The sequence below is a fragment of the Peromyscus leucopus genome, chromosome 6, assembly GCF_004664715.2.
Source record: "Peromyscus leucopus breed LL Stock chromosome 6, UCI_PerLeu_2.1, whole genome shotgun sequence".
In the NCBI taxonomy this organism is placed as follows: Eukaryota; Metazoa; Chordata; class Mammalia; order Rodentia; family Cricetidae; genus Peromyscus; species Peromyscus leucopus.
Window position 1 is genome coordinate 108,948,210 of NC_051068.1, and position 576,716 is coordinate 109,524,925.

General features: G+C 40.0%; 1 protein-coding gene and 1 pseudogene across 2 annotated transcripts; one reads left to right on the forward strand and one right to left on the reverse strand.

Moving 5' to 3' along the window:
- Nucleotides 1–74,206: 74,206 nt before the first annotated feature.
- Ppp3ca (protein phosphatase 3 catalytic subunit alpha) lies at nucleotides 74,207–365,069 on the forward strand. 2 transcript variants are annotated; one of them, XM_028857473.2, is made up of 14 exons: nucleotides 74,207–74,993; nucleotides 211,790–211,990; nucleotides 290,793–290,917; nucleotides 298,228–298,339; nucleotides 299,781–299,926; nucleotides 303,081–303,220; nucleotides 309,522–309,599; nucleotides 312,074–312,168; nucleotides 327,519–327,644; nucleotides 329,425–329,499; nucleotides 348,940–349,024; nucleotides 356,268–356,365; nucleotides 359,320–359,349; nucleotides 362,399–365,069. In XM_028857473.2, the coding sequence occupies exons 1-14, from the start codon at nucleotides 74,936–74,938 to the stop codon at nucleotides 362,593–362,595; spliced, it is 1,566 nt and encodes a 521-aa protein (XP_028713306.1). In that variant the 5' UTR covers nucleotides 74,207–74,935; the 3' UTR covers nucleotides 362,596–365,069. The 2 variants fall into 2 exon arrangements, with proteins under 2 accessions (XP_028713306.1, XP_028713309.1); XM_028857476.2 differs by lacking the exon at nucleotides 359,320–359,349.
- On the reverse strand, nucleotides 339,741–340,974 carry LOC114683269 (annotated as a pseudogene).
- Nucleotides 365,070–576,716: the final 211,647 nt, after the last annotated feature.

Consider the following 576,716-nt stretch of genomic DNA (forward strand, 5'->3'; position numbering starts at 1 on the left):
GACTTGTTTATTATGTTGAAGTAATTAAGAAAGTAAGAAATGGATTAAGAAAATGCTTTGGAGTTTGGGATGATTAAACTGAATTGTCTGATTGGCTTGAGAACTGCCTAAGTCAAGCATGGCTCTGGATGTGTCTATAACGGTGTTTCCAGAAATGATTGGATCATGAAGGCTCTGAACTTTCTACTGGATTAATCCTTGATGGACTGATACTCTAAGATAATGATATTGCTAGGAAGTCACAGAACCTATAAGGTGAATCCATAGAAGTAAGTCTCAAGGGGTGGATGGTTCAGTGTTTCATTGGGAGATATATCTTGCTGTGGTTTCTTCCATTAACCCCACAAACCCCACATACCCCACATACCCCACACACCCCACCCACACACCCCACACACCCCACACATCCCCTGTGCCTTCTGGCCACCATGATGTGAACTGCAGTATTCTGCCATGCCTTCTTTGATGTGGCTTGTTGAAACATCTGAATCCATGAGCCAACATTAGTCTTTCATCCCTTGACTTCTGCCCATTTGGTTATTGTGATGAAGAAATAATACAAAGTCACAAATGGGATAAAATACAAAAGACAGAAAATGGTAGTATTTGATAGCACTTCAAATAATAGATATCCACAGATGGGAAGAACATTCTCATAGCCAGTGAAATTGCTCCACAATATAAAGAATCAGCTTCAAATAGCCACTGGAGTCAGCACAGAGAGTCATCCACACACACAAGACCTTCTGCTATTACAGCCAAATTAAGCATTTTATTCTCTTTTTTACCACCCATTCCCATCCTGATGATGTTATAAGCTTCATGACCAAAAACAACTTGGAGAGGAGAGGTTTTAATTCATCTTACAGGTTACAGCCCATCATTGAAGGAAGCCCAGGAACTGAAGCAGAGACAATGGAGGATATTGCTGCATATTGGCTTGCTTCCCCTGGCTTGCTCAGCTACCTGTCTTATACAGCCCAGATCCATCTGGCCAGGGGTGGCACTAGGCATAGTGGACTGGGTCTTCCTACATTGACTAGCAATTAAAAAAAAAAAGACTTCCACACAGACTTTCCTATAGGCCAAGTTGATGGAGGCAATTTCTCACTTGTGGGTCCCTCATCCCCAGTATGCTTAGGTTTATGCCAAGTTGACAAAAAACTAACAATCCCCTTCTTGTATACTCACCTCATCCTTAAATTAAGCTGATACCAAACAAGAAGCTACTGATTAAGCCTGAAAATAAATTAAAGCAGAAGCAAATGGACAATGCAGCGGACTAACAGGCATGGGAAAGGAACAACAGTGGGTTGTCACACAACTACAGGAGGGCAAAGTTGGTTCTCTCTGATTGTCTCTAGGCTTCCATAAAGAACTCCAAACACATAAGTCTATTTTAACTCTGGGAGCTCATGTATAGTGAATTCTTCATTTTTAAGTTATCTTTACAAATTTATGTTGTTTCTTCTTTGTTGGATCCATGCACAATCATCATTAGTTCTGTCGATTTTTATGATGCTCTATTTGTGTAGAACAACATGTTTATAAAAGTTACCAGAAAATGAGGAGTTTTTCCTATGCAAGAGCTAAAGAAAACAAGTAGAAATTTGAAGTATAAAAGCATTGTCCAGGAGGCTGGCAAGGCAGTTAGGTAGCTACTTATTGCACAAGTGTGAAGATCAAAGTTTGGATCATCAGCACACATATAAAAGCCATGCAGGCATGTCAGCCTTCTAGCAGTCCCAATGCTTATGAGGTAGAGATGGGCTCCCCAAGGCAAGCTGATTAGCTAGACTCACCAATCAGCAAACTAGCAAGCTCTGCATTTAAAGGTAGAATCTGCCTCCAAAAAGTGGAGAACAATATAGAAAACACCTATTTGACCTCCAGCCTCTGCATTCATGTGCACACACATGTACATGCACAGCCACATGCATGTACCACCCCCATATGTCCCCACACACATACGAACATCCATCTACATGTGCAAGCATACCATAGGCATGCACACAAAAAAATAGCATGGCCATGTCCCTTTACACAGTTCCATATTTTCACACATAATGATCACAACTCAAAGAATATAAATGTGAAGCAAAAAATTAAACTTCTTCACTATACAATATACACTAAATACAAAGAGGCCAAGGTACTGTGCATAATATATACCTGTAAAATAATTGTCTTAAGTAAAATTTGTGATCTCTCGCGGCCATTTGCCTAACGACATGGCAACTCTGATTTATAAATTAGCTGGCATTTAACTTGCAGAATCCTCATTTTCAAAGAATTCATTTATTGAATTAATATTATTTTGTCTGTGTCAATAGACTTCCCATCTCAATTTAAATCATCTCTACTTCTAAACACAATATGCAGCACTAACAAAATCATTCCATTTTTATTGGAAAATGTTATTGTTCTACAAATGCGACTAGATTCAATTATCAAAATCTGTCTCTGAAGGGATATTTTGTTCTGATGCCAGTGCCATAGAGTTTACTTACTTGCCAGTAAGCATGTTTGCTGCTGATAGTGGTGGTGGGTAGGTTTTAGAGACAGAATTTCATGCAGCTCAGGCTGGCTACTCACTCACTATCCAGCTGAAGATGACTTTAAACTCATGATTCTCTTGTCTCTGCCTATGGAATGCTGAGATTATAGATGGGCCACTGTCACACCCAACAACAATTTTAAGCATGCCAGTTTTGTCAAAATTTGTGGAAATTTTATCTCTTCTGGCATTTTAATTTTCTAGACTGCATGTGAAGCAGAAACTTCACACATGTAAATTAATCATTTTCTATGAGAAGGACCTTTGTTCAGCACTAGAGAAGTGTCACAAACATTTATCCCTTGATGCCATCTAACTGACCACAGGGGGGAACTAGGCATCCTACAGGTGCTAGACTTACTTCCCGTAAAAAGGTACTGGACCTCATTAATACTAGCTAGTTAACTACTTCCTTTAATAAGGCAACAGAAAGGTGTTTTAGTTCATTTTTGGTTCTACAGAAATGCAAAGATGATGATTTGCAAATGATAGAAATGTATTTTCCCATAGTTTCAGAGTTTGAGAACTTCAAGGTCAAGGTATGTCCTCAGGGGCAGGCAAAAGAAAGGTGAATGGTACAAGAAGCCTCTTCTTTGGGGACCTTAATACCATTTATTGGGACTCTACCTTCACAGCTTAAACTTCTGCTAACTGACCTATCTTATAATTCCACCATAATAAATTGATACACTAATAAATTTCTAAAAAGGAATTAAGTGTCAACATGTATCTTCTTGGAAGTATTCAGACATAGAAAAGTATCTATTATTTGTGAAGTTCAAGACAACAAGCAGCTTGAGCAATGAACTGAATGAATATGTTGGGGTTAAGAGATAGCCAGAGGAGAAAGGGGTCTGGGTAGGCTGCAGAATAATCCTAAAGGAAATTTTATTTACTCTGGCCGCATCTACTACACACATCAGCTGAAACCTTCACTGCAATTGTCCATGAGATTGCAAAGGCTTTCCTAAATAAGGCACAATTGGAAGTTTTATCATCTAGGTTCCAAGTAGAGATGTTACTCTTGCTAATTATTGCACATGGAAATGAAAGCATGCATGAGCAATCTCATGGTAACCATCTAACAATAACCAAGATGCAATCATGCCTAGTCATTACCTGCCTAGAAGAGTTGGAGAGTGGCAAGCCAGGACCTGTAAGGAGGGACCCACTCAAAGACTACATTTGTGAAGTAGATAGCAAACATCTTAAAGAAAATCACTTCTTATGACATTAGCTATGGGTAAGAGTAAGAAATGAGAAGCCCATGACCACTGTGTGTCCAATTTTATAAGAAAAGGAGACTGTTTCTAAACAGTTAACATTACCTGAGTAAATGGCAGTCATTGGAATGCAGCTCCCGCCAGCTTGTAACATTACAGGTGAAGAGGTGGAAAATGGACCCTTGAGGTCACAGATAAACCAAGCAGTACAAGGAACAGTTTAATGAGAGTCCTGAGATACGCAGTTTCTGTATGCAAAGCTATAGTAAAGCAAGAGGGGAGGTTGGGAGGGAGGGAGGGAGCAGGTAAAAAGGAGGGAGGGTGGGAGGGAGGGAAAGTTACAACATGCACAGGGAAATGTAAAACCATAGCTGAGGAGTCCCTCAAGCCCTTTGGAGCTACATTACACTTTCACATGCATAATTGGCAGACATGGAACCATAGATTCAATGTCTTCTGTCCTGGATTTTAGTCTTTCTTTGTTCCCATTCCTCCTTTCTGTGTCCTCCGTCCACTTTTTTGTTAACAGGAATGTTCTTTTGTCCCATCTTGTATTAGAAGTATGTGGTTTGTTGTTTGATTTTCATAGGGGATTGTAAGAGTGGTCACAAATTGGAGACTTTGAACTTGGGCTTTTGAACAGCATTGGAACACTTAAAAAATATAGGGGTTCTTGAAGTTGGACTAATGAAATTTATGAGATGGGCATGAGTATTTGAGAGTCAGGGGCTAAGTGGGGGCTATCATATGACAAGGTCTATTCATGATTATCAAGTTTAATTTTTACTTTGGTTAGATTAATAAATGCCAAAATGATGAGTAAGGCACATCTCTGGGTGTGTCTCCTATGGTGTTTCCTGAGCCAGTTAGATAATAAAGGCCCTAAGCTAAAGAATGCATTAATCCCTTGATGGATTCATTATATGATGGCATTGTTCCGAAGTGGTACAATTGCACCCCCCCTCAAAAAAAAAATGATGGGCCTGTAAGCATACTTCTCTTCAAAGGTACATGTTATCAAAAACATTGTTATCTAGCATTAGGTTATTGAGGAAAATAAAGACAGAAAGCTAAAATGTATTGAAATTTCTGTACTTTTTAAGGAGGCCTCCACTCAAACACATAATTCTTTCTAACTATAAGAGCTATACACAGTACAAAGAAGAAATCAGTGTATATAATTTAGTTAGTATTAATCAAGGCAAGTTCTTAAGTCATTTATAAAATAATGGTAGCTAGAAAAAGCACAGCACAAAGCACATATGTTACATGTGAAACAAACTTCATAAAAACTAAGTGTGAATCCTATTTCATATGTAAAACTAACATGAAAAAGCTCTATGGAATGTAAACAGATGAACAATTAATAATCACAGGCAAATGATACAGGAAAATATTGCAGGTAGTAAAATAAAGGCAAAACAAACAAAATGACTTACAGTTTGAGATCTATGAGAGCTCTGCCAATTGACACCCACGTATTGCTAGAACAATTAGAGGAGGCATCATTTCTCAACTGAATGCGTATACACTAGGCCTCCCTTACTTGCATGTCCATTTTCCTGTTTCAGTTACCTATAGCCAATCATGGTTAAAAATATTAAATGGAACATTGGAACAAATAGTTCTTAAGTGTTATACTATGTGCTATTCTGTACTCTCATCCCCTCTACAAAGGACACAGACCTTCAATCTATTCAACATTCCCATACTATATACACCATCTGACACACACGAGACCTATGGTTAGAACAAATCTTCCTGTGAAATTGTGAAAAAAGGCTAGTTCTCCTTTTGCAATCCAAACTTCAGAGGTTATAGCCACAGCATGAAAATAAATGTTTATTTAAAATGCAAATCCATTAGATTTGTGAGTAGAAGATATAAACAGAAAACATGGTCTGATTTACTGGTAGCAACATATTACTACAGAAAGCATGGGAGCCTACATGGGAACTTCAGCCAGAGATCCCTCAAAACGAGTGACCCCCAAATCATTTACCACAGGAAATGAAGTTTACAAGGATTCAAAAACAACTTCAGGCTAAAATGTATAAATTGCTACCAAAGATGCTGCCTCTGCCCATTAAAAAAATATTGTCATATTTTTATTGTATTCAAGACACACTTTGATAATGCATTGAAACAAGCTTTATATTCTTCTACCTTTTAGGACAGTAATATTATATATTGGTTCTGTTTCATTGTTAAAACACAAATAGTTCAGGACTACTCATGTCTTAGGTGGCCCCTAGGGATCTTGGAATGTATCACCTCAGAGTGGGAAGAGAGACTACTGTACCACTTACCACAGTAATTCCATTGCCGGGTATTTGGTGAGCTTGCAAATAGCATCCCTTGTTAAATGACATAAAATAGTTACTCACTATAAAGGATGTTTATACTATCAGAAGCTTACAGGGAAAGACCAATCAACAGGTCCGGTTTCATAACTCACAAGGCCTTCTTCTATTGTCACATGAAGCAGGTACAAAATGGAATCCATCTGCTCACATAAAAATCTTGAGGATATTTTACATGATAAAAAAAAGTATATGCCAAATACTGCACGTGGAATGTGTCTTAGGGTTTCTATTGTTGTGATAAAACATCATGACCAAATCAACTTGAGGAGGAAAGGGTTCATTTGACTTAACACTTACCCTCTTCATCATTAAAGGAATTCAGGACAGGGACTCAAACAGGGCAGGAACCTGGAGGCAGGAGCTGATGCAGAGGCCATGGAGGAGTGCTGCTTACTGACTTGCTCCTGATAATTTGCTCAGCCTGCTTCCATACAGCACCCAGGACCAGCTCAGGGGTGGCACCACCTTCAATTGGATGGGCCCTTCCCCCATCAATTACTAATTAAGAAAATGCCCTACAAGGATTGCCCATCACAGCCTGAGCTTATGGAGGCATTTTCTCAATTGAGGTTCCCATTTTTCAAATTACTCTAGCCTATGTCAAATTAACATAAAACCAGCATGTGTGTTGATATAACCAGCACAAGTAACCTCTTGTCTAATTAACACAGAAGCACAGCACTTTTCAATTAGAACCTTTCCTTTCTCATTTGTCCCCAAGATCACACATTAATACTAATATTGCACTATAAACATTCCAAGTTTAAAAGTTCCACGGTGTTTAATTCAAACACTGAAAAATTCAGTCTCTTTAAAATAACCAGTCTCTTTTAAAAATGTCTCTCAACCATGGGCTCTTATAAAATAAAAAATAAGTTAATTATTTTCTTACATCAATAAGGAAGAATCAAGACACAGTCACAACTCGAACAAAGTAAAACCAGACTTCAACTTTGTGAATAACTCAAATATCCAGTACCTGGGATCCACTCTCTATCTTCTGGGCTCCTTCAAAGGGCTTGCATGACTTCTTCGGCTCCACCCTCTGCAGCAAACATGGCTTGTCTTCTCCACCCTGGCAGGCTCTACTCCACTGCTGCTGCTGTTCTTGGTGGTCATCCCATGGTACTGGCATCTCCAAAATGCTGGGGGCTCTTGCTGCAACTGAGCTGCACTTTCACCAATGGCTTCTCATGGGTTTTCTTGATGGTTCCAAGCCTCAGCTGCTCTCCATGACCCCTCCATGCCTTCAAAATCTGTACCAGCTGGGCAAAATCTCTTATACTACTCAAGTTCAGCTGTCAGTGCAAGGTATAACCTTAGTTGCCTCAGGAGCACAGCCTCTATGTGCTAACTCTCAGGGAACACTGCTCAAGATTTCACCTCAGTGATACTGATCTCTTCTCAATCACTGCTAATTTCTTAGCTGCAGCTAGCCAATTTCAATTGTCCCAGTAAAACAACGGTTTTACTTTAGAATTTCTAGTCACTTGTTAATCACAACTGACTATTCACAGTCAAACAACTGAACCATCTTCAGCCTCAGTTAACCAGAACCACAGATTCTCAATCCAAAATAGCAAAAGTCCCTGATTCAATTTTTAAGAAACTGTCAAACTTCCTCCTGGAATTTGTCTGCATTGTTGTAGACATTCTTATCATCCAAGCTCCCACAGATCTGCTCACCCAACTTAGAATACTCAATGGATTTTCCAATCCAAAGTTTCAAAGCCCTTCTACAATCCTCCCCAAAATAATCATGTCTGTCACAGGAATACCCCATGATCCTGGTACTAATTAATTTCTGTCTTGTCTTAGTTAGGCTTATTATTGTTATAATGAAACACCATGACCAAAACAACTTGGGTAGGAAGGGGTTTATCCGACTTACTCTTATACTGTTCATCATTAAAGGAAGTCAGGACAGGAATTCAAACAGGGCTGGAGGCAGGAGGTGATGCAGAGGCCGTGAAAGAGTGCTGCTTACTGACTTGCTCCTCATAATTTGTTCAGCTTACTTTCTGATAACACTCAGGACCACCAGTCCAGGGATGGCACCACCCACAATGGGATGGGCCTTTCCCCATCAATCACCTATTAAGAAAATAACCTATAGGCTTGCCTACAGCCCAATCTTATAGTGGCATTTTCTCAATTGAGGTTCCCACTTCAAATGACTTTAGCCTGTGTCAAGTTGACATAAAATCAGCATATATTTTGATATAACCAGCACAACTGACTTCTTGTCTAATTAACATAGAAAGCACATCATTTTCTAATTAGAACCTTTCCTTTCTCATTTGTACCCAAGATCACACATTAATATCAATATTGCACTACAAACATTCCAAATTTTAACATAAAATTAGCTAGCACAGTATGTAAAGATTCATTGAAATGGAGAAAAAAAGGATATCTATTTTTATTCACTGTGTGATATATGAATAAATTTCAGATAGACACCCTAGAAACTTGTAACTGTAACACAGATGTAATTCTAATGGTTATAGTGAAGGAAGGCATATAAATGAGGGTAATTAGAGATAACGAAGCACAGATTTTTCACCTAATTCATCAATCAAACACACAAAAAGAAATGACAAAAGGATAGTGTAAGGAAACCAAAGGAAGTAGTTCAATGCCCCTTGAATAGGCATAGTAAGGCCAAGCCAACAGAAAGTGGCAAAGAGAGCTATATAAGAACACAGCTGGGGTGAGATGCTGCAAAGATGTGAAGAGACTCAGGTACCTAAGATGATCACACACAATCCAGACAAATACTGACCTAACTCTATCATGTCCACCCCCAGACTCCCTTCTAGCACTAATTGGAGACCAGGCATGCAGGAAATCTGATTATGAGTTTCAAAGATGCAGGCTTCATTCATAAGGCAGCAGCAGGTATATGCCTCAGAGAGGGTGTGGAAGAGAGTCCATTATTCCCCTTTGTTCCTATGTTAAGGTCATAGCAGCAGTCAAGGGACAACCACAAATTCCATCAAGCGCCGTATTATCATTAGACAATGACAATCTTGTCATACCTTCATTTGACAAATGGTCGGCTCTTCTAGGTGTTCTTAATATAAAATGAAGAAAGCAGGGCAATAAAAATATATGTAATGTAAATATGTCTTCCATCTCAACAAACATGGGTTAATGACATTATACTTTCATCATTCTCCCCATTTCCATGAGCAATGTATGATGTGAAGTCCCTTGGTTCAATGCATTGTTTTGCTCAGTGGGGTTGATCAATTTTTGTTGCTGTAGAATCTGGTCTTGTGTTTTTAATGGTGTGGCAGAGGTGTTTGTAGACTTGGACTGCAAAGGAAGGTAGTGAGGTACCCAGAGATGCCTCCTTCCAGACACAGTCCTTCCTTTAATTATACTAATCCCTCAACTCTTCCCAATAGCTAAGATCAAATCCTTGCATGGCCATATCTGTATTACTATTATCACAATGTGATAGGAAGTTCAAAATATCTAGAAACTTTTGCTTATTCAAAATCATTTCCTTATGTACATGTTACACCAGAGGCATCATACTTAAGGTTATGACAAGAAGGAATAGTTGATAGATGTCATGCCAAGGGCAGTACGTTAATGTCAAAACCTAACCAGTTTCACAACTTGCTGGATTAAGACCTGCTGTGTAAATTGGCAATTATTTAATCAGTATCAGGAGCCATAAAATGCCACCAGTTACTTTCCCCACCTTTCTGTTAGATCAATTGTTTGGGGGGGATGTTTTGTTTGTTTGTTTGTTTGTATTTGATGCTGTGGTAACACCACTGAATGTCCTAAACATAAGCTCCTTGTTGCAAGATGTGATTCATAATCTGTGTGCCTTTTCAGTCTAATGTTTGTACAGGACACAATGGCATTTTGCCATTCCAAAATTGAGGTGCTGAGAGAAGGCTGAAATCACAGAAGGCCAATGTAAACCTAAAAAACAAAACATACCAATTTCCCTGAATAAACATGTTCTCTCTCTAATGAGCAGAGGCTAGTACTCTAACAATGACTATCCTGTTGTCACACCTTGGAACTGATAACTTACTGGGAATGCAACATTAGCTTCTATTGTTGTCCATTTGAGTTCTCCACAAGATAGCAATGAAATCATTCTTGGTAAGAAGTTCACATGGCTGAATTCATACACAGCCTCTATGTTTACTACCATAGCCATTTTGCTCATGGATCACTGTACAATATTGGGGGGCTTGAGAGGGGAAATAACCAATGGCAAGTGGCAAAATAATTTGTGGCTTTAATTATTAATAACCTTATTAACTGAAACAGAAGATACTATATATAATCTCATTATCAAAGATTGAACATATACTTCCCACACAAACATTGGGCATCAGTTTTACAGTTTTCTTTATGTCACATCACTAACCACTTAGGCAAACAATAGCTATTGCTCATAATTAACATCGATGTGTGCTTCAAATCCTCTTTCCTTCTACAGAAAGTAGGCAAGCAGATAGATATTGTAATTCTGTTTATGTGAAGGGTTTTACTCCATCCCACTCTTTTAGAACTAACCTAATACAGAAGCCATCTTCCATATCACAAAGGCATGCTACGCAGATGGCCATTCTATTCCCTTTCTGAACTAACTAGGAACAGGCAAATTCTTATGACACTGTAGATGTGTGTTGTTTTTTCTTTTACTCTTTTGGGGGCCCCATCACCCAGCTCCCAAATAAATCACACATGGAAGCTTATCCTTCTTACAAGTGAATGGCCCTAGCTTGGCTTATTTCTACCCAGCTTTCCTTAACTTAAATTAGCCCATCTACCTTTTGCCTCTGGGCTTTTCCCATTCTCTTACTTCTGTAAATCTTACTCTTACTCTGTGGGTTGCCGCCGATGGGTGGCTGGCCCCTGATGTCTTCTTCTTCCCTGGCTCCCAGATCTCTCCTCCCAGATATCTCCCTCTATATATTCTCTCTGCCTGCCAGCCCTGCCTATCCTTTCTCTTGCCTTGCTATTGGCCATTCGGTTCTTTATTAGGCCATCAAATGTTTTGGACAGGCACAGTAACACAGCTTCACAGAGTTAAACAAATGCAGCATAAACAAAATAAACACACCTAAAAATAATATTCTATAACAGATGTGGGTTAAAGAGACAGGGATGACTGGATCTCATGTTTGTGCAGTATACTGTCACAGGATAGACCTGTGAAAACCAAGAAACATGAATGACTTCCATTTAGTAAAAGAATGCTTCTGTTCACACAATTTTGTGTTTTAATGGATCGGAAATCTAGTTCATAAGGCACATGGCCACAAAAGTATAGTACACAGTGACTCTATTTCCTATATCCTAAGAATTAGGGATTAACATTTGATAAGTCACAATTTATCATAGTATAAAGAAGCAAAGGAAACTAAGTGATAGTGCCATTAGATGACTAAAAAGATAAAATTCAACTTTCTTTCATGATCTAAATTCTCAGCAAACAAAGGATAAAAGATAAAAAGTGCTTATTAAAACCGCCAACAGTCATCACAGTTAAAGGTGCCACCTCAGGAGGCTTCCCTTTGAAATCAGAAGCAAGATGAGTATGACTCCAAAGACTGCTTTTATATAATATGCAAAAAATTCTGTTATAGGAATAAATACTGCATTCCTACAAATAAATTAAGCTCACAGTCAGGTATGGTGAAGCACCACTATAATCCCAGCTACTCAAGAACCTGGGGCAGGAGGATCTTAACTTGAAAGGTAGCCTCAGATACAGAGTGATTATGAATGAGGTCAACTGGGGCAACCTCACATGACCCTGACACAAATCTAATAAAAATCTAGAGGCGTGGCTTCATGTCAGAGTTTAAAAGGGTAAATTAAACCTTTCATTATTTGCAGATGATACATTTTTTTCTTTATAATTCTTTACTTTTACCATGCCACAAAAGCAATAGGCACCCAGTACAAAGTACACTTCAAATTTTGACTTTCTGTCTTTTCCTGGGTTCCCCAATGCTGTGGGATTCTCTCATGATACCAGAGACCAGTAATAATTCATAGCTCTCCATCAATCCCACAGCTACCAGAGTAAACTGCTGATGTTCCACAGTTCACTGCATTGTTTCTTTCATTCTAATGTTGAGTAGCTTAGATGCACTAAATGTGTTTGACTTTGGATATTTTCAAATTACATTGGTTTTATTGGAATTTAACCCTATTATAGCAAAGGAACATCTGTATATACAAATTTAAGCCTCCATAATAATTAGCAGATACATTTTTGTATTATCAACATTTTTTTTCAACTTGGTAAGAAAATAACATAACTCACAATTAAAACTACATTTCTATACCAGCAATAAGTAATTGGAAAATAGAAGTTCGAGAATAGTATTTACTATTCTAAACAGAAATGCAATGTTGATTTTGCTCCTACAGTTTTGGCTTTAACATCTTTCAAGAGCATGCCAAGGCCACAAGGGGCCATGGCTAGTGCCTCTTAGGAGCAAGGTACTCTGGAGGCATGCAGGAACTCAGTCATTGTCCAGCCTGACCCTGCCCAGGCTAAGCCTCACCTTCATGTTGCTCCTCTCTAGAATGGCATGAAGTAGCACACACTGAGGCCAGTTGCCTTTATTCTATTTTCTACAATGGAAAACCTATAGCAAATCCATTGATCCTAACATTTTTGTTGTTGGAGTCTTGTGACTTCTCTGAATAATTTCTGTTTTATTGTATTGTACAGAATAAATTTTCCACTAGGAATTATGTCAATACAGCTAAAATGTATAGAATAATATACATTAACAATATAGAATAAATAGTAAGAAAATTGCAAACCTGGGGGGCAGAATAGGTGGTTCAGCAATTAACAATACATGCTGCTCTTGCTGGGGTCTTATGTTCAGTTCATAGCACCCACCCACATAAGGTAGTTAACAAAGGCCTGCAACTCCAGCTCCTGGGAATTCAACAGGCATCTGAACTCATGCATGCATAACACACACACACACACACACACACACACACACACACACACCACACACACACACACACGCATGCATGCATAAAATTTTAAAAATAAAAGTAAACCTAAAGCAAAAGCACAAAGTTGGCAAGAGCAAGGCGTTGGGGAGTAAGGGAAAGAAACACTGTCTTCTGGACAAGACGACCGTTGCACCCATGAACTCACCACAGCTGTGGTTGTCTGTACACGATCTGCACAAGAATGAGCCAGCCAACATTCTAGCATGAAGAGGGGAAGGGTTCATGAGCCCCCATCCCTAACTGAAGAAACAGTTTATTTTAAGGGTAAATCAACCAGATTCCAGTAAATGGCCTGATGCCTAGGAATATTTGGTCAAGTTGAACTCAGTGGGTAATTTAAAAAGAGAAAGAACAGGAGTTTGGGAGGGAGTGGAAAGGCTAGGGTGCCAGGGAGGAACAGAGAGACATTATGATCAAAACACATTGTGTGAAATTCTCAAAGAATTAATAGAAATATAGTACATAAAAGTATAAAGGAAAAGAACAATCTGAATGGAGAAATTTTACTGAAGAATATTTAAAATATAGCAAAGTACTAGGTACCAATTTGATTGCCCCGGTGCCACAAAATGAATAAACAAAACAAAAACTTCATAAGCATGGTTGGAAAGACTTCACAGGATAAAGTTGCTAAATTCTTCAGGATTGATTTTCATGGTCAATGGCATCCATAAACAATTCTCAAGACCTGTTTCCAAATGTTCACCCGCACTCTGAAAAGTAACAAGTAGATTCTGAAATTTACATGAAAAGAATAAAAGACAAGAAAAACGAAAAAAGTCACCATGGGAAACAGAAAATGCATGTTTACGACAACGACCACTGCTAGAGAGGGAAGGGCAAAAAGAGTGGCTTTCAATGGCATCCTGGCAATCTGATGCCCGACTACACAGCACAGTTGGGGTTTACAAGCAACCCAAGATTCCAGGAGTATAGTGGGAAATGTTATTGGCTTTAGCAGTTCACAGGAGCAGACAGCATCCCATCTGAAACCAGGAGATCTATTGAGCACAGCAGGACAGCTGGGATTTTTAGGTGGCTTCAGCAGGAACAGAACCACAAAATAACATTTTTAAAAAATGTTTTTATTTCTTGTTTTTTTGTTTTCTTTGAAAGAGAGAAAAAGAACATAAAGTTTGGTCAGTAGGGAGGTGGGGAGGATCGGGAAGGAGCTGGGAGAAAAGAAAAACATGGTCAAAATACACTGGATAAAAATGTTTTTAATAAGTAAAATAAAAGTTAAGACGTGGTGGAGCTATATCTCCCTTGGTAAAAGGCTCACCTTACAGCTTGAGGACCTGCGTCTGATTAGCAGAACCTGTTTGAGAAAAGCCAGGTGTGGGATTACCTCCAGGTTATCCCACTGGATCCCTGGGCTCACAGACCAACCAGCTTAGACTAGCTGGCAAATTCAAAAACATTGGGAGACCCTAATTCAGAAAAGAAAGTAGACTGCTCTTAAGGAATGGTTCTGAAGATTGTAATCTGACCTCTAAATGCTTGCACACACAAATAGGTTCACATCAACAAAAAGAAATCAAATGAAGTGATTATTTTACACTCTGTTACTGTAAACTACTTCCACTGCCTGCTCAAGATGTCAAGGCCATTTCCTACTGTCTGTTGTGAATGTCTTCTTTTTAGGGAACACTAGTCTATTGGGGGATTTACCAACTTCCTTTAGGCCACAGTTTGACATCACTAAACATGAGTGACTAGATTTCAGGACAGCCTCTGGGGGCTTCCCACAGAACTCAGTTCAAAACAATGCCTCTGATTATTTCCTTTCCTTCCCACATACAAGTGTCAATTCCAGGGGCATGAAATATTTAGGTATAAGGCACACAAATAAGTAAACAAATAAAATATTAATATGGGATATAGCTTCATGACTCCAGTGCAGAGAGGAATTTCATGTACAAAGAACAAGAAGTGTAAGAAGAAAATTTGGCAATGCAAGTCAAATTAAAATAAAGAACATTTCCCAAAAGGCACCAAAAAATGCAGAGACAAAGAAAGTAGGGAAACACTCAGACAATAACAATAATCTGGCTAGTTGCGTCCAAAATGGGTTTTTAAAAAATGTAAAAGAGACCTAAAGAGAAAATGGAGCAAGTCACAAAAGGAAGTCTAAATTGCTTTAATAAAAATAAACAGAAATAAAGTCATTTATGCTGATAATGGAAAAATTCAGATCAAAATAACATGACGGCATTTCAGAAGGCAAGATACCATAATATCACAGTATTTGCCATATTTTGAGACTATGTGTCTATGTACAATAGCCATGTTTACTAATATTAAACTGAAGATTCAAGAGTTCTGGATCTCTTAAGTTTGTGAACAGTTTAGGACTGGAGAGATGCTGCTTCTCCTCTGAATCCTCCCTCTTGGTTTTGTTGTTGCTTGTTTGTTTTTTGTTTTAAACCAGCCTGCTTTATTTATAAGTAAGATTTATTTTCCCACTTGAATTTTGCTTTTTTTCCCCTTGTTGAAAAACCTTATTCTATCTGACACAAAAGACCATAAACGACAATAACCCAGTAACAACAGAAGTTAATTCATGAGGTTGTAGGTTCCTCCTACTAGTGTGTACACAAATAGGCTCTGGTGTATACAAGAGGAGATACTGTCATTTTTCACAACATTATGAAAGGTCTAAGACCGTCTTCATCAAACCCAAGCCATATCCCAAATCCTTAGATTATTTCCTGAGGAGAGCACACACACCCGTGAACAGAGGCCCTCCTGCCTGCCTTCTGCCTTTATCTTGGCAACTGCAATTATATGTTGCCAAAACAACAGATTTCAAGACAAGAAGAGGAGAGAGGCCTGGTACCCAACAATGAAGATACCCAGCAGACTACAACATGGTCATAGTTCATGTATACATTGGAGCAGTTGGAGAACTGGGTTGTCCCTGGGAACACCTAGGGCCATATATGACTATTAGCCAACTGCATTATTGTGTCTAATCCAAGATGGAATGTGTTGAACACTTTCCCATCTGTGCTACATTTCAGACCTGGTACAAACAATATAAAATGATAATATTCTACATAATTGGACTAAATATTTGGATTATAATATTAATTACACGGTTTATTTCGCCTGTTAATGATGATACTGGAAATTTTTTAATAACACACAACTTCTGGTGTATGTGTGTGTGTGTGTGTGTGTGTGTGTGTGTGTGTGTTTAACTGAACAGCATCACTGTGGAAACTAAGGTAGGGTCCCTGTTCTAGCCTGCTTTATCACAGTAATAAAACCCTCTGATCCAAAGCTGTGTAGGGGAGGAAAGAGATGACTTCAGTTCAGTTCTCTTTCTCACACAGCCCAGGACCACCTGCCTAAGGATGGAACAGCCCACAGAAGGATGGGTCCTCCTACATCAGTCAAGACAAGCTCTCACAGACACAGGTCAACCTGATCTGAGGAGTTCTTTGTTGAGGTTCTCTCAGATCACTCTAGATTATGTCAACTTGACAAAAAAAAAAAAAAAAAAAAAAAAAAAAAAAAACACTAACCAGCACAGACCCTAACCTGCTACTCTGTGAAATAACCAGTGTTGATGCTATTCTGTGTGCGCTTGTAAGTTTTATACTGAGATGCCCACTTTGAAAAATTATGAGTATTTCCTTAAATGGGGATTTTTAAAGAGTTCATTAATTTGGCTCTTAGAAATCTAGGAGATGGTGGCTCTCTGGGGCTGATTTGTGGCCTGCTCCTGTTTCCTGGAGCAGAGGACATAAGGACTTGGTTTTAAAGCAGGCTTGTACCGCCACCAGTCTCATGGTTCTCTTTTGCCAGTCTTCGGTTCTTAAAGGTCTGTTGTACAGGCTTGTGTTACCTGTCTAAGCAAGGCAGGCTTGTGAATCTGTCAGCCTTTCCTTCGGAACAGTACCTTACCATTCAACTTGTTAGGGATCGAATTGGGCCTTGTCTGGATGATTGCATCACTGATACTCTATTCCATGAGCCCTTTCCATCTCGGGTTATGCACAGGAGAAACTGACAGTTGCCAGCAGAGCAATCACCTTAAGGAATACTTGGTGTCAAATTAAATAAGGTGATGGAGGAGTTTGGTGAGGATTCCCAACTTGATGAAAGAGAGGATTGTGTTCCCGTGTGTGAGGATCGCACATCCCGGGATCACTAGGGATGCACCTGTGTATTGGGGAAGCGTTCAACACAAAGTGGTTTGTTGATTCTTGGTAAAGAGGAAGCAGATGGCAGCCAGCCAAGCCTGGGAATCAAGAGCCACAGGAAGTTACAAATCAGCACAAACAAGGAAACCTTGCCTAAGTGGCCTGAAATTGGAGAAGTCTTCCCTCCTCTTTGATGATGAGTTTATAACACGACCACCAAGAGAGACCTAGTACTTCCAAACATCAGCTTTTGGGATGCCTTGTAGCTGTTCACGCTGGCCTAAGCAAAGCCTTTTATTTATGTACTCACCCTCACCACAGCATCCCAATATCCCCTTTATGACCATTTGGCCAATTATAAAGCTGGCCATTCAGAAGGCGCACAATTGTACATTGTTTTCGAGCTCAGTGCTGCTCTTGACAGAATTATTGAGGAAGCATTATGCAAATCTATTGTTTATGAAGGCCATAAAACCATCTGGTCCATGAGGTTCACTTTCTGTAGCTGACTTCTGGACACCAGCATAGGTTTAACTTCCTGTGTCCTTCCTATTATGACTGCCAAGCCACTGTTGACAAAACACGGGTGAATTGTTTCTCATTTCTGACCGGGCTTTCCATTCTGACCTTCGCTTATTTAACTTTGCTCTAGTTTACTCTAAGATCAACTTGTCTGCCTCACTTATCCCAGTCAGGTTCCACATTTTCCCTGAGGTTTCTTTTGCAGACCTCCTGTGGATTGCCAGACATAGTCAAATATTTACAACTACATCTCAGAGACACAAGGCATATTTGGAGAAAGTCATAAAAAACCGACCTTGGTAATAACCCTAGGGTGTGGCCATAGCATACAGATGGCACCATCTAAGCTCTCACAATCCTTGGGCAGTCCTCTGTCTAGCCACATACTTTGAATTGCATACCATAGAATATAAGATTTTGTCGCTATTAAGTAACCTGAATAAGCAGATTTTAAGTTTACTATATAAAATTACGACTGATTTTCATTTTCTATGAAAGTATTGGATTTCTAAACATGCTTGTCACTGTCTTGTAACATCACAATTCCTCTAAATCATTGGATATTTCTGCACATGCTTAGACATCAGAATGCATTTCAGTAGGCTCAGAGCATGAGAGCTGCATTTACCCTTTCATGGGCACCAAATTCCCCAATAGAAGGCAGCTGTCAATTCAGAAGAACCGAGACTCCCTTTTCATCTTCTTACTATCTATGTAAACATGGACAAGAAGCCAAAACTTACCTGATCCAGTGATGTTCACAAGAGGCACCTGTTTCAGTATTTATGCCTCTAGGACATACAAAAATCTTAGAGTTTTTAAGACCACTGTAAGCAAGGCTAGATTCAGCACATTGTACTTTTACAACTGGCTGCCAGATCTTTACAAGTTATAGTCAAACAAGAAACTCAAAGGGTGTTTTGGGGAATAGGAAGAAACAGAGTGCTGGAGAGGTCCCCAGAAATCCACAAAGATTAGACTATAGACTAGTGGCATTGGTCAAAAAAGTGCCTGCGCTGACCTACTCTGATGATCAGATGGCTGAACACCCTAACTGTCATGACAGAGCTCTCATCCAGTGACTGGTGGAAGCAGATCCAGAGATACACGGCCAAATTCCAGGTGGAGCTCCAGGAGTCCAATCAACGAGAGAGAGAAGGGATTAGATGAGCAAGAGATATCAAGACCATGATTGGAAAAAGCACAGGGACAAATAGCCAAACCAGCGGAAACACATGAACTGTGAACCAATAGATGAGGAGCCGCCATGGAACTGGACCAGGCCCTCTGGATAAGTGAGACAGTTGATTAGCTTGAACTGTTTAGGAGGCCCCCAGGCAGTGGGACCAGGACCTGTCCTTGGTGAATGAGCTGGCTTTTTGGAACCTAGGGCCTATGCTGAGACACTTTGCTCAGCCTTGGTGTAGGGAGGAGGGACTAGGACCTGCCTCACCTGAATCTACCAGGCTGGGCTGACTCCCCAGGGGAGACCTTGCCTTGGAGGAGGTGGGAAGGGAGGGGCTGTGCATTGGGGGAAAGCTGGAGTGTGGGAAGAGGGAGGACAGGGGAATCCGTGCCTGATATGTAAAATTAAATTAATTATAAAATAAAAATATTTATAAAAAAGAGTTAACAATGGCAAATCATTTCTAACAGAATAAGCAACGACTGTTTATTGTTTTTATGACTTGGCCTTATTTAACCAGTTTGGCTAAGTAAACTTAGTTATTTGAAATCCCTAACACCTACTGTTGTCATAAATGGGATAACATATATTCTGCATTAAGCTTATCATTAGAATTGCTCATGGTAAAAATGGGAATACAAGAACAATACAAGAAAAAAAAAAATGTGAATTTTGGTTAGTGCCCGAATCCTAGGCACTGCCATTAGCTATAAAAAGAAGCAGTGGGAGGAGGATGTGGCTCCTGCCCGAAGACATACAGCACTTTCTGGCAGCCACATCCTGCCTGTGGCTGGGTCAACCCAAGTACCACATCTGATGGTTTTCTTGAATGATAAGCCATCACCTGCTGTTAAAAATGGAGACCATAAAAAAAAGAAAGCATCATCTTGAAAGATTACTAGATATCTACAGTTGTAGCAAATTTGGGGACTGGAGCCTTGCAAACATCATCCAGAAATAAGAGAATGTTTGAGGATATCTTACGAAATGCGAAAATATATCATCATAGAAGAAAATGGGAAAATATACCAAAGTACTAACAAGTTACTCAAATTTAGCCCCTCTAATACATTGCATGGAGCATTTTTTCTGCTACTGCATATGCATGTGTGCAAGTGTATGTGTGTGTGTGGTGTGTGTGCGCGCGCGCGTGTGCGTGTGCGCGCATCCACAGATGTATTTATGTTTAATAGCTGTGATACAAATCTGTAATGTAACTACAGATTCATGTTCTGAGTACTTGTTCCAATATTTGTGGAGAAAAGACCTACCGGGGCTGTTTTTGAAGCCTATGGGATCCTTCAAACATGGGTCCTGGCTGGTAAAATGCCACCAGTAGCAGCTGGTTGGAGGTTTTTAACCTACCTCTGGTTTGGGTCCTAATCTCTGATTCCTGACCTATTGGCATGCAAGCAGCCAACACGAAGTGCTCCCACTTCCTCAGATGGAGCCCCTCCACTCTGCCTCTTCTGCTGTGATAGACTACAAAGCTCTGAAATCATGAGCCAGACCTTCCTGCCTTTGGATTCTGTCCTTCCAGAATTTTGTCCTAATGGTGAATACAGATTAGGAATTACTTTGATTTTACAAATAAATTTACTTGTGTATTTACAGACTTGAAGTCGCATAAGACACAATTCACACTGGTTCATGCTAGATATAAATGGCATTAATCTCCTTTAGTCACTTAGTATGAGATTGCAACTATTTTGCTAAGTATTCTTTGAAAACACTCTATTTATCTAATATCCCATGACATCAATCCTTCTTAAACACGAACGGAAATGAAAATGACCTTGAAGGCTTTGTGAATGTTAGGTACTGTCTCCAGTTTCTAAATTAATACATATCAGATAGAACCAAGAGTGCGATTTTCTAATATGTCACTGGATTGTTGAAGGCAAAACTGTTCATTCTTTATACAAACATTATCTTGTGATTGTGTATTTACATTACCATATTACTATCATAAATAACACTAGAGTTAAAATCATACATATGGTATTATCTATAGCGTGTTTCTACTGGAAATAACTAAAAAAAATGAACATTTTTGGAGACTTAGTATGAGCAAACATTTAAACCCTTTATCCCAATTTACACTATGGGCGAGTATTCTTTTTCTTAAACAATCCTTTGTTCTACATAATGTATTCTGAATTTCCTAAGTTTAAATCTAAAAAACACGTTATTTTCTTTCTATATCTCCTTTACCACAGAGAAAGTGAAGTACTTCATCACATTTCCAATGTTTAGCTGTCAAAACTAGAAACAAGTTCTGCAGCTGCTTTCTTGAATCTGTTTTCTAGAAATCCTTTGCATTTTCAAGATGTAAATTATGGTGATATTTTATTTGTGCTGAAATGTGATTTTATTTGTATGTTAATAAATAAAGTTGCCTGGGGTTCAGAGCTAATAGCAAGCCATAGCAGAAGCGGGGCGGTTGTGGCACACACCTTTAATCCTGTTCACATGACTGGCAGATCTCTTTGTGTTCAAGGATACAGCCAGCATGGAGACACATGCCTTTAATCTCAATACCAAACATAGAGACCTAGAGGTCTGTATAGACAGGCAGTGACAAGGAAGTCATGTGGTTGGGTTTACAACCAATAAGAAGGCAGAACAGAAAGTCAATAAAAAGACAGACACACAGGAAGTAGGCCTCTTTCTGAGGGGAAGGACAGCAGCAGCATCGAAGGCTAAGAAAGGCTTTTAGTATCAGTTCTTAGCTACTGCTCTGACCTCTTGGACTTTTAACTCTGCATTTGGCTCTGTGTTTCTTATTTAATAAGACTGTTACATCTACAGTAAATCACTAGTTATTGTATTTATCATACATATTTTCTCACCTCATGGTATGCTGTTTACCAGTGTGCTTTGGGTTTTGGGAAGATTTGTTTTGCTGTTGTCTTAATACTAGGATCAAGCCCAGGGACTCTGGCCATGCTAAACAAGCACATAATGAGCCACTTCCTCACCCCAAGCCATTTTTTTCTTTCTGATGTATTTTTTTTTTTTTTTTTGCTTGAAAAAATAGGACTTTTTGGGGCGGGCGGGGGGGGGGGTCAAGACAGGGTTTCTCTGTGTAGTTTTGATGCCTGTCCTGGATCTCACTCTGTAGACCAGCTGGCTTCGAACTCACAGAGATCCGCCTGGCTCTGCCTCCCAAGTGCTGGGACTAAAGATGTGTGTGCCACCACTGCCCAGCCAAAAATAGGAGTCTTAAAAAAGAATACTTCACTAGTTTTCCCATGATTCTGTGATATTTTCCCAATTTTTGAGTTGTTTGCCTTTCCTCCCCCCTTTTCCTTCATTTCTTCCTCTTCCTCTGCTATCCTTTCTCTCATGTTTCCAATTTTTCTTCTGTTTATTCACTTGTTTGCACATGTTTTACACAATGCAAATGAGCCCCAAACATTTAATTGCATGCCACATTTATTGAATAATCATTCCTTTTCCTATTATAATGTACATGATCACATTAAAATTTAATTTGCAAGCTGGCAAATTAGCTTGGATGGCATTTTCAGGGACTACAAACTGATATAAAAATGTTATTTTTAGGAAATTGCTTGAGGAAATACATGGACGATGATGAATGAGAAAACCAGAAATCAAGGCATGGTGAAGCCAAGTGACCTCTAATTTCAATATGTGTTTTGGCTTGGCTTGTGTTTCTAAACAGGGCTTCCTTGTTTTGATCATTGCCTTTAAGATAAAAGTTCTCACAGAAACAGGAAAAAAATTAAAATTAAAAAAAAAAACACATCATTTCATTGCTTTTGGCAAATATTGAGAGTCAAACTTGTTCTTGCAGTTTGGAACAAATGACAGCTCTTGTTTTGTTTTGTTTTAAAAACTAACAAACAAACTTGGACCAGGCAAGATGGTTCATCAGGCAAAAGACATCCCAGCTAGCCTGACAATGTGAGATTGAGTCTTAGGACCCACATGGTGGAAGAAAAGAACCACCTCCCAAAGCTTGCCCTCCAAACTCCACATAAACGCCATTTCATATGCACCTAAACCAAGTAAACAAATAAGTGTAAAAATAAACAAAAGTGCAAAGTCTCGCTGACTCACTGTGCAAAGCAGACACTGTTGCCACCCAGCCAGACTTTCTCAATTCCCTCCGGCTGTGCCAAATGCTAGACTTTACGTTATAATATCAGAGTCTTCTCACCTACCTAGGAACGTAGCGGAATTGCCTCATGACCTGAAACCAAAGGTGAGATAACTGCACAGCACCTGCTTTGACAAAGGGGAACACCCTCTTGTAAGCAGTTGTCTTAGTTAGGGTTTCTATTGCTGAAAATGGACACCATGACCATAGCAACTCTTACAAAGAAAACATTTCATTGTGATGGCTCACTACAGTTCAGAGGTTCAGTCCATTATCATCATAGCAGAACATGGCAGGGTACAGGCAGACATGGTGCTGGAGAGGTAGCTGCTACATGTTGATATGTAGGCAACAAGTAGACTGAGACTCACATGGAGCAAAGCTTGAGGAAAAGAGACCTCAAACCCTGCCCACCCCACCCCTCCAGTGACACACTTTCTTCAACAAGGACACACCTACTTCAATAAGGCCACACCTTCTACTAGTGCCACTCCCTTTAGGGGGGTGCATTTTCTTTCAAACCACCACAACACTCAACGATTCTACAATATCATTACAGCTCCTTCAAAGAAAAATATTACTTCAGTTCTAATAGGAGCAGAAAAGTCCATCACAACATCCCACCTCTGGGGCAAGGATAATCACTCAGCATGTAGTTGATCAATTTGGACAATCAGTGTAGTTAGTGAATACCCTGCCCAGTGGTTACATTGGTAAAACTTCAGAAAACTACCAGGCTTGAGATTGGAAACAAAGATCAAGAGCTTTCTGTTGATGAATGGCAAGTGGTTAAATATTTTTACAACTGGTGCCTTCTTAGAATTCACATCTCTAGACTTTTGAAATACAGAAAATTGTTAGTACCAGAAACACATAGTTCCAAGTTAGCCATAGTTGAAGGTGATTTAGCAGTTGTGCCTGAGGTTGTTGGTGTTTTATTGTTTTTCTTTCCCAGTAGTTCTGGAATATCAAGCTTTGTGAGTATTGAGTTTGAGGTTAATGAAAATTGAACTCAGACATTTCATCCCACATCCCATGTCCATTACTGTCCTTTGTTACCTTTCATGTTCATTACAACAGCACCACATCTGACCTTTCTACTTTTCCATTTACACAAACATCATTCATGATCAGAACTAAAGTTGATAGCAATCCTCACCGTGCATTGCCATGTCCAAGCTCAGTGTCTGTGAGAGGGGCCACTAACCAGTCACACTTCTCTCTGTGTGCTTTCTTAAGTGTTTAAAGACAAGAAGATAACTACACATATGAACATGATGCCTGGGCCTGATAGTGGGAGGTGATCTTGTGTGTCCTTTCATTTCAAGTCTGAACAGACTAAAGATGTGAATTTCTGGATAAGACAAGGGAACAAATAACTGAGGACACTTGTGGTTTATTAACCTGCTACAGGCTATCTGCTAATAGTTACTAAACATCTGAGGATTCTAGGAACCCTGGTCATTGCTATGAGTAAGTTGAACATAGTTCTTCTGTCCAAAATGAATCCTGGATGTGATGTTCTATCTGTCACATTGACATGAAAATTTCAAACCTAGAAGGAAGCCACTTTATTCTGAATAGAAGTTTATTTTTCCTATTCTTCCTAAGAATGTATTAAATAATAACAGCCACTGTATCTACTTGAGTAGACTTTATTAAAGTCACCTTATAAACAATTTCTCCAAGCAGAACATATACATCTAAAATTAAAATTTAATGAAATGAGGACACAATATAGAATTACAAAACATCTTTACTTGCTCTGTGAACATTTTGAAATAAAAACATTCCTGAAATACTTAAGGCCATTTTTTTTTCTATCACAAGAAGTAGATTGTGACAGAAAGAACATGCACAAGTGGTAATTGCTCTTCTTTTTGCCCAGTGTTCCCAAAACAGTCACACAGGCATGGGGCATCTTGGAGGTTTACCAAAGGACTGTGGCTCTTTGCCTTTGCCTGGCTTTCTACTCAGTGGCCATCATTACTATTTTTCCAGGAGCTACTTTTGGGTTTATGATACAGCTGTGGAATGTCGTTCTGTATGCTATGGATGTGTGTTGCTCTGATTAGTTGATAAATAAAATGCTGATTGGCCAGTAGCCAGGCAGGAAGTATAGGCGGGATAAGCAGACAAGGAGAATGCTGGGAAGAGGAAGGCTGAGTCAGGAGTCACCAGCCAGACACAGAGGAAGGAAGATGACAAGGCAGAACTGAGAAAAGGTACCAAGCCATGTGGCTAATCATAGACAAGAATTACGGTTTGATTTAAGTGTGAGAGCTAGTCAGTAATAAGCCTGATGGCCATATAATCCGTAATTAATATTAAGCCTCTATATGGTTATTTGGGTCTGAGCAGCTCCAGGACCAGGCAGCAGAGAATCATCCTGACCACAGGACCCAAACAGAACTGGAGAAACTTAGAATTATGGTTTAATTTAGGTGTAAGAGCTAGTCAGTAGTAAGCCTGAGCTAATGGCTGAGCAGTTATAATTAATATAAGCCTCTGTGTGTTTACTTGGGGGATGTGAATGGGAGAGTTTTGTCCCGACCACCAGCCAGGCAAGACACAGGAAAACTTCCAACTACATTTGGCGTACCAACATGGGGCTCTCAAATTTCCATAAGGCCTAAAAGAGTTTGAAAAGGGCTTCTGAACACACAATAATGGAGCCAAAAAGAGTTTTCTACTTTATGTCTCATGTGGGTTGAGATATAGAGATGCCAAGATGCAGACTTGAGCTACAGTATGGAGGGTTCATGGCATATGGGCTTGAGTGCAACATGGCGGATTCCTGCCCCAGTACACAGAGGTGTCTCCAAGGTATGCAGTGTGGTGCTTGGTGTATTTAGCCTTTGATAGTACAGACAAAAAAAAGTTTCTGGGCTACATGCTGCTTTAATGGAAGCATAGACCCAATGCTTCTGAGAGTTGCTGGTATGCATGGCTCCCAGAGCTGGCAGTAAACATACCACCACCATGTTGAAAAGCTAAGGTGGGCAGAGTCAACAGCCAAGGTTGCTGCTTCTGTTCTAACCACTCTGCAGTTTAAAGCAATAGATTCACACTAAAACAGATTCGGGTAGATAAACCTCTAAACAGTTTACACTGTGTGTAAAAATGTACATAGGCTTAGAAGAGAGAGGAAAAGAAGAACAGACAGGTATATAAAGAAATAGTTTTAAAAAATAAAATCTTTGAAGAGAAAGTAAAAGTAATATTAAAAATTAAGCCATGTAAAGGTGGAAATCACACAGAGAGTCTGGATTATATTGTCTTTGGGATTTTTAACTTCAGAGAGACATTTGTAAAAGCTGTTGAGTTAAATCAATATGTGTATTTTAAAGATATGTTGATTTCAAAATTTATGTCTAAGGATATGTTGCTTTGGAAAAGAGGTTCTGCTTTTGTTTTCACAGAAAATTAGAACCTGTGGATTGCTGTCAGGCTAATATGTTTTGATCAGCCAAGACCCCCTGAAAGGTCTCAGATGATACCATGGCCTAGATGATCCAACATCCAGAATGGCTTCAAGGCAACTGGCTCAGACAATGTAGCCTCACAGACAATTCCAGTCAGGACTTGACCATAATTCTTAATTTTCTCAGGATCCCCATAAGAATTTACCACACTCAATCATCAAGAAGTAGCCTAGAACACTATGGCCATATTCCTAAAAACTGGATTATGGATATTTGTCTTTGTTTAGAGATGGGTTACAAGTTCTTATATGGTCATAATCAATCTCTTTCTAAAAGAAGAAACGGGGATATGATATAGAAATATAGTATACAAATATGATAGGATGAAAGGTAGATTATTGAATCTACTTTTAACGAGCAACAACTTGTGTAAAATGTTTTACATTGCCATAAATTTTAGTTTATTACAAATTTAAAGTTAATTTTGTTATACTGTATGTATATTTCTACTCTTGTTTAAGGTATTATGTTTGTATAGCTCATTTAAAATTGTAATATATAATTAAGAAATACAGATTAATAGACATCTATAATAATCACACTTAAAGTCATGTTAGTTAAGTTTTCTAGGTATACACAGATATATTTCAATTAGATAGGTGATCTTCAAACACTTCAAAGATCTAAAGAATATGGCATTTAAAATGTTTTAAAAACTTAGACTTTCTGGACAGTGAGACACGTCTGTTCCTGGCAGCACTGATATACTTCAAAAAGGAAAATGGGCATTAAAGATACTCCATATGGAGTTTATCTCCTTCTTGACCAAAATAGACATTTGGGCAAGAAACTGTTCTTGCCTGGACTGCTTGATAAAACATTGTATAAACTGGACATGCAGAACTCTTAGGAAGGTGACCACTAAATCTGCCAAAACAAGGTAAAATGATCTTTCAGGTTCCTGCTTTGCAGAAGAGACTGCCAGACATTCTACAGGACACAGGGAGAACTGACTAAGAGACTCTAGGCCTGTGGGACGAAAACAGATGCTCCAAGTTCACAGAGGAACTTTGGATGATTGTCCAGGCAGCCTGCTGTCACTGTCATTCTAGATGTTTGGAAGTTGCTTAGAATGCTTTTCCTGTTTACTTAGGTAATATTATATCCTTCTGAGGTCTTTGATGTAGTTGAAAACTAAATAGTTATAATTTTCCTTGGTTATGATAAAAGATAAATTAGATATGAAATTTTAGATTCACAAAATAGGATAGATAATAGAATATTTTCTTTAATTTTGTCAAATATAAATAGACTAGATATTATAACTAATTCTTGATTGATAACTGCTCTATTATATGTAATTTTACTATGTTAAAATTAAAACCTTCCTTTTTGATTAGACAAAAAAAGGGGAAGTACTGTAGAATGTCATTCTGTATGCTGTGGGTGTATGTTGCTCTGACTGGCTGATAAATAAAATGCTGATTGGCCAGTAGCCAGGCAGGAAGCATAGGCAGGATAAGCAGACAAGGAGAATTCTGGGAAGAGGAAGGCTGAATCAGGAGTCACCAGCCAGACACAGAGGAAACAAGATGACAAGGCAGAACTAAGAAAAGTTACCAAGCCACGTGGCTAAACATAGATAAGAATTATGGTTTAATTTAAGTGTTAGAGCTAGTCAATAATATGCCTGGGGTAATGGCCATACAGTTTGTAATTAATATTAAGCCTCTGTATGTTTATTTGGATCTGAGCAGCTGCAAGACAGGGCAGGAGAGATTCATCCCAACCGCAGGGCCCAGACAGGACTGGAGAAACTTCCAACTATGTGATACACTTAAAAACTTGCATGTAGCTATATGAAATATTGATAATGTTCTCGGGCAAGTTTTAACTAAAAGATAATTGATATTCTGTAATTTTCTTTCTTTCCTTTCACCCACCTACCAACTGTCATGATCCACATCACAGTTGGCCAATACTTGGCACTAAGATTCTGTGCCTCCATCTGGTCCCTTCACAGCCATCATTAATGGATCACAGAATATTGCCATATCATTCTCTCTCAAAACAGGATTCAAAGCATCCTTTGCCAATAACCCACTGAAGTAAGTTTAAGAGGTGAAACATAATTAACTCACTAACCTATGCTGAGGTCAGGGGATGAAGCAGAGCCTCCAAATACAGCTGTAGATTAGAATTATTATGGCATAAAGGGATTATTCTGAAACTCAACCATATCTACCAAATCAGAAATGTTCAGGTGTGGAGGACTTAAATTTGGATTTCACATAATTGCAAAGGGATGACCATCAGACAGTCACATCTGTACCTGTTCACAGATTGGCTTTGGGACATACACAGTAGAAAGGAAAAGGTTAATCAACATATTGGAGGACTTTGACTATCAGCATGCTAATCTATAAAGACAATATCATAATAATTTTCTTGGAGGAGAATTCCTTGGCAGATAGAATGAAATCATACACACTGATACCCTGAAATCTTGTCTCAGGACTGGGTCCCAAATGTATCAGTTCCCACTGTGGAACTGTGCTAAAGAGATCATGAAAATGTGATTAACTCACTAAGAACATTAGCCATCATCCTGGAGAAAAGTACCCCCTCATTTTCTAATAGACTTCACATATTTAAATAGCTCCATAGACAGACAGACAGATTGATTGATAGATTGATAGATAAGTATATTGAGAGAGATAGAGAGATTGCCAATTTCTCACAGTTGTTGACAGGGTATCATTTGTTCAACCATCACATACACGCTGCAACAAAATACATGACAAAAAATAAAAATAAAAAAGAAACGTTTTGGTTCATAGTTGAAGGGTACAGCCCAACACGGCAGGGAAGTTATGGCAACAGGAGCTTGAAGCAGCCAGTCACGCTGCTTCTGCAGACAGGAAGGACAAATGGGACTTCTGGGGCTCCTCTTACCTCCTTCTTTTTACTCAGTACAGAACCCAGGATCGTAGCATGGTGCTGCCCACATTCAGAGTGGGTCATCCTTCAATTTAGCTCATCTAGAAACTTCCTAATAGCAATGTCCAAGTTCATCACCTATGCGGTTCCAGAGCCTACAAAATGGATAATCACTATTAGCCATCACACAGTACATTTTACAAATATTAGAATGTGGGCTGTCCATGTGCCAGGTTGACTAATGAAAATAGTCTTTCTAGCGTAATATTTCAGCAGTATTGCTCTGTGAATATCTGTGACTCACATTTCACATGAATGGGGCATCTCATAATATTTCCATGAAAGGACACAATTCACTTTAAGAGAAATTAAGGCACCACTTCATGGGTCACTTCTGTAACCCCAGCATGGTAGTGGGTGAGGGTCAGGAGGCAGAGACAAGAGAGTCACTATGGCTTGCTAGCTGCCAGCCTAATTCCTGTGGGAGATCTGTCTTAGGGAAACAAGATGAAGTGTGATAGATCAAAACACTCGACATCTTCCTTGGGCTCCCATGTGCCTATGAGTCTTGTGCACATGCACACATGTGTACATATACCAAACACACAGTTAAAAAATTAAATAAAAATTAATGCATTTATTCTGCAGCCAGAGAGGTGAAACTAGGCAACAGTATAACAGCACAGTTGAAAACCACAGAACATTTTGACCTTGCTTTCCCCTGAGCCAAGTTAAAGAGCTGACAATAGATGTCCCTGAATCAGGAAACTTTGTGAAATCAGACAGAAAGAGGCTTCATGTTATCACAGAAGGGAACACTAGAAAGATAGGTGATGAATGGGGTTACATTTATTGAGCCAGTGTGGTCAGACTGTAAGAACCAGAGGTGGTGGATGATTTTAAGGAAACAGAACTTTCCAGACAAATGGGGAAGATTCATGTATGAACTCAGAGAGACTGTAAATGCATTCACAGGACCTGCAGAGGAGAAAGCCAGACAAAAAGGAAGGGAGGTGAGCACAAAGTCTCACCCCTAGCTAAGATGCTAGTCTCAAATAATAGCTGCTGGAAGAAGTGAAAGTCAGTTTCCTTAAGAGGAGTGATATCCACCATCCCATGACCAAGCCCCATGCTCAGGAGTAAATGGTCAACACAAATCAGACTCCAAGTTTTAATGGCTTTTTTCCTTTATTTTTTTCCTGAGGGAGAGAGAGAAAGAACTTGAATTTTGGTGGGTAGGGAAGAAGAAGAATCTGGGGAAAGTTGGGGGATGGAAAATAATATAATAAAAAATATACTGTATGAAATTCTCAAAGAATAGATTTTTAAAGAAAGGTATTATTGAGCCCAAAATTAGTGGAGCTGACAGGGGTAATGACCAACACAAAATTGGCCATTCCCATGGCCAGGCACTGGCTAAGGACTACTGCACCAAAGTGCCCAGGATGTGTGTTTTTTATAGGTCTCTCACAGGTCTTCAGTATTTGCTTTACCTAGTAAAAGTTTAAAAATGACATTTACAGTTCTTTTTTTTTTCTCATCAGTTATCGTTTCTCTTCTATTATTTCCTCCTTTCCTGTCACCTCTCCATCTTCAACATATGGAAATTCTTTGGGCTTTCACATTTTGATATAATCTGAAGCTGGCCCTCACTTCTGAGGACAAACATATTTATTCTCTGACACAGCTCATCCTAACACATGAAATTAATTTCATTCACAGAAGCCCCAAAGTGATCGATCTCTCTCTTTCTCTCTCTCCTTTCTCTCTCTCTCTCTCCTCTCTCCTCCCTCCTCTCTCTCTCCCCCCCCCCCCCCCCCCCCCCCCCCCCCCCCCCCCCCCCCTCTCTCCCACTCTCTCTCTCTCTCCTCTTTTTCTCTCTCTCTTTTTTTTTTTTCTCTTTCTTCTTTTTTCTCTCTCTCTCTTCTCTCTCTCTCTCTCTCTCTCTCTCTCTCTCTCTCTCTCTCCCTCTCTCTCTCTCTCTCTCATTCTCTGGGATATGCTTTAAGTCACAGAAAGGAAAACATCGCCTCTACTTTCTGTATCTTGTAATGGTCACTGGGAAACTATTAAACAGGGATGGAAAAATAAATGAGATTTAAAACTGGGGAGGCGGGAGTTTTCTTGAAAGGAATCCAAATGTTTCAGAGAAGTAAACCTGTGATTATTTGAGAAGATATACTCAGTGAGAGTTATAAAAATATAGCATTGAATAGCGGAGAATAAATGGACAGTGAAGGAAATGGGGGAAATAAAGATCTAACAGAATAATGGACATCTTCACATTTATATCCCCCGCCCCCAAATTTTGATTTTTAGTCAAGTAAGTTAAGTAGTCCTTTCAGAAAAGCTTTTGAATGATTTGAGTGCAGAAAAGCTGCATCAATGCTAAGCTGCAATACGACATGAAACTCAAAACTACAGTCCATCACGTGAAAAGTTGCCTCTGTGGTCTGCATCGGAGTTGGGCTTTACTCAGGTCCTGGCTACTTCCCTGGCCTCCCTGTTTTCTTCCAGTGTCTCATCTTTACTGACATCACAACTCCGTACTGCAATCAAAACATCCACCCCTGGAAAGATTTTAAAAGACTCAAACAAACTTAGATGGTGAGCTGCGAACGGCTTACCCTGTCATGTGGTAGACACTTGACAAGGTTCGTTTTAATAATGGATTGCAGAGAAGTTTTTGAAATTTCAGAAATAAAGAGGTGGGTAGAGGTTTAATCAGTACTACCCCAGGATGCATCACCAACTGAAGGGGCGGTGGAAAGGAACTCTGCAGAGCCCCTTCCCTTCAGTAGGTGCTCTGAATGCCTTCTCCCTCTTGTTAAAAAAGCATAGAGGGGGAGGGGAAGAGAGGAAAGAGATGAAAGCGAAGTCTCACACTTCTGTACTGGGAGCAGGGCAAGCACTGGCTGATGACATTGGGACAGTAGTTTAAAAAAATCACTCACGTTAACACCATGAATCCTATAACTGTTGCTTGCATTTTTCTCTTGAACGTTGAAGGATCTGAGATTTTACCCTTCTTGTAACCTGACAGGTTAGCCGGAGCTCCCAGGTGTAGGGAAGAGAGTCCTTGGAGCACAGCATTCCCACAGGCACCAGGCTCACCTTATCTGCCTGTTCTGTCAGATCCCACGTGGTGACAGAGCAGCCTGGAAGGAGACTATACAGGCAGGGGACTGAACCCCAACACACGCCTCTAGCACAGAAATGTGAAATTTTCATGAAGAAGATAGAAGCAAAACTCAGCAGCCGTCTTTCCCACATGCACTCGTCATCTCCAATGGCTTCTGAAAAGTGTCGCCACCGGTCCTCAGGGAAAGCCAACACCACGTCATGCATTCTCGGTGCTTTAGAATAATAACTGTGCTGTTCTAACAAGCACCTTGTTTGTTTGTATGTCCTAAATCTCCTGTGTCAGGACTGAGCGAAGCAGAGAATCTGTCTACTGAGGAGACTGCTCCTACAGGCATGGTTGGCACTATATTTATATGTCTTTATTATCAAAAGAAGAGACAGGAGGTTTATCATCGTGCCTCCTTTCAAGGTGGGGCAGGATTTGAGGATGTGTATGTCTCCATGACTTGGGAAAAGGTCAGGGCTATACACAGGGTATACGCCCTTTTCTGTAGTCAGAGTACACTGTTACTCCATTAGCTGCCTGTACACCCACCTGAACCCTTTCGCTTGCATCAGCCTCGTCTAGGAGAGAAAGGCAGCCCAGTTTCTCAGGATTTCATGGGCTCACACATGGGCTCAGAGGGAAACATGAGCAGAGAAGCCAGCCCCTCCCAGCCAGTCACCCTAAGTCTCTCAACGCAGATTGCAGATCTACAGGTTGAGCACAAGTCCCTGCCCTCATAGGCTTTGAAGAAGATAATGAATTCACAGGAAGATTCATTCCATTTGTTGCTGCTGACTGTGTTAGACACCAAGAGGTAATAAAATGCTTTGAGGACCTCAATTAAATGTTTTCACTTAAATTATCGTCATGGACTCCCTGTGTATAAAAAAGACCAATGAAAACATCTGGACCTGACAGAGTGCTTTGTGGCCAGATGTCGATGACCATTTGTAGCTGGGCAGGTTACACTCTGCCAGTGAGAGATGTCTATATAATACAGGATGGAACTTTTGAAAGGGCTGTCTATTTGTTTTGTTTGTATGTGAAGTACACATGTTAAATACTACTGGCTATTTGAGCCACTGGGTGAGACAACAATTCTGTGCAAGAAGAAAAGATTTACAGCCGTTGTCACTGTGAACTAAGGGCAGCAAAGAAATTCCTGCTCATGGTGCACCTAACAAGCACACAGATCGAAACCACCAAGTACTGAAACTCATTCTTAATGGTCTGCTTTGTGAGAACTAAGTGAAATCTGAAGAGACTCAATGGTATACTCTCTCAAGAGCTTTGGTCTTGTTTCATTTTACTGAGATTTTCAATGTGTCATATTTGAAAGTACCTGAAAATCTACAATAATCAAATTTCCTGTCACAAGTTTTTAATAATATTGTATACACACAAGCTATTTTCAATTAACTTGTCATATCTAAATTTGAAGGTTTTGTCTTGTCTTGTTTTCTGAATGGAAAAGAAATTGAGGGCCTGGAGATAGTTCAGCAGTTAAAATCACTTGTTTTTCCAGAGGACCTGTGTTCCCAGCACCCACCTAGTGACTCACAACTCTCTGTAATTCCAGTTCTAGGAGATCTGGCACCCTCTTCTGGCATTCACATGGACCAGGCATGCACAAAATGCACTACATTCCCACAAAACATCCCTAATAATATACTTTAGAAAAGAAATTGAAATCAGTGCACAGAAGCAAGAAAAAAAACCAATTTTATCTTATGATAACAAAAACTTTTGTTCTCAGAAATGACATCAAGTTATTCTAATATAAAATGAATAGTAATAGAGATATATTAGAGGATCAGTGCAAAATTTCCAGGGGGAGGAACAATCGTACTCTCTTTTTCTGCTTTTTAGTCCAAGACACTAAAGTCGGCATTCTGGTGGTGACTGTCAAAATGATTTTACAAATTTTCTGCAGAAGACTAACAAACTAAGGACCCTGTTTAAAAGAGTGAAAAGGGGGAAAGAAAGTGAGAAAACAGAGACATAGGAACTCAATAACTTTCTTCAGTAGCTGTCCATGTCAAATGGATGGCTTGGAAGGAAGCTTCACTCATGAGTGACCTCAGCCAAGATGAAAGAGTATGATGTGTTCAGACTGACTACTTCCTTACATGTCACTAATGGTTAGAAATTTGACATTGCTGAAAACAACACTGGAAAGAATATTTTACATTAATTACTTATCCTCCAGGACTTGCCCATAATGTAAAAGAAATTCTGTTTCTTTCTTTCTTTCTTTCTTTCTTTCTTTCTTTCTTTCTTTCTTTCTTTCTTTCTTTCTTCCTTCCTTCCTTCCTTCCTTCCTTCCTTCCTTCCTTCCTTCCTTCCTTTCTTTCTTTCTTTCTTCCTTTCTTTCTTTCTATGAAAATAGTCTACAGAATTACTTGTTATTTTTGGTAAGTGCTCTGCTTCCTAAGAGTCCGCTCTCAGTCACATTAATTTATGTATTACCATGTGACTTTTGACGAGTTGATATTGATTTCTTCTTCCTCATTTTTCCCACTCACCAGGAAAGAGGAAACCACAGATAAAATAACAAAGTGACAAGAGAGAGAAGGCAGAGACACAGACAAAGAGGACGAAGCCGTATTTTGAGTTTCGTGACATGCCAGGTATGTGCTGGTTGCCTCCCAAACCTCTACTCATTCAGGGCTCACAAGAAACAAATTCTGCTGCCCTCCTCCATTTAACGAAGAAAAAAACCTATGAATAAAGCTATCTGATAACCTGGCCAAGGTCCATAGCAGTTCTCAAACAACACACCATCTAAGCTGAGTACACAGGCATTACCTGGCCCTCTGACTCTTCTTTATGGGCTTATTTTGTCTTTCTGTGTCTGCTTGGTGTAGCTTCTGGGAAACTGGAGATGTACATTCCTTCCACAAGTATTAGTGGAGACATGCAATATAGTATTAACTGTCATGAGATCTCACACCACCCAACCTAACCTGCCATAAGCATAAAGCTCACACGCCCTTTTTATTTGCTGACCTTTTACAATAGATTGCCTTCTTAAAATCCTGGACCCAGGATAAGGCCTCTCTTTGTCTCCACTATCAAAATTCTTAATGAAGCCAATGTAGTTGATAGTCCTCAGTGTTGGGCCAAATTTGGCAAGGTCAACTTTAAGCATGTTTTTCCTGGAACCGCCTAGATTTTAATCAACTGCCTTATGATCAAATGCAGTTCACAAAGCATTAGCCCCACAGCAACAGCAGGAGCCGCAGAAGCTGTCCAGGAACTTATTAGAAGTGTACTATTTTCACGTTCACCTGAGATCCATGATTCCTATGCACAGCACACATTTTGGAGCACTAATGTGAGATGTGGCCACCCCTTATTAAATGGAAGGATGTTACCAACCTGGTAACATCTAGCAGATACTGGAAATACTGGATTTGTGTTAAACAGTTTTCTAGACTTGTAGAATGCCTGATTCTGAGAAATTAAAGCCCAAAATTTGTGTATCAATTTGTGCATGTATTTGCCAGATAATCCCAAGGCAGCAGAAGGCAGGAAACAGGAAGGCCCTCTGTTCTAGCTCTTTCTGGGTTCTCTTTTCTCTGTATAGAGCTTGCACATTCTTCCGTGGGGACTAAGATATGAATATTTTCTGTGAAGCTACAATTTGAAAATAAACTTTGAACTGATGATAGTCAGCAAACATTGGGGTAGAGAGAGAGAGATGACTAAGTCAGTCCCTGACCTGACACTGATATCTGCTAATTGTGTCTAGCCTTTGACATTGTGACACAGCACTGTCATTTACAAAGTTCACTCTTGATAAACATACAACCAAGACAGTCAAAAAAGTTACAAAGAAAAAAAAAATCTCATAATGGTTTAAGAAATGTTATCATTTTTATCTTGGTTTACTTTCATGACTATTCTTTGTTGTAATAGGTCTAGTGAGCCACAAGTTGGACATGCCAAATCCCTTCAATATGATAGTTTTGTAGGATAATTTCCTTCCATGTTTAACTAAAAGTTTCAAAATCACAGACAAAGTGAGGCAAAATGAAGCTTGAATTGGCCATCATAGGCCATCATAGAAGCATTGAATAATGATAATATGCTAAGCACAAAAATTCAGGTAGAAATCCATTCAATTTTTATATCCTTTCCTTTTATTGAAAATATATTATTTTCTAATACATTTTATCTCAATTGTAGTTTCCCCTCCTCTGCTCCTCCCAGCTCCTCCCCACCTCCCTTACCTTCCAGGTCCACTCCCTTTCTGTCTGTCATTAGAAAAGAACAGGTTTCTAAGAGATAACAATCAAACATGACTAGATGAAATAAAAGATAAAACAAAAACCATCATGTCGAAGTTGGACAGAGCAACCGAAGAGGAGGAAAAGAGTACCAAAAGCAGGCAAGAATCAGAGACCCACTCATTCTCACACTCAGGAGTCCCATAAAAACACTGAACTAAAAGCTGCAATGTATAGACAGAGGGCCTGATCCTGACCCATGTAGGTCTTATGTAGCTGGAAGTTTCTCCAGTCCCACCTGGCCACACAGTCATTTATAAAATAATCATCCAGAAGCTTATATTAATTACAAACTGGATGGCCTATAGATCAAGCTTCTTGTTAGCTAGCTCTTATAACTCAACCCATTCCTATTAATCTATAAGTTGTCATGAGTCATGGCATTACCGGTCTGCTGGCATCTTGCTGCTCCTTGGGCTGCGGCTCGTATCTCTCTCATTCTGCTCTTCTACCTGTATTTCTACCTGTATTTCCCGCCTGGCTATAAGCTTTCTTGCCATAGGCCAACAAAGCTTTTTTTTTATTACCCAGTGAGAGCCACACAAATTCACAGCATATAGAAAGACATCGCACAGCAGCCTTGTGCAAGTCTCTGCAAGTTCATATTCATCTTACTTAGTTGGTTTAGAAGGTCTTGTCCTCCTGGTGTCCTTCATCCCCTTGGCTCTTACATTCCTTCTGCCTCCTCTTTGGTGGGATTCTCTGAGCTCTGAGGGGAGGGAGTTGATGGAGACCTCCCATTTAGTTTAGACTCTCTCTCCATGTAATGTCTGGCTATGGGACTCTGCATCTGTTCCAACTTGCTGCTGGAGAAAACTTCTCCAATGATGACTGAATAAAGCACTGATCTACGAGTATAGCAGAATATCAGTAGGATTCTTTTTACTAGTACTTTATTTTTTATTATAGTTTATTTTTTAGACCAATAGTGTTTAGTTTTACTCTAGGTCTCTGGGCTATCTAGTCTCTGGTTCTTTGTTACCCTAGCAGTGTTGAGTATGGGCTCCATCTCATGGAGTGGTCCTTAAATCAAATCAGACATCTGTGGGTCACTCCCACAAGTTCTATGCCACCATTGCCCTAGCATATTTTGCAGGTATGACAGATTGTAGGTCAGAGGTTTTATGGTTAGGTGGGTGTTTACATTTCTCGTCCTGTATCCTGCAGAGTACCTTCTTGAATCAAATACACTAGAATGTAGGGGTAAAGGCTTCGTGTAGATAACAGCTCCACTTCTTCATGTTCAGTGAGTTGTGTGGGTGTTGTCCTCAGCAATGAGTAAATGATAGCAGAGCTACAATCCATAGACCCAGAGAGGTTAGGTGTAGAGGAAGGTCAAGCAGGACACGTGGTTCTCTCTGGGAGAGAGAAATAATAGATCTTCCAGGCATACTGGAAGCAGGTGGAGACAGAGGGGAGGGTCAGGTGGATAAGGGGAGAGAAAGTCTCAAATATTTTTAGAGACATTTTTTCCCTGCTGTTTAGTGGTTCATTTTAGAAAATATTTTATTTCCTGAAAACATTTTGTTTATATTAAAATATAATCAGTTTCTCATAGCTGTATTATTGAATAAATTACTAAATAAAAACTTAAAACAATTGTAATAATGACAACTGTAACTCATGAAAAAAGCGTTAAGGTCCTAAAATCTTTGAACAGTGTGATTTATTCATTAATTATGATCTAATATTCTTTAATACTATTCAGTGAAAACAATACTTTGTTTAATGTAGTAGTTTAATTAACCCAGTTTCTTAATTGAGCAATATTCTTTTATTCCTCAGCAGTGAAAAATGTAGTTTATGGTTTCATATGGAAGAATGTTTTAAGAAAGTCATCTTTTCCTTTCAGCAATATTTTTGTGTTTAGTGACGAGGGGAAAAAAAACACCTGTTAAAATAAATCTGTCAAAATCTTGGATAAACACCTTGTATATAAATGTTTGAATTTGAAACCTGCATATATCCCAGAGATGAAGAAATTGAAAACCAGTGTTATAATCAGCATTGACAAGTTGACACGGAGCTTTGGCTGAGCTGAGTAATCAAAAGGTGTGGCCTTTAAAGGCCACCTGAAGCCCTGGGCATCTGTGAGCTGATGAGCTGGAATAAAAGTGACTCATACAACTATCACCCTTGAAGGGCATCACCTACCATGAGCATGAGGTTCATTAAAATCTCTGTCCTTAGAAATGGATATCACAAAAGAACTTTGTGTGGGACTCATCTCTAGGTGAAAACAAGAATGTTATTCTGAAACTACATCCAAATTGAAACCTGGGAGATGCAAACTCAAAACATTTCAATAGTGATAAATCATGAAGTCATCCTTCCCAGGTTCTAACAGATAAAGACAACTGAATATAATTTTTCATTCCAAAATTACATAATGTATAATGAGCCAGAGTCAACACAAAAATGAGTGGCAGAAAAAAAATCTTAACACATTCTCATTAGGAACATCAGCTACAGTGTCTAGCGATATAAAAATGATAGGTATGTGGACTATTCCTTTTCACTGTATGAATATATGTTGCTGTAATTAGGTTAATAAAGAAGCTGACTGGCCAATAGCTGGAGAAGATAAGGTTACGCAGGGAAACCAAACAAAGGGCACTGGGAAGAAGGGCAGAGTCAGAGAAGTCTCCAATGAGACACACACAGAGAGGAAACAAGAGGTGCAAGGTAAAAAGACAGGTAATGCCATGTGGCAAAATGTGGATTAACATAAATTAGACAGTCATAAAAAAGAAATACATAGTTTTAAAATAATAAAACAAAGTCTTTACAAAGGAAACAAAGTAATATAAAAGATAAAAGCCACATATATATGGAAAATACACAGAGAGTCTAGATCCTGAATGTTATTGTGTTGTCTTCAAATTGTTTGGCTACTAAGAGACTCTGGATTATAAAAAGTGCTAGATTAAAGCAACCTATATGTTTTAAAATATCTTGACTTCACATTTTAAGTCAAAGGTATGTTGCTTTGAGGGAGAAGTTATACTTTTGTTTCCACAGGAAATGAGAGGCTGTGGGTTCATTCCAGGTTAAAGAGAATCATGTTTGATTGGGGAAGACCCCCTGAAATCCTAGCTACAGGCATTAAAAAAAAGACACATAATGTACATTTTACTTGCTCAAACATAAAACAAAAAATTATCTTTAACTGACTTGGGCACACCACATATTCCATACTTGTAATGTATGTTATCTTTAAAAGTTTATGTGTTTTCAGAACAAGGGGACCAAACACTAATGAAAACAGATGGCCCAGATGATCCAACATTTCATAATGCCTCTGTTACAGTCTCCTCAAAATTCTGCATCCAGAACAGCTTCAAGGCTGCTGGATGAGATGATCCAGACTCACAGAATACTCCAGCCAAGACTTAAAAATTATCCTGATTTTCTCAAGATTTATCCAAAGATGTCAGCAATCCTAGACTACAGAAGGTAATCTAAAAAAAAACAAAGCCCACATTCCCAATAGATGGGTTATAGATGTTTGTTATAATTGGGGTGGTGGTGGTGGTTACAATTTGTTATTGGTACTGAACAAAGGAGATTAAATTCAGGGATCTTGTTCTGATGAGAAAAAAAGGGGATATAGAAATTATAGGATAAAAGGGTAGATAACTGAATCTACTTTTAAACCAAAAAAGCAACTACTAGTCTTAAAGATTTTACATCGGTATGGATTTTTGTGTATTGATAGAAATTTGAGGTTATTTTTGTTATACTGTATATATGCTTCTACTCTTATTTAAGATATTTTTGTATATTTATACAAATTTAAGGTTTTTTAAGAATATACTGTATGTACATTCCTACTCTTATTTAAGGCATTATACTTATGCAGCTTGTTTAACAATGTAATGTAAATTTCTAGTCCTTGAAACTTATTATTGCAAACTATTTAGGATAATAAAGAAATGTAGTTTAGTAGTTAGTCACCAATTGTAATCAAACTTGTAGTCATGTTAGGTATGTTCTCAAGGTCAAACAGAAATATATTTTAAATAGGCAAGTCTTCAAACACTTTAGAGAGCTACAGAATATGAAATTTAAGATATTTTAATAATATAAGGTTTATTATGACATTGAGACATATCTGCTCCTGGCAGCACCAATCTACTTCAGAGACAATGATGGGCATCCAAGAAACTCTGTTGTGGGAATTCAATCCATTCAGCCAATGGTATTGAGGTGACTAGCCCTAGGGCGCAGTCTTTTCTGGGTATGTGTCCAGATAAGAACTGAGGAGGAGGGTCTCACTTGCTCTTGCTGGGATGTGGAGGGCTTCCTGATGCCACGGTTTCTATGAGCTGGTACAGAGCTTTTTTTCATCCTTCCCTGGTAGACAAGGAGGCTGTGGTACCGCTTCATTCTGTATTCATGAATATGCTATTCCCATTGCATCCCTTAATAAATTATTGACTAGACTTCTGTGGGTTCTCACTTTCTGTGGTTCTCACTTTAAAAATCCATATGGAGTTGCTTTCTTTGTGGCAAAAGTTAGCCACTAGGCAAGAAACTGCCCTTGCCTTGACTGCTGACAGTATGCTGTCCAAATTGGACAAGCAGGACACAAAAGAAAATGACTGCCAAACTTTGCCAAGACAAGTAGGACAATCCTTCAAAATTCCTGCTTTACAGAAAAGTCTGTCAGATATTCCGTGCCTGTAAGCCAAGTTGGATGTTCCAATGTTATAGAAGAATCTAAAGTGACTGTCCAGGCAGTCAGATATCTCTGTCATTAGGTAACATTTCACCTGTTTGGGGTCTTTGACGGAGTTAAAGACTAAATGATTACACTTAAAGTTTTTCTTAGTTATGATAAAAAGGTAAATTAGATATGAAAATTTAGACCCACAAAGAAAAGATATATAATAGAACATTTTCTCTGATTTTGCCAAATACAAATGGACTGGATATTCTAACTGTAATTCTTATTTGATAACTGCTTTGTTGTATATAATTTTACTATGTTAAAGTTAAAACTTCCTTTTTAATTAGGCGAAAAGGGGGATAAGACAGGATAAGTTTAGGTGGGAAAATCAGACTAAGGACACTGGTATGAAGAAGGGCAGAGTCAGAGGAGTTGCCAGTGAGACACAGAGAGGAAACAGAGGTACAAGATGAAAGAAGTAATGCCACATAGCAGAATTCAGATTAATGTAAATGGATTAATTTAAGTTGTAAGAGCTAGTTAGTAATTAGCCTGAGCTATTGGCCCACCCCCTATTAATTAATATTAAGTCTCCATGTAGGTTATTTGGGAACTGGTGGACAAGAATGAAAAGTCCATCTACATAGGTAAGATGAAAGAAGAAATTAAACAAATGGAAAATAACTATTGTCCAAAATTCCAGACAGTTTAGAGTAATAGAGAAATAGGATTATGATGAATAAAAGTGAAATAAGTTATGGATATTTTAGAGCCAAGGATTAGGTTTAAAAATAGATTTAAAAGAATCTGATAAAGTAGAAGAAATATCTAGAAAATCAATGTATCAATATCATAATACAATAGAATAAGTGAAGAAAATAAGAAATGGAAAAATAAAAAAGGACATGGAGCATTAAATGAAAAGACCATTATATATTTAATTAGCCATAAGAAAAGTTAGTAAAGCAAAATTTGTAGAAATCATAAGTCCAAAACAGCAGAAACCATACTTCCTCAATATCAACAGACACAATGATTGCCAATGTGGAATTGCAAAACCCAATTTTCTCTATAATCTATATATTTCCTAGTGAACATACTAATCACTGATGACAGAGTGATCTTAAGTGCAACAGGAGAACAGATCGACTCTCCATCACAGTTGCAGGCTCATAATAGATCATTTCTGCAACGACATTGAAGCTACATATGTTTTCAATATTATTTTCATAAAATTTCCTTTATATCCAGCTAAACTATCATACAAATAAACCTATTTTCAGAAGGAAAAATGGGGGAAATAGTATTTAAAACCCTAGGGATGAGTTGAAGATAAATAAAGTGGAGCACATAGTGAAAATCAATAAATTCTAAAAGGAGAAATAGTGGGTTATTATTATTTATTAATTATTATTATTAATTATTAATCTAAACAATCATTGTATGTATTATTTAACCATATACTACCAACTAAAGAACTATAATCACATTGTAGCAGCAAATGTTTTTTTTAAAAGTGTAAGACAGAATACAAGTTAAACAATGATAAGCTCTTTTGCTACTTGGGAGATAGGTAACATTTAAACATTTAAAGCAAATATAAATTAAAGAATGGGCATAAAATACATAAGTGCATAACCAGTATGAAGGAAAATTATGAGAAAAAAATTGGTTAATCCAAAAAAATTAAAATGAGGTACTAATGTAGTAGTAGATGGTAAATAGAAAGTACAAAAAAGATGATATAAATAAATTATGATATGACATATTATAATAAATAAATATATAGCAAATAAATAAAAAGAATAAATAAATAGATAAATAAATTATTTATTAAGATATCATAAGAAATGTATGTGCTATTGTAAAGGGAACACATAGACTCTAAAGGCAGAAAAGAAGAACCCCAAAACATAAAATTCTGAAATTAAAACTAAGGGAACAAAATTAACAGCACAAAAAAAGAAATGTATTTTGCCTAAAGGGATTCCTCTTGCCTATATGATGAAATAAAGAAATCTCAACACAAAGATACAACAATGGAAATTAACAGAAACAATTTTTAACTATACAAATGAAAATTGGCATACTTTCACAATAAGGCACTAGTGAATTCTAACATGGTGGAGATGTCAATATATTTGATATTGGACAAATTGAATGTGAACAACAAATTAAATAATTTTCTACATAATTAAATTATGTTCCACATAATTAAATACATATGTAGATATATGCTGATGCTAAGAACATGTGAAACAAAAAATGAAGAAAATATTTACCCATAAAGACATCTTTAACATCCCAGCATTTGAGAGGCAGAGGCAGGAGGATCTCATGAGTTTGAGGCTAGCCTGGTCTACAGAGCTAGTTCCAGGACAGCCAAGGCTACACAGAGAATCCCTGTCTTGAAAAACCAAAAGAAAAGACATCTTTAACATTAATGTTAGCATTAAATGATTAAATGATCTAAGTAAGCCATACAACCTATTCTTATCTAAGTCTCTATAGTACCACTTACACAAAGAAAAAATAATATAAACATCAAAATTGCCAAAGATTAAACATCTGACTAAATCCAGTCTTTGTAGATGAAAGTATAAAGAAATAAGCTTAGCTAAATTACAGACATCATACACCATATATAATATTACAAATTTAGACATTTTCCCAAATAAGCAGGAACAAGAAGAGAATATTTGTCATCTATTATTCTATTTACAGCCCCTCCCTGACCCCTGCCTGAAGTTCTAGCCACGTGTGTAAAAACAAAGTAAAAACTAAAAACAAGAGATTGAAGCTTTGATCTCAGGGGTCCCAGAATACAACTTAGGATCAAGGCTTTTACCCCAGAGTCCACCTCAGAACCATGGCTTTGACCCAAGGCTCCCAGAGTTTGCCTCAGGACCAAGCCTTTGACTCCAGAGTTTATTGAAGATTGGGACTGGGATTTTGACTACAGAAGTCCCAGAGTTCACTGTGGGACAGACGCTGACTCCAGGCCCTAGCTGATTCACAAAGTACACCATTTGACTGTGGGTTTGACTCTGTCTATTAGCCCTGCTGTTAGCTTGTGGCTGTTTGTGGTCCTGTTTTCACCTAGACAAGGCCAGATCACCTCAGTTACCCAACAAGAGTCAACCCAAGCTTCACCAGTCTCCACAACTGAACTTCCCGCAAACATTCCTCTGTGAAAATTCACACAACACAAAACAACCCAAACAGAACAGGAAGAAGTTAAAGGGGGAAACCAAATACTACTGTTCTGATAAAGTAACACAGCAATGGAATGATTCCTCAGGACATACTGCTATATCCACAGATCAGAGCCTCACTGGGCCATCTCAGAGACGCTTCCTCTTTCAGTAGATAGAAATTAACACGGAGACTCACAACTGGATAATGCCCTGAGTAAGAGACTTTAGAACTCCCTGTCCTAGAATAAGGAAAAGGAGACCATGGTAAATGAAGACCACATGAGAACAGGAAGAAGCAAAGTGCTAGAGAGGCCCACAGAAATCCACAAAGATACCTCCACAAAAGACTGCTGGCAATGGCCAAGAGACAGCCGGGACTGACCTACTCTGGTGATGGGATGGCCAAACACCCTAATTGTCATGCTAGAAACCCCATCCAATGACTGAGGGATCTGGATGCAGAGATCCACGGCTAGGCCCCAGGTGGAGCTCTGGGAGTCTAATTAGCGAGAAAGAGGAGGGTTTATATGAGCGAGAATTGTTGAAACCAAGGTTGGATAAAGCACAGGGACAAATAGTCAAATGAATGGAAACACATGAACTATGAACCAAAGGCTGAGGGGCCCCCAACTGGATCAGGCCCTCTGAATAGGTGAGACAGTTGATTGGCTTGATCTGTTTGGGAGGCATCTAGGCAGTGGTACCAGGTCCTGTGCTCATTGCATGAGTTGGCTGTTTGAAACCTGGGGCTTATACAGGGACGCTTGGCTCAGCCTGGGAGGAGGGGACTGGACCTGCCTTGACTGAGTCTACCAGGTTGATCTCAGTCCTTGGGGGAGGCTTTGCCCTGGAGGAGGTGGGAATGGGGGCTGGACCGGGGGGAAGAGGAGGGGGGAGAACAAGGGAATCCGTGGCTGATATGTAGAACTGAATTGTATTGTAAAATAAAATAATAATAATAATAAAAACATAGACATAAAAAAAATAACACAAGCAGAAAAAAAAAAAAAGAACTCCCTGTCCTAAATGGTATGTCTTCATCAAACCCCCTCCCCTGAAAGCTCAAGGATCTCTGTGGAAGATGAGCTGGGAAGATTGTAAGAGCCAGAGAAGATGGGTGACTCTAAGGAATCAGTATTTTCCAGACACCACAGAATTGATGTACAAATGAACTCAGAGTTTGTGGCAACAAACACAAGACCCGCATAGATTCAAGACAGAAGGGGTCCCAAGAGTCTATCTGCAACTGATAACCGCAAGTAAAAAGGAAAATCAGCATTCTCCAATGGAGAGTCACTGGGTATATCAACCACACTCCAGGGTGGGTCCCATGCCCAGGAGTAGTCGGCCAACAAAAAAAAATGAACTCAACAGTATTTTTGTGGACTTTTGTTTATTTTGTTTTGTCTTGGCATTTTTTTTTTTTGTCTTGTTGGTCTTTTGTCTGTTTGTGTGGATTTTCATCTTTGTGGGGTTTTGTTTCTTGTTTTTTTTGTTGTTGTTGTTGTTTTTAACTATAAGAAAAATATCAACTCACTTAAAAAATTGATATTATAAAAATCCCAGACCATTCATCAGCAATCTAAAAACAGTAAAATGATATATTGAAATATATCATACATCATAACTCTGAAAGTAAATAGCTATGAACCAAGAGTGCTATATTCTCTTTCTGATTTTTTATTTTAATGCAGGCACTCAAAGCTATACATGTCCCACTTAGAACTGCTGTTATTATGTCCCGTGGGTTTTAGTTTGCCATGTTTTCATTTTAATTTATTTCCAATACTTCTCAAAATATTCCAAAAAGTAGACCTAGAAGTTCTTCCAAACTTCTTTTGTGAACCAGTGTTACTCTATCTAACACCAAAGCCAGTTAAGGACATAACAACAAAGAGAACTATCAGCCAATATACCTGGTGAGCACAGATGTAAAAATTCTCAACAAAATACTTACAAACCAAGTACAAGCACTGTATTGGTGTGCTTGCTATTGCTGTGAAGATCATAATGATCAAAATCAACTTGGGGAGGAAAGGCTTTATTTGGCCTGCACATCCTGTCCCCAGTCAATCTTTGAAGGAAGCCAAGTCAGGAACTCAAGAAGGGCAGAAACTAAAGCAGAGGTGATAGAGGAACATTGACTACTAGACTGAGCCCCAGGCTCAAGTTCAGCTACCTTTCTTGTATTCCCCAGGACCATTTGCCTAAGGGGTGACACCACTCACAGTGGGCTCGGCTCTCCCACCAATCATCACTCAGCAAAATGCTCCATGGATTTTCCCTTAGGTCAATCTGATGAAGGCATTTTCTCTGTTGAGTTTCCCCTCCCTCTCCCCCCGTGACCCTAGTTTGCATCAAGTTCCAAGAAACAAGACTAACCAGCACAGGCATATATCAAAGATACCATCCTCTTCAATCAAGTTATTTTAACCTTGAGATGAAGGAATAGTTTAATATACCAAGGGTGATAAATGTAATGAATCATACAAATGGACTTAAAGACAAAAATTATATGATCATCTCAATAGATGCAGAAAAGGCCTTTGACAAAATTCAACATGACTTCATGATAGAAGTCCCAGAGAAACATATCTCAAGGTAATAAAGACTGTATAAGACAAACCCACAGTCAACAACATCCTAAATGGGAAAAAATTAAGAGTGGTGTTGAAAATCAGATATTGCTAGCAGAGTGTATGAGTTCAATTAGGTTGGGAAGTAATTTGGGATGGCAAATAAGGTTGAAGGTGTGTATCATTATCAACTCAGTGGTTCTTCTCGGGATGCCCTATGCATACATTTATCCAAAGAAGAGCTCATCAAGTGTTCAGAAACAGCATTAGCTTTAATAGCTATATAGATAAATAACACAAAAGAAAATTAAGTCCATTAATGGGATTCTAGATAAACATCTATTTATTCGTAAGATAAAACCTATATAAAATTTCAGTGAGAGGCTAGAGCTAAACATACTAGCATGAATAAATCTTATTTTTCTCCTTTTTGTTTATTATTTATGTCTTTTACATCATGCATCTCCATCCCATTCATTTCCCTGTCCCTTCATATCCACCCTCTGCCCTTGCAACACCCCCCACCTCATGCGGGAGCACACCCATGCAAATGAAATGAAATTAAAGGGAAAAAAGAAAAACACAAAGGAAAAAATAAATCTTGTCATGGAAGCTGAAGTGTGACACAGTGAGTCACTCAGTAAATCCTTTTGTCCATATATCTTTATTTACAGGTGTTCATTGCAGAGAGTCATTGGTCTGGCTCAGTTCCTCTGGTTTCTGCTACACCACCATTAATGCTGGCTCACTGGAACTCCTCTTGGTTATCCTGCTGCTACCCTCTGTTGTGGAGATCCTGCAGCTTTGGGTCTGCAGGACCAGTCCCTTCATGTGCTCCAGCAGATCACAGATGATGTGGAGGTTGGGGTGGGCCAACACAGAACCCTGGTTCTGGGACTGGGTAGTTGCAGGGTTGGTCAGCCTGCAAGCTCTCCCTTGTCCTCACCACCAGGTGAGCTCTCCTGCATTGTTCTGGCTAGTTTACCCATGAGCAAGGGGTGGGGCTGAGGGGGCAGTTCTCCTGCTATCGTGTCCTCAGAGTTAGATCTCCCACACCTACCCCTTCGGGTCAGCTCTAGGCATGGCATGGGGCCACTCTCCTAAGTGCTGCAGCTGATGAGGGCAGGACCAGCTCTCCCACCTGTCTCAGGCATTGATGGCAGGAGTGGAGGTGGGGGTTGGAGGTAGGGAGGTACCACATGGCGGATGAGTAATGGGGATAGCTCTTCCATGCTCACAACTTACTTACGGCTGGCTCACCCACACCTCCACCAATGGGATTGGCTCTATTTTGCTGCCCACACAAATACAAATAAATCTTAAAAGCAATGTTCAAATCACAAATTACTAAAGAATATATACAATATAACAGCATTTGTATGATTTTTAAAATATGAAGTATATTACTGTATATATTTATGCCATTCATACATATGTATTAGAAATGTAAAACACTCAGAAGAGTGATACCGAATTCAAAGGAATTTGATAGATGAGAATTCACAGTAAGATTCAATAGCATCCAAAATCATTTCTTTCCCATGCTCAGTATTGTCCATGCTTGTCTTATTTTTCTGATACCTTTTTGTCTCCCTGAATTCATCACTTCCAAAAAGAGAAGGCTTATTTTTCAAAGTGTGTCTAATTAAACCTGCCTGTGAAGGCAGGCACTCACTATCTTCATTAAGCAAACCACAGCATTGTCTAAACTTTACATTTTTTCTCTTCATTCAAAGTTTTTTTTTTCCTTTCTTCTTGTATGCATTTAACTCTAGTTGTTAGATACATGTAAGGTATGATTGAGAGCTGAATGCCATGCTTTGAAATTACAAAATACTTTTCCTTTTCGTAAATATTTGATATATTTAAATACAGAAGATTTTCCTTTATCTTGATTTTCCCAGTTTGAGTTTCTTTTAAATGAAAAAGTAAATGATTTATTCCATACACAATTATCTCTTGGAGGTTGGGTGGATATGAAGAACTCTACCTATTCTGAAGTCTGAGGATGCCTAAGTGTATGTATAAAATGATAAACCATTTGCATGTAACTCACACCCACCCATCCCTATACTTTAATCCATCTCTAGTTTACTTGTGATAACACACTGGACACCATGATAAGGCAGAGACATGCAAAGAAACAGAGGAAGAGGGAGTTTAGGTAGAGCCTGGAACTCGGCCCACAGTCAGAAGCCAGACCACATTTATCCAAATGTCCAAGGACAGGGAACACCACGCTTGACAAAACTGTTACATTAAAATGTACTTGAAAACAGAGTGACCTTTTTGATTTCCCTTTAATGCAATTTGTAATTGAAATTGAACAGTGTTTTGTGTTAAAAGAGTTGATTCAAGGCAATCAAGTACAAACAATATATTTAATTATGCATATATATACTACTTAGGCCTTTAGAGATGGAGTATGATATTATTTCCTCAGAGTAAAATATAGATTGAAGGTACATTCACATACAACTTTTATTTCTACAGCAAGATATATATGGAGAATGGCCTGATGACCACTGGCAAGTAAATAGGTATTTGCTTTTTCTTGAGGAAAGCAGACATCAGTGGTTAAGGGATGTGATCTGCAAATAAAATGTATAGTAACTATCCTCTTTTTACTAAGCATTTCTTGTTCTTTACATTCATAATTTTTTAATACTAAGCATGCATGTCAATCATTTTCATAAGCATCTTTCCTTCTCATAGTCTTGTGAGCTAGTCAGTCAAATGAATCCTGCTACAGTTTCAATTTGAGTACATTTGACTTGGGACAACAAATATGATACAGCTACAGAATAAAATGTGCTTGGTTTTAAATAGGAACTATACTGCACTAGTCGTATGGGTTCTTGTTAGGGAGAGGGAAGGGATTACTGATGAGGAAGTGATTCACGATGCAGAGGTGGATGACTGACTGACAGTGTAGATTTCATCTGTGTCTGAGCTGTGTTACTTACTTTTCATTGTGACAGAATGCTAAGAAAAAAAAAACTCCAAGGTGGGAAGATTTCATTTGGCTCACAGCTTCAGAGAATTCATTCCACAACTACCTGGTCCCATGAGCTTCTACAAAGCGCTATGGGAAAAGGAGTGTTTAGGGGAAACGTCTACCTCTTGGCAGACAGAGGCAAAGTGTGTGAGAGAAAAGGAGCAGGTCAGTACAGCTCCCCGGGACGTTCATCGAGTGTCCCACTTCCTTTACATAGACACCACCTTCACAAGTTTCTAGAACCTCCCAAGGTACTGCCACTTGCTGAGAGTCAAACACAGAACGAGTGGACAAGTAGGGGGACATTTCATATTCAGACTGTAGCATTCCCCTCCCAGATTCTCATGGCTATTGTATGATACAAAAATTAATCTGCAAGAGTCTTAACAGTTCTAATATTATTCAAACATGTATGTCCAAACTTGCCCAAGGCTCAAGACAAAAGTGTAGCTGTGGCCAGTTATACAAATAGGAAAAAATTACATACTTTCACCATTTAATCAACAGAGTAAATATTCCTACTTTAAAAGGAAGGAATGGGAGAATAGCAATAAATAATGGGCCAGTTCGAGACCAGAACACAGCAAGATAAACAGTAAATCCTGGACATACATGTCTCACAGCAAGCGCATGTGGTGGCATGATGTGAGCCTCAAGAGGCTCAAATGACCTGGCTCCGTGGCTTTTTCATTTGTAGCCTCTGTTTTGGACTCAGTTCACTCATTGTCTGAACTTTTGCTTAGCAGGCATTCTATGTTCCTGACTTTTCTAACATCCTAAGGTCTTCATTGCTCTTTAGAGTTCACTCTTTTTTTAGGATTCATTTTTTAAATTATGTGTATGTGTGTCTCTGTGTATCTGTCTGTCTGTGTGTCTGTGTGAATGAGGGTATGCCACATGTGTGGCAGAGTACATGCATTATGAGAGCAGAGGTTTTGGATCCACTGAAGCTGGAGTTACAGGCAGTTGTGAACCATCTAATGTGCCTGTTGAGACTCAAACTCAGGTTCTCTGTAAGAGTAACACATTCTTAACTGCTGATCCACGTCTCCAGCCCAGGATTTACTTATAACAGCTTCATGCATTCGCTACTACTTGTTGCCTGGCCTCTTTGGCATTTGTAGACTAGAAGCCTCCTTGACCCCATTATCTCTATGTTCTGATTCTGCATAACTAAACCCCATCATCGTGTGAACAAAACACAAAAGTCTGATGCCAGCTTGAGTGGTATCCTAGCCACTCTACCTTGTGAGCTGCAGCCTTTGAAAGCAGAGGTAGCTGAACTCTATGAAACACTTCCCTAAGCCGTTCTATAAATGTAGAGTGCCCTGGAATTCTCTTCTCAAAGGGAAGACATTCAATTGAGTTAAAATTTTTACATCCTTTATTCTATGAAGGCTAGATGTCTGGAACAATTCCAGAGGTGTCTGAGAGGTTTCTATCTTACTGTTTCAGTACAAAGTAATTGATTTCCTTATCTTAAAAAAAGAAAAGAAAAAGAACTTCATCTGTTTGTGTGTGTGTGTGTGTTTATGTGTGTGTGTGTATCTGCCTCTGCCTCTGTCTCTCTGTCTCTGTCTCTCTGTCTCTGTCTCTCTCTCTCTCTGTGTGTGTGTGTGTGTCTATCTGTCTGTCTCTGTATGTCTGTTTCTGTCTCTGTCTGTCTGTCTCTCTGTGTGTGAGTCTGTCTGTCTCTGCCTGCCTCTGTTTCTGTTTTTGTTTGTCTATCTGTGTGTGTGTGTGTGTGTGTGTGTGTGTGTCTTGCACCCTGTGTGTGTGTGTGTGTGTATGCACACCTGTATGTGTGTGGGCATACATCCCATAGGGGAGGCCAGAACACAAATCTGTGGACTTAGTTCTTTCCTTCCACCTTTCTGTGGATTCTGGGACTTGAACTCAGGTTGTCAGAATTCACAGCAAGAGCCTTCAGCAGCTGAGCCATCTTGCCAGACTCTTGACTTCTTTGGATGCCACTAATCTGTTCATCGATCACATCCTCCTGGTCCACAGCTTAACACAAGTCCCTTTTCTGGCCCCATTACTCGTATTTAAAACTTCTTCCCACTCTTCGTGTTGTTTTTCATTCTCATGACCATGCCACTGCCCCTGGACTGTGCTAACTGGACGTTTCCTCTGCTAAAGTAACTAGTCTCTTCCTTTGAAATTCAGCCTCACTCAAAATCTCAGGTCATAGACAAACTGTAGGTAAATAATTGGCCAGAAAATAACATGAAGGCCTCAAGTCCAAGAGTTCTAGCTCGCATCTAACTCCTCATGGCTTCCACTGTTCACATTCCTACTGGTGTTGTGGTCTTCTGAGATCTCACTAGAATTGTCATTAAGTCAAAACATTTGAGGGCATCTTTATCTAGAGTTTCCAGTTTTTCCAAATTCCTCCTAGAAAGCCTGGGGAGGTGGCTCAGCAGTTAAGAGCAATTGCTATTCTTGCAGAAGACCCGGGTTCAAGTTCTAGCACCCACATTCAGTGGCCCACAACCACCTGTAAGTCCAGCTCCAGGGGATCTGATTGCTTCCACAGAAAGCCACATACCTATAGTGTATACACTCAGGTATACACAAATAAATAAAATATAAGAATAAATCTTTTAAAAACAATTCCACCTGAAAATCAGTTTCAAAGGCTTTTCAAATATGTGGTCAGGCTTAGCCACAACAAACACCCTACCTCTTTTAGACTTTTCTTGTGGCTATCACAGAATGCCTGAGGAAACAATTTGAAAGGTCTTTGTTTGGGCTCACAGTTTCAGAGGGCTCGGTTCACTGATTCCTGGCTCCGTGTGCTTGGCCAAAACAATATGATGGTGGAAGCATTGGTAAAGTTGGTCCTTAGCCTCATGACAGGTGAAAAGGAGAGAAGGCAGCCAAAGGGGGCCCAGGACGAAAGGTATCTTTGAAGACAGACTTCTGGAATGCATTTCCTCTTCCTGCTTCCTTCTCCTGTTCTTTTTAGAATGGAAGGGTGGAGGGAGAAAGTGAGCAACCAATTTCAGTGGCCAATTTCACAGTGGTAATAATTTTGGTGTCTTAAAGAGCCCAACTTGCTTGCTATATTAAGTACAAGTCACTTGTATATACATTTGCATGTTATTCAATATATTCTATAGATTACTTTAATGTATCTATCAGAAAAGGGAAAGGAGGTTAAAAGGAATATTTGGAGCATACACGCTAAGTAAGATGCAACTGTAAGTGTATTACAAGTATTTTTTCATATTCAGGATAATATCATGTATAGTTACTATTGGTCATATTCTTCAGATTAGGAAACAAATATTAAGTAATAATTATAACAAATAAATATTAAGTAGCCCATCAAAAGTCATATATTAGAACAATATTTGCCAAAAGGCATAGCTAATATAAGAAACTGATTTTACATCAACTTGTTTAGCTCCATAGCACATTTGTGTCCTGGGTATAAAACTGTGACATCAGAAAGACAAGAACTTATTGGTGAAATTATTAAGGCCACTCTACTTAGTTAAAAGGAAGATTTATTTAGTGGGCAACTTACAAAAAGGGAAAGGTAGGTCGCAGGGTCTGGGGAAGGTGTATCGCAGTCCAGTGGTGTTCTCTGGAGCTCTGCTCGGTCAACCTCCATCGTTCAGGGTCCAGGCACAGAGAGAGTGCTGGCCCATCCAGCTCTCAGGTCTCCAGGCGCCTCCCCTGGCCCCGCCTCGTAGGCGTGACAGTTGCCAGAGTCTCAATGGGGGTTGGAACTTCCAGATCCAAGCTGGAATGGCTACCCACTACAAGAACTTTATTCATAAAAGACCTCAATTTATACTATAATCCCATACTTATTACCTAGCTATAGAACTATGGGGCAAGAAACTTAACCATTCAGAGCTTTATTTTACTAATGTCTGTAACAGAAAACTGAAGACATTGTTGTAGTCAGACTTTCTTTGGACTACCAGCTCCCAAATAAAGATACTGAGAGTTTTATTAAGTATGAAAGGTTGGCCTTAGCTTAGGCTTGTTTCCAACTAGCTTTTACAATTTAAATTAACCCATTATATTAATCTATGTTCTGCCACATGGCTCATTACCTCTGCTCAGTACCATGTGCCCCCCTTCCTCCACCTCCAGCTGGCAAATTCACAATGCCTCAAATTCCTCCCTGAGTTCCTATCTCTGCCTGGAAGTCCCACCTATCCTCTCCTGCCTAGCTATTGGCCATTCAGCTCTTTATTAAATCAATCAGACACTGCCTTGGCATAAACACATCTTCATAGTGAACAAAAAGATTATTCCATAACACCTTGTTAGTGTTCCTCCTATGTCCTGTTCACCATTCAAAGCACCCACCCCTCAAGTGTGAACGGTGCATTACAGTGTACCTCTTCCTCACAAAACTGCCCAGCATGCTGCAAACAGACCTCTCCATCTGGCTCCAGAGATCTTGACCAATGAATGGCTGATAGAAAGTGAAAAGCCAGGTCCATATGATAGGGGTATGTGACAGTGCAGTTTATGTCCTGTGGGGTAAGATTGGAGCCAAGAATCACCTCACACTACCTTCTTGCTTAGCTTCCTTTTTTTATTCTTCCTGCTTTCCTTGGTTTCACAACTATCATTTGAAAAGATGCCCTATCAAAAGATTGTCCTAAACATTCACTCAAACATTAAGAATAAAATGAGACAAATATCCATGAAACATTTTATTAATAGTAGAGGATTATGAAACTTTGATATTGATATCATGCAAAATTATAAAACAAATAAGGTTCAGCATTTTCATTCCTTTTCCCTAGACTATCATAAACTATTATCATACAGGTGCATAAAACATTTGTATTGTCCGATCTATCTTGCATATCAGAAATTTTGAATAATTTTATGGCTGTGTTGTAAGGCAATATATCTGTATTCTTATGGTCTTAAAGGGACAGTGTATTCAAGGATCTGAAAAAGAGGAAATAAGAATAGTTAGCTGTCTTTGGTCCTAGTGGTTGGCTCTGGATGACTGTCTTTTAATGACCAACGGATATTCCACATTTTCATCCCAGGATCTCCAAAATAAATTTTCAAATTATATTGTTCAAATTTTAAATATTTTACATGACACTTTCATAAAAGCAGTTGTCATTCTAAGCAAAATTATATTGTATTTGTGTTATGTATTTATCATCATGATATAGGAGTGGCAATTCAACTTATTTAGAAAAAAATGACTGCCCAACAAATTCATTCACTAAACTAGACCTTATTTGTGACACCAGTAATCTAAAGTAGACCTTTTCTGAAAAGAAAAATACCTCTTTTGTTTTTCAATTCCAACACAACGTGAATAGGTGTCCTGCTGATCACAGCACCTCTGGAACAGATAGGTAGGTGGCCTGTAGTCTGTGAGATGGATTAACTCACAGGAGCTCTTGCCAGCCTCCCACCTTCCTAAGACAGGTGCATTCCTTCCCAGTGTGGTTCCCCTCAGGCTTCCTGCTTGACCCACTTGTGAGGCTCTTTCAGAATCAATTCTCAAATTTTGTTGTTGTTTTTGCACAGAGGTTTCCACACCTTTAGATAAAGCACAATGTTGGTTCAGAATAAGGGAAGGCAAAGTGCTCCTTGAAGAGAAAGAAGGGAGGCAAAGGGTCAGATCACAGGCTCTAGTAGACAGACAGGTCCAAGAAGGCATAAGTGTGCACTGTAAGGAGTGGAAAAATGGTCTTTGGAACAGTGTTCCTTCCCAGCAACTTCTGGGAAGCCTTCTTGTGTCACTATGTATGTTCCTGGTACCTCTTAGCCTCTGGGTTACTACCCTTCTTCTTGATACTGGATATTCCATGGTGTCTGCTGTCTCCACCCAAATTCCTCCTAGACTTCATAGAAGAAAAACAATGATACTCTAGTTTTCTGTTATGATTATTATTTACTGTGACTTTATTTTTAAGGCCAGTTTTAGGTACACAGGACAGGTGAGAGGAAGGTATAGAGCCATCCCATAGCCTTCTGTTCTTCCACAAGAACATTCTACCCATTAGCAAATCCTCCACCACAGAGCATATGAACTGATAAACCTGTTCAGAAACAGAATCATCACTCACAGTGCACACTTTACATTCACTCCTGTTGTTGTACAGTCTATGGTTTTGAGCAGATGTATAATTCCAATTAATCAAAATTGTCCCACACAGATTTTTTTTACTAACCTAAAACTCCATTCAGTCCCATTCATCTAAGACTGCTCTCTCCCTGCTATCTCCTGGAAGCTACTAATTGTTTGTTTCATGTTGGAAGCCTGGTCAGAAGTATGGCAGTGTTAGGAGGTTTCAGGACTTCTAAGAGAAGAAGCCTGGTGGCTGGTAATCAGGCCATGAGGGCTCATCTCCTTTGAAAGAGATCAATACAGCTATCAGGGAACCCCAGTTAGGTCCGGAGAAAAAGCTACAAAAAGTGAGTTTGACCTCAGAATCCCTGCTGCTCTGGTCTCCGCAGGTGTCCTCTTCTGTGTGTGACCTGCCATGTGATTTCCAGTGCCATCCCCCTGGACCTCTAAAACTGGGAGCTAAGTAATTCTCTTCTCTTTACAAGGCATTCAGTTCTGGGAATTTTGTTATAGAAATAAATGAACAGACATGCTTTTTCTTTTTCCAGAAGATCATACAGTTGGAATCCTCTGGAATGAACCTTTTCAGATACTCTTTTTTTCAGTGTGTAAGATGCATTTAATCCTGCATCCCTCAGTTCTTTTAGGGCTAACTAAATATGCCATTGTCCAGTTGTACCGCCTATGGAAGGAGATCTGGAGCACTTCCAATAACAAATAAACTTTTCTTGTTATTCATTATTCTTGTGGTATAGTTTGGCTCTGAAATGTCCTCCAAAAGCTTGTGTAATAAAGGCTTGGCTCCGGCTTGATATGATTGGGAAATGTTACAGACCTTAGGAGATGGGACTTACTAGGGAGTCTTCTAGCCATTTGTGACAATACTGTAAGACCACATCCCTTTCTTTTTCTCTCTCCCACTCTCCCTAGCCACATGGTAAATAATTTTTTTCCTACCACATGCTCGTACCACGATGTGCTCTACAGCCCCGAGCAATGGGACCAATTAGACACAGATTTAAACTTTCAAACAGTAAGCTCAAGTAAACATTTCACCTTCTGAAGTTACCCAGAATATTTTGTTACAGTATTAGAATGCTAACTAAAACACATTGACTTTTCCTAAATGAAATGTGACCCAACTTTAGCACAAAACAGTAAAGAACAATTATAGTATAGTGAGGTCACATGACCCTTAGGGGCATGCTGCTGGGCCTCAGGAATGCTGTGAAATCAGAATGTGAATTACCAGTAGATATTCTTTTCTCTCCATTCTTTTCTGTTGGTGTGAATCACATCTCTTTCTTTCTGTGGAACCCTTTCTCCAATATTCTAATCCTTAATCAGAATAAGATGGTGGGTGAAGGCAATGCAGTGCAACTCTGACCTTCCAAAGAATGACTAAATTTATTCCGATTCCCAAAGAAGAAAACTGGTGGGAGAAGAGGACATGTGGGCTCAGTCTTGAGCCATAGAACTTGAGATGGTGTCATGTAGAATCATGTGGGTGAGTCATGCTTGAAATAATTCTTTAAACAAATAAAACACACCTAGTGCCTTCCCAGGCTGGGGAAAGAGCCTAGCTTCAAACTCCTGGAACAGAGCTGAGTTCCAATTTCAGCCAAAGTATTTCCTGTCTTAGTGATATGGTTTTTCTTCAGTCTAACCATAAACGAATTAAAGGCTACATTGCTGAACTCAAGAATCTTGGGAAATACTAAAGTCACTCTTTGAGAGTTAACTCTCACCATCATGGGGGGGATGGTGAGACCATCTACACATGAAATCACACAATTTCACATTGTATAATATGTGTTCCTTCAACGAGATCTGGTTATTTTCCTTACCCAACCCCCCATTCCAAGTCCTTTTCAGTTCTGATTGGAAGGTACTTTCTGTGCTCTACTTTTCCATTCCTGTGATAGCTTCCTGTGTGCCCTTACCTGTGTCTACAGCTGTCCCAGCATTTGTCTGTTTGTGCAGAGCACTGGAGTATGCAGGAATTTACATTCCCCTACGACTATCTATCCAAAGACCACTGGGTATGTTTCGAAGGCTCCCTTGACCAGATGGGGACTGGTGTACGGTGACTTATAGATACTCAGCATCCCCTGTGGATTTAGCCAAAGCTCCTATGTCTATGAGTGCTTGATTTATGCCTCACAGCTGAGTGGCTTCCTTATCCTCTGTTCCACTTTCTTTACTTATCTCTGGTTCTCCTTTGGGACACTAGCTACAGAATTACATTTATATGAATTTTCATGTCAGGATCTACATTTAGTAATCTCAACTTTAGATACATGACTATTTATTATAATTAATCCGAATGGAAGTGTTGTGGGATATTTGTGCACTGTGTGAAAATATATTGTTGTGATTGATGTAATAAAAAGTTGAATGGCCAATAGCTAGGCAGGAGAGATAGGTGGGACTTCTGAGTATAGAGAAGAAAGAGGATCTAGGCACAAGGAGATGCCAGGACACAGAGAAGAAACAGAAGGTGCAAGGTGGAGAAGTAATGTCATGTAATAGAACAAAGATTTATATAAGTGAGTAATTTAAGCTATAACAGCTAGTTTGGAACAATAGGCCAAACTTTCATTATTAATAAGATGTCTCTGTGTCTATATTTGGGAGCTGGCTGGTGGGACTGAAGAAGACTCATTCCATTTGGCCCTCCAGTGAGTGGCAAGACCATACAGACAGAGAAATCATGCCAGGCAGCACTGCCAGAGCTGGGGTAGTAAATGTGGATCTTGCTCATACCCACCGGCATGAAGCTAGGCTCTTAGATAACTGAGGTGGGGCAGAGTATATAGGAGGGCTACTGATTTTTTTGAGTTGAACTTGTATCCTGCTATGTTGCTGAAGGTGTTTATAAGCTGTATCAGTTCCTTGGTTGAATTTTTGGGGGTCACTCTTGTATACTATCATGTCATCTGCAAATAGAGAAAGCTTGACTTCTTCCTTTCCAATTTGTATCTCCTTAATCTCCTTATGTTTTCTTATTGCTCTGGCTAGAACTTCAAGTACTATATTGAATAAGTATGGGGAGAGCAGACAGCCTTGCCTTGTTCCAGCTGAATCAAGAACAGAGAGGGAGAACAAGGAATAAGAGACCATGATAAATGAAGACCACATGGGAATAGGAAGAGGCAAAGTGCTAGAGAGGTCTCCAGAAATCCACAAAGATACCTCCGCAATAGACTACTGGCAATGGTCGAGAGAAAGCCCGAACTGACCTACTCTGGTGATAGGATGGCCAAACACCCTAACTGTCGTGCTAGAAATCTCATCCAATGACTGGGGGAAGCAGATGCAAAGATCCACGGATAGGCCGCAGGTAGGGCTCCAGGAGTTCAATTGGCGAGAAAGAGGAGGGATTATATGAATGAGAATTGTTGAGACCAAGATTGGAAAAAGCACAGGGACAAATAGCCAAACTAGTGGAAACACATTTACTATGAGGAGCCCCCAACTGGATCAGACCCTCTGGATAAGGGAGACAGTTGATTAGCTTGAACTGTTTGGGAGGCATCCAGGCAGTGGACTGGACCTGTCCTTAGTGCATGAGCTGGCTGTTGGAACCTGGGGCTTAGGCTGGGACACTTTGCTCAGCCTGGGAGGAGGGCACTGGACCTGCCTGGACTGGATCTACTAGGTTGAACTGAATCCCCAGGGGAGTCTTTGCCCTGGAGGAGATGGGAATGGGGGGGTGGTCTGGGGGAGGGAAGGGGAGGACGGGGAATCCATGGCTGATATGTAAAATTAAATTAAATTACAAAATAAAAAAATTAAAAAAAAGAATACAGAAAAAAAAGATTCAAACGGGTATATAAGTTTAAAAAAAAAGAATTTTATGTGTCCTTATTTGGGAGCTGGCTAGTGGAACAGAAAAAGACTCGCTACACAGAAGTATAGTTATGAAAATAGAAATTCCTAGTTCAATTCATAAGTAGGGGAGCAAAGAAAGTATTATCCTAAAGAGTTAAATCAGAAACTCTGTGTTTTAATAAATGTGCAATGTTTTATGTGTGTGCATGTCCCCTACTTTGTGTGTGTGTGTGTGTGTGTGTGTGAGAGAGAGAGGGGGAGAGGAGAGGAGAGAGGGAAGAGAGAGAGAGAGAAAGAGGAAAGAGGGAAATAAAGAGAGAATGCAAGTGAAATTTTATGGCTAACATGACTGTGGTTGTGAGTTCAGCACATGTATGACACATGTATGACAGGCCAGCAGGCAAGGAAATCAAACATGAGTTGATACTGCGGTCTTGAAATGCAGTATTGAATTACATCTCTTCCTGAAAACTTCTTCAAATGGTGGAATGAGCCCCATTCATGTTATCTGAAGTGATCTACTTGAAGCAAAGTGATGACAAGTAAATTAGTGAACCTATAAACCACCTTCATAGTAATGTCTTGATTAATTATTAACCAAATGCCTGGGTATTTGGACTAGCCAGGCTGACACAGAAGACTAACCATAACAATATAGGAACAACAAAATTAGATGGGAAAATATGTTTTGTTAATTAACAATAGTACCCAAGCAGGACAACCACAAAAACTGCTTGCCATTAATCCAGCAGAATGAAAAAAATCCATATATTATTAAATTGACAATATTAACTTGTTAGAAAAGGCTCTGACTCACCAAAGTAGGTTAGCCATACATTATGTATGTATATGTATATATATATATATATATATACACATTCATATTTATAAATAATATTTAAAACTCTTAAAATGAGAAAGAACTGTTTTTCTTGTACCTATGACACATTAAGAGAACTTTTAAAGAAGTTCCTTTGGTATTAATTAGATTTGTTCTTTGACAATTTTATACAAGTGTAATGTACACTTATCATTCTTATTCCAGAAACCTCTCTGATATCCCTCCCACTCCCATGGAACCCTCTTCCTTCCTTCCAGTCCCTTTCATACGTTTGTATCTATCTGTTCTGTCCCAGAATCAATCAGTAGCTAACATATCAACACAAAGGGGCAGGACCCCACAGGTCACTCCTATATTCATGCCTAACTGCTGACAGGTCTATTCTGCACAGACTCAGTACAGGTAAACAATAGTCGCTATGGATTTAGGACTGCGGTGGTCTGGGCATACCCAGCAGACAGCATTGTGTTTTCCTTCTCCTGTTGTACAGCTCTTACATTCTTATTGGCTCTTCTTCCGAAATGTTCCCCGAGCCTCTGGGCTGAGTGTGTGTGTGTGTGTCCAAATGTCTTGTCTAGGACTGGGTGTTCAACTAACACTTATTCTCAGCACTTGAAGCAGCCGTGATTCTCCGCAGTCACAGCAGTTCACAAGGAAGGAAGATTTCTCTGATTGTGACTGAGAATAACATTTCTTTGTGGTATAAGCATAAGTACTTAGGAGACAGTTTGAGGCTATGTCAATTGAGCTAAACAACAGTTGTAAGTTGCCCTCTCCAGGCATGGATTTCTGACCAGATGTACAGTATCAAGTATGGATGCCTTTTAGTGAGTGAACCTCAAATCAACCAGAGGATGGTTGCTTGACCTCCTAATAGTCCTGCCACTATTGCTCAAATGGGCACGTACTTTTTGGAAGGTTGATACTGTAGTTTGGGGTTCACATTAGGGTAAGACCATGAATTATTTTTCACTCCTGGCAGGTTACAAGCACCTTTTGGCACCATGAAAGTTAACCATCAGGAAGGAAGCTTTTTAGCTCAGTTCCAGCTCAATTTTGTCATATCTTGCAGTGACAATGTGTTGTGTGTCTCCAGATGTAGGGACTTTTTCATTTATTTCTGGTCAGCAGCCAATAGGAATGGCAGGAGCCTGGATTAGTTGTATGGCTGGGGTGTGGGAGCGACTCAAGTACATTATTTGCCAACAGCTGAAAAGGAGTTAGTCCACACCCAGCATATGGATTTTTGCAAACATGCTTTCTTGTCACCCAACTTAAAAATACATAATTTAAAAAAAGATTTTGAAGGAAGAGAACTTGGTTGTTTTTATCCAACCCTATTGTACATTGTCAGCTGCTACTCTCACACTGCCGACCAATAGTGGCACTGCAGTGCTGAGACTGAAGCCCTAGCTTGCTAGGAGTCTGGGAAGTTATGACAAATAATATTCACAGAAGGAATCTGCTATAGGACCATAAGGTCTCCAGAGAAGATGAGCTAATGCCAAAGCCAGTCCCAGTGGTGTGGATCTAACATACATAGTAGAGGCCACACCCACACGAGAGAAGCTCAATCCATGAAGCAGAGCAGAAGCCACAGTCATCCTAGGAATATTCTGGTGTGTGAAACATTTAAGACACATTCCTAGTCATTAATGTCAAATAATAGCCTAGAGGTCTCAAGGGTTCAGTGAATAATTAGAAATTCTGATGGGCACTACTACCTTTTATAAATATTTGGTTTTCCTCTGATTGTGGACATGTGAGAGGATTATATATCATTGCTCTCTTTGAGGTTAGGTGTGGTCCGGTGATGAGCTCAGGCCAATGAAATGTGAGTGTGGTCATTTGTGAGTGCCACTTCTGGCAGACACTCTTGACGGCTGGCCCTCCACCCTGGAGCCCTCTGCTCTCCTGCTGGGTGGCTGTGGAAACACCTGCTGCTGTTTGTGCTATTTGGTTGTAGCCACTGGCATGACAAGCCACCACATGGAGGATGGTGGTCTGCCTAGATCTGCAAAGGACCTGAAGCTCTCTTGGAGCTATTGGAGTCTTAAAACTTTACTGTATAATATTCTCAAATGTGGCCATGACAAGGCAACTGGTTTGCAGAATAATGGCCATGACAAGGCAACTGGTTTGGAGAATAATTAAGAGCGCAAAATCTTACTTAGACTCCTTAATCAAAGTCTGTCTCTTCCTTTTGTGTTTATACTTGTTTTACTCTTTTTATTTCTGTCACTGACAAAATAAAATACTGTGCTGTAGTGAAAACTGAGATAGGCAAGGCTGGGAACAGAATAGAGTCATTTTTTGAATGAAGCAAAGGGGTCCCATAAGCATGATAATCAGAAGGTACGACCTCTTAGAACTCTATGGGGGATGTGGAAAAGACCACCTTGGCTATGAGAAGTCTTACTAATCACAATATGGGCTTAGAAAGGTTCATAACACTTTAAAAAGCTTCCCCAAGTATATTGAGAAAGTCTTTGCTGTTCGGAAACAGGTTAACAATCAGGCTTAGGAAAAGGAGGTAGATTTTAGAGTTTTTCTTTTTCTGCTGTCCTCACCATTAACCAACCTCTTCTCTCCAGAGTGACACCATCTGTTTATACACCTTCCAGAGGGTCACGTGCCATTGGCCGCCTTAGCTTCAGCCTGAAATACTTCTCATTCAAACTTCCCTGTGAATTTGAGGTCAGCTCTTCTCAGAGGGCATCGGATTGACCTAGGTCACTTTGGCAAGTCAGGTAAAGGGAAGTGTCACCAGCCCTTGGATGTCCCCTAGTTAGATATCTACCTTTCCTGGCACATGTCCTCATGGCAACAGTGGCTGAACAAGCAACTGATGATTGCTTGGTAGGTAAGGAGGCTGAATATTTTACCAAAGATAAGGGTGCTGGCATCACAGGTGTCCTAAAGCAAATTCAACGTGATTTACACAGCTGTTTAATTTCATGTTGGGCTGGACCTCAGATATTCACTTAAAGGGAGAAGGGAATTCTTGTGGGGATGCTCCAAAGACTCTCACTCAACGCTGCTCACTTCCTCCCTGAAAACTGCTGATGTCCAGCATAAGTTATAACCATGGAAGAGCTCAGATGTTGCAAACAATAGAACTCTTTGTGCATTTCAGAAAAGGAAATATGAGTAATACTGTGCCTTCCCTGGATCTGCACAAGTAATTATTCTGACAATGAGAGACACACCTCATGCTAAGAACTGAACTTCTGAATTCTGTTTCTTACCCTGAGAGCCTGATCAAATTGTCATGACAAAAGGTAAGTTTTATAAGTTTAAAACATCTAAGAATGAAATATAACTCTTCCCTATAAATTTGCAGAAGTGCCTGATTTCAACAATGAAGAAAATCAGAAAAAAATAATTAGAGTGACATTATATCAGAATTTTCATTCATTCAGAAAACAAATTTTAAACATCTACTCTGTGCTTGAGACGCTGCCGGCACTGTTAGGATTACATCAGGTCCCTGCTCTCACGATTCCAATGTCTCTAAAGGTGAGAAGACAAGCAAATGCATCGAGTCCACACCAAAGACAGTTGCCTCCTGTGCACAGCCCTGTGTCAGCTCATCAGAGTTAAACATATCTAAACATACGTTTCTGAGTACAAAGCATGCTCTCTATTTCTATCAGTCCATCCCTCAGTAACCAGTAACTACTCTCTTCACTTGCTCAGGCCCTCAGCTTGCCTGTTTTTGTTGTTTGTTTCAGACTATTTTTAATCTTTGCAAATCCTGTATTCATTCCATGAGCAAGTCCTGTGAAATCGACTTTTAAACACACTTAGAGTTGGCTGTTTCTCTCTGCTTCCTTCTAACCTGTACTATCCAGAGCACTTTCATTCTTGCTTAGATTATGAACCAGTCTCTCTACTGGCCTTATCATTTGCACCCTTCTCCCTTCCTATCACTCCATTTACACTCATGCCTTCAGTTATATCCTATCACTTTCCTATTAAAGTCCTCCATTTGTTAAAATAAATGTTGGCCATCCCAATAACCTATAATGCTCTGTGTGGTCTGACCTTCCATGTTCCCAACAGATCTTTCTAATTCATTCTTTCCTGGCTATCCTGCTATCTTTTGACAACTGGTTAAAACAACAACAACAACCAAGCATCTCATCCTTTAGGGCCTTTTCATCTGCAGTTCCTTTTACCTAGAACTTTTGCCTGTGTAGGTACAAAATATCTCTACCACAGCACGATGTACTTAACATGTGTAATTGTTTTTAATTGTTCTTTTTCAGTCATTTAGCTCTGTGAACTTGAATAGAGGTGTCATGAAACCAGAGAGGATTTTAGATTTTACATGCTTATTCCAAGGGTCTGATGAATATAGGTAGCCAATAAACTCATACTAAATATCTGCTGTCCACTGTCTATGAATATTAGCAAAATGAAACTTTGCTAATGGGACTTTCAGGTAAGACAACAGAAAAGAAACTGACTTCCTGTGAGACTGTGGAGATGAGTCAGTGTAAGAACATTATACTCATTCCAAAGAAGGGAGGAGGGAGGGTTTGTGAATTAACAAAGTGATAGGGGATAGTGTAAGGGAAAAGGAGAAAGCCAAGCTGAACACAGAGCCAGATACGTGGCTACCCAGAGTGGGGATGAGTAGCAGAAGCCTCATCCAAAGGCAGTTTGTTTTCTCCTTTCTAAGTGGTACTAGAGACTGATCCCTCAAGAACAGGCTACTCAATAAGAAGATCCGTAAGTAAAGCCAGAAGAGACTTCAAACCAACAAATGCTTACATTGTAAAACAGAAACACAATAATCTGTGGCTCTACTGCAGCCAGCGTCTGGGTTGATATCTGTGGCTTCTGATTACCACTGAAGGCCATGCAAATACCCAGGGTCTAGACTGCACCTGAGGCCAGGTGGGATCTGAGGGTCATGCTGCAGCTGGAGCCATACAGATCTGTCTGGCATGCACTGCCACAGGTGCCATGGTGACATATGGGCCCTGAGCTGCTGCCGAGGGCATGCATGTCTGGGTCCATGTTTCCAGCTGGGGGAGCTGCTGCCAGGGACTATGTCTGAGTCCCTGGTCCTACCCTAGTCCAGGGGCTGTGATGTCCAAGGTCTGCCACACAGATGCCTGGGAGCTGGACAGCCACCTGAGGCCACGTTGGTGTCCAGGGGGCCTTGCTGTCTCCAGGCTCATATGGTCTGGGTGGCCTGTGCTGCCACCAGAGCCATGGTGACATCTGGGCCATGAGATGCTGCCCAGGGCATGTCTAGGTTCATGTTCCCAGCTGGGGTATGTGATGATGTCCATGGTCTGTGTTATCAAAGGGGGTAATAGGAACCATTCCTGTTGAAATCCGAGGTGCTGTATGATATTTAAAAAAGATTGCAACTCTCCCACTACTGAATTCGAAGATACTAAATTAGGTAAAATTCCAGATGTACATTTCCTAAGATTACTAGTAAAAATATCAATGACCAGAAAAAGATTTTTAAAAAGTCATTGAAATATCAGTAAACTGGAAGAAAGACATCAGCAGGAAATTGAACTTCTAGGGGAAAAAAAGTAACTTGATTTTATTTATTTACTTATTTTATTAAAAATTTACAGTATATTCTGATCATAGTTTCTCCTGTCCCATCTTCTTCCAGATCTTTCCCACATACCCACATGTCTAACTCCAGACCTTTTTTTCTGTCTCTCTTTAGAAAACAAACAGGCATATATATATACACAGACAAAACAATTAAAAAAAATAAACAAACACAAGAAACACACACACACTCCAAAACAAAACCCATAAAAATACAAAATTTAAAACTATAAAGACCAGTAAGATTTAAAAAATGCCTAAACAAAGCAATATGAGACAAAAAAAAAAACCTATAAAAACACTATTGAATACATTTTGTGTTGGCCATCTACTGCTGGGCGTGGGCTCATCCTTAAGTGTGGCTTATATAACCTGTGAGATGCCATTAGAGAAAACTAATTTTTCCTTTACAAATGGTTGTCAATGGAAGTTAGCTTCTTGGTTAGGCATGGGAGCTCAGGTTCACTTCTTCCTCTCAGACTGGAACCCTAACTGGCTTGAGCCTGTGCAGGCTTAGTACACGCTGCCACGGTCTCTGTGAGTTCATATCTATGTCAGTCCCATTAAGTCAAGAAGATACTGTTTTCTTGGTGTGTTTTTAATCCAATTACCTGTTGTTTCCAAGAAACATACTTCACTGACAAAGATACCCACTAATGGAATGGAAGTCAATCAGATGAATGAAATAAAAAAAAATCTGCAGAGCTATTTTGATATTTAATGAAGTAAATCTCAAGCCAAAATTAATAAGAAGAGATAAAAAATAACAGTGAATATTAATGAATAGGACAATGTGTCAGATAGTGGTGGCTCACATCTTTACTCCCAGTACTTGGGACACAGAGGCAGGCAGATCTTTGAGTTCAAGTCCTGCCTAGACTGCAAAGCAAATTCCAGGACAGCTAGAGCTACATAAAGAAAAACTGTCTCAAAAAAAAAATGAACAACAAACAAACAAATAAAGAGAACAATGCATCTAAAATTATAATGATTAATATATATATATATATATATATATATATATATATATATATATATATATATTTGAGCTCCCAATTGCATAAAAAATACTAATGAACATGAATGGTCAGTGGGTCCTGATACCTGATACAATAATAGAATATTAGTGGGTGACTTCATTACTCCACTCTCATCTTTGTAAGTCATCCCTACTAAAAAGCAACAACAACAACAACAAAAGCAGAGTTTAATGGACATGAGAGGTAAACACAGAATCTTCCAACCAATAGATGCAGTATACATATTCCTCTCAGCAGTTCAAGGAATATAAATATATAAAATAGACTTCATTCTAGGCCATAAATCAAATCTTAACAAATAGAAAAGAGTCAAAAATAATTTATTGATATCCTAATATCACAGAGGAACACAATTGGAAATCAATCTCAAGAGAAACCACAGAAACGACGTAGACACTTGGAGACTGAATAATTCGTTCTTGAAGGACAAGTGATTCTTTGAAGAAATTTAAAAGTTCTAGCATCAAATGAAGATGAGGGCAGAACTTACTAGACCCTTTAGGACATAATTCAGGAAGTTCTAAAAGGCAAGTTTAGAGTTTACATTTAAAATGAGAGCAATCTTAAATAAATAACCTAATGACAGACATGTGGGTCTTAGAAAAACAAAAACAATCCAAGCCTCAATGCAAGAAGGAGCAAGAGATAATAAAGATTAGGGTTGAAATTAATGAAGTGGAAACTGAAACAAAAATATAGAGGCTCAGTTAGACAAAGCGTTGATTTTTTCTGGAAAAGTAAACAGTATTGACAATTTCTGACAAAACTAACCAAATGAAAGATAGAAGAGCTAAAATTAATAAGATAAACAAAACCTAGAAATACAATCTATATGTCAATTGGAAAGTCCAGAAGAAATAGATATATTCCTAAGCATCTGTAATCTACTAAAATTAGATCAACATGCCATTAATAGCTTAAATCCATAATGAGCCATGATATTGAAAATAGGGATGGGATGACGTTCGGTTGCGAGGATGTTTGCCTAGTATGCAGGAAGTTTTATTCCCAGCATTGCATAAAACTAAGAAAGTTGATGCATGCTTGTAATCTCAGTACTCATAATGGAAACAGGAAGATCAGAAGGTCAAGGTTATCCTCTGCTACATAGTTCCAGGTCAGCCTGGGCTACATGAGACGCTGGAAGTTTGTGTTCCTTTCTTCACTTCATGCTATTTCATTTTAGTTTTTTTTAAGTATCCTAACAAAGAAAGGCTCTGGACCAGATAGATTCAGTGCCAAATTCTATCAACTACTCAAGGAAGAAGAAATACCAATATTGTTTAAACTATTCTATCAAATGGGATAGAAATGAATACTACCAAACTATGAAGCCAGCATTACCCTGATACCCAAACTAGACAATGGCACAACAATGAAGGAAAATCATAATTCAATTTCCCCTTTGAATGCAGAAACAAAAATTCTCAACAAAATGCTGAGTAACTAAATTTAGAAATTAAGGGGATTTAAGTTGATTTCATTCCAATGAACCAAGGAAATGTCCAAAATCTAAAAAATAGGTTATTCTCAAAAATAGGATACAGAATACAGTATATTCAATCCATTTTTTATTTCTCTTTTCTTTCCCCTTTTCCCTCTCTTATTTATTTATCTACTATCTACCTATTTATTTGTTTCCTCTGGAACTAACAAAGCACATATCTTAGGATTTCTATTTCTGTGATAAGACAACATGACCAAAAGCAACTTTGAGAGGAAAGGATTTATTTCTTCTCATACTTCCTGGTAATAATTTATCACTGAGGAAAGTTAGGGCAGGACTGCTGAGAGGGAAGGAACAGCCACGCAGGAGTGCTTCTTACTGAGTTGCCCAGTATGCTCTCTCAATCACCCAGGACCACCTGCAGTGGTGTCATACCCACAGAGGACTGGACCCTCCTACAGCAATCACTAGTCAAGAAAATGCCACACAGATATGACTACAGACCAGTCCTAGGAGGCAATTTCTCAATTGAGATTCCTTCTTCCCATATAACTCTAGCTTGTGTTAAATTGACAAAACAAAACAAAACAAAATTGCCCAGAACAGCACATAATAAAAACTACAAATTGTTTTTCACTGTCTATGATTTTCACCAGTGAGAAAAAATTGTGAGGATCATTTCAATGTAGTGGATTCCAAGCCCACAAATCTTCCCTCAAGCATGTTATTCAGTATTCATCCATGAAGAGAATAGTAAATTATTCTGTGTGGAAGCAGCGCTTTACACATCAATGTTTGCAAAGATAGCATGTGTGTAAGACCTATCCATCAAGACCAAAGAGAGCTAAGTGACTGAACTTCTATCCTTCACATTTATTAACCATCGAGCCATGTTGTGGAATGTTTGTTTAACTACACAAAGATGTGCTGAATTTGTCTAACTATGTAAAGATGTATTGTATTTATGTTGTGGAATATTTGTTTAACTTTGTAATGATATGTTGCATTTGTTTAATTATGTAAAGATGTGTTGCTGTTTTACCTTGCCTGTCTAATAAAAAGCTGAATTGCCAATAGGGAGGGAAGAGGTAGAGTAGGTGGGGCTTCCAGGCAGGGAGAGTAAGTAAGAGGAAGAGGCCAGGAGTCAGTCAGCCAGGCACAGAGGAAGCAGGAAAGTAGGACTGTGGTGATATTTTATTTGTGCTGAAATGTGGAGATATTTTATTTGTATGTTAATAAAGTTTGCCTGGAGATCAGAGGACATAGCCAGCCATAAACAAAAGTCAGGCAGTGGTAGCACACACCCTTAATCCAATCACATGGCAGGCAGAGTCTCTGTGTGTTCAAGGACACACTAGGGAACAACCAAGCATGGTGACACATGCCTTTAATCCCAGTACCAACCACAGAGACCTGGAGGCCTGCACAGATAGGCAGTAACAAGGAAGTGAGGTAGCTGGGCTAAGAGCCAATGAGAGGGCAGAACAGCAAGGCAATAAAAGCCTGGGTAGACAGGAAGAAGCTTGCTCGCTTGGGAAGCTACTGTGGGGTGGTGAGCTCAGGTTAGCTTGGTGACTCTCACTATTTCTCTGATCTCTACAGCTTTCACTCCTATATTTGGCTCTGTGTTTCTTATTTAATAAGACTGTTTAGAAATTCGTCTACATAGGACATACAGAATGAAAAGTAAAAAGCCCCAAGGCAAAACAGATGAATAGAAACAGGTTAAATTAAGTTAAAAGAGCTAGTGGGACAAACCTAAGCTAAGGCTGAGCATTCATAATTAATAATAAGTCTCTGTGTCTTTATTTGGGAGCTGGTTGGTGGCCCAAAGAAAATTCAAACTACAGAGCTAGTACCTTGCACAGTTGTTCAAGACATAACTGGCAAATGAAGTGTTCATCTACAGAAATGAAGATTGGATGTTCATGTATTAAAAAAGAGGGGAATGTTTTTAGTTTTATGGTTGCTCTCTTATGTAACAATGATGTAATACTTCTGTATTTTAGTAGATATTTTACTCTGGAATAAAATAAGTAACTATTGTATATTAATTTCCTAACGAATAAGTCCTAGCAGACTAACACAAAAATGATTACTTCTTTTTCAGTTAAAGCCTCGTGCAGTCTTTCTTAGGAGATGAGCAGCATTTCTTGACGTGGTAATTACAAGACTTGGCTCTGTTCATCTGATCCTCCGTCCAAACCAGGGTCTTAGAAGGTTCTTGTATTCAGCTAAAGAGAGTCTTACAGATGGAAGGACATGGATCAGCTGCCCCATCACTCTGGCCAGCAAGTCACAGACTACTTTAGCTTATATTATCAATATCAAAAACTAATCACACAGACATACCATGGTCAGGCTGGGAAATGGAATTCTCAGTCGGAAAGCTGCTTCCTAGAGAGAATTAAACTAAGGAAGAAAAAGCATATACTTTTTTTCTTAGTGGATGAAATGTTTTTGTTTTTATTTTTTTGAGTCAGAGTTTTTCTGTGTAGCCCTGGCTAGCCTGGAACTCACTCTGCTCACTGAGATCCACCTACCTCCTCCGCCTCCAGATTAAAGGCATATGCCACTACCACCAGGTTGAAATATTGTTTTATCAATGTTTTTAATCTTACTTTTTCTTCATGAGCAAAGGACATTTCCAAAGTCAGTTTCTGGAAACTGAAGTTATCACCTTGAACATGTGAATTCCAAATGTAAGTTAATCTTTGTCAGTGGGAATATAGTCACGAACTGTTTGGGGAGTCTAACAGGATTTAAGAAGACAGAGAAAAGGATGGTGATAGCAGAGAGCTGTCTGTCTGAAGGGACATCTGACTAACAGATGCTTTGGCTGTCTGGTTGAGTAACCAGGTGTCTGGACCTAGCTAGTTCCTGGTTGATGTGCTCCTGCACAGTACTTGAGTCCTACTTTACCTAAGATGTGTCTGCATTACAATGCTTATGGACCCATATACAGGCATTAAAAGTATCTGATAATAGGAAGATGTGCTGCAATGTGATCCCTATTCATTCCCCCCCACACACACATACCTTAGCTAGGTGCTGTTCTAGACTTGTGGTGTGTCTGAAAGGTGTTCCTTCAGTTCCTATCTCTATCATAAAATTTTTCAATGTGGCTGACACTTTCAGCCTCTGATCCCGGTTCAAGGGTGCTTTTCTGGTGCCCAGGGGAAGTTTTACCCTAAATAACAGTTGCACGGCATCTGTGTGCAGCGTGTGGGTGAGCAAGTCTTGGCCCTAAACGTTAAGTATCTCCAGATAAGGTTTCCTAGTCTTTCCTGAAGTAGGCCCTCTTCACCCACAGGTCTTGGCATCCCTCCCTCTCTGCCAGCCACCTGGCCAGGGACCAGCTTCCCAAATCTGCCTTGGCAACTAGCTCTGCTCTTGCCAAGGAGGCTGTTTGCAACAACCCCTAACTGGGGAGATTAGACAGACCTCTTGGAGGTAATTTTATGTTCCCTGAAAATTCCACTGGACTACACAGACTTACTGAAGGCAAGGACCATAGAGGTTCCCAAGCTGGCAGCAGGATCTGGCCACCAGGGGCAGCCTCCCTTTGCTGGTGGGATGCTCCCACCCACTCCATCTCTCCTTTTGACTAGCAGGCCTCTACAGGGCTGCTCCAGAAGTGTCTGCTCCAATTCCTTGAAGCCACACACTCGTCATGCTCCAGCGCCACCAGTCTGCTATTAAAACTTATTTTTTTTTCGGATTTGAGTTTAATCTAATCCCTGTCGCCAAAACAGTTCTCCTGGCTCCATCTCCTAGCTTCCTAAAACGTTTATTAGGCATTTTACTGGGCCTACAGTTCAATTCAGGAAACAGGAAAACCCTGATATTGAAGGAATTTAAAGTAAAACAGGAAAAACGAGGGTTAGGAATGTATTCAGCCTTCTGCATAATTTCCTTGCTGGTCCTCGGGGTTGAGGTGGGCCAGGGAGAAGGCTGTGCACAGAGAACCTTCTGCAGAGAGACCCTTCCTTAAGTCAGAGCTGTTTGAAAGGAACTAACTGGACCACCAGAATCTCATTCTCTGTTGCTTACTTCCTTCTTAAGAGGGACTGACTGGTGAGAATCCTCAGCAAGGCTCCAAGGCCCTGCACGCACACCTTGGGCACCAAGTGACTAACTGGAAGGAGCAAGACTTTTTTAGTGTCGCCTATGGCCACCAGTGACTGCTTGCACGTGTGAACAGGGACAAAGTGAACTCTCTTGAGTTTTTCCGACTCCTTTTATTTCCTAGGAGACCCGAGGGCGTCCTGGGTCACTGATCATATAGCCTGGGTCGCAGACTCCAGTCCGTCCCCATCCTCCTTGGATAACCAGCCACGGCGTCCCGCAGCGCCCGAAACACACTTTCGCCCTCTTCCCGTGAAGTTGTGCACGCGTACTAACCACCCCACCAGCAGTAACCCGCGTCCACCTAGCCCAGGCAGAGCTGCCTCCCCAAGGTAAGCTGTTTACGCGTCGCCGTCCTGGCGATCCTCCCTGGACAGCTGCGGCAGCGACAGCAGCTGCGCCGCGGCCCGGAGCTCCGGTCGCTCCTCCTTCCTCCCTCCCGGGTCTCCGATCTCACTCCTGCGGGCCACTCACACACTCGCAGCCGCCGTCACACACCCGGGAGTGTGTGCGGGACCCAGGGGGCGGGCAGGCGCGGGGGCACTCCGCAGCCCAGCTCCTCCGGGACCGTGCTCCCGGGCCAGCCTCCCTCCTCTCTGCCCACCTCAGTGACACCTGAGCAGCCACTGGGCGGTGGAGGTTGCAAGGCCCGCGGGACTGTGTGGCACCCCGGAGAAAACAGAGCCGGGGGCGGGGCGGCAGCGCAGACCACCGCCTTAGCGGTGAGGGACGCACGCCGCAGCCTATGAGCTCGTGAAAGTACGGCGTGGGGGCGGGCCGGAGGGCGGGCCCCGAGGAGGAGGTGGCCCGGGCGCTGGAGGCGGGGGCGGCGAGGAGGAAGGGGAGGAGGCGGAGGCGGGCGCGGTGGTGGCGGCGGCCGGCACGGCGGCGGAGGCGAGGTTGTGCCCCGGACTGTGTCCACCAAGCTCAGCGGCTGTTGCCTGTGCGTGGAGAAGCAGCGGCGCCGCGAGGCAGAGGAGGATCGCGGGCGAGCGCGGCGGCGGGACGTCCACGGCGGCCGCGGCCCCGGCGGCGGCCGGCGACAATCGGCGTGGGGAAGCAGCGGCGGCCGCAGCGGCAGCCGCCTCTCCGCCACCGGGACGCCGAGGCGCGGCTGGCGGCGCTGACATCCACGGCCCTGCCTCTCCTCCCTCGCCCCCGGCCCTCCCCATGTGATCGGTCTTAATCCCGACCGTGTGCGCGCGTGGGGGCTCCATTGCGCGGCGCCCGGTGTCGGTGCCGGGGTGGGTGCTCGCGTGCGCTTCTCCTCCCCATCCCCCGCCCCGTCCCCAAGAATAAAAGAAGAACCGGGAGGCGTGCTCAGAAAATAAATAAATAACCAGCACACACGCGCAGCCCGGAGCGAGGCGGCGGGGCTGGCGGCGGCGGAGGAGGAGTGAAGGCGGCGGCGGCGGAGGAGGGACGCGCGGAGCCGGCAGTAACTTTCGAGCCAGCCCAGAGCCCGGAGCTCCAGCCGAGCGGTTTGCAGCGCGGCGGCGGCGGCGCTGAGTGTCTGGCCCGCCGGTGCGGTCGGGGTGTGCAGTCGGACGGGACGAGCAGCGCGTCGCTGTCCCCCCCTCCCGGCGGCTGGAGATGTCCGAGCCCAAGGCGATTGATCCCAAGTTGTCGACAACCGACAGGGTGGTGAAAGGTAAGCGCAGCGCCGCGGCGGCCCGGGGTGCACCGAGTGCCGCAGGCGCCCGGCCGCCCCTCCCCCGCCCCGGTTGTCCCTCTCCAGCTCGCGCCGGGGACCTTCTAGGATCTCCTGCAAGCGGCGATCCCCCTCCTCCGCCGCGCCCTGCCCCCACACCGCCCACCCGGCCTCAATAGGGGCATTTTTTTTTTTTTTTTTTTTTTGGTGGACGGGGGGCAGCAGTTGGCAAATGGCTGAGCGCCTGGGAGGCGGTGGCGGGGGTGGCGGTGGCGGGAGGGGGCGCCCGGGGAGGGGGGTGACTGCTGGCAGGGTGTAGCTGCTGTGACAGAAATAGGAAGTGGGTGGCTGCTCGCGGGCTTGCATGGGATCGGGTTTATGGTTTGCTCTTTGTAGAGGGAGGGGAGGTGATTTATGGCTTTTAAAAAATTAATAGGGCATTTTTTATGTGGCCGTGGCTTGCCGCGGACTGGCTCGCCCGGGCACGGTGCTCCAGGCGCTCCATTGCAGCAGTTCCCGGGGCGCCCCCTCCCCCTCCGCGGGAAGGGCCTGCACAGGACTCGCGAGAGAGCGGGAGAGCGTGGGGGGAGCCCAGCTCCGGCTGCCGCGCGCCGCGGGGGCGGGGGGCCGCGGGGCGGCGTGGGGGCAGCGCCAGGCGGCGGACGACCCGAGCCACCCCCACCGCCCCGGGATTTCCCTGCAGGCCCGGAGCGACGCGAGCGGTGGCGGTCCTCCGCCGACCTCCCTTGTCACCCATGGCTGGCTGCCGCCGACCTGTCATTGCTCTTAAAGGGTTCCCTGCTGGTGCACGCCTCTAGGGTGGGAAGCTCACCCTGATCCCTTCCCCCAGGCTCCTGACACCCCCTTGGTAACGGGCTATTTGATTCGCTTATTGCCAAGGATGACATGTATTGTGTACAACTGGCAGAGGTGGCTCTCGGTTGCTGGCTAGGAGAAGCCTTGGGGATGCTTGGGGTGAGGAAGGGGACAACGTGGTTGCCCTTTCTATACTCCTGCGGAGGAGGGATCCCACCATCCTCACTGTATTACAATATGGAATGGGGGAGGAACCGAAGATCCGCAAGGATTAAATAGTATCACTTATTCTTGGGGTCAGGGTACTGAGCAAAGCCAAGATGGGCACCAGCCTGTGCAGAGTATGCCTCTGAAACTGGAAGCAGTGGTGTGTGTGTGTGTGGTGTGTGTGTGTGTGTGTGTGTGTGTGTGTGTGTGTGTGTGTGTGTGTGTGTGTGTGTGTTATATGAACAGAGATGGTGTCTTATGCAGCCAGAGCATTCAGTTAGAGTGCAAAGCAATCAAGTCATTTGCTCCAGGAACACTTAGGTGAAAGTAACCCGGCACCCAAAGACCAAGATACATAGTCGATACATAGTCTCTGGAGTCTTAGGAAAGGATCCCTGCTGTCTTTCACATTTGCTCGGTTTTTAGGTTTTTAAAGTTGTGTGTGTGTTTTATGTTCTCTTTTATGAGAGAATAAAAGATCTTCTCTCCTTTTGGTTATATTGGTATCATTCCTACTTCAAAGTAGGATTCATAGTCAAAATAAAGAGGGGATAGATCTGCAAAAAAAAAAAAAAAATAGAGCTACAGAGGCAGAACTATCTTTTCTGCAGGCATGGATCCTTATGTAAACACTCGATGCAAATCCATTCCAAAGAACTGTGTTGTATTAAAGGCTTCTGTTGGCTTAAAAATTAAGACCTTTTGAGTAAAATACCAGAGAATGACCGATATCTGTGTACTGTGTGAAATTTAGGTGTAACTCCAATTAAAAGATAACTTGTTTTCTAAACAATTAAGGTAATAGTTTACAATTCACATGATACTTTGTGTTGGTAGTGGAAAAAAAAGTACTGTGTACACGTAATGTCACATTCCGTGTTTTAAATCTCAAAATGTGGCTTTTTCAAATGGGAATTTAGATTGACATTGTCATAAACTTAAACTAATTGCTCATCCATTCTTGATGTGCTTATCAGTTAATACGGCAGAGCCAGTGCTCACCCTGTTCATAGCTCTTTTGCCGAACGTTTCAGTGTTGTGTTATTATACATGACTTCTCCCATTAGTACGTAGGCACACCCATCACTCCAAAATTTCGATTTATGTATTTTTGCAGAAGTGAATTATAAATGTGGGCTGTAGATCCAACATAGGAAACGTTAATTTCCTGCCTGTTTTGATGGGGATCCTACTGGAAGATTTTGTTTATAGAAAAATATTATTGATGACTCCTGAGTTTAAGGTGGGCACACTGCCATGGCTTAGGTTCTTTTATGCCTTCTTGCACATTTTATGTCATTGGCTTCAAAGTCCTGACATAAGGTTCTGGTGAACATTTTGTCATTCATAAGATTTTTCAGGATTAGTATTTTGAGATGATAATCCATTTTGATCCTCCTTGAATATTATATACACGTTTAATAAGCAGAAAGCAACACGTATGCTGACTGGGAAAAATAATAGAATTATTTTTTATATTAAAAATATACATAATACGTATTAGGCAGAAACATGATTTACTCCAGATTTTCTGAGAACCTCCTGTCATTTGTCATTCTTGAAATCATTCCTTAACACAGGAAATGGTTTATCTTTGAGGAGCTGTCTTTGCTCTTGAGGCCTTGCTTCCTTTTATAAAGTGCATCTGTAGCTCTGTTTGATACATATATTCAGATCAATCCTTTGGCATGCCATGGCTTTTTTACAGTTATCTTTATTGCTATGATATGGCTTTTGCTGGATGACAAATTGCTGTTTACAATGACTCTGTGCTTGTGGTTTTGTTTATAGTGTATGATGGCAGCTTTCTACAGCTCTCTTGATTTGTGCTTCTAGAATGCAACTTTAGAAAGGTAGGTTGAGTTTTGAGCCTTAGTGTCAACTGTGGTAGTGTTGAGGCTTGTTGAATCTGCTACAGCATGTGCAGAACCTTTCAACTTCAAGAATGAAAGAGGAATAGTGGCTGGAGGGATGACCAGCATTCACTTAGATTACCTCCAGAAAAAAAATGACCTCAACTAGCAAATCTACTTCTGGTTTATTTGACTGTCCTTAAATTTAAAAACAGATACAAAGTTGTTAGGTTTCAGAGAAAACATTTTGGCAGGCTGTTTGTTAGGAACCAGTGTAATTTGATCCATTTACTTATTTATATTTTTGGAGCATACCCACTGTTCATTTTGAGAAAGACTGTATATAGGTTGAAGGCTTACTCGAAACTCAAGGAACTCTTGCTGCAGTCTTCAGAGTGGGATTCCAGAAGTGTTTCCCCAGGCCTGGCTCACATTATGTCTTAAAGATACTGAATAGTGTAATCAGTAGAAGACTGCAGTCAATAACGTAACTAGCTCTCTTCCCCACCCCTGTGTTCTGGGTCCTCTGCAGTCTACTCAAAAAGTTACTGCAGCTTTGCTTTCTGGTCACTTTCCTCTGTCCTCTCTGTAACGTTCCTGTGTGGCTGTAAAGTTTTGCTCTGTGACAGTTAAAAGTATGTGGAGCAGAGCACACCGTGATGTCCAGTTTACGGCAGTATTCTGGCTCTGGACAATTCGTTTCTCATCTTCACAGATTTTATAATGGGCCTCTTACCTTATCCCAAACTGATTATAATAATAGACATTTCAGAGTCTGGCAGGCTGTCAAAGGGTAGATTCCTGGGAAGAGTCCTCTAGGTTGTGCTCTGTTCTCCTCTGCAGATGTTTGCTTTTGCTTTTGGGGAGATAGCTGTTCTGCCTTCTGTCACCTTTGAACTCTTCATCAGGTGCAAGTACAGAAATTCTGGGAAGACATCTAAGATCATCCAAGCAAGAGTGTCAAGTAATTACTGTTACTCAGTGATGGCCAACTGCTTGCTATCAATATCTGCAGCTGAGAAATAATGTTGTGACTATTTAAAAAGAAAACAAGAATCCGATACTTCACTCAGGACCATTGTATTTGCACATGGAAACAAAGTAGCAAATTACACTGTTGGGGGCTGTCAAGAACTCTTTTCAAATTTATTTTACTTACATTGTAACTAATTAACTAATAAATTAATTTGCCATCAGTTCATTTGTTTCATTTGTCTGGCCTTCCTTTGGAGTATAGTATAATTAATTGAAATTCATTATCATTAAACATCAACATTTGGTGGATAAAGTTTACGTCAGCGCTGGCTCTTAAGAAAGGCATTTGCTAGTAGAGCTAATACCAGAAATGACATAGTTCTGACATGGATGATATACTTGAGTGAACACAAAATGAATGCTGCTAATTATAAATTAGGCTAATGTATTCAGTAATATTTACTTTCAGGATTTCTTAAAAGCAAATGTAACACAAATTCAATGTGCTCAAAACAGTTTGTTGGAGACTGAGATTTTGGGAAAGACCAGTGGTTTTAAATGTTATCACCTTTTAGAAGAACTAAGGGCAATGTTGTTTGTTGTTATTATTGTTTAAAAGCACAGACACAAATTCTTGCTTAATAGACACTGTAATTTAAAGATAGCCAGGAAAAGGTAACAACCTAGCTGCCTTAGAATCTAGTTAATGAGATTTATGCTGACATTGATGTTCAGTAAAAATATGCCATTTTGAATCAGTTTCTTCTTCATGACCTGTTTAAAATGGTAATTATAGAGACTCAAAAGTATGACTTGGATGCCCTGCAGTCAACTTTGACAGTTGTCCTCATATGGTATCCCTTATCTTTTTGTGCCACTGAGTAAAGTTGAAACTAATTATAAAGCCAAATACAGAGTCCATTTGGAGTGTTGTTGTCAGGGAATGGCGCTGTTCCCATTCCAGCCTTTAGTGAGTCTAGTTCACCATTGTGAAGGCTTTGTGAGAATGTGCTGGAACTTTAGGAATTGTGAAGGTAGGCAAAGAGTGACTCAGCGGTACATTTTATGATCATTAAAAAATAATTGTGTCCGAGTTTCAGCAATTTGCTGGTACAGAAATCACTTGATATTTAAGAGGGTTATGATGAGATCTTGAATTCTTCTCTAATTGTAGGTTCTGTCTTCTAACTTAACAGACCACTTCCATCATGTGGGATAAAGAAGGCGGGTGTTTCCTTGGTAGCAGTAATTTACTCACTGCTGGCACCTAAGTACAAATGACAACACGTTATGTGTTTTCAGGTCCCTCTAGAATGGTCACAGTTGGGAATATTCAAAGCCACAATGCTACTGGCCTACAGCAGTAGCTTGTAATGGCATTTCTAGATAACCAAAGAAATGAAAACAGAATAGTTGAAATGGTATAGGTGAGGCTAGAACGCAGGTAGGCGAATGGTTTCTGTGGGAAAAAAAAAATGGCTCTTTTTGCTGGAGAGTAGACACTTGTTTTGTTTGATCAAGGATCTTGTTACATTTTCTTTCCCATTTGCTTTACTAAATCACGAGCTGTGTAGAAACATATTTGCTTTATTTCTGTATTAGCAGAAATATACCACTCTGCTGCTGTGTTTGGGAAACTGTTATAATCTTGTTTGATCTTGGCATGAGGTTTACTGAGGAAATACTGATGAACATGGCTTTCTTTTAAAGTGTGTAACCAGAGCTAGAAATAGTATACTATGCTGAAAAGTACTGTATCTTGAAGTTGCTGCTGTAAGTCTCTGTCTGAATTAGTGGTGATGGCATTGGCCAACACTGCTGTTCTTGATGAGTATGTTAATTTCCGGAGGAATTTCAGGGGAAAGTATCACGAGTGCTATCACTGGATGTAGTCAGCCGGTGAGAGGGACATGGGCCCTGAAATGGGATTTTGGCCTTGCAGGCTAAGTCTTTAGTACGTCTGTTTTCAGTGCTTCAGCATTTTGTTTTGTCTTATTTTGCGGTACTTCTGCCTCATGTATGAAATTACCAGGCTCACTTTGTGTCTGTGGGAAAGCACATACTCCTTCCTGATTAGGGATTCAGAAGAGTGCTGAAGTCTGATGTACCATCCACTTGGGGACCCCTTCATACTGCTAGGGTCTCAAATTCATTTCCAGCCTGTACTAGGGTAGCAGAAATTAGAGTCCCGCCAAGCAAGTAGCAATAGTATTATGAAAATACTCCATTTTTGAAATTAAAGTAGATATTTTTGAAACCATCACAGGAAGGAATAGGGGTGCTCAGTTGCATCGTCCCCCTCCGTTGTGCTGGGTCATGCTCGCTGATAGCTACGCTTGATAGCAAGGGCCTCAGGGCTGCAGGGTGAACAGAACAGGAACGGGGCTCTGTGTTCTCCCTCACACTCCCTAAGCTGTGCTCTGGCCTCATAGCAAAATACACAGCAGCTGGATTTTTAGACTTGGGAATGATTTTCTGTGAAGTTCCGTGTCTTGCAGCTAGAAATGTTGAATGTGCCTGCAGAAGATGAAGGCAAGCGAGGAGGGATCCGAAATTTCTAGATGCTGCTTCTGATTGGTGGCACACCGCCTCCTGGGAGCGTGTGTGTGTGTGTGTGTGTGTGTGTGTGTGTGTGTGTGTGTGTCTGTGTGTGTCTGTGTGTGTCTGTGTGTGTCTGTGTATGTGTGTGTATGTGTGTGTAAATTAAGAAAATAGTTGCTGGGAGCTGTGAAGTCTTCACTTTCCACAGCAACTGTGCTTCCTCCACGTTCTTTGGAAAGAATTGCTAGTTCTAATTCAAAATGTGCATTTATTTCTGAGGAATACCAAAATGCTTTGGAAGTTGCAGCATGTGGGATCCTAAACCTTTCTTAAGGTTGCTGCATCTATTTGGAAGTGCATAAAGGTGGTCAATGTTTGTATTCAGAGTTGTGTTTTGAAAGTTTGGTCCAGCAGACCTGTGGCGTTTACTACAATGCTTTGCCTGTTATGTTCTCAGTAAATACTTGTTTAACGATTGAGCGCTGTGGAGTTTTCACGTGTGATCCTAAGCCATAAACAGAAGCAAATTCTGTGTGTTTTGAGTGTTTTTTTTTTTAAGTTCCGACTCCTTGTAAACGGTTATGCACGGTGACGGGAAGGCTCCTTCTTCAGCCCACTCAGGACTGGAGGATGAGAAGGCGGAGGCACAGCTGTGCTGAGGGCGCTTTTCTTGTTTGGACATTTGAATTGGCCTTGTCTGATGAGTTTCAAAGCTAATTTTTTTTTTTTTTATCTGACCTTGAACTTTCGCTTGAACTCGAACATTTTATTTTGTAATATTTGTTCTTAAAACAATCATTTCTGATGATTGAGAAGATACGTTATTCATCTTATACTGGATTTATTGGGTGATTAAATGTGTCAGTCGTTGTCCAGACTTTGATTTCAAGAGAAAATGACCTGATAAATTTTGAAAGGAAAAAAAAAAGCCCTTTTCTGTGGACATCTCAAACTGCTATTTTCTGCCATTTTTTTTTTTTTTTTTTTGTAACTCACAAGTGCCATTCTTACCCTCGTAGCCTCCTGTCATCCTCTGGCCTTGAAACGCCACTGGACACCACCCAGCTGGAAGATGTATGGGCCATGAGAAGTTCAAAAACCGTGGCACCGACTCTGCTGCGTCCTTATTTGTACTGAGTGGTCTTTGAGCCATCTGTTGACATTTGTTTTTGAGTATCGTGTAAGCAATGCCATTTTATCAGATTAAATTAAAAGTGCAATATACATTCTCTTAAAATGACAGGACCTGAATCAGCGTTTGTGCTGCTTTTTACAAAGGAATTTAAACTTTTTTTTTTTTTTTTAAACGAAGTCTAGCCTTGATGGTTTGTTGCATATATTTAGTGTTAGCTTTCCGGGGGTGGGCCTGATTCTTGGGATCACAACAGTACTTGTTGTTACTTAGTTCAAGACATTCGTTCTTGAGTTCGGACTCCTCTCTTGCACCTCTCCTGACACCGTCAGCTGAAGTTGAGGGACTCACCCCAACTCCTGCACTGACCACCTTGCTAGAAACAGGTTGCTGCCACGGTGTGTTGAGTTGTCTGTCTCCCCTCCTCAGGAGGCGGAAAGCCCTAGAGCAGTGGCTCTCAAGCTGCGGGTCACGACCTCTTTGAGGGTGAACTGTCCTTTCACAGAGGTTACCTCAGACCATCAGAAAACACAGGTATTTACATTACAATTCATAACAGTAGCAAATTAACAATTATGAAGTAGCAACGGAAATAATTTTATGTTTGGGGGTGGGGGTCACCACAACGTGCGGAACTGTATTAAAGGGTCACACTATTAGGAAGGTGAAGAACCACTGATTTAGAGAGAGGGTCTTGCTTTAGAAAGCCAGCTACACTATAGGAAGGTGATCCATAATTGTTACGTGTACGGATTAATAGACAAACTATGAGATGAATTTCAGTTTTTAAGTTGTGGAGTTCTATTTTGAAGTTTCCTTCAACTGAAGTCCAGATTGGCTTACAGACATCTGATAATTTCTTGATTTGTGAGCCTCAGTTCCGTGGCTCCCTGTTAGTTAAAAGGTCCACAGAAGGCTGTGCACGCTGTTCAGTGATGGATCACTAGCCTAGCCATGGGCAAGGCACTGGGCTGCGTCCCGGGAACTGGGGGAGGGGAAAGTGTATACATTAATTTTCCTCAGTGGTTGATGGCTGGTGGTGATTTCTTTCAGGTTAATGATGAAAGTGACGAGCAATTGTGAGGCCTTGATCATACATCCATCGCTGTACAAATGCAAGTTTGTAGCCGTGAGTTTACAAATTAAAACAGATGTAAGAAAGACATCACGCATTTGGATAGGAAGTGGCTGAGTACAAAAATACCAATAACAAACTTTTGGGACTAGTATATGAATAATCGAGGCTGCACCCAATTCTCCTGTACCTAAACAGTGTTAGAAGCACTCAGGTATTGAATTCACACCGCTCAGGAGACCTAGTAAGTGAGGTGTCTGCCCTAAGCCCTTTCCACAGGTGAGCTTGGAACCTGAGCCAGCCCACTCTGGCTTGTGTACCTTCTTCAAGCAGGTCGGCTTGGGTTCTCCATGCTCCACTTTCTTTCTGTGCTAGCACATGGGCTCAGACAGCCCAGTGTCCGCTGTCTTCCCCACACAGAAATAGTTTCATTTCAGGGCATTGAAGATGTGGGGCAACTCCAGTGGCTTGTGCAAAATATTATTAAATTATGATTTTCTGTATTCGCCAACAGGAAAGGAATCTTCGTTGCTTTCACTTCTGGTCAGAATCCTTTTTGTGTTTGGCTTTGTGTAAAACTTAGGGCATGGTGAAAAAGCGAGTCCTGTGACGACGAAAGGCTTTGCAGCTGTGCCAGGATCTCCAAGATTTCGAATTCTGATTGAGGAAAAGCTGGGTTGTGCTTTAACCAAGGGCTCGGGTCTGAGGTTACTTCTTTGAGTATGAGATCACACATACTCAGATGAGCCAGTGTTTGGCAGCATCAGGAATTTAGGTCACAAATTGAAAAAAAAAATTAACCAGGTTAGGGACATTTAACACCAGAATAGATTATTTTGGTGTTTTAGAACAAATAGTTATGACCTGTTTTGAGTGTAAAATGTGAACACGTAGTATACTAAAGAGTTGTTTGAATTTTGAGATTTTTAAAAATAGGGGTAACCTTGGGAATCCAGCTTTCCATCTGTCTCAGAGCCCTACCTTTATTTTTTTTTAATCTCTTAGTCTAATTCAGGTCTGGGTCTAGGTCTGACAAAACAGAGTCTTGTGGTAGAATATGCAGCTGAATTTTAGCTAAAGCCACTGCTAATGTGGAACCCCTGTCCAGCCTTCCTGATGGATGGGAACATTGCCATCTCAGGCACGGATCGAGGGAGAGGGATCTCCCGGCTTCGTCAGGCCTCTTACTCACTCCTCCTGCTTTCCCAGACATCTCGGCCTGCAAGAAATGCTTTCTCCCGTCTGCTGTCTCATTTCTCTAAAACTGAATCTGTTGTGTTCCAAAGAATGTGCTTTATCTGTTTTCTCTGAGAGAGTTCATTCCATAGTAAATCAGCACCCTTGTTCCTAAGGTCTCTAGCTGGGTAGTTTCTAGGTCATTCTGTATATTATCCGTCATCCTTTAAATCCAAGTCAGGTTATTGGAATCCTTGAAAATGGAGGCGTTAACAAAGGTTGATCATGGCTGACCTGCTGTCATGGTACAGCAACACTTTGAGCTGGGTTCTCTCATTGTGGTTTGTGGCTCTCCTGTGCCTCTCTGCTGACCTGTAAGCTGCCTGAGGCTCAGGAACTTCTCACAGATAGGCTCTGTCCACCATGCCGTGTCCTTTGACGGAATAAGGATTGCCACTGTCATGATACTCTAAGCTTTGAAATTCCTTTTATCTTCTCCCAGTCCCTTGCAGCTTTAGGATGTCTAACACTTAATCCCTATAAGTAGGAACATCCCTGAACCTAGAAAGTATTTGTGCCTCACCAGTGACTTTCTATAGCCTTCCATTCATAATGCAGGAAAGCGACAAGGATGGTTTCGATAGCACAGCAGCTTGGTGATATGAGTAGGCACATTCCTTCATTAATCTCACAGCACTCCACAGTGGCAGATTAGCATCCCACTTGACCAGAGCCACTGTGCCCAACTGAAGGGCTGTGGATAAACAGCTTCGAAGACCATTCAATTTCATTACCCCGATGGATTAAATGTGATTTGATAATACGTTTCACTGAGATTTGAAGTCAGCCATGGGCCTGCAGCTGTGGTATCAGAGAATGTTGCTGTGTTAACTCTGCTCCGAAGTATTAATTACTGATAACAATGTACAAACATTTGTAAGTGTTTCACAAGTGGATTCACGGTTCCCCATGAGAGGGTGCTCTCTCCTGTGTCCTGACCGGAAGCGATGGAGCCACAGCTGTGCACTATGAATGGTGGTGGGCAAGGCACCTAGCCTGCAGCCTGCTTGATCTTGCTTCAAATTGTGATGTATTCTAGTAGTGTTCCTGGAAACTATGCTTGTATTTCTCTGAACATGTTGGATGACCACTCATTAGCCTCCACGTGCCATCGTGCTAGTACTCTGGGCAAGGGCCGGTCAGGTCTGGTCATCAGAAAGGAAGGTATGTCTTGGACCTGCAATGGGAAGATACTCCTTTGAGAGCAAGAGAGCAGAGCTTGGGGCATGAGGTGGGGGCTTCTGGGGACATTTCAAAGTTCCTTACAAAGTTATGTCTTCACTACATGTCTCAGCAGCTACTTTGTATGGACTTCTTTGGTTAGTTATATGTTTAAGAGAAAATTGATGTTTTGAAATAAAATTTTCTGACATGGCATTATAACATAATTTAGTGAACTGACTAAATTTTCTGTACTTTGGTAGTTACTGATGCCCAGGAAAATATCTCGTGCCTCAGGAACCCACCTTTTATAAATTTCGTTCAGCGTCCTAGACTGCCTTTCCCCCATTCCACTAGGATACATTTCCTGTGGTAGATAACCAGGCTTAACCTGGTGAGTATAAAGTGGGCATTGGTCACTTATCAAAATGTGTTTGATTGAATCCATCCATTTTGGCTTTGTAGGCTTCAGACTTAAATGCCACCCAAAGTGGCTTTATACTATGTTCTGGGGCCCAGCTTAAACTAGGCAGTTTGTGATGGTTAATGTCCAGTGTAGGAGACAAAAATCAGTTTTACATGACAGAGTAGTTGTAATTACTCTCCTAGCAGAAGATGCCCCACACCGTGGGAGCACAGAATCGAGAGTGATTGACTCTGTTCAAAGGCTGCAATTCTATTTTTAGCAAAAAGAAAAGTAACCTATCTCAGTTTCTTGGCTGTTTGAAGTGACACCAAGCTTATTTTATTTTAAATTATATGTCCTTCAGTGTGTGTGTGTGTGTGTGTGTGTGTACGCGCGCACGCGCGCACTTATGTGCATACAGGTGCCCAAGGAGGCCAGAGGCTTAGGATCTCCTGAGAAGGAGCTGTACACAATTAGTTGTCACAATTTGAGCTATTTGATGTTGGTTCTGGGAACTGAACCTGGGTCCTCTGCAAGAGCAGTACTCCTGACCACTCACCATCCCTGTGGCCCTGTTACCTCAGAGTAGAGGGATTTCAAAGGAACTGCAAGTGATGGGAGTTTGTACTTGGAATTCTGTAGCTATTCTAAGTCATGAGTCCTGCGTGATAAAACATAACTGTGGGCTATTGAAGACAGGGCTGATTTTAAAAATCAACTAGTTCAGCTATTTAAGAGATAGATAGATAGATAGATGATAGATAGATAGATAGATAGATAGATAGATAGATACAGAGAGACAGAGACAGAAATAGAGACAGAGACAGAGAGACAGAGACTGATTCTTAGCCAGAGGTAGTAGTGTATGTTTTTAATCCCCATGCTTGGGAGAGAGAGGCAAGCAGATTCCTGTGAGTTTGAAGCTAACCTGGTTTACATAGAGTTCCAGGAAAGCCAGAGCCAGACAGTGAGACTCCATCTTCAAACAAACAAACAAACAAACAAACAAACAAACAAACAAACAAACGACTCTTGTGAGATGTCTAAGAGGCTGCCTACCTTACCATCCCCAACCTCCCCAAACACTTGTAGTGAAGAGGCAGTATCAGGACTTGGGAGACACATTAGTTCACCTCTGGATACATCTGGATTTGAGCCCTGCATTCTCTATATGTCGCGGCATGTCCGTGGCAGGAAGCCATGTACCCATGTTGAATTCATTTGTCTTCTTGAAAGAAGTGATGATGCTAAGTTTGCAAGGTTGGGACAAGGGGGAAAATTATAGGCAGAAACGCCAAGCCTGGCTTTGCATTAGGTATGCATTTCCTTATTTCCTGCCCACCATTTCTCCTGATGGTTTGGGGGCCTCTACCTTTGTGCAGAGACAGTTTACATTGGTCACCGAAGGTTCTCGAGTGTTCAGGTTCTGTTCCCTTTGAGTAGATGGGCTTTTTGCTCCATGGAGTTATTCTGTTTTGTTTGAGGCTCCTCTTGACTGAGTCCTGCATGTTGATGTTCTTGTGTCTCTTCCCTCATCCTTCTGGGCAGTCTTGTTTCCTCCAAGTCATAGGGCTGATGATTGCCTGGAGACTGATGACTAGCACATCTATATTTACAACCTGTTTTTTCCCTCTGGAACGATTTCTCAAGCCCTACGACAGTTGCTATGTATGGGTGTGGTGCAAATAAAGTGGGGAATCTGTTCGGTGTTTCCTGGCCTGGTGAGGTTGCCACTATCCATCCGGCCAATTAAACATGTCACTCAGTTCAGACCTTTGAAATGTTTCTATCCTGTTGTAACAACCTTCTAATACTGGTCTCCACTGTTACTGCCTCCTGTACATTAATTTTCTCACATTATCTCTGGAATGCATTTTTTTAAATGAACAGGTTATACAGGGGCATGTAGCTCAGGCTAGCCTTAAACTTGATGTGTAGCTGAAGATGGCTTTGAGGTTTGGTCCTTCTCTGTCCCTAGTGCAGGGGCTTGCTCTACCATGCCCTGTTTATGTTGGGGACTGAACCCATGGCTTCATGAGTGCCAGACAAGCACTGTACCAACTGAGATGTAACACTACTCCTCACTATTCATTCATCTTTGTTTTACTCGTATGTAGAAATTCATACACTTGATCCCTATGAATATATGAAGTCTGAAAATATTTATTAAGCACATGCTACTTGTATTGAAATCATGTCACCACCTCATGAAAGTGTCAGTCCCTGACTACAGAGAGATGAATGTGTTGACAATGTGTGCGTTCTGTATGATAAAAGTTGACTAAAACATACTAACCTACCTTTAATTAAAACATAATCACTGTGGCACTGGGAATTGGGTTCTGTAACTGAGTTGCAGCCCTAGACCATTTTGTCTCACCAAGTTACCCATGCTGGCTTTGAAAATGCCATCCTCCTGCCTCAGCTAGGATTACAGCTCTGAGCCATCAGGTCCTGATGTTGAACTAAATTTTCAAATCCAATCTAGACCTTCCATGGATACCAATGAGCTTTTCTCTTTAAAAGTCTGAACCTCTTAGACACAGCTGTGTGCTGTCTGCCTTTTATGCACATAGTGTATCACAGGTGTATGCAACACAGTGTATCACCAGTGTTTGCAAAAAAACAACATTCTCTCCTCCTCCACTGCAACTTTTCAGGGTTTATCTACACACTCCCCCTCCCAGATGGTTAGTGTCATGCCTGGAATATAATTTTGCCTTTTTTAAAAAAATCAAATTGAAGGAGCTATTCATATATGTATATGCATCAATATCACAGAAATGATGATATTGGCATTTTTCTCAATATTGTACCTGCAGTTAATATACTCCAAGTGGTGTTATGTTGTGTAATAACCTCGTTTTATCTTCTCACCCTATCTTCACAGAATCTTCATGTGATAAATGTATAAGCCAGCTAGGCCTCCTTTGCTGCAGCCTTTGTAATTTCTGTATAATTCTAAGCATAACATTTAACAACTCAGCTGGATTTAATCTTGCTAAACTACTTTAATTAATTAATTTGATGTTTAATTTTTCATTTTATTATGAATTTGATTATTCATTTAATATTTTTGTTCTAATTCATGTCTCAGTAGATTTGTCTGAGAATTTACCTAAACCTGGCAAATTCATTTTCACAGAAAACACATTCTCAGATTCCTATTTTAGGTTCTGTACATATAATATTGGAAAAAATGGGAATGTGCTAAGTAGAATCTTATAGGTTCTGTTTGAAAAAAAGAGAGGGAAAAAAAAGGAAAACAACAATTTACAAAAGTGAAAAAGAGAAAAAAAATGGAGGTGCTTGGGTCTTCAGTGCTCTAGGAATTTCCTTTACCTAATTGGTAGCTTTTTCTTATCGAAACTTTGAAAAGATACTCAAAACAATTTCTAGGGAGACGGCTCAGTTGGTAGAGTACCTGCTGCAGAAACAGGAGGACTCGGCTCTCAGCTCCGGCCCCCAGGTACACTCTCGATGTAGTGAGGTGTATGGAGCCCCACATTGGACGGGACTTCAGAGACAGTCCAGCTGAATGGATGAGCTCTGCGTTTGGTGAGAGATCTCGTTTCAAAACATCAAGTGGATAGTGACTGAGGAAGACATCTGAACGTTGATCTCTGGTTTCCACATGAATATGTACAGACGTGCATACGTGTGCATGCTCATCTGCTCATGTGGGCACGTACCCCTCCACACACACACATCAAGTCCAGTGACTTCATTCTTCACATTATTATAATTCCAGAGAGCGGGAAATGCATCTTTCAGGAACAATGACTGGAGATTGTTTCTCATTGGCGAGTATTATGCAGTACACTATTTAACTTTTACTTTGGGAGAGAACACTTGATTAGTTTGTAGGCTACATTGTTTCTTCACAGGTTCTTGCTCAGAGTAAACTAGTGACACATGGAATGACTTTATGGTTTCTGAACTTTGGTTCTCAAATCATTGATGCCATTTGAAGTCTGTCTTTCAGGAGGGTGGTCTTATTCCCAAGTACCTTGTACACTCACTGCAGTGAGTGGGTCCTTGAATGAGTGTTGATTCAGCAATGGCTCCAGCAATCGTGGCTACAAACCCTGAGTTTTCATCATAGTGACACTAATTTGAAGAGAAAATACACAATTTCTTTTTGAGTGAAAATAGACTTTATGAATGAGTTTATTTTGAGACAGGGTCTCATTTTAAACAGTTATGTGTGTGTATTTGTTGATATGTGTACATGAATGCAGGTGCTTCTGGAGGCCTGAACGGAGATTGGATCCCTTAGTGCTAGATTTCCAAGCAGTTGTGAGCCCCCATTGTGGGTGCTAGGAACTGAACATGAGTCCTCTGCAAAAATAGAGTACTCAACTCTTCAGACCTGAAACAGGGTCTCTGGTAGCCTAGGCATGTCTCTAACTGGCTATGTAGTTGAGAATGACCTTAAACTTCTGATTTTTTTTCCTGTCTTTTTTCCTAGTGATAGCATTTCGGGCACAAATCAGTGTGCCTGGTTTATACAGTTCTGGGGATGAATCCTAGGGCTTCCTGCATGCTAAGCAAACACTCTTTTAACTGACCTACACCCTCAGAGGGGGACTTGTTTTTATATAAAGTTCTGTTGGTGTTGTAATTCACTTTGAGTGTGTGTTTGGGGGTGGGGTGGGGTAAGATGGGCAGTGTATTTGTCTTCATTTTAGAGATAACTGAAGCTCATGAATAACAGGATTGGAGTCTTAAACTAGGATTTACTGAGTCCAAACACGAAGGTGTTGCTTGCTAGGAGATACTCTGAGGTGACATTTTTATTGGATCCGGAGTCTTTCCTGTTGCTGAAAACTGAACAGTGAATCTAGAGCTGGTTATTGCACGCTGCTGGCATCCACTGCAGGGGCTTTGCTCTCTTAGCGTCCTGCCTGTGTTTCTGTCACTAAAGCAAAGAGAGGAAGCCACACGTAGCCAAAGCGAAAGCCACTTCAAGGAGGAGTCACATGAAACATTCTGAGGAGGGAGTCATGTGGTTTCATTGTAGCATTTTTAGATGCAAATGTGAACTGTTTTGAGATCAGAAAATTTCATTTACTACTTTTAGGATTCTGTGACAAGGGCAACCACCGTTGTACTTTTAAACTGAATATTTAACACTTCTTGAAGAAAAGGGTGATGGTGATGGTCCGGAATTCTAATGCTTCATCCAAAGCAGGTAGTTGGAGAAATTTGTTTCTTGAGTGCCCCACTGATAAACATTTCTGATTTAGCCGAAGCTACTTTGACTGATGTTGTGAAATCCCATGGTTAAAGTAGTTGAGCAATCCCATGGTTGAAATGGTTCCAAGTTACAGGTATAAGAGAAGATGTACACACTCCCTGCCAGATCCTCAGGTCTCTACATTCAAATATCTCCAGTTTCTTACCGGGCCTCTCTTACTTTTCCTGGCTTCATGATGAGTAACTCTGGGTGTGGGAAACGTTGTTCCCTGCTTTTGATTCAACTTGGGGCCACATGCATGCTAGGCAAGTGTTCTTACCCTCCAGCCGCATCCCCAGCCACTGGACATATGTAGCTGAGGCAGGCTCTCATTGATGGATTTCTGGGGTGTGCTCTGCCTCAGTGTTATTTTTACTGATATTTTCCCTTTTGCTCGTAGGCTGAGCAGCTTAGTGTAGGGTAAAATTTTGTGCTTCTCAAGGTTTCCAACTGTGAGGTTTGGTGAATGATGTGATTTAGTTCCACAGTGATGGAATTATCAACGCTAATGTATATTTTAAAATGATTATGTAATTATGCTACAGATGATAATGGTACCATCTGTTCTTATCTGAACTTCTGTCCTGTGGAGAGAGTTCCAGAAGTGACTTTTGCTTTTGATTGTTTGGTCTGTATTACTGTTCTCCTCGGCTACTCATGGATTTTGTCAAGTCAGGAGAGGGAGTGGGAGGAGAATGTGTCACTTGTAGACACAGCGTGGCTGTGGCTGTGTTGTCTTGTCCACCCAGCCTGCGCGTTGTCATGTGACCACAGACAGCCTTTTTATGCTTGTATCCCAGGGCATAGAATTCTGGGAAGTTCAGAGTGCAACTTGTTGCTATGTCCAAGAGTCTTGTTTTGAACCTGGGGAGAGAGAATGGATGTGGTGGGATTATGGTGCTGACAGTGCACCGTCTTCAGGGACTGTCCATTTCCCTTTCAGTTTGCCCTTCCCTTACTGTCATTGATGTGAACTAGACTCCATTGGATTCAAGTTTAGTTGATGCCTTGACTGATTTGATGTCAGGTATTTCCCAAGTACCATTTCTCTTTATTCCCGAGGTAGCTTTTTTGAGGTGGGACAGATGCAAACCCCGTCAAAGAAGTTACAGAGCTTGTTCATGGCTACAAGACCAGTGACCAATGAAGCTGGGGTCCAAAGCCAGAGCTGAACCCTGCTTTGAAGAATTTCCAGTGCTATGGAGGCTAAAGGGTTAGGCAGGTGGCTTGCTGGACCTGTGCTGCAGAGTGATGACCATTTCCTATATTCCTTCTATTTCTTTTTTTCCCTTGAGGAAGAAGTTTAAAGCAGCCCCCAGACATCATGTTATCCAATGCACAGACGTTGGCAATGGGGCTCATGTTCCCCTCCATAGCAGAGCTGGAGCTTGAGGCATGACATGCGGAGTAAATGGATAAAAGACATAGTTTTCTAGAAAAGTGGTTATATCTCTGTTGTCAGTCTTGATTTGCTCGTTGATTAATAAAATTCAGATGAAATCATGACATGAGAGTACGGACTCTGGGCTAAGAACAATCACTCATGCTTAATGCATATTGGTTCATTAATTTACAATAGCCCTATATTCTATAATCTTGTCTTTGGGGCCTAAATTGCTTCTCAAAATTTTATCTATTTTACATAAAAATGAATTATTTTACATTGCCTTGAATTGTGAAATTTTTCCCACTCTCTCACTTTCTTATGAGGGTCTTCTGAGACAGTCTTTCTCTTGAGGTCTTCTGAGTTAGTCCAGGTGGCTATGGATCCAGTGTTTGGAGTCTGTCCAGGAACTGCCTTTCTCTCTGAGTTAACACATGGTAGAAAAATGAGGGGTCTGTCTGGGGCTGATACCACATGTGTCCTCTCTTGTAATTACCTTGAAGGTGAAGATTCTTACATATAAGTTTCAGGGAGACATAATTCAGATTATAGCAGTAGCTATTTGCATGCATTTTGGCATTAACTATGGTGTCTTTTTTTTTTTTTTTTATGGGCATGATTAGGCATGCTTTTGCTGGCACAGAAAAATGTGCTGTGAAGAGAGTGACTATTATTTACTTAACATTTAACCAGAAAGCCTAAGTATGTTCAACAGAGCTCATTTGACAAGGTTCTGGGGCCGAAATACTGAAGGACAAATGAATGAGGACTGTTTCAGTCTTAATATGGGTGTAGGGAAAAGGCCAGCCCTTTGCGTGTGTGTGTGTGTGTGTGTGTGTGTGTGTGTGTGTGTGTGTGTGTGTGTGAGGGGGTGGGACCCTACATGGTCTTCTTAGTTGAGACATCCTCTCTTGCGACAGCCACCTTGTGGCCGGCTTGTTTTTCCTCTTTCTTCAGAGCACTGCTGTGGAAACGCCTTTCTTAAGGCCCTAAGTGCTGCCTTTTGCCTCTGCAGTTCTGTCTTGTTTCTGTGTGAAATTCTCTTTCCTCCCTTGTGTTTGACTCTCCCTTGGTACAGAAGCTGTTTTCCTTCTAGTACTGCCACGTTAGAGGCCACCTCACTAGTTCTCGGTGTACTGACACGGACCTCCCCTTTCATGACAGATGACGACAGATGAATCCTGCTTCTTGGTCCTAAGATGAAAATTAAAAAACCAAAAGTGCACCGCCACCTAGAAGGTGGAATTTGTTGTCATCTGATGGGTGTTTTGGTCTCTGTAAATATTTTGAAGCCTCAGGGCAAGAATTGCTTTGCTTGTTTATTGATACAACAATGCATTCTAAGGTAACACCCAGTGCTGAATTGGCCTTGTGTTTGTTTCTTTATATAAATGTGTGTGGTTTCTGAACCTTGTCTTTAAAAAGAACACTTTTGAGGCCAGCCTGGTCTACAGAGCCAATTCCAAGACAGCCTGGGCTACACAAAGAAATTCTTGTCTTGAAAAAAAAAAAAAAAAAAAAAACAAACCCAAAAACTAAAACAAACAAACCAAAAACAAACAAACAAACAACCCCCCCCCAAAAAAACCAAAACACCCCCAAACCATTGCCATTTCTCCCAATGGTATCAGCATATTTTCTTAAATTCGTTATACTATACCCTATTTCTATGTTACGGTTAGAGATACATTGAAAATAAGAAAATCTGCTGTCATGGAGTTCATTTGTATCATCTATAAATTATAGGTAAGAGAACTGAGGCACAGTTTTGGGTCACATAGATCATTGGTGCATGTAAAAGCACAAATCACTATTGTATTGTGATGAGTCATTTGACCAGAAATAATACTAATCAGAAACCCTTCCTTGTCATGTGAACAAAGATAAACAGTCATGCACACGAGAGTGTTCTTCCTCTCACTTCTGTGGTGCTGTACCATTGTTAGGTATATAGCCAGCCAGGGTTTTTCCATGTTAGAATACCCACCAATGGTTCAGACTTACTGTTTTAGCGGGAGTCCATCTGAGTATTCCACTCAGGGCATTTTGTGGTTATGATAATCTGTTTCAAAATACAATTTTCCTTAATCACATATTATTTTGACTGCATAGAAATAAATAAGCAAACAATTGTGTTTCAATTGGTATAGTTTCGGTGCCTTACAGGGAATGCTGCCTCCTCTCTGCTGTCTCACATAGAAACTGGAAGCAGCAGTTGGGAAAAGCCTGCTTCTTGAACATAAGAGATACACAACAAGGCTGGGCATGAGTATTAATTATGAATGGTTTCTATGACATAGGTTTGATACCTTAATTGTTCCTAGCGTTAATGATTATTATTTATTTGTTTTTGGCTTGTTAACCTTCTGAACTCCAACTTCTGAAGTCATTTGAGATTTTCTTTTTCTCCTTTAACATGCTCCCTGCTTACAGCGATCAACTCCTGTTAGGAACTGCTGTCAATTTTTCTGTCATCTGACACATTCACAAGGGATGATTTGGGTGTGTATTAGTACGTTGCCTATCACTGTGGCCAAATACCAGAAACATCTTAAAGGAGGACCGGCAGATTTGACTTTCAGTTTAGTCCATACTGCAGGAGAAGGCATGGCAGCGGGGCCAGCCCCCAGTGATGGGAGCATATGGTAGAAATACATACATCACCGCTGGGCCAGCAAGTAGAGTACTAGACTGCAGTCAGGGGTGGTTAAAACCTCCGGAGACCCTCCCCTAGTGACCTTCTTCCATGATTTAGGCTCTACATCCCCAAAGTTGCATAACCTTCCAAAATAAGGACAGACAGTTGGGAACTAGGTATTCAATTCTAGGAGCTTATGAGGGACATTGGCATCAACCATAACAAGTTGTAAAAGAATATGTTTTGGTTTCTTGAGTTTAGTAGCCTGATGTGTGGTATGAAACTTTTGGATACTCTTGTAAAAGACTAGCTTATAGGACTTGGGGTTCTAGAACTTAGTTGGAATTAAGGACGTGCATGTGAGTGGGAGTCAACTCTAAACTGGTTATGTCCACTAATTTGTAGCTTTCCATGGTATCAGGGCAGACAGCCCAAACTAAGATAAATTCCACTCTCCTTTTATCTTTATTGACTTTATTTTCTAAATCAGCATAAAAGCATTGGATGCCATGATGACATCTTTGAGAAAAGTTGTGTTTTAGTACGTTCTGCCTCTTCATCTCTTCACCTCTCTCAGTTCTTCCCCCTTTTAAATAATAACGGTGTTTCAGAGAACTTTCTGGTCTTTTAAACCAGTTGCAGATTTAAGGGTTAGCTCAGTCAGGGTCTGAGTGTGATCAGCAGAAACCCACATTTAGGAAGTTGGCGTGGTAGTGTGTAGTTGTAATCTGTGCTGTGGAGGCAGGGGCAGGTGGCAAGCAAGGCTTGCTTGCTAGCCTAGACTAACTGACAAGCCCTAGCCCAGTGAAGACCCCTCCTTTAAAAAAAAAAAAGATGCTTGGTGCTGCCTGAGGAATCTCACCCAAGATCATCTTCTGATCTCAAATGCACATACATACATGATGTGTATATACACCCTCCTCTACACACACATACACACATAAACACACACATAACACACACACACACACACACACACACACACACACACACACACACGGTTTCATTTATCAGTTTGGATTATTTCTGAAAAAGAGAAATGATTTGCTGACAAACATTAATTTACCAGACATTAGCTCCATGAGCTTGCCTTTAAAGAAGTCTTCTCTCCTGTGTTTCATGTACTTCTGATTTAAAAGACATTAAACATTTAATTGAATGGTTGCCTTATCAGTCAGGACTATTTTGAAGTATAGAAAACTGTATGGAATGATTAATGAATGCAGAGAAGTGAGAATTGCCCAATCAGTTATCACCTCACGTTCTATAACCTTATCTTCAGCTTCCAGTGGACTTAATATTTGTATTGAAAACAGTGAATCCTGACTATGGGGTTAAAAACAAACACAGAGGTTTGAACACTATTTTGATTATGGATGCAGTTGCTGGAAATTGCATTACTGCTTTTAGGTGTGTGTGTGTGTGTGTGTGTGTGTGTGTGTGTGTGTGTGTGTATGCACATGTGCACCTATGTCTGCTACATACACAACAACACATGTTATGCTTTCAGATGTCAATTTGGCTTTGTTAAATTGACAGTTGCGAAGGTTTTGGTAAGTTGGGAATGTTTTTGAAAGAGAGGAGATGGAGGGGGAGATGGGGTGAACATCACGGGGTGATGAACATTAGGGAGAAATAGAGAATTTTCAGGACATTTGTTCAGTTGTATGAAAATCATTCCCCCTCCCCCCAGCTTCCCGCAAAACTTTTGTGAAATCTACCTGTTCGGGTCCATAGTTTGATGGTCTTACTTTTTTTTCTGCTTTATCTTTGAAGACTGACCCCTAGGGAATTAGCCTAACTTGGAGGATGTAGCAGGGTCCTAGAATGCCTGCCCATGCTCAAGCTACAGATGCATAAATTTCATGGTACTGTCTTCGGACGCTGACTTAACAAGGATGTGCTTGAGACCAGCTGGGAAACTATATGCATACGAGGGCCTCGATGACTTTAATAGTTGAAGCAGCTTTTATATCTAATTTCTTGGCAACATTTTTTTCTTGTGTTCTCCATTTTGGTATTTACTCATGATCTTCCCATACTTTAGGTGACAAATACCTCTTTAAACTTAGGGACACCCTCGTTGATAGAAACTTACCTTAGTAATCACCTGATATAGTCCCCTGTGATCTAACTCTGGAGCAAGGTTGGTAATTTTGTCTAATAAATGTTGGTTCTTCATGATACAGTTTGAAAGCGATTCTCCCAAGTGAAAAGCCCCATCTACAGCATTTGATTTTTGCCTGTAATGAGAAAAATCCAATGGAGTAATACATTGTTCTTAAGAAATTACACTGGGTCTATCAGTCCCATTACCTCAAGTTTCTTTGAAAGATGGAAAATATGAATGAATTAGGAAACACATGCAGATTCCTATGCATACCCATGGTGTTACTTTTAAATATTCATTCTTTAATTCTGTAATAGTACTACTGAAACTCATTTTGAGCTTAGAATGTTGACCCCCCAGCCAAAAGGCACAACATATTTCCATGTCTGCTGTGTAATCAGGTCAGCCTCGAGGTTGAGTTCTAGCTAGTGTAAGGAGGTGGAACTGTTGAGTGTTAGACCTGGGGCATATCCTTAAAAGGCTATTTCTTGCCCTGATGGCTTTAACCTGGCTTCCAGGAACACAGATGTGATGGCTGAAGTTTTTGCAGTCATTTTAAACCACAGGAATGAGAATCTTATACTAGAGAATATAAGGTAGTCTGAGGTGGTCAGGTAAAAGGAATCTGGTGATGAATTTGTGGTTTTTACCATAGGAAGGCTGATAATCTACTTTTACCTATTCTTTGTGTGAGGTAAACTTATGTTTTCATTTAAAATATTGTTATTTTAAGATATAGTTCACTTCCTGTATGAAAAGTTCAGTGAACACAATTATTGTTGTGTGATTCACTCACTCCCCCAGGCAGAGTGCTACACCTAGTGAGTGACTCTGATTCTCACAGGTAAATGTCGGTGGATAAAGTGACAGAATACCTGGAGGAGAAAGGACAAAGGACATGGCCCTGACTTTGAATCCTACTCATTGCAAATGCTCAGGAAATTATTTAGCCTTCTTGAGTCTCAGTTTCCTGTTCTGCAAAGCCAGTTACAGTGTGCCTTAATCTGCTCTAATCAGGCATCTCAGACTGTCGTCTGGACACAACCATGATCATGGTATCAGTGCGGTTGAGGTCAGTTGAGGGGGCCCTTCACACAGGGATGGCTCAGTGCAACCGAATATTGTGTGGATTTTGCAGCTGAGCACCACTGGGTCAGGAATATAACAAAACTAATTCCAGTCATGACTATGCTAACCTCATGACCTGATCATCTCCCTAAGGTCACACTTCTTGGTAGTATCATTTTGACAATTAAGTTTCATTGTATATTTTGGGCCACAAACATGCAGTAAGTATTCCATAGGTATAGGCTTCTTTACTTTTTCATTTTATAATTGTTCTTCAAACAATACAGTTTAACTATTCAGTGTTTTCAGTATTTTACATAATCTGCTTAATCATTTGAGATGATTCAGAGTATATGGAAGGATGTGCATGAGTTACATAGAAGCACCAGCCCATTTTTTATTAAGAAGGTGAACGCCTGCAGAATTTGGTGCCCTCAAGATCTGGGAACCAGTCCACCTTGAGTACCAAGACACAACTCTAAAGATTTGTAAAGATTTGGCACAATTACTGAAAATAGCTCATAAACTTATATCCGTTATTCTACCCTTGTATTTACTTATTATTTATTTGTTTGTTTGTTTTTAAGGACAGGGTATCTGATGTAACCAAAGCTGCCACTGAACTCTTGAGCCTCTGTTTATACCCCTGAGTGCTGGAGTTACAGCCTTGTCCTGTTAGCTAACTTATGTATTTATTTTCCTCGTTGTAGTTTTCTTTGACAGATCTGGGCTGCTGTCAAGTGATAGCCTTGTTTGAATGCATAGAAGAAAGAACATTGCTAGGAGATGAAACAGGTTAGGGACACAGGGGTAGTGAACCTCTCAGACAAACTTATCACTCCCAGAGTAGTCATGGGAAGCAAGGGAATACAGCAAGGTGCTGGAAGGAATTCATGAGACTTGAAAATGGGGTTCTTAGCACCTGGTCTTTATGTTTTAAGGCTAGTCTCAGAGTCTTACATAGATGTGACAGCCATTTAATGAACTCTGTTTTTCTTTCATAAGTAGGACTGTTATATTTGAGAACAAAAGTTAAGAGCTAGCTGTTTCTAGCTATTCTTGGAAAAGTACAAATAAGGTACATTGGGCGTATGCAGTAGTTTTTAATGAAAGAAGGAAATAATCCATGTTGCTAAAGAAGGTGGCGGTTCAGGGCATCTGGGGATTCAGTAGTAGGAATGGATGGGAAGTTAGTGTTTGTTTTTCCATTTTCTTCTGTGTGGTTCAAGTGAAAATTAAAGAAAGTGTCTAGTGAAGATTGCTTTTATTCTCTGGTGTGTGTGTGTGTGTGTGTGTGTGTGTGTGCGCGCGCACGTGCACGTGTGCATGTGCATGTGTGCATGCCTGCTTTTGCATGTCAGAGGGCAACCTAAGATGTCATGCTTCAGACTCCATTCTCTCTCTTTTTCTTAAAGAGAAGGTCTCTTATTGGCCTGGAGCCCATGAAGCAGACAAGGCTGGCCAGCAACCCTGGGCCCACCTGTCTCTGCCACCTGCCGCCTCCCAGCGCTGTGAACTACAAGCTCTGCCATCATATGCGTCATTTCTTGTTTGGGTTCTGGGGATTGAACTTGTGTCCTTCTGTTTGAGAGGCAAGCACAGTACTAAGCAAGCATTCTCTCCAGTCCCCCCTTGCTCTCTCAACATATATTGAGTTAGATGTATTGCATTAAGTCATTTCCAATAATACATGGTCAGAGGTGTTGTAATGCCGCTGTTTGTATTTTGTATTGTAGGGCGGCCAACAACATGAATTACTGTGACAATTAAATCCTTTGGTAACTTGTCTGGCAATATGTGCTTAATTAAAATGTGATAAATTAGAAACCTCCTTCAAGTTCTTATTCTTGAAAAATCAACATGTATTGAAATGTCAACGGTCATCTTGCCAAAATTAGTGTTGAAGATCACAGTGAAGACATGTGCAGATTTCTGATTAGCTTTACTTTCTGGGTTGTGTCACAGTTTTGCATAAGGAGTTAAGGCTGGGTTCTTGGACATTAAATACATCTGAAATTGCAGATACCTCCTTCCTTCTCTCCCAGGTAATTGCAGACTATGACTAACGTTTCCTATGGCTCATTTTGGAGTGGCTTCTGAGGAGGAAGCTGTGCAGTCAGTCACTCACCTTAGTCTTGGAACACTAGGTTCAAGATGCCACCAGCTTGGAGCCCTGTGCTCATGTGCTGCTGGGGACAGTTTGGGAATGACACAGGCAGCGTGTTTTCTTGCAGACTTAGCAGGAAGTGTAAATGAAATGACCAGAAAATCACATTAAGCTCCCATGTCTGCCATTTTGGGATTGTCACCTCTACAAAGAGGGATATTCACTTTAGCCCTCAAGAAAATGAGGCTTTTGAAACAGCCAATGCCTTGGAAATGAAATCCACTCTCCTTTCTTTCTTAGTCAAATGTCATTGGTATATCTCAGAGATCAGTATTAGACTTTGAAAACCAGAATTCCTTGGGATTGAGAGATGTGTATAGTCAAGGCACTCTGTCTACAGGCTCTTTGTTCTAGAAGACAAGTCTGAGGAAATGGAAGAATTGCAGAGATCTAGGGTGAAGGGAAGAGAAGGGATTAGATGAACCTGACGCTTTGCCCTCAAACTCTTCCTAGTAGTGGGAGCAGCCCTCTACTCTTGGTGTCCATTTTAGGGCTGTTTGCGTTCCTTTGAATCTCTTATGGTCAGACGGTTCCTGTGTCACACATGCTTCTTCTCCTGCATCCAGTTTCTCATGTCTCTGGTGCATACACAGAGCTCGGCTGAAAGCGCTTAAGCGCTCTCATTTCCCACCATGATTCTTCTGTTCATTCCATCCTTTGATGACTGTGTTTGCCCTTATAATCCTGGTCAGACAGTTTCTTTTTAAAATTAGTAATTAAGGCTCATTAAGAATTTCTTTGACATAGGATGAGATAAACTTTTCTAATGACATTTTTACTAAAGGGGCGTTTAGATTCCCTCCATCAATTTTCTGAATATTAAAAGATGATTTGCCACGAAGCTAATATAACAGTGGAAACAATGAAGTGTATAAAATAAGCTAGTAAATATTTTAATTATTGTTCATAATTTGTTTTTTATTATTAGGGACATCTCTTCTCCCTGATGAATTGCATTTTATTAACTGTTTAATCACAAAATGATGTGTGGGAAGTGCTAGCTTTCTATGTCTGTCTTATACCATGTAATTCAAATTCCAAATTATACAGTTACAATTAAAATGAAATTCGGTTTATGGTAAAGATCCATTTTATGAATGTGTATTTTATTTATTTACTTCAAATAAAAAAATGTCAAATCTCAGGTGTGGTGGGTCATACCTATAATTCCAGTACCCAGGAGACTGAGGCAGGAGGATCACTAGGAGTCCCAGGCCAGCATGAGGTACAAAGTGCACTCAGACCAGACCTGGCTCTAGATTGAGACTCTATCTCAAAATTGAATAAAGAGTATATTTTGTATTGTATACCAGAGTATATGTACTATTTCACACCATTAATCCCCTCATGTTTTTCCAAACTGCCTATATTAAATGGAATCTAAGTAGGGAAATACTAAGGGAAGGGTAGATTCATTGATGCCATTATTACAATCTCAGTATTTGATGATACATTGTGATAGAAAGTAACTGGTTTAGAATTGAGTCTGAATAGCCATAGAGGACCTTCTGTGTGTTCCCAAGCCTACCTGGAATGGAAGGAGGCCTCGTAGAAGGCCACATTGCTTGGCTGGCTTGGGTGAGGTATGAGTACTCAGAAGCCAATCTTCACCATCGGCACTAAAACATAGTCCTGAGGCACTTGGCATTCCCATAGTTGTCTTGAAATGCAGAAACATAGCACAAACTGGGGACTAGACACCTAATAAGTGCCTCCATGACTGCAGGTGAATTCCATTCCAGGAAGGACTGCATACCTCATTAAATGGCGAAGGCTAAGCTCTGAAGCAAATGGGCCTGGTTGTAAAGATCAAGGCAGATACTAACAAGGCTGAGTGTCTTGTCCCATACAGGCCAGTCAACCAAATTCGATTTTCTTCCTCTGAGACAAGAAGAGAAAGCATGTGCATATGTTGGGAATATGCTAGAAGCACAAAACTGAGTGTATGGCACTGTGGTTTTAGAAGTTACAAAAAATGCAAAGTGTTCTATTGGAATTTTACCTGTATGTGAACTAAAAGGCAGATAGGAAATCATGAAATGATGAGTTATTTATTTTATTGCTGTGACTAATTAAAGTAAATGGAAATTGGCTAGGGATTCTTAATTTTAAAATTAATTTCCTTTCACTAAGCATATGCTTTTTAATATTTTAGTTATTGCTTCTAATTTTTTCACAATTTTATCTATTCCATTTATTGAAATTGAAGATTTTGAATTTCAAATAATCTTCTTCTTTTAAAAATACTTTTAGTTTAAATTTTATCTTGCCAAGAATATCTGATTGTTTTTCCTTTCTACAAGATCATGAGAAAAAGGTCTACTTTCACTCCACCAGTTTTTTTTTATTTCTTAGGCAGATTTTTACTGAAATGCGTAAGTTAATTTTCAAATTAAACAAATTCTTGTTTTTAAATAGAATTTATATAACTTATTTTGTTCTTTGCAGAAAATATTTAATAGAAAAAATGACTATTGAAATTTGAATGAGTCAAATTAACATTAAAATCAGGTATATTAATTTTTACTGGCTACTGAGAAATCCTTTTTTTAAGCTTAAGCCTTGTTTTTATTTTTGTAGCATTGTGTTAATAATTAATAATTAAAATCTTGGCAGTATGAAGTAAATGTCTATGTAGAAAAACAGGAAGTTAATCAGGGGGTACTTTTCTTCTTGCTAATGTAAACACAACAGTAAGGATTGCTAGAGTTAACACTACATCTGTGTTTCATGTCAGCTGAAGTAGGTGTTAGGTAACATACTAAGTGGTTGACTTTTCCTAATTGTATGTGGCCTAACAAATCCTTATATACTGATCTTTTCATGTGGAATACTGAATCATTAGGCTTAAAATGATAACATGGGCTTTTAAAGAAATCAGCTTTATATATATAATTTCTATGTCAAAATTCTCTTTTCTTCTTCTTCTTCTTCTCTTCTTCTTCTTCTTCTTCTTCTTCTTCTTCTCTTCTCTTCTCTTCTCTCTCTCTCTCTCTCTCTCTCTCTCTCTCTCTCTCTCTCTCTCTCTCTCGTGTGTGTCTGTGTGTGTCTGTGTGTAAACCTAGGATTCAGTTAAGAAGGAGAAGACCTGATCCCTAGGTTGTTATGGCTGCTAAATATCCTTAGGTAAATTACAAAGAGAATCAACATTCCAGAAATCTGTATTTCCATTGTCAAGGAGAGGAGGCCTGCGTTTCTTTAGGAAAGATGTACAACTAGAATCATTCCAATCATCCTGGCAGACTGCATGCATGATTCAGCTGCTGTATTGCCAGGCAGGGCTCTGTTTTATTTTATTATTTTATTTATTTATTTTTGTTTGATAATTACTGCTTGAGTTGACCATAGTGTGGAATACTTTCCCCAATCCTAGAACAATATGGGTTTGTAGGACTGTGAGGTCCCTCCCCTACTTGACTTTTTGAGGTTCAAGTGTTCTTATGAAATATACATCACCACACAACTGCTTCAGAAGCCTGCTGGCCTCCATTGTGGAAGGATTGTGTTCCTTATATTCTATTATTTATGGGTGATTGTCAAGTAGGAAGAGTTGCCATTTCATAGCAGCCCCAGGAATAAAGCCCCTTTACAAGTGCAGCCACAGGAAGGCCCAGGGTAGCACCGAGGGCACCCTCTGTTTCTGCTTCTTCTGCTTGAATAAATCATGGCTAGTAAAGGCCTTAATCTCAAGCCCAGAGGAGTGCCAGCGAGCCAGCTGGTACTGGGTGAGCTTCTCAGAGAAGACTCGGGCTCCCTTTTTCTGGTTAATTTCCCTGAGGTAAAAGTTTTAATCTCAAGTGTTTACCTTTCTGAAGGCATGCCTTACTAGTATAATGAAGTTTTTTATGACTCCAGATTAACTTTGGCTATTTTTTAAAATCTAAGTAATTCAGAATTACTACATACAAAGGGATTTTTGTCGACATTGTATATTGTAGTATTGGTATGAAACTGTAGCCAAGGATATTGTAGGCATTGCAAGCATAGAGCACAAATGTTAGCCTGTAACTCAGCAATTTTTTTGTTGTTGTTGTTGATCCTGCTCTTAAAACCTAGGACTGTTTTGGCGCAGGTTTATTTATCTTGGAAGAAAATAATTTTTAAAAATTCCATTCCCATAATGTGTAGTCGTTTTAATGTTAAAGATTATAGACAATCTTGATAAATTACTTTTCACGTCACATTCCAGGCCAGACTTTTGGTGTATGGATCTTTATAATAGCACACACAGGAGTTCCTGGATCACAGAGACATGAGTCATTCGAAGTGTATTGTTAAAGTGTTTGGAGACACACCCAGCAGATGAAAAGGCTCAAAACTCTAAGATGCAATTAGGAAATTCTCCCTTGATTACTCAGTTACCATTGTACTTTCTTTATCGTTAATTATTTTTAGATAACAGAGTCAACAGATGCACAGTGAGGAAGGATTCTTATGAAATGGCAGTTTGTTGCAACTCTACCCATAGAGTTAGAGAGTAAATGGAATTTTTAAAAATGAGAAGTTTGTCTTTAAAAAGTCAGTACTTCGCTTTCAGCCTTCTTGTGTTCTTTGGTCTGAGAAAAAGCTTAGGCAGTGTTTGCTCAGAAGGTCCTTGAAGCAGGTGGCCAGTTTCCAAGCACATCTGTAGCTAGAAATATAAGAGAAAATGGCCACTGGGGACAGTGTTCTGTAGTTGACCTTGTGTTACTGTTTCAAACCCTGGACAGGTGGCCGTTCACAGCCTTTGGAAATTAAGATCACAACCTTTTTTTTTTTTTTTTTTTTTTTTAAACTTCCTCAAGGCAAGTGATATGGGCAGTTTTTGGACATTGGCCTCTTGATCTGTGGATGCAAAGATTCATCTTAGCTGATGATCCTCCATTAATCATCTCCATTGCAATGCACGCTGTGTTTATGGACAAGGGAAAGCGGAGCTGCAGTCTCAACACTTGGCACGGGGCAGATGTTTGCCCTGGTGAGCTTTGCTGTCATGTATATTTGTTTCCCACAAAAGGTGGGTTGGATTTATCAATACAGTGGAGTTTGCATCTCGATTTATAATGAAAACAGGACAACTGGTTCTTTGTGTTTGCAATTCCCGTGTATGCACCCTGATGTTCAAGTAGTGTACTTTGCTAGGTCACATTGGGTCTTCTCAAGAGCTCTGTCACCCCCAATCCTGCTGCTCCATTCAGTACCCAGAGTGGGAGCTGTCACTGAGATCCACTCTGGATGAGTAAGGGGACAGTTTGTGCTTCTTTTTCCTTCTGCACTAGCTCTAGATTTTTGTCTTGCTTATCTTAGTATAATTCTAGTGAAAGGAAATGCAAATGGCTAAACAAAGTGGAGAGCAAAGGGCATGGAGTACCTGTTCTGTAATGCTAGGCTAGTCAATAGAAGTCCAGAGGAACTGCCAAAGGAAGGAACTGTAACTCAGAGGATTTGCTCTTCGGATTTGCTTCTGCTGACGACTTTCCTTTCAGGTTGGAAGGAATCTCTTGTGTACTTCCTTACTTTTTTTTCATTCCTCTGCAAAGTGGAATGGTGGTAACATCACCCAGATGCTTTTTCTGGTGCTCACGTGTGCGTGGTTCCGGTTCCGGTCAGTTTCGTAGACAGAGTTTCTCTCCTGTTCTCCCTCAAGTCTTGCCTTCCTGCAGTTGAGCGCTGTCATTTGTGGCGTTCCGAGGGTCCTCGGTGGTCAGTGGAGAAGGCAGGCACATCTCCGCAGTGGGGCTGTAGGTGTTCTGATTTAGAAGTGAGCAGGGGTGTGGGGAGAGAGTTGGCTACTGTCTCAAGCTCACCTGAGGCAGTAGTTCTTAAATTGAAAAGGGCCTTCACTAATTAGCTGCCCCAGTATGCAATTAAGTTAATGGCAGCCGACAACTTCAGAAACCCCATCCACCCTGAGCTGACAAAACAATGATGTTCCACACATAGGATAAAGGGCTAACTTTCTTGCTCTGCAGTATCTGTGACTTTGTCTTTTGTACCTATGGTGGATACCTTATCTCTTTTTGACAGGTAGAATTATAACTTCCCCCTCCCCTCTGGGGTAATGGTTCTGAACCTGTGGGTCATGACCCCTTTGGGGGTTGCATATCAGATATCCTGCATATCATATATTTACATTACAATTCATAACAGTAGCATGATTACAGTTTTGAAGTAGCAACAAAATAATTTCATGGTGGTTGGTGGTGGCGGTGGGGCTCACCACAACAGGAACTGTATTAAAGGGCCCCATCATTAGGAAGGTTGAGAACCACTGCTCTAGTGGATGTATGATTTCACAAAGCATCCACGAGTTAAATGGACCGTTCCAGCATATCCTCTCCCCAGAGGATCCTGGAAAGACTCAAAATGATCCGATTTAATCAGCAATGATGCCTGAAAGTGCTGAAGGACAGTATATTGCCCTCATTTGAAGAAGGGCTTGAGTGAGAATCATGAAAAGCCCTAGAAAGCTCTGAGGGTGCATGTTTTCTGACATTATGCTGTACAAGTGCTATAAAAACCTCTTACATTGTTAGATGCTGGAGACTATGTAAATTAAAAACTTCATTATTGATAACCCGCTGCTTCTCACTTTTAAAATACGAAGGTTGTGGACAATGTTTTCATTCTTAAATAGCCCTTGAGTAGGAAGTGCTGATATTCCAAGTCTTTCATCTTGTTCAAAGAGCATCATTACCTTTACTTTCTATACGAAAAAAAGGCGATTTATAATTTTCTCTGCCTGTTTATACTTTAAAAGAAACAGAGCTGTTTCCACCAATTAGCCTAACCCCAGATGACATCATTAAAAGACCTATTTGCAATTCATGGCTTAATTACTTGTTGGTTTTCTAGAAATCTTCAGTTATGACTGGAAGTGCCCATGAAGTTCCCTTTCATATCTTTCCCTGAGGTGAGAAAGTTGTTCTATTTTTCAAAAGACACTAGCTCCCGTGTACTGTTTCTAGAATTCTGCAGGCGAGCATTACTTCTTGCTCTGTTCTTAGAGCCACGACTAACTAAACGTCTTGGAGATGAGTGTAAGAATGAACAATGCCTTTCATGGTCTCAGATACTGTGCCTTTGGTCCTGACTCTGAGCAGCAGCTCCTCGGCTGGAAGCCCCACATAGTTCCTCTTTGGATGCCCAGAGATGTTTTAAGCCATTCCTAGCCAAGGGAATCACTCACTCTGGTTTCAGATAAGCAGGTAAAATAAACAGACTTGCCAGTGTGGGAACTGGGTTCTGCTCCCTCCTAAGCCTCCTCAGGGCTTTGAATGGGTCCCATTGTTTATTTATTGTGCTTTTCACCCTTGTTTTGCTAATAGCTTTCTTCTAAAGTGGCTTGACATTTCAGCTAACTGTCAATGGCCTCAATGTTTTTCCTTAAATTGGGCCAGACTAACTGGCTTGTTTAAAAGGTAGGCAGCCTCCTATAAATTGTGGCATATAAAAATAAGGGACATTTATTAGGCATTTGAAAATTTGTTTTCCTAGTTACAAAATGTAAGGTCACGATAGAAACTTTGCTTTTATATTCTTTCTTGTGCTGGTAAAATTAAGTAATTGAATGCAGATTGTAGAGCCAGCAGAATAACTTAGTAGTTATAAGTTTTTAGTTAAAGCCTGTTAGATATGTGGACATATTTTATTTTTGAATGTAATTCTGTCATAGCATGAAGAATTTAGAAGAGCAAACCTGTACTTTTTGCAACATTTTACTTTCAGATTTTTATTGCATTTATTTTAAAAGCCATAAATAAGGGGGGGAAATCGAGTCTTCATTAGTGGGCATGAAACTAAAGCTGAAATTAAAGTGGAATGTTGACCTCGTACCTGGAATTAAAATTTGCAAACCCAGGCCAGTGTCTGCACAGAAACAGGCAGAGTTGGGGAAACAAGTCTCAGTACACGGTGAAATCTACCAGAGTGGCAAACACCACAGCAAGAGGGCAACTATTGGTGGTTCAGTGAACAGCTGTGCAGGAACAGTCTCCAATGTTAGTAACAGTGCAACCAAAGTCAAAGACATCCTAAGGAGAAAACCTAGGAAATGACTATTAAAATATCCCGAGGAAGGTGTCTGCAAACTTGCTGAGAAACTTTAGACCATAAAGTGAGTGGAACAGATTTAGTCACAGGAAGATTGTTTTCCTCACAAAAGACAGCGTCGACACCGGCAGTAGTGGTAGCTAAAGGGCTTCAGGTCTCTGACACAGAGTCCAGCAAACAGGGCTGATGAGATGGCTCATTAGATAAAGACATTGGCTGCAAAGCTTGGCAACACTTCGATCCCGGGGACCCACGTGGTTGAAGGAGAGGACTACCTCCTGCAAATTGTCCTCTTACTTTACACGCATGCATGCTGTGACACACGTGTGCATACTTGTGTTTGTGTGCGTGTGCACACACAGAATGTACATGTGTGCACACACACACAACATAAATAAGTTTATAAATATATTTTTTAAAAAGTAAATGGATGGAGCTGGAAATAATCACACTGAGTGAGGCAACCAGACCCAGAAAATCAAACAAGCATTGGGTGTTCAATTTCTCTCCTATGTGGATGCTAGCTTTGAATCTTTAGATATGTGTGTTTAAATTGGAGCGCCTGAAAAAGTCAGGAATATATCAAGGAGCCATGGGGGGGTGGTGGCGATTTCTAGGGCTGGGATGTAGAATACAGATGGTATGGAGTGGGGAAAAAGGGAGTACAGAAACAGGAAGGATTAACTGGAGATGGAGTAGAGATGGGGGGCAGGGAAGAGGAGGGAATTTGAGGTGGGATAACTTAACCTTTGAAAAAGCCATATGGAAATCTACTACTGAAGATGCTGTTTAACACACACACACACACACACACACACACACACACACACACACATTTCACATATATAAAAGAAGTTTAAATGGTGCTACCCTATAATGGGGGTTGGTGAGAACAATAAGCTCCCTAGACACTGTAAGATATCAATAAATAAGTCCAACAAAGAAGGTATGATATGGGTTACCTCTATTTGAGTTGTTGATCAATGAGTGGCATCCTTTAGACTTCTCCAAACACTGTAGCCATTGTGCTTGGTTATCCTCCAGAACTTGATGGTAAGATCCTGTTGCTGAAGGCAGCACATCCTTGAGATATAGACTATGGAGAACTCAATCTGGGACTGATCCAGAAGCTTCATCCTGATTGACTAGTTTTCATAGTTCTGGAAGGTTCTGCACGTGCTCTGGGGGAGAAGAGTAATCATAGTCTTCCCATCTGTGAACCTCGAGGGCTATGATAACAAGTGGCCTGACAACACGTTCCTACTCTGTAATGGTGGCAAGAATGTTACGGACCAACCAATCACTTCCTGACTGAATTTCAGGCCTTTCTACAAGACCGAACTCACCTCAAGCCTGGTACTTTTCACTGGGCTCAAAACTTGTGACTGGCTAGGTAATAGGCCCTAAGGGAGATACTAATGTTATTCTGCTAAGTGGCATAGCATTAAATTGCCTCCCAAGTTCTTACCTTTATACCTATAGATTAGTACATCTCTTAACCCTCAGAGAAATTTTGAAAAAGAAAAAAAAACAAAACATTGCAGTAGATTTCAATTCATACAGACATTCCCAACTAGTCAATGTACAGAGAATAAGCTGGTTGATGTGTGGAGAATAAGAAATGGAAGTGCTTAGCTGTAAATGAGATATCTGTATCACATCCCTTCCCTCAAGGTTCAGGGGTCATTAGGGGAGAGGGAAGTAGAAAGATTGTAAGAGCTAGAGGTAGTGAATGTCTGCAGCAAAACATTGCTTGCTAGGCAGAGCAGGGCCACTGCACACTTGAACTCGCAGCAGCTGTGGCTGACTTCACAAGGCCTGCATACCATGCTAGCCCAGGTCCCAGTGTAAGGCGGCATGGCACAGAAAACTCCACCCTTAGCCGACAAGCTGTTTGCAACCGATGGCTGCTGGGGAAGGCAGAGTCCGTTTTCTTCAGGCTTGAGGGCCCTGAAGACTACCCATGCTCCAGTTCCACACTCAGAACAGAGAGGCAGCGCCTGATAGACTCAGTGGGTTTAAAGAAAACATAAGGTTGGGAGGGGTAAAGGGGCAGGGGAGGCATTGGAAGGGAGGGAATAGGGGATGAACTTGGTCAAAATCCATTATATGCACGTGTGAAATTCTCCAGCAGTAAAGGGCAGCAAACACAAAGTACGCTCCCATCCCCTAGACACACTCACAATCCCATCGGATTTGAAAGGACATAACAGCAAACAGGGTCAGGACAGGTAAACTGTCCCGTGTGGCCAGAACAATGCCAGCAACAGCATGCCTTCTTTACCCTATCAGATTGGTAAATTTAAAAGGACTTACCATAGCAAATGGTGGCAAGGATATTGAACAGTTACCATTTTTCTGTACAGTTAACAAGAATGTTAGCGAAAACAGTCTTTGTCTTTGAGATCCTGTCCTACTGGAATGCCAGTATATAAAGAATAAGGATGTATGTTAATGAACTTTAGATTAACATTCTGTCAGACATGTACTTTTATTGATTAGAAAAGACTAGTATTTACACCTGTATGAAAAATATCTGTGCAGCTATTCACTTGGAAAACAAATGAATTTTGTATGAAATCCGTTTGGCCCTAATGTGTTCAACTTGTTTCTTGTGCTTTCTAATGCTCATTGGCCAGGAAGGCTGGAGGCCTTAACTCTCAAAAGGGAGTGACTGAGAGCCAGGGGCTGATTGAGCACTGGGACTCGATTTCGCTAATGGGAATTATTACACTGATTTACCTGGTTGGTATTTTAGATTTGGCATTCTGCATATAAGCACATTGTTGTGACAGTCTCAGAGATGTGGCATTCTGTTAACTGTCTTATATTAGAGGATGCTATCTATAGCTATTGGTATAGCAAGAGTTTTTATTATGTTTGATTTATGCTAATTAGGAAAGTTAACCCTCATTTCTTTTGCTTTATCTGATACTAAAATGATTATTATAATGTATCATTGCAGTTTGATTTTTTTATAGTGTTAATGCGAGTCAAGACTCTCAAGATGCATTTAAAGATGATCAAACTGAGTGACTGACCTGTGCTGTAGAATAATCCTTCTGTAAACTGTGTGAATATATGCTGCTGTGATTGTTTTAATAAACAAACTGACTGGCCAGTAGCTGAACAGGATAAAGCTAGGCAGGAAAGCCAAACAGAATGATTGGATAAGGAAGAGTGGAGTCAGAAGAGTCACCAGCCAGTCAAAGAATAAGTTGGGTATACAAAATGGGATAGAGGTAACCACAAGCCTTGGGGTAGCACATAGGTTAATAGAAATGGGTTAAGATGTAAGAGCTAGCTGGTAACAAGACTGAGCTATTGACTGAGCATTTATAAGTAATATTTAGTTTCTGTGTCGGTTATTTGGGAGCAGGTGGTCAGGACAGGAAAACTCCGCCTACATATGGCTTTCTCGTGTGGCGTATGTACATCCATATAAAGCCTGAGAAAGCTTTAAAAAAAAAAAAAAAGGAGTCTTAGATACACAGAAATGGAACCAAGAGCAGCTTCCTAGTTCCAGTCACTCACGCAGGCCTTGGTACACAGCTCGTTAATGAGAGACATTACTTTATTTAAACAACATGTCGGAATATCTCTGGCATAAACGAATGAGTAAATCTGTGTCCTTTCTCTTCACTCGGGCATTTCTAGACTTTTCCTAACATTTTCTTACTCTCAGACAGGTAACAGATATTCATAAGTATGGGTAGCATTTACCAGTGAAATTGCTCTTTTAAAGAAAAAGAATGCTTTTGTAATTTTACATCTTTTCAACTGAAATTGAAGATGTTGCACAAACTCAATTGAATGGACCTCTTGTTACAGCAAACATTTACTAATTTGCATTGTTTCATTTTAAGTTGATAACTATCAGATGTTTGCCTTTGGTATCATATATGATTTTAAAACATAGATGTGGCTTTTCAAAAAAACAACTTGTCATTTGGAGAAAGAACCATGTCAAATGTGTACAATAAAAACCCTTTAAAATGTGGAGGCTATTCTGTAACAGTCTTTACAATGTTACTTGGTCTTTACTTGATCGCTTGACTCAGAGCTTGACTGGAAATGTGTGAGTATGGATGGCTTAGTAAGAAGTAGTGAACCGTATTGTTCTTGAATGTTAAATCAGTGACTTTTTGTAGTTTCAGTCATGGACATTTGAAAGCTCTAATAATGTTGTTTTATGTGTCATTAGAGGTTATGTGTATTTACGTAAGACACATTTTATATAAAACTATATAAATGTATAAAAGTTAGCAACATATTCATCCTGTTGGCATCTGTGATTACATTGTTTTGAATGATGGTGACTTAAGAATGTTTAAAATTTTTTAACGTAAAATCTTAAGTCTTAGATCGTTTCCTTAAAGTGATATATTTTAAACTTAATACTTTTTTCTTTTCTTCAGTAAATAGTGATGGAAACAGTAGTAATCTTGGTATAGGGAGGACTCAGCTATTCGGAGATGCATTCCTTATGGGGGAAGTTCACAGACAGTGTAATCCGGAGTAACATTTAAGAGCCCTCTGTGAAAATATCTGCTGTGACTTAAAGTGATTTCAAAATGAAGTGAGAAAGTAATGACACTTTTTCCATCACATGGCACTTCTTTTCACTAGGAGACCGTCACCACAGTTAATGTTTTGAGCTGATCTTACCCTTCGGAAGGAAATCACTAGCCAAGATGTATGGCTTTGCCAGTCTCTGATCCAAACATGTTTTCTGACTAATTTTTTCTAATGTTTTTCATCTTTTATAATGCCACTGTGGTTCACAGTTCCAGGATCCAGAGAATACAAACTATACAAGTACAGTTTGACTTCGTAACTTGAAAATTTTAATCTCTGATCTTAGTAGTTTGTGTTGATAAATTAAGTGGGTGATCGTCTTGCTTATTTGTTTTTATGACCCAAATGATTTATGTGTATAGAATATATTCAGTGTGTTAGCCTGTTATGTTTATTTGCTTTACTTTTTTCTCCTGGTTTTGCAAGGTAGAAACCATCATCTTTATCAGATTTTCAAACTCAGTGCCAGTCATATATCTGGGCACACACATAAGTCTTCAAATGAAAGTGGCTGCAAAGATTCTTTTTACATTATCACCTGTAGATATATACTATTTTATAACACTGAGGACTGGATCTCGGGTCTTATGCATGTTAGGCAACTGCTCTACCACTGAACCCCATCCCCAGTTCTTGATGATAATAGGAAAACTAGCACAAATATGGCTGCTCACAATGGGATGAAAATAAATGAGACATTTTGTGATCATAGTTGTGGCAACATTTACATGTTCAATAGTGTGTTGTTAAAGAACACATGTGCCCGTCTTACTATTTCAAAGCAATGGTTACAAGTATGAAATGCTGATGTGTAAAATTTTATCATAATTATATGATCTATTTATGGTCTGCCTGCCCCATCTATGCATCCATCCAACCATCTAAAAAAAAATTTGTGCTGTATATACTCTTGACAACTACTTATGGGTCACTAAAAATAAAGGTTTACTTGCTTTAGTCTACTTTAAAAGAAGCTTGGGGATTCAGTTTTTAATAACACTGGCTGCTCCTTAGTATCTGTCAGGGAGTACACTTTTCTCTATGCTGGCATAGAAGGAACTGTGGTGTGCTTGGAATGGTGTGTGCTGACCTAGGGTCTGTAGGGGAAGTGTTAGAACCTAGACCTTTAGAACTGGCAGGCACCATTGGCAGGTGTGTCCAGCCTTCTGACAGTACAACACATTGACAGGTGAGGAGTTTACGTTCCAGAACTGTGTAGTCACATTACAACTCCCATCCCCAGTCACCCCAAATCTCATAATGTCTTAAGACGTTTATGATTTTATATTGTACTATGTTCATTTCAGTAGTTAGGTGTGTTCAGGCCTGGTTGTAGGTTGGACACACCTAGATCTCAACAGAGCAAGATGGGGAGGCATTTGCCACAGGCCATACCATTAAATTGGAACAGAGCCATTGAGCTTAAAAGCTGGCTCTGGATTCCTGGTCCCTGAGCTTTCCATCACCCTAATGCTCTCTTTCCTGAAACAATAGAGAGGAGTGCAAACAGCTAAACCAATCCGAGCAGGGTAGTAATAAGATCGTTATAAACAGGCTTCAAAAGGCAAAACAACCTTCCTGGTTTTATTTAAACACATTTGGTGTGCCAGGCTGCCAGCGTTCCGTCTCTACCATGAATGTTAAGGCATCCTCAATTCCTAGGCTCACAGTCCTGCACCAAGGGTGAAAGGAAAAAGCCACGCATATTCAGCCACAGGAGGGTATTTCAGAATTCTCTGCTACCATCTCATTTTGTGTGTGGAGCTTGCTTCCTGGACCCTTTTCCTAGACTGGTCACCCATTGTGCTCTTAGAAATCTGGGGAATGGCCAGTCCATTTTTGAATAGCAACAACTGGTTTTGGAGAGATGGTGGCCTGAGTTCTGTCACTTTCTGTGGATCTGTTCTTGTCATGTTGCTGAGCACTGACCTCTGCTATGTCTCCCAAACCTTGATGCTCACAGAGTAATCTCTTAGGACCACGTCAGTCATTGTGGTCATGATTCACTTTGTGCCATGTCTGCGGTTCTTTATTGGAAAGGCATGATTATTTTTACCTTACTGTGTATTAGGCACAGAAGGAAGAGGGGAAATCTCTATAATGAGTAGTGAATTGTACTGCAACTGTAACGAAATTGAGATGAGTAGGGAATCTTAGAACATGGCTTCTTCAGCATTAACCTCTCGTGATCCCTCTTTCCTGATTACATTTTACATGACTTTTGGCATAGAACTACATAAAATATGTATATAAATCAAGCATTTGCTGATAATAAATCATAAGGACATTTATTTTAAAATAATTTTTTATGTCTGTTATCTTACCATGTATTAAGGACAAACACAAATTTGCATACTAATGAGATGGATGTATTTTTTTCTTATAATATTTGATACTGGAAGACAATTTTTTCGTGCTTGACTGATATTTTGATTTTTAAGAGAAGGCCACTCTGTCTAAAAGCATAGTAAAAGATGGCAGAAATTTTTGGAAATTGTACTAATCCCTAACCAAAATTTATTAAATGACTTTTTTCTTTGTGTGTTTGTGTGTGTGTGTGTGTGTGTGTGTGTGTGTGTATGTGTGTGTGTGAAAGTCAAGTCCTCAAGTTAAACAGTGGTTCTCAGAGTCAAACATTCTAATATAGTACAATCCAACGATACATTAATTTGGTATCTACATGCTGTAAAATAATAGGAGAATATTAGAAGTCTTTGTTTTCCATAGTTAAACCAATATGTTTCTATAAGAACTGAAAACTTGTGTGTGCATGAAAACACTGAAGTTCATGGAATGAAGTAGTCTTGAATTGGGGCTGAGGTGTTTCAGGCATCATTCACTCTTTTGTGATGTGAGAGTGTGCACCATGCAGAGTGTGTAAGTTGTATGTTCAGACCCAAAACTTGCATCATGGGCAAGTGATTTCAAAACACCTTAGATTCATTAAACCTGAATTTTTAAAGTTAATTTTTGCACATTGTATATTCAGAAACCTTTTATTGTTGCCCTAATTTTCATGGCCCTCAGATTCATTTTGTGATACCATATGGGATGGAATCCCATAGTTTAAGAAGGTGAGGTATAGACAACATGTCACTTGGTTCAGTGATTAAGATCACTTAACTATTTTTGCAGAGGATCCACGTGTGATTCCCAGCACCCACATGGTGGCTCACAACCATTTATAACTCCAGTTCTAGGGGATCTCACTCCTCTTCTGATTTTACAGGCACCAGGCACACACATGGTGCACAGATATAACCAGACATACATGGTACACAGACATACTTGTAGAGAGAACTCTCACACACATAAAAATAAATAACCTTTTAAAATTGTTAAAAGCATTTTTAATAATAAGTAAAGATTTAATTTACTACTGTCACTGATCTTGTTAATACTTGGATTTGAAATTTTTAAGTTCCTAGGATGATATTGTACCCAACTGAATATATATTAACACTTTCTAGAAGTTTGGTGTTAATTTATGTTGCTATAACACATTCTTATTTAAATTCAAAACATCTTTGTCATTTTTTTCTGCAATATATGCTTTGAAGGTTTGAAGTGTTTCGTAGGAGCCATGGATCACCCTTCACTATAATTACGTCTCCTGCCTTCTTTATGTGTGACTTTTTACTCAGTCGCTTGTATTCAGGTGGATGCACAGATAAGATCTTGCACAACTCTAGTGACAAACTTTCAAAATCCACATGATTATGAATGCAAGGTTGAGAAATGGAAAGAATATCGCGTTGAAATCTCCAGGAAAATAAGCTGTGTTCAAACTCTAAAATAAAAGTACATGGCTACCAATGTTTACAGACCATCTAAGATTTGTATCTTTAAAGAGAATATCTACTTACTTGTTGTTGTTCAGGTTACTATCTGATGTGTTTTGAAGCCGTTATCATAAAACAAAAGTGATGAATTGGTTTAGGAGATTTTGTGATACAGTGACAATAATGCTCTGATTTATCTTTAGTTTTCTCATAGAACTGTTGATCAGTAAAAATGAGTCTAAGGTAGGCATTTGGAGAGATCTGAACAATGTTTTAGACTCTAGGTGAATCATGAACCTAAACAATTTGCAAATGTAGAGTGCCTGTCTTTAATTATTTAGCAAACTTCCATTTTCTACTATGAATGAGATATCAAGAGAAGGTTAAAGTGATTTAATGATTTCTGAATTGAAGTTTATTTGAAAAAAAATAGTTTTACAAGTTGCTAATTCTTACAAAGGTTAGGATATATATCTTATTCTAACATGTTTAAATGTATATGCATTTTTAAAGGTTAATAATGTGTTTCCTTTATCTTAAAAGGCAGGTATTCATTTAGAAATGTAAATAAAACGGAATTCTTGCCTGTTTTCAAGTCATTTAGAAAAGAAAAACTCAGGGAGAAGGCTGCATACTGGGTCTTACAGTTGCAGGGAAGTCGTCGCCTCTGGTCCATTGACAATAAAGGTGTCTTTCTACTGTTAGACTTGGTAGGGGCATGAATTCCCTCTCACAGTTCTGGGATTCAAAGCCAGTACTGAGGAGGGCTGACAGAAAGGGTTAGAAACATCTTTAAATCATTACAGTAATAAATGCTTACACTGAAAAAGTTATTTGTCAATTTGCTAATTATCTAGTTATATTTATTAGTGTTGACAGCAACACGCTGTAATTCAGATCCCAAGGAGAAAAGTTAGAAGCAGAGGAATCCCAGCAAAGGAACTGCCTTCTTTCCTCCTGTCTAGACTTGGTCTTAAATCATGAGCTCTGTCGTGAGATCCTGAACGAGGGTCTCTGATTTTCCAAAAGAAAGAATTCAGGAAACATTACTTAGAATTGCTGATGTCTTAAGATATGCATGCCCCTATCTTAGAGGGTTTCCTCGTTGGTAAGTGCTGTGAGCCATCAGAAACACAGGGAACACACAAGTTTGAGAATTTGCTGAATAACAATTAAATTACAAATTTTTTTTTTTTTTTGATGGCATTCGTTTGCCAGATACACAGCTTTTTTTTGCTAGCTCTTTGTTAGCTCCCTTTTCCTTGATAGGCTGAGACAAACATGTTTATTAGTATTGTTATCATCATCATCATCATCATCATCATCATCATTTTAACATGAATTACTACTAAGATCACGCATTACATATCACATTGTAAATCTATCTCTATTTACCTGTCTGCCTACTTACTATCGATGTATATATGTAGGTCACATATGATTACAGAGGCCTGAGAAGACAAGTTAAACTGCAGAGTCTGTAGTGGTGAGATAACCAACCAACTGGAGGTCTGTGGCTGTGCTATGGCTGCTGCCGCTGTAGAGTCACCGATTGGAACAGAGCTGCAGAGTTAAGTCCAAGGATGAGGCAGAAAGTCAGGACTGTGTCCAGACAAACGGAGGACTGAACAAATGGACCACATGGGTGAACAGGATGATGGATGGATGACAGCAATTTGAGTAGGCATGTCAACAGTGGGTCAGAGCTGAGCTGAAGTCCCCAGAGGGTCATTGAGTTCTTTCCTTATTGGTCTTTGATGCAAGTACTGGATGATCAAATGACATGTTGTTGGGGGCCACCACCATTTCAGCACTCAGTGTTCACTTTATGGGGTGCAGATGAGATAATTATATCGTTTTCTTGATCTGTTCTGTGGGAAAAGATCTTGTAACTCTCTGATTTTAATATACCCAAATGCCACTCTGGTCATTTGAATTGATAAAGTGGTCCCCTTCCTACTACCAGGAATAAATCATTTGCCAGTTCTTGCCATGTAGGTAGAGCTGGGCAGTTTATGAATCCACCCAGATGCACAGACAGCCTGCATCCCACTAAATGCAGTAAACATCTGATGGAAAGTGAAGTCTCTTAAGGCAAGACACATTTTGAAAAGTCATTGTTTCCCACAACATGGAATAAGTAGTGCAGGGCATGGCCGAACCTCAACGGTACAAAACTGCCAAAGCAGATACTTTTTGGAGAAAACTGTAGCTTGATTACTTATACAGATGTTTAAGACACCTACAGGAGTGGCTATTTGTTCTGACAAGCAGCTCCCTTTCTTAAGTAACTGCCTGTTTGAGACCATTGTCCGTGTGTGTGTGTACAATGATGACCCTCCGGTACATTTTGTATTGTGAGACCCTGTGACACGTTTCTAATGTTATTTCCTCAGTGGTTTTCAAAGCAGGAGTTGGGGTGGCTTAGGCAGTAGCTGCCAGCATTTTCAGTCGCTGCCAGAAGTTAATGAGTAGAGATCAGAGACACTGCTAATCACCTCGCAACACAAAGGAAAGTGATACAACAAGGCATTCATCAGGCCCATACAATAGTATGGAGACCGAGAAGCCCCTCTCTGAGTGAAGTGGCTCTCCCCTTTCTCCTTTACCATGTTTTTTATACATACATACATACATACATACATATATATGTACATACATATGTATGTATGTATGTATGTATTTTAGCAAAAAATATACAAAGCACACTCTGAGACTCTAATAATATGAGAGGGTTTTGCATCTAACCATCAATAAAATAATGGTCAAATTAGCTACAGATGAGACTTAAATTATAGCATTTATTTAGCACTTAGAGATTAAGTAATAGTATTAACATACTCTTGGAACAACTTGAAGTTTGGTAAAATGTACTGTTTACTATTAGAGCCAGAAGGGGCTTTAAGGCTCACGTGATTTATGGCCATTCAGAATTGGGATGCTGCGTTGCTAGTATCCTGTGCTAACCTTGGAATAGAGAGGGTCCAAGGGTTCCTTTCTGTAAACTTGCTGACCCTCTATGGTGCTTTGTCTAAGTGTTTCTTCCCTCACCCCTCTTCTCCTTCACCTTCTTCTTGAAAACTGCTGCTCTTTGTCACCTCATTTTAGATGAGAGTTGCAAGATATGGTTGTCCCTTAGGTCATGATAATTGTGACTGATGAACTGGGAAAATACATCATCATTCTAGTTGTATTACTTTGATAGGCAAACTTTTTAAAATGCCCTTTCGTTTCCCTTATACTTAGAGAATGCCTCCGGTGCCTGTTGGACCAAGTGCTTCTGTTGGGGAATTCAGGCATTGTCCTTGCCCCCATGCAACGGAGGAGAGACAGAATGTGAAGCAGCAAACACAATAATAGCAAAACTGTAGGGATACCTAAAAGAAATGGGGCTGAAAGACTCCCTTGGTTTTGTGGAGAGGAGTGAGCTGCACAAGGTAGCGGAGATGGAGGGAGGCTTGTCCACCCGTGCATGGAGTCTTGCATCCCACTCACAGTGTATGTGTGTGCACAGCTAGGGACATCTCCGTCTCCCCAGTGCTGGCGAGACGCAGGAATGTACTAGAGGAGGAAAAAGTCAAGAGTAATGACCACGCGTATGCCTTAGGAGGACAAAAGCCATGCCTGGGCTTAGTGTCCCTGGAGAGTTTGCAGAATAAAGATGGAGAGCGCTTCTCCATCCCTATGCTGGGCTCTAGAAGTCAGTAGTGGCTGTTACTGGAAAGGGAGGCACAAGAAGGTTCAGGGGATTGCACTTACTGCCCTGGGTGGTGCTAGGAAGTATGGGAGAAAATGGATGCAGTGGATTGCAGTTCAGCGGACAGAAGGCTGAGCTACCCACCTTCTCCTCTCTGAGCATCAGGAGGCACTTGCCCAGAGGCCACCTGGTAAGTGTGGGCTGTTTCTAGGCCGGCTTCTGTGCCAGCATCACCAGTCATGCATTTTTAGAATAGCACCAGCAGTGTGATAGCACCAAAATTTAACCTAACATTTGGAAACAATAGATGAGATTTGGACAGGATGGCCAGTGGGCTGAAGTTTTTTTTCAAACATAATCAAAAGCCTATAAATACAGATTTTGTAAAGGTTTAAAAATTTATAGCATGTGATATTGTATGTGAGATTATCTTTTGGAAAAAATACCACTTGAGTACAAATTAGAGTCATTCATCATGGGAGAAGACCATTTTTCTTTGCTTTAAGCTGATGGGCATCAGATCTCAAGAAGAAAACTGCCTTCAAGAACACACGCCCCTCCCCCACCTCATGGGTTGTTTTTGTTTGTTGGCTTGGATGCTTGTTACTTGTTTGAAGTCTCTGAAAATTCAAAGCTATTCTTAGTTCTACTTGGTTCTTTTTTTTCTTAAACTTAAACAAATTGAGGCCGGGCGTGGTGGCTCATGCATTTAATCCCAGCACTGGGGAGGCAGAGCCAGGTGGATCTCTGTGAGTTCGAGGTCAGCCTGGTCTACAGAGTGAGATCCAGGATAGGCTACACAGAGAAACCCTATCTTGAAAAACCAAAACAACAACAACAACAACAACAACAACAAAAACAAAAACCAGAAAAACAAAAAACAAAACAAACAAACAAAAAAAAAACAAAACAAAAAAACTAAACAAATTGGTAACAGTCCTATGGCATATTGTGTCAATAGAAATTCTATCCCAAATCATTGCTGCAGTGTAGTGGTGCCTGTATATCACACCCAAATGTGCAACTCTATGAGAACTCCCGTTAGTGAAAGCGAAGCAGAGACTCAGAGAGGAGAGCTGGCTTGGGGACGTAGGTACTGATGGATGTCCGGATTTGCACTTGACTGAGCTGGAAGTTGTCAGAACAGATAAGAAAAATAGGGAGTCTGTCAGAACACTGTGAATCTTAACATCGGGCACAAATAAATAGCACTTATCATCTGTTCCCAAAGTTTGAATATGAAACACTCATAAATGAATTTACTAAACATTCGTAGAAGATATAGGCCAGAACTCTTTGAAGCCATTAAACAATTGCTGAGTACATTTCTACCTTCCCGGATCTTAGAATCTTTTAATGAAGGAAAACTTACACTCTGGGAGCTATTTATGCCACAGGACAATAACTTGATACCATCTGTGAAGCTACAGGAGGTAAGTTAAGTAGGGCGTAGACCATTCCTGCCCATCATATCACCACCGTCTATACATTACCATGTTCAGTGACCATTATTCTGTATTGCTATTGCAGGTATGTCTTCTAGTGCTTCCCTCGCCTTTTGAAATATCCTTGAGAATTACTACTTTATTACTGTGATTCTTAATGCCTGCTGAACATTGGCTGTGCTAATGACCACATGCATTAATAGGTGAATGCTGTGTAAACTAGGCAGAGATATGCATGGGGATTGATGATAGAGGGCAAGACCCTTTCTTAATGGAAACTATATTGCTATGACAGTGGGAAAATAGTCTAGAGTAGTGGTTCTCAACCTTCTTAATGCTTTGACCCTTTAGTACAGTTCCTTATGTTGTGGTGACCCCCAGCCATCAAATTATTTTTGTGGCTACTTCATAACTATGATTTTGTTACTGTTATGAATTGCAATATAAATATCTGATATGCAGGATATCTGTTATGAGACCCCCGTGAAAGGGTTGTTCAGCTGCCCCCAAAGGGGCCTCAACCCATATGTTGAGAAACACTGGTTTGGAGTGTGCACAATAGGATCCTTCTTGTGGGTGTGGCATGTTAGATAGACTATCAGAGTTAAATTTATATAACAAATTAGAATGTATAGAAATGCAGACCCGTCAGGTTGTAGGCTAGAGTGGATTAAATGGTAATTTACACAGTACTATCTCACTATTCTGAAGAATTAGCCCCCAGGAGAACTCCCATTAGTGGAAGCAATGCAGAAAATTGCCTCAACCTGTATGGGACTGACTTAGTTGATTTAGAGGCTCGTCAGTCACCAAGTAGCTCAAAGTGCACAGATGTTGGGTGTGGGTTGAGTCAGTCCAGCGATACAAGCAGTACTGGTCATTTTGCTCTCTTGAGCTACACCTTCCTTCTCACCGTAGCTCTGTCCTCATGGCTGGACGACTTTGGGAACTCCATGGCCTTCCTGTTCACAACTCTATAGGACAGAGCTTGCCTGCCTGTGTGGCATTTGGAGGACTGGTTTTGTCTGTGTCCGTATTAGGGACTTGGGTTCTGCTGGTCTGGCCTCATCCCATGAGCCACTGTTTTCTGACTTCCTCTTCTGGGTACTGCAGAGGGGACATCTTTATCCTCATGCTGGCATTTTTGTAATTTCTTCTTGTTTTCTTCTGTAACGCGTAAAACCTACCATGCTGTGTACCTTAGTGGTGGAAGGTCTGGCTTTGTTGGAAGAAAGCCTCATGAGTGGACACATTTCTGCCTCTTTTTATTACTTCCCCATCCGTAATAAATGTAGATGTTCAGTAATATTTATTGACACGAAGAAAGAATAATGATAATATTCTTTACTGTCTCATGCTAATACTCATGGAAGGGTACATCTATTCAATACATAAACAAGAAAATGGTACTTCAGGCAGTAAAACTAAGACATGGCTGTGGGGACAGAAACTTGAGAGGGGTGGCAGTTCCATCTCAGAGCTAAGGTGACCAACAGCAGAGGTCTCCAAAGAACAGGCTTGGGACAGCACCAAGGGTGGGTGACAAGGTGAGTCAAGTGGTCACAAATGTGATCTTCCTGCCAGGATGTCTTAGGACTTAACAGAGTAGAAACGTGGCTATGTGGTAGAGAAATCAGTATTTCCATGATTTGTTGTTGTTGTTGTTGTTACCTACTTTCCTTTTTTTTCTTTTCTTCTCTCTCTCTCTCTCTCTCTCTCTCTCTCTCTCTCTCTCTCTCTCTCTCTCTCTCTTTTTCTTTTTGGCAAGTACCATAGACTTCTGTTGACTTTTGTCACCCATTTCTTAAAACTATAGGTCATCAGCGTGCTATGTTGGCATTATACCTTCTGGACTGTTGACGAATGGCTGGCACATTCCTGGCATTAGGCTGGCTTTCTTCCTGGTGTTTTCCTACACCAGCCCAGCAACAGTCTTAGGGTATGTGAGCCTATTTCATGGTTCGTCTTAAGCATAAGTAGGAAGGTATTTCCAAATCTACCCACAGTCTTTGGGGCTTACTTTTAGTTTCTAGTTACTTGTCACTGGCAGTTAATCGAGAGTTGACATGATACTTAGTGACGCTGCTAAACTGAATTTATCTGGGAATCACGTGACGACTGAAGGAGATTCCCAGGGGTTGTGTTATTGAGTGCATAGCTGGTGACAGGGAGAGATTAGGCTTTTATAAAACATTTAAAACATGAGAAGTTTTAAAGGCTCACCTATGTGTCCAGATGCTTGCTCATGTGAAAGAAGAGGTATGTGTGTAACAAAGGTAAAGTGACCACAGAGAGACTGGCCTAAGCAGGCAGAACAGTGTTGCTTTTCTGCTGTATTTTGGAAGAGCAATACTTGAAATTAATCTAAGGGTACTTTCCTTTATCTATTTGGATTCTAAAAGGTGAAAATAGTTAAAAAATTTGACCCTTGGGCTGGGGAGACGAATGAGCTGGTAAAGGTGCGTGCTGCCTACCCTGATGACCTGAGTGTGATTCCTGGCACTCACATGGAAGAATCATCTCCTGTAAGTTGTCCTTCCTTCCACAGGGCCACGGCAGCTCCCCTGTTCTCTAACAATGTATGTAAAAGAGGGCTTCAAACATTAAGTTCATTGTTGTGGTGGTACTGAGGTAACTACCGGACCTTCTTGCTTTGCCATCTCAGTATGACAAATGCCACCATCTAGTTTCTGAAAACGTTGGCAACTTTTGAGTCATTGACCCACCTGAGAATTAATCATGAAGAAACTGTTCAACTGAGAAAAAGGAACTGTATTACGGGAAGTTAATAATTACACATTAAGCTACAAAAGGTGGGGGGAAAACAGGAAATATTCTCACTATCCAAGAATAGTATACTGAAAATCATGGCGGTGCACCTCCAGCAGGAAGGAGTCCTCCTAAAGTCTGTCAGAAGGCCGACTAGGAACAAATACATGGCTGGGTAAGTAGCCCTTGGAATTGGGGAATATAATGGAATTCAGTGATTGAAATCATTGTGAAATAGGGTTCAGACAGTCATGTTGATGGCGAAATGTAAGATGACGGACCGAACAGAACTGTGTCAGCCAACTGTGACTGGAGCTGTGTAGCCCCTTTGGGTTTTAAAGAAGGGGGAAGGAAGCTGTGAACTTGGGGTACCCTTTTTAGTTTTGAAGCTACTAAGTTGTGGTAAATTTCCATTTCCGTTTTGCTGACACTCTTCTTTAGTAAAGTTGGTCTGGCACTGTGTATACAGTGGATGTATAGATGCCTAAAGCAGCTCTGTGCCACCGCTTGCTTTCAGTTGACCTGCAAAGTGACAGCCATCGCCAGAGACCTTCACTTCAGAATTTCCTCCTGCATGCATGCCTATGGAGGAAGTCCCTCACATGCACAGGGGGAGGATGGAGACTCAGGAGGCATCGCAGTGTGTGTGTGTGTGTGTGTGTGTCGTGAATGCTGGATTTAAACACTGCCTAAACTTGGATTATTTCTACCCTCAGAACAATGTATAAACATTTTTTTTTTGAAAAAGCGAAAATATTTAGACAGCTGCTTCCTTTACTTTTAAAAACATATGCAGATAGTATTTTTTTTTTTTACTGCTGCAGGGATTTGGCCATGCTGTTCCGTCAGCATGCTTCTTGCTGCTCTTGGTAGCACTATTTGGATTTCAAGCCTCCCCGTCTCCCAGTCATTAGTATTTATGGACTTGTTTGAATCTAAAACTTTAGTATACTTGAAAGCAGTGATTTCATTATTTCCCACTCTACCAGTAGTGACAGCTCTGTAACTGGTATTTTGTCTCAGTGAAATGAATGGCTGTCTTGTATAAGGTAAAACTTATAACATGGTGGGTGAATGCCCTTCACTGTACTCTGCAGTGCCTAATTATGGGCTCACTTTGGCTTTTCTGTTCAGCACTGGGTTGTTTTAGGGATTTATCAGTTTTATTTGTCAGAGCATGAGAATGAAGTGGCCCATGTGGTCTCTAGCCTTGCACTTGAGTGATCAGGGCTGAGAGTGGCCTTTACCATGGCTGGACCATGTGCTTGGCCTTAGGCTCCTATTTTTAAAGCAGATTCACTTTGGTTGCTGGCATAATTTTAAGCTGGCAGGAAGAAGGGCTTCCTGAAGGTCCTGAAAGGTCTCCTCCACCTGCCTGCCTTCCGTTCTTGGGGTTAGGGAAGGAAGGACTGTAAGCAGGAGGAAATGGGTCAAGACTTCCTTTGTGTTTGAAGCTTTTGAAATTGCATGGGCATGAAGTTAGCAGCCTTTGACTAGCAGTGAAGCTTTCGTGTTTGCTTTTGGACAGACTTACTGAAGACTCCTTAAGGTATTTTCCCCACATCAATTTAAAAAAGGTTAGCTGGTGGAAAACTGGTTCCTGTTAGGTTTTTTTGTGTGTGTGTGCCACAGGACCCATATATTTTGGAATGTAGAAAAATAATTCTCTACATGTCCTAAATTATAATGGTGAGCAGCTCTCTTGCCCTGGATGTGGGATGATGGCTGGCGTTTAATGCAGAGCTGTTGGTGCACGGGGTACTTCAGAGCCTAGCTCCTTTGGGGCTGAACCTGGCTCAGCAGTTCATAAAGCTGGGTTGTTTTAAAGAAAGGTAAAGGGAAGGCTTTGCCATGGTGCTGAAGATTTTCGCAGTGAGAGCTCTTAAGAACTCAGTATTACTTCCATCTTAAGACCCTTCCTAGCTCTTGGTTACCCTTGTGATACCATGCTACAGGTTTACATTGAAAGGTTATAAGCATCTATGAAAATGATTGTGACTTTTTAGTTGTCTCTAATGTTTTAAAGCATCTGGAAAGTAACCAAAGACTCAAAGCTACTGACTGTTTTAAAGATTTCAAACTTTGCTAAATTGGCTTGTTTGAGAAATGAAATACAGATTTGAGGTGAGCCTTTTGATTGAATATTTGGACATTAAATGTTTTGTAAACATTTTTCCTGAAAATACTGTTGTTTCCTCTTAAGAGAAAAGACAAAGATGGCACACAGAGAGGTATATCCAAACCCTCCGTTCTGCCTGTGTTTTCCACTGAGAGAAGAGTTGTCTTTTGAGAGTCTGATGCTTCCAGTCCCAGCTGTTGAAAGCTGATTCCTCCCTGCTGCTCCGCACTCTCCTGTGAGAGGCTGGCTCCTGTCACAGGTGACAGCTGACCCATTTTCCCAGACCTTCCTACAGGACCTGGCTACTCTCAGTCCCCCACCCCCAGCTGCTGAAGCTCTTAGACCTGGTGCTTTATGGCTTTGGTTTAACTAATCAGTTTTGGTGTAATGATTAAGATAAGCCCTGGCAAAATTTGAACACATACAGTAGCCAGTAGGGGTATTTAAAGTTCCATGCTGAAGTGAAGACGGGGTTATTGAGCACGTCCTCAGAAATTAGATGTCAGAGTCCCTTCAATGACATGACAAGCGTTTGTTTTGTACTCCGTGTTCTACATTTCATGAAAACAGTGTAATCCATAACTTTCATTCATTAGATGGCATGATTTTCCTACCGTCTTGGTAACTTTTCAGTACAGTAAATATATCCAGGTGCAAAATTTTATGACCTAAATAGTTGGTGATTCTGTCCCTGGAGTGTGCAAGTATTTTAAAGGAGTCAGGTGTCTGAGTAAAACCTCTTCCAAGATTGTGGCTGGCATCTGTAGCCATTGGCCTCGAGATGCATTTATTGTTTCGAATGTGTTTCCTCTAAAGAACACATGCTCTCGCAATGCAGTATAGGTATTGGAAAGGATGCTGTTTTTCTTTCTTGATTTTGCTGTAGCCAGAACCCTTGTGGAATGCCTGGAGGTTTTTGGTCTGTGCTCCTTGGGCCTGCCTTGTGATGACTCAGCCCTCACTGATGGCATGAGTCAGACAGAGCTGCAGCCACAAGTGAGTTCAGCAACCCCTCCCCCGTCGCTGAGCCTATGGTCAGGTCTGACCATCTCGGAGAGGTATTTCCCCAAGACAGGTAGGAAAGACTGGCACCTGGTTTCCTTGCTACAGCTCTCTGTGAAACAGTATCCATGCCACTCTGGCTCTTTGAGCGAGAAGGGGAAGGAAGTAGTTTTTGTTAATTCTTGGAAGTGGGTAGCTTTGTTGCTGGTGCTTTGGAAAACTGGTTGGAATGACATGGTAGAATGGGGAAATCTTTGCTTGTGTAGAAGTAAGAAATAATAACGGCACACACAGAGGTAGCATGTGCACTTAGGACTACTGCACTCTGTTCGTCAGCTAGTCGTGTTAGAAGCGAACCTGTAAGGGGTGGGAGCAGTATGAATGATTGACCTTCAATGGAAGCAGCTTTGAGGAGGTCATCAAGTCCTCATTCTTTACACATATGACTCTATGTAAGGCAATAAAATATAAGGCTACCTTCAAAAGACTCTTTTATGTCAAATTAACATTGCCTGGATCTTGAATTCTGTGTTTTACCTGAGAAACACTTGTGGAGCCTGTGCCTGGTGGATGACTACAGACTATGTTGGAGACATGGTATGAGTGTAGGTAGTCTCAGAACCCTATGCTAGTAGTGTTTGAGGTTTGTGTACATGGGTCCTTTTCTTTATTTTCTTTTTGTGGTTAAGAATAACTTGTTGCTTTATGAAGCTGCTGAAATAACATGTTTTAGCAAGTTGGAGTCTATTGATGAAAAGGAATGACATTTTAACCCACTATTTTAAATGATTTTTTTTAAAAAAAAAAAACTATTTGTTTAAAAGTCCCTGGATAAAAACATACCTTCATACCCTACTCACTTTGAAAAACCAAACAACCACCCACCCACCCACCCACCCCAGCTCTTCAGATCCCAATCTCTGGTGATGACTAATTATGTAGAAGGTTTGGACATAAAAGTTCTAGGGGACAGAAATGACAATAAAAATGTATTTGCCAGCTCCCTAATTGAAAAGTGCAGAATGTTTCTGTGCCTTTTAGATATGGGAGCTATGGCATTGGAAACAATGGTCACCACAGCAAATGCACGTTAGAAAGTCAATGGAGAAAGAAAGGTGGGAACGGAGAGGTAGGAGACTGTGTGGTCCCAGCTTTGTTTCTCATTGCAGTTAGTGCGTATATTGCCTTTTTGTTGGTGTCTAATTTATCTTATGTCAACTATTAAAACAAATTTAATTGCTACTGAGCAACAACAGCTGCCTACAAGCTTTCTGGCTCTTGATACATTTATGTTCTCTTTTTACACCATGATTTTGGGACCCAAGAAGAATCCAGAAGTGATGTGAATATATTTTGTAGTTTTAATGTACCAAGCACACAAACTCCTATCTGTGAGCATGCCCAGAAATAGTGTCCAGGATTTCCAGAAAGTTGCCTTCATGCCTCCTGCTTTGTCAGATCGCTTTGCAGAGAGATGCTCTGTCTTTGTCTTTGACCAGTCTACTGTCTCCACTCCACTCCATCACCTCCAGATTGAGTTGCAGTTTCTGTGTACTTATTAGAGGACGTGTGGTGTTTTCCAAGGAACGAGAAAAAACGTGAACCAGCAGTAGTCTCAACTGTTGTCTACCACATTACTTAAAGCAAATGTTTTTCTTTCCCTGAAATCTTTTCCCTGATTTTGCTAGATTTCAAAATCCTATGTCTGTTAATTTCCGCCTATCATGCCCATCTTAACTTTTTTTTTTCCTTTGAAAGTTAAGGTAATTCTGGTTTATGTGGTGTGAACTTACATTACTAAAATCAAAATTTGAAAAACCATCCTTTGGAAATTTGGGCTTTCAAATCTTTTTGTTTTGAATAAATTGATAATGCTACACGTTTGTGATAAATCTGGGTGATATACTTACCTTTGCCCATCTTACCCTCAAGAACATATGCTCTAAGGAGGCAGTGACTTTTGCCCATTCATTTTCTCCTCTAGGTTTCTCTTTCTCTTTGGTGGTGGTGGTGGTGGGGACGACAGTCCTAGCCCTTTAAAGGAAAATTTACACCGGGTGCCTTTTACTTCTTCAGCTGCCGCTGAGTGAATTGCTTATCCCCACTTCTTGGAGTGAGTGAGCTTCTCTCCTCTGAGCTTCTCTTGGCTCTTCCCTCCAGCCTGGCTTCTGTTCACCCAGCTTAGTTCTGTTGCCTGACCTCTCGGAGCTAGCCCTTTTTATAGTAAAGAGCTTGTGGTGACGTCACCGGCTCAGCTGGTTTCAATCAGCCTGCTCAGTGGAAGCTGGTGAATGACTCTGCAAGTTATCTTTTGCCTGGCCAGACGCATTCTGACCCCAAATAATGTGTAATTTACAACATTAACCGTTGAGCAACCATTGCGTTTCTTCACTCCCAGGAATGAAAATTGGAAATGAAGGTGCCCCTAGCTCGCAGCATCAGCAGGTGTCTGTTGCTGGCCTCCTGCCTGTTCCTCCCTGCCCTGCTGCCTCATTTCCACAGCTGCCACGTCTGCTTTCTAAAGCCACATCCCAGATGCCTAGTTAAGCTACCTGCAGCACACTTCCCTCTGGGAACTTCTTCCTTTTTCTCCCCACTCCACATTTATCTGTTTGTAAAATGAAGTTGAATTAGGAATTTTTTCTTTTTAATGCCCGAACATTGTTCTCCTCCTTTTTAACTTTCCCTACTTAACTTGAATTCTGGGTCTCATCTATTAATCTTGGATTCCACAACATTTGTGTTTTGATGTTAAAATTCTAAATTTGTCTCACTGAGAATGTAATTGGTTTATGATTCATTTCCAGGAACGCTCTGCTCTCAAGTCTGTATGTAGATCTGAGACGTGTAAGGAGGAAGATCTGTTGATTACATATTTCATTTCACTCTATATCTTTAGAGCATGTTTTAGATCGGAAAGAAGCTTTATTGGGAAACTTTAGTTTTCATAATTGACTCTGCTATATGTGGAAATATTCCAGTATAGAGTACAGTGCATAAGAAAATTCTGTGCTATGGGAACCATGTAGAAGAGGCTCTGAAAGGTTTGAAAGAGAAGGTTCTTCACAGGTGATGTTTAAGGGATGGTAGGGATGTGTAAACAGCAGGGGATGAGTAGAAGGATAAGGTGCTTATGACCAGGATGACTAATTTATATGCAGATGGAATATGATAGGCCTAATGTAATCCTGCCCATGTACATCCAACCTGGGGTATTGCTAACCCCCATTAGAATTATGGGGTAGGTCCCATTAGTTTCAGGTTTCCCCCCCCCAAGACGGGTTTCTCTGTGTAGTTTTGGTGCCTGTCCTGGATCTCACTCTGTAGACCGGGCTGACCTCGAACTCACAGATATCCCCCTGGCTCTGCCTCCCAAGTACTGGGATTAAAGGTGTGCGCCACCACCGCCTGGCTAGTTTCAGGTTTTTTATTTCTTTATTTTTTGCTTGCTTATTTATACATATATCTCTATTTACTTATTTATTTATGGTTGATGTTGAGAACTCAAGGAAATGCTGTTCCTCTTGGATGGTACTCTTCGTCTACTTGTAGGTTGCCACAATTCCTGTGCGAGGGTCTCGGGAAGCAGAAGGTCTGTTCCTCTGTTTTTTAGTGGGTAATGTGCTAACCCACAGCAGATGGGCAGTGCAGTGTAGGGTGTGCTGTGTAGGGAGTGCCGTGGAGGGTGCTATGTCTCTCTTGGGTAGAGAGACCCACATTCTGAGGGGCAGAGAGAGCACAATGCAGACTAAAGAGGTAATAGTAGTAGACTGACATGGCAGAGACCTGCTGAAAACAATGTTCTTGTTAAATGTAGTTTTCGTAGCTATAATATTTACATGGATCATATGGCAATTTCAGTACATGTATATAATATTAAATGATCAAATTGGGATAATTGCAAAGTAATCTTTAAATAACACAAATTAAAATGTTTTAATTTTAATTTATCACATTAAAAGCTTATGGTTTTGAAAGATTATGTGACATTACATGAATGCATTTAATATATTCCCCAAACGTTGACTTGTTCTTAAGTTTTCAGAAAGGATTTTACTTATTGTATATTTGTTTGTTTATTACTACTGTAATGAAGTGAATATCTCTACTATAAAATAAAGGGACTTCTCTCTGTTTCTGGCTCAACATTGAGACTTGGAGATGAGTACCTGGAGTTACATGGGATTTAAGAAGTCGGCATGACCCTCTGAAGGTTGGGAGGACATCCTGCCAGGTGACAGACAGCACAGTCCCTGTCTCAGGACTATGATTCATTGCTTTGCTTTTCACTGGAATTTCTGTTTAAGGAGAATGTTGTGAGTCACTGATTGACACACACACAGAATTCTGGACACCCTTAAAGCCCTGACAAGTAGAAATGGGAGCTCCTGCTTAGAGTCAGCCTGGTGACTTTTCCATGGCAAGCGTTGGGTGAATCTTGTTAATTTGATTTGGTTGCGAGTTTTCACCAGAACACTATGAGGCCACGAGTGCTCATTTACCAATTCATGTCATTGCAGGTGAGCTGACTTACTTTCCAAGGCTGTTTCCATCTTTCCTATTAAATAATACTTATCTCCCTCATTTCCAACCCCCCATCTTTCTCCTCCTCCTTCTTTGTGTGATGCTTGTGTGGTGTGCGATGTGTGTGTTCAGATGCACACATACCAAGGTGCCCATGCGGCAGTTAGAGGAAAGCCTCAGGTCCTAACCTTGCTGTCCATCTTGTTAGAGCCAGGGTTTCTTTGTTGTTATCTACCACATGGCTTATGCCGGGCGAGTGGGCTTGCCAGCTTCCGAGGATTCTCCTGTTTCAGCCCCCTGTCTCCCCATTGGAACCCTTAGATTACAGATTGATGCTGCTGTGCCAAGTTGTTATGTGGAATTCTGGGGATTTAATTAAGGTTCATATCCCTCGATAGCAGGTGCTTTTACCCCTGGCCCACCTCCCAAACTCTTCTTTGATTGAGCAGGAGTTGAATGCATGTGTGATTTAAATTGTATTCAACTGTATGCAGATAATAGAAGGCCCTGAGGAGAAAGGAATCACTAGAAACTCTTACATCCCGAGTTACTTAAATATCCATATTGCATAAGTAACTAAATGCAAGTGAAAGAGAAAGCCCTTTCAAATGAGAACATCTTTAACAAACGAAGCTAGCTTTGTCCCTGGAAAAAAAAGAAACAAAAGCAAAACCAACCAACCAGCCAACCAACAAACAAACAAAAAAACCACCCTTTGCTTAAAATTTGCCAAAATAAGTTAAAAAGTTAGATCTGTGGGGGAAAAAAAAACCCACACAGGAATTTCACAACAGTTTCATTTGTAATTGCCTGTATGTGGAAGTCGCCAAGGCAGTGCATTTATACAATCACATATTATTCAGAGGGAAAAAATAATGAGTGCTTAAGCTTTATAAAGAGTTTTAAACGTCTGAGATGCCTGATACATGATGAGAGAAACCAGTCTGCAGAGGCTGGCCACCTGTGATGCTAGCTAGGTGGAGTTCTGCAGAAGGGAAACAGAGAGAGCTTAAGAGGTTAGCGGCTCCCAGGAGATGGGAACAGATCCCTCTGCTTCTAGTCTGTGGGACCCTAAGACAAGTCGTGACTCTCCTTATTGCTCACTTTGATTTGCCTGTGCTCTGGACATTTCAGGTTATATAGGTCAGAGGGGACCTTTCCTGAAGACAGTCTTCTCTCTTAAGATAAAAAGCTTCATTACCTTTATGCAGAAGCTGAGAAAAATAGAACTGTAAGCTTTGAAGGAGAAATTTTAAGATTTCAGCAAAGAAAGTTGACAGGAAATTTAAGGCCACAGAGAAAGGAGGGCGCTGTCCCTTACCTATTATTTCACAATATGGCGTCTTTGTCTACAGTTACTTGCTTCGTAGGACTGCATAGATTTGGAATGAAGGTGGGTTTTAGTTGTACCTTCATTAACGTTAGATGAAAATAGGTTGAGATAAGTGACTGCTTTTCTCACACGAGCCTCTTGTACAGAAGATAACTGTGGATGTAGTATTCTGACGATTTGTCTTTGGTAGAAGTATATCCCCCATTTCCCTCATATGTCTGGTCTGTCTTTTTTGTAGTGCTCTACAGGAACGTGGGTGAGAGAATGTTGCTGTGAGCTTTGTTTCCAGCTGGCATTCCAGAAAAGGCCCGTGTGTGGGTCCAGCCTGGCACTATTGGGGAACAGTGGGATATTTAAGAGATGGAATTGGTGGCAGGTTTTTAGGTCATTGGAGCATTTCCTTGAAAGAGGTAGAGTCTAGTTACATCTTTTCTCTTCTGTTTCCTGTTTTCCTTTTTTTTTTTTTTTGTTTCCTTTTTTCTCTTGTTTGTCATAGATGTTTGTTTTTACTCAATCATCATGTGGTATTTAGTGGTAAGTTCCAGTGATGGGGTTAATTCTGCATGGGCTGAAGCCTCGGAAGCTGCAAGCCAACAGAAACCTCTTGTCTTTGTAAGCTGATTTGTCTCAACTATTAGAGTAGCGGAATACCAGCTAACACGCCAAACATAATTCTTTAGTAATAGATGTGGTAGAAGATATGATGCTCCTTAGCTTATCGAAAACAAAAAGCGGGAACTGTGAGAGCAGTTTGGGAAGAGCGCTACAGTCGGGGTCTCCACAGGGGCATCATAGGAGAAGTGATAACTGTAAAAGCTGTGGTGTTAGTAACAGCAGAACGAGGAGGTGGGAAGTCAGGATGCATTCAGGAAAGTAAAGGAAACTGGGAGAAAAAACAACAACAACAACAACAACAACAAAAAAACCAGCCAGGAGCCTTTGGTCAACAGAAAGGCATTCTTTGCAGCTGGCGTATATGCCAATAAGTGGGAGAGTTCTGAGAAGTAATGAAGCTGATGAGAAGATAGCTTCAGAAAGAAGGCATTCATATCATGCTAAATCATTAAACTTTACTGCCCAGTCACCAAAAATGATGTTAATTTTTAACTGTTGAACAGCTTGTGCTCAGGAAATAAGAATTAGATTTTTGAGCTTGGTGGGGGGGTGGGGCCAGTGGCGGCAGCGGCGGCGGCGGCGGCGGCGGCGGCGGCGGCGGCGTTGGCAGTTAATCCCAGCCCTCTGGAGGCAGAGGCAGATGGGTTTCTGTGAGTTCAAGGCCAACCTTGTCTACATAGCTCTTTCCAGGACAGCCAGGGATACACCAAGAACCCTGTCTTGGATCCCCTTATCCCCTCCCTCTCCCCCCAAAAAAGAAAGAAAAAGAGAAAAATATAATTAGATTTTCTTTTTTTTTTAGACAGGAAATGAAAACCAGGCACTTACTTACACATGCCAGGTGAGCACAGGACCAGTGAATAATACGTCCTTTCCTACTTAAAAGAAAGAAAGACTTGCCAATATTTTAGTAAAATGGACAAAATTTATTTTATCATGTATTGAATCCATGACTTGCACATGTTAGTGGAAGAAGACAAGATTACATGAAAATTAAATGTTTGTGACCCCTAGAAACATCTCCTTTATAAAGAGAACACTGGGAAGTCAGATTGCAAAGTAAGTTAACAGTCTTCATGTAGAATATTATTTTCTAAATTAATAAACAAGTGAATCTTGACAGTGTTAATTGAAATAAAAAAAGATTTGCTAATTTAAAATAAATGTAATAAACACGCAGAGGTGTCTTCAATACCCTTCAGTTTATTTACCTAAGATGTAGCTGGAGTTTTCTCCAGTCCTGCCTGGCCCACGGTCAGGACAAATCTCTCTCACCCACCAGTCCGCATCTGCTCAGATCCAACCAAGTAAACACACAGAGACTTATATTGCTTACAAACTGTATGGCCATGGCAGGCTTTTTGCTAACTGTTCTTATATCTTAAATCAACCCATTTCTATTAATCTATAAGTTGTCACATGGCTCGTGACTTACCAGTATCTTAACATCTGCTTCTCATCATGACTGCTGGCAGCGTGTCTCTGACTCAGCCTTCCACTTCCCAGAATTCTCCTCTCTCCTTGTCCCACCTATACTTCCTGCCTGGCTACTGGCCAATCAATGTTTTATTGATTAACCAATCAGAGCAATACATTTAACATACAGAACATCCCACAGCACTAAGAAGTAGCTTTTGTACTCAATTACTATTGATTCTTGGGCCAGCATGTTTTCTTATTTAATTTTTTTTATTTTAGCCTGAAGTGTTGCTAGATTTTATTATGACAATGTGTCATTTGCTTTCACGTGTCCATATACTCCACAGTACAACTCAAGGGAGGAATGATTTATTTTAGCTCATGATTTTGGAAGTTTTCAGTCTACCATAGCAGGGAAGCCATGGGAATTCTCTTGGTAGTGTGGACATGGGAAAAAAGCTGTTGGCATCGCAACTGAGAAGCTAGCAGATATCCTGATGAGAACTGGAGTTAGGTACCACCTTCAAAATCCTGCCTCTACTGAACTATTTCTTCCAGCCAGGAGCTAGCAAGAAAGGTTCCATGGCCTTCTAAATGGTGCAACCCTCTTGGGAATTTGTGGTGTCAAAGTCAAGAGCCAGTAGCGGAAAGATCAGATTCAAACCAAGACAGATGTATCACCTTCAGACAATTTTTCTGAAATACTTTTTCAGTTCACTCCTTCATTCAGAGATAGAGATAGGTAGGTAGGTAGGTAGGTAGGTAGATAGATAGATAGATAGATAGATAGATAGATAGATAGATAGATAATCTTAGTTTTGAAGAGGTAGACTAAAACTCCTTGCTTTTGAAGTTCTTTTGTGAGCTGTCTTACAAAATAAAGTCTTATAAAATAAGCTGTTTTATTTTTCCCTTATTAGAATCTGAATGTGAAAAATATACCAATTTTTTTTTTTTTAAATAAGAGTAATGCAAATCTTTAGTAGCAGGGAAGTTACAAAATAATTCTTGACTTAGTAACAGAAAACATTTATTTTTAAAATATCAATATATAGCACACTTTGTGAAATAAGACATAAACTGGAGAGTCCCAATAAAGATTTGCGGCGATCTGAAGTTCTGATACTGCCTTAATTCTTGCAAATGTTATTTTGGAGTTCTCTCCGTTTCCTTCCTATTCAGCTGTTCATTCCTACCTGAGAACAGTTTGCTGTTCGTTGTCTGCCTCTTTCAAACAACTCACTTGCCCTGAGGAAATGTTTAAGAACCATTTGGGTTACAGGGTGTTTTTCTATAAATAAGCAGATGTGCAGTGAGCAGGCTGTAGTCCAGCAGCTCTGATGCCGTCTACCCAGGAAAAGTACTTTTGTTTAGGAAACATTTACACAGCCCTTGCTCAGTGTCTGGCACAGTTTTTAGTTTCTTACAAACATTAACTCGTGTAGTCTTATTAGATAATGTTACTATCCACTCCACGTTATGCAAATGAAAAAAACCTGAGGCCCAAAGAAGAGGTGGGAGTGGGGGTGGAGCCCAGCTTGCCTGCCTTCTCCCTGGTCAGTGCCGCTTCTGACCACAGTGAAGCATTGGTACTGAAGAGAAACACAGCAGTGGCCAGTGATGCTCTTTGGGGTTGGCACCGAATAGACAGATGAACTTGGACTACTCACCTGTTACTCTGTACATTGTCTCTACACCTTGTGTATCATAAAATGGCGCTTTACATCTCTGAGAGTCACTTAGATGTTAATGCTTAGGAGATCTGGTTTTAATATCCATTTAGTTGTATTACTTGTAATTTTGGGGCAGTGGAACCAATAGTGAGTAATTATGGAAAAAGGAAGATGCATATAGCAGGCCAAGCCAAAGAGAAGGCTTTCCGTGGATAGGGTGATGCATCAATCACTGTGATTAGAGTGGCCAAACTGGAAGTCTCCCAGCAGAGGAGAAAAACCTGAATATCTGATTTTCAGTATCATTTTATCAAGGAGAGTGATTCCTGTGTTCACAGGGAGGTGGTGAAATCAAAGTCGTTGCCTAACTTGCAGCTGGGCACAGTGTGTCAAGGTAGACATGAATAAATTAGGTCTTATAAATAATAACAAAAAATTACATATTACCAGTTATTAGTTGTGTTGGCAATCATGTTCTTATTATGCTCCAATGATTAAGATAATAGAAATGTCTTCAAACTTAAGAGGTGATTTATGTCAGGGGGCAGCCCAGATGTGTGCTGTTTGTGTGTGCAATTTTTTCACCTCCTTTGTCTGCCTTTGCCCACATTCCTGGTTGAGCTGGGCTGGGCCAATCCTCTGAGAGAAGGCTTTTCCTCTTAAAGAGTGTCCATGGTGGTTTGATCAACAAGAAATGTTATGAAATGGCCTCCGACCTGCAGCGTTCCCAGTATTGATCTCCTCTGTCCCCTCCCCCACTGCTCCCTTCAGCTTTTTCACTCTTCTTTACACACACACACACACACACACACACACACACACACACACACACACACACTATTACTTTTTGGGCCATTACCCTGTTTCCCTTATTGCTGCCAAAACCACATGGGCCAGGGGCTGGGGCTGGACAGACAGATGCCTTCCCTACCCATACCTCCTTCTAGGTGTTTTTGAAAAAAAATTTTTTTTCCCTCCTGAATAAGAAAGATTCTTAAAGGAAAAAAAAAAAAAAAAAAAAAAAAAAAAAGAAGGCAGTAGGAAGCTTCTGAAGTGCTGATTCCTGTCAGGGTGGGGTAGGGGGTTGGGATGGGGTGGTGGCCCTCTTCCAATCAGAAACAAAGCCAAGACAAAATCACCAAGAGGCTGTGGGATGGGAAGCCCTGGGTTAGAAGTATTTGTCTTTGTTTAAAGCAGCTTTGTTGATATTCTTCACCAGGCTTATCAATGAGAATGCAAATTGTAAGGCTTCCTTTTTACTTTACACTTGCTTTCTTTAACTAGGAGGTAAAGGAGGTGGTATGCCTTATTTATGCTGCAAGCCTTGAATTCCACAACTGATTTGTGATGTGTGTGTGTGTGTGTGTGGGGGGGTGTGTGTGGGGGGGGATGGAGAGTTGGCACTTGCCACCGATCACGGCCACCACTAAGAAGTTTCTACAGGTTGAATGAAAAGAGTCTTTGAAAGAATGTTAATTGTGTTAGAGGCAACTTTCTAGCAAAGTGTGTGAATTGCTGGTATTCCATCATGAGCTTATGAGTGATTGCGTGCTAGCTTTTCATGACTGATGGCCAGAACACACAGAGTCCTATAATGGGAAGGCAAGATTGGAGGAGAAGGTGGCTGGGATTGTTGATATTTGGAGGGTAGAGTCTGTGTGTGTGTGTGTGTGTGTTGTGTGTGTGTGTGTGTGTGTGTGAGAGAGAGAGAGAGAGAGAGAGAGAGAGAGAGAGAGAGAGAGAGAGATTAAACTTGCTGTGGGACCTGCAACACATTTGTGACCTGACGACCGCTGTCCCTGATTCTGACAGTCACTCCAGGATCTGATGTTTATTATATAATATGTAACACATTATAACATGATATTAATTTACCTACAGTATAATTTTTTAAAGGAAGAAAATGGGTTGAGGCATGTCAGAGAAGTAGGGTCTCTGGTAAGCTCAACAGAACTATAAATCCTTCCTGTTTTGGAGGGAGTCAGGACTTGGCAGCTCATATGATGCAGAAATCCAGCTAAAAATTATTAGAAGAGATTTTTACATGTAGTCTGTAGAACTGTTTTTACAGTTTCTTGTAGTTATAATTTATCTCAAGTACTTTGGGATAAAAACCCCAAAAGAGACCTTTGTACTATGCTTTTTTGAAATATCAACAGTAGTGGTACAGTAATTAAAAAATGGATCCTTCTAATTATAAAGATACACAAAGGGAATTGGGGACTGGGCCGGTCAACCTGTAACTGAAGACATAAAAGCTCAAGTTAAAGTAAGTGTAAGCTAGACGGGTTCTTGTTTCTGTTGCTAGCTCATGTGCCATGAAGTTCTAGTTGAAAAGAACTTTTCATATCTTTTTTTTGTTGATAGCACAATGTACCTCAAATAGTTGATAGACACTTGTTTGTTGATCCTAGCCATATGGTTTTGGGACTTGGGCCTTCTGCAATGATAGCCCTCATAGCTGGGAGGAAGCTAAGTCTTGTGCATGTGCTTCTCTGTGTCATGTGGTAGATTGAGATGCAACTGTATGGTATTTGATGGAGGTTTTCCTTTCCCGGGGTGCTTTGGGAATGTGTGTCAGTGCTGTGGGTCATGTATGCGCCATCATTGGATCCCATGGTTGCTTTGGGTAGTGAGGGTCTAGTTACTTTGAATGGTGCGTATGTGAGATCGTAGTCTGAGCGGCCTTGTTCTCACTGTAGCCTTATGTAAACTGCTGCCTATACATAGTGTTTCTCAGGACTTGTGACTGCAGAGCTGTGGAGTGGACTGGCAGTGCCAGCTGGCATGTTATGTGCATTTACCTCCATTGTGGGCACTCCTCCTAAGAATGACTCTTTCATAGTCAACTCCATACATGGACCTTGCCATGGGAAAAATGAATTATTCATGTGTTCTAGACAAAACTATAGAGTCTGACTTGAGACTCAGCCTGTTACCTGTTTGTTAGGAAGGCTGAGACAGAAGGAAAAAGTTCAAGGCCTGCCTGTGTCTTTGTCTCCAACAGTCGAAGAAATAGTGATTACCTTTAAAACTGAGTTTTCTTAGGTTTTTAGCCTGTGACATACATAGGCATACAGACACACACAGACACACATACACGCATACACACACACAGGCACGTGCATTCCAGTTGCTATGCACTTAGATTCTTTTCTTTTCTTTGGACTCACACATTATTTCTTTAGGAAGGCCATTGGATGGCTCCTGTTGGATAATTCTTTTGTGTCATTGCATTTGTGTGTATGGCAGAAAGCAAATGGGGGTGGGAAATATCAAAGAATAGCTGAATGCTTGAATTCTAGAATGAAGTCCGAGCCGGATTGATTTTTAAAAGGCACTTGGGGCTCCTATTCTGGAAAGCCTTGTGTAACAAACGAAGCCGTTCAGGTGACTTGTAAATGTGGAGTTAGAGAGGATAGAGGCACGATTGCTGCTAAAGTAGAAGATCATTCTCTTCTCCAGGGTACAGGTTGATTATCGATCAACTGGCAAGTAGACAATTGTCAGAATTCCGTCCACTGGCACCAAGAGATAGCAAGGTAAAAGGTGGAAATACCTTCTGTTTAGTAGCCATAGAAACTGCATTCATGAGGTGACAGAACAGGGTGGATCTTGAATGACTCAGATTATCGTGCAGTAGAAGGAGTCATGGTCTAGGGATGTTGGGACCTGGGACACACATCTCTACACAGCAGAGATGGCTCAACAAGAAAACTAGGAGGCAAGGCATTGGGTGGGAGCTGAGGAATAGACAGTCTTCAGGTTAGGGAGAGGAGAACTAACCGTATTGATTGCCGTGCCATGGAGGAATTGGAGTGAGAGCAGATTCTTCTTTTTCTCTTCTTTTTTCTGGGCAGTGGGTGCCAGGGGGAAGTTGAGTGTTTGAGGAAGGAACTCAGGAACTTTACAGCAGAAGGCTTCCTTCCAGTTCCCTGACAGAATTTAAAGGCAGGCACACAGGGGCTGTACTGAAAGGTCACTCTGACATGAAAGACTACCTTTTTGGTGATTGCTCTTCTATAATGTTCATAGCAGTTTTCTTCTGAGCTGAACAAATAGTTATGCATTTCGGCAGCTGGTATGTAGCAAGAAATCACGAGAACCCAACTCAGTTAAAAGCACCAAATGCCAAGATCAGGTTCATAAACAGTACATAGAAATTGAATCATGCTACTACCATTGGCTTTTCTCAAGGTAGACAATCTTGAGTGCACAAAAGCCCTCTGCTTTTGCTTTATAAACAGTACACTATGCATGGCTAATACGTGAATGACTGTGCTTCAACAAGTCCAACAATGTGCCGTTAGGATTATTGTGGGACTCAAAAAGTTGAGATTTTATTACCTTTACTGATGACTTTCAGGGTAGCCTAACGGTTTTATGTCTCACTTCCAGCTCTTTGTAGTGGGATTCAGAGCTACAGTGCTATCTTAGCAAGGAATGGTTTTGCATTCATTAGTTTGTGACAGTCTGTGGTCCCCTAGCACGAGGTCAGAATTCTCCCTTAGTTGCAGAAGACCAGTGGATCACTCACTGTCCACCACCTTGGTGATGTCACCATGGAGGTGTGAGAGTTTGCACAGATGGTACACTGGGCAGGTATTTATGTGGAAAAGGGAAGTGATGTCTCAGTTCCTTTGCCTAAATTGAAAAGAGGCTAATTTTTGTTTTCTTCCATATTGGCTTTAATTCAGGACAGCGAATGTATTCTTGAAAAAGAACAAATTATTTATTTCATCTAAAAAGTAAAAAAAAAAAAAAATTACCTCATACAAGTTAATAGTAATACAAATTATATGGATATTAACACTGGAAAATCATAGTCAGTGACCTATGGTTATATTATTTCTGTACAGTTGATAACTCATCTTGAATTTAACTTTTATAAATGATTTACTTCATTTTTAATTGTGTGTATTTGGTATGTGTCTCTGTGTGAGTATTTACAAGTGAACTCAGGTGCCCCTGGGAACTGAAGGTGCTGAGTCCCAGGAGCTGGATTAAGGCCACTGTGAGCTGTCTGATGTGGTTGTTATGAACCACACATGGGTCTCTGCAAGAACAGCGAGTGCTCTTAATTGCTGAGCTGTCCCTCTAGTTGCCTTAGATTCAATTTTGAATATTTTAAATAATTTTGTTAGACTGAAATTCACCTTTGCTAATATTATAAACAAGCACCAGTTTTCAGAGGAAGTGCATATTAATATTAAAATAAAAATCCAGACATAATTTAAAAAGCCAAGAAGACTAATATTTTATAGACATTGTTTTCATTTACAATAATATATTGGCCATATAAGCAATTATATTCTGGTAAATTATTATTATAACTTTAAATTATATCCAATTTTTTTTAGTAAATATTTATTTCTACAAAAAATATTTACAAAGCCCTTACTTTTTAGCTGAGATTCTAATTAGATAAAGTTAATAGAGTTTCTTGTTTTTAAGGGTAAACATATGAGTCAAATTAGGCAGCTAGGCATGTCAGTTATTTGTATGCAACACTATATTGTTGCTATGAGAATGTCATTACTATGTTTATGCCTTTGGGAAGATGTTACTTTGTGACCTGAAGTAGGTGTTCTTGGCTGACACACATGCATTTACAACTCCTTCCTGTGGGTTTGTGAGATGGGGTTCCAGCTCCAGCTTTAGTGCCTTTCTCCCTAATAATAGACGCCCTTCGGTAAAGTTGCATTGACGTTTGAGTGTTGGTTCCTGTCAGGTTACTCCTGTAATGGAGCTCGCCATGCTGGGAACTCCTAAAACATGGACGAAATTAGAAAGCTAATTTTGTTTCCTGAAAGGAGACAGTTCATGACTGATTTTAAAATATGGTATCAGTATATGCATTCTCAGTTCTGGATATTAGTATCTATTAAAAGAGGACCCATTGAAACTCACAGGCTGAGCACGTCAGCCTGCAAACTCCCCGCCGCTGGCCTGTGGCTGTCACTCGCAAGCTTGTTTATGGGTCCCTGAGGTTGGTTGAGGTGTTCGGTCAAAACCTTCCTACACTTTTCTTTCATAGCAAATGTGTTGTTAGCATGCTTCATCACGTCTGGCCTTCCATTTCCTTCCTTTTTTCCCCTAGCCTTAACTTTTTCTGGAGGCTTCCTCTGCCGTTCTTAGTAACAGGTTTGCAGTTGTATCCTTAAACTGAAGTTGGTATAAACTGAGTTAACAATACTGTAGCCTTAAATGAGAAGAGTGAGTCGCTCCATATGTAACAATCACAGTGATTTTTGTAATGTGTTAGTAACCGTCAGGCAGCCAAGGCTGCACCAGAATTTAATAATTTCATGGAGAATGTGTTTACTGCTGACTTTTTCATAATTTTGGTGCCACATGGAGATCATAAAGAGAGAGAGACGTATATAACTATCTCTTTCTTATTTTTTCTTTCTAAAAGTCATTACTATCTATTGTGACAGTTTAACAAAAATAATAGAATAGCTGTTAATGAACTATGAAAAAGAGTTTTGTTAAAAAATAGACTAAATGAGGCAGCAAGAAGTTATAAAAAAAGAGGTGAGATTATTGACTGCACTTTCACTTAAGGCACTGGGGGAGAAAGTGAACTTGAAAGTAAAATTATTTGAGTCTATGAGGGTAACCCAGGAAAAGGTATGAGTACTATGTAAAGTTATCATTCCTCTTCTATGGGTCCACAAATATCCTTATAGCACTACAGTGTTTTCTTTGTGACTGATAAAATTCCATTGTGTGTATGGCATATTTTCTTTATCCGTCCACCAGCCCATTTTATTGTATACTTTGAATATATGCTAGTAATAATTAAAAAAAATAGCTCCTGAAAATGTAGCATCTCTGGCTGTAAGTAGAGCACGTCACAGGGCTTACTGTGCATTTTCCTTACCCTCCCCCATGGGCATGCTGCAGCCACGCACCACACCACTAGGTCTGGCTTGGGTTTGCAGGTAAGCCATCCACACTGTTTGTCTTGTTTTATTCCTTTGGGGTCAGGCTCAGCGGGTTCCATTTGGTTGGAGGCGGTGCTTGTGCCTTGTCAATCATGTGGCTTTCATTTGCTGTCTTTTGACTGCGGAGTTTATCCACACCTTTCATTCAGCTTCTCCCTCAATGCTGACAAAAACAGAAGTGAGTGAGCAAAAGCTCGCTGTTGGTAATTATTTGTGTTTCTAAGTGATTCATGTTTCCTTACCCACTCCCTGAGTCACCAGAAGCTCCATTTTCTTTTTTTTAAATGGGAGTCCTCTCTGTATGGTAATTGCAGTGCTCCTCAGTGTTCCATCTGGATTAATAGAAAAACTCAAGATGTGGGTATCTTTTTAATATCTTGATAAAAAGTAGACACGAATGTATTATTGCATATGGTTAATGCTTTGTAACTTACAAATAAATGACATGGAATACTTATGGAAAAGAATAATAATTTAATTTTTTGGTTCTTCTGAACTGCCCTTTTTAAAATCATCTGGAGTGGGGGTACCTCTGGCTCAGGAATGATTATTTGACCTACATAGAAATTTAAACAGTTTGTATTAGATTCTAGTGTGAGACTGAGATTTTACATCAACTTGAATTTTCACAGCTTGTCAGTAAAGGCATGTGCTGTCTGAACCCTGCTGTGCCCTCTTCTTCTTCCCATAATCACTTCAGCCACCATGCCTGCCTCACTGCATAGCACACTGCTGATACAACAAGATACTCACTCGATGACTGAATGTGACAGTCTGTCATGGGACCTGACACCGCGGTGTGGCCTGTGGATTTGTGGTCATACAGACTCTTGGTCAGTGCTGCGGCTGCGGGGCCAAGAACTGCACGGTCAGCACTTGTGCTTCGGCTCCTTTCCTATGTGTCTTGTAGTGAGGGCTCCCTGGCTTCCAGAAGCTCGCTCCAGTTCACACAGGAAGTTCAGGAGGACTCAGAAGTCACCTCAGGTTTTGATTTGAATACACACACACACACACACACACACACACACACACACACACGTATATATCAGTTCTTGTTTAAAATATAAATGCCAATAGTTCATAAGAAAGTCTTTCTCTCATTAGTAATCAAATAGTAAGTCATGAATATATATATATATATATATACACATATGTATAATACCACACACACACATATATATATATTTAGAGAGAGAGAGAGAGAGAGAGAGAGAGAGAGAGAGAGAGAGAGAGAGAAATAGAGAGAGAGACCAGATAGACAGAGACAGACAGACCTGGGATGTCTACAGACTACTCTAGGAACTTTATTCTTTAAAGATAAAAGGCATGAACAAGAGCCATGCTTTATTTCATTTACTGTGTAAAAGAAGGACTTTATGTGATTATGTAAACTGCACACATTTTTCTGCTTGCTTTACTGTTCGGATATCAGGGCACAGTTGCCAGCCACTGAATAGCAGTAAACTGAGGTTATCCCATGAAGGGTGGCTTTGGGTGGAGACTGCCAGTGATGGCGTGTGACAGGAAAGCTCTCTCCTTACTGTCTTCTCTGTCCCTCCAGCTAACTCACTGTAGTCTAGTGGCATGTGCAGCATGCTGAGGAAGAAAGGATTTGAATAGCATTTTGCCTTTCCTCTGCACTTGGATGAAACTGTTACATGGTACTTAAAGGACACAACATAAAGAAATAAATGATAATGCGAATTAGAAGATCATGGAATTAAATGAATTTTCCCTCCTCCTTTGAACAAAGGAATGGGGAATTCAGCGAATGGGTCCTGTAAGTCTGGAGAGATGTTTTTAGTGGCAACTGGGGAGCTCTGATGGTGTGTGTGTGTGTGTGTGTGTGTGTGTGTGTGTGTGTGTGTGTGCGCGCGCGCGCACCTTTGTGCCTGTGTGCCTGTGTGAATGTAGAGCTGTATATTGATATTGTGTCATTAATTATGGTGAAAGCAAAAATCTAGAAATTCCTGGATGATATCAGAGTAAAAATGTAAAGTTGATGGTCCCAAATGCCCTCAAGTGTTAGATAGGTTCCTTTTTCGAGAGGAACAAGGGCATCTTGTCTTTACAAACCCCTGAGGTCTCTGTTGTATTGCTCTCCATGAATCCAAAATTCACAACCTCTTTCCATTGTCTGAAGGAGATGTAATTGGCATTTACCCAAGTGGCTCCCAAGCCTGGGGCTCACACCCAGAAGTTCTGATTTAATTTTGATCTGAGGTGAAATCAAGACTGTGGGTATAAGCTCTTTGGGTATTCTGAGTGTTTAGCTAGGGTCAAGGGCCATGAAACTGTTAAGTATTTGTAAGTCTAAGAATTTCTGAGATGGATGACATGTTACAGATGCCTAGGTATTCTACAGTAGGAATAAGTGCATGCCTTTGCCCCAGGTATTTTCTTGTTAAGAGTGAGAACAGGGTGGAGGGGGGAGGAAGAAAAGAAAAAGAAAATGTTTGATGTGTGGGATTCAGTTCATCAGCTCCGTTGTATTTTCTCAACTGTGTATAAATGCGCATGTGCGTGCACACACACATGCACACACACACACACAAACACATATACTGTGCACATTATCTCAGTGTCTGCTAAGGATCATGGTGGGACATTCTTAGCTTTGTTTCCCTTCAAGTACTTTTTCTGCAATCCCCCTTCCCTTTTGTTCCTCTGAATCTACTGCCTTACAGCATAAGAAAGCCAGTGGGTCAGCCTTGGGCATTGATTTTAGTGTATATTTTTTTTTCTTAGCCAAGCCCATATTTTATAACCATGGGAGTAAGGTCCTTGGGTAGATTGGGGTTATAGCTAACACCATTCTGATTTGCATTTTTCTCATTATTCTTGGAGGCCTGTATGCTATCATCCCAGGGGAATAAATCTGTGAGTCAGGAGACTTACCTTCTACTCTCGGATGTGTGGAGGCCACCTGGCTTCTCACTTGCCTTCTGCTCATTTTCTGTCCTGTAGAACAAGACATTTGATTTAGGTACTTACTGAAGTGTCTTAGTTCTTACTGTCTAAAGCACAGCATACACCATCGTGTCTATACCCTCTTTTCCTAACTTGAGAGAAATCCAGCCCAAACACTGACTGTAATAATATCAGCAATTCTGATAGTCCTATATATACTCCTAAACCTTAACTGGAATGTATCTTCATGGTATACATCAAGATCCTACTGTCATCCTGTGTGAGGGTAAAGGCTGTGGGTGCATGTGTGTACTTTGCCTATATTCAGAATTATTCTTGGTAGAACATGGAAGAGACTGGGAGATTCCTTCCTTTTCACTGAAGAGTGGAATAGGATAAGTGCTATGCTGAAAGTCAGTCTTTGCATTTACTCTAGTTTTTTTGTTAATATTTAACTCAACTGAATAATTCTTAGAAAACTATATTTGAATGTATTTTTTTGCTATTATATAGGAAGGTTAATTGTCTTCCTAAATAGTTTATACTTTACTCCTATTGGTAGGTATAAGTAGTTGGAATAGATTAAGGTAAACAATTCTGAAGAGAATAAACATATGCTTGATTCTTTGTTTTGATAATTTTGGGGGAAGGAGACAGCTAATAATAAATACAGAATATTTGTATTTTTCAAATGATAAAAGAATGTGTGAGGTAAATGATTCCTTAAATAATTTGGAATTTTATGCAACTGAATTTCTGATTGAGAATATGGGATGTGAGTCTCTGGTCCAGTGATTTGCAATAGTATCATTGATACTTTTGCAAAAAAAAATAAAAATAAAAATCATCTAAATAAGATGTTAAATGTTTATATTCATTTATTTATTTTGCTTGTGTATGGCCATGCGCATGGCTGGGAGTGCATGTGGATTCACAGGGTAGCTTTCAGAAAGCAGCAGTCTCTCCCTCCTGGGTCCCAGGGATTGAACTCAGGTAGGTCCTCATGCTTGGCTGCAAGTGCCTTTACCTGCCAAGCCCTTTGCCCCGTCTTCCCTTTTCCCCCTAGATTTCCGTACTAAAAATCAGTTACTCTGCAGTGTCTGCAGATGCTTTGGGAGCATGCGGCTATTCCGGGTATGGCTCGGAATCTGAATCAGGTGTAAACAATGTGGAAAAACAACACTGCATTAAAACATGCAGAATATCTCCTAGATACTGAAGAGTAGACAAATTCTTCCTGTAGCTTCAGCTTTAAACACTTGGCTTTGAAGTGTTGAATGCTAGCGATGTATGTTGTCATACCCATCTGTGGACATTTTCCTAATAGCCTCTCACCGTGACTCACAAGTGACTCCAATGTTGAAGGAGGTGAGTCAGGACTGCCCCCCAAGTGCCTGGACTGCCACTTGATCGAGCTCTCCGACTTAGGTTTCCAGAAGCCAGATTTAGTATCTCCAATATGGAGATAATCAGTGGCATTTGCCTCATCCGGTTTCATGAATGGTAAGCCAGACAGTGCATAGCATGTGCTTAGCTACAGACTAAAGTATCGCACATACTCGGTAAAAATTGATGCCCAAGTACTTACTAAGCATATTTCTTCTTCGACAGTTGCCTTTAGTTGCTTCTGAGAAAGATTAGATGCTACAAATCATCTTTCCCCCTTTTTCCTACCCCACTCCATCTCTCCCTCATTTTTTCTCAAGTTATCACTTATTCTCTAGGGCAATAGAAGTAATTAAGTGGTCTGCTTTAATGACTATGCCCTTCTGGTTGCTGCAGTAGGAGTCACCAAGAAGCAGGGGCGTTGCTGAAGAGAAATGGAAATGAATACTTTTAAAAGATAACTTGATGGTACCAGTTGAGATATAGTTGTATAGTCAGGAGTCAGTGTATAGAATCAGTCACTTTACGACAGCTCTCTATAGAGACACTTTACTGAAATTGCTGCTTCACAAAAGAGGGAGGTCCTTCGCCTTTAAGGTAGTGGAGAGAGATAGCAAAGTGTGCTGTTTGCCTCTAGCCTTCAGTTAATAGCTCAGTGGGCCTGAGGCTGAAATTGTTTTCCAGATGACAGACCATCTGAGATGAAGGTGTATTTAGATGACATAGTTATCATCTAACTATAGATGCGCACAAGATCATCGGCGGCGTTCCCAGACACATTAGAATGGTATTGGGGAAGTAAAAGATTTCCTGAGAAATCAGATAGGCTATTTTGAGGAATGATTTTTATCAGGACATTTACATTTTTTTTTGTAAGGCTTTAAATTTTCTCTTTGGATTGTGAACTGATCTATAAATCTAGAAGGGAAGTCAGGATGCTGAGTAACTTTTAAGTTGCTTATTTTCTAACAGGACAGATGCATGCATGCATGTGCATGCACGCACGCGCGCGCGCACACACACACACACACACACACACACACACACTTGTCACCTGAGAACTGTGTCGGGGGAATTTGAATTAGAGACATTGACTGTGACATCCCATGCTACCCAGATCTCTGTAGACCCACAGTGCTAACATTTGCTCTGTCCTTAGAAGCCCATGCAGCTGTGGTGGGGCATTAGGAAAACTCATCCTCAGTGAGACTGTGTCTTGCATTTGTGCTTCCTGAGCTGGTCTGCTAACTGAACTGGATTGGATGGAGTCTAAAAACAGCAGCCTCTGCCTGGAAAGACAAGAGTGATTCGAATCAGAATGTTTAGGAAGTTTCTTCTGCCCTCTGTCTCCACACTTAGTATTTTCTTAGGATACACATTTGAAAGCGGTGGTGGTAGGGTCCACAGTCACGGGTGCTTGTGGCTGACACAGTGGCTGTATCTGCAGAATGTGCTGGTCTGAGGAAGGTAGGCATGGGAGATGTGCAAGCTCCTTTTAACTTGTATATCATTGCTCTCATCAAAGACATCATCTGTTAAAGAAGACTTTTTTTCCTACTCAGGAAATCTAAAATGTCATTCAGAATTTTTCTGTTGTCCTGAATATAATGATTTCAGTGCAGCTTGGTGAATAAATCTTATAAAATAATAATGTGCTTTATACTTCTAATCAGATTACATTCAGCCTTATCGCATACATTCCAGAATGATGTTTGTTAAGCTAGTACTAAAACACCTCATATTTTAGCTCATATTATGTTAGAAAATTCTTGGTATTCCTGGTGTAACAGAGCAACACCTTGAGCTGCGCAGAAATCGTCTCCACTGAGTGCACTCACCTGCACATGTGGGGTGTTGAAGTTGCTAGAATGTCTTGATCTTCCTGGAAATACTGGTCGCCTTATTGTAGACAGTTGTTGAATGAATGATTGTTGGCCTATCTGGAGAGGAAGAAAATGAAAAGAAAATTGCTTGGCAGCAAGATGCAAGCTCCATTTCACTTAGTTGCACGACCTGTGTTTTGCCCAGTGTCCGAAATTGAGATTATCTCAAGGTCACATGAGAGGAAACAGTTGACATGTATGGTGGTTGGGGACAGTGATGGAAAGGGAGAGACATCTGCAGTGTTGGCGTTCTCAGTGGGGAGCTAAGGATATGTTTGCAGTAATAAAAGTACTTAAGCATAAACTGAAGTTAACCTCCAATTCCTGTTTTTGGTAAATGGGGAATCCCAGGGCAGAGATGAAGAGGGCCTACCTGTTGCCTGGATGCAGTTAAAGACTCAAAACCAGAAACCAGTGTGGCTTTGCATGCTAGGCATGACTCGGGATGCTTTTGTGAGAATTATTATTTAGGGTGAGTGGTTAGATTCTGAGAGCTGACAGTTTGTCTGTTCTTTTTGCAGTGAGGTTTCCTTTCTAGGAGATACATGGAGGTTCAAGTAAGCTGAAGACCTCATTGCCAAGGTCGAACGCAGCCAAGTGGAGCCATTCTTCAGGGCTTTTATCAAAGGGATTTTTACCGGGGCTTTGGGGAGAGATGAGGAGATCAGGGAAGGGATGGGGACAGATACGATGAGAAGGAAGAATTTCTCAAAGAGAGAAGTACTTAAGTTATTTTTGTTGTTTTGTTAAAATTGTACCTTTCTTGTCAAAGTCTGGCTAAGGAAAGTGCTAAGTCAGATGGTATTTTCTGCTTCTTCTTGGAAGTGAGTCTTGAGCACAGGGACATTTGAAGATTGTGTCCCTGGCTTCTTACCTAAGGGCGAGGGCCCAGTGGTCCTGCACAGTCCTCCTGGTCTCCTTGCTTCTTTTCTTTCCTCTGCCTGCTACACTGATTTAACAGACTCTGAAAGTTGACACCCGCGGCTCCTTCCCTTCCAGTAAGGATTCACTTGCAGTTTCTTAAGTGTCCTCCACAGGGTCCGCTCTTGCAAATGTTACTTAAGTTACTCAGTCCACAGGATTTTCTTCAACAAATGAATTCATGACCTTTTTTACATTCATACTTTAAGTTTTGTTCTTGTTTAAAGTTGTTCCTTTACTAACAACTGGTTCCTGTAATCTTTTAAAAGATTTATTTATTCATGCATCCATTTGTTTTTATAGGAAATTTGTATTAAATACCTACTGCTTAGGGACAATTTTGTGTTTTCCTACTTACAGAGCAGTAAGGGACAAGATTAATAATTTGTTTTGAATATGGATTTATTCTGTAGCATGTTTGAGATGAGATAGGTCACTGGATATTGGTAATACATTTTGAATGTTCTAAATAGATGTACAAAACTAAATTAAAAATATTCTTTGTTACATTCCGAACACAAATATGCACCATCAGAACCCAATATTTATAGATTTAAAAATAAATAGTTCTGTGCTCTAAACTTAAGTCTCTTAAGACAGCCATTACCATTGTTTACTACTTATTAGCCAGCATTCTCAATAATGTATATCAGTTAGTATTGCCTGTATTTTGTGTAAAGGCTTTTTATGTTGCATTGATGGAGAGTTAGATGGATCACCCATCATAGTAAAATTAAATGTTACTTTACAGAGGAGGCTGCATTTCAGGTATGTTTCCAAGCATTTTATATATAGCAATGGTTCTGTTTCTTTAATTGGGAAAAAAACAATAGCAGCAAGCAAACTCACTTCATGGTATTAATGAGAACACTAAATAGAATAATGCACTTGAAAATAGCTGGTTCCATGCTTTGTTCCATAGTTGACACAGACAATAAATGCCAATTCTCCTCTGTCCTCATTGTTTCTTTCAGTGGCTCTGACTTTATCTGCTCTCCTAGACAAACAGCCCTGATTGTGCTGCTACTCCTGGGACCAGACCGTCGTGCTGGCAAACACTCCCCAAACACACAGCTGTTTCCTAACAGGCCTGTTGACTCCTTACATCGTTAGCATTCTGCAGTCATCATCACTCAGTCTGACTGCATCCGACTTCTTACCGGTCATTTAAGTGGAAATTTCTGTTGTAGATAGGGTTCATTTGATATTGGCTAGTACTAACACAAGTGAGCTGGCAGCTTGGCTCACCAAATATTTGCCATCATTGTTGGCTAGTGATCTTGACTGCTATGCTTTGGAAACACGTGTAGTTACATTGCTAGCAGGTGGGCATTTGCGGTTTCTAGTACGGTCATATGATGAGGCACCTGTATGAATCATTGATTGGACAGAAGGAACAATGGCTAAGACTGTACTTGGCTGACGGTAATGTGATCTCAAAGACAACATCCTTTTCTTGTTTGATATGAGTCCCTTCTGGTGTTTGATGGTTTTGGACAGTCTAATTCATAGAGTCTGATTCTCATCTGATAGGGTGATGATGCAGTCTCTGTGTTATGATAGTAACTGATCTCTAAGAAGAATCTACATGTCGACCTTTGTAACATCCTATAATAATATTTGTTTTCAGTTAGAGCTTCAGTGAAGCAAGAATGGTAAATCGAAGATCAGCATCCTGTGTAAGGGCAAAAGAATAAAAAGTAGCAATCGTTAGATGGGTTGTTGCTGATTTCCCTTTTATTTTAGCCATCGGTGGCATGAAGGCATATCCAGGGACAAGGATGTAGACCAAAGAGGGGCAGAATGATTTCAGAATCACCTGCCCTACCAAAAGGAGAAGAGAAAGGACAGCATAGACTTGAGAGGCTTTTTAAAAATTGATTTCCTTAAAATATAGCATTAACACAATATGAAGGACAATAGTAACAAAACAAGTGAGCATGGAGGACCTTCCAGTGTGCTTATGAATAGAGCATTTCCACGTGGAAATATTGTCCAGAGGACAAATACATAAAACCAGCACTGAAATAAATCTTAATTGCTTAAAATTTGGAAACTTTACTTTTATATCCAGAGGATTAATATCTAAGTTACAATACTACTATTTCTCTTTTCTTTTTTCTTTTTTTTGGTTTTTCAAGGTAAGATTTCTTTTTAGAGCCCTGGCTGTCCTGGAACTTGCTCTGTAGACCAGGTTGACCTCAACTCACAGAGCTCAGCCTGCCTCTGCCTCTGAGCACTGGGATTAAAGGTGTGTGCCACCACTCCCATTTTATAATGCTATTGTTTATCTTGGCTGGATTCAGTTATTTCTTGGTTGACACTAAGACATTGGAATTTTTTGTTGTTTAATAGTTTAATTAATTGTAAATGTAGTCAATGTAAGAAAATATTGGTGAGGAGGGCAGAATCTGTGCCTTTTATAACTTGTGCTGCACCAAAGTTCACAGCCTTGGTTTAGAGAAAGTGTTAGGTACACTGAGTGTGCAACACTGAAGAAATACTGTACATGGAGAACAATAGCAGCTAATGAAACAGGATGTTTTTGGTGCCCTAGGCAGACATGTGGACCCATGTTTAGCACACTCTTCTAAACTGCCTTTGGAAGATATTGGAAATCGGTTGGGACTAACTCATTCTGAGGCCTGTTTGAACTGGTCTTGTGTATGAATGAATTTTATTATGAATATAAAGTAACTGAAATACCCCGTTATAGAAATGAATTCTAATGGCTAGAGGTTGAAAGTGAAAGACACAAAAGGTACTCCCAGGCAGGGTGGTGCCATGCTGTGCAGTTTTCTAGGAAGTGTTCAGCACTGGGCCTGCCTGAGGGAAATAAGAATCCACCCCCACCCCTCAACCCCGAATGGTGAATCTTCCTCTCCATCTCACGTGCTTACATATTTTATAGACTGATTTGTTCACTGGAGTGTCTAGAATGGTGTGAATCTGGTGTAGGAGTTAGAGGAATCCCTGCTCATGTTCTAATGTAATTTTCTAGAAAACGTAGACAAAACTTATTTTTGCTTGATGAGGTAAGGCAATAGTGCTAGGTGTTAGGGGTCAGAGGAGACAATGGCCAAGGAGGAGAGGTGCATGGGAAAGACATGTAAAATGCCATTCTGATGTGCATTCTCCACTTGAAGTCCAAGAAGCTGTTTTCTTTTGAGAAAACCGAGAATCCCACATGAAATGCTGCTGTTGGGTTCTGTGACCGATATACTCATGTAAATACGTCATATTGGATCTTTTCAACTGCTCATGGGTTCTTCTCTAGAGTCTTCTGCCTCCTTCCTTCTCCAGGATGGGGGTGGGACAGTAGGGTTGGGATGTCAGATGAGCAGGTGTGACTAAAGTCAGTGCCTGGAACAGCAGAGGAACCAGGCATTGGTAAAGACCTGCTTTTGGTCTACACAGTTGTGGAGAAGGTTGAGAAAGAGAGGGGAAATGGAAGAAAGAGGCAGCCTTTGTCTGCCTGATTTTTTTTTTTTAAAGAATGTATGTGTAACTATTTGAGAAATCTCCAAACTGATTTCCACATTGGCTGTATTAATTTGCACTCTCACCAACAGTGAAACAGTGTTTCTGTTTCTCTACATCCTCTCCAAAATTTGTTGTCAAGGTTTTAATAATGGCCATTCTAACCGGGGCGAGGTAGTCTCTCAAAGTAGTTTTAATTTGTGTTTCTCTGGGTTAGGGATATTGAACACTTTTAAAAATGGCTTTCGTTTTTTAATTGTTGTTATTATTTGTTTGTTTTTTGGAGACAGGATTTCTATGTAATCCTGGCTGTCTTGGAACTCGCTTTGTAGACCAGGCTGGCCTTGATCTCATAGAGATCTACCTGTCTCTGCCTCCTGAGTGCTGGGATTAAAGGCATCTGCCACCAGGCCTGACTGTTACTGGCCTTTTTGTTTATTTTTTTTTGAAAAGTGCCTCTTCAAGTCATTTGCCCATTTGTTGATTGGTGCTTTATTTCCTTCGTATTTGATTTCTGCAGTTCTTTGTAAATTCTGGATATCAGCCCCTTGTCTGAAGTGTAGCTGATAAAGATTTTCTCCTGTTCTGTAGAGTGTCTGTTCTTTCTATTGACTGCTTTCTTTGCTGTACAGAAATACTTCATTTTCATGTAGTCCCATCCGTTGAGCTCGGTTAGTTCCTGTACTATTGGTGTTCCATTCAAAAAGTCCTTGCCTACCCCAGAGTCTTGAAGGCTATCCCTTTGTTTTCTTCTAGAAGGTGCAGCGCTTTCGGTTTTAAATTTAGGTCTTTGATCTCCTTTGAACTGATTTTTTGTACAAGGTGAAAGATAAGAATCTAACTTTATTCTTCTGCAGGTGGAAATCCAGTTTCACCCACACTGTTTGTCCAGCAGCCTTTTTCCTCAAAGTATGTTTTTGCTTCCTTTGTAAAAAATTAAGTGGGCATAGCTTTCTATTGTGTCTGCAGGCCTGGTTCTATTACACTAGCTTGTCTTCCTGTCTATGGCAGAACCAGGCTGTCTTTAGCACAACAGCTCTAGTATATTAAATACCTCCAGCGGTGGTTTTACTCCTTAGGATTTCTGTGGTTATTCATGGTCATTTGTGATTCCATATATATTCTTACATTGTTTTTCCAAACCTACAAAACACGAGGTTAGCATTTTTATAGGAATCACATTAAATATGTAAGTGAATTTTATAGCATCACCATTTTCACATCTGCTAGTCCAGCAACATTTATAGTCTTCCTATTCTCTAGTATATTCTTTGAGTTCTTTTTCCAATATCTTGAGGTTTTCATTATAGAGATGTTTCACTTCTTTGGTTAGATATCTTCCTGAAATACTTATTTTGTTTGGAGTTACTTTGAATGGAATATTTTTCTATCTCTGAGAGTACACTGCTGGTATAAGTGAAAGCTACTTTTTTTGTTCTTTTTTATTTTTTTTTACATTGAATTTGTGTCCTACCACTTTTTTGTAAGTATTTGTCAGTTCCATATGACCCTGCTATTTTACTGCTGGGCATATACCCAAGGAACACTATATCCTACATAGGGCTGTTTGTGCCCTCATGTTTACTTCTGCTTTATTCACTATAGCAAAGAATTGGAATCAGTCTGGTTTCCATCAGCAGAGGAATGGATAATGAAAATTTGGTATATTTGGTGTGTGTGTGTGTGTGTGGTGTGTGTGTGTGTGTGTGTCATTTGCCTTAGAAGAAAAATGAAATCACTAAATTTGCAGGAAAATAGATGGATGTAGATTTATAATATCAAGCAAGATCCCACAATCTCAGAAAGAAAAAGCACCCTGCATGTTCTGCCTCATGCAGAATCTAGCTGTATATTGTAAACAAATGTACACATGGGTACAACATATAGAAAAGATAACAAGAAATTCTAAATATTAGGGGATGAGGGAGGACCGGATGCAGATAGTGAGCATGAGTCATGAAACAGGATACAAATCTAATTGTTTTTAAAATGCTAAGCCTGTCACGGACTTATTTTTTGTGGTGGTAGATAAGTGTATAAAAATACATCTGATAGTGAAAATACAAAATCCATTGTGAAGCTATTGAGTTGTATAGTCTTTGAGTCTGGTTAATTTCCTTCTGTGATTTTTTTTAAATTTTAATTTGCAGCTTTACTTTCTTATAAAGTTTAGAATAAATAAAGAGAATATATTAATTGTAGAAAAAAGTGGGCTTTATTATGGAATATTCATACATGTACCTTGTCGTCCATTTTAATTAGATGCTTTGCTTTGTATCAGTCCCCATGAGTTACGTGGCCATGTCTGGATGTTCTCAGGACCTAAGAGCTGATAGGTGTAAAATGGCTAGAACTATTCCCAGCATCTTATAGCATCACAGAAAGGCTTGGTGTTGTTATGCTTAGTGGACTTAAACATGTAACTTATTATCTAGAAACATCCCGTATGCCAGTCATGTGTTATAGTGTCTGTATACAATCAAGTGATTTTATATTAAAAAAGAGGCAATTAATAGCATTTCCTTGTACATATTATGTGAATACTATTTATTTCACTCAATTGGAATTTTTAAAATAAAACTTGCCTTTAATTGGCCATTAAGGATGAAGTCTCAGAACTGTTGTAAAAATGATTTTATTGAGTTTTCTAGTATAATGTTATGAAAAATAAAAGTGGCATGATGGTGTACAGTTCAGTTCTCAGCTTACACTTGGCCACTGCCTGGTGTGAAGCCATCAGGCCCCAGAGGCATTTCTTAGTTAGCATCCTTTCTGCTTCCTGATGCTCTACCACAAATGGGAACAAATGAGCAAGTACAGATGTATTGTTATGCTTTTCCTCGTGACCCTTCTGTGGCAAATGAAACTTCTCTTCTCTGTCCTGTTTAAATACATATTTCCTTATTTTACTTAAGAATTTTCTGTAAAATAGCTGTTCTAGTTTACAGAGGTGATTTTTTTTCAGTGTTTGTTAAAAGTTATTTACCATAGATAAATTGTTGCTCCTACATGTACTTTGAATGTTCGTTGTGAAGACTTATTTCCTTGTACATGTCATTATGAATACATGTTGAGCACACAGTCAGGACAAGGACTCTTGCTTTCAGCTAATATCATTGTGTGTCTATAATTTTTGTACAACGCTTTGGATTCGACTGGCTACACAAAGAGCAGATGGTGGAATTGGGCCACGTTGACAGTCATCATTTGCTTCTCATTTATATAATTTGTAAGAATGTGTCTGAAAAAAGAAAAAAAAAAACTAATGTAGCAGCGACCTTTTTAGTTGTAGTTGATGGGGAAGCAGGGCCATTTTGGGATAATTATATTTCAACATGAATAACTTCATTAAATCAGCATCTTTCTTTCATGAGCACCCTCAGTGTGTGGTTTTTGTCTGTTATTCTCATGTACACAGCAATTCTCATGTACATCGCTATTCTTGGTCAAAATGTGATCAATGTCTAAGAGTCTTAGAAAGTGTGTTGACAGTTAATTGAGTTTACCAAATGTAGTCACAGAGGAAGAAGTCTTTGTGTGCTGAACTGGAAGTGGGTCGGTTACTCCCAACACTGACTTAATTTTAACTGGGAAGGAAGGGAAGTTTAATTTTGATCCAAAACACTTGATTTCATTTCTGCTGAATATTGGAAGCACCCCATTGCATGACGTTTTGCTGTCTAGTTGCTGCTCCTATCCAATCTACTCATGGCTATTTGTTCTTTTATTTTTGCTTGCTACCTACTTAAAAAGTCCAACGAAGGGAAAACAAACAAACAAAAAGCAACAGTCCCTTACCACCAACTGAAAAGAAATCCCCACTTGATTTCTGAACAAAATGTGTTGCAATTGAACCCATCCAGACCATCCTGTCTCAGCATAGTTTTTCATCCCTCAGAGGGAGGCCTAGAGGGTAAATTCCCACCTCCTTCCTCATGCTGAGGACAGGTGCCACAGAAGGTGGGTCCCCTCTGGTCAGGAGCAGGAGAACAGCCTCCGGAGTTCTCTGCATTCTTCACCTGATTGTTAAGGGTGGACTTTTAGGTAGAGTGACATTGTAGCAACCGTCAGTCAGAAAAGAGACCTTCAAATGAGAGGAAAGGGACAAGGTATGAAACCCCTGAGCCAGGCTCACACTAAGTTAATAATAACAGTGGTTTGCTTTAGACATTTAGGTATGTGTAAAGCAAAATTAAACTTAGACTTGTATGGATTTAGTGTACGGATTTCAAAGGGTCTAGAAATTTCAAACTCCATGGAGCAGTTTTTTTTTTTTTAATTTTTTTTTTTAATAGACACAAACATATCACACCCTGGCCCTGAGCACCTGTGGTTGGCACACGAGCTGACCCTCACCCTTACCAGCCGCAGCATTTTGGAAGGTGGGCCCTGCACCTCACCTGGGCAGCACAGTAGAGCTGACCCTATTGACAGGGGTGTAGGTGAACTGGCCCAAGAAAGTGAGCATGGGAGCTATGACCCTGCCCCTCCTTTGCCATATGGTGGTGTGGGCTGGGGAGAGATGACCCCGCCCCTCGATGGTGGGAGAGCAGACCCTGAGAGTTGTCCCTGCCCTCACCAGCTGCAGCACTCAGGAGAGTGGCCCCTGCAGCTTTCCTAGGCAGTGCAGTAGAGCTGGCCCTGCTGGTGTAGGTGTGGTAGACCCGACCCTGAGGGCATGAAAGCAGGAGAACCTTTCCCATCCCTTGCTTGTCCTGTAAGGGGTTAACTAGCTGGGGCAATACCAGAGAGCTCACCCTGGTCATGAGGACAGGAGAGAGCTGGCAGGCTGACCAACCCTGCAACTACCCAGCCCCAGAACTATTTATGAGTTGGCCACCCCAATGTTCACCCCATCTATGATCTGCTGGAGCACATGAAGGGGCCAGTACTGCAGACCCAAAGCTTTAGGATCTCTATGACACAGGTCAGCAATAGTATATCCAAAAGGAGTGTCAGTGAGGACCCAGCATCGATAGTGTAGTAGAAACCAGAGGCCTTGAACCAGACCAATGACTCTTTGCAATGCACACTTGAAGGTAAAGGTATGTGGATCAAAGGGCAAACTGTGTGACTTCTGTGTCACACTACAGCTTCCATGATGAGATTTTTTTCTTTTTTTCCCCCCCTCTCTTAAATTTTATTTTGTCAGGGGGGATGTAAGGGCAGAGGGTAGATATGAAGGGACAAGGAAATGAATGGGATCGAGATGCATGATGTGAAACACACAAAGAGTAAATAAAATGAAAGTTAAAAAAAGTTATTTTTCCAGGTGGGGAAAGTGGGTCAGTCAGTGGAGTGCTTGCCTGGGAAGCATGAAGGCCTGAGTTCAATGCCCAGAACACATTAAAATTTAAACCAGGAGTGGTGATGCGCGCTTGTGGTCCCAGCACTGTGGAGGCAGACACTAAAGGATCCCTGGTGCGCGCTGGCTTGGAACTGGCCGTGTAGATTAGACTGGCTGGCAAGTGAGCCCCAGGGATTTGCCCTTTTCTGCCTCCGCAAGGCTGGGATTGCAAGTGTGTACCACCATGCCTCAACTATTTATGTGGGCTCTGGAGATATAACTGGGAGCCTCATGCTTACCATGAGAGCGCTCTTCTCACTGGGTCCCATTTGTTTGTCCTTTCTAAAGCAGAGTTCCTTCAGTCTTGATTTTTCAAAGCCCTTTAATATGATAACTAGATTTTCTATGTCTTCTTTATTCACTCACTCACTTTTAAGCTGCTATGCAGTAAAACATACCAATCTTAATTGTTATGCTTTTCAATGCCCTTAGAAGGTCTTTTCCCACTCAGGGATTACAAAGGAAATATTTATTTTTTGGATCAATTGTAGGGATCAAAAATAAAACCAATTTTATTTTGTTTGTTTTGCATCCATCTGAATTTTGGAGAAGAGTAGATTAATTATGAGAATGTTTATTTTCTAATCAGATAGCTGTCTTTAATATGCCCTTTCCTTACTGACTCAAACGATCCTTTATCATTTATTCTCAAACTGTTCTTGAGTTTGATTCTGAATTCTCTATTAATTTCACCGAGACACTATTATCTGAACTACTATAATATAAATACATAAATTTTATGTTTTAAAAAATGTATGAAAAAATTGTAAGAATTCCCTAGCGTTACAAATGTAAGTGCAAAGATCCGTCCCCAGTCCTCTTTCCTCTCTCCTATACTTTTGTCTTTAATTTTTGTTGTTTAATCAGCATGAAGGACAAAAACCATATATGTACCAGAAGACATAAGAAAGAGTGCTGTGTCATTGAGTGGATGTTTGTAGTTCTGTGGGAATTGTCTGGTTTCTATACAAAGTCTATATAGATTTAGTCATATGATAGATCAAGAAATCAACCAGCTTTATGCTAGGTTTTTTAGGAGAGAAGCAACAGAAGTTTTGAATGGCAGTCCATTGGTTATGAGGTGACACTCTGGTGTTTTGGGAATAGGAATAGGAATAGACATAGGAATCAGGTGAAATATGAGATTGACACTGGGTTCCGCTGCACATCTTGAATGTCGATGTCCTCACCTGGATGACAGGCATAAGGTACTGTTTAGACAGAGTTTTGTCCTAAAACCTTATTTACTATGTTGGAAATGGCGTCTGGGAGAATGTCCCATTTCAGCAATGGGTTGACTGCCTGAGACAGCAACCTTGTAGTGCGATGGCCAGGGTCTGAGGTCCTGAGGACACTTGTTCAAGCCTTTATGGCCTGTGGCCTGTCACTGTGCTGTATCTCTCACCCCAACAGCCTCTGGGGTTTACATGAACGCTTGCTCACAGGCAGAACTTGGGATCCTGATTTACTTCATGCTTTGGAGACAATAAAGGTCTCTTCCAGAGGTCCAACACCAATATAGCCTTACTCTGTCAACCAAGCAAAGGAAGAGGGTGTTAGAGTTACATAGATTCTAGTGGCAATTTGTTATTGTGCGCCTTTGTTCATCCGTGACTTGGATATTGCTTTTAATCTCTACAGTATTTTGTTCTCTATTATTCAGAAGCACACTGGAGAATCCCTGTGGTTAACCATTATGGGACATCTAAAAAAAATCGTTGTTGATTCAGAAAGGTGAAATATCTTACTGCTTTATTCCGGAACACTAGTCTTTGCTTTTTTTTGAAGTCTTCCATATTTTTTGTAGTTTTTTTTTTTTTAAAGTTTAATGTTAGTAATTATCAACACTGTGTTAGTCTTGTATTTATATAGTGGAAAGATCTCTGGGTCAAATTTTACAGTTATTAAAACACAATACAAATGTTTTAAGACATTTATTTATAGATGGCATAATACAATGCTAGAAATGATTAGTGTGTACATGTACATACATATTCACTTCCTTCTCTGAGACTTTTTGCTACCTTCCTTGGTCATTTTCTTCTCACTGGTTCACATTTGTTTCCATTTAATTACAATCCTGCCATACTTGGAGAACTAGTGGAGTCATCTCCAGTTCCTCATAAGTTAACATTAAGTGCACAATGAAGACATTAAATTCAAGAAACAAAACATTCCTTAGGTTAAGCTGGGCATGGTACCACACACCTTTAGTCCCAGTACATGGGAGGCAGAAGCAGGTGATCTTTGTGAAAGTGAGCTACATAGAAAGTTCCAGGCCAGCTAGGGGCTACACAGTGACACCCCGTCACTGTGAGGGAAAAAGGGACTGTGATGGGACTGGAAAGAGAGGGAGGACGGAAAGGGAGGCTGAAGACTTTCCTTGGGGTTAAGGCATATAACAAATTCAAAAGCATTATTCTCTTACAGTCCATGAAGATATTTTATTTGATAAAAGAAGCAGTCCCCCTGTCTCAGCATCAGGCCCAAGTAATTGCTCAAAGGACAGAGTACTTGGTAATCACAGATGAGACATTTTACTTGCCTTTAATTTTTTTTTTGTTTCCCCTTAATGTAAATGTTAACAACCCATGGTATCCACAAAGGGGAATATTCTTGCTCATTAACCCTGTTAAACATTTTGCAGTCAAGAAAAAAATTCACCTCACTTGGGGGAAAGCATGAGGCTAATGAGCAGAATGGAAAGATGTTTAAAAGTCACTTTGGGTTAGCTAATTATTCTAATTCAATATTCAGCTGTCAAAAAGTACAGGTTGGGACTTACAAGGTTAAGTATTTGGGCTGCGTTTCTGCAGTGCACAGGGAATCCATGTTTGGAATAAAAGTCATCAACAGTCAGGCACGCACAGTGTCATCCTGCCTGGTGGCAGAGAAGGTAGCAGGAGACTGTATTTTCTTGCCTGACACTGAAGCCTAGACATTCTCAAGAACCTCCTTAACTTGTTCCCATGACCAAGCGACCTACCTTGGTTGAGGACAACCGCTAATATGCTAAGAGGAGGCTTGGTCTAGATGTATACCAGATATCACACCAACACTTAGGTTCTAAGAACTCAGTTTTTCTCTCTATTTATTTGTTTGTTTGTTTGTGTGCTCAACTCCCCAACCACCTGGGACAGAGTTTCTCTGCGTAACACTCCTGGCTGCCCTGGAACTCACTTTGTAGACCAGACTAACCTTGAACTCACAGAGATCCATTTCGTCTGCACGCTTCTTTCTATAGTGCCATTCATAGTCAACTACACACATGCTCTCTTACGGTATGGATTTGGATATTAGCTCTTTATGCCTTATCATCTCCAGTCCCTTCCTCATGTGTATTTGTATTTCTCTCTGTCACTCGTTCTATTGTCTTGTAAGACACAGAAGAGTTTCCTGTCTTTCAGCCAGTGCCCAGTTAAGAGGTACATATACAGTATGCTCATAAAGGTTGATAAATTTGTTGCTACGCTTTGTTTCTTCATTACTGCCAGGTTGCTGTTTTGCTTCTTCAGATCTCTAACAGTTAAGTTTCCTGTTGCAAAATTTCTTCTGGAGAAATCCTATAACTATACAAAAGAAATCACAAAATACTGAATATGAAATATGAAGAATATTAAATGAGCATGCAGAAAACTTTACAACAGATGACTTAAATATCTTGAAGGCTTTGTTTGATAGAAACAAACTACAGAAATGATGTTGACAATGTTCTTTGTAGAACATGCAGAATATTGTCATGTGACATGGAAAACTTAGGAGGGAAAAGATCTTCCCTGATGACACAGAGGCAGGCATAGTTTGATACAGCTTTTCCAGCCTGACATAGGCCATTACTGAGCATCAGTGTGTCGCTAAGTGTTCTAGACTGTAAGATTGGGGAGTTTTCCATTCTGGTTGTAAATCTGTGTAGAACTGTAAGATTGGGGAGTTTTCGATTGTAGTTGTAAATCTGTGTAGAACTATAAGATTGGGGAGTTTTCAATTCTAGTTGTAAATTTGTGTAGAGCTGTAAGATTGGGGAGTTTTCAATTCTAGTTGTAAATTTGTGTAGAACTTGGGCTTGATTGCAAACTAGTTTTCTTTACTCCTAAGGAGTTACTCTGTAGTTCCTTTATATGCTCCTCTCCTAACGCTAATGAATCGTTATTATTCTTTTTTTGGGTGGTAGGCTGAGAGCAATAGCTGGATGGCCAAGGTGAAGGTTACAGGAAACAGCAAAAATTCAAAGTTTATCCAACTGTCTCAGAAGGAAGCATCCTTTTCACCTTCGAGTTATTACTATGTAATTTAAAGGAATATGTTACACATCATTGTGTACATGCCTATTGTCTGTGTCCCCGATTTGCCCTTCAGTTATTTAGAACTATATATATTTGTTTTCTCTTTAAAAACAGATTAAATACCTTACATATTCCAAATATCTTGTAATTTCTAATTAAATAAGATTTGATGGTCTCCCCCCAAAACAAACGAATAAATAAATAAGAGGCAGAGTGTCACTTTGTAGCTCTGGTCAGGCTAGTCTGGAATTTACTCTGTAGACCAGGCTGGCCTGAAACTCACAGGGATCATCTGGCCTCTGCCCTGATTACAGGCAGCAGCCACCATGCTCAGCCTGACTGTTTTTTGACTGGAAAACAGTTGTGTTACTTTATTTATTTCTAAATCCTACCAGTTTTCTTTGTACTTTTTCTTGTTCCTTTTTAGGTGGAAGTCACCAAAAGCTGTTTTCAAGTCACTTTCAATTGCTGTATTTCTTTATTTGGTTTTGTTGGTTAAAGATGATCAAAAATAAGGAATGACTCATTGGCCTTTTCCATAAGGTAGCTCCAACGTGCGTTGCTTTTGGTCTGACCCTCCTGCATGATCGTATTACTAGAAGTGAAGAAGACACTCACCCCTAAGGCGGGCTCTGGGTCTCCCTTTAAGCAGTTTGTGCTCTGACTTGTGGTGACAGAGACCTGAGGAAGAGGAGGTAGAGGGACGGTTTTATGAATGAAGAATGATTTTTATTAGTCTCTGAACACTAGCAGAATTTACCTACAAGATTAAAAAGAGGTAGAAATGGCACAAAGAGACAATATGAACAACTGGTTGGGAAAGAGATGGAAAATACACTTAGAGGAAGGATAGGGGGAATTGATAGCTGAAAAAAAGTGTCTGGAATTAAACACGATTGCAACATTTCTTAAGTTGTTCCATTTATCCGTGCTTTGAGGGACGAGATGTTGTATGTTCAGGTAAGTATAGCATAGGCCAGGTAACAGAGAAACAGATTTCTGCATCTCCAGACTCCAAAGATTTTAAATCAATGAGCATATAGTCCTAAGAAGGGGCTATATTGGGAATAAAATCTCAAGCATATTTGGCCATGGGTGGATTAAAAAAAAAAAGTTTGTGTTACTTTGATTTTTTTTTTTCAGCAAGATAAACTTTGGGGAATTTTATAATACAAAATCAACTGGGTCAGTGTCGTTTCAGAGAACTTATAAACCTGGTGTTTAGGAAGATAAGTCTTCTGCAGATAAACTAGATAAATAGGAAATGATAGATATCGCTCGAACCCGAGGGAAACCAGTGGTGCTGGAGGATAAGAGGTAAATTGAAGTCTTTTCACCAAGTCAAAAAATAAAAACTTACAGGTTGTGGTAATACCATTGCATCCAAGCAGATGGTAATGTATGTGATGTGTCCCAGTGACTGAGGACAGTTGCTACTTGTACTGTTAAGGAGAAGAAGCATCAGGCCTGCGTCCTAAGAGTTCTAGTTGCATTACAGTAATGTGACTGGGCTGGTGACCATGTGCTGAGCTGGGTGGGCTGAGGTGGTGGGTTAATCAAGTGACAAACATTCCCAGTTGGGTGGTGAGGCTGGGAGAGCTGGGCAAGGTGGCCTTTGCTGATTATCCTGTTCAGTCTGGGAATTTTCTCTTCTGTGTGATCACATTGCCTGTCCTTTTAAAACCCTTGCTGGAGAGTCACCGAGCAAGCCAAAAACAAACAAACAAACAAACAAACAAACAGACTCATTCACACGAGCTTGGAGAAACTATACACCAATCTCATTCCATTCTTGCAGAACTTTGAATACATGTGGGCTGGTGGTTATGATTGCTTAATTTCATAGGCACAATCAGTTTTTCTCTTTTCTGTCAGTGACATGTGTAAACTCATGGCGTAGCTTGGAAGTGACTTGAAATAGTCTCCTTTCACGCAGTTTTCTTCCAGAGTCTCTATTTGGCATTTCTATCAACATTTCAGAGGCAGATATTGTAGTGCAGAACAGAACTGCAAGCCCCGACTACAGCAGGTCAACTTGGTACCAAATTTTTCACTCACTTAAGTCACCATTTAAGGAAAAGCTATTAAAATATCTTGAACTTTTTAATGTACAGAGTGTGTGTGACACATCAAATCCTGGGTCTCTCCTCTCCCTTCATTTCATCCGCAACAGCATTGGTACAGTTCTCTGTGTGTGAGCCTTGGCTCTTCTGTTTGGTAGGGACTGAACCTTTATTGTCTTAGTGAGTTTGCATTAGCTCTGCAGGAGGAAATCCATGGTCCTGATGTGAAGCAGTGTTATGCGCTCTTAACAGGATGCTCTGGGTACTGATACTTTTGGATGTTGCTTCAAGGTTCAGCTTGTAGCCTGAAAAGGTGCATTCTATGGCTTCTTTTGAAAACTCTTCTTTACCATTTCAACAATGATTAAACCACAAAATAAGGAGATCTTGCAGAAGTGCATAGACTACCCTATTTTTGTGTTGTGAGGAGGCTTTTCTTGTTAGGGAGTTAAGATTATGCATCCCATTGGAAGAGGGGCCTAGTATGAGTTTTCTGTACATTCCATGTCAAGAAGCAAGCTTTTTATATGGGAAGTGTGTTTTGAAACAACATTTCAGAACCAAAAATGAGTTTATTTAAATATGGAGTGATGGATAAAGCCTCTCATGTATCTCATGTTAGTAATATGTAGAAAAGTTGTGACCCCATGTTGGTGTAGGAACACCAACCTGCTAAATAGACAATAAGGGACCATGATCACAGAGAGATCATTTGTTTATCTCCTCAAAGCATACGCATCCCCATCATATAACCCAAAACTTCTGGATCCTTTTGGATTCACTTTTGTTCTTTCATGAGTTAATAATTTTGAGCTGGAAATGATTAAGCTGCCTTTGTTTAGGAATTAATGTATGTGCAAAGTGAAGGGTGGAAAGATTCATTGCAATGCACACTGAGAGATTGGGAAGGACCAGGAGCTGGACTCACCATGTGTAGCCACCTGCTCAGGGATTCTCAGCCTTCTGACTATTTTCATAAGTCATGACATAATTTTGTGTACTGTCTTTCAGCATGGATTGTACATAGATGGTTATAAATTTTCTGTATCCTTAGGGGCATGAATAAGAACACCTGTGAGGATTTGTGCTTAGCTGTGGTGGGCATGTGTAGGCATGTAAGTGGGCTTGCATGTGTGCATACAGAAGTTGGGGCGTTGCTTGAAACAGATTCAGGAGGAGAGTAGGATTTGGCTGTTGGAGGAAGTTGAGGAGATAGGGAAAACAAGAAGGGCTTTCGTCTAGTTTAAGTTGTGAGGGTGGGTACAAGGCTTTGTTCCAAGGATTTCCTCAGAGTTTGAAGCACTCTTGATTTAGGATGACTATCTTCACCAACAGCCCCTGAGCTCACTTAACTGAACAATATTGGCTACGGTAGATGCTACTTGGCATAGGTAATGGCATATAGGTTCAGGGGCATCATGGGTCCTTGTTAAAAGGGTCATAATCGTGGCAGATTGTGAACAAATGGGCAACCTGGAAACTGTAATTCCATGATGCACTATTTTAACTACTTTTTGACATGAAGGGAAAAAAAAAGGCTTGATTTCTATTCTGTTAGCTTATGTTTTCAAATGGATTTTTAAAAAGTAGTTTCCAGGTCATCTCATATAAGTGTGTTTGTGTCTTAATTAGATTTTAAAAATAACCATTAAAAGAAAAAGGAGTAAGCGATTAAGGTCATGTCTTTAATTGCTAGTCCATCTCATTTAGTGTCTAACATAAAACTTCAAATTGGCAGCTAGAAGTAAATAAATTGTTAACTAGCCACCTCTTACTATTCTTATAATCTAGGTGCTCCTATTAGTCTTTGATTAAGAATTTCAATAATGATCACTATTCTTTCTATATAAAACAATTTAAGATATCTTCTTATGTGTATCTGATACATACGCATTTCTGCATGTGCTTGGTGCATGCACATGTGCTAAGGATCAAACCACTGGTTTCATTCATGTAGAGCCAAAGCTATGATGCTGAGCTACAGCCTCAGCCCCATTGAGTATGTTTGAGGGTCAGAGAAGGACCTGATTTCAGTTGAATAGAGAACCGGGAGAGCTGTATAGTGGATGAGATGCCATGTAACTGGTACCTGATTGTTCCTTCTGGAATAGAACATTGCAGGGATCGATAGTGCATACTCACAATATTAGCTCCCAACTGCCTGTCACTTGAGAGGCTGAGGCAGGAGAATCATGAATTTGAAGACAGCCTGGGCTACACAGCACGTCTATCTCTGTCTGACTCTTATTTGTATACATATATGAGAATATATGAGTGTTTATATATGTATCATATATATGTATATATACATGAGTGGTGATTATAAAGCTCAGTGCAGTTAATCAGTGATTTTGAATTGAATTTAACATGAACATATTATTTTGGTCATTTTATATAACATTTATCTTGTGATATTTGACAGTGTTACATACATGTATTAATGAGTACATTTTAGATAAAAGTCCAGTCACTGAGCTAAATGTTTAGATTTGAGTTGACTCTACCATGTTTTTAGTTTATAAAAAGAACTATACATGGAATAGAATTAGACTTTCTTCTTCTTCTTCTTCTTCTTCTTCTTCTTCTTCTTCTTCTTCTTCTTCTTCTTTTTTGGTTTTTCGAGACAGGGTTTCTCTGTGTAGCTTTGTACCTTTCTTGGGACTCACTTGGTAGCCCAGGCTGGCCTAGAACTCACAGAGATCCACCTGGCTCTGCCTCCCGAGTGCTGGGATTAAAGGCGTGCGCCACCACTGCCCGGCCGAATTAGACTTTTTTTCTTTGGGACAAGTTTTCATTTAGCTAGGGCTACACTCCAATTTGCTGTGTAGCTGAGAATGACCTGAACAGTTTAAATTTTTTTTTTTTATTACATTCATTTGTGTGTTTGTGTCTGTGATGTTCGTGTGCCACTGCTTGAATGTGGGGACCAGGATAACTTGCTGGAGTTGGTTCTCTCTTCCTACAGTGTAGGTCTTGGGGATGGAACCAGGTCCTACCTAGTAGCAGTGCTATTACCTGTTGCATGATCTTGTTGGCCTGACCTTGAACTCTTTATCCTCTTGTGTCTACCTTGAACCACACCCAGCTGTAGATGAAATAGGTTCTGAAAGTAGGTATTACCTCCCAGAGTTGTTAGGCTAATAGTTACATATTTTAAAAAAAAAAAACAACATGGAAAGTAACAACACTGGGTTGATTATTGGCTATTATAAAGAACAAGAGCATTCTAGAATGTAATGCTGATCTTAACATTAATATAAAGTGATTGAGATCATCTGGTCTTAGGTTTTACAAGCCATCTTCACACCTTCATTCTTTTGTTCACTCGTGGTAGAGCTTGTGTGTATTGACAATGACTTTGGCACTGGCTCTTGATGAGGGTCTGCAGATGTTGACTTTTCTCAGAGGAACAAAGGTCTATGTTACTGCAATAATTAAAGCGAGGCTTCTGCCTCTATCCCCATACTCCACAGTCTCCTCATAGGAAGGTGTGCTTTGTGTCCCAGGGATGGATTGTTGCTTCTGCAGGTTTACTTGGAGTACTATGACTTGGGAGAGGGACCCATGTTGGTTTTGATTCCTACAGAGCTGGATCATAGGAATTCTAGCCTTCAGGTTTGTCTTTTTAAAAGTTTTTGATGGGTCTTTACATTTTTACCATTTTATTTTAGTTTTTAAAAATAAAAATATTTACTCTATTCACAGAACATATCAATATGTTCTTGATCTTTTTTTTGCATCCATCTTATCTGAATCCAGGTTTCTGTTTCTCACTCTTTGCTATCTGTGCATCTGATTGCCCAGCACCCCAGATTTTAAATTAAAAGACCAACCTCTTTCTTTTCCAAGCAACACAACCAGAATCTGAGTCAGAGGGGAGAGAGAAGAGAGCTGCCTGTGAGAGAGACATGGACCATGCCTCCCTCTCCAATAGGCCTGGGGGACCATTTCTTCCAGCATCTCACCCAGAGGAATAAGAAGTATGAGGTACTCATCATTTAGCTATAAATTTATTCATTACCAAGAGCCACATCCCATTAATTTTAGGTAATTTGGTAATTCCCTGTAGCTTCTGTTGCAGCATGAGATCCCCTCGGTTTCATGTCATGTTGGTCTCCAGAGAGATGAGAACTCTATTATGTGCAGAAACTCCAAAGGGCCAAACAATTTTCAGAGTGTTCGCTAGCTTAACTGCGACTTAGATTCTCCCTGAACTTACTCTTCAAACTACTGCCTACTCCCTCTGAATCTAAGCGTTGGCAGAAATGCAGATTATGAAGAGGTACAGACCAATGGCTCCAAGCTCTAGTAGTTTCCCAAGAATTGGTCGCTGTTGCCCTCTGTTACCCTAAATATCTTTAATGCAACTATTATAGATTATATGTAATTAAAATCTAGCTGTGTTTGAGTCATACACCATGGGGGAGCTACATTTTAATTATCATTGCGTCCAAGGACTACGGTTCTCGGCTGCCTTGACACATGTGTGGAATCCTTGAAGTAGCTGATTACCTGAAGATGTAATGACGCCAGTGGGTTAGTTAGTTAGTTAGTTAGTTAGTTAGTTAGTTAGTTCAGTCAGCTGTGGGCTGGCAGCTGCCACTGCAGCTTGTTCAGTATCCAGGGCCCATTCCAGCTTTCCCTGAAAAACAACCAGAAAACAGTAGGGGGGCAGAAATGGATTATTGAGGGACGGTTTTCAGCATTTTTCTCTCTCCTCAGCAGCTTATATTTAACAACCTCGTGCACATACATTGTCTGCTTTTCTCTCGTTTCTCTTGGCTTCTCCACAGTTGTAGAAGTGGTCCAGGTTCTCTCCCTTCTGTTTGTGAAGGTCAGAAAATGAAAAATCGACTCTGCTTAGGTTTTTGTTAGTTGGGTGGTTGTTTTGCATTTAATTAGATTTGGGGATTCTTTTTCCTAAAATTGAGAAAGGGTGTAATCAACAGTGATGGCCGAGTCCTGAGGTGCTTTGAGGAATGAGTTTATATTTAAATTGTCTTGAAAAGCACCATGTAGGGAGAGCATAGCTTTTTAAGATGGTGGTTTATTGATGTGCTTCTGATATGGGGCAGTGCTGAAGTGCACATGTCGTGTGTGTGTGTGTGTGTGTGTGTGTGTGTGTGTGTGTGTGTGTGTGTGTAAGGGGATGTGAGGATGTGGAGGCACATAGGGCAGGCTAAGTCTCTAGTGCCCCCCCCCCCCCTATTGACTTTTTGTTTGAAGTTCTGCTTATGGGGCCCTATTTCCTGACCTTCAGTAAACTTTATCTTTAGCCAGTGTTTGTGGATCAAGGAAGCTAATTGAATGATCAATGGGAGGTTGGTGAGCTCTCCTTACACTCAGGAGGGCCTGCAAACAGGAGGATGGGTACGTTAGATTTTTTTTTTTTTTGATCCTAAAAATAATTATGAGTCATAGAAGTGCCAATGAAGCAGTAACTGCAAGACATTCAGAACGTCTTAGATCAGAGTGAGAAATAAGTCTCTGCGAAGGCTGGGTGAGCGCTAGGCCATGGGGCATATTTGAGAAAATAGTTCTAGCCTCTGGTGAATTACAGCTATTAAAATGCAAGGGCTTTCCACCATGGCAATTAAGGTTCTCGTTGTGGCCTGAGATAAATATGGATTTTTGAAAAACCATGATTTTTGAATCTCAGCTCTTTAAGCTCTGTGCTTTTAGATCCTAGCCTGTGTCAAAGAAATTCACTACTCTGTTTAAAACAAAATAAATTTAAGTGTTTTTCCCTTCCTTTTATTTTCACTATGTATTTCTCAGTGTTTGATCTTTAAGCAACAGACCATTTTTTTCTTGAATCTGTGTATTCAACTTTTATCACCTTTGTTATATGAAATATTTTATAAATTTATTTTAAAGTACAAATGGATTAATTCAGCTTAAATTTTCCCTTGCACAAATGCATTTTTTTTTTGCCCTGTGAGTGTATCTAAAAGTCCATGTATATAAAAAAAAAAAGTAATTGAGTGTAGAAGCTTAAAAGAAATGGACTGTGGCTGGACACCTATTTTTTTTTAACCATACGTTATTTTCTCAATGAAAATAAAGCAGTTTTTTAAAATGAAATTACCATAGAAGTAATACCATCAGCCTTTTCATTGGTTTGTAGTATCAGGGTTAAGAACAAGACATTGAACACATTTAGATAAAATTAAATTATTTTTATAACTTAGCATTAAGTAAAACAATGAAAGTCTGAAAATGTATTTTCTTAGCTGTTCAAGTCATATACCTGCTCTACATAGTGAGTTCAAGGGTAGCCAGAGCTACACAGAGAAACACTGTCTTGAACCCCCCCCCCCAAAAAAAAAACCACATCAAAATAAAATAAATGTATTTTCTTTTTGGAAGGTTTGTGTACCTATAATAATGATATAATTCATATATGCTGTATGTGTTTCATATGTTGTGTGTGTGTCATTCATATATGCTATATGTATGTGTTTCGTTCATATATTGTGTGCATGGGGGGGGTGCTGGGAGATAGAGTATGAGCTTTGTGTGCAGATCTGAGCAGTTCCGGAATGAGCCCCTGTGGTACTGACAGGAGTGAGGTTTGGAAATTACCAATTAAATGTGACACAGGTATAGTAAGTGGATTCCGTGGTCATGTGGTGAACCTTGGAGCTGGTGAGGTCCTTGATAGCTGGACAGTGACTACAGGAAGTCCCATAACCTTGGGTGATACCTTCCTGGAAACCCAGGGGAGGCAAGTCTAGATTCTGATTGGGAGTCTTGATTGGGAGACTTGGGAAGAGTGCCTGGGCACCGGGTAGAGTGCCCTGGGTCAGATTAGATCCAGACCCTTATGTATAGCATCTTCTGGTTTCCAGTTAGGTGGCCTTTTTGTTTATACATAATATCTGATGAGAAAATCATCCATGTCTTTACCCAAATCTCATTTTTTTTTTTGTAAAAGTGTACATTATTGTTAGCTTATTTATTTTGGGAAATAATGCCTAATAAGTGGAAGTGACAATTAAATATAAGAGCTGATGGAGAGAATCATGGAGTACAGATGTGTTTGTGTCAGAGGCAAAATGTTTCGTGCACTCTGAAGTCCTTTAAGTGAGCTCCAGGTTAGTAGTCTAGGCTTATCCCCTGGATAGACTCAATTGCCTAAATGTATTCTAATAAATTATGGCAAACGTATGGTGGTGTTCTTTCTCTGTTATGGATGGTTTCTTCTTTTAAGGATGGGAGACCAAAAACATGAAACACTGAAAATGGAACGATGTTAATTTTAATAATTGATTTTTTAGAATAGCATGGGCAGAAGTAACAACAATAGTAATTTTTGGTTTAAGGACATGGGACTAACTGACGAGTTACATGAAACTTTAACAAGTAAGATATCCCCTTTTAAAATGTAAAAAATTGTTTTTATTTAATATGTGAATGTAGTGCTTGTGAAGCAAGGGAACGTGCATCTGTATGCATGTGTGTCTGTGTGTGTGTCTGTGTGCGTGTGCACAGGTGTTGCCTTTTTTATGCAGATTCTAGGTACTGAACAGTCAGATCCTCATGGTCAGGTGGCAATACTTTCCTAAGTGAGCTGTCTCCCTGAGATAACCCCATCTTTATGGAGGTGGTTTTGAAAGGAAATTGTGAGAATTTCAGCACCTCAGCATCTGGCAATATGGGGTTGACCCTGAGATACTGAGATCAAGATCAGCCTCGAATATTAAGGAAGAGGTGAACTGATCTGCAGGTTCCTAACTGTAGAGATAAGGTAGCTATGTCTATCACACAGACACTTATTCACATTTTTTCTCTTACCATTGTCAGAATCAAAGAGCTATTTATTTTTCCTTTAAAGAAAAAAACTACCTCTTCTGCTCTGTGTCCGACAATTATGTCTGGAATCCTGGCAGAGCACATAAGAAGTGTCTGCTGTTATTCCCCGGAGTCACTGAATGGCTTAGTCAGCCTAGTTCATTTTTATTACTGGAAAAGGTACTCCAGCATGCCTGCCTATGGTGACTCAGTGGCATGGTAGTCACATACTGATAGCTCTGTTTCTTTTTAGGAATCACCCTCACCCTCCTGAGCCTGAACACAGGCTGCTGTGATCAAGTCAGGGTTTCAAAGACTAATGCTGATATGTTTATTTACAGTTATCAGCTTTCAAATATAAGTCAAGTTAGTGTTTACCTTAGGTGCTGAGGTTGATTTGGTGAGAGTCAGGGTCCCGGGAACTTTTGATCTCAGGAAGAATGTGAAATATACTAAGTGAATTTCTTCAGCTCACAATACTGAGTGACTGGTGGGAAAGAGCAGTGGGTGGGACTAAGGTGGGAGGAAGTACTTAGGGTTAGGAGGACTTCTCATTCATTAAAATCAATTATATATGTCTGTCTGTTGTCTGTCTGTCTATTTTCTGTCACCATCTCTCCCCTGTCTCATTGTTTAAACCTGGTTTTTAGTTGTCAAACCATCAGAGGAAATCAGACAACTTTTGGTAAGAAAAGGTACGTCATCTTCATTTTCGTTGCTTGTTTCTATAAACTCCTGCAGCCTTCCGAAGCATTTCAGTTCTGATTTCTAACTTTAAGGTAAATGGCCTGATAATTAGATACCAGTGGCCTGGTGACTTCAAACTCTATCTTTGATATTTTACTATTTTTCACTCCCAGGATTGGCACTCTAAACTAGCAGCACCTTGTGTTGTCTGGGTGGCTTGATGCTCTGTAGGCTTCTGAAGCCTGGACCAGTGTGCCATCATCACAAGGAGAAGAGCACTTGATACAAAGACGGTTGCAGAGAAAGTCAACTTCCGGACTGTCCTTGTGCTGATAGTTTTAGGAAAGTGGAGATTCTGATGTTTGCAAATTGATTCTTATAAAATTGCCCATATGCTTTTGGGATGACTGTGGGTTTTGAAGATGCTTCATGAGACTCTGACTATGGAGTATAAAATTTTCTGAGATGAGGAAGGTGGGAAGGAGAGAGACTTCAGAGAATGCATGGAAGTCTGAAAATAATATGGGATGTGACATGTGTCATAGAAACCTTTGGGGTAGATATGCTGAGAGTGTCAGGAACTTGAAATTAAAGAGCTTATGGGGTCTAGTATGCAACCAATTTGCATGCTATTAACATATAATATAGAGTTCATAAAAAAAAGACTGGCATTTTAGCTTTTCAGTGCCTTTACATGCAGCTAATTTATGAGGCAATTTGAATGTAATAGGTGAAGCTTCAGATGATGAAAAGGCCAGAGGAGAACCAGGCAGCTGGAAGACTTTATTTAAAGCAATGAATGTTTTTATTTATTTCACAATTTGGAGTATATCTTCCAATTGATAGCAAGTTATCGGTGAACTAACAGTACCATTCTCTTTGATATTTCCTTTAAAGACAATGAAAACTGGAAGTCAAGTTGAGGTGATGTTAGTCTTAAAAATAGGCCCAGTAGGACCTACAAGTGTTTCTAGAAAGAATCTAATACACTTTCATAGAGGAGGGAAGGTGTATGAGAACCAGAGCATCCTCATGCACAGAGAGGGTAGAGAGGGTTTAGTTCCTGGATATGGGAGATAGCCCACGCGCGTGCAAACACACACACACACACACACACACACACACACACACACACACACACACACGGAGGTATTTTACTTAGGAATAAAGGTTTCTAAAGATTTTTTTTAATCGCTTAAGGTCTAATATTTGTCAACACATTTGTTACATGGCCACAAAATAGACTAAAAAAGAAATCCAGCCCACAGGGAATCAAATTAATTTAATGATGAGACTTTAAGGTAAAACTTGTAGAAGGAAATCTGCTTCCCTGTCTGTAAGTCTGTGTAAGTCTGTGTACCTGTCTGTCTTCTCAGGAAAGCAGTGAATAAACTCAGATATTCCACATCCCTTGAACATCTTTCCCTCCTTTTCCCGTTCCCTGGGCATCTTCTCCCATGCTTTATCAATTCTGTTTCCCTTTCACTTTCCCCTTGTTTGTTAAGCCAGTTACCAGTCCGGGAGCACTCTCTGCCTCCCTGTGCCTCTCCACTCCTTTCCCTCTGCCCCGTGGACCACACTGGCAACAGCACACAGCACAGGAGGGAGCAATTAGCGGAAATCTGGTCCTGGGAACTGCGGAGACCAACAAGCTTGCAACCACTTCCTAAGGTCTCAGATTTTATCAATCCCCCCTCTTTCTAAATTCACCCCCAACTTCATTGCACATTACCAGCCTCCCTGGCTGTTTTTTTCTTTGTTTTGTTGTTCTTGTTTTTCAAGTCAAGGTTTACTTTTTCCAGCAATGACTAGATCAAAACAAATGGAGTTCTTGGAAAGTGCAACTTACAGAGAAGAGGTTATGGCAAAATCCCCCTTTCTCTGTCTGTGAGGATGCCCTGGCTCTCCTACATCTGGGAACTAAACCTGCTCTGTGTTTGAGGATGCTCTGGTTCTCATACACCCAGGAACTAAACCCTCTCTCTGTTTGAGGATGCTCTGGCTATCATACATCAGGGAACTAAACCCTTCAGTGTTTGAGGATGCTCTGGTTCTCCTACATTCAGGAACTAAACCTTCTGGGTTTGAGGATTCTTTGGCTCTTCTACATCCAGGAACTAAACCCTAAGAACCATTTCTTTCACCAAGGAAGTGCAGTTAAGCAGCAAGACTCCAGGGAGGAAGCTGCTGCCTGACCTTCCAAGCCACCAGGCATTTTCTCCCAAAGTATATTACACACGTGCACATCCAAACTCCTGAATTAAAGTCTTCACTAATGAAATGCTATTACTATTTTGAAGTTCCAAGATACTGGTTCTCTTTTGGAGGTATTTCTGAGGCTTTATCAAATCATAGTTTTGGTTGGTTCTTTAAAATATGTATTCTATACCCCCTCTGCAGCACACGTTTGAACTAATAGAGATAGTCATTAGACTTAACATTCTGGTAGATAATATCTGATCAAGCCCATTTAATATTACAGTAGAAGGCACTTACTTGTTCAGTGCTGATAAGTGGAATGCTGAGGCATTACATGCTGAGCATCCATTCACAAATTCCCTAAAGAGCCAGCCACTCACATTTTGTTAATTGGAAAACCAAGCCCATCATCAAATGGACGAACACCAACTATGCTTTCTGGAAGTTATCTTCCCAGAGTTTATACATTTCCTGAGCCTTTCTAATTAAATGGCTCTGCTCACAGTAGCGTGTGCGGCGGCTGCTGCCTGTGGCTCCTGGGGCATTTTACCTGGGACACATTTCTCCTTCTAAGGGATAGCTAGCCCCATTTCTTTTCCACTGTTGAAATCTTTGATAGTTGGAATTTTGCAAATTTCAGTAAGTGCTGCACATCCACAAAGGCATATTTGGGAGAACATAATCAAAATCAACTCTACCACAAAGATTCTTTTTTTTTTTTCAAATATGCATAGAGAGACTGTGTTTTGATTTTTTTCATGAACTAAATGGAGTCCTAATTTAAGACAAATTGGAAAGATAAAATGTAAAATTCCTTTTTGCATAGATTTTTTTAAAGTTTGTTTTTGAGTTCCCGTATCTCTGATGGAAATGGATAAATATATGTATATAATCCAATTTGATAATAACTTTCATAAATGCTTCAGATGCCACATGTTCATGGTTTTGAGTTATAATTCAGTTTTCCCAAGGCTTTCCTTCTATTGCCCTTTCAATGATTCTCATTTAGACGTGGTGAGAGTTTAGAGTGCTGCCACCTTTTGTAGTTACCTCATGAAGAAGAGTCACCTGGTGATCGCAAAGAAAACTCCCTGTTAGAGTGGCTAAAAAGGTCACTTCTATTTTGAGCTCCTTGAACCCCAAGAGTTTTAAGTGCTCATCTTCCATAATGAAGAATTCCCACTCATTAAAAATTATTTGCCACATCATATTTTTCTGTGTTGTATCTCAGCCTTAGTCAAGCACAGCTTGACAATGCGTCATTGAAGAGAATTCCTTTGGAAAGATGCTACATAGAGAGGGATGTGATGTCCCTGAGCTCTAAGGACCCTGAGTATGACTGAGCACGAGAAGTTAAATTATGTTTTTGTTCTATGCGTTCTAGTGTGGTATCCTCGCTAATCCAGCAAAAACTACTTGCATGGTTTTCTCTCGCAAAGTATTAAGTGAGACACATAGAACTACAGTTCACTGTCTTCTTACAATATTCAGTGAAGAAAGAACTGAACTGTAGTTGGTGCACAGTTGTGCATTTCCCCATATTAATATTACATAATCCAGCATGCTCAATAAGGGGAAAAGCAACAGATCCTGGAGGGGGCAGAAGGAAGATTTGGTTGAATTTTAAACTAAGAATAAAGCAATGACTTCTAAAAATGATCAGCATTCATCTTCTAAAATATATTTAATTGTAGTATTTTCCATTATCATTATAGACTTGTTGTCTTTCTTAAATGCTATGATCTCTCCCATGTACATATGCATTAATGTACACACTTGTGTTCTATTATCCCCTCAGACACCTGTGATTTCAACATAGAACTTATCAATAGAACTCTTTTTATTTTATTGTTGAAGTACTTATTTAAGTTAGACCTTGCCTGATTTTAAAAAGAGCTGTAAAATTTGTACACTGAATGCCATCCGTATCTTCTTGGGGCTGGATCACCCAGTGTTTAAGAGTACTTGCTGTTCTCGTGGAGGACCCAAGTTTGGTTCCCAGCACCTTTGTCAGGTGACCCACAACTGCCTGAGACTGAAGCAAGAAGGGGATCCAGTATGTTCTGGCCTCCAAGGGTACCTGCACACATGAGGCTCGTGACACAGACATACACATGTATACGTAAGTAAAAATAATAAAAACCTTCTCTTGAACAGTGGGCAAGCTTCAGTTGTATAAGTGCCTGCCCCTCCCCCCCACTTTGCCTGAAATGATGTTTTACCACTTACTTAAAATGATACTTTTGTGTCATCAGTATTTCTCACATTTTCATGAAAGACAGCCTAAGTGTACAAGGTGACTGACTGACTTACTCATATACAAGAAGCAGTTGGAGGGGACTTCTCTAAGTAGGAATATGTTTTGAAGTCCTTGCATGAAGAACAGTGCAGTCTCCTCTAGCAATATGTTTGTTTTCATCCAGAAAAAGGTTTCTTCTAACAACATCTGTGTGAAGGCAGTGCCTCGGCAGATGCGCAGTTCTAAGAAGCTGAAGTTCCGTGCACACAGCTGTGGGGTTGGAACTTGAGCTCAGGGGCACTCGGAGCGGATTCATTCACTGTTAGAACTTGGTTTGCTTTTGATGGTGGTGGGAAGAGCCTCTGTGGAGACTCTTTTATGAAGTCAGAGCTTCTGTCTATGGGCAGTCTGCATCTCCTACTTTGGTTTTTCATGTTAGCAGCGTAACTACTACTTGGCCCATTCCCCAGGGTGCTCCAAGCCATGCCTTGCATCACATGCTTTCTTGCAGGTATAGTTTCAGGGTTTCAGGAGGTACTATTTTTTTTTTTAAATTATTTTTTTCCATATTGGCATTTGCCCAGGTACTCTATGTGATAACAGCTAGGGCAGAGGAAGGACTGGACCATTTCTATGTGTCCACCTATGCCTATGATGTGAGGGTGTTTGTGCGTGTGCGTGTGCGTGTGCGTGTGCGTGTGTGTGTGTGTGTGTGTGTGATGGGGAACTAGCAAATGCTCCAGAAGCCTGGGGTGTCAGAAAATTCACAGATGGATCCCAGACTTGGCAAAGCAGGGTCAGCCCAGCTCTGTTTTACCACTTACATTCAAATCCTTCATAGTTCAGAGTCTAGGGGGTCATATACTTTTCATATACAGAAAGAATAATATTACTGCAATATTATATTTTCAGAATTTCAGGTATTTTAACAACAATATCATGGCCATATTATGTAGCATTGTTTAATTTCCACAAATGTTTTTTGTTGAAAACAAGCATGCATTTTCTAATTCTCATCATTATTTTTTTTTGGTAGTCTCATGGTTGAACTTGTAGCTTAATCAATAAAACATCAAAGTTGATTGCTTTGCTTCAAGTGCTGAAATTTTCGTTTTTATACAGCTTGGTACAAAACAGCCTTTATTCAATCTACATCTATAACAGATGTTTTAGAGAAGAAAAGAGGAAGTCATTGTTTTCATATCAGCCCTTTGCTGTAATTACTTATGATTGAACAATTTTTTTTTTAAAAAAAATTATTTCATGTGTATATATGTGTTCCAGTATAAGTACATATCACATGTCTGCCAGGGCTGACAAAGTCCAGTAAGGGTGTCAGATCCCCTGAAGCTGGAGCTACAGATGGTTGTTAGTTCTCAAATGTGGGTTTTGGAAACTGAACTTGGGTCCTTTGGAATTGCAGTAAGTGCTCTTAGCCACTGAGCCATCTCCCCAACTTCTCTAGTGCTTTATATACACACAGCATGCAACAGCATCTTTAGTTTTCCCATTTTAAATCCCTCATAGCAGTTCATATATGCATATTTTACATTTTTCCTTGAAATATACTTGTATATAACCAACATCAAATTTACTATAATGTATATTATTAAAGACATTCTAGAGCCAGTAAGTTCTTTGAGACAATTCTACATTTCAGTGATTGGTCTTTATATTGAATTGAATAATTTTTAGGTAACTATAGCTTGTAGAGGTATTTGTGATCAATGTACCATATGAACAGCTGTTTTGTCACATTCTGTTAAAAATTGCATTCCTTTGATATTTGCTTTATTTATTTGACGCACATTCACTGAGCACCTTTTAGAAGATTTATCTTTTTAAATTATGTGTATTTGTTTGTGTGCTTGGGTGTGGGTATATGCATATGAGTTGAGGTTTCCTCAGAGGCCAGTAGGGGGTCCTGGATTCCCCGGAGCTGGAGTTACTGGCAGTTGTGAGTTGCTAACATATATGCTGGAAATTGAACTCTGGTCTTTCGTTAGAGTAGTACTTGTCCTTAACTACCGAGTACTATCTCATTCCCCTTGAAAGCCACAGTCATTTTTATATAAAGCACTAAGTATAGTTAAGAAAAGTATTTCTGTCCTTGTGTGTTTTGCATTCTGGAGGAGACATGACAGGAAAACATGTTAACAACGTATTTGAGGCCTGACATAGGCAGTTTTTGGAATAAACTAACAGGAGAAATAGAGATGGGGAGGTGTGCACCTCACAATAAGGTGGTAGGGAAGATACCAGGAAAGCAGCGTTTGTAGGAACCTGGAGGAGCTGAGGAAGCAGCTGACAGCTTCCGGAAAGGGGAGAGGGTGTTGCAGCTGCAGCAAGACTTCAGCCCTTAGGATATTTAAATTCCTCCTGTGCAGAGTGGGGTCGGCTGATGCGGAGGGGTTAGGGTGGAGTTCCCGGAGGAGGAGACCAAGTCAGAGGAGGTGGTGAATATTTGCAACAGAGAGGGACCGCACCGCACTGTGGATGTGTGAGTTCTATTGTGGATGTGAAGCCACTGGGGAGCTTAAGCAGCCAGACTTACTGAGAATGTCTTTACAATCTCCAGCCATGGTCGGCTCAATGGAACTTCTTATTATGTGTTGTTGTTCTTATGTGTGTTGACTTCTTTGTTCCCTCATAAGTTTTTCTACTTAGTCAGAATATTGTGTTTCTGTCGACTTGATGCTTGTGTTATATGGGTCTCAAGTTAGCTGCAGCAGGCTCTTCGAAGCCTTCTCTCAGGTGCTCAGGTGTGTTAGTGCAGGCAGACATGACTTCCAACTGCCATGGAGCTCTGTCGTGGCAATTTCACAATAGAAACACAAGATGAGATTGTCAAAATTATCACTTTCAAAGGAAGTCTTGAAACAAATAAATGTCCCTGCCTTGTCTAGGAGACAGAAATAGACATGCAGAGAAGAAACAGTTAAGGGGAATTACTAACATTTTCCTGGAATGGGAAAGACAAGTAAGGATGAGAGGGAAAGATAAGCAGAAAAAAGGAAAAAAGCCAATCCCTGACTAACCCAACAACAACAGCAAAAGGCCCTCAAACTCCAAAAGCAGGTGCTGGGATCCTAGAAAAAATAACTCAGGTGTTGAGGACCTATGATTAAGATTAGTGATCGCCATGTCTACGTCATCCTCACCAGGACAATCCTGACTTGTACTTGTTGTCACAGGGTGAGTATCTGCAGCAGGCTTTTCATTCCTGACTATCCTGCTTTAGACAGTACATTTGTGGTCACCCAGCATGTGAATCCCTCTCCTCTTTGTATCTTTTACATTACGCTAAGTCATTTCAGATTTTGGTACCTTCACAATCTGTGTCTGATGAGTTACTGTATGTGTTACTTACGTCCACATTCATCCAGCTTTAGAACTTTTATCTCACGTCATGTTTTTAAACCTCCACCTTTAGTATGAAGAAATAGGAGATTGTCTACTTACTAGCTGTTTCCAATGACTCTATACTTTTCATTTTATGAAATATTTATATTGCATTTTCTTTTCTGTAACATTTCTGTGTGTGGAGTAAGAGGCTATTTTAGGTAACACTTGTATCAGATAACATTTTGTATAATCATAGATCAAGATTATGTGTATTTTATGCTTTTAAATTTTATTATGTAATTCATTGTAAATGGCACCATGTTCTATAAGGACATTTTCATAAAATATATGTTGTATTGAACATGTTCCCTCAAAATTATATCTTTATGTGTTACATAAAAGCATTAGTGGTTTTGGCTTTGGAGATGGTTCAGTGGGTAAGACCACTTGCTGTGCAAGTGTGAGGGCCTGAGTGTGGGTCCCAACACCCACGGAAAAAGCTGGGAGTGACCCCACACACTCCTGCTGGCTTAGTGTTGTGGCTAGAGGAGGCAGGAGATTCCTGGGACTTGCTGGCTGCCAGCCTAGCTCCATGGTCTGGGAATGATGTTATCTCAAAGGAATGAAACAGAGAGTGACAGAGTATAGGACACCTGATCCTCCTCTGTCCTTTGCACGTATGGACACATGCACACGCACACGCGCACGCGCGCACACACGCACACACCCCTCCCATACTTTTGCATGCACCTCACAAACATACATACATGTACAAATTCACACAACAAGCATCAGCTTTTTTTGTGGATGGAGATTAAAGAGGAAAACAATAGTTTCACTTTAAAGAGAGTTTTCTGTAAGAGTTGCTTTCTAACTTTTTGCTAACCAAGCATCTTGACTTGAAATGTAAGTATACCATAACTATTCCTGTAGTATTCTTATGGATGTGCAATTGTGGACAGGACTTCACTTGGAATCTTGTTTTCTCTGTTAAGTGACATTTACCCTGTCTGGGCCTTGAGACTCTTTGTCTTAAATTAAGTCACTGGGCTGTTGTACAGGCCCAATGAACTAATAACTTTGATAGAATTTAATAAATTATAATTTTATCTAAATCCAAGGTAGTACTAAGTAAATGAAAATGAGGAGAACCCTTTTAAGTGAGTTACATTTCTTTCCTAAGGAAATTCTGAGCCAGTAAGCTAATCACTTCTTTCCCCAAGAGAATGAATTAGCTGATTATAAAGGGAGAGCCAGGGTCAAATTTAAGCCAATCTTTCCATTAGTCTAGGAGACGACTTGGTTCATCGTTTGCATGGGGGAGTGCAGGAATTGCAGTGAACAGTGTGGTGGGTTTGAAAGAACACTGGGTAAGATAATCAGGTTTCCATCTGTGCTGCTGGGAGACAGGAAGGGTGCCATTCCTCTCTCACAGTTCCTCTTACACAGAGCTGAGAGAGAAAAAGAAGCTAACCTGTTGTTGTGATGTTATTTTGGAGGAGTGGAGAAACAGACTGAAATGATCCGCTCTGGCACAGCACTGTCACTGGGTGTGTTTTAAAGGTGTGCTTGCGGTAAAGTAGGCGCGGGTGAAGGTTTCAGAAGCGGGCTTTTGTGTTTGGTTAGTTCCATCTGTCTGTGTTGATGGATGTCTCATGGATAGTTTTGGAAATCAGAAGGCCTCTTCTCCCATAGTAAGAAGGGCGGGTGGGCGGATCAAAGGGAAAGGAAGCTCCTGGTAAGCCATGGAGTGGGATCTCAGCATGATTCACTATAGGTTTGGTGACTGGGCTGGATCCAGTGGTACAGGCACTGGCAGTGGTCTTCAGAAGGACCCCATTCTCCTTGGCATGTGTTTAGCAGAGTGAAGAAACAGCTCCTCAACAGATAATGATGTGTGATTCCCAATAGTCACTCTGCAGATTATGTCTCCTTGAACCAAACGAGAGGATATCGTGGTTGATTTCAAAAGCACAGTCTGTAGCAGTGAGCTTCTTCCCATGATTGCTAAAGTAGCAGCAATGAACAGATCAATAATTTCTCAAGGGGTTTAAAAACTGTTAGTAAATGACATGACAATTTATTTTCAGAATTCACTTCTAATCCATTGTAAATCCTTCACTGAGTATGGGGTACTGTATATTTGCATAGAGGAATGAGAAAAATGAAGCAGGCCAAGTCTTTAAAGAAAACAGAAGCAAATTAAGGACAATTTGGATTTCTCCTGCAGTTGGGTGTCTACACGTGCAAATCTTCTGTCAGATTGTTTGGAACACAGTCTAGGATAGACAGTATGAGCTTCCACTCACCGTGGTGAGCAGGGCATGTTTTAGTGCTATCCAGAAGCTGTGCTCCGTCCTTGAAAGTTCAGTAACTGCTGGTGTTCTACACTGTTTTTGTAGAGTATGTGTGTTTTGGAGCCTTATATAAGGATATTCTCCTTATACCACCCTTGTCCCACCACAGTCATCCTCCAGACCCATGTTGGATAACCCTGAATGTGCTCTACTGATGCGCCCATGCTGATGGTGGACTTGTTTTGCTGTTTTTATGTACCTTTAAATACAGTAGGCTTTTGGAGTATTCTAACAAATTGACTATATTTGATCTACAGTTCCAGCTTGAACTTGCAGGGTTTTGTTTGTTTGTTTGTTTGTTTGTTTGTTTTCTTGGCTTTTAATTGTGAGCATGGACACTAATTAGAATGCCTTTTAGTTTTCAAAAATAAGATTTTCTTTGGACAACAACAATCAAAGCACCCACTTTGAATTCTGTAACCTATAATATGTTAGACGAGATGGGGTTAGAAGCCGTTAATATTGATGAAAATATAGCTTTAACAATAAGATAAATAGGAAAGACTAATTTTGTATTTTATTCATATTTATACTGCGGACCTGCTGCATCTTCATGTGATTTCATGACCCCCTGAAAAGAAGCACCCTAGAAACTAGTTCTCTTAGATAACCACCCCTTTCAACTCTTGACATTTTATACAATGTACAGTCGGGATTAATGCTTCCCACCAGTTGCTCACTTATCGGCAGTGTATGTGAAATGGTTTACAAAAGCAAATCATTTCACAGGAGAAGTCAGAAGGCTTTCTCTTATCAAAACATAATGTGAATGATTTTGCTTAGAAATTGTTCAATTCTCTTTGTCCTTTTTTTTTTAAATAAACATTCATGTTCCTTGCATTTCTGCACAAGACTGATGTATAATGATTTTGGAGTCACATACTTGGGACTTCCTCTGAGTTCAGATTGGGTAATCTGCTTCAGGAATACTAAAGTAGGAATTGAAGACAAAAGTATTCATTTCTTTTACCCAAATGTTTATAATGTGGCCTTGAAGATATAAAGTTAACCAGTCCATTGAAGTGGGTGGCATACCTGCTGTAGTTTAGTGAATGATTTTATGTATTTGAACATGAGAATAACTGATAGTCATTGTATAAGGTAGCCCTTGGATAACATTATACAATGTTATCCTTGTGTTAGCTGAGAAGCTGAGGGAGAAAAATAACAAAAACTGTGTCCTGTGTTCTCATGTGGATAAGTTATTTTCTTTTTCTGTTGCTTTGATAAAATATCATGACCAAAAACAATTTAGGGAAGAAAGGCTTCATATTCGCTTATAGTTTCAGAAGAATGAGTGTCCATTATGGCTGAAAAAGCAAGAGTGCACGCTGGGAAAGTGTGGTAGCAGACACAGGAAGCAGAGAGCTCATATTTCATCCAGTAAAGGAAGCTGGGGTGAGGAGGGGAGAGTTGAGGATGGGGTGGGGAGGAGAAGAGCAGGGAGGAGAGAGAGAATGAGTACAAGTGAAGCCTCCCTGTGACATTTCAAAGCCCTCCCCAAGAATTGTACCTCCTCCAGCAAGTCTTCACTCTCACCCCACGGATGGGAACCATGGGATGAAATACGGAAGACTGGGAGACATTTCTCATTCAAGTCACCACAGCATGTAAAAGTAAAATGAATAATTCATCTAAGAAAGGAGTTTGCTTAATCCTTCAGATAAGTATATTTCCCTTTGAGCATCAGAAAATCTAAATGGTTTTTAATGAAAGGTCCTGCTCCCTGGCTGGGATGAGCTCAAGGTTTTTTTTTTTTTTTTTTTTTTTTTTTTGAAGAAAATTGACTGTTAGGGAATCTATTTAATAAATAGATTATCTCTCAGTTTATGATGTAATAGATTAAAATGGAAGTAGAAATGTTTCCAAATGGGTTAATTTTACCATTTTCGTTTGCCTGTGTTTTCATAAAAGAAATAAACTGGAGGTGGGCAACCAAAGACTCAGGTCCAAAAATATGTTAATCGTGAGCATAAATCATTGTGTGTATGTAGTGCCATCTTAAGAAATTCTCCTCTGAAATGGTCTCAGAGGATTTGAAAACGGAAGTCTGTTGCAAATATTCTGACTTCCATTGGATGTAAATATTCATATGTATTTGGAATTCAGCTGCTTAGCTGCCAGGGAACCATGTTTTCTTCCCAAGTGCCATTGTTAGTGTTATACATACAGCCAATGTCTTCTCATTTTATGATTGTAATGATGACATGGTGTGCCAGAAACCAGAGCACATTAATCCAACTCTAAGAGGTTTTCTTTGTGGAAAATGGCTACCTGGCTTTCTTGCATGTAAATCCAGCTCTGGTCTTAATTAGATGGGGGGCACAGGGGGAGATGGTGGAGGGGGTATGCCTTGGTGCATCTTGCAGAGGAAGGAAATTAGGAAACTGACTTTTTTTTTCTTCATGTGTTTTGGAGTCTAATTGGGGCCCTTAAGCTTGCAAAGCAAGCACCTTGCCAACTGAACTGTATCTCCCCAACCCACTCTTTTGTATCACATCTCACAGTGTAGCTGAGGTCCTCAGCCCCACACTGTGCTGCTTCACAGACTCTTAAGACTTAGAGCAAAGTAGGGCTTTTCATGTTGATTCCAAGACACATACATAGCTGTCTGACACACAATAGGCACTTGCCCATGCTTTTTGAATGAGCATATTCAAATCTTCATCAGGTCGAAGCAAAAGAAACATGAGTACATTTGTGGCATGAAGGAACTTGGAGATTTCCAGGAAAAATGAGGGAACAAATTAGTGGTAGAGAGCATTCTTTATTGGTTTCAGATTGCTTATATTATTTAGTTCTTTTTTTTTTAAATCCAGCTTCAAAATGTTGCTTATTTTTCCTGTTATCTATCTATATGTCTGTCTATCTGTCCTCTATCTATCTATCTATCTATCTATCATCTATCTACCATCTATTTATCCATCTAATCTGTCTTTTAAATATCTTCATCTTCTTCTTCCTCCTCCTGTTCTTCATTTTTCTTTTCTTTTCATTTTTTAAATTTTATTTTAGTATTTTTATTTATAGATTCTTAATAAATCTGATAGAAGGAAAAGTCAGGTTCTTACCATGTAGCCTTGGGTGGCCTGGAACTTGTTAGCTGAAGGCTAACATTACCAAGCTCTGGCAAAAACAAAGTAGAGGACCCATCACAGGACCTTTTGAATGAGTGCCCCCTACCCCCACCCCATTTTTGCTTACTCCACTGGATTCCCTGTAATGTAACAACTTCTAAAATAAAAAACAGAAACAATGTAAAAAGAAAGAGAGGTCAGAGTCAGAGTAAATCTCACCCTTCCTGTCCACTTCCGAAAAGAGCTACTTTGTCGTTCGTTCTTTTAAGTATTGTTCTGCTTCTCATGTTGTAAACCAAAACATGATGCTCGTCACTGTCTAATTACACCTAGTTTAAAGTATATTTCTAATTGACTGTATCCTGAACACAGAGATCTAAAAAGGCGTCTACCACCCACTCTTGCTATGCTCAATAGCTGACCTGAACACAGAATCTTAGGATAAACTGTGCCACACGACACTTGCTATTCTATCTAACACAATACATCAACAAAATATTCATACAATAGATACCACCACATTCCCCCATCCCCAAGGCAGGTTTTGAGTTTGTCCTCATCACTGATCTCAAGTTATTTTTGTCCCTGTCTTCACTGGAATGATGAGTGAGCTGCACTTTCCACTGTTACGCATGATTTTTTTCCTATGCTTTTTCTAAATCAATTGTTTCCAGAAAAGAACTTAAACTCAGTAATTAGTATTTAGTCTTCCTGATGTTGGTGAGAAGTTGACCTTATGCTATCACGCACTATGACAAAATTTGGGTGTAGCAATTTTTTTTTTTTTAATTAAGGGGGAAATTCAACAATGACAGGGGAGTGCATGCTTCAACTTTTCCATAGTTCAATTCCAAACTTGATTTTTCCAAACGGAAAAAAAAGAGTAATTCAATAATACAGTGTAGGTTTTTCCTCAGCTAATATAAACTAAGTAATCTTTGATAATAAAATTGAGTTACTTTTTGATCTCTGATTTGTGTTCATGGGATCTGTGAGGGTAAAAAATTAGTCTTTGGACATATTAATTTTTTTCTCTACTCCTTAGGATAAAGAAAACATGAATATATTTTCACACCCTCTTTCTCCTCAGCTTATTTTTGTTTGTTTGTTTCCCAGAGTCCTCTCTGCATTCTGTCTCTGTCACTTGTTTCTCTTTTCCTTCTATCATTTATTAAGACTCAATTTTACTCCATGCTGGGTTTTCTAAGTCCAGTTATGATCTTAAAGCTCTGGAAAGGAGAGGGGAGTAGTGATCCGTGTCATTTCCAATGGGTGTTGCCCATTGGCGAGCCTTTGTTCCTGCTTGCGTCCTTGAGCCTCACTCAGGACCTCTGGCTGAGTGTTCACGCGTGCAGAAAGTAGGCAAGGCAAGGTTTAACTTATTCAGCAGAGTTAGGATTGTGATGTTTTGACCTCATCCAGTTGCTTTGTGCAATATCCACTGTGTGTAAGTGTCTGTGTCTGCACTCATTACTGATCTCTAACATGTTGCCAGGGATACACATGCCAGTCTACTCCAAGTGAATATATGAATCACCTGTGTATCTAGTACTTTGAAAATGGACAGGCCTATTCCTTCCCTCACCATACCAGGGATGAAAGGGGATGTGTGATGCTAAGCTAATTTGTCCAGTTAAGCGGCAGATTCTGGCCACTTTCTCTGCTAACTTGACAATTTGTATAAACACTATGTCATGCTAGTCCTCTCTCCCTCACTCCGTGTAAACAGAATTATATTTGATAGTTTTAAGATTGAATATGCCTTTGAAAGCTATTTAGAGCCCTGACTGATTGAATGGCTTAGACGGTTTAGCATGGCATAGCAGATGGAATTCAGGTGATGTACCTGACTGCACACCTGAACTCTGCCACTCAATATCAGTGTGAAGCTGAAAGAGGTGTTTAACTTTTCTTTCTTAGCCTGACAAATGGCTAAGAAGTGTTTCCAAATGTGAAGTCAGGTGTGGTGCTCTGCAAGTAATGGATGGAAATGCCTTCCCCTTACAGCATATGCACTTACGCTAAGGATCCAGCTTATAAAGCTGTGTCGTTCTCAAGTTCTTCTATTAGATACTTGTCTTTGACGCAAAAGTTCAAGACTTCAATTTTTTTTTTTTTTTTTTTTTTTTTTTTCTGTCAGGTCAGTAAGTTGTTTGAGGCAAGATGTTCTGAGTCTGTGCTGGGCAGTCTGTCCTCCCCGAGGTGGACTTTACATCTCTCAGCCCCTTTGCTGTTCTTGGCTTGTGTATCCCTGGCAACATGTTAGAGATCAGTAATGAATGCAGACACAGACCCTTATACACAGTGGCTTAGGGATGCAACTTTAACTTTGAGTGGTACATGCTTTATGTCTAAATTTTTGCTAGATGGCATTTATCTTTGGTTACAATCTATTAAGGTATATGACACATTGAATCTAGATTTTAAGTATTTTAGAATGAATTGTATATACAGGGGTTGCCTTAGTGCAAATTGCATAATCTTCATCTAACTCAGAATTAAAAAAAATACTTAAAATACTTAAAAGCAACTGAAGTGAGTTTGTTTTTGTTAGAGTAACATTGGGATTGGAATGGTGACCAAGCTTTAGTCCCAAACACACATAATTGAACCTTCATTTCCTTTCATAGAGGAAATGCCAAGGAAAAGAAAAGATGCTTGAACCATAACTAATTCAGAAAACATTGTTTTGCTTAAAAGGAAGATGGAAGGTTAAGAGTAGTGGAGAAAACATTTATTGATTCACTTTCTAGAATTAGCAATGAGGGATTTTAGAGAAATCAATATGATGCAGAAAAGTCAAAACATTCTGTTATTAGCACCCTGCAGAATTACATGTATGTGTCCCTTTGTGAGTACTCAGGCTCACCTGCATTTGCATTTGTGAGTGCAGGAGCACCTGAGCCAACACGTGATAGTGGATGTCAGAGGACAGCCTCAGGTGTCAGCCTTTTCTTCCGCCTTCAGTGAGACAGTGTCTTGGTTGTTGCTTCCTATGTATGCTAGACTAGCTGGCTTGTGACGTTGGTGTCTTCTCACAGGGCCATTGGGGTTACAGAGACACCTTACTGCAGCCACCATTCACATTGGGGTCTGGGGGATTCAATTCAGTTGCTCACAATTGCATCTCCAACTCTTCAGCAACTGAGCCACCTCCTCAGCTCTTACCTCTGAATATTCACATTTCTTAAACAAGTCTATACTCTTTTAGAGTTTGATTTTTTTTTTTCTTGGCCAGTCAAACTGTTTTTGGTTTCTGGAAATGGTTGAGACACAAATTCTCTTTCTGGTTTGAGACCATGTGCATGTTTGATAACTGGAACAGTGCTTTTTTGTGCTGCTGTGTATGTTGTGAGCTGCAGATGTTATTTCAATACCACACTTGAGTAAATGACTTTACAACAGTCATCCTCACCTCACTGAAATTAACACCAGGAGAAACAGTTTGGGTATCTGTCCAATCATGGCGTCGCTGCCAGTCTTTGGATTTCTGTGTCACCAGAGCTTATCAAATGAGACTGTTGTAGCAAAATTGGGCACTTTGTATTCATTCAGTTTCTGTCTTGTGTTGTTTTCCAAGGAGCCCTCTCAGCTGATTTTAGTGTACAGTCCTGCCAGTAAACCTATTTTAAATGACATCTCAGAATGCATCAGTCTGAGACCAGAAGGTGCCACACATCACCTCATGTCACCTTGCTATGGAGGAGTGGAATTCTCCAGTTTGATCTCAAGTTTTGTATACCTAAATAGGCAGGACAAGATCTCCCTCTCAATTCTGAGTGTCAGAGTCTCTTCCTGGGTACAGGGCATCTCTGCATGTTGACTCCTGATGATTCCTAATATTTTTTCCTATTGAATTACAGAACAGGGAGATGTTGCTTTGTTTGTTTGTTTGTTTCTGTTTGGTCTCACTTTATCTGTTCTCATAATTGCTAGTAGTAAATATTTCACAGTGCTTAGTATATGACAAGTGTTGTTCTAAGATGTTACAAGATCTGCATTCTTACTCAGTCTTGACAAGACCTTTATGTTATCATAGTCCCTATTTTGCAGATAAAGAAAATCTTTCAGTTCAGATGAATTGTATAGCTGCAAGGAGATTTGAATTCAAATGCTTGGTGTCTTGGAGCCTTAGGACAAACATATTCCTTGCATAATAAAAGACCCTAAAATCAAAAGGAGCAAATCTCTTATTGGAGAGAAGTCCGCTGTAATTAATGGAACACACATATGACTGATGATCTTTGCTTTCTCTAGTTAGGATTTGGAAGGTTGGCCTGGCCCCCTGAGCACAGATGGAGAATGCTGAAAAGACAGGAGGTGCCTGTGGCTACTGCAGCTTTATCAAGGTCAAAAACCCAAAGGTTTTCTTCATTTTTAACTAGTCTTGGAAAGATAAATGCAGCTGCCTCTAACAGCCTTCAGTTTGCAGGAGGCAGGTGGGCATTTTCAGATCAAGCCTGGAGGTTATCTCCTGGATACACGGGAGTTGACTTATCTACATGTAGTATAAATTCATTTCTTAAGCTATGGAATGCTGAACATTGCTACTTATTACATGAAAATATTTCACAAGTGTAAAGCATGCATGAATATTGTCCTAATGGTCAGAATTGTATTGAAATTGAAAATGTCATAGTCATAAAGTGGCTTTTGTTCCTTGTGCCCATCTGTAGTATCATGGTCAGCCAAGGTAGTTTGAAGAGAAATCAGAGATCAAAAATTTATGTTATGTTCTATTAATCTGTTACAGTTTTAAAGATACCACATACTACTCTATATCTTCAGGTCATATCAACTTAAACCAATATTCTATGGCTGTCACCATATACTGATGAATAGGTACTGTTTACCATGTTCAGTAAGTGATGATAAGTACACTCTTAGTGTGTGTAGTATGAGAATCAAACTCAAGGCCTCACATATGCCAAGCAAGTGTTCTGCCTATGGGCCAAATCATTATTTGTTGCACGACAGTACAGTGTGTGGCTGAATACATAGACATCAGAAATAAGTGGACCTCTGCAGCTACTTTTAATAGATGGACAAACACATCATGGCATACTAGTTTAAGAAACTAGTATGTTTGTAATGTTGACTAAACTCCCTGACCAGTTTTTCTGATCCTGTTACTAAGAATTCATGATAGTATGAGCTAACATCTTTGTCAACATACTTAGTTAATTTGTGTATAGTAGTTTTTCTTAAATCACACTGTAAGTATGTATCATTTAAACTGAGTTTTATGGGAGTAAAGTTGGTAAATTTGACCATATTTATCACCTTCCAACATAGTCACAAAGGTGCATATCATCTGAAAAACATGCCACAGTTAATAAGCCACATTAGCCATGTTTAACACATATTCTGGAATCTCTTCTTTTAGAACATTTTGTGTTTATTTATATCTTGCTTTATATTTTATAAAATGTAAACTAGTCCAGCACTATAGTTGAGAAATATGTGTCTATATGTAAAATCTAGCTTTCTTAGAAAGCCCTATAGTCTGTCTGAGTCTGATTCTGATTCTGATTGTGTGTGTGTGTGTGTGTGTGTGTGTGTGTGTTGTGCCTTGGAACCCTCCTCTGAGGTCACAATACACATAGCATAATTTTCTTATTTGCCAATGAAGATGGATAGTAGTATTGATTATCCAACAATTTGGGAATCATTTTTAATTCTGGTTTTCAAGATAGTTCTTTGCCTTTACGCCTTTAAGTTTGATGGCACTAGCGTTTACACAATGCTCCAGTTTTTTGAGATGTAAATACATCAAGTGTAATGAGAATTTTCAAGCACACAACAAACTACCGGCATCCAGAGCCAATGGCACCGGTGGGAATCCACTGAAGCACAAGAGAAACAACTAACACAAAGTGTATGTACTTAAACAGTTGAGTTCATCCTTTATACTGAAGGCTGCATGAGCACCCGAGGCAAGTCTGCCTCACGACATCCTTCCACCATCTTTTGAGAGAACTAATCCCATTTCCCCTTTGCAGGTTGTGGGAACTGGTTTCATAAGGGTTTCCTCAAGGACACAGCCTTATCTAGCCCAAATGTGAGAGTGGCAATTACATAATTCAGAACTAATAACCACTACACCTCGCTGCATTTAGAGTTCAGATTCTGCTCCATATTGCTTGAAATTGTCAACAACAGGTTGGCTAAAAAGCTTTTAAGGACTAAGTCTAGAAGAAGTGCACTTTAACAAAATTACAGGCCTGTCTATGAGGTAGGAGCTATCCGAGACAGAAAATATTGAATCTATAGAAGCCAAGCCTGGGGGAATTATTCTGAAGGACTTGCTTAACTGTGCATCTGAGGCCAAACAAAAGCAAAATGGTATCATTGTAAGCTAAGTAATGAATCAGTTATTGATCATGATATAATAACATAATATTTGTTCTTTTTCTGAATGTGGTGCCAATATTTAAGTAAATTGTTGAAAGAGTGACCTGCCTTCGGCATAGATCCTGTTACATTAAAGAATTACACAGTGAGGTGGGAAACACACATGAGTTAATCATTGCACAAATGATTTGGGAAGTGCTATGCCTGCCACTGTGGGAAGGAACAGTAAATTCAGAAAAAAGGGAATTTTTCAGGAAAGCTGGAAGCTAAGTGCTTTCTTCAGGCCACCCGTAATTTTCTGGAGACTTCCATATAAGTCAGTTTATGTAGAGATGAGCAAGAGTTAAGAGCACAGCCCTTCAAACAGTAATTGCGAAGGGAGCCTGGGCTTCCTCCCCTTATTGCCTATGTAAACTTTGTAAAATAATTTCCTTTCTTATGAAGGAAAATATTACCTACATCATATTCTCATGATGTGCCAATGAAATCGCATATATGACATATCTAGACTGTATCCAAGATGTTATTGATTACTGCTATAGTAGTTTAGTATTATTGTTAGTATTGCTACCTCTTATTCTCTTCGTTTCTTATTTTTTTTTTTTCAATTGGGAATTTGGAGGATGAAATTAAATGATTCTGAGGGATGCAGTTCAGCTTTCTGCATATTAAAATAGTTTAGGATTTGTCCAGTGATTTGTGGAATGTCTTCTGAATATGAGAGATAAGAAAATTAATGGAGGTAGCAATTGCTTTTTGTTTTAAAAACAAAAACAAAAAGCCAGATCAAACACCATTAAAGAAAACTGATGACCAAAGGTTATTTTATTGAATGTTTGGTCATTTAAGCCTGTGGAGCATTTATACAGAAAGGTAACTTATTTTTAGACATGACATTTGAATAGGAATGGTTCTGAGGTCACATGATAAGGAAGGTAAGCAAGACATTGGCTAATCATGAGGAATACACAGGAAGTATTATTATGCAAATCATGGCCCAAGCATTTTGCAAATATCCATTTGTTTAATGTTCAGTTTACAAAAGGGAAGCTGTACTACAGAGCAGTGAGACTATTTGAGATGATGCAGTTTTTCTAAGCAGTCTGGACTCTAAGTTCATGCCCCTTGCCCTTCACTTAAATATCTTTGGAAGAAATGTGTGTGAATTCACGGAGTTACTAACTGGCACACTGAAGAGCCGGGGCAGCCCGACCTTTGGCTGTGAGAGTAGGGTCAGTTATGAGATAATGCTGCAGTATGGAGCAGTAGTCTGGCTGTTATTGAAATAATCTAGACTAGAATACAACCGAGGAACCAGACTACATGGTTGCCATGGTGATGATGAAGCAAGCCTGGCAGAGTGAACTTGCAGTTCTCTAGGTCATGGACTCTTAAGAGTCTCTTAAGTGATTTCCCAGGAAATTTGTACAGAACAAGAAATCACAGTCGAAATCCAAATCCTCTCATGCTTGACCCAATATGCTTTTTTTTTTTTTTTTTTTAAGAATCTTTTGGAATACTTACATTTTTGTAAAGAAAGTATGCGGTTTTGCTTTGTGCCGTTTGTGATCCTATAGTAATCATATTTTTAATACTTCAATACTTTTTTTTAGATACCTGTTCTCAGTAACTTTCACAAAATTAATCTGAGCAGATTCTTGTCTCCTATCCCAGCTGCTTCAACATATAAATCAACAACGGCCCCAAAATTGTTTACATCGTTCTGCCTTTGTTGCTTGTGAACAAATCTGGCCTGAGACATTGTGCTTAATTAATTCTGTCCATAGTAAACACCTCATTCTCTGTTGCATTATGAATACTTATTTAATAGCTGTATCTTTGATGGGAAAGTTATCTACCAGAAGAGAAAGACAAGAGCTATATTTTCAAAATGCATCTTCATGGCCTGTAAATCATCAGCTCCCCGTCTCCATCTCTACCTCTGTGACACACGTTTTTCTGTCTCCTGGGCAGGAAACCCTCAGGGTAATTAGTATCTAGTGGTGTGGGAGTTCAGAAGATGTTGGGTGACTGATTATTGTTTTGTTTATCATTTGGTGAAAGAGTAATAATTGGGTCCCCCTTGGCTGTGTGAGGAGTCACTATAGCCAATACCTATGAGGGATTGCTCTAGTAAAACTCATGCTATGGAGGATTTTGTTTTCTCACAAACACACACACACACACACACACACACACACACACACACACACACACTTTCATGCCTTAGTAATCTAAACTCTGATTTCTCTTCCTCAGGTCATAAAACCTTTGGAGTTTAAAAATTCTGGGAATGCTTACTATACTTTGGACAGTTGATATCTCTATGATGAAAGTGTTGTAGTGACTATCATAAAAATCATTATATATCAATCCACTTGGAAAAACAGTATTGTATTTTGTGTCAATTTTTTCTTCTCATGAAAATCATCTTTTAGTTTCATACTCATGTATATTTTGTTTAGACAGATTGTGTGACCTTTCTTCTTTCAGTATTTAAAGAATGAGTGTATCCTACATATTTAAACTATATACCTGAGCAGATATAGAGTTGGCTCAGCAGTTAAGAGTACTTGCTGCTCTTGCAGAGGACCCAGATTTGATCCCTAGCCCCCACATGGCAGCTCACAACCATCTGTAACTCCAATTCCCAGGGGTGTGATGCCCTCTTCTGACCTCCTTAGGCTAAAGATAAAAACTTTATATAGCAAGGACATACTTTTTTTGTTGTTGTTGTTTTGTTTTTCGAGATAGGTTTCTCTGTGTAGCTTTGTGCCTTTCCTGGAAGGACATACTTCTTTTTAAACATTCATATTAATTGAACTTTTACACTTATTTAGCATGAGTGTGTGCCAGGGCACACATGTGTAACTCAAAGGACACCTAGCAGGAGTCTACTGTCTTCTTCCACCATGTGGGTCTCAGGGATTGAACTCAGTTTATCAGACTCAGTGACAAGATCCTTTAGCCACTGCACAATCTTACTGGTCCTAATCTATATATCATTTAAGCAGTAAGTCATCAACAGTTCTGTTTAATGATACTGTATTAAAATGCTGGTACATGCTTACCTGTCTGCATCAGCATACTCCATGTATTAATCTGGAATATGGAATCATTACAAAATGTGACATGTTTACCATCAGGGACACCATGGGAGTGCCTTGGTGTCCCTTTGGGCCATGATAAACTCACAACTGTATACCTTGTATACTCCACTTACTCCAGGCCACCATCCCTTTCTATTTCGTATGCTGAAATGGCCTCTCCCTTCTCCGCAGACTGAGGGGCATGGGTTTTGCCATGAGGATTGTTGCCCCTCACTAGGCATCATCTTGTGCTGTGGGTCAATAGGGTGGTGAGAAGAGCTTTGAAGAATGAGCCACAATGCTTCTCTGTGCTGGAAGGAACTCTTGTAAAGTACAAGGCAGGCACAACACACTATAGAGTTTCCTGTTGTGTTTGTGGTTACTTCACCCTGAACGTAGTCTGTGTCTGCAGCTCAGTGTTAACTATAATCACTTCTACACTCATTCGTGATGGTTTTACCACTCCCATATGTCATGGGAATTACACTGTTCTGTTCATCATATCGTGTATTGGAGTGACATACACCCTGTAGTTCTTAGCTACTTTGGACTCTGCCTTTCACAGTGAGTTCTTCATTAATCCCTGCTCATAAGATTTGGACTCTGTTTTGTCACAGGTAGCCTGTACCTCCTTGAGTTACTTCTGATATGTTGGGGTGCTGAGAGAGAAAAACTCAGTAATAAGCCCATATCAATAAAAATCTTATTAACTGGGGAATTGTTTGCTAACTGAAATTTGAAATGCTTTTTAAACGTCTCAGAGGTGGCGCCTTGAGAGCATTTTTTGAAAGCCCAGGAGTACATTTTACTGATACAGCATCATAGTTATGTTTAATAGGTTCATTTTATGTCCTACATTGTAGACACTAGATTTTATCTGTGACCAAGCCTTTCCATATTCATCCCACATCCATGTGCCCTTTCCTGCCTCCTCTTTTGAATTTTCATCTATTGCTCACATACTGTATCATCTGTGGTGTGGCGCTGCACCCATCCCTCTGTATGCATAGACTGTCTCTTCATAGTAGTGGGTTCTTTAAGAAACATGAACCAAAGCAAAGTTTCTGTTTCTGAGATAGTTTGACTTTTGACCATTGTCTATCATTTCTTAAAGTTACTTTCATGTTTGAACAAAGTCACATTTTGTTTCTATTTACTCATATTGTGTGTAGTACCACAAGAATGTTGTCTAAATTGTGGGTGAGGTAATGAGAGCAATCCATTCAGCATTTCATTTATCAAAAACACATTGGTTGAATATTTATCAGACATCAAAGCTCTACACTAGACACACAGATCTTATTGTGAATCTTTCTACTTGTTTTCATGTTTTCTAAGCAGCAATGACCTACTGACTCCTTGGCTAACTCCTTTGTGTAACTTATAAATTTTCACATGGCATTATAATTTTAACAATCTATTTTCTTCAGTCTTTCAAAGTTTTTAATGTACAAGGTGTACCTGCATAAGGCTGGGAATGTAGACAGTTTCAATTTTACCAATAAACTTCTCACTTTCTGTCTCAATGATTAAAAAAAAAAAAGAATATGGATGAATGGAATAAAGGAAAATAATTTAGTGATTTTATTGTCGGATATATCAATTAAAAAACCTTAATGTTTAAATCTGTATATGCATAAAAATGAGACAGTTGAGGCCTCCTGCATGCTCTGTTTCTCGTCTGAATGAGTGATTCTTAGAAATAGCCCAGATGAAATAGATGAGCTAAGGTTTAGTCACCTGAGGAAGGCAATGTAAGCAGTACTCCCATGGAGGTGCCTTCAGGGCCCTTGTTTTCTTACAAGCTGCTACAGAACCTCCTGGGAGGAGGGTTGGCCAAGGCAGGGTAGGAGGGAATCAGGTTCACTTGGGGATTTAGCTCTGTGCTTAGCTCTCTGGAGAGTGGTGATGAGGCAAACTATTTCAATCTTTTCTTCTCTGTGATGCATTTTTAAAAACGTTCTATGATGGTTTTATTTATGAAATTATTTATAGATACATATATATACAAAAGTAGTAACTAAGTGGCATCCTTAAATATGCTTAGAATTGATTCTATCATTTGGGGACATTTTTCAAGATCCTTTCAAACAAGAGAAATTTATTCATTAAAAATTGTGATGTTTGTAGATGTTTTAATACCTGAGTATTGGGCTAGTAGGTAATCATGATGTCATAGAAAAGGTATGGTGTTTGAGGTTTTGTGATGAATGTGAGCATCCTGTGTGGAGACAGATTTTATTTTCATATCATGTTACAAGAAATATCTATTTTTATTTTAACGATTTCTAAAGTTCATCTTTATTAGATATTTAATATAATATTAAATTTTACTGTTTTTAACTTTAATTTAGGCAAACTCTTACTCCTGGTTCATGTTTTGAGTTGTTGAGTTGAGGATTTCTACATGGTAAAGCATGCACTGGGTTAAATCAAGTTTCAGAATCCCAGGCAGACTTCATTTCTAAGGGGTAATTACCATGCTCAAGGGACTTACTCCTTTGGGAAATAAATTCACCTTGTCTTAAAGTACATTTTCTTGTTTATTTCATGGTTTTAACCTCCTTCTGTGACATATTTGTCTACAGAAACATAAAGGGGAAAGTCTGAAACTAAGTTTCTTTTCTAAGTTTAGTGTGCGTGTGCCAGTGTGTATGTGTGTGTGTGTGTGTGTGCGCGCGTGCGCGCGCCATAGTACATGTACCCAGGTCAAACGACAATTTGGAGGACTCCCTTCTGTCAGTTCTACCGTGTGGGTCCTGGGGATTGTACTCAGGTCCTCTGGATGGATGGTGGTATACCCTTTACTTCCTGAGTCAGCTCTCAGGTCCTAAAATAAATGAAATTAAAAAAGTTTCTCTCCTTAAACTCATCTCAGTGCAGAGATTTTTTTTTTTTTGCATTATTTGAAGTTTGCTACTCTAGAAATGAATATAAATACCATTTGCTAAAATATTCTGTAATTTTTTCACTTAAGACTAAGATCCAATGTAGCTGGGCTATTTCATGATATAAATGAATTCACATATTAAACATCTTAAAACTCACTGTAGCATAGGCTTATAAGAACAACTTCTCAATTATATATTTTATTTTTAACAAATCTAATTTGGCTTCAGTCTTTATTAAAACATTTAATATTTATTCAAAATTATTAAATTAGAAAACAAAAGCCAGGGGTGATGGTGGTGGTACACACCTTAATCCCAGCAGTTGGGAGGCAGGTGTAGGCAGATCAAAGGTCAACTTGGTCTACAAAGAAAGTTCCAGGACAGCCAGGGCTACACAGAGAAGCCCCATCTCTGGAAAAAAAAAAAAAAAAAAAAAGAAAGAAAAAGAAAGAAAGAAAGAAAGAAAGAAAGAAAGAAAGAAAGAAAGAAAGAAAGAAAGAAAATCCATATAATATTTCAAAATCAACAAATATATTTTGATTTGCTCATATCCATATATGAAATAATTTGTAATCGATTAACTAGACATATCAAGTCATTGGTCTTGTGTATATAAATTTTATTAACAATAAAAAATTCTAGTTCACTGTTAAGTTTTTCAGCAATGCTGAAATCTTTTGAAACCACTATAATAGGTCTTTTATTGCTGTGGGATGTTTTTGTATACTGGTTTAATAAAATGCTGATTGGCCTGCAGCCAGACAGAAGGTATAGGTGGGATAAGCAGGCAAACAGAATTTGGGAAAAGGAAGGCTGAATCAGGAGACACCAGCCTGCCATCTAGGAAGCGGTATGTAATGGCCCACAGGCAAAGCCACGGCACACATAGCGACATATAGATTAACAGAAATGGGCTGAGTTTAAGTGTAAGTGCTAGTCAGTGGTAAGCCTGAGCTAATTACTGAGCAGTTTTAATTAATATAAGCCTCTGTGTGTTTACTTGGGTGTGAGCGGCTGCGGACCAGGTGGGACACAGACAAGCTTTCAGCTATACTTTTTTCATAAAAGAATGATGTTGAGTCATTATTACATAATTTATTGTGTAAGCCGTTTGCAATTTTAATGAAATAAACTGCCCATAGTAATTAAAAGTTAAAGTTGTTTTGTAATAAAACCCCTCAAAATTGCAAATAAAGTCCGTGTGGATTGTCACTTGTTGTGTCCTTAGGCCATGGTGTTGAGGACACAGACACAAAAATACACATGAAGGATTAGTATTAGACACAAATAGTCATATTTTAATGAAAGTTATTTTAAAATTCAAACTACATAAGTATTACTTTATGGTGTTCTTGTGCTCATTTTCTGTAATTATTCATTTTTGGTTGAAATTGTAATTCTTTTATTTAGTACCTGATATGGAAAATTAAGTTTTGGTTGGCATACAGAGGAATACGTTTCATTGTGACATTCTTATACATTTGTTATCATTATGTGTTGTCCTCCCCCTCCCCCGCTCCATTTCTCCTCTGCTGGTCTATTTTTACCCTGAAAGAATTGTTCTAAATTGCTTGTAAAATTTTTTAGAATTGAGTTCAAAATGTACTGTTTATAATGTATAGTTTGCAAGCCAGAGGGAAAAGGAAAATTGCTTATTTTAATAAATGCTTTGAGCACCATTGTACCCCTTTGTGAACCCTTTTAAGATATTGCATAAACCCCATTGTGCTGTATTTGCATGTCAACAGCCAGGAAAACTGAAGGAGGTCTTCAATTTGCTAGAGGAGTGATCTGGATAGATGTGTATTGACTGAATATATTTTAAGTCTCAGGCCCTGTGGGTGGTCCTTACAGGAAATGGGTGAAGAGGACCTTGTTGAGGATGGATAAGGTCAAAATAGCAGTAGGAACATCAAAAACACACGGCATTACTAAGTCGACATTTTATTTAAAGGTTCATGGAGGACCTGTTCTTTTGAATCTTAAATAAGACCGGATGTTTAGGCATGCATATTTTGATTTAACAGACATTCATATCGCCGGTGAAAGCCTGATACTTTCAAACAAGCCAAGTGAGAAGCGTCAGTATGAGTGATTCAAGTAGAGCCCTATTAAGGACGTTTGTGTAGTTCTTTGAGTCTAGCTTTCTCCCCTAGTAAGGGTTTACCTTTGTATACACACACTCCATACACAGATAAACTGAGGATTGTTTAACCCTCCATGTAAGTTAGGTCATATCACTCAGCATGAGAACCCAAAACATAGCTTGATGTCCTGAGAACCTCCCCTTTCACTTCCCTTCCCTCTTTATTCTGATTGGGATCATATTTCATGTGTTGATCTTGTGTGGTGACCAGCAGCAGAGCTACTTTTTATGTACATTAACTGGCATTTTTTGTTTTCAAATAGCCAAACTCAACAAAGTTCACTGTATTATTACCTTAAATCAGAATATTTTAGTCTAGATTCACCAAAAAATTAGGACACAATTACAATTTTTCAACAAGAGAAGGGACCTTTGTAATTCTTATTACCTGCTCTCTCCTTGCCTCTTCATTTCTTCTTTCGTTTTGCTTTCTAACGTTTTTTTTCAATGTCTCCAACAAAAACTACAACACACCACAGGGTCAGCTCTTGAGTCTGTGTCAGACAATTCAGTTGTCTGGTGCTCATTTTTCCCCAACCTCCACACTGACTGGCCTCATAGGTAATGCCTAAGTGTTCCATAGATTCTTATGATTGATTAGGTAGTTAATATTATTTTGTCATCAGAAGCAAGGGGACACAACTCCACATATATATTGACTTTGGAAGTTGCATTGCCCAAAGGGTATAATTTATAACCAGGCTCAAAGTCTAAGCAAATTTTAAAAAACAAGTACAAACACAGTGGCCGGTTTTCATGTTTCTTAAAGAATGTCCTGTTTGCAGTTGACATTGTAAGGTTGTTTAGGGGTTAGGGAGAAAAGACTCAAAGGTCACAAACCTGCCTGCCCATGTGAGTGTAGTTCGCCTGTTGTTTTCTTACCGTCTGTGTCTGAATAAGCTCTTGGAAAAGGGGAAGCTGGCTCTGAGAGCAGCTTGACTTTGTCAGGTGCATTGGATTGATGACTGAGCAAGCAGGAAATGTGAACTGCCCTTCCCGTGTCCCCTCGGATAGCCTCGTCTTTCTCTTCTGCCAGCCTTTGATTAAGAACAGAGGTTGGTGACATACACACCGATGCCCACAAGATTGGAGTGCCAGTCTAAGGAGGTCAGGCCAGAATGTGTTTTAAGTTGTGTCGGACATGTGATATCCTTAAGCTGTTTTCTTAGCATGCACTGACCCAAGTATCTTTGACAGCCCTTTTGCAGAGTCACCCCATGAATTATGGGACAAGGGCTCTTCATGTGCATGTTCTGGTTTTAGAGAGGGATGAGACAAACATGTCTGGACTTGCAACGACATCTCACCTGCTCTTTTTCATCAACTGGTATGGTGTTTGTTAGCAGCAGGAGTAAATGTGGGGAGACAAAGGGAGCTGGCATTCTATATGTTTTTGCTGATGATGTAGACCAGTGGGTATCAATCTGGCCTTCATACTAATATTTCTAGGGATTCTTATACAAAAATAGTGCCTCTAAATTATCTAAGAGTTCTTGCATATGATTTGTGATCCTGAAAAGGAGGGAGAGCAAGAAGAAAATATGTGAGAGCAATGCCTACAAATGCCTGTTTAGTGTTTGTGCATGTGGTGTGTAATTTTGTATGTTCTAGTAGCTGCATTTTTAAAAAGTAAGAAGAAATAGGGAGGATGGATTTTAGCAATGAATTATATTTAAGTTATTAAATAAACATTACTATTAAATAAATATGAATATTAAAGAGATCTTACAAACACACACACACACACACACACACACACACACACACACACACACAAAACACTGCTGTGTGTTTCCAGCTAGGGTGGACTGCATCCCTTTATAATTGTAAGCCCAAATAATAAAACCTTTCTCCCTTAATTTGCTTTGCCAGAGTGTTTTATCACAGTGATGGGAAAGTATCTAAGATAAATGCACACAAACACATGCTATATCTTCTAAATACAGGGCTTATTATAGATTTCCAGCATGTCTTAGTTCCAGTCTCCAATGCCTATGACTATCAGTATCGTGGTAAGCAATGCCCATCTCAAGGTCAAGAGACTGATGTAGAAATCAGAATGCCTTGATGACATTACTAGTTTGACCACTGATTAACCTTTTGATGATGGATAAACTCATCCTGTGTTTGTATTTTACTTTACTCTTGTTTAGTGTTAGTGAGTCAGTGTTGAATGAACATCTTCTAGTTTGCTTTTATGATCCGTAAACAAAGGGTAACGAGTTAACTTGGAGATGGAGCCTGTGCTTAGGATGCAAAATGTCTGGGTACAGCAATACCTACCTACAAGAACTAAAGATAAGTACGTTCATATGTTCTATACATAAAAATGAGAATAGAGTAGAAGCCTAAGGAGTTTTATTATTTATGTGTATGTGTGTGGACCTGCTTGTCTCTATATGCAATGCCTTCATGCGTCATCTTCAAAAGAGGGCATCAGATCCCCTGGGTCTGAAGTTGCAGGCAGTTGTGTGATGCTCATTGTGCATTCCGAGCACTGGACTCTGGTGCTCTGGATGAGCAGCAAGTCCTCTTCACTGCTGAGTCAGTCATATCTCCAACTTCAACATCCTTAGGATTTGGCTGTGGGAGTAGAGGAGCAAGCATGCTCCCTGGGGTTAGGCCCTTTATCCTTTGGGAGTTTGTGGTGTTGGGGTTTTCAGGTGTGATACCACTTGAAGGGTTAAAAGTCACTGGGCAGAAAGTTCTCTTAAATCCATGATTTTCTCTTGTCACCATTTTATGAACTTTTCGAGATAGAAGTCCTGCAGCAGAAACCCATCCCTCTTTCCAGTGAAGTTGTTACCATGACGGCGATGCTTAGTTGTTTCCTGTAGCATAGTGGGGATCCCTTCAGTGGGTGAATGGTCTCACACATGAGAAACAGAAAGTGTAGGTACCAGGACTGGACAAGAAGCAAGAGATTGCAAATGGCTGCTGATACCCAATAGTGGTTTGTTTAGGATCCAGTTAATTCAAAACTCAGGAAGAAACTGGTGGATATTTTTGAAGTGTGGTCCTTGTAATCAGCTGGACACGGGGCTGTGAGTACTCTTGCTCCTGAATCTTCTGGCTTGCTCTTTCTTGCTAGTGAATGCAAAACTGACAGCAGCTTCCATAGATGCCTATACTGAAAACATTTCTCCCTATCATACAGCTGAGCTCTGGTGGAATTGTCACATGAAAAAGAAACACTTACATCTTTTGACCATTGGAGATGGGCCTACCAGGCTCCCTCCGTCTGTGACAGGAGAACATGACCGCAGTCCACAAAATTGTTCTTAAAAGCAATTTTATCTTAGTCATGGAAGAGTTTCGTCATCCCTCATCCCACGTTTTACCTAGTATTTGTCATGTTATTAATTTAAAGATATGGTGAAATTAGAGAAAGCTTAATGTTCTCATTTCTCTGTAGTGTGTTTCTAAGACGTATTATAAGATTATTCTAGGCCGGGCGTTGGTGGCGCACGCCTTTAATCCCAGCACTCGGGAGGCAGAGCCAGGCGGATCTCTGTGAGTTCGAGGCCAGCCTGGGCTACCAAGTGAGCTCCAGGAAAGGCGCAAAGCTACACAGAGAAACCCTGTCTCGAAAAACCAAAAAAAAAAAAAAAAGATTATTCTGCATTTAAGGCAAGTATAAGAAAATGGTTGCTGGACGTGGTGGCGCACGCCTTTAATCCCAGCACTCAGGAGGTAGAAGCAGGCTGATCTCTGTGAATTTGAGGCCATCCTGGTCTACAGAGCGAGTTCCAGGATAGGCTCCAAAGCTACACAGAGAAACCCTGTCTAGAAAAACCAAAAATAAATAAATACATAAAAATGAAAATAGAAAAAAAAATGTCTCAGGAAGACCTAGTTCAATTACAGTAGCTGTTGATAAGTTTTAGTAGCATTCAGAAACTTCGCTTCTCTAGGTCTAACCCGTATCAGAGAAAGCACTTGACTGCAGTATTCAAAGTAAAGGAAGGAGGGAGAACTCCAAGTTTATTATGTTAAGCATAGACACTTTCACAATGAGTTAATGGGGAAAAAATATTTTCCAAGCACATGGGGTTCTTTGGTCCAAATAGTTTTTACTCAACATTTGGCACAGGTCTCCATGTAGGGCTCTAGGTGAAGAGAGAAAGCAAATAAATGTGACCTTTGGAAGGCTGGTATTTTTTTTCCTGTGAAGCCAAAAGGTGCACAAATACACAAATATTAGTCCACTCTTTATTTTTGTTCTGGAAAACTTCTCCTTGGCCTTCAGCCTCTCTTCGTATCAGTATTGGCATCCTGGCAGCCCAGCTTGCCTCCTACAGGCCTTGCCATCTGTCTGACCTGCTGAGAGGCCAGGGCATATCAGTGTTCCTCTCAGCCAATGGGAAACAGGACCTCCTATTGGCTGTTTTCCTCTCCCTCCTCCTCCTGTTGATGCTGTTTGTTCGGAAACAGCACCTCAATCTCAGAAAGGGTAGCTTTACTTCAACCAAGCGCTGTAGCTAACTGCCCTTGCTGCCAAGCAGGGTAACCTGAGTTCAATCCCTGGAACCCATGTATAGAATAAAGGAGAGATCCCACTCAACAAAGCTGTGCTTGGACTTTCTGCGAGTGTATGGGTGTGCACGTGCATTCGAGAGCACATGCACACACGCGTGCACACACAAATAATAGATAAAATGTAAAAATGTTGCAATGACGTGTGGAAAATCTGTTGTTGCCCTGGTCTTGGCTACGGAGAGAGCCCAGGTCTGAGGTCTGAGAGAAAGTCAAATTCTGAAGAGGAGACTGTCCTAGGTTTTCTTCCTTTGTGCCTCATCTTAGATGTTTTGCAGCTTTCAGGTTGAGTCCTTTGCTCTACATTAGTTTAATGAGGTCATCACTTTCCTCCACCTGACGGGCTCCCTCCTTCCCTCCTGTGTGCCTATCCATCTTGTGTGACAGCTTCACAGAACCACTTAAACCTTCACAATCGCCTAACTTGCACCTTGGGAAATGATATTTATTTTAAAAACCAGCTCTTGCCTATAACGCCAAGGATCTTTTTGACGGTTCCCCTTCTACACCCTTCCATCTATCAGATGTCCCTTTGACTTATGGCTAATTAACTTTGAGAAATGACAAGAAAGAGATCTGTGAACCTCAAAACATGCATAAAGTCTCAGGTTATGAAAGATAGTTATTGCTGTGTGTCATGGCACATACTTTTAGCATTCGGGAGACAGGGGCTGGCAGATCTCTGCAAATTTGAGACAGGCATGGCTACATAGTGAGATGCTGTCTCAAAAAAGAAATGTGGCCATTGCAATGTCTCTGTGCTTTCTTTATTTCTGGATGTGTGCACATATTTGAGTGCCTGTGGAGGGCAGAGTTCAACTTCTGGTGTCATTTCTTAGGAACTGGTCACGTTGTCATTTCAGATAGAAATTCTCTCACTGGGACTTGGAGCTCACTGATTGCAGTTCACTGCAAGGCTGGCGGGCAGGCCAGTGAATTTGATGGATCCTTCCATGAAGGAGTGCCTGCCTGGTGCTCCTGATCACACTCAGGCTTTTTCCAGGCTCTGCTGGAACTATCACCCTGGCCCTCCACATTTTCCTAACAAACATTCAGGCAAGAAATATTGGCGAGGACTACGAACCAATGGCAACAGGATTTCTAAGCTCCATGATATCCTCCTTTTCTCCCTTCTGTGAGGAATGATTATGCACTGACATCCTGCTTTGCCTGTTGCAGAACAGCTCAATATATCCCTTTGAAAATAAAGACTGATTTGTTACAGGAAAACTGTTAATCTACAAGAAGCATCTCTCGCCTCAGAATTTCAGTTCTGAAACATGATCTACTGATTGTTTTTTAATGAGTATGTGTTGTCTTGAGTACTTTTTGGGGGAGTAGTATAGTTATTGTTAACATGAGTATCCTGGCATCAGACTGCCTAGGTTTAAAGTCAGTTTACACATAAATCACTAGGTGATTATCTTGGGCAAATTGCTTAATACTCTTGAACCTCAGTTCTCTCCCACACATTACTGCTGGGGACCCCATGAGTTTGTACATAAACACATGTACATATGCTTTATTAGTCTTATAGTTTCCCATTGTGTCTGATTTTATTACCCACACAGTGCCTGGCATAGAATAACAGCGCTGTAACTGTTAGTTGCCATTCTTACTATTTACTTTAGTTATTATAACACTCTGCAGATGGACATAATCCCACTGTACAGGCGAGGTAACTGAAGCCAGAGGAGGCTATTTAACTTTTCCAAGGTCATAGAGCTGAGAGTTCAGAGCTAAGGTTTATACCCATGTGCACTGGTCTGGGCACAAAAGCCTCCTGGTCATCCATGGAGTCTACCACTGACTCTTCATTGCTCCGGCTCTGTCAGATGTGTGTAATGGTTAGACTGTGAGGAAAGCCATGACTGCATCCACATGGAAAAGTTTATTTTCTGGTCATTGTTCTTTTTTTTTTTAAGTTTTTACAATTTTATCCTGGTAACAAGAGTATGCTGTTAGATGGCACACATTTCTTGTCGTGTATCTACATGAGTCTTGCTTCTTTGAGGCAGTATGTTGTACAGTAGGAGAACAGTTCTCTTGTTTACTTGTTTGGAAATCAAGTGTTTTTGCTGAGTGAAGGGTCCTAATGAAGATGCCCTTAGGAATACGGCATAGTGGGGTGACACAGGCAAGTTCTGTTGATGATGCCAATGGACCTGAGTTGTCCAATGGATGCATTCTTGTATGAAATAGACAAGTAATGAGTTTTTAGAGCAGCTCATGGCCTGCTTATTAGAACTCATGATACCCATCTCTGACAGTGGATCTTTGAATGTCCTGGCACCTCTCGGAGCTTGGTGAATCCATGAGGGCAGAGAGAGCATGTGGCAGGTACTCAACAGATGTTAGGATGAAGGTTGCTACCAGAGAAATGTTCACTGTACAGATGCACAGGATAGATAGACGAGGGACCGAGTTTTTTGTTTGTTTCTTTTACCTAAGCAATCATAATATTTGTCTTCATGATGTTTTCCTGATTGTTTTTGTCTGACTTTATATTGTGTCTTCCTTTTAAAAATGTGTTTATGTATATATGTGTGTGTTCATATTTGTATCTGTGTATACAGTGTGCATGTGGCTGCATATGTGTACACATGCTTGAGGGAGCCAAAGGCCAATGCCAGGGTCTTCTGTCCCCCGCCACCTTACTATTTTGAGAGATATTATCATTCACTGAACCTAGAGCTTGCCCTTTGGGCTAGATTGGCTGGCCTTTGAGCTCCAAGGATCTGCCTGTCCCCCTTCACCTTACTATTTTGAGAGATATTATCACTCACTGAACCTAGAGCTTGCCCTTTGGGCTAGATTGGCTGGCCTTTGTGCTCCAAGGATCTGCCTTTCTCTTTGCCACCTCCTGCAGGTGAATGACCAAGCCTGGCATTGCCTGTGGATACTAGGGAATCCTAGTGTGGGTCCTCATGCTTACACTGCATGTACTTTACCTATCGAGCTACGACACTAGTTCTTTCCTCACTCTTCATAATGATGTGTGTGTGGTGTGATATGGTGTGTGTGTGTGTGTGTGTGTGTGTGTGTGTGTGTGTGTGTGTGTTGTTCCTCAGGAGGTTCTCAGTCTTGCATATTGAGATTTAGTTTCTCACTGGGACCTGAGACACACGGGTTAGGCTAAGGTGGCTGGATAGTCATCACGGAACCCTAGAATCTGCCTCCCCAGTGCTGGAATTTCAAGCATGCATCACCACTGTGCATGGCCTTTTGGAAATATGTATTGGGGATTGAACCCAAGTCTTCAAGCTTGTGTGGCAGATGTGTTATGGGTTGAGTTGTTGACATAATTTCAAATGTAAATTTGACCTTCCTGCTCAAGTTTCAGTTCATTTTGTGTCTTTTGCTTTAAAACTTCTGTTCTTTCCTATAATGGTGAGTAGTTAATAGTAGGGCTTGGACTCAGAGATGGGACTTCAGTTGGAACAGACAAACGTGTCGAGTTGCCTTATCCCTTGCATTGGTCCCAGCGGAGCGAAACCATCTCTGCTGTGGTGGATTTTAAACGTATGTTTAGGATCTGTTTTGATTTATGGAATTGGTGATTGCCTAACAGGAAGTTTTCTTTTTAGAGATTAAATAAACTCAGTCACGATCTTTCATATGTAAACAATAGTATTGACTGAGAAGAATCATAAGCCCCTTTTCCATGGCCACTAATTATTTCTCGAATCAAAGGAAGAAGGCGGTCTTTAATTCTTGACAGACCCTGATTGCTTTTTAATTGGAGAATGTACTAAAGACAGCATTAGCTGGTTAGTGATGGAGTGCCTACTCGGTAGTCGGCAGCCTGTTGTGGCTGTGCTTTGGTTAATGTAGTAAGTAACCTTTGGACTTCTCTTCTTTCAGCTGTTCCATTTCCGCCAAGTCACCGGCTGACAGCAAAGGAAGTGTTTGATAATGACGGGAAGCCTCGTGTGGATATCTTAAAAGCACATCTCATGAAGGAGGGCAGGCTGGAAGAAAGTGTCGCCTTGAGAATAATAACAGAGGGTGCTTCGATTCTTCGACAGGAAAAAAACTTGCTGGATATCGATGCCCCAGTCACAGGTAAGACCCAACCATGGAGGCCAAGGTACACCAACCACTATATAGAACAGTCAGTCAAAGATCCTACCTCCCAGTGAGCCTTCAGACACCTTACACATCATCTGCTTCTACTGTTGAATCTGGGCATCCTTAAGGGATTAATATTGTCTGTGCATAGAAATATTTTTTATTTTCACTAATTGTCTACAAGATTGAGTTACTATTGCTGTAGGTATAACTAATTGGCCGTGTTTTGTCAGCAGAAACCCTACCACAAGGCAAGGTTAGACAACGTAACCTCAGCCTCCCACAGAGGTGGTGGCCGTGTCCAAGTGAAACAGAGTGAATGGTGCTTTGAGGATGATCCCCAGGCTGCATACTCTCGTCAGCACCAGGGAATGTGTTCAAATGTCAATTCTCAGGCTCTGAGTCCCTGGGGTCAGGCCCAGCATTCTATGTTTTGATTAAGTCCTCTGAGTCCTGGTCCACACTAAAGTGGGAGAAGCACTACTTGACTAAGGAGGCCAGTGTGGGCTCCTTCCTCCACTGTCTTTTGCCTAGGCTTTACTTCCTAGATGCTTTTGCTCTGTCACTTTTCTTAGAAAGAGATGTATTTGTTGTAAGGATGCTACTCTTGTGTCATAAAAATTCAATCTTATTATAAACAGAGCATCTAATACCTAGAGAGTTTGATATACTGTTTATGGAGTTTGCTGAGTGTATAGGCTTTTATTTTCAGTGGAGCTAAAAATATTTATTTTTTTAAAAAAATATTTTTAACTTCACAAGGGAAAAACATTTCAAGGCAGAATATTTGGAAGAAAGGAGACATTGAAAGTGTTTCATATACACTTGTGTTTTTCATCTTTAGAGTATTCTTATGCTTTTGCTGTCGTTCTTGAAGAGCTTGTTTGAATGTGACTGTTTGCACAGTGATGAGCTTCCTTGAGCATCAGAATAGGCCTTTGCTGATTGAAAAGTCCTTCAGGATACCCGGTCCCAAGAAAGTGACATCATGCATAGTTTATTTTTGGTTAGCAGTTTCAGTGTTAGACAGCAGAAAGCATTTGTTCTATTGGGAGTAACCATGTACTGGGCTATTGTCACTAAATCAAGCCATAAACCTACCCTGTGCACCCCAGAGTAAGCCCCAGCTTCCATATTATCCGAGGGAGTGTGGTCTTATCTCCTCCTAATGATACAAGGACATGGTGGTGCTTGGCTTTCTCCAGGGCTGAAACTCTGAAAATATGATGAAATAAAATTAGTTTTTAAATGCTAGTTAAGAATCCATAGCAGCAGAATTATCTTAAAACTTAATTATAATTGCCTTCTACACTTTAATGATCATGTGTAAGCATTGGATAATATCTTTATGATTACATTTATTTGTAACCCAATAAGAACAAATGATATGATATTTTATTATTTTTTTCTCCCTTTCACATGATAATGTGCAGCTTCCAGTGAAGATTTCATGTTAAATTCACGAATGCAGTAGGTGTTCATGGAGGTGATAATTATAGCTGGAATGAAACATGCAATAAATGTTTAGGGTAATGTGTTTTCTGGGATGGCTCAGTCCTAGAAGAAAACACAGGAAAATTGTGGAAGAACTGGGCTCCTGAGGTTTTATCCCGGAGACCTAATCCTTTATGTAGTAGCCTCAAGGCTGTCCATAAAGACGCTTGATTCCATAAAGAGCTTACCTGGCTCCTCTGCAGAGATTCCAGGGGACCTTTTAGTAATTTTCAGGACAAGATATGAAGATGTGTTGAAATCTTTAATCAATTACCTATAACTTTACATGAGGGGAGGAAAGCCTTGTAGTCAGTACAAAAATAGGTATGGGGACGTGCCAGTATACAGCTTTTCATGGAGGGATGTTTGTATTTTGTAATGAAGGCAGGATCTTGTAGAACCTCCAGTAGGTGAATGTAAAGATAAAATAATAGTGGCAAAGAAGGTGGGTAAAAAGGACTTATTCTAACATTTAGGTAAAGGGGAGAAAACATTTTTATGTTTAATTCACTAGAAAGCCAGTGTCTTTGTATGCCTAGGCTGCTATACAAAATTATCCAAAGCCAACTCTTTTATAAGCAACAGAAATCTATTTTTCATAATACCAGTGCCTGAGAAGTTCGAGATCATTGTGTTGGCAGATTTACTGTCTCCTGGTTAGGGCCTGTTCCCTGGTTCACAGACAGTGGCTTCCCCTGTGTCCTTTCATGGGAGAAGCTTGAGGGCAGGGGCCTCAGTCTATAGACACAGAGTCCATTTACAAGAGCCGTGGAGTCGCTTTCATGCAGCCTTCCTGAGTCTCTCAAATTGCGTATTAGATTTCAACACAAGGACCTGGGGGAGACCTAAGTATTCAGACCACAGCAGCTACGGTAAGGAACAAACTCCAACACATGACTTTCTGAACATAAGTTTACATATGGGCAGATTAGAAAAGAAGAACAGAGCATACTGATCAAGAAAATCGTGAAGCTTCTCTTCATGTTTTGGAATAAAAGTGAAATAGCTATAACTTGGAATCTAGAATCCTCCTAAATCTGAAGCCTTCTAAGAGGGGACCATCCAAATATTCAAGAAACCAGAACATGTCAGCTTTCAGGGTTTTGGATAAAGAATAGTCAACCAATAAAGTCCCTGCAAATACTCCAAAGTCCAGAAAGCCTCTCCTACCAATACTTCTGGAAAGAGGCGTCTTGGTAATGTTTTATGGTGTATGGTTGTTGTATTCTGAGATTTTACTTTATTTGGACAGCTGAGTCAGCCAGATATTTATATTTTAACTAAGAGTTTATTTGTTTGGATAATTAAATCAGCAAAGTCAATTTTGTTTATACTTGAAAATTTTCATGATAACGTATCCTTCATATAATTCTGATTGCCATTTTAAAAGAAAACACGTGGGAGAATTCAGAGAAGAAAGGAGAGAATGACCTTTCTTCTGGCAAGGACCAGGTAGTGGGAAGCTGTGAGGAAACATGACGAGGACACAAGTGTGTTTTGGGGAGACAAAGGCCTGAAGCCAGGTGGTGGCCGCGGAGCACGCCTTTAATCCCAGCTCTCGGGAGGCAGATGCAGGCGGATCTCTGTGAGTTTGAGGCCAGCCTGGGCTACAGAGTGAGTTCCAGGACAGGCTCCAAAGCTACACAGTGAAACCCTGTCTAGAAACCCCCCACCCCCCAAAAAAAGAAAAAAACATAAAAAAAAACAAAAGAAACCTGACTTTAGGGTGTTTCCTTTTCATTTTTATGTTCATATATATATATATATATATATATACACACACACATATATACATACATATATACATATGTATATATATATGTGTGTGTGTGTGTGTGATTGTGGCATGTGTGTGTGTATTTCACATGTTTATGGGTACATGTGTGCACATGTGTGTAATTCCACATTAAGTACAGAAGATCAGTAAGAACTCAAAACAAAGCAAATGGCAAATATTGTAATTTGCAAATGCTGTATACAGTGTTTGCTGACCTTAGCTTTCTTGTATCTCTTTTGTGCTTTTTATTATAAAAAGGATTTTCTGTGTATGGAGGAGTGGTCCTGACATCTGCCACAATTTGCTCATGGTTTGCTTATTTGAGTTGACCCCCAGAACTAGTGATGTCCTGGTTATTGACAATCTGTATAGTCATCCATATATAGATGGATGAATATATATATATATATATATATATATATATATGATTAATATGTAATGTGTGATATGCACATTCACATATATATGATTAAATATGCCAAGGTTTGTGCTTTTTTGGTATTTCTTCTTTTTAAATGTTGTACATTTCATTTTGAAGAGGTTAGAAGTGACAGGAAGCATCCTGCTGTGTCTTCCTGGAGGGTGACATTTGGACTGCGGACTTAGAAACACAAGCAAGCCTTCCTTTGTGGTTTCCCAAGCTAGACAAAGGGATGGTGGGCATGTTAAAGAAGCCCTGCTCTCTTCCCTAAGTTAAATTATCTGATTAGAGTGGAAATTCATATTCTGCAGATAAATTGTGAAGAGTGTGTTTTCTTGTCAGAGGCGTTTGAGGAAGAAAATCATTTTTCTTTGGACTTCTGAAAGTTGGGTTGTGTTTTATTGTTGTTCCTTTGCAAATAGATACATGATGCTGTTTTAAAAATATGTAGCCAGATACTAGTGTGACTGCTCAGTTTGGACATTCAACATAATAGATGGGCGTATACCTGTGGTATAAATGATTATTCACTTGTGAGTAATGGCTGGTTGCTGCCCTCCAAGGACAGACTGTGGCAGGAAACAATGTTTGCCCAAAGATAGACACATCAAAGCACTGATTAAACTAACTAAAGGCCATGGCCTACATTTGTAAGTATAGCTAACTCAATACCCAAACTCTTTCTCATCTTCTAAATAGCAGTAGTTTCTGAGACAGTGTCCACTGGGTTCTTTGAGCTAAAGCAAGATAAAACAAAACAAAACAAAAAGCTATCAGGGACCCACCTTGTGCCCACTAGTGGACTAGAACTCTTTGAGAAGTTTATGACTTTCAGGGTGCCACCTTTTTCTTCAACGCTGTGAAGCACACCACAGGTGTTACTGTGTAATTTGTGAGGAGCTGTAGAAGAGGAGTCTGGTAACGTGTGGGCACCAGGAAAAAAAAAGAAAACAATATAGGAAGAACTTAGAAAGTGCAGCAGGTGATCTGGTGTTTGACTTAGTCCCTATATTGTTTTAGTATATGAAAAAGGTGCAGAATAGACGTCTGGCTCGCAAATAACAGCATAAACTCACACAGACATTTTTGTATGGTTGCAAGGTATGTTAATGGAAACTTGGAGTGAGAGGCGAATGGGTAAGGGACAGATGTGCAGATGATCTGGGTCAGTGCTGTTGTATCTGCAGCGGGAAGGAGGCCAGCAAGAGGCGTGTTGGAACAGGGTTCTTAGCTAGGCTAGCATCCCACATGGGATGAGAAGGGTGGGTAGGGATGAGCTATTGGGAGAGTGGTCAGGAACCCTTCCTGCTCTTCCAGGAGCAAGAGCCCTGATTTTGGCAGAGGACGGAGAATGGCTCTGACTTTTATTACAGAGCCTTTTAAAGAGTGATTGTTTATGTTGACTTTCAAACTAATATTTAATTTGTGTTTTACAAACAAGTATCCATAAAAGGCATCTTGACTGAGGTAAAATTGTTCACATGGAGACCCAGTGTACTGCATTTCTTCTGGAGCGTCATACCTTCCCTTTTCCCTTTGACTTAGAGTACTCTCTCTTTGTCTGCAGAACAGGGCCAGAGCAGGAGCTGCAGCTTCTGCAGAGCGGGATTTAGAACCCATTTTCTGCTCTTAGGGCTGAGGGGATAGGCCAGCATTATCTGGGCGAACTGCTAATCTCTCTGGTTTGTATGCTTCCTGCAGTGGGGGATTTGTTCCTGGTGCAGGTCAGGATTCCCTCAGTGGCTAGGCCTGCCATTTAGCACGTCAGGCAGTTGCCAGGAGAACCCTCTGGCTCTGTTCCTGGATGTGAGAGTGGACCTGGGGCCAAGTTTAAGGTCACGGTATCCCTTCCCTTGAAGCAGCTGACGTCAATTAGAATTCCCCTTGCCTGGGACTCTGGGGAGAGCTAAGTGGGGATTGAATTCCTAGTGGGACCTAAAAGATCAGTGTTTATTCTTCTCCTACTATCGTTTGTCACCATGAAGCAGCATGGACTTAGTTTACATGGGGACAGAATATTACCTCTGGGGCTTTCTGCCCACTTGCAGATTCAGTGGCCAGATTTTCAGGGCTCTCTCTGCAGCCCTGAGCCTATGCTTGGTACCCGGCCCAGTGCAGGCAAGTCAGTATAGTTCTGGCCTGGCCTGTGGGGGCAGCACGCATGCGCGCGCGCGCGCGCGCGCGCGCGCGCGCGCGCGCACACACACACACACACACACACACACACACACACACACACACACACACACACACACACACACACACACACACACACACACACACACACACACACACACACACACACACTGGTAATGGTAAAGTCTATTTCACTCATCTTTTCATTTCTTGGTCTTGCACAGTTGACCTTTCACTGAACAAATACAGAAGAGGTGCGGAAAGGAACACGCTTAGCTTAGCATTTCCAAATGGGAACACGGATCAGAACCCCTCACTGGCCCTCGGGAAGCAGATGGTTTCGGGAGGTCTAAATACGGAACAGAGACTTTGAGTCTGTAACAGTCATCATGATGCTCTTGCTCTGCCTTGCGGGACCTGGTTTAAATAATGGGTTAGGGTCTCACAGCTGAAGACCTTGCTCTGCCTAGGCACTTGTCTGTGTGCCTCAGCTTTACACTTATGCTGCACTGTGAATGGTCTTCTATTTCAGAATAGCTTTAATGAAGATCCTTGACTGGTTTGCACATAGTGAATTATAATATTAGCATAATGGAAACACATAGGAACCTCAGGGTCTGTATTTTTGTGTATGTTAGTCATTATAATATTTAAACAGCAGTTAAATATCAATAATTTAAACAGCAAGTATCCTGTTATTCTGTTCCCTATTTCTGACTTTTTTCCTTGAATTTATTACTCTCGGTCTTAATGAAGTAATTCGGAAGTTTGACATACTATATAAATTAAATATATGAAATTAGTCAGAAGTTATTTCTATTTTTAAAAAGGATCTTTTTTAAACTTATGTGTATGTGAATGTGTGTTATGTGAATGTGTGTGTTATGTGAATGTGTGTGTGTGTGTGTGTGTGTGTGTGTGTGTAAATCTGTATTGAAGAAGATATACAGAGACAAAATGTATTATTCTGTGACTTTTAACATATGAAAATTGACATAAAATTTAACCTAAAATATTTTTGGATTTTTAGACCAGCAGGAGTGTGCTGATTTTATGATGATGGTGAACACACTCAGGGAATAATCATATCCTTTTCAGAGAATTATAACATACTCTCCAATATTCTGAATGCGGTTTTCATGCTGCTGATGTGAGAACTCTTTGACTCAGTTTTCCTGGCTAATCCTTTCTCTGTGGTCCATCCCTGCCCGTCTGACATCAGAGCGTATGTCAGCGCAGGAGACAATTGCGTGTCACTGGACTCCGTCAGACCTAGGGTTTGGTTGCCTTTCTTGTCCTGCTGTCTTCTCTTAGGAAGGTTCCTTGTTACAGTTGTTGTTTTCTTAATACTCCCAGCTTCTGAAGAGTTTTTCTTGTTTATAATCATAAAATGCTATGATAGAATAAAATGAGGATTATTGGGAAGGGAAATAGGAATTTTTCTTAGGGATCAATTTTTTTTTCTACTTAAATTATTTTCAATTACCATACAAGGCATTAGATGCCATGATGGTATTTTCAAACAAGTATATGTTCTGAGATTCTCTTTCCCCTTCATACCCCCAACCGTCCTGACCCATTCTTAAATTCTCCTCAGTCTTTTTACCTCTTTCATGTCATGTGTGTCCCTTTGCCCATTCCTCTGCCCTTCTTCACTGCCTACTTTTATTTATTCTTTTGTTTTCTTTTCAATATTTTTAAACCCTACCTAAACTTATATATCTGTGTATATGTGACTGTACATACATATGCACATACCCACACATATGTACACACACACACACACACATACACACACACACACACACACACACACGTATGTATATGTATATATGGGCATAAATTCCATATATGTAGGTATAGTTGTATATGTAAAATATGTAACATATATATGTATTACTTTATAGGCTAGGATTCATACACAAGAAAGAACATGCTGGTTTTGTCTTCCTGAATTTGGGCCACCATACTTAAAGAGCTCCTTTATAAGAATTAAACTTAATATGATCATTTTATTTATGCTACCTGTCTTGTCAGGAACATATGTTTTTATTCTATTTGAGATAGTATTTTTCTTAAAGAAAGTGTTCCTGTTGTTTACTTTTCAATTTTGTGATCAGCGTTAGACATTATGATATTTAAAACTCCTTTTGGGGACCCCTGAGATGACTCAGCAGGTATGGCTCTTTCTGCCAAGAATGACCACCTTAGTTTGATAACTGGGGCCCACATGGTGAAAGGAGAGAACCAACTCCCAAATATTGTCCTCTGAGCTCCTCCCATATTGCTGTCAAACACACACACACACACACACACACACACACACACACACACACACACGACTAAGTAAGTAATTTAATAAAAATTATACAAATCTATTTTCAATAAATGGACCCAACTCCCCCTAGAAGGCATCACTAGGGCTGGCCTGTGAGTGTGCCATCTGATCTGAGATATCACCTGGTGGGTTGCACACAGTAGGTTTAGTTGGGCCTTGCCACCAGCAGCCTATGTCTCCTGTTGCTTATGGAGGAGAAGTGATTGAAATGACGTACAAAGTCATTTATTTGCCCTTTCAAACAAAGGAGCTTTTGGCTGTTCCTTCCTCCTCTCAGAGTGAGAGGCACATTTGCTTTGGTCTTCTATAATATAATCATCGGATTCTTTTATTTATTTTATTTATTTATTTATTTATTTATTTTTTATTTATTTATTTATTTTACAATACTACTCAGTTCCACATAATAGCCACAGATTCCCTTGTTCTCTCCCTTCCTGTCCCCTCCCCTCCCCCGCCCACCCTCCATTCCCACCTCCTCCAGATCAAGGTCTCCCCCGAGGACTGGGATTGACCTGGTAGACTCAGTCCAGGCAGGGTCCAGTCCCCTCCTACCAGATTGAGCCAAGCGTCCCTGCATAAGTCCCAGGTTTCAAACAGCTAACTCATGCAACGAGCCCAGGACCTGGTACCACTGCCTAGATGCCTCCCAAACAGATCAAGCCAATCAACTGTCTCACCTATTCAGAGGGCCTGATCCAGTTGGGGGCCCCCCAGCCCTTGGTTCATAGTTCATGTGTGTTTCCATTCGTTTGGCTATTTGTCCCTGTGCTTTATCCAACCTTGGTCTCAACAATTCTCGTTCATATAAACCCTCCTCTTTCTCACTAATTAGACTCCCAGCGCTCCACCCAGGGCCTAGCCATGGATATCTGCATCCAGATTCCTTAGTCCTTAGATGGGGTTTATGGCACAACTATTAGGGTGTTTGGCCATCCCATCGCCAGAGTAGGTCAGTCCCGGCTGTCTCTCGACCATTGCCAGCAGTCTTTTGTGGGGGTATCCCCGTGGATTTCTGTGGGCCTCTTTAGCTCTTTGTTTCTTCCTTTTCTCATGTGGTCTTCATTTACCAAGGTCTCCTATTCCTTGTTCTCCCTCTCTTTTCTTGATCCAGCTGGGATCTCCCGCTCCCCCAAGCTCTCTTTCTCTCGACCCTCAAGCTTAGATTCTTATTTTAAGGCAAAGTTAAACAGACAAACAAAAACACCATAACTAGGCCTTATCCACCATCATGGTATCCCACACAGCATCTCTTCTGACCAAGGAACTTGCTTTACAGCCAATGAAGGGCTTCCAAGGGCTCATGCTCATGATTTGACCAAGTATGCCACTGTCCTGAAACAGCCGGCTTGATAGAAAGGTGGACTGGCCTTCTGAAGTCACAACTAATGCTCCAGCTGGTTGGCAGTAGCCTGGAGGGGCGGCTGTGCTCATAGGCGGTGTGCATATGCGGAATCGTCTTGCAGGTCCAGTAAAGTAGGTTTTCACGCAATGTCCTTTAAAAGGCATTTGATACAGTTCTGATCAGAAAACAAAGCTACAAGAAAACTGTCTCACGTTTTGATGATATTATGTGGTAAATGAACGATTATCAGAAAACCACTCTCCTGAACACAAAGGCTTTATTTCTTTGAAATTCTCTTCAGCATGTTTTAAACATTAATAGCCAGTGCCTTCAAAGAGGGGACTTAACTTAGTCTTAACCTATTAAATATGTATCAAAGCTAGGTGAAAGTTAACAAATTGCCTGCATTATTTATATAAAAATCCACTTTTTTGAGACTCTCAACTAAGGATATAGTAAAAATTTGCCCTCCCCCCCCTTTTTCTTTTGCAGAACAATTTGTGTCCAGTTAGCTTTTTACTATAGAAATAACCTACTCTGTAGGTATTTTTTTGTCCCCCTCACTGCCTGTTCTGGTCCTCACACATTAAACTGGCCTGGCAGCTCATCATGTATGTGCGTATGTTTGTTTTTATCTATAGTCCGGTGGGGTCAGAGTAAGACATGAGATTCCATCACTGTGGTGCGGATCACCTGTTGTGTCTTGGCTAATGACAGCATCAAACTGTATTTTCACCCTGCCCAACATGGTGTCTGGGTAAGTCATTGATTATTCTAGTCTACCAGTCGCTGGCACTGTACCACAGGCCAAGTTCCTCCACCTGTCTGCTTTCTTCTCCATGAGGTGGAGAGCTTTCTCACCCTGGCAGCTGAGGTTTAGTGAAGTGATGTGGCTGCAGCACAGGTGGAGTGATGACCCCCTGGGAACTTCCTTCTTCCTCTTGGAGCTGCTTCTCTTCCACCTCTTGTCACTGCTATGCAGCTGAAATGCCAACCTGGAGTTCAGTTCCCTTGCTTAGTGATTTGGGGCATGTGCCTCCATTTAACTATATTAATTTGAACAGTATCCTGATTTTGGAATTATATAGTGATATAAGGAAAGACCAAGAGGGATATGGGGGGAGAAAAAGGTGTAGGTGGGTTCTTGGGGCCACAGCTGTCTTACATTCCAAGTGAGTTGTTAATTCTAATAAAAACAATAACACTTTCATAAGCATTGATCATGATATCAGAATATCAGTTTGAAAGAAGAAAATGAAAAATAAAACTGTGCAGTATTAGCTAATAAGTATTTTCAATTCACAAATAATTAACTAACCATTCAAGAGTGAGCAGTTTTTATACATCTCTGGTCAAAACAACGATTCTTTGTGTTTGATGGCTGACATCATTGTGATACCAATACACTTCATTTTCAAATTTTGATAATTGACTTTTTAAAATAGCAGTTTATAGAACCATCAACAAAGTGTACATTTCCTGGATTTTACATGTGCAATTGTTTGTTGCTTTCTGGTTCTCAAGTCTCAGGAATCAAACACAGTTTGGAAATAGTTTATTCTGTACCCCTTTTTCTAACTTTTTATTGATTCTTGGTGGATTTCATATCATGCATCTCAATCCCATTCCCTTCATCTTTGCCCTTGCAGTCCCCCTGCCCCAATAAAATAAAATTTAAAAGAAAATCTCATCCTGGGAGCTGTAGTGTGACACAGTGAGGCACACAGTGTTCCCTTTAGTCCATACACCTTTGTTTTCAGGTGTTCATTGCAATGAGTCATTGGTATGGTTTGAGGCCTTTGTCTTCTCCTGGGTCCTCACTGGGACTCCCTGTGTCATGGAGGTCCTGCAGCTTTAGACATGCAGGGCCGGCCCTTCATGGGTTCCAGCCAATCATAGGTAGATGTTGGGGTGGGCCAACCATTAGCTCTGGTTCCGGGCTCGGGTGGTACCTGGGTTGGTTCACCTGCCAGCTCTCCCTCATCCTTATCTCCAGGGCAAGCTCTCACTGGCTAGTTAACCCTGTGCTGTCAGCAGCAAGGGGCAGGGCAGTTCTCCTGCTCTCGTGTATCGGGGGTGTGGGGGGCAGCTCACCTGCACCTACACCACCAGAGCCAGCTCAGCTGTGTGTGTTACCCAGGTGGGGTGCAGGACCCGTTCTCCTCAGTGCTTGCAGCAGGTGAGAGGCAAGGCCAGTTCTCCCACTCTCATGCCCGGGAGCCTAGCTTTCCTGACTGCCACAGGTGGCAAGGGGCAAGGGGTGGAGGGAATCTTCCCCTCACCACATGGCATACTTGGAGAGGGGTGAGGTCAGCTCTTCTGCTCTCTCTACCTCAGGGCCCTGCTCACCAGCACTCCCCCCACAACAGGGTCAGCTCTAGTGTGCTGCCCGGGTCAGGTGCTGGGCCCATTCCCCCAGGGCTACAGTCTGTGTGGGGCAGGCAGGGCCAGTTCTTCAACTCTCATGACCCAGGGGTGAGCTCTTTCAAGACTTTCTAGAAAGCTGGGGATATCTTTATAATAATATCTTCGTTAGTTTTAAGATATGTCAGTAAGTCTTTGAATAAGATAGCGGTATGCAAATATCAGAAGTACAATTGGAGAAAATAAATTGTACGTTAAGAGATTGTATGCCAAAATAATGTATATTGATTGACCTCTAATATGCTTTTATTCTTTTCAGTGCTGTGGAGCAGTGTGAACCATTTTCAGATAATAGCTAATATTTCAGGTTCTATTTTAAACAAGGAATGAACTCAATATTAACTCACTAGGCATCCAGTTTTATACATGAGAAAATTAAGACACATGTATATATATAGCCAAGTAATATTTTAAAGGTGAATTCATACCCCCCTATGGCCCCCATGACCTTACTATAAAGGTTCAGACTTATAACATGTAAGAGATACAAGCAAACCTGAAATTCTTTTTTTCCCCCCCGAGATAGGGTTTCTCTGTGTAGCTTTGGGCCTTTCCTGGGACTCACTTGGTAATCCAGGCTGGCCTCGAACTCACAGAGATCCGCCTGGCTCTGCCTCCTGAGTGCTGGGATTAAAGGCGTGCACCACCACCGCCCGGCTAACCTGAAATTCTTTGAGTAACTCATAGTGCAATTCAGCCATCTAGTGAAGGGAGGACTCCAAACTGCATTTCCTCTTTTCTTGCCCCCAAATATCCATTAAACAGTAGATGTTGCAGAACATTAGTGTGTGCGTGTCTCCTCCCTCCCTCTCAAAATCAGTTAATTCATTAAATATTTTTTAAGATGAAAAACAAGGCCGGGGGAATTGGTTCAGTGGGTAAAGATGCTATCTGCAGAAGCCTGATGACCCAAGTTTTATCTTACAAGCTCACATAAAAAGCTGGATGTGGTGGCACACATCTGTATTCCCAGCATTCCTGTGGCATGAGAGGCAGAGACAGAGAATCACTCAGAAGCTCACAGGCCAGTAGCTTGGAGTACACAGCACAACAGCAAAAACAAGGGGAGCCCTGCTGAAAAGATGGCAACTGTTTTGTTCTGTCCTCACACTTTATCAAGTAGAAAGAACTTGCACCATGAAAGGGGGCAGTGCATTGCCCAGACGGTAACACAATGCAGGTTTGAATAGTATATAACCTAAACAGTGCATTGTTTTCTGTAATGGCTTTAACAAGTTTTTATGGTATTCATATTTAGTTTTGATGTATATTTAGTTATAATACTCTTGATTTTAAGATGTCAAGAAGAGTTAAACAGAATTTTTAAATGTTTTCAATAGAGGACACACCATGGAATGCTGTTCTGACAGACTGAGTTGGTTATATTGTCTCTATACATACCTTCTCCGGGTCTTACCTTTTCTAACCTGTTCACAGAGCTGCTCGACTGAAGGATGAGTGTGGACACAGCCTATATTGTAGCTGTCCATAGCAGACGGACTAAATTTCAGTCAAGGGAATTCAAGCAAAAATGGTATATATTACTTTGAGAATACACCGATAAGCCAAACTAAAATGCCTTTTCCATCTCTCTTTCCCTTCCTTACCAATATATTTAGAATGGTAGGAGCTGAAGATGTCATTCTAGCCATGAGTCAGATGTCATACATCCAGTAGACTAAGACACTGAAAGAGATGATGCCTGAGTCTCAGTTCTGCATATGAGCCATATCACCCAAATTACTGTTGATGCAAATAAATGATCTTTTTGTTAATGCATATTCAAGCCCAATTATATCTGGATTTTCATTGTAAATTCCAGAGCCTGTAGTCTAACTCAAATATAAAACCACTGATATCTCCCCTACAAATTGTTACATTCCTACCAGCAATAGCTGCAGCAGGTCCCTGCTGCAAATCCCACTGGTTTCCAGAGGGAAAATACTCTATTGTCATTTAATGAACAATGGTTATGTCAGGGAATTTCCATCTACTTGGTAAATATTCTCCTCTCCTTTAATATGAATTCTGTGTATTTTCAAGAACAGGCTTAAGTTTTATGTTCACTGAGACCTGGAACCCTCACATAGCAAGGTCTTTGCTCTGCCCTTGTTCCCATGGTGTTTTATTATGTATACCTACATTATTGAATACTTATCTTGTGATATTTTGTCTCTTAACTTGGCTAGAAGTTGCTGGGGAAATCCCTGCAAATAAAACTTGACAAGAAAACCTCCTCAACTATCCCATGTGTGCATCTATGAAATACTTAATGATTTGATTTCACATCTGTGAAAACTTAGAGGTCTTGGATATACTTTCTTTTTTTATTTTTATGTAAGGGAAAATGAAGGACCTTTTCTACCTTTTCTAGTCTCATTGTCCCAGAAGTACAGAAAAGCCCTGTCATACCTCAATGTGATACCTTGTGAAGAGTAAATCATCACATCATGGGATACCTCAACATGCATCTTAGTTCCTAGTGATTGTGATTGATAGGATCTTTATTGTATTGTTCACAGTATTCTCTTACCCTGTATATGTCTTCTAGTAATTTCTTAGGTAAAGATTTGACATTTTGCTATTGTCTCTCTCTTGGGCCCATTCATAATTACTAAATGCTCGTAGAATTGTAAAAGACTTTATTTTCTCTAAGCTTTTTATTGCAATATATGAATTTTATGTCAAAAAGTTGTTAATGTGTTTCTATTTTATTTATCAAATGCGATTATTTTAAAGCACTCTGGCTGCATAGGATGATGAGTTGCTTTCTGTATATTTTTGTCAGATCCTCTGAGATCACAGATCATAGGGATTTGAGGAGATTTGAAACCTGGAAAAGTAGTTTGCCTAATACAGAATCCTCCACTTTTGTCTCTCTAAAGTAATTTTTTTAAGATTTTCTTTTATTTTTCTGGTGCTCAGAGAGATGTATCAGCAGTTAAGAAGGCTTCCTGTTTGTCCAGTGTACCAGAGTTGGATTCCCAACAGCCACATTGGGTAACTCACAGGTTAATAACCTGTAACTCCTGCTTCAAGGGACCCAATACCCTCTTCTGGCCCTTGCAGATGCTTGCATGCACATGCCCCAAAACAAGAACATACACATAAGCTCATAAAAAGAAAATAAAATCTTTGGGAAAAGATTTTTTTGATTTAAAATTAATTATGAAAACTTTTATATATTTGGAGTATATTATTTTTTAGAAACCTTATATATTACTTTTTGAAGGTGTTTTTTTTTAAAGTATCTTCAGAATTTTTGACAATTTGATATTTCCTCCAATACTTAATTCTTTCCCTTCAGCAGCCTTGATGAATACACAAAATATAATAGGTCAAATTTAGAAAAGTAGATATATTTTCCATATTATTAACACGTTCTCAGTGTGACCAACAGCAACACATAACTGAGGGGCCTTTATTGTAGTCATCATTCCCAGATAAATAGAGGGTAGATTGTAATTATCAGTTCCCTATCTTCATAAAGATGATGTATACATGTAGCCCCCATTGTGGATGGTGATTATCTGTATCATATCTTCATAAAAGTGATTTATACATGTAGATTTTCAGTAATTTTTATCAAAGAGTAGACATCAGTGATTTTTCCATGAGTGAATGTGGAAGACATCCAAAATTTGGTATAGGGACAGTCAAATGTCAAGGATTTAATAGCAAAAATGCTAGTTGTGTATATATTTTTTATACCGACAGGATCACATGAAACAAACACTGTGGATTGGCATAAGAAATGATACAGACTTTTCTTAATTTTTATTTTTGAATCATTGACCCTGAAACAGGCACTGTGCAGTGCACACACATTCAGCTGACTCTCTGTAACCCGCTGTGGGCAGCGTGATGCCCGGCTGTGACCTGCCTTGTAATCTTGCAGGATATAGCAGAAACATCAGGCCAAACCCTGGTGCTGGGGAAGCAGGTGTTCTAACTTCTGTGCACTTGCTCCCTTGTGTATCAAGATCCTATGCTGTAGTTGTTTTCTTCACACACACCCCCCCCCCGCCCCCGGGCCTGCAGCCACTCAGACCCAAATAAACCAACAGAGGCTTATATTAATTAAAACTGTATGGCCTAATGGCACAGGCTTTTTGTTAGCTAGATCTTACATCTTAAATTAACCCATTTCTATAAATCTATATCTTGCTATGTAGTTAGAGTTTTCTCCAGTCCTACCTGGCCCACGGTCAGGACAAATCTCTCTCATCCGCCAGTCCCGCAGCTGCTCAGACCCAACCAAGTAAACACACAGAGATTTATATTATTTACAAACTGTATGGCCATATCAGGCTTCTTGCTAACTGTTCTTATATATTAAATCAACCCATTTCTATTAATCTGTAAGTTGCCACGTGGCTCATGGTTTACCAGTATCTTAACATCTTCTCATGGTGGCAGCTGGCAACGTCTCTCTGCTTTGGCCTTCCATTTCCCAGAATTCTCCTCTCTCCTTGTCCTGCCTATACTTCCTGCCTGGCTACTGGCTAATCAGTGTTTTATTGATTAACCAATCAGAGCAAAAAATTTAATATACAGAACATCCCAGAGCACTCCCACTTTTCTTTTCTTTTTTCAAAAAGGGAGGTTTTAACTTTCGCATAGTAAAATTACATATAACAAAATAATTATCAAGCAAGAATTACAGTTACAATATCTAGTCTATTTATAATAACTAGTCTATTTGTATTTGACAGAATTAAAGAAGATACCCTATTTATCTTATATTTGTGAGTCTAAGGTTTCATATCCAACTTATTTTTTATCATAACTAAGGAAATTTATGACTATCTTGTCCTCAGCTACATCAAAGACCTCAGAAGGATATAATGTTACCTGAGAAACAGGAGATGGACACAAGCAACTTTCGGAAGTCTTTCAAGAGTAGACAGAGACAGCTGGCAGCCTAGACAGTTATCCTAATATTCTTCCCCGCCCCTGGGAAGGTCTGAGACTGGGGCCTCCCACAGGCCTAACCAGGATCTCCCCTAGCGGGGAGGTGAGTTCCCAGAGAGCAGGGCTCCACTCGTGGGCAGACTGGGCAGGAGAGGCCCTCAGTGGGTGGATGCCTCCCTCGTCAGAGCTTGGAACATTGCCACGTGGCTTGTGGCTTACCAATGTTTTCACATCTTGCTTCCTCTGTGTCTGGCTGGCAACTCCTGACCCAGTCTTCCTGTTCCCAAAATTCTCCTCTCTCTTTGTCCCACCTACACTTCCTGCCTGGCTACTGGCCAATAAGCACTTTATTTATTAACCAATCAGAGCAACACATTCACAGCATACAGAGTGATATCCACAGCACTATGCAGGGTTCTGTGGTCTGCCCAGGTACCAGGTGAATCACTTCAGCAAATGACTCTGATGTTGACTGAGCTCCTGTAGTCAAGTAATAGATTTGGGGGGAGGGTAAGGTAGAGACAGGATAGTAACATTTTCTCAAACATGTACTAAGGTCATCGACAGGATTTAGGTTTGATTATGAAACTTATTTTTGTTTTCTTTTTCCTAAAGACCTTCACTGGGAAGTAAATTTCCCAATAAGAGAATGTGGGATGTCCTACACTTGAGACTAACAAAAGAGCAATTTCAGGGATAGTTGAGGAAACGGAAGATATTTAGATTATGAAGGTATAGGGGTCAAATATAATGCAGCCATTTATAAGATTCTAGATGGCCAAAATTCTCAGGTTTTACACAGTAACAATCCTTTGAAACTAAGCAGGTGTCAAAAAAAAAAAAAAAATCCAGTGGCTAAGGGTGACCAGAGTACCAGTTCATAGAGTGAGGTAAGGATTTGTAGCAATGACCCGTGTATGGTTATATTTTAAAATTGGGATATAAAGAACTACAGGGACACTTCAGGTCATGGGAAGGAGGACCAAGGAACTTGACCAGCAGGTTTTCTGTTGGGTTAAATGATGACTAGATCAACTCTGTGGCAAATACTCATTCCTAGAAAGGGGCCAATGGTAAAAATCACAGTGGAAATGCTAGTCTTTGTTTGGGTTGACTGGAGTTGATCTGGAGAGTGACTCATAGGTGAAGGTCCAGTTTGGAATGATGGAGAGAAAGACAGGAAGGGTTGGCACAAAGTAAACATTTCAGGTGATGAAAGGGCTGGCGAAGCCAGATTTGTCCACAGGAAATAGAGCACAGCTTGACTTGCAAAAGTCACTAGCAGATACCCTCTATATTGATGGATAAAATAAAATAATTTAAGGACCAGGGATTACCATGATGTTTAATAGTGGTTTTGAACGTGAGGAGTGCTTTTTGGAGCCAGTTTCGATTTCATGCTGTATTGCTCAGTCAACCAGTGCTAGTGACACTTCACCATACTACAGGCAAATAAAACATGGACATCTTCGCAGAAAGTCACTGAACCAAGCAAGTGCTTAGTACCATGTGTTAGTTTCTTTTTACTTTTAAGGTTAAATTCTGTATTGTCCCATCTGTATACTGCTGTAAGGGGTAGACTAGTGGCTTTGGATTTAAACAGAGTTTCGATCCTACCTAGCAAGTCCCAGAGCATGCACCCCTGCCTCTGCCCATTGGTCTGGCACTCACTCTATACTCCAGCCTGACCTCAAACTCAAAGTCCTCCTGCTCAAACTAGACATCAACCTTCAGAGGGCTGCAGGTAAGGAGGGAGGCACCATACCTATTAGAGTAACTTATGCTGGGAAACACAGCCTTTATTTATTATGTTCGCTCTGTGAGAACCCGAATCCTACTCATCTGATTCTTTTATGAGTTGCTTGGCATTTATTTTGGTTTCAAGTTAAAGTATAGTTGTTTCATTTAGGATTTTCTTACCATTGTGTAAGAAAGAAAGGGAATAAAAAGTTTCTCTGATTCTTACAGGAAAGGAACATGAAAATAACAGTGTCTGTGCAAACTACCATTTAACAGGTTCAGGTATGCAGAGGCCAGGACTGTGAATCAGGAGCCCTGAGAGGTGCTCTCCCTGGGCCATTTCCTGCCTGGAATTCATAGGGAGATTAGCATAGTGAGGGCAAATCCTCCTTCAGCCCTGATGCTGATTGGCTTTCTAAACATACACCACATGGCTTTGAAGTGACATCTTGATCCTGATGAGAGGCTCCTTTAGGCTAATCAGGGCTTCCCTGTGCCACCATGTCAACCTCTTCTGTATGGAAGTGAGAGATAGCCTTAGCTTCCCTTACTGTGTGACTCAGTCCCTTTCACATCAAAGTTTCCGTTCTGCCCTGGGCTGTAGAACCTCTCAGAATCACTGGTGTTAACTTTTGTGAGTTCTTCGATATCCAGAATCTCTCCTGTCATCAACGTGATTTACATTATTTCACATTTTTTCTTTAAAAACAAAATAATAGGTCTCTTTCACCAGAACAGTTTCCTTTTAGAAATAAGTACTGTTTTACATTATTCTCACAGAAGTAAGTGAGCCAACTGCTTTTTAATTGGATTATTTTACTGTGACTGTAGAACACAAAGCACAGTGAGAAGAAAGCACATTCATTAATTTTAAGTAGAACATGCTAATATGTCCCATTGCTACAAATGCTTTGCCAGATGTTATGCACTCTGGGCTGTGGGTTGGGGTGCGGGAGTTAGAGTAGTGATATGTTAGTAGCAAAAACATTATTCAGTAGACAGTTCTGTGACTACCCTAGTCATTCCTACTTGGGGATGTCTGTAAGGGCTGAAGGTTTGCCTCTAAGCATTGAATTTTCACTCTGATTCCTACCCTGCTGTGCATAGTCAACTCATTGGACTTTTGCAAGAGACTTGGGGTCTTGCTGCTTGCCCAGGTCAGGAAGCTTGGCGGAGTAGAGGAAGAGTGGCCCGGCAGCCTTAGGCACAGCTGGTTGGGCTAAGCTGGGCTCAAATCCTAGGGTTCCTGCTCTCCACTTGGCTACACCCCTTGGTGTCAGCCATTTCTTTCTAACAGCAGTGGGACACATTCAAAGCTCAGCTACATGGCATGTTAGTGCTGTTTTTGCCATTTTAATTCTATTGGCTATACAGTCCAATACATGTGTACACACTTAATACACCTGTGAGTACATTTGTGGAGGCCACAAATTACTCAAGGTCAGAGAATCTGAGCTTGCTTTACCCAGCAGGGTTGTTTGGAAGGGTTGGCACTTGACTGTATCGAGCAAGGGGGAGGTCTTTTGCCTTGACCCATGGTATTGTTATAAAATGCCCTTTTGAATAAAGTTCTGGTCCATTGGGTATTGACCCAGGTCCTCCTGAAGCTATCCTGTGTTTCTGTCTTTCCTCTCATCGGCTAGGTCTCGCTTTCTATTTGATATTTTCTTCTCTCTCTCCTCAAGTGTACCCTGCATAAAGTGGGGGGAGGTCCCCCACGTACATTATTAACTCTCTCTATTCCAGTGTTCTTTAAATAAAGTAATCCCTTATGGGTCTTCTCATTTTGCATCTGACCTGGTTCTTGCATCACACTTGGCAGCAGGACAGAGCTCATGACCTACGAGGCGTGATGTTTGTCCAGGCTGTGGCTATCCCTCTTTCACTGCTGGGAAAGGCTCCCTCACCTTCCCCTGTAATTACCTTTAAATGGTTTCAGCCTTGAGAAAGTAAGGTTATGTGCCAGACCGCATAATGCTCATGGGAGACTACCGCAAATGACCATTCCCTATTTCCTGTGGAAAATGGAACGAAATAGAATGTTTTAGCTTCCCAAGTTTACACTTCCTTCTGTGAGGGAGACTTGGCCATATTCATTGTCTTTATGCCTTAAGAGCAAACTCCGTTTGCTCCTTGTTAACTTTCTCCTTGGCCTTCCCTCTCACCTTAAAATACGTGTGCCAAAGACTGCTGTGTTCTAGCTAGCTGCTGCATTTAGAATACGTATAAATAACATTTTAAACTGTTATATATAATTGCTGCAGACTGCATAAAGCCATAAGAGTGTGTGTGTGTGTGTGTGTGTGTGTGTGTGTGTGTGTGTGTGTGTGACAGGTCTTGATCCCCTTTGTCTCTTTACCTGTGGCTGCTTTAGGAAGATAAGCTGCAATTATTATTGTTATTATTATTGTTAATAATTTTATATCTGGAAGAAACATTAAGGACTTTAAAACCCCAACACATGTAGCAGAGTGAAGAGAATTCTGAACCTCCTACTGGCCAGATGGATTAACCTCAGTACAACTTACTTTGCCTGGCCATGGCCCAATCTTCTCAAAGAAGGAAAAAGAGCAACAAGGTACAGGGATTGATTTCTTGTCAAACCTTGTCTTTATTTGGTTTTACTAATCTAAAACTGGTTATTAATGTTCCCTGGCACTCAGCACAGGTTGGGTCCTTATCCTAATTCATGCTCTCTCTGTTTGTGGTCTCTCATTTCTCAGTCGTCTTGGTCCCATCAGATATCTGCACCTTTTAAAACACAGATGACGTCATTCTGGCTTTCTGAAGTTCTTTGTTTTATTTTCTTTCAGGCACACATGTCTCCTCTTCTCAGGCTGTTGTAGATTGTCTCAGGTCTTCTCATGCTTTTCAAGACTTGACCTGCCCTTGACCTCTGGTTCTCTTCTCCCCATTTCACAAAGAACAGCCCATCCTGACTACATGGCCCAGAGGCCCAGATCCGTGATCAGATCTCTACTTTTTCACCTCCCTGTTGGGACTGTTTACAGTAGGCTGTCTGGCTCCCGGTGTCCATCTCTGCGCATGTGGTCGGGGTTCAGTGAGGTACAGCAGAAGTAGCTTTTGAAGCACAGAGTGTGTTGTTTGTGACTATGGGTTTCTGCACAGTTACTGTAAGCTCTGTTTCCTCCCCCTTCTTGCTTCTTTGAACTGTGAGTCTCCTCTTACCCATACATGGAATTCATATCCTTTTGTATTCTTTTATATCAAGAAGTACACATGCACTAGTGCCTGTATACACACACACAATGCATGCACATACACACATACATACATACGCACATGTGTGTCCTGCTAAGGTTTTCATGAGTATATTATATTCTTCTTGTCTTGGAACTCATACTCATAATACTGAAAAAACTTTAATATATTGTTGGGAAGAAATGAGCCCAAACTAATTATGATTTAGGCAGATTAAATGAACATATAAATACAAAATTGCATAAATTCCCCTTTAAAACATAAAGCATAAAGCATAAACCAGACCTCCCCAATAGCAGTTAGTTTTATGAAATGTTAGTGGAGAAGTTTATCCCACTGGGTTGTTTGCTTGATTCCATTGAAAATGCCACTTCTAGCTCCATGTTTTAAAAGAGCTAGCATTAAACAAGCAATACTGAAGAAGCCAACCATATTGATAACATCATATGTTGATGGGAGCTATTGATCAGCAAACTTGAGAATATAAAGGTCATTGAATTAAAACATTTCTAAGCTAGTTATTAAAAGCCCAAGTCCCTTTCAAAAATTTGAAATAATACACAAGACTCCAAATACAAGGTAGAGAAGCCCTGGGTAACAGAAGAAGCCCCTGTTCCTGTAAGCAAAGACCAGCCAGAGACAGACTTGGGACATATTCACCCCCATGTGAGAAACTGAGTTACGTGGCATTGCAAGGCCATTGGGCTAGTTAGTGTCTGACCTGGGTTAGAAATCAGTTGCTGTTAACTCCTACATGAGCATGACGTATCTCCTACTTCATTCCACTCTTGTCCTTTAAAGGTATTGTTCTAGTTTCCTCTAGTTATGAGGAGGGTGAAGGATGTCAGAAGGATCTGCTGCTCTATGGTTAGGCTGGTCTAGATTCAAATTGTAGATCACCTATGTTGTTACTTAAGCAACTTACCGTGTCTACAACCTGTTAATCTGAGAAGGTTTTCCTCTAAAACAAGAATGGTACTAATAGAATGTACTCCAGTAGCCTTTTGTCCTACAATCTTGTAAGTAAATGATATGTTATTGGCATTGATGTTCTCATTGTTCATAGTTAGTCATTTAACTACGTAATAAGACTGAAGTTTTTATTGATATGTTTAAAATGATTTCTGTGGACAGCCACTCAACTCTTACTTAGAAAACACTCACAGAAGAAGACCTTCTGAGCCCGTGCTTACATCTGTGTTTCTGTCACTGTCTAAGCATATCCTGGCACCACTGTCTTGTCTAGAGCAGGATATGGATGTGGTATCAATAACAATGCTGGGGCCGGGAAGATATAGCTACCACTTGGGAAATTGCGTCCTTGGTGCTCATGAGGCCTGAGTTGAATCCTGAGACCCTAGTAAATGAGGCTGGGATTGGTGGTGTGTATTTACAATTCCAGTCTGGAGAGGCAGAGACAAGAGAATCTGTGGGGCTCCTTGACCACCCAGACTAGTACCTAGGTGGATTCCATACCATTGAGAGACCCATTTCAACAAAGACATGGGTGACACTTGAGGAATGACACCCAAGTTTACCCTCAGAGCTCCATATGCGCGCGCACGTGTGTGCGCACACGCCTCTTCACTACATACACACGAACATGCATTCACATGTGTGCATGCACACACACAAACACACACACGCGCACACACACACACACACACACACACACACACACACACACACACACTGCTCCTCTGGCTGAGTGATCATTCCTACAATAAGAAGCAAAGGTGTTGAAGAGGCAGCCGTGGAAAGAGGTGAGTTTGGAGCTTAATGTGTTTATGGATTATCATAAATCTGAGAATTCTGGATTTAAAAAGCCCAGCCAGCTATCCTTGAGAATAAAGAAATCTATTCTGTGAGTGTGCTGAATTGATTTTATTGGTCCGAACAGTAGAAATGCAGCAGTATTGAAATTGCGTAAGCTGTGTTTTATAGCATCATTATAAAATGTATTAAAGTACTGCAATGCTTTTTAGAAAGGAGAACTTACAGAATTCTCTTGATTATGTCTCTGGGGAATGAGAAGGCAAATGAACTTCTAGTGTGATTTACTGTCCTGATTTAAAGATTAAATTTGCACATGCGCACCACCCCCTTCCATGAGTGAACTAGGTGATTTCACAGAAATAGGTCTGAACTCCCTAAGACTCACAAAAGGGCCGTGTGCTCAGAAAGCATTTGAGAAGTAACGTAGAGACCCTTTCAGGATTTTAAAGGCAACAGGAAATGGGAATCATATTTTGAGGACATTTAGTCACAGAGAGCTATGACTAACAGCATGTGCTGCTTATATTGAAGGCATTATGACCCCTACAGTTTGGTAATTAATTTACCACCACCTGTATGCCAGACACTCATCTAGGACATGTCAGAGAAGAAGAGACAAGATAAAGGCACACCTGCCTTCACTGCCGAGGTAGCTGAGACTCGGTGAGGTTCAGAGCTTGCTGGAGGGTATGGATGCAAGAGAGATGGGATTGGAATGCAGATTCCTTAAGTATGGCAGGTACGGTTGTCGACAGACCGTCAGTCATTAGGTGCACTGGCGATGAGGGGCTTTGCTTACAAAATATGTGACTGTATGTTTCCTGATTATCTTGAGCTGATTGTGAGAATCACATGATTCTTCGGAGAGGATGGTTTCCTTCATTTTTTTTTTTTTTTTTTGTTTTGTTTTGTTTTTCCTTCATCACATTTCAATATGTTTTGAATTGTGAGCACTGTGGATGGAATCTGTAGTCGGATTTCAGTTTCAGCCTCTAGCTCACAAATAAAACTTGGAGACCTATTAATTATGAAAGCTTGGCCTTAGCTTAGGCTTGCTTTCAACTAGCTCTTTTAACTTAAATTAACCCATTTCTGTCAATCTACATTCTGTCACACACCACCCATCCTGCTTCCTCGGTGTCTCCTCACGTCTCTCTGCTGCACCTAGTTTCCTCCTCCTCTTCTTCCTTTTTTTCTCTGCCCTGAAGTTCCACATATACCTCCTGCCTTGCTATTGGCCATTCAGGTTTTTATTACACCAGTGACAGCAGCACACCTTTACACAGTGTACAAATAACCTACAACAGGAGTCTGTTTACAACTCTTAGCTCCTCCAGACGATATTCATCTGCAGCTGCTCCATGCTCCTGTTCACCTTTCAGCCAGCCAACCACAAGTACTCATGGGATGCTCTCATTGTTAGGCTCCTGACAAAGAGGGGGCAGTTGTAATAAACACGAGAGACAGGCTTGTGTTGTCAAGAGTGACAAGACTTTGCTCTGTGTACCTGATGTTGACTAGATGTGATGGTTGACCTTCGGTTCCTAAAATGAATAAGAACATGTTTAGCTGAGTATCTCTCTGCTTCTGAGCTCTGTGACGGGACAACTCAGGTCCCCCCATCACTGTACATTTCCTACCCTGATGGACAATATGTCTTCTTAAACTGGGGACCAAAATAAGTCCTTCCTTTAAGTTGCTTCTTGTCAAGTATAGTCATAACAATGAGTAAGAAAACTAATAGAGTGATATTGATAGCTGTGTTTAAGCAGGTGTTAGGAAGTAAAGCAACTCATATTTCAGGATACTTCTAAGTGTTAGCCAAGGTGGTGTTCTTTTCTTTTCTTTTTTTCTTCACATGGTTCAATTTTTAATTTTCAGACCACTGAAACGATTCATTATTTTTCTTTTCTGTTTTTTTTAAAACCTTTATTGATTCTTTGTGGATTTCACAGCATGTGTTCCGATCCCACTTATCTCCCTGTCTCCTCACATCCACCCTCTGCCCTTGCAACCTCCTCTCCAAAACAAAACCAAATTTAAAAGAAAAAACAAAACAAACAAAGAAACAAAACAAAACAAACAAATGCTCTTGTTGTGGAAGCTATAATGTGGCCCCTTGAGTCTCTTGGTCTGCCTTTTAGTCCATTCATCTTTACTTGCAAGTGTTCCTTGCCACGAGTCATTGGTCTGGCTCCAGACTTCTATAATAGGCTGTTACTGGGACTCCTCTTACATAGCCTGTTGCTGTCCTGTGTCATGGAGATCCCACTGTTTTGGATCATAGGTTTTTCCTCTTCACGGGCTCCAACAGTACGTGGACGAGGTGGATGCTGGGGTAGGCCAACTCATAGCCCTGGTTTTCTGACTGAGTGGTAGCTGGATTGGCCAGCCCACCAGCTTTCCCTCATCATCACTACCTAGGTGAGCTCTCTAGCACTGCCTTGGCCAGCTCTCCCAATGCAGCCTGCAGCCCAGAGCAGGGACAGTTCTCCTGCTCTCGGGTCCTCAGGGCTGGTTCACCTCTGTGCACCTGACAGCAGGATTAGCTCTAGTGTGCTGTCCTGGCAGGGTGCAAGGCCACCTCTCCTGTGTGCCGCAGCTCCTGAGGGGCAGGCTAAGTCTCTCACTCTTGTGACCCATAGGCCAGCTCTCTGGCATGCCACAGGTAACAATAGGTGATTATTTTTCTAAGTTAGTTTCTATCCTGGAGTTTCTCAAGGACAGGGAGTTTTGTCTGAGGGGATCACTGGCAGATCATAGGTGCTCTCCAAGTAAAATTTTAAATTGAGCAAGTCAATTTTGAGAGTCTTCATACATTTTGGAAGGAGTAGAAAGCTTGTGTGGAAATTTTCTAGCAAGGATAGGTGAAACATGGAGAGATTATTCTGTATTTTGAGTAAAATTCTGGTAACATATATCTAGAAAGGTGTGAGGTGAACTAAGATACTTTCTGGTCAAACACAAAAAGGCCCTTATTTTTTTATTTCCACTGTTTTTCTACCATTCAATTTACCCATTCTTTCTAAGCCCTCTGCTTCTTTCCCATGACTTAAACTATATGTAGTTACTTAAGTAGTTTAAGAGTGCTTATTGCTTCTGTTTTTCAGTTCTGGCCAGTGTTTTGTGTTTACATTGTCCTTAGCTGGAGCAGTCCCAAGGTCTGTAGTCTAGAGGGTGTGGAGGTTAAAGTCAAACATACCAGGTCCTTAGTAGCTTTGGCTCTCTGCGGGTTACTTACAGAAACAGGAGGCTATTCCTTCCACTGTTAGGTATAGTTTATGAAATCGTAGAGAAAATAATCTCCTGATCTTTAAATGACAGGTTTAGTGTGGTTTGTTTTGTTGTCCATACTCTTTCGTGAGTTGAGCGGGCAATGCAGAATTGTTGTCTGAGGGTTATTCAAAGTCATTTCTGTGTCCTTTATTATAGTTCTTAAGACAACAGTCTTGAGGAAAGTACTGATCAGAAAAGGTTAGCAAATTCAGTAAATGCTGAATTTCACATGGAAAATCATAGAAATTGGGAGAATTTCTATATTTGTTAGTGATTCAAACAACATGGTCTATGTCACCTCAATTCAAATACACTACATGAGGACAGGTTGAGGGGAAGAAAGGGGGAGCCAACCCCAGCACATGGCAGGAATAGGCAGAAAGATGCTGGGTCCCTGGCTACCCAGCAAGACACTGTCTCAAAACACACACCCCTACACATACACACACACACACACACACACACACACCACACACACCCCTACACACATATTGACACACACACACAAACATACACACACACATACACACACATATTGACACACACACACATGCACACACACAGGTTGTATCTCTATTACCTATTACTTACTGTCCATCTGTAATCTGTCATCTATCATTTGTCTATATTTGTCATTTCTTATCTAACTACCATCCAACTATCTATTATATACTAACTGTAAAATGGGGTAAATTTTTTCTTCATATTCAACAGACTTCCCAAACTTAGGAGCATAAAATTCAGTCACCAGCATGTCTTTAATCATGGCTTGAAAATGATTTCTGAATCAGTCTTTGGCTCTTGTCACGGATGGCAGTAAGGTTGCAGGCTCATCACACAGGGGAGGCAGTACTGTGAGACGTGCTGACGGCTGAGGCAAAGCATCTTCATCCTGAATGTTAGCATGTTAGCAGTTAATCATCAAACACTGAAGACATATACAGGGAGTGAACTAACTCTAGGTACTTAGTAGCCCTATCTTTACTCTCATCTTGGTTTATACTAATCTCAAAGGATATTGAACATATAAAGGTCATTACGGTGATTGGCTTCCAGATCAGGATCAAAGTCAGGGGGCTGATTAATGTTCACAGAGCTGTCCATGTGTTTGGGCAGGTTTGTACAACAGGTCTCCTAACTTGGTGAACCAGTGTATAGCACTCTATGCAGTGGTGAAGGACACGGATTTAGGGCCCTTTGAAATATCTCTGAGCATATTCACTCTTCATTCCCCAACTTTACTGAGCACTAAACACCTTGTTTTGGTACTATGGTAAATACAAGAGGTAGGTAAGGGAGAGTCTCTGTGACCACCATGGCTAGTGGAGTAATGATTCACGGGAGGCAAGAAGGTAGTTCTGTTCAACACTACTAAGTAGCCAGTGTTTGTTCAAACATCTGGAGTCTGACCCCTAGTAGTTTATTTTAGGCATATTTAAGCACAGCACAATTTGGTGAAAACTTACCTGGTGATAATTAACTCATTCACATTTGTACAAATAGTTTAAAACATGGCTACATCTAAACTCGTTGTAAAGTATATGTGACATCATCCACAAAGATGGGTCCTCTGGATAGACAAGCTCACGATAAGGGTCTTGGGGAGGATCCAGTGTGGTCTTGGCCACAGAGACATTGCAGAAGGTCAACAGGCTACTAACCACATCCACTCCTAGACTTCTAGGTGTTTAGCAGGTTGTGCATCCCTTCCTTTGAAGTAACAACCCTGTGTGTTTAACATTCCTGGTTCCCCTAGTGCTCATCTGTGACCACAAGGACCTTCCTGCTTCCCATGTAGGTACAAGTAATGAGATCACCTAGCTGCTAGATTAAGATTTAAGTAGTATGTCCAATTTCCTAAGGGTATGTGGTTACCATAGTAGGCACTAGTTTGATCCTCTATGAACAGGTGGGTTTGCTTATTGACCCTTATTTCTGATACAACTGCTTAACTGGAATTACTGGTCCTAATTAACCACACTGTGGAAGAAGCATTGTCTCAATTTCCTGTTTGTATTTGTTATTGACACCCATGAAGTATCCCTATCACTGTTTAATTTGGTGCATATTGATCATCCAGTGGTGAACACAAGAGGAAATAGAGTCATCAAGAAATGGGTCCGAAGGGTCAACATTGCTTTATCAGAGTTGCAACATCTTCATGTTTGTGTAAACAGAAGAGCTCTAATGGTACAGTGTGTGTGTGTGTGGGGGGGGGTATCTTGCCAGATGTGTGGATAGGACAGCTCTCCAACACTACCTTTCCCGAAGTGGTCGTTTATGGTTCTATAGGTCAGATACACTTTACAGTATCGGCACATTTTCCCCCTTTCGCCCTTTGGGCCTCTTGAAGCCAGCACTTGTCCCCTGTAGCTCTTTCTGCACTTGGTTTTCCTGGACAACACTCCTGCACTTTCCTTCTGGCTCAGGTCCCTTTTTCATTAGTCTCTTGATAGCTCTTCCTCCCCTAGAGGTCTCGAGGTATAGTCTCCAGATTTCCTCAGACTTCTCTATCTGGGTCTGTGCCTGCTCCCTCACCACAATGATTATCTAGTTTTCTGTCAGTTTCTTTCTGAACATCTTCATCTCCAGCCTGGTCCTTCCATTTAAATGTTATCTTTATAATATGGTGCCCGTGACTATTTATTTATTTAAGAGACATCTCAGATTTTCAAGTCTGATTTCTCTACTGGCTTTCTTTTGTAGATCTGACAGCTCTATTATTGTCTTCTTTCTGTGTCTCTCTATAAAATCTATATGAAAATGTTTGTGGGTACCTTTTGAATGAGCGTCCAGATTTTAACATTCCCCCCTTGTGCTGACCTACAGTCCTTCTCCTGGATTGCTGCTGTAGCCCATTTCTCAAGTGGTTTTTCCTTCCTTTCTCTCTCTCTCTCTCTCTCTTTTTTTTTTTTTTTTTTTTTTTTTTTTTTTTTTTTTTTTTTTTGGTTTTTTGAGACAGGGTTTCTGTGTGTAGTTTTGTGCCTTTCCTGGAACTCACTTGGTAGCCCAGGCTGGCCTCGAACTCACAGAGATCCGCCTGGCTCTGCCTCCCGAGTGCTGGAATTAAAGGCGTGCACCACCACTGCCCGGCCTTTCCTTCCTCTCTTGATCCTAATTCTCTACCCATCAGTGTTGTTCTGTATAGTTTCCATCTCCTCTTCTCCGACCTCATGCCTTCTCAGCTGCTTGTGACTAGGAGCCCATAGTTTGCATTCTCCATTGTGTATCTGTCACCAGTAATGCACCTGTTAGCTTCCGTTTTCATTCCTTCACTCTCTTCCTTTCCTGTCAGAAGGAAGGCTCTAGGATGGTTTTGGTATGTTTTCCCTACCTATTGCTCCACTTGAAGAATTAAAAACGATAGCTGCAACTTGGTTAAAGTCTCGTTAAATTAGTAACCATTTAAATATTGATCATCTTTAAGCGATGTGCTAGAGTGCTGCCACTGAAAATATCACTGGCCAACCACGGTGGTGGTGTGATTTACATAAAAGGACATGCTGTTCTGTCTGCCTCAAGAAACGATTTGTTCTTAAGGTACCTCAACCAAGAACCTGCACAAAGGCATCATCATTTCTATTAATCTTAGGACTGTGGTTTCTCTCTCTCTCTCTCTCTCTCTCTCTCTCTCTCTCTCTCTCTCCCCCCCATCTCTCTCTCTCTCTCCCTCTCTCCCTCTCTCCCTCTCTCCCTCTCTCTCTCTCTCACACACACATTATTTGTCCCACTTCCTTCAATTAATGACATAAATATTTGTTTGACTTAAGGCAAGCCAGTATTCACCTACTTTTCTCTTGAATTGAGGTCAAAATGTTTAGTTGCGAGTAGAATGTAAATGAGAGGGTGAGAAAGGCTAAGAGACTGGCTGTGTGCTGTTTACTTCCATGTGGAAATTGCCTCAGTATTTTTCAGTGTTCTAGCTTTTGTTAACATCACAGGATAAGGTAAGGCTATCATTATTTAGGCCTGGAGGCAATATAGACAGATTTCAGATGTCTTACTGTCCCTCTGAGAAAATGTACTATGTGAAAAGTACCTAGTAAATGTGTTCATGTTGTTGTTATTATGGAATTCTAAGAGGTAAAATAGTTTGTACCATCTTTTAAATGGTGCATTATGTTTTGATAGTGGATTCCATAGATGGTAGTGGTATTTTTGAAATGTGAAATGATATTGAAGGGTGTATTTCCAGAATTAATTGATACAAGGGGAAGCCAAATGGCGGGGAAGTCTACTTGTATACATGTCCTAGACAATAAGAATTAAATTCAGGGTATTTGTTTTTCTTCTCACTTTCTCTCTTCTTCCTTCTTTATAACTTCTTTCTGAGCAGGAGGAATTTCAGGGAAAATATACTCCAAGGAGTCAAAAGGAATCCTCTAAATAAATAAACATGGAATGTCTGTGGTGGCACTACATTTTGCTTGATAAAAGTCCACTGTGTTAGGTTGGGGAAGCTGCCCAGTGCCCCAGCAGGGCAATCATATGTGGCTTCAGCACCAAGATGAGTCACAGAGCAAGAAGGCACTGTACGTTTGAGAAGGAAGGTAGCATCTGGTCGAAGTGAAAAGAAAAATGTTGCCTGATAACTCTCCCAGCCACAAAAAGGATATATTGATTCAGTTTGCCACAGTGAAGAGGATTTCTTTGCCTGGGAGTATTTGGTTAAGGCACTTAAACCCTTGTTGTATACAACTAACACTAAAATGCTTTCAACTTGGATTGGGATGTGAATGCAAATTCAAGTTCAGCCTTTCGAAATTTGCTGAGTGTATGTCTTCCAGCTTCTGTATGTGTGTGTTGTTCTTGCTCCATTGTGAATAGAAAGTTTCCTTCACTATTTTAGAAAGCCTGCTATCATTAATGTGTGTTCATTCAATCACTGTATCATGCTTCTGCCTTTGTTTTAATTAACCAAATAAGATGTCTGTATAATAGATAACTTATTTTTGTTATTCTTTGGAAAATTTTAAATCTATATCACTGCCCGAGTCTCAGTTCTATCAAAGTTGATGTGAATTTGAGTACACTCCAGTAATGCTATTGGATACATTTCTTTTCTTTACGTAGGAATGTCCACTGATTTATGGCAGAATTGTTCTGTGCTCATACAGGCATATGGTCAGTGGTTTGTTGATATGTATTTGGAACTTTCATAAAATTTGGACAATTTATATATTAATGAAAGGAACAAGTTTAGATATTCAAATTCATTTTTTTAATCCTTAGTGAAACAACAAAGGGAAATTGTTTATAACATACTTGATCAGAGAAAAGGATAAGGAGCCAAAATAACACCAGAAAACTGACTTGCAACCCATGTTTCTTTGGCTGGAAGACTATCTTGCGAATAGATTGACAATATTTTGTTGGGTGCATTAAAAATCCCTATCCTACATTTTAAAATGGGATTGCTTTATTCTGTGATGTCTGTAAGACATTTTATGCAAAGGAAAGCATTGTTATCTGGCTACTATTCATTATCCTTCTTTTCCTGTCATGTGTACATCTTCTTCCCATGATGTAGAGATGAGAAAATGTTTCCTACTCTTCAGAGTTATGCAGCACAAGCTCTCTTGCTCTTGTTGACTTTGTTGTTGTCTTGTTTAATTGCAGGTTCCACAGAACAGGTAACTGTGTTGCAGGGATCATTTTCCAGGGACTCTTGTACTGGAGAGATTATTAAACAAAGACTTCACTAACAGTCATTAGGTTATTAGACTGTAGCATCTTTAGAGAGAGTAGAATTATACAACATTGCTTTTTGTTAATTCATGTTAAGCAATGGGAACTTGTGCATTTATTAAACCCAATTTAGATGAAGTTGTAAATATTTTCATCAGTATTTTCTTCCACTTGTATGTATCCAACGTGCACCAGTGGACATGAGTAGAAGGGATGAAATTCTCGGTGTGGAATTACAAATACTGAAATCCTTTGTTTACAACCTTCACCTGACATCATGAGAGAGACATCTATTTATTTAGGTTAAGTAGCTACTGGCTAAGCCTCTGTCCATAAGGCTGAGTGGCTGGGTTGCAGCCAGTGGAAAGCTATGTCTGGTTCCATGAAGTAGACCTAAAAGCAATACACCTAAATTCACACAGAGTCTTTAAATTGTGATGTCCTGACCCAGAGACAAGCCAGAAAGGGGAAGAAAATGATGACCAAAATGTGTATCCCAGTTCCTGGAGCTGTGCCTTGTGAACCCGCCAATCCCTGCAGAAGTGCAGGGGGCAGTGAGAGGGGCAGGGATGAAGAAGAAACACATTGTGTGTAAATGATCGTCCTTTACACCCTTACAAAAGGTGTGGCCAAAAGAATGACAGAATATTGATACCATCTTCTTCATTTGGCCTCTGCCTAACAATCCAGGCGACCACACACTGTCTTGCTTTATGCCGTTGTGTGGTCTCATTGAAAACGTTAACCTTGACCTGGTGGCCAGGACACCTCTTGGAATTTGGGAGATTCAGAACATTGGTCCTTTGGGGAATAAAGGATTCAGGGCATGCCATAGAAATTCTAGTAATGTAAAATGTAAAAAACAAGCAGTATATGAAATATCTTCAAAGCATGGTAGAATGTAGGGAGAGTACCAGCGAGAGCTTTCCTTCTTGTGAATTCTGCTGACCACAGTATTAGGGCTTGAGTCCAGTGACCCGCGGCTACCCACTGCTCCTTTCTAAGGATTACAGGAGCTCCTACCCAAGCTCTGCCTATCATGAAGCCCATAAACCAGGGACTTACATTGGAACATGGAGTTGCCAGTCACTAAAAATTAGTTACCAAAGCCACAGACAGCAGCCATGCAGAGTTGGGAAAGGATGACCCCTATTCTCCTTACTTTCAAACATCCATAAGTAGTTCTCCTTGGAAGAGAAGCTAAGACTTAGCTGGAACTCTGAGGGCAAGGACATCTAAGAAGCACAGCTCTTGCATTGCAGGGAGTGTGAGGTGGCAAATGCTGACTGACTATAAGGGGTTTTCAAAACAGCCTCTTTCTAAAGGAACCTATGGAGGAGAAGTGAAAGTTCTTAAAGGGAAAGGATAAACAAATTTACTCCTGAGAAATTTTAATGCCAGGGACTGTCAACTGTGTATAATTTGTATCCATTTGTGGAGGTTTGGGAACTCCTCTGAGTGCATTAGATGAAGAAATTAAAATTTAAGGGTCACGCAATGGTCTAAAAAAATGATAAATCAGGTCTCTAGCTAGGTAGATTTTTTTCCTTTTTTAAAGAAAGGAATGTAGGCATCAAGATAGAATCTTTGTACAAAGTACATGCATAGCCAAATTATTTATAAATTTTTGCCTTTGGAAAAAAATAGAAGCATACCTGTTTTTTTCAGAAAAACGTGTGTTGTGGCATGCTGGTGTAGGCCCTAGCCTTTTCTGTCCTTTTGGGAACAAATCAGTGTTCTCTCACATACTGTCTCCATCTGTTCCTTCTGTGTGCTTTAGAAATTTGCAATTCCAGTGTGCAGACTTGGTGCAGTATCCTCTACCAACAGCACAGGAACTACATGGTTCACCTTTGTGAAAATGTCTTTTCACAAAGGTATGTGAAATTCTTATTGTCAACTGAACATTTTTTCCCCCAGCTGTCTGAATATAAATGGTTCTTGGGACTGCCTGTCTTCGAGAACTAATGAATCTATTCCCATTTGGCAGCAGATAGTCGCTCCCAGTGCTTGCTATCTGACAGTCGTTCCCATAGCAACACGAAGGCAATCTGTTTAGTTCTTTTAAATATTGAAATTAGAGCCCGAGAAAAACATATATGGTATTATGTCACATTATAGCAACTACCAAGACTGATTGGATTCATTGTGGCAGAAGGAAGCTTGTTCAATTAATGAAAATGTTACTTTTTTTTTTTTTAATAAGGAAGACGAAAGGAGCCCTCGAAGTTGTTATTTTAAATTTCAACAGAGATTCAGGTTTTCATTTGCTGTTGGCAGGTCTGATTTCCCACGCTCATTTCCTCTACATTTCCCAAGCCTGCTCTCTCATTACCTATTTGGATGCCTCATTCACACCGTATCCTAAGGAACATCTACATTTGTCTGAAATTAAAATTCTATGAAAAAAATAGATATACCTGAATATACAAAACCAAGAAATGGGTTTACTGACTTCCAAAAATTAAAAAAATATACCCCACCTCTTTTTTTTAATAGCAGAATAGTTGAAAGGTGTCTCTCTGCTGCTGCTGTGTCTCCCTCATACAACCCCAGTGAAACACTTGACTTCACAGAAACCAGCGAGGGATCATTAATCATCCTGTAAAACAAACTCGCCACACAACAGATCCACCGTAGTAGTTATCCTGTGAGAGCCCTTTGCACACTGGATATGGTTGGACGCCCACATCTTTTCTTTATACACAAATTTCAGATGATCATTTTTTGACTGGGTTGGTGACAAATAGCCATGGAAGGACCACAGGGATCACATTAGCTCCATCCTGCCTTTGGGTGAAAAGATTGAGACAGAAAAAAACGACTTATTAGTATGAGCCCGAGCTTGTGGTAAAGGATTAGAATTACTGCCTATCAGTGGTCTTTGTTAATGGATTTTCCATGGTGAAATTAATATGGCTTCTTTGGGATTTTACTAGCCACTTCATCATCATAGGCATTGCTGAAGTTTGGACTTGCCACACTATTAAATTATATGGCACGGTGTGGTTTCAATTAGTGTGTGGAGTGGAGCGGGCACATAGCAACATGGGTTTTGACGTTTTCTTTCATGTGACCGTTTCCTTCTCTCCATTCCCAGGATGCCTGTCACCTTAGCAAATCTTCCAGCAATGCACATGTTAGTATTTTGTATTGGAATCACACAGAATAGTTTATGCATAGCTCCAATTTTTGTCACTCTAAGAATAATATTGCTCCTAGCAGTGGCCCCGTTTCTGTGTACAGATGGTTTTGATGTATATATTTCAGGTATCTGGAGCAAGCAGAAAGAAGCAGTCCTGGCTCATCCCTATTTTAGAATTAGCCCTACATCCATAAATGTACATTTTTCTTTTAGGAGTTACGTGGTGCTGTCATAAGACTGTATTCCGTGAATTTTTAAAATAGTGACAGTACAGCTCATTGTGCAAAAATAATTTTAAAACTAGGGCCATTATGAGCATCTCTGTATCAGTTTTATTTCATAAACAGTACAGCTGTCCATTAGATCATTATTAACCATTAATAAACAACTGTCTTCCTGTTGACCTCACAGGGCCAGGCCAATTTACTCAATCAGAAAACCTAAGGTCAAAAACAGTCATATGTTTGAACTTATTCTTTTTTTGTGGGGAGGAATGGGTTGATTACTATAAAATCCCCACTGGCTTTCCCTGACATGATGCAGATCCAGGTGAAATCGGGAGCTGGCCGCTTTTGTCCAAATATCCCAGAGTGGCATTGAGGGCTGTTGTGAGTCAGAGGGTGAGGGGACACACACACATATATACATACATACATACATACATACATACATACATACATCACACACACACACAGACACATAGACACGCACACGCACACACACACACACACACACACACACACACAGATAGCTCAGGGCAACCAACTTGGTTCGATCAGTGTGGTTCTCAGAGAAGTTTTGGCATCTGCATCGCATATCCAGTGCCATATTTCCCCAGCTAAGGTCCTCCTCTGGGACCTTAGTCCAAGCTGCCAGGCTCGAATTGGCTCACATCTTGGCTGAATGATTTAACTTAAGGATTTGGGCCATTTTACTAAAACTCTCTGGGACTCAGTTTCTTATCTGTAGAAGGGAGATAACAATAACACCTGCCTTGGGGAGCCATGAGGCTTAAAACAGCCAAAGCTCAAAGTCAGCTAAGCCAGCTGCTTTAATCATGGCTTAAGTCACTTACACTTTTGGAGCCTTGGTTTTTGCCATTCATAAAATGGACTGTCAGTAGTAAAGATTCAATGAAATGATACTATTTCAAAGCCCCCCACCTTTTTTTTTTTTAACTGAGGTATGAATTAAAACCTCACTCATCAAAATACTTTAGCTGACTTGCATTCAACATTACATTAACAAGTTCCACCAGGCATTTCCTATGTTTGACAAATAGAAATCTATTCATAGGCCATACATATTTCAGAATTTGGTCATAGACTGTTAGACTTATCAGATTCATACACGTACTGTTTATCAAACAATAGGTCTGATCCATACAATAAAAGCCGTTCACAGCTGAGGTCACATGCCAGGTAAACCTTGAACACCCACCACGTGGTACCAGGTTTTAGCTACTCTGAATCGTGTCTTCAGACATTAAAGTAAGGGATGATACATAGCCCCAAGCCTTAACCTTGAACCCGAAACCAAAGCCCCCTCAACACATCTGTTTTCTCAACCTGAAACTTAGGAACGTTTCCCAGGGTCTGTTTTCCAGAACTGCTTTGCCTGCTTGCTTCACAGAGTTGCGGCAATGTTCTCCCCCATGCCAGGCTCCCACTGGTGACGCCTCTGAAAACTGTTTCCATATAACACATTGGCCTGCTTCCTGCTGCTCTTCCCTGGGGTTGCTGCTGCTGTCCAGTGGAGAACACAGATGAGATTGGGGGCCATCAGAGCAGGCCAGGGGCCGGGCGATAATCACTCTTTGCCACTGTGAATTTCTGGATTGGAGGCGGTTTCTGGGGGCTTATTTTCTCTCTCAACTTTCCGGTGATTATAGAGCTTTAATCATTTCCCAGCACATTTGTCACTCTGACGCCTTTCCTGCAAAACAAAGGTAGAAAAAAAACAAGAGTGAAGTTTGTTTCACCAGTGGCCCTTCTCCCTCTGTCACCGTGCATGGCAGCAGGACATCATTATGTCGATGCACTGAAGTTTAAGCAGTTGTAGCTCTTAGATACTAATGGGAATCAGATCTTTCTAGAAACTGAAGACCCGGGAGTTTGTGTGGTGCTTGGGGAGCCATTCAGGATTCATGGAGCATTTTCTAGAATAAGGCAGAATGACAAAATTTGATTTAGAAACACAGTAATTAGGTGCCCAAACCTGCAAAGTAATAAAGACCAGTGAGGAAGAGTATGGAGGGGAAACCCCAATCCCCAGCTTTCCAGAAGGAGGTTTCAGAGGATGCAGAGCTTCACCTAGATACAGCCTAGCAGAGGTAGTGGCCAGACTCCTCCACCTTTGTTTTGGACCCTCTGAGATTTCTTCCTCCAGTTTAAGGCAGAGGCATGCTCCTGTGTTGGAAGCCTTTATTTCATTTTCCCTTGTTCTGCAACCCTCCTTGTTTCTGCAGTCTGTTTGTATCTATTTTCTACTTAACTGTTTCTGTTTCCTCCTTTCTGACAGCTCCTGGAAGTGTAGAAGGTTCGAAGCCCTGACACTCCCACAGAACTCATGTGGGGAACTTGAATGTTCAGATCGCCAACTCCTAACTTCCCCATAATTTGTCGTTTGTTTGTGCACCTGCAGCTGCAGTTTTCTTGGGTGCACTTTGCATAAAGAAATCTATCTCATCATTTAGTGTGCAAGATGGAGGCCAGGACCTTCGTCTCAGAGAAAATAAACGACTCAGGGAAACAGAAGCAGGGAACTAACAGCTTGCTTTCCCAGACTGACCTCGTAACTCTGTGCCCCAGAAAAATGAAAAATGAGAACATTTGGAGATCGCTTGGGAAAAGTTGAAACTGTGAACATTAAATCTGGGATTGCTAAGGGGCTGTGGCATTTCCTGCCTCCTTTGCATGTCATTTGTCTTTTTCCTAATTCTTATTTTTTAAAAATCTGCTAGATTAATTTTGCTAAAATGCCATTTTTGCATTCCTCATCCCTTGCTTAAAAATCTGTGATGACTCACCCTGAGTTTTAGACATCAGCTGAAGGGCTTAATGAAGCTGGTTTGTGGCCTCCCACAGCCTGGCCCATACCCACCCGTCTCCTATTCTTTCCTTCGAGAATATTTCAGATATGGCCAAATTGGTTTGTTCTCTGTCCCTGGACATATATTTCTCCCTATCTATGTCTTTTTCTGAGTTTTTCTCAAATAGCTTTCAATTGGTATCCTCTGGTGTCTGAGCTCAGGCTCTCTAAGGTTGGCCTGTGGCAATGTGGGATGCTCTGTGAGTTGAGGAGTATGCCAGAGACTTACATAAGGGAACATCACTGTTTCCATTATTGATGCCTATTGACACAAAAAGGTAATTGAATTAGGACCCAGTGAACACTGAAAGGCCATTCAAGTATTCCAGAATTGCTTATCTTTGAGTCCTTTTTGCTTTAGGGAAGGTTTCCTGCTTTACTATGAAGGCTGTGATGGAATCAGAGCAGTATTAGATTCTGATTGGCTGTGAGACCTCACTTTCACTCCCAGGAAACTTAGCTGTCATATCTGACTGCCTTTAGCAGTGGGGGCTGCAGATGTACCTGGGGTAGTTGTGAAAGCAAGAACAGTGGTCAGTGAGGTAAGAGCTCCCCAGAAATATCATCTGCCATCCATTCTTTTGAGTAGTAGTTTTGGTGATTGAATTTGAACATATTTAGCATCTTCTGCATTTAAAAGATATTTCTTGCTTTGAAAATGAGTTCTATTTCAAGTTGGAATAAAAATCCATCTCCTATGCCCTTAAGTAATGAGGCATTTAGTACAAGAGGTGGTTCTCTGTGCTTCTCAGAGTGGGACTTACAACAAAGGAATCATTTGTGCTTAACAATTCCTTATGTTACTCATGCAATTATCCCTTCTCACAGAAGCCTGTGGCCAAATGGATCTATTCCCAAGAGAAAGGCACTATCTCTCCTGGCTGAACAAACATTAAGGCATAAAGGCTAGCCAGCCATTCTCAGAGTGGCTCCTCCTTCATCCTGAAATGCTTGCTTCCCTCCCAGGAGAAAGAAGCATGCACCAGGCAGTAAAAGCAGGAAGGTCTCCTCTTCTCTTCTCTGCTCTGCTCTGCTCTGCTCTTCTCTTCTCTCCTCTCCTCTCCTCTCCTCTCCTCTCCTCTCCTCTCCTCTCCCCCCCCCCCCCCCCCCCCCCCCCCCCCCCCCCCCCCCCCCTCCTCTCCTCTCCTCTCCTCTCCTCTCCTCTCCTCTCCTCTCCGCTCCTCTCCTCTCCTCCTCTGCTCTCTCTCTCCTATATGTGGCCTGGAAAAGCCTCCTGAAGTTCGTAGTGGGTAGGTGGGTGAGATGGAGGGAGTGCTGCTATTCCAGTGTATGAGTATATGAGCTGACTCTCATTGGTACCTTCATCCATCCTTTTAAAAATTCATTCTATCTATAATATATTGAGCATATACCTAGAAAAACACAGGCTAGATACTAGACACATTGAAAAGAAAACAAGATTTATTCTTCCTAAGATGAAGTTGTCTTCCTTTAGCATAGCAAGTTGAATTAAGTCTTAATGTATTTATTGAGGGAATGAATATGTTCTGAGAGAGTTTTGCCTTGGTGAAACTCCATGTCAAGTAGGAGAAAAGAAATGCTATGTCTGTTCAAAATTCGCAAGTGGAAGTACTCAGGTAGATAGGGATTCTCTCACAGTGGCCAAGGAACTGGCAATAATTAGGCAACTCCAAGATAGATTTCCAGAATCCAGCCACTCCATATTATTTCAGATATAAGACGGTGGATTTCATGGCACTACTAGAAGGTCCTCTGCTTTTTAGATGCATTGGAAACATTTGCATTGTCCCAAAGTATAGTGTATTGGTGACCACCCATTTTACAAGATTAGGAGTGGAACCATTAGGAATACGTTTGTGTATAGAGTAAGACAAATTACTCACCAAGAGAGTCTGTTAAGAACAGCAAACACTATTTATTATGCATGTGCATACGTGTGTGTGTGCGTGTGCGTGTGCGTGTGCGTGTGCGTGTGCGTGTGCGTGTGTGTGTGTGTGTGTGTGTGTGTGTGTGTGTAGGCCAGAGGTCAACTTTGGATGTCTGCAATACTCTTCACCTTCATTATTTCATTTTTTGGATGCAGGGTCTCTCACTGGATCAAGACCTCATTGTTTCTGCTAGGGTGGCTGGCCAGCAAGCTCCTGGGATTCTCCTGCCTCTGCTTTCTCAGTGCTGGGATTGTAGACAAGTGTTACCTTACAGAGCACTTACATCAGTGCTGGGAATCCTAACTCAGATTCTCATGCTTGTGCTTGTGGATACTTTACTCACAGAACTGGCTCAGAAACCCAGCAAATACTATTTCTATAGACTAATATTTTTATGGGACCTTTCAGATCTCATGAAACAGGCTAAGAAATAATATACAGGCGAGAAAAGAAAGATTCCTTCAAAATGGGGGTGGGGGTGGGGTGAGCCAACATTGTTTGTGATAGAGAAAACACAAGATATGTTTTAAAACCAAGTTTGTTGTAACAACAGATAAATAATTTACCCCTTGTGAGCTGACTGTCTTCTTCTTCTTCTCCTCCTCCTCATCCTCCTCCTCCTCCTCCTCCTTCTTCTTCTATGTGGCCTTCACTGTTAGCCAGAAATTTTTCAAAGAACAGTAGACAAAGTTGTACATATTTTCCGCTCTGTTCTTGCATTAGAAATGACTTGCATTGGTAACATGGCCATGGTACCATGCAGGAAGTGGACCTCAGCATGCACTGCTTTCCATGAGCATGGTTCTGAGAGTTGTCTTTCTTAAGTCTTATCTTTGTTGACTAAAGCCTACCAGGTTGTCTAAAACTCCTCTCTCCTAGCAAGATAAGCCACAGGGCTTCTAATGACGCAGAATACCTGGGTGAGTGTTAATAGGAGCCTTCATTGAGTTTTCTAATTGGAAGCCCTAATTAAGTTCTGCCGTGATCTCTATCTGTTGGTAGTTTGACATGCTCTCTGTTGACCTGGTTCTTTGTTCAAAGATCTTTTCACAGCTAAACAAACACATGCCAGGAATCGCCTGCAACTTTATATTCCATGTGCCCAAGAAACAATACTGCTTTAAAAATTTGCACACGTGCTGTTGAAATGAATGTTGTGAAAAAATAAACCCACTACCTTAGTTCTTGCCGGTAGCTGAAGCTCACAAAGGACACTCCTTTATTTGGTACAGTATCCTGCTTTGTTTAAGTTCCATGTTGAGAGAGGTCCAAATTCTTTGCAGAGGATCTGCCTGTGCAGACTCATGCACAAAGGTTCTGCACATGCAGGTCTGGCCAGTGGCCCTGCATCAGACCCCTCTAATAGCTCTTTCCCTGTTGGATTGGGATTTAGCCCAGGGTGGCTTGGTAGGTAGAAAGGGCACTCTCTTCCCCATGCCCCTCGTGGCTCTCTGTATCTGCTATGCTTCCTCTCTACTGACCCTTTCTGAGTGTAAGTTCCCCTTAGCACAGGTACATCTCATTCAACCTTGGAGTCTCAATTTAAATGTCACTCTTGCAGGGCGAGTCTTTCCTTGTCCACAGAAATGTGCAGTCTGCTGCCTCCATGCGTTTCCTTTTCTTAAGATGAGTGCATTTAAATCCACTCCTAATCAAGCATTCCTGGGCCTGTGATATCTATGTTCCTTTCTAGACTTTTTTTTTTAGATTACTTTTTATTTTTATTCTCGCCTGGCCATATCTCCTTCTCCATTGTGTAATACTGTTCCTGCTTCATGGGTGTTTATCTCAAGTATTTGCTGATTGGTGGATTCACTGATAAAGAGAAAACGTTGAGCAAGGACTGAATGAACTTCCTGATGAAGAAACCTGTTTCTAGGCAAGTTAACCCTTGAGTTTCATTATTGCACTTTGGTTTACTTTTTTTGTTGCCAAATGAACAATGGATTAACAGTGGCCTACTTTCTTACTTTAACATCAGAATCGCTTTGAGCATTCTGTAACGTGAGTGAGAAACCCATGTTTTCATTCAGTGTCTTCTTCAGCAGAAGGTGAGCTGGTGGACAGAGTCTCAACTGAGAGGTTTGAAAGATAGTTCATAAAAAGAAAATGATCCTTCAAGTGCCCAGCTCATTCCAGAGTAATTACTTTACTTACAAGTAGTTTTCTTCAAAATTCTCAGTTGCTGTGGCTGGACAAGATGGTTCAGGACTTAACAGCACTGGCTGCTTTTCCAAAGGACCTGGGTTCCATTCATGGCTCCCACATAGTGGCTTATAACTATCTGTAACTCCAGTTCTAGGGGATCCAGGTCCCTCTTCTGGGCTCTGTGGGCACTGCAGGCATGTGGTACACCAATGCGTAGGCTAGCACCCAGGCACATAAATAACAATAAATGATCTTTTCAAAGGTCTCATTTCTGACTTTCCTAACCAGTCCCAGGAAATCATCCATTCATTGCCAGGTGCTGTCGCTGTCTCAGTGCAGTACATGTGTCTAAAGATGCATTAAAAAATTTAGGGTGGTTCCCAGTTTTTAAGATAGGTTATTTGGTATGTATGTGTATCTGCATATGTGTGAGCAGGTACCCAAGTTACAGGAGGTTGTGAGCTGCCCAACATCAGTGCTGGGAACCGAACTCAAGTCCTCTGCAAGCCAAGTATCCATTCTTAAGCCTTGAGCCCTTTCTCCAGCCCCAAAAGATGCATTTTGTATCTGTTTACTGCTTTAGGAAGACAAACATTTGACAAGCATTTTCAAGTTCTGTAGGTCCATTGATTCCTGTGGTATCATCATTCTTCATATGCTGACATGAGTTATTTCTAGATTTGATTTTCTGAGTTTATGCAGAGAAACAGGACATTTTGGCTTAGCTAAAATTTGACAATAATCTTCATTTCTTCTTGATATGGAAATGAGTGAATATTTCTTTGTGAAAATGTAAGTGTGTTGAATTTCATCATAATACAATTTTAAATAGGTGACCATTGGTCATAATAAACATTATGTTCAATTCCTGAATGGTTCATGATCATGGTCCCTGACGCAGAGGTAATCTAGCACTGTCAAGAATGTTAGTCGCAATAAAAGCAATGTCTAGCCGGGCGGTGGTGGCGCACGCCTTTAATCCCAGCACTCGGGAGGCAGAGGCAGGCGGATCTTTGTGAGTTCGAGGCCAGCCTGGGCTACCAAGTGAGTTCCAGGAAAGGCGCAAAGCTACACAGAGAAACCCTGTCTCAAAAAAAAAAAAAAAAAAAAAGCAATGTCTAGCCAGGCATGTAATCATGTGTAATCTCATGTCTGTAATCACAGCTCTTGGGAGGCTGAGGCAAGAAGATCTTAGTGAGTTTCAGACCGGCCTGGGCTAAATGCTGAATTGCAGGTTTGGACTAGCTACATAGTTAAAGCTTTGCTGTAAAACTAAACCAACAAGCAAGCAATGTCTGGAGTTAAAAATAAAGCCACACCAGCATAAAACCACAGCTTTACTTTTGGGTATTATAACATTTAAATCATTTTGACCTTTGTTATGTGATTTTTTTTTTCTTAAAACGAACTTTTGTTGGCTACATAGAACTTAATAATGTAGGAGGTTGGATCTGTAAGATCCACACATGAAAGAGGGAGAGTCACTTTCCCGAGGACTGGAGCTGTATTTGTTTCCTCAGAATAACGTGTGCCACAGTGAAATCTGGAGTTAGAAGGGGAAATGAAGTACTGTGTGAATGTCATTGAGGGGGTAATTGCTTATTCTCTACAGTAGGCCACACATAAAACACTTTACCAATGTCTTTCCTTCAGTGGCAAAATGCTTTGCTTCTAGTGAGTTGAATGGTAGATGATGATAGATTACCACTTCCCTGACACCTCTGTACCTTTAAGTGACAGTGGCTACATGAAGTATTTTGGGTACAAAGAAATGTAGTACATGTTTGCTAAGCAATGGTGTGATGCAAGTAGGACAAGAGGGAACTGGGTTTGGGAACCGAGGAAAACAGGAAGTTTATGTTAGGAGAGTGTGCTGCCTGTGCTCAAGACTTCATCTCCATGTGGCCCTCTCCTCATACTGTGCAGCGCTGCCCAGCACTCTGAGAATGTCTGAGTTCCAGAGCTAACAGGGAAACAACCAGGGAATTTACAGGAATTCTCAGGCAGCCAGAAGCAGGATGCCAGATGCACTGTGGATTAAGCTGATGAGCTCAGGGAGCTCTCTGTAACTCTTGGTTTGCAGTTTATGGTTTCAGGCAAACACAAATCAGAAATATTCGGAAGTAATACTGAGCTCTTGTTGTATTGAACACATAAGATGTAAAGATACAGTGTAACAAGAATATATCACATTTATTTTGTTGTTTTTGAGACTAGGTCTCATTTATAGCTCTGTCTGGCCTTGAACTCATATGTAGACCAGGCTGGCCTGTAACTTGTAGCAACCCTCTTGCCTCTGCTCTTCTGTAATCTAGAGATGACTTAAAGTTTATCAGAGGACATCCATATTTGCTATCTGCAAATTCTGTAAGGAAAGTAAGGACCTGTGGATTTGTTGTTGCCATTGAGGATGTCACCTTGGTCATGGATGTGAGTGTAAAATATTTTGGCTTTTACCTTTTTTTTTTAAGGTTATTTATTTATTATATATACAATGTTCTGAATTCTTGCCAGATGAGAGCACCAGATCTCATTATAGATATTTGTGAGCTACCATGTGGTTGCTAGGAATTGAACACAAGACCTCTGGAAGAGCAGCCAGTGCTCTTAACCTCTGAGCCACCTCTCTAGTCCAAGGCTTTATCTTTTTAATAACAATAGATCTTTTCTGAATCTTTTAACTTTTTTACATTCTGTGAGTTTATTCTTTCCATTCCAGACTATAAAGAGGAGAGGGTAAAGATGTGCACATCAGAACTCTGTCCAAATCTATGGCAGTGTAGTTTAGAGATGGAGCTCCCAGGCTTTGGATTTAGATCACTTCATTTCAAATCTGGAGTAACCACCCATGTGACCTTGTATCATTACACTGTTAATCTTAGCTTTAGGCTGCACATCCCTAAAATAGAGTGGTCAGTGGCCATAGGATCATTGTGTTTATTTTTCTTTTTATTACATTTATTTATTGTATTTGTATGTGTACATAACATAATTTTTTTGTTTATTGGGTTCTGACAAGAGTAGAAATGGTTAATTTAAATTGATGTCTTTCTCCTTTCCCTTTGCAGTTGAATTAAGATGGGATCTCAAAAGAAATCTTTTAGTTATAGAAGCTGGAGAGTGAAATTAAGTTATTTTCTTACTGACATTAATACACTCATTGGCTTTTAACCATCTACAGTGCATCTGCAGCAGTGAGTTAAGTAAGAAGGGCAGTGAGGCCAAAGTTGCCATGTTTAATCTGGTATGTCATGTATCTACTCTGCTACCAACATTGGTGTGAGGTTAATGACAGGATGTGGAGCTGCCTCTCACATGCTGAGGGCTCACAGGGTTCCTCAAGACTCCTAATTATCTTTATCTGGCTTATTTCTAAGGAACTACTGTAGAGTTTAATGTTATATTTTATATTTGCTCCTAGCTTCAGAGATATGATTGTAGCAGTGTCCATAGAGGCAGTTCTGAATGTAACAATTTCTGAAAGTTGTTAGTTATTTAAATAAAATAGGGAACCTCACCAAGAAACAGAATCTCAAACTGTGTCTTTAATCTTAATGCGATAGACCAGTAAATAGGATAAGAACCGGGGTAAATGTTTGCCTCCCTTCCCTCCCGCTCTTCTCTGTCTTTGTTTCTTTTCCTCCTTTCCTCTTATTGGAGACAAGATCTAGCTGTAGCCTAGAGTGACCTAAGATCCTTTTGCACCAGCCACCCAGGTGGTGCTGGGATTTTTGACTTGTGCCGTAGTGCCAACTGAAATATATGAACACAGTGTTTTCATAATGTGGTTTCTGGGTTGGAATCTGGTGCTGGTTTGTCCTGAGACAGTTGCCAGTCCTCTCCCTTTTAAACAAATACTCAATGTTTCAGCCCTCGCGGTGGCACCTTTGAGAGGACTTTCACGGGTGCCCTCTGCCCTACTGTTTCCTGCACGTGATGGTGCGGTTGCCTTCTGAGAGGCCGTGCGTGCCCAGGCATCAGACTCCTTTCTGGATGTCCTTTCTGACCATCAAGCTGCCCCCTGTTACGTTTGTTACCTGTTGAGTTCTGTGTACTCATTCATCTAGACAGTCGGGTAACAAAGCTATTCTACCTGTTAGACAGGATATCGAGAGATAACTATCTCTAAAGAATCTTGTATTTGTAACTATCAAACATAAATTATGAGAGTGGTTTTTCCAATAACATTTGAATTCCTATATTTTAAAAAAAAGATTACACTTCATCATCAAGACCTTTAATAAATTAATTGACAGCTTAACTAGAGCAGATTAATTAGAGATATTTCTGTGGAAAACCCATACTAGAGCACTGTAAATTTTCACAAATTGCAGTGGAGATATTAAATATGGTGTAATTATAAAAAATACACATATGACCTTAAAAGTTGGTGAAGTCACAACCATCCTCCTAGCTCATTTTTTTTTAATTTCATATCTATATCAAAGGGAGGATGTTTGTCTAATATTTAAAAATGTCCTTATAATTTTTGGAGCTTAGATATTGTGACAGGAATTAACTTCAATTTATTTTAAGAATAATCCTACAGGAAAGGATTATTTTATTTTGGTCATAATTTGGATGAAAGAATTGAGATAAACACTTTGAAGCACTGTTATTATTATTTCCTGACAGATGCTGGAAACCACTGGAACTGTCTGGTTTTCTCTATTTAAGGAAGAAACATGGACCTTAGGAGAAGCAGTTAAGCTACTTAATTGGCTAGATTGTAGAAATATCTACATGTCCTAATGACTAGAGACACGACACAACTTGGAAAGATAGCTCAGCTTCTTGGATGCTTTTGTAGTTTCTAAATGATAAATCTCAGCTATTTTACTGAATGGACTGTTAGCTGTAAGAGGCAGAGGTGAGCATTTTAACCTGTGTGTGTGTGTGTGTGTGTGTGTGTGTGTGTGTGTGTGTGTGTGCGTGCGCGCACATGGGCCCTTGTGGTTGTTGGTGTGTGGTGACAATTATGCGTGGGGCAATACAAAGCAGGGGAAATGGCACTTGTGACAAATCCACTAAGTAGATTTCACATTTGAAGAACTGACTCTTGGAGAGCATACAGGATGGTTCAGTTTCGAAGAGCCGAGGTAATCATTTCTGAACTACCTGTTTGCCAACATTCCTGTATTCTATTTCCATGGACTCAGCTTTTCCTTTTTACTGCACTAGGAACTCTGTATCCCTTTTTAGTTAGTGGCCTTTGATACTGTCACATAAAAGCCATCTTCGGAATCTTTGATCCTCCACTCCTGCAAACTAGCAACCTCTCACTTGGGGTGTTTGAGAAATACTGTCTTCACAGTGTCTTTAATTATTTAAGAATGCAGTGGCTTTTAGTGAAATATAAAAGGAATTAAGAGAGAACTTAAATGCATGCTCTAAAGAAGAATTTTAGAAAGAGTGGAACATTGTCTGTCAAAAAACAAAATGGCTAAGCTCTAAGTCTTTCACTGTATCTGCTGTTGAAAATCCACTGTATTATATTTACTGGCAGAGTTCAGGGAGCTGGGCTGGGGAGATGTCTCCATGGGCTGAAGTGCTGCGGGATGTTAAAGCAAGAGGATCTGAGTTCTCAGTACCACACTTGTCTATGCCTGCCACACTAGACAGCAGAGACTGGCAGACCCCAGGAGCTAGCTGGCCAGCCAGCCTGACCAAAACAGAGAGCTTTGGATTCAATGAGAATCCCTGTCTTAAAAAAATAAGTTGGAGAGCAATAGAACAAGGCTCCCAGTGCCCTTTTCTCGCCTCTTCATAACACACACACACACACACACACACACACACACACACACACACACACACACACGCACTCACTTGCTTATATGCCCCACCAACTCCAGTGCAAACAGCCTTTAGTGTGGAGCAGATCTGTATGCAGTCGCCAGCTGAACTACCTAGTAGCCATGTGTTCTCTTCTCATCTCCTTTCTTTGCTTTATTCTCCTAATCTGTCGAATGGATATAAAAGCAGGAACTGACTCAGATGAGGTTGTACAAACCAAATGAGACAGTGTATATAAGCATTAGGGTCCAACAGTTAGTATATAGTCAATAAAATGTGGCCACTTTTCATAAGGATCCCATGAAATCTTAACTGTATTGCCAAATCCTATTACTTAATGTAGCCATTGTCAGTAGAGGCCACCTTGGGATGTCGAGAGAATCATGAGAGAATCATGAATGATGAAGAAGTTGCTCATATTGTCTAGGATGTACCAAAACTTAGTAAATGGGAGCTGGATTGTAATTCTCCCAACTTAATCCTGCTGTTGTTTGAGGTGCCTCTGGATAAATCACAGACTATGGATGCCATGCTCTTAGGAACTTTATAGAGCCTGCATCACTTAAAACACAATAGTGCAGGGGACACTTTCAATTTTAAGCATGACTGGAGAAAAGCATGAATGAACTCCTTTAAATTTATTTTCCTTGTAGCATTGTCCAGACCAGACTGGGATTTACTTTGTAGTCATTTATGAATAAATAGCTTTTTTAAACTAAATAAAATGTGAAGATCATCTGTTTTGGGGAAACACATACAGTAGCATTTCCTAGAACTCAGACCTTGTAGCCCATTAAGCAGTTAAGCAATTGACTATATCAATCTAGAATTTTTATGTCATCTTATAAAACTAGGTTAAGAGAGAAAATACCAATTTATGGTATAAAACATTGTAAATTATAAATTATAAATTATTCATAAACTTTATATTTTATTTATATTTTTATATATTTCTGAATGGTTTGTGATATTAATTTATATATTTGAAATCTGATGTAGCCCAAGCTGGCTTTGAAATCAGCATGTCCTAAGGATGACCTTGTAATCCCGAGCCTCCTGCCTCCTTTCCCAAGTACTAGGATTCAGGAGTCTGCTACTGTGCCTCACCTGGAATGTAATTCAGGATATATGTCAAACCTCGGTTTGTCAAATTCTGGAAAGCATTGCCTATAAGGGCACACAAAGAACCTTGTGTACAATTCCCGTCGCTCAGAGGAACATCCTAGCCTGACAACAGCTTCCTTAGTGTTATTGGCGAGACTCAGAGCACATCGATAAGGCTAGTGGAGAAACTCAATGGGACACTCATTCTTTTACTTGGCTAAAACTACGTGTTATTTAGATTTCTAGGATCTACAGGCACAAACTTGATGAATGCATGGTCAGCATCCATATTTGAAATACTCCAAAATCTGAAACTTTTTGAGGGATTATATGACACCATAAGTGACGAATTTGATATGTGACAGTATGTGATAAATTGCAGTTAGCATGCTTACAGGTACAGAGACCAGCATTGTATGTTACCCACCTATATGGTATTCAGGAAGCTGAGACAGCAGAGTGCTGACCAACCTGGCCTACAGGGAGAGACCCTGCCTCAAAACAATAGCAACAAAAACAGACATACTAAAAATACAGTACAGAATTACCTGCAGGCGTGGCTGTAGCGGGGAGGTGAAACAAGAATGGATTTAGTGTTCAGAGGTGGGCTTTCCCTGCACTGCCTCACTCTGCAAGTTTCGTGCATTTCAAAATCAAAACACTTCTGATCCCAAGCATTTGGAAAAGGGATCCAGCCTGTACAAATTCTTCCCCTTCAATGCCTCCACAGTGTTAATGGAGGAGCTTTTTAAACATGTCCGATACAAAACATGTGAAACTCTGAAGAACTTTTTGCAAAGGATAGAGGGCTCAAGCGGGGAGCTTTGTGAAAACTCATCAATGGTGCTGACCTCAAATCTGATCCGAGTTTTAAATGGTGACCAGGTGCTCACCATGATCACTGGGGTAACGGAAAAAGCGTTCTCGAGTACTGTGGCCCCGAGGAGTAGAGGTGTTAGAACTTGCTGTGTTTGGAAAACTATTAGAGCTGAGGGTAGGCACAGGGCAGGGTGCTTTTAACCAGGGAAAGTCTCCCTTGCTCATTTGTAAACTGTTTGAACTTCATTACATATACGGACACTCCAGAAGAGTAAACGGGAAAGACGTGCATCTATGATGTGCAATAGCACTTCATTCGTTTGGGCCTCTGAAGGGAACAGTGTGGGGTACCAGACTGAAGACCGAACAAGTGGAAAATGTCATGCTGGGGTCCAGACAGGCCTTGACCCGAGACATAAGCAGTGACAGCACAGTTTGTAAAGCAAATCGAACTTAATAAACAGTAAGATGTCTAGGGAAGGTGATGATGGGTACAAAGAGAACCAAGGATGATGTTCAGCTTTCTGGTTTATATGACTAGATAGATAATGGTGTCACCACCCAAGACACTATGTATACAAGAGCAGGTCTGACTAAAAGGCACACGATTTATCTTAGACCACAGGAATATGAGTACCTTATATGACGTTCAGAGTTACCCGGTTATAACAGCTGCCTGGATTTTCTGGAGCACCCCCGCCCCAAAAAAAAATATCTGGTTTAGAGTCTACTGTGAGCTCTGGCTTCTGGTACTCAGTGACACCAGCTGTTGTCTTGTTGCCATGGAAATACAGGGGATAACTGAGAAGGAAGCCCAGTGGTGCCACGGCTGTAGCTAACACTGCATTTGTTGAGAATAGACGAGAGAGAGGCTGGGCAAGGAAGGGGAAGAACAGGATGCTGTTAGTCGAAGGTGCGGGCAAAGGACCGCAGAGTGCCTGCTGGACCCCAAGCCTTGCTTTCTGTCCCTAGAAATGGAGTAGAGTAGCCAGATGCAAGGTGTCCTGTTCCAGTGAGTTAAGGGTCACACAAAGCTGAGGAAGGCCCTGGAGGTGACCACTCTTTGGGCAGCTTGCTTGGTAAGTAATCCATATCTGTAGGAAAAGTGTATTATAGGGATGAACAAAGACTTTTTTTTTTCCAAGACAGGATTTCTCTGTATAGCTTTGGAGCCTATCCTAGAACTCAATTTGTAGACCAGGCTGGCCTCGAACTCAAGAGATCTGGCTGCCTCTGCCTCCAGAGTGCTGGGATTAAAGGTGTGCACCACCACCACCACCACCACCACCACCACCACCACCACCACCACCACCGCCTGGCAAGCAAAGGCTTTTTAAAGTACATATATTTTCACCTTATTGTTTGTATGTATGTGTCTTGGTATGTTGCCTTCATATAACTGCACATCATGTGTGTGCCTTGTGCCTGCAAAGGGCAGAAAAAATCTGTCAGATCCCCTGGAACTGGAGTTACAGACAGTTGTGACTCACCATGGGGGTTCTGGGAACTAAGCCCTGGTCCATGCCAATCTTTCCAGCCCCATAAGCAAGATTTTTTGGCCATAAAATATACACAAGTGTTTTTTATAGAAACAGGAGGAAATATTTAGAAAGGGAGTTAGAAATAAACAGAAGGTTTAAGTATGTATGATGGAACGTGGACCCTGAGAAAATAAGAACACTGGAGTCTTGCATTGAAAGGAAAGGGTCTCCAATAACAAAAGGATTAGTACATGGAGAATGTGCTCCCAGCCTATTTGTGTGGTAGAAATTAAACAGACACTGAATGTACCTGGAAATGGACTAGAACCCTCCTGAAGGGTGTCTGAGTCAGAAGTCTCAGTATTGGCACAGTAACATATACCCAGGTCAACACTGGAGTCAGGGTCTGTATCCAGAGCTCTCACATCACTCCTCACCAGGGAATGCCACCCCTGGCCATCCTGAACTGTGGCATTTGGTCATCAGCTATTGACAGGGTGCTTAGATTCTGGAGTCCCTAGCTGCCCCTGAGTGGGAAAATGTATTGGATAAGATGATGTCTTTTCCTTTCTTGTGTCTATATGTTTTGTTTGAGGCAGGCTCTCACTCCATAGCACAAGCTAGCCTCCAACTTCTGTATAAACTAGGCTGGATTCACTCTCAACAGCAGTCCCCTGCTCAACCTCTCCAGTGCTTGGGTTACCAAGCTCGTGTGCTGTAACTTCTAAATGTTTCCTGTTACTGAATGTGTTGTGCAAGTTCTTAAAGGTTTAGATAGTCCTTGGAAAATGAGACAGTGAAGCTAAGCTAAATAGAGGACCCTCCTCACAGTGTGGGACACAGGATAGACATTTGGAGTGGTAGGCATTACTCTCTACTGTTGTCAGAGTCCACCATGTGTGTGTTCCAGGATGTGGGGCTCTCTCTCTCTCCTTTCTCACAGTCCCCATGGCCCTGCTGCTCTTGCTGCCCTCGGGTCCCTGAAGACTCACTCACCATTCTGCCTTGGAGTCAAGGTTGGCTACAGACAAGCAATCATGCTAACTGCCTCCCTAGGCTCCTGGTGGGAAATTATACCAAGGGCAATTCAGTAGCTAGCGAGTTCTCTGTTTCTTCACAGCTATCTGTAGCTATCCGGGGGACATGAAGTCCCCCAGTCTAGTGTAATTTCCTTCTGTGCTAAGTTGTTTATCAAGACCTTAAATGTGTTACCTACTTTCTTTGTATGGCCAGGTAAGTTACAGGCAAGCACAACTCCTTTTTTTCCATGTTGTTTCTTCTAGTTGATCTCCAATGCTTGACCACTGTACTCGTTCTTTCTCTTGTCATTACCATTCTCAGGTCAAGTAGCATTGTTCTTCAACCATTCATTCATTCATTCATTCATTCTAATAAATAAATAAATAAGGATAAATAAAGCAGGTTCTGATCTCTGGAACTGGGTCCTAGTAAGGAGAGATAAGCAAACATTAAGTGTTAATGGTTAATGAAGGGACTGGAGTGATATACCTCAGTGGGTAAATGCTTACTGTGCAAACAGGATCTGAGCTCCAATTCTAGCACCCATGTAAAAGCTGGGTGCACCCAGCACTGTGGAGGTAAAGACAGAGATTCTGAGGTTCACTGGCCCACTGGCAAGCTCTAGGTTAGGTGAGAGACCCTGTCTCGGACAAATAAAGTGGAGAACAATAGAAGACATCCTAAGTCCACCTCTGGTCTCCACATAGCTACACCTGGGGAACACACCCTCACTCTCACAAGTGCATAGACTCACACTGCTACTAAATATACAAGATTGTAGCAAATGCTCTGGAGACTAAAAAAGGATGAGGATGTAAGGAGCCAAATAGAAGATGGAGAATCAGAAAAGATGAAACCACACTAGACTAAAAGAGGGACAGCAGATCACATGGCTGAGAAAGCACACAGGCTCTGAGATGGGTCCTGGCCTTTTAACTAAGGAACCCTATGAGCACTGTGGCCATGCAGCCAAGTAAGGAACTAGGCTGGAGGGACCCTGAGAGTTGAGGGTGAGCTGAGGGACAGACATTGAGGACCTTATCTTTTATTCAATTCAAGTAGGAGCCCCCTGTAGAGCTTTTTAGCAGACCTAAGAAACATTGGTCTTGTCATCTTGAGATTGTGTTATCTCTGTTTCCATTATGTCTTGGCCCCTTTCTGAATCATAAGAAGCTAAACCAAACAACCCGGTATGGTTTAACAACAAGCTGCTGTTAAAAGACATCTCCCAGATATCCAAGCCGACACCTTTAAATCTACCTTCTCTGATTTGCTTTATATGAGTAGAATGCTAGAGACAGATAATAGTGCTTATGTTCACTTCTAACATGTGCCTAGAAGAAGCATGTGTCTGTAGATTGAGAAGCAGCTAGTCCTATATTTCTTCAGTTGTATACATTGAAACTGAATATTTTTGGAACTACCAGCTCTCTACACAGTAGGGCTGATGTCATTTCTCTTTGACGATAACATAGTATTTATGATCTGGGCACAGATGTGTTTGACTTTTACCAGAAGTGAATTCAAAAGAAAAGGATGAAAAAAAAAATGTTTAAACAGGAGTTGGGGAATGGGTTTCTATCCCCCATACACACACCTCTTGGCATTCTGAAGCACAGAGTTAATGTATCTTATCCATACAAGAAAGAGAACAGGTAGAAGGACAGTGTCCCCGGGACCTGACAGGCCATGACCAGCCCTTTGAGTGCCACTCCAAGCTGTGTGAGTCACCTAGCACTCCCCTGGCATGAATTTGACAACATGCATTGTGTGCATTATGTGTCGGCTGGATTCAAGGTCTTGAAGAATAGTAGTGTGTGTGTATGTGTGTGTGTGTGTGTGTGTGTGTGTGTGTGTGTGTGTAGGGGAGTGGCAGTAATTACTGAGGCATCTGTGTTGGATTCTTCACTCAGAACCCAACATGGATGCACATTAATATGAATTATGTAGAAAAACAGGAGTTCTGTGTCCTGTAGCCAGGAACAGGTTTGTAGCAAACAGGAATTGAATGATTGCAAATTGTCATTATTTTTTGAGAAAACAAAAAATCTGCTATTAACTAATAGCTTGTAAAGGGGAAGAGTTTGCTATCATCTTAGTGAAATATGAGTGTACTCTGTAGAATTCATTAGAAAATCAATGCAAAAGACATAATATTTGACCCAAAGCTACAATTCCACATTCATGTCGTATTTCTAGAGAACTTAAAAACTTCATAAGAGAAATTACTTCAAAGGCATTGTGGGGGATGGAGATGTGACTCAGAGGAGTTGCCTAGCATGTGTGAGGCAGGCATGGCTGTGTTTATAACACCATTACAAAACAAAGAACTGAACTGGGGAGGAAGCAGGTGAAGAGAGAGACAGACTTTAGATAACTAACTGTCCAGGTTAGTTTAAGTATACACTTTCAAATAGAAATGCTTACAGGAACAGGTTTTTACTCAAAGCCAGGAGAAAACAAACAAAGGCTCTTGTGCTTCTTGTCTGTAGGTGTGGGACAGAATAAGCACATGGGCAAACTCAAAACCAAGTTCGTTTCAGGTAAAGATCCTCCCACCATAACAGTTTATCAAATTCCATTTAGATTCACCGAGTGAACGTCAAAAGCCCTGTAATCCTTCCATGATGAAATCAAACATTTTCTGTGTTTAATCCATGTGTATAAAATAGTATTAGCTCACATGCAGGATGTGATAAGAGTGGTTAGTCTTCTAGTTGCCTGCTCAGATTTGGGAGAATGAAAATACTGTGCAAAGAATTAAGAGTCCTGGTCCTCTGGCACATTTACCAAGATCACCCAGAACATATTAAAGCTGAGGCAACATAGTTTCCACTTTCATAGGATGCTTCAACTGTCTGATTCAACCAAAATACTTGGTTTTTCTCCTCTTTATTTCTTTTAAAACATTTTTTATAATCATTTTCTTTAAATCAAATTTGGTATGTAAGATTTCTATAGCATGTCCTATCATTTCAGTTTCAGGAGATCATATTTACTATAATTTAAAAATTGTGTGTGTGTGTATGTGTGTTACACATGTAACCCTTTACATTCTTCAGTTTTATAGGCTCTTAAGACTTCACATGTAACTCCCTATGTAGCCATGTATGTACATACAAAATTTAATGTTGGTATATGTAGCTAGAGTTTTCCTGCCTTGCCTACAGTCAGGACAAATCTTTATCACCCGCCAGTCCCATAGCCGCTCAGACCCAACCAAGTAAACACAGAGACTTATATTGCTTACAAACTGTATGGCCGTGGCAGGCTTCTTGCTAACTGTTCTTATAGCTTAAATTAATCCATTTCCATAAATCTATACCTTGCCACGTGGCTGGTGGCTTACCAGTGTCTTCACATGCTGCTGGTCATGGCGGCAGCTGGCAGTGTCTCTCTGCCTCAGCCTTCCGCTTCCCAGAATTCTCCTCTCTCCTTGTCCCACCTACTTCCTGCCTGGCCACTGGCCAATCAGTGTTTTATTTATTGACCCATCAGAGCAATTTGACATACAGACCATCCCACAGCAGGTATAGGATGAGTTGTAACAGACAAATAGGATTTTAGACTAGAGTGTGAAGTGGCATTCTCCTGTTATCATGAATAGCCACTATTTATATATATATTGTCAGAAAATGTGCTAGGTGATTAAATACAATATCAAGTAACAATCCAGTTTGTAGGTGTATTGTTTAGAGAAGACAACTCAGAACCCATTTGGATTTTATTACTTGTCCCTAAATTGGGTGCTTAGTGGCAGGAAGGCCAAGAGTAGTCTCTACTGAGTTAACAGATCAGCTTTGCAGTTACGGGAACATCAACTGCTTCTCCACAGGGACTGGCTGGAGTCCAGGCTGGAGAGGTGTATGACAGGAAGAGACTGGCAGTGCCATGGTGGGGGGTTGTCATTTCATCATTTGGCCAATGGGCAAACATTCACTATTTCTGCACAGAGAAGGGTCCTGGAAAAGCAGAGCTCTCAGATCAGTAAGATTTCATCTTTACACGTGGGAAACACAATGACTCATTTATTAATCAACTGTTTTATATAACACGGTCTTTGCTGGGGTTCTATTGTTTTGTGGGAGGTTATCTTCTTCCCTTTTGAAGATTGACAGCTGGGTGACACGAATGTGCCTGTCTTCAGACCACAGGAGGGTAGTAAATTGCTCTCTCTTGCCTGATGTATTCAGAATAGGAGGAGATGTTGGGGGAGGAAAATTAATAAATTAATATAGGATGATGAGCCTCTGGAAAGAGAAAGATCATCCACACAGACAATTCAAAATGGACCACTGGAGGTTCCTAGAATAACCAAGCATCAGGAGCTCCACTATTCCCATGGAGGGCAGCCCATCCTGCCCTGGGCAAGCTGGCTTTCCTTTGAGTGGGTGTGGAGAGCAGGCTTGTATCGAGGTAATCCGGTGAACAGCTGTGGAAGTAGCTGGACTGCCAGCAGCACACCTGGGAAGGGTTAGGCACGTTTCTGAGTCTTCTCACACCCGCTGGGCACAGTGCCCAGGAACTGCACAGTGTTCTCTGCCAGCTCTGTGGTTCCTAATTGAATACGATCTTTTCACTGCATTTCAAGGACTGAACTCACTCATGTCTCGAGCTCCCTTCCCCATCTTGCCATTAAGGGCTTGGGTTAAAAGAATCATAGGTTCAGAAAGAAATTTAACAGCCTGCCATACTAGACAATATCAGAAATTCCCTTTGTAATATTCCTGCCAACCTGTGTTCCATTAAGCAAATATTCCTTAAGTTCCTCCTAGGTAAATGCAGAGGTACCATTTAAGATAGAGACTTCTTACAATTGAAGGAAATTATAATAATGAAATGGTGCCATATTTCAGCAATTCTTAAAGTGCTTATTTTGTATTTTAACTCCTGGACGTTGCATGAAGTTGAGTTCTCTCTGCTTCTGATGAGAGTATCATTGCTTGTTCGTTCACAGATAGGGATGTAGCTGTTTATATTCTTGTGCCTGAATTGTGAGTATTGTTGGAACTGTATGTGGTGATTTTGATCACTCTCTTCAGTGACTTCAAGTAACTATGTGATATTTTTTCAGGAAGGCTCAGAATTAGAGCAGAATTAGAAGAAAATATTTATTACTGATAGCCTCTTTTTCTACTTAAGAACATGCACATTAAGGATAACTGTAATCTCCTGAATGCATTGCATTTAACAGCAAGCACAGGATTGCTTATTAAGCATCAGACCTACAGTCTAGCAGTGAAACCTGGTTATGACACTGGAGAGTTGGAAGTACTTGAGATATCAAAGATGATGCTATTTGCTGAAATACATCAGTGATTCTGATGTAGAAAACCACTGTGAGGAATCTGACTCAACGGGAAGAAGATTTAGGACTGTAATAACACTTTTCATAATATATAGAATAGAGATTTAAATAACCAAGCATGGCTGTGTTTTTAAAGGGCTTAATTTAGAACTCACACAAGTCACACATCATCTAATCCCTGATGTCTTAGGGTCATTGGAATAGGACAGCAATGGAAAGCACTAACAATGTGATAAGATGAGTTTGTGTTCTTCCTCCAGCACTTGTAAGGGGTAACATTCTTCCTCTGGTTTCTCAAAAGATAAGGGTATTTGTTGACTACCTCATCACCCCATATCTTATTAGTTGTGGTGCTACCCCCTGAACCAGAATTATAGTTGTTTTTGGCTGCAGATGAAGAGCATCATCAGTCAGAAAGGGAAAAGTGAAGAGATGGCGAAGGGCCTGATGACGTAACAATAGCAGCTCACTGCTTCCCACGTTGCTCATATGCATCTGCTTCGGGGTGAGCTCACCTGCCATAGCACCATGCTGCCTACTCCCCTGGATGATTTTCTTGCTAGAAATGTGTCACCCACTGATTGGATCAGTGGGGCTTTCATTTGACTCCCATTCATTCTGCTGTCAATAAAACAAACCAAAACAACACAATGAAGCCATCCTGGAGGCTCATCTACACTTGGCCTCCCTAATACTTCACAGCATTTGCTGTCTGCTTAGTTCTCCAGACCAAATACTCCCTGATTTTCTTATAAAACATGATTTCTAAGGCCCTACTTAATGTTTGTCCTGCTTCCTTCGTGTTTCTGTCTGGTAGGTGTATACATTACACCAACTCTGAAATTCAGCATTAGCCCTTGCATCAGAGCATCAGAGGTCTCAGCAGAATCAGGATACAGGTTGAATTTTCCCTCAGTAGAACTCTCCAGCATCTTTGCAAGGTGATGGTTCTAACTCAACCTTCCTCCATCTTTTTCTTTGATCTTTCCATGTAGCTGACAAGTGAGTGAAGAGCGTAAACTCTCACTGGGGAAAAGGGCAGTTGATCTGAGTCTGTGTCCTACCATTTTCACATGCAGGAAGTTTCACTAAAGAGACCAGATGCTGTAGTAAAGGGTCCTGTCTGTAAGGTTGATCTCAGCTCAGTGAGAGCCTGCTGAGGTCCCAATCCTAGCAATGCCCTTTATTGGCTGGGTGGTTCCTTCTTTGTGGAAGGTGGGCATAATCAACAGTCTTCTTCCTTTGTGGCTGTTTTAGGATTCATTGAACTAGTGAATGTTTAGAAGTATTTTAAGTGCCCAAAGTGTTCTATGGTACTAGAAGTTGAATAGTTGAATGAGTGCTAAGGGTTTCTAGCTAGGTCTTTTTGCTTAACAACCAGAGTTTTCTTTTAACTTTCACTCATTTGTCTTTATTTTCTTCACAAAACAAAAACAAGAGAAATGCATTGTCACACAGTTCTGAAGACTAGAGTTTGAAATGGAAGTACTGACAGGGTCATCCTGCCTGCCAAGCCTCCAAGGAAAAATTTTTCTTGAAATCATGAAGCTTTTGGTGGTCTCAGATCCTCCATCATTTGTGAGACCTAAACTCTAATCTCTGATTCCATCTCCATGTTGCCTTGGTGTCTTCATCTCTATTCAGATGTGCATCTTCTAGTATGTTCTGTTGAATCAGGGCTCACCCTGGAGGATGACCTCATGTTAACCTGATTACAGCTGCAGAGATCCTATTTCCAAATTAGTCACAATTTGTCTACCAAAGGTTGAGAAAGAGATATAGCTCAACCCATAATTTCTAGAGCACAAATATGCAAAATGGAATAGGTAGATGCTCTCAAATACTGAGAGGATTTGAATGTGTTCGAGAAGGAGATAGGAGATTACAGACAGGTGATGCTTAGAGACCTCACTGAAAAGTAGGCTTTAAGAGTTTCTCAAAAGAAATAATGTAGTTCAGACCTTTGCTAAGGGATAACAAGAGTTGAGTCCCCTGTTACAGAATGAAATGTGGACCGAAAGTACAACAGTGACAATAATGAGCAGCTTCCCAAGATCTAAGATGTATATCTTGGCATTGAGCAGCCTGCTCACTTTGGAAAGAACCTTTCCTGAAATATGGAATAAATAACAGTTGACGGCCACGAGGTGTTGAGATACTTTTAGCAGGCTTCATGAAAGTGTTGTGGATTTTAGTTGTCTGGCCAATTTCCAACACAGATAGTTAGATTGTGCTTATGTAAGATGCTTTTGAAGTCTCCTAGGGATGGGAATGTGTTTACTTTCTAGTTGAAACACTTAACTGTTTGCTCCTGTAGCCAACAGAGCTTTGCGGGTGGATAAGTCGGAGTTGGTCAGGTTTTTGAAGTGCTTAAAGATCCAATGAATAAAATGTACATAATAAATAGAGGTTTACTGGTGTCCAATTTCACCAGTGTTTCCTAAGTAACTACTCTTGATTTCTCAAGTGACAGCAAATGACAGGGGTAAAAAAAAAAAAAAAAAAAAAAAAAAAAAAAAAAAAAATCTCTTTTGTGTCTTGGTCAAGAAGTCTTTTTTAAATACCAAATTAATGACAACTTTGGAAAGAGAAATATGGAAAGTGTGCTCAATGTAGAATTTTCTAACCCTTACAGGAATTTGAATCAACGAAGATTAGATCATCCCTAAGTAGGTTTTTATATAGTTGTTTCATTTCCAGTTTTCCATGCCTTCCTAACACTTGATCTTTGTATGAACACTGCTGCCACATTCAGACATGAGTCATGGTCCTTAAAATGTTTTTCCCACATTTGCAACATCATAGGATATGTAGAAGAGCAGTCTCTCAGCATTGGCCGTTTTTACCTTCTAGAGCCTTGACCTTCCACAGTAGTTCATCACTTATACTAATTTAGCTCGTGAAGTAGGCTGGCAGACCCCTCAGCATTTGAAGTACATTTCCCACTACATGGGTATTATCTGTAAAGTGTGTATCTTTTATACATCTCTCTCCCTCTTCCCTGGGCAGTATGTCTGCGTCTTTTCTTTATAGAAAGATGCTATAAACAGCTAGTTCCAGTGCAGGTGAAAACAAACCAAGGAGGGCCTTGACTTACCTCAGAAGGATTGGCTTTAAGATGAGCTATAGAATAGAATGCCTGTCTTCCAGGATTGGTTCTGTGATATCAATAAGTAAGCACTAGCTCTAGTTTATGGATAAAAACAAAGTACATATTAAACTATCTTTATCATTTCTATACTATTGAAATGAGAGCTGGGGAACTCTAGTCAAGGCACTAAAATAGTACCTGAAATGACTATTACAATAAAGAGAAGTATAAGAATTACGAGTGTGTGTGTGTGTGTGTGTGTGTGTGTGTGTGTGTGTGTGTATACAAACTCCTGTTTGTGGTTACCACCTCACTCTTTTATTTTTAATATGATTTCTGCTCCTCCTACCCAACCCTGGTCACTAGAGAAATGAAAACCATCATTCTCTATACAGGAGTGAGCAGGAAACCTCCAGGGGCCACTAAGTGTTTCTGAATTTGTAGGCCTACTTCTTAAGTCAGAAAGCTAGCAGGCCATGGTTCAGATGATAATTGGTGTTGTCTGGCTTCCAGTCACTCTTTATATTGTGTAAATAAGCACACTGCAAAGAAGGAAGCTGATAGAAATCTGAAAGTTAGTGAGACCTTGTTTAGGCCAACATCCTTTGTGCTGGAAGTCAGTTGTTACTACTTTGCTGAATTCTATAGAATAATATATATATATATATATATATATATATATATAGAGAGAGAGAGAGAGAGAGAGAGAGAGAGAGAGAGAGAATATTAATGGCTTGTGAGATGCTCAAAGGTCTCAGGAATAAACCCTTGCCATGCACTGTGTTTGTGGAGTCTTAGGTTCCTACCTTTACTGTAATGGCCATTTGGATGTGCTTGTTAGCTTTGAGGCTTTGATGAATTATATTTTAGATATTATTACACTTCCTTTTTTCTCTTTCCATCATATTGTACAGGGAGAGGTAATCAAGGAAGCATTACAGTCTTGCTGTGTTCTGCATCTATTGTTGAAAACTCACACTGTGAACTTCTCCTTAACTAGCATTAAAGAAGACAGAGTGTCAAACAATACCCAAACATTACTGAAAATACGGACCAGTGCCAGTGATACTGTGAGGCAGGTGCAGTCAACTGGGGCTGAAGGGGAGTATGCTATGGCTGAGAACAAAATTACCTTGTGTGGAATTCCTAACTCGCGCCAGTGGCTTTGTCTGATTTAATCTACACGTGCACCCTCTGTGTTATTGTCCTTATTCTACAAATTAGAAATTTAGGCTTAAAGAAGCGGAGTGGCTTGCCAGAATCAAGACAGTCTTTCTCTTGCTTGGATTCCTTCCTTGGCTCCTCTTTGGCTGTAGTTCAAACTGCCTGCATTGGATGACAAGGCTCTGTTTTCTGTCCCTTGTTAATCTTCATGGTTTCATCTCCATTCATTCCTCCAACTAGACTCCCTCATTTACAGATCTTCTTTCATTTCCTTATATCCACAGGTTGTTCCTTCTACTAGTATTCCTTAGTCAGAGCAAGATTCCTTACCAATTCCTCTTACCAATTCCTCTTCATTGCATAGGTTTCAGCTTGCCACATCCTCCAAGAAATAGTACATTTTCTTTGTCTTCTTACACTCCGTCAGCAAGGGTTTACTGAGGATCCCACACTGTCCTGGGCCCTAGGAATGCAACAGTAAACAGAGAAGACAAAGCCTGCACTTGGAGTTTAGACTGTACTGTATTGTTGTTAGTCTAATTCACATGTTATTTCAGAGCGCTGCTTCCTCTAATTTGCTGTAGTACATTCTTGGAGCTCCTTATGAATGTCATCTGTAGTGTAGGGTAGCTGTTCCAGCTTTGACCTGGAAGTACTATCCCCATTGAGGCTTCGGTTAACTGTCAAGCCTAGAAGGCGGAACCTAGACAGGAGCATTTAAGACCAGAGATCCAGATGTGCTGGCTCTCTTGGTTCCTGGATCCTGGATGCTGGAGGTAGACCGAGCAGAGTTCTCCAGAGAACACCACTGGATGGTGCTACACCTTTCCCAGACCCTGTAATCTATCCCTTTACTTGTAAGTTACCCCACAAAATAAACCTCCTCTTTAACTACATGGAGTTGCCTTAATATTTCAACCAATAGTCATCGGCACTTAATATTACAGAATCAGAGCACAAATGATTTGGTTTAATAGCTTATCGTATAGAAGTTTAAGATCATTCTGTTTGTCCCCTTTTATCTTTCCAGGTTTTATTGTTCCATATCTCATTGTCTTGTAAACATGGTAATTTAGTGTATTAAATATGATAATATAATTCGAAGCTTCATTGTCTGATGAACATATTAGTTCAGAAAACCCTGAACTGAAAGCAGAGTGGCTTTTAATTATCCATCGCTACTGGACTTTTTTGCCAGGTTTATCTTTTTAAGCATTGAGGTGGACTTACTTCTTAAAGTATCTCACCTAGCATCCCATCTAAAGGCAGCTCCCTACTTTAACTTATCTCCTGCCATCTTGCCTGTGCCCTCTAATCAATCCAATTTTAAAATGACCCACTGATTTTTGTCTTTCTGCCTACCAAGACCTTCCTCTTACTCTCGGGTTATTACAAAATTTTATCAGCGCTACAAGTCTTGCTCCTTTGGTTAACTCATCTTGATTTTGCCAGCTCACCTGTTTCTCTAACTTCTGGTGTTCTGAAGGTTTGCCACATATTAGAATTCTAAATCAAGTTCTGAGAAGCAGAGTCTATGCAGACCATACCCTTTCTACTCATGCATGTGTATTACGGCATGCACAAAGTAAAACACTCGAAGTGGAAGGAACTCCAAAGAATGAGGTAGATTGAGTGTCCACTGCTGATGGTTCCTAACCCTCCCCCTGGACTCTTTGGGTCTTCAGAGCACATTTGAAGCCATGTGGGATCTGTGCTTAATGTTAATGTTTGCAAAGGGAAAGGTCAAAATGAGTCAAGATGACTCAGCGGGAGGAAAATTACTTTTCAGAAACAGGAGGAAAGAGTCGCCTTTGCCAAGCATGCACTGGCACACTTTTGAAGCCTCGTGTGCTTACTTTCAGTCACTTCTCTGCAAGCATGCATGTGGCATTAGTGACAGAATCTGATTTTTGTCCCCTTTTCTGATTCAGACACTTGGGTGGCTAGGTGACCTCTGGACCAGGCTTCGGGTGTGTACATTTTACGTATCTATCAACCACCAAGAAAAGTTTGTGAACAGAAGAATTCTCTTTGTCAGATGAGCAGTGGTTAAGCTGTGGAAGACCCACTCAGGGCCTGCTCATATGTGTTAGTCCGTATACCTCCAGCACACTCGGTATCTCTGAAATGAAGCTGCTGTTTCTCTCCTTTCACTGTGCTATCATTCATCTTTAAAAATCATTTTGTATCTGTGTATGTTCTTGGTTTGAAAAAAAAAAGAGCATCCATTTTTAATTCTGTATAACCTCTATAACATGAGATATATAATCACCACAAAGTCATTAACACTTAATAAAGGACTTGGGAGGTAGTTAGGTTGGTAAGTGCTTGGTGTGTTCACATGGAGGTCTGAGTTCCAGCCAGGTACAAAGCTGCCAGGGCGGAATGTTCTTGTTATCCCAGTGCTGAGACATTGACAGTGCATGCCTGGGGCTCTCAGACCAACCAGCCTAGCCTAGTCAGCAAAGTTCAGGACAGAGAGAGACCCTGCCTCAAAAACCAGGGTGAATGCCACCTGAGAAACAACAACCGAATTTAACCTCTAGACTCTACACACATGTGCATGCACATGTACACACGCACCCCCAACATGTGAGCATACACACATGTACACACAACACAAAAAATAAAGTATCCTAATTTATATGGTTTACTATTTTTGTTTTGTTTTGTTTTTGTTTTTTGAGACAGGGTCTCTCTGTGTAGCTTTGCGCCTTTCCTGGATCTCGCTCTGTAGACCAGGCTGGCCTGGAACTCAGAAAGATCCGCCTGCCTCTGCCTCCCAAGTGCTGGGATTAAAGGCGTGCACCACCACCGCCCGGCCATATGGTTTACTATTATTTAAGACTATAGAAAAAGTTTTTTCTCACTTGAATGAATTATTTAGAATATACACTCATTAAAGAAATTAAGCCCCCTGTTAAAAAGAAAGTGATTTCAGATTAATAAGATATTAATAAAGTTGGTGATGTAATATTTAAAATTTTTATACATTTATTTATTCATTCATTCATTCATTCATTCATTTATTTATTTATTTATTTATTTATTTATTTATTTATTTATTTCCTATGTCTGTTAGTATGTGAATGGGTGCAGACATGCCATAGCATGTAGGTGGAAGTCAGAGGATAACGTGCAGGAATTAGTTCTGTTTCTAACCTGTGGATTCTGAGAATCAAACTATGTCATCACGATTGGCAAACATAAAAAAACATAAAAAACAATAAATATGGAAGGTGAAAAGCATTGTGGAAGTTCAATGAAGTAGGTCACTAAAGAAATTTAACTTGAAATTATGGGGTTTTATACAACAAGCTTTTCCCTTATAACAAGCCATTTAACCATTTATCAGACATGTATTATGAACATGTTTTCAACCTTCTGTATTTTGTCAAGGAGAAGAAGAGTTGACTAATAATCATGATCACTCTTTTTAGCAATTCAAATATATAACAAACATTCATCACTCTTAATTAACAAAAATTAACTAGATCTGAAATTATGATTGCTAATGAATCATAAGTTATGACAGGTTATCAGCAGTTATTCTGTGTTTTCTAAACACCTGCATTAATTTACCATAATCACTCAGTTTCTATGCCAGATAGAACATGCTAGGCAAACATTGCTTGCATAATTTAATTAGATATTTGCCGTATACTACAGAAGCAAGGAACATAACCCTGGCTCATGTTAAGATCAGAGACAAATACATACATATATAAATATACAAAGATGTTATGCTGAAATGAAAGATCAAGTTTTTTTTTTTAAAGACTATGACTATGTTTTTGTTTTTGTTTTTGTTTTTTTACATATAGGCTCCAAACGACATTACTGTGTTCATTCTTTATGTGAGTGAGCATTAGTCCTGCTGTGGAGATCTGGGAGAATCTAGAATAACTTTTTCGGTTTTGTTGTTGTTTGTTTGTTTGTCTCTGGATAAACAAAATGACCTCATTCTTTCTCTTGTTTTGGAATTTTAAAATTAAAACTTTATATATAACTGCATTTATAATTCAACATTTTGTTGGACAGGGCATCACTGTATAGACCAGGCTGCCCTGTAACTCACTCGGTAGCCCAGGCTGATGTCCGACTCAAGAGATCCCCATGCCTCTGCCTCCTGAGTGCTGGGATTAAAGGCGTGCACCTCTATGTCCAGCCAACTTAATGATGCTTTTCAAAGTAATATTTTGTTGTCCTTTTAAAATTTTGTTTCCATTTTAAATTAACACTCAAGCCATCTGCTGGTTCTAATGGCAATTTAAAACAATACATGCTATGCTTACTTCTCTTGCCCCTTCTCCTGTTGCCCTCCTCTGCCCGCCCCCCTGTCATCTCCCCCCATCTGCTTTCAGCTTTCAAGTCACTTCTGAGTTTTTGCCCTCCCCCTTTCCTCAACCTTCTTTTAACTCTCTAATGTCTTCTCTCTATTTCCTTCGGCTTGTTCACATGTACACACTTACTACACATTATAAACTAGGACCATCCTATGATAGTAGACACGTGCTGTTTGTATGTGTGAGTTTGGGTCACCTTGCCATCTGCTACTTCTCCAGTCCATCCATTTTCTTGCAGATTTTCTTATTACCCCTTTGTTTTTGCTTTTGAAAATCCCACTGTGTGTGCGTGCCACATTTTGATTATCTATCCATCTGTTGATGGGCATCTAGGCTGGTTCCATTGCCTTCATTAAAAAAAAAAAAAATGATGACAAGCAGGCCATGAAATGATTTGCCCAGTAATACACTAATGGAAGAAATGAGTTTTAAATGCGTAGTTCCCCACCATAATCTAGCACCCAGAAAGTTCTAGATAAAGAAGGAATTATATTGCTAGCAGGAAAACCAGTACCTTCCAATGTTAATTTTTAGACGTGGTCCCTCTCCATTTTGATGTTAAGTTCTCAGGAGCATGAATTCTATTTCTTTATTGATCTCTTGCAAGTTATATGTTTATATATCTTTAGTGTTGTTCTTTCTTTAATGTAGCATTCTTGGTACACATTTTTATTCATTCATCCGGTAAGTGACCATTTCTAGAAAGCATCTACTTAGGGAAAGATAAAATAAAATATTGATCCAAGAAAACTAGTTGGAGTTAAGACATTGGCATTTCCTTTGTCAGACTTCTTCCTCAGATATTTGTTTCATAATTAACTTGCAGATTAGTGAGTTCTAACATATCTGAGCTTTTTACACATTTTAGCACTTTTTAAATCTATGCAGAATACTCGTACACATTTCTGAGGTAGAATATCATATAGTTTAAATGATTGGTCAGTTCAGAATTAGAAACAAAGTTTCCAGGTTTTCTTACATAGCACATAAGCTTGCTCATCTTTGCTGAGGAAGCCACAGCCTGTAGCCATTCTAGAGCATGGTTTGTGTCTGCCTATAGGCAGGCACAGCCTGTCGGAGGCCCTGACCAGCACTCCTCACTTGTCCAAGGCATAGATGGAGCTGTCTACTTCATCTACTTGGAAGTCACTTTTAGCCAAACTCTTCTAATGCCCCTCTGTGTATGATTGCAAGATCAATAGCAAATATGTGGAATTCACAGTGGCGCTATGTATTTTCTTGTCTTTAGTTTCTTAAAAAACACATAAAAAGTATTTCCTTAAATTGACACATTGAAGGAATATCATGACAAGAAAAAGAGATGACTGACTTTTTTCCCCAGTCAAAAGGATTTTTAACTGAGTTTTCCAGAGAGCTAAGAAGAAATAGTTCTTTCTTTTTTGGAAAATCCGTTTGGTGAAATGTCATCCATTTCTTTTCTTTACTATGTCACTTCCAGCTTTTAAAACATTACCACTATTCCCCAGCCCGGGAACAGAGTGGCCTTGTAAATGAGGTTTGCTGCAAAACAAAATGAGACTAGCTGGAAACTGTCGTGGGCCACCCGCTGAAGGGCTGGCAGAAATCACTGAAGCCATTTGGTGATATTTTCACCTTTAGAAAAAAATGGAAAGTGGGCATAGGAGACCTCATCTATTTGATATTAGCCCTGGCCACTTTCAGTATGTGGTAGTGTGCATTTTTATTGAAAAGAGAAATGCACGGAATAGTTTTTATGTTTTATTTATGGCTACACTGAGTATAGAAGACCCATGTATTTATCTTAGTCTTGCAGAATATTGAAAATCATTCTTACATAGACAATCCTATACCTCAGCTCTACCTTCCTAGCATACATACCATATACTGAGTTTTTTTTTTTCTCACTACCTTTTCAAAGCCCTTAAAGTAAACTGGCAGAATCCTTATAAGTGAGGTAGCTGATGCCCTTACAAAGAATAAATACCCTGCCCCAGTTACACAGGTGGTAATTTACAGAGCAAGATGGCCCAAGCCTTGAAACATGGACCAGAAAAGAGAAGTGTGATTATGCAGAGGAGGGAATCGGGGGTGGGTGGGGGAAGCAGACCGGAAGTGCTCGTGCATTCTGTAGATAATGAAAGCTGCTTTGGTGGGGGAATGAATGGGAAAGTAATTATGAGAGGTACAACCGTTTATTGTCTATGGTAAAACATGAGGAACTTAAATTAAGAAAACAACAACAAAACCTAAGAGCAGTTGTGAAGCAAATATTATGTTTTTCACTAACTGGTCAGTTTTAAGTACTTAGCTGCTATTAAGTGGTTTACTTATTCCTCTGAGGGTAGTGCTGTTTGGGTGTTCTATTTTGACTCATGATGGAACCAGTACAGAAGAGATGATCTGATTTCTCTAGGGTCAGCCACTCAGCTGGCTAGATGGTGGTATAGTCCATTGGCAGAGTCTGTATCCATTGCTCTACACTCTTCTCCCTGAGAATGAAATAGAACATTAGGAAAACACAAAAAGGAAGCTGTTGTCACATTTTTATTTTATTTTATTCTTTAATCTAAAAAGACAGACAGACTGAGAAGGCCCAACATGGAACACTAAGACATTGCTGCCTGCTTTAGATCCGGCTGGAGTAAGGAGAGCCCATGTTTCAGGATGATCCTGGGAGCCTAAAATCCAAGATTAATTCTTCTTTAATTAAGGGTATTAGCATTAACTTACTAATAATAAATTGCATATCTGTATTTAATAAACTCATAAACATTTGGATCAGATTGTATCAAATCATGGTGTTTATTTGATTCTCTTGATTGATGATGGCTATCAAGGACTCAGTGAGCTACTTAAGGTAAATAAATCAAATAGCCAATAGTTCTTAAGAAAAATAAACAATACATCATTTTAAGAATGCCAGAAGCATTATACATACTTGCTTGTTCTCTTGTGTGTTATCATCAGAACCATAACTGTGATTTCTATGACTATGATGTCATAATGAGCCTTTAATAATTTGTCTTCACTGAGATCTAGATTAGTGACAAGACAGAAAACTAATAGTAATGCATAGAACAAATACTTTTTTTAAAGTTTATTTATTTATTACATATACAGTGTTCTGCATACATGCCAGAAGAGGGTACTAGGTGTCATTACAGATGGTCGTGAGCCACCATGTGGTTGCTGGGAATTGAACTCAGGGCTTCTGGAAGGGCAGCTTCTTAACCTCTGAGCCATTGCCCCACCCCCATACTTTCTTAATAAATTTTCTCTGACAAAAAAAATCTGTCATACCATTCAGTCACTAAAACAACTGAAAACCATCTCAGCAGCAGGGAGCAGGGACACTTGTGTTGAGGGAAACAGCCACGAGTGTAGCTTTCAGTTGTTTCCTCTCCTGGGCTGGGATACACCTCACCCAGTAAGTGTTCTTTCAGTAAATAGTACTGAAATGCAGACAGAGTATTTTCCTGCCGGCTGTCTTACAGGACAAATCTTACAAATGGAGATTTACGAACGAGGTTAATGAAGTATTTTGTGATTGATTGTAACTTTTGTACCAACAGCATATTGTACCCTTTTTCTTTCACATGCCTTTTTCAATTTCTCTTTAGTATCATGTGACAGATTATTGATCTTCCTAAAATAGCTTCATGAAGAAGTGAGAGTTGAAATTAATGTTACTCATCGTCATTGAATCTATTGCTTTGTATCTGATTTTCTATTACAGTTCTCAAAAATTTCTGGTTTTAGCCAATTTTAATTGGATTCGGATTTTTCATTATTGTTCATTATATTCAAAGGTATCAAACTATGACAAACTGGTTAATAATTTGTTTGCTATGGAAATATATTCATTATTTGAAATATGCCACTTTGGGGAATTAGAACCTTGTAAGGTTTTGGTTTTGTTGTATTTTGTTCATTTCTTGTTTATTTTATATTTGATGATCTTTTCTGGGTAGTAGCAATCTGCAATGCCATCCTAAGTTTCCCAACATCTCCATGACCTTTTGATGTGTCAAATTTACACTTCCTAGTTAATGAGCAATGCCTCTGCTTGGCTGGCTGATCTGTACTTGAACTTCTCATCTCCTAAAGATTACCTAAACCTGGACTACCAACAGGAAGAAGTGCAGTACCCCTTGTGGTGAACCTTTAGCATAGCCTCTATGGAAAAAAAAAAAAATCATCCTTTGAAAATGGCAGATTTGAGAAATGAAAACATTTTGGTAGAAAAAAGTATTCAGAGAGCCAGTAAGGTTGATAGGTTAATCCCTATTGCTTAGAATGAGACACTGTTAGTTCCCTAACATAAGGGCCTTGGTTGTCCTGGGGAGTTATGGCCATTAGGGAAAACGCAGGCTTACGCAGGCTTACGTCCTGAAGCTCTGCAGTGAGGGTTGTGTAGAGATTCAGTCATGTCTTTGCTAAAGGGAAAGTTACCATGTGGTGGCTTAGTGAGAACTGGAAAATCTTGCAGAAGAAGTCTGTACATCATACAAATACTTTAGGATGATAACAGTCCATATTTTGGAGCAAAAAATAAAAGGTCTTTTTAGAAAAATGAGTCACAAATTAAAACCACTTTACTTATAAATCATAGTACCAGTCCAATCAGGCTAAGAAAATCTGAAATATTTGTCCTTAAAATTTTAGTTTTTTTGTCTGTTATTTATTTTTAGTTTTTGACAGTTTAGAAAAAAAATAACAGTGTAATACTGTGTTTCCTGACATCCTAATTTATATAATCTTTCTTCATCCTGGAACTATGTGACATTATAAAACTCCTGCTCAGTGTGAGCCTGAAGTTGACTCAGTGATATTCTGTGATAGGTCTCCTTTTAAATGGGTGAGTAAATAGAACTCATTGTGTAGCTCTGCGCTCAGTCAGCCCTGTTATTGTACATCATCTTATCTGGAAGTGTATATTTTATATTTCATTTGTTATGTGCCTTTGGCCAAGAAGGACAGTTTTATCAGAGCCTTTCAAGTTGTTATTTACATGGCAGTTTTACTGGACTTTTTTTCCTAATCCTAGTGTGGTTAATACTAACAACTTCAGTTTACATTTTCTAATGCCATAATTTAATTGACAATAAGAGCTTAGAATCAATGGGATTCTTTTAAAAATAATTAAGCTTTGGTATGGAAATTCTCATTTGCATATTTACTAAATTAGTTTAGATTTGTGGACCTATACACATGTGATGTCATTTTGTTTTAAACACCGGTGTCTCTGGTCAGAAGATACAAGGCAAACTTCATCCACAGGCTCTGGTGGTTTCCAGTTTGTCACTCTGGCCTTGCCTGAGATTCTGTTCTTGGGATCTTGTCAGACTCACTACATTGCTCATTAACTTCTCCACATAGAAGAGTCCTATTTAGGGGCTCATAGGCTTGCCTTATGATCAACCCATCATCCTGCTTTTATATCACCAGTTTACCAAGCTAATTACAAAGACCGCCTCTCTTCAGGCCTCCTTTGCCTGAAGTACTTGCAGGAGTTCACTCCTGAACCTGTGCTTCATGGCCCCTGACAGCTTTATTGCCCCCTAATGCCAGCATGCCTACTTTGTAGTTGGTAGCATTGTACACACAAACATTCATACGCATATATATTTATATTTATTTTAACATCCACTCAAATCCTTTATTCCTAAGTATTCCTAAGATACCAGAGCTAACCAGCTTTCTAGCAAGAATATTATATGGGGGAAAAACTTTTGTCTTCCATATAAAAATAAAAGAACATTTCATAGTGTTTCCCACCCCACTGTCCTCACTTAAAAAGTTAAATCTTTGATTTAAAGTCATTGTTCTGATACAGTTTTAATAAAGTGTCCCCAGAATCATGGATGGAGAGCATCATTATCAGACGGTAATTATGAAAGTAGCTGTTGCTTGGCTCTGTTTTCAGTAGCTGCTAATGTAGGCAGCACCCGTGTGCAAGAGCTAGTGCCTGAGTGGTTCCGTCGGCCCCTGAAGCACCGTCAGCTTCTACTCTGGATGCTGTGACTAGCAGTCCTCCGTACCCTGTCACTCAGCCCAGGAACGGCACCACAGCAGCAGTGATGGCTGCCCCTCCCTCCTCAGCTGCTCACAGTTGTTCCTGCTTCCCACTTCTCCCACCTAACCACAAATGCAGGACGAGTCTCTGAGAAAATAACCATCGTGTTGTAATGTGTCAGATAAGGAATGGATGTCATAAGCAGTTGCTCACCCGAAAACATCTTTTATTTCAGTATCTTTTTGTGATAATCTTGCTAGCATTCCCATGGTTCTGACATCTAATTTTATTAAATTAATTTTATTAAATGCCATGGCTCTCCAAAGGTCTGACAGTTAGCTTACTATCTGTTGAAGATATAATTTGGGGACTATTCAGCCCAATATATGGCTATTATCTACGAGTACCAGAAGCTATTTTCTATTATTTACATTATGTTTCTCTATGACTGATGATTTTTCCATATCTCTTAATTGACACGTAACTATGAGATCCAGTGTGAAATTTAGAATCATTTGTACATTATGTAATGATTAAGCCAGGAAATTAGCATTCACATTAAAGATTGTGGTCAGAATCCTCTCTTCTGGCTGCTTTGAAGGGTACAGTATATTATTGTTAACGCTTTTTCTCACTGTGCAGTAGAATGCATAATTTATTACTCTTCTGTTAAGTGACTTTGTACCTGTGAGCCAGGCTCTCTTACCTCATAGATTTATCAGTACCAGCCTCCAGTTGAGTACTCCACCCCAACCCCCACACTAGCCCTCCAGAATGTGAAGCAAATAAGAGGAGTCCAATGGGATAGAACAAATAGAAGTATGCTTGTGAAATAAGCTCTCCTGATAGTGTGATAGGACTTTGAAAGCCTGGTTGATAACAGTACTGTGAAAACTAAGTGCAGTGGCATATGATAGGACCTAGCCTCCTAAGGAGCTGTGTGTAATGACAGAATGTCAGATTTTCTCTGGACATTCCATGGTAGCTATTACTTGGGCTTTGTGTATTTCACCTATATGTTACCAGATTTATCCTAGCAGTCTAGTGCCTAGGAACAATCAGTGTTTTCATATCAAACTTTAGGAAGAATGTGACCATTAGACAGTTCCAAAGAAGATGAAAGACAGGGCCATTGTGCCCCTTAGTGGGAAGGCTACTGGCTACACTTTGCACTCACCATTGTGCTGTCCTAGCATGCATAGGGAAACACCATGCATCAAATGCCCACGAAAGAGGCAAGTTAGCAGCTAGGTTGCTCACAGCCTCCAGCTAATCAGGAGGCTGGGTCCAATTTTGTCATCCCATGTGTAGTTTGAACCCTTCCTCTGACTCCTTGAATGCATTACTTCCTTGTGATTCTTTCAGATAATAATAAAGTGCTAATCTCATCCCAAACTGGAAGGAACTCAAAAGAGTTTTTTTTTTCCCCAGTGTATACTTCCACCTAAATATGACTGCTATGAGACAAAGCACACCAGCATGCAGAATGACAGCTAAAACTGATGTTCAGAGGAATAAGTCTATATGGATTAGATAAGAATCATCCAAGAGCTTGTTAATAAGGCTGCATCTGTGGGGATTCTGATGGAGGCTAGGTGAGGTAGCCACTAGGAGATGCTGGCAGATACTGTATTTGACTCCAATCTTAATAGACTCTGTTTAGAATCCTGGGATTTAAAGGCTTAAAACAACTAGTATCTCAGAGAGTTGAAGGATTCATCTTCCACCAAGACAAACTCCACAAAATTGTCATCATGTCTGTCCCCAAGGGCACCTCAAACAATTCTCTGATTTCCTAATGGATTTTCAAATGAAGCTTGGTACAGGTCCAGTGGAAGAATCCCATGGCAGTGAGTGGCTGTGTGCCTTCTGGGTATAGACACTACTATAGGTCATGGCCATAGAGTGAACAGGGCTGCTTGCTGCCCATCATGGCAGAGGTTCTAGTCCATTGTGGAGAGTCTGGATAGAAACATGAAACAAGTAAGTCAGGTAGTTAATTACTGAAAATGATAAGCACTGTGAAGACAATAAATTGCAGCAAAAGGTTGAAGAATGGGGACAGAGAGAAGCACATTTATGTAATAAAGTCTGGAAAGACTTTAAGCATATGACATGCAAAGTAGGCAGTCTGTGAAATCTGAGGAAGTTAAAAAAAAAATTGGCTTAAAAAATATCTTAAGTGATCTTGAAAATCCTTAAATGTCCTTAATAATGATTTCTGTTTCTCGGGCATGTTTTATTTAAGTTTCTGTTTTCTTTGGTTAAGCTTCAACACTTTAGATATAATTATGTGTGCAAGTAGTTTTCATTTGCCAATAGTCATCATGAGTGGTTGTGTCTATAACAGTGTGGTGTGGTGGTGTCAGGTATAACAGTGTGAAACATCACAGGAGTGAGTGTGTGTCTGGGTCCTAGGTTTTAAATACTTGATTTTAATAATTACTTTGCCCTTCTTTATGCCATCTAACCATGATCCAATACTTATGGTGGTCTTTTGGGTCAAGATTATGGAACAGAATAAAAGATTAATTTTCTATTATGTAAATTTACATTCATGATAATAATGCTTCTAGATTCCAACAAAAGAAGATTTTATGATTTTTTTAATTGTCTAGAGTTTTTCATCTCTTGTTATAATTTATGTTTTTTAACCATGTGCCTTTGTGTAGGTGTGTTTGATATGCGTCTGTGTGTGTACCATGTGTGTCTATGCAAGCATGCACACAGCCACAGCAGGTGTGTGCCGGTCAATGGCAACCTGGGTTGTCTATCCTCACTGTCCACCTTGAGATATGGTCTCTTGTTTGGGCGTCACATAGATGCCATTGCCTTCTATCTCACCCTCCAATCTCAAACAGAAGCACTGGGAGTAGAGATGCCAGCTACCACAACTGGCTTCCTTCTGAAGATCCAAACTCAGAACCTCACACTGAGGCAGGAAGCTCTTTACTCACTTGGCCACCTCCCAGCCCTGTCCATCATGGCTTTTCCTGCTAGTTCCCCAGCCATCCTACAGTTGTGTCATTTACCACATTTGTAACCTGTGCTCTACAGCTTCAGTAACTATCCTGGTATTTCCATCTCTGACATGGCAAAGTAAAACCCACTACTCTGGAATTTTCAGGCATGGTCAGGAATTGAAATGGAAAGGTGAAATGCCAAGAGAGGGTAGGAAGGGTGTGGGAGAGGAAGGGTGAGGAGAGAAGGCAGTTGCTTTGGGATGTGTCCAGAAGGCTTTCCTTACAGCCCCAACCTGGAAAATCCCTTCAGTCTAGCATCTTGACATTCCAGATGCAGCCATTTAGAAATGGTGCTTGGTGTAACATTCCTCAAGTTCTTACAAAAATCCAGAAACTCGTACACTACAATATTAACATGGTTAATCTCACAAATAGTCTTTTGTAAGGCATAAGACCAGTGTCACTGAATTTTGTGTGTAAGTATGTGGTGGCTCGGAGAACTTGAATAACCTGCCCGAGGTCATTCAGATAGTGAAGAACACAGCAGGGGGTGGGCACTGGCTAGTCAAGAGTCCATCCATGCCAGCTAGTGTGGTTCCACATTTCCTTTTGTGGTCCTCGTTGGACTGTTTTGACTTGGGGATAGTTTAATAACAGCCTATGATGTGATGATTAAATTTGCCACTACCATAAAATAATGTTTGAAGCCTATCTTACCCAGTCACATAGCTTCATGTTTTCTCTGAATCTTTTCCAGTAACCAACCCTCATGCCCTAATAGGGGCCCACCATACAAAGAGATGCCGTGGCCAGGCAGACCAGAGCTATTGGGATCCCAGGCATTGGCATTCAGTAGTATTCCTTCCTTCACTCTGCAGGTGGAATGAAAGATATGTGAGCACATATTTTCTAGGCAAACACTTTTTTTCCTGTATGAATTTTGGGTTGAAACATACATAACGGGTATAAAAAATCTCTGCAACTTGAGAGAAGTTGGTGTTTGTGTAAGTAACCATACCAGCTCCACTGTAATGTAAATCAGTGGAATTCTTACTCCTTGTTAGCTAATACGTTTCAGCCTTGCCTTTTAAAAATTGTAATAGAAGATAAGCCAACTGAGTTTTTAAGATAGATGTTTTATTTTAATTTTTTGAGCTGTAGCCCCCTGCTCTCCTTTTCCTGTTTTGTTTTATTTTCTTTCCAGGCAGGATGTCACTAAGTTGCCCAGGCAGGCTTTGGGTTAAGACCTACTTGCTGCAACTTCTTGAATGGAAGAGTTTGCAAACCTTTAGGTTTCCAGAGCTGCTTAAGTAGCTTCGCATGGATATGTGGCAGTTTGTCTCCCCCAAGGCCAGCTTTCTTTGCCCGGCAACATACGAGCCAAAATATTCACAAAAGAGTGGTCTCTTTCTTCCTTTGTTCTTAGTTGAGACCATCATGTTATCCCAAGAAGAACATGATGTGCTCAGTCCCAGCCCAAATTCCTCAGTCCTTCAGAATAAAGATCCAATTGTGAAACACTCAACCATAAGAATAAAAATGCCCTTACGTACAAATAATCTAAGATGAGATGTTACTTTAAGAAGCAAAGAGTATGTTTCTAATCATTTTACAGTGACTCTTGCTGAAGGGAGGGAAGAGGCTCTGGCTGGAACTGGGAAAGGTGTGCCCGCCCGAGCACTCTAGGTTCCCTATTGTTTACATCATTTTAGTAGACCAAGATTTTGAAGCACCGACATCCTAAATCCTCACTTACCTATACTGTTTAATGGTTCTTATCTATTCCATGCTGGAAAAAAGGACTTTCCAAATCAGTTAAACTTTATTCATTACAGTTTACAGTTGTTGCATCAATGGATTCTGTAGTATATCTGTAAGGCTATGACTGCTGAATAATGAACTTCAGCTTATCTCAGTAACTTGCCTGTGATCACAGTATCCAGCACATTAAGATCCTGTCAGTCTTTGAGGAAACATCTGCATGATGTCCATTATTTAAGCATAATGTGTTTCAAAATAATTAATAATTTATACATGTACATACAAGCCTTTGATGGTTGAAAAGAAAACTTTTTAATCAAATGAATCTGAATTGAAGCTCCAATTGTTCAGTTTTGGCAGTGACCTTGTCAAACTACATATCCCATGTACACTGTCTCCTCCACACAGCAGACATTATAGTGTTAATTTTTGAGGGTCCCAGCAGTAATAGAAGTAGTAAATATCAAGCCAAAAGAAAGCTGAATTCTCTAATGTTTTAGCTTACAAAAGGAGAAAATTTAAGAAATATCAGTTCCTGGTGATTTTATTCAATTACAGTTCCTCTGATATACTTTACAAAAATTGTTTTGACAATTGATAATATATCTTACAAAAACATTCTTTTAGAATTTAAATGTCAGTTGCCTATTAGACCTAGCAAAACATAGTATTTCTTATACACATCAACATCTTTTTCTTTACAAAGCAATAATGAAGAGTGGGTTTATGAATTCACACCTCCATTATACATAGATTATATACCTTTCCCAGACCTTGTCTTTCCCTTCTTTACATGTACAGTGGATTCTTAGCCCATGACACTGTTAGAAGGAAGGTAGGAAACATCAATTTCTTATTAGAATCTCATGCAGTATTGTTAAATGCATGACAACAGCCCCTGCTATTCTTATGACCACCATTTTCCCAGTTAATTTGTGAATTAGGAAGCCTGAACGATAGAGCAAGATCTGCCACTAAGGAACTTTGGCATCTTCAGCAAAGGACTTGGCTTTTCTGTCTCATTTCTCCTGCTCTACAAATTTTATTATATGATCCAGGCGCATAAGCTAATATTGCCATAAAATTTATTTTATCTTTCAGTTTGCGGGGACATCCATGGACAATTCTTTGACTTGATGAAGCTCTTTGAAGTGGGAGGATCTCCTGCCAACACTCGCTACCTCTTCTTAGGGGACTATGTTGACAGAGGGTACTTCAGTATCGAAGTAAGTATATGTGATTTCCTCTTAGCCTGTTATGGATCACTGATACTGTAGTGAGGTATCAATTTTAATACAATTTATATAATCAATTTTAATACAATTGATGATATAAATACTCCTGTATTGTTTTTAATGAAGAGGGATGTCAAAGAAATGGTAAGATTTTGTCTTTTGTGTATTTTATGTTTTTGAAAGTTGGTGAAAACAATGAATAATTCTATATCATGGTGAACAAACTATTTAAAGTAGATAGCATAAGTGGACTTGAGTTAGCATATCTATGGCTTATAATTGTGAGACAGTTTTCATAAATGGGTACAGAGTACTTACGTGCCTGTGTGAAGACACTGGCCGCTGCTAGTTCATGGTACCTGTCATCTAACTAGGTAATTTGTCAAAGTCATTGATCAAAGCAGAAGACATAACCCTTGAGTAGAGGCTCTTCCCTAGCTTTCCACCTTCATCTGCTTTAAGGAGTGGACATGACTTTCAAAGTCAAAACAAGGCCCTGTTGTACTCATGTCTGTTCTCTCTGGTGCCTAATATGATGTCTCAGGAAGGGTCCAACATACTGGAAAAACATGATTTTCATAAGAGAAAGTTTTGAAGCTTAAGTTCATAGATACTAGTCAATATCCACTCTTAAGAAAAAAAGTGAATACAAATGAGCTCTTTTTATTCATTAAGTCATCATTACTGTTGCCTCACACCATTCACTCACAATCATCATGTGAAAAAGTGTTTTAAAGTATTTTAAAATTAAATTTACTAAAAAGATATTTAATGCTAACACAATGTGTCAACCTTAAACATACCAATTGAATATTTGGGGTATTTAGTTACCTGCAATTCAATCAATCTCAGTCTCTCTCTCTCTCTCTTCTCTCTTTCTCTCTCTCTCTCTCTCTCTCTCTCTCTCTCTCTCTCTCTCTATATATATATATATGTATGTGTGTGTACATATGTGTGTATGTACATATATAATTTATTGTGCGTATATGTACATTTATATGTATATATAAACCATTTTTAAATGGACATAAACATCACAGTTAAACAGGTGCACATGTGTTATATTTCTGACTATGAAAAATGTGAAATATATCCTTGATCTCTAGCAATATAGGTCTAGACAAGGAAATATGATTATACAGAATCTAAAGCAAGCCAAACCCTGGAATGGGTGGCTGTCCTGGGTTCAGTTTTTGTTGTCACTCTGCTTTAGTTTTATATATCTTAGTGTCGGGAATGAGTCAGGCCTTCATGTACACTAGGCAGGCATCATAACACCGAGACACACCCCAGTTCTATTTGTTTTTCTTACAGAAACTACAGCTCTATATATGTGGCCTCGGGCCACTTGAAATATTCTAAATATTTCCTGATTAGAGTTTTTTAAGCTCCATTTTTAAAAAGCTTAGAAAGTAGAAATCACTGATTTGGTCACTAGGAGATGTTTGTCATTGAAAAGATCTATAATTGTTCTTGATATTTAAAGGAAGAAAGTTGCAGCATTTTGTCTATTATGTTCATTTTAAAATTCAAAATTCATGCAAAGGTCAAAATAGCCAACTAAGTGCTGTGTTATGTTGAATGTAGCACTCACAGTGCATTAAAATGTTCTGAGATGGTCAAAAGCTCCATCTTCCAAACTGGCTCTTAGTTATAATGAGAGTACAGACCCATGGGCTTTCTGCCTACACACAAAAATGACAAAATGTTTCATATATGCATGATCCATTTTGATCTAATTGTGACCTGTGAGTAGTCTTGCAGTGGCTGTCATATGATCAGCATATTAAAACAGATCAAGCATTTATATCAGGGGTTCTCAACCTATGGGTCCCAACCCCTTTCGCAAGGGTCGCCTAGGACCATCTGCATATCAGATATTTACATTATGATTCATAACAATAACAAAATTATAGTCATGGCATAATAATGAAAATAATTTTGTGGTCAGAGGTCACCAGAACATAAGGAACTGTATTAAAGGTTTGCAGCATTAGGAAGGTTGAGAACCACTGATGTATATGAAATATTCTTACTAAGAATATATCAAGATACCTGTTGTGGAATAGGGAGGCTGACATGGTTTGCATGCTGGAAGTGTTGTTGGCTGATAAGTGATCTCCTTCATTCCTCCTAGTTTTGGAAGGAATCTGTAAGTACCTTCCTTTCATGGGATGTTGACACTAAGACTGAGTGGGTTTAAGATTCCAAAGCTGTACTCTTTCCACTGTCCCAAATGATGGTCACAGTGTGTTCAATGCATGTACCTGAAGAAATAGACGCCATTAATACAGAAGCTCATACACAGTCCCACACATTCATATATGTGCACATCAGATAGAAAATACTCTCTGTGTGGAAGAGATTGTTGACTCCTAAACTCCTAGAATAAGAGCTTAGTTTTCTGGTGTGTGTTATCCCCCCAGGTTTCAAGATGTTTTAGATTTGTGTTCATAACTTTGGGGTTATACTGTGAGTGTTCTCCTAAGCTTACCCTCTCAATGAAGAGGGGTGCCTGCATTTACTTCATAGCAACTCGGCTTTGAAGAACTGATGCTGTTTCTAATGAACTCTGCTGACTCCAGTTGCAGGCTCTGGGTAGCGTTCTGTGCACAGCACAGACTGCTCATTTATGCACTCCCCCTCCTCACCCCACAGTAGCTCTCCTTTCTCTTTTCTGCCATGATTAGAAATCATTCCCCACAAAATGAGCCCCCAAACAAGCCAGCTTTTGAGTAGCAATGAAAGAAGTAATTTTGTTCTCAACTGTAATTTGTCTTACAACAAACCTTCCTCCTCCTGATGATCGCATTACCCTACCTAATCTCTTTGATCAGGCGTGCGTGTATATTTAGGTCCACAGCTGGCTGTGTTTCACTACAGACCCTAGGCAGAGTCCCGAATCTGCAAGCAGAGTCATGCACAGCTGTTTCCTTGTGTTTACTTCGTTAGGCTCTTTGCAGGTATTCCGCAACACACCATCCTTGAGTTCACAGTGAGCTGGCCTCTCCTCTTCTGCTCGCATCCGGACCTCAGCCAGGGCCTCCAGCACACTGAAGTGTGAAAAGCTGTTGTGTTTATTAGCTGTGAACTCGTGGACTAGAATGAAGCACGGCAAGCCAGGCAGCATTCCCATTCCGTGGTGCTGCCGCCTGGGAATAACAAGCAAGCAGTAGAACACGTGGCGGAGGTGACAGACAGGGTCACTGGTCTTGGTAGCTAGCGGTCCTGACAGTGCCCTGATGTTTGACTGCCCCTTCATGGTGTGCTTGTCAGACCAGACAAATGATGTCTTAGAGAAGTCATGTTCCATATTGCCGGAGTTTGGGTCCTGTCCAAGTTTATGTGATAGCCTGCACTTAGCCATCCGTGACAGAGAAGCATCCTTTTTGATTAGAACATTTTGAGGCATGGGCAGTTACCAGTTCAGGGAGCTGATCAGTGTGTAGCTAAAACAGTATTCTCCTTTTGACTTCCTTGCCTCTCCTAAAAAGTCTGTGCAATTTTAAAAGGAGACTGTCCATCTGAATGCTTAAATTACTAAGTAAATTGTTTCACTGTTATTGTCAGTGAACTAAGAGAACAATGTTCTTAGGAATATGTTATTAGGAATGAGTCATACATTAGCAAAAGCAATGGTTATGACGGAAATCAGTGCAATCTTTCAGATTGAGTGACTCTGACTACAAGTTGTAAATACTTGTTTAGTTAACAGGTAAGATGATTTCCATCTTAGCCTGCAAGAAAGTTCCATATGACAGGGTGCTCTTTCTGCCTTCACAAACTGACAGTGAAATGGTGACTCATGTCAGTCACCCAGGAACACCTGAGTGACATTGATTTCTCTTGCTTCATTTGGTTATAATCATTTTTATGAGTCTGTGCTTGAAAACAAATCTGAGGTCATAATTTTGTTAAAGATCTTCAGCTTTTCAGAATGTTGGCACTGTAGATGATAAAGCAGTTGCCACAAGACCTTGCTGTGCTTGGCAGCCCTGTCCCGGCAGATGTTGAGGGTGAAGGCTGGCAGGGCTCCACTCTCCAGTCCACCCTTGCCCTTTCATTGACCATGCCATTTCTTCCATGCTGGCTGTGTGTGCGGTTTCATTTAGTGTTTGGAAGATATTTCGTGCTTGCCACAGGAGAAAAGGAAACAGTATGTGGAAAACAAAATGACTCGCACTTGTGAAAGCTTTGAGCCAAGGAGTTGGAAAACTGAGTTAATCTCTTTCCTTTTTTCTTTTTCTTTCTCCCCTCCTCCTTCTGTTCTCTTCCTCTCTTTTTTGTTTATTGCTCCTTCCTCTCCCCTCTTTTTCCCCACCTTTCCTTCTGCAAAGATGGGGTTAATACATCCCAAACGCTTGCCACTTGCTGAGTAGTTGACATCCACAAAGGAGTTGTATATTGCATCATTTTAAATGTGAATGTATAAATACTAGGAATATTTAGCTTAGGATATTTCTGGTTATCTTTAAGGTTTCAGTTATGAAATAACTTTAGTAATTAAGACTAAGGATGAAGTTAAAAGGCTGCATGCTGGTATCAGAATAAGATTTTTAACCACTGACATAAAGAAAATGTGGGTCTTCAGATACGATTCCTCTAGTCTGGTAAGTAGTTAAGTGGGCTTACAAAATGCAGTTTAGATTTTAGATGGAGAGATAATTGCTTTATTTCAAGATAAATTGTTATGGGAAAAATGGATCAGAAGAGGTCAGAATTTTGGTTAAATTTTTCAAAAAAGTTATTGACAAGGAGGGAGCATGAGAAAGCATTATGGATTCTAGGACCATGTAGCAGTTTCATGGGGTGCATATATGTACATTTTCGTAGAGTTGTATATGACATGTTTATCTAGTGTTACATGCGTTGTACTAAAAAACTTAAAAAATATCTGTACTAACTAGATCTTATGCACCTCACTGAACTGTAAATCAAACACACCCAGGCAGGAATTGTGGTAGTGCATGTGTGCTAGCCTAGGACTCCCAACAGACTAGGTTCAGCCACCTGCCATGGTTATCCAGTTACGGAGAGTAGCGGTAGAAGGCAGAAAGCAGACTTTTAGTTGGCACAGCTCACTGGGGAGAGGAACAGAAAAGGATTCCATGACCCCAAGTCAATCTTCAGGCTCCTGACAGGAGTTTCAAGTGTAAGTAGAGAGAGAACTGGCTTGGGGGCAGGTGGTGTGCAGCAGCAAGCAGTTCCTAGTGTGCATGAGGTCCGACTCTGTCAGATCTGGCTCTGCAAGTGTTCCTGTTGCTTGTTCTGCAAGTCTCTGTTGCTCTGTTGCTTGAGAGAACAATCCAGCTTCCCTGTGGTGATGGCCTCTGCTTGAGGGTGAGCTCATCAAAGGGTAGCATGTTGCAAACTCCTGCTATTCCTAGAAGCTAGTGTAACTGCAGGTTTAGGACAATGGCTGAACCCAAGGACATGGAAAAACCTGACAGTAAGATGCCTCAATTACTGTCAACTTTGCACCCTCCGTCCAGGCAATTGGGATAGGTTAGGCAGTACTGGCTTTACAGACAGGAGTGACACACCAGTGTGCATAGTTAAGCAGGATTCCGACCTAAAGATTCAAGACAAAGCAACAATGCCAGATTCAGACAAGGATGCCAGGCTTATGTCCTGCCTATCGCAAACTGATGAGTCCAAGTAAGGCTTTAGTGCTTTTGGCATAAACTGTTTCTAAGCACCTGTTCACATATATTTAAAGGGTCTTTATATAAGCATTCCTCTTCCAAATTAGGCATTCCTACTTAACTGCCAGCTTGCAAGTAGGTATGAGTGGGCAGACATACCTATCACCTGCATCAAGGAGCAATCTTCACAATTTTGATTGGTGATAGTCCTCTCCTTGACATTCATGGCACATAATAAATGCCCTCTCTGAAATATGAGGCAAATTTGAATAATACAAACTCCTTTTAATTAAACATGTAAGAGGAGTTCGAAACTAGGATTCGTAGCAAGGACTCATTAGGCTGCCTCACTCTTCACTGAGATGGCAGGGAGATTTGCAGGCATAGAGAGAGATCATGCTGCTTCAAGGACCCCTTATAGATGACAGTTGGTCAGCTCCTCAGATATGCTAGGATCTTAATCACATGAACTTTAGCTAATGACTATAGTTAGAAAAATAAAGCAACACACACACACACACACACTAATGCCAAACTATTGTTTTTCTGTGTTTCAATCACTATTTTCATATTTGAAGATAACATGTTGTTGGAGCATCACAGTAATCTACACTTGTCTCCTTAATTAGTATTTTCTCAAACCCCCTAGGCTGTATGTTCAAGCATAATTATTTCCACGCTTTGATAATTTATCACAGAAGTTTACAGGTGAATATCCTTCCCAGGTAGCCAACAGATACGTTTCCTATAGGTTTTCTCTTTAGGATTACCCAGTATATGTATTGTGTGTGAGAAGACTATTGAATGAAGTGTGAATATTATGTGTGTTTTAGTAATCAGAGTCTGGTCTGTCCGGTCCCTGCCTTGGATGCACTTTGGGAGCACAAGCTTCATGAAGAGAAGACAGCATGCTTGTTTTTCAAAGAATTGTTTTGTGCTCTGTGTGGTTTCTTAATGAATGCCACTTGAAGGTATATTGGTATTAATATTTGATTGTTCCGCTTACACCTCATCTCTATAAAGTTTGTGTCAATGAAGATTTATTCCAAACCTGATCCATCAGCTAGCCATCAGCATCACACATTTTACCATGTCCAATGAACTCATTTGAGAGTTTTAAAGCGCAAGCAGTGCATTCCTTGTTTTCAGTAGTGAATGTATTGAGACTCCCTGCCCTTCAATTTATGTATATTTATATATAAAAAAGTAGGGCTCTGCTCTGTCTCCCAAAGACAATGAAATAAAGGACAAGATATGGGCCAGGAACATGGCTCAATGAGTAAAGGCACTTATGGCTTTGCCTGACAACCTGAGCCCGGCAGAGAAAAAACTCCAGTGTGTTGTCCACTGACCTCCACACATGTGCTCATGAACACACACACACACACACACACACACACACACACACGCACGCACGCACGCACGCACGCACGCACGCGCGCGCCTGCGCGCACACACACAAATCAATGTAACTTTTAAAGAATTAATCAAATGCCAAAAGAGCTGTTGAAAGTGGTACCTTAGGTTTTATTCTGTTTGTTTCTAAGTATCCTTTGAGGTTGGGAATGTTGGCCTTGATGATACATTGACTTCTTGTTAATTGATAAAATGCACAGATAAAGGAAGATGCTTATTTTATGTTTATTTTCTCCTTAGTGTGTGCTGTATTTGTGGGCCTTGAAAATTCTTTACCCCAAAACACTGTTTTTACTTCGTGGAAATCATGAATGTAGACATCTAACAGAGTATTTCACATTTAAACAAGAATGTAAGTATACTGAGACTTTTTCCTTTATGGTCATAGATACTGAATGATCATTTTAACTGATAAATGAAAACATATTCTATTATTATTCTCTGCATAAAGATCAAAAGCTTTAGTTGACATTATTTCATGCCATCCTTCTAAACATGGACAGTTTTAAGAATACATAATTTAAATTATGTTTATAATTTTTGGAGAATAGCATACAATGTACTTTGGTCACATTTGCTCTTCATTCCTCCCTCTAACTCCTCCCTGGTTCACCTCCCCACCTCCCTACACCCAGAACTTTGTGCTGTTTCTCACCTTCCATTTCCAAGTTGTGTTACTCATATACTCCTATGTATGGGGCCATCCAATAGAGCATAGTCAGCCTATGCCAGGTCATACCATTAAAGAAAACTGACTCCTCCTCCTGGAGAGGCCATCAGTTGTGCAGAGCTCATGAATCCATTCTGCTCCCATGCTAGAAGAGGGTCAGAAAGAGTGCAAAAGACAGAAGTTGAGAAAGTAGAGAAAAAAAGCAGTATCTTCTGAACATGACAGGTCCACTGTACCCATGAACTTACAGTGACTGTGCGAGCCTACGCAAGGCTGGCATATGGTCAAGCCAGAATGTATTTTTTAATTATAAGTTTTATCAAGGGACCTATTAATCTAAGCTAAAGTTTCATGTATGTCATAGTACACAACTAGTGTTTAAGAAAGTGATTCCACCCTTTAATCTTATTCAAGTCAAGAAAAGAAAATGGGGGCCAAACTGAACCTCTGTTTTGCAGATAGATACCAGCTTCTAGGACATTAGACCAAATGACAGTTGATTCCTTCCTTTAGACATAGGTACTTGGATTAGGGAATGCTTTGTATAAGTTTTGTTTTCTTCCTGTCTGTTTTCCCCATTGTTTACTGAAACTTTAATTCTTTTTTTCTCTGTAATTTGGTTTTATATTCAGTGAAGCATAAAGACTTTCCTAAAAACATTAGCCGTGTGTCAATATGGGGAAATCAGAACTCTGTGAAGCAGAAAAGCTTCAGAAAGTTTTGTGGCTGTGGCTTTTCTACTGAATCTTATGGGAATATAAACCAGCTTTATGGCCCTCTCTCCATTATCTTCCACGTATTCAAATCTATGTGTATACATGCATTTTATATATTTATAAACAAACATATATATATATATACATATGCAAGGTGTGTAAAAAGTTTTGTATTTACTAGACAAAATTTATAAAATGTAAACAATATGGATGGATAACAGAAATAGAAAATATTGTATATGAAAGTTAATCCTCGAGTCTTGGAAATCATATTAATTCTGTTTTGAAGGGTCATATTCATATTATCCTGACAAGAAAACTTTAAAAAGAAACAAAACAATTTCAATGAAATTGTCCTAGTCATAAAGGCATGAGAATAAATGTTTGCTTCTCACCACATTTCAAAGGTAAAATAAAGTATTCAGAACGAGTATATGATGCCTGTATGGATGCCTTCGACTGCCTTCCCCTGGCCGCACTGATGAACCAACAGTTCCTGTGTGTACATGGCGGTTTGTCTCCAGAGATTAACACTCTAGATGACATCAGAAAAGTAAGCTCTGCTATTGTCCAGGTCTACTCATTCTCTGCCCTTCAGCGGTTGCTGGAAGACATGAATTGTGCTGCCTCTGTCTCTACTTGCACCCTTTTCCTTTAAAATAACTGAATACACTCACATCCCCCTGATAAGTATCAGTTTTTTAGCTTAAAATGATGATACATCTCTAGACCCTTGGAGTTTGGCTTAGCATGTGGCACATGTCATTAAAAATATCATATGTTTGATCTCTAGAGTATGTAGGCAGTTTCATCTTCCTATTTTTCAAATAGCCCATCATATATTCATGATATATTACATTGGAAAAGTTACTTGGCCTTTGGAGAAAGTAACACAACTTGACCTTTAAAATGACTTTATCATGATAATCTTTGCTGTTGTTGTTCCAATATAAAATAATGAAGTCAGCATCTAGCCAAAACAAAGATAACATTATATTGACTGTATTAGGTACTGCATAAAAAACAGTGGCATTTTTTCAGAAGCATACTTTTGCTTGTTTTTTTCTGTTGCTATTTTTTCCCAGCAGGAGGCTTACTGAGGGGGATGAGGAAGTATGTTGTGTACTTTTCATAAAACTGTGCTGCACAACAGAAGTAATGGTTTATTTCTCGATGTTTATGTTCTGATAATGCAGCAAAGTAAGAAAAGACATGACAGTTTATAAAAAAACAAAAAAAAAAACCCAACTCATTGTATTTTTGGTGCCCAAGTTTCCAAAAGACAGCACAATAATAACACTTTCTAGTATTATGTGCACATATACTTTATACTTTAAAGTGTACAGCATACTGTACCATAATTTGGATATAATTTTTACCATGAAGCTTTTGAGCTAAGAAACCAGTCACATTTTTCCTGCAAGAATTAATGATATGTAAAAACTGTCGCAGATACCTCTCCCTTCCTTTTAGAGACCTAAGAAAACAGCTTATACTTTTCCAAGCACAGAAGGGAATATGGAAATGATTCTGATCCCCTTTTACTATTCTTGACAGTCATTTTAGAAAGAATAAGTTGCTTACATTCTACATTGCTGCATTTCAACTATTAAAATTGGCATTTGGCTGAGTTTCGCCAGAAAGATACGTGCTGTCTGGTATTTATTTGAGCCTGGTCTGTTATAAGTAAACTCTAGCTTCAAACAAGCCGTACAGTAACCTTGATGCCAGTGAGTATACTGATCTTGCTCCAGTAAAAGCTCACTTAGGATTCCTCCTGTACAAAACTCAAATTCTGCCTATGGGTATTCAGACATGAGACCCTATGATGTCATTTTAGTAACTGATACTTTCTTTCCTAATTTTCTTGAACTTGAATGTTTTCATTACTGCCTCACAGATTTGTATTCTAAACAGCAGTTATAAGTTAATTATATAAGCTGTCTTTAATTAATATTCATTTAGTAAGTAGTATTTTCCATTGTGTTTAGTGATGAAATGAAATAATCACATATCCTTGTATACTGGTAACTTTATAGCTGATCGTGGCAGGGAAATGGAACATGTAGCAGTACAAGCAACCGAACTTGTTGTATTAAATGCTGAGAACCACAGACATGCATGTATGTGGTGGTACATGATGACATCGGCAAGTTCATGGGCTTAAATGAAAGACACAAAATGCATCAAGCATCCTTCTAACAGGAAGAAGTGGTGAAAATTCATTCTATAACCTTTGTATTGTTTTATAGGTAAAAAACAGATAGGATATGGCTATTGAACTATTGTGTTAAAGATATAGTCATTGGCTATATATATATATAAACCTGAACTTTAAAATGAGTAATCAACCTCATACAGCTTACTGGTGCTCTCATAATTTTTATTGGAACTCACAGTAATGAGAAAATAACATTGAGTCATGAATATATTTCTATATCATAAGTATCTATTGCCATGAAATTAGTATTTGTTTTTATCTCAGGAAGCCAAAAATTCAAGTCCTTCCTTGCAAACTCTGTCATTAAGATGCAACTGACTTATGCTCTCAGGAGTAGATGGAGTAATATGCTCTTTCTTTTCTATTAGAAAGTAAGTGTGTTACTGTCTTTTCTTTAAACCTCAAACAAGGGGCTAAGGAGATGTTGGTGGCAGAGGGCTGGAGTTCGTTCCCAACAGTCACGTCGTGCAGCTCTACACCACCTTCAGCTCAGCCCCAGAGGATCTGATGCCCTCTCCTGGCCTCAGTGGGCACCTCTGCCCACATATTCATACCAGTGCACCAGATACACATATAACACCATTGGTTTTTAAAATAAATCTTTAAAAATGAACTGAAAGCACATCAAGTACACCTCAATTCTTCTCTGTGTGTTGATATCCTCTTGTGGGGGCATTTTACTATTTCTTCTGGGGTTGTGTTGCACAGACTGCAAGGCTAGGTGCTCAGTGTTTGATGAACTGTAGGGAGATGATGACCAAGCAGTTTATAAACGGGAAACTAATTTCATAGGAAGGCCCCAAGGAAGGTGCTAGAGCATAGAAGAGGGAGCATGCAAGTGGCTAGAGAAATTTGGAGTTATTTTACTGTCGCACTCTTATTTGCACCAACTACAAAATGGCATGTACTTCAGCTAGGAGCATAGGTGACTTCTAAGGAGTGAGTATCAAATAGGGCACAAAGCACGTGCCACCCATTCTCAAAATCATTTGGTCAGATTAAAAAAAAAAAAATCACAGGGAATTCTTATCCCAGTTTTAAATGACAGTTCTCTGCAGGCAGTAGACAGAACAAAACCAAGCCCCTCCTTCACAAATGAGACAGAAATAGATTGAAATCGTGATGACTGTCATTTGGATGGAAAAAAATAAGAGAAGGATTAAAAGGGAATGGGTGAAAGAAAAACAAGGGGAAAGTGTAAGGATTAAAGAGACAGGAGAGAGGCAAAGGGGGAGAGGAGGGCGGATACTCAGTGGGTTCATCAAGGGAAAGAAGAAAGGAAAACCGGAGAAATACACAGAATGCGGGTGAAGAGGGGATTGAAAGAAGAGTAGATGCCATTTCCTCCATCTGAGGCTAGTGGCGGGGGCGGGGGCTGGGGGGGTGGGGGTGCAGATGGTCATCACTCAGAACTGGTTTCCTGTGTTTTCTGAATTCTAAGTGTCCAAAGATGAGTATTTTGTTCTCTGTCTTCTATTTTTCTTAGTTAGACCGATTCAAAGAACCACCTGCTTACGGGCCCATGTGTGACATCCTGTGGTCAGACCCCCTGGAGGACTTTGGAAATGAGAAGACTCAGGAACATTTCACTCACAACACAGTCAGGGGGTGTTCGTACTTCTACAGGTGAGGATCTGGCCCTCACAGTCTGGAACATGTGTGTCTTATAGTATTGGAGTTTATGAAGGATAAGTGAATAAGTAGATATAAAGATCGTATACCTGCATATAAATCCATGTATATATAAATTCTGTGAAGAGTAGGAAAGGCATGAGAAATCAGGTGCTAGGAGAAGGATGGTTGCTAATGATAAAATGTACTAAAAGATTGTCTCTACTGCATGAACTGTGAGAGAGTTCATTACCAGCCTTGCTTTCTTTCATCCATAAATGTCTCATGTTTCACCAGTTCTTGTAACTTAAATCAGAAAACCAACTTCTGATTGGCTGACTAAATCATATTCAATTCATTCTTACATTAGTTTAAAGTGTTTCTGGCCTCCTGGACGGCTGGGAGTCAGCAGTTATAGAGTGCCTAGGTAACCTGGCAGGTTCACATTTAGCACTTTGACAAGCCATGTTGAAAATGTCTTCATCGTGCATTTTACATTTGCAAGTGGGACATGGATGTCCAATCACATCAGAAAGGGATCTACAGAACATTTGGGGTTCTGTGTATCTGAAACACTTTACTGATGGCACACCTCACTTTTAGCTGCTGCAAATGATACTCCTAACATTGATTTGGTCCCTTCCTGTGTGGTGTAATGGTGTGAATGTTCCTAGAAGAAAATAGAATTTGAAAACAAAATGGAAAATTTTAAATTCTAGAATGCATTCTGGGTTATGATTTATTCTCTGTTTCAACATAAAAAGAATAAACCTGATGTTCCCTAGCAATAATGTTCACTTCTGCTGATGATTTGGTCCAAAGAGCTCTGTAGAACAAATTTACATTCCTCCCATGTCTACAGTCAGCTGATAGAGTTGTCTGTGTAAATTTCCTACTCAATAGTGGAACATTGTGTTCTATACATTAAATTTTATTATGGATGAAAGGTTTTTTTTTCATTTGTTAGTATGATTAGGGAATTAGTTTTGAACAAAAAGTCATAATTTCTGTAAACCATCATTCCAGGAGTGGTTTTTCTTTTACATATCAATAGTGACGCTTATTTTGAACTGAAATGTCAGGTTACAATTATCTTGTGCTTTGGAAGAGGCACCAAGACCAATGAGTGTGTGCAGGTAAAATGTTCTATAATTCTGAAAAGCTTAAAGCTTCCTTTTGATAATTACTCAGCTTAGGCATAGCATTTTATGACGATGTTTGTCCTTATAGAAAAGAGGTATTTGAAGTAAATTAAAGTCAAATGTTAGATCTTTGAAATCTGGTGTTAAATGCCCCAATTATATATAGGTCTCTAGGTTGTTTCTGTTGTGTTTCACTAAAATAATCCAAGCATGATTATAATGTTGACTCATACTATGTTCATACGCAGTATAATACTCTGTTGTCAATCTTCTGGGTCAGCCATTCAGGAAACTCTTATTCCAAATGATGTACTGGAGTAAGCTTACAGAGTTGCATATAATTTTTGTTTGGTGTATTAGTTACATGTTTATGGCTGTGCTAAGACACTGTGACCAAAGAAACTTATAGAAAAAAAGAGTTTATTGGTGCTTACATTTTCAGAGGATGAGTCCATGACCATTATGATAGAGAGCATGGCAGTAGGCCAGCATGGCACTAGAGAAGAAGCTGAAAGCTTACATGTTGAGACAACAGCCACGAGGCAAAGAGAGCTAACTGGGATATTGTGGGCTTTTGAAACCTCAAAGTCCACACCTATTGACCACCTCCTTCCACAAGACCACACCTCCCAATCCTTACCCAACAGTGCTACCAATTCTTTTGTCTTTAAAGTCACCTTGAAAGGATCAGAGACATTCTCTTAAGTTCATGTTTTAAAATCATCTAGACAGATACAAGTGAGTGTAAAATTAGTGAGAGAAATTAGTGCTCATTTCCAGTTGGAGTTATTGGCAATTATTTTGTCTTACAATTTTATTTTGCATGTCTCCATATAGTCTGGGTATTTAATTTGATATGCCATGCTATCCACTATGTAACATATTATCTGGGCTATGATATAAATAACACATAGTCATGAAGAAAAATATGTCAGGACAGGCTAGAGAGATGGCTCAGCAATTAAGAGTGTGTACTTTTCCTACCTAGGATCTGAGTTCAGATCCCAGCACCCACTTCTGATGGCTCAAAACCACTGTGAGCCTAGCTCCAGTGAGATCTGACACTCCTGGCCTCCTTGGACACCTGCATACATGTACATGCACACATACACATAATTGAGAAAGAAATAAATCTAAAAATCTTTAAGTGCATCAGGAAGGGTTTTTCCTAGTTTTGTACGTTCTTTTAACAATGCTGTACATCTATGCAATGCATTCTGGTGACTTTCTCACAATCGCCTCTCTTATTTGCCTCCTACACCTGTCATCTCCCACACCTGTCCCTTTCCCAGATTCGTTGCTTTGGGCACTGTTGTGTGGCTCATTTGGTTTAAACAGTGTTACACTACTGACCTCTGAATGGGCACAAAAGTAATTGATCAAAACCAAAAATCCTTGACTGCCCCCACCCCCAGTATTCCATTAACTTCATAATCACAGATCAGAGCTTACACTCCCAAATGCCTACAGCTGTTCAGACAGGTAACTGATGTGCTGGATGTGGGCCAGCGTGAGACTGGAGATTATTGATATAAATATAAACCAAAGGACAGTTGGTAGGATTTGGGTCTTCAGTTACCAGTTTGTGTCTGCATCAGGTGAATCATGGAAGCACTGTATTGTGGGTTTTCTGCTTGCTTCACAGCGTGTGAGTTAAGTTAGCGCATTCCAACATTGGAATGAGAACCTCAGCCGAGGTTACACCAATGTGAATGTTAGTGTGCCCGTGGCTGCACCTGCAGCACTAGAACCCCGTGAATGTACCTGCAGCACTTGAACCCCGTGAATGTCAGTGTGCCCGTGGCTGCACCTGCAGCACTTGAACCCTGTGAATGCACCTGCAGCACTTGAACCCCGTGAATGTCAGTATGCCCGTGGCTGCACCTGCAGCACTTCAAGCCCACAGCAGCAGCCTCCGGCTCCTTGCCATTCTCAAGCCCCTCCAGTTCTGAACCCCCTTCCCGCCTCTCTTGTTCCCTCTCCTCTGTTCTCTAAAGTACCTGATAGGATCTGCCCTTCTGCCACGTTTTTCTTGGTCTTCTTCCTAAATGCCCCTCCAATCCTAAATTGCAGTTAGCTATTTCATTATCTGTTAAAGCTGAGCATTCATTTAAGCTTTTTTATGTTCTTATATCTAGTAGAATGTGTATGAGAGGATATATCAAAAGACAAGTATAAAATTGTTCATTGCATCAGTAATCACGATAGCCAAGAAATGGAGACTATTCAAGCACCTACTTAGTACAATAATAAAGTATACAATATCAGAATGTATGAATAAAGGTAGAAACACCACCTTCTTTACAGATTAAAGTATAATCTGTCTGTCTGTGTGTGTGGGGGGGGGTGAGTGAGTGTACAGTAACTAAGTTACATATAATCACAGAGGGCTGACTATGACAAATGAGAATGATCTAAACAAAATTACGTGTACCAACATAGGTGAATAACACAAATACGATGATTAGCAAAAGATAGTCAATAGTCATATAATGAAATGAACATTTCAGCATACAAGAAAACTGGTCTCTAACATTGAAAGTCAAGGTGCCAGTTACTCTTGAGTAAGAGTGACAGTTGTGGGTAGGTCCTGTGTCTTTAAGTACTAGGTATGAGGTATGAGGGTGGTTTTTGTGTGAGGAGATGCCATCTTCTGATTTGTGATCTTTTTATGTAGATATTTCACTTCAATAAAATGTTCGCTTTAGGGCTAGGAATGCAGCTCAGTGGTACAGCACTTGCCCGACATACATAAGGACCTGGATTTAGTCCCCAACTCTACAAAATAAGAGTTTGCTTAAGTAACAACTGCTTGACACTTATCCAAATGCAAGGGAGGACTGTGTTCTGTAGAAGTTCTGGCAGGAAGTTGAAGCCTCAGCATCTAAAATCTAAATTCCTTAGAGGACCCTGGGGCAAAGGAGAGACAGGAAAGTCCTAGGAAAAGAAGGTTGACTGAAGCCTCAGGGTACCCCAGGGTTGAGTAACCATGACTAGACCCCAGGGTTGAGTAACCATGACTAGGCCCCAGGCACAGAGGAGTGGAGCATCTGGGCAGGCTGGAAAGGATGGAAGCACCAGGAGGAGGAGGTAGCTTCCTGCGCATGCCATGCTCTGCAGGGCTAAAGCAGCCAGGAAGACCAGCACCTTCCACATCTCCCCAGGGGTGACTGCCTTTGCTTGGGCTCTCTCGGTGACTGCACATGAGCTCCAGATGGTGACAGGCTGTTGCTAAGCACTCCTGGAGAGTGAATGGAGAAAACAGTGCATTCCCTCTGCTGGAATTTTCTGTTGCTGAAGGGCAGGTCTGTAATCATACTTTATGTAACCGTATGATCAATATCAGGTAGGTCCAAGGTGCAAACGGGAGAGGCTGCAGCTCTATAGGCCTGAGGGCGAAGTGGGCTTGACAAGAAGACTTCTTACAGGATCATTTAACTCATAGTAGAAAAACTGGTCTTTTGGGGAGGAAAAAACATACAGGGAAAGTATCTGCAAAGGCTTATGCATGCAGAAGCATTGTAGTGATACCTGCAGGCAAAATCTTGATTAAAAAGCCTAAGATATTTAATTCAAAGTCTAAAATGTATTTGATATGTTAGAGAAACATAAATAAGAAAACAAGGAGCTCCAATTCAACTTTTCTACGGTTGCTCACATGTTCACACTCAATCTCCAAGCCCCCTCAGAATGGAATTTTCAAACCCTCTCCTGTCTACTGATCCACACCCATCACTTGGAGATCTTGTGCCAGATCAAGTTCTCAATGTTCTTTCATGGCCAACAGATGAGGGCAGGGTTGCTGCCTTACCCTATAATGTCTGTATAACATGTGGAATATTTTATCTTTAATGCATTTTATTCCTCTGTAGATTTTTAAGTGGTTTTTTTAAAAAATCACATTCAGTGTTTCTTACTAGTTTATAAGACCCCAGTCAAATCCCAATCAGCCTGCCCTACCTTCCAGCAAAGTAAACAATCCATCAACTAGTCAGGTAGGCCGCCACATTTCCTCTCTGCCGAGTCAGTCAACCAGGAGCTCTGATACAGAGTACACACGTGCATGCGTGCATGGATGAACCAAAACTCGCCATACTTTGTAAAGAGAGCTGCTGTTGCCAAAGAACTAAACCTTTCTCACTGTCTGAATTAGTTACTTTTCTCCTGCTGTGACAACATGCAGCAAAAGCTGTGTGAGGAAGGAAGAGAGTTACAGCCTGTCATGGTGTGGAAGTCATGTCAGCTGCGGTCCCCTCAGCTGCTCACCTTGTGCCTGCTCTGCAGTCAGAAAACAGAAAGAGATGACTGCTAGCGCTCAGCTCGCATTCTCCATTTTATTCTGGCCAGGATCCTCTCCCAAACACTATGCTGACAGTTAGGGTAGATCTGCCTACTTTGATGAACCTAATGTTAAAAACGCCCACACAGACATGCCCAGAGGTTTGTCTCCTAGATGTTTTTAGTACCAGTCCTGCTGACCATCACTACTGACCTTCACACAGTTGGTATTCCTAGGCATATTGATTGGAGAATTTATGCAAACAGATGACATAGAAACTGCATTTGTCATCTCTAGTACTTTTGTCCCATATACTAAGTACTATGTTGTTTCTCCAAAGTAGTTTTTATTTATGAATATATCTACATGTGTGTATTTTTAGTGCTATTGCCAGTTTGTTTATAAAATACTGGTTTTTCTGACCTTAATTTCAATTGTCAATTTAAATTCAAAAGTTTATTGATTTTGAGTTGATTTCAAGATATCTTGAGCAAAAATGTTATGATTGTAAACATCATTATAAGTTTTAAACAGTATTTTAAGTTTCAGTTTGTAATTTGGATTTCAATTACAATGACATTTTGAGATTGAAGTTTTCTTTTGAATTTTAACTTTATTACTCTGGGTGTGTGGTGATGGGTGTTTGAGCGCAGATACACACACTAAGGCACACCCCTTAGAATTCAGAGGACCCCTTTCAGAAGTAACTTCTTCCCTTCCACATGCATGTTCCTTATCTGCCTCAGGGACAAACCTGTCCCCAGAGCCAAGGACTTGTTGCCTGAGTGCTGTATGGTTGTGCTGGATCCCCGCAGCCTCTGGGGGTCCTCGTGATGTGTAGCGACTCCTGGAGACTTCCTAACCTCTGCTTCTCTTTTCCTTCTATGTCCGGCAGTTATCCAGCTGTGTGTGACTTCCTGCAGCACAATAACTTGTTGTCCATACTCCGAGCCCACGAAGCCCAGGACGCAGGGTGAGTGATGCTGAGGGTTTGTCAGTGATCGCCATGTTGTCTGTCACCCAGTAGGCTGTGCAGACTCCCTTTGGCCAGGCTCATTTCCGGAAGGAACTAGTTTTAAAATGGGCTTCTAGCAGCTCAGCTGTGGCAGAGTTGCGGGGAGTGCGTGGCTGCTGATACCTGGTGAATTCCTCTTTAACATGTCTCGATCTTTAGAGGGAAGAAATACATTTCTTCCCATTTGTTTTCTTAAGGACTTGCTTTCTTCCAGGCACCTCCCCTTCTTTCCTTCAATTCTTGCCATCACTTTGATACCAAGGAGGGAAAAACAGGGTACTTTTCAGTCTTGGTTCACAATGTGGATGAGAGTCACAAATATGTAAAAGTTACTACAAGTTGTAGGCTTGTTTTAAAGCATACCACTCCTGCTCTTTGTAGAGTTTTATAGGGGAGGAAATTGGGACATTTATTGAACAGCAAAAAAAAAAAGTCCCGTATTCTATCAAATAGTTCTACAGAATTAATTTTGTATTTCTTGAATTCTTAAAACCTAGTTTTGAGAATTTGGGAAACTGAGAAATGTCAGGTGTTTACCTTGATGTTTTGAACCCGAGAGAGAGAAAGAAGGGAGGGGATTCATGTTAGGAATTGGGGTCTGACCTCCTTTCCCATCAGGCTCCATTGAAAGGCCTTTGCTTGCCTTTAAAGATATAAACCTATCCCTTTGAATTTGCATTTTCTGAAATGTAAAAACACTCCTTTTTAAAACCTGTGCGCTAAAGTGGGGTGTTTATGGCTTGCTACAGTGGCACATGTCCCTGACACGTGACAGAAGCTAGGGTCCTTTCTAAGAAGTGACTTGGGAGGTAGGAGCTAACCTATCATTGTACAGTCTGTATATTGTCGCTGACCATTGAAGTGTCCCATTCATGCACATGATGTGTCGACCCTCAGAAGTGTTTAAGCTTTTCAGGGTTGTGGTGTCCCCATGTTGTTCTGGGGACAACTCTTCCAGCAGGCTAGACATGCAGAACAGATGTTTCTTAATCACGTTACATACCTGAGATTGTTTGCTCACTTGGACACGGTTGACTTGACCAACTAATGTCTATTAACATCAAATATTTCTGTTTAAAATGAGCAGTTGGTTAATTGTTTGGGTAAGATGAGGACATGTTATGTAGTTTCGCTATTTATTTACTCATCTTGAAGTAGGCCTAACCAACTTCCTTTTATAAAGTGCAAGCACTAGGTAGGAATATGTGGCTTGACCCATTACTCTTCACTTGAGAAGCCCCTGCTGGCTTGCAGCATATGTGATCAGTAGTCACTTTGCCTTTAAATAAGGTTTTTTTCTTACTTTGGGGGAAAGGGGGAGTTTATTACTGTCTCCCACTATGACAACCCCTGTCCCTACACCAACCAAAGCATAGCTCTGTAACAAAATACATCTGAAATATTTTTAAAAGGTTTTTTAATGGAGTGTTTCTTTTGGGAAAAGCCAAATACTTTCTGAGTATTTCCAGAAAGAAAGAAAAAAATCAAAGTCTGTTTAAAGTTAAACTATTAAAGTGGCTGTCTGTATAAAGGTGCAGTTTGGGCAACTCTTAGAACTCAGCTACATTAAAATACCGGGGGGGTGGGGGGGGGTGGGAGACAAAACTTAAAAAAAAAATAGCCAAAGAAATGATGATATGTTGTATAAGAATGCCTCTAAGTTGATATTCCTAAATTTATAAGACATGTTTTCATGGTGATGGAAAAAGAGCCCCTGACTCCTGTTCTTTTTGATAGATAATTGAAGGGTTCTATTACAAATAATTTTTGTCCTGATAGAGGAGAAGTAATAGGGAGGTTACTTTCCAAAAGTTCTCACGGATGCCCTGTTCATTACCCATTGATTACATCTCACCCTGCTGAGACAACAATCCTTCCTGTGCAGACACCAGCAGAGCCTGGTAATAAATAAAATTCTAAAGTAGAATGTCTCAATTAGTAAAATTCATAGATTGAATGAGACATTCTTAAAGGGAAAAAAAAATCATTGTGTTTCAGGAAATTACTTAAGCAAAAGGTTTATATGTAACCTTGTAGAGAATAGTTTGCAGAATGTTTAGCTTGGGTCTCAACTTACATGACTGGCCCCTCTCTGAAAACCACAATGGTCTTGGGGTATCTCCTTGCAATCTCCAGCCTGCATCTTTTTTTGTTGAGCACCTGAAAATGAATTAGAGCTCACCTGGATTCCACCCACCCCTAAAGCTTGGTAAGTTTAAAAGATACCCATTTGGAAACCACACATGTGATTGTAGATTTGCATTCTTGTCACTCCTGAAATAGACCGATGCCTGTGTTCAGAAGACTTAGATTTGATTTCACATATGTCATTGGATACTCTCTGAAAGACGGAACTTCACTAATTTCCTTTCTGCAGGTGTATAACTTGGTGTCCAAGCTCATCTTGCTTACCTTTCATTTGTTGTCTGTAGGTACCGCATGTACAGGAAAAGCCAAACAACAGGCTTCCCTTCTCTAATTACAATTTTCTCAGCACCAAATTACTTAGACGTGTACAATAACAAAGGTGAGTGTGAATCTTTGATGAAATCTTAAGCAGTGTGTGTGTGTTCATGCTGAAACTAATTTTGACTTGACTGTTAACATTTTAAAGCCTTCCTCTTTCTGCTAATGCCTTACACATGTACTTAAAGAAGGGAAGGGGTTCAGTTGTTCGGAGGGGGAGTCTATGTGCTGGTACCTTTTAGCGACTTTTCTAGACTATGTCTAATATATAGTAGAGATGCTGTCTGCTCTCTAATACAGACTTTTTAAAGAAGTAATAATTGGAGGTAACCCAACCTCCTGCTCCTTAAAAAGACTACATAAGAGTGTGCCATAGCTGCACAACATTTTCCAAGGCCACACTGACTGTGACAGGCCTCCTCTGAAGCTCAGGAGTGTAGGCATCCATTGACATAGTACAGCCATGGTTCCCAGCAAAGATGGCTGTCCTGAGAGAGGCAAGAATTCCAAATATAATAGGCAAGTTCTCTGCATGCTGTGTGCTCTGAGGCAGTCCATACAGCAGGATGCTGGGGACTCACTAACAGTATTAGCTAAGGGGATCCACAGGAAATGCATTTGGCAAGAAGGTATTTGCTGAATGGTTAGGGAAAGTCGTCTTTAAAATTTTGATTCAGACGTAAAAGAATGCTCAATTTTTGTAGGAAAGATATGAAAAGTCAAGGCTAGTGAATTTTTAAAGCAACAAGCTTATTTTGAGTTAAACTAATAAAAACTAATTAATTGAATTGGTTACATGAAGGTTTTCAGCATTTCTCTGGTCATGGACATTGGCCAGAGCGTCCACCATGCTCCTGTAATCCACTTTAAGTTTATAAAATGCAAATATTTTGCTAGAGCATTTCAAAGAACTTTCTATTAAACCTAAGGAACAATAGGAAAAAGATAGCACATGTTTGTCTGTATGTCAGCACTTGGGAGGTTGGAGGCATTATGATCAAGAGTGTAAGTGTATCATCAGCTAGCAGTTTCCACACTAACCTGGGCTAAATGATACCCTATCACAACAAAACAAGCAAGCAGAAAGCACCAAGGAAAAAATGCCTTCCCAAAACACGTTCTTGACGGATATGGTTGACAAATAGCATGGACTGTTCTTACACACTTTATGACAGTTAGATAAAACCCAAACCATTAAAAACAAAGACAATCAGGATATCATTCCATAATGTCCTTAGACACATCTCATTCTTCTGGGTAGCACTATTTCTTGGGGACAGAAAGCCCCTTCTCATACACCAAGTATGTTGCCTCTTTGTGTATGGTTCCAACATGGCATGCCAGGGACTTGAACACCGGAGAAGGCAGTGCTTCACTGTCTTTGAGATTGTGTGGATCTTTAGCTCTCATCTTGCCTTGGGTTAGTCACAGTCCTTCGGGAAGAGGATAAAACTGTTTGCATTTGGGGAACCTTTTCAGAAAGCAGAAATTCTTTCGAGAGAAAAGAGGGACTGAAAGAAAAAAGAAAGGTGTATTCTTCAGTTGGAACATAATGTCAAAAGACTTTTGTGTCAAATTTCTGAAGCACTTTAGAGCTATTATGCTAACAGCTTGTACAGTATATAGGAGTGGGAGTCAATTATTCACCGCTAACAGCGCGGATTGCTTGATTTGAATAAAATCAATGTTAGCTAGAATTTTAAAAAGCCGTGCAACAAAATTCAAAATTGAGTTGCAAGACTCTCCACAAAAAAAAAAAAAAAAAAAAAAAAAAAAGAAAAAATTGACAGAAGAATCACAGTGAGAGTTCTGTGAGTTAATCTTTGATGGTTAGAGACGATGACCACAAAGAACATTGGTCACACTATAGTTAGTGAAGCTCCTGCAAAGTAAGACAGGAGTGACCCTCGCAGGCCAAGGGAAAGTATGAGAATAATGGGTTTATGGTGCAACCTGCAAACCAGGGCAGTGCAGTCGTTCCCATCAGTAGTCTGTTCTTGCCGGTGGTTCAGCAGCAGCGTTTGGAAAGTTGATGAGACTGAACATCCCATCCTTTGTGGTCCCTCATTAACTCAGCCAGTGCCTGCCCTTTCCTGGGTGCACCGTTGCTTTCTCACCCATCCCCCTGCATCTGTTCTCCCGGGACTCTGTCAGCTCTTGAGAGATATACCTGGGCGAAAGATGGAAGTTTAGGTCACAGTTATCCCGTCGCATAACAAGCTCATTGACGTGTCTTGGATGTGCAGTGACAGCTCTATAAAGTGAAGGGGAAAAAGTGATCCTTTGTAAATAATGAATGGAATTGCTTTGGGATTCCCTGCTGTGTAACACAAAAAGTTCATCAGCTTTTCAGACTTTCTGTTATTAGCTGCCACATGTTAGCGCATGGCTTCTTGGATGGTGCCAAGAAAGTAGCCCTCCCTCAGCTGTTCATTTACAGTTTCACCATGTATTATTTAGCCTATGTGAATTATCTCCTGCCTTCTATATGACCTGTAAAAGATAATGTTAGCAGTTTTTCAACTCTTTTCCCTGAACAAATTTCAGGTTTGCATCTAGCCACATACCTCTTCCCATCTAAAATAATTTGCTTACACCCCTACCCATTTAAATAGATTAGATGAACCCATAAGAACACAATGTGTTTCATGAAGATTTCTCTCTTTGAATAGGTGTGATTCCAATCATAATCTCTTATGTATAGCACTTACTTTTTCTTCTAATTAGCTCTCTCATGTATTTCAGTTACATGCCAGTCAAATTAACATTTTTGAATCACAGAGTTTGTAATGTACAGTGTACAGCCACATTTATACCTTTGTTTCAGTTATGTTTCCTATCACTATAATAAAAAAAAAAATACCGTGACAAACATGACTTAAGAAAGAGTCAATCTTGGCTCTTGGTTCAAAGTTACAATCCAGCCTCGTTAGTAAGCGGCAGTGGTAGGAGCTGAAGACAGCCACTGACATTGCATCAGCAGTGAAGAAGCAGAACTCAGTGAACGTTTGTGCTCAGCTCACTTTCCCCCTTTTATACAGCCCAGATCCACAGCCCAGGAATGGATATGATACACAGTGGGCAGGTCTTCCCACCACAATTAACCTAATCAACAGAATCACCCACCAATATGCCTGGCTGGAACCCATCTCCTAGCTAATTTCAGATCTCATCAAGTTGACAGTTTTGATTAACTATCAATGCCTGACACATAGTAGGCACATACATTGATTAGTACTTGTTCTTCCTAGAAATTAATAGTCCTATAGCACCCCATCAGTACTGGCCCAGAGAGAGACATTCCTACTGATAACAACCTTTATGGGCTTTCCAACTTGTAGTTAGACCTTTGTCAAGTGAGTGCTTTGCATATTTAATTGTTTTTATGTGGCTCTGTAGCTTAAAGAAAAAGCTATTTTCTATTTACCCAAATATACCAAACAGGAGATAAATGCAATCACGACAGTCTCATTTTAAACAATAAGTGGCCACCTGTAAAAATGACCAACTCTATCTAATCACCAACAACACTGAACAAGCTTATATTAGTAATGTACTAGTATATTTTACTACTACAGTAATTTACTGCATATAATGCACTGAGCTGCAAGATGTCTGGTCTATGTCTTAAACATGGTCTTAGCCCTAATGTGCCTGTCTCTGTTAGCATGGTAGGCACAATTAAGTACTTCCTTCAATAAAAAGTTAATCTTTTTGAGTAGTGCTATAAGGAAGAGGAAAGCAAGAGAGAAGAGTGAAATTACTCCATAAAGACAGGAATAGCTTAACTCAGAACGAGACAGTAAGAGCAAAATCATTTGTGACGAACAAAAACCTGGACCAGATACAAATGGTACTTTGGACAATACAGTTTGACTAAATATTAGAATGAACCTCTGGGAAAAACAACAACACTGTATTTTTTACCTTTAGAGAAACAGACAGGTTCTTTTCATTCTTAAGGTGTGTCCGTCCTCATAGATTAGACTCCCCGATCAATATTGACAGGGAAACCTTTGTCTTTAAATATGCCTGAAAAGAATCTCAGGTAGGTTGCAAAGGTCTCCACAAGGCCAGTTCTCTAGTTTAGATGAGTTTGTGGATAAGTGGGTGGATGGATATATGGCATGTATGCAGAGATATAGTAGTGTACATACCAATATCTGTGGCTGAGCTCCAGAGACAGCTACTGGCAGGCAGTAATGGCAAGGACATGTATTAAATGTATTTTGTGTGTGAGAGGAAAATCTACATGGCAGAAAAGCTCAGCAGTCAAGGCCAGACATGAAAATGGCCTCAGTGAATCTTAAGGGGCTTGAGGAAGAAAGTAGTAAACAGTTTGGTCTAGAATGTGAACAAGAGCATCATTTGTCATACTGTTGAGATTCAAAACTACACAGAGTATGAGGTTTGGGATTTTGAAATTAGATGATCTGAATTTGCTCATGAAAAGATTTCCTTTACCAAATCTTCATATTTGGTAAAAAATAGTCTACAATCAAAAGTTATGGACTTGAGGAAAAGAACAAAGAAAGCATTTATAAATAAAAACAGATTGGTATCTTATCAAGAAGAGACTTTAGTAACAGAACACTGGTAAATGGCTGATTTAAGGGTCCAAGATGTGAATCATCATGACAGTCATGGTGTGGACCCTTAGAAGATACAGCATGTTAGAAGCTCTTTTGATGTGGTTTTAGGTTTTGGCAACAGCCTTCCATGGCACTCTCTATGTAATATGGTGTCATCACACCTGAGAAGCTTGGTCCATCTTGACCATGATCCCCCAACACTGCCACCCAGATGTTGATATTATATCCCTCTGTTTTACGAGCAACATTCAAAGTCAACTAGATGATATCCTATTCATGGGTGGGAGAAGCAGTTGAATGTTTCTGGAAGGAGAACAGGGCATCCATGCCCAAGCATCTCTGAATAACATGTTTGTCTATTGTTATACAGCTTGTCAAAAACTCATTTCCATACAAAATTGAATAGTGGTTGAGTTTTGTCTTTGTTTTGTCTTTGTTATTGCTGTTTTAGTTTTTAAGCAAAAGTCTGTTTCTGCAGAGCCTGGTGCCTGACTTAAATTACATGAGCAGAACTGTCTGCACAAGTGTTCTAAAGACATTGTAGTCTCCTGTAACTGCAGGCTTACGTGGGTTACTAGTGGCTTTACAAGTTGCCTGAGATTCAACCACAGAATTTTCCCCACGGCAGGCCTTCTCACCACGTGCATTTTCCTCATCCATCCAAAGCTTGAGATCTTGTTAATTGGGCCTGAGCAACTTTCTGCCTCAAATCACATATAAATATAAAAAGTATAAGCATAAAACCATCATAATGTTTTGTAATTTGATATTTTCTTGTTGTTGTTGTTAACACTTTTTATTTGGCAGATGAAGCAAAAACAATTTAAGATACTCAATTTTAAACCGTTTCTTTTTTCATTTGTTAAATGAGCATTCTAGCTCTAGATCCTTTATTATCATGGTAGAATCATGTGCACTAGAAAAATAAGCTCTTGGTAATGATTTTTAAACTTAAGGCCTCCTGGGAAACTGAAATATAAGCCTTTATTGGAGAATGAATCAGAAACTGAAAATAAAGCCTTTAATGTTATAACTTTTTGTGACCAGTTTGAGGTACTAGAAGAGAAGTTCATGTAGACATATAGGCTAAGGAAAACTCAAAATTAGGCAGGCTTGGTTGTTCTTGTGATAAATCCTCCTGTAAGATGAAAGGATGAAAATCTACCTTGGAGCATTTAGCAGTGTGTGACTACTCACTACCTCTCACATATAGGACACTCTGTCCTGAGCAGGAATCCCACCGTAATGGTTTCCGTTTCCTTCCCCACGGTCACCGAGAGTGATGCCACTTGAGGTTTATGCTTATAGACTGCAGCAGGTAATACATTGGTAAATAGATGTTTCACTTCACTGCTCATAGTGTGCTATACATATGTTATTTAGTTGATCCCTGCAGTTGTAAACAACCGTAGCAACATTTTAAGCACTTAGCAATGACAGACCATGCTCAAAGAATTTCTATGTGTAAAGTCATTTAATCTTTCAATTCTTATAAATTAATTACCTTGTCATCTTGCTGCTTTTGTTGATTAAAAATTAAAAGAGGCTGCAGGAGATTGGGGGGGGGCATATTTGTCTTGTGGTTCCCCGAAGCTCTCAAGATAATGCAGAAATCGGATCTCAGTGGGTTGATTTTGGAGTCCACACGGACCTCCCTCCATGCTGTTCCACCATTGCTGATTTACTTCAGCATCCTCAGGGCAGTGCTTCCAGGGTCTGCCTCTTCACACATAGCTCTGCTGTGTTTCTATGACTGGCTGTTCTTCAGTAAGAAAGGAAAGCTTTGGAATGAAAGTCAGTTCTGGCCACCTTAAGACTGTACAAGTGTTATGCATCTGGTATCGCATTGTTGCGAGACTGGTGTGGGAATACTTTTTATATTGTTTTCTAAGATAAGAAATCCATCTCTCGTTTTAAGTATGTCCCTTGGAGCACTTACACCTCTCCTTGTATTTATTCAGCTCTATAGTGTGCGTGTTGTTGCTGAAAGCCAGTTGTTAAATCGGTCATTTCAGACAAGTTTTCACCTGCATCTGTGTAAACATAGGAAGGAAGTAACATAGAAACTCACACATGAAGATTTAATAATTTTGAATTATTCTTACTCCATGTTTGAATTAATGAATTGTGTGTGTATGTGAAGACAGGTGTGCCCTTGCTGCAGGATGCCTGTGGAGGTCAGTGGAAAGCTCTCAGGAGACACTTATCTCCTGCCGCCTTGTGGGATCTGAGCATTGATCTCAATTGACCAGCCTATACTCCACATTTTAATTGAACTGATCTGTATAGAAGCCATGTGTCTGTGCTGCAACAGCATTCCCACTTTTGTAGAAAGCACCACTACATAATGAGTTTCCTCAGTGAGGTCATTACAAACCTTCAGCAAAGTAATAGCACCATGAAGATACTTGCTTCTCATTGTTCATTGCGTATAAAGTCCCTGAATTTCATTTCTCAAGACTGTAAATCTAAGTATGTAAGGAAATGGAGTAAAGAGACCTACTAAGTAGCTAATTTAACAATTTCTTAAAATGTTTTTAAACCTTCGTTTTTATTTTATGTATGTGGGTGTCCTGCCTGAGTACGTATGTGTACACCACATGCATGCATTACCCAAGAAGGCCAAGAGAGGGCACCAAATCCCCTGGGACTGTAGTTAAGAAGGTTGTGAACTGCCATGTGGGTGCTAGAAATCTAACCCAGGTACTGTAAGAGCGCTTAACTGCTGAGCCATCTCTACCTCTCCTTAACAGTTTTTAAAATATTTTATAAATACTCCCAAATGCTACTAGTAAAAGTAAAATGTAATGAGAATAAATTCTATTACCAACCCATTAGTTAAAAGAAATAAAATGAGCCTGAGAGGGTGTCATAGGGTAAGAGCACTCCCCATTCTACCCAAATCTTGTTTTTGTTTTTGTTTTTTTTTAGTTATTTTTAGAGTTGCCTTGCCTCCTCCCCATCATGCTGAAGCCTGTATCTTTCACACAGACCCACTACTGAATGCTCTTTTGCTAGTTGAACAGTTGCAACTGGGGATGCATCTTGAGACACTGAAATGCGTTTTCAATCAGTCCAGCGATTGATTAGATTATTACACTGGACTGAAACCTACTAACGTGGGAATCTCCACACAGCATTAGGTAACAGTGTTGACTCAGTGGGTGGTTGGTCCCTCGGTATTCATTATCTGGAAGTTGCAGACCAGGAGAGCCTGGTGGCCTGTGTTGTAACTTTTATGACAGACACCCCTGGTTCTGCATCACTAAGTCCGTACACCTCACTTTATTTCTGAGGTGATCCAGGCCCTCTGTCCTAATTCCTGCCTGCACCCTTTAGACTTCTGCGCATATGTAAGTAGTTCTGGTTTTAGTGCCATCTGGAAACCATCTTGTCTTTTACCCGCCTCCTCTGTCCTGATGGTTCTCACCTTTTCCTTGCTTTTTGCTCTTTCTCTTTCCTTCCCTCAATCTTTTCTTCAACACAACTGAATGCCAACTCATACCAAATACAATATGCATGACCTTAAATGAATAAAAGGATTTATACATCTTCATCCTTTCCATCATTTTCTTCCACTACTTTACCCCCAATTCTGTATCTGAATAATCACCATGTTTAGAATTGGCTAGTACTGTGCTTAAAAAGTGAAACCCAGGAGCCAAGGCAGGAGAGTCTTACATTGGAGGCCTGCCTGGAGCCCCCAAGCAAGGTGAAGTCCAGCCTGCACAAGACCTGTGTCAGAAATTAAAAAACAGTGAAGGATTGTAGAGAGAGCACATGGTGGGGTGGTGGTCTAGCATGTGCAAGGCCCAAGTCCAGTTCCCATACCGACAGAAAAAGAAAGGAGCGTGGCTTGCACCCCAATATGCATGTGCATGCACACACGGGAGTCCTGAGACTGGTTCAGAGTGTTTACAAAAGTGTCTGGTACACTATTTTCTTCACTGTGTAAAATAATGTCATCCAGATTTTACACAGAGAAGTATGTAACAAAGTTTTAACATATATTTTAAGTTCCATGAGGGATGCAAATCCATAAATAAGAGCTCTGTGGAGGTTAGAAATGCATTCTTATCTAGTGATTAAGGAGACTAAGGCATATAAATGGACTATATATGGTAGTGTGCCTTTATGTCCCGATACTTACTGTAGAGCTTAGATCTCTGATCACACAAAATTAACAATAATAAATAACTCATTAAGTTGATGATTAATATGCTTCATCACATTAATCCTTCTGCTATGTATTTTTTTCTGAAAATATGTCTCATTCCCTTAAATATGTGGCAAAGCTTACAGTTTACAAAATTGTGATCACATTTCAAGTAATACATACTGTTTATAGCCAGTAATAGTAAAGAGTCTTTTGGCTTACTCACTACATGGAACTGACTAATCATTTGCCTATGAAGAACTCCAAATTAGGTGCTGAATCCCATAGTAAACCAATAAAGTTTCTCATACTAAAGACTATCACTGTGGTTAAATTAACTGGAAATTGAAGGCTTGAAATCCAACTTGACCAATGATGTGTCGAGTGACTTGCAGAGGCATTCTGTCACCACATACAGTAGCTGTCATGGCTTAGTAAATTGCTCTTTGCCTAAGCCATTGATGGTATTACAAACTATCATAAATGAAAATCATCAAGCAGGACATAGAGCAGAGACCAGAAACCAGAGTTAGAGTCAGATTTGGAATGCAAGGGACCATGAAATCTATTCATACAAGGCACAGTATATTATGGGAAAATGTACATACATAGAATATACATATATATGTTTATATAATAATAAATGGAGATCATATCTCCTAAAAGTGTTCTTTAGGAGAAATGACAGATTGAGAAAATATACAGTATTTCTTCCACAATCTGAAACCCCTTGCCTGTGGCATCCTGCACAAGTTATAAACTGATGCTAGAAAATATTACAAGCACACGGGTCTCACCTCAAGACCTTTTCCTCCAAGCTTTTTTGCCTCATGTGAAGGTGGGACTTTGCAAAAGGAACACAGTGATGTTAGTTTTTCCACTGGAGCATCTGTTAGTGGAAAAACTGGAAGAAAATCGCATCATGGATCTATTTGCTTATTTTATTTTATTTTATTTTATTTTTGCTATTTCTAGATCGATTATCATGATTGCACAGATAAGGAGATGAAAGACATTAATGAGAGTGAGAAAAAGAATAAAAATCCAAATTGTTTCCATCTTTGATTTCCATTTTCCCCTACCCTAAACAAGATGAATGTTGAGAGTCTAGGCATGTTGGGATCAGTAAATTTATATATATATAATGTATACATATATAATGTATGTAAATTGGGAGAGGTGTTTGTTTTCCCAGAAAGAAGAATTGTGTATTCCTCTTGAAATCTACCTAGAATATGCTAAGCCTCTGTTTTGATGAACTAGTTACTTCTTGGTATAAACTTTTGAAAACTTTTCTTGAATTAGAGTCTTCCTTTGGGTTTTGCTGTCCTTGCTATTTTTTTTTCTTGCTTTGTTATGAGCTTCTCTGGCTCTCAATTGTGATAGGAAAAGGTGAGGAACTCCTACAAAGTTTTTATTAAATGAAATCATGTGAGTGTGTGTGTGTGTGTGTGTGTGTGTGTGTGTGTGTGTGTGTGTGTGTGCGCGTGCGCGCGCCCTAGCAATTTTAAAATCACAGAAATAGAAATCCTTGGTTCTAAGGATCAGACTGCAGTCCAGGGATATAGTGCATGGTGTGACAGCAGCAGTATGATGTGTGGGCTGTATTCCTTGGGCTTCACTGGATGCAGGTGCCAGGGATGCTACTGACAGTACTAAAGGATTTAAGATAGAGCTCAACAGTAGAGTCCTTGACTTATATACCAGAATTGCAATCAATAAATAAAATCCAGTATCCATTTCGCAAACAATACTGAGCCCTTGGCTGCTGGTTTGAAATATACAAAAACATGCCTTTAAAGATGTAGTTCTGCAGGTACAATACAAATGACAGGACCAAGTAATTGCATAACTCTAAAGTGATTTATTCTGACATCACAAGAAGAATGAGCAGGGCAGCCTCCAAATGTAGGATTAGTAGTCTTTGCATTGCATCACAGTCTCTTCTGGCAGATTTTCACACCTGCAGCTACAAGAGAGAACCATTTGTTTGTGTGCTGTCTGGTCTGCTGTAAGTCGCGGGGAATAACTTAAGGCCCACAAATGTGTCACAGTGTCTCTTCATCCCTCCGTGACAAGTGATGTGAAGTCTTGGGAAATTGACGGTGGCTGGTAGACAGGACGCTTGCTTTTGGTTTGGTTTTGTTTTTTCTTTGTTTCGCCTCAAATTCTTTTTTTGTTTTGTTTTTGGTTCTTGGTTTTTTTTTTTGTTTGTTTGTTTGTTTTTTCAAGACAGGGTTTCTCTGTGTAGCTTTGCACCTTTCCTAGAAATCACTTGGTAGCCCAGGCTGGCCTCAAACTCACAGAGATCCGCGTGCCTCTGCCTCCCAAGTGCTGGGATTAAAGGCGTGCACCACCACCACCCTCAAATTCTTAATGTCTCCAGTATTTGTGCAAATACAGTCATCTGTATTTTGTTCACTGCACTAGGGATGTTTGTCCCACAGACATTTCAGAGGAAAGTACACTGTTAGGACTCCAGTTACGTTTTGTAACCAGTGACAAGCGGGGAGCAGGTGTCAGGGAAGGAAGATGTGGGAGGTGGGAGATGAAATGTTAACTGAATTTTGTGAATGTAGATGTTTCAGACTAATTTAGCTTCATTTTATGTATTATGATAATATATAATTATTGCACAAAAATACCAAAATTTATGAGTAGCTTATGAATGTGAGGTTGTTCAAAGGGTTCTTTCACAAATATGTCTTGTCACTGGAGAAAAGAATACCTACTGAGGTTCTGCATTTTAAGTTAAAGATTCATTGTTTTTAGCCAGAGAATAAGGAAAAGCAACAATAGTAGCCTATAGAATTCCTGAGAACACTGATCAGTCGTTGTATTAATCATGAGCTTTTTCTTCTGAAAGTTGGTTAACGCCACTTATATGGGAAAGAGCTCATATAAATCTTCTAGCTAAACCCACATGTTTAGGTCAGGAAACGGAGATTTAACCTAGAGACATTAAGTGGCCCTGGATGTCCTAAGTAATTAGTGACAGAATATGCTAGCTGTCTAGGTACTTGGCCTTCCAGACTTGTGCTCATCTTTAGAGAGAGTAATGCCGAAGGAAAGAGAGTCTGTCCAAACCTTGATAGGCATGGAACGCTTTGTGTTGTTATGGTAACTCTGTATATGTATATAGATGATGTGTATTTAGGCCAGAGTTGACATTTACTGCTTTGAAAGTGTGGACGAGTAGCTTACTTCACCTCTCTACTCGTTCTCCAAGAGAAATGGTGAGAACACTTTAGTAAAACATTGTGATTTATGATTATATGTATAACGGTCCGAGCTGAGTGCCCTGCCATGCCTGGACACTAAGTGTATCTCCTGTTGAAATGGATCATTTCCATCATTAATAAACAAAATAACAAGTATTAGCTCTTGCAGGAGGTACTGAAGTAAGCTGTGGTGAGCCGACAACGAAACCAATAAGCTGCTTTTACCTCACTGCTCTACAGAACACACTTCTCTTTAATTCACTGACAGGGCAACCTTTGATTAGGAATTTGCATCCCATCTCACTTAGGCATGTACTTTGGCAAAAGTTGAACCATCTTTAAATATGAATACCACATCCAAAGTTAAATTAGTACCACAGCTAGGACTAGCATCCATGCATGTATAATTTATGAACGACAGCAGGGAATAGCGGAAAGGAATGGGTTTAGTGTCAGGAAAAGCTGAGTAGAAAGGGGGTGAGATGTGTCTGTTGCTGGTTGCATAATCTGAGCAAGTTTCCCCATTTCCCCATTGCATTTTCTCTGTCTGCAAATAAGGGTGTGTGTGAGTGTACACACACACACACACACACACACACACACACACACACACACACACACAGCTTCTCAGATTTCTTTAGAGGATCTAGTAAAATATTTCATAAAGCTTCTCCCTGTTCTTCATCCAGGGCGGTGTTAATCACAATGTAGTTATTCCCGGGTGGCAACTAGGAATTGAGCCCAAGACCTTCTGTGAATCCCACCATCCACAGATGTTCGAGAGCCTTACATAAAGTGGTACAATGTGTACTTAACCGACGGGCATTATCCTTTATGTCACATCATCCACATCATTCATGATATGGAACACAATGGCAATGCTCTGTGAAAAGTTGCTGTGCTGAACTGTTTAGGGGCTGGTGGCAGGAGGAGGAAGTCTGTGCATGTTCAGTGTGGACATTGATCTGGCTTTTAATCAGAATTTTGCATGCAGGCTTGGTGGAATCCATGCATACGGAATCCATGCATAGTGAGGGCCAGCTACCAATTCTTTCTTTTCTCTTGCTAAACCACCACCTGGTATTAACAAAAAATTGGGGGAGGGGGTGAGGAACAATTACAAAAACAAAAAAAAAGCAGCTTTGAGCCCTAAAAGATTCTTTTGAAGATAAAAATACAAATTGAATGGTAACAAATTGTAAAAAAAAAAAAAAACCTTGGCAGGAATCTTGTGCTAAGATAATAATATCAGACACTAGAAATACTGTGTCCTGAAGACCAGAAGTGCTGCTGTGGTAATTTGTCAAGGTGTTTTTATGTTTGTTTTGTTTTTGCCGAAGGGCATGTTGCTTAAATAATAGAACAATGCAAAAGACCATTTCCAAAAATATATGCAAGAGTCAGTATTTTCTCAGAAGAAGAGAATTCCAGCTCCCTTCCTATCTGTGCTAACTGTACCATCTGTGTTCCCGAAGTGCCTGATTCTATGTTTTCTGCAGCCATATTAGTCAACTAGGTCTATAATTCAAAGCAAAAGCCTCCCAGCACACAAACATGAGCTAACTGCAAGTTGCTAAAAACATCAGCATACTTAGAATGCAGCCTAATGCTTACAGTAGACAAATCATAACATAAAAAGATGTGTCTTTCCTGGACATAGACACTAATAAAGCCTACAGAAAAGATTATGGTAGTCCTGAGTCACACTTTCAGAGACATTGGCTATGTGGCATTCATCCAGATACGGGACAGGCTGAGAAGTAACAAGAAGTCTTATGTAAAGGAGACCAAAGGGATGAGGGCCTCTTGCTTGAATGAATATTGTAGAAAGAATGGCAGGATTTGTTTCAGCCTCTCAGATCAAATCTGAGTAAAATGCTACAGTAGACATGAAAACCTCGAGCCTATTTTAGGGTACCTGTTCCTTACAGGGGGGAAGGTGGAGAATCAGGCAGGTACATATATGTAGACTGACCCTGATCAAAGTTCCCTGACAACTGTGCCATCTGTATGTAAGTGAGAGCTTTTAGAAATCAAGCAAGAGACATGATCTGTCCATTAAAGGGAACCAAGAAGGGCTCCACTGAGAGGATAAGTGTTTGGGCTTCGAAGACCTATGGATAGGGCTTGGATTTCTTAGAAATACAAGACAGAAAATATTTCAGATGAGACTTCAGTTTTGAAAACATTGTTATGTTAGAGACAGCATTGTATAAGAGACTTGCATTGCCATGAAAGCTCAAACCCAATGAAGGCATTTAATAATAGAGCTTTAAAGACTTTTGTTCTGTTATCGGCAGTCATAAGCTAGAACATATTCCTCATATAAAGGTCAGCTTAAAAATGCAAAGTAATAAAGCAACTCTCTGTGTATTCAACCAGTCAGTGTAAATAGCCCATTTACATTATTCCAGATCTTCTCGTTACACACTATCCATGCAATACTTCCCATGATGAAGAAAGATAATAAAAATGAAATCTTGTATAGTTCAGGAAGGTTGAAAATGAGAGGGCTTCATCATTAAAGCGATGTCATTTAGGGGAAATTATATTTGTTCTGTGTCTTTTCAGGTAGCAACAGTAAGTGAATAGAAAAAGCAGGTGAAAATTTAACCGACCTGAGTCTGTCCCATAGGCTACTGTTGTCAAGCCATAAGCTAGGGGTCTCCACTGAATACATGGCTCCACCTTCACTGAAAGTGCTCACAGAGCCCTGCTTGCCCTGTATGGATTGACCAGGATTGGCACGGGTGGCATTTCCATATCTAGGTAGAACTAAGAGTGGCCGTGCTTGCCTGAGAGTCTGTCTAGCTCACAGATACCACGCAGGTACCACAGAGAGAAGCAGACACCTTTGCTTCTGGAGGCCTTAGCTGCTACAGCCCTTTCAGAAGTCATGGCTAGAGTCAATACTGTATTATTTTATATGGCATTAAATCCAAATATCTTACCATATTTAATCAAAAATATGGTATAATTTATGCTGATTAATGTAACTATTGTGATTGCTGCTTGGGAAAGAAAGTATGCTTTTGTTTGAGAGAGAGAGATTTAATTCCAGTATCTGGAGAGATTACTAAATTATGTCAGACCAACTTAGCATTGCCACCTTTTTCTTATTATCAGGTAGTGAGACTAGAATGTTCCTGACTACAGGAGGCTCTTGATCTGATTCCTGATAATTGCTTAACTACATTACAGAAATATTTTCCAAATGCTAATGTCATTTCAAATTACTGCTCACACATTGCACACACAGTACCATCCTCTAAGGGGTAAAGCTTAAGTCCATAAATCAGAAAATCAGGGCTGAGGAGGCTAGTTGTCCTCATGGTTTGGAACTTAATTCAAATAGTTGAACTTTCTTGATCGACTGAAACCATGTGTAGAAACAGAGATGTGTTCCGACTCTGATGTCCTCTTGTGTTGTTTTTTGTTTTAGCTGCAGTGTTGAAGTATGAGAACAATGTGATGAACATCAGGCAGTTCAACTGCTCTCCCCATCCATACTGGCTCCCAAATTTCATGGATGTTTTCACCTGGTCGCTGCCATTTGTTGGGGAGAAAGGTATGCTGTGAAAGTCCTGAGATGTTCTTAATAAGCTATCTTGGGAAGAAACGAGAGCTGTGTTTTGTGTTACCAGGAACGTTCAGAGAACAATGGTGTCTTCTAACCAATAACATTCACAGTCTGTACCATGAGAGGAAGGATGTGATGGCATGCCCTGTGCCTGGTGACCTAATGCAGTGAGTGGATTCAGGGCAAACAAGAAATCTGGAGTATGCACACAGTCCCAATTGATCAATAACAGTCTCTCAAGCAGTAGAAATAAAGTATTGTCTGATCTCAAGTCTTTCCTTCTTACTCTTTGGTGCTATAGTCCCAAAGCCATGTTTTATTACCACAGATTAGGATAGGCATGCTTTCCTTGTACTCCTTTCCTGAATATTCATGATTGTATGGCACTGATTAGTGCCTGCAACATGTTGAAGGACAATTCCTCATGCATTTTCCCGTGTGGTCCAGAAGGCCATGGCACTGTATGACGATAAGTTTCCATGTGCTGAATTCAGATGCAGTTTTAAAGAAAAGCTACATGTTTTTGGGGGGAATCTACAAGACTTCTGAAGGATTTTTTAATTTAAATACCTGATAATAATTCCACAAGGCAAGTAATGAGTTGTCGCGGGAGAAGTTTTCCCCTATGCCCAAATAAATCACAGGTGCCTTGCAACCGTGCCCCTCCCCCATGGGGCTCCGTGCTCGGGTTCCTGCGCTGAGCGGTTCCAGTGTGCAGACAGACTCAGCTGTTGCTGGCTGTGGATACTGAAGCAATGTGCAGTCTGACGTCTACCAGGCATGAGAAACACCCTTTAGCTGGTTGCTTTCTGTTCACTATTCAAGTTTTGACTGTATTTTTTTATAAAAGAAATCAATGATATATTGGAAAACGTAGTTCAACTTTGATAATTAAACTCCAGGTTAATGTCGGCACCGCCGGCATTACTCATCATGCGTCATAAAGAGTATTTCTTGAAATGCTGTGTAGCCTTAAAAACAGCTTCTGACAATGCACGGGCCTCTCATTAACAGCTTGATAAAACCCAAGCACGTTTCAAGAAACATTAAATGTGATAGCATGCACATTGCTAGGAAGGAGCTGAGCACACTGTTCCGTAAACGTATCACCATCCGTTTACTTGGCTGAATTCTGGTTCATCTCAAAGTATCTTAGAGCCTTTTTGGAAATCAAATGTAATGATATTTCTGTCAACATATTTATTTCTAAAGATCAATATTCCCAAATCTACTTCAAATGTATTAGCTCATCCATCAGCAGTTTTTATTAAATGCAAAGCTACTCACCTATCTGGGAGCTGAATTCTATGGAGGATTAGACAAATTAACAAAAGGAATCTGGCATTCGCTTAGTCCCTGCTGAACAGAAGTCTGTAATCTAATCTAGATCGGGCAGCATCATTGTGGAAATAAATACAAAATGCCAAGACAGTTCTTTTCTCCCTTTTGAGTTACAGGATACTCACATCCAGTGTTTGGGTTTTTTCCCCTCATTTTTTATTGACCTATATTTAATAAGCATTAGTAGGAGGTTTCATAAAGATGAAATAATAATTTCATTTTCAAAAGCCTACATGGAAGCAGACAGCGAGTTTCCTTTTATGATGGATAATGGTAGATATGGATCCAGATGCTGTGGATAAGGATAGAAGCAGAGAAATGGCTTATCTAAAAGGCATGCTGTTGCACAATTTGCTAGTGAGTGATGACAGAGCTATCCGGTGGTAACTGGACTACTGTCTTCCCTTCCTTCTCTATCCGCCTGCAGTGACTGAGATGCTGGTAAATGTCCTCAACATCTGCTCAGATGATGAGCTGGGGTCAGAGGAAGATGGATTTGACGGTAAGAAGTTAAGCCTTTGTGCTGATGCCATTTGCCATGCGATTACTTAGGATCGCAATCCTAACCCCAGTCATAAATTTTTAAGATTTCGGTGAATGTCGAAAATGGAAGCATTTCGTCTGAGGTAAGAAAATGTCAGAAATGAAACCATGAGAGAATTTCCGCATTACTTAGAAACTGTTGTTGAAAAGTAAACTGTTTTAATGACTGTCTCTGAGTTACTCACATTGCTATTTGATAGTCTTCTACCTCCTTAGAAAAGGCATCTCTTTATTGCCATTTTGTGTTTCTCCTATCATTTGTGTTGGTATATGGGGCAAAGAGAGGCATTTACACATGGGTAAGCCTGTGTTTAGGTCTGATATCTTGAACAAAATCCTCTGCTTTAATATGTTATTTCCACGAGCTGCATTCACATCCTTAGCATTTTCATTTTTAAGCAATGTTGATAACATCAAATGTTAATACTTTCTGTATCGGAATTAATATGTAATGATGAATCCATGAGAGTTTTGAAATTATTTTGAGATGCTCTGTGATAACTCAGTTGCCTTCAAGAACCGTAGCTTTTCTCTAATGGCAGAGATGGTCTGTGCGGTGAAAAATGAAAGGAAAGATTGCTCTGAGTCCTAGAGAAGTGTCTGAAATGTGGGGAAGGAACAAAGAAAGATGTTGCAAGAGTTGGAACACACAATAGCAAACTTTCTTCATACATATTTAATGTCTTGCCCTGTATAGGGCACTCAGGACTCCTCAGTGCCTTGAAGAAGCCGAAGTTGTCTTAGTGGAACAGATAATGTCAATGGAATAAGACATTATGAAATAAAGAAGAAAGACAAAGACGAAAGTAGATAGTTTGATTAATTTAAATGGAGAGACATTGAATGGCTCTTTAGTTATACAGAAGGCAGTTTTGGCCCTTTCTATAAGTTAGTATATGGATGACATGATTTAATATTTTATTTGTTTTAACTCTGATAACAGCTCAAAGTGCAAGATATTTATTGCTCCAGGTGAAAAAAAAATGCCCATATACTTGGGTAATATACGTGTGTGTGTGTGTGTGTGTGTGTGTGTGTGTGTGTGTGTGTGTGTGTTATAATTGATAAATATATAATAATAGACATATATAGTGTAGATTGCTGTAAGTATATATCAATTAAGCACACAATTTGTTGCTAGCATTTAGTATTTCTCTTTTCCATAGCTTCTCTCATCTTCTTCACCTGTCCTCATAAACTATCTTAAGATACCTCAGTGCAAAAGAATAGGATGGGTAGGAAAGAGAACAGAGAAGGAAAAAATAACTATTAAACAATTTTAAAACATCCATAGGAATTAGTTAAGCAAATATGGATAATTCACAGTTTCCCACATCATAGCCACAGTTGCTACTGCTCACTTCTCTATGAGTAGGATTATCTTTAAAAGATAGCATTTTTATAAATGGCCCAGACTTTTCTAACTGAAGGAAGAATACTAACCAAATGGATTCTGAACCTTAAAACGGCAATAAGCATTATCCCATAGTTTCTTTTTCCTACGGTCCTTTTTCTCATTGTAAAGGCAGCCATATATGATGTCTCTCTCCGCTCATCACAGCACTTGTGGCTGATAGGTCTGTAACATAAGAAAGGTCCACAACAGAAAAGTGTAGGGATTTCATGCAGTGTTAGCTGGCACTGGGGCCATCAGGAAAACTACAGAGAAAGCTAAGAACAGGTATCTATTTTTTTTTTTATAAAGTTTGATAAACAATGGACAGATTTACAGCAATGCTGGACAAAGGGTGTGATGAGGAAGTCAGGGAACCTGTCTGTCCAGATACACCTTTGGGTTGGTGCCATCAAAAGAGTTTTATGGCTTCCTTTGTGGAAGAGGCATTCCAGCTTCTCTGCCTTGCCTTTGGGAATAGGGACACTGGTCTGGTTGTTTGTAGAGAAAAGGAGCAAGTAAGGATGGGAGAAAGTCAGAAAAGCATTGATTTCGTGGCTCTTCTACTTTCTTTCAGTTCAAAGTAATTATCGTGACAAGTTCTATAATTTGAAATATTTCCTTCTGAATGCTGCCATTCTTAAAATTAATATTTATTAGCATTAATACAGTAAATCCCCCAGTAAACAAATCTCCATATTAGCCAGGGTCATCAGCCAACATTTATAAAGCGAACTTGGTGTAGACGAAGAACACATGTTTGCAATTACATTCTAATGCATTGCAATAGCAAACAGTCTGTTGCCTGTCTGTATCGGCCCTGTAGGATGTCACTGATGGCTATGATTCACAGGCTGTCACAGCAGGACTTCACAGCCTTGTGCAAGGCTGCTGAACTGCTGACCACTCTCTCTCAGTCACTTATATGGAAAGATACTTTGTGAGTCACCCTGCTTTAAAATAATTAATTTCAATCCAGGTCTTGGAAGATTTTTTTTTTCTTTCTAAACGCGTTCTACCACTCTAAAATTGAAGGTGAGTCTTCCCTTCAGACCAATACAGTGTTGCCCTAGTCAAGTGCAGAAGGTTGATCCAGGGGAAACCAGCCTGGCCTTGCCAGCTAGAATTGATACTTAAGTCCCTAACTTTCATGTTCCTTCCCTGCTCCGTTTCTGTCAACCTCTGCATCGGTAAATAACGTTTTCCTTTTTGAACAGCGCCCTCTGACTTTAACTCAAGTCACTTCTGCCACCCGCACTTACACAATTCGTGCTTTCAAAATTTCAAGCAGCATTAATACTTTTTAAAATGTTTGGTTTATCCTAAAAGTACTTGGTTCCTCCATACAATTGCTACAAGTTTGGAGATGAGCAGAAAGAAGTCAAAGCGGTGCTATCCACTTCTTGGAGCAGGTAGATGCCATTGTCTTTGGTGTCTTACACACATCATACCTTGCTTAGCAAGCAGTGTTCCATTTTCTACTTTTACAAAATGCTTTGTTTCTTTCCCTTCGAGTCAGACTAAAGAGAAGGGCTCCCTTAGTTCAGTGTTTGTTTTGTGGGTGTGACTCTATGGGGAGAGAAAGAAGAGTTGGGAGCAGCAATGAGGAAAGACTCAGCCTGGCTGGTGGTCCTCCAAGACACATGGTGGCAGTGCAGGCCCTAGTTCCCTTATGGCACAGCAGTCAACTTTCCCAGAAGCACCTTGGGGATGGGGAAGATGACTCAGCTGATCCTGCGCATCAGCATCTACTGGAAAGCCAGGAGTGGAGATACATATCGACAGTGCCAGCACTGGGGGAACGGAAAGGCAGACCACAGAAGCACATTGGCCAGCCAATCTAGACTCATTGATGGGCTTCCGGATCTTTAAGAGACTCACAAAATAAAGGTGGAGAGAGATCAAGGGAAGACACCTGATGCTGAGCGTTGGCTTTCGTGTGATCTGTGGCACACACATTTGCACACACCCCCACACATAATTTTCTTTCAAAGAAGGAGTTTGGGAGAACGAAAGGAGGAAAATTAGATTCCACAGGGAAGGTGCCCTCTGCCCCTCATGATCAATATGGGTTGATAAGAAGCTGACTGCTTCAGGAGAATACTCAGCCGTTCTCTCCTTTGTGCCTGGTTTCCTCTGTATATAGAATGAGAACAGAACTTTAAATGCGGAAATTTGGACATAAAATGTATAAAGAATAGCCAGCATTGCCTGGCACCAGTCCAAGACTAGCAGCTCTTACTTAAGCATGTGGCAGTTTTGGAGACTTTCTGTCCTCTTTGAAAGTTAAGGGTCTAAGGATCCTGAACAAATACTAATGGACATTGCCCTCTCATTTTATGGCTATAAGTATGACTGAAAATTTAGCTCAGTTCTCAGAAATGTCCCCATTAAGGGTGGAAATACACAGAGATAAATGTTTTAGTGGCAAGTATGTTCAACTCCGAGTACTGTCCATTTTGGACTGGCCAAGTAAGGTAAATAAATCATAGCAATTTATTTTATCATGACTCTGAAATGAATGGATTTGCAATGCTCAAAGAACGGTTTATGAGACCCTAGAACTTTCTGAATCTCTTTGGGATATAGCAGCATATATTTGAGTTTTGTTTTCTTTACATCATCCCCAGCTGTAGGGAAGTTTGCAGTTCTGTTTTCCCATCTTTGCCACATTTGGAACCTGTCTGTCATTGAGGGGTGGCCCTAGTCTCCTTCCAGGCTCCTTGTCTGTTTGCTGCAGACATCAAAGGGCTCAATTAAGGCTCTTCCCTCAACTGCTTCTTATTTTAGGTGGGGGCTGCCTCTTGATGAGTGATTTATCTTACCCTTCTCAGTATTCTGCCCCATATCCAGTGGCAACTAAAAAGTCAGAGGTAATAATAGGAGCTTACAGCTCATGTTTCTGTCATATCAGGTTGACTTCTAAGTGTCCGCGAGGCCTTCAGCAAGTAGGGATTCCCCGCTTTGCCTTCCAGATCTGTCACCTCCCCTTCAGTATTTAGTGATGATGATGCTGAGTGACAGCCACTGATACTTAAAAGTGTCACTACCCATCACTCTAAGTTCCTGGTGCATAATAAACACTTTCATTAATTTTATTATTTTGGACAGCAAAAAAAAAAAAAAAAACTAAGCGTGATTTGTTTTAAGGTTATTAGACAGTGTATTGGGTTGCTTCATTATTTTTAGTCTTGAAAACAACCTTTGGATAGAGTTACTGTTACTGTCCCTATTTTAACATAGGAAGTAAAGAAAAATCTGCCGATGTAAAGTCTAAAGGATGTAGCTGGGAAGGCAACAGCCTGAATGCAGATGCATCTGCCTTGTTCTCCGGTACCTGAGATGTCCAAGGCCTGAGATTACCTCAGAATACTCCCTCAGAATCAGCAAGATTAGAAAGAGAGGGACAAGGGAAGAAGTGAGAGAGAGAATGAAAGGAAATGAGTCAAGACATAGACATATTTTTTTATTGTTAAATAAGACATAGAATACTTTATAAACTTTGCACATAAACATTGGTGTATCCCTTAAGAAGCTGAAGCAGAAGCCGGGTGGTGGTTGTGCAGGTCTTTAATCCCAGCACTCGGGAGGCAGAGGCAGGTGGATCTCTGTGAGTTCGAAGCCAGCCTGGGCTACAAGGTGAGTTCCAGGATAGGCACCAAAACTACACAGAGAAACCCTGTCTCGGAAAAATCAAAAAAAAAGAAGAAGAAGGAGAAGCAGAAGCAGCAGCAGCTAAAGCAGGAGAACTGTGAGTTCAAGGCCAGTCTGGGCCATGTGTTGAGACCTTGTTCCTAACCCGTAAAAGAGTAATTCAGGAGATGGTTTCTATGTACCTGTTTCAACATCATCTTCTCTGAGAAGTTAGAGGTGTTTCATTGTGTGAAAACTTGAGGTGTGTGTGAACACACAGAAAGTTCTCTGGTCACACCATGATTCTCTCCCAGTAGCTTCTGCCTTACATGGAGCCTGTTTAAAGGGACTTATGTTCACATTGGCCTATGGGCTTTTTGTTTATTTGTTTCAGTGTTGAAAGCCAAATACAAACTGCCTGCCCTTATCTTGAAAAGTTTGGGAAAGTTTACTGCCAAGGAGTGTCTTGAGACCCTAATTGATATGTCCTGTGGTCCCTGTTTCCTTTCCACTTCTGATTTTGGATGATAGCATGAGAGTCTGCTTTCAATTTAGGCTTGCTTTCACCTGAGCATTTCAGAGAAGCAGGCAGCCCACTTCGAAGACTCGCTCTCATTTGGTAGTTAACCTTCATTTATGAAGGAAGGAGACACACTTTAAATAAGGAGTCGTTAGTGATCCCAAGGAGGGGGAAGGCTCCCGGACGTGGGGTGGGGGGTTGTTCAGCCCCAGGGCTTCTGTTTCATTCATTACTATAATGAGAAAGTTGGAGTAGCAGAGAGCACCAGAAAGCTGGGGACAGATATGGAAGTAAGGCACATTCGTTCATTTGGAATTTACTTTTAGGTCTTGAAGTCACAGACTCTGAGATCACTACCCCCCCCCACCCACACACACACACCTTAAATACAAATTATGTTTGAGACTGTGATATTTGTTAAACCTCACTAACAAGAAAATGTTGTGGAGGTGAAACTGAAATCCTGTAGCATAAGAAAAGAAGAATGAAAGGAACACGTTAGAAGCCAAGTGTACTTCCAGGTTGCCCTGGAAAGAATATTAAATTAGAATTTCTGTCTCTGCCTTCAACTAAGGAGAAAGCCACACAGTAGAACCCCTGTCCTTATCCACATGTTTTCCTATCCTAATGCTAACCACAAGCAACCCGTCAACCACGTGAGCTGAACAGGTTTCCCCATGGTTTGTGAAACCGTTCAACTATGTACAAAGAACTGTTCTTGCTTTGAATTACTAGGCAGTTCTTTGTGTGTAATATCACAGATCTCACGGTCGCTCCCTACTTATCTTACTTTAAAATGTCACACACAGAACTTTGTAAAGTGGGAAGCTAGGACTATAAAGCCTAGTGTGGCATCTTGGTGGCCCCTGGGGTCGCCCTGAAATGGTTTAAGGGTCTAGCTATATGAATTTTTACCAGAATTGTACTTATGTGCCATGACAGGTACTTGACCTACCGCACATGGCACCTTTTAACACAAGTTACTCTCGTGGAAAAGTACATGGGACTAGAAGTATTCGGGTTTTACCACCAGAGTCAAGGGATTATTTTCAGCAAGTATTGACAGTATCTAAATGTGATTTTTTTTTTTTTTACTTTAAAAATCTAAAGGGTGAATCATTTAAGCCTGAAAACTTCACTCTTGGTGTCTCCTCTGCTTCATGCTGAAGAACTGCCCACTCAGAACTGTTCTCATGTCTCACATGATTATTTCCAAACCACTCATTTTTGCATGTAGCATTTTGGTTTGCAATATAGGGAGGAAAATTGCATACCCTGTAGTAATTGATGGTTTAGGGGGGAACGGGAAGTATTTGTTGATTGATTATTGTATTTATTTTACAATGCTGACATCAAGCACGTGGCTTTGTGTGTAGAGGCACCAGGCGCATGACCCCAGAATATATCAGGTCTTTATGTAGAGATATAAAACAGAGATAGACGGACGCACAGCAAGCATTCTTGGGTGGCTGTGTGATTCTCCTTCTGGCTGCACTTCAGCATAACCTGAAAACAAGTTAACATAATAATGTCAGAATTCTCAGGCCTGAAATCACGCATGAACATAAATAAAGGATGGACAAGGGTATCATTTAGGAACGTAGCAAATTATCTCAGATGAAGTGGTTAGATGTGAACAAAGGTTAAAGTACAATTTAGAGGAAACTGTTCGAAAGAACTTGTAAGCATTTCAAACTGCTCTCAGTTCTGTTGAATTCGCAGACCTGAAGCTGAGCCGTGGTGGAAGTGAAAGCTAATTGTGGTGGTGCAAACTGAGGCGCTGGGGGCTAGCCCCAGGGATTACCCGTCAGTTTGAGGAGGATGGCTTCTCTGACGTGCGTGTTTGAGTAAAACTGGAACTCACATGGAACTCAAAGTGCACACCAGGGTTTGGAAAAATAGACCTTTGAAAGAAAAAACCTGGGCTGATCATAGACTCTCGGTGGTGAAACTGTTGTGAGTGAATTAAGTCTCCAGAATATAGGAGGAAGAACACACACACACACACACACACACACAGAGGGCTGGTCCTTCAACTGAAGTGGATCAACAACTTACTACTATAATGAACCCTAGCTGTGTCGTGTCTCTCCAGCTTTGCAAGTGTCCCCTTCAAATGGAGATGAGCAGAACCACCTCCATATAGTCGTTCTGAGTGGTATATGAAATGATGCAGGAAGGGCCTGTCGAACACCACTGTATAAATCCCGAAAAGAAGCATAATGAGGCTTCATAAGCCTCCCTAAAATAGACGAGTGGTCAGTGTGCAGGCAAGGGCTTCAGCCAGGTCTTTTATTCCAGGGCACAAGGTCTTTACCAGCGGGCTGCACTGTCTCTTGCTTGCCAGTTCATTTGAAGGAATGGCTGAGTCAGTTAATGGATCATCTGGAGTTTCACAGTCAGGTCACTGGCTCCGGCACAGCACTCCCGGAACATTTCCAGTGCTCGCCTTGACTCCTCTTGGAATTGCCACTATCCACTGATGGGAGCCCATTCCAGAGCTCCTTTCCCCTGCTGTGTTTTCTGGGGGCGAGTGAGGGGAAGCTAAGCCTTATGGTCTGTCCTCTTTACTGACAAAACACCTTGCCTGGGTCACGAGCCATCGGAAGATTTTTAAATAGGCTTGTTTCAAATGAGCTCGGCACATGCCACTGTGCCTGGATCATTCTCTGTCCAGTGGGAAAGATCCATTTCTTTCCTCACCTTTACATATGGTGTGTATGTTGTCATGTGACACTCAACTTTCTACCTATACAATAATGCGTGGGACAAACCTAGCACATCACTGTGTTTGCCGACATGCTTTCTCACAGTACTCAGCACAGGTGCTAGTTTGCTTTCCTCATGCTATGACAAATACCATGACCAATAACAACTTGGAGAGGAAATAGTTTATTTGACTTACACTTCCTGGTCACAGTCCACCACTGAAGGAGGGTGTGTGTGTATAGATCTCTGTCTCTCTGTTTCTCTCTGTGTGTCTCTCTGTCTCTGTCTGTCTGTCTGTCTCTGATACCAGCATTATTACTCAACTAAGGATAATTCACCAAGGAATAACACTGCCATATTGGAATGAGCCTTCCCATGTCAATCAACGATCAAAGCAGTTCCTCAGAGACATGGCCACAGGACAGTCTGGCCTGAACAGTCCCTCAACTGAAACTGTATTTTCCCATTTTGTGTCAGATGATAATAAACACTTAGCAGGGCAGTATGCATTGCCTCATCAGATCCATAATAAAGGCCTGTTAAAGCCATTACATCTCCACATATGGCCACACTTCCTTGAGGGATACCTAGCCATGCTAATTATTTTATTCTTAGCCTACCAGGCATATTTTTTAAATTTTCTGTTACCAGTTTAAGAAAGTAATATTTTGTTTTTTATTTGTTTGTATTGACAATGGGCTTGCCCCAAGTAGATCCTGGCCAGCTCTGAGTTTCTCCATTGATAAGCAGAGAAACTTAAATGCCCTTGGTAAGGCACACATGGGTTATGTGGCCATTCCTTGAAATTTTTATAGATGGTTTCTAAAATCTTTAATTTTCACTCCAGTGAGAATTACAAATGGGGTCCATTTCTGCAGTTCTGCTTAGGAATCACTGTGCTGATTGAAAATGCATCTTAGAAAGTGTACATGGAATCAAATTAGAGTTTGTAAATGAAGGACTTTTCACTAAGTAGGAAGTGACCGGCTAGCGGCAGTCATCAGGCACACACCCTTCTAAGGCTTCCAACGCAAAGAATTCACTGACGTTTTGTGACCAGGTAGGCTGACAGGAAGGGTCTCCTGTCCTTCCTTAAAATCTGTTGTGCACCAAAAGGGATTTGTATTTTTTTCCATTTATATTTTAAAAGATATTCTGGGGCTTGCAAAAAAGCATGTTAGAGTAGCTTTATGCCAAATACCATACCATTATTACCTGTTACCTCACAAGATTTTTGTTAGGTCACTAAACTTATGGAGAAAGTACAGAATATGTGGCTTAGAGTCAGTAAGCATTAGGCTCTAGCTGTGGGTGGTTACATAGTAGAGTTTAAATACAAAGGAGAAACCTAATTTATGCTTGGACGAATCTAGCTGTCTTTTAAAAATTGGTTTAACAAGCATTGACCCTGTGTGGGTGGCAGCTGTACGGATCCTGAACTACCACTTGTCAAGGACAGAGCTTCCAATGGCACTCACTGCAGAGACTGAGAGTAACCTAGCTGTTACTAGAACAGTCCGCAGGCTGGAGTATGAGTTCTGCCTGCATCACCAAAGACATTTCAAGGAGACTTGAAAGGGACCCCCATCTTTATATCTTCTGCCCAAAAAGCAGTCAGCATGAGAACATGCCTGACCTGGAGCCTAGAGGCCTCAAGGCAGCTTGCCACCTCTTTCTCCTTTAGAAATATGTTATTAAATCATAAATGTACAACAGCTTAACTCTACACATGCACTTAAATGTTTAAAGGAAAAACGTTGTCTTATTACACCATGATCCTGGCTAATAGCTTTTCAAAACTTTTGAGAAAAATCCTAAAAAAGGTTTCACATGTCACCTGGAACTTACAAATTTAACATTATCAAAGAAGGAATGCTTCTACACTCTTACAAAGACCACTAGAAAGAAACAACAATTAAAAAGCTAAGAAACTGTCTCAAAGGCCTTTTTTTACAATCCTTCCTCCACAGTAAGGTAATGTTATTAAATAATCCAATCCATTCACAAAATGGCTCTCTGCATCTGCTCTGGTGTCTTCTGCCATATCAATGCATATTTATGTATGACTGAGATAAGAGTTTCCTTAACATGTTTATTTCGATAACCCAAAGCTGTTCTGTTACCTCTGGGCTCTCATCCTCTCCTATTTATACAGTGAAGCCCATGGTAAGTAGGAAGAAGCTCAGTATCGGCTCCTCCCACCATAGCCTCCACTTCCTCCAGGACCATAGTTTCCTCCACCATATGGTCCTCCCATGTTCCTGCTACCATCAAAGTTTCCACTCTTCGTTGGGCCATAGTTAGAAGGTTGCTGGTTATAATTTCAAAAAATCATTGTAATGTCCACTTCCATAATTTCCTCCTCCATAGTTGTCATAACCACCTCCGTAGTCCCCACTCTGGTTGCCATATCCAGGTCCTCCACCACCATATCCTCCAAAATTGCCACCTTCAGGTCCTCCTCCATACCCATTATAGCCATCCCCAAATCCACGTCCATTTCCATATCCATCAGATCCCCCTCTAAAGTTGCTTCCTGGTCCTGGTCCAAAATTGCTGCTGCCACCACGAGAATCCCTGAAACCAAAATTTCCTCCTCTTCCACTCCTTGAACTTTGGACTTCCCGTATTTCTTGTCTAGACAATGCCTTTCTAACTTCTGCATTGTGACCATTGATGGTGTGGTATTTTTGCAATACAATTCTATCCACAGGATCATGGTCATCAAAACTAGCAAAGCCAAAGCCTCTTTTCTTCCCAGACTGCCTATCGGTAATTATTTCAATAGTATCAATTTTTCCATATTCTTCGAAATATTCTCTAAGGTGGTGTTCCTCAGTATCTTCTTTAATTCCACCAATAAACAGCTTCTTCACAGTCACATGGGCACCTGGTTTTCCAGACTCCTCTCTTGCTACAGCATGTTTTGGCTCAACTACCCTGCCATCAATGAAATGAGGCCTTGCCGCCATGGCAGCATCAACCTCGGCCATGGAGGAGAAAGTTACAAAACCAAATCCTCTTGATCTCTTGCTTGCAGGATCTCTCATAACCACTCAGTCTGTGAGCTTTTCCCATTGCTCATAGTAGTTTCTCAAACTTTCTTCTGTGGTTTCAAAGTTTAAGCCACCAATAAAGAGTTTATGGAACTGTTCCTTTTCTCTCTCCATCCGGGATTCAGTCACTTCAGCCCGATTTCCCGCAGCCGAGCAAGATGAGAAAGATCTCCCCACGGGACTCGTCCTGACGCCAAAGGGAGAGCAGCGAGAGCAGCCATTGCTCTAAGGCATGGCGCAGGGGAACACCTGCACACAGGCCCCACGCCGCTGCTGCTCACCTCCTTTCTCCATTGCCTTTTCCCATTCTAATGACTGGTCTTCCTGGACCCCGTCACTGGGAACACGAAAGAAGCCTCTTAAAACAGTGTCACTGCCTTCCTGTCCTTATTCAGAGATTAATTCTCATCAAATTTATTTCTATGCATAGTTAACATTCATAAACATCATGTGTTTGTGCTGTTCAGCTGAATTATGAAGTAATTATAGTTGTGATTGATAGTCTGAAAGAATTTTTGAACATTTAGGACCTGCTGTCTCAGAAAATTGAAAACCTTTAAATACACACACACACACACACACACACACACACACTAAAGTTTAAGTCTATAATGCACTAAAATAAGTTGAAATGGAAATGCAGCTTCAAAGATAGAAAACAATAAGGTGCATAAATAGCAACAAAGATCTTGTTCATGGATTTTTCTTTAAGTGGATAAAATATGCCACTGGCAACAGTGATGTAGTCATGTCATTTTGAAGTGATTATACTTATAATATGGTTTTCACAACTATTTAACCTTGGAGGGGAGGATGGTGGTCAATGGGGATATTATTTTGGGGCTGCAGTTTTGAAGCCCAGAATAAGGACAATTGCACAGCACTCTGGTTCCCTCCCAAAGCCCAGGATTCTGGATCCCAGTGCTATAGGAAGATGAGGAAACAAGGAGATATTACAGTAACTTCTGGAAAGCCTGGCAGTCCTTTCTAATGTGGAAGCTCACATTTGCTGCTCTTAAGCTAGTTCAAGAATGAAAAAACAAGGAAGATAAGGTTTAGGGAAGGCTTACCACAAATTTGGGACATGTATTCTCCCAAATGAGGCACCTACATACTCATAAATGCCACCATCATCTGTAAATAACTGTAAAGACCAATTATGTTAGGCTTTTAGATGCATCTGGTGTCATGCTCTCTTTCACACTGTAGCTTTTATTGCAGAGGTATTAACTGTAGATAAAAGTAGCTATTTCTGTTTTAATTTAGCAGTTGAGATACTTCATATTTTAACTCCTTATGTTTCACCCCATAAGTAGCCTCATTCAGATTCAGTTATCTGTCTCTCTGGCAAAAGTAAAATCTAAATTCTGATTACAAATAGACTGACAGTAGTCCATGATAGGATAGTATTTTCAGATAGTATGGTTTCCCAACATGATGAATTGGTTGATTTAACAAACCTGGAAAAGTGATAGGGATTAAATATATAATGTCGTCTTTGAGTATGAATTAAAGATTTAAAGAGATGTGAAGCCTACCAGCAAATGATGAGCTTTAAAGCACGCCCACCCTTTAAAGAAGTTTGTGATGATTCTGTGAGTACATGTTCTGTGTGACATTTCTCAAATACTCATTATTATGAACACAGCTGAATTATTTCAAGATCTTTTAAGAAAGAAAACCTAAATACCAGAAAAGATGTAAGACCAGTAGATGAAGCAGTGGAGATGTTCTCATAGATTTTCGGTTGAAAATTAAATTAAAACTAACTAATCTTATTTTATTTTTAAGTGTGTATGTATATGTGTGCACGTGTGTGTGTGTGTGTGTGTGTGTGTGTGTGTGTGTGTGTGTGCAGGTACCAAAAAAGACCAGAAGAGGGTATTGAGTAACCTGCAGCTAGAGTTACAGGAAGCTTGACAGCTGAGCTCAGTTCCTGTAGAAATGCAGTGTGTGCTCTTAACCATTGATCTATCTCTCTGGCCCTATAGTAATACTATTTATTTCTCCAGCCCTATAAAAAATGTTTATAGGCTGAATTCAACCCCTAAAGGCTAATATGAAAATATTCCCCTTTACAAAGATGACTATGAAGTTTCCACATAGCTAATAAACTTCATTTCTTGCCGTTGTAAAATGATGCTTAACCCACTTAGGATCTGTTCGATTTCACTTTTAAGACAACGTCTTCTCAATTCAGTTTTCTGCTACGTGTGTTAAGAGTAGAAGGTATAGAATGCAATACCAGGGGAAACCACCCTTCACTGCCTTTTTTCAGCTAGCTCCTACATCCCCGTGTCATAGGAAGAAGGGTCTGACATAAGTACTACTGCTCCCAAAGGTGTTCTGTCACTTTTCTCTCAGAACCAACTTCCTTCCAAGCATGATTCATTTTTTCCACCTTTTATTACAAAACATTTCAAAGCTATGGGGAAGTTTGAAAGAAATGTATGGCCTACAGCAATGTGTCCATCACTTGTTTTCTACAGCCAATAGTTTATACAGGTAGTGATCCATCATGACTATGAAGTTTCCACATAGCTAATAAACTTCATTTCTTGCCGTTGTAAAATGATGCTTAACCCACTTAGGATCTGTTCGATTTCACTTTTAAGACAACGTCTTAAACGTCACAATTATTCGTTTCCTTCCTCAGTACCATCTCTATTCCTTCTGTGATAGTCCCTAACATTGCTATCTACAGAACTCTGTTGCTGGGTCCTTCTCAGTTTAGTATCAGGCCTTGCCTACTTTTCTTCTCACCCAACTTGACTATTGCCCAATGTATCTACACTGCATTCATGCTGGATGTCTAGACACAGCCATTATCTGAGCATGCTTAAGTAGCTGTAATGCACACGCTTGAAAGCTCTCTGTGGGAAATGTTCTTTCTTCCTGTTTTCCCTGCTTATTTACCCTTCACTAAGATGCTTCAAGATCTTCCAGCAGTTACTTTCAACTATTAAATATCACCATTTTGTGATGTGCTGTAAAATGTTTAACAGTGATGTGCTGTAAAATGTTTAACAACCTGTCCTTCAGAGGAGAAGAAGACCTCAGTTTGTATCACTTGCAGGTTGCCACAGTATGAATTGACCCTCGTGGCTGCTTTTGAGGTGCTGCTTTGAAATCTGGAGACAGAGCTAAGAGCTGCATTCAGTGTCCTCAGGCAGGCCAGCCTCTGTCAGCTCCAGCACACTGTTTGTCCCTGTCTGTGCTAGGGCTTCCCAGGATCTCCCACAAGAGGCCATGCCTGATTCATCCTTCTGGTGTTAAGCACAGCAGGCTGTCAGGACAGGCACAAGTGAGTGAGTGCTTTGGATGGAAAACTATATTCCAAATAGCCCTGTCTGTCTATCTTTAATTCAGCTTACCGGGACTTACAGAGATAGCAGACGCTCCTCCATGGTAACTGTGAACTGGGTCAGAAGGCCAGCACCTCCTACATGGAAGGGACTCAGTGTGGTTGGGGCCTCTTGATTCCAGCCCTCCCCGCACTCCTGTAGTGCCGTCTACAGCATCATTTCAGGCTGAAATCCACCCTGTGTGAGGCCGTGACACTTACTCAGCAAGCCAATTGACACAGATACTTTTCCTGGGAAGGCATGGGGGCAAGAGGGGGTGGGGAAGGGTACCATGAAGGGCAGGAAGGACACAGGAGGAGGAAATCTTTAGATTCCCTTGATCTGCATATTGGCCTCCCAGGTTTGAGGAAAATAAAGTATGAGGTTGCTTGATTCCAGAAATGATAGAATAATGCCCTAGGCCTAGAAGAATATCAGAACTTCAAAGTTGAAAAAACAAGCAATTAAAAAAATGTGATAATTATTAGAATGCAAACAAAGTTAAATTTTACTTTGAAATTACTATTTTCTTACCGTATGAAATAATAATACCTTTCAGTTTGGGATTTCTGAATTAAAATAAGAGATTGTATTCTTTTCAATGAAAAGTACCGCAGTTTTTATGTAAAACGTGCTTTATGTATCTCTCTTACCTAATAAAATCATAGCATGTTACCGTAACTGAGGCAAGGTCGTACCAAGGAGGTTAAAATGATAGTACATTTGCATGTGGCAAGTAAAAAAATCTGGAACACACACATTTATTTTCCTGACTTTTCTGCCACATTATGGATTGAGACAACTTGTACTGGAATGTGCATTTTCAAAACAGAGATTAAAAATCTCCAGAAATTATGGCAAACTGGGAGAGCAAAACTAAGTAGAAGGGCATGCACATGGCACCGACCCTGCTGTGGTTTAACTTCCATCGAGTTTGATGAGGGGCCATGCCATTTGTGTCCACTAGTCTATTTTGGTATTTTATGGTTTCTAAGTTGTGATTGTACAATATGAGTTTGAGACTTTGAGTATTTAAAAATATTGAAGGTTATCCCTAGGAGAAAATCTGAGAAGATGAGTCTTGACAGATGTGATAGCTTGCACTAACAGAACCTTTGTAGCTGAGAAAGGAGGGTTGTCATGAGCTTTAGACCAGCCTGGGATGCAGCTTGAGGCCAGGCTGAGCTACAACATAATACCGTGTCTTAGGGGCAGAGGGAATAAATGTAGTCTCACTGTCTCTTCTTAAAGTTTATAGTAAACTTACTGAATTTTTGAGTAATTATTCTAGTTTTATGAATAGGATGATAAAACTTATAACTTCATTATTGAAGAATTTCTAAAGAGAACTTTTCATTAAGAAAATTCTGACCAGGCAGTGATGGCGCACGCCTTTAATCCCAGCACTTGGAAGGCAGAGCCAGGAGGATCTCTGTGAGTTCAAGGCCAGCCTGGGCTACAGAATGAGTTCCAGGAAAGATGCAAAGCTACACAGAGAAGCCCTGTTTCGAAAAAACCAAAACAACAACAAAAAAATCCTGTAGTCACCATTTGTTGGGAGATATGACTATGTATATGTGATAGAATATGTGTTACATTGTGTACAGTAATTCATTAGGTGTGAAAATGTAAGCAGTAGCATATTGATTGTGATTGCCAGAGTGCTCAGTTCACATGTGAAGATTAGTACTAGGCATTCTTCTGCAGGTCAGCGCTCAGTGAGCTGAGAAGCATGGTTCTACGTGATTCATCTCCCTCCTTCTCCTGCTTAGAGTCTTGCTTTCCGTGGTTCCGGTTATGGTTTTCACAAGTCCTTTGTTGGAGATTTTTCTGTGAGATCACTCGTCTCTATTTCTCGCTTGTTGGATTTTATGTTTGACCCTTCTCTGAAAGATGTGCAGTTTTAGTTCTGGACTCTTGACCACGCCCCCCTGCTTTTCTTGTCTGCATTTCTAAATATAGTCACCTGTGTTGGAGTGTGCTCACACTTTCCGTTCTGTGTGTCAGTGGATTGCCTTCAGGATCTGGCCGGATCGTGTGCTGGAAAGGGCCAGTCTTTCTCCTTGCCCAGCACATCATGACCTCTGGGATGACTGTTCGGCAGTGGGGAGGAAATATTAAAACAAAGAAGGAATAGCTGTTAGACGGAAATTGGAACGGAAGTGAAGAGCTGATGGAGCAGGTAGAAAGTCATCTACAGAGACAGTTCCACCCCACTTAGGACTTAAAAGAAGGGAGGGAGGGGGGAGGGGGGAGGGAGGGAGGGAGGGAGGGAGGGAGGGAGGGAGGGGGAAGGAAACTGAGAAAAGGAAGGCAGGCCCTTTAGTAGTCTCAGTCATTATCTATGATCCAAACACAGTGAGTTCAGTCTCCTATTTGATGTCTAGAACAAAATTTCACGTGCAGAAAAGTCTGAACTACAAATACTACTAGAATCTCAAAAAAAGGTTTGAGGCAGGAACGATACACTGTTTTCTTCTCTGGTGTTCAGGCACGTAGATAAAAACTCAACGAAATCTTAGTGAATGGAATCGCACAGCTCTTGATGGCCACAGATTGCACTGGAGCAGAGTTTCCTTCCACAGGAATCTGAACTCACTCCCTCCAGTGACAGGCAGAATAGCTGGAAATAGCAAGCCCTGTCGATTGATGTAAGGGAGTAACTACCATGGTGTGGACGCCCCAGGAGAGAGAGAAATAGACAAACATGTGGACTGCTCTCAGGTCAGAGGGACGGTGGAATGATGCCACTGGCTGGCACCCATCTCCTGGGGATGCCGTGTGTCTATGATGTGAATGTGCATAAGCGTCACCTCTGAAGATTAATCACATAGAAGAAGGCTCATTCTGTTCTCGCTTTATTTTTATTTTTATTTTAGAAAAATGGCTTTTACCCAGCCATTTCAAAAACTGTCCTTGTTGTCACAGTTTTTCTTCTTGCAGAAATGTTAGGGGAGTGGGCACTTGCTTGGCTCTTAACAAACAATGAAAATAATTCCAAATTATGTTCACAAGCAGAAGTATTTCCTTCAAAAAGCTTATTCTTATTATGGATTAAGAGAGAAAAATATATTTCCCATATCACCTATATATTCTGGTCTCCGCATATCTTAGGGGCTTAAATTGTTCTTTCAAATTAAGAATACTCCCTGATCTTACCAGGGGTTGGGAGAAGTTTAATTGTGAGTGTGTGTGTGTGTGTGTGTGTGTGTGTGTGTGTGTGTGTGTGCGCAAAATTTGTATATGACACAATAGAATTTTTAAAAATTGCTTTTGACTTCCTGTAAACTCATATGAAAACATTTCTGAGAGAACAACTTAAGGGCCAGTTTGGCCTCATGGTTTCAGACAATTTAAGGGACAGTTTGGGCTCAGGATTTCGGACATTTTGGTTGGTGGCGGCAGAGGGGGCCTGGTGGGTAGAACAGCCTACAGAAGGAGAGAGCCGCAATGCCAGCATTAGCTGGTTTTCTCACTTCCCTTTTATCTTCTCCATGCTTATAGGATGATGTCACCCACATTAACCTGGAAGTTCCCTCACAGATAACGCCAAAGAATGTGCTTTGATCACCTCCTAGGCACTGCTAGTCATGTTGACAGTATTAACCATCACAGATATCTTTTACTATTTTTTTAAACTTTTTTTTTTTAAGTAAGAAGGTTTGGGGATGTATCTCAGGGCATACATAGCATTCACTGGGGCCTACATTCGATCCCCAATAAAACACACACACACACACACACACACACACACACACACACACACAAATCTTAACAAGAAAAGTATTCTTCTGTGTTTTGTACATTTTGAGAATTAACAAATAAAATAGATTTATTAAAAATCATACAGAATTAGAAAATACTTTTAAAAGACAATGCTTGTGTTGGCAGTTGCTTAAGCAGATTTGTTTTTATTCATTTAGAAAATTCTAGAAGTTGTAAAACACACTTGGATAGACCCATGCATCACTTACAATTATTATATTGCTTTATGTATGAGTCTTTGCCTGCATATATGTATCGGACCTTATGGGTGTCTGGTACCTACAGAGGCCAGAAGAGGTCATCAGATCCCGTGAATCTGGAGTTCCAGGTGTTTTTGAATCAACATGTGGGTGCTGGGAACCAAACCCAGGCCCTCTGCAAGCAAGTGCTCTTCACCAGTGAGCGATCTCTCCAACACTAGACCCGTTCATATGTCTTTGTTGTCGTTTGTACCTTTGTCTCTTGACAAATTCAACTCCGTTTTTTACATTTCCTTGAAGAACTTGTGGTGTGAGAATGGCTAGTGTTGAAAGAAGTGTTTATGACCAGTAAATAACACAAATGTTCCTTCAGAAATCATGGAGTCGGCAGGGCTTCCAGTCTGTTCAGTTCTAGGGAGAATTTTTGAGAGCCTGGTAATCTTCCAGTTTGGAGATGAAGAATAGAAAACACTACCTAAGAAGAGACGAGAAACTTCAAAACCAGAGAAGGAGTAGAACCTACCCATTCTCTGCTCCGTGGTCTCCTCACCTGGGCTCCACCCCTGGGAATTCACCACAATTCCTCTTTGTCTTGAGGATCACATCTTGGTGTCAGTGATCTAAGGTTCAGGTGTCTGAATTCGATTCGAAGATAGCAAAAGGGAAACAAAGCCAAACAAAGCCAAAGTCATGCACGTTCTGTTACCCTGGTACAGATGCAAAGTAATTGTGGGCAGATTAAAAAGTCACTGACTGCTAAATTCTGTTTTAAAATACAGGAGCCACGGCCGCAGCCAGGAAGGAGGTCATCAGGAACAAGATCCGAGCAATAGGCAAAATGGCCAGAGTGTTCTCAGTTCTCAGGTGGGCTTGTCTTTCCTCCCTTTCTGTTTGGAATTTTACTGTGTATCACATGGTGGCTGTCTTAATACTTTACACGGACAGTTCAAATGTTTCACCAGGAAAGGTCTGTGTTTCTTGAACTGTTTCTCTCTTTTTAAATGGAAAGTGTCAATTCATCCACATTTTACTTACATTGCATCTACTAAATGATTTCCATGAAGGAAGGGTAAGTGGATTATGGTGCATTTTTTTATCCCTCTGTTTGCTGGAGGATTTAAAACACTTCACAAGGAACGTGATTAGGATCTAATTCTAGTTTACAGTCTGGCTTTTGGGAATGATGAATTTATAGGGTGCATTTCACTGTATTTCAAGGAAATGAACATTAAGCATAAAGCTGTTGTTGTGAGCCCTAATTATGAGGAACAAAAGCCATCTCCTGTCCTAGTTCCCTATAGGAGTTTGTTTGCTGTTCAGTGGATCATGAATCATCCTATTGATGTTATTAAGCATGTGTTTTGAAAACAGTTTATTGAAGAGACTTCCCTGCACTGTACTTTAATAATCTATTCCAAGATAATGCATGGTAACTCTATTTCTCTTCAAGGGCCTCTTTTAAATAGGGTGTTGTTTTTCCATGAGGGATGCTGCCCATTCATGGTTATACACAGGAATGTGGATACATAGAAATGCTTTAGGAGTTATACACTGCTCATTTTTTGAAAAATGACTGGTATAATTCATATCTGTCCCTCTCTTTCTCTTCCCTTATCCCTCCTTTTCTCTCCCCACTCAATCCCTTTTCCTCTCCCTCCTAACCTTCTCTCTCTTCTTCCCTCCCTCTCCCTTCTATTGAAAGCTTGAAGTTGACTACGGGGTGGGGGTGGGGGTTACCCACCACCTCCACATTACCCCAGAGTGTTCTTGAGTGAGAATAGTAGGAAATATTAGATAGAAGGATTTAGAGTGTGCCTGGAACCTATTCCAGCAGGCCCCAACTGTCTCTGCTCTAGGGTATTTATAGAAATGCCAAGGGGTGGAGCAGAAGACCTCCCCACAGCATAGCCAAGTGCAGAACATCTCAGACACCTGCACTCAGGCTCATGGTCCAATCATCCTCTCTATGCAGACCTGCTTGGGTAAAGCCACTAGGAAACCTGAAAAGGGGCTCCCACAGTTGGCCTCAAGTGTCTTATTCAACCATTCCCTACTTTATTTATTGAGGCAAGGTCTCTTGCTGAACATGAGGCTCACTCATTCCAGCTCGTCTAGTTAGCCAGCTTGCCCCATCTCTACCCCCCAAGTGCTGTCATGCCTGCCTGGCTTCTGTGTGGATTCTGGTCATTTGAACGCCATTCTTCTTAAGTGCACAGCAGATGTTGTATCCACTGAGCTATCTCCCAGCTTTTAGTTGTTTCTTGTCTTGTTTCTTGGTTTCTTTCCCTGCTATTTCTACTACTCTTGGTAAAGTCACTAAAGAGTCACTAAGAGACTTGATACTGAAAGTAGGGGCCCGTGAGAAGAATGAGAAGCATCCCCATCATTTCACAAGGACAACCCAAGTCAGCAGCAACTCTGAGGCAGCCAGAGCACTTGTAGAAAGTGACATTGATGGTGGAAATGGGCACCATCTCTCCTGTACCTTAGTGAGCAAAACTCTGAGTCTTACCACCCTTCATTCCCCCTAACCTCTCGGGAATCACTCATTTCTGCAATGACTAAAGAGCATCAAACCGTAAAAACTAAGCATGCATCAAAGACAATAATAAAGCAATACAGAGGGTTATCACAATATCAATATGGCATTTAATGGGAGCAAAAGAGAATTATGAGTGAAGTCATCTGAGAAGATATACACCACCTACATGAAGAAATGGAATGAGAAAGTTCAAGGCAAAGAAGACATCAGAGGCAAAGATCCTTAAGCAGAAACAGGTTGAGCAGTTCTGTGGACCAATAGGAAGTCCTGTGGGGCTACAGAAATGACCTGTGGAGATAAATGACTATGTGAAAATCCTGTGTTGAGTGGGTACTTCAATCATGAACATTCGCAAATGTGTTATCTTTAGATTTGCCAAACCATGCTCTTCGTTTTCTAACTGAAATCACTAGGAAGAGAAATAAAAACACCAAGGGTTTCCATATAAAAGTCCATAGAGAAAAACAAAACAAAACAAAACAGTAGAGGCCTCAATATAAAAATTAAGTTTTTATTATTTGAGTTCTCAAACCACATAAAAGTAGAAGAGTCAGTGCTGTGGAATCCTATGCGTCTTCAAGGTCTGGAAAGTTCAGGCCCATGACTGTTGCTATCTATGATGATGTCCTGTAAGACATGGGCTGCTTCAAACCTAATGATGACCAATGGCTTAAGATTTGCACATGTCAGTAGGAAACAAAAGCAAGGTTCATTCTCTTGTAGTCCATTCTAAAAGCATCTGTGGGCCTTGTGTAGGATACAGGAATCACATCCACAGGAGCACAAACTGAGTTTAGTTTGGTGGGCCATGCGAGCATTGAATTTGAAGTGGAATGTGAGTTAGGCGATTCTCACAGGGAAGATGGAATGACAGACATATAAGCTAATGTAAAGCCACAAAGCATGTGCTGCATATATAAACAGGTGCTGTACTGTGGCACTGGATGGAAGGGAACCTTTATATTTCCTAGGTGGGTTGTCTTTAAAGAGGCTATCAGTGGAAGAGGGCTGTGAAGGATAGGTTGGATTCTGGCAGGGAGGACTCCAGCAGTGAAGGTATTTCTGCAAAGAAGAAATCATGACCTAGTTAGGAGACATCATAAGGAGCAGTCACATGGGCCTAGGTCCAGTGCTGATGGAATCATTGCAGTACAGGCTAAATGTTGGATATTGTTCTCCATATTATACACATTTAACAATAATCCACCTAGCATGCTTATAGGGCTGGAGTTGGCTTGCTTTATAACAGGTACTATATATCCACACCTCAAGGAATGGCAGCACCAATGTGAGCCTTACTCAGAACTAACTCAGCCATGTAGGCCAGAATGATTGTAAATAATGCCCGAAATCTGGTTTGAAGCAGTTCATGTCTCACAGGACATCATCATAGATAGCAACAGTCATAGGCCTGGAGGAACCTTCCAGACCTTGGAGACGTATAGGATTCCATAGCATTGATTCTTCCACTTTTATGTGGTTTGATGAATTGTAGGTACATGAAAGCACTTAGTAGCAAAGGGCATGAAGGTGCCGTGATTTGGTAAAACCTGAGGCTGAAAATAAACGAATAAAAGAAACTCAAATCTAAATCCTCAGCATACTTGAATACCATGATGAAGTGTTCAATCTTTTTGTATGTGCAATGAGGAGTCTTGGGATGGTTATCATGGAATGAGAGGCATGTTATAACCCATGCCTTAGATATATATATATATATGATTATGACTGGATTGGCTAGTGAGAAAACTGTGTGTGTGTGTGTGTGTGTGTGTGTGTGTGTGTGTGTGTGTGTGTGGAGAGAGAGAGAGAGAGAGAGAGAGAGAGAGAGAGAGAGAGAGAGAGAGAGACCCCTTGCAGTAGATGTGCAGGCAAGTCGCCTGAGATCTGCCAATCACAAATAGGACATATGACCTGCTTCAAAATGAACAGCATGCAGAGGCAACAGAATTAGAAGCACTGGGAGGGCAGCAGTGGTGGTAATTTGGCTTTGGGGGTAACTGTATAGTGTTAGTATGAGCTTGAGTAGGCCTGGACCATGGATAGCAGCACTTTGCAAGCCAAGGCCAGCTCGTGGAGTGAGTGAACATACAGACTCATCCTGGTGGAAGTTTTTTAGCACATTTTTCTGGAACTGTGTACTCTCTAACACACTTTTAGACAGCTCTCCACTGGTGAGATCAGCTGGTCTGGATTCTGTTCACTCCTGCAAGAACCTTTATCTGTGCAATGAATGATAAGGAAGAAAATGTGCTGTGAGAACAGCCTACAAAACCATAGGCTAGGTGATGGATAGGATCCTGTTATTTATTGGAATGACTGGTGTTGTACCTGGCAGAGCCTTTATGTTGAGGCAGTTAGACATTCCACCCTGGAGTGTCAGAGAGACGTGCAGAGAGAGGGGTGAACAGTGGTGTAAACTGCTGTTCTTGCTGACAGAGAGAATGGAACATCTGAGAAAGATCAAAAAGAACCTCTGCATAGTGCCTTTTAATAGAAATACAGCATGAGCCACGTCTGTCTTCTTAAATATTCTAGAAACTTCCATAAAAGAAACAAAAACACAAATGCCCAGAGTTCCCTATTATTAGGAAGTCCCAGCTTAATCTTCTATCCTACATCCTTGAAAATTGGCACATTGTTTGGAAGCACACTCTTTGACTTAGAGTCATGCCTCCAGTAGTTGAAAGCTGTTAGTGGCTAGGGCTAGAGAGAAGGGAAATGTCCATCAAGGGATTGAGAAGGGCACATCTACAAGAACGTAATGAATGGAATCAAGGGGAACTTTTGAGGAGGTCACACTCCTCGGTGGAACTACAGAAGAAAGCAGTTCTCGGGTGAACCCAGCAGAGATGGGTAGAGTTCAGAGTGAAGACTCTGTGAAGCAGGAGTAGGAGGAAGAATTGCAGGGAACAGGAAGTGTGCCGACTGAAGGGCAAGAGGCAAACAGAAAGAGCAGGCAGGCAGATGGTCGCTTTCTGTGTGAGGACTTGTGCATAGTTTACGATTCAATCCTTGTCACTATAAATGTGATTTTATAGAGGAGAAAACTGAAGCCCAGAACAGTGAAAGGCATTGTGACCTCCCTTATGTAGCTGGAACTTTAGCCAGAGATCAGCTGATTTCAAGGGGGTGTTTTCCAAAACAAACAAACAAACAAACGCTTTCAGTATCTTTGGTAGAAAAATAAATTTTTGGAAATTGAAAAATTACTTCAGATCACCAGAAAACTGTCATTAAAATGCTAACAATCAAATGATCACTGATCATATTGACTTCTAATGTTCATTTTGTTTGAGCAACCCTAATTAAAATGGGATTTGATGCCAGGACTTATTTGGTGTATAGAAATATTTGCCCACCGTGAGGCTAAAACCTGACTTTGAATGTGAATATAAAGGTAAGTTGTGTTTGTTTTTGTAGAGGAACTCCTGAGTTTTCCAAATCTGCATTATTAGTATTCAAGATGTCTCTTTTTTACATAACCTCTAGTGGTTTGACGTCAGAAGTGTAAAAAGGTTGAAATTCCTATATGACTGTAAACAGTGATTAATTGGCTGGCTCAATCCTAATATTCATGAGTAAACTGTACAGTTAAGGAGATAGATATCTAAACTGTGGGTCAGGGCTGCCATTATCCTTTTAGTTTTTAAAACACTCCTTCTTCCAGTAAATACTTGCTGAATATGGGCTGTATAGATGGTGTTGACCCAATGTACGTACTGTGATGCAAACATGATCAAAGCAGAAAGAAACCCCTGTTCTGCAGAAGCTTGAACAGTAGAGAAGTGGTCGTGAGAGACCAAAAGTAAACAGTAGAACAGGTAATGTGGGGCGTGGGGCATGAAAGTGGTGTTTGGAGTAACATTAGAAAGGAGGCTAGAACGGTCATTTGAAGGCAGAGGGAGTGAGATACACAGCAATCCTGGGCTGACTCAGGACAGTGCCCTAGGATAAGGTGTGCTGCCTCCGTGAAGGACACTGATGGGAAATGCACTCTGAGAGCTGGGTGAGAGGAAGAGTGTAAGTAGGGGTGCTGTTCTTTTGTGGTCCTAGTGAGCATCGAGAAGCAGCAGAATCGTCACTGGTCTTCAGTGTCTTCAGTAAGTCTACTTTTTCATCTGAAAATAGCTATGGGCAGAGAGGGTGAACCTGTGAGGATGGAGCAGAAAGGCCATCTCCATGACTGTTGTAATGAAAATAAGAGATGCTAGTGGTTTGTAAGAGACTACCGCAAAGGACCATGTGTTGCATGGTGCTGTTCCTAAGGAATACCCATAAAAACAGCCTGCAGAATAAAATGGAGGTGTCGCCTAGGGATGAAGGAAGTAGAGAATGAATAACAACAGCTCGTGGATTCAGGGGTACTCTTGGAAATGTTATAAAGTTGATTGGGGTGAACACTGTACAATCATCACATCCCTGAGGATAGGTAGATGAGTTGAGTGTGTGGCCTGCTGACATTTTTGATAAATGAGATGGTAGGGTCATGAGAAGCACTGAGAGAAAAGGAGTGCTTGGAGGTGGAGAATGAGCGGAGTGGCTGTGGAATGGGAGGTGAAAGTAGCCTCAAGATGCTGCTGTAAGCTGGAACAGCTGGACAGTGGAATCCCAGTTTCCGAACTGAAGAAAGGTAGCAATCTAGGGAGAAATTAATTTTGAGTCATGTTAGAAATCATCATATATGTGTGTGTGTGTGTGTGTGTGTGTGTGTGTGTGTGTGTGTGTGTGTACTTGGGACCTACTCAGTACTGTGTGCACATGTGTGTGTATCTATGCACGTGTATTGTAAACTTTTCCCTGTACACGTAGGATTGCGGGATCTGTTGTGTAAGAAGATAATAGGTTATTCCTATTTCACAGTTCTATTTTTTAACCATTGAGTCTGTTAGTATGTCAAAGTGATTGTAAAATGATAAGCTAAATTGAAATAATGATTCACTTAAAACAATTTTAAAACAGGGTCATATGACTATGGAAGGAATTTCATGTAAGTAACTCTGTGAAGGAGGAAGCAGAAAAATACAAGCTCAGAAATGTTACCAGCTGCTTGTGGACCACTTACCATCACTCTTCGTGTCTGTCACATGACTAAAGGCCTTCAGGGCCCCCTGAAATAATCCCCAGGTTTCTGACCCTTAGATAAGACTCACTTCTCAAATAGATGGGGTTCGCCGACTGTTCCTGGTCCCCTCACCACAGAGCAGGCCTGCACATACTGCACATCCACATGCACTGCTGCTCGCTGGGTACACAGGTCCTTGTCACTAAAGATGCACAGCGACGACTTGGTTTTGTGGTATGTGGTTACAAAGGTAGAAGCACCTTCTGGATCTTCAGTATGCAGGAGACCCAAATGCTACAATTGCAAAATGTGACTTTATCACTGAAGTTGTTTATAAAATATGCCCTCTGTATAAATAGATAAAAATGGATTGTATTTTGAATAAAACAAAAGATCCACAGAGCCAATGTGAGGTAAATATGGGTTCTTCCTTTTCTTTTCTTTTTTTTTCTACAAAAGAAAGCAAACGTTCACTCCCACAACTATTCTGTGTCTTCCAGAGAAGAGAGTGAGAGTGTTCTGACCCTGAAGGGCCTGACCCCGACCGGCATGCTCCCCAGCGGAGTGCTTTCCGGAGGCAAACAAACCCTGCAAAGCGGTAAGCAAGCCCAGTGGTATGACTGGGAGCACACGGCCTGCTGGACCAGTAGAACCTTGAGGTCCTCATTCAGCTCAGTCTCCTCTTCAGTTCTTCTTGGCTGGAAGAAGGGTTCAAACCCACACGTCAGCTAAATCAGTCATGTCAAACCCAAAAGCACCTCATTCACCACAGTCCACCCGTCCTCCCTCATTAGTACATGCATCTGTTATCTTCAGCCTCCTTGGGGGACAGCTCATTTAGGGTACATGTGCACACAACATTAGGCTTGACTCCTTGGAGCGCCTCTCCATCAGCCAGCTGATTAGTGTAAGTTTTCTGTGACATCCTAATAGTCCACTTAGCGACATGGCTGATGAAATGTGCACACAGATAGATAGATATATATGCACAACTATAGATTTTATTGGAAAGAATATAAGAAGGTTAATTTAAATATCCACTTAAGCAGAAATGAGACTTATACAAGTCTTTTCTCTGATTCATCAGAAATACAAAAAGAGTGATCACAACCACATTTTGGTTTTGGTTTTTTAATAATGACATCTTTTTTAAGTAGACATTTTACTTTATAGTCATAACTGGCTGGACAAGTATCATCCAGTGTAACTTTTTGTGATGATGTGAATTTTTTATGTCTGCAAAGGCTGCTGGTGACACAGAACCTTTGAACAGTTGACATATAACTAATAGCCCCTAATTTTCAATAAATTTAATGTAAATATTCATATATAGCTAGTGTCACCCATGTTAGACAACACAATTATGTATACTCTTTCTTCTGTTATGAATGTTCTTTTATCCATTTAATTAACATTATCACTAATTAGAATATAACTTATACAATATGGAAATTTTGCTTCTAGGTTAGACTTCAACAGAAAAAAATTACAGGAAAAATATACTATAGTATGTTAATACAATCTCAGCCTCTAGTTTATTTCTCCCCTGGATCTTTCTCATGTTTTCTTTCCTATCCCTGTCCTTCATCCTAAAAGACTCAGGTATTTCACCATTACATTTTTAAGACATTTCTTCTACACAACACATAATGATCAACTTATGAGCACAAATTTGCCAAATCATCACACTTTAGGAAGAACAGTCATAACCTTTATTTTTGGATAATCTTCCTCAAAAATCACTGCCTTTGAGTTGCCACAAAAATTCAAAAAAGTTTAGTGAAAGCAGGAAAATCTATAGTAGTTGAGGTAGAAATCCCTCTTTAAATCTATAGTTAGAAATTCATCACTTCTTAAAAACACAGAAAAACTTTTCCACCAGAATGAACACACTGAGAGACTAGCATAAAGAGATCATGGATATGCCCAGAATGCACCTCTGGCCAGCTGATGGAAAGCTACAGCTCCTAACGAGCTCAGCAAACAGCAGAGGCCCACACGCCATCAGGGACTGACTGCAGACAGCCTGTGCTGAGGACACACGAGGCTGTGTGTGTTTCTCCCCCAGCAGTGCTGGTGTAGTCCCAAGGTTCTGGCTTTGCTTCTAAACCTAAGGTCTTTATGTCTTTACAGTGCATAGTGTCACCTTCAGGTGGTCACCTGTGTGTGTTTGTAGCTTCAGTTACTACAGTTTCTTTTCTTTTAAACCCATCTGTTTGTGTTATTCTATGTTGAATTCACATACACACACACACACAATTACACATTTCAGACACACACACACACAATTACAAATCCTCTGGGTTGAGACTTCATTTGACAACTCAGTATATAGTTGAAACCAATACCTTGCCACTGCTTCATGATTCATATCTGACTCCCTGCCTTTGGCGTAAAAGCAGAAGCTGCTGAAAGCTTTGACATTCAGCTCTTCTCTGTAGTTATAAGGAATTCAGAATGCATTGTTAACTGGAATGCATATGTGACCATTGTTGTGGTTTTAAACTTTTAAATTATGAGAAAATGCAAATTAAAGCCCAGGGATAGAATATCATCAATGTTAAGCATTTTAAACTTAGAGAAAAGTTTAATATTTTAGCATTTAATTAAGGGAACATCATCTAGCCATAATAGCACAGAAAAACTTATAAACCTGCACAAGGACATGGTAGAGCCTAAGTAAACAGAGGGCTTTCTTGACCTCTGGAATTACTGTTTCAGTGTATTGTTATACTATACTCAAGGACCTCAACCTTGAGACACCCTGTTCCTGAAGATACTGATGGAATTATTACTGCTCCTGCCTTTTTCCCACTTAACTTGCAACACTTTAGGAACTTCATTTCCAAAAATAGAATTGCAACAAGAAAAAGAAAACAGCCCGGACTTAGCCTGCCTGGCAAAAGACTTCCAGGCCTTATCATTCCCTCTGTGGTTCTCTTCGTCTCCCTGACCTCCCCCTCCAGAACTTGTCTTTTAAGACTCCTAAGTGTTTGCCACCTAGACAACTTGATTTTATGTCCCCTTCACCCCCCCCCCATGCATTTGTGTCCCTCGAGGAAACACTACCATTTACTATTCAATAACATGAAGTATCTCACTGATGTCACGGCCCAGCTCCAAGCTCGCCCTGTTCCTCTGGCGTCCAGCTCCAAATCACCAAGCGTGGATTCTAAACTGCTCTTAGAATCAGAAACACGTTGTAGATTGTCATAACCCAGTCGTCAAGTAGCCCAAATAACAGAAAGCTTTTCTGCATGGTTCCCTAAAGGACTTCGTCATTGATTAGGGAGCCAGGACCCCAAGCCACCCATTCATTCCCTCAGGTGTATGCAGGCCCTGACTAACACCTCTCTCTTCCGTGGTGTTTTTTGTTTTTTGTTTTTTTTCCTTTCTCTGTAGCCCTTCTGTCTAGTTGTCTGTGCCAGAAGCTAGCACTTAGAGGAATATTAGTCCCTAGGTCCTTTGCTGTCACTGACTTGTTCTTAGCCTTAAAAAAAAAATCCTCTGCTCATTTTCTCATTCATTTTGCACCCCCTTTCTTCTCTTCAGCTACTGTTGAGGCTATTGAGGCTGATGAAGGTAAATTGGCCAGTTCCCTTTCTGTTGTGCCTGCAACAGATAAGGGCTCTGCTGGGTGTATTCATTTTTTTATTTTTATTTTTGCTGTAGCTTGTACAGAGTGTGTGGGTGTTGGGCTAACAGTTGTGGCTCAGTATTAACCGAAATGTTCTTGCTTTAAAGGGGAAAATGTCCTTCTATGGTTTGTTTGTTTGTTTTTTTCCCTTAAAGCTATGTTTGACTTTTGTATACGATGAACCTACTCTAATCTCAGAAAACTAAAGGATTATATATATATTTATTATAAATTTCTATATATCATGAATGATGTGGGGTGGGGGTTATGGCAGCTGCTTTGACAAATGACATGTAAAATGATCTGCTTTGAGCTGAACCATCCCTCCCTCAAATCACTTCCAGGTAGGACAGAGACAAAAGAGAATAAAACTCAGTTGAGTCTAGTCTTTGCAAGCTTGCAACCGCAGAAATGCTTGGTAATGCTTTGTTATGGTTCAACATCACTCGTGTCTCTAAAATATCCCAACGTGAGACAGACATGTAGAGGTAAACTTTTATCCTTGTCAATGTTGACCAATTGATATGTGTAAGAAAGTTAGCACTCACAAAATATTATAAAAAGCCCAAAAAGTATCTGTGGCGGTGAAGTGGCCGACAACAAGGCTATCGGGCAGACAATGAGTTAATGATCCCAAGTGTCTGCTCTTTGCTAGGCCTCTTGATAGGAGCTTCCGAGGGACCTGAGAATGGTACATCTCTAACTGATTTGGAGCACTACTCAAGAGCAGTAATGTTGATACCTTAGTCACAGTGTTTAACTGAATGCTGTTTACTACATGGTTACATGATAACGCACATGAAAATAGTTTTGAATATTATGCATACCACATCCTCTGGGATTTTTTTAAAGCATAATTTGAAGTTCCCCTTTAAAACAAAATTCTTCAGTTGTATTTTGTTCTTGCAAAATGACTTATTTTCCACAAATTGTGTGCATATATAGTCCTTTGGTGTGATGTAAAAAAAAAAAAAGTGTCACTTTAGCCTTACAATTTGCTCATGATTTGGATATGGTAGGGGAAATGACAGTGATGTAAGAGAAAAATACAACTGTTTCCTAAATAGCAGTGAGCAAACTGCTATTTATGTGGGAATTCTCCATTCCTCTTGGCAAAATCTAATCTGCAGTGTGCATTCCTGTTGATAGTTTGGCTGTTTTCTGTGACTCTGTGGCTCTGTGTTGTGTTAAGTATCCTCCCAATGTAAATTGCTAACCCCCACTGTCTGACCAGCAACTGGAGCAGAGCACTTCCTTCCACGCAGGGTAGACAGATGCGATCAGCAATGGAGCCCCATCCTGAACTAGCCTCTGGCCCACTAGATTTGACATTCCTGTGTTCCCACCCTGTGGGCTGCAAAACCTAGAGCCTCCACTTTTTTTTAATGAATGAAACGGTTTTATGACTTCTCACGACCGACTTTTGGCTATGAGTTGATGCCATTTAGAAAAAGACTAGGCTGTCTGTTATTTATTTATTTATTTTTTTTTTGCCCCATAAAATAATGGAATTCATTTTCAGGGTGGGTGCTCATTAAACAACTCGATTATTTTTCAGTTTATTACCAAATTACAGAATTGAAAAGCTTTGCTTTGGGCCTTGGTCTTTCCTCATCTCCCCATGTTCTTCCTCTCACATTTGACTAATCACCATTATGCTAACCTGAAAATGCAGATGGGGAACAATTTGTTGTTCTTTCTAATGGTCTTTTAAACAACTGTAAATCTTTTAGGACTGTCATCCGTACTAGTGAGAGGCTGCACATTTGTGTCCAAGGGGCTGGCCAAGTATCAGCTTTAAGCTGCTTTCCTTTTGTCCCCCAAAAGTGGGGAGGAGAGAAGTACCTTGAGATTGCCCTTAATAAGCTGTGGAGATGCAGCCCAGTTCAGCATTGGTGATTGGCCACCCGTACGTATCAAGCTCGCACTTCACGGGGAGTAAAGCAAACTGATGTCATTGGTTCCCCATCTGTGCCTTTGACTTTCAGCTCGCTGGTGGGGCACCCACTGAGGAAGTTTGTACGTTTTTCAAAAATGCATCTCGTATCTCTGTAGCGCACTAAGGGTCCTGAGAAGAAAACGCAAGAGAAGTCAAGGTTTTAATTAGAAGGACCAAAACCAATTCATTTTTGCTAAAAACGGTGAAAAGCATTCACCTTTGGTTCTTCTTCGGCCACCACTTAATATTGTCCTACCGGGGGTAACTTTTCCTTGGTTTAGGCAGTAATGGGTACCACATGAACATCAGTTTGACCTGTTTGCTGCTGAAGGGCAAAAAATGCTTCTCTACTTAGTCATCTGGTCTTTATTTTTGAGTTTCTCTTACCTCCTCACCCACTATACATAGGCTTCTAAGTGGGAAAACAGCTTGTGATTTCGTTTTTCCCCTTACCACTGAGTGGAGATCTTTGTGGGATTTGGAGATGGAAAAAAAAAAAAAAAAAAAAAAAAAAAAAAGCATTCATATCAATTCCTTTTCTAGGTCCTTAGAGCTTCTGTTCTAAGCCATGGCTAGAGCTCCAGGTAGAGCAGAAAGGGCTTCCACTGAAGGTGCTGTCACTAGCACGGTGGTAGGGTAAGCATGGGGGAAGTGTAGGCTTTTTCAGCCCAGGGTGTTAATGGATCATCACGCCAGTGATGTGGCCAGTGTTGCTGGATCCAGAAGCCTGCCCCGGGAACAGCTTTTTCCTTTACATATCCACTGTGGATTTCTGTGATCTAAACTTTGATGAAGACAAGAAAAATGCTTGCATCTTAATCACTTCAAGAGGACATTTTGGTTGGCAAGAGACATTGGCTGTTTTCAAACCCCTGGTTCCCTCCAGTATGGTAAGGAGTCTGTCATGTTGTCTTCAGGTCCTGTCACGTTGTTCTCCACTAAAGGATTCCCACCCACCACGAAGTCTCTAACCTCACCCGACGCAAGCGCGGTACTTTTGTGATGCTCCACCTAACCTAACCCTCTCTCTCTTTTCTTAATGATTTTCTGTTTAGCTATCAAAGGATTCTCACCACAACATAAGATCACTAGCTTCGAGGAGGCGAAGGGCTTAGACCGAATTAATGAGAGGATGCCGCCCCGCAGAGATGCCATGCCCTCCGACGCCAACCTTAACTCCATCAACAAGGCTCTCGCCTCAGAGACTAACGGCACAGACAGCAACGGCAGTAATAGCAGCAATATTCAGTGACCACCTCCTGTTCACTTTTTTTTTTCTTTTCTTTTTTTTTTTTTTTTTGAGCTGCAGGTCATGATGGGATTGCTGCTTCTCAGCAGTTAGATGTTCTTGCCTCGGACGGTAGCTTGTTTGCTCTGGGGGCCAGGAATTGGATTCAGTTTACACTATCACGAAAAAGAGAGGGAGAGAGATAATAAACTATATTTTGGTGAGGGTGGTGATTAAACACCTCTTTGGGGTATGCCTTTAAAAAAAATGCTTCTAGGAAAAAAGTTTTAAAAAGAAAGCTAATGCTAGTCTATACTGCAATGTTAGGGGAATGAACATGTTTTCCTACTACACTGGGGACTTCTAGATAGGTTAATGAAAGGCCTTTTATTCTGTTACTGGACACGAAAACTTTGTCTAATTTCTTATACTCTATTGTACGTTTACAGTTGCAGCACTAAAAATGGATGACATCAAACATTTTTAACAACAACAGAAAACGATGTACAAACTAAATAAGGACTATTTATTGATAATGTTTTGCTACTCTTGTCAGAAAATGGCTATAAACTGAATTAGGCAGTCTTAAAAAAAAAAAAGAAAAAAAAAAACCTGGAAAAAAAAAGAATGTTGCAAATTTGTTAAAATGCCAAAAAAAGGACAGTTTAATTTTGTATAGCTCGTGCTTACCTCAGGCTCCTTTAGTTTGCTTGAATGCCCTTCTTTCCATAGAATACTTATTAATTTGGCAGTGAATACATTTTCTTTAAGTTTAAAAAAAACTGGAATAATTACACCCATCTTTTTTGCTGTTTATATTTAGGGGTTTTGTTGATAAATCAAGTCTTGGTTGTGGCTTGCTGAATTCAATATTTATGAGTGGTGCATTTTTAAGTATAGTGAACACGACACCATAGTGCAGTGACGAAGCATCTATATTCTGTAAAAAACAAAAACAAAAAAAATCTGCCTATGCATGTTTTTTAAGAAAAAAAATAAAATGGCTGTATCGGCCTGTATGGGACTGTAATGCGCTTAGAGGTCTGACATATACTGGAAATGTATGTATACTGGCGTACTTTATATTCTCTACAATGCTTAATGCCTTTGAAATTTTGTAATCAAAAGAAGCTTTGAAAAAATCTAAAGGGGAGAGTATTCTTAAAAGTTTTTAACATAAGCTTGTCAGTGCACACATAGATGGTTGGCATGTTTAGCAAACTTTGTGAAATTTAAATAAGTTTGTAGTTACATGTGAAACTCTAAATGCATGGTAACCGTTACTGTCATAACAGTTTAGTTATTTCCTTCTGTTCTGTCATGTGCCACAAAATATGTACTTTTTTCACTTTTTTTCCCCTTTGTATATTAGTTACGGGTTACAACTGGTTCATTCTGAAAACAACAACAAACAACAAAAGTCCATTCATATTTTTTAACAATTGTATAAGTGCCCAAGTCATTCACTACAGCCTAAAGCCTTGCCTTTGTAATTTGACTTCTGAAATGTTGGCAATCAAAGCATGCACCTGTAACAATGACAAAGAAAAAGCATTTTATATTACTACTCAATAAAATGTGCATGAACTTAAAGAACGCTCATCCTTTCACTGGGTCTGCTGCAGGGAACCGTGTGCACAGCCACCATGGTGTCCTCTGGGTGCTGGCTCCTCACAACCCTGCACACTTAGGACAGGGCTGCTTCCCAAGGGCCTCATGATCTGAGGAGCACTACCCACTTCTGCTGTAAGTGTCTTGGTGGACTTGTGTCTCAAAAATCAGGCGAGAGAAGTCTACTTACAGAGCAAATGCCATCTCTTGGCTCCCTTGAATGCAGGACCTATTTAAGAAACTAGAGCATTCCTTTTAATTGAAAAAAAAAAAAAGAAAGAAAGAACGAATCGCCAGTTTGTTATCAGGTTGTTTCAGTTGTATGGGATGCCCTCCCTGCTAGAGCAAAAAGGACTAGTCTCCTAAGCACATTTCCATCAGAGCAGAGCTGCAATTGTATTGAGGTGAAGTTTGTATTCCCATGCTTTTAGTCATTATCACATGGAGAGTTAGGAGACACCACATTTCAGTTTGTTTCTAACATTGTTCATTTTTCAGTGCACTTTGTTTATGTAATAAATTATGCCTATTATATTAAGTAATAAGACTATGACGATTAGTAATAGAGTGTACCAAAACAAAAATACATTCGCTGACAAAAACTTCCCCGTGGTTATTTGAATGAATCAAAACGTTTTTTCCTGTGGATATTTCCCCATCTTCAAACAAAAGTGGCATCCAAGGAAAACAGATGCAACTTGCTAGAATGGTGTGAAAGAAATGGTGATTCTGGTACCAATTTGTGTATTTTCTTTCTTTTAACTGCAGAGAAAATATCCCAAAAATATCAATAATTATTATAATAATCAGGTTTTTTGGATTCCTTTCTTTTGCAAATTGTGCTAAGGAAACTATGGCATAGAAATAAACATTTGACATTGAAATAAGCAGTTGCTCTGAGTATTGCTTGTCTTTTTGCTCAGTGTTAGGGAAGTGACCCTGTATTTTTCACATAATAATTTGATCTGTCAAAGGAATTAATATAGAGCTGAAGGTCTTCTCCAGAACCAACAACACTTACAAATACTTGATAGTCCTGTCTCTTTAAGATGTGGACAGACTATTGAATTCATGCATTCTCTTTCTGTGTGCCTGGGTACAAACACACACATATGGATGGGTACTCACACAGCCACACTCTGGTCCCCAAGTTGCCTTTGCCTGTGCCAGAGTGACTCACGAGGTACCAGTTCTGCTGAATTTTTATGTAGTGTTTGGAGTTCTAAGAGCTAGATCTGCTAGCCCCACACAGCAGACTTTCTCATCTGAAATATAGCCATCTTACATGTATTTTCAAAAAGTAAAAAAGAACTTGAGAGACTCAACTGTAATGAGAACCAAGTGTGGTATCTCACTATGTCTGCAACCCATCACTTAGGGTCACTGTGAACACTGGAGTGGTCTATGCCATCTGTCTGTCCATAGTCCTGTGATGCTGTGAAAGCCCTCTGAACTATTTTGCCCACCCTTATTGTACCCATGTGAGATAATTTTAATATGCATCCATTTTCCCTATCCTTAAGTTGGACCTTTAAGGTAAAGTCAGCTACATGGATGGGATAGTCTGTACAGCCTTACTTAAGAGTATCACACTTAAACTTGAGTACTTCGTGTCTGTCACTCACTGGACCCCTTGAATTGGACAAACCAGAGATCTCTAAAGCTGAAGATACTCTCATTACAATGGTGATATGGCCATCTTTCATTGCATAGGCAGCATGTTTTTGCTATGACCCCCTCACTGTGGTGTGTTTGTATTTTTCACTCACATTCATGTACATGCATATGTATGCACACGCACACACACATACACAACCACTATGTCAGGTAGTCCTGACATTTATATTATAATATTAAATTTAGGCATTCTGTAGGACAGTGAGTCAGTATTGAGCTAAATGTGGAATGCTTTTCACTGTGTTTCATGGGCACTCCCTTCAGGTTTTTCTTTTAAATAATGTAAGCCAGCAACACCCCTAACTAGGTCCTTGATGATATGTTCATTTTTTAATGCATACATAGTAACAAGAGGCACAAAATTAAGAAAAAAAATGTACATACTTTTGGTGACCATATTGTCAAGAGACAACTAACATGTTGGTATTTATGTTGAATGATGGAGACCTGGCAGGAAAGTCTGTTTGATGGAAAGACTGAGGAAACTTAACAGGTAAACAACAAAGTCATGTTACCAATGGGATTTCAGAAGATGGCGCTGACATTGGAAAACATCTACTTATCCTAAAGGAGAAATGGCTCCGAAAGGAACCTGCATTCCATGAGAGTAAAGGCTCACTCATTGGGTTCAGTTACAGACACCCTGAGTTTGGCATCATAAATGTCTTCTGAGAGAAACTGAATGGGATAGGTTAGACACTGTGTCTGGTTAGAAGAGCTGCCCTCAAGGATGGAGAGTAACCTGCACCATATCTAAATGTCCCTGAAACAGCACAAGATTGAATGTCCCTTCAACAAGATTCAGAATGTCCTGTCAATTATTCAATATAAACCAATGTAGCATGAATTTCTAAAAGGCCTTATTAATAAAAACAAATCAGGAGCCCGGTATTGAGGTGAACGCTGAATGATCAAACAGAACAAGCCACATCCAACTTCACCTTGCCAATCCCTCAGCTGATCGTGATCCTCAGACTGAAAGCCTCTGAATCCTGATCTGAATGGATCTCAGCCGAACTGCAGCTAAAAGCTAAAAGCTTGAAGGCTCTAGTTCCTTGTCCTCATGTCTTATATACCTTTCTGCTTCCTGCCATCACTTCCTTGGATTAAAGATGTGTGTTACCATGCCTGGCTGTTTGCAGTGTGGCTGTGAACTCAGAGATCCGGACAGACCTCTGCCTCTGAATGCTAGGATTAAAGGTGTGTGCTACCACTGCCTAAACCTATGTTTAATATAGTGGCTGTTCTGTTCTCTGACCCCCAGATAAGTTTATTGGGGTGCACATTATATCAACCACAAACTAGTCCTTCAAAACATGGTGTTTGCAGTCACACTGTCTCAGGGATAAAGCTCTCCATCAACTGACACAGCCCCCATGGGTTTTACACTTTGCGAACCTTTCATATGTAGAGAAAAGATAACAGCTGAGAGGAGTTTTCATGGGATCGGCAGGGAGGGGAAAGAAGTCAGCTAATCAGCTGAGGACAAAGTTGAGTTAAATGCCTATCTGGAGGCATTCCTTCCAAGTTACACAGATTGAATACCCCTTGTCCAAAATGCTTAGAACCAGGGATGTTTCCAATTTTAGTATTTTCGAGATTTTTTAGTAAGGTCGGGTATACCATTGAGATTCCCCAATCTGAAATCTGAGATACTCCGAAATCCAAAATGTTGGAATTATTTCACAAAGTTTCAGCATTCAGACTTTTGGCTTAGAGATGCTCGTCTTAAATTTTCAGTTTTTTTTTTGTTTTTTTTTTTGTTTTTTTTTTTTTTTTTTTTTTTTTTTTTAATACCCAAGTGCTAGGGATGGCTAGGTCAGTTACTAATAATGCCACGACGTCTATAGGAATTAGTCGTGCATCTTCAAGGTGGCATGCAAGATCACCCACCTATGACTCTTGGCAGTCAGCTGACTTTCCAGTCTCACCCCAGCTTGACTTCAGCTATGCTGGACTGCACACAGAGCTTGAGTCACCATAGGTTTCTCAGCCCTCTAGATATTCCCTCATGCATTCTCTGTGTGGAATGGCTTTCCCCTGAAGATGTCATGTTTATCTTCAGTCCTGGGGTGAGGCACACCCTCCTTCCTGGGAGAAATGAGGTATCCTATCCTACCTGTGTTTCCACATTTACTCCACTCACATGCAACACTAGTTGAGAATGGTTGCTTCTCTTTGAAGTTTTGGCATGAAATATATCCAACTTGGTGTCCTTTGGAGGAAGAAAAAGGAAAGCAAGAATGCAGATTTTTTTTAGATATCCTCACAGTGTGGAAGACCCTTAAGCAAATATTTAAGGAACAATGGGTTAGTACTTTGCCATCGAGCCAAAGTACTTTGCCTAGAGCCAAAAGTCAAGGCAGAGCCTTCTTTTATCTTACCCCTCCCATTCATAACCACTGTATCCTCCATTGCAACTCGTTTTTACAAAATTTGTAAATTTAAAAATGCTTTTTTGAGGGTCAGCAAGATAGTTTAGCAAGAAAGACATTTGTGACCAAGGTAGATGGCGTTTATCCAATATTGAGTCCCCAGAATCTACATAGTGGGAAGAAAGAACTGCATGCAACAGCATTTGCATGTACACACACACACACACACACACACACACACACACACACACACACACATTAAAAAAATGCTTTTTGAATGTATATTCCGTACAGCCTACCTTAAAGAACTGTATAATGGCATTGAAGTTTTAGCAAGAGAGAACTACTCCTTTGGATTCAAAGCAGCACCTTTTTTGAAAAGTCTTTTGTTTAAAGATAACGCATTAGCAAAGGAAACCACAAGCCATTTGCTGGCTGCTAACATCCTAGTGAGAAATAGTTAATCACAGTTCTGACAGGTCCTATCAAAGGCTAATAAATATACATCTGTTTATAGAGAAGAGACTGTTGGAGCATGGGAGAATGCTTCAGGAGAATGGGGTGGGTGCTGGAGCTCAGAGAAAGGCCTGATGTGGCACAGAGGTGCTACAGCTGTCTGTGTTAGGTGGAAGCCCCGTAGAACAATACAGTTCAATGCCCAATCTGCTCTGTCACAATATTCAACAGTGGCATGAGTCAGCATCTGTGCATAAAGGCTAGCTAGTGTGAGACATACCCTGCTCTGCTCCTTGCCACATGGCGATGAGACCTTTATTGAGCTTCACAAAATCTTATTCCATCCTTGGCCAAAAGAGCGATGAGTTCTTAAGCTCTCTGTGGGAATTAAAAGACACAGTGTAAATGAAGTACTTGGCAGGTCACAAAACAAGCCCTCAGGATAGGTTTACTGTATTAGGCAGCCTGCTGAATGATATGAAGGCTTACATATTCCATAACTGACACCCCTGTGTGTGAGAGATGCTGTCCACTGAGAGTATTTGTGTGCTCAGAAACGCCTAGTAGGAGAAATGGTGGAGCTGGAGCTTTCCTAAGAGGCTGAGCTGGGGAGCAGAGGGGACTTAGGCTATCTGGGGAGCAGCTGGTCTAGCCTGGGAGAGGCAAGAGCAAAGAAGAAAGGACAGCCACTTTGGTTAAATCCCAGGAAGAATGAGAGTGGAAGATGTAACTAGATACAGCCAGATGAACTGTTTGCATCCAGAATCTTCAGTGCACAAAATCACATACCTGGCAGACTATGGGCAAGCCACAGAGACACTGCTATTATTTGACAGGGATATCTGGGACTGTGCAGCTTCCAGATTAATTTGGTGGATGGACAATATCATCAAGGACTTAGGCTGTCCCCATCCTTCTCTGGGTGTTGGCATCTGTCCTTGGCTGCAGAAAACTGCCCATAAGTACCTGGCATTGCTTCCTTGCACAATACTGTTGGACTACTGGAAAATAACAGCAAAATACCCTATAAATATAGCCGAGCTGAATTTATTGCTTACTGCAGCACTGTAACCACTACCTCAGCAGGGCCACAGTAAATCCAGATGGGTGGAAGGCAAAAGCAAAATATTTATGGTGTTTTGTTTGGTTGAGGTTGTCTTTCTACGTAGGAGTCTAATAAAAATCAGAGGAAGTTTGTGGCTCTGTAGGTTAAAATTGGTACACACAGCAAGGGGGCACTTACTAAGAGAGTTTCAAAGACATAACAGCAAATATCTAGACAAGGATGAACTTGTTTCCTCAAGTTCATTAAGATATTTATGACAACCGAAGCTGTGTGTGTGTGTGTGTGTGTGTGTGTGTGTGTGTGTGTGTGTGTGTGTTAAAGAAATAAAAGAAGACCAAAAATATGCTGGGTCATATTGAATGTGTGAGTTCAGAGACTCAATGCAGCTAAACTGTCAGTTCCAAAGGATTCTATAGATTTAGTGCACTTACAACAGAACTCATAGCAGGTACTTATAGATTCATATATGCAAGCTGATTCTAAAATCTATATCAAGAGAATCTAAATAGTGGACTGGCACTGTGGCCTGGTGGTAGCATGTAGAAGGCTCTGTTCAATCCCCAGTACCACCAAAGACAAATAAAATGCATTCTGTCGGTACTACTGATTAGCTTGCTACCTTCAGACCCAAACAAAGCTCTGACAATGGCAGAGACCAGACACATCCCCACAAATGGTCAACTGGGAAGCATGCAAAGACAGTTCAGTGAAGTAAGAGACTGTTGTGGTCTGAATATAAAATGGCCCCCACAAGCTCTTGTGCTCAGACACTTGGTCTCCAGTTGGTAGCAAGGCTATGGAACATTCAGAAAATGGAGCCTTGGAGGAAGTGCATCACTGGGGGGAGGGACTTTGAGGGTTCATAGCCAGCCCCACTGTAACAATTCGTAAAGGGTCTTTTAATAATAATAATAATAATAATAATAATAATAATAATAATAGTAAAAACCCAGAGCCAGAATATTGGGGTAAATGCTGAAAGATCAGAGAGACGAAGGAACAAGCCAGAGCCACCACCTATTACCTCACCCACTCCTCAGTCTGAAAAACCCTCTAGTTTCTGTCTCCTTATGCCTTATATACCTTTTTTGCCTAGTCATCACTTCCTGGGATTAAAGGTGTGTGTGCTTCCCAAGCAAAGGCATGAGATCTCAAGTGCTGGGGTATAAGGCGTGTGACTCCCAAGTATTGGGATTAAAGGTATGTGCTACCTCTGCCTGGCTCTGTTTCTCTCCTAGACTGAATCAATCTCATGTAGTCCAAGGTGGCCTTGAACACAGAGATCCAGATGGAGCTCTGCCTCCCAAGTGCTAAGATTAAAGGTATGTGCCACCACTGCCTGGCTTCTATGTTTAATCCAGTGGCTTGTTCTGTTCTCTGATCTTCAGGCAAAGTTTATTAGGGTACACAGTATATCACCACACCCTGTTCTCTCTCTTTCTTATGTATTCTCTCTCTCTCTCTCTCTCTCTCTCTCTCTCTCTCTCTCTCTCTCTCTCTCTCTCTCTCTCCTTCTTGTATGCAGACAGAATATGACCTCTCTGTTTCCTGATTGAGAAACTGGCTGGATATTCCTGTTGCTATACCTTCCCTGCCATAACAGTCAGTTTGACCTCTTGAATTGTAAGCCAAAAGAATCCATCCCTCATCTAAGTTGCTTTTTGTTGGGTTATTCTAATCATAGTAACAGAAAAGTAACCAGTGCAATGATACACCAGTACAGTCCTGTTTGAATAGAAGGAAAAAATATACATAACACCCATACACACAATACATATAAAACCACTAGATAACATCAGATGTTTTAAGGACACAGACAATGGGATCATTGAAGTATTCCTGGTGGAAACATGAGTGATAGAAACTCAATAGAACAGAGTTATTTTCAGATAAAAATTACCATGCAAGCAAGAACTCCCACCCCTACATATTTACTTTAGAGAAATGAACACTTGTGTTCATGCAGAAACTTACATCCACATGTTTACTGCTTCATGAGAATAATGCAAATGTCCTTTTAGCAAATGGAGAAACACACTAAAGTGCATCCATTTAATTGAATAGTGACGAGCAACAAGCAGAAACAGACTAAACTGCTTGTTGTTCCTGAATTGTGTACCCGTAGAAGATACCTTGCTATATACATCCCTACAACACTGAAATGTGCTTTTTGGAAACAGGGTGAATGTAGATCTAGGTGGAGTTGTAGGGTGGACCTCTCAGTCAGTCTATTAGTCTATAAAAGGACAGCCATATGGAGACGGGCTGGGACAAGGCTATGGGACTGCGGAAACAGAAAGCGGGCTTTCAGTGTAAGTTCAGTGGCAGTGTTGTCTGGCCAACTGCAAAGAGCTACTAAGAAAATAGAAAGGGCTTCCATCTAGGCTGCAGAGAGAGTGGCTTCTTCATCTCAGAATTACAGCCTCCAGGCCTGGGAGACAGTAAAATGCTTTTGTTTTTTAAAGTTATTTTTGTGTGTACAGGTGTTTCACCTGCAAGTATGTCTGTTCACCATGTTCATGCCTGATGTGAGATCAGAAAAGGATGCCATATACCCTGGAACTAGAGTCACAGATGGTTGTGAGCCACCCTGTGGTTGCTGGGAATCAATCAAACTCAGGTCCTCCGGAAGAGCAGACAGTGCTCTTAACAGCTGGGCCATCCCTTCAGCCCCCAAGTTAGGTGTTTTTTTTTTTTTAAGCCACCAAGTTTGTGGCATATATTTATCACAACCCTTCAAAACCAATATGCTATTGGTGAGTGCAAAGACATAATGAATCACATTGAAGCAGGAAATGTTAAAAAATTGTTGCAAGTCTGAGGGATTATCTGCATATGAACTAATAGTTTAGTCTTTTATGATTTTACTCAGGCTCACAGAAGATGGGGGAATTCTAGATATGAGACAAAAGACTTTGGAACTCACGGTACCACAGCCAATCATTTTCTAATCTGTTTCTTCAGGTCCCAATCCCAGGACACCATGCAGTGGCACACCCAGAAAAACACTGGATACACAGCAGTCTTTTGTCTTATGGGCAACTCCACCTTAAAAACAGACTCGTAGCAATGTTGTTAGGCCATACCTGAGAAGAAGACTGTTCTCATGATATCTGCCAGGAAATAAATCTGTTTTCGGCCGCAGAAAAGCCGCCTCTAACTCAGCAAACAGCCTTGACAGGAGTCGCAGCAACAGCTGTCACAAGATGTACAGAAATACATTAGGTACCCATCACAGATGTTTCCAAACTCCAATGAGCCCATTTATTCCATTTCTATGACCTTCTGCAAAAGACCAAGCTAGTGTGACGGGCCGCAGAGATCAGTGCACCAGTGGGGTTAGGACAGAGTAAAGATGACAGTCAGCAGAGCTGGGATAGAGTCCTTTTCCTGAGTATGGGGGAAGGGAAGTGACCACTGAGATAGGAGACCTTGCTGCAGAGGTCTGGCTATCCTAGAACTTACTGTATATATCAAGTTGCGCTCAAACTCATCATCTACCAGCCTCAGAATGCTGGGACTAGAAGTGTAGGACTGTTTGAGCAAATTGTTCTTTTAAGTGAATCTACCCAAATGCTAAGATTCATGATTAAAAGGCTGAGGATGTCGCTCAGTTGATAGGGAACTTACTTGCCTAGCATGCTTGAAGCCTGGGTATGATCACCAGCACCACGTATACCATAGGCTTGGTGGCACACACCTGTTATTCCAGTACTCCAGAGGTGGAGGCAGGAGAACCAGGAATTCACAGTTATGCTCAGCTATATACCAACCTCAGCTAGAAAGCCTGTCTCAAAAAAAGGAAAAACAAAGTCAGACAGAACTGTGCATTAAAAAAAGAGCTAATTTTGCTGAATTTAAAACATTAAAAAAAAATTAGACACTAACAAAAACTGCTAAAGTAAGGACCTACCAAATCTGGAAGGCTTCAAATCACTGCTTGTCCCTCTGCATGGAGACCACTAATATTCTCTGTAATTCTCTCCTGTTTAAGGGATGGGTGATCAGAGGCTGTTTGGTCTGAACAGTTTACACAAGCCTAGGAAAGTTCATGTACACAAGTCTACAGGAAACACACACAATAAAGTCTCTGAGAATTAGAAGACAAACATTAGGTTTTGAATGTCTGGTCCTGACATTTGCTCAGTTTAAGAGGCATATGTCTCTGGGGGAAATGGTTCTCCAATTGTGCCAACTTTCAATTACTTTCAAGAAACCAATTACATGATCTATTTCTTTAAAAGATAAAGTTTTGACCTGACCTCCTTGGCTGAATCAGAAGAGCAGACTTTCCTGCCAATGTGTTGGCATTTTTCATTTTAGAAACGAAATGAAATGCAATATTACACCTGACCTCTTTCCTTATCACAAATCAGCCCATCTGCCCTGGGTTTTAATTTCTTCTCCCAATATTCTTTTTTCTCACTCCTAAAAAACATTGCCACTTTAAACTCTAAGCCTGTGTCCTAAGGCAAAGCTGATGCATTGGGGAGCTAGCTCAAAAGGTGCTTAATTAATTCCATAACAAATGCTTTTGACCTCCTATTAGCAAGGTTTTCTGCAATGACTAGATATCATGTGAAAATTATGAACTTAGGTCAATAAATATAGCACAAGAGTGAGAGTCATTACAGCTGGATTCAATCTAAGGTCTAACATTTTTTCTATGGCTTGTTTTGCACCAAATCAGTTAATTTCCTGAAGTTTTCAGTTGTTGGGGAAAGAAGAAAATTATCATACTGCTTTAAAGAACCTACCTGACAAAACTGAATTGTTATTACAAGTCTCTGAATTTTCCTTCATGTTCTTTACTGAAATCAGTTTCTTTAACTAGCTTGTGTGTAGTTTTTTTTAAACTCTTTTGGCTTTTTGGGAGTCCACCACTCAGCTCCCAAATAAATCACACATGGAGGCTTATTTCTATGAATGCCCAGCCTTAGCTTGGCTTATTTCTAGCCACCTTTTCTTAAATTATCCTGGCTACCTTTTGCATCCTGGTTTTTTCTTTTCTATGGTGATATTTTATTTGTACTGAAATGTGATTTTATTTGTATGTTAATAAATAAAGTTGCCTGGGGGTCAGGGCTAATAATAAGCCTTAGCAGAAGCTGGGTGGTGGTGGTGCACGCCTTTAATCCCAGCACTTAGGAGGTAGAGCTAAGCAGATCTCTGTGTGTTCAAGGATACAGCCAGCATGGAGACACACACCTTTAATCTCAATACCAACCATAGAAGACAGAGGAGATGGGCATTGACGAGGAGGTCATGTGGTTGGGTTTACAACCAATGAGACGGCAGAACAGAAAGTCTATATAAAGACAGATACACAGGATGTAGGTCTCTTGGCTAAAGAGGACAGCAGCAGCAGTGAAGGGTAAGGTTTTTAGCTCTTAGCTCTGACCTCTTGGGCTTTCATCTCTGCATTGGTTCTGTGTTTCTTATTTAATGAGACGGTTACATCTTCACTTTTCCTTACTTCTGTATATCTTATTTTAACTCTTACTCCATGGCTGGCTGTGTGGCTGAGTGGCTGGCCTGTAGCATCTTCCTCTCCTTGTTTTCTTGCTCCTCTTTTTTTCCTTTTCTCTTATTTATTCTCTCTGCCTGCCAGCCCCGCCTATCCTTTCTCCTGCCTTGCTATTAGCCATTCAGCTCTTTACTAGTCCAATTAGATGTGACAAACAGGCACAGTAACACAGCTTCACAGAGTTAAACAAATGCAACATAAAAGAATGTAACACATCTCTGCATCATTAAATAAATGTTCCACAGCATAAACAAAAGTAACATGTCTTAAAATAATATTCTACAACATTTGTGTCCATCCTTCTCAGAATCCTGCCATGCTGAGTCCTAAGAGGTGAGAAACACACATGACTCACGCTCTCTACCTGTCACTTGCAGCCTTGAGCTATTTCACAGAACAGTCACATTGTTTTATTTGTCTCTACAGACTTCCTGTTATTAAACACCACAACTTTTTAGGGCTAAAGCAATCTGGGGCACAATTAAAAACACAAATTATGGCAGAATTGTTCAGCTGACTGGTTTTATCCTGGTCCCATTTTAATAATGAGGAGAAAAGCTAGTATGATGCTATGCAAAGAAACCATGAAAACAGGACTCTCTATCTAAGTTTTGGCTTCCAGTGTCACTGCTTAGAGCGAGAGATGAGAACAAGCAAGTGCTTCTTTGGCTATTGAAAGAGTGGTATGTTTCTCATAAAAAGTCTAGCAAAATTCTAGTCAGAAGATAGAGCTTTCTCCTAGGCAGATCTTGTTCATGCTGGACCTTGAAGAGACATTGTAGGTTCTGAACATGAGTCATTGAGAGCCTTTGCTTCATTCCCTCTGCAGAATTTAGCAATGCATTCACAGCTCCATCCAATTCCAATACAGACCTTCATGGTTTTTTACCTGCTCCTGTCCTCCCTTGTAGCCTGAATCATAGATTTCATGGGGCCCCAATGTCTTCCCTTGGCAGTGCCTTGATTCAATTTACCCATGGTATTTATAAAGAGATTTCGTGGCCTAGACTTTTCTCAGTGAACCACCAAATAACTATTTTTCAGAGATGTTTTCATTCCATTAATAATAAAGGAGTTTTGCTATTTAGCCACTATCTAAGAAGTCTCAAGTTCAACCTCTGTATTTCTATCAAATTTTTCCATGTCATATAAAAAGAAGGTTCCTTAATGTGCCTTACTTATTTAAACAGTACTTGGGGGTATTTCAAGCTATGTGCCCAATATACATTGAGTGAATGCATAAGACACAAGAAGTTCTAGGAAGGGCAGGGCCTTGGAAAAAAGGTTCTGGTGGTTCTTGTTAAAGGTTAAAAGAAAAATGAAGTAAAAGGGAAGTACTGAACAATATTAATGACATTCTAGAAACTAGAGAATGAAACAAGAAATATAATTTCAAAAAGTCTCCAAAGTAAATAATATTTAAATTACGGAACTTTTACCCTGTGCTGGTTTTACCCTGTGCTGGTCAACTTGAGACGATATGGAGTCGCTTGGGGAGAGAGAACATTGGTTGAGGAATTGCTTCTGTAAGATTGGCCTGTGTGCATATCTATGGGAGTATTTTCTAACTTCATGAGTAACATGAGTGGGCCTAGCCCACATAAGTACCAACCCTGGGCAGGTGGTCTTAGGTTATATAAGAAATCAAGTTGGGTAGGTCATAGAAGGTGAGTCAATAAACAGTGTTCATTCTTGCCGCTGTTCCTGCTTGAGTCTGTGGCCTGACTTCCGTTGGTTATGGACTTGTAAGCCAAATAAATCATATTGTGCCCAAGATGCTTTTAGTCATGGCATATTATCACAGCAACAGAAACCAAAGAAATGCATGGCCTAAGATCAGAATGAGTGCTAGTAGACTGTGAGCGCTGTAAATCCAGAGCAACATGAGCGTCAGTGGAGAGTACCTGAATGAGGGTCTCTGTCTCAACTTATGTGCATCATCAATAGCCATCAGCAGCCAGGGAGGGACACAAGCCAATAGTTTGGACTCTGACCATCTTTTCCTTCTGTGTATTGCCTCACACTCCCATCTAAATACACACATTGTTATAGTCTGCTTTTTGTTGATACATAAACAGCATGATTAAAAGCAACTTAGAGAAGGAAAGAGATTTTCTAGCTTACACTTCCAGGTCACAGTCCATGATTGAGGTGAGTTGGGGCAGAAACTCGAGTAGGAACTGAAGGAGAAATCATGGAGGAATGAGTTTATTGACTTGCGCTTAACCATATATAGCTCAGGACCACCTGCCTATGGATGGCACTGCCCACAGTGGGTCAGTGGTTCCTCCTACATCAATTAGCAATCAAGATAATGTCTTCACAGACTTGCCCACAGGCTGATCTGATCCAGGCAGTTCTTTACTTGAGATTCTCTCTTCTTAGTTGACTTGAAGTTTTGTAAAGTTGACAAGAAAAAATTAACCAACTAACTAAGAGAGACAGAGACAGAGACAGAGACAGAGACAGAGATGGAGCAGAGATCCAAGAAGAAAAAGGAAGAACTGCAAATTTTTATCTGTATAGAAGAAAACCATATATAATATTTACATTCTTGTTAGGCAAAAAGTAATAATTATACTCTAAGTCATGAGATAAGATGAGAATATGAGAAGCTGGGAGAGATTATTTGAATCTGAGAGTCTAAACCTAAATTACTTGTTGGTCTTTGTCCCAATTATCAAGCTCTCTATTATTTTATTGGGAAAGTTACACAGAAGCTTGTGCCTTCTTAGCTCAATTTAAAATAGGAGGGCTTGAACTCACAACTCCAGGGAGGCTACCTAGTAAAGAGGACCCTAAGAAAGAAAGAGGGAGAGGGATTGCACAGCAACAGAGAAATGGATGAGATCTACAAGAGCAAACTGGGGGTGATGGAGGTAATGAAGGGCAAGGGCCTGGAGCAACAGAGCGTAGGGGAGTGGGAGGTCCTACTGTATCAGGAACAGAGTGGGAGAACAAGGGAAGAGATACCATGATAAATGAAGACCCCTTGGGAATAGGAAGAAGCAGAGTGCTAGAGAGGTTCCCAGAAATCCACAAAGATACCTCTACTATAGACTACTGGCAATGGTTGAGAGAGTGCCTGAGCTGATCTACTGTGGTGATTGGATGGCCGAACACCCTGTCATGATGAATTCTCATCCAGTGACTGGTGGAAGCAGATGCAGAGATCCATGGCCAAACCCCAGGTGGAGTTCCAGGAGTCCAATCAGTGAGAGAGAGAGAGAGGGATTAGATGAGCAAGAGATATCAGGACCATGATTGGAAAAAGCACAGGGACAAATAGATAAACTAGTGGGAACACATGAATTGTGACCCAGTAGCTGAAGAGCCTTCATGAAACTGGACCAGGCCCTCTGGATAAGTGAGACAGTTGATTGGCTTGAACTATTTAGGAAGCTCCCAGGCAGTGGGATCAGGTCCTGTCCTTGGTGCATGAGCTGGCTTTTTGGAACCGAGGGCCTATGCTGAGACACTTTGCTCAGCCTTGGTGTAGGGACGAGGGGACTGGACCTGCCTCAACTGAATCTACCAGACTGGGCTGACTCCCCAGGGGAGACCTTGCCTTGGAGGAGGTGGGAAGAGGGGGCTGTGTATTGGGGTGAAGGCTGGGTGTGGGAGGAGTGAGGACAGGGGAATCTGTGGCTGATATGTAAAATTAAATTAATTATAAAATAAAAATATTTATAAAAAATAAATTAATTAAATAAAATAGGAGGACTTGAATCCTCAGCTTACTGAATCTTGAGAAAAGAAACTATGATTTCTCTTATTCTCAGAATGAACCGAAAGCAACAGGAATGCTAAACCTACTTTAAATAAAAGGAAATGGGAAGGATAAAGAAGTGATGTTTCAGTTAGAATTGAGTAAAGACTGGGAAGGACATCAAAGGTGCTGTGATCTGGTATCCAGTAACAAGTGTTACGTGTGAAAATTGCTTCATGAACCAGTCAACTAATTGGTCTAGAAAAATTTTGTTCTCATGGTTATAGTAAAAATACATGGTTTTATATTTTTTAAAGTGTAAAGTAGGGAAAGAAAAAAATTAACAACTCTTTGTATGTATGTACAGCCATAAAAATGCACAAACTGTACTTACTAAATATTCAAGCAGTGGGAACAGTAAAGGGACAGTTGAGGGTGTGTTAAGATTTCTTTTTTTCTGGGGGGCGGGGTTCGAGACAGGGTTTCTCTGTGTAGCTTTGTGCCTTTTCCTGGAACTCACTTGGTAGTCCAGGCTGGCCTCGAACTCACAGAGATCCGCCTGCCTCTGCCTCCCGAGTGCTGAGATTAAAGGCATGCGCCACCACCGCCCGGCAAGATTTCTTTCTAAACATAATCTAGCTATGCTCTCAATTGTATTTTGCTCAGTTTAGATAATAATTTCCTTAATTCAGTAAATCTATTTCAATCTTACAACCAATGGCAATTAGAAGTTGCTTATTGAGAAACATCCTCAACTCAGACTTCTCTCTCCTCATTCTTTCTTCTTCTCCTACTATTTTTCTTCCCTCCTTTTATCCTTTCTCTTCTCTCTCGTTCAACATCCCTCCTCCTATTCTCTGTTGTTTCCATTTCTGAGAATAATAAACAAACTGTCCAAGTGGAGAAAAGTTGTTTTTATTCACTGACTGAACAACTGCTGAGATCCACAGGGTTATACAGTTGTTGCTGGCTGCTGTTGCCTACAGAGATGAACATGGTTCCTCCCTCAGAATGTGTCCAGCCTACATGGAAGAGGCAGGCAGAAGCAATGTCATGCACATGTCAAGTACATGTCATGGCAGATGTTCTGTCAGAACAAGCCACTGCCAGACCCCAGAGTGAGAGAAGTTTTCACAGCCCAAGTGTAAGGATGTATTGTTTCTCCATTGACGCACAGAAATATCAACATACCACACCCTTTAAAATATTCTGAGTATGAAAACAAAGTGTTAAATTTTAATAGGCACTCTGATAATTTGACACATTTCCCCCTGGCTGTTGAGGTTTTTGAGCTTTAGGATACTCATTGCGAAGTTAAGGAGAATAAAGAGGTTTTTCTTAGAATAAAAGGGTAAAATGAACAATATTCATGCAATTGGGAGAACAGTGTGTTTTGTGAATAAAACAGCAATCCTTCTGTGTTATTTTCATCTTTTTGCTTTGACACAAACAAAGGATGTCTTTACATAGGACAGGGTCTGGAAAGAAAAATGTTTCTAAGAGTAGCACAAGACTCTCAGCATTTGATAAAGAGTGAACCCAGGTATGCTCAGCAGAGCAGGTGTTCCTCTGAAAGGGTGGGAGAAGCTTCAGTTTCCCAAAATCAGAGTCTAAGATGAGGCTCTCAGTGCTGGTAATTTATCTCAGAAGAAAAGAAGGGAAGGGGAGAGGAGAGGAGGGAAAGGCAGAGGGGGCAGGGTAAAGAGGAGGGAAGAGGAAGGGTGTCTCTATCAGAGCTGAGAAATGAGGACTTGAAGGCCAGCAGGTAGAAAGACTCTTCAGTCTGACTGCTGAGGGTTCATTAAGGGCATGCACTCTCCCGGCTGCCCACCCTGTGCTTGCATAAGGACAGTGGAGCTCCTGGTTTGTCCATGCAAAGGGGTACAATACTAAAAGACCTCTTTGTTTGCCAACTGACACTAAAATCACTCTACAAGCAAAGGAACTGGCCCTGCAGCTGTGCTCAAACAGAAAAGCTGAGGTTGAGAGCACATGGCAGAAACCCAGAGCTCCCACGCTACGATTGCCTTTCCTGGTGCTATGTAGAAACAGGGTTCAAATCTCCAAGTAAGAAAAAAATAGCAGAATGCAAATTCTTCTGTTCAACTGATCTTGTAAGATTGAATTGAGGATAAGGTATAGCCCCCCCCCCCAGTATGTCTCTGTTTGTTAGATTTTTCAACTTGGGAAAAACCATCTAGGAATTCAAATCATTCATATATATATATATATATAATATATATTTTGTTTATTATATATAAAAAAAAATATATAAATATATATATATATATATATATATATATAGTTTTTTGTTTTGTTTTTTTACTTGCCGCCTTAGCCTCAAAGTCCCACAGCCTTATGTTGGTTGGAGAGGAATTGACACTACAATGGAGAACACAGGCAGGAAACTACAGGCAGAAGCAAACAGATGGATGATGTATGCTTCACCAAAGGAGCAAGCAGGACCCTTTTTTAAAATCTCTGAATTGTGCTCTTATTTGTGTTTGACTAGGGTGTTCTACCCATCACCAGTGCAGGATAATGCTGTTTTCCTCTGTGTAATAGTGACGAACTTTCATCCCATTCCTGCAAACATTTGTCATTAGATGTCTAAATGAGGGTAGCAGTCTATTCTTCAGGGACGGAGTCCACAGATATTTAATACAGCATTTATAAGTGCTAATGTGATTAAAATATTTCACAATAATGTTTGCTTCTTAAAAAGATTTGGGAATGTATTTTATTATTCTTCCAACTTTTGAAAAGTTTAAATTTGTTTGCATTAAATTTTAGCGAATGTAGCATAATGTATGTCTTAGGGTTTCTATTGTAGGATAAGACTCCATGACCAAAATCAATTCAGAAAGGAAAGGGTCAGTGTTAATCTTACAGTTTGTAGTCTATCATCCAGAGAAGCTAGGACAGGAACTCAAGACAGAAACCTGGAGGCAGTAACTGAAGCAGAGGCCATGGAGGAGTGCTGCTTACTGACTTGCTAGTTCCTGGCTTGCTGAGTTTGCTTTCTTATGCAACCCAGGACCACCTGCCCAGGCATGGCATTGCCCACAGGTCCACTCCCATCCATCAAGAAAATGCACCACAAACTTACCTATAGACAAATCTTATGAAGGCATTTTTTTCAGTGAGAGTGAATCCCTTTCCCCAAACAATATGAGCTTGTCTCAGGTTGACATAAAATTAGCCAGCACAATAAATAATTCCATAGGAAGCCATGTGACTAATGGGAAAGGGTTGAAAGTGTAATAAATGAGACTAAAAACATATCAAAAAGCACCTTTAGTTAAATTTTGCTACCATAGTCTAGTCTTTTCCCCTTCAAAAAGTTGTATAAATGTATACATATAATTTGAAAATAGTGATGTACATTATATATCACAACCTTTCTATAAATTTTTCTTAAAGCTTTTCATAATCTTTATCTTTTGATAAATATGTCAGTATATTACTTTCTGATAAAGTCCTTGTATTTTATTATAGGACATACATTATAAATATTCAAAAGTCTGTATTGTTAGATATTTGGATACTGCTAAATTTTCTATTATAATTACTACTGTAAAAAGTGTCTTGGAACATATATTCAAGATCACCTGTGGGAAGCTTTCATTGTGGTTGTTTCCTAGAGTGGGAGAGCTAAAACCTAGGCTATATACTGTTAAGATATAGTTCATGGAGATTTTGGTTATAATTACATGTAGTAATGCAAATTTATTTTTCCTCCTGCTTGAAACTACAACAAAAAAGATAAAATGTCTAAAACATTTAATATATTGGATATGAGGCAAAAACAGACCATGGTCCTGAGAGTGGGGAGCACTTGGCTAAGTCCTATTGTTGCCCCCAGTGTCTTCAGAGGGAATGTAGGCCACATATCTCATGTGGAGCCTGCAGGTAACTGGAACCATGAAAGCAGAATTTAGTCTCCAGAAAGCCAATGTGGTCCACATTCACAAGACAGAGTGGCACAGAACAGACAGCTTCAGTTCCCACACAGGTGGACAATTAAGCCCTGTTCCTGCATGTGTGTGAGGAACCTAGTCAAGGCTGGGAAAGATTTCAGAAGGATGAGAGAATCAAGACCGAGTGCTTACACAGTAAGGAAGCAGCATCTGCTCCCAAGAGCAGACTAGAAGCTTCTGAGCTTCAGATACACTGGGCAAGCATGAAGAAGGGTCTGACTTCAAAGGCTGGCCCAAGACTGAGCTTACTCAGTGTGATATAACGTATGACAAGAGCCACATTGTAAAGGATAATACTGTTTCAAAGTAAATTAATTGTAATAATAAACAAAAGCAAGAATATTTTATGATCCCAGCAGTGTACTATGTACCTATATTTCCAGATAAGTAAAAGACAATATCTGGTGTCTAATAACAGATTTCTAAGTGTAAAGTAAAATAGAAAAATACAACCCACAAAGAGGATAGCAGACACTCAACTAATAAAAACTCAACTAGAACTCAACCAGATTTTAGAACCAATAGTTAAACAAGGATGTACAGGCTATTATAACCATTTTCCATGTAGAGCAAGAGCAGCATACAGCATCACTCTGAGAGTGATTGCCTTTTGAATTTTGTGTGCTAGACATGTCTCCTGCCCCATTTTCCTCATGGACCTGACAGATAAATGATATATAGACAGCTGGAGATAACATGACTACAGACACTGATGACATAGATGTAATTTTGTTGGATTGTTTTAAAGATTGGACCAAAACTCTAGAACTAGAAACTACAATGTTGAAGTAAAAAAACAAAACAAAACAAAAAGCCCACTGAATATTGTTAATGGCAGATTGCATTATATTGTGGAGAAAATTGATAACAGAAACTATCTGAAATGAAGTATCTTGTAAAGGCAACTAGAAAAGCCATGAGTGTTGGGTTAGTTGAAGAAGATCAACATATTAGAATCCAGAAAGGAGAACAGAAGCAGAGGATTGGACAATAAAGATATGTAAAACAGTTGAAAGATTTCTAAATTTGTAAGATGATAAGCTTTATATGGAAAAAACCTTTACTAGTAAAACTTCCTTCAAATGTTTAGCAGAATGTTATTACAATGACCAATACAGTTTAGAATTTGACTAAACACAGTGGATTTGGTTATTTGATTTCTAAGTAGAGTAATTTCCTCAAAGAGCTTGGATTCTCTTTACGGAAAAACTATTTGGATGTCAGGCTGATGAACTAGGACAATGTATACTTGCAACAAGTTGAATTGATTTTATTTTTGAGCTGTTGTGGCAATGTGTTTGTGTTTTCAAATAACACATAATACAGAAAGTGAACAATGCGAATCATTGACCTTTCTTTCTCTCCCCTGGTTGAACTTGTGACCCTCACTAAAAAACACTTACATTTGGACAGCAAAAAATAAAAAATAAAAAAAAATACTCCACTCATGTGACCTCTTTTACCTTCCCTTGGGTATTTTCATCGTGGTTTTATGTTGTTTTAAAATAAATCACTGAAAAGGGTCTTTACAACAAGTGTAGCTGAACCATAGCTTGAAGATGGCTAGAAAACAATGTCTCCTGATGAGGCATCACCAGCACTGGCAGACTAACTTTTCTGGAAAACCACAAATGTAGCTTACAGAGAAATTGCTGAGGACTCAAGATGGGGGCATTCCCAGTCTACAAAATCTACTTGCAGATCTTACATTAGGATCGGTTTGGCAATGAGAACACTCACTGTCAGGAAGTTTGGAACACGCTACTTGATGACTGATCACTTGGTAAGTTAGTGGCTCTACTATTGTTTTAGGAGTTGGCCAAGAGGCTGAGATGAGAAAGTTAAGTAAAGACTAAGGAAAGGAAAAGTCTATTTGGGAGTGTTATTGACAGAGCTATTCTTTTTAATCTGGCTGTCTGTGTTTTAAAAAGAAAGGGAAAAAACTTTTAAGAGTGAAACATTTAAGATAGAAACAAAAAGAAAGATGGTGGAATCTTAATGTGTGTATCACTCAGCTTAAACATGGCCATTTAGCACTTCTCAAACTGCATGAGTCAAGTTGAATGTTAAAAAGTAGCTTTTTATAGTTTAAACTGGAGTCTGAGTCTCTCCATTTCTCATAAACTCCTGGGCGATATTAATGTTACATCACTCTTAAGGTTTGCAGTTCCCCATCAACTTCAACCTTGCCTCACTGGCTACTTCAAATCAGATTTTGGATAGCGTGACATATATTTCATAATAAACATTTCAGTACGTATTCCTAAAATGTGAATTCGTTTTAACAGTGTCACCATAATTCCATTTTTCTTCTGGAAATTAATAGTTGTCTGGTAACATTAACTGTCCTGTCATTATTCAGACATCACTGATGGCTTTATAATTGTTTAATTGATTTCTTCTTTGAGTAGAGATTGAAATAAGTTCCATACGTTGCAGTTGGTTGATGTAGAGACTGATTACTCCAGTCAGCTCATGTTTCTTCTCATCTGTAGGCTCAATCACAAGCATTTCCACCCCACCCAGCTCTACATTGTTTCACAACTCATTTGGAAGAAATTGAATAAATTGTCCTATATAGTCTCCAATAGTCTGTATTCTTGATGACGGGATCATCATTCAGTTTGCTTGATGACATGGTCTTCATTAAGTTTTTCTGATGACATGGTTTTCATTAAATTGTCCTTATGACATGCTTTTTAAGTGTAGGCAACTTCAAATTGCAGTTAGTCATTTTGATACATCCATGCCTGAGTGCACACACAGACTCGCAAACACACATCCTCCATCTCTGCTTCCTGGAAAAGAGCTTCTAAGCCCTTGCCACTTCCTGGGGCCAGCTGTTACACACATATTTTGCCCTGGCATTTGTCTTTTCTTCTAGTTCTAGCAGAGTCCTTCAATCTCTTGGAATTTACTGAGTAATAAGAGCAACTTCTGTTCTGAGGAGGTGACACTTGCCAAATAGAAAAGATCAAATGCAAGTCAAAGTTAGAAGCCATAAGCAAAGCCTCAACATCCCCAATGAGAGGAGAGGGTCTGGAGTTGGAGTTAGTAATGGAACATGCCTTTTATTTATAGAAAGCTAATTATTTTTCTAGTTCTAACTCTGTCATAGATTTGGGGAGGGGTCTGATGGTGAATAAGAACATAAAATACATGCAATGCTAAAAGTGTAAAATTTACTGTGAAGCTTCACAGCTTCTGTCTCAAATGCCAATTCAAACAGTATATAAATTCCTTATGTTATATAGACTTTGGGGCTGTTTAATTGAGTGCGGTGTGTGTGTGTGTTTACCTATTTACAAAGTTTTTTTCACAACGTTTATTTACAAAATAATTGATTGTGCCTATTTAATGAGGTTTCTGTGAAAATTTCTGGACAATGGGTTTCATTTGTGGGAGGACAATATGCTATGGAATATTTCTCTATATGCTGTGAATATGTATTGCTCTCATTGGTTAATAAAAAGCTGACAGGCCAGTAGCTGGGCAGGGAGTTAGGCAGGAAATCTAAACTGAGAATGATGGGAAGAAGGAGGGTGGAGTCAGAGGACTCATTAGCCAGATGCAGAGGAAGCAAGATGAGAATTCCATACTGAGAAAAGGTGCCAAGCCACATGACTAAACATAGAGAAGAATTATGGGTTAATTTAAATGTAAAAGGTAATTATTAATAAGCCTAACTACCACCAAGCATTTGTAAGTAATATTAAGCCTCTGAGTGGCTATTCAGGCAGGAGAGAACTATCCATTTATACAATATTCCCCAGTTCCCCAGAACAGAAATGCAGGTGCTCAGGAGCTTGTTTTATGTACTTCTTCATCTAGCTATACAGCTATATCCTTGATCATATCCTTTATAATGAACTGGTGAGCATAAGTGTCTCCCTACTTTTCTAATCATCATGGCATATTTTCATTTGTCAGAAGCAGGCCCTAGGAACTCTTGACTTAGATCAGAGAGAGCTCCGTGTAGCCTATATATTCTCTTGGTGTTAGAAGTAGGGTGGGGGAGATGTTGTGATGTCTATTCTAACTTCAGGTAGCTAGTGTAATAATTGAATCAAAGACCCCTAGCTGGTGATTGGACAACTTGGAGAATTGATTGGTGTGCAATGCCCTATGGTGATATTTTATTTGTGCTGAAATGTGATTTTATTTGTATGTTAATAAAGTTGCCTGGAGATCAGAGGTAAGAGCAAGCCATTTAGCAGAAGTCCAGTGGTGGTAGCACACACCCTTAATCCATACATGGCAGGCAGAATCTCTGTGTGTTCAAGCCAAGCAGTGACCCGAACCTTTAATCTCAGTACAAACCATAGAGACCTGGAGGTCTGTATGGACAGGCAGTGACGAGGAAGTAATGTGGTTGGGTTTAGAACCAATGAGAAGGCAGAACAGAAAGACACTAAAAAGACAGGACACAGGAAGAAGGTCTCTCTCAGGGGAAGGCCGGCAGTGGCAGCGAGTGGTAAGATAAGGTGGTCTTAGTTCTTGGCTACTGCTCGACCTCTGGGCTTTTGACTCTTTATTTGGCTCTGTGTTTCTTATTTAATAAGACCATTTAGAATTACATTTACAATGCCCCCTCATTTCAGGTTCAGGAATTGAATTTGGAAGGCAAGGTCATTTCATGAATGCTATGTTGCAGCAAATCAAATGTCTGATGTTTTCCCCCTTTGTCCTGCTATGTGTTATTGCTCATTGCCTCCATTCATGAAGTAATTAGGATGGTAAATGATATCCATGATATTTTATTTAGTTGTCATACATTCATCACACTTTCCTATTAATCTTGTATTTACTGTGTATATTTTTCAAGGAGAGAAAAAATGTTGACCTGTGTACTAATTTTCAAAACAAAAACCAGATACTGTGAGGTGAACTATGGCTTTTGGTATGAGGGGACACTACTGTGATGCATAGCCTTAATTACATTTGCTGTATCAGTGCTGCGGAAATGTCTGTCCATCAGGCCCTTGAGTCAGCTTCTGTGGAGCTTGTTATGAACAGCCTCTCTGTCATAAATATTTTAATGGCCGTTTCATGGCATTCTGAGTGCTCAATAATCGGCTCTAGGAGCCCATGTGTCCTGGCTCTGGTGACTCTGCTCCTGAGACTTGCTGGTGTCACCATTGAAGTGGCCTAGGTTCAGCACTGGGCTTCGTTTGTTCCTTTTCTCTTCCAGGTCTGGAATCAGTAGCTTCTCCAAGCAACTATTTTCTTTCGGTGGTGTGAAAGCAAATGGCCCCCAAAGGGAGTGGCACAATTAGGAGGTGTGGCCTTGTTGGAGTAGGTGTGGTCTTGTTGGAGGAAGTGTGTCACTGTGAAGGCATGATTTGAGATCTTGTATATGTTCAAACCACACCAATTTCTGTTGCCTGTAAGATGTAGAATGCTCAGCTACTTCTCTAGCACCATGTCTGCCCGCACATCACCATGTTCCACCATGATGTTAATGGACTGAACCTCTGAACTATAAGGAAGCCACCCCAATTAAATGTTTTCCTTTATAAGAATTGCCACGGTCATGGTGTCTCTTCATATCAATAGAAACCCTCACTAAAACAGACATGAACTACCATGGACATGATGTGTATCACCACGTGGCAAATTCTGGCTTCTGGACTTATCCAGTGGCCACATCTGAAAATTTTATTTTTCAAAGATAACCTATATTCCTCATTTAGATTCAGGAATTCAATGGATTTACTTAGTTTATCTTTCATTTATTTCTTGTTCCTGCCCCCGCACAATATACCAGTACATAAAATATAAAATCATGGTTTCCTATAGGTCAATATAATGACTCACTTGATTTATGCCACAGGAATGTGCTACCATCTTAGAACGGGAATATGATGTTTCCACTAACAGTATGCTTACTGAGGTTTTCTTGTTTTTGTTACAATTCTTTTGGTCTTCACTATAAACCACCATGAATATGTAATCCATCTCCTGTGCTGTGAAGTTCCTTAAACAATCCCTTCCTTGTCTATGTGCTCCCCACTTGCTAAAAACATGACTGACTTTTTCCTTCCCTGCCAATGTTGCATCTGTTTCTTAGGGACTTTCATTTTTTTAAATACTTACTTGTATGTCACTATTATGTAAATTTTCCACTGTCAATTTTACAAAACAAATTTATTCAAAGAATGCTGTGCCTTTTCTCTTCCTACTCCACTTCCTCCCTCATTAGTGATAGTTCTAATAAAGAAGTTTTTTTTTTTCCTTCTATTTTTATTTTGTTTGGTTTTTGAAAGAGGAGGGTCGCACATAGTCCAGGGTGCCCCTGAACTAAATTGTGGTCGAGGATGACCTTGAGGTTCTGGTCTCCTTGTCTCTTCCCCTGGCTGCCGCCATTACAGATTCATGATGCAATACCCAGCTCTTTCCATCCTTTAAAAAAAAAATCAGGCATATCCTCCACTCTCCCCTTGCCGCCTGCAGCAGGCGGGAAAGCAGGCCCTGCACATTGCCTGGGCAGCACAGTGGGGCTGACCCTCTTGACCATGGTGTGGGTGAGCCAGCCAGCCTGTGAGCACAGGAGATCTGGCCCTGCCCCTCCTCTGCCCTAAGGTGGCAAGGGAGAGGGAGAGACACGCCCTCTCCTCCCCCTTCCTCACCACCATGTCAAGTAGGAGAGCTGGTGCCCTGGGTCGTGAGAGTGGAAGAGCTGGCTCTGCCCCTCACCTGAACAACACAGCACAGCTGACCCTGTCGGCGGCGGGGGTATGGGTGAGCCTACCCTGAAGACACGACTCGAGAGTGGGGGAGCTGGCCCTGCACCCCTGCACCCCTGCACCCCTGCCATGTGGTGACAAGCGTGAGGGAAAGATGCCCTCCCTACCTCACCCCTCACAAAGGGCAAGCAAGAGAGCTGCCCTTGCCCCTCACTGGTGGAAAAGCACTCTGGAAATTGGGCCCTGCACCTCACCTGGGCAGCACAGTATAACTGACCCCCGTTGACTGGGGCGGGCCAAGGAAGTACTGGTGAGCTGCCCTAAGAACCTTAAAGTGAGAGATGTGGCCTGACTGATCCCTCATCTGCCATAAGGTGGCATGGGAGAGGGAGAGAAGCCTTTCACCACGCCTTGCTCCCTGTGACAGATGGGAGAGCTGTCCCTGCCCCCCTCACCAGCTGCAGCACTCAGGACAGTGGCCCCTGCACCTAGCCTGAGGAACACAGTAGAGCTGGCCCCGGGTGAAGGAGGGGTGTGTGGTGTGTGTGTGTGTGTGTGTGTGTGTGTGTGTGTGTGTGTGTCCTGAGGGCATGAGAGCAGGAGAACCAGCCCCTTCCTTCCCTTGCTGCTTGGTGCGTAGGGTGAGTTAGTGGGCAGTGCTGGAGAGCCCATCCTGCTGGGGAGGATGATGCAGAGCTGGTGGGCTGACCAACCCAGCAACCACCCAGGTCCAGAAGCAGGACTGAGTTGGCCCATCCCACCACCCACACCATCTATAACCTGCTGGAGCGCATGAAGGGACTACAGAGCTGGCCCAGGCAAGTGAATGAGGAAGAGAAAGAAAAAGAGGAAGCTGACAGCTTACCTTGCCCTGGAGATGATTTGCCTAAGAGAATGACCTCTCTAGCTTCCTAGGCATTACATTGGGACTTGCAAATACACATCAGGGAAGTCCTGAAGGTTGACATTCTCACTGCATCCTGCCTCATAAAGACTTAACACAAAGGGGAGCTAGAAGTTGTCACAGAGGAAGCTTACTGTACCTCGAGGGATTTGTAATATTAAGGACAGTGGAATAGACATCTGGAGGTAGAATATGACATTGCAAAGAAAGAAGAAGTAGGAGAAAATTGCCCATGCTCTCTGGCTGTGGTGCGATGTGAACACTTTGCCATCCTCTGAGAACCCTGTAGCTCACATCTTCAGAAAAAACCATATGCATTAATCTCATGAATTAATGTAGAGTGTGAAAGCAAAGTACAAAAAAAGTTAACTTCCTCACATCAGTCCACAGAGTTAGCACTGCTCCTATGAACAGGGACTTCTTTGCAAACACAAATGTGAACGGAAAAGCTGCATGTGGATGCCTGGACAGTCAACCCATTCTGTTTCTGAGTTAATTATTAAATCCGTTGTAGTTAATAATAAATTAAGAGAAAGCTCCAGAGTTCTCTTTATACAGTGTTTACATTGTTATAACTCAACTTTTCAGTCTTAACATCAGGGCTCATATTTAAGAGGTTAAAAGACATGAACACAGACTAGTTCTAACAGGCAATCTTTTCTGATTCATTGCTACTTATGGGTTTTGATGACTATATTTGTTAAATATAATGTTGTAGGCATCAGATGACATACTGAAATTGAAGTTTGCTATGTATAGTGAGTGTACATATAGATCACCGGAAACAGAGTTTATCTTTGTACAGTATGGTTTTCCACAGACAAATTATATTTAGCCTAGTCATCTTCTTGGGATACTATGACCTAAACTATACACTAACAGAGGAAAACATGATTAGGTCAAATTAATTGAGCAGGATCTGCCAATAAACCCTGGAAACATGGCTTACTTAATTAAGATCAAATGTTCTAGCGCTGTCCTTAGTGGCTGATTTTAGAGATGAGCCAGGTTTCCCTTTGCATGCAACCTCCTGTTAAACCCCTGCATGTGTGTGCTCTGGGAAGCAAGAGCAATTCTTAGTTGGAAAGTTGCTTAAACCCTCCCCCAACTGAGATGCAGAACTGGTGGCTTAAAAGCAGTGGAAAAATAAGATTGGCTGGGAAAGGCTTGGGGACGTTTGTAATGTTTTTGGATCCTTTGCCTCAATATGCTTTCAGTTATTTCATCACCAAAATGTGCCTTTTTCCCCTAAAGGGGAGGATTCGCCTGAGTGTCTGCCTGACTGTCCAACTCTAGAGAGTTTGGGGGATAAAAGCACAACTCAGTGAATTGTGTTCACGTTGGGGCATGGGATAGGCTTAATGCTGACCTAAAGCCTTTGGCCTATTGCATACTCGAAGGATAAACTTGGGAGGACTTGTGAAATCACGACAGTGGGGGACAGTCACCTGTCATGTCATGCCTTGTGAGCTGGTCAAGCCCAGAGTGCTCTGCTATGGCTACTATGGTGCACTGTACACTGAGTTATAGCACCTCCTCCCCTGTGAGGGCACACATCTACTGGGGACTGACTGTGCTCCTCTGCTCCCCCCAGGTCTCAGCCCCACAGCCTAAGAGCATGTCTCCCAGGCAACACACAAATGCTAGTGGTGTGGCTCAGCATAGAATTCTGCCCAATTTATTTCCTCCCCATGATGTCTTAGTGACCCTCTAAAGTCAGCCCTTGGAAGCAATCCATTACCCTCACAAAGTAGGACTTGGCTGTCACATTTAGAATCCAGTTTGAAGTTTCATGTCCTCTATGTCAAGTTCTGTGGCCTCGGATAAATTATTTAGCTTTCATAAGTCTCAGTTTTTTTCATCTGTAAAATGGTAGTTACTATGTGCTGTGTCATAAAGAAAAGATTGACATGTAAGGATGGAATTCAAAGAGACCCCATTTATCTCCTGAGCCCATTGTTTCTGCTACTTGGAAATTAGTTTCTTCTCAGAGTAAGCATATGCAGTTGCTGATAGCTAACAGTTTTTGACCAGTGAAATGATACTTTTACTGTGCTTAATCTTATGTTATGGTATGTGATGAGTAAACGGACACAATGGATTAAGGAAATGATTAAAAATTGGATGAGACACCCGTTCTGTCAAAGTGCTCAATGTGCACTCCACACTGTTTCTCAATAACTCATGTACTGTCCAGACATCTAGGAATTACTAAAAGCTCTCTCTGCATTAAAATAAGTTTGGAGGAAATAACTTCATGTATCATTCTATTAAGTCCCCAAACCAGAACCTCCTTAACATTGAACTCAATATCAGAAAGTGTGGTTTTTTTGCAAAGAATAATTCTTAGCATTCTCAAGCATAAGAAGGGAAAGGAAAGAAAAACATGGTTCTTTACTTCTTTCTACCTCATTCTTGGCCTTTTTATGTCCCCGTGATTCTTCTAAAACAGGAACCAGCAGGTCACCTCCTATGCTGGAAAATAAGCTATGAAAGCAACATATCGTTCAAAGCAGTGAAATGTCCCTCCCCATGGAGAGGAAGGGGAAGGAGTGTGCTTGTATCTTCCATTCTTGCCTTAGAATGCAGAGACTCTGGAAAACACACCAAGCCTCTGAATCAGAGACTCTGGGCAGGAATCACAAAGCAATCACACTTGTGCTAAGAGCCAAAATGAAAGTCAGTTGTTTCTTCTTCCTTTGCCAAGTTGATGGCAGCCTCTGGCCTGCAGATCTCAGAATCTTAAAATGTGCTTCCAGCAAAGAATTGCTTTCATGTTTGTCTCCTCACTAAATCTGGATCACTTCTCACAGTGTCCTTCTTGCCTCGGGCCCAGGAGCCTTTTCTGCTTTGGAAGAGTTCTGAGTGTTCTCTTAATGGAAAGCAAGCTTTGAGTTTGCACTTACCTATGTCTCTCCTGCAGTCATGAACTCTGCCTTCCATATTACTCTAAAGACAGAATCTGTCTTTAGACAGATTCAGAATTCCATTCTGAAATTTTTCTATTCAGGAGTTGATAAGAAGCCTTCGTCTGTGTGTACAACAGGAAGAGAGGTGACAAAATCTATGTGTGCCCTTCTTGAGGAAGCTGAGATGATCTTATCTTCCAGATGTTTCTCTTCTCTGTTTTGTTATATCCTACAGTTAGGAATCCCGTGAGGGTTTTGCATACAAAAGACTTGGCTCTCTGGAAGTCGGGAGAAAAACTTGGAGAAGGAAGTCATCAACATTGGTGCCCATGTGTTCTTCCCAGAGGGCACTGTGGCTGCAGAGACAAATGACACAGTTCTCAACATGGTGGCTTTCTTTCATGCCATTAGAGAGGACTGAGAAAAAAGAATCATGAATTTGGATGCATGGGTTGCTATGGGAAAGTCAAGGGCAGTCAACAGAGGGCAAAGGAAACAGACACTTTGCCCATTTTTGCCAAGAAGAGTTGGGGAACATGATAAAGGTGTCAAGTAATGCACTTCTGTCCTGAAAACAATCATGTGCAAAGCAGGGGGGCTGGCGTGACACACGGGCTTCCTCCTATCAATACAAAGAATGGTTCTAAGATCATTTTGAGATGCTTCAGTTGCATCCCTGCGAGTTCTGATCTAATTAATTTTCCCTGGTTATCGGATTCTATAAAAGCTCCTGCAGTCATTAAGATGTGCTGTGATGACTAAGAAACATTTCTACATCAGCCAGGGTTTTCCAGATGCACAGAACAAAAATCCTATGAGAAGAGATTGAATTGACTGGCTTCCATGATGTAGGCTGGCTGGTTGGGCAATGAGCGCACACTGGGGAGGCTGAGAACCTGTTAACTGCTCTGTTCTCAAGGCTAGATGCCTGAGCAATCCTGATGTGATTTTGGAGGCCTTCAGGATAACTAGAGTATCTGGTCTTTTGTTCACATTAGACAGGGAAGAGGCTGGGTTCTGATGTTTGCAAAGAATGGCAGCAGCGAGAGGCTAGATGCATTCATCAGCCAAAAGTGAGGGAAGTCAGCAAAGGAACACTGCTTTTTCCCCTCCAAGTCTCTGTGTCTGGGTGACTAATGGAAGCGTCTTCACAATATAGGAAAGGTCTTCCATACTCAGTTCTTAGTTGACCATTCCTGGAGAGACAGTCATATGCCCATAAGCATGTCTCTTAGTTGGAGAGACACTCACATGCCCACAAGCATGTCTCTTAGTTGATTCCAGATCCAAGGAAGGTAACAATCAAGTTTAACTACCCCAATACCTACAAACTCTCATCTATCTGGAAGGCAGGGCTTATAGGGATGAGTAGAGATGAGGAATGTAGAGTAGTTGGTGTTTTCTATGTCATTGTCAGTTTGAATGTCAAAGGCAATGGATATCACCTGTAGATGTTGCATACAGGTGAGGGCCAGGATCAAAGGAGACTTTTGATAGGTGTCCAGGGAATGGACAGACTGAAAGTGATGCTGGAAATGTGTGAGGGTAGAATGGAAAAGGCATGGTACGGGAAAAGAGAAATAAAGAGATGCATTTTAAGGAGTCTGTGGCTGGAGATGGCATGGTGTGGATCCCTAAACATTTCACCTTGGTGAACAAGAGGAATCAGAGAGTAGCTACAGCATTACATACCCACTCTCCTTTCTACCAGATACTGAAAGGCCTTTTGGGGGTTACCAGCTTAACTGTCCAGTGGTCTTTTCCTTCCCTGTGCTAATGGGAAGCTGCTGCTGAAGTCTAAGCTATCAAAGCAGTGAGCATTTTTCAAGAAAGAAAATAAGGCAGCTCAATGGGCTTCTCTTCCTTCCTTCCTTCCCTCCCTCCCTCCCTCTCTCCCTCCCTCCTTCCTTCCTTCCTTCGTGTAAATCATGGCACATTTCTTTGCTTTTGTAACCATTGCTTCCCTAAAAGCTACTACAATTTAGACACAAACTTGAGTTCTCTGAGATTCTCCACTTTTCTAAATGAAACCACCAGCCAGTTGTGTGGAATCACCACTGCACAGGGAGCTAAGCTCATGGGTAGCCTTGCCATGAAAAGGTATTTTTGTCCTGCAGAAGAACTAATTTCTTCCGGTTTTAAACTAGAATTTTAAACTACTAGACAGCTTGAGAGTTACCTATCAGAGAAACTGGCCAGCTGAGAAGGAGCAATGGTTTCTGGATAATTGGCAGGGTGAGCTCTGGCTTATGTAACAGTTACCTCTGGCAATTTGTCCCAACACCCCTTTTGGCAGCCACATTGTGGTATTTTTAATGGCAGGAACGTGGCCAGTTTTCAGCCAATGTGCTTTTCCCATTGGCTAGCTGCAACTACAGTCACTTTCTTTCACCTTTTTTCCAGCTCGACCTGGTTCTGTAAATATGTCACCCAGAGTATACACGGAGCAGCGTTCTGCCTCAGTGCCTCCAATCCATGATTTCAGCAGTCATTTTTACCTTTACACAAAGAGATCCCATGATCTGACTTTAATCCCAGGTGACAGTTGAACCTGTTGAAGAGTGAGAATAGTTTCAGATTTTAAAGCATTTTGCAATTTGGAAAGAGGATTTTATTCCATCAACACAGAGGAAAGCAGTATATCCCTGTTGGAGTAGTAAATCTGAGAGCAACCGTTTTATGTATCTCAGTACCATCACCTGGGAGTGCTTGGCTGATATGAGTGTATCCCTAAAGGGGAACATACAAGGGAAATTAGTTCTGCTTCCCAGAATTCATGTGTACTTTACCCTTATCTACCCTGCCAAGATCTTCACTGAAGATGCCAGTATCAGCTGTGGATAAACAAAGCTTCCTTAGTGACCTTCACCAGACCCAGGAGCAGTCTTTATATGGTCTTTATAGTAAAGAGGCAAAGTAGAAATACAGCTTTAAAAAAACATATACAGCATTCTGTCCAGACAGGAAGTATAAGATTCCTTTGTCTTAATTTCTCTTATGGGGAGGATCACTGAGTTTCATAAAAAGAGAAATTCCCATGTGAGACATAGGCATGTCCACTCTATGATCTTTTGCCTATCTCCTAATAGAAATTCACTTCTAAATTCTCCATTAGCAGTGAATATTCCCCAAAGGATCTGTATTGAAAAGGAGTTGTTTTGCACAAAATAGTAGTAATAGTAGCAGTAGTAGTAGTAGTAATAGAAGTAATAATGATGATTGTAATAATAATAATTAGGAGGAGGAGGAAAAGAAGGAGGAGGAGAGGAAGGAGGAGGAGGAGGAAGGAGGAGGAGGAGGAGGAGGAGGTTGCCCTATGGTTTGGATGTGGTTGTTCTATGAAGAGTCTCATGTTGGAAACTTGAAGTGAAGCCTCTTAGAAAGTCATTAGGTCATTGTGAGCACTGTCTTTAGAAGGGACTATATAGTAGTTCTCATGAGACCCTGGTTGCTCCTCAAAGGGGAATGTCATTGAAAAAAAAAAAAAAAGCAAGTTCTACCATGGGACTTCACTAGTGGCTAAATTAGTAGGGTTTCCCAATCTTTAACTTTCAGACTCCAGAAACTGTGAACCAAACAAACACTGTACATCACTGAGTGTCAGGTGTTTTGCTGTAACAGCAGAGTGTGGACTAGTTCATGCTGTTACAGTTAGTTTGGAACCTATGACAAGAGCAGCCTTCACAGCGTCAAGGGAGCGTTTTGAATACATGTATCTAGGAACATTTCTTGTGCCCCCAGAACAGAACATCTGTGTCTCCAGAATATCACTTGTTTGAATACATCCCTTCTCCGTGTTCTGATGAAAAGAGAGTGGTGTCTGTTTCAGTTAGATTGTGATGAAGGGCTCAAAACTTGCTAATCTCCATTTTAATATGATGGATCCATTGCTCTCTCCTGTATCAGTGGCAGCAGCTACTGAGGTTGGAAAGACAAAACTGGAAAGGCCTGGAACACAGCAGCAGGAAATCTTTCCATTATCTGTCCTCTTCTCTCTCTTTAATCTTTACCCACATAAGACTAAATGACTGGTCAGAAGGACCACTTAAATTTCCTAAAATCATTTTTATCCAAATCCTGAATTATTTGATCCAATTCAGCAGTCTGAAGTGGGAATTAAAATAAAAATCTGTTTGGCATCAAACTGAATGGGTGTATTTTCTGGCACGCATATGTAGGCAAAATTATACAATTCATAATTCATGAGCATGCCTAATGCTTTATCTGGAACCAGCGGTTATTTTATTATCCAAGCTTTAACCCTTATGTTGCAAAGCAGATGGGCCAGGGACCCTCATAGGAAAATGAAATAGAGGGTGAAATCAGGGAACAGTAGCTTGCCCTTTTCCATACAACAGACTTTTGCTAGTTAACAGAACTGATCAGAGAATTTTCAGAGGACGGTGCTTGGTAAATTCACACAAAATGGAGATTCTTGCTTGTATTACCAAGACAAAGAAATAGACTGTTCTGAGGACCCCAGAGATATTCCAAAGCCATTTCTCAGCACTTGCTCCTTTCCCCTAAACGATCATGGATTAGTCTTGCTTTTGCCTACATGTAAATTTTGGGTAAGTGTGATGCTACAGTGCTTGTATCTAGATATTTTTCGATTGATGCTTGAGACTTGTCCTTGTGGTGGAGATAGTAACACAGCAGCCATTTTCCTTGCTGCATAGAATTTGGTTGAAACTGTTGCAGTTTCTTCTTCTCTTGCCGGATTTTCTAGTTATTTCTGTCTTGGGATCCTGGGGACAGTGCTGCTGCCAACTGAGAGCCAGGTTGTAGGGCTCTTGGATGTGTGGGTCCTAGTGTTAGGGACCGCTGTTCAGCGACTGCCCGAAGTTACTGAATATTTTCATCAGAAACAGTTCTAGTCATTGAATCTTCTCTGCCAAGATATTGTTGCTCCTTTCTTTTCTAAACACTGGTGTGTTTAATTCTAGCCCAGCTTAAGCATTCTCATGGTTGTGCCATTAGAGACTTAACTGGCATTTCTGGGTGATACTTGGTCACTTTCCTTGTGTTTACAGGCATCTCAATGTCCTTCTAGTAAGGTTTCGTCAAGTCCTTTGTTCTTTTTTTCTGATGGATTTTCTATCTCGGCTTCTATTTGTGTCTTACTAAGCAATTTTGTCCTTTGTCTTAATCCTTTTCTTTGGGTAGTTTTGTAGGACTGTATGTGGCAACTAGATTGACCTTGTTAATTATATTGTTCATAATAAAGAATAAAGATGAATATTTTTCTCCCCCCTAATTCCCTCCCCACCCCACCCCACCCCCGACCTCTCTCAATGAGATTAAAGGTGTTCACTACCACTCCAGTTCCATTTATTTCTGATAATCTTTACTTTATATATTTTATTTTAGAATTGCTTTGCCTAAAGCAATTTAAGACAAACCTTCCATTACGTTGGTGCAGACTCTCCCCTAACGTGGCACTTCATGTGGTGTTAGAACCTGGCTGGATTGTTTTAGTGTTTATAGGATATCTTTTCTTATACCTTTTTGGTCATTAGTTCTTTGTCTCAATGTATAAATATTCCTTTTCCCCCATCAGTCTGCTAAGTATATGATGCATACCTTTAATTCCAGCACTGGGAAGTCAGAGGTAAGAAGATCTCTGTGGGTTCTAGGCCATCCTGGTCTACATAGTGAGCTCTAGCCAGCATGCCAGAGGCTACATAATGAGACCTTCAAAGAGACAAACAAACAAACAACAACAACAAAAAAAAAAAAAAAAAAAAAAAAAAGGAAAACTTACCAAACTTGCATGGAGATTTAAATATTTTGAAAACGTATATTTGGACACATTCCAAACTAAAAGACTCTGTTTGGAAAACATTTTAATATTAGTTGATTTTAATATTCTCTTTTGACAGGTATAACATTATAAACAATTACTGCTTGGCCAATTCATTCAAAATGTATCAGATCCGTAATTTAAAAAAAGAAAATAGATACTTTTAATAAAAATAGTACATAAATATAATTTGTCACACTAAAAGAGATTTAAAGGAATACTAACATTAACTTATCCTTTTATTAAATAAATGTTTTCCTAGTTCAATTCTCTCATGGGCTTTTTGTTTGTTTGTTTGTCTTGGTGGTGGATAAAATACATTCAGTACTGAAAGTATAAAATTTAATGTGCTTTGATTAAAATTTAATTTATCTTCCATTCTAAATCCATTTCTAACTATATATAAGTTCCTTATATTGTATAGACTTTGGGTCTTGTTAATTTTTGTGTTTTTTCTTTACAAACTTTTTATAATAAAGTTTATAAAATTAAAAGTAAATATTTAATGTTGAATAAATTGATAGGTATTGTCTAGAAAAAATTTAAATGGCAAAATAAATAGAAAGCTTTATGAGAGCATGCCAAGGAATTATGAAAGGCCTTATATTTGAAAGTGATTGTTTTCACTATCTAATTTTATATGACGATTGCTCTTTTTGATAGAGCTCTATCTTTTCCACTTCTTTACCAGTCAGAGTTGGATCAAACTGACTTATTAATGATAAATGAAAAATTAGAAAGAAGCAAAGTAGAATGGCAAAACAACCAGAATTAAAGTAAGTATGTGATTCAGGAAGAGATTGGTGAAGGGTTAATGAAAGACAGGATGCTTATCATGGTCCAAGTTAGGCTCACTTACAGAAATACAAAATCAGGAAATTGAATAGCTTTCCAATGTTTGCTCCACCTGACCTTCCCAATGTAAGGTCAGTCCCAATGTGACTGTGAGTGGGGTATATCCACAGCAGAGGGAAGGGTGGACAGAGTCCATCTCCAACTATGGGTGTGGATATATAGAGTTCCAGTGCCAGAGCTAGCAGAGGACAAGAAAATACTATGAAGTGGTGAGTGAAAATAGGTTAGTGTCTTTGATATGGTTTTTGCACTGAAATCATCAGGGATTTTGGTCCTTGAGCACATGATGGCTCTATGTCAGACTCACTTACCATTTCTTCTTGTCCTTCAGACATCATCTTGTTCTTTTCTTTTCTTTTTTTTTTTTCAAGACAGGGTTTCTCTGTGTAGCTTTGCGCCTTTCCTGGATCTCACTCTGTAGACCAGGCTAGCCTCGAATTCACAGAGATCCGCCTGGCTCTGCCTCCCAAGTGCTGGGATTAAAGGCATGCGCCACCACCGCCCGGCTGACATTTTGTTCTTGACTAGAATTGTCTTTGTGTCTGCTGTGTAGGCAGCATGAGGAAGGGGCGAGGGCTTCTGGCCTTGACTCCTATTTTCCTATGTAAGGGGCTAAGAGAGGGTATTTGCACAGACACCCATCTCCCTCCGCCTGCCATGGCTTTGCTGTATTTATGTTTCGAGGCCTCCAAGTAGTGGGTGATGCCAGTGCCTCACAGAACCTTGCTCTGTAGAGCACAGATACCCTCCCATTTCCAATATTTCCTCTGAACTGAAGGTGGGAATATTAAACATACAAAAACTCAAATGAAAACATTAATCTGGAAGCATTTCAAGATGTATTATGGAGTCATCAGACCATTTGGAATGCTCTTCGGTGTTCCCCCGTCGCAGGGTAAGCAGCAGTCTATGAATGTATGTGTTACATACAAGAGAATTTCTATGCTCCTTCTTCCCTGATGCTGGCAGAAATTCTTCAAATATTGCTTTGGAGTTGTTCTTTTGATTTTTATCCCTAGAGCATTTATTCAAGAGAATAAGTTTAGCCATTTTTCAAGCTGTGAGAATATGGAATGCATAACTTTTTCTGCTATAAGATACTTTTTTTGGATGTATTTATGTAATTCAAAACAGATGCATCTACAGAATTTACGCATGGAGACACAGATTACTGAAGGAAGGGAGTCAGGTCTGGCTTGGGGACGTGTTGATATTTTTACCCTGCAAATGATTGCAATGTGTAAAACTCTTGCAGACTGGGTGCAATGGCAGGGCTCTGGGAAGTCATAGATGATGTCAGAAAATATGTATCTGACTACAGTTCATTTCAGGTGTAGGTCCCTGCCTTGAGACATTGTCCATGTCACATGGAAATGGTAGCCAGTGAAAGGAGACTTCTTCAAGATTTTCCTGATCAGGGTAGCATGATCTAGATTGACATTGCACCAACTGAAAAACAGAAACTTTCTGGCATGTGATCAAAGTGGCAATGTGGTCCTCTGAATTGGTTGCTGATGTGGACATAGGCCTTTGAAAAACGTTTCTGGAGTCCAAAACTTAATGTGCAGGCAACCTGGGAAACAGCTCTTCTCTGAGACATACTTTCAGAAGGGAACGCTCAGTGCAAGTCCGGGACTGAGCTGTACAAATGGATGAACACCTTTCCCTGAGCAAACTGTACTGCCATAGGCTTCCTTTCTGTTGCCTTTGAAGTGGGAAGTCCACAAACACAGAAAGAGGAAGGAGGGGAACTGTGGGTTGTTTTGCATCTAACAATATCAAGAGCAAGTCAGAAAAGAATAAGGTTGCTGTTTGGGTTAAAGGCATGCATCAGCTCTTGGATACTGGCTCCCCTCACATTCTCTTTATATTGTCACGTCATGTGCTTATATTTCCAGTGGATTGTAATATTTAAGATAGATGTAGCCTCAGTTTTTCTATTCATGAGATACTTGTTTTAAAATGATTTCATGAATGATTGCGCTGGCTAGGGAAGTCATAGGCCTAGGAGGGAACTGACTACTGGGTTCAGTTAAATTGACATGGTGCCAAATTGACATTCTAATCACATATGTTTAGACCCATAATGCTGCCATAAGCATTAATCTGAGAAGTCTTTCTTTGCAGAGAACAACAGTGAATGTAGAGACTCTCAGCAGCTCAAGGGGCTGCATAAAAGGAACTGTTGATTACTCGGCCCTAAACAGGACATTTATACCACTCTTGCTTGAGGCTCAGGGAGTATTTGGGAAGAGAGGGAGGACTGTAAAATTCTATCTTCTGGGCATGGCACAGTCATTGCAATTACGAACTCACATGCATGATGATTGTCTGCATTGGACCTATACAGGACTAGAACTGTCAACAGAACATCATAGACAGGGGAGGGGCTCAAAGGACCCCACCCCTCCCTACAGAACTGTAGCCTATTGAAGGTTTCAGAGATGAGGAGAGTCACTGTCCTCAGATGTGTACCCACTGGTGAACCCTCTGGGCTCCGATAGCTAGCCTCATACTTGCAGTCGCACAGACAGTTCTGGTTACATGAAGTGAGCGAGTCATAGGGTAAAACAGAAAGGCATGAGTGGAGAAAGAGACCTGTAGGGATGTGGGAAGAATGGCAGAGATGGCGGGAGAGAAGAGGCATGTGAGGGGTGAATAAGAACAATGTATTATTACATCTATCTAAAAACTGTCTCTCTCTCTCTCACACACACACACACACAGACACACATACACATTTAATCAATAACGCCTGACTTTGTGTCAGGAACCCCCCAGCACTGCCTGACAGAAGCCTTCCTGCCCCTCTTCCCTTTTAATTAGCACAACTGAAACACTAGTTTCTTTTAATCAAGCCTCATCTTTCTACTTAAAAAGTATGAAAATGGAAACAATCCCTTTTATTCATTTTTAATTCACTGTTTGATGGTTTCGTGAATATGTCTTTACATATATATGATGTATTTTGGTCATTTTCATCCCTTGTTATTCTCTCGTTTATCTCCTCCCCACCCTCTCTGAAACTCCTGTTCCCAACAAATCTCCTTCCTACCTTCATGGTGTGTGTGTGTGTGTGTGTGTGTGTGTGTGTGTGTGTGTGTGTGTGTTCCAATGAACTTAATTAGGATTTCTTGCATGAGCATAGGTTGGATATTATTTATTGGAATATAAGGAATTTATCAGGGGCAACACCACTGAAGAGAAGAACTCCTTCTACCACAGTAGACACTAACTAACTGGTCATAGCTCCTAAGGGAGAGATAAGACCTCTTGAATCCCACCCTGTCCCATGATGTGATGGTGATGGACCCCATTTTGTGCAGGTCTTGAGCAAGTAACCACAGCCCCTGTGAATTTATGAGCTACATCATGTTTAGGAGGCAGCATTTCAGAGTACTCTTTCTCATCCTCCAGCTCTTAGATTCTTTACCCCAGCTTTTTCCAACATGTTCCCAAACCTTGAAAGGGGTGGTATAGATGTTCCATTAAGCCTAAACACCCAACTATAACTCGTTCTAAGCACTTTAATCAATCATGAGTCTCTGCACTAACCATCATGAATTGAGAAGGGAAGGTTCTCTGAACGAGGTTGGGAGCAGCAGTAGTCTATGTGGATAAACAAATATTTGAAAAACAATTTGATATCATGTCTATTGAACAAAAGAGAGCCATGGACTTTGGGCCATGTTTATCATAGCAGGGATGAATTTGGTTACAGGACATAGACAGATCAAGTTGAAACTGGAGAAGGAGGTTTCCCACTGAGAAAAGTCATCAGTGGCTTTAATCCACTGTTAATTGTGTGAACTACAATGACAACCTAGCCAGAAAAGTTGTGTCAACTAGTATAATAGTGGCATGACCGTAATAGAGGTAACCAGCTGCTTTCTAGATTGATTTTAAATAGTCAGTTTTAATTTAATATTGAGTTTCATTTAGACATTTAATGTACTTAATTTTTTGAAATATGTCAATGATAAAGAAACAAAACTCTTGAGAAGTTCCTTATTACAACTCTAATAATGTAGATAGAAACAATAACTCTTAATCATGTAAGGAAATATTCCTATACTTCCAAAACTCACACATATGAAAGAATAATGACACATTTTAAATTGCTTCTACAGCTAAACATGCTATATCCTAAAATGTAGGCATATATGAAATAAAAATATATAGTATTATTTCCCATCATTTCTGTGTGGTACTGGGTATAGAGTTCAGAGCCTCCTGTGTGCTAAGAAGGTGCTTTGTCCTTGAGCTATACTACAAGCCCTATTTCTCCATCTAAGCAGGAGTATTAATAATCTTGTTTTAATTTACTTTATCATTTTTAACCTTAGTTCTCACTTTACCCAGGGTTAGGCATTTTGCCCACTACTTACATGAGTGTTGCTTCCAGTTTGTTATTCATCCCAAACCAATTGATGTCACATTTTCGAAGTCAGAATATCCATAGTCCCTAGCAGATGACATTAGTGTAACTTTTTGGAGTCAAAGCTCTCCATGCCATGGTCTGGACTTGAGAATGGACACTGATAATTAATACTGCTTTGTGTATGAACTGTTGGAAAAGGGGCACAAATCACAGAATGAAAAAAATATGGGGCAAAAGCATATGTGAGAGAAATCATTTGAGTTCCACTTAAAAAGTACTCTGTTTGGGAGGCCAGTACATGTTGAAATGAATTTGTTATGAGTTTTCTATAGATTCCAAGGCAAAGGGCTAGACCAGGAATGTAAGTCGTGGGAGAACAGATATTGTTTAAATCTTTCAAAAGGACATAAAAAGAGATGATAAGAGTCTACCAGATGAGATAAAGAGAAGGATCAAAGCTGCACAAGAAACCACCGACAGCATGAGACAGCATGCATGGCAGCAGGAAGGAAGTGGAAAAATGCAAAGTAGAGATGAAAACCACAAGGAGACGATATGAATGTAAGCAAATGCAAACAGGTGATGACTTTTGTACATTGAAAATTGAAGGGAAAAACACTATAAAGGCAACATCACTTCAGGAAAAGAGATGAATGACAAATAGGGATAGAAATACAGAAGACAAAGAGGTCAGCACATGTGGAAAAGCAAAAGAAGTTTCTAATGATATAAATAGTGAAAATATTTTCTAAAGTGAATTTGAATTTTCAGAAGCCTGAGCAAAATTAATACAGAACTGACAGAATAATTTGATATTTAGCCAAATTAATGAAAGCCAAGGGTCATAAAAGCACTCTGGTGAGCTTGTAATGATTCATTAGTACATGTGAGGCATGGAGATTGGTGCCCAAGCACAATAAGTATAATGTCTTGCTTTTCCCTTTTGCTTTGCTTTATAATTGATATCATTGTCACAATCATTTTTCTCTTTCATATTATGTTTCTGACCTCCAGATTCTCGGTTCTCTCTCTTCTTTAAGAAGTCTGGTCAGAACCCAAGGTTTCACTTGTCCCCTGTTTAATGATCACTCTGTATCTCTACTTGTCTGTCCACAAAGCACCCAAGATGTCCATGAGATATTTCATCTTCTTCCTCTTTTCTTTGGTCCTGTTGTGCTTTTTTTCTTTTTTGTCAACATGAGACAAGCTTGAGTTATCTGAAAAGAGGAATCTCAGTTGGGAAAATGCCTCCATCAAGAAAATGCTTGTAGGCAAGTCTGTATAATATTTTCTTGATAAATGATTGATGTGGGTGGATACTCCTGGGCAAATGGTCTCCTGTTGTAGGAAAAGGAGGCTGAAAAAGCCACAAGGAACAAGCCAATAAGCAGTGTTCATCTATGGTCTCTGTTTCTGTGCCTGCCTCCAGGTTTTGCTGGTGTTCCTGACCTGACTTCCCTTCATGACAGACTACAACTTTAAGATGAAATAAACCCCTTTCTTCCCAAGTCACTTTTGTTCATGGTATTTGATCACAGGCATAGACATGAAGTCATTCTGCCTTTTATCCTCAAACTCTTGGACAATAATTCATAGAGATTGTGTGACTCATATTTAGGATGAGATTTTCCTCTTCAGACAAACCTTTCTGAAAACACTATCATACGTACACATTTTCCCCATGTGCTAGTGAGATGGCTCGGTAGGTAAGGGAACTTGCCACTAAGCCTGATGATTTGAGTTCATTCCCTAGCATACCATGATATCTTTCCAAACCCCACTCTCTCTTACACACATATGTGTACATAAACAGTTGCTGTGACCTGCATAGTTTTGAGATGACCTGACTGGGGTGACCAGGGAGACAGATATACATAAAAAAATAACAACAACTGGGATATGGTGGGTGATGCACTCTAATAGAGATACAGCATCAGCAGCCCAGAAACTCAGTGCATTTAATCTATTCAGCATGTAGGAGGAGGAGGTAGGCTAGCTAGTTTCAGTAGTGGGTCGTTGTAGGAAGGAATCTCAGGTAGCAGTTATTTGAGTGGAAGAAGCTGTGGTTGATAGTTTGAGCATACACTGATTTTAAGTAAAGGTCAGTGTTTCACCATTCCTTTGAACCCATCTGCCGTTTCCATGGTCTGGAGTTTTTGACAGAGCTGTGCTCATGTCCATACTACAGAGTCACTCAGGAATTCATCCACTTCTGCCATGATGAATGGATGGAACAAGAGAAAAAAGAACCTTACTCCTTATATTTCTCAGGAATCATTTTCAGCGATCTGCTGTACACATGATTATTTTACCTTCATCTAAACTAGTTTTTGTATCATCGTGTTGTTGTTTTCTTTGTTTAGTTTATAACCAGCAAAGTCAAGAACTCAAAATATTTGACAGGTGAGTAGTGAACCATGGGGCCATATAACAGTGTCTCTGTTGTTTATTTGCTTTCTGATACAGCAACAATTTACCTTGAAATAACCTAATAACTACCTCAAATTTATCTTTCTTCAACCTCCCTTACACAGATTCCGAATCAACCTCCTAAAACAAAATGCAAATTGCTTCTTATGAATGGTTTGCTATTCCTCCAAAAAGGAAGTAGGGAATTTCATGATTCAGGTGCCTCCCTTCATCTTCAGCCTGATCTCTTCCAAATGGACATTGTGAGACATTGCATAAATGTTACTGGTAAATGGTTTGTGTCTCATTTTGAAAGAAAACAACACTATTAAACGGAGGGTTCTGGGATAATGATGTTCATTATATGTTCTGTGATAATGTAGTTCAGATAGTCCCTCCCTCCCTTCCTCCCTCCCTCCTTCTCTCCTTCCTTATTTCCTTCTATCAAACTCCCTCCCTTATTCCTCCATCTCTTCCTCCCTCCCATCTTGCCTGCCTGCCCCACTTCCTTCCTTCTTTCCCTCCTTCCTTCCTCCTCTCCACCTTATTCCTCCCCCTTATTCCTCCCTTCCTTCTTCCCTCTCTCCATCTCTTTCTTCTTTCCCTCCTCCCTCCCTTCCTTCTTTCTTCCTCTCCACCTTCCTCCCTTATTCCTCCATCTCTTCCTCCCTCCCTTCATTCTTTCATCCCTCCCTTCCTTCTTTCCTCCTTCCCTTCCTCCCTTCCTTCCTGTTTTCCTTCCCCACTCCCTCCCCTCTCCCTCCTCCTTCTACCCGTCAGCACAGGTGACATCTACAGCATTAAACAGTGTACAATATAGATTACTAAGATTGCCACTTGAGAGTCTGTGTTGTGTCAGACTGTGACTTTGTGGAATTCTGCCCTTTGTCTGTATTTTCTTTTATTATACCTTAAAACTGGAGATAAAACTCTTCTATTGTTCTTTAATTGAACATTTTCCTTTGCTTTGCCATATAGTTCCCGTTTCTCTAGATTTTAAATAAAATGAGCCGTAGTTTGTCATGGCAATGTTCTAGACCTAAGAAACCAAAGGTAATCTAGTTCTTTGGAGTTCCTTTAGTTTCATTCTGTACTTATATCTCAGAATAAGACAATGCTTTTTGCTATGGTGTCAGCCTAGTGATAAGAACATTGAAAGCAGTTTCTCTATTCAAAAATGGTCACTTTTCTTATCTGAAATGAAACAAACTGTGGTGGTTTGAGTGAGAATGGCTCCCATATGCTCATACGCTTGGGCGCTTGTCCCCAGCTGGTGGAACTGTTTGAGAAAGGCTAGGCGATGCGATCTTGTTGAAGGAAGTGTGTCATTGGGGCAGTGATTGAGGATTCAAACCCCACACCATTCCCCGTTACCTCTTTCTCTGACTCATGTTTGTGGATCAATATGTAACTCTCAGTGACTGCTCTAGCACCATGCCTTCCTGTTTGCTGTCATTCTCCCCACCACAATGGACATGAACTCACCCTCTGAAACTGTAAATCCCAATAAACTCTCTCTCCTCTAAGTTGCCATAATCATGGTGTATTATCACAGCAATAAAAAAGTAACTGAGATCCAAACATCATTTAGAAATTGTATTTTTTAAATTGAGATTTATTTAATTTATTTAAGTGCATGAGTATTTTGCCTGCATATATGTATATATGTATATACAAACATCATTTAGAAATTGTATTTTTTAAATTGAGATTTATTTAATTTATTTATGTGCATGAGTATTTTGCCTGCATATATGTATATGCACCATGTATATGTCTGGTGACCATGGAGGTCAGAAGAGCACATCAGATTCCCTGAAACTAGAATTGCACACAGTTGTGAGCACCCATGTACATTCAGGGTACTGAAGCTGGGTCCTCTCCAAGAGCAGCAAGTACTCTTAACCACCGAGTCATCTTTCAGACCCATTTATAAATTTAATGCACCACATACATATTCAGAGTATATATGATCACAAGATTCCTTGTATTGGCAATTGTTAACTGTACACATGGTTAATCATACAATCCCTCCAAGGTCATGGGAAGCTCTACTTGAGTGCTTCACAGATGAAGACAGTGAGGTCAGAAGTTCTGAGTGGCATATTGTGTAGGACCTTGGATTAGGTCTCACTAATTCTCATTATACTACAGAAACTCTTGGTAAATTGACCAAAGACTATTTTTAATTCTGTCACCGTTTGTGGCTTTGAGGTTCTCTATGATAAACACAAGGGATTGAAAAATGTAGAAATAGCAGAGATTTTCGAATGTATGGACCTAACCTTAATCTCCTGTGATTTCCAAATGAGAGAAGCAATTTTGCTTGAAAGCTGTATTCTTTTTTCTTTTTTCTTTTTTTTTTTTAATAACACCAAGGGTTCTACTTAAAGGATATTTATATTCCCAGAGGATATGTCAAACCTGTGACTTAACTGAGGCTATTATTCTTTTTGTTTGTTGTTTTGTTTTGTTTTGTTTTTCTAGAGAGGATTTCTCTGTGTACCTCTGTATGTCTTGGAACTCACTCTATAGAAAAGGTTGTCCTTGAACTCAGAGATCTGACTGCCTCTGCCCCATGATTGAGGGCTAGAATTAAAGGTCCTGCGCCATTGCCCCCAGCTAAGATATGGTTTTTCTTTGGAGTGATGATGATGGGTTGAGCTGAAGGCTTGATGAATGATATCAAGATGAAAATCATTCTACACTCGCCCCCTCTTCTACTGCCACTGTATAAAGCAGGTTCAATCCAGTTACAAATGCTGGGTCAGCTTTAGGCGATACTGAAGGGGGAAAGCTGCTTCATGGTGCTTCTAGAAACCAAAATAATTTGCAATAGACAAATACTCTATTCATCATACATATCACCACAAAAGTGCCAGCACTGTCTTATCTACTGAGTGATATGAGTTGGAAACCACCCAGGTCCCTTTCTAGGAGTCTTACAAGCATTAAAATAATTGCTTAGATGTTTCTAGACTAATGTAATCTTAATTCTGTTTATTGAATACCTAAAACAATCCCAGATAACAAACCAACAACCCAGTTTGAACTTCTTGGGAAAATTCATCTATAGTGATGAAACATCCATATATAGCTTTGGATCCTTGTATAACAAGAAGAAATTTTAACAGTGAGCAACAGTGGTGTTCTGAGGTTGGTATGCTACAAGTTGATCCAATCTTTGCAAAGTCCCTGGAAAATATGTCTGAGTTCTAGGAAGAAGTGTAGATGCAAGTAAAATAAAGGATATTCCATTAATCCTTTGTAACTTTGTGGCAGTACTTCAAGGGACATGGGTATTATTGATAAAATGGTGTGGCAAGGAAAAGGGCATTGTCTCCATGTTCTTAGATATCATGTCTCTAATCTGAGTATATGCAAATGTATTTCCTGCACTTATTGGTAGAACTCTGAGCAAGCACACACACAATTATGTGTGTGGCCAGTTATCTTAAGCTGTTCAGATACTATAATAAAACTCCATAAATTTACTACTTTCTACACAACAGAAATTTATTTTTCACTCTTCTTGAGGTTGTGAAATCCAAGATCAATGGATCAGCAGGTGGTAATAATCCACATTCCAGTTCATAAATGGTACCATCATCCCATATCTTCACATGGCAGAAGAGGTGAAGGTCTCTGATGAACTCTAAACTCATTCATGCCAACTCCACATCCAGCTTATTCACTTGCCAAGGTCTCACTTCCCATTCCTATCATCTTCGGGTTTTGAGTTCCTACTTAGGAGTTTTGGAGTGTTAGTTGAGCACATATGTTTAGACCATGGCACAGGTCTATAGAGCCAAAGGTCAGGTTCAAGTGAAGGGCAGAAGGGCAGCTTAGCAAATGCCCTAGCCTCCTCACCTGAGGTAGAGGTACAGTAGACTTTGCTAGCTATAAACACTAGTCTTTTGACCAAGCAATATGGAGTTAACTTCCTGCCCAGTCTGCTGGGTGCTTTATGCTCCTAATTCAGTCATATCAAGCATAGGACATGCATACACTTCTAAGCAAGTAATCAGGAGAAACATGACTATCAACTGTGACCATTTCCAGGGATGGAATGCAAACTGACAAGACTCTTTAAAGCAGTGCTGCAACAAATGATTAGAAATTAGTCTGTATAATATCTGTTCTAATATATTTGGAACAGAATGTGCCATTTGAGAACATGAAGCTCTTTATTAGAAAGAAGAGTTAAGTCATGATTTCTTTATGGAAATGTCCAGTTTAAGGTAGTTACATTTGAAAATGGGGGAAGCTTATGGAAGGAATGCTGTGGAATGTCATTCTATATGCTGTGAATGTGTGTTGCTTTGATTGGTTGATAAATAAATTGCTGATTGGCCAGTGTCCAGGCAAGAAGTATAGGCAGGATAAGCAGACAAGGAGAAATCTTGGAAGAGGAAGGCTGAGTCAGGAGACGCTGCTAGCCACCACAAGAAGAAGCAAGATGTAAAGTACCAGTAAGCTGCAAGCCATGTGGTAAAGTATGGATTTATAGAAATGGGTTGATTTAAGATGTAAGAGATAACTAGTGAGAAGCCTGAGCCATTAAGCCATATAGGTTAAAAATAATAGAAGCCTCTGTTTGTTTATTTGGGTCTGAGCAACTGCGGACCGGGCAGGACACAGGACAACTTTCAGCTACAAAGGAAGATTTTTTTTTCTAAAATATCTGAAAATTAACAAGACTTGGTAGCGCATGCCTCTTATCCCAGCACTTAGGAGGGTGAGGCAGGTTCATCTCTGTAAGTTCAAAGCCATCCTGGTCTACATAGCGAGTTATAGACAAACCAGGGATATACAGTGAGACTGTCTCTAAATAAATAAATAAATAAATAAATAAATAAATAAATATAAATCTGAAAGTTGAAAGTTCCTGTCTTGAGTGTTCATATTATATTTCCAAAGCACTCAAGATGCCATGGTGTCTTCTAGTTTGCAGTTAGTAGGTGGATATGTTTGCAATAACACAAATCATGGTACATTTGTTTTCAGCATTAAACAAAACAATTTGGTATCATAAAAAGCAGATGAATACAGCAGAGATGCAGGTAAAGGATTTCTCTACTCTATTTTTCTGAGATTGTTGTTGGAGAGTGTTGCATTGCCAAGGTGGCCAGCACATGCATGTGCATATTTGGAAGGGTGTCTCAGAATACACAGCAGGGGATACCAATAATTCTCTATAATATCGTGACTTGAAGGTAGAAAATAGGTTATTTTAATATTTTCTTTAGCATGGAATATAGTTTCCATTGGTTCATTCTCACAGGCCACAGCTAGAGCTGGGAGTGTAGCTCAGTGTGAGCATACACAAGTTCTTGTATTTGATTCCTAGCACCATCCTTTCCATGTGCAAAACACCCTCAATCAATAACTGGCTAGGGCAGCTACCAGACTCATATAGCTAGTATTTATGGAGTAAAAAGTCTGTTACCAGCAGCTGTCCTATCCTTGGGCCAAAAGGGAACAGCACCCTGGTTCAGTACAAATAAGATGCAAGTACTTATTGTCAAAGAAGTTGTCCAGCCAGTTAGGCACCATATGAAGCACATGAATTTTGTGCCTTAGTTAACTAGGCACATTGGTTAAAGGGGTCATGGAGAAAAGGTCCTTGGTAGATGCAAAGTTTTTAAACATCAAAGCCTTATCACAGTTTTATAAGGTATTCTAGTTTCCTAGGCAATAAGAGTCTACTTCACTTAGTTGTGAAATCTATAGGAAAGATGATTGATAGATGATAGATAGAGTGTAGGTAGGTTATAGATGTATGATGGATTGTAGACTTTAATTGATAAAAAGATAGATGATAGGTAGTTTCTAGGTCTATAGATTATAGATGACATGTTTATAGAAAGATCATAGATTGATAATGACAGGATAGAAAACACATTATAGATAAATAGCTAAAACAGATTACAGATGATGGATAGATAGATGTATGACTGGATACATGATAGATTATAGATAGATGAGGTGATAAATTACAGATGACAAATGGTTAGATAGATAGATGTTAGGTAGATGCTTGATAGGCAGGCAGGTTACTTTTGGTTTGTCATGCCAAACTTTCATAATTTTCAGCTGAAAATATATTAATTTACATACTGTGCAATATTTCCCATTTTGACACCATGATGAGCACTATACAGCAGTATTGTGATATGCATAGCATAGAAGGTGGATGAAGGAAGCCACAGATATTTAAGAATATGTGACTGAAATCAGAGTGCTCTAGGAATCTGGTAGAGTGACACTACCAGTTTCCAGACCTCGCTGAAGTTCACTTTGCTCTGCAACAAATGGTATTATTAATAACAATTACTTTATATATTGGCATGAGGATGAAATGACAATTTTATATGCAATTTGTATAGGGTTGCCTAGTAAAAATAAAGAATATCCAGTTAAATTTGTATTTCAGAGAAACAATATTTAATCTAAATATTTAGTATAACTCATGCAATATTGAGACATATATGAAGCACAATTAGTGGCTTATCTGAATGTTTTCTTATTACAGATGACAACTCAAGTTGGAGAAAACAACAGGCTAAATAATTTCAATTCCCAATTTTTCTGATACTGACTGTAGTGGAGAAAATCCACAGACAATGGCCAAGTCATTGAAAGTGACATAAATTCTTTAGAAGTGGGACTGTGAAGGCTAAAATGACCTTGGAAGCAAATATAAACAGATTAGAATCCAAAAGTCAAGAGAAGGAACAGACAAAAGAAGAGAATCTGTCCACAAGGTCAATAGGGAGTCCACAGTTAACTCAAGAGCCAAGGTAAGGGAAAAATACCATGTATAAATTTAAAAAATTAAATGTAAAAAATCTCTAGTGGATGACACATCCTGAGGACATGGGATCACATCAGACACACCTCCCTGTGTTCCTTAATGGATGCACCTTTTCTGTAAAGAGCATAGATGGATGACCATTATTGGGCTTAATGTTTGCGGCAGACTACAAATCCCAGTGTGGTTTGACTGGCTAGTTCACTGCTCCTCTCTGATGGTGAGGGTAGGTCTATCAAGGAGACTGCAGGATGCTTTTGTCCATGGCACTCTCCTGAGCGGTGATGGTCAACAACACATCTCCCTTCTGGATAATGTTTGAACTTAATTATGCACAGAATACATAAATTCATTACAACCCTATTTCCCTAAAGATAGTAAACTGATGTGTCTATTCAAATAGAATGGTTTTATGTCCTCATTCTGTGCTATTTGCTTACAAAAGAAAAATGTCAGTATCCTCAAAAAGGCTCACGACTTGGCCACAAGGCTCAACATCAGCCAAAACAATGGTGTAACCAACCTGTGCTGGGAGAACCCAGAGATGGGGTGACTTATGTGGTTGTGCTGCCGGCCCTGATGCAGTGAGAATCATTGGATTAAAGTTTTAAAACTGGAATTTTCATCCATTAGAGATGAGTGATCAGATTGACAGATTTCTAATGTAAGGATATTATTTTAAAAAAATATAATGACCTCAATAGAAAAACCTGTACCTATGCCAGTTATTTTATTTCCATATTTTTGTCTGTTTTCTTTTTTTTCCTGGAAAAATGTCAAAGTGCATACAGTTTCAAATGCCATGTTTTTAGGACCATAATCATTCTAAGTATGCTTTCCCAAATCATTCACTTTCCAACTCTTTTTCCATAAATGTGTCTCTTGCCCAGCCATAATTCTAAGCATCTGATACCTAGTATCATAGATTCTGGTTCTTCTGGACCAACTGACACCAGAATTCTGGGTGTTCTTTGAGAAAAATGGCTTTGGTCACAATGAAAAACAAAATCAATGCAGAGTTAACAGTGATACCTGGCCTTGGGCAGGGCTCACCACATGCACCCTCTCCCTCATTCTTCCCCACACCGGATAGGCTCATGTAAATCACGAGGACCAAAAGACTAAACAGTTTGGTCGAGAGCACACAGGTGGGGTTGGGTGTCTCTGGGTTTATAGTTATGGATGTCTGACTCCAAAGCCAGTGTCATGTCTGTTGCCTCAAATTAACAGGAACTTTTCTTGGGCAAAATTTACACAATAATTTGAAAAGATTGGTTTGTACTCTAGTATCGCTCCTTGCATGCCTGAAAGCTTCTTGGTTTGAACTAGTCATATAAACACTTTCACTTCTTGACTTATGAATTTGTTCCTTAGCCTTGTCTCCTCAGAGAGAGCACAAGCCAGCACTGCCATCCAAAGATGTTTCTAGGAAAGCAGACCAATCGGCAGTTTTCAATCTAAGGGAAAAATAAAGGCAGGCTTCTGTGATGGCTAGATCTCAAAATACAGAATGGTAAAACTTTGAAAGAATTGAAATCTAGACCCATAGCTCAATGTAGCTTGTATTTCCTCAGCTCTCAGTCCTCTTAGCAGGCATCTAAAAATGGGTTTGACTTTGAAAACTGCATGGGCATAATGACTATTTGTACTATCAAAAGGGATACATTCTGTTTGCTCATTACTGAAGAAAGACACAGTATGCTAAGTAAGGATTCTTTTTTTTTTTTCATTTATAAAATAATAGTTTCTCAACATTTTAAAGCTACAGGTCATTTTCTACAAAGTAAAATCCACACAGAAACTATCTAAGATAAAACTGATAAACACGGAAACACTTGGCTGGAAATTAGGCATACACAACCTCAATCCTCCCCCAAAGGTGTCCCCAATCACTCCTTTAGTTGATGTGTGGCACTATAAGACATTTTCTAAGACAGTATGGCCAGCAATGCTCCAGATGTTTTTGAAGGTCATCTCCAGAGACACATAGTTCATCAAGGACATGTAGGTTTCCCTCTATTCTATATGTTGGCCACTGTATCAATGTCACTGAATGCTGCTCTCACCCTTCCACGGGGCACAGACTTCAGGTCTTCATCTTTCTCCTTCTCTTAGCATGGGGTTTCTGACATTCTTGGATTGGGAGGCTATAGCTTTCCCCTTCCATGAATGCTGAAACTCAGAGCAGGGTCAGCGCCTTGGCCATGACTTCCATTGCCTTGGGTATTGCCCTTGAAATACTTGAGATTAGTCTGCTGAGGCCCTCCCCACCCTCTTCTCACTGTATGCAGAGGCCAGGACATCCACATCTTCAAACAATTTTCAAGATAAATTTCTGCAGAATGGAGTATTATGGTCTGGAGAAGGAGAAAAATGTTTCTTTGTTGTTCATTTCTGGAAGAGGTTGAGATCCCAGCTCAGAACAAACCAATGACAATGACCTGAAGTTCTGGTGTTTGGTTCATACTGCTACTGCCTCCCAGTGGTCCTTCTAGTCGATCACAATAATGATCATCTAACAGAGGGATGAGAGTTTAGAGAAAAAGTACCACACTTCAGTGTGGTGATCCCATCTTACCTGCCATCATAGAACACCATCAGAACTTGGCTGAGCCTGGAATACGCTTTGCATCTCAGCTTTTCAATTTAAGCAGTGTAAGGGAAGAAAAGCAACTACTCTGAACAGCAGAGATGACACCTAATTATCAATGTTTTGTGTGAATTAAAACAGGATGTACTAAATTTTCCATTGAATATCTAGCAGATAATTGGGGATTGTTGCATGGTAGCAATTTCCCTTCTGATGGTAAGGTTTGGGTAGAGACACTGGACAAACACTGTACCCTGTAACCCAAAGTAGAAAGACACTCAAGGATGTCAGCAGGGAAAAACACCAAGATTGGCTGCCCGTTTTTATCCCTGTTAAGTATTTACTGCTATTATGGACATTGTGCCTTTTAGTGACCAAACCCCCCAAAAGGTCTTAACAATTATAAAAGAGTAAATGATATAAATTTCTCCAAAGTATATCATATTCAATCATCTCCTCAGAAAATAAAAGCCAGGGAGAAAAAAAAAAAAAAACTTCTGAAAAGCTCAAAGAATGCTGATTTCCCCAGCATCATGTAATGAAGTTCTCAGCATGAACTGTTTTGCTTTTCAGTGAAGTAATTCTTTAACAAAAAATTATTAGAAGACTGCTAGGGATATTTCTTGGTTGGATACAAGATTGTGGCAATATCCCTCATTTTCAAAGACTTTTCTCTTTAAAATTGCATGAAGTTATTTTCTTACCAATATTATTATTAGGAGGAGATGGTGGGGGTGGAAATGCTATCTGGAGATGAGTTTTTCAAGAAAAGGTGATCCAAGATACTCCAAAAGATGAACCAAGTAAAACAGCATTTGAATTCATCAATCAGTGTCCACATACTACACAATCAAGCCAGATGTATAAACAAACAATTCTTTTCATGTGATCATTTCAAATTTAACCTATGATATTGTTTCCCTGGTTATAACAACTCAGATCTGGAGATAAACACCTAGAAATGTAAACCCAAAAGAGAGTGCCTCCACAAACATAAACTCAAACACCACACTTGAAAGAAATTTCACAAGCTAGTCTTTCAGGACTATCGTGTGGGTTTCTCTTCTGTAGCTAAATTGGATTCCACATACATTTCAAGCTATGTTTAAGCAAACCCAGTTACTATGGTGACATGATACCCCTTTTAAAGTCAGCATGCAATATCTAATTTTGTGTTTAACTATTTGCTTGCAAGTTACAGAAAAACTAATCAAAGATATCATCCCTGTTTTTTAAAAAGTTTGCCCTACCTCTGTCCTGGTCAATCTTCTCCCTATTTAAACTCACTCTAATTTTTTTCTACATGATTAAGGAGATGGTTTCTTTTTCTGGAACTGGCTGTGGGTTTTTAAAAATAACACAGAGAAGCAAGAAATTTTTTCCTGTTTAGGATAGAAGAAACCTTAACATATGAAAACAAGCAAATTCATTTTTAAAGAATTTCCTTGCTAGCTCTCATTAGAAATGACATTTTCAAAATAAATCCCCAATATTAGAGCTTGTTAGTCTCTCTAATTTTAGTATTTTCCCTCCCACACCCAGTCACGAGTTTTGCATTTTAGAGTCGAGCTCTCTGGCTAAAGAATGAGGGAGATGTTTCACATGGAAAACTGTACACAAGTTTATGTTGAAGCAAACAGGATTTGTGTGTGTGTGTGTGTGTGTGTGTGTGTGTGTGTGTGTGTGTGTGTGTGTGTACACGTGTGTGTGTGTGGGGGGGGGACATACATGTTTGCTAGGGATATGCAATAAGCTCTCTATTACTGGAACAAAATCTCAATGCAAAATTATTTCTTCATCTCACATCAGCCATCCATTCCACTCTAATAGACTCTTCTAATCATTATCTCCTCTTATCACTCTGGTACCCTCTTTCTATTGCTCATCTATATCATTTTGCCCTTTTAACAAAACTTGTTATTCTCAAAATATTCTTGGGCAGAGGACAGGATGGTGTCTTCTCCTTACCTACTGGACACTGTCAGTATAGAGCTGGAGACATTGGAGGGCTTCATAGTCCTCACATGGATACATCCCAACCCAAACCAGCATCCTCTCTGACTAGCATAGGTGAGCTCTCTAAACAGATATTTATGTGTTGTGTTCTGAAACTATCAGTGGCATATTCATCTTGGAAAGATGTATGGCAGTAAATGAATAAGTTATCGCTAAAAATCCTGGATTCTTAGCTATGATTTACTTTTTGAAGATATTTCCCTAGTGGATTTTTTTTTTTCAAAAAGTTCTCTTTTGATCTTGATGTCATGTGACATTAGTACTATGTCTGTAACTAAATACCAGCTCACGCTTCTATTTGTCCATCCATCCTTCCATCTCTGCCCTTAACAAACAAGTATGACTACTTTGTAAGAGGATACATTTTTGCCCCAACAGTCAATGAGTTTGGTATCTGTGTGGATATCAATAAATAAAAAAATCATTTAATTACAGTTTAAGGGAAAACAGAGGGTACAGTCCTCTCAAATAATAGTGGACACTTAACTATGGAACTCCATTTCTTCATGAGTAAAGTACTGACTCCACATTTCCAGTCGGAGTAACTTGTCTCCTGCTCTCATCACCCCTGTGGTACTCCATCAACATCTGCTGCCCTAACTCCTTTTCTTGACTTTTATTCTCCTCTACTGCATCTTAGTTCATTTTTGTGATTTACTTCAACAAATTCATCTTAGAATTCCAAACTCCAGAATGTTGTTTCTACTATGGCCTCAACAAGTGGTATTGCTTTAGTGTGGCAGCCCTACTCTCTTGTCCCCATTGAACATGTTTTTGGTCCTCCAGGGAACTGGATAATTTTAATCACCATTTACAATGTAAATATTTTACATGAATTTATCTCATATAACCTTCTGTGAGTCTTCTTAAAGAAGTCAGTACTATTATTACATCTTTAATTAATGATAATAAAATATTCTTGTGATTTATCCAATGCCATATGATTAATTGAAGGACACGAATCAGTTCTATTTGACCCCGAAACTCTTAGCTCATACACTATTGTGGATCAAGAACTTCCTGACTTGGCTATGGAAAAATAAGTTGCCAGTGAGGAAAGGGTAGTACAGAAGACGGGAATTCAAAAGCAAATGCAGGTGATGCATGCTGCTGGGACCTAACAAAAGCTCTGACAAAGTTAGATGTCATCACGACTCCCTTCCTCCATCAGGAGGGGACAGGGAGGTAAGAAGGGACAGCAGAGGCAAGGCAGTGTATGGGGCATCCTCAAGTGCTCCGCCAAACATGGTGAAGGGAGATCAAGAGGCACAGGTGGTACAATGAGAGTTTTCCATTTCCTATGCACAACTTATTTGCCCAGTGCTTTCGCCAAGTATCACAGATCACAGTTTCGTAAACATTTCCGACCATGACCCTGTTTTTCCCAGGAAATTTTTACATGATTTCAGGTATGCAGGTTCATAAAATAGATATACAAATCAAATGCTTACTTGTAATGAAACACGTAAAAGTTTATCTTAAAACAACTCTTTGTTCCATGCATAATTTCACCATTATATAAAAGCAAACTTATACACTAATGAGATGGTATGCTTGCTTATTTTTTCAGGAGGAATTAAATCTTAGCTCAGTATTTGCTACATCAGGCAGATAGCATCTTCAATGTTTTTCAAAGTTTGTTGTATTTCCATTTTATAGTCATTGGTACTGAAAATGCCACTTTGCAAAAATACACAGTACAAAATGGCAGAAATAGTTGGAATTCTGCCCTAATCTCAATTCAAAATCACGCCAGCAATTCAAGCATCAATTTATAAAATCAAACATTCAGATACAATCCAATCCAAAAGCATACTTAATCTGATACATATTGAGAAATGATACTGAGAACATATTAAAAAGTTTTTGTTTTTCAGAATGAAACCTGATTCTATAAAAGAGGTGACTTCGTGCACAGTAAAAACACTACAATTTGTAATGCACTGCAGTCTGAAATCTGAGCCAACGTGTCTAAAGAACCTTTGCTGGAGCTGCATGACAAGGAAGCATGTGCAATGCAAAGCACAAATGCTGTATTCAGAACTAAGACTTCAGTGAAGTCACAGAATGCAGCATAGGCCAAACACTGCCAGGAACACCTCCATTTCACTGTGTTTTTATTTTGAATGCAATTTGACCAGTGGGTATTCAGAAATCTCTAGTTGTTGCAGGTTGTTTTATGATCTGTCACAAGCAGTTACATTACCTCATAGGTAGTTCTACAAATAGTTTAAGTAACAGGATAATAATAGCATCATCCTTAAATTTTCAGAGTGAATCTACTACTCACTGTTGTTTGTTTTCATTACACTTGGTTGCATTTAAAAAAACATTTGCTTGTTTCCGTGTATTTGCCCCTGTTGGAATGTAAACTCCGAGAATAGAGAACTTGGCTCTCTGTACTGTTTTATTACCCACCATTGGATCAGTGCCTGGACAAAGATAAAAACAAATGTCTGCTGGATACATGTATGAGACAGAAGGAAACCTAATGTCGTAGTCAAAAGGAGAAATTATTTTAAAAAACACATCCACTTGTCATGTTTTCCATTCTTTCTTTTTGCTATTGTTCATTTTACAGACACAAAGACAGTGAAGATAACCGTTCACCATTGCTCCAGTTATATCATAAGAAGAAAATGATCAAGAAAACCGCATGGGACAATATGTAAGCTGGCAAATGAGCTCCTCACTGTCTTGTGAAATTCTGGATATATATATATAACTCTATATATGCCGGGTGGCATGCCTTTAATCCCAGCACTCGGGAGGCAGAGCCAGGCGGATCTTTGTGAGTTCGAGGCCAGCCTGGTCTATAGAACGAGATCCAGAAAAGGTGCAAAGCTACACAGAGAAACCCTGTCTCAAAAAAAAAAAAAAAAAAAAAAAAAAAAAAAAAAAAAACACCTAAAAAACTATAGCAAAATAATGAAAAGTTGGAAATTGATTATTTTTCATTTAAGTTTGAAAAAAAACCAATGTCTCTAGATTTTGTATCCTTAATAGTTCATATTAGTGACTAATGAATACATTTTTGGTATATGTTTCCAAATATATCAAATTTCTTTTCCAGTAATTAACTCTGAGAAGCAAACAACAGCAACAATAAAAAGCAACCGATAACAACTGAGCAAGCCATCCTCTCAAAATCAGGCCAAATACACTGGAGTTACAACTTGCTCCTAAATGGATTGAGTTTGGTGATCTTGACTAGCCAGAAATTCTCCCCACAGTCACTCAGAGGAACAGTGTAAGCTAGAGGTTCAAGTCAGTGGTTCTCAGCATTGAAAATCAGCCAGGAGCATCAATAGCATTTAGGTCTTTATTGCAAAGCAAATCCTGAGGCCACCCGAGATCTTCTGAATTATAACATGCTGCTTTAAGGGTCAGCCTTCAGCAGCTCAGGAATTGATGGGGAGCCATGGAGTAAGCAGACTAATTACACAATTTGACTTTCCTATCTGAGGGAGTAAAACTTAATTCTCTGGGACTATCAAAAAAGGGCACGAGCACACACACACACACATACACGCACGCACGCACGCACGCATGCACGTACAGGTTCTCTCTGTCATCCATAGCTATCTTTATTTTTTTCTTTACAATTATACATCCCAGGAAAATCTTTCAAGCAATATAAAAATTACAGTGTGTTTATAGTCTACTTTTCAAATGAATGATTATAATGAAGACAGGTGAAAAACAATGTTTCTCATTTCTCTTACATGTTTAAACATTTTACAGATTATAGGTGCAAAACAAATTATTCCCAAGAACCCACATACATTCATATCCAAGCAACTTGTTATAGATTAACAGAGTGTAAGCAAGCAAGGCATTTTTCTCAGCCAGTTCTTTTACTGGCAGCTGCATTTTGTGGTTACAAAGAAAAGATCAATCACTTTATTACTTATCTCAAAAGACAATCTTATAAGAAATCTTAAAAGAATCACAAATCTAAACTTTTAAATATTAAAAACTAGTCAGTTCTACTTTAAATCCTCAGGGTGCGTACACACTCATCAACAGTTTTTATATCAGGAAACTGGGGGCAGAAATAGGTACAAGGAATTAATTACCACCTTTGATCACCAACCCATCCTAGCAAGAAATGTCCAACAATAGTCAAGCTGCCACTATTTTTGTTCCCTGACCTCAATGAGCCTCTAGCTCAACTATTAAAAGTATGCCTTTCTCAACTTTAAATTGTTCCCCAAGATTTTCTACCTCAAAACCATTAACAAAAACATCTAGTCCTAACTTTAAGTCATTATTTAAAGCTGTGTTTTAGCTCCGATGCACACCAAAACCTGTGAACACATCTCCCAACATTAAGATTAAAAGAACTTGAGATAGCCTAACTTCTGGGAATCAACTGTTTTCCTTAATCATTAACCTAAACCACTGTCAATGTGGCTTCTCAAGAGAAACTCATAAGCCCTAGATGTGTGACAGTGCCTTGTTCTTATCTTTTATGCTCTGCATCCCCTGCTTTACCAGGACTGGGGCAATACTATGTCATACCTTTACCTATATAAACTTTCCCACGAAACTAACCTCTATCATAATCCCTTACTATATTTATTAAAAGACATTAACCATCAAAATTCTATTTAAACTAACATTATTATTGTGTAAAATCATTACTTCAATTAAACAGTATGGTTTAAGAGGAAATCATCTTCAAATAATCCACAGGTAAAAATGCCCAATAGAATAGATTGCTGGCTGGGGGCCAGCTCCCAGGAGCACAGGGCTCAAAGGGAAATCTACAGAGTCTGAGTGTACTAGACTTTTTTATCTGAGGGGGTTAGGGAAAAAGACGCTCACACACTCTCTTGATGATTTCCTTCAGACCTTTTCTTTATTCTTCTTTTTCATTCTCTGTTCTTCATTTTCCTGGTGATTTCCTTCTCTCATTCTTGATGTTTTCCTTCTAACTCTATGTTTATTCTTGATGTTTCCCTTCTAATTCCCTCTAACTCTCTCATTCTTGATGTTTTCCTTCTAATTCTCTCTTTCCTGAGGTTTTCCTTCTAACTAACTTTAACTCTCTCATTCTTCATGTTTTCCTTCTAACTCTTTTTCTTGATGTTTTCCTTCTAGCCTATTTTGACTCTATTTAACTTTCTCTCTATTCTTTCCCTTACAGATTACATACCCCAGCAAAATCTTTCAGGCAATATAAAAATTACAATGTGGTTACATTCTGCTTTTCAAGTAAATGAACACAAGTAAAAAACAGCATGTTTTCCATATCCTTTACATGATTAAACATTTTGTGTATTGCAGGTGAAAAACAAATTATCCCAAGAACCCACATGCATTTATACCCAAGCAATTTGTTATAAATTAACTGTGTAGGCAAGCAAGCTATTCTTCTCAGTCAGTTCTTTTACTGGCAGGCTGCATTTTGCAGTTACAAAGTGTCAATTACTTTATTACTTATCTTGAAAGGTAATCTTATAAGGAATCTTAAAGGAATCACAAACCTAAACTTTTATATATGAAAAAGAATCAGTCAGCTCTACTTTAAATCTTTGTGGTGCATAACCACTCATCAATAGTTTCCCTCAATAAGGAGATTGAGAGCAGAAATGGGTACAAGGAATTAATCACCAGCTTTGGTCATCAACCAATCCCAGCAAGAAAAGTTAGTCAGCTAGTAATAATTGGGCTGCTTTGTTTTTGTTCCCTGACCTTAAAGAGTTCCACATTCAACTATGCACATTTCTAAAACTTTAGATTATCTTCTTGGGTTTTTCACCTCAAAACTATTTGACAAAAACATCTTAGTCTAACTTTAAGTCATTTTTAAAAGCTTTGTTTCAGCTGTGATACACTCCGAAACCTGTGAGCACATCTCCCACCATTAAGTTTAAAAGAATTTAAGCTAGTTGGGCTAACTGGGACTCAGTTGTTTTTCTTAGTCATTAACCTAAGCCACAGTCTATATGGCAACTCAATAGAAATTCCTGTGTTGTAGGAGTGTGACACTTCCTTATTGATATTTTTAATCATTAAAATCTATTCAAGCTAGCATTATTATCATTTAGACAGTATACCTTAGGAGAAATCATCTTCATAATAATCCACAGGTAAAAATGCCCAGTAGAATGTGATGTTTCCATGAGATAAAAACACTACATTACAGGCAGAGGGGATCTGCCCATACCCATTCACATTATTCCAGATACTAGAGAAAAATAGCAGCAGCAAACAGACCCTTGTGGTCTGTGGTCTCAGGGCCTTGCCTAATCATAGATTCACCCATCAGGGATGTTCCTCCTGTGGTGGGCTGACACCCTGAAGTCAATTGCTACCTGCTGCTCCTCTGACATGGCCACCAGCAAGAATAGGATATTTCCATGAGATAATCACACAATATTACAGGCAGTGAGGATCCACCCATACCCATTCATACCATGCCAGATACCAGAGAAAAATGTCAGTGGCAACCATGTAAAGGCACAATAGTAGCAAGGGACATTCTGGAGGCATAGTCCTTGGGTCCTTGACTATCTGAGCTTCACCCATCAGTGCTTTGCATTCTGGGGGGCCAATCTCCTGAAGTCAATTGCTACCTGCTGCTCCTCTGATATGGCCACTGGCAAGGAGTGTGTCTGGCATGTCACATGATGACAGCCTTCCAGGATTCCCAAGCATGATGGATTGTGAACTCTGCAGCCCCAGAATCATTTGTACTCAGAGAAGCTATGGGGAAGAAAGAGTGATATCTGCCTCTGAGAACACTTAATCCAGGTATATAGTTAATTATTTCATATGTTTTCATCTAAAACATGGTGGGGCAGTCTCTTCCACAGAAGTGTTACGTGTAATTTTCACTACAATGTCAGAGTGCTGTATATTGGAGCCAGATTCTAGTGGGTGACTTTGCATTGAGTTACTGAAGATCTATCACAATTATAGTCATGGTCATGATACAATTTACCACAGCCTGGCCACTTTTTGGTGTAGATAATTTTTTTTTCTAGCCAGGCACTATGGTTCATGTATGGGCTAAGCTGAAAGATTGGTATGAAGTCCAGGCCAACTTGGCCTATAGAATGAAACCTGTCTCAAGAACCCAACCAAATTAATTAACAAAAAGCCCATAGAAAAATGCTATTCTTGTATTTTAATGTATCAGGAGGATATGTTTGAAAGACGCAGCATGTAGTGGCCAGTAAGAAAAATGATTCCATTAAGGAGATCTAAGGAAATAGCATGGCAGAAAAAAAAATTATAGAGGCTTCTGGAGAGAAATGAGCTGTGGTTTTATATAGTTTTGTTTATTTATTTGGATCAGGATGAGGTGGAGTGCATAGAGCTGATGAGAAAAAAAAAATCCTTAAACCTGAACATGCCCCAGAGTTCTTCAGATACCTGCCCTCCCTGTGCTTCTGATACTGTGTGTCTTGGGGACAGACTTGCCTTTCTACCTCTCAGGTAAGGTTGCTGTTCTTCAAGGGAACAAAATATCCCACAACTTTGTGTGATTAGTCAGTGTTCATCTATTCTCATTACAGCAGAAATTCGTCCTGTGTAGAACTAGGGAATCTGAAGGTGGAACTGTCCTCATTAATTACACAAATAATCTTTTCAGATACAAAGTATTTCCTTACTCTACCCATTAATTTTTTTAACATTTTCACTTGGTCACATAGACATAAGTGCACACACACACACACACACACACACACACACACACACAATTACATTTTCAGATTGTTTCACCTTCAGAAAAAGGTTTGGCTTTATGCAGCTACTGAGCCATCAGCCTTCACTATGTAAAAACACCAGGAACCTTATATTATCCTATTTAATTTAGTTGTCTCCTAGAAGAAAGCTTGCCTAATAAGAATTGCCTTCCCCCTCAGTATAGGCTGAGTGAAAATGCACTGCATCTCATCACTCTTGATTCCTCTGCTGTCTCATCACTGTTGGTACTGAATTAAAATTCTATGGTGGATGGAGCTCAGTGTTCTTGCAAAGTGCAAGAACTAAGTGATTTCCTTATGTGTTATTGTTATTATGTTATTACTTATAATATACACAATCATCTAAATGTCAGCACTGTCCCAGAAATTGTACTGAGCAAAGGCTTTGACAAGGTCTCTGTTTAGGGATTATGTAAAAGCCACCCAAGTGGAATTGAATTAGCATATGAGTAGGTTTAGAGCATATGTACCTGAATATTGATTGATTCTTTGTGTGGGAAGTACTTTATAGGACAGCAGAAGAAATGACTTCTAGAAATACAAGCTGTCTAATAGCCAAAACATCTTCCAATTTAACCTGAAAACTCAATTATCTCTGCAGAAAATAATCATTATTTATTGTTTCATTTTTTTTGATTTATGGAATGGAGTTATTGGTAGAAAAATGTACATGATGCCCAGAGTTTTAAGCACTTGCTTGGCCAGTCCAGCTGTGTGATTATGTATTATCTATTAGCTCTGCATTCTCCATACTTTCTTTTTGTTATTAGTGAATGAGTGGAGTTATTGGTAGAAAAATGTACATGATGCCCAGAGTTTTAAGCACTTGCTTGGCCAGTCCAGCTGTGTGATTATGTATTATCTATTAACTCTGCATTCTTCATACTTCCTTTTTGTTATTAGTGAATTAGATTTAGTTCTTTGTTTTAGGCTGAAAGATTTATTTTTGCATGTTTCCTGAGACACTCTCCTCTGCCTTTCCACTTAATATTTCCCTGCAAAGTAATTACAGCTGACATGTACAGAGGTAATTTTACAGCCTAAGAACATCATGTAAGTGGATTCATATAATATACAATGTGTTTTCTTTTGCTTCCTACTTCTGGAATAATGTCTGGGAGAGTAAGATGAGTAATGTGTTCTTTTATTACAGTGTAGCTCTCCAGCTGGCCAGTAAACACAACCTGTTCTGTTTCTCATTGGACATGCATCCTCATCAATATTTAGTGTTATTAATTTTTAAAATGTTAAATATTCTTGTGGTATGTAGTAGTGTCTCATCAGTCTAGTTTTTCTGTCAGTTGTTAGTCCCTAAGAGTATTCAGAAAAGAACAGTTTGTCAATAGTTTAAGTCCATAAATAGTAACTGCGCAGTTTTGACTAAACTCTGTGACCATTCATGAGCTAGAATTTATGCAAACAAATTAGTAATGATTATTAAGTCTTCACGAAGTCACAAATAATTTACTAAATCTTTTATGTGTAGTGACTGCTTAAGGTAGAAAATTTGGATCTGAGACTCCTGTAGTTTTATTTTGATTGCATTCTAAATTTTGGACTGTTTTTAGTCAGTAAAATAATCCAACTTTTCTTCTCTGCTGTAAGGACATTTCCTTGGATCTATATACTATTCATAGTTGCTTGCTTTGCAATAATTTTGTTCTAAAAGGCTACTATTATTACAATATCAACAAATGCTGTTTAAGGGAATAATCCTTCTGGTCAACAGAATAGAATCTCTGGTCTGGGTGATAATCTATATTGCAGCTGGGTGGATCAATCACCTACCTAGTCAAGAGACCACCCCTAGGAAGGCAGGTTTTCCTTAAACCATGCTAAATGACAGAATAATTATCCATTTAAAGAGATACTTTATTTTTCCTTCCCCAAATTCTAACCTCTAGGGCAGTCTCTCAGAGAGCCATAGATGTGTGGTTTTCTTTGTCCATCTCTGCTGGATTACTCAGAAAAGCCTATTCCTTTTCTTCTTTTGGCTATGGTCGAAGCACACTTCTGTAACACTCTGGGTGTCCCTCTTTCTCCTTTTCTAAAGTGCTCTCCTTGATGTGTGTCTATGTGTGGCCATGTGGCAGACCTCAATTCTGATAATTCAAGTGGCATGGCTTTTTCTCCTGATCCTCCTTTTTCCTCCTCTGGGCAGCTGCTGAAATTTATAACTTGCCTGCCCTGGTTTTTTTTTCCTTTTAATCTCTAATAAAATTGTCCTTAAGCTTCTGTTTGTGTCCATGGTTAAATTCTTTTATTCATGACTAAGAATGTCAAGAAGGTATTCTATCCATCATCTATCTATCTATCTATCTATCTATCTATCTATCTATCTGTCTGTCTGTCTGTCTGTCTGTCTGTCTGTCTGTCTGTCTATCTATCTATCTACCTACCTACCTATCTATCCATTCAGAAAAATTTAGGTTTGCACTAAATGATAAACTTAAAAAAAATATGATTTTCCTCTTTGAATTGCTTTTGGGAAGGGGCTGTTGCCCAATGTGTCTTTGGCACTGTTTCTGTACCTCTCTTTTGGGTACCACAATGTAGACTGACCTCTCCAGAGACAACACAGTATCATTGCTGAAGATTCCCATGCTGAATTATAGAAAAATAAGAATCTTGAAGGTAGGTAAGCTCATCTCAGTTTAAGCACTCTGGGTGTTCCTTGTTCAAGTCTCCTGAAACTGTCTTGATACTAAATGGTGAGCAGATGAGAAAAACTGTAAAGTTGCTCTTTAGACATCTCTACCTTTACCAGGATGATTTCCATTTGAGGTTGGACTCAACTGCTGAGGTCAGAGAATAAAACAACCATGGACAAGAAGAGGGTGCTGCCATAGCCCTGTGATAGTGAAAGGAATAAACCCAAATGAGCAGGGGAATAAAGTGAATGATTCTTGACATAACTCAATGGAGGAGACAGTCTCTTCAACAAATATAGACAATTGAGTGTCTACAAATAAAAAGATAAAGTTGAACTTCAGCTTTACATCACATTAAAATATCACCAGGAATTGATGAAGCATATAAATGTGACAGTTAAAACTATAAAAGTATTAGAGAAATATACATCACTAAGTCTTTGTGACCTTGATGTAGGCAATTATAATAACAAAAAATAGGTAAGTTGAATTCAGTCAGTATTAAAACAATATATTTCAAAGGATCTTATCAAACACGTGCACACAACAACAACAACAACCTACAGAATGTGGGAGAGTAAGCAGCAAGGCCTGCATGTTAAATACTGTGTGACATGCACTAGGACCAAATTCAGAGTTAGAATAAAACTTGTCAAGTGTGTTTCAAAATGGGTTTGTTATTGTACAGCTCTGCTCTGTGATACACTGCTGGGCATAGACATATAATTTATTTGTATATTATGTAAGAACATAACCTCAGATGCCTGAGGCAAAATGTGATTTTCTTTTAACTGTATTTCCAGGAATACACTCAGATGAAACCAAAATTTAAATGAAATAAGATGCAAGGGACCCAAAGCACCTCTAAGTACTAGCTTTTGGATTGAGAAAGCTCTCTGTCATGGTTAACCTTAATTGACTGGATTCACAGTAGTCATGTAAACCCATTGCTAAGTGTGTCTGTGAAGGTGTTTCTAGAAAAGTTTAATGGAAGAGAGAACATCCACCTCAAATATAGGAAGCTACATCCCTTGGGTCTTTTACTAAACAAGAGAGAGAAAGTCATTGACACTAGTATTCATTTTTCTGCTTCCTGCCTCTGGATGAACTGTAACCAGTTACCTCATATTTCTACCACCATGCCTTCCCACTGGGAAGGTCTGTTCCCTTAAAATGTGAGACAAAATAAACCTTTCTGTTCTTGAGTTGCAAAGCTGTCTGTTTATCTGTTTGTCTGTCTGACTATCTATCTATCTATCTATCTATCTATCTATCTATCTATCTATCTATCATCTATCAACCTACATACCTATCTACCTACATACCTATCTACCTACTTACCTATTTATCTACTTTATCTATCATCTATCTATCTATCTATCTATCTATCTATCTATCTATCTATCTATCTATATTTCTCTATCTCTATGTACATATGTATTATCTATCTATCTCTCTATCAATCATCTGGCTATCTATCTATCTATATATTTATCATCTGTCAATCTATCTTATCTGTCTTTCTGTCTATCTATCTACCTAGATATGTTTGTTTATTTATATATCACAGAAATAAGAACACTAACTAGCATGTTTGTGGAGACCAAGCTTTCTCTTTTCTGCCAGGAGACTGGTCACTATGGGCTCCATGTAGTCAGGTTTATAAAGAAACAGAAATATAGTAGGTAGATTAATTTTTATTTTTAAGTTTTTGATCAGGAGGCAGGTGAGCACTGACAGACATAAAATTTCATCTGTCTGTATTAATGAACCCCTCAGAAAATCCAAATTGGTCTTGTGAATGATAATTGTTATTGAGAACTCTCAATATTTCTGAGGAAAACATTGATATCACCACTATTTAGCTGAGTGACCACCTTTATTTAACAGTAAGAGATTGGAGTTAGAAGTCTAGGACTTTGCTCCTTGCTTCATAGATGCTCACACTAATCATTTTGTTTGTGTGTGTGTGTGTGTGTGTGTGTGTGTGTGTGTGTGTGTGTGATAAAGGGAATGGCCGTGTTGCTGCTCCTTTCCTCTTTCTTTGCTGGCATAAAGTCACACCTTCATGACTGGAAAAATTAAGTGTGTCCTATGTCTTTCCTAGGATGTAAACTTATCAGCAGGGACCTATCATTGAGGATCCCCAAATTCCTGTAATCCACTTTCCTCAAGGACAGGATGTTGCTAACACTATTCACCTATGATTATACAATCTCAACTTCTTCTGCAATTATAAAATGTTCTATGTATTTCTCAGGTCTGAAATTACACAAGCATCCTCTTGCTGATAAAGAGGGATACTGTGGGATCTGGGCAAGCTGGGAAGAGGCAGGGAAAGGCTTTAGTGGAGTTGGAAATTCACCTGGAGGCTAGGTTGAGAGGCCTTGGTAAACAACACCAGAACACAGCAATGACATCACTAATGGGGGAAAGGTAAAAACAGCATTTCATATCACCCGATATGGTCACCTTTCTGTTTCTGCAGGAGAATTGGTCCTGGGAGCATGGATGACCCCCAGTCGCTAACACATTCAAATGGCCTGTATAAAACAGGGTAAGATTTGATGTTGCACATAGAAGCTTCAGGTTTCAGAACAACCCTAGATTGCTTACACTATGTGGTATAACACAAGGATGTTGGGATAGCAGTTGTGCTGTGTTGTTTAGTGAATGAGGGCAAGAAAAACTTTGTGTTCATGTTTCGTACAGATATGTTTTCTGAGGGATTTTTCAGCCTCTGCTAAATCCATAGATGTGGAAACTATGGCTACAAAGGGCTGAATGTACCTCATGTCCCTCATGCTGTGTTCATCTTCCAGCAAGTATACATCCCTAGAGAATGTGAGTTTTAAAGAGAAAATGTGTGCACATGCACAAACACCTCTGTGTGTTTATACTGATGTATCTATGTGTATATATAGTCAAACATTAAAAACACAATCAATAAAAGGCAGAATAATAGAATTAGGGGCCAAAATGATTAAAAGTGACAGGGAGAAACACAAAAGAGCCTCTGTGAAGACTTTTGATCTTGCATTTGTTCTCACAGAATTGTGAGCAATTTTGACACTGTCTTTGATATAAACATGGATCGCGCGTGCACGCACACACACACACACATATACACACACACACACTCAGAACAACATTGTAGATATAGAAAGGCAGGTTTCTTCTCTTTGGAGAAATATTTATCAGAAGGAGCCTGGAAGGATCACTGTGGCAGGGCTGATACTGCTGCAGTTGTGGGAATCCATGGCTTTTAGTACATTCACCTCGATACCAATAAAAGTCTATGTGTGTGTACATGTGGTTTGCTGGACACACACATGTGTTCTGACCCTCCTCACTATGAGGACTGAGAGGCGATGTGAGTCTGGTAGCACTGAATATACTTGGCTCTGCCTTTGTTTTGATAATACTGACATTATTTAAGCACTTGGTGAGAAAGATTACATGAAAGTCGCATGATAAAGTCCAAACATATTTGCATCCTTTGTGAGAGTTGGAAAACAACTGGGGATCATAACAGAAACAGGGGAAGGAAGCTCATTGCTGTCCACAGCACCGATGCCAGAAGCTGTAATCCACTCCATCTGGAACTCCCTTGCTTAGATACAATATGCTGAGTGAGCTGATCATCCACAAGCAACATTTCTGATATGATGGACGTATGTGAAGAGTCTTCCATATTCTTGAAACTTAGTGAACACAGAGCCAATGCTTAGACCTCTATCTACTTACCTTTTCCAAATCTTCAGATTAACAGCAGTGCATAAAAGAAGGGAAAACAGGGTCACCTTCTCTCAGGGCGGATTTATATTCCACCCTGCTTGTTAAGATGGGTGGAAACAGGAGATCCACACATGTAAGCGTTAAAAGGACCAAAACAGCAAGCACGCCATATTGCTGGCATTTTCCCTTGCCTCTCATCCCATCTGTATTGTTGATGCTGAAGCAGTCCTGAGCAGATGGACTGTGTCCTGAAGGTCAGAGGAAAACAACAGCTGAGCCGACAGCCAAACTGGCAGACAAACACCCTGTTCTGGGTGATCCTTACTCAGAGAAAGCCTGTATCTCAAACCCATTGGTATTTTAGGAATACAGCCGATTTCACTCAATTAGTCCCTTAAGGAAACGTAGACAGTGAATCTGAAGCTGTGAAAATAAACAGATTCTATTCCTAATTAACGGAAGACAATGCCATTTTGTCACAGTAAATTACCTTCTGTCATATTTTCTTCCCTTGGACTTTCTTACATTCTCAAGCAACCTCAATACCAGGCGATGTGTTACTTTAGCTTTAAATGTATAACTATGCATTTATAACGTAGTCTAATGATATGCAAAGGCACCCTGGCTACCTTCCATCCCAGCTCTGCAGCACTCCTTTCCTTCTATCACTTTTTCTTCCCCAGCTTCTCTCTCCCTCCTCTCCTCAAGCAGTCTGATTCCCTTCTCTTCCAGGCATGAGTAATTAAGTTGTTTCCTCAAATCACATTCTTTGACAGGTTGCCATCTTTCACAAATTGAAATCCACGCTTCTTCAAATGACCAACAAGCATTTTCCAATCTAGTTTCAATCTTCATTCTACCTCACAACACTTTTTTGGTTGCTACACAGTATGACACAGACTCACATGGAACACTCAGAACCCTGAGCATTGAATTTTGTTCCTCTACATGAATGACTTTCTCACTTCACTTTCTTCCACGAGAGTAACTTGCTGATGTCCTAATTATTAGCTCTAAAATGTTTTCTTTCGATGGACTCCACTCCATCTCATTTGGTATGAATCAATCACCCCTGCACTCTTGCATTATGCAATTTCTAAAGAATGGATCATAAAGCCTGTCTATAGATTAAGATTTCTCTGAAGTAAAGTTTTATTCTTTTAATTAAAAAACCTAAAATCATATATGTATATGCATGCATGCATGCGTGCGTGCGTGAGTGCGTGCGTGCGTGCATGTGTGTGTGTGCATGCATGTGTAGGGTATATGGATATGAGGCTAGAGGCATTGGGTTCCCTTAAACCTGGACTTACAGGAGGCCATGAACTAGCCACCCCATGTCAATGCAGAGAACAGAACCTGGATCCTCTGCAAGAAAATAAAAATTTACTCTTTCTGCTGAGATATGTCTCCAGCCCTGGCTTCCATTTCTTATTCATATGGTTCATTTTCTGTGCCTGCTTTTCTATACTTAGTAGCATTTTAATAAATGTTAAATGTATGTTTAGCAAAATAGATAAAGGAATGGCAAAATACTTCAACCAAGGTGCTTTGTTATTCCACAGACTCTTTAGACAAATGTTGCCTAAATGCACAGACATGTGACTAAAAGTTTTCTTCCATTTACAGCCTGTGCCTAGTGTGGTGAATCAAGTATGCTACACTTGCGCAGACCTTGCAGAACATCGACACCCATTCTCAAAGGCCCCTTTGCCTGTGATTGTGGTCAATGTTAATGTCCCCCAAATCCCATACAGAAATGTTACCTTCTAGTAAATCTGTCTGTAGTGATGATAATGATACTGCTAAAAGAGTAGTCAACATTGAATGAGCTCATAAACGTGAGCCCTTTACCTGACAAGATAAATAACTTTCTGCAAAAGGGCACCAGTGGGTTGTCCTATCCTCTGCCTCTCTGCACCATGGAAGGTGAGGTGACAGACTAGGGAGATGGCAGCTGTCTTCAAAATAAAAGAAGAATTCTTAGAATGAAGCCTATCTTATCTTCTCCTTGGCAACTGATTTCCTGACCTCCAGGGGTGAGAAAGTAGCCCCTGTGGTGTAAGCTTTCAGCCATGCTAATTTTTTGTGGCAGCTGGAGAAACCCACCCTACCAACAAATGGTGGCTTATTTTTCAGCTCAGGCTTGAGAGGAAGAGCTAAGGAACTCTGGAGCCAATGCCTCTGAGTAGGAAGTGGCACTCCACAACTACTCTGGTGTCACTGCAGGTCTCAGTTACCTTCCAGTCTGCCCCTCGTCCTGCCACTTTGGAGTCACCTCCTGGTTCTGAGCTTTAAGAACCTTACATCTTCCCACATTGTCAGCTCAAAGGTCATCTGCATCCAGTCACAGGTGAGGGCCCACATGATAGTTCTGTGCCAAGAGCTTCAGTTTGCAGACCCTGGGATGAAGGCAGCCAAAGCCGTGTTCTTACACATCTCACCCACCTTGCTTCCATTTCTGTCCCATCATAAATGAGAGCATGACGATCACTGCTATCATGTGACAGGGGCAGTCAATTGCTGGGGAGTCTGTGGAGATGTTTCCCAGGGACACATTTGCTGCTGAGCAAGAGAAGACTCAGTATACTGAGGAACACACGCAACACCATACAGCAGCCAATGTCCCTGTGCCTCTTGACAAAATGACACATAAAGACACATGCTGCATAAGCTCCTTTATCTTCTGGAAAAAAAAACAACAACAACAACAAAAAAAACCAACTGTTTGTATTCCAAAACCTATGAGGTGAGAGGAAGAATGTGTGGAAGAGAAAGCTGAGACCAAGCTGTGCTTTGTAGATGAAAATATAAACCAATGGCTACATGAGCCCATTACCCAGCAGAGCACACTATGACTAAACAATGAAGCAATATGTCTATGGGAGCAGACTTAGAAAACCCAAGGGGCTTCCATAAAGACTGCTCTTCACACCAAAAATCAATCCCTGTCCATGGTTCTGAAAGCAGTGCTGGCTCATCAAAGGCCCTTGTTGATTACAAACAGCACCCCAACATTCTCCAAAGGCCTCATGACAAAGCAGGAAGGACTGGCAATGAGGCCTCAGAGGGGCACCTACTGAGCTCTTAAATGAGTGCCAGCTTGCCTCCATGTTTTCACTTCCCCCAAGAAGTGAGTGAGTATGAGGATAGGGGAGGAGGGGTGTTGTGTCTGCAGCGTTTCAGTAGGTGAGGCACTGACCTCTTGCCAGCTGATCAGTCCTTATAACTGCATTTCTCTCTTCCACATGCCTTCTTCTGGCGGTCTTGTACAACCTTTCCAACTGCTTGCTAGATCTTTTGATTGCAGAGGGGAAAGGCTTTGTTGTGCTCTGAAATGGAAAACAGACTTACATCTGTGGTTGCTATTAGATCTGTTCTAATTCCTACAGTGTGCCTAGTTACCAGGCCACATCTTCTCCACCCTCAGAATTCTGTTCATCTGGCTTTGTCACCACGGATCTGTCCCAGGTAGACTCCATATGGCTTGACACATGTCAATCGCTTCACAGTCTTCCAGCACTCATCTATTAATAGAGCTTGCTTCTGTTCTGAATGGTGCTTTTGTTTTTATTTCCTGTTGCTGGGTCCTTTATACTTGCCTTTCCTTGGTTGACAATATCAACAGGATGGCAATGGCCACGATATGATTATTTAGTGATGTCTAACTATGGGAATTTCTCGAGTCACAAAAGTTAGAAACAAGTATTTTTGTTGAAACCTCATGATAATCCTCTGAGTTAGATATTTTAAATTTTTGTTTTCTTTGAAAACCAGAATGTTAAAGCACTCACCTTGTTAAAAAATTTTTTTGGAAAGGCTTGTTTATAGGAAAACTGAACATGCCCCTTCACTTCCTCATGGTTACCATTGACAACAGTGGGGTGTGTTGCTTTCCTGACTCATGTGACTGTTTTGGGGGGAGGATTCACAGATGATTTCCTGCTTCATTTTACAGTATGTTTTAGAACTGACGTGAGAAAGGAAACAGAGGCACGGAGGGATTAACAAACTTTATCCTAGCAGGAAGTAGTTTCCATTATGCAATGGCATCCTAGAAAGCAGTGGAATATGTTGTGGTATATGAGCCATAGCACCTTCTGCTCTACTTCAAAACGTTGTTACGTTCACTTATTTGTGCACGTGTGTATGTATGCATGCCATGACATATGTACATATGTCAGAGGACAAGTTGTAGGAGTTGGTTCTCTCCTTCCACGATGGTGGTCCTGGGCATGAAGCTAGGTCAGTCTTGGTGGCAGGCATCTTCACTCACTATTTATTTTAGTTTTCTTTTCTGTTGCTTGGGTAAAGCACTGGCCAAAACAACTTGGAGAGGAAAAGATTTATTTCAGCTTACAGGTTGCCATCCAACATCAAGTGAAGCTAGGGCAGACACTCAAGCAGGATCCTGGAGATGGAAACTAAAGCAGAGACCAGGAAGGAGTGATGCTTACTGACTCGCTCTCTCCTTGGCTCACATTCGGACCTCATTCACTTTTTTTTCCATTGTAGAAACCAATTCTTATGAGCTTTGGGGAGGATAATGTGTTTCCATAACAAAATGACAAATGTTTCAGGAAACTTGGGTTTGTTTACTTTCTTCTTTTTCTTTTTTCCTTTTATTGATTCTTTGTGGATTTCACGCCATGCATTCTGATTCCACTTATCTCCCCATCTCCTTGCATCTGCCCTCTGCTCTTACAACCCTGCCCCCAAATCAAAACCAATTAAAAAAAGGAAATAAAGAAAACAAAAGAGAAATAGAAATAAAAACAAAAACAGAAAAAGGAAGAATCTTCTTGTGGAAGCTGTAGTGTGGCCCATTAAGTCACACAGTTTACCCTTTAGTCCATTCCTCTTTACTTGCAAGTGTTCATTGGACTGACTCGAGGCCTCTGGTTTCTGCTACTCCACCAATAATGGGCTCTCACTGAGGCTCATCTTGGGTGTCCTGTTGTTGTCGTTCTGTGTCATGGAGATCTTGCTGTTTTGGATCTGTGGGTTTGTTTCCTCCACAAGCTCCAACAGTTCATAGATGAGGTGAATATTGGGGTGGGCCAACTTATAGTCCTGGGCCTGGGTGGTAGGTGGGTTTTTCATCTTGTTAGCTTTCCCTCCTCATCACTACTCAGGTGAGCTCTCTGGCACTGCCTTGGCTTGCTCACCCAGTGCAGTCTACAGCAAGGAGTAGGGCCGGTTCTTTTGCTCTCAGCCCCTCAGATCCAGGTCCCCATCACTCATGTCGCTAGGGACAGCTCTATTGTTTTACCCAGGCAAGGTACAGGGCCCTCTCTTTTGATTGCTGTAGAGGGAAGATGAGGAGGTTCAGACATCATTCTTAAAGTGATAAAATTCACTTGCCTAGAGTTGGTACTGCCTACAGTGGTCTGGGTTCTCCGGCATCTATTAACAATTCAGAAAACACCCCCATAGACATGATTATGGGCCTATCTTATCTAGGCAATTCTTCAATTGAAGTTCCTATGTCCCAGGTGACTCAGGTTGTGCCAAGTGGAGAGATGAAGCTAATTATGACACCCACTAAGCTGTCTCTCTGGACCTGTCTTTGCAGCTCCCTCACCAAGAAAAATCAGTGCTACACATGAACTCTCATCCTCAAAATTAAGTTCTTGCACCTGAGTATCGGTACTATAACCAATCTCTGTAACTTGGGTCACATTTCAATTTTACTTTACATTATTTAGGTCATGAAAACCCCATCTAAGGAACTCCATCACTTTAGTTTGCTGAAAGATGTTCTGATATGGCTGATTTGTGGTATTTTACCTACTCTTAAGTTTGCTGATAAAGTGTGTCTTAAGTTTCTATTGCTGTGAAGAGACACCATGACCACAGCAACTCTTATAAAGGAAAACATTTAATGGGGCTGGCTTACAGTTTCAGAGGTTTAGTCTATTATCATCATGGCTTGACATGGTGATGTGCAGGCAGACATGGTACTAGAGCTGAGAGTCCTCCATCTTAATCAGCAGGCACAGGAAATGAACTAAGATATTGGGAGTGGCTTGAGCATATATGAGACCTCAAACCCGGCCTCCACAGTGACATACTTCCTCCAACAAGGCCACACCTACTCCAACAAAGCCACACCTCTCAATAGTGCCATTCCCTTGGGGGGCCATTTCCTTTCACACCACCACACTGTGCTTCTCAGACTTAATCTTCACTGTGACTACCACTTGGTTATGCTTCTTTCATTCACCATATAGTGTTAGTTGACCAGAGCATTCTCTTAGTATCTGCAGCTGAGTCTTCTTTCCTCATTCCTTCCCACTCCCTGCTTCTGTAATGGTACTACTTCCCAGGGTGACCCCTGTTCCAGGTCTCTTGAAGCAGGTTTGATCACACTACAATCCTTCCTACTTTACCCAGAGGAGCAATGTACCTTGTTAATGACCTGAGGAGAACATTAAATCTGGCTGCAACATAAAATGAGGCTACAGTGTGTTCTATTGACTGAAGGATCTCAGACAGCATAGTCAAGGCTTTGAAAAAAATGTGGGGTAGATATGATGACCCAATATTTTGTTTTTATTTCTAAATAAAATGTGTGCTTATGTGGAGTAGGAGATGGGAGAGAGAAGACAACTTGGTCTCGAACTTTCTATCCTCCTGCCTCAGCCTTCTGATTTCTGTGTTACAGGCATTTGCCATCACATCCAATTTTATTTCTTATTTTTTTAAAACATTTATGGATAGTTGCCAAACCAGGAACCCTTACTATATACATTCTGAGCCTTGTGTTTTCTGTAAGATATCAGATACTTACTTTTCCATAGATCTCTGAGTCATGAGGCTTTTCCAGGAAGTCGAGTTTCACTTCCTTCCTCCATTGTTGTTTATTACTACTGCTTTTCTGCATTCCTCATCAGTGATTCCATGATTTCTTAGTAAACTAGAATTGAAGCATTGTGTTGTCAGTGAGGTAAGCTTTTTTTACCCTGTCACATTGTGTCAGATACTCATGAGCATAACCTAATGACCTCCCAGACTCCAATGGCCTCCTCCTTCAACATCTCTCTGCCCTGATTCGTGATGCACTTTCCCCCTAACCACTGTTATTTTTTTTTAATCACACCAGTCTCAAAAGCAAAATCTAGAATGATGGTTTCTTGTCGACCAAAGTTAAACTCAAATTGGTTAGAACTATTTATTCTTTCCTCCTGTGGCACCTGCCTATGCTTAACACAACCATCAGATTTATCGGACAAATTCCAGTTTATGGGATTCATTTAGAATTCAAAAAAGTCATTCTTAGTTGCAATAAGAACCCCCAATTTCAGTCTTCAATCTAACCTTTTCAGAGGTTTGGTTTTGAAGAGTCACCATAATCTAAGTCTATTCTGCTATCTATTTCTGGTCTCCACTGGTCTCAGTAAGAACCTTTGCCTGTTCTGTGAACATGCAACACATCTTTCTGCTGCCAGTCTTCAATCAAGCTCTTTTCACCCTAGCAGCACTCTGTGTTTTCCTCCTGATGAAGTGAAAACTGACTGACTGTGATATCTGTCATCCTTGGCTGCTACTAGTACATCTTGTACCTTTGCAGGACTTACAAGACAGTGTCCCTGCTGGAAGGACAAGTGGTGTAACCACACAGCTTTCCCCACACCGTCATATCTCTCTGCTGGGAAACTTGGCTTGGCATACTTCAAAGGCCTGGACTTTAGCCCCCACTTCTACTTTCCTTCAGTGTCTCTGTGCAGAACACACACACACACACACACACACACACACACACACACACACACGGTGATATTGTGTCCCCCAATATATTGTGCACCTTAATAAACTTATCTGGGGTCAGAACAGAACAACCGTTACATAGACATAGAGGCCAGAAAATGGTGGCACACATCTTTAATCCTAGCATTCTGGAGGCAGAGATCCATCCAGATCCCTGTGAGTTCAAAGCCACACTGGAAACAACCAGGCATGATGACACACACCTTTAACCCCAGGAAGTGATGGCAGGAAGCAGAAAGGTATATAAGGCATAAGGACCAGGAACTAGAGGCTTTTCAGTCTGTTAAGCTTTCAGGCTTTTGAGCAGCAAGCAGTTCTGCAGAGATCCATTCAGATGAGGACTCAGAGGCTTCCAGTTTGAGAAACGAGATCAGCTGAGGAATTGGTGAGGAGAGGTTATCTGTGGCCTGTTCTGCTTCTCTGATCTTCTAGCATTCACCCCAATTCACCCTGACTTCAGGTTTGATTGTATTAATAAGACATTTTAAAATTCATGCTACACACACACACACACACACACACACACACACACACACACACACACACTGTACTGATATATAACAACTGTATTGAATCCATTGCCTTAGGGACAATTTGGTTGACCTGGCTGGTGAGGATAATTGATTTATCTTTCAATCTTCCTTTAGCCTACTCCCCTTCAATTCAAAGTTTGTGGATCATTACAAGGAAACCAGCCCTCACAGCTTCTCAGCTGAATAGTATGTATGTGATGTAAGAATCAAATTGAATTTTTAAAAATATTTTTATTTTATAATTAATTTAATTTTACATATCAGTCACGGATTCCCCTGTCCTCCCTCCTCCCACACCCCAGCCTTCCCTCCTAATCCACCCCCCATTCCCACCTCCTCAAGGCAAGATCTCCCCTGGGAAGCCAGCCCAGCCTGGTAGATTCAGTTGAGGCAGGTCCAGTCCCCTCCTCCCTGCGCCAAGACTGAGCAAAGTGTCTCAGCATAGGCCCTAGGTTCCAAAGAGCCAGCTCATGCACCAAGGACAGGTTCCGGTTCCACTGCCTGGGGACCTCCTAAACAGTTCAAGCTAGTCAACTGTCTCACTTATCCAGAGGGCCTGGTCCAGTTCCATGGGGGCTCCTCAGCTATTGGTTCACAGTTCATGTGTTTCCACTAGTTGGAAAAGCACAAAGTCCCTGTGCTTTTTCCAATCATGGTCTCAACATCTCTCGCTCATACAATCCCTCCTCTCTCTCACTGATTGGACATAGCCACTTTAGAAATCAATATGGCACTTTCTTAGAAAATTGGGACTCAACCTCCCTCAAGATCCAGCTATACCACTCTTGGGCATATACCCAAGGATTGCTCAATCATACTACAAGGACACATACTTGACTATGTTCATAGCAGCGTTATTTGTAATAGCCAGAACCTGGAAACAACCTAGATGCCCTTCAACTGAAGAATGGATAAATAAAATGTGGTACATATACACAATGGAGTACTACTCAGCAGAGAAAAATAATGACATTATGAGGTTTGCAGACAAATGGATGGAACTAGAACAAGTAGAATTTTTTATTATGATCTGCCTTTCTTTCTGCAGATCTCTGGAGCAGAATTTGGCTTTACTGATAATGAAATTTCCTAAAGATTGATAATATGTTTTAATGTACTTAATACAAAATTAACTATATATTTTACATAGTTATTCCAAATTGCCATTAATTATAAGACATATAATTTTTCCATGTATCATTATCAAGGGAAAAACCTGCTGAATTTTTTGCTACTTGGTACGTATATAAAGTAGGATAGTCAAGCTAAACATATTTGCTGGGATATTCCTAAGCTTAGCAGATTCTACTTTTAATAATTTTTCAGTTTGGTGTTTTAAATTTTTAATTACATCTTGTTTATTTGGTGTGTGTGTGTATGTGTGTGCCATGTCATGCATGTGCAGGCTGAGCCATCTCACCAGTCACTAACTTGGTTGTTGATTCTTGTGATTTCTGAGGATGGTTCCCTTCTCTGGCTAAGCAAAAACAGCAGTACAGTAAAGCTTTACTATTATTTGGCAGTTTTTCTTTAAGCAACAGATGCACACTTTGTGAGTTTTGAAAATAGATTCTTCTTAGTCTTATAATAGAAAGCGAAACTCAATAGTTAGGGCCTGGAGTGATTCTCTCAAAGTTCTTCAAGGGGCTCTGTAGCTAATGATGAAAGGTTGTAGTCACTCGGTTTTACTCCTACACTATCAAAGAAGATCAAATATGAGTAGGTAATTACATTTATGGCATTACTGACATCCACCTAGCAGCAACAAAAGATACCATGCTCTCCTAGACTCATTCTTATTTTAGATGTGTGAACAGGTGGAACAAATACAGGAACATTTGTTAAATTAGTGTGTTTTAATAGATTAAAAGTGTTTTTTTTAATGAAATTAATTGTATGTATGAAGCAACAATGTTACATGAAAAGAACATTGGAGCCTCAGGAGTTCTGGTCCTGGTTTTGTGATGAAAACATTTCATTTCACAATTCTATCCCACAGTCATGTGAAGGATAAGGAAACCTTGTTACTAATTGCCAAGGCATTTGAAGACAATAAGGCTGAAGTTTGAAATCATTAGTCCAGATTCTCATCCAAGAGAAAAATCCCTTGGACCACAACTCTGCCTAGAGATTTGGATTTATCTGATGAAATCTGGCACAAACCCTGTGTGATAGAAGCAGAACACATGGGGAGATGATAATGTGAAATCTTCATCCATTTGAAAAGAAATTGTCCATATGCAAAGTCTCCAAGGCCTGGTGAGAAAGTAGTCACAGAGATTAGCCCAAGAGTTGATTTGTCTAGAAAGAGCTAGACCTTTGGAGACTTCAAGTATTTTTTTTTTTTTTTTCTGAATATTGACAAAGAACCAGAGACATGGTGCTGGAAGGAAATTAGATTGCAAAATGGTTAATTCTCCCCAAATGGAAATCTGATAAAGAATTTATGCATGGAGCCTGAAATATACACAGAGAGCCAAGTGACTCAGTCCATTTAGAAAAAAAAAGAATCACATTTTAATTTAATGTAATGGTAGAGAGAAAAGAGGAGAGATGCCATCTTGCTTTCAAAGATATATAGAATCACTGTAAATATATGTGAGTAATACAATTTGCACTTTCTTTTTCTGCAGTCAAATCATGTACTTTAAAACTATTTATTGTTTTATTATTCCCTGTCTTATGTAGCTAGTTCTAAATGAAATTTTTTTTTTTAAAAAAAAGCACCAGTTTTTTGTTTTTTGCAAAGGAAATTAAATGCTAAGAAAGTGTCATAAAAATGGAAATTGACTGCCAGGAAGATTTCATGTTTTGCTGTTTCTTTTCTTTTGCACTTTAAACAAATAAACAGTTGGAATCATTGAGAGGCACTGGAATTCAGGGTAGAATAAGTTCACAATATCTGAGGTTCAACAGCCCAAAGACCTGTCATGTGTCCCTTAAATATGTTGAAAGATGCAAACTCCTGAGCAGTTTAGCACTTGAAAGCCATTCAGTAATGACAGACGTTACTGCAAGCAGTGGTATTTAGAAGGGCAAGGATCTAGAATCTCAACAGGGAGGGGAAGAAAAGGAAATTGGGCAAACAGTCTTTCTGTATAGGCTTGTGAGAAATGGTGTCCTATACCAGATATCTCCAATGCTAAAAGGTTTGCCAAACTGTACATAAAACATTATATGAGCCCAGTTGGATCCAATCAGTCATAGGTGGAAAGTCACTCACTGTGCCAGAATACTCAAGTCAATTTCAAATGTTGAATTTGGCATCATGTGATCCAGCACCAAGAGATGCGAAAGGTCAGTTTGTCTGAAGGTCAAAGGAGTTTGTGGTTTTAGATGCAGCTGTCAATCTGCTTCCAGGGATAGCCTATCGCCCCACTTAGCTAGCCTTGTCTATTGAGCTCTGTTTTCCCTTTATGGATCATGAGGAAAGGAACAGAAAACCATCTTCAAATCAGTGCCTCCACTTTTGGATAGTATCAGAAGTAAATTAGAATTGACTTTTCCCTCCATTAAGCCTATAAACACCACTATGCATGAGTCTGATATACAGCCCAGTCCTTAAAAGGACCCAGATTGTGGTCTGGATGCACTATAAAACTGAATCTTCTCATGATCTCTTTGTTTGACTAGTGGTGGCTTCTCTAGTATTAAGAGAAAACTGTACATTTAGAACAACTTTCTCTACCATATCTTGGATGTCTCACTTGAATTTTAAGCATCTCGTCTTTCAGGCTATTGAGGAGCTGGGATATCATTTATACTCTATTTACTGAATGCTTCTGAAAAACAGGTCATTAATCAGCTACTTTGATATGGTTCTGTTAATCAAAGATTTATTTGGGCAGTTTAGAAACACTCAGATGAATGTTAGCTCTACCTGTGATATGGGCACCATAAGCAACTCTCTGTGGAAGATTTATGCTGAATTGCTCTATGTTGTCTTGCCTTTGATTAATTTTTATCAACTAGAACAAAAGCTCCTTCCCAATGCATCATGTGTGTGAACTTCAAACTTCATCTCTCTGTTGTTGTCCTAACTCATCACTATCCATACATTTTAAAAATATTCAGGGGATATGCAATAAATACAGGATATTTCCTTATGTGAGATTTCTGTGACACTTCTCGGTAGAAAAACCCCACAGTGCACCAGAAACTGTCCAGGATTGGCATCGGTTTCCAGCCTTCCTGGGACCAGGTAAGAATAGCAACCACTACCACTGACTTGTGCCACAGAGAGCTTTTGATTAGAATAAAATAAATCATAGTTTGAAAACAACATTTCGCATATATGATAGAAAATGGTTCTACAGAATTCAAAGGACAACAACAGAGCCCTACTCTCACCTGGGCATATTTTACTTCCTCTGTCTGAGATTTTCAAATATGAATAAAAGTGACGTTGCTGTGGATGATTGATTGATAAATAAAACATTGATTGGCCAGTAGCCAGGCAGGTAGTATAGGCGGGACTAGCAGGAGAATTGAGAGAACAGGAAGGCAGAGAGGAGGAGACGCCAGCCTGCCATCCAGGGAATATCATGTAATGGCACACAGGTAAAGCCACAGAACATGTGGCGACATATAGATTAACAGAAATGGGCTGAGTATAAGAGTAAGGCTTAGACAATGGTAGGCCTGAGCTAATGGCTGAGCAGTTTAAATAATAGAAGTGTCTGTATGTTTATTTTATAAGTGGGCTACAGGACTGCCAGGGCTTGGTGGGACCCAGAGAGAAAAACTCTAGCTACATGACATTTTCATGTCTGAATGGCAAACCCCAAGTGAACTATGTGGAGGTAACAATAAAGATGCAAGGACTGATTTTTTTTTCCACAGCTGCATGATATTTTAATGGTGTAATGGAACTCAATTTTTTTTTTTTATTATATTACAACACCATTCAGTTCAACATAATAGCCACAGATTCCCCTGTTCTCCCCCTCTCGCCCCCCCCCTCCCCCCAGCGCACCCCCCATTCCCACCTCCTCCAGATCAAGGTCTCCCCCGAGGACCGGGATCGACCTGGTAGACTCAGTCCAGGCAGGTCCATTCTCTGCCTCCCAGACCGAGCCAAGTGTCCCTGTGTAAGTCCCAGGATTCAAACAGCCAACTCATGCAAGGAGCCCAGGACCCGGCACCAATGCACAGCTGCCTCCCAAACAGATCAAGCCAAATGAGTATCTCACGCATTCAGGGGCCTGATCCAGTTGGGGGCCCCTCAGCCTTTGGTTCATAGATCCTGTGCTTCCATTCATTTGGTTATTTGTCCCGGTGCTTTATCCAACCTTGGCTTCAACAATTCTCGCTCATATAAACCCTCTTCTTTCTCACTAATTAGACTCCCAGTGCTCCACCAGGGGCCCAGCCATGGATGTCTGCATTCAGATTCCTCAGTCCTTGGATGGGGTTTATGGCACAACTATCAGGGTGTCTGGCCATCCCATCACCAGAGTAGGTCAGTTCCTGCCGTCTCTCGACCATTGCCAGCAGTCTTTTGTGGGGGTATCTTTGTGGATCTCCGTGGGCCTCCCTAGCTCTCTGCTTCCTCCCCTTCTCACCTTCTCATGTGGTCTTCATTTACCATGGTCTCCTATTCCTTTTTCTCCCTCTCTTTTCTTGATCCAGCTAGGATCTCCCACTCTCTTTCCCTCGACCGTCGCCCTTCATTGTTCCCACTCATGACCAGGCTGTTCATGTAGATCTCGTCCATTTCTCCGTGTCTTTTTTTGGGGTCCCGTTTTCCAGGTAGCCTCACTGGTGATGTGAGTAGCAGTACAGTCATCCTTGTTCCACATCCAGCATCTTCCTATGAGTGAGTACATACCATATTTGTCTTTCTGAGTCTGGGTTACCTCACTCAGGATGATTTTTTCTAGATCCATCCATTTGCCTGCAAACCGTATGATGTCATTGTTTTTCTCTGCTGAGTAGTATTCCATTGTGTATATGTGCCACAATTTATTTATCCATTCTTCAGTTGAAGGGCATCTAGGTTGTTTCCAGGTTTTGGCTATTACAAACAATGCTGATATGAACATAGCTGAGCAAGTGCTCTTGTGGTATGATTGAGCATTTCTTGGGTATATGCCCAGGAGTGGTATAGCTGGATCTTGGGGGAGATTGATTCCCAATTTTCTAAGAAAGCGCCATATTGATTTCCAAAGTGGTTGTACAAGCTTGCATTCCCACCAGCAGTGGAGGAGAGTTCCCCTAGTTCCACATCCTCTCCAACATAAAGTGTCTTCAGTGTTTTTGATCTTAGCCACTCTGACAGGCGTAAGGTGGTATCTCAGAGTTGTTTTGATTTGCATTTCCCTGATGATTAGGAATGTTGAGCAATTCCTTAAATGTCTTTCAGCCATTTGGGTTTCCTCTGTTGAGAATTCTCTGTTTAATTCTAAAGCCCATTTCTCAATTGGACTGTTGGTCGTTTTGATGTCTAATTTCTTGAGTTCCTTATATATTCTGGATATCAGTCCTCTGTCACATGTGGGGTTGGTGAAGATCTTTTCCCATTCTGTAGGCTGTCGCTTTGCCTTGTTGACCGTATCCTTTGCTCTACAAAAGATTCTCAGTTTCAAGAGGTCCCATTGATTAATTGTTTGTCTCAGTGTCTGCGCTACTGGTGTTATATTTAGGAAGTGATCTCCTATGCCAATGCATTCAAGACTATTTCCTACTTCTCTTCTAGCAGGTTTAGAGTAGCTGGATTTATGTTGAGGTCTTTGATCCACTTGGACTTAAGTTTTGTGCAAGGTGACAGATATGGATCTATTTGCAGCCTTCTACACGTTGATATCCAGTTATGCCAGCACCATTTGTTGAAGATGCTTTCTTTTTTCCATTGTACACTTTTGGCTTCATTGTCAAAAATTATATGTCCATAGGTGTGTGGGTTAATGTCAGGGTCTTCAATTCGATTCCATTGGTCCACATGTCGGTTTTTATGCCAATACCAAGCTGTTTTTATTACTGTAGCTCTATAGTAGAGCTTGAAGTCAGGGATTGTGATGCCTCCAGAAGTTGTTTTATTGTATAGGTTTCTTTTAGCTATCCTGGGTTTTTTGTTTTTCCATATGAAGTTGAGTATTATTCTTTCCAGGTCTGTGAAGAATTGTGTTGGTATTTTGATGGGATTGCATTGAATCTGTAAATTGCTTTTGGTAAGATTGCCATTTTTACTATGTTAACCCTGCCTATCCATGAGCATGGGAGATCTTTCCATTTTCTGACATCTTCTTCAATTTTTTTTTCAGGGACTTAAAGTTCTTGTCATATAGGTCCTTCACTTGCTTGGTTAGTGTTACTCCAAGGTATTTTATGTCATTTGTGGCTATTGTAAAGGGTGATGTATCTCTAATTGCCTTCTCAGCTTCTTTGTCCATTGTATATAGGAAGGCTACTGATTTTTTTGAGTTGATCTTGTATCCTGCTATGTTGCTGAAGGTGTTTATAAGCTTTATCAATTCCTGGGTGGAATCTTTGGGGTCACTCAAGTATACTATCATGTCATCTGCAAATAGGGAAAGCTTGACTTCTTCCTTTCCAATTTGAATGCCCTTAATCTCCTTATGTTGTCTTATTGCTCTGGCTAGAACTTCAAGTACTATATTGAATAAGTATGGGGAGAGTGGACAGCCTTGTCTCGTTCCTGATTTTAGTGGAATTGCTTTGAGTTTCTCTCCATTTAATTTGATGTTGGCTGTTGGTTTGCTATATATTGCCTTTATTATGTTTAGGTATGTTCCCTGTATTCCTGATCGCTCCAAGACTTTTATCATGAAGGGGTGTTGGATTTTGTCAAATGTCTTTTCTGCATCTAGTGAGATGATCATGTGGTTTTTTTCTTTGAGTTTGTTTATATGGTGTATTACATTGATGGACTTTCGTATGTTGAACCACCCTTGCATCCCTGGTATGAAGCCTACTTGATCATAGCGGATAATTGTTCTGATGTGTTCTTGGAGTCTGTTTGCCAGTATTTTATTGAGTATTTTTGCATCAGTGTTCATGAGGGAGATCTGTCTGTAGTTCTCTTTCTTTGTTGCATCCTTGTTTGGTTTAGGAATCAGGGTAATTGTAGCATCATAGAAGGAGTTTGGTAATGTTCCTTCTGTTTCCATTATGTGGAACAACTTAGAGAGTATTGTTATTAACTCTTCTTTGAAGATCTGGTAGAATTCTGCGCTGAAACCATCTGGTCCTGGGCTTTTTTTGGTTGGGAGACTTTTAATGACTGTTTCTATTTCCTTAGGGGTTATTGGACTATTTAAATAGTTTATCTGGTCTTGATTTAACTTAGGTATGTGGTACCTATCCAAAAAAATGTCCATTTCTTTTAGGTTTTCCAGTTTTGTGGAGTAGAGGTTTTTGAAATATGACCTTATAATTCTCAGAATTTCCTCAATGTCTGTTGTTATGTCCCCCTTTTCATTTCTGATTTTGTTGATTTGGATTCTCTCTCTCTGTCTTTTGGTTAGTTTGGATAAGGGCTTGTCTATCTTGTTGATTTTCTCAAAGAACCAACTCTTTGTTTCATTAATTTTTTGTATTATTCTCTTAGTTTCTAATTTATTAATTTCACCTCTCACTTTGATAATTTCCTGGCGTCTATTCTTCCTGGGAGACTTTGCTTCTTCTTGTTCTAAAGCTTTCAGATGTGCTGTTAAGTCACTAGTGTGGGATTTCTCCAACTTCTTTATGTGGGCATTTAGTGCTATGAATTTCCCTCTTAACACCGCTTTCATAGTGTCCCATAAGTTTGGGTATGTGGTGTCTTCATTTTCATTGATCTCTAGGAAGTCTTTAATTTCTTTCTTTATTTCTTCCTTAACCCATTGGTGATTCAGTTGAGCATTATTCAGTTTCCATGAGATTGTAGGTTTTCTGTAGTTTTTGTTGTTGTTGAAATCTAGCTTTAAACCATGGTGGTCTGATAGAACACAGGAGGTTATTCTGATTGTTTTGTATCTGTTGAGATTTGCTTTGTGGCCAAGTATGTGGTCGATTTTAGAGAAAGTTCCATGGGGTGCTGAGAAGAAGGTATATTCTTTCTTGTTAGGATGGAATGTTCTGTAGATATCTCTTAGGTCCAATTGGGTCATGACATCAGTTAAGTCCTTTATTTCTCTGTTAAGTTTCGATTTGGGAGATCTGTCCAGTGGTGAAAGTGGGATGTTGAGATCTCCCACTATTAATGTGTGGGGTTTTATATGTGGTTTAAGCTTTAGTAATGTTTCTTTTACATATGTGGGTGCCCTTGTGTTTGGGGCATATATGTTCAGAATTGAAACTTCATCTTGGTCGATCTTTACTGTGACGAGGATGTAATGTCCTTCTTGATCTCTTTTGATTGATTTTAGTTTGAAGTCTATTTTGTTGGATATCAGGATGGCTACCCCTGCTTGTTTCTTAAGACAATTTGATTGAAAAGTCTTTTCCCAGCCTTTTATTCTTAGGTAGTGTCTGTCTTTGAATTTGAGATGTGTTTCTTGTATGCAGCAGAAAGATGGGTCCTGCTTTCGTATCCATTCTGTAAGTCTATGTCTTTTTATAGGTGAATTAAGTTCGTTGATATTAAGGGATATTAATGACCAGTGATTCTTCATCCCTGTTATTTTTGGTGGTAGTGTGTGTGTACTTCTCTTCTTTGGGGTTTACTGTTGTGGCTTTATCTATTGCCTGTGTTTTCGAGTGTGTATCTGACTTCCCTCGGTTGGAATTTTCCTTCTAGTGCTTTCTGTAGGGCTGGGTTTGTGGATAGGTATTGTTTAAATCTGGCTTTGTCTTCGAATGTCTTGTTCCTTCCATCTATGATGATTGAAAGTTTTGCTGGGTATATTAGTCTGGGCTGACATCCATGGTCTCTTAGTGTCTGCATTACATCTGTCCAGGTCCTTCTGGCTCTCAAAGTCTCCATTGAGAAATCGGGTGTTATTCTGATGGGTTTACCTTTATAGGTCACTTGGCCTTTTTCCTTGGCTGCTCTTAATATTCTTTCTTTATTCTGTACATTTAGTTGTTTAATTATTATGTGTCGAGGGGACTTTTTTGGGGGTCTAGTCTGTTTGGTGTTCTATAGGCTTCTTGTATCTTCATAGGCATTTCCTTCTTTAAGTTGGGAAAGTTTTCTTCTATAATTTTGTTGAATATATTTTCTGTGCCTTTGAGTTGGTATTCTTCACCTTCTTCTATTCCTATAATTCGTAGGTTTGGTCTTTTCATGGTGTCCCAAATTTCTTGGACATTTTGGTTCATGACTTTGTTGGCTTTAGTGTTTCCTTCGACTGATGAAACTATTTCTTCTACTGTGTCTTCAATGCCAGAAATCCTCTCTTCCATCTCTTGCATTCTGTTGGTTATACTTGCATCTGAAGTTCCTGATCTTTTACTCAGGTTTTCTATTTCCAGCATTCCCTCTGTTTGTGTCTTCTTTATTTTTTCAATTTCCTTTTCAGTTCTTGGACTGTTTCCTTTGTTTGTTTCATTACTTTTTCATGATTTTCTTTCAGTGCTTTATTGTTTTCTTTCAGTGCTTTATTGTTTTCTTGCAGGACTTTATTGTTTTCTTCCAGGAGTTTATTGTTTTCTTGGAGGGCTTTATTGTTTTCTTCTAATTTGTTTGCCCTTTCCTCTAGTTGTTTACAGTGTTCTTCCAATTTTCTTGTCTTTTCCTCTACACAAGCCTCTACCTTCTTCATGAAGTTACTCATAAGGCTACTTTCTTCTGCTTCTTCCAATTTTTGGTGTTCAGGTCTAGATGTTGGAGGGTGGCTAGATTCTGGTGATGCTGTATTGCTCTTCATTTTGCTGTATGTACTTCTGCCTTGACGTCTGCCCATCTCCTCGTGGTTCCTTCTTGGTCTTATCAGTGTACTTGTTTCAGAAAGAGCTGACAGATTCAGGAAGTCTCTCTCTCTCGTCCAAAAGGGAGTTCTCTTGTCCAACTCTCTGGTCCAGAAGGGAAGTCCGGGGCAGGATGGGAGCTGGGGGCCGGTCTCTAAGTCTCAGGAAGTGGCTGGGGTCTCGGGCAGATGGGCGTGGGGGCAGGGCGCGGAGATTGCAGGGGCTGCTGGGGGCTTGGAGAAGGGGATCCCTCCGGTGGGGCTAGAAGGGGACCCGCCCGGTGGCCAGAGCCTGTGGCCAAGTTGGGCAGGTATTCCCGGAGTGGCTGGTGCCCAGGGATGGGGTCCAGGTTGGACCCGGATACTCACCTCTGGTCCAGAAGGGAAGTCGGGGGGAAGGATGGGAGCTGGGGGCTGGTCTCTAAGTCTCAGGAAGTGGCTGGGGTCTCGGGCAGATGGGCGTGGGGGCAGGGTGCAGAGATTGCAGGGGCTGCCGGGGGGGGGGCTTGGAAAAGGGGATCCCTCCCGGTGGGGCTAGAAGGGGACCTGCCTGGTGGCCAGAGCCTGTGGCCAAGTTGGGCAGGATTTCCCGGAGTGGCTGGTGCCCAGGGATGGGGTCCGGGTCAGACCCGGATACTCACCTCTGGTCCAGAAGGGAAATCGGGGGCAGGATGGTTGCTCGCAAGGACTGATTTTTAATCTGTAAATACATGTTTTAATAAACTACAAGGGTCCTTTCAGTGAGTATGAAAAATGTTAACTCTCAGAAGTATAGATAGATATCAAGCCTTTTCATTTCATTTTTTAGTTTCTGACATTGACATTTGTTGTGTGTGTGGGGGGGGAGGGAGGAGATGGAGGGAGATGGGAGAAGGACTTGTTAAAATAGAGGAGGGCTGGTTTCTAGAACTGTTTCAACTGTCTCCAAATGATAGGTAGTTTCAATCTCTCTGACATTTTTGTGGCCAGGAATTGTTTTCCTATGCTCATGGGGAGGAAAATTGACATCCGGCTTCCTTTTGCTCCTCCAGATCCATTGTCTGACTCTTCTCCGTCTGGTGCTGCTTCTTTAAAAGCTACTTCTGTGGATGTCTCTGCCTCTGCTTCTTCTGGGACCCAGCATATGTTACCAACGCTGCCCAGGTTCACAAGCAGCTCTCAATGTATAAAGACACTCACCCAGAAAGTATGTTGTATTGGAAGCAGAGTTCTTTCCCAACTCTTCCGTGGCCACATGTGGCACCTTGGAAAGGTCACTAAGCTTTTATGAGTCCATTTTCCTTATTTATGAAACAAAGGGTTAGGCTATATTAGTGCTCATCTTTCACCCACCTGAATTTGTATATTGGTTAAAATAACTCAGATCAATCAAGAAATAAAATGAATAATCAATCCTTTCTTTATACTTGTTAAAATTATATATTTAGTGTTTAACTGTGAACTTTAACTACATAGATGCTAAATACATATTTGGAAGCTTTTGTTTTAAATACTCATATTTTAACACATTTATTAGAGGATGCTTGGATATTTCCATATAAAATTTAGAACATAGAAAAGAGGTAAACCTGTATTTTTTTCCACCAGCTTAATTCTTCTTGATGGCTCTCCATGATGTTTAAAGAAACCAGAATCAAATGTCAGTTTTTCAGCACTGAAACTTTAACTAAAGGAAAGGGACAGAATAGACTCCTGAGAACCAGACTCAGTCCCACATCAATAGGACTAGAAACTGTAAAAATGACTCCAAAAGCTGATGTTAATACACTGGACATCCGCAAGCAAACAGCAGTGATTCCCATGTGGCAAGAAGCAACAGCGGGAGCCCATTGATCCCACCTTTTAATAAGAGTAGGCTTCCAGGTGACAGCCCAGGGAGGGGACCTCTGGAAGAGCAAGCACTCTCCCAGCAAAGGTCAGGCAGAAAGGGATGTCACAGAGCCAAAAAAAAAAAAAAACCAGTCTGAATTTATGAACGAAAGTGTCAAAAGAAGGAGATTTACACATGAAGACTAGCCCAGGCAATCTGTGTCAAGAGAGGGACAAAAATCTATAAAACTCTCAGTATCTCAGAGGTATGTTCAAGCTTCAGAAGTGTATCAGTTGCTTTGATCCTTAAGAGCCTTGCTCTGAAACTCTGCCTTATGCAGCTTAAGTAAGCTTAAAAGCAAGACTGGGAAGGATCACATTATTTCCAAGTGACTTAACTACATCCTAGAACAAAGTTTGAGTATATTGTTGGGAATACAAATGTATCAATTACCCCAAAAGCAAGTCTCAGTGTGCAATTTCTAACAACAATTGCTAGAAGTGGAAAGTATCAGGGAAGTATAGTCTCTATCAACATGAAGATCAATCAATAGGAACTACCCCAGGAATGACATAATGGCAGAACTAGTGTGTTGATGAAAATGAATTTTAGAACATTCTGAGTAGCATGAAAGTTAACAGCCAAAATGTGAGAATGTATCTGCAACACAGTGTGACACAAGAAAATTTATAGAACAAAATGCTTATCTTAAAACATATATGAAATAAGTGACCTTGTTTCTATTTTTAAAAGTAGGAAGAGGGCTGGGGATGTAGGTCAGTGGTAGAGCCCAGCATGTAGCAAGCCCTCTCCAGATGCTAGGCAGCATTCCCAGCATTGGGAAGAAGAAAGAAAGCAGTGAGGAAAGATCAACTAGAATGCAACACGGCAAAAAAAGATAAATACAACTAAAGGAGAAAGCAATGGAACAGAAAACAGAGCAACACCAGAAGAAATAAACCTCTTTGGAGATCTGTTAAACCCCAGAAGTTCCAATCAAACTAATCAGGCAAAAAGGCACTACATATGCCATGATATGATGTCTGTCAGTATCAGGGGAATATCAGGGACACATACTCAGTGTTCACTGAGTGAAAGGGAACCAAGTGAATGACTTTCTACTGTCTTCTAGAACTGAATGAAATGGATAAATTACTGGAAATAGGCCTGCTGTCAAGGATCACTGAAGAAGGAAATTCTAACATAAATGCCACCTTGTCCATTCAGTAATTTGATGTTTAAGTGAAACATCTGTGCTTAAGAAAAGCTATAGGCAAGGTGTTCTCAGTGATGAATTCTGTCAGTGAAGGAAACACTGACATTAACTATAAACATCTCCTTTCCAAAGACTGAAGGGAGAACAATGTTTCCTTTTGCATTCTATGGGGCTGGTATTACACTGTACCAAGTCTACAAAGGGCCATTGTAAGATGCAAAAATTCTTACCTAAATCCTAGAAAAATTAAACACAGCAATGTATAAAAGGACGATGTATTACAGTCACTGGAGTTTATCTCGTTAACACAAAGTCAGTTCCCCACAGCCTAATAATCTGAGTTTGATCCCGGCGACTCACAGGGTGCAAGGAGAGAACTGACTCCTTCAATCTGTCCGCTGGCCTTCACATACATGCTTCTTCTGCACAAATAAATAAATGTAACACAAAATAATCTGATTCAAATCCAGAAAGTTGAAAGTTAATATAATTAACCTTAATATACACATGTGGACACACACACACACACACACACACACACACTCACACAGTGCATATGCATATATCACCTCAATGTTGTTTCAATCTGTCACTTAAGAAAACCTGTATCTAAGATTAACGAAGGAGTCAAAAGTTTTGTTGTTTTTTAAAGTTGTCTGCCCTATACTGTATTTAATATTTGCAATAGTAGCTCTACCATTAAGGTAAGTAAAAGAAGTACATATTAATTAGACATGGTGAAACAAAATGATCTTGGTTCATAAGCATTACTGGCAGTGTGGAAATGCACTGTAGTGCAGAGGAGAGCTAATAAGCTGAAGTAGGAGGTCAGTAACATCGTGTTATCTAATGGAATATTCCAGTCAGTTGTGTTTCTGCCTACCAGCAATTAACAATTGGAATTTCAAAATATGAAGCATATTATTCATAATATGTAAACTATGTGCTGATCTGATCTTTGTTGCACAAACGATAAAGTATTGCTGAGGGAACTGAATGCCATCTCAGGTCAATGTAAAGAAACCTGGGCTCCTAGGTCACAAGACTCAGAATTGTCAACTTATTGCTTCTCATACTATCTACAGATTCAATGTAGCCATAATTCAAATCCCAGAACAACTGCTGCATGCTGTCCTTGTAGGTTGATTCTGAAATTCACATAGCCATACAAAGGACTAGAGGAGCCAAGCAAATGACTTACTTTAGCCCTGTGGTTATGGAGACAAGGGACCATTTGTGTGAAGGCTGACAGAGTCACTGGAAGGGAACAAAAACCCATATACATATTGATTAATTTTATATAAAGGAACAAAAGTGTGTCTATGGGAGAAGGTTGTTTTAAAAACATGGAAAAGCTGAATACAAAAGTGCCCTATTCTTTATGTCAGCACATATTTATAACAATTAACTCAATGTGGGTCACAAAGTGAATGTAAGCCACAAAGCTAACAAGAATCTAGTGGAAAACATAAGAGAAAAGTCTCTGTAAACTTGGATTTGGCAACTATCTTAGATAGTTCTCTCTTAAGGACTAGAATTTGCACATTACATTCTAGTCCTTAAGAGAGAAACAATAAGTTAGTCCTCATAGACACAGGAAACTCCAGAAAGACTCTGCTATAGGGTAAGACACATCTTAGCCTGTGGGATAAGATTTGCTATTTACATATGTGAGAAAAGATTTGAATATGGGAACACTAAGAATTCTTACAGTTTTATAGTTTACAGTGAAACAATGAAATTATCCAGTGAAGAATCAGTGAAAGGTTTAAACAAATACTTCATCCAAGAAGATAAATGAATGGCAAATGGGTATAAGCCAAAATGCTTAATTTCAACAGCTAGGAAAGGAATGCAAAATAAAGTGTTGCTCAAACAAAAGGCCCAGAAGAAACAAACTAACAGTAGAACAATATAATTTTTTTTTTAAGAAAAAGATGGAGCCCTGAGATCTGGTTCCCATTGTTTGCTGGAATGTCCATGGTGCCATTACTCTAGAAAGCAGGTTGTTATTTCTTAAAATATAAGCATGAATATGGCTTCTGATTCAGTTATTAATAATTTATTACTATCCTTTATACTCCAACTAAAATGAATACACAGATCTATGCAAATATTTGTACCAGTGTGTTGTTCATAATGGCTCTATGGGCACCATCCTACATCTTGCACCAATCTCCATGAACACCAGTGAGTTGGTGAACAAATCATGGCATACTCATAACAATCACTAGTACTTAGTGATGAAAAGAAATGAATAAAGGCATGCACAGATCTCAAAATAACTATGAATAAATAATCCAGAAAATTTAAATGTTTACAGTATATATCCTACTCAAAATACAAAAATAGCCGTAGATGGATTTTTCATTGGGACCATCTTCTTTCCAATAATGACATGAGACTTATTATCAGTTATGAAAGGTTGGTCTTAGCTTAGGCTTGTTTCTAACTAGCTCTTATAACTTAAATTAACCCATTTATATTAATTTGCTTTCTGCCTAATGGCTTTATTACCTCATCTCCATATTGCCCATCCTGCTTGCTTTGTGTCTTCTCTGCCTTTCTTCTTTCCAGTGTCCTCTGTGTCTGGAAATTCTGCCTAGCTATTGGCTATTCAGCTTTTTATTAAACCAACCAAATTGTAAGAGAATATTCTGTGGTATTGTATTCCCCCAAATATTGTGCATGCTAATAAACTTATCCGGGGTCAGAGACAGAGCAAGCACAATATTAAACATAAAGGATAGGCAGTGGTAGCACACGCCTTTAATCCTAGCATTCCAGAGGCAGAAATCCATGTGTTCAAGGACACAGACAGGCATGGTGACTCATCACGTCTTTAATCCCAGAAAGCAAGCCTTTCATCCCAGGGAGTGGTGGTAGAAAGCAGAAAGGTATATAAGGCGTGAGGACCAGAAACTAGAAGCATTTGGCTGGTTAAGCATTTGACTGGTTTGGCATTCAGATTTTCGAGCAGCAGTTGAGCTGAGAGCCATTGGGATGAGGACACAGAAGCTTCCAGTCTGAGGAAACAAGACCAGCTGAGAAGTTGGCTAGGTGAGGTTAGCTGTGGCTTGTTCTGTCTCTCTGACCATCCAGCATTTCACCCCAATAATTGGCCCTGGGTTTGATTTTATTAATAAGATTCTCTAAGATTCCTGCTACAACATTCCACAACATTTCTCCCTTTTTGTTTAAATAAAAAAGAAAGGTTTTAACTCTAACACAGCAAAACCATATACACAAAGAACAATTATCAGATAAGAATTACACTTACAATGTCCAGTCAGTTTGCATTTGGCAAATTTAGAGAAAATACTCCATTATCTATCTTTTCATAGTCTAGAATTTTATACCCAAACCATTTTCTATTATAACTTGTATTACCATCTTAAAACTGTCTTTTTAGACCTCAAAACATTTCCATAGATAAATAATGTAAGCTTTTATGTCTCTCAACCTTATAAACTTTATATTTCTTATGTAAGTTTCTTTTCTAAATTTGGTAACTAAGAAACTGTAAAACTATAACTATCTAGTCTTCAATCTCCACCAGAGACTCAAGAAGGATAAATATTACCTGAGTAAACAGGAAATGCAGAGAAATCATCTCCTAAAATGAAGAAAAATGACAAAACAATTGGCTGCCTGGACAGTCACCCAAGTTTCTTCTGTAACATTGGGGCATCCATTTTCAACACAGGTCTAGAATATCTGACAGACTTTTCTGAGAAGCACCAATTTTGAAGGACTGTTCTACCTTGTCTTGGCAAAGTTCAGCAGTCACTTTATTTTATATCCTACTTGACCAGTTTGGACAGCATACTGTCAGCAGTTGAGGCAAGGGCAGTTTCTTGCCCAGTGGCTAACTTTTGCCACAAAGAAAGCAAACTCCATATGGAGGTTCTTCAATGCCCATCATCTCAGCAGTAGATTAGTGCTGCCAGGAGCAGATATGAATCAAGGTCATGAAAAGATTTACGTTATTAAAACATTTTAAATGCCATACTCTGTAGGTCTTTGAAGTGTTTGAAGATCACATCTATTTAAAATATATCTTTGTATGACCTTGAAGATGCCTAATATGACTATAACTTTGATTGTTTTGATGACTAGCTATTATTCTCTATTTCTTTATTCAACTAAATAGCTTTCAGGGACTAAAACTTTACAATACATTTTTAAATGAGGTGCATACATAGGTACAATATCTTAAACAAGAGTAGAAACATATATAGAGTATAACAAAAATAACCCTAAATTTGTATCAATATACAAAAGTCCATACCAACATAAAATATTTGAGACGAGTTGTTGTTTAAAAGGAGACTCATCTGTCCATCCTTTTGTTCCATCATCTTTATACTATATCCCCTCTTTTTGCCTTCAGAAAGAGATCCCTGAATCTTATCTCCTTTGTTCAGCCTTTTCTCCTGACCATGCTCAATAACAACTTGTAACCAACCTCCCTAAATGACGACAAACATCCATAACCCATCAAATGACTAAAAACCATCCAACCACCTCTTGGGAATGTGGGTGTTGTATTCTTTAGGCTGGCTCCTGTTGTTTGTGGGTGCTGGCATTGGTAAGGGATGCTGGGAAAATTGGGATAATGGTCAAGTCCTTAGAGAGCTAGCCATAACATTCATTGTCCAGTCTCTGTGCAATGGGAATGTACAAGACTTTTATCTGCAGTCCTGGCTAGAATAGTCTGTGATGCTGGACCATCTCATTCAGCAGCCTTGAAGCTGTTCTGGATGAAACTCTGAAAAAACTGCAAGATCCACTATGAGAGACTGGATCTCCTAGGTCACCAGCTTTCACTGGTGTCTGTTCCATTGATCAGAAAACATATAAAATTTCAAAGGTAACATATATATATTATATATATCTGCATAAACAGAAGTATAGAATGTGCATGTGCTGTACACGAGTTAGTCAAAGATGGTGTTTTTGTTTCATGTTTGAACTGCTAAAATATATGTCACCTGTCTTGTATGTTTTCTAGGTTTATTTATTTATGTCTGTAGCCAGAATTTTTAGGGTTTCTCTCCCAGTCAAATCTGATCCACTTTAACCTTGAATGAATCCCTAGCCTTTCATTTTTGGTGGAAACAAAAGCATAACCTCTTCCCCAAAGCAATACATTTTTTGACTTCCATTTGTGTGATTTTGCACACAAGTGCTACTCGGTGAAAGGAGGTGTGAGAGGGAGAAGCCCTGGAAACTCATCCAGTAGCCTGATGTAAGCAGAAGCAAACAGCAAGTAAAAGGTGATGACCATCCCCCATATGTACTGTGGCATGCATGTGCCTGTACTCACAAAAACGAAATGCACATACATCATACATTCCCAAAAGACAAAGAAAAAAGAAGTCATTAGCAATCTTCTTGGATTTTAGATTGCACCATGTAAAACATTGAAGCTTCCACCCACAATATATGTATGTTTATATATGTATATATTCTGTATAAGCTATATTGTATATAGCACAAAATATATAATGCATTTCAAATATACAATAAGTATAAAGTAAGCATTAATGCAAAATTAATATTTCAGGAATGCTAGCAAAAACAATAGTTTGAATACCCTGTAACTGCATATCTTATATTATTTAAAAAAATCAAAATCCATGCTTTAATCTATTATAATACATCAAGTAGAATTTGGTTTAGGTTATACAGAATTTATTTTAGTAAGTACTTCAGTTGCTTTCACAGCTAAAAGATGTTACTATGGGGAAAACTGATGGTGAGTGTGTGTCTGGTAATCAGTGGCCTCTGTTCACTGCTTCTGTACTTGTGTTGATGTTAGGGTCTTGAAAGCTAATTGGATAAGGTGTTGTATTGCTAGCACTTTTCAAAAATTGAGTTAAAAAGCTCTCAAAACTTCATGTGCAAGACTGTTACCATATTCTTAAAAGTGCGTGTGCGGTTTTGAATATGAGCCTCATTGTTTTCATAATAAGGAATAATGAGGGAATTATTTTAAAATATCCATTTACAAATGTTTCTGAAGTTATATATGTGTATAAATATGCATATATATACTTTCTCATGCATTATAAAATCCCACCTTTAATTATTAATGACATTTTTTCATGCATCTTTTATTTTTGAATATATGCACTATATCAACAACTTCTTGATATCAGTTTAAAAAAGCATTTGGACTGTCTCTAATTTTTCTTGATACTATTCAATACTAACAAGTGCTTTACTACATGATAATAAGCACATAGTTCTATAGAATGGAGAGTTAATGTAATTATTCCATATTTCACTATATCCATTACATGTATATGTTTTTGTCTTGAGTTTTATTCTCTTTGAAAATAATAAGCTTAACTTGACAAGTGGCAAATCTTAGCAGCTTCGGTGTATTCCCACTTCAGCTGGTTCTTGCAGTGACTTGATTTATCTCAGAAAATATCATAGAATCTGAAAGTCAACCCTATATATGGAGTTAATTTATATAATTTCTCTCAGGTTATGGATTTATAAGAATTAAAAGCAAGTGTTTTATCTTGAGAATGTATCTTCTGCCACACATGTTCTGATGACTCACAAGTTATAGTTTTATGTGTATTTTAGCACTAAACGAGAATTTTGAAAATACCATTAACTAAGCAGAGTAGAAACAGTTGGGGTCTGACCAAATAGTCAACAAACTTACCACCCTACTTAATTAGCTCAAAAATCTGCTTGTTTGGGCTGGAGAGGTGGCTCAGGGGTTAAGAGCACTGGCTGTTCTTCCAGAGGTCCCGGGTTCAATCCCCAGCAACCACATGGTGGCTCACAACCATCTATAATGAGATCTGGTGCCCTCTTCTGGCATGTAGACAGAACACTGTATGTGTAATAAATAAATAAATCTTTTAAAAAAATCTGCTTGTTTAAATCCTTAACAACCTTTCTCCATCTTGAAAATGTACTCGCAGAAAGGAGAATGGATGTAGATTCATCACTATATGAAGTTATTGATATTGCTTTGTATAGTTTTGCCATAGTAAAAATGTTGGAGTACTTGGATAATATGTAAAAATGCTCACAAAATATAATTTAAATGTATTACTCTTATTAGTAGAGATTTGTATATTACTGCATTAAGATGTTGTGTGTGGGGCTGGGTAGATGGATCAATGTGTAAAGTATTTGTCATGCAAACATGAATTCCATCTCCAGCAACCACATAAAAGCCAAGCATGTTGGTGTGTGCTCCTAATCCCAGCTCTGGTGATGCCAAGATAGGAGGATATCTGGGTACAGTGGCCAGGCAGCCTAGCTTAATTAGAGATCTCCAGATCCCACTGAGAGACTTGCCTCACAGGAGAAAGTGAGGACTCCTGAGAAACCACTTATGACAATCTCTATCTCACAGGCATGCTCGGGCGCGCGCGCGCGCGCACACACACACACACACACACACACACACACACACACACACACACACACACGGGGCGGGGAATTTTATGATTCTAAGTATTGATTGCTAAACTTTGTTGGCATGTTTTTTTTTTTTTTTTTTGTTTGTTTTTTTTTTTTGTTTTTCGAGACAGGGTTTCTCTGTGTAGCTTTGCGCCTTTCCTGGAGCTCACTTGGTAGCCCAGGCTGGCCCGAACTCACAGAGATCCGCCTGGCTCTGCTTCCCGAGTGCTGGGATTAAAGGCGTGTGCCACCAACGCCCGGCGGGATGTGTTTTATATTGAAAATTTCCAATATTAGAATTCTATTCGACCAACAAGTTTTCAAGAATCATTTAAAAAGCACTCATCTGTGTAATGTATTTTAGATTAATTTGAACTAGTCATGATTTATAAACTCACCTTTCTGTGAGGACTTGTTACTGTAGCCATATGGGTACCACCTCAGCCCTCCATCCAAGCACCTTCTTGTTGCTCTGTCCTTTCGACAGAGTGACTTCCCACCTCAGGCTACATGCTAGTTCTAAAAGCTTTTTTTAAAAAAGTAACTTATAAATAAGCATCTTAGTATTTGCTTCCAACATCAGTTAATGTTCAACATTAGCTGTGTGTTCATCATCTTGGGAAAATTGTTCTTTTAAAAATTACTTTTTAATTTATTAACAAAACCCTTTAAAATTGGCATACACAATATTAGGTTTCATTACAGTATTCTGAGACAAAAATTTCCTTTTTATATCCTCTTCTCTCCTTTCCCCATCCCCACATAACCTCCTTTCCACCTTCATGTGTCCTCTTCCCTATTCTGTCCTCAGCACCCTCTTCCCCCACTCATGGTCTACCATTTAGTGTCATAGCCTATGTTCCTACTTATATACATACATATCTACTTTATGTATATGAATAGACCATATACACACATCCGAACATTGTAAGCAAGGGTCCACATGCATAGAAATAACAAGCAATTTTTGTCTTTCTGAGATTGTGTCACTTCACTGAATTTTTTCCATTCGCATACATTTTTATGAAAATTTCATAGTATCATTTTTCTTAATAATTTAATTAAATTATATTGTGTATATGTGTCACATTTTCATTATCCTCTCATTTGTTGATGGACATCCAAACTGATTTCATTTTCCAGCTATAGTGAATAAAACAGCAATGAACATGGCTGTGTAAGTATCTTCCTAGAAGTGTCCTTTGGGCATTTGCCTAGGAGTGGTATAGATGATCATATGGTAGACTTGTAATTTTTTGAGAAACCTCCATACTTATCTCAGTTGTAGCATTTTTCAATCCTATCAGCCATGGATAATAGTTCTCCCTTCTATATATCCTCACCAGTGTTTTTTGTCAATGGCTGTCTTTATCACAGCCATTCTGAATGGAATGAGATTGAATCTTGCAGTGGTCCTAACTTCATTTTCTCTAATGGTTGAGGATTTTAAAGATGCTAAAAAAAAAAAGAAGAAGAAGAAGAAGAAGAAGAAGAAGAAGAAGAAGAAGAAGAAGAAGAAAAAGAAGAAGCAGCCCGACTCCTATTGTCAGACATGAACCAGCAGCAGAGGAGGTCCCTGATCATACCCCACCACAAAACTCTCATTATCTCTCACCACGTACCTTTACCAAATCTTGATTGTTTTCACCCAAAATGCCAATTTCTGTCTCTCTTTTCCATATTATGATGGATTATTAATTGCAAATTCAAGCCACCTCCATGAATTACATTTTTCCTATGAAGTTCCACATATATACACAAATAAAAATCTGCTGTATCACCAAGAAAAAGAGCTGCTTATTGGTCATCTCCATTTCTTCTTTTGAGAATTATCATTACCCCATTTGTTATCTAGTATTTTTGTGTTTTGGTTTTGCAGCTCTTTATACATTCTTCCTGTGTAAAAGGCAGTGGACAGCTACTATGTAGATCAGTATGAAAGATTATAATAAAATAAAATAAAATAAAATAAAACTTCCATATGACCCAGTTATACCACCCCTGGCATATACCTAAAGGACTCTACATCTTTATACAGAGAGACTTACCCATCCATATTCATTGCTGCTCTATTCATAATAACAAGGAAATGGAAATGAGTCTACATATCCATCAATAGATGAATGGGCAATGAAAATGGGCCATATATACATAACAGAATTTAACTCAGCTGTTGAAAAAAGAAATTATGCATTTTTCAGTAAAATAGATGGAAATGGAAAGAATATAATTCTGTGAGTTAACTTGGTCTCAGAAAGACAAAAATTACATATTCTTTCTCTTATTTGGCTTCTAGTCCCTTCTCATACGTTCACAGGTATGCATGTGAGTGGGACTGGGTAGGGGTATAGGTTATGAACCTAGATTATAGACCATGAGAGGGGAGCAGGAGATGTTTGATAAAGATGAAGGAGGGCAAAAGTCACATGTACATAAACATGGAAAGAAGGCTGTTAAGGTGCGGGAAAATACAAGGAAGGAAGGGGTAAGAGGGCGATGGGGAAGAAGAGAAACAGCAAAACACGTTTAGTTAGAAAAATGCCATAGTGTTACCTAATTCTTTGTAAGCTAATAACATTTCAATGAAAAAAAAAAAACATTGTATGAGCATGAACTGTGAGGATGTTCACACTAAGATATACCTAATTTGCTTTGGTTGTCACAGAATTCCGGTTTAATGCTGTGGCATATTAAGGATTTCTTCATAAAATAGAAAAAAAAGACTTTGTGCAAAAAGTGAGAAATTTGGGACTATCGGCAAAATTTGAATGATGATACTGTAGCATTCTTGATTTCCTCATATTGATGATCAATAATGTGTTATGTAGCATGATGCTCCTTTTTGAAGAAGTACATGTGTGTGTGTGTGTGTGTGTGTGTGTGTGTGTGTGTGTGTGTGTAATGTACAGGAAAAATGTTTGTACAGACATACAGCCAAAGGCTAATAGAAGGTCTAGAAGCAAACATGGTGATTACTGGACTTCAGCATCAGCAAATTTAATTTTATGGAGAGAAGAGATGTTCAGGTATTAAATGTATAGTTAAAATCTAATCCAAAGAAGGAAAAGTGCAAATCTCTATGTTGGTTTCCATTAATACCCATGTGATAAACATCTGCCACATAACCCAAGGCGGACTCCAGTGCTCCAGTAAGAGTCAAGCTATGGACTGGGAAGCTGGGATGAATATCACATACTTGGGAGTGAGAATGAAAATTTCACATTCTAACATCATTGCTTTCCCTAGACTGTAATTAAGCACACTTTCAAATGAATATTTTCAAAGTGGACACAGTTGTTTGCATTTCCTGTGTAGAATAGTTCATTTTCTTCTACTAGATTCTTGTCATGCTACACTGGCATCCCTGCTTGTGATGCTGGTCCCCATCCAATGGAGAAAACCTATCTATTTCCTTTGCAAAGTTTTACCTAGGACTCAAGAACTATTCTAACATTCTTATTTAAAAATCGTCATCCTGGGTGTTGCTTGTTTGCTTCTCTCTGGTGCTTCCTCTTGGAAGTTCAAGCAGAGCAATCGTGAGACATCCTTTTTCTACTCCCCATATTCATAATCTTTCTCATTTTCTGTCTCTTTTTCATATTGTGCATCACTTAAAATAATTTCTGCAAACTTTTCTTCCATTTCTCAAATTCTTTCTTTTGTATTAGCAAACCAACTTCAATTAAAGCATTTTTCTTAATTTTAGTTGCTTATTTTAATTTCCAGAGTTTACTTTTAGTTCCTAATTAAGCATTTATTTTTCTATATTGTCTTAGTCTTGGGTAGGCATCTGTTTCTATTGTTCTCTATTTGACCACCTCCAACACGTTTGCTTTAAGATCTCTTTCTTGTTTTCTATGTGTTATTCTGTGCTGTGAATGTCCCAGGTCATTACATCTGTGCCTGCTCATGGCACTTTGCTGCTTTCTTCTCTGGTGAGGTGGATTGGACTTATCCTTTGGAGGAACTGTTTCCACGAAACCTCTGTCTGACTTGTGCAGATACCTTTCTGGGAAAGCTTGATGTGGCTTTTGGCTGAGCACTCAGAGTTTCACTAATGCTTGCATTGACTTCACAAATGGAACTTTCTGAGGTTTCAGCTTCCTCAATTCTCTATTCCCACTGTCTAAGATGTCCCCATCACACTCTGACACCTTCGTCAAATCACTCCACTTCAATGACTGCTTACACTTCCTTGGTTTGTGACTCTGGGGAAAAAGAGGAAGGTATAGCATTCTCTGCATTTGAGAATGCAGCTGTAATTCCCTTCCACAAAGCATGAAGTCCATCTCTCTAGTCAGATGCACCTGGGTGTCATTGTTTCTAATGTTCATGAAACAGGAAACTAAAATTAGTGTATTGAGTCCCTCACTTTGTCCATCCATACATAAAAAAGTAATTCAACAAGAGTTATGGTGATGTTGACAAATTTATGGGCAAACAAACAGCATTAGTCAGATTAACCTCTTACTAATTTATTTAAATGCCATAGAACCTGATGATTTTGAGTCAGTTTGTAGGAGAAGGTGGTTTCTAGAGAAGTATCTTCAGTTACTTTGCAACTTATGAAGCTGTTTTTGTGGATATTTTTATCCAGCACTTATTTTTGCATTTATTTTTTTATTGATTATCCTCATCTCTACTTGAAATTATGCTAATTCTCAGCCCTAAAGCATTTAAACCTCTGTGTTGTAATTGGTTACCTATTCAATGGGTTGATGTGTTCCCTTCCCATTTTAATATTTAGGTCAACTGATAAATGTTTTTAAGTAGAATACACACACACACACAAATACACACACACATACACACACACACACACACACAGAGTGAGAGAGATTGAATATAGCAAAATAAAAGTTAATAGACATAACTACCATTTATTTATAATGTTTGTGCTAATCATTTTGTTTTATCCAATATTTTCAAATATCTTGCAGATTAGGTTTTTGTCTTATTTTATTGATAAAACTGTGGCTTAGTGACTTTGATTTACAAGCCAAAAGACACACACTGTATTTATATTCCAGTCAAATTTCCACTGACCAGATTGGTCTCTGTCTTCTCTTTATGACCATCTTGTCTTTGATGGCTACTGGAATATTGATTACTATTTTACCTTGTTAGCCTTATTTTTGAATGGATGAATGTGATAATTCCTCTGTTTTTACAAACTATGGCTAATATTAATATAAGTTAAATATCTTTAATAATAAATTTTTAAGATGGATGTCCTCAAACCCAAGGTCTAATAATGCAAACAGAAGAGAAAATTGGCTTCGAATGCTCATTTTATGCATTTCACAACATTGCATATAGTAGGGAATAGATCAGAAAAAGTGCTGTTTAACTCTTCTGGTCATAATTACCATCTCATTTTAATACTTTGATGGAAAGAGGCATGTTAATAATTGCTGTCCAATTTGTGGGCTATTATAACAGGTGGCTGCATAATACATTTATGTGGTCTCAGAATGAGGCCAGTCTCTTGTCAAAAACAGTAGGCCCCTTTTTCTTCATGTAATAATGGAACTGAATGTGCTCAGTTAAATTGGTAACAAGTACAGAAAGGCCTAGTGATTTTCTTTGTTTGGAAAAAGTGAGACTTGGCACCAAAGCATGAAACAAATGCAGTGCAACGTGAGGCCAGGGTACAGCCATCTCAACTGCTGCTTATGCACTCTGTGTTTCCTAGAGCCAAATAAACTCACCGTTTCATGTTTCTTAGATTTTGCTGAAATCATTACACACAATTTTCATTGCTTTTTCTTAAGCTGTGCAAGGCTCTCATTTACCTATATGGAACACAAAGAACAGAAGGAGCAAATATTGCAAAATAATATGGTTTCTAAAGGAAACACAGCTTTATGTTACAGTCCAAGGGACATTTTGGTTGAGCTAGCCACAAAGTCATAAGTGGTGAGGACTAAAATGGGCTTGACCATCTTGAGACCATCATTCCAGAAGGTCTGTCCTAGTTAGAGGTACTATTGCTGTGATGAAACCCATGGCCAAAGTACTTTGTGAAGGAAAGGGTTTATTTGGCTTATGCTTCCCAATCATTGGTTATCACTGAAGGAAGTCAGGATAGGAAGTCAAATAAGGCAGGAACCTGGAGGCAGGAGCTGATGGAGAGGTCATGGAGGGTTCTGCTTACTAGATTGCTTATCATAACTTGCTTAGCCTGCTTTCTTAAGTAACCCATGATCATCAGCTCAGAAATGGTCCCACCCACAGTGGTCTTGGCCTTACCCCATCAATCACTAATTTAAAAAATGCCCTACAGTCTTGCCTACAGCCCAATTTTATGGGGGCATTTTCTCATCTGAGGCTCCCTCCTCTCCAATGACTACTATGTGTAAAGTTAACATGTAATTAGCCAGCACAGAGTCATTAACTTATACTAAATCTCTTAGACTGAGAATTCACCCCATCAATGTGTTCAACATGTGTTGGTGACTGTGTAAACAGAGGAAGTAGTACACTCCTCAGATTATAAACCATATGCGATGGTCTGTACCATGAAGACATTGTGATAAAACAGGAGAAACTCCTTAAATGACAATAGTTGGCTTCCAACAGTAGGTTTCTGGGGATACTACAGAAGAATTCAAAGAGCTCAGAAATCTGTACTCTATGCCCAGTGCCCCAGGGATGAGAGGGCTCAGGACCAAGAAAAACTCAGTCTCACCCACATTCATATTTACTCTACTCAAACATATTGTCAAAGATGACCATTGAAGTGGAAAGCACCTCTGGAGAGAGAAGTACTGGAAAGGTAAACCATCAGTGCAAACAAAATGTGTATAATGTCCTAAGTGTTTCATTGGTTAAGTGGAAGGTAAACACAGGCCCTTCAGTTTTCAGAGGAAAACAAACAAGCTAAAAGTTGGTTCCTGAGATTGGCAGTGCCCTAAAGCTGTAAGGAATGGTTAGTGACTGCAATTTATTTTATTTCTCATATTTGAGAAATAAGTCACCAATCAGAAATACTGCTTTATTGATCATCGGAATTCTACGTTTATCCCTTTGAATTCATATGTAAATATTGGTGTGTCCCACACTAGGCTACAGAAGCTAAGTAGGTCAACATGTTGACAACCCATCTAACTTGTAGGCTGTATATGCTTTGAAAGTGACCTAGATTTTCCTTTTAGGACTAATTGGATCTCCCCAATTCCTTTCGGTGAGTAAGTCACTATTACAATGAAAATAAAACTAAATTCTCTAAAAATATCATTTTGCAGGATTAGTGACATTTCATTTGCTGTGTGCTTTTCTCCCATAGGCATGTCTTTGTGCAGCATCCCTCTTATAGAAAAGTATAAGACACAGAACATCCCTACGTATTAAAAATACATGAAGATCAGTAGACACCCGAAATCAGCATAGCCAGCTGATCTTGCTAGCAATAAAAACATTCTGAAAGGTGTCTGTGTAGGTCAGTTTCTGGCATAGCTCCAAGGGGATGAAAAGGCACGTTCTCTCTTATGTATATTGCATGCCCATAAACATGGGAGCTCTGTGTAACATGCCTGGCTAGAAAGGCTGTTCCTGGAGTCACAGTGCTTTGATTTGATTTCTGGCCAATTATATAACCTTAAATTTTAGTTTTTCTAACTTATAGGATGGAAACAGATTCCAGTTACTTCTTTATAGGATTAAAGAAGATAAGTCATGTAAAATATTTGCACAATAACCACTCGGTAATAATGTATCTATTATTGTTATTGTTGTTGTTGAGCGAAGACATACGTGAATAAGATGCAATGATAACTAAACAGTTGACCACCGGGTTTACTAAGGGCAACGGCACAGCAGGAGATACCTAGCCTCCTGTACGGATGTTTACAATGACCTTCTTGTCACTCTGTGCAGCAACACATGCTCCTTTTTCTGGTAGTGAGATAGATATTTGGATGAGTGGCATTTCACATTTCTTCTTTTCACTATGTTAATTCAAAATTATAAGCCTAATTTAAGTTATTGCTTTAGCTATATGATTAAATGTTGCTATGTATTCTTTTTCTCTATATTACATTTATATATTTAGTGTGTGTGTGTGTGTGTGTGTGCACACGCGCGCGCACACATACGTGCGCAAGTGTACATGCCACTCTTGTGTGTGGAGGTTGAGGACTTGAGGTGGGAGGATCTCTCCTCCCAGTATGTGGGTCCTGGGAGCAAATTTCAGGTTGTCAGGCAGCAAACACCTGTACCAACAGAGCTTTCTGGATGATTCTATATTGGATTTTGGTTTTTGTAATTTCAGTTGGAATTTCATCTTTGGCTTATATATTATTGTATTTGACATTTTTTTGTCTTAAAGCCTGCTTTGTTTATTATTCCTCCAGAGTAAAAGGAATATAATTCATTATGATACAGTATTTATTTAACTAGAAGAACAACAATTTAAAATTTCTTTCCCATATCAAACACATGGAATAAAATTTAAAGTGACAAAGTAAAAATGAACAGAATTAGTAAACCTAAGGTGATTTGAGATTTTAGAGCTTTCTTTAATATTTTTTCTGTCTCTAGAGGTAAAGATAATAAAGACACAGAGAACATTAAAACTATAACCAACAATATTGAATTAAGTAAGCCACAACTGTAAAGTATGCATTCCTTCCATATATACATAGACTATTAACCAAATGTTACATGCTAAATCATTAATCAAAGCTAAAAAATATGATAGGCTTACACCTAGGGTGACTTTATCTCATTTCAAGACAGATGTTTTGTGTCACTTAGGAGAGGACACTCAGGGCTGTAGTGTTTCTAGTGGTTGGTTCTGATCCATCAGGGCCCAGGAACGCTAAGACTGAGTATCTGGAAAGAGAGGCAGTAATATTAACATTGCACCACAGGCTATGAAATTAATTTGAAAAGAGACGCAGGCATCAATAGGGAGACAGTGCTTGATAGCATCCCAACAGCTATAGGATCAGACTGGGGGCCACTGTCTCACTGCTCTGGATAAATGATTATTCTTGTCCATTGTCATGCCACAGGGAGAAGGTATGCTTTCAGAAAAATTACAAGTTGCAACCCAGAGATTCTCTCTAGCCCCAGAGCTGACAAGTAAATTACAAAACCCAGTAATGTCAGAATTTTAGAGAAATAACCAATGTTTTTGGTGCATGTCCTAGGTGATATAAAAACTATGCCATGCTCACAGTATAAAGCTTTCTTCTTCTTCTTCTTCTTCTTCTTCTTCTTCTTCTTCTTCTTCTTCTTCTTCTTCTTCTTCTTCTTCTTCTTCTTCTTCTTCTTCTTCTTCTTCCTCTTCCTCTTCCTCTTCCTCATCATCTTTTCCTCCTCTTCCCTCCCTCCCCTTCTCTAATTCTTCCCACTTCCTTTTGCTGAGTTTGATACATCTACCTCAGGAGTGAATTTCTTGGGACAAAAACTCATCAGTGTGTTGGGTTCATGGTATGAACACCCAAGACAGACTTTTTAGGTTTAGGAGATCATGACTTGTCTGGAGAGTTGAGGAACTTCTGTTTTTCTGGTGATTAGTTTGAAAAGGATGGAAAGTAAGTCTTTGGGGAAAGAGACCAAGTTGTCATCTGATCCAGACTAAAGGTTTGAATGATATAATTACTCAAAAATCACATTGGATAAATGAAAAATTAAGTATAAAGGGGAAGTAAGCAGTACTCAGGTATGAATAGAAATGACTGAATAAGGATTGATTACCTAGCAATATAGTCTTTGTTACTTAGGTGTGATTTAAAATTATAGATCCATGGGTGTTTAAACAGAAATGTTCCAGTTGCCATAACAACATTATAATACCTTATTATGTCACTTTTCAGCACATTGTTTATTAATATGATCACATTATTTTAAACTATGGTTGCCAGGAGAACCAAAATGCTTCTCACATTGAGATAATCCTGTGCTCACTCAGACAAAATACTAAATTATGACTTGGAGCTCTACATAAATGTGAATGAAATGGTGATAAACATCATATGGGTATTATTGAGTTGAAACGCTGTGAAACTATTATCTGAAATTTAATATAGGAGAAAAAGTTCTGATATATGAGAAAGTTTCCAAACATTCTGTTTTTCTGCTAGCCATGCCTGTGGCTGGTGCCTGCTAGTCTTTAGTCATCTTTTCATCAAGTCTTATATTGTGGCTAGGTCTTTTACAATTATTTCTCGAATACTGTAATAAGAAAGTGTGCCAGTGCATGTGCATGTGTGTGCGTGCATGTGTGTGTGCATGCATGCATGCGTGCATGTGTGTGTGTGTGTGTGTGTGTGTGTGTGTGTGTGTGTGTGTGTGTTGTTATGCTGTGGATATGCTGGTGCATATGTTGGTATTGTGTTCCCAAAATATTGTGCACCCTAATAAACTTACCTGGGCTCAGAGACAGAACAGCCACAATATTAAACGTAGAGGATAGGCAGTGGTAGCACACGCCTTTAATCCTAGCATTCCAGAGGCAGAAATCCATCTGCTCAAGGATACAGCCAAGCATGTATCCTTTTATATATACATGCTTTTAATCCCAGAAAGTGAGCCTTTAATCCCAGGGAGTGATGACAGAAAGCAGAAAGATATATAAGGCATGAGGACCAGAAACTAGAAGCATTTGACTGGTTAAGCTTTTAGGTTTTGAGCAGCACAGTTCTGCTGAGAACCATTTGGATATGAGAACACAGAGGCTTCCAGTCTGAGGAAACAAGATCAGCTGAGAAGTTGGCCAGGTGAGGTTAGCTGTGGCTTGTTCTGTCTCTCTGACCTTCCAGCATTTACTCCAACAACTAGCCTCAGGTTTGATTTTATTAATAAGAACTTTTAAGATTCCTGCTACAGGTGCATGTCTCACTGTGTGTGCATGTGAAGTATGTGCATGTGTGCATGTGTATGCTTGTGACATCAAAGGAGGACATTAGGTATCTTCCTATGAAGATGGAGCTCCACCTATACCCTTGAGACAGGACCTCTCACTGAACTGCTAATCCAGGATGCTAGTGAGCCTCTGGGATCTGCTTATCTCTGTCCCACAAATCCAGAGTCATAGATGTGTACAGCAATGCCTGTTTTTTTGTTTTGTTTTGTTTTTTTGTTTTTTTGTTTTTTTTTGTTTTCGTTTTTTCCATGTGGATTCTAGGTTTGAACTCTGGTCTTAATGCTTACTTGTGCAGCAAACAGTCATACTCACAAAGCTGTCTCCCTAGGCCCCAAACTAATCTATTTTTTAAAGACAAAATCCTCTCCATTTTAACCAGAATTATTTTAATGAACATTACTTAAGCATACTGAGACATGGATCAATATCTTAGGAACAATATCAATTAGTAAGCATAAACCATAGCACTAATTTAACATGGCTGATCATGCTTTTTAAAGAAAGTGCCATATCTCTACTTGAAAGATAAATGTCTGTCGTCATGGCTGCTAAGCCTGGACTTTTTAAATTGCATGCTGCTGTGCTATGTGCTAATGGTGGATGTGCAGCATGGTGGTATTGCTGGGGACTGGTCAGAGGTGGGGCTTTCAGAGGAAGTCAGTCACTGGGAGTGTGTCCTTAGGGTTATATCTTACCCTAGCCCCTTTCTGTGTTCCCATTTCTCTGTTCCCTGACCACCAGGATATTGACTTTCCCACCATGCTTTCCCTGCCTCATTGGACAGACACCTATGAAACTGTGGCCCAAATAAATAATTCCCCCTATTAGGGAAATCATTCTGTCGTAGTCCCAAGAAAGCTAACATACCTGGGTAAAGGACTTGTATATACAAACCGAAGAGACTTTAAAGTAAATCCATTATTCTCTTTAAATCTTCAAAGCCGACTGGCTCTCCACATACTTTTAGTCATCCTGGGAATCCAGCTCAGGGCCTTATACATAGCAGTCAAGTGTTCTACCACCAGGCTACAACCTTGTCCTTCACAGTTATTTTCAGTCTTTGTTAAGAATATCAAAACAAACAAAATCAAATAAAGTAGACATTTTCATTCCTTTACTGTTTTGAGTGTGTATGTATATGAGCACATGTGTGTGCGTGCGTGTGTGTGCACGTGTGTGTGTGTGTGTGTGTGTGTGTGTTCTTGTGCATGTAAATGCAGTACTTCAGAGGCCATAAGAGAGCACTGGATTCTCCAGAACTGTTCTTATGGGTGGTTGTGAGCTGCCCAGTCCAGGTGCTGAGAAATCCAACCCTCTGCAAAAATGGTATGGGCTTTTAACCTCTGCGCCATCTCTCCGGCCCCAATTTTTTATCTTTATAATCCACATTTTAAATTATATGTCCCTCACTTCTCTGTTATCTCTAATCTCCTTAAAGACATTGCCTATCTTCATTCTCTTGAGCTCACTTTTCAGTGTTTCTTAACTTTCCTAATGCTGCAACCGTTTAATTCAGTTCCTCAGGCTGTGGTGGCCCCGAGCCATAAAATTATTTTGTTGCTACTTCATAACTGTAATCTTGCTACTTTTATGAATCATAAGTAAATATCTGATATGTGGGATATCTGATATGGCCCACCAAAGGGGTTGTGACCCACAGGTTGAGAACCACTACTAGGCTTTCTCTTACACCATGATTCATACTCCTTTTATCAAGGTAACTGAAGCCTCTTTAATGCTCAGCTGCTGGGTGCAGGATTTCTGCCATTCTTTGTATGTATGATATTGTATATTTTAATCCTATCCTAATCCACTCTCTTGCCTGAAGAAGGATGTAGAGACTTTGAGTCACCTTTCCTTACTGTGGTGGTGGCCTCTGAATCCGTGTATATTGAACTCTTTGGAGGCCAAAAAAATGAGGAGAATTTATATTTTCCATGCTTACTTTGCTGTTACTGTGGTGTCCTTTATCTTGGGAATTGGGGAATTAGCTTGTCTTTCATCAGTGAGTCAAAAGCCTTTATCAATGAGTCAAACACTGGGCCATATCTATATCTAAAATCTGGGCAAGGGACCCCATCTTTTCTTAAGTAATTTCCTTTGGGCTCATGTTTGTCAAGCCTAGATTTCTTTGAGTTGTGTAAAGGACACAATTATACAATTCTACATTTCTTTGTATATCATGTCAGAAGTTCTTGGTGTATCAGGACCATGAGTTCCCCACTCAACCTTGCTAGAAGTTGTGGTAACAGTGCTCACATTGCGTCTCCCATCTTAGACTCTGTATATCACTGTTGCTCTCACTCTGTTATTGTTGAATCACCCAGTGCTGGAATAGCACCTCCCATCTAGTCACAAGAGTCACACTACTGTTCCATGAGGCTGATGCCTTTCTTTTGAGCCTGTTCTTCATTTGCTTTGGTACATAAACTATCCTTTATGGCCAAGTTGTACCCAACCTTTTGAATTATGGCACAACCTTACCATGTACTAAGTTCATGTAGAGAGTTTACAAAATCTCAGACAATACATTCAGTTTATAATTTTGTGTTGAGTTGCATCCATAGCTATCATGGGGCATGTGGCTGTCAACTGCAAGTTGGACATGTGTTCATCTTCCAGACCTTCTAAGGGGTCTTGGCTTCTGGGTTTTCCAATCTAAGATGCCCATTTCACAAAGCCTCTGGGTCTCCTGTTCCAGGAACTGCTCCAGTGGTTCTGGCATTTCTGCTTCATTTAGTAATATCTATCACTTGCTCAAGCTTCTAATATCCTTTTGCAACTTCTCCTGGGATTATCATCATAGATGTGAAAAATTTCTTTATCATAAAAAAGTGCTCCCTCAGACAACTTTCATCTGTCACTGTCTGGTGGTGCTTACAGGGTCCAGCTGGTGAACAGTGTAGAGCAGCACATGTTACCAGGTGATTGCACTGTGTCTAGAATACTCAAAGTCTACTTCCACACACAGTACCTGTCTTGTTCAAACCTCAGCTTGACATAGCACATTTGGCTTGCACAGACACCGTCTATGTGTAATATCTGGCAGAAGAGTCAGTGACTCCTTCAGTGACTTTATGACACTCAGACTATATCTCCATCTTGAAACGTTGTACTAATTGTTCACTGTCTTTGTCTTCTCTTCCACTGCAGTACTATTATCCCAAATGCTCTGTAGATCCCTTTCTTCTCCCTTTGTCTATAAAGGCTAGATATTTGCTAAATGAATGGGTGACTAATGCAATGACTACTGTTTAGGGACTAATTTGGTGCTGGCGCCGTGAAAGGATTTTTGTAGGAAATATTAAATAAAAAAGCATGTGCTTACCTTCACAGAACATGCATTTTTGCTCTGAGCATTATCATGAGCTGAGAAAATTAAAACAGAATGATTTTAGTGACTGGCTGCCTGGGGAGCTGACTCACAGACTCGTGTTTGGTTGAGCTAATCACAGCTTGTCAAAGAAAGGTTCTCCGTGGATTAGCTTGTTATTTTAGTGAAATAAGGCTGGAAGGCTCATCACTAAACTATCATCATCTTTTCATCCCCCCCCCATTTTCACTTTCATCTGTGTTCCGATGCAGTTCATTCTTAACTCATTTAGAACAGAATACTGTATTCTCACATGGCCAAAGTGATTATCCTCCAGATTACAACAGCAAGTGAAGCAGATGTTGTGGAAACTGCGCCTGTACATATTTCCCACTGATGGTTTCCTTAAAAGAAGACACAAACAAGCTGCAGTGATGACAGAGATGATCGTTCACCTTGAAACTCAGTGGCTCATGCTTTATCCACCCCAGTGAATTATGTAATACACAGCTGGGAATTCCTCCTCCTTGTGACATTACAGGGTTAATCTGAGCCAAGTATGATGCCAGTTAGCTAATTCCAAGACAAGTTGCAGGGATAATTAGATTTAAGAAGGAGGGTGTTAGCTTGGTGGAGGATTAGCCATACTTTTTCATGAGCTCAGATACTGGTGTAAAGCTTAGAACTTGGAACTGAGATTTCCTTTTGAGTGTGTGAAAGATGGGAAAGCTTAATACAGAATAATAGGAAATACTCTTATAAGCCAAGAGTGGACAATTGCCAGAGATGCCACTGTGCCAACTTCCTTGTGTGAGCAGGTGTGGTGATATATTGTGTACCCTAATAAAGCTTGCCTGGGGATCAGAGGACAGAGCCAGGCACTAAATTAGACATAGAGATCAGGTAGTGGTGGCACACACCTTTAATCCTATCACTTGAGAGGCAGAGATCCATCTGGATCTCTTTGAGTTCAAGGCCTCACTGGGATATATGAGAGAAACAGAACTAGGCAGTGGTGACACATGCCTTTAATCCCAGAAAGTAATGAGGCAGGACACAGAAAGGTATATAAGGCATGAGAAAACAGGAACTCTCTCTCTTTAGACTGAGGATTTCATAAAGGTGAGAACTTGTGGCTGGCTTGCTCTGCTTCTCTAATCTTTCACCCCAATATCTGGCTCCAGTTTTTCTATTAATAAGACTGTTTAGCAATTCATGTTACAAGTAGTTTATCTACCACTTCCTCCAGTCTTTGCAAAGACAGATTTCATATGGGTCATTTTCCAGAGGTTTCTTATGAAAGAAAACAAAAAGAGGAAAAGCAAATAAAAAATACAGAATAAAAGAACTCGAGTCTCAAATTCTCAGCTGCAGTTTTCAGAAGAGAAAGCTTGCCTTACATTTGCACATAGGTGTGGTTCATCTGAGCTCAACAGCAAAATTGTGCAGGAGCTTGTGTATATGAAGTCACGTGACTCAATTTTGCCATTCATATTTTACAAGTGAAAGACAAGGCAGGGCTTGCTTATAATTAGAGGAAATGAAAAACAGAATGATAAACGATTATAAGTTGTACTGTTTCATTTTTGTTGTTATTGTTGTTGTTTTAAGAAGCAATTCCAAAGGAGCTAGTTGGAATTACCTTCTGAAATGATGCTCATTTCACATCCTTATATCCAGCTTCCCCATCTTTTTTCTAAATTTGAAAAGTTTGCACCACTCCCGAAAATGAAGTCAGTTTATTGCTAATATCTGCAGGGAATTTCTATAAAAAATGAAGATAATTCACCAGGATGGAAGGAGACTGGGAAATAAATACTTCAGCAGAAGCAGACAGCAAGTCACGTTGGACTTTCTCCTTGTTCACCTTATAGTCCAGGGCTCAGGAAACAAGGACATTACTGATGAAATCTGTCATCTCCTGTGACAAATCTCCTTCTGAGATTTCATATTTCATTTGGTTGGTTGATCCTTCCTTCTTCCTGTTCCCTCTTCTTGAGCATCTCTGGCTATTTTTATGGGTTCACTCCCAATATTCTTCTTTCACTTTTTTCTATTGTCTTTTCCATCCTCCTCCCTTAAATTCTACTCTTTCCAATCCCATGGGTCCTGTTCCCTTGCTTTATACATATTTATTCCAACCTGCATATACATATTTAACAAGATGAGGCCAGAAACTGCATATGAAGGTGAAGATAGATATTTGCCTTTCTGATCCTGGTTTACCATGCTTAATATAATGATTCCTTTCTATTTCCATCTATTTTTCCTAAAAATTTCATAATAACTGCATAGCATTTTATATATGTACCACATTTCCATTATCCATTCATCAGTTGATGGACATCTAGGTTGACTACATTTTCTGGCTGTTGAGAGTACAGTATCAACGATCATGTATGTGTAAGCATCTCTGTGTTAGGATGCAGAGTTCCTTGAGTATATGCCCAGGAATGATGTGCCTGTGTCACATGATAGTTATACATTTACTTTTTGATGACCTTCCATACTGACTTCCATAATGGTCACATTGTATTAAACTTCCACCAACCTTGGGTGAAGTTTCCCTTTGCCCTACATCATCATCAGCATTTGCTTTCATTTCTTCACGAAAGCCATTCTGACTGAATTGAGTTAGAATCTCAAAGTAGTTTTAAGTTACATTTCTCAGATAGATAGATATTTTGACCACACTTAAAAATATTTATCAGCCATTTGTTATTTTGAGAATTGTCTGTTCAGATAAGCCGTCTCCCTTTTTAGTTTTGGCATTGAATTTTTTGAAATTTTATTTTTATGTGTTCTATATATTATGAAGTGAGAATAGAAGAACTCTTTAAATGTTTTATAGCATCCTCACTCTGTATCTTATGCTGCCTTCAAAATTGTGATGCTGCCCATGCCATTCTTAAATTCACAAAGTTCTGCTTCTGCCTACCTGAGTGTTGGGATTAGTGTCTACTGCTATACCCATCCAAAAAGATTCTTAATATAGGAAAATGAATTAGATGAATGCTTGTTAGGATTCCAGGATTAGAAGAAATGTAAGCTCCCTTTCTTTCTCTCTCATGCCCTCTCTCAGAATCCACTAGAGCATGGGGATACTACCAGCAACCACATTTTCAAAAATGGACAATTCTTCCTCCTCCAGCACCAATCCATGACAATGGCTCTTCAGTTAGTGGTGAGGCCTGGTGATTGCCACATCCACCTGTGCTGGAATTTTGGCTGGCTTGATCTTGTGCAGGTCTTGTGCAGGTAACCACAGCTTCTTGTCCAGAAGACAGCATTTCACTACTCTTTGCCATCCTTTGGCTCTTTCAATCTTTACACCTCCTTTTCAGGGATGTTCCCTGAGCCTTGGTGGGAGAAGGGGTGTTGATATAGATGCCTCATTTAGGGCTGAGCACCCAGTTTCTTATTCTCAGCACTTTGACCAGATATGCATCTTCCTGTTGACCATGGCTGACTCTACAAAGAAGCTTCTCTGGTAAAGAAAGGAGCTCAGGTCTATGGATATAAACATAAGTATTTAGAAGGCAATTCAACAATATGACTATTTAGCAAACTAACAATAGCAGGTTCTACTATAGGGACTATGACCTCCACAGTCAAGGGCTTTTGACCAGTGTTGCAATACCAGGTATGAAGGTCCATGCTTTGGAGCAGGCATTGACTCCTAGAATAGAGCTAATCGTTACCTCATAACAGCCATACAACTATTGCATCAGTGGGCATGTCTTGCCTGGCAGATCAGTATTGCGGTATACAGGGTCCAGTGTTGCATAGGATCATGATGTATTTTCTCCAGAATCAGCCAACACAGCATTTTCTGGCACTCTGGAAACTAGTCTTCAGGAAGGAAGTTTTCTAGTTGGCTTGTGATAGGTTTTTGTGTTTATTGCAGCCAGTGTGTGTCTTCAACAATAGGGTCTTATTATGTATTATGGCAGATAATCAAGGGAAAAGGCAATAAACTGTGTTGTTTTGGAGACCTATGGGACATCCCTGATCCATAACTTATAGGAAGGTACCCTATGCTTTGAACTGTGATTTTTCACTTCTGGAAATGACCATGCACACTATGCAGAGTAATTATGTTCTAAGTTTCTGTTTCTTTTGAAGTTGTATTTTCAGTTTCAAGTATACTACTAGTATGTTTTGATATAGCATTTTTTGTGAATTCTTAGTTTTGATTAAGCCACCCACTATCCCATTCTTTTCCCTACCCTCACACTACCACCCTTGTTTAATTCATTAGCTCATCTTCTTTCATTTCACATGTACTCTACTATTCCTTCATTTTTTTCTTTTTTCTTTTTTTAAATTGATATGAGATGGTAGGCTTCCACTTTTTTTTAATACACCTTCCTTTGGGTTACCCTTCTTTCCACCACTTGAGTTTCCTCATTCTCCAGCACTCCTTCCCACTTAGGCATTTCCCCACCAGTTTTCTACCTCTCAACTTTCATTTTATCCATAATCTGCTATTCCTATTCTCCAAATACTGCCTTAGAAGCCCTTTTCTAGTTTCCTGGCTTTTACATGTGCCTCAGGTTAAACAAACAAAAGATCTGAAGTTAGAATCTACATATGAAAGAGAATACTAGCTTTTCTTTTCTATGCCCCAGCTACCTCATGCTATAATTTTTTTTCAGTTCCATCCATTTCCCTACAGATTTCTTTTTGCTTTATAGTTGATTAATATTACATTGTGAATATGTACCATATTTTTATTCATTTATCTGCTGATGGCCATCTAGGTTAATTCCATTTCTTAGCTATTGCAATAGTGAACATGAAGTGTCTCTGTAGTAGGATACAAAACCCCTTGGTTATACACCCAGCAGTGGTATAGCTGGGACATAGCATAGCTCTGTTTCCAGTTCCTTGAGAAACTTTCAGACTAATTTCCAAAGTGGCTGTACTAGTTTACACTTCCCCCAATGCATATTAAGATTCTTTACCCCCTCTATCTGGCCAGTATTTATTATCATTCCTTTTCCTAATCTAATGGCAATGCTTTGAGATTTTCTCCACTTAGTATGATGTTGGCTCTAGGTTTGTCTTTATATAGTCTTTACTATACTACATTGACTTATATTTCCTTCATCCCTAGCTGCTTCATAACTTTTACCATGAAAGTATGTTAAATTTTGTCAAATGCTTGTTCTATGTCTCCTGAGATGATCATGTGATTTCTATCTTTTTCTCAATTAATATGATGGATTACATATTTGATTTTTGTGTGTTAAGCATCTGTGCATTGTTAAGTTGGTCCTGATTCACCATGAATGTTTGGATGGTTTACGCCACCCTCCAGCCACCCTCCCCGCCCCCCCAGATTTTGCTGAGTATATACTTTATCATCAAATGAGAGAGTTAAGACAGGCCTTTGCAGAGTTCGGCAAATCATTTTTAAATAATTGACCCTGAATGCCTGATGGAAATGCCTGAATTTGCAGTAAGTTGAGCAGGCATATAAGTATGACTTGCATTTGAAGCAAAAACAGACTTGCCAAAAAGCCGTTAATTGTGCAGTTAAAATGCTTTCATTGGTTTTAATCAAAATTATACCTCAGTATACCCAGCTATTGGCACAACAGAACAAAGGAACATTTATGCTTCTTGTGTTTGAAAAAGAAATGATAAATCAACTAGCTTGCAAAACCATTTCTCTCTCTCTCTCTCTCTCTCTCTCTCTCTCTCTCTCTCTCTCTCTCTCTCTCTCTCTGTGTGTGTGTGTGTTATGATTGCATCTCAACTTTGGAAGACATCTCTGCACAGAACTGTGACAGCCTCACCACTCGGCCCTGCCCCTGGGTGGTTGGGAATGTTCTGAACACTTGTTTCAAGGGTTTTCACATCAATTTATCATCAGTAGTAGCTGTTTTGACAATGTACATACTGCTTTTCCTCTCTTGTGCCTTTTTTCTATTCTTTCCATGCTTTTTATACATTTCAAATAAACTGCATTCCCTAGAGTCTTTTTATTCTAGAGAATGTTTCTGAAAGAACCAAACCTAGAGAATTTTTTTTACTAAGAATGAATGAGATCAGTAATGGAAGGTACACATACACACACACACACACACACACACACACACACACATGCACACACACACAGGGAGGGGGAGAGAGAGACAGAGACAGAGAGAGATACTGCATTTTAATAGAAACATCCTAAGCAAGAAATGACTGAGCATATAATGAAAAATGTTTAATATAGAAACCCAAAGAGGTTTTGAAAACTGCCTGAAATCAACAATAAAATGGAAGCTATATAATGTGAATGAGAGAACCAAATCATGCAGGATACACACACACACACACACACACACACACACACACACACACACGCATGCACGCACGCACGCACGCACGCGCACACACACACGCATGCACGCATGCACGTACGCACACAGAGGGGTTATATATTACATTACATTGAAATAGAAATATCCCAAGCAAGAAATGACTGAGCATAATTATGAAAAATGTTTTAATATTGAAACCCAAAGGGAATTTTTAAACTGTCTAAAAGCAACAACAAAATCAAAACTGTGTAATGTGAATTGTCAACTATAAGGAGGTAGCAGATTATGAGGGTATAGAGAAAACAAAAAGAGATTTCACTGAAATAAAGATAGATTGTATATTTAATAAAAAATCTTTAGCAGAAAAATAATCAACGATGTGGCATTCAAACTTAAAAAACATCATCTAGATGGCAGAAAAAATAAAGAAGAGTGAAAGAGATTAGAAGATAAAAATTAGAAATTAATTTTGCTGATTCTCACAATATATCCCAGTTTGGGCTCCAGTTTCATAGGCATGCAAGCAGCTCACCACTGGAAATCTCCTTGTGACACACTGACTCTCCCAATTCTGTATTTATCAGTTTTCCTTCAGTGCTACATATCTAATGTGCTCTCTGGCTTTCCTAGTGTGTCATATTTCATTAGATTGTTTCGTTTTAAATTATCTGCTATTCTTGCTTTTATATGATGAGACAAGAGACTATATATATATATATATATATATATATATATATATATATATATATATTCTCATTTCTGAACTGTTCTCTCTCCTATGGCTGGAAAGATTCCATAGTAAATTATTGTGGAGGGGATGCTTGAGTGAATAAATGAACAAATGAATGACTATCTTAGTCAAATTAGCTAGTCTGAAAGAGAAAATATTTAAATCAACAATCAAGGACATTTTCTCTGTGAGGGAAAAAGAAAGCCACTGTGTGTTGACATAACAAGACAGAATTCTGCACTGTTGTCCGGAAATTGGCAACTGAGGACTTGAGGTGAGAGCAAGAGCAGTTAAGCTGAGAAGCGAGGACAGTATGAACTCCACTGGGAAGACCCAAAGGAGAGGGAAGATGCTGATACAGGTAACAACATGAACAAGTCTCAAAAATACTTATGCGAGTAAAAGAAGTTGGATAAAAGATAATAATTACATGAATAAATTTGTGTGAAATTACAGAAAGGCCAAACATAAAATAACAAATTACTCTCTAGAAAGGTTTTGACTAAATGTTTTAAAATCAAATGACCAATTAAAGTATCAATATATTTTTATCTCAAAGAGGCAAATTCAGTCTCTTTGTCCCATATGTTTTTCTCTATGTATGTTCTATACCTATGAATCCAATTAAATGAAGTTCAATCATATTCAGAAAAAGTTATAATAAAAAATGTAAGAAATTTAAAAAACATTCAGAAAGTATTACCTCTCTGCAGAACACTTATGGATATTTTTGCATATTATTTCCTAAGCAATATGGTATAGCATCTCTTTATACAGAATTCATGCTGCATTAGCTATTCTACATTACATGTGATTAGACCCTTTAAATGGAATTTTATATGTAACCACTCCATTATTTTATACAAAGGGCTTGAATGAATGTTTGCAGGCTTTGTTAGCAGCAGCAGTTTCCAGAATCAACTCCAAGTAGTTGCAAAAAATAAAAAAAAAAAGGTATCATTTGCATTTTATTGCTTCACAGCAAAAGATCCCCAGATGCCAGACATGGAAGTACAGGACTGATATTTCCCCTCCTAATGTTCAGTCTTGCTTTGGCTGTATCTTTCCTGGCTCCCTTGCAATTCTTTCATTTTTGGTTGACAATGTTTATTCTGGGCCATTGCGTACTGTAATACTTTCTCAAGCCCACAGTTACCGTGAGTCTCAGAAGAGACTTTTTGCTTTTGAACAGTGCTGGGACTGTTCAATATTGTAATGTTAGAGACTGACTAAATGTGTTTTTTCATATGATATGAAAATAGGACTTAAAGATAGACAGTGGAATTTTATGATTTGAAATGATGTGCTTGAGTAGCAAATTGACAAGTAATGGTGTTGTGATGATTAATTGTTATCTTCTACTTTACTGGTAAAAACATGTACCTGGGTGTGTTTAGGAGGGTAGTTCCAGAAAGGACTAATTGGACAGAGAAGACTCACATTAAATGTCAGTAGCACTGTACTGGGGACTGCAGGCAAAGACTAAATCAAACAGAGACCAGCAGTGGATCACCAGCATTCGTTGCCATCTACTTTCTGATTGTGGATGAACAGTGGGTCCCTGCCATCCATTTTCACCACTATGTGTTCTCTGCCACAATGGAACTGTATCTCCTCAGTCAGCAAGCCAAAATCAACGTTGAAAATTGCTTCCCATGAGGTATTGGGTCACATCAATGAGAATAGCGGCTGAAGTACTATGGTATTCTGGTTTATATTCCTTCAGGCACAGACACGGGAATGGAATGGGTTGATCACATGGTAATTCTACTTTTAGTATTTTGAAGAACCTCCATAGTGATTTCCATAATGTTTGCATATGTTTACATTTCCGCCAGCAGCACTGAAGCTTTCTTTCTTCCTACATCTTCACCAGCATTTCTTGTCACTTGTTTTCTTGCTGATAGCCTTTCTGATGGCAGTGAGACAGATTCTCAATGTAGTTTGATGTGGCAAGTGCTTTTGCATACTGAGCCATCTTCGTAGCCCCTCAGTTTGATTTTAATTTGCATTTCCCTGACAACTAAAGATGATAAACATTTTTCTTCATATATTTTTGTTTGTATTCACGTTTCTTCTTTTAAAAACCATTCCCAGTATTTTTTCTATCTATTGATTGGATGATTTTGATTTGGAGTGTTTTATTTGGAGTGTATTTATTAATACAAATTCTAGTTATTAGTCTTCTATCAGATATATACTTGGTAAAAATTTTCTCTCATTTTGCATACTATCTCTTCAGTTTTCTATGAAGTCTGAACCCCATTGATTAATTCTTTCAAGTATTTCTTGAGCTATTAAAGTCTTTTTCAAAAAGTCCTTGCTAACAAACCGTTTTTTTTTTAGGTGTTTTTAATTATGTTTTCCTTTGCTAAGCTCAAAATTTCACGCCTTACATTAAGATTGATTAGTTTTGAATTGAATTTTTTTTTCAGGGTGAAAGGTCAGGATCTAGTTTCACTCTTCTACATGTGGATATCAGTTTTTCCCAACATTGATTGTTGAAGAGGCTGTCTGTTCTCCAATGTGTGTTTTTAAAATTCTTATAAAATATTAGTGGGCTAGGCATCATGTGAGCTGGCCCAATCAGACAAGTGTAGGAAGCTATTTGCTATAGAAGATGGAAACCATTACAGAAAAAAAAAAGTACAATTGGTCAAAATGCAGAGACCAACTGGCTCTGTGGGCCCCAACCACAGCTGATTCGTCTACAATATACGTCTATGCCTAAGATTCTGGGGCCTTCTCAAATGAGGGTCCAGAAGACTGTAAGATTCAGAGGACCAGGAAGTCTTTCTTAAGGTTGCGTTTTTCTAGCTGTAACTGGGAAGCCACACTCATGAAATCTCAACAATATGGGCACCTAAACAAAACCTGAATAATGGCATGCCAGTGTTGGTGGGGGAAATCTAATGGAGCAAATGAAAATGAAAATCTCTGTAAATGAAAAGCTGCAGGCAATTAATGACTGTTGAGACAGGGAGAATTAGTTTTATTCAGGAATGACCCCCACCCCCCAAGTTGTTTATTTAATACCAAGTGGTCAATCATAAAGTACCCATACAAGCAACCTTAAATGGACTCAACAGGCCATATATACATATGTGTGTGTGTATATATAAATATATAATATATATTATATGTATATATGTGTATATATGCATATATGTGTGTGTATTATTTACAATATGTAGCATACTTACAATATGTAACAATAATAATTACAGAATAAGAGGTCATAAAAAGGGAGTAGGAAAGCATGGGATGGGTTAGAAAGAACTGGGTGCTGGCGGTGAATGCCTTTAATCCCAGTACGTGGATGGGAGGCAGAGGTAAGCAGATCTCATCTTTCCAAAGAGGGTGAGCCACTGACTGTGGAGTCCTTCGTTTTCTTTTCTATATGAGCTTCTTAACATGTCTGTGTCCATCTCACCAGAGATTGACTAATGCTTGTGCAGTCATCTCCCATCCATAATCTGTAGGTGAGTATCCTCAAGACACCTGAATGTTGATCATTCTTTGTTCACAGGCTCCCAGCATAGCTTACTATCAAACAATATATCCGTTTTTAAAATGGCATGGGTAGAATGTGTCAAATGCACATATTTTCCAAAGCTGAATTTTTACACAGGAGTCACTCACACCAAATTCCTAGATTGGATTTAGGGCTTATTAACAATGTGGGTTTTGCTGTGACCAGGACTTAGTGAAAGTCTCTTTTAAACCAAAGCCGCCTGGCTTAGTTGTAGAAGGCTCTGTCTCACTTTCTGCTGCTGAGAAGCCTGGGGCACTGGCTTTATGTTTTACTGCTTAGCTTTTCTGCGTCTCCAGGGTTTTTAGCTAGATCCTAGGATCTCTTTTGTGTGTGGTTTTTGTATTTTTAATTCTCTTCCTCTCTTTCTCTTTTTGGTATGTAGTCTATCCTTTATTTCCTTGGCTTCTCTCAATCCTGGTATTACAAGGGTGGCTATTACTAATCTGCCATCTTGGCATACCACTGAGGTTAACAAAACTGAAAAATATCGTGAAGCAATCTTAGAATCTCTAGGGCATTATGTTATAGAGCATGATGAGTAAAAATGTAGTTAAATACAAAGCATAAATTATAATAGTTGTAATAAATATACTTATGTTTAAAAACACTTGTAAAAATTAAACATTTGTTATTTGTGTATTGCATTCAAAACAAATCAGTGTTGAAGGATCATTTTCCACCATAAACTATTGTCATGTGATACTGCATAGTCTTAAGTGGTGACATGGTTTGTAGATAAGGTGTTTGTCCATTATTCTTGCTTATTCACACTGCATTTTCAAGGTATCAGAAGCACCAGAGGAACCATTGTAAGTGTGTGGGGACTGTTTTCCATATTAGTTTGACCTTAGAAAACTGTTTTGACTAACACTTGTTAAAATGTTGTGAAAACCTCTCTGAAATAAAACATTTCACAGAGACCAGAAAGATGTTATAAAAGAATAGCAGTGCTTAATTATTTATTCTCTCTTTGAGCAATCCTAGGTTATTTAATTCTTGTAGCAGTAGTTAAGATAAATGTGTGATAGGCAAATATTTACATACTGTGTTTCAATAATGGGGCAAAACTTTGTTTTTGTTATTTATAGTTAGTATATGAGTCCTGTAAGTGAGAATTTCGTGATATCTCTCATGGGTTTATCCAGTCCAATATGTTCATTAGTTAATCCCTGTGGCTTATTCTACTCAAGTGAGTGAGTGAGAAGGTACTTAACTCACTTTCACACACAACACAAATATAGGGAATGGTCATCTGTCAGTTCTATTGTGGCCATTACTTATAGGTGTGACTTGCACAGATGAAACTGTTTGTCCTCTGGTTCTGGCATGAACTTGTTTGTCACATCCTTTCACATCATTGCCAAAATTTTCAGACTTCATGTTCGACTATTGCTTCTAAGTTCCAATCAGTCACACAAGAGTGTGAGAGCATCTGGCTGGCTCTACATTGAGCCCTACAGCAGGAGCTGAACCTAGCCTGGCACTGGAGAGGTAACTTTATTGTTGGTGCTTATGGCTTCCTGTTAGCAAATTTATTTTCAGTTATTTTGAACTATAGGGAACAAGAATTAGGAGCTTTTCCTCTTTCACAAGCTCTTAAACATCTCGTACAAATTGGTGACTCACTCCCTAAAGCTACTGGCCCCAATGCCTTTCTTTAGTGCAGAATTCAGTCATGTCAAAGACCTTCATGTATTTACTCCACTGTAAACTCTTCATGGTATTTATACAATTAAGGCAGATTAATCATAGTATTCTTTATGAAATTTCAAAGTATTTTTTTGTCCTGAACTTTTGTCACATAGCAATAGGAATCTTTTCTTGAGAAAGCTTAATTTCTTAAACTAGAATTAAAATTTCCTATTTTATAATAATTATATACATGTATGCCGTGTGTGTGTGTGTGTGTGTGTGTGTGTGTGTGTGTGTGTGTGTGTAGGTGCCCAAACATACCAAGCATTATTGTTGTATTGAAAAGGTATAAATTTAGGGAGGCCAAAGGCTGCTGTAGTTTCACAGGGTGATATGAAGTTTCTAGCACTGCAGTGAACATCTTTCAACCTTCCCTGACAGACACTTCACTTCAGGTCATCCTCCTGTCATCAGACCTTAGAACTGTGCCCCGTGACAACCCCAGAGAAGCCTTAGAAAGCCATCCAGTGATGCCCCAGAATCGTGCTCCAGAGAGCTTTTTACGTTAAATTGCCACATAAGCACTAGTTCCCAAAGCTGCTTCAGAACAGCGTCACTCAACCATTTAAGAACTGCGTCACTCTGTCACCTGTGAACTCTCCCACAAGGGTTTCCAGAGTTGTGTCACATCTTCACATGTACTGTTTTAAAACTGTCACAATCGTGTCACGTTTTCTTCGTTTGACCTTGTCACAAGGCCAAGCGCAGTACAGTCTAACACCATTGTCTGTAGAAACAAGAAAGCTGTGAATGCTGATAACTGTGATGGTTAATTGTCAACTTGATAAGATTTGGAATTGCCAGGAGACTAACTTCAGGGAAAGACTATGAGGGATTATCTTAATTGGGTTAATTGAGATAGGCAGCCCTCTTCCTTGGGCTTGGGTCCTAGGCTCCATAAAAGGAGAAAGCTAGCTGAGTTCTGGCACTGACGTCCCTCTGATGTTCCTTGGCTATGGATGCAATGTGACCACCTGCCTCAAGTTCATGCCGCCTTGATTTCCCCACCATTATTAATGGAGCCCTACAACTGTAAGCCCAAATAAACCCTTCCTCCCTGAAGTTGCTTCTGCCAGAGTATCTTATCCTGAAAAAACTAATACTCAGGCTGACACATTAGCTTAGTGAGAGGCAAGCTCTATCAGCAAAGAAGAAAGGGAGACAACGGGCAATTATTGAGTAGGTGCCTAGGCTAGCATTGTCTCTTACTGCATGTGCAGGCATGTGTCTATGTGTGATTCTATCTGTGTGTAAGGTTAACAGACAGAGCAACTTAGGGAAGCAAAGTATCTAAAGCTTTGGAGAGTTAAATTCTGTCACAGCTGATATGCTAAATCATCATCAAGAGGAGAATGGATTTGCTGAAAGAGTGAGAGAGGTGTTTACTAGTGTTTAGAAACAACCAGGTATCTATTAATTGTTTTCTATGTTCCGACATCTCTATGCTCAGATGGACTTCAAATGCTATCAGAAGAAAACATCCTTTGAGCTGTTTTGAACTCAATGGAGAACTCCAAGTGGTGATTCATGAGTCTTGGCTTCGTTCCTTCTAACACGGTAACAGTAAGATTCCTTCATTTTGCTTGGCAGTGAGCAGAGCAAATGGGACATGTGAATGGTCACACAGCTCTTTTGAAGTGCTGAATGACACCACAAATTCCTCTTAATTTTAAATTGTTTTGTTGTTGTTGAGGGCTGGGCTATTAGCACAGAAATTATGAAGGGTTATCCATATGAAGTGGGATCATGTCAGTGGCAGAAAGTGGGAGGAAACAACAACAACAACAACAACAACAACAGCTTGTTACCAGAGCAACACCTCAGTGATAGCTGAAGGCGACACTCAGAACACAGCATCTGCTTGGCTGGGGCTGAAGCTGGTAAATCACAGTGTCCTTAACCTTGTTTTTAAAAACCCAGTGTTTTAATTGAAATGACTAGTCATGTGCATTTCTTGTGATGCTTCCTATTTAATTGACCTATCTGGAATTCTGATTTAATTAAAATTTGTTTCTTCAATGCTTCAACTCATTTATCTTTTAACTGAGTTTGCAGTATTTACATAAAACCTTAGGAGAATCATGTGCTATGGGTTGTGGATAAGATGAAATAACACACACACACACACACACACACACACACACACACACACACACTACAGACACATCCAAGGACTATAAAGAGGTCATTACAGATGTTTATTGGCAGGGTTAAGTAAGTCAAGATACCGTTGAAATGGCTGCAAAAGTCTCTTCCTAATGCTGATGGCAGGGAAGGTGTTGATGGAGCATGGAGGCTAAGTGTTGCCTGCAGCTTCCCAACAGCCAGTGCTTTTGCAAGGCAGCTGAGTAGAGTCTGAGCAAATTACAAAACAGTGTTCTGCAAGGAGCAGGGACCGGCCTCCCTCCCACTGCCTAATGCCAGGCTGCAGCACCCACCGTGCTCCCCTTCATTTGTCTTCGATGACAGCCCGACTCTCAAAAGTGTCACTAATAAGCCCGTTCCCAATTAGCTGTGGAGGATTTTCAGGGCTCTTGGCAACATTCCCACAGCTTCTGGGGGTTGTTGCTGCCTACAAACGCAGGATCGTTTCTGCTTTGCACGACTTAAAGGCGAGAGCTGCTGGGAAGGCAATGCTGCGGTTTCATTATTTCCTGCTCGCAGGAGAACAGAACACATTGCTTTTAATGCTCAAATATGTCATTTGAGGGGGAAAAGAAGTAAGTCTTCCTGCCTGAACCTGAACCATTCCTTTTTTTTTTTCCCTCTGTACAACTGTGTGCACACATCCACAGCCCACAATGCTCTTACAGATGAGTCCTCAGAAAATCCTACATAGCAATTTGGGGACAGCAGGGTGTAATAAAGTTAAGGGTTTGGAATGAGACTGCACGAAAGACAGAATCAGGGCCTGCCACTTAGCTGCCATTGAAACCGTTGACAGTAGGTCAACTCTTGAGGTGCCTTTGTGTTTGACCTGAGCTCCAAGGAGAAGGGCAGTTTCATTTGGGCCTTTTTGTAGGGGTCATAGCAGGCTGCCTCTCTCCTCTTTCGTAAGCCACATTGCTGCTAGACAGTTAATCATGGTTTGTGTCTGTGTTTAGAATGTTCGTAGGGCAAAGAAAATCCCTTGGTCCTGTTGAAGGTCCTTGTGCATTGCTTGTTCAGCATCCATGCCTCTAAATGTAAGATGGAATCTTGTTTGCAGAGACCAGCTCTGAAAGTACCCTGGTCCTCCCTGCCAGTGAATCTCACAGGGTTTGTAGTACTCACACAGAAGACATACATAGTAGGCACCGTTGTTGGTGTTTCACAGACAATGTAGTTTCATGTGACCCAACTGCAGGCAAATCCAGTTTGCTCCATTTCTCAAACTCTTGATATTATAATGTGCATCATACATCTATAACCCTACATCAGCTTTTAGGGATGGTATCCCAAGACATTGGATATGGAAAGACTTTATAACCTTCCTTAGTCTACTTAAAGTAAACAAAGATGTGAGCTCTACAAAGAGAAATGTGTAAGCAGTCAGTATGTTGAGGGCCTTTACTATTGCTTCCCTAGTAAGTTCTCAACAATTAATGCTCAGTGTTGTTGTTGCTGCTCATGGTTGAGTACACGCACATGGAAAAGACAGCAATAACTCCATGTAATGCTTGAGTAACACTCTGTGTCTCCAGGCATTTAACTCTTCACTGTGAAGTCCACTTGCAGTACTAGCATCCACTATTTGTTTCATTCACAATCCGCAAGGCCTTACAGTCTTCCTAAGGGCTGATGAGTTCCAGAAGGGCTGCTGTCCAATTTGACAGGCCTTAACTTCAAGGCAACCTAGTGTGAGCTCACCTTTGTCTACTTTATTTGCATCACCTCATCCTTGAAATAGATGACAGAATTCTGTTTGCCTTTAAAAACAAAACAAAACAGATACTTTGTCTTATTCTAATGTTTTCTATAGAAAACAAGGCCTAAGATGTATCCTAGAACAGGAAATATAAAAAAAATGACTTTTTTCACTTTTCTTTCAATCTTATATACTAAATCTCAGTTTTTACTTCATAAAGCATCACTTCAAAAGACATTTACTTCTTTTTCCAAAGAGATGATCATTAGAATAAATTAGGAATGAATTGTGACCTACATAGGTTTATCAATGAATAGAGGCTGTTAGATATGTGTAGGTATAGTTATGGTGCCAGGCTGAATTCAGATATTCCAGAAGTGATGAGGAGGAAGAGCAAGGTTGATGTTGATCATGAAGATGAGATAAAGGAAAAGAGAGAAGAGAGGTAAAGAGACAAAAAGGGTGTGTGTGTGTGTGTGTGTGTGTGTGTGTGTGTGTGTGTGTGCGTGCAGAGAGCATTTACTTACAAAGATCAGGACATATTCCATGAAGAAAACAAGTGATATTTGGACCAAGCTTTGGAAGGTTGGTTTTGTGGGGGGAGAGAACCAGCATATAAGGAAGAAATCTGGTGGTTTTTGATGACATGAGAGGAGCTGATGCTATTGAAAGGCAATGCATACAATGCAATGTAGGTCAATGGGGTCATGGCTGCTTGCTGAGGGCTTCATGGTGAAGCATGATGTATTTTAGACAGTATTGGGGTTCTGAGTATAGCAGCCCAGGGAAGGAAGAAAAAAGAATGAGTGCTGTAGATATTGTTCTATATAAACAAAATGCTGATTGGCCAGTAGTCAGGCAGGAAGTATAGGCGGGACAAGCAGAGAAGAGAATTGTGGGAACAGGAAGGCTGAGGAGGAGATGCCAGCCCACCGTGCAGGGAGCAGGATGTAACAGGCACACAGGTAAAACCACAGAATATGTGACAATATATAGATTAACAGAAATGGGCTGAGTTTAAGTGTAAGAGCTAGTCAGTAGTAGGCCTGAGCTAATGGCCAAGCAGTTTTAAATAATATTAGCCTATGTGTGTTTATTTGGGTCTGAGTGGCTGTGGGCAGGGGTGGGACTGGAGATAACTACAGCTACAAATGAGGAGCTTGGGTCCCAGATTCTCCTTTTAATAAGCACCACTAGGGACACAAGAGGGTATGAAGTGACATTAGCTAGTGTGAGGAAACATTTTAAAGATTTGGAAACATTTAAACCGTGGGCAGTTGTATAAATGAGAGAGCAGGAATGGGGCCCAGGCTCCACAGCCCTTTCCCTTGTGGGGGAGGAAGGAGGTGGGCTGGTGACAAAGCTCTCTTGGCAACATAGAGAATGCCATTGTTCAAATGAAACTTGAATACATAGAAACAACGACAAAAACTAGACGTGGCTCTAGAGTAATGTTACTGCTCCAGGAGTGAAATTACTTTCGTTCTTTCTTTTATATTCAGCTGCTAACATCAGCAATGCAGTTACCTCTCTTCACAATTTAGAGAGGACTGTGTTATTTTACAGTTGTTTATCAATTGTTTCCCTCTCTTGAGTATTCCACAAGAAAACTTACATCAGATGAATAATTACATATCTCCATGCTTGATAGAAATTTCTAGATCTCCTTCATACAAACAATTTCAAGATCGACTGCAATTTTATTTAGAGTACAAGTGATATTCTATATGGTCACAACATTTCCATATGTATTGACCAGAATTTCATTAATAGGTTAGAGGAAATACCATGTTCATGTGCTTTTCTCCCTGAAGTAGTACTTTCTGGACTTGATGAATCACAATGTCATCCTTATGAGGACTGAGTAGGCAAAGACTTCTGCTTACAGATAGGGCAGTTAAAGCATTGCATGATCAAGGGTGACCCTTTTGCAAACTAAAATCAACTCCTCCCTGTAAATTGAGATGAGTATTCAAATTCCTCACTATGTCACATCCTATTGCCTTAGGAACAGGTACAGCTGTGAAGAATGTTCACATTGAATTGGCTCCAGAATTCACTGGGGGAATGGATTTTCAGTTTCCCAGGGACTTGCAGCACAGAGTGGGAGGTTGGCACGAATATGCGGTTGAGCATCCTGCTCTCACTCTTCTCTGCCACCTGGGCCCACCATGACACCTCCCGTGTGGGATTTCTTTCACAGCCAGAAGACTCCCTTTGCCTTCTCTGCCTCTCCTATATCCCATCTGTAAATTGAAACAAACAGGTTTAGAAGAAGTTTCATTTGCTAAATACAACTACTTTTCTTTTTTTCCTGTAATCCTGCCTACTTCACTTTAAAAAAAAAAAAAAGAAAGAAAAGAAAAAGGAAAAGAAAAACCCTGGACAGCTGTAAGCTGTTACTCAAATACATGCAATCCAAACATTGTTAAGGTTACTGTCCTCGACTCCAACTGACTTAAAAAATGTCCCTATGAAATTTGTTCAGCTCATGCCTCAGACAGAGCACTGTGCTGCATGCTCATTCAATAAGGGTGAATTTGGTATTGCTGGGGCAGATTATCAGTCACCTCAAACACCCCTGGTTGTTTCCATTCACTTTATAGCCTGCCATAAAGTGAACTTTATGAAAGTGATCTTTCAAGCCAACTCACATAGATTAACTAGTCTTAAAGCATCATTTCATGGAACCATCATTTGCACATCATATTAGAATATATTTTGTAATTCCCCTCCCTAACTAAAGAAATTAAATTAATCACAAAGCTTTATCCTTAAATCGCTAAGACCATATCTTATTCTTAGAAGACACTATGATAGTTCCATTTTTGTTTGTTTAAGAACTGATTTGCGATGAATGCTATTCAGGAAATAATATTCCAAGAATTATTGTATGGATTATAACAATTTCCTTGTGTGATAATTCCTCTCAACATTTTGATTATATATATTGAAGTTGTACAACATGTTGTTTTCATATTCACATTGTCCTAGTTTGTAGCCTGTTGCTGCAATAAAACACTGGCCAAAAGCAGCTTAGTGAGAAAGGGTTTATTTGGCCTATGAGTTCTGATTACAGTCTATTACTGGGGGAAGTCAAGGCAAAAACTCAAGAACTGTCATCTGGTAAGAGATGACTTCAACTGAGAAAATGTCGCCACCAGAATAACCCAGAGGCAAGTCAGTGTGGGCATTTTCTTTATTAGTGATTGATGTGGGAGGGCCCTGCCCACTGAAGGTAGTGTCAAACTTGGCAGGTGGTCCTGGGTTGTATAAAAAAAAAAAAAATTCAGGTTGAACAAGCCGTGGAGAACAAGCCAGTAAGCATCATTTCTCCTTGGTCTCTGCTTCAGTTCCTGCTTTCAGGTTCCTGTCTTGAGTTTCTGCCCCAGCTACTCTGAAAGATGGACAGTGACAATCAACTATCTCTTTCCCAGATTGCTTTTGGACAGTTTTCTATCACAGTAATGGAAATCAAACTCAGACAGTATCCACTTTGAGCTTACTTGGGGAAATCTATTTGTAATCTCACATTCAGATTTTAAGAGTCATTCTTTGGCAATGCTTCCGGATATAAACATTAATCAACGGGTGCAAGAGTCACTAGAAGGCTTTGGGGGAGACTAAAGGCCCAGGTTTTATTGGCCAACCTCAATGTAGATTTCCATAGACCCTGGAAGGTCAGTGACAATGTCTAATAAAGCCTTACATATTACTAGGAGATGTCCACAGGCCATTTGGGGTCATCTGGGTTACTGATGGATACATGAGGGATGTAGTTGATTGGCAAAATCAGCATGTTCCCTTTTAGTAATTTTAGTGAGTTAGAAGTATTAGGTTAGAAATGTGATGAAAAAATTACTAGCAAACTCTGAAAGAGCTAGACTAAACAAATAAAACACAAAATGTCCCCCTTTTTATCATCATAAAGAAGTTACAGGTTTTCAAATAAAAATTTGATTTCTATGTTACATATTTCCATATTTAATATGGATTAAACATTTTTTTCAGAAAATATCCACTAGACAATTCTCATGCTCATTTTACAATGTTTTAAAATTTTAAATCAGTTTTTATTAAAACAATCTATCCAACAATAATTAAAAAAAAAACAATTGCCTTCTGGCTCATTCCTTTTTAATGTTAGATCTATTGCTTTGGACAAACAAGTTTTTTACCATTTTTGGTTCATTATCACTTTTCTGGATCTTATCTTTGAAATTTAAAATTTGCTTATACCACTGTTTCTTGGTTGGTCCCTTGAGATTTCTTGTTTTGACAAATGAGGATGTAGCAGGAATCTTAGAAGGTCTTATTAATAAAATCAAACCTGAAGCCAGGTATTGGGGTGAATACTGGAAGATCAGAGAAGCAGAACAAACCACAGCTTCCTCACCTTACCAGTTCCTCAGCTGATCCTGTTTTTCTTAGACTGGAAGCTTCTGAGTCTTCATCCAGAATGAATCTCAGCTGAACTGCTGCTCGAAAGCCTGAAAGCTTAACCAGCCAAATGCTTCTAGTTTCTGGTCTCCAAGCCTTATATATCTTTCTGTTTTTGCCATCACTCCCTGGGATTAAAGCCTCACTTCTTGAGATTAAAGGCGTGTGTCACCATGCCTGGCTGTTTCCAATGTGGCCTTGAACTCACGGAGATCCAGAGGGATTTCTGCCTCTGGAATGCTAGGATTAAAGGTGCGAGTGCCACCATTTTCTAGGCTTTGTATCTAGTAGTTGTTGTGTCTCTGACCCCAGATAAGTTTATTAGGGTGCATAATATTTTGGGGAACACAATACCACCACATTTCCCTTATTTTGTCTAAAATTTAAAAAAGCTTATAAATAATACAAGAAAAACTATCCATTAAGTATATACAATATATACAGTCAAAAATTACATTAACAATGTCTAGTCCATTAACATTTGGCAGATTCAGACAAAAAATTCCATTTTATTTGTTAACAATGTCTACTCCAGTAGCATTTAATAAACTCAGACAAAAATTTTTTCATTACTTATCCTATTTAAAACAAGTAGTTCCTTTTTAAAAGTAGATTCAAAATTTGACCTTTTTATCTTATCATATTCATATTCTCTCTCTCTCTCTCTCTTTTTTTTTTTTTGGGTTTTTCGAAACAGGGTTTCTCTGCATAGTTTTGTGCCTTTCCTGGAGCTCACTTGGTAGCCCAGGCTGGCCTCGAACTCACAGGGATCCGCCTGGCTCTGCCTCCCGAGTGCTGGGATTAAAGGCATGCGCCACCACCGCCCGGCCTCTCTTTTTTCTTTTCATAAACGTTTCAATAATCTACCTTTTGTCATTTTTATATCTTCCCCTTTTTCTTTTTAGAGTAGATGCAATACCTACCCATTTATCCTATTATTTCCTTATCTTTTTTTCTGAGAGTAGAGTTAATGTTCTACCTCATATCTATATTCTCTTCTTTCTTTTTCCTTTTTTTTTTAAAAAAAAAACAAAACCTCTTAATCTAATCTCCATGTTCAGTTTTTTCCTGACCATTGACAATTAACAACTTTTAACCAACCATTGTAAACAATGACAATATCCAAATCTCATTAAATAATTGAAAACCTACCATGCCACCTCTTGGGAATTTTTATCTTATCTTTGAGAATATCTGATGTGTACACTATGTAATTTCATCATATTTACCCCAACTTCTCTCCCTAATTCCTTGCAGATCTATACCCACACCCCTCCAGCCCATCTTAACTTCATTTTCTATTATTTTCATAGCCCAGGGAGTCCAATGTGTATTATCCATAAATTCACTAGAGAACAGTCAATTTCCTAGGCACTATACCTCTTCCTCCCCTAGTAGTCAACAGCTGTTAATAGGTTCTTGGCTAGGGGTAGGGATTTGTGAGTGCTTCCCTACTCCATGCTGAGATATTTACTGGCTAGATCTTGTGCAAGACTTATTCAGGCATCCTCAGCTGCCTTGAGTTAATGAGTACATTGGTTCTGTCATGTCCCAAAGACATTGATTGTTTCACAATGCTTCTTCCCAACCTTTGGTCCCTACAGTATTTCTGCTCTTTTTTCCATGTTTCCTAAGTCTTGCGGAGAGGGGATATGGTAGAAATGTTGAATTTAGAGCCGAGAACTCCATGGACACTTATTTTCCTTGCTTTGACTAGCTGTAAGTTTTTATATTAGTCATTGTTCACTGCACAAAAAACTTCTCTGATAAGTTCTGAGACTGGCAGTAAACTATGGGCATGTGAATTTGCATTTAGAAGAAAGTTTGTTACTATGTTCGTTTAGCAAAATAATAGTAATAAGACAACCCTTGAGCACTTTGAGCTCCCTAGCCATGGACCCTTGGCCAGATTTACAGTCCGAGGCGTACATCACCGTGTGTGAAGAAGGCCTTAGAGCCAATAAAACAGTTGCTTACAACTATAACCCTTGTGCCACTACTGCACCCAAGGGCATATCTTACCAGGCAGGTTATTATCATAGCTCACAGTGTGTTCATAGTAAGGTAAGACATTTATGAACTTTCTCTTCCAGCAGCCTATATAGTACCTTTTGGTTTATGAACACTAGCCAACAGCTTTCTGGTCAATAACAACTTGATTTTTTTCTGTGCCCTGTGAACAAAATATGTGGGCTCTTCATCAATAGGATATTACTATTAAGTTCTGGTGGACAATAGCTTGTATTATATTTGGGACCTCTGGAACAGCCAGCCCTGTGACCAACAACTTGAGGGGAGGTATGCCATACTTAACAATGTACTTTTTATTCAGTAACACACCACTTCTGGGAGGAGCATTAGCCCTTGTGTAGGGTAATGCTAATTAATTATTTAATATGTCTACATATATAATATTTATATACTGATGGTTTGTAAACTATTAGGTTTCTATATGGCTTTTCAAAAAATCCTTATTTTTCATTATCTGCTCCCCTCATCATTGCTACTTTCCTACCCTCACATCCCACTGTGTGCTTATAAGTTTTTGTAGCTTAGATTGACTTCCTTGGATTGGTGCCAATATCCCTTTATCTTGATGCATCCCACTGTTTTGCTCTGCACATCTTCAAGAAACTTCTAATGAAAAAGTATGTATAAGGTAAGAATTTGTGCATGTTTGAAATTGTCCTTGTCCTTTCCTCCTATGCAAAAAGGAATAGATACTATTAGCTAATGGCAATTGTTTTAGTAACAGTGATGAACCTTATTTAATACAAATGATCTTACAAAACTCTGTGACAAAGTAATCACAGTAACTTTGTAACCATAATAAAGCAGATTAAAATAGGATCACTCGAATTAATGCTAGAGCATAGATAATAGTGAATCCATGTGCAAACTACAAGACCATCTAAAACCCCTTCTCTTAGCTCCTATCAGTAGATTTTGCTTTCATACCAACTAAAAAAGTTTTATATCTCTCTATTTCTTTTCTCCTTATTCCTAAATAAAAAGTACACAAAACTATGAATCAATCCCAGTTTTTGACAACACCCAAAATGCTATTCCTTCTTGCTCTCCAAAAATCACTCAACACAAATCTAAATCCTGTCGTGTGAATTCTTCTAATACTGTTTTGCATACTTCCCCATGCCTCCAGTGGGTTGAAGTCTTACTGAAGTAACAATCACTAACCCAACTTACCCAATTATATATGTACTCCTGCAGTTTTGCTTGGAGAGCGTTAGCACAATGTATTTGTCATCTGGCTGGATATAGAACTGTAGGTTAAAAATTTCACCATCTCAGGGTTTAGGAGGATCACTCCTTATTCTGCTAGGCTCAGACTTCATGATGAGAAGTCTGGTACCAGTCTTCTTTTGTTTAAAGTGTCCATTTCTTTAAAGCTTGAGGGAAGAAGGGTAACATTGGGTAATATTTATTAAGTACTCATCATATTCTAAGCATTAAATAATATGTTCTTCCTGCCTTAGCATACTTAATCCTTGAAGAAGCCAGATAAGTGAGCACTACCTGAGCTTCATATAAATGAATTAACTATCTCAAGGTCACAGCTAGCTAGTGGCAGGACTGGATTTGAGCCCAGACCTGTCCCACTCTTAATCCCTTGAGTTGCACAATTATGCTAATGATACTTCAAGATTGTCTCAAGAGCATTCTGGCACAAAGATTTACTTATTGAAAAAATGTGAAACTAATGCTTAAAATCAGAATTTGAGATTACATATGGGTTTCATTGGCAGGCAATTCTCAACTTGAAATTTCCTCATGTTCAGCTGAATGTAATTCAACCCTGGGAACAGAGAGCCAGTGACAAGTCCAGAGATAATAAAATATGCTGAGTCTCTCTCCACAAAGATAGTAGGAATCTTATCATAAACACCGACTTGGAGAACACTGACTAGCATGGTGGGCCACAAAAATAAACAAACAAACAAAATAAATAAATATAAATAAATTGAATTTTAAAAACCCACAAATTTCATTTGAATTAGCTAAGATTCTCTATTTCTTTTTGTATTTGAAATTTGAATAGTTTCAACAAAATTGTTTGAAAAATGATTAAATAAATGAAACATGATAGCTTATAATGAAAACACAGAGGCCCATATGAGTACAAGTGGAATTGGAAATGACTGTTTTGTCAAAACTTGATCTTTCAAGGGACACTTGCTGCATCTGAAGCTCTCATCAGGATTCCCAGCCGCATATCAGGTGTGGCTGGAGCTCCTTGTGTTTGTACACTGGCCCCAAAACTGAAAAGAAAACCCAAACCCAATAGGATCACACAGAGCTTTAAAACAATGCAACTTTCAACTGTTAGCAACCTGGATTCATCCCATCTTCCCTTGATGCCCCTTGGTGGACTGTGATTTCTGTGTATTTAGTGATAGAGAAGAACATATTAACATATTAGCTTTGATAAAACCATGCTTCTGTAGAATTAAGCCAGAAGGCTCTTGTAGCACCAGCTTTTGACAGTGTAATGATCTTCTAGGAATGGTGAGCAGTATTAAACTTGGCTTTACTGTGACCACAAAGAAAAGACACAGGGTTTGGATTTCAGTCCTGGAACAAAGAATATGGACCACTTAAAGTACAATTCACCTTTTAGACTCTAATTGACTTCCTCCACTGACTTCCTTGAAAACTGTAGAACAGTTTCCACCACCCCATGTCCTCTCAAGGATTGTTTTAAATGGCTAGTGATGATAGCTCTTCTTGGTCTCCAGAATTGGGTACACTTGGAGGAAGACTCGTATTACATGTATGTTGTATTTTGTGTGCATGTGTATGAGAAAAGAAACTAGAAGTAGGTGAAGAGTAGAGGGAAAGAGGGAGAGAGAGAGGAAGAGAGAGGCTTTTGAAGCAAAGCTGCTAATTTTGCACATGATTCTAGGCAGGCACCTCAGTTTGTGTTTGCTTGGCCTAATGCACTTGTATAGAATACCATGGTGGCTGAAGCAAGCAGCAAAGAAGCTTCTTCTCTTCCTGGCAGACAGTAAGGAAATTTATATAAGAAGAGGCCAGAACAAGGTATTCCCTAAGGACCCATCCTCAGGATGCTACTTTCTTCAGCTACTTCCTATCACCTACAAAGTGTCAAGAATTTCCTAAAATCACGCTACCAGGTGGGAGTCCATGAGAGACATTCCATGCTTTAGTCATAATGGCTGGCACCCAGGGTGGGAATTTTGAATGAATGAAAAGGATAAAGGATAAAGATCAAGATATCTAGATGAACCCTGATTTGCTCTATTCCTAGTGGTAGAGTAGGTTCCTCCTCGGTGCTAATGAAGGTAGCATTTTCTGCTAATCCTCAACCGAGTGCCCATGCTGATTAACAAAACAAACACATACAGTTCTGTAACCTTAGGCAGGTCAGTCCACTTCGTTTATATAACACACACTGTAGTGGAGATGCCAAGTTCCTGAAGTCAAGGAGAGGAGGGAACAGCCTAAAACCTACGCCATTCTGATCTGTAGGAGGAAAAACTCACAAGGATTTTTCTCCTCCCAGGAGCAGGAAAAGCAAAAAAAGCACCATCATTACCATTTCTGTGGGGTCCTTCAGGTTACTGCAGTACCAGATTTTCCTTTGCTTTCCTGCAGGCATCTTAGAATCTTCGACATGGTTTCCTTGAGTGCAACAGCTCTGGATGTTTCTAATATGTTACAGCTCAATTTCACTAACAATTTCTAATGAAATACGATGGAGCCAAGTGTATTTGGTTGCAGTGGGCCAGTCTGTTCTTTGAATAATGTGGTGGTGGTGGAGGAGGCAGTAGAGCTGGGAGGGAGGGGAAGGAAGTGGAACAGATTCCATGCAGAGGAAAGCTTGCTTATCTTCTCCTGACAAAAAAAATGCTGATATACCAGAGAGGGAAAAGAATATCACACCCAGTGTTGTGTTTCCTACTATTGATTAAGCTTTGAACTTCAGCTAATTTTCTCTGACATTATCAACATGATTTCTCTCAACCAAATCAAGACAAAGAAGGCAGCAAAGACAACAGGAAAAATGACAGATGATCTATTCTCACAAACAATGTAAAGTTTTTCCACAGAGTTAATGAGTAGTTGTTATTGCCTTGAGGTCTTCTATATGGTCATAATCGATAAGGAAGGAGCCAGGCTGAAGGGATGGCCAGCCCTCCCTATACCATGCACCAAAATCACTGTAGTGAAAGATGGTGCACTATGGCCTTTTGGGGTTTTGTTTCTTTTTGCAGTGCTGAGGATGGAGCTGAAGTTCTCATGAATGCTAGGTGAGCACTTTGACTCTGAGATACAGCCTCATCCTTGACAAGTCATAACTGAACAAGATTTATTTCTTAGACCCATTGCAATTCACTGGCCTTTACTTTCCAGCACAAAATGCCACTGATAACACCGCCTTCAACATATTTAATGTAGGCTGTTTGTCCAGTAACAAATCTAGCTTATGGTAACAAAGTATCTGATGTTGTGTGCAGGAAAATCAACTTCTAACATACCATTTCTTTACATCTCAGCTTATTATAAAGTAGATGTTCAGCCATGGTTTGGCTGTTAAAATCAATAAAGGAGGGGCAAGCAACAGTATGAAACCCATGCAGACATTGTGAAACTTTACTGAGGATCCATAGCATGGTTATCTTGTGTCTGACAAAGATCAGATGCACAATAAGTGATAGGCCAATATATTTTTGAATACTTGGGAGGTGTGCCACTGGGGGTGGGCTTTGAAGTTTCAAAAGACTGCTGCTATTCCCAGTGCTCTCTCTCTCTCCCCCTCTCTCTCTCTCTCCCTCTTGTGGTTGTGGATAAAGATGTGAGCTCTCAGTTGCACCTTTATTCTGCCATCATGGACCTTAATCTTCTGAATGTATAGACTAAATTATGCATTTTATTTCCTAAGTTGCCTTGGCCATAGTGTTTTCTCACAGCAACAGAAAAGGAACTGAAACAGGACCCTCCACAGTCACTTATTCTCTGCAGTGTCAACAGTTGTGTGTCTCTGTGAGGGTCTCCATATATTGCCAAAATATGCTTCTTTGATAGTGGTGAGAGCTACATTTATCAGGCCAGGTTGATTCATGACCTGTGAAAGCCAAGATAGACCTGGGAGTATGGTGATCATCTATTTCTTAAGTAGGTTCCCTGGGATCCGTAATCTCCCCCTCTCCAACACAGATTATTTTTAAAGTAGTTTTATTTTATATGTATGGCTGTTTTGCCTGTATGTGTATCTGTGTATCACTTGTATGCCTTAGTGACTACAGAGGCCAAAAGTGGGTTTCAGATCCCTTGGAACTAGAATTAGAGATGATTGTAAGCCATCAAATGGGTGCTGAGAAACAAAACCAGCCTCTCTGGAAGAGCAGCTTCCTCTCCAGCCTTATGATTATTCTTTAGATGAGCTTGTTCTGGTTCTTAGGAGTGTTCTTGAAACTCTTAACATGCTTAAAATATGCTCAGCCTCTTGACTATTTCTAAAACGACAACCAAATTCACACATGCACAAGGATGCTGAGAGGTATGTGGGATGGCTCTTAGGTCTGCAAGGCTCTGCCCAAGTTTCTAGGTAACGGCATCCAGTTCTGTAATAGACCACCGGGGTGTTCTCATGAATCCTTCACATTTGACCTTCTTTCCAGAATCCAAAAACTTAACAAAAGGGTATATTTTCTTTTCCAAAGTTTTATCATAACAGGTTCCTTAAGCCTTAAGGTGAGCTCATGAAGGTCTGACACACAGTAGGCACCCAGAGTATACACTGAGTTCAGCTAATGTTTCCCCACTAGAAACTGACCCTACTTTCAGTCTCGCATGCCACATCATCCTATTAGACTCCCCCTTCCTTATTGCCATCTACTCAGTTGCTGAAAAATATTACCTACCCTGCCAGAAACTCTGTGGCAGGGCGCTTCTACAAACCCAAAGATCTCAGACAGGATGGATATGTGAAACCGTTGGTAACATGAGTCTCTGCAAATCATCAGAAGTATGAAGTCTTGCCTCGGTGGTTAGAATTCTCTGGCCACAGACAAGATAAAAGTTCATTTGCAAGCAACAGGAAATGTACACATCACCGCAGAGTTGCTCCCGTCTCCCGTACACTGTTCATATCCACGCATTGCAGTATGCTCCCCTTCTTGCTACTGAGTGAAACCTGTAAGAAAATTGGATTCCACTGAAGGATGAGGTGTTCCAAACACCCGTTGCTTCTGTCTCACTTGAAAAACAGCCCCCTCGCTACTCAGAGATATATTAATATCGCCCCCCTGTCAGAGCGCTGCGTTTGCTGGAAGTTGTAAGTAACGGAGGATCTTTGTCATAAATGCCAGAAAATTATTATGGGGAAAAGTTACATTTCATCAGCATTTTTCAAAGGTTATTTCTTTTCATATTTTCCCCTTGAAGTGAAAAGAATTTCATTTCCAGACAGCAGTGAGTTCTATACTTGCTTGGACTCAACTGGAACATGAAAACCAGCCCAAAGTATATAAAACCCTCGGAACTTTGTGCACGGGAATGTAACAATCACATAATATCAGTTCAGGGATGTTATATAATCACAAATGGCGACTTTTATGATTTGGGGATTCACATGATCTTGCCACATTTCTTTTCAGATCTGTCTAGAATCTTGAAGTCTACATTTCTGTGAGCAAATGTTTGCCAGGTATGAAGTCGGCTCCCCTTTCTCTAAATCCTCGGCTGCCTCTGACATTTGTGTAGCATTTTCATGTTCTCCTTGCTTACAGTCCTCTCATTTTCTCTATTTGATTAGAACTGAGTCCAAGAGGAGGAGACAGTGGGAAAATGATTATGAAATCATGCGGTCCTCAGCAGGGGGAGTTTGGGATGCAAATGTGAGGTTACCAATCTTCCCATGGTAGTCCTGGCCCTGTTTGCTCGGGCAATTCTCTAAAAGACAGTCCAGCTAGTATTGATTTTCATCCTTTACTGAGAGGGGAGGTGAACGACTATGATTTTATAATTCAAGACTTATTAAGCCTCACTAAATCTGAAGAATACAAAAAAGAAAATAATCTAGAAACTAGTTCTAGGAAAAATGTGTGTGTGCAGTGTGTGTGTGTGTGTGTATAAGAACTCACATAGTGAGTGGTCTGGGAGAATGTTGTTTTCTTATACAAAACAAGAGTGATCAAATTCTCTTAATATAAAGACAAATGTTATCTCTATTTTCTGAAAAACAGAATTGTGGTGATATTGTGTCCCTCAATATATTGTGCACCCTAATAAACTTATCTGGGATCAGAGAACAGAACAGTCACTAGATATAGAGGCCAGAAAATGGTGGTACACACACCTTTAATCCTAGCATTCAGAAGGTAGAAATCCATCTGGATCTCTGTGAGTTCAAAGCCACACTGGAAACAACGAGGCATGGTGACACATGCTTTTAATCCCAGGAAGTGATAGCAGGAAGCAGAAAGGTATATAAGGCATGAGGACCAGGAACTAGAGGCTTTTCAGTCTGTTAAGCTTTTAGGATTTTGAGCAGCAGTTCAGCTGAGATCTTTCAGTGTTCACCCAAATACCTGGCTCCATGTTTGTTTTTATTAATAAGACCTTTTAAGATTCATCTACACAGAATGAATTTCTTAGCTCAAAATTCAAGTGAGATACATTGTGCTTAATTTTAATTTTATTTTTTTATCAGCACCAGGAATCAAGCCAAGAGCCCTTCATACATGTTAGGTAAGAGCTCAATATTCCCCACACTGCGCATGATTTTAACAAACAGAAACAAGATTTCAATGCTCCAACTTAATTCAGATTCAGCATTTTTTTTGTGTCTGAGGAAAGTGTATTTAACTTACATCCAGAAAACAAAGCATTTATCAGTAACTCTTAGTTATTTGCTATCCACTAGTATCACTTGCTGAACCACAGATACTATTCAGCATAAGCTGCCTATCATTTGCCTTTTCTTTTTCTAAGGACTGCCTTTTGATTGTGTGTATGTGTTTATGTCTGTGTGGATTTGTGCACTTGAGCACAGGGGCCAGCTGACGGGAAGGCTTGTGATCCCCCGGAGCTGGAGTTATAGGCGGTTGTAAGCCACCAGACACAGGAGCCAGAAACCAGATTGGAGTTCATAACTGCTGAGCTATCTCTCCCTCCATTTATGCTTTTTGCTAAACAGTGTTTTATCACCCAGATGAAGAACTTGAGGCCATTTTATATTTCAAGTAAGACTTATTGGTTCTCTCTTCCTAGTTTTTCCCCACACATGTCATTTCTTCCCATTTCTGCAGCATCATTTGTGTCTTCAAGGTGTCAACCTAAGACAGTTTATGACTTTCTTTGCTCTGTGTTGTCAATATTTTAACAAATACCTCTTCTTAAGCCACAGCCAAATGTGTTCTCCCAGAAGGCTGCATCCATTACAACACTGTTGCCAACTAAGAAACCAGCAGCTGCAAAGTCTCTTCAATGGCTCAGAGTTCAAGATCCAACCTATACTTGCCAAAATATTCTCACATAGATGTTTTCCTAGTATTTTGGAAGGCATGAACTCTCCAAAAATGTAAGATGGAATTTTCTCTGGATCTCCCATTCCCATGTCTTTGCTTGATGACTTTTACTCTTTTATAAACATTTGTCAGATAACTATTGCTTGAATCCTATATGGCCTTATAATAAAAACCCAGAACCAGATATTGGGGTAAATGCTGAAAGATCAGAAAGACAAAGGAACAAGCCACTAGAGAAACTTCTCACCACTACCGAATCCTCAGGCCGAACGGAAGCTGAGAGCCTATCTCCATGAATCCTGTGACTGAAAGCCTCTGAGTCTATGTCTTTCTCTGCCCAGCCATTTCACTTTTTTCCTAGTGCTGGGTTTAATGGCATGTGCGCTTCCCAAGTACTGGTAGCAAAGGCATAAAATCTCAAGTGCTGGTATTAAAGGTGTGTGCCACCACTAACCTGGCCTCTTCCTTTAATCTAGTGGCTGGCTCTGTCCTCTGATCCTCTGATAAGCTTTATTTGATATACAATATATCACCACAGGTAACAGTCAATGATTATTTCTGGAAGGGGTTCACTGATATAACCACAGAGTGATTACAAACAAAACAGAGAGAAAATTAACTTTAAAAACTAAGAAAGGAAATGAACACGTCTCCTATCAAGAGAAGACCAAAGTTATCATTATACAGGAAGACATGGAGATGGAGACTGAATGTCTTCTGTGGAATGAATGCAGCAGTTTAAACAATGCACATGTAGAGCAAATTCAGGAGGTGGCTGTCTTTGGGGCATTAAATGTTCCCTGAAGGATCATATGCCAAAGACCGAGTCCCCTGGGTGGTGCATATTGCAAGATGATGGGACCTTCAAAAGTGGGACCTAATGACAGGTTTTTAGATCATTTCTGGTGTTGACTTGCAGGAGAGTGTGAAATCCTGCCTGGTCTCTTTCTTTAGCCCATGTTCATTTCTTTCTTAGCCATGAGATGAGGCATTCTGCCTCACCAGGATTCTTATCAGGACTAATCTCCTAGCTTGATTCTGTCTAGGAGAGTAACAGAGCCAGGCAGTGATGTCACACACCTTTAATCCCACCTCTTTACAAATCCAAAGCCTTGGGGCTGGCTAGTCATGGACTAGGCCTCCAAAACTGTGACCCCAAATACAGGTTTTGTTAAGGCAATTGTATCAGGTATTTCCTTATGGCATCAGAAAACTGACTACTATGTCGATATTTTGCTCTGTTAGAGTTGCCTTAATGAACTTGCACTAGCTAACTAGTTTAAGCAATAGATATTTATTTGCTCACAGTTCTGAGAGGGAGAAGTCAGGTATCTAGGGCTTGGTAAGGTCCCTTTGAGTAGCTGTGAGGGGAGGATCTACTCTAAGACTCCCTCCTTGTTTTGTAGACCGATCCCTCCTGTTTGTATCTTTGCATGTTATTTTCCTTTGGTGTGCGCCTGTCTGTATGTCCAATTTCTTCTTTAAAACATTTTCATTTTTATAATTAAATTTTTGATAAAAATGTAATTACATCGTTCCCCCTCATCTCAGACTCCTTCCCTTCTTGTCCTATTCCCTGCCAATTTCATGATCCATTGTTGTTACATATACATAAAAGTTACATATACAATAAACATATAAACACAGCCTGCTGAGCCCCTTCATTGTTGCCTGCATGCATGTTTTTGGGGCTGACCACTTGGTGTTAGATAACCAATATGGGGGCTCATCTTGGGGTAGGGGACTGATTCTCCCTCTCTTAGCAGTTGCTGGGGTCCCATGGAATCTTTCCCCTTTATATTGGGATATCAGTTGTTGGTATTGTTCAGGCTTTGTTTAGGTAGCCATGTTGTTGCGATTTCACGGGCATAGCTTCCCTGTCACATGGCCCTCTGGCTCTTATGACATTTCTGCCCTCTCTTCTGAGCTTTTCCTCAAGTGTTAAATGCAAGAACTGTGTTGTAGATGTATCAGTTGGGCCATGGTACCCTATGGTCAGTTGTTCTCTGCATTTTGGCTAGTTGTGGCTTTCTGTGATGGTCTCCTTCTGCTGGGAAAGGGGTTGCTCTGATGAGGGGTCATAGTTACACTATTGTGTGGGTATATGTGTTTAGAATGTAGATAAGAATGATGCTGGTTTAAGCAAGTGACAATAGTAGGTTCTGTTCCAGGATCCATGACTTCACTAGCCACATGTAACTGAACAGGTTTATACTGACAGGAAGAGGGAAATGGGAAAGATAGGGAAGGAGCCTTAATTGAGGATGGAGATAAACACAGAAGGAGAGGGAGGGAGGATCCATAGATAACATCAAGGATGATTGAAAAACTCATAATCATTATTTTATATTTACCTAAAATATGTGTAATACCAATAAGTGTAGGTTCATGCATATTTATATCTCTATCTTTTATATGTTTTAAATGAAGCTACTTCACATGGGGTGATAATATTTCCATCAAGAGCCATAGATGACCCAACAAAATCCCCAGCATCAGGCATGGGAAACCTGCTTTTGAGTTGTTCGTCAGGAAAGTCCCAGACACTCTCAAAACCAAAAACGCTGTTGCTATTGCCCTTGGTTACCACCCGGAACTTGACATCAAGTTCCCATTGCTGGAGACCCTGCGCACTTTCAACAAAGAACTTAGAGAATTTGATCTGGAGCTGACCTGAAAGCCTCCTTCCTGGGTGCTAGCTTTCTTAGTCCTGAATGGTGAAGATGCCATGCAAGAGGGTGAGGGAGAAAAGCAGTCAACAGCCATACCCAGCTCTGATACCCACGGACCATAGCAATCACCAGCATGACAAAACATCCCTAAGAGTTTAATAGGTGCACTTACATCTTGGTGGTAGCCTACGGCTGTCCAGTTGAATCTGAGGCCCACAGGACAGGTGGGAAATCATGCCCGGTACTGCAAACCTGGCTAATTCCCTCCTTTATAAGGGGATTGGCCATCTTGATTTGGGGCCCACCCTATTGCCCACATTTAAATGAATTGCCTCTATAAAGACCCCTTTGCGAAGATCTTTTCCCATTCTGTAGGCTGTCACTTTGCCTTGTTGACCATATCCTTTGCTCTACAAAAGCTTCTCAGTTTCAAGAGGTCCCATTGATTGATTGTTTGTCTCAGTGTCTGTGCTACTGGTATTATATTTAGGAAGTGATCTCCTATGCCAATGCGTTCAAGACTCCTTCCTACTTTCTCTTCTAGCAGGTTCAGAGTAGCTGGATTTATGTTGAGGTCCTTGATCCACTTGGACTTAAGTTTTGTGCACAGTGACAGATATGGATCTATTTGCAGCCTTCTACACATTGATATCCAGTTATGCCAGCACCATTTGTTGAAGATGCTTTCTTTTTTCCATTGTACACTTTTGGCTTCTTTGTCAAAAATTATATGTTCATAGGTGTGTGGGTTAATGTCAGGGTCTTCAATTCAATTCCATTGGTCCACATGTCGGTTTTTATGCCAACACCAAGCTGTTTTTATTACACATATACACAATGGAATACTACTCAGCAGAGAAAAACAATGACATCATGAGGTTTGCAGACAAATGGATGGATCTAGAAAAAAAATCATCCTGAGTGAGGCAACCCAGACTCAGAAAGACAAATATGGTATGTACTCACTCATAGGAAGATGCTAGATGTGGAACAAGGATGACTGGACTGTTACTCACATCACCAGTGAGGCTAGCTGGAAAACGGAACCCCAAGAAAGACACAGAGAAATGGATGAGATCTACATGAACAGCCTGGACATGAGTGGGAGCAATGAAGGGCGAGGGTCGAGGGAAAGAGAGCGGGAGATCCTAGCTGGATCAAGAAAAGAGAAGGAGAACAAGGAATAGGAGACCATGGTAAATGAAGACCACATGAGAAAAGGAAGAACCAAAGAGCTAAAGAGGCCCACAGAAATCCACAAAGATACCCCCACAAAAGACTGCTGGCAATGGTCGAGAGACAGCCGGGACTGACCTACTCTGGTGATGGAATGGCCAAACACCCTAATAGTTGTGCCATAAACCCCATCCAAGGACTGAGGAATCTGGATGCAGACATCCACGGCTAGGCCCCTGGTGGAGCTCCGGGAGTCTAATTAGTGAGAAAGAGGAGGGTGTATATGAGCGAGAATTGTTGAAACCAAGGTTGGATAAAGCACAGGGACAAATAACCAAATGAATGGAAACACATGAACTATGAACCAAAGGCTGACGGGCCCCCAAATGGATCAGGCCCTCTGAATAGGTGAGACAGTTGACTGGCTTGATCTGTTTGGGAGGCATCTAGGCAGTGGTACCAGGTCCTGGGCTCATTGCATGAGTTAGCTGTTTGAAACCCGGGACTTATGCAGGGACGCTTGGCTCAATCTGGGAGGAGGGGACTGGACCTGCCTGGACTGAGTCTATCAGGTCGGTCCCAGTCCTCAGGGGAGACCTTGATCTGGAAGAGGTGGGAATGGGGGCTGGGCTGGGGGGACGGAGAGGGGGTAAGGAAGGGAGAGAACAAGGGAATCTGTGGCTATTATGTAGAACTGAATAGTATTGTAAAATAAATAAAAAAAAGATAATAAAAAATAAAAAAATAAAGACCCCTTGGCAATATCTGTTCATATTCTTTAGGATCAACAGCTAAGAGTTCAACATACTTTTTAAAATTTTTTTTTTAATTTTTGAAATTTTTATAATTACACCATTTCTCCCTTCCCTTTCCTCCCTCCAAATCCTCCCATATATCCCTCCTTGCTCTCTTTCAAACTCATGGCCTCTTTTTTCATTAGTTGTTGTTATATATGTGTATGTAGGTGGACTTTTCTTTCCTGCCCGCCAGTTCCAAAATAACCGACATGGAGAGTTAATGCTAATTGTAAATGCTCAGTTGATAGCTCATGCTTCTTACTAGTTACTCTTACATTTTAAGTTAACCCATATTTCTTATCTACCTTCTGCCACGTGGCTCAAGGTTTGTTACCTCATTTTCTACATGTCCTGTTGCCTCTGCATCTGTTGGTGTCTCCTCAGACTCTGCCCTTCTTCATCCCAGCATCCTTAGTTTGACTATCCTGCCAATCCTTCCTTCCTGGCTACCAGCCAGTCAGCGTTTCATTAAACAAACTTGAGTGCCAAATCTTTACAGTATACAACAGGATTATTCCACAGCGCATATATATGTATCTGTTCCCAAACTCATAAGTACAACTTGATTGGTCTGTATAATGTTATTGGTATGTATGTTTTCAGGGTTGACCATTTGATATTGGATGACCAAGTCTTTGTAAAATTAAAAAGCTTCTCAATAGATCAAGAATCAATCAAGTAGGTGAAGAGGCTGCCCACAGGGTGGGAGAATCTATACATCTGAAGAGTATTAACATCTCCCTATGAGAAAGCAGGGCAGGTCTCTTACGAAACTGGAAGAGTAGAAATCCCTGCTGTCCCTGGCGGAAGGACGGCTGTAGTTGTCTAGGTGGCAGGCACATGGCTGTTCTGTGGTGAACTGTCACACACGGGGTGCCACCCTGCTGAATATTTGGAAAACCTTCCGAAAGCTTCTTCTAGAGTTGCTTCTTTGAGACCTGCACTGCTCAGCACAGGTGACTCATCCCCACTCTTCTCAATGGGTAGGATGCCTCCTTCACTGACTCTCCACAGTAATGACAATTGGGCTGGACCTCTGAGACTCTCATTTCATTGAGATTTCTTGGTGTTAAGGATAGTATGAGCTCCACAGGTCCCTGTTTTGGACCCATCACTCGCCATTGGCCTTTTTGTCTTATTTTCTTTTGTCAATTTTTTCCTTAATTCTACTCATTTCTGTATTCTATCCATGCACTACAGAATGAACCAACAATTATTGAAGTACTAGTGTATGACCATAGGCTGTCTCTTCCCTCCCCCACCTCTCTCCCTACTCCCTCCAGCATCCCTCCATCCTCCCTGCACTTAAGTTTTGAAATGGGAATTACTCTTGACTTGATAAGAATAATTCCTTACCTTCCTTCAGGTAAGGAAGCTGAAACCATTTCTACAACCGGCTGTCACTATTTGAGGAAAGAAGATTTAAAGTATGGGTCTTCTTGACTCATAAAATCCCTGCTCTCTGCACTAATGCATGCTGAGAAGGAAGGACACGGAACTCTGATAAACTGTCCCCCTTCTTCCTTCTTTTAAAATTGGTGAAACATGATTTTATTTATTTTTATTCATGAGGCTTTCTCATCTGCAACATTTGAGCTGGTTGTTTTTTTTTTTTTCTGCTTAAAAGTTACCTTTGCACACACAAGTTTTCAGACTATGTTAAGTTTCTAGTTGCCATTTTTTTTTAATTTTATGTGTGAAAAAGTAAAAGCTCATGCGTTAATGTTCCCTTTTCCTCCACCGCACTTAATGCTCAATTAAGGCAATTAACTCATCAGAACGTGACACTGTGTATAATGTTGGCACTGTCTTTACCATGGATGTCATGAGTGTGCTCAGCCTTCTCACAGAGAAACCGAAGCTGGATCAGGTATTTTTAGCCCATCTTGGGATTTTTTTTTTTTAAACTGTATACTGTGGTAAGGTGGGAAGACAGATTCGCTGTTCAGCTCTGAAGAGGCAGAAGTATTACCAAAGGGTCTTTTGAAAACAACAGGGCTGGATACTCCCCTTTGCATGAGTAAACATCCCTGGGTTATCCATCTAGAGAGGTGCCAAAGCCAAAGCCAAAACCAGTGCTTGCCCTCTGCAGATCTGGGTTCTTTTATTGGCTTTGGCTGGACTGAGGGCCTGGAATGCTTAAAGCCTGGGAGAGGGCTGCTTCCTGACTCTGAAGCCTGAGAATGAATTACACAGCTTTCTTGACTGGCTGCATAAGCCAAAGAGAGAAGATAACTGGGACAGAGCAGAGGTACCCGGCACATCCGAAGGTCTCAAGGCAGACAGGGAACTAAGTTCCTATATGGGCTGGAAAGAGGTTGAAGTTGGTGCCTGAGCAGACCTTCACACACAGGCTGTAACTGTTTTGTGGAGAATCCAGAGTCCATCATGTGAAAGACACTAAAGCCATGTTGACTGATATGGTAGTGAGCTGATCAGGGTCTTTGCCATTTTCAACACAGAAAGAGTTGTGACAGTTTTAAATGGATTCTGGAATTCATAACTCATTTTATTCTGCTCCCGCCAAGCCACCTAACTTCACCAAATCCCAGGAATCCCACAGATAAAGTGATGTTCCTTCAGTGCTGGTATTTCAGGCCTACTGAGTCCACACATTAGAAAATGCTCTGTTTTCTAGAACACACCGTGGAAGTATGTACAGTTGTCAGTTCTGTTATAGTTCTGCTGGAATATAGCTTCTGTTCAGCTGAGTTAGATCTGCCCAAATTCTTTCAGTTATGGTAGGAAGAAGGCCTTGTGAGCCTTCTGAGCAAGCACTTGCCGCTCTGAGCATATGTTTGGAGAATGTTTTGCACTCTCTGCCCGTTCTCAAGCATGATTCTCAATTAGAGCTGTGAGAGCTGCCCACAGAGCTTATAGGACCATCTCCAACCTCATTAGAGGTTCCAGACACACAAGGCACTGGTTCAGTGCCCTGTGGAGAGGAAAGTAAAACTGACAATAGATTTTGGAAAATCAATGACAAGTTCTGCAGGCAAAATTGTTTTCCTAATAAATTGCTGCTGTCTGAGAGTGTTTGATGGTAGCTATGGGGTCCTCCCAGGGCTGTGAGTGGCCTGATCCATGCTCTTACTTTCTAAAGCAGTCTAGATCTAGGGTGTATGTATTTCAGGTTTGCCCCAAATAGAGTTGGCTATTTTGCACAATTTGCTAGATAGATAATAACCAAGACATTCTTTTTTTTTTAATAGGGAAAATCATGCTAGTATAGTTTAATGAATAACAGAACAGACTTTGGAGACCTAGAGTACCTGGTCCCTAAATACAGGATGTTCAACCTTTTGGTAAACTCTGTAGTTTCTCAAGTGAATTGGATAATGCTGGATGAACTAATGTAGCAACCACATTGTGAATATCAGAAAACTGACATAGGGAGGATCTGTCTCCCTTTTAGGAGACTCAAATTGGTTGTTCCTGCTCTATTGGTGTCTTTCCTCCAGAAGGGGATGAAGGCCTAGGCTTGTTCCTTCTTGAAGCATCACTGTCTTTACAAAACATGGAAGGGGAAGAGTGTAGGGAAGGGACTTGGTGAGTCTGATTTGGCCAGCCCAGGAACTCTTCCTCAACCATATTGTTCTACTGACTTCTCAGGTCACACAGAAGTGCCAAGTGCTCTCACGTTTCTTCTCTCTTTGTGTTCCTGGGGAAGGGAAATAGGCTTGGGGACAGTGAAAGAAAGAGAAGGAATTGTGGGGAATGTGCATGGCAGTAGATGAGAAAGTGGTACGTGGTTAATCCACAGACATCACTAAACATCTGGTATGGCAATGATGCTTCCAACTATAGCTTTCACATAATAATCTCCAATGCTGGGGGTGTAGATTGAAATCTTTCACAGTTTTCCAGTTACTTCAGTGAGCATTAACACCCACAGCCACCATTATTAAGCATACCTTTTGGTAGACACTATACAAATGTTTACAAGGATGATCTCATTTAATCCTCATAAAAACTGTGAGTTGGGTGTCATGCTAGGCTCATTCAGAAGAATGCTGAAGATGTAAAGGAGGTTGTTTCAAGCCATCCAACCAGAAAGATAAAAGTGGAGTCAGCTGCCCAACCTAGATTGCTCATTGCTTGTACCTCTTCAGTGCTCTGAATGTGACAAACTGCATTCATCTTCCTGTTGAGGAATCTCAAAACCAAAGATGTTGAACATAATCACCTAGACATGTTTTTATGAACCCAAGAAAGAAGGCAGATACAGGAATTTATTTGTAGGATCTATATGGTATGATAACATACCCTGAAAAATATTATTGAGAATATGCTTCAAATATTTGCATTATATATAAATGTAGTGGAGTACTTTGTTTTGACATGATAGTCAATATTCTTCCCCCAACCCTGGATCAACACTGATATTTACTTTTCTTTTTTTTTCTAATTCAAGTGGAGTCATCTTTGTGTTTAATTTTTTTTCAGTTCAACATTGAGACAAAGTAGAGACTAAAGAAGGAGTGGTTCTTCATATCCCTGACTCTGTTTTTCCAGAAATGCTTAGTGGATCTAATGGCATTGAAGATGTTTGGGATAAACAGTAGAAAGAAGTTAGAATGTATTCAGACTGGAAAAAAGAAACAGAACAAAAATCCCCATGTGTAGAGAAGAAAAGGGGATGGGAGTAGATGTGGGAACAGAAGCCAAACCATTTCCCAGGCAGAGCAACCCTGGGTTCTGTTTGGAGACAGGTTCCCAGGGAGTCAGTGAGACAGAACTTGCTGGAAGGCCCATGCAGATGAGGTCATAGAGAGCCTCACAAATACCTCTTTCATCTCAAGCTTGGTGTAGGAATACCACACTAGAGGACTTCTCTAGCTTTACCATGCTTACTGATCACTGGGAGAACTGACTAAAATGCAAATGCTGTCTCAAGAGATCTGGAACTGAACCTATGATTAGGATGTGCACCCACCTCGCAGGTGTGAACAGTGATAGCACAAGGTCCCTCCACAGGAAGGGGTCATGTGAAGGAATTAGCACCCACATAGTGCTTCTGATATCAGTCATCCTCTAAAGACTGTCCAGGTGTCATTTAATCAAATAGTACCCACTGTCCTATCTAAACGTTCAAGACACTTTGGCTTCTCCTTTCTTCTCTCTTCCCTTTGTTAAGAGCCACAAGTTTGCCCAGTGACACTGAACAGAAGTCGGGACTCCTAGACTCCAGAGTCTTTGTGCTCCTATCCTGAACATTTCCTGTTGTATAGACATGAGTGAAACATCCTCCATATCACTCTGGAGCTCAAGCAAAGAAGTACAGAGTCTTGGGCACACAGCATGGTGATGTGGGAATTATCCACATTCCTACTTGTGAATGAGTTCCCAGATCACAGGTACTCACATATTCATAATGAATGGCAACAATAGAGCATTGACTGTTGACTCTGGGGCTCAACATGCCAATGTTTGCAGCTTGGCCTTGCCAGCACCACAGCTAGGTACTTACAGGGATATCTCCATTTTAAGCTTTTTGTGATGAGTAAATGGGAAAATGTATTAGCATTTTTGTAGATGGTATGAGTGACAGCTGAGCCAAGTAAGTCGGAGAGCAAATCAATTCAGCAAGCTCTTTTTAAAACAATTTAAAAGAAATTTTAAAAGAAACTCCAGTGTTTACTCTCCTGAGCATATCTATGTAGTTTAGGTACTTTGGAATAGATTTCTCCTCATGCCTGAAGATGCTCAGGAATACCGGACACAGAAGGCTTCAACAGCACCAGTCACAAGCTTGATTTCTCCACCAATGACCCCATAGTCTTTCATCCTACCTCTGTTTTCAGACCACTTACATGCTTTAAAAGTTCTCTTCCATCCCTACCTTGTAGTTCAAAGTCAGGGTCCTCTCGGCAGCATTGAGTGAAAGAAAGTAAGTAGCTACTTGGTATCAAAGTTGTCTTATTCAGCTTTAAATATGCCAGATTGAGATAGACTTACCACTAAATAAACAGCATTTTGGGTTCTCTGGAACACATTTCTGTAACAGTCCTGGCTGTCCTGGATCTCACTCTGTAGACCAGGCTGGCCTCAAACTCAGAGAGATCCTCCTGCCTCTGCCTCCCAAGTGCTGGGATTAAAGGTGCGTGCCACCACCCCCATTGGCTTTTTTCATGCTCTTTTTTCTGTCCCTAGATACATAATACTTGGTTCAGGATATCCTGCTTCATTCAGTTTGGGGAAGACACTTTGAGGAGTATGGTCCCAAAAGCTAGTAAAAGAGTCAGAGACAGGCCCTGTTCCTGCTGTTAGGAGTCCCACAAGAGGACCAAGCTGTACAACTGTAACATATATGCAGAGTATCTAGGTCGGTCCCATGCAGGCTCCCTAGTTGTCTATTCAGTTTCTGTGAGCCCCTATGAGCCCAGCTTAGTTGATTCTGTGAGTTTTCTTGTGGTGTCCTTGACCACTCTAGCTCCTACAATCCTTTCTCCCCCTCTTTTGCAGGATTCCCCCAATTCTGCTTAATGTTTGGCTGTGGGTCTGTATCTGCTTCCATCAGCTGCTTGGTGGAGCCTCTCTGATGACAATTGGGCTAGGCACCAATCTGCCCACCATGTTTTTCTTTGGAGGAATTTGGACTTTGGTACTTCAGATTAGGAAAGCAATAGAATGGTTAAGCATTGATTAATGGGCCATACCAGTAAAAGCATGAGAGACAGTGGTACTGAGAGTGCTTTGAACTGGGGGGGGGGGGGCTGGCTCAAGACGTTTCAGAGGAGAAGAGTTTTAGCATGTTGCCTAGAAAGCATTCTTGTGATATTTTGGTGAAAAATGTGGCTGCTTTTTGCCCTTGTCTGAAGAATTTGCCTGAGGCTAAATTGGAGAGTTTTGGATTAACTCCTTTGGCAGAGGTCATGGTGTTTCTTCACAGCAATAGAAACCCTAATTAAGACAGTGTTCACAACTGGAACCTGCTTACCTGGAGAAACCCTACCTAGACTAGCTAACTCCTCCTGTGATGTATCTATCACATAAGCTGGGGTTCCAGGTTCCCAGTGGTAGGGGAGAGAACCGTACCCATCCCAGCTTCACTGTGCATGTATCTGTGGGTCTGTCCTTACCTCATTCCTTTGCCTTCCCTGGCCAGGGTTCCAGGACCCAAACTGCACAAAACTCAGCAGTTTGTGCTTAGAATAACTGACCTAATGTGTTAGTGCTTAGACTCTCATATACTATACAGCAAGAAGTAGACATCAGCTAGCAATGTTTTCAGATACTATACCACTTATGGTATAGTAACTGGAGTGAATTAACGAATGTTTCATGGATAAAGTGAAACATGGTGCTGGAGCCACCTCTGCGAGAATTTCGCGGGAACTGAACCAGGTGTTTCATTTAAAGGAATCGGCACAATGGCTGGGCCATGATTAACCCTTAGCAAATGGCCATGGCTGGTAGAGTTGCTGCTGATGGAATAAAATCCAAGTGGCAAGAGTATTGCTGTCTATGGCATAGACAGGCATGATTTGCTGGTGTCCAGTTTCACAGTTGTATATGTCTTCTGCTCTCCTAGAAGCAGAGAGTTTGCCACTCACCAGAAACAGGAAGTCACTAGCTTCTCCCTGCAGGCATACACATTGCAGCTTCTATCCCCACAGCTACCTTTCTAAACTTGTCTGCTTAATGGAAAAATAGTGAATACCTTCTTTAGAATGTCAGCAATTATCCATCTTTGACAAAATGTGTCTTCCCCAAACTGAACGAGGCAGAATATCCTGAACCAAGTACTATGTGCCTAGGGACAGAAAAAGAGCATGAAAAAAGCCGGGGGTGGTGGTGGTAGTGGTGGTGGTGGTGGTGGTGGTGGTGCACACCTTTAATCCCAGTACTTGAGAGGCAGAGGCAGGAGTATCTCTGTGAGTTTGAGGCCAGCCTGGGCTACAAAGTGAGTTCTAGGACAGCCAGGACTTACAGAAATGTGTTCCAGAGAACCCAAAATGCTGTTTATTTATTTATTATTTTATTAAGACTAAGCACCTCCCTATTGTATTAAGGTTGCAACTTGATATGCCACATTTTGTTGATATTCATGGGAGATCTACCCTTTCCTAATCAGAAACAGAAGGGGAGTGGTTTGGGAGTTGGGAACAGAGGTAGGGGTGGAGGTGAGGTCCTGGGAGGAGAAGAAGGAGGGCAAACTGTGGCTGGAATGTTAATATATATATTAATATAAAGAAAAACACACTCAGACCCGTTATAGCAATGCCTCACTTCTGGTACCAATGTCTTTCTTAGCATTTCTATTGCTGTGAAGAGATACCATACCCATGGCAACTCTTACAAAGGAAAACATTTAACTGTGGCTGGCTCTCTTACAGTTCAGAGCCAATCCATTATCATAATGATGGGACATGGTAACCTGCAGGAGGACATGGTGATGGAGAAGTAGCTAAGAGTCCTATATCTTACAGGCAACAGGAAGTGGTCTGTCTCACTGGGCATGGTCTGAGCATATATGAGACCTCAAAGCCTGCCTCCATAGTGACACACTTCCTTCAGCAAACAAGGCCACACCTCCTAATAGTGCCTTTCCCTTTGGGGGCCATTTTATTTCAACCGCCACAAACATCCAGGAGGAAGAAGCTGCAGTTTTTAGCATCTGCACACACAGTTTAGTCAATCCTAAACACCCATATGGGCCCATATGGGTTAATTGTACATGAGTCAACTAACTTTCGAGTCTGTGACATATTCATACTTATGTCAAAATGAATATTCATTCTAGGTTTTACACATACAGGCCTTCCTCTGATCCATACAACAAAGTCTATGAATTAGATAGTTTTGTCTCAATGACTATTGTGCCATTAATACTGATAGTATTTAGAGCCATGAAGTAGATGCTCCATAAACATTTTTTGGATGAATGAGTGAACACAATGACACCAGTGTTATTTTACAAATGATAAAGCATTAAACAAGCTTAGAAATTAGCCTAAGTTCCCACAGTAAATGATGCGGAAAGATAACCAAGGCTGGTTCCAGTTCCAGCATGTTCAACCATGTTACAGACATTGAGTTATTATAATCACATGCACAATCAGCATAAGACCTCAAGCTCTCTCTATGTCCAAAAATGCTAATATGATGCACACATAATTGATGAGACTGAAAATATGTGAGATTTGTCTGTGATTCCATCTGTTGGATCCCATATTTAGGATGTATTGAGTGGCTAACATGCATGATTTTATGAAAAGAGAATAAGAAAGCCATGTTTTAAAAAAAAAAATGGTGAGGATGAGATGATCCGAAATTCATAAGCCAGGCTTAGCTTCTGAGTTAACCAGTAAGCTTGATCAATGCCTGAGATGAAATCAAATAGGAAGAAGATTTGACAACATTGAAAGTCCCGGAAGTGATAAAAAGACTTAACACACAGAATTTAGATTAAGCACAAGGAATGAATGAAGTCCTCTGTGGATGTTTAGGCTGAGCAAAAATATGGTCAAAGCATATTTAAAGATGTTAGTTTCTGTGATTGGTTATAAAGAAGAGTTTAGAAGGTTGAAGGGTTAGCTAGAAGGGTTTTGTGGACCCAAACCCAAAGTGATTAAAATCACACTAATGTGTGTGTGTGTGTGTGTAGGTGCACATGTATGTTAATGTATGCATACACAAGTGTAGATGAATTTCTAAGCTGTCTTATTAAATAAAAACATGGAGCCAAATATAGGGGTGAAAGCCTTAGAGAGATCAGGGAAATAGTGAGAGCCACCAACCACCTTACCTCACCAGCTCTGTAGCTTCCAAAAATGGGAGCTACTTCCTGTCTAACCTGCCCCTTTATTGCCTTGCTTTTCTGCCCTCTCATTTGGCTCTTAGCCCAGCTACTTCACTTCTTTGTCACTGCCTGTCTATAAGACCTCCAGGTTTCTATGGTTGGTACTGGGATTAAAAGTGTGTGTTACCATGCTTGGCTCTGTTCCCTAGTGTGACCTTGAACACACAGAGACCCTGCCTGCCAAGTGATCGGTTTAAGGGCGTGTGCTACCACTGCCTGACTTTTGTGTTAATGGCTTGTTATTTCCTTGATCTCCAGGCAAACTTTATTAACATACAAATAAAATATCACCACATTTCAGCACAAATAAAATATCTACAGGGGCTGTAGACCTTCTGTTTGGAACAGTGTTTCTCATTGCCCATCAGGCTAGGCAGGCTGGTGGGCCAGTGAGTTCCATGGATGGCCTCTCTCTCGGCTTCCCTGACACTGACACTGTAACGCTGCACCACCACACTGGGCTGTCTTCGCGTAGTTTTTGGGGTTTAAACACAGGTCCTCATGCTTGTATATGGTAAGCCCTTTCCTGATCAGGGCTCTCCCTTGCCCTACTACAGTTGTGTCTTAAAAACTCAAATGATTCTGTCCAAGATGCTTTTCAGAAACAAAGGCAGGCTCTTCCCAGGGAATGGATATTGAGTGAGAAAAGCATGTTTTCTTAGCATTACTGTAATATTAGTACTTTGATACTTAAGGCATGATAGGGAAAAGTCTACCCCTGAGTAAGGATTAACTGCACAAGAGGGCAGTTTGACCTGTTCCAGGGCACAGAACTTGCATGCACTGTGGGAAGAATCTGGCTCACTTGCAGGTATGGTTTGGATAGCAGTGTTTAACTCACTTCATTGACTATACTCAATTCTCTAGGGGCACCATTACTCTGTTGTCTTACATATAACTGAATTGCATATAATTTTACCCACCTGTGCTCAAAATGAACTTGAACTTGCCACTTCTTTTACATAGTCTTTGCAATTTTATCGTACCGTGCTTCTAAACGATAGCAGAATTACAGGCATTGCCTTTGCCTTTCATCCTGCACCACCATGGTCGCACAGCTCCCACACACAGCTCTCGCAATTATACAAACTTGCGGGAGCAGGAAAAAAATTGTTGTTTCTATGTCAGTGTGTGGGCTACAGACAAAGCCTAAGAGGCCCCTTGAAATGCGAATGGAAAAGGATGCAGGAACATGATACCTCACTGGCCGTGTGGGCTTCCTCAAGAGCAATCTTTGGGAAATCAATTCCCATGAACAAAGGGGCATGAGGTCAAAATCAGAGGACGGGTCTGATGTGGTTTGTGGAGAGAGGGTCATACCAACGATGCGGTATAGTTTGAAGGCTTTTGCGGGGGCACACTCAATGAAACAGCAGAAGAGAAGACCAATTCCCCGGAGAGGCCAAGACAAATTATATATATTTTTTTATCTCTGCTTACATGGTCAATTGTGTAGTTGTCTCTTGCTTGACTGAGGAGTAGCCAGAAGCTGCTCATGGTCAGCTTGATAAATGTGGAAGATTTCTCAACAGACAGACTAAGCAAAGGTGTAGATGGACCTCTGTGAACAGAGAATCTATTCAGAAACTGTTTGAGGCCAGTTAATGGAGCATGGCCAATATTTTCCCTCAGCTAAAGATGTAGATATGATTTTTTTTTCATTTTTCTTTATTAAGAAATTTTCTACTCCACATACCACCTACAGATCCCCCCTCCTCCCACCTCCCAACCCTCTCTCCCAAGCCACCCCGCATCCCCACATCCCCCAAATCAAGGTCTCCCATGAGGAGTCAGCAGAGCCTGGTGCACTGAACCTAGGCAGGTCTAAGCCCCTTCCCACTACACCAAGGTTGTCCAAGGCATCACACCACAGGCACTGGATTCCCAGAAGCCTGCCCCCAGAAGCCTGCCCATAGACCAGGGACAGATCCTAATCCCCCTGCCTGGGTCCCCCTCAAACAGTTCTAGCCAAACAACCATCTTCCGTATCCAGAGGGCCTAGTCCAGTCCCGTGGGGGCTGCAGATGTGATTTTAAGAAGGATGAAGACACATGTCCCCTGGAAAGACTCCTGAGTATAGTTTTGCTCTCTCTTCATATGCTGCCAGAAGAGTTCCTGAATTCCTCCCTGAGAAAACAGTTTTAAAAGCCCCCATCTCTTCCCTTTTTTCACATTGAGTTACAGTCAGCACATGTTTAAGTGAACTCTGGGCACTGAGGCCAGTCTCACCCTTCCCTGGTCTCCTATGGCATGCTAGAGCTACTGCAAAGGGCCAAGCTCCTTATTTCAAACATTGCTTTTGTCCTCTGAGGAACAAGGTGAAACTGTATCTCGTAATGTCAAGACCTGTCTTTACAGAGAAGACAAAGTTTCAGAAATGCTGGCTTGGGATGTGGAAACCCTTGTGTTCAAAAGTATATAATTATTTTGTACCAAGGCAATAACATGGAAGTAGACAATGCAATCAGCTTTCTTTCAAAGTACTCAGTGTAGACACTCAGCTTCCCAATACCCTGAACACTGACGTGTTATGGCCTCTGTATTATCTCAGGATCAAGGAAATTTTATGGGGAGCCAAATTATAGCTTTCTCTCTAGAACTACAAACACATGATTTATACAAGAAGAAAAGGGGAACATAGGAGACCTTTCATTCAAAGATGATTTTAAATGATAGCATCTTAATTTGTAGAGCTAGTAAACTCATATTTTTTTGAAATATAATCAACACATATTGAGTGCCTTCAATGTACCCAGCCCACATTCACTGCTTTTGTATATATGGAGTAATTTCTCTCTCCATAGCTTTGTGGGGGTGGCTATCATTAGCATTGTTCTCATTTAAGAAGTGGGAAAAAAAAACACTCATGCTTAAAGAAATCTGCCTAACATAGCAGAATTAACAAATGAAAGAGTGGGAATTTAAGCTCCAACTCTATAATTTATTTTGTGACATATAGACAAACCAGTTTTCAAAATCCCTGTATTTGGGGAGAACTTTCAAGAAGTCTCCCACTGAATAATTTCAATGTAGCAGATTTTAAAGAATTTTGCTGTTTTCTCTAGTTGCATATACTTCTGACAGTGTCTGTGCCTGGCAGTATTAGGAGATAGGTTCTTTTGAGGAAACAAAATATTCAATATTCTTTCAAAAACATATGCTTGACCATTTATCATCTGATTTAAGGATGACAGTTAGTTCAATACAACACTTTTTAAATTCAGGTAATTAATATTTATTGGTTTATTTCCAAACTTAATGCAAGAGATACAGATCACCTCATTTATTGTCTGTTCTAAAACCTTTTATTTACTAGCTTATTTACATCTTCCATCCCCAACATATCTTGCATTCAGCTGTTAAACCAATCTTGGCCACAAAAATTGAAACTGTTGCTAACAAATTTTAGTTGATTGAAAAGTTTGATTGAAAAGTATTTCCAATATTATATGTTAAGTTTTCAGGGCTGACCATGTTGTGTGCTCTTCCTTGAAGAAGACTATTTCTTCTGCATTTCTTAGTTGCCTATAGTCCTTAGTGTAGGGTTGAGGCCTCATGGTCTTTCTCCCATCCATGGTAGCATGCACATTTTTTGTTCTCTTTCTGCTCATGGTTAACCAGTCATGTTGGTGAAGTAGTTCCATATTGAAACTTCACCCACTTAATTTCTATGTATAAAAAAATACATTGCTTAGTTAGTAAATATAATTTACTGTAGTAAAACACAATAATAAAAAAAACTTTACTTCCAGGAACAGTCCATCACTGATGGAAGTCAAGACAGGAACTCAAGGCAAGAAACTAGAGGCAGGAGCTGATGCAGAGGTCATGGGGCTTGCTGTCCATGGCTTCCTCAGCCTGCTTTCTTATACCCTCCAGGACCAGAGTGAGATAGGACCTCCTATATCAGTCATTAATCAAGAACATGGTCCACAGACATGCCCACAGAACAATCTGATGGATGCAATTCCTCAACTGAAGTTTTTTTTTTCCTTGATTTTGTCTATCTTTGTGTCAAGTTGACAAAAAAATAATCAAAACAGCTGCTGCTTCTGTCACAAGACAAGGAGCTTTAAGCTTAGATTTAAGTGGGGTGGACAACCTGTCCTTCATGGCTTTAAGTGAACATTAATTAAAATAAAAATTCAGAACCTTCTTACTTACACATGTATTTACATAGGCATTTATGTATCATATTTTGTTTTGCATATAAATCAAAATATAATTTATGATAATTATGCCTTTGTAAATATAGCATTGCTAATTCTATCACTAGATACATTATTAAACATGTTGATAAAATATGATTGTAAGGTAACTTTATTCTAATACTTTGTTAGCTATATTTCAATATATTTTGTTTGTATTCCAGCTTTCATAGTGTTCTGATGCAGGATACATAAGCTTTATAAGACTGCCAAAGAATTCAGTGCCATAAAAGGGCTGTAAGCCTCTGAAGTGATGGCGTCCACTTTCCCAGGGCACCAAGGTGACATAAAGTAGAACTGATTTGAGCGTATGGAGGAGGGAAGACTAAGTGAGGGGGGTGGGGATGATGACAAAATGTGGGGAATGAAGTAAAGATCCTTCAAAGTTGTGTTCTCTAGAGTACAGGACTGAGGGTTAAAAGTTAGAGATAGGAAGAAAGTGAAGGAAAAAACAAGAAGAGGAAAGAACATGACCTTTCATGCTCTTACAGAAAAACACAATAGAATCCTTTTAGTATTTGCTGTCCTATAACAAACAACACATGTGAAAGTGTTTTATAATAAAACGATATGTCACACTTTGATTATATAAACTGCATTTATGTTTCCAGTATAAATGCATGTTCACAAAATTTGAATCAGCTACCTCTAGTTATGGATTCTTTGAACTCTGTTTGCCTGACATTTAGAAAGCACTTGAACCAAGTAAGAACAAGTAGCTAGAGTCTAAACTAAAGACCAAGGTCAAATCAAGAATCCCCAGTACTGGGGTGGAGCTCAGTGTTAGACTGCTTGTGTATAGCTTTTATAAGGCCCTGGGTTCATGCAGTAGCCCCCTAATAATTATATCAACAAATAAATAAAATCAAGAACTCTCCTTGTTGCCCCTCAAGAAATAATGGTAAATAAATAAATGGAGTGGACAGCATGGAAAATATCCATGAGAGTGGCTACTATCTAGATCAGAGGAGTAAAATACTAAGTATAAATGCAGAAAGGAAGTGCTTGGAGTGTTGAAGAGAGGTCTCCAGTGCCTTGAGTCTACTCAGAGCAACCAGTAAACAAACTATGGTGGGGGAAAGCAGCCACAAAGCTAAGCTTGGCTTGTCCACTACATCATGGAGGAAGTGGGTAAGCCCTGGTCAGAAAGGGCTGGCAGGGAGCAGAGCCGGACACTGGAAGCTTCCTTCCACATCTGATAGAGAAAACAAGGCTTTTTTTGAGCCCCCTTTCTTGCTGTATGATAACAACTATCTTTGAACCTCTTGTTCTTCACCAATGTTATAAAGAAAATACTTGGAGCCATGATGGGCATTTGAGTTGCATTGAATAAAATCCATTCTTAAAACAGTGTGTGGCAGGGATTAAGACAGCAGAAAGCACAATGTTATTTCCAATCTGATTTGGTGGTTTGATAAAAATTCTTCACATCCCCTGGACTGGACTGTTATTTGGAGCAGACTTCATGTTCAGAGCAGGTCGAGCACTCTGTGTAACTGAGAGGAATTAGATGGAATGAGAACACTTAGATTTTTTTTTTAAAGCTATTCATTAAAAACATTTTTAATTAGAGCGTAGGCAAGATTTCCTGCTTTTAGGTACTTATTCCTATTGGGGAAAAGTGCTAATTTATGCATATTAACCACAGTCTATCAGATTCTCTTCACACAGTTCATATACTGGGCTCTGCTATGGTGGCCACTTCCTGGATTCAGTGTCTACTGAAGATCTGAAAGTCTAGTGTGAGTGGCATGCAATGATTTCTATTTGCTAACTTAGAATTCTACATGTAAATTTTCAGCTTTCTTTTCTGTCTCTTAGACACTGATTATACATAGACATATTAGGATTAGCTTTTATATTTATTTAGTGAAGATTGAAAAGTTTGTTTTCTTTTTGAGACGGTCTATGAAGTTAATTATTAAATTTAAAATAATTACTTTATTTCTTAAAATAGTGTGTATTATCTTGGTTTAGAGTGTATATGCTACCCCTTCTACATCTTACTACATTAACATTCAGTCTATATACTAGTTAGCCTGAGTAATTTTTATCAGAATGTAGCTCTATTTTATGGAGAATGAAGTTACTGGGAAAATTTCCCAGCTCTTAGAATTATTGGAAGATCTAGAAAAAGTAGATTCTAGTTCATTCAGTAGAAACAGCAGTTTAGTTGTGGGTTATCTTCATCTGGCTGCTATTTCTGGTACCAGCTTCAGAACAACACTGGAAAAGTAGAAGACATGATGCTTGCCTCTTACTTTCGTGCAGCCAAGGTAAAGAAAGTCTCAGTAAGCACAGCAGGTCGATGGGATCCAAGGTGTGTATCTATACTTGACCTGTTAAGGAGCAAAGAAACAGAAAAAAAAGTTTTTTGATTGAAAGGATTGGTTTTCAAGCTACTACAGGATAGTTTCTTAATTTGTTTCCCTGCTTTCACTTCATGCTTTTTACAAAAGTTACCAATTCAAATGGGTCATACAGAGAGTGCTAGGAGTTGAACCTCCTCAAAGTACTTTAAATGGAGGTATAAAAATGTCAAGGGGAAACCATTATTTGTACAACTAACACATACTAATAAAAATGATCTTCTTAATAAAAGATGGCCCTGAGAAAGTAATGCTGATGGAAAAATCTCATACAATAAAAGGAACTTTAATCTATTTCATGATAATGAAAATATAAAGAATAAAATGTTCAAAGTGATCTCTGCTTACAGTGGGTTATAACATTTTACCAAGGTGTAAGAATATGGCTAATTTACACTGTAAGTTATATGATAAAATGGGAATCATGGTTCAAAATAACCTGTAATGTTTTTTACAAGAAAAAATGACAGTTTAGTTTTAAAAAAAAATCACAATTCTGTAAAGAAACTGAGTTTATTTTATTTAGATGTAGTACTTACCATAGTTGTCTTTTTCTATACTAGTAATTTAATGATGGTTTTAATATTTTCAAATTAGTGTTTCTCCAAGCCGCAATCTTGAAGGCAGACACTCCAGTTTTCATTGAAAGTTTCCTTGTACACAGCATCCATGCTCAACATATATTAGATGAAAAAACGTATGAAGAGGGCACAAGGGAGATGGATGGACAAATTGGTAATACATTTGCCTTGCGTGGGAATTAGACTTTGACACATAGAATCCATTGCTGAAGATAGGAAGATGTCTGGAGCTCTTCCCAGTCTAGCCTACTTGGTGAACTTTCAGCCAATGAATGTCCCTGCTTAAAATTAGATGGAATGTCTTCCTGAGGATGACAACAAAAGTTGTCTGCTGATCTGTATGCATAGTCACACACAAACACACACACACACACACACAGACACAGAGAGAAAGAGAGAGAGAGAGAGAGAGAGAGAGAGAGAGAGAGAGAGAGAGAGAAGGAGGGAGATACACATACACATACAAACAAAAAATAAAGCAAGAACTATGACTTTGAAGCTATATAACTTTTACATAAAAATCATTTTCCCTGCACAGCTTGGCTGGTCCTTAAGAAACTTTGCTTGATGCTTGGTGCTTTATGTTGACACAATTTTTCACACATAAATGTTTGTCTTCAAGAGAAAGACATTTGTATATTTGTTTCAGATGTGATGTTACCATTACACAACCTTTGTTCCTGGACATGCCTCCCTGAGCCTGCAGCCCGGAGTTAACTACAGTGGAAATTCTGATCATTTTTGTCTTTGCTATATTGAAAATCTAATGTATACTAAGTAAGTTAGACACCCAAAGTGGTGTCAATGGGAGACAATGAAAAGTGTGATGTCAGGCTGACTTGGAGGAAGCAGGTCAGCGAGCCTAACTCCTGGGACTAACTTTTACTCTAGCCCATTCTTATATTTACCTCCCTGCCTTCCACGCCCCCTCCCCCAGCTACTACAAGGCAAAGAACCCTCTAGGCCACATCTTTCCACCATGAGGTTCTGCCCAAGCACAAGAGGACAAAAGACCATGAACTGAGACCTTGGAGACCGTGAGCTAAAATAAATCTCTCTCCCACTAGAGATGTTTCTGTTAGGTATTTTGCCACCGTAACTGAGACTAGTAAAGTGGTTTCATGGTTACCATAAGAATGGGCAAACAAGACAGAATGATGGGGGCAGTTAGCCCAGCCTGGACATTCTTAAAAGTTCTTAAACTCTGAAACTCTGGCACTATGGGGAGAGCTTCACCACAGCTAGAGGTATCAGAGCATTTGTATTTTCAATCAATAACATTGGTTCTAAGAGTAGAGATGGGTCAAATTTGTTTCTTTCCTTTAGTCTACAGATATGTATTTTCTATTAACAAAATGCTTAATAGATGTCAATAAACCACATGTATTTATGTCTTTTTACCTCTCCCTTAATGCTAAGCAAATGCCTTCCCCAATGACTGAATTTTTAGAATGCATCAACTCTTCCCAATAAAATGAATATGTAATAAATCAAAGTTGTGATTGTCCACATGGATAAACTTATGTGAGTTATTTCCTCTTTCCTTCCTGTATTCTAGCTCTCCCTGCTTCTCTTCTTTTGCTTCTATGGGGAAGGAAAGCAAGACCTTGCCTATTCCTTTGGAATGTATTATGCTGACTGCAAGGCACCTGCACCCTGCTGCTCCTTGTGTGGAGAAAGCATTAAGCCTTTCTTCCATTCACTTTAAGATGCTGTAAGACTCATGTCAGGAAGATGTAATTAAAAGGACAAGAACAGCAGGGAAAATGTTAGACAATTACTAGGAGATACAGGGTAAAAACAAGGTTGAGACAAACTAGTTTATATGAAGAGAAGTTCTGATTACAAGCATAGTTATTATTGGTACTTAACATTTATTGAGCACCAACAGGCATCACACAGGGTAAAGAACATGGAATTAGTTTTCATTCTAGCCAGGAAGTAACACTTAAAGGACTGTGAGATACCCCCAAAGCTCCTGATCTTACATGATACTTTTCTAGGAAGAGGGTGAGAGATTTCTGATCCTGTATAGATCTTGAGTTTTTATGAGGAAACAAAAATACTACAAAGAAATCAGGCAAGAAAATTTTTTATAATGAACATTCAATACAAATGAGTCACCCAGAAGAGAGGACCAGCTTAATAATGAGGAATAGCATTGAATAATGAAGTGAAGAGTCTGGCTGCCTTGTGGATGTTTCCCATATGAAATTTAGCTAAACTCTTCAAATTGTGACTTATTCATGGATCCTACAAATCCCCCCACATTAGTTGGTCTAGAGAAAATGTTGAGACAATTTTCAAAGTACTCATATAAATTTGTCAAATACAAATCTCAAGCCCAGGGTAGACAAAACAGTGCTAAAAGGGCTTTGAAGCTAAAAACAAAGTCTACGTTTTTCATCTGCTTAGATCTTAAAGCTGAGAAGAAATAGCTGGCAAATTACAGAAATTAAAAGGATGTGTTCAATAAAACAAATGGTTGAATACAATGAAATATATTTTTTAAAAATCAAAGTAAGATGAAATTTGGGTTTGGAACTTTCCACAGAGAAAAAACATTTTAAGTAAAAAGTAATTTTCCTCCCCCGTACCAAGATATGACAATACATGTCTCGCAGTGTAACCAATACTCTCACCTGGCAAAAACAGGAACCATGAGAGCCAAGAAATCATCAGTTCATTCTGCTCACTTATTAAGTCCAGTGCATCCACATCTACTTGAGGCGTGAGCTCATTTTCAGCAGTACATTTAGGACACAGTTGCTCTTTTAAGTGTTGAAACTATTTTGGATGCATTTCTTTCCAATGTACATACCTCTTTTCTTTCCAAAGCAGAGTGTATTCTGTTTGGTTTTGATCCACATATTCAGAGTCATGTCGGAAAATTGGAACAGATTTAGAAAACTCTTTTCCATTAGTTTCACAGCACAGGACACAGATCTCGAGCCTGCTGCCTTCCCTTAATAAAACTGAAATGTCTGTGAACTCAAAGTTCTAATCTGGTCCTTTGGGTGGTTTTGAAGGCTGTTCATCTAAGTAGGAACACAAAACGTATTTTACTTGGGGGCTGTCTCAATGATTAAAAGCACTGGCTGCTCTTTTCGAGGACCTGAGTTTGCTTTCGGCACTCACAGTGGGGCTCACAACCATCTGAAACTCCAGTTTCAAGATATTTGATGCCCTGTTTTGGCCTCTTGAGTACCAGGCATGCAAGAGGTGCACACACATGCAGGGAAAACACTGTTAAAAATTACTGTTTAATATATATTATATTACATATATAAATAAAGCTATTTGATATGTAATATATTTTAAAAACTCAACATATGTTTAAAATAATGTGATGTTTCTCCTCTTGTCTTAAGTTCAGCAAATGCAAGAAGGTCTATATTGAGGTTTTTTACCATAGGCACCCTCGAGATGATAGAGAAAAAGCAGGCATGACTATCCATCCCAGACATTCCAAGAAGTCATGCTTTCTAATGAATAAGAAATGACTTTACGGTGTGATGACTGATCTAGCACATGCCTCCTTTACTAGACACTCTGACTCCTGGATCTCTTTAATGCCATTTCTCTAACTCTGCAGTGAGTATTCTGCTGCCTATGAACACAAAACCTTTGGAATGGCTCATGTAGGGAAAACATGTCAACATGGCATTGTGACTCTTGCAGATGTCCTGAGGTTTGAGCTTGTTTATGTGTTTGAAGATAAATAGATATTTCTGTTCTTCCTCCTCATGTGAAAACAAGGTAAATGGATTATTTTTTCTCTATGCATAAAATTAAGGAGCTGAATTTTATTCTCACATAATTGAAGAGATAGAACTCAATGTTTCTACCAGTATTTGTGACATAATTTTCCCTGAGCTTGACTCCCTTTATTTTCTTTGTATACTCACTGGCAGTCAAATATTGACTTAACTAACCAGATATGGTGGTATACCTTTAATACCAACACCGTGGAGAGAGAGGCAGGTAGATTTCTATGAGTTTGAGGCTCGCCTGATTTACACAGCAGTTTCCAAGCCAACCAAGGGAACATAGTGAGACCTGTCTCAAAAATCAAACATTCAAAAAATTGTCTTAACCAAAGAGGAGACTTCTCATACTTGGTATTTTATCTCACCTATATCTACCAAAGATATCTAGCCTTTTGACATCACCAGATGATATTGTCTTCTACAAGCTTCATGCCTGAGAACTATGAGATAGAGTTACAAAACAAACAAACAAACAAACAAGAAAATCCAATAAACAAACAAACAAACAAATAAATGCAATATTTTTTTAATTTATTTTTTTCAGAACTGAGGACTGAACCCGGGGCCTTTCTCTTGCTAGGCAAGCATAATATTTTAAGTAAGTTTGTGATTTTATATGGGGTCACACTTATAATCATTCTTGACTGCCTGCAGGTTTCCTGCAGGCTGTGGGTTGAGCATACTTTTCTTTGTCTACAACACTAAAATTCAGGTCAAGCATCCAACGCTCCCGTCAAACACCTCTTGAACACTCAGCCCCACCTTCTGTGGTGCCTGGCTTCTTAGGTCTTGTTTCTGTGCATGGCTCACAGACTGAACTTCCTTTTCTGCAAATTGGAAATGTGAAAAGCAAAGTGCTGCTCTCAATTGCTTCCTGGACATCCACACAACTTACAGGTACATATTGCTTTGGACACAGCTTTGTGGGGATTAAACATTTCAAATGAACTAGGAGATACATGCTTAGAGAACTAGAAGGACTATTTTCACAGAAAATGAAAATGTGTGAAAATTATTTTTAAGGCATGAGTTTCCATTCCTGTAGTATTTTGAATATTTGCCAACTGTGTGAATAATTAGTGTGTTTTTAAAAGCCAAATATGTTGAGTCAGTTGTGTGTGAAAAATAAACTTATCGTGCATGACTTATTCCTTCTTACATTCTTACACATTGTAAACACAGCTGAATTAACTAAAATATTGGTATGTGATCTATCACAGGTGGTCCTGGACTAGTAGAATTGTAGATGAGGCCTGGTTTTTCAATCTATAGCTAATTAGTAGATGTAAAGAGGTAAATGGCAGCCTACCTCCTAAAAACAGAAACTTCTAGATAAAAGTCATAAAACAGATGAACTTAATAAAGAAACTGTATTTGGTATAAGTAGGACATGCATACAATTTTTATTCCCTTCTGCTTTTACGACTGTAGAATTATCATTGTTAACTGAAGATCCACAGCTATAACTATGCAAAGATCATTTGGAAATACCAAAAGTTGTGTTGGCACTCTCTCATAATACTAAGGTTGTGTGCTCACATAACTAACTGCCTTGGGTGAGTTGTTGAGTCTTCTGTTAGCTCAACTACCAGGTTGAGCACCTCTGCTGTGTTTATGATGTATAGCTACCCTTTGTTGACTCTCAGTGAAGTCTACTAAAGATAGCCAGGCAAGCATCAATTCCGGGGTTCTTGAATCTGTCTCTGATGAACTTTAGGTTCAGCCATGAAGATGATCGTTGAGGTGAGGAACACTACCAGAGAATACTCAACCATCTCAGTCTTAGACTGGGGGAGTCCACAGAAGACAAGAATGACCTTTCATTCCCAAGTTCTTTCAATCAAGATGATGTTATTGTTGCCCAGTAAAAAAATGGAGAAACAAAGCACAAACATGGTAGAAGGATAGAGCTTGAAAGATGAAAAGAAAGATGATGTCATCCTAAAGTAGAGACTGATGTGAGATTCCAAGGCCACTCACTCCATTTATATTGGATGTAAATGTGCTGGATTCAGGGAGTTCTGTGCTGGCATTTTAGTTCTATTTTAGTGGGCTAGCTGACTTTAGCCACATCACAAAGTTGCTCCTTACCTGAGGGCTGCAGTAAAATGTATATGAAAACACTAACTAGGCAGCTTTACTGTTGGCATCAGATGAAATGAGGACCAGCACTTAGAAAAGACTAGATGATCAGCAAGCTAAGATTATAATTTTTCCATTGCTATTTAGAGTAGTGATAAAGCTAAGAAAATAAAGCCCCATGAACATTTATATAAATCTGCTTCCCCTAAGTCTGAGAAGGCTGTTCAAATGGATGTAGAGTAAAAAGTATCTATTAGATTTTTTGATGAAAGCATTGTATTTAAAGCTTACACTATTATAGGTAGACTCATGGATGGATAATCCACTTGAGAATAGAGTTTAGCTAAAAAAAAACATTGCTGTGGATATTTTAATCTTTTAAATTTTAATCATCTCTGTAGATGGGAAGCTTGCTTGGCATTTATTGTCTTAATGGGTGCCTTTTGTTTGTTCTGTCATTTGGAGGAGTTTTAGTGAAATACGCGATTTTAGAAATTACAAAATGAAATGTACCTAGACAGAGGCCCCCATGGGTGGGTAGCAATCCCCTAAGTAAGCTTGAAGTCTTGTCATGTAGGAGGAGGCCACCTTTATTTTCTTTTTGACTCTGCTGAAAGCATGACCTGTGCTTCTCACAGGAATGAGTGCACCATGTGAACATGGCCTTCACTGTCTGTACTTTTGGTAATACTCTGGTGTTACACATCCATCTGTCTCTTCCTCCTTCAGTGTCCTTTGCCCATGGCTGTCTGCTCTGTACTTTTCCTTCCTATTTCTTGTACCACCGACTTTTCTCATCCCTCAGCCCCTCTGAGATCCCATGTCACTATGCTATCAGCAAATCTGACATCAGAATATTGGAATATAAGATGCATTTTTCTGTGGTCATACTTCAAGTTTTAACCAGCAATAGCTTATTCTGAAACATGAAAGATGTTTGTTTCCTACTTTACCAGATTTTATTTAACAGCGGTATCTCAATGATAAATACAGAGAGATAATGATGTAATCAATGCCACCTTGCTGTGCCATCTCAAGGAGCTGGATACTGAAAGAAGAGTGCAGCAAACTGAAAGCACTACTTTTGAAACCACAAAATATCTGCCCGATGGGTAACAGCTTCCTGAAACATGCTCATAGAATTTTTAAAGAAAAAGTGAAACTCTAATACATTGTAACATCTATAGGTTTGGTTTTTTTTTTTTTTTAACACCTTTTCTTCTCTGTGATTGCTAGAATTCTTTTCACAGGAAGCACTGCTGACTTTTTCCCAGCAATCTCCCAGAATGGGGCCAAAGGTGTCAGGAGAGCTGAAGTCTTGCTCCTTAGCTTTCTGCACTGATGAAGCATCGCTGTCTCTGCTGTACAAAGGACTTGGCTAGTGTTACTAAGCAAACCATATGCTTACCAGGCAGAAAACGTGCAACAGTTTCTCTCCCTTTGCTGTCAGTGAGCCACACAGCTTAAGGCTACAGTTTTGGGAAACGATTCAGAAGCCAGGAAGTTTTGCATCTACAGCAAGCAGTCTCTGGGCCCTGAGTGGCTGAAGGGAGGAGAGGCTACAGTTCAATGCATTTCCTGAGCAGCAAAAGCTGGTATTCCTACCACTCTTACATCCCATAGAAAGAGAAGTCATCTGGATGTGCAAATAATTTAAAAATAGATACATTATTATAATACATATTATTATAATATAATGTTGTAACCTATTTTCCATTTACTTCATTCTTGTAGTTAAAATAATATCTGGTAGCAAGGCTGTGAGTAGCCATTGATTAGAGGGTACAGTAGCAGTAATACCCCAGTTAGAGGCTGGTGGTTTGCTTGAGCAGAGAACACCCTCAGCTTTGCTTTGAGCTATTAATTAACGAACCAGTCATTAACTCCTGCTAACAATTGATTTAGAAGGAATTATTTCTTAAATAGCAGGAGGTATTTAAGAGGAATGTAAATTAAAACAAAGAACTGCTGGATCCAGAGGAGAAAAAAATAGAAGTTCTTGAAATATAGAGACTAGCTGCAAGGGCTCTGTAATTAGCCAGTGATAAACAATCATTGAGAAGCACATCCCTTTATTTTAGTGTGTTTTTCTTACAAATAGTGACAATATGTCTTACAATCAAGGATCCCACTGTCTTCACTAATTGGATCATCAAAATGAATGATGATGTGGGAGGCATGAGTGAAATAGTAAATGGTCATTTTAATTATCAAGACATTTGCATGGATCACAGATATTATGGAAATTGAAGAACCCCCAATTGATACATGTACAACACAACTCCTCAGGGAACATCTCAGAAGAGGGTTCAGAAAGATTGTAAGAGCTTGAGGACTAGGAATTCTACTGTGAGACTGGGCCTTTGGGCTGTGAGAAGGGAGCTAAAATCTCAACAACATGGCTTCCTAAAGAAGATGTGAGTAATTCCAAAACCAGTTTTGTCATCACAATATAACGGGAGAGAGCAAACCAGGCCCCAGTGCCAAGTGAGGAGCAAGCCACAGATAATTAACAGCTTCTGAGAGAGGAGGAAGTAGTCTTCCCCAGGGATGAGCACTTGGACTGGTTATCTAACACTCAGTGGTCAGTCCTAGAAACATTTATGCAGGCAACACTCAGTGAACTCAGCAGATTGTATTTATGTATTTGTTTGTTTACCTATAGCAATAACGGATGAAGAAGAGGAGACCATGAATTTGGAATGGGGTAGTGGTGTTGGACATGGGAGAGGTACAAAAGGGGGCAGGGGGACAGTGTAACTATATCTTAATAAAACCACAGAAAAATACATAAAAATAATAAATTTATTGTCTAAGAGCAAAATTGTGCAGTACAGTTGCAGTAAATGGATGACTTCGAGGACCTTGGGCTGGTTCCTATTATAAACCATCTTCTCTCCTGAAGAATCTCTTCTTGTTACCTTGACAACAAGATTTTCAGGAGTTATTGGTTTCCATGTAAAGCAGCAATGAGAAAACTAAAGTAACAAAGAAACTGAAGAAAATATACAGCTTCTTAGAAAATTATTGACCCTCCTGTAAATTATTATAGGCAGACTTTTTTTTTTGTACTGCTAGCTCACAAAAAATGACATGAAGACTTTTTGTTAATTATGAAAGCTCGGCCTTAGCTTAGGTTTATTTCGAACTAGCTCTTATAACTTAATCCATATTTTTAATCAACATTCTTCATGTGCTTGTTGCCTTATCTTCACATTATGCCCATTCTGGTTATTCTGTGTCTGACTGGTGACTCTGCCTTTTTTCTTCCCAGAGTGCTCTCTGTCCCCAGAAGTCCCACCTAACCTCTTCCTGCCTAGCTAATGGCCATTAAGTTCTTTATTAAATCAATCACAGTGACATATCTTCACACAGTGAAAAGGAATATTATGCAATATTTCTCCCTTCTTGTCTAAATAAAAAGAAAAATTTTTAACTGTAACATAATAAAACTATAAGCAATAAGAACAGTTATCAGATAAGAATTACATTTACAATGTTCAGTTCATTTGCATTCGGCAAATTCAGAGAAAATACTCCATTATTAATCCTATTTTGATGAGCCCAAAGTTTTTTATACATAATTTACCTTTTATCATAGCTAAGGAAAACTATAACTATATAGTCTTCGATTCCATCAAAGATCCCAGAAGGATATACTATTACCTGAGTAAATAGGAAGTGCAGAGTAAGAAACTTTGAAAACTAAGAAATGACAGAGACATCTGGTTTTCTATGGAAAAAAAAAGTCAAAACATCTTCCACAACATAACATGTTTTTTTGACTTCCATTTTGAAGTTAAGATATTTTAAAAATATTTAGGTTGGTTTAATTTAATAGTTTTTATATTCCAATGTCTCTCAGCAGCTATTGTTTGCTCATCAGCAATAAAAAATTTTAAAGTTAGTAAAACACAATATAGGATCCAGACTCTGTGTTTTGTCCATCTTTATATGGCTTGTCCTTTTTATATTATTTTTATTTTTCTTTAAAGTCTTTTATTACTTATAAACTTTTTTCTTAGCTGTCTTTACCCATTTTCTTTTCTTTTTTAAGCCTATGTACATTTTAAATATACTGTAACCTGTTTGTGGTTTTGTTCTGTGTGAATCTGTCTTTACTGAGCATCTGTAGTGTTCTCTGATCTTGTGAGACAAATCTTTGTTTTTTAAAGATTTATTTATTTATTATGTATACAGATCTCATTACAGATGGTTGTGAGCCACCATGTGGGTGCTGGGAATTGAACTCAGGACCTCTGTCAGTGCTCTTAACCTCTGAGCCATCTCTCCAGCCCACTTAAACTGCTATGTCAGCTACCGGCATGGCTCAGCTTGGCTCCTGGATCTAGTGGCTGAGTCCAGCCCTCAGGCAGCCTACCTACCTCAGAGACACCAAGCCTACCCAAGAGACCTCAGTCATCAGGAAGCCACATTTGAATCCATGTTCCAAACTTTTTTTTTTTAAGATTCCTCTGGCCCTATGTGGAGATATATGGCCAGACATACTGGGCACCATGTGTGGACAGACTTTTCTTTATTTGCCACCAGCTCACACACACAAAAAATGACAAGGAGACTTTTTATTAATTATGAAAACTTGGCCTTAATTTAGGCTTGTTTCTAACTAGCTCTTGTAACTTAAATTAAACTACATTTTTAATCTATGTTCTCCCACACACTCATTATCTCATCTCCATTATGCCCTTGCTGGTTATACCACATCTGGCTGGTGACTCTGCCTTTCTTCTTCTCAGAGTTCTCCCTGTCCCCAAATCCCACCTAACCTCTTCACACCTAGCTAATGGTCATTCAGCTCTTTTACTAAACACATCTTCACACATGCAAAGGAATATTCTGCAACACCCTCCTACTACAACCAGTTTAGGAATTAGCTTGTCAATAATGCCCAGAATGCCTCCTCCAAAAGTTTACATGCTCTGAACTTCAAGTATAGTCAGTGTCTATTATGTATGTAAAAGAAACCATAGAAAAGTTTCTTGCTGTGGCTATTGATCGCTCTGTATGCTGTGAATGTGTTGCTTTGATTTGGTTAATAAATAAAACACTGATTGGCCAGTAGCCAGGCAGGAAGTATAGTATAGGTGGGATAAACAGAGAGGAGGATTCTGGGAAGTGGAAGGCTGAGTCAGGAGATGCTGCCAGCGGCCACCACCATGAGAAGTAAGATGTAAAGTACCAGTGTGCCACAAACCCCATGGAAACTTATAGATGAGTAGAAATGGGTTAGTTTAAGATATAAGAACTAGATAACAAGAAGCCTGTCATGTCCATACAGTTTTATAAGTAATATAAGTCTCTGTGTGTTTACTTAGGTCTGAGCAGCTGCAGGCCTGAGTGGGACTGGAGAAAACTACAGCTACAAATGGCGCCCAATGGCTCAAGTTTCCATCTAAAACCTGAGAAATAACATTCTAAAATGGAGTGAAAAAACAGCATCCTAGTTGTTTCTCTCAAGTTAGCCACAGCCTGCAGGCTTGAGCTACTCTGTGGCTTGGCCTATGCCATGTTACACAGAGGTGTCTCCAAGCTGCACACCATGCTGTGGGTGGATATAGTTTTTGCTAGTTAAAAAAAAAATGTTTCTGGGCTACACACTGCTTTGATAGAGGCATAGACCCACTGCCTTCCAGAGTCCGGAGGTGAACGTGGTTCCTCCAAAGCTGGTGGTAAACATAGTTCTGCCATGTTGGAAAGCTGAGGTGGGTAGAGCCAGTAGCCACAACTGCTGTTTCAGTCTTTGTAATGCTACAGTTTTTTTTTTGGTTTTTCGAGACAGGGTTTCTCTATGTAGATTTGCACCTTTCCTGGAACTCACTCGGTAGCCCAGGCTGGCCTCGAACTCACAGAGATCCGCCTGGCTCTGCCTTCCCAGTGCTGGGATTAAAGGCGTGCACCACCACCGCCTGGCCATAATGCTACAGTTTAAAGCAAGAGGTTCACAATAAGACAGATTCAGATGGAATAGTTTACAATGTGTGTAAAAGTGTATGTAGGCTTGCAAGAAAGACAAAAAGAAATATATACAGTTATATAAAGAAATCATTTTAAAAAATAAAGTCTTTAAAGAGAAAGTAAAATTAATATAAAAAATAAGCCATGTAAAGATAGATATTACACAGAGAATCTGGATTGTGTTGTCTTTGGAATTTTTAACTGCAGAAGGACATTTGATTGTACAGACTTCTCAGTTAAACCAATATGTATATTTTAAAGGTACCTTGACTTCAAAATTTGGATGTAAGGATATGTTTCTTCGGAAAGGAGGCCCTGCTTTTGTTTCCACAGAAAGCAAGAGGCTATGGATTTGTTCCAAATTAAGATACATCAGGTTTGACCAGCCAAGACCCCCTGAAAGGTCTCCAATGACACCATGGCCCAGATAATCCAATATCCAGAATAGTTTAAAGGCAACTGGCTCAGACAACACAGCCTCATGGATGACCCCATAATCCTAAAATTTTCTTTCTATCCCCATAAGAATACAGTGCCCTCATCCAGCAAGAAGTAGTATGAGAAGCTAAGCCCAAATCCCAAATATACCAAGCTGGCTTTGGAGATGGAATTGGCTTACTCCTTCTCTAATCCCAAGCATATTGCTAAAAGAAAAGTTTAAGAGATTCTTGTATCCCAAATCAGAAGAGCCCTCTGGTGTGGGACAGAGAAAAACCAATATTTTTCTTTAAAACAGGTTGATTATAAATTCAATCTCTTTCTAAAGAAGAAAGAGGGTTATCATACAGAAATACAGGATATTGATATGATATATCTGGATAAAAGGGTGGATTATTGAACCTACTTTTAAAGAGCAACTTGTTTAAAATGTTTTACATTGGTATAGATTTTAGTTTATTGCTACAAATTTAGAGTTGATTTTGTTCTAATATATATATGGTAGAAATATATATATATATTTCTACTCTTGTTTAAGGTATTATGTTTATGTAACTCATTTAGATTGTAATGGATAATTAAGAAATACAGACTAATAATTAGTCTTCTATGATAATCAAACTTATAGTCATATTAGTTTAGTTTTCTATGTATAAATAATATTATTTCAGATAGATAGGTAATCTTTAAACACTTCAAAGATCTACAGAATATGGCTTTTAAAATGTTTTAAAAACTTAGACTTTCTGGACAGTGAGACATGTCTGCTCTTGGCAGGACCAATTTACTTCAGAGTGGAGTATGGGCATTGAAGACACTCTATATGGAGTTTATCTTATTGGCAAATATAGCCATTTGGCAAGAAACTGTTCTTGCCTGGACTGCTTGAAAAAAAAATGTATCTACTGGACATGCAGGACCCATAGAAAGGTGACCACTGAATTTTGCTTGGCAAAATGGTCCTTCGGGTTTCTGCTTCACAGAGGAAACTGCTAGATATTCTACAGGACACAGAGAGAAGTTACTTAGAGACTCTAGGCCTGTGTTCTGAAGACAGATGCCCCAACTTTACAGAGGAACTTTGGATGACTGTCCAGGCTGCCAGCTGTCTCTGTCTACTCTCGCAAGACTCTTCAAAGTTGCTTGTGTCCTTCCCCTGTTTCTCAAGTAATATTATATCCTTCTGAGGTCTTTGATATAGTTGAAGACTAGATAGTTATAATTTCCTTAGTTATGATAAAAGATAAGTTAGATATGAAACCTTAGACTCACAAATATAGGATAGATAGGATATCTTCTTTAATTTTGCCAAATACAAATAGACTAGATATTGTAACTGTAATTCTTGCTTGATAATTGTTTTATTATATGTAATTTTACTATGTTAAAGTTAAAACTTTCCTTTTTGAAATAAAGAAAAGGGAAGAGCTGTGGATATTGATCGCTCTGTATGCTGTGAATGTGATGCTCTGATTTGGTTGATAAATAACTCTGACTGGCCAGGCAGAAAGTATAGTATTGGTGGGATAAGCAGAGAGGAAGATTCTGGGAAGTGGAAGGCTGAGTCAGGAGATGCTGCCAGTCACATTGCCAAGAGAAGTAAGATGTAAAGTACTGGCAAGCCACAAGCACTTGGCAAATTATAGATTAATAGAAATGGGTTAATTTAAGATACAAGAACTAGATAACAAGAAGCCTTCCACATCCATACAGTTTTGTAAGTAATATAAGTCTTTGTGTGTTTATTTGGGTCTGAGCAGCTATGGGCCTGAGCTTGACTGGAGAAAACTCCAGCTACAGTTTCTCCCTGCTTGAATTGATAAGGACCAAGATCTTATGAATGATTTTTTTTTTGTTTTTTACTTGAGAGGTAGATGACATCATAAAGTCTGCAGCTACAATGCACTTGCTTTTTCTAGTCATTAGGTAAGGAAAATGAGTTTCTTGAATTGTAGTTGTAGCAAGCACTACTGGCTAGTCTTCATGATGGGCTCTTAAAGTTGTAATTGGTGATTCTGTTGTAATATTTCCTTCTTTAGAAATATTTAAAAATTGGGGACTAGAGAGATGACTCAGTGGTTAAGAGTACTTATTGCTCTTGCAGAGGACCTGGGTTTACTTCCCAGCACCCACAAGGTGCTTTACAACCATCTGTGAATTCAGTTCCAGGGGATCCAACACCATCTTCTGGCCTCCACAGGCAATACATGTACACTGGGCATAAACATGCATCAGACAAAACATTCATACACAGGAAATAGAAATAAATACATCTTTAAAAAATAAAATTTTGGGGGATTTTTGTGCATTGTAAAATGAGGAATTTTACTGATATTTAGCATGCACACACACATTCACACACACACAGCATTTTCTATTGTGTTAATAGATACTCAGATTTCTTTGTGTATGGGTGTGTATGGAGTGTATGTGTACTTATTTATGTGGGTGAATGCACATGGAGGCCAGAGGAGGATATTGAGTGTCCTGTTCTGTCATTCTCTACCTTATTGCCTTCAGACAGATTCTCTCATTGAGCTTCAAGTTAGACTGGCATCCAGAAAGCTCCAGAAATCTTTCTCTGTCCCCACCTCACAGATCTTGGGTTACAAGGATGATCTCAATGACTATTTAGAAACACAAATTCCGGGGATTTAAACTCAAATTCTCATGCTTATACTCCAGACTCATTCACTGAATCATATCCCTAGCTTTTATGTTGTTTTTCAGGAATGAAAACACCATGAGAAAAAGCAAGGAAAGATTATTTCTTTCTCTTGTTTTGAAATTTACCAAGATTGATTTACACAGAGAGTTGCAAAGTAGGGAAAGATTAACTAGATGGGCTTGAAGCCATTAACACATATCTGCTTCATTCTGGATCCCCAGCTGCTGCTGTGTAATATGTGCAGGAACTCCTTGTTTCCTGTATCATAATAACCAAAACCTATGCATATCCTATGACTTTTTGCTATTCTGATATGCACACTTTAGTTCACAGAGGACCACATACAGTGAGAACTGCCTATAGTGGCAGACACCCAAAAATTGAGATTTCCTTAAGAGTTTTACTTAAAATGCAGTATTATTATATAAGAATTCAGAAAAAAATGCAAGCACATCACTAAATCTCATTAATAGAGTCTGTTTAAAAATTTGTCTTCCCTCCATCAAATGCTTTTTAAATGTTGATATCAAATTATGGTCAACATTGGAAAGGTACAACTGAAATAATTGATTTAAAATTTAGTATGTTTCTTGATTTGTGCATAGCATTAATTTACTTTTTCTCACTCAATTCATCATTGATCTTCCCTTTCTTATTGAGGGATATTGAGTCTACAGTTATAAAAGGTGTGTGTCACCTTAGAGACTGTTTTGAGATCATACTGACATTTCAGTTTGAGAACTTTTGGTAGGTGCATTGCCCTCTTTGGTGTGTATCGACCTTGACCAATCATCTACAGCCTTAATAGAACAGGAAGATCATCTTTGCCATCCTCCCATGCAAGAGGAAGTTCCCTAGTCAAGTGATTAGCCTGCACCATCAGGTCTCTGGGTTTCTAAGCTGCTACCTCATGCTGCAGGTTGGCACTTGACAGCTTCCATCATCACTATGTAACTTTTTATCTCCAATCTTTTCATAGTTCATATTGCTTCTGTCTCTCTGGAGAAGGTTGACTAATAGTATGATCACAAGTAACATGACAGAATTGTCATTTTGTAGGGAAACTGTACACAGCATGGTGGGGTTTAACACATGTATAGATTCCACATGACCTCTACAGTCATCCTTAGGATACAGACAGCTCTTTTGTTCCTCCACATTGCTCACAAGAGGAGTCACACCTTTCAATTGTGATCACGGCAATGACTGTCTCTTCACTGTCAAGAAAATTTTAAAGAATGCCAAGTAAACCATATCCTGCAGTGCTGGCCATCTGAAACTGTGTCCCTTCATTCATTATACTACTCTTGTGATTTACCAATTCACCTGAGTCTCTCCATGTGTCAAGTTGTATGCTGGGTTTGTTCTTTTTTTTTTTTTTTCTTTTTGTTTGTTCTTTTTCAAGGCACAGTTTCTCTGTGCAGCCTAGCTGTCCTGAACTCTCCATGTAGAGCAGACTGGCCTTAAACTCAGAGATCTGCCTGCCTTTGCATCCCAAGTGGGGTTGAAGGCATGGGCCACCACTGGGCAAGGTATACTGATTTTTATTGCTAAGCAATATTTCACAATATGTCAATAGTTTTTACAAAATTTTTATTTATATCTTGCCATGAATTGGGGTTTTAAAATAGTATACAATTTATTTTGCTATATATAGCATATTATAGAATGGATTGTTTGTTAATAGTGAAGAGTCATAGAATATTTGTGGAAACATACTTTTCCTTTTCTATTTTTCTATTTTTTATTGAAAATAGATTTTTTTCATACAAAATATTTTGATTATGGTTTCTCCTCTCTCAACTCCTCTGAGATCCTCCTCACTTCCCTTCCTTTGGAATCCACATTCTTTCTGTGTCTTGTTAGAAAACAAACAGACATCTAAAGAATAAAACAAAATAAGATAAAAACAAAACAAACCAGAATAAAACAAAAATAAACAGAAGAAAAAGAGCTGAAGAAAAGGTATAAGAAACATACACACACACACACACACACACACACACACACACACACACACACACACTTGCACATACAGGAATCACATAAAAACATAAAACCAGAAGTCATAATATATACACAAATGACTCATAAGATAAAATAAGTAAGCAAACAAACAAATAAGTAAATAAATGTCCTGAATAAACATGAGGCAAAGGATCTCCAAATATACCATTGAGTTAGTTCTGTATTAGTCATCTACTACTGGGCATAGGACCTGCCCTTAGGAGTGATTTGTGTCCCCAGTGATTCTCCAATCATATGTGAATTGTTATCAATTGGAGATAGCTTCTGAGTTAGAGATAAGGGCTTATGTTCACTTCTTTCAGCACTGAGACCTCCATATGGCAGAGACGTGTGCAGGTGCATGCTGCTTTAGTCTCTCTGTGTTCATGTGTGTATCTGTGCAGTTGTGCCTAGAAGGCTTTGATTCCATGGTGTTCTCCATCTCTTCTGTTTGTTTTATAATCTTTATGCCTCATCTTCTGCAAGGTTCCCTGAGCCATGAAATGAGGGATTTGATGGAGACATCCCATTTAGGTCTGAGTGTTCTCCAGTCCTCTCACTCTCTGCACATTTTCCAGTTCTGGGTCTCTGTATTTGTTCCCATCTACTGAAGGAGGAAGCTTCTCTGATGATGGATAAGCAAGACACTTATCTATGAATATAGCAGAATGTTGTTAGAAGCCATTCTATTTCTTTAACAGAACAATAGTATTTGGTTTTCTCTAAGGTCCCTAGACTATCTAGTCTTAGAATCTTGGCCACCTGAGCAGTGTCAGGGATGGGTTCAATCTCATGGAGTGGGTTTTTAAACCAATCAGACAGTGGTTGATTACTGCCTTAACCCTTGTGCAGCAATTATTATCATGCAGGCATGTTGCCATTGCAGATAGAAGGGTCTGGGTTTGTGTCTGCCTTTCCTCTTCATTAGTGTACAGAGTACATTTCATTACTAGGAACACTAGGCATTAGGGATGAAGACTCTAGGAGGCACCAGCTTTACTTCTCCATGTCCAAAGAGGTATGTAGGCATTGTCTTTAGCAATAAGGATTTACCATCAATTTGCAGAGAGTAAGCAACAGCCTTGGAAGTAGACTTGGTTGTTTGGGGGTTTCTATGGGACTCCTTTGACCAACAAATCAGTTGGACAAAACCCATTCCTGGCACTGGGGGTTTCATTTGATGGTAAGAGATGCTTTGTTGGGGCTTTGTCTTCCCTGTTATTTATTGATTCCAATTAGATTTCTTTCATATATGTATATATTTTAAGAAGCTTCTACTATAGTAGTTTCATATGACCCCTTAAATGGCCCTTAGTTTTAGCTGTCCCTCCACATATTCCCTCCATTCCACATGCCCCCATTTAATCCTCCTGTTTCAATCCTCTCCCTGACAATCCATAACTATATCTTTTATCAATCTCCAATTTGACTTGCTATTTCTTCTTCAGCTAAGATTAGTTGGCTCTGTCATATGAACAATTCTGCTCTGGTATTCAACTTTTGCTCACTTTGACCTCAGTAGTCTCTTAGACCTCTGAATTGTCATTTTCTTGTGCATATTTTGTATTATATTAATGTCTTAAAGGATGGTCATTTCTATGCATTTTCATATTGAAATACATACGATATAACTTCCTGTTAGCTTAAAATTGATTTACATTTCTCATTTTTCCAAAAGAAAAACGATTTGATCTTCAAGAAAATCATTGTGTCATTAAAACATAATGTATGTGAAGTTCATGTCAGTGTATTAAAGAACATAAAACATTTACATTTACAAACATAGGGTTTTAAGATAGATACTTTGGGTGAACTATTGCTGAAACTTTTTGCCTGCGCCTCTACTCAAATATTTCCTTCTTCACTGACAATATAACCTACTAGTTTGATTTTTATGATCCCTTAAATAACCCTTTGTATTTAGAAAATATTAAATGTGCTGATTGTCAGGAATATACTTTTATGACATGAATATCAGTCATCTGGGACTGGGGTGAGCTGCATTAATAACTGACCTCCTATGCCTAAATGACTTTCATTTGGAGATATTTACATTTTTGATCACACTATCCCACTCTCATGGTGCAGCCTTACAAACACCTTATTTTCACTCTGAGACTAGGAAGAAAAGTCATTACCTATCTGGCATATACTGGACTTTGATTAGAGGGAGATGATTGCTGACAAACCAAATAACATGTCTAAAGTCTTTCATTGATTGGGAGGAGCATTTCCATTTCACTTTATGTCTCAAATTAGATCATACATATTAAGTGCTATATAAACTGGTTCTTTAGGATATTCAGTGTTTAATTTAAATGGTATCTCATCTGAATCTTTATGAAGAACTATAACTCAGCTATTTTGTTTAAAAAACTGAAAGGGATGCCAAATTAAGATATTTTTGAACCTGAATAAAGTGGGGTTTTTTTGGTGGTTTCATACTGGTGGCTCAAATGAACTTCAGTTATTTGTGTTTTTATCCTATCCCTGGAGAAACCTATCCAACAGAGTTATCAGAAAGATTAAAGTCAGGCATACAGTAGGTGCTTAGAAAATGTTCCCCACAAGGGTAGAAGGAAGGCAGAGGTGCAACCTGGCATTTCTCCTGGGACACATTGTTCTGGGGAAACATATGAAGCTTAAACATAATATATTTCAGAACATCTAAAGAAATTAACTGTTTATAATTTAGCATTTTAAAATTGATTTGTTTACTCTACTTTCACACAAATAATTTCCCTTACCAGGTATACCTATTCTTCTGTCATTCCACATATTTATTTATTATTATTGCTTCTGGATAGCATCTTGCTATGTGATCCATGCTGATCACACATTCTTCTACCTTTCTACCTCAGCCTTCTGAGCACTTGGGTTGATTAGAGATGTGAACTACCCTACCTGGTTCTAGCCTTCCAGATCTCAATTCAAATATCAGAGCTCTACAAGACACTATTTCATAAGATGACCAAAATAATAACAAGAGCAAATACTGATTGTTCACTCTTTTGTAGGCAGTATCCTAAATACTTCTTACGAATTAATTCATCTATACACTATAACCATAATAGGAGCATTGTATTAACATTTATCCTTTATTTTATTGTTTAGTAATTATTTATATGTTACACCCAATATTCAAATATTTAGGAATCCAAATGGCACACTTTAGAACTAGGAAAATGTCTAGTTCTTGTGACATAGCTGAAATTTCCTCTAATCAGAAGGTTAAGGCAATAGGATAGGGAGTTACAACTTCAAGGCCACTTGAGGGCAATTTAGTGAGACCCACACTTGAAATTAAAAACAAGCAAAAATGGCAATAGAGGTAGAGTTTGCTGGTAGCAGCTTGTCTACAATGAGTAAAGCCCAGGTTCAATCCCCAATGTCTAACCCTAACCCATGCAAAAGCCTTCAAAACAAATGCAAAGAGACAAAAAAAACCTAATACAATTGACACAATAATTTATAATTGTGTCAGAAAAATATCACAAGTGTACTGTACCAGATTTTTTTCACCCCACTTTGTGTAGGATCTTTCAGCCTGTTCTACCATATTTCCAGGATCCCACACATGAGCATCTGGGCCAAGAAAGCTCATCTAGTCTGAATTCAGGAGGAAAAGCTACTATGAAAATTTAGGCCCAGTCTAGGAAACCTTTTGCCATTTTGTGATAGGAATGAGCTTTGTGTCAAGCCATTGGCTCCATCTCAAACCAAACCCAGCCACAATCAAACAATATTAACAGAGTGGGACCTGGCAAGAAGGAGGAGGAGGAGGAGGAGGAGGGGGAGGAGGAGATGGAGGAGGAGAACAAGAAGAACAAGAACAAGAAGAACAAGAAGAAGAGAAGAAACTATTAAAAGAGAAACTGATGGAGCAAGCTCTTATACTGACAGAATGGGAGACAATCTTAGGATAGAATTTTCCAGGAAGAAAGATAAGCAAGGCAGAAGTCCTGAGCCACATGCAGATGGGAGATGCAGGTAAAAGTAGTATAAGAACAGATGAAGCTCAACTTCAAAACAGCTTAAACCCATGGGAGCTTGGGCTTGGAGGGAGTAGGGAAGGGGGGTGGAGGTTGGGAATGTGGCTCTGGATTCTTTCCCTTCTGTCTTGCCTGGCCCTTAGAAACTTTCTACTGACTTTGATTGAAACCTCACATTCTTCAAAACTTGTAAGGAAACACTTTGTACAATTAGCGTGTGTCTTAGTTAATGAGCTATTGCTATGAAGAGACTCCATGACCACAGCAACTTTTATAAAGGAAAGCACTTAATTGAAGCTATCTTATGTTTCAGGGGTTTAGTTCATCATCATCACATCATCATGACAGGAAGCTTGGCAGCATGCAGGCAGACATGGTGCTGGAGAGGTAGCTGAGAGTTCTATATCTGGATCCACAAACAGTAACAAGAGACAGACACTGGGCTTGGCTTGATCATTTGAAACCTCAAAGCCCAGCCCCACTGACACACTTCCTCCAGTAAGGCCACACCTACTCCAACAAGGACACATCTCCAAAAAGTGCCACTTCCTAATGACCAAGCATTCAGATTTATGAGCCTATCGGGTTGATTCCTGTTCAAACCACCACAGCATGTAAAACCTGAATTGCATTTTTTTTTCGTGGGGGGGAGTGTGGTTAAAATAAATGTTGTATCTTTCCAAACATGTTAGATTTTAGTGAACAGGAGCTATTTTTACATGTCCCCAAGACAGCAGGTATGATCACAGTGCACAGTGACTACTGAGCATGACTCAGCAAAGGAGTAAATAAGTAAACATTTCCAGTTGTAGCCACATTTCCATGTAGCCACATTTACTATTGCAAGTATTTGGTAGCTACCTCTACATTACATGACATAAAATTTTTAATGGACACTTGTCTTTATCTTGTGCCTTCTCAGTGAACCTGACTGATGAGTCCATGTTTTGGTGGAGGCTGGTGTGTTTGAGTGCTGGGGCATATGTAGATCACAATATTGCAAATCTTGGAAGTTACATGTGAAAGGGGTTGCTTATCAATGACTCGCCTGGAGTAGGGTTTGTTCTCACTGTTTTATAAACATTTTTGTTTCATATTCGTACTGCCCTAGGAAGTCACAACTAACAGGTGGAGAAACCAGTCACTTGGCCATGCTGACTGAACTCTAAACTCATGCTCTTAGCCACCAAGCTAAAGCTGCTTGTGTGTCTGGTGGGGGAAGATGAGTCTCCTCCATCTTGATCATATCAGCATCTCATCCACAGAGCAATTTTTACTTCACTGTTGGGAAGGACTGGTTTTGTTCTGATACGTGTAAGGCCAAATAATTCAAATGTATACAGATGAATTTACCCTATAGTCTTACTCTCCTGGTGACATGCTAATTTATTTCCCCTGACAGAGTAAGAAATTTTAATACATTTATGTGTCCTTTGTGTTTAAAGTTGGGGTATCTAGTTCTAGAAGAAGTTTCTTTTTGCTTCCATCTTATAGGAAAAAAATCCTAGTATAGTGTGTGCATGAACATTTTTCAATTTGATAAAGTTGTATACAAGGTTTTCTAAAGCCTTCAATAATCACCATTGTGTGTGTGTGTGTGTGTGTGTGTGTGTGTGTGTGTGTGTGTATTGCAGGTTCAGATCAAATATTTGACTATTTGATAATAGCTGGATTAGTGAAAGTTAAAATTTATCCAGAGGCATCATAATTATACAAACTTAGAGCTTGAAATATTCTCAAGGGTACATACAGTTTGCAAGAGTATGGCAAGCTCAAAACACCAGCTTGTGTTATGACCACCACAACCGAGGACGACCATCGAGAATGTCACTGACGAGCTTCCTCAGGCTAAGAGCAGCTGTACCAGAGCCCAACCATTCATGGCTCTATTCTCTAATTACATCTCATTAAGATTGATCACTTATGATTGTCTTCTCTAACAGGATTTTCAACACAAGTTGTGGTCTGGCAATTCTTGGTGCTACTCACAAGGGCCCTCAGGAAATGATGCTCTTGCCTGCATGGCTGTATTTTGCTGCTGTGGAAGGATCTTGGGGAAGCTGTACTCAGTGCTTCTCAGACAGGGTCGCCTACAATACAACCATAAGTGAAACAAGAAACTGGAAGCAGCAGTTTCCCAATAGATGGCAAGTGAATCATTTTTATGCTGCAATAAACATTTATTTATGATTAAGTATAAAGTAAAGATGACATCAGTTTCTAGGATATGACAAGGGACTGGAAAATACGTGACATTTGGAATGCCTAGACTCTGTTTTCAAGACTCTCCACCACTTAGGAAGAAACTGTTCTTATTTTGTCAGACCTTGGCCTACCTAGCCTTCTGTGGCTTGTATTACCCATTAGCTCTTGATCATCAGTGTAACAGTCAACACATAACTGAACCTTTTTGTGTCTCAGTTTGCTCCTCTGTAAAATGGCCTTCCTTCTTATACTACCTTTCAGGCTTGTTATGAAAACTGTAGTACTTGATACTTTCAAGGTGCTTAGAAGTCTTCTGCCCATAGTAAGTGCTATATAAAAGCATGGTAATTAAATTACATATTTCAATTAGACTGTAGTAAGAAATTGCAAAAATTTCATTGCTGTTTCCATGGAAACAGCTAGTTTAGAGGCTGACTGGGAGTTACCTGAGACCCCATTTCAGCTGGCCTTGTTTTACTTTTCTTTCCTCATTAGGAGCTTGCCTAGACATTTGTTTGTAAAGTCACCTTCATCATTGGAATGTAAAGATGGGCATTTCATTTTTACTTTCCCTTTCCTTTTCTCTTGAATTGCTTGGCTAGTATTTATGTGTCTGTGGGTGAGGTTTCCCACACATTGGTGTGTATATAAATTCTGTGAGGACGTTGCTGAAATTCTGATTAGTGAACCTATGCAAAGCCTACAAGCAAGTTCTCAGGTTCTGGTTCTGAGTCACATTTAAGTAGTAGTATTGTACCAAGATTATTATCCCATATAACATGCAGTGCACACACACACACACACACACACACACACACACACACACACACACACATCTACTGTGTGTATATATGCAAGACATCAATGTAAAAATATGCTTTATTCTAGGCCCCAGACACATAAAATTTATCACACAACATTGTCATTGAGAAGACACTCTTCTCTTTTTAATGTTTCATATTCTGTGGAAACCAGTCATAGTATATAATAGCATGTTGGGTTTAAATTAATTATTTATTTGTGTGTGTGTGTGTGTGTGTGTGTGTGTTTTCTTATGCTTAGGCATGTGCTTGTGGGTACCATACATTCCAGAAGAGGACATTGGATCTCCTGGATCCTGAATTATAGGAGATTGTGAGCCATCTGACATGGGAGCTGGGAACCAAACTCAGGTCCTCTGAAAGAGAAGCAAGCACAGTTAACCATTGAGCCATCTCTCCAGAACCCAACAGTGGCATTTTAGATGCCCATCTATCTGTTTCTTTTTGGATACATTCCTTTGAGCATTTAGCATACAACCTTAGAAGTCTCACGTCCTTGTTCACATGCTCCATGGACATTTGAACACGGACTCTTCAGTGGATTTTGTAGTTATAAGCGGAACCTGTTTCCTGGACTCCACAACATATGGTGACCCTGTGGGAGGTTTCCCCAAGTGGGGAAAGTGGGCCTCTCTGACAACCACACACTGTCTCTGCCAACCTGAGCCCAGACCTCAGCAAGAGCTCCATGAACAGGAGCCCCTTACATGTGCAGTGCCAGGATTTCAGAGCTCTGCCCATGCTGAATTATTAACACAGTTCAAGGGGAAATGTTCACAGTGATTTTTCTCTGTGGGAGATTCCCGGGAACACCCTTTCCACCCACTCTGTCCCTTCCCAGAGTTCCACGAGAACACATCACACTTCTATGAGGTCAATAGACCCGTTAAACAGGACTCGTTCGTCAACTTTTAAAATCATGTGAGATTATTAGCTTCCTGGATGTTTGTCAAGTGAACCACAGTTAACAACATCTTCCAAGGAAAACTTCACTTCATCAACAGAAAGAATTGAAATCTTTAAAGTGATAGTTTCCTTCAAATACTAAAATTTGGAACATTACAAATCAAAAGTCTATTGTCTTTCCTTTTAGAAAAAGTAAACTACAATTTTGTGCCTTCTGTGCACTGGGAACACACTTTTTCTTGTCTTTGTGGCTTTCTGACATGCCCACAGAAGCTGAACGGAGGGAGTGGCAGTGGACGTTGCCAGGCCACTCCCTGTGAACAGATGCCCCAGGCTAACAAGCAGCTATGTCCAGTAGGTGCCATCTGCTACACCTGGCAATGGTAAAAACTGTGGGTTGAAGTCTTTCTGCAACATCTTGGCTCCTGAGCTTGCCTGGCAGGGTGCTGGTACAGGTGGCCTGGCCACAGCTTGCTTTCCAGTATGTTGTGTTCTGAATTAGTCCTGGAAAAAGATGGATTCACATCTCTGCCTACTTGTTCTGATTATTGTTGGGACTTTAACAAGATGGGGATGTCATCCAAAGTGCAAGAGGCCACAACCGGAGGAGGCTAGGGCAGCACACAAACCAAAACACTTCCTGGGATTCCTAACAGCCTCAGGGGCAGGGACTCCTCTTTCAGGGATCCTCTTCTTGGAACCATTTTTTTGATCTCTGTATTTCTTTTAATTCCACTCCATTTCTATCGGCAGCACTCTCCCCTCCATGCCTTGTTGCCCCACTGAGAACCCAGCAGAGTCCCTGATTCTGTGGCTTCTCTGATTGAACTTCACAGTGAACTGGGAATCTGGTGTTGGCACAATGTGGACACTGCTGGTACCACAGAATGGCATCCATGGGTTCACTTTGAACATAGCCAAATGCTCAACTATGGATTTCTGCTGCTTGTATTTGATCAGGAAACACCACACAAAAAAGCTCTTCTAAGAATCCCAGTGATTCTGGAGATTTCTAAGACAAGCTGGGAATTTCTAAAAGAATCTGCATGCAGTAGCTAACTGCACCTTTTGACTCTGTGATGAATACTCTGGAAGTTTCTTTGGTTTGCTTCCTTCTGTCATCTTGCCTTCTCCTACGTTGTCTAGGCCATTTCCCTTTCTTTTCTCCTTTCCCTAGCTTTTCGTGAAAATGTTTCATCCCATGCTTCTTTTCCTCTAAGTAAACATGAGGTGTTATCTGCTTCAGAGCAAGTTCCTCTGCACAGAATGGAGACGTGTAAGACGAAGCTGTCTAAAACAGCAGTAACTTACAGCAGGGCTGGAGCAGGCTTTAGTGAAAATGGGCCAGAGCTATGCTTTTCTTAAAGCTGGGGACAACAGGGTGCCCTTCTAAGACTAGGTGTAGGGTGGTATTGTGTTCCCCCAAATATTGTGCATGCTAATAAACTTATGGGGTCAGAGAACAGGACAGCCACAATATTAAATATAGAGGATAGGCAGTGGTAGCACACGCCTTTAATCCTAACATTCTAGAGGCAAAAATCCCTTTGGATCTCTGTGAGTTCAAGGCCACATTGAAAACAGCCAGGCATGGTGACTCATGCCTTTAATCCCAGAAAGTGAGCCTTTAATCCCAGGGAGTGAGGCAGAAAGCAAAAAGATATATAAGGTGTGAGGACCAGAAACTACAAGTTTTAGCTGGTTAAGCTTCAGGCTTTCGAGCAGCAGTTCAGCTGAGATTCATTCTGGATGAGGACTCAGAGGCATCCAGTCTGAGGAAACAAGATCAGCTGAGGAATTGGCGAGGTGAGGTAGCTGTGGCTTGTTCTGCTTCTCTGATCTTCCAGCATTCACCCCAATAATTGGCCTCAGGTTTGATTTTATTAATAAGAATTTTTAAGATTCCTGCTACATCTGGCTCCCAATGTTCATGGTATGAATTCATGAAAAAGCTGCTTGCCTGTGGCCTTTTGGGCCTCAGCTCAGGCCAAAGCTACCCTCAGCCAGTTGTGGTGAAGCACACTGGTTGGATTTGCTGAAGGAGGCAGAGGCAGGAGGATCCCGAGTTTGAGGGCAGCCTAGGAGGCTTGCTGAGAAGCTTCAGTCAGGACCCAGGCACAAATGGTGGCAGTGGGACCATGAAGGCAGCGGCTGCTGTGCCTAATTGCTGCTCCTTCTCATCATGTTGGTGACTGCGGTGATACTGCTACCTGGGATGAAGAGTTTACTGCTGCTTGTTCAGAGAAGAATTGCCAGGACCATCGTGTTACAAGAAAGCATCTGCAAAGGTCAGTTTGAAAAAGTTTGGAGAAATTGCTGTGAAGATTTTTTTCTTCTAGGAAAGAACGTTCAAGGTTCCAAGAGACAGACATTTATCAGACTGTGATTGCTCCAAACCACAGAGGAGGCACACACACACAAAAACAACAACAACAACAAAAAGTCTTCAGGAAACCATGACCACACCTAACAGTGACTTTGAAATCTCAAAAAGATGACAGGATCCCACAATGACGGTTCCATATAAACTACAGTAAAGCCATTAAGCTGATTAACACCACCGAAAGTTCAACTTTGCACTACAAGCTGCTCAGAGCAATTTTAAGATGGCTAGCTGAGTTGATCTAGATTTGCAGACTACTGGAACAAAGACTTAAGATGCCCTAAACTTTCCCAATATGCAGAGACTAAACAAATGATACAGGACTTGACAATTAACCCAAAAACTTTCTTTTCAGGATTCCCTAAAGATGTCTTCACCCCCAGAAAGCAGAAAGTAATTTTAAGAAAACGACATCCACATTCCCAAGAGGTGGGATGGGAGGTTTTTGGTCATTTAAGTTTTAGTTTGGTCATTGAGTTTTAGATATTGTCATTGTTTATGATGGTTGGTTACAAGTTGTTAATTGTTAATGGTTAAAAAAAAAGCTGAACAAGGAGATTAGATTCAGAGTTTTTGTTTAAAAAAAGAAAAGGAAAAAGAGATTATAGATATGAGGTAGATCATTGAGTCTATTCTGAGAAAAAAGATAAAGAAACAAAATGGGTAGATCACTGAATCTGCACTAAAATGAAAAAGGGAAAGGTATAAAAATGACAAAAGGTAGATTATTGAATCTATTATGAAAAGAAAAAGAGAATATGGATATGATAAGATTAAAAAGGGAGATTATTGAATCTATTTTTAAAAAGGAACTACTTGTTTTAAATAGGATAAGTAATGACATTTTTTGTCTAAGTTTATCAAATGTTACTGGACTGGACATTGTTAATATATTAATGGAGTTTTTTGTCTGAATCTGTCGAATGTTAATGGACTAGACATCGTTAATGTAATCTTGACTGTATACATTGTATATACTTATTGGATATATTTTTTCTTGTATTAGTTATAAGCTTTTTTAAATTTTAGACAAAAAAGGGGAAATGTGGTGGTATTATGTTCCCCAAAATATTGTGCATGCTAATAAACTTATCTGGGATCAGAGAACAGGACAGCCACAATATTAAATATAGAGGATAGGCAGTGGTAGCACACACTTTTAATCCCAGCATTCCAGAGGCAGAAATCCCTCTGGATCTCTGTGAGTTCAAGGCCATATTGGAAACAGCCAGGCATGATGACACATGCCTTTAATCCCAGAAAGTGAGGCTTTAATCCCAGGAAGTGAGGACAGAAAGCAGAAAGGTACGTATGGAGTGAAGACCAGGAACAAGGTTGGTTAAGCTTTTAGGTTTTTGAGCAGCAGTTCAACTGAGATCCATTTGGATGAGGACTCAGAAGCTTCCAGTCGGAGGAAACAAGACCAGCTGAGGAATTGGTGAGGTGAGGTAGCTGTGGCTTGTTCTGCTTCTCTGATCTTCCAGCATTCACCCCAATACCTGGCCTCAGGTTTGTTTTTATCAGCATGAACTTTTAAGATTCCTGCCACATAGGTGTGGTTGGCCTGCTGACCAGCTTCATTGTGAGCAGATGAGGCACATAGCACACGTGGGTAGAGTGTGTCATTGGGCAGAATTGTGTGCTCCCAAAACGACAGTGCCAAGTGCTTGAGATGATGCCTGCTCCATCAGCCTCGGACCATGATCACACAAAAAGCAGAGCTTCCTAGAAAGAAATGAACTGTAGTTGCTTTAGGAGAGTGGAATTTTGAAGTTATTTTTCATGCTATAAATTCAGCTTAGCCTGATGGATACATCCTCAAAATTGGACTCCATGGAGGAAAAGGAGTGTCTCTGCAAGACACTTTCATAATAGCAAATTAATTATTCTTCATTGTGAGATCAAAGAATGGAAGCTATTTCCTTTAAGGGCCAACTGAGTTGCAGTTGCATATAGGCATCAGTTTCAAAATATGGTGTCTTCACACAGAAGCAACTGGGATAGAGAACCATGCTTCAAGCAGAAGACTAGAGCAGGAGGCACGAGAGTGTCTCAAGGTGAAGACAGAAATTACACTAAGAACTCAAAAGAAGTGGCCATATTCATCATTCAAATATTTAGCTGTCAGGAATTTTATTAGGAACCAGGAAAACAGCAACCAGATCAGAAAAGCTCTGCCATATTTAGAGCCCTTCACCATTGGCTAATTTTGTCTTATAGCAACATGCTCACTGTGATGTAAAGAGAGGAAGCTTAGCTATACACAAATAATCAAGAAGCTTGATCAAGCCCAGTCAGGTAGGAAGTAAGAAATTCAGGTCTTAAACTCCATTTTCACATTGAAGTCACGTTAACATTTTCAGTTATAGGAAAAGACCTTTGGGGTAAATTAGGATATGGAACTTGGATTTTAAAGTTTATAATTGTTTGATTCTGAAAAAAGGACATTTTAACCATGAGTATATGGAAGACATTTTCTGAAGCCTTAAAGTTAGAGACAACACAGGAAAGATAACAAAGCAATCCAAGACCAAAGCCACAAGAAAAACTGTTCAACAGTTACAAAGCAGAGGGAAGAGACCAGGAACCTGTTTGCATTGTCACATTTCCTGTCAACTAAAACATCAGTCAGGTGGTGAGGAGCAAATTTTTAATACTTTCTGTGCTTGTAAAAAGCTAAAACTAGAATGACGTGGAATTTTTTGAATTTGATTTGCAGACTTGTTATGTGGATTATCAGTGACTGTACTGAAGGAGAGATTATAGGGTTAATTTTCTGTTTCATAGAGTCATTGAGGTAGTGGAGTCAGGGGGATGTGAAGATGTATCTGAGCACTCATTCTGCTTATACATATAGAAACCAACACCAGAGAGGAAGCTCTGGGCTCAGTGATGCAGCTGGGCATAGGACCGAGTGTCTCTGGGAAATTTTCAGTTCATCTAAAGAAGCATACTTCCTCTTCTGCCCTTCCACAGTCCACCGCTGAATCCTAAAGCATTATATTATTCATATGATTGGATAGTCAGGTCATTTTAAAGTGTTATGTAAATGGAGGAATAAAAATGCAAAAATCACAAAATACCCACACTCTAGATGGCTGTCCTCAATTTAACATATGCCTCAAATCCAGCTCTGTACATATTAGAAATACAAAGTTAGATTACACAAAGCATTTTCACTCTCATCTGACTTACACATTTTGGTTTGCTCTCTCTTTTATCAGCCAATAGCATTGGGGTGGGCATGGGGCTATAGAGGAGTGAAGAGCTACATCTGACTTTTTAGTCTCTTGTAGCTTGGTGCTGCTGATTGTGAGATCTAGGGCCTGCCCTTTCTCCTCTCCAGTCATGAGCTTCTTTGCTTTTCAGATGCAGATCTGCAATGAATTTCCTTGGTTGCTTACAAACGTTGTGATGGTTTATTAGTCAGGCTTCTGCCAGAGACCAGCTTTTGCCCCCGATGCTTCAGCTATGAAGACTGCAAGGAGAGGAGCTGCATTTCAGCATTTTGAGCAAGTGGATGAGGAGGTGCTCCCAGATGGCTTTTTAGCAGCTGTGAAGAAGGGAATGGGAAACAAAGGTACTAGAACCCCAAGTGCACCTTGGCTTCACATAAGGGCCAACCAGGCAGGGACTGGAAATGTACACACTGAGGGAAATTCAACATCTGCGGACTGCGGGGAACAAGAGGAAAGAGTCTGGCTTTGCTCCTTTCCAGTCTCCTAGGACAGTTTTCATCCCCAAACTCAGACAGATGCAGATGTAAACTGACCTGGGAGATGCAGATCCCAAGTGGTCAGCCTTATAGGACAAGACCAGGGCGGGGACAGATGGGGACGGAGAGCAGTAGAAGGCAAGGAGGAACAAACTGAACAGCACAAAATGCTGACATAAGGTCCCACTATCAGGTCCTTCTGTTCGCTTGCAATTCACAGAAGAATTTGTTCAGTGTTTTCTCAGAAGCTCCTTTGTTGTTGACCTTGCATTTACTGAAGAAAATATTAGTAAGAATAATACATGTTAAGCAGAGATAATTTTGCCCTGTTTCCTTTTATTTCTTCTTTGCTGACATTGCATTTAGACCATGCAGGTATCTTGGCCAGAGATGAAGCATTCTTAGTCCTTTCCACCTTCAAGATCCAGCCTAAAAATAATGAATTTTATATACCTCTTTAATTTTACTTTGCTCATAAATCAGGTATCTTTTCTAAAAAAATAAATAAAAGCAATAACACAAATTTAAAAGGTTCTGTTGTGGGATATTTGTTTAACTATGTAAAGGTGTATTGAATTTGTTTAATTGTGTAATGATGTTTTGCTGTTTTACCTTGCCTGACTAAGGCACCTGATTGGTCTAATAAAAATCTGAATTGTCAATAGGGAGGGAGGAGATATAGTAGGTGGGGCTTCCAGTCAGGGAGAGTAAGTAGGAGAAGGAATTTAGGCTCAATAGAAGAGGGAAGAAAAATAAAAAAGAGATGCCAGGGAGACACCAGGGCCAGCCAGCCAAACAGAGAGGAAACAAGAAAGTAGGATGTACAGAATGTAAGAAAGGTAAAAAGCCCTGAGGCAAAACATAGATGAATAGAAACAGGTTAAAATAAGTTAACACATCTAGTGGGATGTGCCTAAGCTAAGACTGAACATTCATAGTTAATAATAAGTCTCTGTGTCTTTATTTGGGAGCTGGTTGGCAGCCCAAAGAATATGCCAGATACAACACGGGGCCAAAATTTCCATATAAGATCTAAGAAAACTGGAGAGGAGAGAGAGAAAGAGAGAGAAAGAGAGAAAGAGAGAGAGAGAGAGAGAGAGAGAGAGAGAGAGAGAGAGAGAGAGAATTAATACTGCTCCTATAAGAGGTACTGCTGTGCAGCAGAGCACTTGAACCGTCAGTACACTAAGTAAAAACACCTGCCACAGTGCAGGCACCAACTCCCTAGAGCTGGGGATGTTAAATGCAGCATTCTGTTAAACACAGCTCCCGGTTAAACACAGCTCCCGGTTAAACACAGTTCTTGGCCAGGCCAATGGGGTTAAGGCCTGGCTCTCACAGACCCCAGGAAGAGGCAGAGCCAACCACCAGAGCCACAGGATAGAGGACCTAGCTTCTGCTTAGCAGTTTAAGGTTTGGCTCAGGTAGTCAGAGACTGCTACAAATGTATAGTAAACAGGTTCAGATAAAAAAAAAAACTTTAGACTGGTTACAGTGTGTATAGGTGCTTAAGAAATAAAAGAAAATGGGTATAGACAATCATAGGAAAAAACAAATAGTTTAATAATAAGTAAAATCTTTAAGGAAAGAGTAATATAAAAACAATAGGCCACATAAAGATGGGAAATACTCGGGGAGTCTGGATCCTGTATGGTGCTTTGTTGCCTTTGAATTTTTTGGCAGCTGCTGAGAGACATGCGATTGTAAAAGGAACTGCTGAAGTAAACCAGCCTACATACTTTAGGGATGTCTTAACTTTAAAATGGAATTCAGAAAATTTATTGCTTTGGGAGAGAGGTTATATTTTTGTTTTCACAGGAAATGAAAGGCTGTGGATTCTTTCAAAATTGTTTACAGACCAGATTTGGTTGTGGGAGATGAAAATCTAGGCTACAAATATAAAGAAATAAATCTAGAAAAACTACAAGTCAGATGACATATATATCCTTGACATGGGAACAGCTCTGAGACTGGATGACAAACATGATAAATCCTGTTGGTAACAGAGTCCTCATGACTTATTATTACATGCATCCTTTCATATGGCACGGATAGAGGTTTGGCTACACAATTCAAACAAACTTTTGAAGTTGGCAGATGTCTTTTACCTGCTCAAACCATTAAAAAAAATCATATTTGGCTGGCTTGTGTGCAACACATAGTCCATACTTGGGTTAATGCAGATATGTATGTTTCTTTTGAAAGTTTGTGTGTTTTCAGAGTAAGGGGATCAGACACCAATGAGAATGGGTGGCCCAGGTGATCCAGCCTTTCAGAGTGCCTCTACTGAAATTTCCTCAGAGCTCTGTGTTCAGAAAAACTTCAAGTCTGATAGCTGAGATGGTCCAGCCTCACGGAATATTCTATCCAAGACTTCAGACAAGCTTCCACATTCCAATTACACAGAGACTGGACAATAAATGTTATAGCTAGTTTTCTTGGAACTTGACCATTTTCTCAGGGTCCCATAGGGATGATGTCAACCTCAGACAACAGGAAATAGCCTAGAGAATACGTATTCCCAAGAGATGTGGTGGGTGGTTTTTGGCATTTGGTGAGTTACAGATGTTTGTTATTATTTAGTGAGGATATAGGGACATATCTAAAAAGACAACTATTCCTCTCAAATATTTTACATTGGTATGAATTTTTGTATATTGATACAAATACCATATATGTTTCTATTCTTGCTTAAGGTATAGTACCTATGCAGCTCATTTTAAAATGTAATGTAGAGTTCTAGTTCTTGAAAGCTATTATTACAAACTGTTTAGGATAATTAAAAATGCAGATTAGTAGTTAGTCATCTATAACAATCAAACTTGTAGTCATGTTAGATACATCTTAAAGGTTAAACAGATATATTTTAGATAGCTAGGTGATCTTCAAACACTTCAGAAACCTATAGAATATGGCATTTAAGATATTTAATAACCTAAGGTTTTTCATGATACATGTCTGCTCCTGGCAGCACCAATATACTTTATAAAAGTATGATGGGCATTGAAAAACCTCCACATGGAGTTTGCTTTCATTGTGGCAAAGCTAGCCATTTGGGTAAGAAACTGCCCTTGCCTCTACTGCTAACAGAATACTGTACAAAGTGGACAAGCAGGACACAAAAGAAAAAGACTGGCCAAACTCTGCCAGGACGAAGTAAGACAGTTCTTCAAAATTCTTGCTTCATAGAAAAGTCTGTCAGATATTCTAGGTCTATAGGCCAAAAGTGGATGTCCCAGTCTCGGGTGACTGTCCAGGCATGTTGCTGGCTCTGCAGCTGGGATCCCACTATCTCTGATCCCAGAGGCAGGGGGTGAATAGATGCAGAACCAATGGCACAGGCTCTGGGAGGTTGCAAGAAATCTCATTTATTAAATGAAGGACTGAGGTACCTGCTGCTGTGGTGTTTCCTGGTTGGCTCTAGGTTGTATGTCAGCAGTTGTCATTTTGGGGGTCTGGTTTCAGGGCCCTCTGCGTCAGGATATTACTGCTCATGTCACAGCTCTTTGTTGCTTAAGGCATGGCCCAGTACTTTCAGCCTTGTCTGCCTCACAGGCAGCCAGATGTCTTTGTCATTTCAATAGTTTTGGAAGTTGCTTGCTCTGTACTTCCTGTTTACTCAGGTAATATTATATCCTTCTCAGGTCTCTGATGGAGTTGAAGATGAGAAAGTTATAGTTTTCCTTGTTACCAAATTCAGAAAAAAACTTATCTTAGAGATGTAAAGTTTATAAGGATGAGAAACATAAAGCTTAAATTGTTTATCTAAGAAAATGTTTTGAGGTCTAAAAGGATAATTTGGGGTTGGTAATACAAGTTAAGATAGAAAGTAAATTAGGTACACAACTTTGGACTCATCAAAATAGGATAGATAATGGAGTATTTTCTCTGAATTTGCCAAATGCAAATGGACTGGATATTATAAATGTAATTCTTACTTGATAATTATTCTTATTGTATACAGTCTTACTATGTTAAAGCTAAAACATTTCTTTTTATTTAGACAAAAAGGAGGAAATGTTATGGAATATTTGCTTAACTCTGCAGAGATTTGTTCTGTTTGTTTAACTATGTAAAGATGTGTTGCATTTGTTTAGTTATGTATAGATGTGTACTTTTTTACTTTGCTTGTCTAAGGCACCTGATTGGTCTAACAAAAAGATGAATAGCTAATTCTGAGGAAGGAGATATAGGTGTTATAGGTTCCCTTCTGTTTAGGGAGGAGGAGGAATTTAGGCTTATGAGAAGAGGGAAAAAAGAAAAAAGACACCAGGGAGATGCCAGCGGCCAGACAGACAGACACAGAGGAAGTAAGAAAGTAGGACATACAGAAAGTAAGAAAAGTAAAAAGCCCTGAGGCAAAACATAGATGAATAGAAACAGGTTAAATTATGTTAAAAGAGCTAGTGGGACAAGCCTAAGCTAAGACTGAACATTCATAATTAATAACTAGTCTCCATGTCTTTATTTGGGAGTTGGTTGGTCGCCCAGAGAAAATTCCAACTACATGGTTCTATGCAAACATCATGTTTAAAAAAAAAAAAATCTCATCCCTTCTGGGGTAGGGGAGTTGGAAGACATCTTTGATATTTAAATAGCTGTTGTGAGAGCAGAGGTGAATGCTGGCTTATTCTGATCAAATTATTCACTTTTCAGGTCTCACATATCATCTGGAGGGGATGAAATGGTGTCAGATTTGGGACCATTTGTTCAGTGTACTTCAGTAGATGGCATGCCTAAACAGGGCACTACAGGAGCCTGGCTCCCTGGAATTCATTCCACTGAAGAGTCCCTGCATGTGGAAACCCTGGCTCCAACAGATATACATTTTGGAGAGTGCTCCACTTACCTCTTCCTTTGCTTCAGCTCCTTGCAAATGTGTGCCGTGAACCCAGTGCTCTCATTATTAGGTCAGAGAAAAACCCTCTTGGGCAGGCTACCATGTAACGAGTCTAGCTTTGAGGTTGAGCAAAAACAAAACAAAACAAAACAAAGCAGAACGGAAACATAAATGTCAGAAGATTAGACAACAAATGTAAGCTATCCCAGCAGCTGCCCTTAGCATCACTCTTTCATATGCACTCAAGCCCTCACAAGACCCAGAAGTCTGCAATAACACAAAGCCTAATACAGAACAAATGTCACCTGTCCCTAGATCAGCTCCAGCAAAACACACCGTGGGAATTACTTATTTTCTGTAAGCTTTTGGCAAGGCAGAGGGACTGTCACTGCATTCTGAAGACAGGTTTTAATCTGTAGTCTCAGAGAACAAAGGATGGTTCTCTACTTTGGATAGACACATTGAAGGTGGCCTTTAGGGCGAGGCCACTGGGTCTACCTCTGATTTCCCTCAGGGATGAAGGACATGCTGGCTTACTATATATGAATCTCAGGATTTGACTTGACAGATGCAATTTATCTCAGTCTTAAAGCTTCAAAGTACCCTATTGGTGTTTGTGATTCCCATAGTTAATATACAGACACGCTTGTACTTGGTTTAACCTGGGATGGCCACTGTCCTTTTTTTTTTTTTTTTTTTTTTTTTTTGTTGTTTTTGTTTGTTTGTTTGATTTTCAAGACAGGGTTTCCCTGTGTAGCTTTGCACCTTTCCTGGAACAAACTTGGTAGCCCAGGCTGGCCTCAAACTCACAGAGATCTACCTGGCTCTGTCTCCCAAGTGCTGGGATTACAGGTATGTGCCACCACTGCCTGGGCCACTGTCCTTTGAGAGCAGAGAAAGAAAACTGATTGCTTTTTGCTTAGATTTTTAATCTTGCAACTGCAGTTTTGAAAAACTTTACTTCTGAATAAAGATAAAATGATTAGATACTTTTTTCTCTACTCATCTGTCTGCACAACTGCCCTGGGGTGATCCTTTCAGTCACGAAATAATACTTGGGGGAAATACTTGAAGCTGTTGTTCTCAGTGAGGAGCCTCACATCCCACCTGTAAGGTGGGTGAGCATCCAGGCTTCCTACACAGCACCCTTTTCTCTGAAGAGCACAAGATAGGACTACAGACGTCCTCTCTGCTTCCTCAGCTTCCTATTCCTTTCTCCCCTCCCACTCCTGCCCCATGCTCCCCTCATCTCTTCTTACCTACATCTGCACTATGATGTATCCTTTCCCTGGAAAGGCCCTTTCCCAAACTTCTATGCATCTCAATCTCACTTATTTGAAGACTAAGTTCAAGCCACACACACACACACACACACACACACACACACACACACACACACACCGCCCACTTTCATGAACATTTTTCTGATGACTTCAAACCACTGAATCTTTGCACTGCCTTTTAAATCTTAGTAGTACTAAAATAGTGTATAATAATTATATTATCTCTAAGTAGCAATCTACTTCACACATGGGCATGCAACTTAGCTAGCATGGGAGATACCTGGTGTGGTACACAGGCTAAATCATTTTAATTACTTTCACCCCCTATGTTACTTTCTTTTCAAAATTCTCACAATTCCAGGTTATTTCTTCAAAATCATCATTTTGTGTTCTCTTTTTTTTTTTTTTTTTTTTTTTTTTTTCCTAGTCTCTTTTGAATGGTGACATTTTTCATTATCTAATATGGTGGTTAATCTCCTTGATGGGATATAGAACTGATGGCAACAGTAGACAGAAACTGGCCAGATAGGGCAAGGACCCCAAAGTAGTAGAATATCGTTACTGCAGAACAGGAAATCCACTCTGGTTGCTAGTCTCTTATGCCTGCCCTTGTATGGAAGCTGTACATAAGGACATGCCTGGAACTTAGTGGGGGAAGGGGCGTGCCTGGACACCTCTTGGTTTGATCAACAGGATTGACCAGCTAGCTAGTGACTTCCCCTTTACCTCACCCCAGTTTCTCCCGTAGGTTGGTTACAAAGTGCTTGGCTTAATGGAACCATATTTCCTCTAACCCTCCTGCTGTACTAGAGCTCTGGGCCATCCTTCCTTCTCTTAGGTTCTTTATAACAAAGCATTTCTTCCTAAACCTCTCCCTCTGTGGTCTGTGAATTTCATTCCTCAAATTTGTGAGACAAGAGCCTAATAGACCCTGGCTCATTGAAAGTTTTGCAGCTGATTCAAAGAGAAGAAAATCTGAATTGTGCTGCTGCTTCTCTTCTTTATTTTTCATCATCATTATTATTATCATTATTATTATTTAAAAGGATCTTGCTATATAGCTCTGGCTGACCTCAAACTTTCAGTCTTCTGACTTAGCTTTCTTAGTACTGGGATTATAGGTATGTGTCACCATGCTTGGCTTCAATTATTTTTTGTTATTGGTTTTCTTCTTGACACAGATTCTCATTATGTAGCCTGGTTGACCTGGAACTCATTATGTAGATCAGGCTGGCCCTGTACTCACAGAGATCCTCCCACCTCTACCTCCAAAGTGTTGGGAATAGTGGTATGTACCACTAAGCTTCAAGATGCTTGTTTTAATAAGATAAATAACAAAGCCTCTAGCCTCCATGGGGCCATTGGTTAGTCAAGACAAAAAGCTCCTCTGTGGTGGTATTGTGTTCCCCAAAATATTGTGTATCCTAATAAACTTATCTGGGGTCAGAGAACAGAAAAGTCACTAGATACTTAGGATAGGCAGTGGTAGCACATGCCTTTAATCCTAGCATTCCAGAGGCAGAAATCCATGTGTTCAAGAATACAGCCAAGCATGGTAACTCACGCCTTTAAACCCAGAAAGCAAGCCTTTAATCCCAGGCAGTGAGGGTAGAAAGCAGAAAGGTATATAAGGCATGAGGACAAGAAACTAGCAGCATTTGGCTGGTTAAGCATTTAGGCATTTGAGCAGCACAGTTCGGCTGAGAGCCATTTGGATAAGAGGACACAGAGGCTTCCAGTCTGAGGAAACAAGATCAGCTGAGAAGTTGGCCAGGTGAGGTTAGCTGTGGCTTGTTATGATTCTCTGATTTCACTCCAATAACTGGCCTCAGGTTTGATTTTATTAATAAGAACTTTTAAGACTCCGGCTACACTCCTTTATGTAGGAACAAGTATTCAGGACACCTCTGGCCTTGGAAATGAATGGATGTTAGCTCTCACTTACCCTCATGGTCTGGCATCCTTGTGAAGCACATAACATGCAATGATTGTCATGGAACAAGGCCAAATGAGGATTGATCACATTTAAAGTCAAATGATTAATATTTCTGATCACTCAATAATCAGTCCTAGATGCTTAACTCACCATATAGGAGAGTAGGGACAGATGAAGGTGTTCTTAACTTTTCTTGCCAATAAACATGACTCTTTATTATGTTTCACTCATAGGGCTTAAGTTTTGAGATAATTGATCTAATTCAGAAAATTTAATTAACAAGTAATGCTTTATATACTCCAATTTTATACTCCAATAGACATACCTTTATAACTACAGATCTTGGAAATGGGCACTACCAAAGTGGGATTTTGTAATTTTCAAGTAAAATGAATTTGTTCTTTATTTGTTCTGTTAGTTTGTGTTTTGACCTAAGTGGGTGTGTGATTTTCATGTGCCTCTTTTATTTTGATGATTACTTATATATCACAGGATCTGAAATATTAAATTACAAATAACTACTCTAAAATGTGCCATAAATTATCTTTTCTATTCCTATTATTAACAACCTTGATATACAATATGATGAAAATTATAAGGAAAAAAATCATAGGAATAGAGTAGTTAAAAAATAAGCCTTCCTCTAAATTATTGATTTTCCATTGTGTAAAAATTACATTCATTTCTGTTCAAACTTTTCCATTTGAGGAAACAAGAACATTTTTATTACCCAGTGAAAAGCAAAAATCTTTCTTCTCTACTCCTTGTGCAGGGAAGAAGACTGGCCATTTCATTTGCCCGTTTCTTTTAACTTAGAAGGTGTGTGAGAATTCTCCAAACCTCTGGCAAAATCACTGGGACTCAGAATTGATGGGCTTTAAAGAAAGAAACGAATCCTAAGGCTATTTTCTAGAGGTATAAACCATTATAACAGTGAATGAACTTAATGAATTTTTAGTATAAGACATTTTAAAATATATATTCTAATTCTAGACTATATGTGTGCACTTAAGAAATACATGTGTACATTCTGTGAAAATAAAATAAACGATATGGTTGAATCTTTGTTCTTAAGAGAATAAAAAGTCTAGGTTTGATGACTAGGCTTCAGTCATTGGTCATGATTTGTCTGCTTGATTTAGGACAGAACATGTGTCAGGTTTTTAAGCAGGTACTGCCAGTACTGGTTTTGTGTGCTCTTCCTTTGGTCTTAGCAATTTCTCCCTTGCAGGTTCACTCTCTGGGTGTCTCACAGACTCATTCTTTTTTTTTTTCCAACAGAATGAGTTTATTTGGACATACAGTTAGCTCTATGGAGCTAAGTGTCCACCATGGCACTAAAGTAGAGTAATAAGAAGCAGGTATGGCAGCTGGAGCAGAAAACTGAGAGCTCACATTCTCAACCCAAATCAGGAAGGAGAAGGAGAATAAATAGGGAACTTTTTATTTATTATTATTATTATTATTATTATTTATTTTACAATACTATTCAGTTCTACATAACAGCCACAGATTCCCTTGTTCTCTCCCTTCCTTCCCCCTCCCCTTCCCCCCAGTACACCCCCCATTCCCATCTCCTCCAGAGCAAGGCCTCCCCCAAGGACTGAGATCGACCCTGATAGACTCAGTCCAGGCAGGTCTAGTCCCCTCCTCCCAGATTGAGTCAAGCGTCCCTGCGTAAGTCCCAGGATTCAAACAGCAACTCATGCAAGGAGCCAGGACCTGGTACCACTGCCTGGATGCCTCCCAAACAGATCAAGCCAATCAACTGTCTCACCTATTCAGAGGGCCTGATCCAGTTGGGGGCCACTCAGCCTTTGGTTCATAGTTCATGTGTTTCCATTCGTTTGGCTATTTGTCCCTATGCTTTATCCAAGCTTGGTTTCATCAATTCTCGCTCATATAAACCCTCCTCTTTCTCACTAATTAGACTCCCAGTGCTCCACCTGGGGCCTAGCCGTGGATGTCTGCATCCAGATTCCTCAGTCCTTGGATGGGGTTTCTGGCACAACTATTAGGGTGTTTGGCCATCCCATCACCAGTGTAGGTCAGTCCCGGCTGTCTCTCGGCCATTGCCAGCAGTCTTTTGTGGGGGTATCTTTGTGGATTTCTGTGGGCCTCTTTAGCACTTTGTTTCTTCCTTTTCTCATGTGGTTTAGCTCAGCTGTAGAGCGCTTGCCTAGCAAGTGCAAGGCCCTGGGTTCGGTCCTCAGCTCCAGAAAAAAAAAAAAAAAAAAAAGCCCTTAATAACTGACTGCTCTTCCAGAGGTCCTGAGTTCAATTCCCAGCAACCACATGGTGGCTCACAACTATCTGTAATGAGATCTGGTGCCCTCTTCTGGCCTGTAGTCATATATGCTGTATACATAATAAATGAATAAATCTTAAAAAAAAAAAAAAAGAGCTCCAGTGGCGCAATCGGTTAGCGCGCAGTACTTATATGGCACAGACTCATTCTTAACTAGCTTTCTTATACACCCCAGAAATACCATCTAAGGATGGTGCATCCACTTGTAGGCTGGGCCCTCTTACATCAATTAATAACCAAGACAATCTCCCATGGATACACCCACAGGGCAGTCTCATCTAGGTAATTTCTTAATTGAGGCTTTCCTCTCAGATGACACTAGACTACGCGAAGTTGATAATTATGAATAAATACCACAGTGACAGGGAGAAGTGTAATCAAAAGCAATAGCATTATGTTCCATCTGTGGCTTGTTTGGAAGTAAGTTGATTTGACAAATACTTAGAGTGGGTGTAGTGGGTAGCCGTTCCAGCTTTGACCTGAAAGTACCACCCCCTTTGAGGATTCAGTAACTGTCACACCTACAAGGTGGAGCTGAGAAAGGACCCCTGAAGATCTGAGATCCACATGAGCGAGCTCTCTTGATTCTTGGATCCTGGACACTGGAGGTAGACCGAGTGGAGTTCTCTAGAGAGCACTGCTGTCCTCGGTTACACATTTCCCAGACCCTGTAACCTATGCCTTCACTTGTAAGTTACCCCACAAAATAAACCTCTCTTTTAGCTATGTGGAGTTGCCTTAATATTTAAACCAAAATCTGGAGCCCAGTGTGGGGCATGAACCGATGACACTGAGATTAAGAGTCCTATAGTTTACTCTTAATATCCACTTATGAGTGAGTACATACCATGTTTGTCTTTCTGGGTCTCTGTTACCACACCCAGGATGATTTTTTTTTCTAGTTCTGTCCATTTATAGGATAACCAACCTACAATCCACAGCCCCAGAGTAGCTAGATAGCAAGGAGGGCTGAAAGAGGGATGCATGGATTTCCCTGGGAAGAGGAAATACAAGAGATCTCATGGGTAAACTGGGGTGAATGAGGGGGGATAGAGTGATGGGAACTTGAGGGAGTGGGTTGGGTGGGCTAAGTGGGGGACAAGGAGGGGGAGAGTTAAGAAAGAGATATCTTGCATGGGGGAGGGTATTTGGAGGTTAGGGGGAAAACCTGATGCCAGAAAAATGCCCAGCAATCCACAAGGATAACACCAGCTAAGATTCCTAGCAATAGTGGAAAGGGTGCCTGAACTGGCCATCTATTGTAATCGGATTGGTGACTACCCTCATTGTCATCAGAGATACTCTGTCCAGTAACTGATGGAAACAGATGTAGAGATTCATAGCCAAACACTAGGCTGAGCTCCAGGAGTCTTGTTGAAAAAAGGGAGGTGGGATTGTATGACCCGGGGGATCAGCTTATGGGAGCTCATGGACTCTGGACCAACAGTTAGGGAGCCTATGTGGGACTGATTTAGGCCCTCTGCATATGTGTGGCTATTGTGTAGCTTGGTTTCTTTGCAAGGCTCCTAGAAGTGAAATCAGGACCTGTCCCTGGAGCTTAGCTGTCTTTTGGGAACCTGTTCCCCAGCTGGATTACCATGCCCAGCCTTGATACGGGGGGGGGGCCCCGCGGGGGCCGGGGGACCTTGGTCCTGCCTCAACTTGATGTATCATGCTTTATTCAAGCCCATGGAGAACTGCCCCTTTCTGAATGGAGATGGATGAGGAGTGGAAGGGGAGACGGTAGATGGGAAGTAGTGGGGGGAGAGGGGGACCAGGAGGAGAGGAGAGAGGGGAAATTGCTGGCAAATGTAAAATAAATAAAAAACAATTTAAATAAAATAAAAAAATAATAATAAAATATCTCTCTCTCTCTCTCTCTCTCTCTCTCTCTCTCTCTCTCTCTCTCTCTCAAACACACACACACACACAAAACATTGTGAAACCACAACTTGTCACAGTGCAGAGATCTACAGATCATGGGGAACCCAGACCCAACTGATACATCTATTTCACAGCTTCTGCATCTATGGCTCAGAGAACATTATGGAAGAAGGGCAGAAAAATTATAAGATCCAGAATACCAGGGCATCTTCTGTGAAACAGTTGCTTCTAGAAAAAGCTGCAAAAACAAGACAAGCACAGTGACAAAATGGATGGACATGCTGATGTGGAAAGTGGAAAACTTCATGGGATTCCACCCTCTAGTCAAAAAATATAGGCAACTAATGACTGATGGGAGAAGAAAAATTATATGGTCAGCCATGAGACCATATACACACAATCAACAAAAATAGGCTCAATCTTTGTATTTACTTACACTTGTGCATATACCCCCCCTCTATACATATGTGTGTGTGTGTGTGTGTGTGTGTGTATGTATATGTAACAATAATAATCAAAGAAAAAGAGGCTATCAACAAAAGTGAATAAGCTTGAGAGAACTTGGAGAGAAAGCAGCTGGAAGAGGCTGGAGGGAGAAAATAGAGACAGGAAAGTGATGTAGTTGTGTTTCAGTTAAAAACATAATTAAGAAAAGAAACAATCCATATCATTTTACTCTGGTCAGGATGTCTATTATAAAAAAGATTAAAGATAGCAAGTTTGGGCAAGAATTGGAGAAAAATGAAACCTTGCTTGAGGGGTACAAATCAGTACAAATCAGTATAGCAGATATGTGGATTCCTAAAACAATTTAAAAAAATGGAATCAATATATTATCCAGCAACTCAGCTACTTGGCACACATTCAAAGGAAATATAATCAGTATGTTGAGGAGACATGTGTACTTTCATTTTTTATTGAAACCATATTCTCAATAATCAGGAAATACAAACAAAACAAGTGCCTGCCAACTAACGTGTAGAGGAAGACAATGTGGAATACCATCTAGCCATAAAGATAAAAAGAAAACTGAAGAAGAAATAAAAACTTATGAGAAAAAGAGATTGAAAGAATTTATGACCACTACATGAGTCCTATGATACTGGTTGGAGTTCTCTAGATAGAAAAGAATGACAGACACATACAAGGGTGTCAGAGGAGAAAATAGACAATACCAGATCAGTTAATTAAAAGAGGTCTAGGGAAACACACACACACACACACACACACACACACACACACACACACAGAGAGAGAGAGAGAGAGAAATCAAAAAATAGTATCAAGACATGATTTTCAGTAAAAACTTGTGGTGATATTTTGTTTATGCTCTAAAAAGTAAAGCTTGCCTGGAGATCAGTGTGTGGAGCTAGTCACTAGTTAACCAGAGAGGCCAGGCAGTGGTGGCTCACACATTTAATCCCAGCACTTGGGATCTCACACCTTTGATCCCAGTACTTGGGAGGCACATACCTTTAATCCTAGCACTAGGGAGGAAGAAATAGAAAGTGATATGGCTGGGCGGAGAGAGGAATATAAGGCAGGCAGACAGGAGCTCAGCCCCCTTTCAGGCTGAGGATTTGGCGAGGTAAGAGGTGGCTGTGGCTTACTCCATTATCTCTCTTGGTCTTGCAGCATTTACCCTAATATCTGGCTCCGGGTTTTTATTATTAAGACCAAATTGGATTTGTGTTACATCTAGTATCCAACTTTTGGGGCACAAATTCATGAAAAAGCCGCTTGCCTGTGGCTTTGCAGTCACTGTCACAGGTTGGAGCTGCACGCATCTGGAGTCACTACCCTGCCAGCTAAGGTTTTTCTTTCTTTTATTCAAGCCTCTGACTGAGCTGGGATTTTTCTGTTGCAGTCTATCTGCAAGAAACTCTGTAGGCTTTTGGGCTCCAAAAACTGCAGGAGTCAGCAGATGGCTGGCACTTTGGCTTCTCCTCTCTTGGTGGGTTGTAGGCTCTCCTTAGACCCCCTCCTTGGGCTGCTGCCACACTAGGTAGCTGCTTTGAAAACCACTCAGGCTTCTTCTGTTCTAGGCAGAGCAGTCAACCCAAAACTTCATTGACATTTGAATTGTCATCATTGGCAGATTTGGTGATACAATTGGGAATTCTTAAAGGAGGAATTAGTTAAAAGAGAGAGAGTCTTTTACCACATTAAAAAATGGGAAACATATTACAATGGAGGGAGTTAGGTCTCTATATGATAATACGCTAGACAGTTTGAAAATGGCACAATTAAATGAGAGGATAATTAACTTAGGTGGGATTTATTGTTTGATCATTTTTGTTTTATCATTAAAATGGTTGTTTAATATGAGTGCCAAGATAAAAGTTTTAGAAAAACTTATTAAAACATATCATAGAGATATTCAGACCCAAACAGAGAAATTTAAAGGAGAACCAATCTCAGAATTACATTATAAGGTTAGAGAAGAACAGCCCAAGGTTTTCAAATAGCCAACCTTAATTTATCCAGTAACCTTACAGGTACTGCCAAATGATAGATATCCCCAAAGCTGTGTAAGAGCTGAATGGACTCCTGTGCAAATGTTAGATTTGAGGAGATTAAAGGAAGTGATAGTCTCATATAGCATGCATTCACCTTTTGTGAAGCAGATGTTACTCATGATCAGATTGTAATAGAATTATCCCTCAAAACTGGAGAGACTTGGTTACAGAGTCTTGGAGACTGGTCCTCAATTACAGTGGATGACCTGGTGGAAAGATGAGGAACCTTTGGAAATCACCTCTCCTATCCAAGCATCATCATGGTTATGAGATTTAATATTGACTGTATCTTGGATTCATTCCTCCAAGGGTTCTGATCTTGCCTTTAATGGCCTAAATACCCTGTTGCATTGTGCATTAGCAGGTTCAAATCCAGAGATTCAATTATTATTTGTCTAGCTGCCGAACTTGGTATCATTCTATTTACTGCTGAAGTCAGTCTTTGTAATAAATCAGTGAAGATTTCTTTTGGGCTCTGCATAATGTTAGTAAATGACTTAATTCTCTTTCCAACTTCTTCAATTCTTTCCCAAGCATTCAAGGCTGCTGGGCAGAGTAAAGCCAGTGTATGGTCATCAAATATATATTGCCTTTCCTCATCAGCATAATCTCCCTCTTCAGGAAGTTGGTCTTGGGAGATTTCCATACATCTAGCCCTACTTCATTGTTCAATAGTCTTGGAGGAATGAATCCAAGATACAGTCAATATTAAATCTCATAACCATTATGATGCTTGGATAGGAGAGGTGATTTCCAAAGGTTTAAAGAAAAATCAAAATGTTATGTGTTTCAATTGCAGTAAACAAGGTCACCTAAAAAGGGATTGTAAACAGGGCATTCTTAGAAACAATGTTTTTTCAAGGAATAATCCCAACAGAATGCCCCTTCCTCCTGCAGTATGCAGAAGGTGTGGCAAAGGCAGGCATTGGACTAATAAATGTAGATCAACAAGGGACAGATAAGATAACCCTTTGCCATCAGGAAACATTCTTTTCAGTCATTTCCTGTCATTGTGGAGGATATTCTTCTAGAGCAATTGAAAAAACCTATTGCCTATTGTAAGAAATCATACTGCTCTGGATGATAGAATAGTTATAGAAGAGAGAACAAAAAATTTAGGAGAAACCATAAAGTGAATATTTTGGCAAACTTCTATATATGAACAAAGACCAAAATTAAAATTACTAATAAATGGCATTGTCATTGAAGGTCTTGTAGACACAGATGTAGATATAACAATAATTGCACCAGAATCTTGGCATCCAAATTGGCCTCTTCAGGAGATAAATGTTCAGGTTTTAGGGATTGGAACATTGGACAAATATATAGGGCAATATGGACAGAGAGGACGATTAAAGTCATATGTGGCTAATATAGCAATTAATTTACAGGGACAGGATTTGTTACAGCAATGGAATACCCAGATTAACATTCTTCTAGTCTCAGAAACAAACTGTAGATTGATGTATGTTTCTGAGGAAAATATTAGAATGCATTACAAAAAACAGTCACTGACCATTCAGATTATACAAGAATAGGGCACAATAGCTGCTGATCTTTCAAAGGCACCAACAGCCCTACCTTTAAAATGGTTAAAATGGACAAACCTGTACGGGTTGAGCAATAGCCTTTAACATCAGAGAAACTTCAGGCCTTAGAACGGTTGGTACAGGAACAGCTAAATGTTCAGTGTATTGAAGAATCAACCAGCCCTTAGAATTCTCCAGTATTTGTTATTAAAAAGAAATCTGGAAAATGAAGAATGGTAACAGGTCTAAGAGCTGTTAAAAAGGTGATTCAGCCAATGGGCTCTCTACAATCTGGAATTCCTTTTCCTTCTCTGTTACCTAAATGATGGCCTCTCATAGTTAATGATTTAGAATATTTTCTCTTCACTATACCTTTGCAAGAAAAAGACAGAAAAAATTGCATTCATGGTGCCTACTCATAATAATTCTCAGCCTGTTAAGAGATGGCTATAGAAGATTTTCCCACAAGGAATGTTAAATAGTCCCATCCATCCTATGCCAATATTGTGTGCAGCAGCCATTG

Bases quoted from the DNA above. Each gene is read 5' to 3' on its own strand.
- Ppp3ca (XM_028857473.2), top strand. From the start codon at position 74,936: ATGTCCGAGCCCAAGGCGATTGATCCCAAGTTGTCGACAACCGACAGG. The intron at 303,221-309,521 runs GTGAGGATCTGG...TATGTCCGGCAG, and splicing joins GGGTGTTCGTACTTCTACAG to TTATCCAGCTGTGTGTGACT. The intron at 359,350-362,398 runs GTAAATTGGCCA...TTTTCTGTTTAG, and splicing joins GGCTATTGAGGCTGATGAAG to CTATCAAAGGATTCTCACCA.